Source organism: Nylanderia fulva, unplaced genomic scaffold (assembly GCF_048542155.1).
Source record: "Nylanderia fulva isolate GAGA-0341 unplaced genomic scaffold, ASM4854215v1 Scaffold37, whole genome shotgun sequence".
In the NCBI taxonomy this organism is placed as follows: domain Eukaryota; kingdom Metazoa; phylum Arthropoda; class Insecta; order Hymenoptera; family Formicidae; genus Nylanderia; species Nylanderia fulva.
In genome coordinates this window covers 1,445,685-2,022,400 of record NW_028190444.1, presented here as the reverse complement: position 1 = coordinate 2,022,400, position 576,716 = coordinate 1,445,685, and the positions used below count along the sequence as shown (strand labels likewise).

At 34.3% G+C, this 576,716-nt stretch overlaps 48 protein-coding genes, 3 long non-coding RNA genes and 2 pseudogenes across 93 annotated transcripts in view; 29 read left to right on the top strand and 24 right to left on the bottom strand.

Annotated features, from left to right (window-relative positions):
* The window catches only part of LOC114944012 (F-box only protein 21-like), a 19,663-nt gene extending 6,975 nt beyond the window's left edge, over positions 1-12,688 (bottom strand). Inside the window, exons 1-2 of the mRNA XM_085485425.1 lie at positions 12,624-12,688; positions 12,175-12,441 (exon numbers count right to left, since the gene is read on the bottom strand). Of these exons, the coding sequence (XP_085341551.1) occupies positions 12,175-12,441; positions 12,624-12,688 (332 nt within the window). The remainder of the gene's footprint in view (positions 1-12,174; positions 12,442-12,623) is intronic.
* Positions 12,689-12,851: 163 nt separating this feature from the next.
* On the top strand, positions 12,852-19,601 carry LOC114942704 (F-box only protein 21-like). The gene is made up of 8 exons (XM_085485494.1): positions 12,852-13,041; positions 13,716-13,898; positions 15,338-15,655; positions 15,737-16,178; positions 17,963-18,105; positions 18,210-18,480; positions 18,687-19,002; positions 19,203-19,601. Exons 2-8 carry the CDS (start codon positions 13,741-13,743, stop codon positions 19,340-19,342), a joined length of 1,788 nt encoding a protein of 595 aa, XP_085341620.1. The 5' UTR covers positions 12,852-13,041; positions 13,716-13,740; the 3' UTR covers positions 19,343-19,601.
* A 6,655-nt stretch (positions 19,602-26,256) lies between these two features.
* Positions 26,257-31,107, bottom strand: LOC114944929 (uncharacterized). Of its 5 annotated transcripts, none has more exons than XM_029320989.2 (9): positions 30,007-31,107; positions 29,428-29,868; positions 28,912-29,048; positions 28,730-28,816; positions 28,507-28,651; positions 28,256-28,416; positions 27,657-27,722; positions 27,352-27,580; positions 26,257-27,159 (listed from the first exon to the last, which is right to left on the bottom strand). In XM_029320989.2, exons 2-9 carry the CDS (start codon positions 29,669-29,671, stop codon positions 27,032-27,034), a joined length of 1,197 nt encoding a protein of 398 aa, XP_029176822.1. In that variant the 5' UTR covers positions 29,672-29,868; positions 30,007-31,107; the 3' UTR covers positions 26,257-27,031. The 5 variants fall into 5 exon arrangements, with proteins under 5 accessions (XP_029176822.1, XP_029176821.1, XP_029176824.1 ...); XM_029320988.2 differs by having other exon boundaries at positions 29,428-29,862; XM_029320991.2 differs by having other exon boundaries at positions 29,428-29,848.
* On the top strand, positions 29,919-34,500 carry LOC114944928 (uncharacterized). Of its 5 annotated transcripts, none has more exons than XM_029320985.2 (4): positions 29,919-30,093; positions 30,286-30,687; positions 30,893-31,309; positions 31,679-34,142. In XM_029320985.2, the coding sequence occupies exons 2-4, from the start codon at positions 30,568-30,570 to the stop codon at positions 33,863-33,865; spliced, it is 2,724 nt and encodes a 907-aa protein (XP_029176818.1). In that variant the 5' UTR covers positions 29,919-30,093; positions 30,286-30,567; the 3' UTR covers positions 33,866-34,142. The 5 variants fall into 5 exon arrangements, with proteins under 5 accessions (XP_029176818.1, XP_085341619.1, XP_029176820.1 ...); XM_085485493.1 differs by lacking the exon at positions 29,919-30,093 and having other exon boundaries at positions 30,120-30,687; positions 31,679-32,227; positions 32,340-32,486; XM_029320987.2 differs by lacking the exon at positions 29,919-30,093 and adding an exon at positions 34,468-34,500 and having other exon boundaries at positions 30,122-30,687; positions 31,679-31,870.
* A 1,823-nt stretch (positions 34,501-36,323) lies between these two features.
* Positions 36,324-42,286, top strand: LOC114944935 (F-box only protein 21-like). The gene is made up of 7 exons (XM_029320996.2): positions 36,324-37,776; positions 39,108-39,425; positions 39,508-39,949; positions 40,086-40,228; positions 40,333-40,600; positions 40,813-41,122; positions 41,316-42,286. Exons 1-7 carry the CDS (start codon positions 37,619-37,621, stop codon positions 41,453-41,455), a joined length of 1,779 nt encoding a protein of 592 aa, XP_029176829.2. The 5' UTR covers positions 36,324-37,618; the 3' UTR covers positions 41,456-42,286.
* A 21,513-nt stretch (positions 42,287-63,799) lies between these two features.
* LOC114942702 (F-box only protein 21-like) lies at positions 63,800-67,847 on the top strand. Its single transcript, XM_029318123.2, has 6 exons — positions 63,800-64,110; positions 64,192-64,633; positions 66,426-66,568; positions 66,673-66,943; positions 67,150-67,465; positions 67,663-67,847. The coding sequence occupies exons 1-6, from the start codon at positions 63,935-63,937 to the stop codon at positions 67,800-67,802; spliced, it is 1,488 nt and encodes a 495-aa protein (XP_029173956.2). The 5' UTR covers positions 63,800-63,934; the 3' UTR covers positions 67,803-67,847.
* Positions 67,848-78,163: 10,316 nt separating this feature from the next.
* LOC146722102 (F-box only protein 21-like) lies at positions 78,164-84,072 on the top strand (annotated as a pseudogene). Its single transcript, XR_014925346.1, has 7 exons — positions 78,164-78,445; positions 80,018-80,335; positions 80,417-80,859; positions 82,371-82,513; positions 82,618-82,888; positions 83,095-83,410; positions 83,609-84,072. The product of XR_014925346.1 is annotated as an F-box only protein 21-like (transcript).
* Positions 84,073-92,113: 8,041 nt separating this feature from the next.
* On the bottom strand, positions 92,114-94,395 carry Pp4-19C (protein phosphatase 19C). The gene is made up of 5 exons (XM_029308879.2): positions 94,113-94,395; positions 93,861-94,013; positions 93,395-93,646; positions 92,989-93,227; positions 92,114-92,518 (listed from the first exon to the last, which is right to left on the bottom strand). The coding sequence occupies exons 1-5, from the start codon at positions 94,260-94,262 to the stop codon at positions 92,389-92,391; spliced, it is 924 nt and encodes a 307-aa protein (XP_029164712.2). The 5' UTR covers positions 94,263-94,395; the 3' UTR covers positions 92,114-92,388.
* Positions 94,396-95,603: 1,208 nt separating this feature from the next.
* On the top strand, positions 95,604-105,571 carry LOC114935935 (uncharacterized). The gene is given in 12 exon segments (XM_029308887.2): positions 95,604-95,775; positions 95,963-96,157; positions 96,292-97,573; positions 97,689-97,887; positions 98,214-98,411; positions 98,630-98,784; positions 98,930-101,250; positions 101,252-101,471; positions 102,325-102,509; positions 102,584-102,700; positions 102,808-103,031; positions 103,796-105,571. Coding segments are annotated over 11 exon segments (5,091 nt in total). The 5' UTR covers positions 95,604-95,766; the 3' UTR covers positions 103,018-103,031; positions 103,796-105,571.
* Mo25 (calcium binding protein Mo25) lies at positions 103,714-108,343 on the bottom strand. 8 transcript variants are annotated; one of them, XM_029308892.2, is made up of 9 exons: positions 108,091-108,343; positions 107,698-107,906; positions 106,380-106,502; positions 106,158-106,325; positions 105,654-105,772; positions 105,404-105,572; positions 104,748-104,912; positions 104,125-104,229; positions 103,714-103,933 (listed from the first exon to the last, which is right to left on the bottom strand). In XM_029308892.2, the coding sequence occupies exons 3-9, from the start codon at positions 106,479-106,481 to the stop codon at positions 103,751-103,753; spliced, it is 1,011 nt and encodes a 336-aa protein (XP_029164725.2). In that variant the 5' UTR covers positions 106,482-106,502; positions 107,698-107,906; positions 108,091-108,343; the 3' UTR covers positions 103,714-103,750. The 8 variants fall into 8 exon arrangements, with proteins under 8 accessions (XP_029164725.2, XP_029164731.2, XP_029164726.2 ...); XM_029308898.2 differs by having other exon boundaries at positions 106,389-106,502; XM_029308893.2 differs by having other exon boundaries at positions 107,698-107,896.
* Positions 108,344-109,083: 740 nt separating this feature from the next.
* Positions 109,084-111,753, bottom strand: LOC114935938 (abscission/NoCut checkpoint regulator). Of its 2 annotated transcripts, none has more exons than XM_085485487.1 (5): positions 111,467-111,753; positions 111,194-111,329; positions 110,876-111,107; positions 110,074-110,247; positions 109,084-109,859 (listed from the first exon to the last, which is right to left on the bottom strand). In XM_085485487.1, exons 2-5 carry the CDS (start codon positions 111,283-111,285, stop codon positions 109,518-109,520), a joined length of 840 nt encoding a protein of 279 aa, XP_085341613.1. In that variant the 5' UTR covers positions 111,286-111,329; positions 111,467-111,753; the 3' UTR covers positions 109,084-109,517. The 2 variants fall into 2 exon arrangements, with proteins under 2 accessions (XP_085341613.1, XP_029164732.2); XM_029308899.2 differs by having other exon boundaries at positions 111,194-111,402; positions 111,511-111,753.
* Positions 111,754-111,893: 140 nt separating this feature from the next.
* LOC114935936 (uncharacterized) lies at positions 111,894-118,840 on the top strand. The gene is given in 14 exon segments (XM_029308889.2): positions 111,894-112,289; positions 112,598-112,865; positions 112,960-113,081; positions 113,162-113,274; positions 113,345-113,484; positions 113,558-113,723; positions 113,950-114,322; positions 114,900-115,237; positions 115,436-115,782; positions 116,436-116,509; positions 116,594-116,825; positions 116,928-117,103; positions 117,361-117,654; positions 118,121-118,840. Coding segments are annotated over 14 exon segments (2,967 nt in total). The 5' UTR covers positions 111,894-112,154; the 3' UTR covers positions 118,310-118,840.
* Positions 118,841-119,690: 850 nt separating this feature from the next.
* LOC114935923 (uncharacterized) lies at positions 119,691-121,009 on the top strand. The gene is made up of 3 exons (XM_029308878.2): positions 119,691-120,042; positions 120,601-120,755; positions 120,927-121,009. The coding sequence occupies exons 1-3, from the start codon at positions 119,731-119,733 to the stop codon at positions 120,943-120,945; spliced, it is 486 nt and encodes a 161-aa protein (XP_029164711.1). The 5' UTR covers positions 119,691-119,730; the 3' UTR covers positions 120,946-121,009.
* Art7 (arginine methyltransferase 7) lies at positions 120,955-125,608 on the top strand. The gene is made up of 9 exons (XM_029308877.2): positions 120,955-121,207; positions 121,308-121,457; positions 122,032-122,253; positions 122,333-122,562; positions 122,845-122,974; positions 123,063-123,292; positions 123,561-124,116; positions 124,193-124,350; positions 125,300-125,608. Exons 1-9 carry the CDS (start codon positions 121,022-121,024, stop codon positions 125,553-125,555), a joined length of 2,118 nt encoding a protein of 705 aa, XP_029164710.2. The 5' UTR covers positions 120,955-121,021; the 3' UTR covers positions 125,556-125,608.
* Positions 125,246-127,974, bottom strand: Dtwd2 (DTW domain containing 2). Its single transcript, XM_029308876.2, has 6 exons — positions 127,819-127,974; positions 127,529-127,734; positions 127,186-127,347; positions 126,904-127,084; positions 126,474-126,676; positions 125,246-126,246 (listed from the first exon to the last, which is right to left on the bottom strand). The coding sequence occupies exons 2-6, from the start codon at positions 127,612-127,614 to the stop codon at positions 126,117-126,119; spliced, it is 762 nt and encodes a 253-aa protein (XP_029164709.1). The 5' UTR covers positions 127,615-127,734; positions 127,819-127,974; the 3' UTR covers positions 125,246-126,116.
* Positions 127,975-128,001: 27 nt separating this feature from the next.
* LOC114935920 (uncharacterized) lies at positions 128,002-133,246 on the top strand. Of its 3 annotated transcripts, none has more exons than XM_029308873.2 (8): positions 128,002-128,151; positions 128,750-128,824; positions 128,894-129,106; positions 129,295-129,456; positions 129,540-129,689; positions 129,777-129,870; positions 130,021-130,245; positions 130,428-133,246. In XM_029308873.2, exons 2-8 carry the CDS (start codon positions 128,750-128,752, stop codon positions 131,657-131,659), a joined length of 2,151 nt encoding a protein of 716 aa, XP_029164706.1. In that variant the 5' UTR covers positions 128,002-128,151; the 3' UTR covers positions 131,660-133,246. The 3 variants fall into 3 exon arrangements, with proteins under 3 accessions (XP_029164706.1, XP_029164704.1, XP_029164705.1); XM_029308871.2 differs by having other exon boundaries at positions 129,537-129,689; XM_029308872.2 differs by lacking the exon at positions 128,002-128,151 and adding an exon at positions 128,430-128,503 and having other exon boundaries at positions 129,537-129,689.
* A 550-nt stretch (positions 133,247-133,796) lies between these two features.
* Positions 133,797-139,946, bottom strand: VGAT (vesicular GABA transporter). 2 transcript variants are annotated; one of them, XM_029308886.2, is made up of 4 exons: positions 139,451-139,946; positions 138,675-139,075; positions 138,463-138,595; positions 133,797-137,683 (listed from the first exon to the last, which is right to left on the bottom strand). In XM_029308886.2, exons 2-4 carry the CDS (start codon positions 138,968-138,970, stop codon positions 136,499-136,501), a joined length of 1,614 nt encoding a protein of 537 aa, XP_029164719.1. In that variant the 5' UTR covers positions 138,971-139,075; positions 139,451-139,946; the 3' UTR covers positions 133,797-136,498. The 2 variants fall into 2 exon arrangements, with proteins under 2 accessions (XP_029164719.1, XP_029164718.1); XM_029308885.2 differs by having other exon boundaries at positions 138,675-138,987.
* LOC146722101 (uncharacterized) lies at positions 139,035-139,672 on the top strand. The gene is made up of 2 exons (XR_014925347.1): positions 139,035-139,092; positions 139,224-139,672. It is a non-coding gene; the product is annotated as an uncharacterized LOC146722101 (long non-coding RNA).
* Positions 139,947-140,741: 795 nt separating the features above from the next.
* Usp20-33 (Ubiquitin specific protease 20/33) lies at positions 140,742-149,070 on the bottom strand. 3 transcript variants are annotated; one of them, XR_014925344.1, is made up of 5 exons: positions 147,835-149,070; positions 145,076-146,848; positions 144,423-144,694; positions 143,499-143,876; positions 140,742-142,298 (listed from the first exon to the last, which is right to left on the bottom strand). XR_014925344.1 is itself a non-coding variant. In XM_085485489.1 (5 exons), the coding sequence occupies exons 2-5, from the start codon at positions 148,251-148,253 to the stop codon at positions 143,572-143,574; spliced, it is 2,769 nt and encodes a 922-aa protein (XP_085341615.1). In that variant the 5' UTR covers positions 148,254-148,604; positions 148,674-149,070; the 3' UTR covers positions 140,742-143,571. The 3 variants fall into 3 exon arrangements, 2 of the variants coding, with proteins under 2 accessions (XP_085341615.1, XP_029164713.2); XM_085485489.1 differs by having other exon boundaries at positions 140,742-143,876; positions 147,835-148,604; positions 148,674-149,070; XM_029308880.2 differs by having other exon boundaries at positions 140,742-143,876.
* A 769-nt stretch (positions 149,071-149,839) lies between these two features.
* Positions 149,840-152,284, top strand: eIF2alpha (eukaryotic translation initiation factor 2 subunit alpha). The gene is made up of 6 exons (XM_029308690.2): positions 149,840-150,004; positions 150,265-150,507; positions 150,682-150,913; positions 150,997-151,229; positions 151,397-151,512; positions 152,003-152,284. Exons 2-6 carry the CDS (start codon positions 150,270-150,272, stop codon positions 152,225-152,227), a joined length of 1,044 nt encoding a protein of 347 aa, XP_029164523.1. The 5' UTR covers positions 149,840-150,004; positions 150,265-150,269; the 3' UTR covers positions 152,228-152,284.
* A 285-nt stretch (positions 152,285-152,569) lies between these two features.
* RpS20 (ribosomal protein S20) lies at positions 152,570-154,645 on the bottom strand. The gene is given in 5 exon segments (XM_029308685.2): positions 152,570-152,881; positions 153,011-153,116; positions 153,469-153,519; positions 153,521-153,727; positions 154,604-154,645. Coding segments are annotated over 5 exon segments (663 nt in total). The 3' UTR covers positions 152,570-152,624.
* On the top strand, positions 154,527-160,948 carry LOC114935784 (glutathione synthetase). Of its 4 annotated transcripts, XM_085485526.1 has the most exons (6): positions 155,715-157,084; positions 157,232-157,638; positions 158,547-158,939; positions 159,676-159,895; positions 160,155-160,521; positions 160,688-160,948. In XM_085485526.1, the coding sequence occupies exons 1-6, from the start codon at positions 156,432-156,434 to the stop codon at positions 160,850-160,852; spliced, it is 2,205 nt and encodes a 734-aa protein (XP_085341652.1). In that variant the 5' UTR covers positions 155,715-156,431; the 3' UTR covers positions 160,853-160,948. The 4 variants fall into 4 exon arrangements, with proteins under 4 accessions (XP_029164516.1, XP_085341651.1, XP_085341652.1 ...); XM_029308683.2 differs by lacking the exons at positions 155,715-157,084; positions 157,232-157,638; positions 158,547-158,939 and adding exons at positions 154,527-155,284; positions 155,594-155,708; XM_085485525.1 differs by lacking the exons at positions 159,676-159,895; positions 160,155-160,521; positions 160,688-160,948 and adding an exon at positions 155,643-155,708 and having other exon boundaries at positions 156,401-157,084; positions 158,547-159,197.
* On the bottom strand, positions 160,869-162,732 carry LOC114935783 (serine--tRNA synthetase-like protein Slimp). Its single transcript, XM_029308682.2, has one exon. It carries the CDS (start codon positions 162,658-162,660, stop codon positions 161,203-161,205), a length of 1,458 nt encoding a protein of 485 aa, XP_029164515.1. The 5' UTR covers positions 162,661-162,732; the 3' UTR covers positions 160,869-161,202.
* On the bottom strand, positions 162,671-164,097 carry LOC114935785 (zinc finger protein 593 homolog). Its single transcript, XM_029308684.2, has 3 exons — positions 163,898-164,097; positions 163,693-163,790; positions 162,671-162,971 (listed from the first exon to the last, which is right to left on the bottom strand). The coding sequence occupies exons 1-3, from the start codon at positions 163,985-163,987 to the stop codon at positions 162,734-162,736; spliced, it is 426 nt and encodes a 141-aa protein (XP_029164517.1). The 5' UTR covers positions 163,988-164,097; the 3' UTR covers positions 162,671-162,733.
* Positions 164,098-166,455: 2,358 nt separating this feature from the next.
* LOC114935792 (F-box only protein 21-like) lies at positions 166,456-170,838 on the top strand (annotated as a pseudogene). The gene is made up of 7 exons (XR_014925342.1): positions 166,456-166,953; positions 168,252-168,632; positions 168,712-169,153; positions 169,290-169,432; positions 169,543-169,809; positions 169,955-170,279; positions 170,483-170,838. The product of XR_014925342.1 is annotated as an F-box only protein 21-like (transcript).
* Positions 170,839-172,379: 1,541 nt separating this feature from the next.
* Positions 172,380-227,875, top strand: Bap170 (Brahma associated protein 170kD). Of its 8 annotated transcripts, none has more exons than XM_085485515.1 (17): positions 172,380-174,038; positions 175,191-175,284; positions 203,229-203,326; positions 206,971-207,122; positions 215,525-216,003; positions 217,221-217,726; positions 217,812-218,209; positions 218,485-218,704; positions 218,830-219,256; positions 219,898-220,212; positions 220,692-220,898; positions 221,766-223,753; positions 223,839-223,998; positions 224,848-225,006; positions 225,327-225,407; positions 226,356-226,447; positions 226,702-227,875. In XM_085485515.1, exons 1-17 carry the CDS (start codon positions 173,947-173,949, stop codon positions 226,823-226,825), a joined length of 5,592 nt encoding a protein of 1,863 aa, XP_085341641.1. In that variant the 5' UTR covers positions 172,380-173,946; the 3' UTR covers positions 226,826-227,875. The 8 variants fall into 8 exon arrangements, with proteins under 8 accessions (XP_085341641.1, XP_029164513.2, XP_085341643.1 ...); XM_029308680.2 differs by having other exon boundaries at positions 225,324-225,407; XM_085485518.1 differs by having other exon boundaries at positions 172,381-174,038; positions 218,830-219,013; positions 225,324-225,407.
* Positions 227,876-229,811: 1,936 nt separating this feature from the next.
* LOC114935795 (Centrosomal protein 135kDa) lies at positions 229,812-256,612 on the bottom strand. The gene is made up of 20 exons (XM_029308694.2): positions 256,149-256,612; positions 255,643-255,943; positions 255,315-255,544; positions 254,933-255,125; positions 254,665-254,831; positions 254,399-254,594; positions 254,252-254,311; positions 253,906-254,030; positions 253,725-253,823; positions 253,388-253,633; positions 253,112-253,207; positions 252,378-252,607; positions 252,080-252,290; positions 251,889-252,004; positions 235,067-235,346; positions 233,675-233,872; positions 233,320-233,496; positions 233,022-233,224; positions 232,494-232,625; positions 229,812-231,735 (listed from the first exon to the last, which is right to left on the bottom strand). Exons 1-20 carry the CDS (start codon positions 256,335-256,337, stop codon positions 231,672-231,674), a joined length of 3,513 nt encoding a protein of 1,170 aa, XP_029164527.2. The 5' UTR covers positions 256,338-256,612; the 3' UTR covers positions 229,812-231,671.
* LOC114935798 (uncharacterized) lies at positions 243,424-252,048 on the top strand. Its single transcript, XM_029308699.2, is given in 7 exon segments — positions 243,424-243,661; positions 248,963-249,020; positions 249,022-249,138; positions 249,248-249,441; positions 249,764-250,067; positions 250,069-250,108; positions 250,239-252,048. Coding segments are annotated over 7 exon segments (1,452 nt in total). The 5' UTR covers positions 243,424-243,641; the 3' UTR covers positions 250,958-252,048.
* Positions 256,613-256,906: 294 nt separating the features above from the next.
* LOC114935796 (cGMP-dependent 3',5'-cyclic phosphodiesterase) lies at positions 256,907-262,947 on the top strand. 4 transcript variants are annotated; one of them, XM_029308696.2, is made up of 13 exons: positions 256,907-256,984; positions 257,314-257,575; positions 258,453-258,569; positions 258,940-259,187; positions 259,260-259,369; positions 259,462-259,601; positions 259,674-259,860; positions 259,971-260,152; positions 260,275-260,459; positions 261,011-261,275; positions 261,366-261,653; positions 261,736-261,881; positions 261,965-262,947. In XM_029308696.2, the coding sequence occupies exons 2-13, from the start codon at positions 257,474-257,476 to the stop codon at positions 262,194-262,196; spliced, it is 2,202 nt and encodes a 733-aa protein (XP_029164529.1). In that variant the 5' UTR covers positions 256,907-256,984; positions 257,314-257,473; the 3' UTR covers positions 262,197-262,947. The 4 variants fall into 4 exon arrangements, with proteins under 4 accessions (XP_029164529.1, XP_029164530.1, XP_029164528.1 ...); XM_029308697.2 differs by lacking the exon at positions 256,907-256,984 and adding an exon at positions 257,017-257,087; XM_029308695.2 differs by lacking the exon at positions 256,907-256,984 and having other exon boundaries at positions 257,094-257,575.
* Positions 262,948-263,760: 813 nt separating this feature from the next.
* Positions 263,761-265,995, top strand: Smn (survival motor neuron). Its single transcript, XM_029308700.2, has 6 exons — positions 263,761-263,929; positions 264,231-264,407; positions 264,514-264,628; positions 264,817-265,117; positions 265,202-265,272; positions 265,628-265,995. Exons 1-6 carry the CDS (start codon positions 263,885-263,887, stop codon positions 265,687-265,689), a joined length of 771 nt encoding a protein of 256 aa, XP_029164533.1. The 5' UTR covers positions 263,761-263,884; the 3' UTR covers positions 265,690-265,995.
* A 225-nt stretch (positions 265,996-266,220) lies between these two features.
* On the bottom strand, positions 266,221-273,716 carry LOC114935793 (katanin p60 ATPase-containing subunit A-like 2). The gene is made up of 8 exons (XM_029308692.2): positions 273,494-273,716; positions 270,976-271,046; positions 270,420-270,605; positions 269,735-270,032; positions 269,162-269,330; positions 268,983-269,095; positions 267,038-267,243; positions 266,221-266,720 (listed from the first exon to the last, which is right to left on the bottom strand). The coding sequence occupies exons 1-8, from the start codon at positions 273,554-273,556 to the stop codon at positions 266,336-266,338; spliced, it is 1,491 nt and encodes a 496-aa protein (XP_029164525.2). The 5' UTR covers positions 273,557-273,716; the 3' UTR covers positions 266,221-266,335.
* Positions 273,717-276,606: 2,890 nt separating this feature from the next.
* LOC114935794 (uncharacterized) lies at positions 276,607-294,126 on the top strand. Its single transcript, XM_029308693.2, has 5 exons — positions 276,607-276,708; positions 276,807-276,960; positions 281,911-282,127; positions 283,250-283,398; positions 289,277-294,126. Exons 2-5 carry the CDS (start codon positions 276,937-276,939, stop codon positions 289,454-289,456), a joined length of 570 nt encoding a protein of 189 aa, XP_029164526.1. The 5' UTR covers positions 276,607-276,708; positions 276,807-276,936; the 3' UTR covers positions 289,457-294,126.
* On the bottom strand, positions 293,646-299,049 carry LOC114934362 (omega-amidase NIT2-like). Its single transcript, XM_085485508.1, is given in 7 exon segments — positions 293,646-295,428; positions 295,806-295,824; positions 295,826-296,040; positions 296,448-296,616; positions 296,990-297,174; positions 297,688-297,837; positions 298,946-299,049. Coding segments are annotated over 7 exon segments (894 nt in total). The 5' UTR covers positions 299,007-299,049; the 3' UTR covers positions 293,646-295,333.
* A 1,170-nt stretch (positions 299,050-300,219) lies between these two features.
* Positions 300,220-303,290, bottom strand: LOC114934085 (G-patch domain and KOW motifs-containing protein). Its single transcript, XM_085485507.1, has 5 exons — positions 302,953-303,290; positions 302,130-302,439; positions 301,916-302,019; positions 301,513-301,817; positions 300,220-300,658 (listed from the first exon to the last, which is right to left on the bottom strand). Exons 1-5 carry the CDS (start codon positions 303,087-303,089, stop codon positions 300,297-300,299), a joined length of 1,218 nt encoding a protein of 405 aa, XP_085341633.1. The 5' UTR covers positions 303,090-303,290; the 3' UTR covers positions 300,220-300,296.
* A 7-nt stretch (positions 303,291-303,297) lies between these two features.
* LOC114935787 (uncharacterized) lies at positions 303,298-303,809 on the top strand. Its single transcript, XR_003820568.2, has 2 exons — positions 303,298-303,449; positions 303,738-303,809. It is a non-coding gene; the product is annotated as an uncharacterized LOC114935787 (long non-coding RNA).
* A 1,451-nt stretch (positions 303,810-305,260) lies between these two features.
* Positions 305,261-307,868, bottom strand: APC7 (anaphase-promoting complex subunit 7). Its single transcript, XM_029308687.2, has 5 exons — positions 307,605-307,868; positions 306,645-307,507; positions 306,168-306,582; positions 305,837-306,111; positions 305,261-305,745 (listed from the first exon to the last, which is right to left on the bottom strand). The coding sequence occupies exons 2-5, from the start codon at positions 307,448-307,450 to the stop codon at positions 305,523-305,525; spliced, it is 1,719 nt and encodes a 572-aa protein (XP_029164520.2). The 5' UTR covers positions 307,451-307,507; positions 307,605-307,868; the 3' UTR covers positions 305,261-305,522.
* A 275-nt stretch (positions 307,869-308,143) lies between these two features.
* On the top strand, positions 308,144-312,743 carry LOC114935780 (uncharacterized). Its single transcript, XM_085485488.1, has 14 exons — positions 308,144-308,274; positions 308,336-308,442; positions 308,514-308,680; positions 308,955-309,130; positions 309,500-309,554; positions 309,631-309,745; positions 309,847-309,974; positions 310,050-310,176; positions 310,272-310,414; positions 310,528-310,639; positions 310,742-311,044; positions 311,633-311,962; positions 312,112-312,204; positions 312,480-312,743. The coding sequence occupies exons 1-14, from the start codon at positions 308,265-308,267 to the stop codon at positions 312,582-312,584; spliced, it is 1,971 nt and encodes a 656-aa protein (XP_085341614.1). The 5' UTR covers positions 308,144-308,264; the 3' UTR covers positions 312,585-312,743.
* Positions 312,744-314,939: 2,196 nt separating this feature from the next.
* Mp20 (muscle-specific protein 20 transgelin) lies at positions 314,940-316,594 on the top strand. The gene is made up of 4 exons (XM_029308678.2): positions 314,940-315,023; positions 315,359-315,570; positions 315,639-315,759; positions 315,845-316,594. The coding sequence occupies exons 1-4, from the start codon at positions 314,994-314,996 to the stop codon at positions 316,034-316,036; spliced, it is 555 nt and encodes a 184-aa protein (XP_029164511.1). The 5' UTR covers positions 314,940-314,993; the 3' UTR covers positions 316,037-316,594.
* A 75-nt stretch (positions 316,595-316,669) lies between these two features.
* Positions 316,670-324,188, top strand: LOC114935777 (alpha-N-acetylgalactosaminidase). 4 transcript variants are annotated; one of them, XM_029308673.2, is made up of 8 exons: positions 316,670-317,604; positions 322,113-322,283; positions 322,373-322,547; positions 322,686-322,860; positions 322,946-323,040; positions 323,112-323,471; positions 323,628-323,792; positions 323,883-324,188. In XM_029308673.2, exons 2-8 carry the CDS (start codon positions 322,114-322,116, stop codon positions 324,060-324,062), a joined length of 1,320 nt encoding a protein of 439 aa, XP_029164506.1. In that variant the 5' UTR covers positions 316,670-317,604; position 322,113; the 3' UTR covers positions 324,063-324,188. The 4 variants fall into 4 exon arrangements, with proteins under 4 accessions (XP_029164506.1, XP_029164505.1, XP_029164508.1 ...); XM_029308672.2 differs by lacking the exon at positions 316,670-317,604 and adding an exon at positions 320,605-320,636; XM_029308675.2 differs by lacking the exon at positions 316,670-317,604 and adding an exon at positions 320,607-320,623.
* Positions 324,189-330,981: 6,793 nt separating this feature from the next.
* Positions 330,982-340,705, top strand: fid (class I SAM-dependent methyltransferase fire dancer). Its single transcript, XM_085485440.1, is given in 9 exon segments — positions 330,982-331,038; positions 331,192-331,410; positions 332,427-332,530; positions 332,682-332,873; positions 332,937-333,088; positions 333,253-333,379; positions 333,830-335,323; positions 335,325-336,149; positions 336,151-340,705. Coding segments are annotated over 8 exon segments (4,125 nt in total). The 5' UTR covers positions 330,982-331,038; positions 331,192-331,241; the 3' UTR covers positions 337,213-340,705.
* Positions 340,706-342,592: 1,887 nt separating this feature from the next.
* Positions 342,593-357,334, top strand: LPCAT (lysophosphatidylcholine acyltransferase). Of its 2 annotated transcripts, XM_029321562.2 has the most exons (11): positions 342,593-343,129; positions 349,685-349,830; positions 351,211-351,428; positions 353,831-353,943; positions 354,130-354,284; positions 354,388-354,525; positions 354,611-354,736; positions 354,908-355,052; positions 355,123-355,221; positions 355,294-355,435; positions 355,643-357,334. In XM_029321562.2, the coding sequence occupies exons 1-11, from the start codon at positions 343,004-343,006 to the stop codon at positions 355,726-355,728; spliced, it is 1,494 nt and encodes a 497-aa protein (XP_029177395.1). In that variant the 5' UTR covers positions 342,593-343,003; the 3' UTR covers positions 355,729-357,334. The 2 variants fall into 2 exon arrangements, with proteins under 2 accessions (XP_029177395.1, XP_029177403.2); XM_029321570.2 differs by lacking the exons at positions 342,593-343,129; positions 349,685-349,830; positions 351,211-351,428 and adding an exon at positions 351,769-352,882.
* A 269-nt stretch (positions 357,335-357,603) lies between these two features.
* LOC114945377 (uncharacterized) lies at positions 357,604-361,264 on the bottom strand. Its single transcript, XM_029321596.2, is given in 6 exon segments — positions 357,604-358,139; positions 358,141-359,115; positions 359,352-359,612; positions 359,944-360,174; positions 360,374-360,484; positions 360,877-361,264. Coding segments are annotated over 6 exon segments (1,905 nt in total). The 5' UTR covers positions 360,982-361,264; the 3' UTR covers positions 357,604-357,917.
* Positions 361,265-362,187: 923 nt separating this feature from the next.
* On the bottom strand, positions 362,188-364,265 carry LOC114945360 (microtubule-associated protein 10). Its single transcript, XM_085485424.1, is given in 6 exon segments — positions 362,188-362,278; positions 363,322-363,494; positions 363,496-363,764; positions 363,860-364,013; positions 364,015-364,074; positions 364,140-364,265. Coding segments are annotated over 6 exon segments (873 nt in total).
* A 459-nt stretch (positions 364,266-364,724) lies between these two features.
* Positions 364,725-366,177, bottom strand: LOC114945373 (uncharacterized). Its single transcript, XM_029321581.2, has 2 exons — positions 365,278-366,177; positions 364,725-365,218 (listed from the first exon to the last, which is right to left on the bottom strand). Exons 1-2 carry the CDS (start codon positions 366,127-366,129, stop codon positions 364,847-364,849), a joined length of 1,224 nt encoding a protein of 407 aa, XP_029177414.2. The 5' UTR covers positions 366,130-366,177; the 3' UTR covers positions 364,725-364,846.
* A 5,365-nt stretch (positions 366,178-371,542) lies between these two features.
* path (solute carrier family 36 member pathetic) lies at positions 371,543-384,490 on the top strand. Its single transcript, XM_029321521.2, has 9 exons — positions 371,543-371,758; positions 380,225-380,276; positions 380,432-380,520; positions 380,796-380,894; positions 381,667-381,817; positions 382,014-382,135; positions 382,231-382,779; positions 382,867-383,033; positions 383,115-384,490. Exons 2-9 carry the CDS (start codon positions 380,274-380,276, stop codon positions 383,354-383,356), a joined length of 1,422 nt encoding a protein of 473 aa, XP_029177354.2. The 5' UTR covers positions 371,543-371,758; positions 380,225-380,273; the 3' UTR covers positions 383,357-384,490.
* On the bottom strand, positions 380,613-385,987 carry Rpb10 (DNA-directed RNA polymerases I, II, and III subunit Rpb10). Its single transcript, XM_029321531.2, has 3 exons — positions 385,251-385,987; positions 384,803-384,918; positions 380,613-382,766 (listed from the first exon to the last, which is right to left on the bottom strand). Exons 1-2 carry the CDS (start codon positions 385,343-385,345, stop codon positions 384,810-384,812), a joined length of 204 nt encoding a protein of 67 aa, XP_029177364.2. The 5' UTR covers positions 385,346-385,987; the 3' UTR covers positions 380,613-382,766; positions 384,803-384,809.
* A 55-nt stretch (positions 385,988-386,042) lies between these two features.
* PAN3 (Poly(A) specific ribonuclease subunit PAN3) lies at positions 386,043-391,948 on the top strand. Of its 3 annotated transcripts, none has more exons than XM_029321203.2 (9): positions 386,043-386,288; positions 387,895-388,170; positions 388,261-388,524; positions 388,613-388,988; positions 389,075-389,194; positions 389,272-389,511; positions 389,720-390,002; positions 390,651-391,005; positions 391,086-391,948. In XM_029321203.2, exons 2-9 carry the CDS (start codon positions 388,090-388,092, stop codon positions 391,200-391,202), a joined length of 1,836 nt encoding a protein of 611 aa, XP_029177036.1. In that variant the 5' UTR covers positions 386,043-386,288; positions 387,895-388,089; the 3' UTR covers positions 391,203-391,948. The 3 variants fall into 3 exon arrangements, with proteins under 3 accessions (XP_029177036.1, XP_029177035.1, XP_085341602.1); XM_029321202.2 differs by lacking the exon at positions 386,043-386,288 and adding an exon at positions 386,365-386,494; XM_085485476.1 differs by lacking the exon at positions 386,043-386,288 and adding an exon at positions 386,537-386,836.
* Positions 391,949-392,358: 410 nt separating this feature from the next.
* Positions 392,359-404,888, top strand: LOC114945113 (uncharacterized). The gene is made up of 5 exons (XM_029321205.2): positions 392,359-392,683; positions 399,408-399,547; positions 399,845-399,994; positions 400,155-400,310; positions 400,388-404,888. Exons 2-5 carry the CDS (start codon positions 399,409-399,411, stop codon positions 400,420-400,422), a joined length of 480 nt encoding a protein of 159 aa, XP_029177038.1. The 5' UTR covers positions 392,359-392,683; position 399,408; the 3' UTR covers positions 400,423-404,888.
* Positions 403,256-405,717, bottom strand: wrm2 (wurmchen 2 transmembrane micropeptide). The gene has a single exon (XM_085485477.1). The coding sequence runs from the start codon at positions 405,715-405,717 to the stop codon at positions 405,541-405,543; it is 177 nt and encodes a 58-aa protein (XP_085341603.1). The 3' UTR covers positions 403,256-405,540.
* Positions 405,718-406,101: 384 nt separating this feature from the next.
* wrm1 (wurmchen 1 transmembrane protein) lies at positions 406,102-406,673 on the bottom strand. The gene is made up of 2 exons (XM_029321194.2): positions 406,484-406,673; positions 406,102-406,301 (listed from the first exon to the last, which is right to left on the bottom strand). The coding sequence occupies exons 1-2, from the start codon at positions 406,671-406,673 to the stop codon at positions 406,102-406,104; spliced, it is 390 nt and encodes a 129-aa protein (XP_029177027.2).
* On the bottom strand, positions 406,629-409,819 carry LOC114945112 (tRNA:m(4)X modification enzyme TRM13 homolog). The gene is made up of 6 exons (XM_029321204.1): positions 409,545-409,819; positions 409,247-409,443; positions 408,977-409,162; positions 407,848-408,087; positions 407,342-407,768; positions 406,629-406,692 (listed from the first exon to the last, which is right to left on the bottom strand). Exons 1-5 carry the CDS (start codon positions 409,706-409,708, stop codon positions 407,356-407,358), a joined length of 1,200 nt encoding a protein of 399 aa, XP_029177037.1. The 5' UTR covers positions 409,709-409,819; the 3' UTR covers positions 406,629-406,692; positions 407,342-407,355.
* Positions 409,820-415,877: 6,058 nt separating this feature from the next.
* Positions 415,878-517,787, bottom strand: LOC114945082 (uncharacterized). The gene is given in 6 exon segments (XM_085485439.1): positions 415,878-420,193; positions 421,078-421,224; positions 459,231-459,439; positions 465,049-465,210; positions 465,212-465,592; positions 517,061-517,787. Coding segments are annotated over 6 exon segments (1,065 nt in total). The 5' UTR covers positions 517,076-517,787; the 3' UTR covers positions 415,878-420,042.
* On the top strand, positions 509,897-511,583 carry LOC114945083 (uncharacterized). The gene is made up of 2 exons (XR_003822340.2): positions 509,897-510,525; positions 511,104-511,583. It is a non-coding gene; the product is annotated as an uncharacterized LOC114945083 (long non-coding RNA).
* Positions 517,788-576,716: the final 58,929 nt, after the last annotated feature.

Sequence of the window (576,716 nt, the reverse complement as noted above, 5' to 3'; positions counted from 1 at the left end):
TAAAATTATATCAAGTGAATTGAATAATTGTGAATGGATCTATAAAATAATAATATGAATAGGTAAGAAATTAATTTAAAAAAATTATAATTATTCCTGATTTTAATAAAATATAATACCAACTGACTTTTGATTAATGATCCTTGCAATGGACAAACTCTTAATAGGATGTTTGAAATTTTAGCAAATCATTGTGTTTTAATTTTTTGAAAGATGGCTTCTTTAAACAAATATTGTGACATATTGTCGACACTAAGACTAGAAGATGCATGAAGAATACAAATCTAAGAAACAAAGTTTATCTGATAACTCCCTTATAGAACGTTTGGGGTATCAATTTATACGAGCCCACATATATATATATCAAAATACGTGTCACAAAGAGATATTATGCATGTTCTAACAAAGTATCAATCGATAGTTTGTGTGAATTTTGAACATATAATTCCTTTATATGATCATTATTTAGTCATACATAATTATGAGGAGGGTATTTTATTATAATCAAAAATTCTCTCAATTTTCTTTTTACAATGATGAGGCTTAAATACTTGCTTACATATTCTCCACGGTAAGATTCTTAATATATCTTATAGTGCTACATCTCTATAGATTATGTTCATAGCACAGTTTTAATATGTAAATTTTTCAGAAGAACTGATTGCGATTTAACCGAAAAGATATTATCACGAGAAACTATTTAACTCTATATCGAAATATAATATAAAATTAAGATTGCACAAATTTTCTTATCTCAGAGTACGCGTGGCTTATGGAATGGACTACTTTAATGTAGCACAAACTTTACAAATTCAACAGAATGTAACTTACCGCGTACGTAGTAGAATCTTTGGATCATATCGCACTAGAGGTACAAAATATCTAAAAGAAAAACATCCAGATTATTGGATATTTTGACGTCCGCTAAAACTTTTTTTTATTGGAAAAACACTAATATAGACGATAATCACTGGAACGAAGCGAAAGGAATTCAGATTATCTATGCATTCGACGAATACATATTTGGCAAATTAAATTTCGACCATGCAAAGTGAACGATACAAATCTGGAATACATGTGTATAGATAATGTAAGTTATATAATGTATATTATAACTATATGGTGGCGTCAAAAGAAGAAAATCGTACTGTGAGTATGGCCATTTGGTTGTTTATATATTAAAAATACTGTCATTTTCCTCATTAATTTATTGTATTTTTGGCATAGGTACTAAAAAGTAGGTATGGACAAGAAATGATTTTATATATATCACAGCGTGGCAAGAAGACTTGGTTTCGTTCCGACATTATAGGATTCGGTGAACGATCAGATATATTTCACTGTATATACTGGAAATCTAGATAGTAAGTAGTATAAAATTAATTTGGAATTATTGAATCTTTTAAAAGGTATTTCTACATACACAGGTGCTCATAATAGATAAATAATTTGTTTGCTTTGCAGTGGCACGATTAATCCAGAAAATGAAAGATGTTTTAGTTTAATTTTTAAGAAATTTCCGGATTGTTTTGTCAATAAACTGGATTGATGGAGGTTGCAGCATTTATTATGTGAGCATTTTTACAATGCGAAAGCTTTAATACAAAAGTACGATGTGATATGCGAAACGAGATAATGCTAAAAGTTGCAGATTTGACATACCACTATAACAACATTTCTCAGATTATGCAGCGTAAAAGGATTTATTTTTTTCATACAAGTAGCTTTGAAGTATGTATGCACTATACATACTGCATATTTATTTTAAAATATATTTAATAGTAATAAAAAATTCTTTTTCCTTTCTTTTTGACACGTAAAGCTATATACATATGAGTTATAGTATATTCATAATTTAACAATAAAGGTAATTAAATTTGTTAGAAATGTATATTTTAGAATTAAATGGCAAGAATGATAAATTAAAGTGTAACATTATACTTTCAGATCAAAGTATTTTGTTTAAAAGTACAGGGCAATTCATTAGAGCAAAGGACGTAAAATTTGCGGTAGGAATGATCGTACACATCGTGATGATTGCAATAATTGCGACGGCGTCATAATCAAATGGGATCGTCATACAGACAGACGTTATGAAATTCTGACACACGATCTAAATAGCGACAAATGGACTACAATAAATTATATAATAGAAATAGACTTCTTGCCGTTGAATCATTTGTCACAATTATCAATTTAGAGAGCAACAAACAAATCATATTAAGTCTTACCAATAATAATAAAATATAAATATGTTTACGTAAATGAAAGTATAAATATATTATATATTATATTAAACGTGTTGTGGCGATAATGCACAAGCACATAAAATATATATAAAATAAAATGTAAATTACAAGCGACGCGTGTTAAAGATATCGCGACCGGTGACACAAAATAATAAATAAACAAATAAGCGACTAACATGACGAAGGTAAATTTTGATTCTCAAACATAATAAAAAGCGAGAGTACCTCAAAATAATAGATAGTCTAATCACCTAAATATAAAATAAGATCGTGGAATGATCGAAAGAAGCGAGACAATGCGCGGCCTCGAAGAGACAGATAGAATTGACTTGCGTTCGCGTAACACGGTTTTTCTCGGTGAGAGTAAAAGTTTGTATTCTTTGTGACACGAATAAATGCAGTGAAATACAATATACTACCTGTACAACACCAAATTATTGCTCCGGATGAAATATTCTCTCCCGATGAGATATTGGCAAACATTAACTATCGAACAAGCACGCGCCCCCAAAAAAGTTAAAAAGTTTAGAGTTTAAAAAAATTAAGTTAAGAGTTTAAAAGTTTAATTTAATAACGAAATTTGAATGTTCTTTTTGAGTGTCTTAATAAATATATCGACTGACAATGAATGCATGCACAATTTAGCTGTTTTAAAATATATATAATATGTACATGGGTTTAAAAAAATTATTGACACAATCTACTGCATAATATATAATATTGTAGATGTGATCATTTGTGTGTTTACTTGCAATTTTGAAAAGCTATAATAGAATGATACGCGCGAAAATGGTATATATTTTTTAAAATAGATTTAATTATTTTTGAATTGAATAAACTAAGAGTTATTTTTAATTATTCTTGTTCCATATATATAAGACATGCGTTTCTCAAAAAATCGATAATAAGAGCACTATCTCATATACATACTTTATAATTATCCCCGGCTACGAATTCGAATAGTTCCATGTTGTTTGAGTCTACCGGTGCAACCTGTTACAAATTATGAATTTTTCTCTTTTGATTGTCTTAATAAATATCGTCTGAATCCATGCATAATTTAGCTCTTTTAAAATATATATAATATGTACATGCATTTGAAAAAATTATTGACACAATCTACTGCATAATAATATTATACGTGTGATCATTTTGTTCACTTGCGATTTTGAAAAGCAATGGAATGAAATGCGCGAAAACGTTATATATTTTTTAAATTAAAATAGATTTAATTATTCTTTTTGAAATATTTGAGACATGCATTTCAAAAAATAGATAATAAGAGCTATTACTATCTCACATACATGCTTGATATTATTGTTTCGCAGAAATTGAAAAACTTTCTCTGATTCCGGAAAGAGTGTGAGCTTCATTGCAAGGCACAACTTCTTCTAACATTGACACTTAGAAATGTATCAGATAATAAAAAGTTGATACAAAAACGAAGGTTTAACAACATAAACATATAATTTTACACATGTTTTTTTAATTTATATTTATAAGCATTAATAAAATTTATACATATATATATATATAATTCTACATATAATTTTTAAATTAATATTTATACGCATATGCATAAAAACTAAATAACTGGTTCTCAGTTTTTCAATCTATTTAATATATGAATATTTCAAGTGTCTTATATATATATCGGAAAATTTAAGAGTTATAAGTTTTAAATTTTACTTTAAAAAATAGTTAAATTTAATTTTAATTAAACTGTTAAATAATGTATAAATTATGCATAATTTTTTGTTTTTGGAGATCCAAAATTAATATCAGATAGTATTTTAAATTGAAACAAAAGATACATATTTTTTCCTTTGTTTAATGTCGCTTGATAATAAAATTAAACGTTTATAAAGGAATGTTTATATATTTTCTTATTGTAATTTCTTGTAGAAGATACTGGCAAAATAATTGTTTAATTTTGGGACATTTTGCACACACACATACACACAGAAGGTATTTGGAGCGAAATCGACAAACAATGTGTTCAGAAAATCTAAGTAAAATGATAAAAAATAAATATAAAATGGATTATTAAAGAGAATTATGAGTAAATTATAAAGTTTGAATATACAAATGTAACTCTGCCTTATTAAAATTTTTCAATATTTTATTAAAGCTGAATAACTTTAAGAGATTTAAATAAATTTTCTATAGAAGTAATGTCTATTTCTTCCTTCGCACTTTTAGTACGTGATTACTTCATAGCTTCAAAATAATGTATTTTTAAACAGTATTAAAAGTTCAAATTATTTCTTAAAATATGTTTGACAACGTCGCAATCTTTAAGTCTTTATACTTCAATAACTATTAGTGATTTTAATATATATTAAATTACATAGCAATATATCTTTTAAATATTAACATACAAAAATTCGAAATATTTCAAACTAAAAAATAAATACATTTAATCTTTAATAATTGAAATATGATAAAAGTTACCGATTATATCGATAATGAATAAAACTATTTAGTAGTCGAATAAATTGTCGGTACTATCAACTATTTTAGTTACATTTAGATCAGGGAATTCTTTCGTTCCAATGTTGTTAACGTCCGAAACATCGTCAAAATGCGAATAATTAATATAAAAAAACAGTCTTTTTGCCATCACTCTTTTAGAATTTAATTTTGTAAAATAATAAAATATTAACGACATACATATATATATACATGCTATCAGAAAATACTAAATAAAATATTTATTCTTATTTACGTTATATATTGATAATATTAAATGTACTGACGATTTGTGATAATCTATAATTATTAAAATTTTATATTTCATTATAAAAATTAAAAAAAACATCCAAAATCTTTTTTAAGAATATGATTTAATAAATTGCTTATTCGCATATCTTTGCATATTTATATACTTTGTAAATTATATAGGTATATCTATATCAAAATCACGCGCATTAATTCTAATATCTTCCATCATCATGGTTTACATTTATTATTTATGTATATACTTTCCACATTGTAGTATTTCAAATTTTTATTAAATTTAAAAAATTTATATTTTATATATCACTTTAATGTTATAGGGTATTGAAGCCAACTGACAGTATGATTTTTATATTATTGTCTAATCTAACTTTTTTTTCATAATGTCAATTTTCTGAAATTATTTTCAAACAGCTGTTAGGAGAAAGAAACAATTTCGTAAATGGTGTAACAAAACATTATATTTCCTTCTTTGATCATTATTATTATTAGATGCGAAATTATTAGAAAATAGTTTCTCTGTAGATAAATACAAACCTTTTACTCTCTCCCCCTTACATACACACACAAACATATATCCAAAATTTCACGAAATTGTAGTACAATTATCATTATATAAAGAAAATACTTGAATTTTGGCAGAATCATGATTTTTATAGTAGATTTCATTATCAGAACAGTTTTTTTCAAATATTTTTATTATTATCATTATTATTCTAGAGCCTGCCACGCGAAATAAAACAAACATATTTTAAGTTAGACATTACTATATATTATTTACATCTTAAGTTTGTATAATACACACATCTTACGAATAATATTGTAACTTTGCTTAGTGCATTAAATTATTTTTTCAGAAGTTTAAGATTTTGCGAAGATGCACGAATATTTCAATGTCAGTTTGTTGCGAGATATTATTCACTCAACAACTTTTTGGCACTTTCTCTAACAATGATAAAGTATTCAAAAGAGACCATTGATAACGTAACATTATCGGCTGTAATAAAAATGTCATTTCGAGACAATCTTCTCCTATTTAGTAAATCCGCATATAGTATATCCAACTGCTTTTACACAATACTGTCGTTATTTTAATTTTTATACTCTTTTGTTATTATAAATATTTATCCCTCCTTTCTTTATATAATACGAACGTTTTCAGTTTGCATTTCTTATATTGTACGACCAAATCTTGTGTTTATATTACGAATTCAAGATAGTAAAAATGTATTTTGCATTTGTGAATGTAAAATATATACATATGAGACATATAGATATTCAAATCATTAAATTATATAAAAATTGAATTTTAAATTACTCAAGTATTTAATTTTTAATTTTATAACGTGAGATGAGAAAAGGCTTTGAGAAGTAAATTGCGTATATTACCATTTGTTTTATATGTTGTGGGATACTTAATGCCAGATTGACTCTTATAACTTAAAACAAAAAATTATTTTATAACAAATACTATAGGGTAGATAAAAAATTATTAAAAAGTCGTGAATCACAAAAAAGTACAAATATTATGTGTCTAAAGAATAACACGAAAATATATAAACGATTTGACTTTCTTTTCAAAAATAAAAAATATAATAAGTAAGTATAAAAAATTGATCAGTAAGTAAAAAATAGTAAGTAAGTATAAAAAATTAGTCAGTAAGTAAAAAAATAGTAAGTATAAAAAATTGATCAGTATAGTATAAAAAATGTATCACTCGTTCAGAATATAAAATGTGCATCATATAAAATTGTTTGGTTGATGGACCGTTGATGGACATCTCGAACGATTCCTCATGACAAGATCGAAATCTATCATCCACAAAGCCTTTTAGCCACCGTTCTATCTTCTTCTTTATAGAGATAGCTATCCCTTCATACACTTTAAATGACAATAGAAGTTTAGTCGTATTATTTTAACATGTATATTTCAAAATGAATAGTATTTTAAAGCCTTTCAATTTTTTTGCAAATATATACAGAGTGTCCCAGAATTGCCGTATTAAAAATTTTAGAAGTATATGATTTTGCAAGAAAATGCACAGATATTTCAATTTGTGCTTATTTGCACAGATACGTCGTTTGCGAGATGTTATTCACAAACTTTCTGACACTTCGCACATACACCATCAAAATGGATAGCAATATATTTTGTTATAACAATAATATTTAGTTTATTTAACACAAACGCACGCACGATTAAAAGACAGAAATCTTTCGATAACAATGATAAAGTATTCAAAAGAGATCATTGATGACATGACATTATCGGCAGTAATAAAAATGTCATTTCCGCATACAATATATGCAACTGCTTTTACATCACTATTGTTATTTTAATTTTCATACTCTTTTGCCACTATAAATATTTATCCCTCTTTTTTTTATATAATAGGAACGTTTTCAGTTTGCTTTTTTATATCGTACGAACGAATCTTGTATTTATATTACGAATTCAAGATATTAAAAATATATTTTGCTTTTGTGTATGTAATATATATATATACATAAGAAACAAATATATATTAAAATCATTAAATTATATAAAAATTTAAATCTAAATTACTCAAAAATTTCATTTTTAATTTAATTATGTGAAACGAGAAAAGGCTTTAAGGAGCAAATTGCGTATATTATTAACATTTTTTTTATAATTTGTGAGATACTTAATGCCAGATTGAAACATGATTCTAATAACACAGAACAAAAAATTATTTTATAACAAACAGTATAAAATATATAAAAAATTATTGAAAAGTCGTGAGTTGCAAAAAAGTACAAATATCAAATGTCTAAAGAATAACTCAAAAATAGAAACGTTTTGGTCCTCTTTTCGAAAGTAAAACAAATAGTAAGTATAACAAATTAATCAGTAAATAAAAAATAGTAGAAAAGTATAAAAAATTAGTTATATTAGAACACTATGATACATTTGTGCAGAATTTGAATAAATGTAATATCTCTGCGATTCGTCCGTACGAGTTGTCGCGTATTAACACAAGTTAGTTGGGTTACGAATATGGGTTCGCGATGGTGCATGGGGGTGAAATGGGTCTGGCTCTCTCTCTCTCTCTCTCTCTCTCTCTTTCTCTCGCTCGTCGCTTTGTACGGACGTACGGAGGTTTGTGTTTCGATCTACACCCCGTCGTCGCATCCCCTTGTAGGAGACGGAAGTGAGATAACGTTTGCGAGATGCAACCCACGAAAATGCAGAGGTAATGTTCGATCCTTTTTTCGACGATGCAACGCAAAAAAAATATTATATGTGTATATATATATACACACACACAGAAAAATACACTATAATGTTAATAATAACCACAGATGTAACAAGCATTCGTCATTCTGATTTCGAAAGACGTCATTAGATGTCAAAATGACGTCATTTTAACATATAATTTATTATGACTGATTAAATACTTATAATTTATTATATATTATCTAAATCGCTTTTGTATCTCTTTATTTAAATCTTTTAAAATTGTATATAAATAGCAGGATAAAATAATAGTATAAACAATATTTTATTATATATGTATACTTAACTGCTGCAATGTAGATTTTGTCAATTAATTTTTTTATAAATTCATGTATATTAGATATGTATTTTGGAACTTAGAAACAAAAATTTTATTATAAGAGTTTTAACAAGGCTCTGTAATATAAATATAAATTTAACGTATAAGACGGGCAACAAGAGCCAAATCGCGGATGACAATGCGTTATCCTAACGAAACTAAATAATTTTCCGTTAGAATTAAATACCGGTGCACAAGGCACCAAATTTTACTTGGACACGGCCAAGATTTTAAATATGAAATAATCTCATATTTGAGATTTAATTTCAATACCCCTTTTAACCCCCCTACGGAAAATAAATAAATGAATGCAAGATTATTTCATATTTAAAATCTTGGCCGTGTCCAAGTAAAATTTGGTGCACCGGTATTTAATTCTAACGGAAAATTATTTAGTTTCGTTAGGATAACGCATTGTCATCCGCGATTTGGCTCTTGTTGCCCGTCTTATACGTTAAATTTAAAAATTTTATTGTTTATATTATTGAATGTAGTCAATTAATTATCATTATACAGCATTGAGAAAAAGAGGAAAGCTCCGAAATACAGCTACAGGCTAAACTATAATGGCTGAAAACCAACAACTCGTTGATACAAAATACCTATTACTGCCATTAATAAACGAGTTAAGACGTGTATATCTGAAAATCTAAGAAATAGTTTATTACTTGTCGAGCTTGCACTTTTGCCTACGTTTCTCTTGCTTTCTGTACTCTTATCTGAAATGGAATTTAGTCCAAGACGAGTTATCGAACATGTGGTAGCAAAACAAATGAGTTTGCAAATTCAAGACATAGTAGTCGTTTTCCGGCAATCTATTAATTATTATTATTTAGACCCTGAATCAGAACAAAAAGTTAATTATTCATAAATAAAACTTATATTAGAATTATAATACTAATATTAAGAAAAATAAAACTAATATTTGGAGAAACAAAACCAATATTTGGAAAAACAAAATTAATACTAGAAAAATAAAACTAATGTTATAGGTAACTTGTATTTTTGACAAGTTCTAAAGTATTAAAGTAAAAGTTAATATAAAATTGAGAAATGGCGCATGCGTAGCGCACGCTTTTCTTGTTCTATAGTACATAAAAAAAGTAAATTAGCGTAATTTTATAAAGCTATTATATAGAGTAACAGAATTTACACTATAATAACGTCATAGTTTACACTATATAATATTAAGTCTTAAAATATAAAATTTCTTAAAACTTTTCTTCTAAATACTGCATAATGTTATTCATAATATTAATTTGCAGATTTTGTCCTCTATGTAATTACAGCGGAGTCTTCCGGGTAAAGTTTCGTTAGCATTTCATTTTGTACGTAATGCGTGTTTTCGAATTTACAAAAATTACGACCAATTTCGTAATTATCGATACATTTCGGCGCTGCTAAAGTGAGATTACCTATAATTAAAAAATGCAAATAAGAAACAATGTACAAAAAGTAAAATAAATAATAAACAAATTAATAAATAAAATGTATTATATAACTGTGAAATCAATAAAAAACGAATTATAAAAAGAAATAAAGTGTTCGTAGAATATAAAAATATATAATTTTTTAATAAAACACGTTCAATATGATAATATATAATGTATTCATACCTTCATTTACGTAACATATTTTATTATTATTGGTAAGAATAATATAATTTGTTTGCTGCTTTGTAAATTCATAATTGTTACAATGATTCAAAGGCAAAAAGTTTCTATCTCTTAAATAACTTTCTCTAAGCCATCTATAGCTATTTAGATTCAGGTGTCAAAAATTTCATAACGTCTGTCTGTCTCACGATCCCATCCGATTATGACGCCGTCGCAATTATTGATTTCGCAATAATCACGATGTGTTACAATCATTCCTACCGCAAATTTTACGTCCTTTGTTCTAATGAATTGCTCTGTTTTTTTTAAACAAAGTGTTCTAATCTGAAAATTTAATGTTTTACTTTAATTTATCATTTTTTGCCATTTAAAACCAAATTAGAAAGCAATTCATTGACCGACACCGGCAAAGTTAAAAATCTTTTATTGCCATTTAATTCTAAAATATACATTTATAGCAAATTTAATTACCCTTATTGTTAAATTATAAATAACTATAACTCATATGTATATAGCTGTACATGTCAAAGAGAAAGGAGAGAAAATTTTTTATTACTATTATAATATATTTTAATATATGCGGTGTGTATAGTGCATACATACTTCAAAGTCACTTTTACCAAATGAATAAATTTTATTACGCTGCATAATCTGAAAAATATTGTTATAGTGGTATGTCAAATCCGCAACTCTTAGCAGTATCCTGTCTCGCAGTTCACATGGTGATATTCAACTTAAGCTTTTGCATGGTAAAGAATCATTACCATAAAAATACTGCCACTTCCGATACAGTGGTTTATTGACACAACAATACTGGAATTTCTCAAACATTAATAAACTAAAACATCTTACATTTTTTGGATTAATCGTGCCACTGCAAAGCAAACAATATATTTATCTATTATGCACACCTGTGTATATGTAGAAATATTTTTTAAAAGATTTCGATAATTCCAAATTTAATTTTATATTACTTACTATTTGGATTTTTAATATATACAGTAAAATAGTTCTAATCGATCACCAAATGCCACAATGTTGGAACGTAGACCAAGTCTTCTTGCCACGCAGTGATATATTATTAATAAAATCATTTCTTGTCCAAATCTACTTTTTAGTACCTATGCCAGAAATTGCAATAAATTATTGAGAGAATAATAACAGTATATTTAATATATAAACAAACAAACGGCCATGCTCACAGTACGATTTTTTTCTTCTGACGCCACATATAGTTATAATATTCATTATATTATATAACTTACATTATCTATACACATGTATTCCAGATTTGTATTGTTTACTTTGCACGATCGAAAATTTAATTTGCCAAATATGTACTCGTCCAATGCATCGATAATCTGAATTCCTTCCGCTTCGTTCCAGTGATTATCGTCTATGACCTAAACAATCCTCGCCTGACAGATCACCGGCCGCGATATCTGCTTGAGTCACAACTAGAGGAGCAATAAAATATCAACCTCCCTCTATAAGAACAAATTCTCCATTGGTCGAAACCCAGGACTCTAAACAAAGCCCGAAACAATCATATTAATTTTCAAAACCAAAGGACGCCTCCAAAGCGTCATTGAAAATTTCCTTATTCGTCGGGGATATTAACAACTAATGGAGAAGGAGGAGTAAGGAAGTTTATATATGAGTAACACCGTGCGAGCGACACACAGGCTTTTTCTCTCGATTCTTATTCATTCTCATTCAGTCAGTCTCATCTCGTTCGCAAACTTCAACTAGTTTTATTTGAGTGTTCAACCGAAAGAATTATTAATTCTGTTAGTATTAATTTCGCAAAACGAAATCCCAGCCGTCGTCAACCACCGAGCCACCTCCAGCTGACCAAGGTTCTTCTTGATAAGTAGTAAGTCTACCTAACACATTCACACCAATACTTCGTACAATTCCCGGGAGTTTAATCAAATCATAAAAACTAGAGTCTTTGGGTTCGCCGTTGGATTCGGTAACCCAATTATTTACCTCACACCCTTTGATCCTTCTCCTACCTTTCTCCCAGAAATCACTCCGGATTCTCCGCAACAGCGGACGACTTCGTGATTTCTATCCGCTTCTTCCGAAATCACTCCGGATTCTCCGCAACAGCGGACGACTTCGTGATTTCTACCCTCTATTCCAGAAATCACTCCGGATTCTCCGCAACAGCGGACGACTTCGTGATTTCTACCCTCTATTCCAGAAATCACTCCGGATTCTCCGCAACAGTGGACGACTTCGTGATTTCTCCCGCTAGTAAATTAGGAAATAAAAAGCAAAGCGAATATAAAAATATACACATTGCATATGTATGTATGTATGTATATACATATATATATGTAAGCATTTTTATATATTTTAACTTTATTGCCGTATGTATAAGGGAAAGGAAAGCGAGAGAGATGTTAATCTATTTTATTTATATTTTCGTTTACTTGTCCTTAGACGGTTTAGTTTTATTATGCGTTATATTTTTATTTATTTGTGCGACCGTCAACATAATCTCTCTCGTTCGTAAGAATTATTGTTTTCGCGAGCACCAAACAATTTTGTGTAAAATTACTCCGATTGGTCCGGTACTTTGGGGTGGGAATATTTTAGACAAGCGAGTATAAAGGTGAGGATATTTGAGTGTGCGACACAGTTTTTGACACAGTCTGACAATCTGAGAAAGTACTTATTCTGGCGGCGTTACCAGCGGCTCCGGCGTCTGTATCGACTCTACAGTATAATATATATACACATCGGATCGCAAATAAATACATTTTACTGGAACATAATATACATATATATATCCTCACACACATCCTGACTAAATTATACACGACGAAGAGGAGCACTTTAGGTTAACAGGTAAAAATTTGCAATTTCTTTGAATCCCAATAAATCTTTTAGGTAGTGCATTCTTGTATGAGAGAAATATAATAAATAGAGTTTGGGTTACAGTTTTTAGAAATGTGCTATTAACAGATTATATGATAGGTCTGAGACACCCTGTATATTTCTTACAACAAGGAGTGTCATAAGCAAGGAGACGCGATGATTTTATTTGATTTCTGTTGATTTTTCAAATTCTTACAATTATGTAAAAAATAGTGAATTACTTTCAAACTCACTCAATATCTTGCTCATTATTTGTAAAAACTAAAACTGCAGGATAAATAAATTAGAAATTTTTTAATGTATTTTCTGCTACTCTTTATTCGTGTTAATTTAATATTATTCTGCAATTCTCGGTCTTCTTCTGTCTTGAAGGGTCATTGTAAAATAAAAATGGAACAATAGAATTTCCAACAATACATTTTTTTTCTTTTTTCTCTTTTCTTATGGTATGCATCACGTGACACCGTGCACGACGGGAGGGAGCAAACTTTAGGTTCGCATGTAGAATTTTCAGAAAAATGTGGACAAAGCATGAACAACGTCCGTAGCATTCACATCGAACACGTGTTATGCGAATCGAAATTTTTAATAATTATACGCGAATAATTTGTTGCAATCACTTCGATTTATATAATTTTCTATAGTGATCTTTCTCGAATTTTTGTCATAATGAAAACGATAAAATCCTTACCAAAGGAATTGATACCCATCATTCTCGGCTACAAGGATATCACCATCGAGGATATTATTAATTTCCAATGCGTTTGCAAACAATTTCGTTATGTAGCCAGCTATGCAAAGTATTGGGACAGAAAATTTTCTCAAAGGTAAGTTTTTGTTGTTTGTATATTTTACAATAATAGATCAAACATTGCATCATCAGTTTTGTATAATTGAAAGTTATATCTTAAAAATTACAAATATAAAGATTACAATAAAATACAGAGTAGAATAAAACAGAATCTATTAAATAATCTTCTAAAAAAACAATTCAAGTCGATTCTCGTAATATTGTATCTTTCTTTTGCGACCATGTGACGATTAGATATGTGTCTCGATTTGCATTGTGAGTTACATTTGCTTAACAATTATTGTTTCAATCAAAATATGTATGTGTTATCTATATGGTATTATTGTTTTGTAGAAATATAGCGATTTCTTATAATTATGCATTTTTTATAATTTTGGATTATATACATTCGAAAATCGTCGTCCAATTTATTTATTACTTTTCTTTCATTTCAAATTCGTAATCATTAACAGATGAAAACAAATAATAAAGTGTGATAATTTTCGGGATATTTAATAAATTTTATATATATTTCGATATATTTAAAATTTAATAAGAAAATCAATATACATTTATTAAAACAAATTGTTAAAAAGATTCTAATGAACAATGGCTATTAAGTAAGTTCACTAAAAAAAATTTTCATTTTATTAAACACTATTCATCTCGTAATTTTTCGGATACAAAAAGTACACACTTTTAGATTATTTTTTTAATTGTAAATAGTCCCCATTGCGTTTAATAAAAACGTTCCAGTGTTCTGGAAGTGTCAGTATATTTCTAGAAAAATTTTATACCTAAGAACATAAAGATACTCATGTAATGCCTGCTTTACCTCTTCGTCGGACTCGGGGATAGAATCTTTATTATATAATACAATTGGATAATTTTGTATATTCAAGACATAACGCGATAAAAATTATTTAAGGTTTTTAGTTGACACATCTAATAAAAACGAACGCGTAAAAAACGCTTTAATGAGAGACAAGACGCAGAAAATGGAAATAACGCGTATAGTTAAATATTCAAAATTCTTGCTATAATTCTTGCCCATTTTAGCTTTTTACACGAAACATAATTTTTATAAATACATTATATAATAAAATAATATTTTTAAATAATTAAAGAATTTTATTAAAAACACATGCAAACGGTGGCTTTCCATCCATTTTCATAACGTAATGAATAAATGTAATATAATATAATGAGAAATTGGAAATATAGCATACAAGTGTATAATATGATGGAATATAAATAAAAAAAAATACTTTTTATAATTGTGATATTATCAATATAATATATCAATTAACTAAATAAGTTGTAAAGTATCTTAAATAAATAAAATATGTAAAAATCAAATACAAAATTATAATTAATTTAAAAATATATTGCTCTGAATTTTGTTTAATGATGCTGCAATAGAACTTTTAATATTATTTAAATAATTTATTAAATCATTTTTTGTTTCAATTTTAGATGGCCTTCTTTAAATGAATATTGTGACATATTGTTTAAGACTATTAAAAATCGTAGAAAATGCAAATCCAAGAAAAAAATTATAAAATTTATAAAATTGGGTATCAATTATACGAGACAATTACGAAAATACGTGTCTCACATAAAATATATCCATTATCACAATGAAACAATCGATAATAGTGTGCATTTCAAACATATATTTCCTTCTTATTTTAAAGACAATAATTATGAAGAATTCATATATTGTGATCAAAGATTCTCCATATTTTCTTTTTACAACGATGAGCTTAAAAGCTTGCTTACACATTCTTCACGGTAGGATTCTTAATATATCTTATAATGCTAACATCTTTATAAATTATATTCTTGCACAGTTTTAATATGTAAATTTTTCAGAAGAACTGGTTGCAATTTAACCGAAAGATATTATCACGAGAAACTATTTAACTTTCTAAAGAAGTCTGATATAATATCAAGCTATCACGATTTTATTTTTTTACCTGTTAAAGCGCAACTTATGGAATGGATTGCCTTTAATGTAGCACAAATTTTACAAATCAAAAAAGATGTAACTTACGCGTACGTAGTAAAATCTTTGGATCATATCGCACTAGAGATACAAAATTATCTGAAAGAAAAACATCCAGGACATTCAATATTTTCGACGTCCGCTGAAACTTTTTCTTATTGGAAAAACAATAATATAGACGATAATCACTGGAACGAAGCGGAAGGAATTCAAATTATCGATGCATTGGACGAATACATATTTGGCAAATTAAATTTTCGACCATGCAAAGTGAACGATACAAATTTGGAATACATGTGTATAGATAATGTAAGTTATATAATGTATAAAAACGTAGATATTTGAGAATCGCCAGACAGAATTTAAAAAAGGTAAGAATCTTCTCTCGACCGTACTGGCAAATATTATTTATTCAATCACAACGTTTCGACCCTTCTTTGAGTCTTTATCAAGTGATTTGTAAAAATAAAAATAAAATACTAATTTTAAGATGTCAAAACGAACATAGTGTCGATTTGACAACACGTCAAGACTCTTAAACGAGTTATTGGTGATTAAACAACCTTTAAAATTTTGTCGTATTACTTAGATTGTCGGTATTCTTTTGTAAATTAATAGCGTTATTATTTTTCTTAATAAAAAACATTTCAGCGATTTCTTTTTTTCTTACGTGTTTTTCACTGTTCAAAATAGGCGAAGTCCAGTCAAAATCGTGATCGAAGTCAATTTTATGTTTGCTGATAATTCATAAATTATTGGAATGCATTTTGGTGTTGCTGAAATGTTTTTTTACACGTGTACACAGATGTCTCTTTGTTTGTCCGATGTATGACGCGTTGCAATCATTACAATTAATTTCGTAAACTACTTCATTCTTTTTATCTGTAGGCAGTCTATCCTTGCCGAGTGTAATTAAATAATTCGGTTTTTAGGAATATTATGAACAACATTAAATTTGATATTTTTAAAAATTCGATCGATATTGCTTAAGCTATTAACATAAGGTAGAGAAATGAAAGGAGACTTATCAACAATATTTCGCTCATTACTCGATTTATTCATGTTTTCCAATCACTCTTTTAAATATAAAATAAACACAATTTTTAATTTTGTAGATCACGCGATTCTTTTATCTAATGACCAGATTCACAACGAGAATATTAATATCGTGAAACAGATTTTATTTAATAACTGCTTTCCTAAACATGTAATTGATCGTTGGGTTAATAAAATGATTAATTTTTTAAAACACAGAAACATAAATGAATCGAGTAATGAGCGAAATATTGTTGATAAATTTCCTTTCATTTCACTACCTGATGTTAATAGCTTAGGCTATATCGATCGAATTTTTAAAAATTTCGGATTTAATGTTTGTTCATAATATTCCTAAAAAACCGAATCATTTAATTACACTCGGCAAGGATAGACTGCCTACAGATAAAAGGATTGAAGTAATTTACGAAATTTATTGTAATAATTACAACGCGCCATACATCGGACAAACAAAAAGACATCTGTGTACACGTGTAAAGAAACATTTCAGTAACACCAAAATGCATTCCAATAATTTATGAATTATCAGCAAACATAAAATTGAATTCGATCACGATTTTGACTGGACTTCGCCTGTTATTTGCACAGTAAAAAACACGTAAGAAAAACAGAAATTACTGAAATATTTTTTATTAAAAAAAATAATAACGCTATTTATTTACAAAAGGATATCGACAATCAAGTAATATCTACGACAAAATAATAAAGATCGTTTAGTCTCCAATAACTCGTCTAAGAGTCTTGACGTGTTGTCAAACCGACACTATGTTCGTTTTGACATCTTAAAATTAGTATTTTATTTTTATTTTTACAAATCACATGATAAGAACTCAAAGAAGGGTCGAAACGTTGTGATTGAATAAATAATATTTGTCAGTACGGTCGAGAGAAGATTTTTACCTTTTTTATATAATGTATATTATAACTATATGTGGCGTCAGAAGAAGAAAATCGTACTGTGAGCATGGCCTTTTTTTTTGTTTATATATTAAATATACTGTCATTCTCTCATTAATTTATTGCAATTTCTGGCATAGGTACTAAAAAGTAGATATGGACAAGAAACTATTTTATTAATAATATATCACAGCGTGGCAAGAAGACTTGGTCTACGTTCCGACATTATGGGATTCCGTAATCGAGTAGAACTATCTCACTGTATATATTGGAAATCCAAATAGTAAGTAGTATAAAATTAAATTTGGAATTATCAAAATCTTTTAAAAGATATTTTTACATATACACAGGTGTGCATAATAAATAAATAATTTTTTTGTTTTGCAGTAACTTGAATAATCCAAAAAATGTAAGATGTTTTAGTTTCATTTTTCACAAACTCTCAGATTGTCGTGTCTATAAACCACTGTATCGGAAGATGTTGCAGCATTTAAATTGTGTTGATTCTTTACCACGCAAAAGTTTTGGTCGAATATCACCACGTGAACTGCGACACAACATACTGCTAAGAGTTGCGGATTTGACATACCACTATAACAACATTTCTCAGATTATGCAGCGTAGTAGAATTTATTCATTTAAATCGAGTAACTTTGAAGTATGTATGCACTATACACACCGCATATATTAAAATATATTATAAAAGTAATAAAAAATTCCCTCTCCTTTCTCACGTACAGCTATATACATATGAGTTATAATTATTTATAATTTAACAATAAGAGTATGTAAATATGCTATAAATATATATTTAAGAATTAAATGGCAAAATTTATAAATTAAAGTATAACATTATACTTTCAGGTCAAAGAACTTCGTTTAAAAACAACAGGGCAATTCATTAGAACAAAAAACGTAAAATATGCGGTAGGAATGATCGTAACACATCGTGGTGATTGCAATAATTGCGACGGCGTCATAATCGGATGGGATCGTCATACAGACAGACGTTATGAAATTTTTACACAAGATCTATATAGCATTAGATGGCTTAGAGAAAGTTATTTAAGAGATAGAAACTTTTTGCCTTTGAATCATTGTAACAATTATCAATTTACAAAGCAGCAAACAAATTATATTATTCTTACCAATAATAATAAAATATGTTACGTAAATGAAGGTATGAATACATTATATATTATCATATTGAACGTGTTTTATTGAAAATTATATATTTTTATATTCTACGAACACTTTATTTCTTTTTATAATTCGTTTTTTATTGAGTTCACAGTTTTATAATACATTTTATTTATTAATTTGTTTATTATTTATTTTACTTTTTGTACATTGTTTCTTATTTGCATTTTTTAATTTTAGGTAATCTCACTTTAGCAGCGCCGAAATGGATCGATAATTCCGAAATTGGTCGCTATTTTTGTAGATTCGAAAATACGCATTACGTACCAAATGAAATGCTAACGAAACTTTATCCGGAAGACTCCGCTGTAATTACATAGAGGACAAAATCTGCGAATTAATATTATGCATAACATTATGCAATATTTAGAAGAAAAGTTTTAAGAAATTTTATATTTTAAGACTAAATATTATATAGTGTAAACTATGACGTTATTATAGTGTAAATTCTGTTACCATATATAATAGCTTTATAAAATTACGCTAATTTACTTTTTTTATGTACTATAGAGCAAGAAAAGCGTGCGCTACGCATGCGCCATTTCTCAATTTTATATTAACTTTTACTTTAATACTATAGAACTTGTAAAAAATACAATTTATCTATAATATTAGTTTTATTTTTCTAGTATTAATTTTATTTTTCCAAATATTGGTTTTATTTCTCTTAATATTAGTTATATTTTTCCTAATATTAGTATTATAATTCTAATATTAGTTTTATTTATGAAAAATTATCTTTTTGTTCTGATTTAGAGTTTAAATAATAATAAGTAATAGATCGCCGGGAAACGACTACTGTGTCTTGAATTTGCAAACTTATTTGTTTTGCTACCACATGTTCGATAACTCGTCTTGGAATAAATTCCATTTCAGATAAGAGTACAGAATGCAAGAGAAACGTAGGCAAAAGTGCGAGCTCGACGAATAATAAACTATCTCTTAGATTTTTAGGTATACACGTCTTAACTTGTTTATTAATGGCAGTAATAAGTATTTTGTATCAACGAGTTGTTGGTTTTCAGCCATTATAGTTTAGCCTGCAGCCTCAATAATATAAACAATAAAATTTTTGTTTTTAAGTTTCAAAATACATATCTAATATACATGAATTTATAAAAAAATTAATTGACAAAATGTACAACAGTTAAGTATACGTATATAATAAAATAATTGTCTATCCTATTATTTTATCCTGCTATTTATATACAATTTTAAAAGGTTAAAATGAAGCGATACAAAAGCGATTTAGATAATTTTTAATAAATTAGATTTAATTTTTATTTTTCAATATATAAGACATTTTCAAAATATCGACAATAAGAATATTATACATTATTTATACATACTACATACTTGATATATTTTTTTGTGTAGAAATTGTGGCAAAGTTTTTCTCTGATTTCCAAAAAGGTAAGTTTATTTCCAAGGTATTTCTAGTTTCTATTGCTTATTTTACAACTGTCAAATTGTTAATCTGTGCAATAACAGTTGCTTGATGCTATAAATTTAATTTGTCGAATTTTTATTATTATACATAATTTTAATTCGCCGAGTTTCTATTATATACATCATTTTAATGCGCTGAATTTCTATTATGCAAATAATTTTAATTCGTCAAATTTATATTATGTACATAATTTTCATTATGTATATAATTTTAATTTATTAAATTTCTATTATGTACATAATTTTAATTTGCCGAATTTCTATTTGTATTGTTTCAGAACTATTTTGTATAGATGTATCTTTTTATATATTTTTTCTCATTGTGTTTAGTTTAATCAAATATAATTACGTGCGCAAAACGAAGATATATTATTCTTTGATAATAATACTTTACAAATTGCAACGAATGTATAAAATGATTATTGCAATGCAGGCAAAGAAATATATTTATTAATTATGTGATTCATAAAAATCAATATTTTAATTTTAAAAACAAAAAAATAAAATTTTCTACAAGAATCTTTCTCGATCAAAATATCTGTGCTTCCATCTGATTAACCGTTTCATGCATGATATGCATCATTTATCCTTGTTTAACATTTGGTGAACAACAACGATAACTGATGCATTTTGCGCATCATGCATGAAACGGAATGTACTCTGATACATCCCACACGTTCATCATGTTACGCGGTTCGCGCGAGACTGATTCACAATTCACGTGCGGAGTATCGCGAGCGCGAAAACGGTGGACACATGACCAGTGGTCACGTTACCAGTTACTCACTGGTCACGTGACCTCTTCTTCGCACTCGTGATACCTCGTGCGAGAATCAGTTTCGCGCGAGCCGCGAAGCGTAACGTACGAATAGGGTGTAGGTCATAAATATAAAGAATATAAACATACATTTTCTATAAACATATATGTTTTACATAATATATATTAAAATTATTCGATTTACTGACAATGAGTAATTTGAATTCTTTACTGTAGATTGCGATCTAACCATCATATCTCTCTGGGTGTGTAATGTACATAACTTATACGTCCTTTTAGTCTCAAATTAAAATATTGGAATTCAAATTTTTAACTAGTTTACACTGATATTTTTAAAATTAAATAATAATATATTAAAATTGTTTATATGCAATATATACCGAAAATTAGTTCGAATTTGTATGTTTTCTACTACGAAAATAAACAGTTTATAATTTTATTTTTTATCATATATATTTTGGACATTACATTTTATATAACTTTACATCGCGTATTAATTATTTATGTCCAAATAAATTATTTTAGTATGTAAAATGTTTTTTTTTACGAAAATTTGTGAAAATTAATTGTGCCTGTATATAAATAAATTTATTAGAACAAATGTTTATTGAAAAATAATATATATATTTTTCTTGTTCATATACACATGTATGTCATTGTTATATCTTCCTTCTTCCCATCTTCAGTATTACATAGAAAATATGAAAATTTGAGAATAATTAATGAGTAATTATAATTATACATAAAAAACGTGCGGCAAAATGAAGCAGTTTAATATCACGTAATATTATACTTATATATAATATATATATATATATATATATATATATATATATATATTTATGTGTGTGTGTGTGTATGTGTGTTATTGTCGTAATTTTATAAAGTTATTAAATAGTGACAAAATTATAATTATGTCATCGCAAAAAAAAGAAAAAAGGAATTCTTGATACAAAGTATATTATTTTTATTATTGAGTGCTATTTCATTGATTTTAGAATAGAATGTTCTTTGTAATCACAAATAGTCATATGCCTTAATAATAAATAAGTTTGTGTGAAGTATATTTTATCCTTAAGGTATATTTTCGATTTAAAATCATTATATGGTAAAATAGTGATAAATACGTTTTAATACTTGTACATATAGAGAAAAATACTTATTATTATATACTTTGACTACGAATAAGATTAACACATAATGTATATATATATATATATATATATATATATATATATATATATATCATTGGTATGATACATATATACCTGTATTATTTCAATATTAGACTAAATTTACGAATTTTGAAAGCGTGTAACTTAAAATAAAGCAATTTTCTGATATTGACTTAATTTGATCGAAATTGGCTGATTCTCGATGTCAATTTCGATGTCGATGAGTTTTCGATGAATCGACGTTGAATCAACATCGATTCGATATCAGCATTTTCACGTCTTGCGGGTAAAGTTTCGTTAGCATTTCATTTAATACGTAATGCGTATTTTCAAATTTACAGAAATAGCGACCAATTTCGAAATTATCGATCCATTTCGGCGCTGCTAAAGTGAGTTTATCTAAGTTTAAAAATTGCAAATAAGAAACAATGTACGAAAAATGAAATAAATATAATTAACAAATTATAAAATAAAATTAATAAATGATTTATAAAAAGAAATATAATGTTTGTTGAATAAACAAATATATAATTTTCAATAAAACACGTTCAATATAATACTTATATAATATATTCACATCTTTATTTACGAAACATATTTTATTATTATCGGTAAGAATAATATAATTTGTTTGTTGCTCTCTAAATTGATAATTGTGACAATGATTCAACGGCAAGAAGTCTATTTCTATTGTATAATTTATTGTAGTCCATTTGTCGTTATTTAGATTGTGTGTCAAAATTTTATAACGTCTGTCTGTATGACGATCGTATCCGATTATGACGTCGTCGTAATTATTGCAATCATCACGATGTGTTACGATCATTCCTACCGCAAATTTTACGTCCTTTTGTCTAATGAATTGCTCTGTTTTTTTTAAACAAAGTTTTTTGATCTGAAAGTTTAATGTTATACTTTAATTTATCATTTTTGCCATTTAATTCTTAAACATACATTTATAGCAAATTTAATTACCTTTCAAATTTATTGAAATTTTTTACCTAATTGGCCAATACAATTTAATTTGAAACACTACGTTTCGACCCTTAGATACGGGTCCTTTTTAAGTGTAACTGCACAATAAAAATATACAATGATTAAGATATGAAACAATAATTTACAAAGTTGTTTTTAATTACAAACGAAGAAATTTGCGATATTATAAAAATAATGTACCTTTCAAGATGTTGATTCGACAGCAGTAAAATTACTAATGTTAAACCGGAGAGAGACAAGTAAATCAATTTAAGTCAAACGTTGAAAACACAATAATATCATTTTTTGGTGAAATTTGGTGGAAAATATTACGAACAAATTTTCGGCCGCCCGATGGGATCACTCTTATCACCAATATTGGCTGACTTGGTCATGGACGAGCTTGAAACACAATGTTTAAGCAAGTTAAACTATATACCGGTCTTTTACAGATACGTTGATGACATTTTTGCAATAGCACCGAAAACAAAAATTAATGAGATATCAACGATGTTTAATAATTACCACGAACGTCTAATGTTCACGCATGAGGTTGAAGTCAACGGATCTGTAAATTTCCTCGACGTTACTGTTGTAAAAGCGGAGGGGACATTGTTGACCAATTGGTACAGAAAACCCACTTTTTCTGGCAGATATATATTAATTTCCTTTCTAACCACCCTCTTCAGTACAAAATCAACACGATTAGAAGTTTAGTCGACAGAGCTTTATTACTCTCAAATGAATGCTTCCACACTGATAACATCAGAATTATTACGGATATTTTGGTCAACAATTGCTTCCCGAAACCTTTCATTAAACTACATATTGAGAAGAGAATGAAAACACTAAAACACCGTAGAGAATTTTTGATGGTTAATGACAATGGATTTAAAAAGTTTAATACGAGATCATTGTTACCGATACCGTATATAAAAAACTTGAGCGAAAATCTGAGTAATACGTTAAAAAAATGTGGCCTCGACATTGTTTATACTATCCCGAAAAAATTAAATAGATTAATCAAGAGAGGTAAAGATAAGATCAACCATATGAAAAGAACTGACGTTGTGCATCTGATAGAATGCAACGATTGCAATGCGACATATACAGGGCAAACAAAAAGACAATTAGCTACACGCGTATAAACGAACATTTTAAAAATATTAAACAACATTATAGCAATTTCAACGTAATTAGCAAACATCGTATAAAATATGACCATGATTTTAAATGGATGGAACCTAGGATTTTGCATTGCGAAAAACACAGAAGGAAAAGAGAATTAGCGGAGATGTTTTTTATTAAAAAATATAAGAATAACATATCAATTTACAAAGAGACACAGAAAATCTAAATCCTATTTATAATAAGTTGATCCACAATATATGATTGTCCATTTATTTATTTCGTTGTATTGTCGAACTTTGATATTTTTGTGTTTTTAACGTTTGACTTAAATTGATTTACTTGTCTCTTCCGGTTTAACATTAGTAATTTTACTGCTGTCGAATCAACATCTTGAAAGGTACATTATTTTTATATTATCGCAAATTTCTTCGTTAACAACTTTGTACATTATTGTTTTATATCTTAATCATTGTATATTTTTATTGTGCAGTTACACTTGAAAAGAACCCGTACCTAAGGGTCGAAACGTAGTGTTTCAAATTAAATTGTACTGGGCAGTTAGATCGAAAATTTCAATAAATTTGTATAGTTTTACTCATCACTGGCGACTTCATTATTTTATCGTTATTAATTACCTTTATTGTTAAATTATAAATAATAATAACTCATATGTATATAGCTGTACGTGCAAAGAGAAAAGAAAGAGAATTTTTTTATTACTATTATAATATATATTTTAATATATGCAGCGTGTATAGTGCAAACATACTTCAAAGTCACTTTTATGAAACGGATAAATTCTATTACGCTGCACAATCTGAGAAATGTTGTTAGTGGTATGTTAAATCCGCAACTTTTAGCATTATCTCGTTTCGCATATCACATCGTACTTTTGTATTGAAGCTTTCGCATTGTAAAAAATCTTTACATAATAAATGCTGCAACTTCCACCAATTTCGCATTGTAAAAAATCCTCACATAATAAATGCTGCAACTTCCACCAATCCGGTTTATTGACAAAACAATCCGGAAATTTCTCAAACATTAAACTAAAACATCTTTCATTTTCTGGATTAATCGTGCCACTGCAAAGCAAACAAATTACTTATCTATTATGCACACCTGTGTATATGTAGAAATATCTTTTAAAAGATTTAGATAATTCCAAATTTAATTTTATACTACTTACTATCTTGATTTTTAGTATATACAGGTACAGTAGGATAGATCTGATCGTTCACCGAATCCTATAATGTCGGAACGAAAACCAAGTCTTCTTGCCACGCTGTGATATATTATTATTAAAATCATTTCTTGTCCATATCTACTTTTTAGTACCTATGCCAAAAAATATAATAAATTAATAAAGGAATGACAGTATTTTTAATATATAAACAACCAAATGGCCATGCTAACAGTATGATTTTCTTCTTCTAACGCCACATATAGTTATAATATACATTATATAGCTTATTATCTACACACATGTATTCCAGATTTGTATCGTTTACTTTGCACGGTCGGAAATTTAATTTGCCAAATATGTATTCGTCGAATGCATCGATAATCTAAATTCCTTCCGCTTCATTCCAGTGATTATCGTCTATATTATTGTTTTCTTAATAAGAAAAAGTTTCAGCGGCCCGTATGAAAAAATATTATAAGGAAACTATAAAGAAAAATACTGGAAAACTACTGAGAGCAATATAGAAAAACTATTTAAACACTATTGAAAAATACGGGAATACTATTGTGTGCGTATTGCAACACTATTAAAAAACTATTGTAAACCTATTCGTGAAGTATAGTGTCATTCCCTGTAGTATTTTCGTCAAGAACTATTGAACAATTGTAACAAAACTATTTATGAATTATTCGAGCAAAATTTAATTATCTATTTCAGTGACAAAGAAATGAGACTGTAATCAGATTTAATATATTTGTATTTCACAAATATTATTACAATGCATGTGTAATAATATAATATAAAACATCTTGAAACATAACAGTATTATCAGTCAATTCTCGATTTATCACAGACAAAATGATAAGTTGTAATACAATTTATGATATTTAAAAAATAAATAGTTCTACTATTTATGTTTACAATACAATATTATTTATATTAAACACATACAAGAATATATAAATTTAAACTTATAAAGAATTTCACACTTATGATTAATATAATAAAAATATAATAAAAATATTGATTAATCAATTTCAACAGTACCGAAAGGCACAATATATAATTTATTTTCTTATCTAAAGAGTATTTTTATCAGAAAATCTATAAAATAACTTAATGTTTTCTGTTGTTTTTTGTAATAACTGCTCAACCAATAGTTTTTGAGACACTCATAAAATTATATGTAAAAAATTAAAAAAACATCTTTTAGTACAAAATTAAAAAAAAACATTTTGTTTAATAGGACCAATGCTAATTTCTTTTAAGTCATTAAAAATAAATTAACAGTACTTGCAGAGTAACTCGAGAAAAGTTATTTATTGTCATCTTCTTGGTTTCTTCTGCTTGCTCGAGGTGTAGCATTATTACATTTTTGTCTGACAGCTGCTTTAAAAAGTTTTTGAGTGTCTTTATTGCACTCAAATATTGAAAACACGTGTGCTGTAATAATAAAAAGTAATAATTTTTAGGGGAATTTTAAAAATATATTAATAAAATTAATATGTATAATATTGAAATTAACATGTATATTCTATTTTTGATTATAAAATATATGTGATATGTAATATTAAATCTATGAATTGCAAATTATTCATATATAAAACACAAAAGTTTTTCACTTGAGATTGTTACCTTCAATTGCCTCAAGACGTTTTGAATTTAAAGCTGGTTTAGGTGTTATATTTGCTCCTTTCATAGTATTGGCAATTTTTCCTGTCAAACTGGATGTTGCCAGTTCTTCTTTGGAAAAAACCACTGATAATAAATCGCATGTGTATTGCGAAATACTACTTCTATTACAATTTCGAAGACGACCAGCATTTACTAAAACACCTTTCCCACCGAGATTAATCATTTTTTCCTATAAATAAAAAAAATAAGTTAATTATTTCTATTAAACAAAAAGTGTATAACAAATATATGAAAATTATGCTTACATTGTTGAGAAGTTCTTTATTTGACGTCATTTCTATTATATTATTTGTAGCCTCACTATTATTTTTCTATAAATATATAACAAAAAAATTATATGAATTATATAATGTAAATTTAAATATGAATTATAAATTCTGTATAAACGTGAAAATATACATAATATTTTATACAATTTTACAACAGTATTATATACATGATGTGTTCTAAATCGGCCTAAGAGCCAAAGCACGAAAAATTAATTAATTAATTAATTTTTCGTGCTTTGGCTCTTAGGCCGATTTAGAACACATCATGTTTATATCTAGAGCCGATAAAAATATTTATTTCTGAGTATTATATACATTTTTTTAATTTATAATAAAATTTAATATTAATAATTATTAATAATATTAAATATTATTATATATTTTAATATTAATACAAATTAAATTTTTATTTAAACTTATTAATAATTTCTTATAAATAATAATAAATTAGAAAAATATTTCGTTACATATAAAATTGATTCCATTGAACAAAATAAAATATACGAAATTTTTAATTGTATAAAAAAAATTAATGATAGATTTTTTTAAAGATATTTTAATATATATATTTTTACCTTCGCAAATAAATCATTTTTGTATATTTTTTCTGTTGTGAGAAGTATGTCATTTTCCATCAAATTGTTTCCGTTGGAATCCGTAATTAAATCTATTTTATCATGTATTTTTTCTGTTTTAAGAAGTATGGTTTCCACCAAATTGTTTATTTTCGGCAAATCTAAAAATTAAATATAAAATTAGTTCTTTGTAACATATTTTTGCTTATGTAGTATGTAAAATAATATATAATTTCAAATAAGATACATACTTTCTATACAAGCAAGTGAAATACGTAGTGCCACATTTTCGTTTTTTAAGTCATTATTTTCTTTTTTCAAAGTTTTGTTCTCTTGTATAAAATGTTGCGACATTTTTGAAGAGCTGTCATCATCTGAAGATTGTTCGGACTCTATCTACATTAAAAAAAAATTCAAAATTAATGTTGGAATATTATATTACTTTTTTCAAATATAAATATAAAGAAAATTTACTATAGATACTTGTGTTTTACGTGTTTTCAATTCTTTCCATAATTTTGAAGATTTGGTTTCAATGTTCATCTCTTTTTTTTTGTATTTCTATTTTTAGAGAAAATAAAGATTTATATATATTAAGAACACAAGTAATATAAATAATAAGAAAAGAATTTATAAAATTTAGTGAACGTAACAACCTTTTTTCTCTGACTATCCTCTGGCTCTTCATCATCGCTCCATTGTTTCTTACACATTGATTTTCTTTCCTCTTTAGTTGCTTCTAAAATTCCATATATTTCCAAATTGTCTCGTTGTTGGCACATTTTGGTCCATTCTTAAATTTTGAAATAAAAATAGTATAATGCTATAAAGCTATAATGCTATAAGTATAAATTATAATTGATTTTAAAAATATCTTGTTATATACAGTGCTGGACAAAATAAATCATACACTTTATAATAAATTGAATTTGTAAGTGTAACTATTTTTTTAACAATATTGAATAATTTTTTTACAATAAAAATTAAAAACAATTTTGTTATTTCATATTTCCTTTATTTAAATACTTTGAAATGCTTTGATTTTTCTGTACCTAATAATCCATTTGCTTGTTAAAAAACAGTTACACTAACAAATTCAATTTATTGTAAAGTGTATGATTTAATTTGTCCAGCACTGTATATGTATATTAGTTATATATGTATATACATACCACCAAAAGAAAGTATCCTTGCTACAACTGTCTTCCATTCACATGTTTTCACTCTTTTTTTCATTATCAACGCTGGTGCAATGTCACAATTAGGCCATTTTATTTTTACTTCACTTTTCTTTTCGATTATATCTAAGTATTTTTTTTCTCCACTTATTTTATCTTGCAACCAATCTTGATAACCGACAGCAATTTTTTTATCTTCGTTAACAAATTCCAACAAAAGACATTTGTTATTATCCATTTCCTTTTCTCAACTTGGCTTTGCCTCTTGCTTATTGTTATGGCTAAATTTGTCAGTTTGATGGTGTATTATTGTCGCTCTCGTTCACACTTCCTCTTATATTTATGTATAACACTGATTCAAAAAATCGTTAACAATGCGTGTGATACGCTCTTCCTCAGGAATATGAGTGACGCACTAGGGTATCGATTCTGTAACTTTTTCTAAAGTGAAAACGTGAAAAGTGAAAAATTTCCACCAATCGCATATCGATTTCATTTTAAATTCAATTTGTGATTGGCGGAAATTTTTCACTTTTCACATTTTTACTTTAGAAGAAATTACAGAATCGATACCTAGATCTTGCTTGAGATTGAATGGCGCCCAAATAAAACGCGCTAAAATAATAACTGACACTGTCCGCTGTCAGACATAGACATAAGGTGCGTTCCGTTTTACGCATATGCGCGCATTTTCTATAGTACATGTGACGTATATTATAGATAAATGCGCGCATATGCGTGAAACGGAACGCACCTATAGGAGGAGATATACATATGTGTACGCATGTGCGGTTTAACGGTATCTGATTCAACTTCTTCTTTGTTGCGTACCCCCTCCACATGCTCTGATAGCGGGCAGTAGGCAGCGGGCAGAAATATTGTAGCCATCTTATTTTTTACGACATTGGTTTAATGCATCGCTCGAATGGAGATTAAGTTGTTCGTATTTTTGAGAAAGAGTATCGTATACATTACAATAGATTGTGAAATTTTGGTCGGTGTTTACACAAATGTAAAATAAAGTAAACGAGTGATAATATACGGAACATACATATTTTGCTGAAATATTAAGCAACAAGTTGAGGAACTATTGCACACAAAAAATAGAAAGGAACGTCTATGTATTTATAAATAATGGCAAAAGGAAAAAGAGGACCTTATAAAAGATATCTAACAGACGACTCTGAAGAAATTCCCACAACAACAAAATATTCTCGCGTAGTAAGAGCAAAAGAACAGAAAATAGCGACACAGGTAGTCATATTTTTCTTTTTCTATTTGCTTTATATAAAGTGATCTAAACATCAGGATATCGATCATGTAAGATAAGTAAAAACTTGGTTTAGAGTGAAAACGTGAAAAGTGAATATTTTCATTGTGGAAATCAAGGCGTGATTGATGGAATCGCTGAGAAATTTTTCACTTTTCACATTTGTACATATTTATATATAATTTGTAGATGGAAATGTACCTTAATGAAGAAATTAATTCGTGTGAACAAAGTGATATGACAATTGAAGAGCATTCTTTCCAAGAATCTTTTGAAGAAGTAAACATGATTCACAATACTGAATGTAACAATGAAAATAAAAGTAGTGAATCTGAAGAAGACAGAGATGAACAGGATTATTTAGCTGAAGATGGAAATGAACACTATTACTTATCTGAAGATGAAGATGAACATGATTATTCTTTTAAAGATGAAGATGAATATTATTCTGATAATTTTTTTGAAGATGGAAATGATTGTTATACTTCTAACAATGAAAATGACAATAATGAAATTAATTTTTATAGCGATAATGGAGAGATTTATGAAAATAATAATTCTGATAATGAAGAAAATGAAAATCAAGAATATCAAAAACATTTGCAGGTAATTTTACAATACAAAGCAAAGTTCAAATTTTACATATCAGATGTGTGCAAAAGTGAGAAAAATGAACATTTTTTAAAAAACATTCTTTTCTTTAAAAAGTATTCCTTTTTTCAATACATGTGGTATATAAAATCAGAACTTAACTATGTTATATTTATGGCAAGTTTTTTAATTCATCGATTATTGTAAAAATTTTTAAATTTTATTTGTTCAGTTTGATACCTTCTACCTGTATAGAATCAAAAATATGATTATTAGCGGATACCATGTATATATGTATATACATATATATATATACATATACTTATATATATGTATATAAAAATAGACTATGTATATACATAAGCATATATTATTTTCTTGCAGAAACACATTGAATTTCCCATATATGAAGGATGTGATTTAAGTAAAGAGGAAAGCCAATTATTACTAATGAGTTTGGCAGTTAAAAACAAATTGACTGACACCGGATTGCAAGCTTTACTTCAAATTATTGATTGCCATTTGCCATTTAAAGTGCATCACTCAAAGTATCATTTTCTACAGTTCTTTCCAAAGGTGATTTCTTGTAAATATTATTTTTGTCCAACGTGTTTTACTATATTGACATTTCATCATGATATTATTATTGAATGTAATAATTGTAAAGAACGTTACGAACAAATCCAATTACAAAAAAATTTTAATTTTTTTTATCATTTTCCATTAAAACCGCAGTTGATTGAATTATTAAATTCTAAATTATTTACACAATGTAGAAAAACTTGTCCCATTGAAAGTGATATCGTAGATGGAACACTTTATCGTCATTTAAAAGAACAAAATGTTATATGTGACAACGATATTACTATTCAATGGAATACAGATGGTGTAGAAATATTTAATTCATCCATGTACAATATATGGCCCATTCAAGTATGTATAAATGAATTACCATACCGACTTAGAAGAGAAAATATTTTGCTTTGTGGATTATGGTTTTATAAGAAAAAACCACCAATGGATTTGTTCTTGCGTCCATTCATAGATGAACTTTTGGAATTACAAACCAACGGGTTTTGGTGTGCCACACTTGAACACAAAGAACCTATACACATAAAAGTTTATGCACTTCTCGCAAGTGTAGATACAGTAGCTAGACCACTTATTCAAAACATAAAACAATTTAATGGTATATATGGATGTTCCTATTGTCTCCATAAAGGGGAACAAATTTCAATCAGAAGAGGTCAGATACGTATATATTCTGGTGATAAAAAAGCAATGCGAAGGATGAAGCAGCATTATAAATACGTTGAGAAAGCTATTAATGAAGGAAGACCAATAAAAGGTGTTAAAGGACCTTCAATAGTAATGTTTTTATCTACTTTTCATATTATTCATTCTTTTCCACCAGAATATATGCATTCAGTTTTATTAGGTGTCACAAAATTATTTGGAACATTGTGGTTTGACTCAGCTAATAGTAATAAAGATTGGTATTTAGGTTTAAGAGTGAGTGAATTTAATAATAAATTATTGGCTATACGGCCTCCATGTGAAATTACAAGAACGCCACAATCCATAAAAAATAAAAAATGGAAGGCAAACGAATGGAAATCTTTTTTATTATATTATTCGCTCATTTGCTTGATTGATATAATGCCACGGAAATATGTTAAACATTGGTTACTGTTTGTATATAGCATTTATATATTTTCCAAAACAAAATTTACAGACAATGAGTTTGATAAAGCGGAAAAAGCACTTCATCAATTTGTTTTAAATATCGAGTTACTTTATGGAAAAGAAAACATGAAATATAATGTACATATGATGCTACATATGCCAGACTATGTAAGAAAATACGGTGCTGTATGGGCATGGTCAGCATTTCCATTTGAGCATTTTAATGGTATAATAGCAAAAATGTTTCATGGAAGTCAATACGTGCCATCACAAATTTGTAAAATTTATTCCAGAATAAGATATATAAAAAAAAATTCAGAAATCTTTAGTAAGCCTAATTGTAGTAAAGAAGGAAAAAAATTGTTTAAAAACATTATGAAAGAAACTAAAATTATAAAATGTATAAGATATGGAGATGACTTGAGAATATTTGGAAAACCTGCAGATATAACTTTATCATTGTCTCAAAAATTGTTGGTTGAGCAGTTATTACAAGAAACAATAACAGAAAACGTTAAGTTATTTTATAGATTTTCTTATAAAAATACTTTTTATCATAGTTACAAATATTCTCGTCTTATTAAAAGAAACAATAGCACAGTGATATTACATAATGGAAAATTAATGCTAATTTCAGGTCTAATTTTAATTAATATACTAGAAACAACACACTATATTGTCCTTGGTAAAAAATTTCAAATATTAGACGAAGAACTTTGTAAGCACAAAGGTATATCAACGAAAATGTTTTCATTTATAGCACGAGAAACAAATAATGATATTATTTGTTTTCCTTCAGACTTTGATAAAAAGTGTTGTAGTATATTTTATAAAGAAGATAAATTATATATTGTGCCTTTGGTAAATACTGTAGAAATTGATTAATCAATATTTTTATTATTTTAATCATAAGTGTGAAATTCTTTATAAGTTTAAATTTATATATTCTTGTATGTGTTTAATATAAATAATATTGTATTGTAAACATAAATAGTAGAACTATTTATTTTTTAAATATCATAAATTGTATTACAACTTATCATTTTGTCTGTGATAAATCGAGAATTGACTGATAATACTGTTATGTTTCAAGATGTTTTATATTATATTATTACACATGCATTGTAATAATATTTGTGAAATACAAATATATTAAATCTGATTACAGTCTCATTTCTTTGTCACTGAAATAGATAATTAAATTTTGCTCGAATAATTCATAAATAGTTTTGTTACAATTGTTCAATAGTTCTTGACGAAAATACTACAGGGAATGACACTATACTTCACGAATAGGTTTACAATAGTTTTTTAATAGTGTTGCAATACGCACACAATAGTATTCCCGTATTTTTCAATAGTGTTTAAATAGTTTTTCTATATTGCTCTCAGTAGTTTTCCAGTATTTTTCTTTATAGTTTCCTTATAATATTTTTTCATACGGGGGACGTCGAAAATATCGAATGATCTGGATGTTTTTTTTTCAGATAGTTTTGTACCTCTAGTGCGATATGATCCTAAGATTCTACTACGTACGCGTAAGTTACATCCTTTTGAATTTGTAAAGTTTGCGCTACATTAATGGCAGTCTATTCCATAAGCCACGCTCTCTGAAATAAGAAATTTGTGCAATCTTAATTTTATATTATATTTCGATATAAAGTTAAATAGTTTCTCGCGATAATATCTTTCAGTTAAATAGCAATCAATTCTTCTGAAAAATTTACATATTAAAACTGTGCAAGAACATAATCTATAAAGATGTTAGCACTATAAGATATATTAAGAATCTTACCGTGGAGAATGTGCAAGCTTTTTAGCTCATCATTGTAAAAAGAAAATTGGGAGAATTTTTGATTATAATAAAATACTTCTTCATAATTATGTATGACTAAATAATGATCATATATAGGAATTATAATATATGTTCAAAATTCACACAACTATCGATTGATACTTTGTGACAATGCATATATCTCATTTGTGACACGTATTTTCGGAATTGTCTTGTATATCTGATACCCAATTCTATAAAGTTCATAATTTGTTTCTTAGATTTGTATTCTTCATGATCTTTAGTCTTAGACAATATGTCACAATATCTTTTTAAAAAAGACCATCTAAAATTGAAACAAAAAATGATTTAATAAAGTTTTCAAATAATATTAAGAGTTCTTGCAGCATCATTAATCGCGAAATTCAGAGGTATATATTTTTAAAATAATTATAATTTTCTTATTTAATTTTTACATATTATATTCTTTATTTAGGATACTTCACAAATTATTCAGTTAATTGATATAATTTTATAATATTACAATTATATAAAAAGTACTTTTTTTATTTATATTTCATCAATTATACATTTGTATGCTATATTTCTAATTTCTAATTATATTATAGCTATTCATTACAAATAGTAAGAATCTTCTCTCGACCGTACTGGCAAATATTATTTATGCAATCACAACGTTTCGACCCTTTTTTGAGTCCTTATCATGTGATTTGTAAAAATAAAAATTAAATTATAATTTTAAAATGTCAAGAACGAACATAGTGTCGGTTTGACAACACGTCAAAACTCTCAGACGAGTTATTAGAGTTTGTTTGTTTTAATAAATTAATGTATATTGATTTTGTTATTAAATTTGAAATATAGAAATATATATATATATATATATATATATATTTATAAAATTTATTAAATATCCCGAAAAGTATCATACTTCATTATTTAATTCCATATATGTTAATGATTACGGATTGAAAATAAAAGAAAAGTAATAAATAGATTGGATGACGATTTTCGAATATATATGATTTATAATTATAGAAAATCCATATAAAATCGTTATATTTCTACAAAAAAAATATTATATAGACAACACATACGCGCGCGTCATTGTCCAATTTTTTTTAATTATATTTAATTTTGTTTTTTAACAATAACTGTTAACCAAATGTAACTCACAATGCATATCTAATCGTTGCATCGCCGCAGAACAAAGTACAATATTTACGAGAATCGACTTGATTTGCCTTTTTTAGAAAATGATTATTTCATAGATTCTCTTTATTCTACTCTCTATTTTATTATATTATACTTTTTATATTTGTAATTTTATAAATAAAATTTTCAAATATTACAATGATGCAATGTTCGAACTATTCATGAAAATTTACAAACAAGAAATTACCATTGAGAAAATTTCTTTTTCATATACTTTGTATAACTGGCTGTGTAACGAAATTGTTTGCAGACGCATCGAAAATTAATGATATTCTCGATGGTGATATCCTTGTAGCCGAGAATGGTGGATATCAATTCCTCTGGTAAGGATATTATCGTTGCCATTATGACAAAAATTTGTTAAAAATCACTATAAAAAATTATATAAACTAAAGTAATTGCAACAAATTATTCGCGAATAATTTAATATAATAACTGGCAGCTTCTAAAGACATTAAATTTTAGACTGCACAACACGTGTTCGAAGTTAACGCTGCGCACGTTGTCCACTCTTTGTCCATTATTTTTCTCAAATATCTATACCTGAGGTGCTAAAGTAGTCCCTTTCGTCCTGCATTATCTTGTGATGTGCCATACGTAAAAGAGAGAAACAAAATAGTGTCCGGTAATTAACGGAGCAATGATTAAGGGCGGATTCTCAGGCCAATTTGGAGACGATTTTTCCTTAGCAAAAATGTTGAAAAGTCAATAATTTTCGAGTTATAAGCAATTGAAAAAAATGGATTTTTTTAAATTCAAACGTTTTGGAGTTAAAAGTCTAACATAATTACATTCTTCAGGTAAAGTTTACTATAATAAAATTTTAATTTGAGGCTTAGTTATATAGATACATAATGACAAATATTGGAAAGTTGTAAAAAATGAACCTTTTTCGACATTTTCGCTGAGGAAAAATCGTTCTTAAATCGACCAAAGAATCCACTTGTAATCGTTGGTCCGTTAGTTACCGAACACCCTGTATATTGATGGAAACTCTATTGTGCCACTTTCACAATGAGCCTGTCAGAAGGAAGAAGACAGAGAATCACAGAGAACAGCATTAAATTAACGCGTAAAAGTGCGTAGCGAATATATAAATAAATCATCTTTTAAATTATGCTTCTCTTTAAAGCTTGCACGAAGACATACATTAAATATTCCATAAGATTTTCAATTTTTCAAACAAAATAAAGTAATTTTTATTTTATATATTCTTTACAGAAATACAATTTTTTTATTTTGTGAATTTTTTTTTAATGTATTCCCTGCTACCCTTTTTTCGTGTTAATTTAATATTATTCTGTAATACTCTGTTTTCTTCTGTCTTGAGAGTTTATTGTAAAATAAAAATGGATCAATAGAATTTCCAACGATACATTTTTTTTCTCTTTTCTCTTTTCTTATGGTGTGCATCACGTGACAACGTGCACGACGGGAGGAAGCATTCTTTAGGTTTTCAGGTAGAGAGTTCAGAGAAGAGTGGACAAAGCATGAACAACGTTCGTAGCATTCACATCGAACACGTGTTATGCGAATTGAAATTTTTAATAATTATACGCGAATAATTTGTTGCAGTTACTTCGATTTATATAATTTTCTATAGTGATCTTTCTCGAATTTTTGTCATAATGGCAACGATAACATCCTTACCAGAGGAATTGATACCCATCATTCTCAGCTACAAGGATATCACCATCGAGGATATCAATAATTTCCGATGCGTCTGCCAACAATTTCGTTATGCAGCCAGCTATTCAAAGTATATGGAAAAGAAATTTTCTCAAAGGTAATTTTTTGTTGTTTGTATATTTTACATGCATAGATCAAACATTGCATCATCAGTTTTGTATATTTGAAAGTTTTATCTTAAAAATTACAAATATAAAGAATATAATAAAATACAAAGTAGAATGAAACAGAATCTATTAAATAATCATTTTCTATGAAGGCAATTCAAGATGATTCTCGTAAATATTGTACCTTCTTTTTGCGACTATGTGACGATTAGATATGTGTCCCGATTTGCATTGTGAGTTACATTTGCTTAACAATTACTGTTTCAAATCAAAATATGTATGTATTATCTATATGGTATTATTGTGTTGTAGAAATATAACGATTTTCTATAAATATGCATTTTTTATAATTTTGGATTTTATACATTCGAAAATCGTCGTCCAATCTATTTATTACTTTTTTTTCATTTTCAATCCGTAATCATTAACAAATGGAATCAAATAATAAAGTGTGATAATTTTCGGGATATTTAATAAATTTTCGAGATATTAAATATATATTTCGATATATTCAAAATTTAATAAGAAAATCAATATACATATATTAAAACAAATAGTTAGAAAGACTCTAATGAACAATGGCTATTAAGTGAGTTTACTTAAAAAAAATTCTTATTTTATTAAATACTATTCATCTCATAATTTTTCGAATTCAAAAAGTACACACTTTTAGATTATTTTTCTCATTGTAAACAGTCTCCATTGCGTTTAATAAAAACGTTCCACTGGATAATCTTATATATTCAAGAAATAAGGCGATAAAGAGTATTTAAGGTTTTTAGTTGACACATTTAATAAAATCGAACGCGTAAAAAACGCTTTAATGAGAGATAAGACGCAGAAAATGGAATTAACGTGTATAGTTATATATTTAAAATTTTTGCTTTAATTCTTGTCCATTTTAGCTTCTCACACATAACATAATTTTTCTAAATACATTATACAAGAAAATAATATTTTTAAGTAATTAAAAAATTTTATTAAAAACACATGCAAACGGTGGTTTTCCGTCCATTTTCATAACGTAATGAATAAATGTAATATAATATAATTAGAAATTATAATATAGCATACAAGTGTATAATATGATGAAACATAAATAAAAAAGAATACTTTTTATAATTGTGATATTATCAATATAATATATTAATTAACTAAATAAGTTGTAAAATATCCTAAATAAATAAAATATGTAAGAATCAAATAAAAAATTATAATTAATTTAAAAATATATTGCTCTGAATTTTGATTAATGATGCTGCAATAGAACTCTTAATATTATTTGAAAACTTTATTAAATCATTTTTTGTTTCAAATTTAGATGGCCTTTTTTAAAAAAATATGTTGACATATTGTCTATAACTGAAGATCATGAAGAATACAAATCTAAGAAACAAATTATGAACTTTATAGAATTGGGTATCAATTATACGAGACATTTCCGAAAATACGTGTCTCAAATGAAATATATGCATTATCACAATGAATCAATCGATAATTGTGTGCAATTCGCACATATATTTCCTTTTAATCCCTTTGAAAGAAGTAATTCTGAAGAAGACATGTATTGTGATCGAGAATTCTCCATATTTTTTTTTTACAACGATGAGCTTAAAAGCTTGCTTACACATTCTTCACGGTAGGATTCTTAATACATCTTATAGTGCTAAAATCTTTATAAATTATGTTCTTGCACAGTTAATAATATGTAAATTTTTCAGAAGAACTAATTGCGATTTAACCAAAAGATATTATTACGAGAAACTATTTAACTATGTAAAGAATTCTATTATAAAATTAGAGTTGCGTAAATTTTCGACTTTATCTAATAAAGCGCAGCATTTCGAATGGATTGCTTTTAATGTAGTACAAACTTTACAAATCCGAAAGGATGTAACGTACGCTTACGTAGTAGAATCTTTGGATAATATCGCATTAGAGGTACAAAATTATCTGAAAAAAGAGCATCCAGATCATTCGATATTTTCGACGTCCGCTGAAACTTTTTCTTATTGGAAAAACAATAATATAGACGATAATCACTGGAACGAAGCGGAAGGAATTCAGATTATCGATGCATTCGACGAATACATATTTGGCAAATTAAATTTCCGACCGTGCAAAGTAGACGATACAAATCTGGAATACATGTGTATAGATAATGTAAGTTATATAATGTATATTATAACTATATGTGGCGTCAGAAGAAGAAAATCGCCTTGTGAGCATGGCAGTTTAGTTGTTTATATATTAAAAATACTGTCATTCTCTCATTATATTATTGTATTTTCTGGCATAGGTACTAAAAAGTAGATATGGACAACAAATAATTTTATTAATAATATATCAAAGCGTGGCAAGAAGACTTGGTCTACGTTCCGACATTGTGGCATTTGGTGATCGATTTGAACTATCTCACTATATATATTGGAAATCCAGATAGTAAGTAGTATACAATTAAATATGGAATTATCGAAATCTTTTAAAAGATATTTCTACATGTACACAGGTGTGCATAATAGATAAATATATTGTTTGCTTTACAGTGGCACGATTAATCCGAGAAATGAAAGATGTTATAGTTTAATTTTTGGGAAATTCCAAAATTGTCGTGTCAATAAACTACGGTATCGAGAGTGGCTGTATTTTAATCGTAATAATCCTTTACCATCTGAAAGCTTTGGTCGAGTATCACCATGTGAACTGCGATACAAGATACTGCTAAGAGTTGCGGATTTGACATACCACTATAACAATATTTTTCAGAATAGGCAGCGTAATAAAATTTATTCATTTCATACAAGTAACTTTGAAGTATGTATGCACTATACACACCGCATATATTAAAATATGTTATAATAGTAATATAAAATTCTCTCTCCTTTCTCTTTGACACGTACAGTTATATACATATGAATTATAATTATTTATAATTTAACAATAAGAGTAATTAAATATGCTATAAATATATATTTAAGAATTAAATGGCAAGATATATAAATTAAAGTGTAACATTAAATTTTCAGATCAAAGTAATTTCTTTAAAAAGGACAAAGCAATTCATTAGAACAAAAGACGTAAAATTTGCGGTAGGAATGATCGTAACACATCGTGATGATTACAATAATTGCGACGGCGTCATAATCGGATGGGATCGTCATACAGACAGACGTTATGAATTTTTGACACGTAATTTCAATAGCTCCAGATGGCGAAATGATTCAATACAAATAGACTACTTGCCTTTGCATCATTGTGACAATTATCAATTTACAAAGCAGCAAACAAATTATATTATTCTTACCAATGATAATAAAATATGTTACACAAATGAAGGTATGAATACATTATATATCATATTGAATGTGTTTTATTGAAAATTATATATTTTTCTATGAACATGTTATTTCTTATTATAATTCGATTTTTTATTGATTTCACAGTTATTAATTACATTTTATTTATTAACTTGTTTATTATTTATTTTACTTTTCGTACAATGTTTCTTATTTGCATTTTTTAATTTTAGGTAATCTCACTTTAGCAGCGCCGAAATGTATCGATAATTCCGAAATTGGTCGCTATTTTTGTAAATTCGAAAATACGCATTACGTACCAAATGAAATGCTAACGAAACTTTACCCGGAAGACTCCGCTGTAATTACATAGAGGACAAAATCTGCGAATTAATATTATGACTAACATTATGCAATATTTAGAAAAAAAAATTTAAGAAATTTTATATTTTAAGACTAAATATTATAAAGTAGAAACTATGACATTATTATAGTGTAAATTCTGTTACTATATAAAATTTATATAAGCTTTATAAAATCACGCTAATTTACTTTTTTTATGTATTATATTATAGATTATAGATTATAGAGCAAGAAAAGCGTGCGCTACGCATGCGCCATTTCTCAATTTTATATTAACTTTTACTCTCTCTCTCTCTCTTTAATACTTTCGAACTTGTCAAAAATACAATTTACCTATAACATTAGTTATATTTTTTTAGTATTAATTTTATTATTCTAAATATCGGTTTAATTTCTTCTAATATTAGTTTTATTTTTTATTATATTAGTATTATAATTCTAATATTATTTATTTTTATGAAAAATGATCTTTTTGTTCTGATTCAGAGTTTAAATAATAATAAGTAATAGATCGTCGGGAAACGACTACTGTGTGTCTTGAATATGCAAACTTATTTGTTTTGCTACCACATGTTCGATAACTCGCCTTGGACTAAATTCCATTTCAGATAAGAGTACAGAATGCAAGGGAAACGTAGGTAGAAGTGCGAGCTCGACAAGTAATAAACTATTTCTTAGATTTTCAGATATACACGTCTTAACTCGTTTAATAATGGCAGTAATAGGTATTTTGTATCAACGAGTTGTTGGTTTTCAGCCATTATAGTTCAGCCTGCAGCTGTATTTCGGAGCTTCCCTCTTTTTCAATGCTGTATAATGATAACTAATCGACTATATTCAATAATATAAACAATAAAATTTCTGTTTTTAAGTTCCAATATACATATTTAATATACATGATATAAAAAAATTAATTGACATAATCTACAGCAGTTAAGTATACATATATAATAAAATATTATCTATACTATTATTCTATCCTGCTATTTATATACAATTTTAATAGGTTAAAATAAAGCGATACAAAAGCGATTGAGATAATTTTTATTAAATTAGATTTAATTTTTATTTTCCAATATAAAAGACATCTTCAAAATATCGACAATAAGAATATTATACATAATTTATACATACTACATACTTGATATATTTTTTTATGTAGAAATTGTGGCAAAGTTTTTCTCCGATTTTTAAAAAGGTAAGTTTATTTCCAAAGTATTTCTAGTTTCTATTGTTTATTTTACAACTGTCAAATTGTTTATCTTTGCAATAACAGTTGCTTGATGCTATAAATTTAATTTGTCGAATTTATATTATTATACATAATTTTAATTCGCCGAGTTTCTATTATATACATCATTTTAATTCGCTGAATTTCTATTATGCAAATAATTTTAATTTGTCGAATTTATATTATGTACATAATTTTAATTTGCCGAATTTCTATTTGTATTGTTTCAGAACTATTTTGTATAAATGTATCTTTTTATATATTTTTTTTTCATTTTGTTTAGTTTAATCAAATATAATTACGTGCGCAAAACGAAGATATATTATTCTTTAATAATAATACCTTACAAATTGCAACGCATGTATAAAATGATTATTGCAATGCAGGCATAGAAATATATTTATTAATCATGTGATTCATACTATACTGACAATGAGTAATTCAAATTCTTTACTGTAGTATGCGATCTAACCATCATTTCACTCTGGGTGTGTAATGTACACAACTTATACGTTCCTCTAGTCTCAAACTAAAATATTAAAATTCAAATTTTTAACTAGTTTACACTGATATTATTAAAATTAAATAATAATTTATCAAAATTGTTTATATGCAATATTTACCAAAAATGAGTTTCAATTTGTATGTTTTCTACTACGAAAATAAACAGTTTATAATTTTGTTTTATTTCTTATTATATATATTTTGAACGACATTACATTTTATATAATTTTACATCGCGTATTAATTATTTATGTCCATATAAATTATTTTAGTATGTAAAATGTTTTTTTTACGATAATTTGTGAAAATTAATTGTGCCATTATATAAATAAATTTATTATAACAAATGTTTATTGAAAAATAATATATATATTTTTCTTGTTCATATACACATGTATGTCATTGTTATATCTTCCGCCTTCCTATCTTCAGCATTACATGAAAAATATAAACCCCCCCATTTGAGAATAATTAATGAGTAATTATAATTATATATAAAAAACGTGCGGCAAAATGAAGCAGTTTAATATCACGTGATATTATACTTATATATATAAATATATATATATATATATATATATATATATATGTGTGTGTGTGTGTGTGTGTGTGTGTGTGTTACTATCGTAATTTTATAAAGCTATTAAATAGTGACAGAATTATTATTATGTCATCGCAAAAAGAGAAAAAAGGAATCCTTGATACAAAGTATATTATTTTATATTTTTGAGAGCTATTTAATTGATTTAAAAATAGAATGTTCTTTGTAATCACAAATAGTCATATGCTTTACTAATAAATAAGTTTGTGTAAAGTATATTTTATCCTTAAGATATATCCTTGCTTTAAAATCATTATATGGTAAAACAGTGATAAATACGTTTTAATACTTGTACATATAGAGAAAAAATACTTATTATTATAATATATACTTACGATTACGAATAAGATTAACACATAATATATATATATTACATTGGTATGATACATATATATTATTTTAATTTTAAACAAAATTTACGAATTTTGAACTCGTGTAACTTGAAATTTCAGGAAAGCAGTTTTCTGATATTGATGTAATTTGATCGAAATTGGCTGATTCTCGATGTCAATTTCGATGTCGATGAGTTTTCGATGAATCGACGTTGAATCAACATCGATTCGACATAAGCATTTTCATGTCTTGCGGGTAGAGTTTCGTTAGCATTTTATTTGGTACGTAATGCGTATTTTCAAATTTACAGAAATAGCGACCAATTTCGAAATTATCGATCCATTTCGGCGCTGCTAAAGTGAGTTTATTTAAAATTTAAAAATGCAAATAAGAAACAATGTACGAAAAGTAAAATAAATATAATTAACAAATTAATAAATAAATTATAAAAAAAAATAAAATGTTCGTAGAATAAACAAATATATAAATTTCAATAAAACACGTTCAATATGATACCTATATAATATATTCATACCTTCATTTACGAAACATATTTTATTATTATCGTTAAGAATAATAATTTGTTTGCTGCTCTGTAAATTGATAATTGTTACAATGATTCAACGGCAAGAAGTCTATTTGTATTGAACAATATAGCAATCTGTCGTTATGTAGATCAGGTGTCAAAATTTCATAACGTCTGTCTGTATGACAATCCCATGCGATTATTGGTAAATTATATATAATTATAACTCATATGTATATAACTATACGTGCAAAGAGAAAAAAAAGAGAATTTTTTTATTACTATTATAATATATATTTTAATATATGCAGTGTGTATAGTGCAAACATACTTCAACGCCACTTTCATCAAATGAATAAATTTTATTACGCTGCATAATCTGAGAAATGTTGTGGTCTGTCAAATCTACAACTCTTAGCATTATCTCGTTTCGCAGTTCATATGATATTTGACCAAAGCTTTCGCATGGTAAAGAATCGCCACAATATAAATGCTGCAACTTTCTCCGATACAGTAGTTTATTGACATGACAATCTGGAAATTTCTTAAAAATTAAACTATAACATCTTTCATTTTCTGGATTATCCGTGCCACTGCAAAGCAAAAGAATTATTTATCTATTATGCGCACTTGTGTATGTAGAAATACCTTTTCAAAGTTTTTGATATCTCCAAATTGAATTTTATATTATTTACTATCTTGATTCCCAATATATATTGAGGGGTAGTTTTGTTAGATCATCCAATTTTATAATGTCGGAACGTATACCAAGTCTTCTTGCCACGTTGTGATATATTATTAATAAAATAATGTCTTGTCCATATTTACTTTTTAATACCTATGCCAGAAATTGCAAAAAATTAATGAAAGAATGACAGAATTTTTAATATATAAACAATCAAATGGCCATGCTCACAGTACAATTTTCTTTTTCTGACGCCATATACAGGTATAGTTATAATATACATTATAAATATAATTTACATTATCTATACACATGTATTCCAGATTTGTATCGTTCACTTTGCATGGTCAGAAATTTAATTTGCCAAATATGTTTTCGTCGAATGCATCGATAATCTGAATTCCTTCCGCTTTGTTCCAGTGATTATCATTTATATTATTGTTTTTCCAATAAGAAAAAGTTTCAGCGGACGTCGAAAATATCGAATGATCTGGATGTTTTTTTTCAGATAATTTTGTACTTCCAGTGCGATATTATCCAAAGATTCTATTACGTACGCGTAAGTTACATCCTTTTGGATTTGTAAAGTTTGTGCTACATTAAAGGCAATCCATTCGAAAAGCTTCTCTTTAAATGGTAAAGTATAAAATTTGTGCAAGCTTAATTTTAAATTAGAATTTCTTATAGAGTTAAATAATTTCTCGTGATAATATCTTACGGTTAAATCGCAACCAATTCTTCTGAAAAATTTACATATTAAAACTGTGCAAAAACATAATCTATAAAGATGTTAGCACTATGAGATATATGAAAAATCCTACCGTGGAGAATGTGTACGCAAGCTTTTAAGCTCATCGTTGTAAAAAGAAAATATGGAGAATCTTCGAGCACAATACATAAATTCTTCATAATTAATCTGTCCATGATGGGAAGGAAATATATGTCCGGATTGCACACAATTATCGATTGATTCATTGTGATAATGCATATATTTCATTTGAGACACGTATTTGCGTAATTGTCTCGTATAATTGATACCCAATTCTATATAGTTCGTAATTTGTTTCTTAGATTTGTATTCTTCATGATCTTTAGTTTCAGACAATATGTCACAATATTCTTTTAAAGAAGGCCATCTAAAATTAAAACAAAAAATGATTTAATAAAGTTTTTAAATAATATTTTGAGTTCTATTGCAGTATCATTAATCAAAATTCAGAGCAATATATTTTTTAAATAATTATAATTTTTTATTTGATTCTTAAATATTTTATTTGTTTAGGATACTTTACAAATTATTCAATTAATTGATATATTTTTATAATATCACAATTATAAAAAGTATTCTTTTTTATTTATATTTTATCATATTATACACTTGTATGCTATTTTTCTTATTTCTAATTATATTATATTACATTTATTCATCACGTTTTAAAAATGAGCATAAAGACTGAGTATGCATGTGTATTAACAAAATGTTTCAATTAACGAAAAAAATATTTCATTATATAATGTAATTATAAAAATTATGTTACGTGTAAGGAGCTAAAATGGACAATTAAACGAAGTATTTTGAATATTTAACTATACGCATTCATTCAATTTTCTGCGTTTTGTATCTCATTAATGCGTTTTTTACGCGTTCGTTTTTATTAGATGTGTCAACTAAAAATACTATTTATGGCGATATTTTTTGAATATACAAAATCATTTAGTTGTTTTATATAATAAAAAGAATCGATTCACAAGTCCGACGAAGAAGTAAAGCGGGCGATACTTGACTGTTTTTATGTTCTAGAAAAAACTTTTTTCTAGTAATATCCAGACAGTTTTTAAACACTGGAACGTTTTTATTAAACGCTATGGGGATTATTTACAGTTAGAAAAATAAACTAAAAGTGTGTACTTTTCGTATTCGAGAAATTATGAGATGTAAAGTATTTAATAAAATAAAAATGCTCTCTAATCGAATCACCTAATATCCATTGTTTAGTAGAGTTTGTTTTTTTTAATAAATTAATGTATATTGATTTTGTTATTAAATTTGAAATGTAAGAATATATATCCCGAAAAGTATCACACTTCATTATTTGATTCCATATATGTTAATAATTACGGATTTGAAATAAAAGAAAAGTAATAAATTGATTGGATGACGATTTTCGAATATATATGATTTATAATTAAAGAAAATCCATATAAAATCGTTACATTTTTACAAAAAAAATATTATATAGACAACACATACGCGCACGTCATATTCAATTTTCTTTAATTGTATTTAATTTTGTTTTTAAACAATAACTGTTAATCAAATGTAACTCACAATGCATATCTAATCGTTGCATTGCCGCAGAACAAAGTACAATATTTACGACTTGATTTATCTTTTTTACAAAATGATTATTTAATAAATTCTTTTTATTCTACTCTATTTCATTATATTATACTTTTTATATTTGTGATTTTTTAAATAAAATTTTCAAATATCACGATGATGCAATGTTCTATTTATTCATGAAAATTTACAAACAACAAGGAATTATCTTTAAGAAAATTTCTTTTTCATATACTTTGTATAGCTGGCTGTGTAACGACATTGTTTGCAGACGCATCGGAAATTAATGATATTCTCGATGGTGATATCCTTGTAGCCGAGAATGGTGAATATCAATTCCTCTAGTAAGGATGTTGTCGTTGCTATTATGACAAAAATTTGTTAAAAATTACTATAAAAAATTATATAAACTGAAGTAATTGCAACAAATTATTTGCAAATAATTTAATATAATAACTGGCTGCTTCTAAAGAGACATTAAATTTTAGACTGCACAACACGTGTTCGATGTTAACACTGTGCACGTTGTCCACTCTTTGTTCATTATTTTTTTCAAATATCTATACTTGAGGTGCTAAAGTAGTCCCTTTTGTCCTGCATTGTCATGTGATGTGCCATACGTAGAAAAGAGAAACAAAATAGTGTCCGGTAACTAACAAACCAATGATTAAGGGCGGATTCTCTGACCAATTTGGAGACGATTTTTCTTTAGCAAAAATGTTGAGAAGTCCATAATTTTCGAGTTATAAGCGATTGAAAAAAATGGATTTTTTTTTAAACTAAACGTTGGAGTTAAAAGTTTAACATAATTACATTCTTCAGTTAATTTCAGGTAGAGTTTACTATAATAAAATTTTAAGTTGAGGCTTAGTTACAAAGATTAATGACAAATATTGGAAAGTTGTAAAAAATGATGACCTTTTTCGACATTTTTGCTGAAGAAAAATTGTTCCCAAATTGATCAAAGAATTCACTTGTAATCGTTGGTCCGTTAGTTACCGGACACCCTGTATATTGTTGGAAACTCTATTGTGCCATTTTCATTCTAGAATGAGCCTATCAGACAAAAGAAGACAGAAAATCACAGAGAACAGTATTAAATTAACGCGTAAAAGTGCGTAGCAAATATAAAAATAAATCATCTTTTAAATTATGCATCTCTTTAAAGCTTGCACGAAGTAATACATTAATAATTTTAAGAGATGTTAAATTTTTCAAACAAAATATACTTATTTTTATTTTATATATTATTTACAAAAGTACCATTTTCCTATTTTGAGAATTTTCTTTTTTATGTATTCCCTGCTAACCTTTTTTCGTGTTAATTTAATATTATTCTGTAATTCTCTGTCTTCTTCTGTCTTAAAAGTTCATTGTAAAATAAAAATGGAACAATAGAATTTCCAACGATACATTTTTTTTCTTTTTCCTTTTTTCTTATGGTATGCATTACGTGACAACGTGCACGACGGGAGGAAGCGTTCTTTAGGTTCACAGGTAGATGGTTCAGAGAAGAGTGGACAAAGCATGAACAACGTTCGTAGCATTCACATCGAACACGTGTTATGCGAATTGAAATTTTTAATAATTATACGCGAATAATTTGTTGCAATTACTTCGATTTATATAATTTTCTGTAGTGCTCTTTCTCGAATTCTTGTCATAATGGCACCGATAACATCCTTACCAGAAGAATTGATACCCATCATTCTCGGTTACAAGGATATCACCATCGAGGATATCATTAATTTCCGATGCGTCTGCAAACAATTTCGTTATGCAGCTAGCTATTCAAATTATATGGAAATGAAATTTTCTCAAAGGTAATTTTTTGTTGTTTGTATATTTTACATGCGTAGATCAAACATTGCTTCATCAATTTTGTATATTTGAAAGTTTTATCTTAAAAATTACAAGTATAAAGAATACAATAAAATACAGAGTAGAATAAAACAGAATATATTAAATAATCATTTTCTAAAAAGGCAATTCAAGTCAATTCTCGTAAATATTGTACCTTTTTTTTGCGACCATGTGACAATTAGATATGTGTCCCGATTTGCATTGTAAGGTACATTTACTTAACAATTATTGTTCAAATCAAAATATGTATGTGTTATCTATATGGTATAATTGTTTTGTAGAAATATAACAATTTTCTATAATTATGCATTTTTTATAATTTTGGATTATATACATTCGAAAATTGTCGTCCAATCTATTTATTACTTTTCTTTCATTTCCAATCCGTAATCATTAACAAATGGAATCAAATAATAAAGTGTGATAATTTTCGGGATATTTAATAGATTTTCAGGATATTTAAAATATATTTTGATATATTTAAAATTTAATAAGAAAATCAATAGACATTTATTAAAACAAATAGTTAAAAAGATTCTAATGAACAATGGCTATTAAGTAAGTTCACTAAAAAAATTCTTATTTTATTAAATACTATTCATCTCATAATTTTTTGGATACAAAAGTACACACTTTTAGATTATTTTTTTAATTGTAAATAGTCCCCATTGCGTTTAATAAAAACGTTCCAGTGTTTTGGAAGTGTCAGTATATTTCTAGTAAAATTATATACCTAAGAACATAAAGACATTCATGTAATGCCTGCTTTACCTCTTCGTCGGAATCGGGGATAAATTCTTTATTATATAAATGGATATATAATACAATTGGATAATTTTGTATATTCAAGAAATAAGGCGATAAAAATTATTTAAGGTTTTTAGTTGACACATTTAATGAAAACGAACGCGTAACAAACGCTTTAATGAGAGACGAGACGCAGAAATTGGAATTAACACGTAGAGTTAAATATTCAAAATTTATGCTTTACCATAATTCTTAACTTCTTACACGTAACATAATTTTTATAAATACATTATATAATAAAATAAAATTTTTAAGTAATTAAAGAATTTTATTAAAAACACATGCAAACGGTGGTTTTCCGTCCATTTTCATAACGTAATGAATAAATGTAATATAATATAATTAGAAATTAGAAATATAGCATACAAGAGTATAATATGATGAAATATAAATAAAAAAGAATACTTTTTATAATTGTGATATTATAAAAATATATCAATTAATTAAATAATTTGTAAAGTATCCTAAACAAATAAAATATTTAAGAATCAAATAAAAAATTATAATTATTTAAAAAATATATTGCTCTGAATTTTGATTAATGATACTGCAATAGAACTCAAAATATTATTTAAAAACTTTATTAAATCATTTTTGTTTTAATTTTAGATGGCCTTCTTTAAAAGAATATTGTGACATATTGTCTGAAACTAAAGATCATGAAGAATACAAATCTAAGAAACAAATTACGAACTATATAGAATTGGGTATCAATTATACGAGACAATTACGAAAATACGTGTCTCAAATGAAATATATGCATTATCACAATGAATCAATCGATAATTGTGTGCAATTCGGACATATATTTCCTTCCCATCTTGAACAAGTTAATTATGAAGAATTTATGTATTGTGCTCGAAGATTCTCCATATTTTCTTTTTACAACGATGAGCTTAAAAGCTTGCTTACACATTCTCCACGGTAGGATTCTTAATATATCTTATAGTGCTAACATCTTTATAGATTATGTTTTTGCACAGTTTTAATATGAAAATTTTTCAGAAGAACTGGTTGCGATTTAACCGAAAGATACTATCACGAGAAACTATTTACGCCCATAAGGAAATCTGATATACAAATAAGCTTGCTCAATTTTATTACTTTACCTGACAGAGCGCAGCTTATGGAATGGATTGCCTTTAATGTAGCACAAACTTTACAAATCCAAAAGGATGTAACGTACGCTTACGTAGTAGAATCTTTGGATAATATCGCATTAGAGGTACAAAATTATCTGAAAAAAGAGCATCCAGATCATTCGATATTTTCGACGCCCGCTGAAACTTTTTCTTATTGGAAAAACAATAATATAGGCGATAATCACTGGAACGAAGCGGAAGGAATTCAGATTATCGATGCACTCGATGAATACATATTTGGCAAATTAAATTTCCGACCGTGCAAAGTGAACGATACAAATCTGGAATACATGTGTATAGATAATGTAAATTATATAATGTATAAAAACGTAGATATTTGAGAATCGCCAGACAGAATTTAAAAAAAGTAAGAATCTTCTCTCAATCGTACTGGCAAATATTATTTATTCAATCACAACGTTTCGACTCTTCTTTGAGTCCTTATCAAGTGATTTGTAAAAATAAAAATAAAATTATAATTTTAAGATGTCAAAACGAACAATCGAGTAATGAGCGAAATATTGTTGATAAGTCTCTTTTCATTTCAGTATCTAATGTTAATAGCTTAGGCGAAATCGATCGAATTTTTAAAAATATCGGATTTAATGTTGTTTATAATATTTCTTAAAAACCGAATCATTTAATTACACTCGGCAAGGATAGACTGCCTACAGATAAAAAGACTGAAGTAGTTTACAAAATTAATTGTAATGATTGCAACGCGTCATACATCGAACAAACAAAGAGACATCTGTGTACACGTGTAAAGGAACATTTCAGCAACATCAAAATACATTCGAGTATTTTATCAGTTATCAGCAAACATAACATTGAATTCGATCACGATTTTGACTGGACTTCGCCTGTTATTTTGCACAGTAAAAAATACGTAAGAAAAAGAGAAATCGCTGAAATATTTTTTATTAAGAAAAATTATAACGCTATTAATTTACAAAAGGATATCGACAATCTAAGTAATATCTACGACAAAATAGTAAAGGTCGTTTAGTCTCCAATAACTCGTCTAAGAGTCTTGACGTGTTGACAAACCGACACTATGTTCGTTTTGACATCTTAAAATTATAATTTTTTTTTATTTCTACAAATCACTTGATAAAGACTCAAAGAAGGATCGAAACGTTGTAATTGAATAAATAATATTTGCCAGTACGGTCGAGAGAAAAATCTTACTTTTTTTATATAATGTATATTATAACTATATGTGGCGTCAGAAGAAGAAAATCGTACTGTGAGCATGGCCTTTTTCTGTTTATATATTAAAAATACTGTCATTCTCTCATTAATTTATTGCAATTTCTGGCATAGGTACTAAAAAGTAGATATGGACAAGAAATTATTCTATTAATAATATATCACAGCGTGGCAAGAAGACTTGGTCTACGTTCCGACGTTATGGGATTCCGTGATCGATTAGAATTATTTTACTGTATATATTGGAAATCTAGATAGTAAGTAATATAAAATTTAATTTGGAATTATTGAAATCTTTTAAAAGATATTTCTACATATACACAGGTGTACATAATAAATAAATAATTTTTTTGTTTTGCAGTGGAATAAATAATTCAAAAAATGAAAGATGTTTTAGTTTAATTTTTGAGAAACTCCCGGATTGTCGTGTCAATAAACCATTGTATCGGAAGAAGTTGCAGCATTTCTATTGTGTTGATTCTATACCATGCGAAAGCTTTGGTCGAATATTACCATGTGAACTGCGAAACAAGATACTGCTAAGAGTTGCGGATTTGACATACCACTATAACAACATTTCTCAGATTATGCAGCGTAGTAGGATTTATTCATTTAATACAAGTAACTTTGAAGTATGTACGCACTATACACACCGCATATATTAAAATGTATTATAATAGTAATAAAATATTCTCTCTCCTTTCTTTTTGACACGTACAGCTATATACATATGAGTTATAATTATTTATAATTTAACAATAAGGGTAATTAAATATGCTATAAATATATATTTAAGAATTAAATGGCAAGAATTATAAATCTAAGTATAACATTATATTTTTAGGTCAAAAAACTTTGTTTAAAAAAAACAGGGCAATTTATTAGAACAAAGAACGTAAAATTTGCGGTAGGAATGATCGTAACACATCGTGGTGATTACAATAATTGCGACGGCGTCATAATCGGATGGGATCGTCATACAGACAGACGTTATGAAATTGTGACATCTAATGTAATTAGAGGCAGATGGCTTAGAATAAATTATCCAATACAAATAGACTTCTTGCCGTTGAATCATTGTAACAATTATCAATTTACTGAGCAGCAAACAAATTATATTATTCTTACCAATAATAATAAAATATGTTACGTAAATGAAGGTATGAATACATTATATATCATATTGAACGTCTTTTATTGAAAATTATATATTTTTTTATTCTACAAACATTTTATTTCTTTTTATTATTCGATTTTTTTTTATTTTACAGTTATATAATACGTTTTTATTTATTTATTTGTTTATTATTCATTTTACTTTTCGTACATTGCTTCTTATTTGCATTTTTTAATTTTAGGTAATCTCACTTTAGCAGCGCCGAAATGGATCGATAATTCCGAAATTGGTCGCTATTTTTGTAGATTCGAAAATACGCATTACGTACCAAATGAAATGCTAACGAAACTTTACCCGGAAGACTTTGATGTAATTACATGGAGGACAAAATTTGCAAATTAATATTATGAATAACATTATGCAATATTTGGAAGAAAAGTTTTAAGAAATTTTATACTTTAAGACTAAATATTATATAGTGTAAACTATAGCGTAACTTCTGTTATCTTATATAATAGCTTTATAAAATTACGCTAATTTACTTTTTTTATGTACTATAGAGCAAGAAAAGCGTGCGTTACGCATGCGCCATTTCTCAATTTTATATTAACTTTTACTCTCTTTAATACATTAGAACTTGTCAAAAATACAATTTACCTATTACATAAGTTTTATTTTTCTAGTATTAATTTTATTTTTCCAAATATTGGTTTTATTTTTCTTAATATTAATTTTATTTTTCCTAATATTAATATTATAATTCTAATATTAGTTTTATTTATGAAAAATTATTTTTTTGTTCTGATTCAGGGTCTAAATAATAATAAGTAATAGTAATAATAATAATAATAATAATAAGTATGGAGAGGAGCAAGGGGAACAAGGAGTCCCACATAACCCGCACCTCTACCCGGGGGTGCGTGGTACCATGACGGTTTCCCCAGCGTAAAAAAAAAAAAAAAAAAAAAAAAAAAGGATGGCCGGAGAGGTGGAAAGAAGGATAATAGTGCCACTGTTAAAAAAAGGGAACGGGGAATAGGGTGGAAAACTACAGAGGGGTGACATTGATGCCAACGTTATATAAAATATACGTGAGGATTTTAACTGAAAGGTTAAAGGAGGAAATGGAGAAGGAGAATATGATAACCGGAGAGTCAAACAGGTTTTAGGAAGGAATATAACATATATTACATTGTAGTTATATTGTAATTATATACCAAATAGCACATTGATGTATTGATAAGTTAGTGCTATATTGGGATATAATGACAATATAACTACAATGTAATATTTGTAATATTAAAAATGTCACATCTATGAGTGAAAAATTATAACTAACATATACGTTACATGTAACATGCTTGAGTATATAACATTTATATACTGTGTTTGCTGGGTGGTGAATAAAAAAGTGAATAAGAAGGGAGGTAAGGTAGTAGCGGCCTTCATGGATCTGAAGGCGGCGTTTGACTCAGTGGATAGGGAGGTGTTAATGGAGGCAATGAGAAAGAATGGGGTAAGAGAAGGATTAAAAAGTAGGATAGAAGAGGTGTACAGGGAAACGAGGAGTAAAGTAAGAGTGGGAAAGGAGAAGGGAGAAAACTTCTAAACGGCAAGGGGTTGTGAGGCAAGGTTGCCTAATGAGCCCACACTTATTTAACTTGTTGATAGCGGATATAGAGGAAGTGCTGAGAAAAGGAGGTTGGGAAGGTGAAACTGGGAGAGGAAAAAGTACATTAGCTTGGCATATGCAGATGACATGGTACTGTTGGCGGAGGATGAGGAAGGGATGATACATATGTTAGGGAAAATGGAAAATTATATGGATAAGAAAAGGTTAGAGGTGAATGTGGATAAGACAAAAGCAATGAGGTTTAAAAAGGGAGGAGGAAGAATGAAGAAAGTGGAGTGGTAGTGGAAAGGAAAAAGATTAGAGGAACTGAAAGAATTCACGTATTTAGGATATAAACTGCAAAGGAATGGGGGACAGGAGGCACAGGTAAAGGACAGAGTATAAGGAAAGCAGGAGCGATGATAAGACATGTCCCAGCTAGCAAAATGATACAAACTTTGCACAAAGATTGCGGTAAACTCGAGCAGGCCTTTGTAGCAAAATTGCGACAAGGTGTGTCCGCATTAAGCTGAGTTTTTGCTGGCAAGCATCATATAACGAAAAGTTTTGCCGTTAATTTGTTCGAAATATTTAAACAAGACGAAGCAAGGCAAATGTTTGCCAGAAAATTGTTGTTAAAATTAAAGCAAACTTTGCCGCAAAGCTTTAACGAAACGTGATTTTATCACTCTTGGCTAGCTGGGGTGTGAGGAATGGGGAAGAGAAGATTTGCAGGAGACTGGATGAAAAGAGTATGGCTAATGGAAAGGTTGGTGGGAACGGTGTTGGAATATGAGGTGGAAATATGGGGATGGAAGGAGAGAAGAGAGGTAGAGGCAATGCAAGAAAGATGGATTAGGTGGACGTTAGGAGTGGACTGGTGTACGCCGGGGTATATGGTAAGAGAACAGATAGGAAAGGACAAATTTAGGATAATGGCAAAAAGAAGAGCGGTAGGGTATAAGAAGAAATTGGAAGAAGAAAGGGGAGGAAGTTCAGCGAGGAAATGCTATGAGGATATGAAAGAAAGGGTAAGAAGAGGAAAGGAAAGAACGGTTTGGGAGGAAGAGAGGGCAAAATTCTGGGAAGAAAGAGAAATATAAGGGAAGGAGATGGAGGAAAAAAAAGGAAGGGGAGTGGAAGTATACGAGGGATGGGAGCAGAAACACAGAGAAATGCAGAAGGAGGAAAGATGGGAGGGGAATAAGAGAGTCGAGATATAATAGATGGTATGAAGAATGGAAGGAGAAGGGTTTACCGAAATATCTGAGAAAGGGATGGAGGGAAAGTAGATGGAAAAGGATAGTGAGGTTTAGAATGAATAATGAGATGAGAAGGACGAGATACTGGGAAGAAGAGAGGGAAAAGAAGATGTAGGCTATGTGGGATGGAAGATGAAACATGGGAACATGTAATAGGAGAATGTGAAAGAGAAAGGAATAAGGGAAATTGGTGGGAAAGAATAAATAAAATACTGCAGAAAGGAGAAGAAGGAGAAGGATGGATGAGAGAATTAGAGAAAAAGAAAGAGAATGGGAGAACAGGAAGAGAAGAAGAGGGAGGGGAAGAGGAGGAAGGAAATATGAAAAAGAGAATGAGTGGAAGTATGAGTGAGGTGATGGAGAATGTATGGGAAACTGGAAGCCGAAGCAAAGCGATAGTTAGGGACGACTCTTTCTCTCTCTTAATTAGTTAGATAGGTAGATTAAAGTAGAATTAAGATAGTTGTAAGTTAGATGTAAGAGTACATGTAAAAGTAGTTTGTAAGATACTAATGTAAGAGGAATGTAAAGCTTAGGTACGCTCCTTAAAAGCGCCTTTCATCCCTAAGGGGAAAAATAATGAATGAAAAAATTATAATAAGTAATAGATCGCCGGGAAACGACTACTGTGTCTTGAATTTGCAAACTCATTTGTTTTGCTATTACATGTTCGATAACTCGTCTTGGACTAAATTCCATTTCAGATAAGAGTACAGAATGCAAAGAAAACGTAGGCAAAAGTGCGAGCTCGACGAATAATAAACTATCTCTTAGATTTTTAGATATACACGTCTTAACTTGTTTATTAATGGCAGTAATAGGTATTTTGTATCAACGAGTTGTTGGTTTTCAGCCATTATAGTTTAGCCTGCAGCTGTATTTCGGAGCTTCCCTCTTTTTCAATGCTGTATAATGATAATTAATCGACTACATTCAATAATATAAACAATAAAATTTTTGTTTTCAAGTTTCAAAATACATATCTAATATACATGAATTTATAAAAAAATTAATTGACAAAATCTACAGCAGTTAAGTATACGTATATAATAAAATATTGTCTATACTATTATTTTATCCTGCTATTTATATACAATTTTAAAAGGTTAAAATAAAGCGATACAAAAGCGATTTAGATAATTTTTAATAAATTAGATTTAATTTTTATTTTTCAATATATAAGACATTTTCAAAATATCGACAATAAGAATATTATACATTATTTATACATACTACATACTTGATATATTTTTTGTGTAGAAATTGTGGCAAAGTTTTTCTCTGATTTTCAAAAAGGTAAGTTTATTTCCAAGATATTTCTAGTTTCTATTGCTTATTTTACAACTGTCAAATTGTTAATCTGTGCAATAACAGTTGCTTGATGCTATAATTTTAATTTGTCGAATTTCAATTATTATACACAATTTTAATTCGCCGAGTTTCGATTATATACATCATTTTAATTCGCTGAATTCCTATTATGCAGATAATTTTAATTCGTCGAATTTATATTATGTACATAATTTTAATTTGCCGAATTTCTATTTGTATTGTTTTAGAACTATTTTGTATAAATGTATCCTTTTATATATTTTTTCTCATTTTGTTTAGTTTAACCAAATATAATTACGTGCGCAAAACGAAGATATATTATTCTTTAATAATAATACCTTACAAATTGCGACGCATGTATAAAATGATTATTGCAATGCAGGCATAGAAATATATTTATTAATCATGTGATTCATATTATACTGACAATGAGTAATTCGAATTCTTTACTGTAGATTGCGATCTAACCATCATTTCACTCTGGGTGTGTAATGTACACAACTTATACGTTCTTTTAGTCTCAAATTAAAATATTGGAATTCAAATTTTTAACTAGTTTAAACTAATATTATCAAAATTAAATAATAATTTATCAAAATTGTTTATATGTGCAATATATACCAATAATGAGTTCCAATTTGTATGTTTTCTACTACGAAAATAAACAGTTTATAGTTTTGTTTTTTTTCTTAATATATATCTTGGACATTACATTTTATATAATTTTACATTGCGCATTAATTATTTATTATGTCCAAATAGATTATTTTAGTATGTAAAATGTTTTTTTTTTTACGAAAATTTGTGAAAATTAATTGTGCATTTATGAAAATAAATTTATTATAACAAATGTTTTTATTTAAAAATAATATATATATTTTTTGTTCATATACACACGTATGTCATTGTTATATCTTTCGCCTTCCCATTTTCAACATTACATAGAAAATATGAAAATTTGAGAATAATTAATGAGTAATTATAATTATACATAAAAAACGTGCGGCAAAATGAAGCAGCTTAATATCACGTGATATTATACTTATATATATGTGTGTGTGTGTGTGTGAGTGAGTGAGTGTGTGTGTGTGTGTGTGAGTGTGTGTGAGTGTGTGTGTGTGTGTGTTACTATCGTAATTTTATAAAGCTATTAAATAGTGACTGAATTATAATTATGTCATTGCAAAAAAAGAAAAAAGGAATCCTTAATAGAAAGTATATTATTTTTATTTTTGAGCGCTATTTGATTGATTTAAAAATAGAATTTCTTTGTAATCACAAATAGTCATATGCCTTAATAATAAATAAGTTTGTGTGAAGTATATTTTATCCTTAAGATATATCCTTGCTTTAAAATCATTATATGGTAAAACAGTGATAAATACGTTTTAATACTTGTACATATAGAGAAAAAATACTTATTATTATATACTTACAATTGCAAATAAGATTAACACATAATGTATATATATACCATTGATATGAAACATATATATTATTATGATTTTAGACTAAATTTACGAATTTTGAACACGTGTAACTTAAAATAAAGCAAATTTCTGATATTGATTTAAATTGATCAAAAATGGCTGATTCTCGATGTCGATGAGTTTTCGATGAATTGACGTTAAATCAATATTGATTCGACATCAGCATTTTCACGTCTTGTGAGTAAAGTTTTGTTAGCATTTCATTTGGTATGTAATGCGTATTTTCAAATTTACAGAAATAGCAACCAATTTCGAAATTATCGATCCATTTCGACGCTGCTAAAGTGAGTTTATCTAAAATTAAAAATTGCAATTAAAAAACAATGTACGAAAACTGAAATAAATATAATTAACAATTTAATAAATGAAATTAATAAATAAATTATAAAAAAATATAATGTTTGTAGAATAAACAAATATATAATTTTCAATAAAACACGTTCAATATGATACCTATATAATATATTCATACCGTTATTTACGAAACATATTTTATTATTATCGGTAAGAATAATATAATTTGTTTGTTGCTCTCTGAATTGATAATTGTGACAATGATTCAACGGCAAAAAGTCTATTTCCATTGTATAATTTATTGTAATTCATCTGTCGCTATTTAGATCGTGTGTCAAAATTTCATAACGTATGTTTGTATGACGATCCCATCCCATTATGACGCCGTCGCAATTATTGCAATCATCACGATGTGTTACGATCATTCCTACCGCAAATTTTACGTCCTTTGTTCTAATGAATTGCTCTGTCCTTTTTAAACAAACTATTTCTTTGCAGACGCATCGGAAATTAATGATATCCTCGATGGTGATATCCTTGTAGCCGAGAATGGTGAATATCAATTCCTCTAGTAAGGATGTTGTCGTTGCTATTATGACAAAAATTTGTTAAAAATTACTATAAAAAATTATATAAACTGAAGTAATTGCAACAAATTATTTGCAAATAATTTAAGGACGTTAACATCACTATTGAGAGGTGAAGTAGGTCGACATCAGCTTTTTCCCAGCGTCGTTGGTGATTACAATTTTTGTTACATTATGCGATTGTGGAGATAATGCTATGGTTTCCAAATTTCAAGGAATAGCACCAATTTCTAATTATCGATCCAAATTATCGTAAGAACGCGTGCGTAACTTGCTGTTATCAGCGCATGAGCTAGAACATTGCCATTAAAAAAACAGTACGAAAGACGAATCAATATATTACCAATTTAGATTACTGAAATTGAATAAATAAATAGAGGAAAGAAAAAGCGTGGTAAAGGTGTGTTGGTATAGAATAACAAGTATTCATTTTCACTAAAACACGTTCCATCTTCTACCTCTATAAATATTCATACCGTAATTTACGAAACATATTTTATTATTATCGGTAAGAAGAAGTAATTGTTTGTTGCTCTCTGCATTATAATGTTTACAATGATTCCAACGGCAAAAATTCCTATTCCTAACTGACTGCTTCTAAAGAGACATTAAATTTTAGACTGCACAACACGTGTTCGATGTTAACGCTGCGCACGTTGTTCACTCTTTGTCTGTCTATTATTTTTCTCAAATATCTATACCTGAGGTGCTAAAGTAGTCCCTTTTGTCCTGCATTGTCATGTGATGTGCCATACGTAAAAAAGAGAAACAAAATAGTGTCCGGTAACTAACAAACCAATGATTAAGGGCGGATTCTCTGGCCAATTTGGAGACGATTTTTCTTTAGCAAAAATGTTGAGAAGTCAATAATTTTCGAGTTATAAGCGATTGAAAAAAATGGATTTTTTTAAAACTAAACGTTGGAGTTAAAAGTTTAACATAATTACATTCTTCAGTTAATTTCAGGTAGAGTTTACTATAATAAAATTTTAAGTTGAGGCTTAGTTATAAAAATTAATGACAAATATTAGAAAGTTGTAAAAAATGATGACCTTTTTCGACATTTTTGCTGAAAAATCGTTCCCAAATTGACCAAAGAATCTACTTGTAATCGTTAGTCCGTTAATTACCGGACATCCTGTATATTGTTAGAAACTCTATTGTGCCATTTTCATTCTAGAATGAGCCTATCAGACAAAAGAAGATAGAAAATCACAGAGAACAGTATTAAATTAACGCGTAAAAGTGCGTAGCAAATATAAAAATAAATCATCTTTTAAATTATGCATCTCTTTAAAACTCGCACGAAGTAATACATTAATAATTTTAAGAGATGTTAAATTTTTTAAACAAAATATAGTTATTTTTATTTTATATATTATTTACAAAAGTACCATTTTCCTATTTCGAGAATTTTTTTTTTATGTATTCCTTGCTAACCTTTTTTCGTGTTAATTTAATATTATTCTGTAATTCTCTGTCTTCTTCTGTCTTGAAGGTTCATTGTAAAATAAAAATGGAACAATAGAATTTCCAACAATACATTTTTTTTCTTTTTCCTTTTTTCTTATGGTATGCATCACGTGACACCGTGCACGACGGGAGAGAGCAAACTTTAGGTTCGCATGTAGAATTTTCAGAAAAATGTGGACAAAGCATGATTAACAACGTCTGTAGCATTCACATCGAACACGTGTTATGCGAATTGAAATTTTTAATAATTATACGCGAATAATTTGTTGCAGTTACTTCGTATTATATAATTTTCTATAGTGATTTGCTCGAATTTTTGTTATAATGGAAATGATAACATTTTTACCAGAGGAATTGATACCCATCATTCTCGGTTACAAGGATATCACCATCGAGGATATCATTAATTTCCGATGCGTCTGCAAACAATTTCGTTATGCAGCTAGTTATCCAAAGTATATGGAAATGAAATTTTCTCAAAGGTAATTTTTTGTTGTTTGTATATTTTACATGCGTAGATCAAACATTGCATCATCAGTTTTGTATATTTGAAAGTTTTATCTTAAAAATTACAAGTATAAAGAATACAATAAAATACAGAGTAGAATAAAACAGAATATATTAAATAATCATTTTCTAAAAAGGCAATTCAAGCCAATTCTCGTAAATATTGTACCTTCTTTTTGCGACCATGTGACGATTAGATATGTGTCTCGATTTGCATTGTAAGGTACATTTACTTAACAATTATTGTTCAAATCAAAATATGTATGTGTTATCTATATGGTATAATTGTTTTGTAGAAATATAACGATTTTCTATAATTATGCATTTTTTATAATTTTAATTATATACATTCGAAAATCATCGTTCACGCTATTTATTACTTTTCTGTCATTTCCAATCCGTAATCATTAACAAATGGAATCAAATAATAAAGTGTGATAATTTTCGGGATATTTAATAAATTTTCGAGATATTTAGTTTATATTTCGATATATTTAAAATTTAATAACTAAATCAATATACATTTATTAAAACAAATAGTTGAAAAGTCTCTAATAAACAATGGCTATTAAGTAAGTTCACTAAAAAAAATTTTCATTTTATTAAATACTATTCATCTCATAATTTTTCGAATACAAAAAGTACACACTTTTAGATTATTTTTCTAAATGTAAATAGTTTTTATTGCGTTTAATAAAAACGTTCCAGTGTTCTGGAAGTGTCAGGATATTTCTAGAAAAGTTTTTTACCTAAGAACATAAAGACACTCATGTAATGCTTTCTTTACCTCATCGTCGGACTTGGGGATCGATTCTTTATTATATAATACAACTGGATAATTTTGTATATTCAAGAAATAACGCGATAAAAAGTATTTAAGGTTTTTAGTTGACACATTTAATGAAAATGAACGCGTAAAAAACGCTTTAATGAGAGACAAGACGCAGTAATTGGAATTAACGCGTATAGTTAAATATTCAAAATTCTTGCTTTAATTCTTGCCCATTTTAGCTTTTTACACGTAACATAATTTTTATAAATACATTATATAATAAAATAATATTTTTAAGTAATTAAAGAATTTTATTAAAAACACATGCAAACTGTGGCTTTCCATTCATTTTCATAACGTAATGAGTAAATGTAATATAATATAATGAGAAATTAGAAATATAGCATACAAGTGTATAATATGATGAAATATAAATAAAAAAGAATATTTTTTATAATTGTGATATTATCAATATAATATATCAATTACCTAAATAAGTTGTAAAGTATCCTAAATAAATAAAATATATAAAAATCAAATAAAAAATTATAATTAATTTAAAAATATATTGCTCTGAATTTTGTTTAATGATGCTGCAATAGAACTCTTAATATTATTTAAAAAATTTATTAAATCATTTTTTGTTTCAATTTTAGATGGCCTTCTTTAAATGAATATTGTGACATATTGTTTAAGACTATTAAAAATCGTAGAAAATGCAAATCCAAGAAAAAAATTATAAAATTTATAAAATTGGGTATCAATTATACGAGACAATTACGAAAATACGTGTCTCACATGAAATATATCCATTATCACAATGAAACAATCGATAATAGTGTGCATTTCAGACATATATTTCCTTCTTATTTTAAAGACAATAATTATGAAGAATTCATATATTGTGATCAAAGATTCTCCATATTTTCTTTTTACAACGATGAGCTTAAAAGCTTGCTTACACATTCTTCACGGTAGGATTCTTAATATATTTTATAATGCTAACATATTTATAAATTATATTCTTGCACAGTTTTAATATGTAAATTTTTCAGAAGAACTGGTTGCAATTTAACCGAAAGATATTATCACGAGAAACTATTTAACTTTCTAAAGAAGTCTGATATAATATCAAGCTATCACAATTTTATTTTTTTACCTGTCAAAGCGCAACTTATGGAATGGATTGCCTTTAATGTAGCACAAATTTTACAAATCGAAAAGGATGTAACTTACGCGTACGTAGTAAAATCTTTGGATCATATCGCACTAGAGATACAAAATTATCTGAAAGAAAAACATCCAGGACATTCAATATTTTCGACGTCCGCTGAAACTTTTTCTTATTGGAAAAACAATAATATAGACGATAATCACTGGAACGAAGCGGAAGGAATTCAAATTATCGATGCATTGGACGAATACATATTTGGCAAATTAAATTTTCGACCGTGCAAAGTGAACGATACAAATTTGGAATACATGTGTATAGATAATGTAAGTTATATAATGTATAAAAACGTAGATATTTGAGAATCGCCAGACAGAATTTAAAAAAGGTAAGAATCTTCTCTCGACCATACTGGCAAATATTATTTATTCAATCACAACGTTTCGACCCTTCTTTGAGTCTTTATCAAGTGATTTGTAAAAATAAAAATAAAATACTAATTTTAAGATGTCAAAACGAACATAGTGTCGATTTGACAACACGTCAAGACTCTTAGACGAGTTATTGGAGACTAAACGATCTTTATTATTTTGTCGTAGATATTACTTGATTGTCGATATCCTTTTGTAAATTAATAGCGTTATTATTTTTTTTAATAAAAAATATTTCAGTAATTTCTGTTTTTCTTACGTGTTTTTTACTGTGCAAAATAACAGGCGAAGTCCAGTCAAAATCGTGATCGAATTCAATTTTATGTTTGCTGATAATTCATAAATTATTGGAATGCATTTTGGTGTTGCTGAAATGTTTTTTTACACGTGTACACACATGTCTTTTTGTTTGTCCGATGTATGGCGCGTTGTAATTATTACAATAAATTTCGTAAATTACTTCAATCCTTTTATCTGTAGGCAGTCTATCCTTGCCGAGTGTAATTAAATGATTCGGTTTTTTAGGAATATTATGAACAAACATTAAATCCGAAATTTTTAAAAATTCGATCGATATTGCTTAAGCTATTAACATAAGGTAGAGAAATGAAAGGAGACTTATCAACAATATTTCGCTCATTACTCGATTTATTCATGTTTTCCAATCACTCTTTTAAATATAAAATAAACACAATTTTTAATTTTGTAGATCACGCGATTCTTTTATCTAATGACCAGTTTCACAACGAGAATATTAATATCGTGAAACAGATTTTATTTAATAACTGCTTTCCTAAACATGTAATTGATCGTTGGGTTAATAAAAAGATTAATTTTTTAAAACACAGAAACATAAATGAATCGAGTAATGAGCGAAATATTGTTGATAAATCTCCTTTCATTTCACTACCTGATGTTAATAGCTTAGGCGATATCGATCGAATTTTTAAAAATTTCGGATTTAATGTTTGTTCATAATATTCCTAAAAAACCGAATCATTTAATTACACTCGGCAAGGATAGACTGCCTACAGATAAAAGGATTGAAGTAATTTACGAAATTTATTGTAATAATTACAACGCGCCATACATCGGACAAACAAAAAGACATGTGTGTACACGTGTAAAAAAACATTTCAGCAACACCAAAATGCATTCCAATAATTTATGAATTATCAGCAAACATAAAATTGAATTCGATCACGATTTTGACTGGACTTCGCCTGTTATTTTGCACAGTAAAAAACACGTAAGAAAAACAGAAATTACTGAAATATTTTTTATTAAAAAAAATAATAACGCTATTAATTTACAAAAGGATATCGACAATCAAGTAATATCTACGACAAAATAATAAAGATCGTTTAGTCTCCAATAACTCGTCTAAGAGTCTTGACGTGTTGTCAAACCGACACTATGTTCGTTTTGACATCTTAAAATTAGTATTTTATTATTATTTTTACAAATCACATGATAAGAACTCAAAGAAGGGTCGAAACGTTGTGATTGAATAAATAATATTTGTCAGTACGGTCGAGAGAAGATTTTTACCTTTTTTATATAATGTATATTATAACTATATGTGGCGTCAGAAGAAGAAAATCGTACTGTGAGCATGGCCTTTTTTTTGTTTATATATTAAATATACTGTCATTCTCTCATTAATTTATTGCAATTTCTGGCATAGGTACTAAAAAGTAGATATGGACAAGAAACTATTTTATTAATAATATATCACAGCGTGGCAAGAAGACTTGGTCTACGTTCCGACATTATAGGATTCTGTAATCGAGTAGAATTATCTCACTGTATATATTGGAAATCCAAATAGTAAGTAGTATAAAATTAAATTTGGAATTATCAAAATCTTTTAAAAGATATTTCTACATATACACAGGTGTGCATAATAGATAAATAATTTTTTTGTTTTGCAGTGGCATGAATAATCCAAAAAATGTAAGATGTTTTAGTTTCATTTTTCACAAACTCTCAGATTGTCCTGTCAATAAACCACTGTATCGGAAGAAGTTGCAGCATTTCTATTGTGTTGATTCTTTACCACGCGAAAGCTTTGATCAAATATCACCACGTGAACTGCGACACAAAATACTGCTAAGAGTTGCGGATTTGACATACCACTATAACAACTTTTCTCAGATTATGCAGCGTAGTAGGATTTATTCATTTAAATCGAGTAACTTTAAAGTATGTATGCACTATACACACCGCATATATTAAAATATATTATAATAGTAATAAAAAATTCTTTCTCCTTTCTCACGTACAGCTATATACATATGAGTTATAATTATTTATAATTTAACAATAAGAGTAATTAAATATGCTATAAATATATATTTAAGAATTAAATGGCAAAATTTATAAATTAAAGTATAACATTATACTTTCAGGTCAAAGAACTTCGTTTAAAAACAACAGGGCAATTTATTAGAACAAAAAACGTAAAATTTGCGGTAGGAATGATCGTAACACATCGTAGTGATTGCAATAATTGCGACGGCGTCATAATCGGATGGGATCGTCATACAGACAGACGTTATGAAATTTTTACACAAGATCTATATAGCATTAGATCGCTTAGAGAAAGTTATTTAAGAGATAGAAACTTTTTGCCTTTGAATCATTGTAACAATTATCAATTTACAGAGCAGCAAACAAATTATATTATTCTTACCAATAATAATAAAATATGTTACGTAAATGAAGGTATGAATACATTATATATCATATTAAACGTGTTGTATTGAAAATTATATATTCTTATATTCTACGAACACTTTATTTCTTTTTATAATTCGTTTTTTATTGATTTCACAGTTATATAATACATTTTATTTATTAATTTGTTTATTATTTATTTTACTTTTTGTACATTGTTTCTTATTTGCATTTTTTAATTTTAGGTAATCTCACTTTAGCAGCGCCGAAATGGATCGATAATTCCGAAATTGGTCGCTATTTTTGTAGATTCGAAAATACGCATTACGTACCAAATGAAATGCTAACGAAACTTTACCCGGAAGACTTCGCTGTAATTACATAGAGGACAAAATCTGCAAATTAATATTATGCATAACCTTATGCAATATTTAAAAGAAAAGTTTTAAGAAATTTTATATTTTAAGACTAAATATTATATAGTGTAAACTATGACGTTATTATAGTGTAAATTCCTGTTACCATATATAATAGCTTTATAAAATTACGCTAATTTACTTTTTTTATGTACTATAGAGTAAGAAAAGCGTGCGTTACGCATGCGCCATTGTTCAATTTTATATTAACTTTTACTTTAATATTTTAGAACTTGTCAAAAATACAATTTATCTATAATATTAGTTTTATTTTTCCAATATTAATTTTATTTTTCCAAATTTTGGTTTTATTTCTCTTAATATTAGTTTTATTTTTCCTAATATTAGTATTATAATTCTAATATTAGTTTTATTTATGAAAAATTATCTTTTTGTTCTGATTCAGAGTTTAAATAATAATAAGTAATAGATCGCCGGGAAACGACTACTGTGTCTTGAATTTGCAACTTATTTGTTTTGCTACCACATGTTCGATAACTTGTCTTGGAATAAATTCCATTTCAGATAAGAGTACAGAATGCAAGAGAAACGTAGGCAAAAGTGCGAGCTCGACGAATAATAAACTATCTCTTAGATTTTTAGATATACACATCTTAACTTGTTTATTAATGGCAGTAATAGGTATTTTGTATCAACGAGTTGTTGGTTTTCAGCCATTATAGTTTAGCCTGCAGCTGTATTTCGGAGCTTCTTTCTTTTTCAATGCTGTATAATGATAATTAATCGACTACATTCAATAATATAAACAATGAAGTTTTTGTTTTTAAGTTCCAAAATACATATCTAATATACATGAATTTATAAAAAAATTAATTGACAAAATCTACAGCAGTTAAGTATACATATATAATAAAATAATTGTCTATCCTATTATTTTATCCTGCTATTTATATACAATTTTAAAAGGTTAAAATAAAGCGATACAAAAGCGATTTAGATGATTTTTAATAAATTAGATTTAACTTTTATTTTTCAATATATAAGACATTTTCAAAATATCGACAATAAGAATATTATACATTATTTATACATACTACATACTTGATATATTTTTTTGTGTAGAAATTGTGGCAAAGTTTTTCCCTGATTTCCAAAAAGGTAAGTTTATTTCCAAGGTATTTCTAGTTTCTATTGCTTATTTTACAACTGTCAAATTGTTAATCTGTGCAATAACAGTTGCTTGATGCTATAATTTTAATTTGTCGAATTTCAATTATTATACACAATTTTAATTCGCCGAGTTCCGATTATATACATCATTTTAATTCGCTGAATATCTATTATGCAAATAATTTTAATTCGTCGAATTTCTATTTGTACAAAATTGTAATTTGCCGAATTTCTATTTGTATTGTTTCAGAACTATTTTGTATAAATGTATCCTACAAAAAAAAACATCACAGATGTAAAAGAAAGCGCTAAGTTATATTTTTCGCCAGCAAAAATAATTCTTTATAATAATAAAAAATATTATCTTCTCAAAAATCATGTTTTTAGGAAAAATAATTCTTTGCAAAAACTAATCACCATCAAAAATATTTTCTCAAAAATTATATTTATAAATTATATTTTATTTTTGTTAATAATACTAGAAAAAAATTAAAATATTAGCATCAAAAAGTAGTGAAATCAAAAAATTGCGCTAAATAATTATATTAATAATACGAGAAAAAAGGTTAAATATTATATAATTTTTAAGGAGGTTTCGTAGTCAAAGGGCTACAATACAAAAACAGCGCTAAGTATTTTTTGTACATTACATTTTTTTTACTTTTATTTTTTAATTTAAATTTAAAATTTTTATTTTTTTTTTAATTTTTTAATTTTCTAAATTTAATTTTTTGTGCCTTATATTACCTTTTTTGAATATACGTTAAAATATATTTGAATTAAATAATTATTTATAAATAAATAATTTATTTTATTATATATATCTATTTATCTAAATATTTTATAAAAATATATAATAACTTTACAATGTATATACATTCCAGTTTAAATTAATTACATAATTATTCATGTTATTTAAATGTAAAGATAAATAAATATATATATATATATATATTTTGCTGAATTATTTTTGTTATTATATATATTATAAACGTTTTAAAATAAAGCAATAATTATACATTTGTATTATTATAGGAAATTTATCTAAATATTATATATTATGTTGTCACTTACATATTGTTAGCGCAATTTTTTAATTTTACTACTTTTTGATGCTAATATTTTAATTTTTTTCTAGTATTATTAACAAAAATAAAATATAATTTATAAATATAATTTTTGAGAAAATATTTTTGATAATGATTAATTTTTGCAAAGAATTATTTTTCTTAAAAACATAATTTTTGAGAATATAATATTTTTTATTATTATAAAGAACTATTTTTGCTGGCGAAAGATATAACTTAGCGCTTTTTTTCACATCTGTGATGTCTTTTTTCGTAGGATTTCACATATTTTTGCAAAGTTCATTAAAAGATATGTTAAAAAATATGTATATGTAAACATATATCTATGCTTACGTACGCACATGCTTGTGTACTTACATATGTATGTGCATGCGTGTAGCTTTTATAGTGATTCTCAATATATTTTATACTACAGTTACTTTAGATAAAAATTGAGCGATACCTCAGAAAAAATGTTAGCAAACTGAAGTTTGGTAAAGACTTTCGTTTTTGCATGAAATTAAAAAAAAAAGTTTATCATTGTACAGTGGCCGCTAAAAAATAAAATTATACAATTAGTACCTAAATTCTGTTATTTGCATGAAGTATTCTATAACTTTTTTCGTATAAGCTAAACTTTTTACTTCAAAAATTTACAAGTTGTTTGTTGCGGTGTATTGACAGAACGTGGTGGAACGTGCCAACAGACATTATGTAGATTAAAGTATTGCATGCGCGCACAAAAATGTCATAACTTTTGAATAAATTATCGAACAGGATTGAAAAAAAAACCGTTGAAAATCTGGGGATTTCAGCTTTTTAATGTAATTTGTTTTGTTATTTTATGATAAATTTTCTAAAAATTCTAAGACTATCTGTTAATAATTTAATGAGAGAAGACAAACATTACATGTAACATTTTGCTTAAACTATCGTAATTTTTTTAAGTATTAGCGTAGAATAACAAAAAATTGCATTAAAAAGTTGAAATCTCTGGCCTCTCAACTCTCGACACTTCACACATTTTTGTACAATAATTCATTCAAAAGTTATGACATTTTTGTGCGCGGGTGTAACTCTTCAATCCACATAACGTCTGTCAGCACGCTCCGTGAATACACCGTGCAGCGTACGTCTTGCAAAATTATTTACATAAAAAGTATTACTTGTATGAAAGACTTATAGATAACATTTTTTATGCAAAATTATCCATTCTTTAATTTTGTACTTTTGCATTTTCTTGTTTTTTCTGTAAAATCGATATTCAACGACATTTGCAAAGAACAAAATTTGAATCCTAATTGTTTACTTTCTTTTCTTAAAGACCGCTATATAATAATGATAATTTTTTCTCTTCAATCTTATGCAAAAACAAAAGTTTACGAAAATTCAGCTTATGTACGAGGTCAAACCCTAAAGTGACTATAATATTATTAAATAGAAGAGAGAAAGACAAAGGTAGGGAAGAGGGAGAGAGAGAGAGAGAGAGAGAGAGTGAGAGAGAGCGAGAATTTATTTTTTGTTTGGTTGCTTAAAAGGTTAAGCAACTGAATAAAATGTCACTTTACTAGGATGGGTGGCCGCGGATAAGGTAAAGCAGCTGCGGAAAAAATCACTTTGTCGGGATGGGTGACCGGGACAAGTACGACGCCGTAGTCTTAAAAAAAAGTGACACCTTTTCGACCAAAAAATAACTTAAAAAATTCATATCTCCGCAACCAATAGAGCTATCAAGTTCGTTAAGATCTCATTTTACTCGGAAAAAATCGCGCTTTCGATTGATATGATCATCTTTTGAAAAATATGTTTCCCTTCATGAAATATTTCAAATTTTTGTTTTCAAGATTACGAAAATCGTGTTACGTCCAATAAAGGATACACAGTAGCGTCCTACGAATAATTTTCGTTATTGTTTCGATATTTTCGCTATCATTTCGATATTTTTCGATATTTTTTTTTGTTTTTTTGTAGATTTTATTTTAATTTGACGAATGAAAGATATAAGCGAACGCTACCGCGTCTCCTGATTTCACCTCATACGGAACTTTTCCGTGCTTTGTTTATTAACAAATAAATTTTTTTCTGTCAGAAATAATCTAAGTGTATGCAACTCTACTTGTATTTTTTTGCACCAACCACAGGATCAACCGTAATAAATTGTTAAACGAGCATTTAAGCGTGTATGTGCGCGTATATGTAAATATCTACCTAAGCGAAACTCTTTCGGGCTTTGTTTATTAACAAATTAATTTTTTTCTTTCAGAAATAATCTAAGAGCATGTAATCCTACTCGTACTATTTGGGACCAAGCACAGGATCAACCGTAATAAATTGTTAAACGTGCATTTAAGCGTGTATGTGCGCGTATATGTAAATATTTACTTAAGCGGAATTCTTCCGGGCTTTGTTTAATATTAAATAAATTTTTTTTTATCAGAAATAATTTAAGTGTATGCAATCTTACTTGTATTTTTTGGCACCAAACACAGAATCAACCGTAATAAATTGTTAAATGATTATTTAAGCGTGCATACGCGCGTATATGTAAATATTTACTTAAGCAGAATTCTTCCGGGCTTTGTTTAATATTAAATAAATTTTTTTCTGTCAGAAATAATTTAAGTGTATGCAATCTTACTTGTATTTTTTGACACCAAACACAGAATCAACCGTAATAAATTGTTAAATGATTATTTAAGCGTGCATACGCGCGTATATGTAAACCCACTAAAAGACATCACAGATGTAAAAAGAGTGCTAAGTTATATCTATCGCAAGCAACAATAATTCTTAAAAAAAGTCGTAATTAAATATATTATCTTCTCAAAAATTATGTTTATAGCCAAAATAATTCTTTGCAAAAATTAATCATTATCAAAAATATTTTCTCAAAAATTATATTTATAAATTATATTTTATTTTTGTTAATAATACTAGAAAAAAATTAAAATATTAAGCATCAAAAAGTAGTAAAATCAAAAAATTGCGCTAAATAATTATATTGATAATACGAAAAAAAAGATTAAATATTAGCATCAAAAAGTAGTGAAATCAAAAAATTGCACTAACAATAAGTAAGTGACAACATAATATATAATATTTAGATAAATTCCCTATAATGATACAAATGTATAATTATTGCTTTATTTTAAAACGTTTATAATATATATAATATATATTTGATTACGACTTTTTGTAAAGAATTATTGTTGCTTGCGGAAGTTATAACTTAGCATTTTTTTTACATATGTGATGTCTTTTAGTGGGATATATATATATATATATATATATATATATATCATTGGTATGATACATATATATAATTTTAATTTTAGACTAAATTTACAAATTATGAACTCGAGTAACTTAAATAAAAACAATTTTTTGATATTGACTTAATTTGATCGAAATTGGCTGATTCTCGATGTCAATTTCGATGTCGATGAGTTTTCGATGAATCGACGTTGAATCAACATCGATTCGACATCAGCATTTTCACGTCTTGCGGGTAAAGTTTCGTTAGCATTTCATTTGGTACGTAATGCGTATTTTCAAAATTACAGAAATAGCGACCAATTTTGAACTTATCGATCCATTTCGGCGCTGCTAAAGTGAGTTTATCTAAAATTAAAAAAGCAAATAAGAAACAATGTACAAAAAATGAAATAAATATAATTAACAAATTATTAAATGAAATTAATAAATAAATTATAAAAAGAAATATAATGTTCGTAGAATAAACAAATATATAATTTTCAATAAAACACGTTCTATATGATATTTATATAATATATTCATATCTTTCATTACTTAACATATTTTATTATTATTGGTAAGAATAATATAATTTGTTTGTTGCTCTTTAAATTGATAATTGTGACAATGATTCAACGGCAAGAAATCTATTTCTATTGTATAATTTATTGTAGTACATCTGTCGCTATTTAGTTCGTACAAAATTTCATAACGTCTGTCTGTATGACGATCCTATCCGATTATGACGTCGTCGTAATTATTGCAATTATCACGATGTGTTACGATCATTCCTACTGCAAATTTTACGTCCTTTTGTCTAATGAATTGCCCTGTTTTTTTTAAACGAAGTTTTTTGATCTGAAAGTTTAATGTTATACTTTAATTTATTATTCTTGCCATTTAATTCTTAAATATACATTTATAGCAAATTTAATTATCTATATTGTTAAATTAAAAATAATAATTACTCATATGTATATAGCTGTATGTGCAAAGAGAAAAGAAAGAGAATTTTTTTATTACTATTATAATATATATTTTAATATATGCAGTGTGTATAGTGTAAACATACTTCAAAGCCACTTTCATCAAATAAATAAGTCCTATTACGCTGCATAATCTAACAAAAGTTGTTATATGGTATGTCAAATCTATAACTCTTAGCATTATCTCGTTTCGCAGTTCATATGATATTTGACCAAAGCTTTCGCATGGTAAAGAATCACCACAATATAAATGCTGCAACTTTCTTCGATACAGTAGTTTATTGACAAGACAATCTGGGAATTTCTCAAAAATTAAATTATAACATCTTTCATTTTCTGAATTATCCGTGCCACTGCAAAGCAAACAAATTATTTATTTATTAGTCGCACTTGTGTATGTAGAAATATTTTTTAAAAGATTTCGATATTTCCAAATTTAATTTTACACTACTTACTATCTTGATTTCCAATATATATTGAGGGGTAGTTCTGTTAGATCATCCAATTTTATAGTCGGAACGTAGACCAAGTCTTCTTGCCACGTTGTGATATATTAATAATAAAATTATTTTTTGTCCATATCTACTTTTTAATACCTATGCCAGAAATTGCAATAAATTAATGAGAGAATGACAGAATGTTTAATATATAAACATACGAATAGCCATGCACACAGCACATTTTTCTTCTTCTGACGCCATATATAGTTATAATATACATTATATATATAAAACTTACATTTATACACATGTATTTTAAATTTGTATCGTTCAGTTTGCATGGTCGAAAATTTAATTCGCCAAATATGTATTCGTCGAATGCATCGATAATCTGAATTTCTTCCGCTTCGTTTCAGTGATTATTGTCTATATTATTGTTTTTTCAATAAGAAAAAGTTTCAGCGGACGTCGAAAATATCGAATGATCTGGATGTTTTTTTTTTTAGATAATTTTGTATTTCTAGTGCGATATTATCCAAAGATTCTACTTCGTACGCGTAAGTTACATCTTTTTGGATTTGTAAAGTTTGTGCTACATTAAAGGTAATCCATTCCAAAAGCTGCTCTTCATCAGGTAAAGTATAAAATTTGTCCAAGCTTAATTTTAGATTAGAATTCTTTATAGAGTTAAATAGTTTCTTGTGATAATATTTTTCGGTTAAATCGCAACCAGTTCTTCTGAAAAATTTACATATTAAAACTGTGCAAGAACATAATCTATAAAAATGTTAACATTATAAGATATATTAAGAATCCTATCGTGGAGAATGTGTAAGCAAGCTTTTAAGCTCATCATTGTAGAAAGAAAATTCGGTGAATCTTCGATCAACATAAACTAATGCCTTATAATTACATCTGTTTAAATAATCACGTAAATGAAATATATGTTTGAAATTCACACAATTATCGATTGATTCATTGTGATAATGCATATATTGTATTTCATTTGAGATACGTATTCTCGTAATTGTCTCGTATAATTGATACCCAATTCTTTAAAGTTCATAATTTGTTTCTTAGATTTGTATTCTTCATGATCTTTAGTTTTAGACAATATGTCACAATATTTTTTTAAAGAAGGCCATCTAAAATTGAAACAAGAAATGATTCAATAATGTTTTCAAATAATATGAAGACTTCTATTGCAGCATCATTAATCAAAATTCAGAGCAATATATATATATTTATTTAAAATAATTATAATTTTATATTTGATTCTTACATATTTATTTATTTAGGATATTTTATAAATTATTCGGTTAATTGATATATTTTTATAATATCACAATTATATATAAAAAGTATTCTTTTTTATTTAAATTTCATCATATTATACAATTGTATGCTATATTTCTAATTTCTAATTATATTATATTATATTTATTCATCACGTTATGAAAATGAGCATAAAGACTAAGTTTGCATGTGTTTTTAATAAAATTTTTCAATTAAGGAAAAAAGTATTTTATTATATAATGTATTTATAAAAATTTAGTTACGTGTAAAGAGCTAAAATGGACAATTAGACGAAATATTTTGAATATTTAACTATACGCATTCATTCAATTTTCTGCGCCTTGTCTCTCATTAATGCGTTTTTTACGCGTTCGTTTTTATTAGATGTGGCAACTGAAAATACTTTATATCGCGATATTTCTTGAATATACAAAATCATCCAGTTGTTTTATATAATATATAAAGAATCGATCCCTAAATCCGACGAAGAGGTAAAGCAGGCGATACATGAGTGTTTTTATGTTCTAGAAAAAACTTTTTTCTAGAAATATCCAGGCACTTTTAAAACACTGGAACATTTTTATTATACGCCATGGGGATTATTTACAGTTAGAAAAATAATATAAAAGTGTGTATTTTTTGTATTCGAAAAATTATGAGATGTAAAGTATTTAATAAAATAAAAATGCTTTCTAATCGACTCATCTAATATCCATTGTTTAGTAAAGTCTGTTTGTTTTAATAAATTATTGTACATTAATTTTGTTATTAAATTTGAAATGTAGAAATATATATATTTATAAAATTTATTACGTATCCCGAAAAGTATCACACTTCATTATTTGATTCCATATGTTAATAATTATGGATTGGAAATGAAAGAAAAATAATAAATTACATTCTTCAGTTAATTTCAGGTAGAATTTACTATAATAAAATTTTAATTTGAGGCTTAATTATAAAGATACATAATGACAAATATTGGAAAGTTGTAAAAAATGATGACCTTTTTCGACATTTTTGCTGAGGAAAAATCGTTTCCAAATTGACCAAAGAATCCACTTGTAATCGTTGGTCCGTTAGTTGCCGGACACCCTGTAAATGTTGGAAACTCTATTGTGCCATTTTCATTCTACAATGAGCCTATCAGACAGAAGAAGACAGAGAATCACAGAGAACAGTATTAAATTAACGCGTAAAAGTGCGTAGCAAATATAAAAATAAATCATCTTTTAAATTATGCATCTCTTTAAAACTCGCACGAAGTAATACATTAATAATTTTAAGAGATGTTAAATTTTTCAAACAAAATATAGTTATTTTTATTTTATATATTATTTACAAAAGTACTATTTTCCTATTTTGAGAATTTTCTTTTTTATGTATTCCCTCTGCTACCCTTTTTTCGTGTTAATTTAATATTATTCTGTAATTCTCTGTCTTCTTCTGTCTTGAAGGTTTATTGTAGAATAAAAATGGAACAATAGAATTTTTAACGATACATTTTTATTTCTTTTCTTATGGTGCATTACGTGACAACGTGCACGACGAAGAGGAGCACTTTAGGTTAACAGGTAAAAATTTGCAATTTCTTTGAATCGCAATAAATCTCTCAGGTAGTGCATTCTTGTATGAGAAAAATATAATAGATAAAGTTTGGGTTACAGTTTTTAGAAATGTGCCATTAACAGATTATATGATAGGTCTGAGACACCCTGTATATTTCTTACAACAAGGAGTGTCATAAGCAAGGAGACGCGATGATTTTCATTTTATTTGATTTCTGTTGATTTTTCAAATTCTTACAATTATGTAAAAAATAGTGAATTACTTTCAAACTCACTCAATATCTTGCTCATTATTTGTAAAAACTAAAACTGCAGGATAAATAAATTCGAAATTTTTAAATGTATTTTCTGCTACTCTTTATTCGTGTTAATTTAATATTAATCTGCAATTCTCGGTCTTCTTCTGTCTTGAAGGTTCATTGTAAAATAAAAATGGAACAATAGAATTTCCAACAATACATTTTTTTTCTCTTTTCTCTTTTCTTATGGTATGCATCACGTGACAACGTGCACGACGGAAGGGAACATACTTTAGGTTCGCAGGTAAAAATTTCACAAAAAAGTGGACAGAGCAAGAACAACGTCCGTAGCATTCACATCGAACACGTGTTATGCGAATTGAAATTTGTAATAATTAGACGCGAATAATTTGTTGCAATCACTTCGATTTATATAATTATCTATAGTGATCTTTCTCGAATTTTTGTCATAATGGCAACGATAACATCCTTACCAAAGGAATTGATACCCATCATTCTCAGCTACAAGGATATCACCATCGAGGATATCATTAATTTCCAATGCGTTCGCAAACAATTTCGTTATGTAGCCAGCTATACAAAGTATTGGGAAAGAAAATTTTCTCAAAGGTAAGTTTTTGTTGTTTGTATATTTTACAATAATAGATCAAACATTGCATCATCAGTTTTGTATAATTGAAAGTTTTATCTTAAAAATTACAAATATAAAGAATACAATAAAATACAGAGTAGAATAAAACAGAATCTATTAAATAATCATTTTCTAAAAAAGAAATTCAAATCGATTCTCGTAAATATTGTACCTTCGTTTTGCGACGATGTGACGATTAGATATGTGTCTCGATTTGCATTGTGAGTTACATTTGCTTAACAATTATTGTTTCAATCAAAATATGTATGTGTTATCTATATGGTATTATTGTTTTGTAGAAATATAACGATTTCTTATAATTATGCATTTTTTATAATTTTGCATTGTGAGTTACATTTGCTTAACAATTATTGTTTCAATCAAAATATGTATGTGTTATCTATATGGTATTATTGTTTTGTAGAAATATAACGATTTCTTATAATTATGCATTTTTTATAACTTTGGATTATATACATTCGAAAATCGTCGTCCAATTTATTTATTACTTTTCTTTCATTTCCAATTCGTAATCATTAACAGATGGAAACAAATAATAAAGTGTGATAATTTTCGGGATATTTAATAAATTTTATATATATTTCGATATATTTAAAATTTAATAAGAAAATCAATATACTTTTATTAAAACAAATTGTTAAAAAGATTCTAATGAACAATGGCTATTAAGTAAGTTCACTAAAAAAAATTTTCATTTTATTAAACACTATTTATCTCGTAATTTTTCGGATACAAAAAGTACACACTTTTAGATTATTTTTTTAATTGTAAATAGTCCCCATTGCGTTTAATAAAAACGTTCCAGTGTTCTGGAAGTGTCAGTATATTTCTAGAAAAATTTTATACCTAAGAACATAAAGACACTCATGTAATGCCTGCTTTACCTCTTCGTCGGACTCGGGGATAGAATTTTTATTATATAATACAATTGGATGATTTTGTATATTCAAGACATAACGCGATAAAAATTATTTAAGGTTTTTAGTTGACACATCTAATAAAAACGAACGCGTAAAAAACGCTTTAATGAGAGACAAGACGCAGAAAATGGAAATAACGCGTATAGTTAAATATTTAAAATTCTTGCTTTAATTCTTGCCCATTTTAGCTTTTTACACGAAACATAATTTTTACAAATACATTATATAATAAAATAATATTTTTAAATAATTAAAGAATTTTATTAAAAACACATGCAAACGGTGGCTTTCCATCCATTTTCATAACGTAATGAATAAATGTAATATAATATAATGAGAAATTAGAAATATAGTATACAAGTGTATAATATGATGAAATATAAATAAAAAAGAATACTTTTTATAATTGTGATATTATCAATATAATACGTATATCAATTACCTAAATAAGTTGTAAAGTATTATAAATAAATAAAATATGTAAAAATCAAATAAAAAATTATAATTAATTTAAAAATATATTGCTCTGAATTTTGTTTAATGATGCTGCAATAGAACTTTTAATATTATTTAAATAATTTATTAAATCATTTTTTGTTTCAATTTTAGATGGCCTTCTTTAAATGAATATTGTGACATATTGTTTAAGACTATTAAAAATCGTAGAAAATGCAAATCCAAGAAAAAAATTATAAAATTTATAAAATTGGGTATCAATTATACGAGACAATTACGAAAATACGTGTCTCATATAAAATATATCCATTATCACAATGAAACAATCGATAATAGTGTGCATTTCATACATATATTTCTTTCTTATTTTGAATACAATTATTATGAAAAATTCATGTATTGTAATCCAAGATTCTCCAAATTTTCTTTTTACAATGATGAGCTTAAAAACTTGCTTACACATTCTTCACGGTAGGATTCTTAATATGTCTTATAGTGCTAACATCTTTATAGATTATATTCTTGCACAGTTTTAATATGTAAATTTTTCAGAAGAACTGGTTGCGATTTAACCGAAAGATATTATCACGAGAAACTATTTAACTTTATAAAGAAGTCTGATATAATATCAAGCAATCACTATTTTATTTTTTTACCTGTCGAAGCGCAAATTATGGAATGGATTGCCTTTAATGTAGCACAAATTTTACAAATCCAAAAGGATGTAACTTACGCGTACGTAGTAAAATCTTTGGATCATATCGCACTAGAGATACAAAATTATCTGAAAGAAAAACATCCAGGACATTCAATATTTTCGACGTCCGCTGAAACTTTTTCTTATTGGAAAAACAATAATATAGACTGATAATCACTGGAACGAAGCGGAAGGAATTCAAATTATCGATGCATTGGACGAATACATATTTGGCAAATTAAATTTTCGACCATGCCATGTGAACGATACAAATTTGGAATACATGTGTATAGATAATGTAAGTTATATAATGTATAAAAACGTAGATATTTGAGAATCGCCAGACAAAATTTAAAAAAGGTAAGAATCTTCTCTCGACCGTACTGGCAAATATTATTTATTCAATCACAACGTTTCGACCCTTCTTTGAGTCTTTATCAAGTGATTTGTAAAAATAAAAATAAAATACTAATTTTAATGAGACTCTTAAACGAGTTATTGGTGATTAAACAACCTTTAAAATTTTGTCGTATTACTTAGATTGTCGGTATTCTTTTGTAAATTAATAGCGTTATTATTTTTCTTAATAAAAAACATTTCAGCGATTTCTTTTTTTCTTACGTGTTTTTCACTGTTCAAAATAGGCGAAGTTTAGTCAAAATCGTGATCGAATTCAATTTTATGTTTGCTGATAACTGATAAATTATTCGAATGCATTTTGGTGTTGCTGAAAAAAAATGTGCCTTTACACGTGTACACAGATGTCTCTTTGTCCGATGTATGACGCGTTGCAATCATTACAATTAATTTCGTAAACTACTTCATTCTTTTTATTTGTAGGCAGTCTATCCTTGCCGAGTGTAATTAAATAATTCGGTTTTTTAGGAATATTATGAACAACATTAAATTTGATATTTTTAAAAATTCGATCGATATTGCTTAAGCTATTAACATAAGGTAGTGAAATAAAAGGAGACTTATCATCGAGTAATGAGCGAAATATTGTTGATAAATCTCCTTTCATTTCACTACCTGATGTTAATAGCTTAGGCGATATCGATCGAATTTTTAAAAATTTCGAATTTAATGTTGTTCATAATATTCCTAAAAAACCGAATCATTTAATTACACTCGGCAAGGATAGACTGCCTACATATAAAAGGATTCAAGTAATTTACGAAATTAATTGTAATAATTACAACGCGCCATACATCGGACAAACAAAGAAACATCTGTGTACACGTGTAAAGGAACATTTCAGCATACCAAAATGCATTCAAATAATTTATCAGTTATCAGCAAACATAAAATTGAATTCGATCACGATTTTGACTGAACTTCGCCTGTTATATTGCACAGTAAAAAACACGTAAGAAAAACAGAAATTGCTGAAATATTTTTTATTAAAAAAAATAATAACACTATTAATTTACAAAAGGATATCGACAATCTAAAGTAATATCTACGACAAAATAATAAAGATCGTTTAGTCTCCAATAACTCGTCTAAGAGTCTTGACGTGTTGTCAAACCGACACTATGTTCGTTTTGACATCTTAAAATTAGTATTTTATTTTTATTTTTACAAATCACATGATAAGGACTCAAAGAAGGGTCGAAACGTTGTGATTGAATAAATAATATTTGTCAGTACGGTCGAGAGAAGATTTTTACCTTTTTTATATAATGTATATTATAACTATATGTGGCGTCAGAAGAAGAAAATCGTACTGTGAGCATGGCCTTTTTTTTGTTTATATATTAAATATACTGTCATTCTCTCATTAATTTATTGCAATTTCTGGCATAGGTACTAAAAAGTAGATATGGACAAGAAATTATTTTATTAATAATATATCACAGCGTGGCAAGAAGACTTGGTCTACGTTCCGACATTATGGGATTCTGTAATCGAGTAGAATTATCTCACTATATATATTGGAAATCCAAATAGTAAGTAGTATAAAATTAAATTTGGAATTATCAAAATCTTTTAAAAGATATTTCTACATATACACAGGTGTGCATAATAAATAAATAATTTTTTTGTTTTGCAGTGAAATAAATAATCCAAAAAATGTAAGATGTTTTAGTTTAATTTTTCACAAACTCTCAGATTGTCCTGTCAATAAACCACTGTATCGGAAGAAGTTGCAGCATTTATATTGTGTTGATTCTTTACCACGCAAAAGCTTTCATCAAATATCACCAAGTGAACTGCGACACAAAATACTGCTAAGAGTTGCGGATTTGACATACCACTATAACAACATTTCTCAGATTATGCAGCGTAGTAGAATTTATTCATTTAAATCGAGTAACTTTAAAGTATGTATGCACTATACACACCGCATATATTAAAATATATTATAATAGTAATAAAAAATTCTTTCTCCTTTCTCACGTACAGCTATATACATATGAGTTATAATTAATTATAATTTAACAATAAGAGTAATTAAATATGCTATACATAAATATTTAAGAATTAAATGTCAAAATTTATAAATTAAAGTATAACATTATACTTTCAGGTCAAAAAACTTCGTTTAAAAACAACAGGGCAATTCATTAGAACAAAAAACGTAAAATTTGCGGTAGGAATGATCGTAACACATCGTAGTGGTTGCAATAATTGCGACGGCGTCATAATCGGATGGGATCGTCATACAGACAGACGTTATGAAATTTTGACACAAAATCTAAATAGCTATAGATGGCTTAGAGAAAGTTATTTAAGAGATAGAAACTTTTTGCCTTTGAATCATTGTAACAATTATCAATTTACAAAGCAGCAAACAAATTATATTATTCTTACCAATAATAATAAAATATGTTACGTAAATGAAGGTATGAATACATTATATATCATATTGAACGTGTTTTATTAAAAAATTATATATTTTTATATTCTACGAACACTTTATTTCTTTTTATAATTCGTTTTTTATTGATTTCACAGTTATATAATACATTTTATTTATTAATTTGTTTATTATTTATTTTACTTTTTGTACATTGTTTCATATTTGCATTTTTTAATTTTAGGTAATCTTACTTTAGCAGCGCCGAAATGGATCGATAATTCCGAAATTGGTCGCTATTTTTGTAGATTCGAAAATACGCATTACGTACCAAATGAAATGCTAACGAAACTTTACCCGGAAGACTCCGCTGTAATTACATAGAGGACAAAATCTGCAAATTAATATTATGCATAACATTATGCAATATTTAAAAGAAAAGTTTTAAGAAATTTTATATTTTAAGACTAAATATTATATAGTGTAAACTATGACGTTATTATAGTGTAAATTCCTGTTACCATATATAATAGCTTTATAAAATTACGCTAATTTACTTTTTTTATGTACTATAGAGTAAGAAAAGCGTGCGCCACGCATGCGCCATTTCTCAATTTTATATTAACTTTTACTTTAATACTTTAGAACTTGTCAAAAATACAATTTATCTATAATATTAGTTTTATTTTTCCAATATTAATTTTATTTTTCCAAATTTTGGTTTTATTTCTCTTAATATTAGTTTTATTTTTCTTATTTTTATTATTATAATCCTAATATTAGTTTTATTTATGAAAAATTATCTTTTTGTTCTGATTCAGAGTTTAAATAATAATAAGTAATAGATCGCCGGGAAACGACTACTGTGTCTTGAATTTGCAACTTATTTGTTTTGCTACCACATGTTCGATAACTCGTCTTGGAATAAATTTCATTTCAGATAAGAGTACAGAATGCAAGAGAAACGTAGGCAAAAGTGCGAGCTCGACGAATAATAAACTATCTCTTAGATTTTTAGATATACACGTCTTAACTTGTTTATTAATGGCAGTAATAGGTATTTTGTATCAACGAGTTGTTGGTTTTTAGCCATTATAGTTTAGCCTGCAGCCTCAATAATATAAACAATAAAATTTTTGTTTTTAAGTTTCAAAATACATATCTAATATACATGAATTTATAAAAAAATTAATTGACAAAATGTACAACAGTTAAGTATACGTATATAATAAAATAATTGTCTATCCTATTATTTTATCCTGCTATTTATATACAATTTTAAAAGGTTAAAATAAAGCGATACAAAAGCGATTTAGATAATTTTTAATAAATTAGATTTAATTTTTATTTTTCAATATATAAGACATTTTCAAAATATCGACAATAAGAATATTATACATTATTTATACATACTACATACTTGATATATTTTTTTGTGTAGAAATTGTGGCAAAGTTTTTCTCTGATTTCCAAAAAGGTAAGTTTATTTCCAAGGTATTTCTAGTTTCTATTGCTTATTTTACAACTGTCAAATTGTTAATCTGTGCAATAACAGTTGCTTGATGCTATAATTTTAATTTGTCGAATTTCAATTATTATACACAATTTTAATTCGCCGAGTTTCGATTATATACATCATTTTAATTCGCTGAATATCTATTATGCAAATAATTTTAATTCGTCGAATTTCTATTTGTACAAAATTTTAATTTGCCGAATTTTTATTTGTATTGTTTCAGAATTATTTTGTATAAATGTATCCTACAAAAAAAAACATTACAGATGTAAAAGAAAGCGCTAAGTTATATTTTTTGCCAGCAAAAATAATTCTTTATAATGATAAAAAATATTATTTTCTCAAAAATCATGTTTTTAGGAAAAATAATTCTTTGCAAAAACTAATCACCATCAAAAATATTTTCTCAAAAATTATATTTATAAATTATATTTTATTTTTGTTAATAATACTAGAAAAAAATTAAAATATTAGCATCAAAAAGTAGTGAAATCAAAAAATTGCGCTAAATAATTATATTAATAATACGAGAAAAAAGGTTAAATATTATATATAATTTTTAAGGACGTTTCGTAGTCAAAGGGCTACAATACAAAAACAGCGCTAAGTATTTTTTGTACATTACATTTTTTTTACTTTTATTTTTTAATTTAAATTTAAAATTATTATTTTTTTTTTAATTTTTAAATTTTTAAAATTTAATTTTTTGTGCCTTATATTACCTTTTTTGAATATACGTTAAAATATATTTGAATTAAATAATTATTTATAGATAAATAATTTATTTTATTATATATATCTATTTATCTAAATATTTTATAAAAATATATAATAACTTTACAATGTATATACATTCCAGTTTAAATTAATTATTGTACATATTTATTCATGTTATTTAAATGTAAAGATAAATAAATATATATATATATATATATATATATATTTTGCTGAATTTTTTTTGTTATTATATATATTATAAACGTTTTAAAATAAAGCAATAATTATACATTTGTATCATTATAGGAAATTTATCTAAATATTATATATTATGTTGTCACTTACAGGTACATATTGTTAACGCAATTTTTTAATTTTACTACTTTTTGATGCTAATATTTTAATTTTGTTCTAGTATTATTAACAAAAATAAAATATATAATAATTTATAAATATAATTTTTGAGAAAATATTTTTGATAATGATTAATTTTTGCAAAGAATTATTTTTCTTAAAAGCATAATTTTTGAGAAGATAATATATTTGATTACGACTTTTTGTAAAGAATTATTGTTGCTTGCGGAAGTTATAACTTAGCACTTTTTTTACATCTGTGATGTCTTTTAGTGGTATATATATATATATATATATATATATATCATTGGTATGATACATATATATAATTTTAATTTTAGACTAAATTTACAAATTATGAACTCGTGTAACTTAAAACACTGGAACATTTTTATTACACGCCATAGGGATTATTTACAGTTAGAAAAATAATATAAAAGTGTGTACTTTTTGTATTCGAAAAATTATGAGATGTAAAGTATTTAATAAAATAAAAATGCTCTCTAATCGACTCATCTAATATCCATTGTTTAGTAGAATCTGTTTGTTTTAATAAATTATTGTACATTAATTTTGTTATTAAATTTGAATTGTAGAAATATATATATATATATATATATATATATATATGTTTAGAAAATTTATTAAATATCCCGAAAAGTATCACACTTCATTATTTGATTCCATATGTTAATAATTATGGATTGGAAATGAAAGAAAAATAATAAATGGATTGGATGACGATTTTCGAATGTATATAATTCAAAATTATAGAAAATCCATAATTGTAGAAAATTGTTATATTTCTACAAAAAAAATATTATATAAACAACACATACACGCGCGTCATTGTCCAATTTTCTTTAATTGTATTTAATTTTTACGAGTAATTTATGAGTCGCCAGTGAAATAAAAATAAAAATATAAAATGTGTTAATAAACCGACCACAACTGGCAATGTTATTCTTTAGTTATTTATTCAAAATTCAGACAACGTTTCGACCTTAGTTCAGGTCCTTATCAAGTCTGCTAAGAAATAAATTGACACACTTCTACATAATAAAATTCATACTAAAATTCATCCTACGTTTGTTGGACATTAACGTCGTGATATTAGAAAACGTTAGTTCGTTTATAATTACCATGGTCCATTATAAAAGTAATGCGCATTTTTTAAGAAAAATATATTTATTGATCGTACCGGGGGGTACAAATGCTTAAAATTCTTCAAAATACTCTCCCCCAGCATCAATACACTTGCGGAGACGTGTCTGCCATGCCTGGAAGGCATCCTGAAACTCCTCGACGGGAATGTCTCTTAGGAACGTTGTAACATGCTTTTGGATGTTTTCCACGGACTTCCAATGCTTTCCTTTCAGCTTTTTCTTCAGTCGGGGAAACAAAAAAAAGTTGCACGGAGCCAAGTCGAAATTGTAAGGAGGCTGGGGGATCACCGGAGTGTTGCTTCGGGCCAGGAAATTGGTAACGATGAAGGCCGTGTGGCTGGGGGCATTGTCATGGTGGAGCCTGACCGTGTCTTTGATGTCAACTCTCACGCGCGCGACCCGGCGTTTCAATCTCTTGAGCACCTGCAGGCAAAAGGCTGAGTTGACAGTTTCTCCCTGCGGTACAAACTCAAAATGAACGATTCCTCGGACGTTAAAAAAGACAATGAGCATCGTTTTGATGCGAGACTTGCTCATTCGCGCTTTCTTGAGACTGGGGGATGATTTTGTGTGCCACTCGCTACTCTGCCTTTTCGATTCTGGGTCGTACTCGAACATCCAGGATTCGTCTCCGGTTACGACAGAGTTAAGAAAGTCCGGCTCATTTTGAATCAAATCCAACAATTCTTGACAGCGCAAAACTCGAAGTTCTTTCTGGTCTTCCGTCAACACTTTCGGCACAAGCTTCGCGCAGACCTTGCGCATTTGCAGATCATCGGTCACTATCCCATGTACCATAAATGTGGACATGTTTAGGGTGTTAGCGATTTGCTGGATGCTCAATCGACAGTCGGAACACAAAACTTCGCGCACACGTTTCACGTTTTCATCGGTTCTGGCCGTTGTTGGGCGTCCAGAACGGGGTTCGTCGGCCCTCCTTGAACGCCTTGTGCCATCTCCCGGACTGTGACCTTGAAATCCAGTCGTCCTTGAAGGCCTCTTGAAGCATCTGGAATGTTTCGGTTGCATTCTTTCCAAGCCGCACACAAAACTTAATTACGTATCGCTGTTCAAGCGAACGCTCCATCGCGCCGTGTTACAAAGTCGAAAAACACACTTCACGCGGAGACACGTCTTTCCACTCAGACTGCCCGGAACAAACTGGCGACCGGCTGCATTATAAGGGCAGACCCCTCACTACATTTCCCGACCCATTTTACCCCGCTGGGATGGATAGTCGCGTCACAATAAAATCATGCGCATTACTTTCATAATGGACTATATCACAGAAAAAAAGGAATCCTTGATTCAAGTATATTTTTATTCTTGAACGCTATTTGATTGATTTAAGCATAGAATGCTCTTTGTAATCACAAATTTTCATTTGCCTTAATAATAAATAAGTTTGTGTGAAGTATATTTTATCCTTAAGATATATTCTTGTTTTAAAAATCGTATATGATAAAAACAAACTTAGTCACATTTGAACTAAGAATTATTATATTTCAATTAAAATTAATATCAATCAAAATTAATATTTGTCGCTAGTGGTGAAAATAAGCTTAAACGACTTGACTACGACGTAACTAGCAATTTTATTTGATTATTTCACGACGGACGTTTCGACCATTTGGTTGTGGTCCTTTTCAAGTGAAATTTCATCAATTAAACCGAGGTTAACATAACATCACACCGGTGTTATTTGAAATCGAAAGTTAAACGTTAAAAGAGGAACACGTCCCATCGTTATGATGTTAAAAGTTAAAAATTAAAAGAGGAACACGTCCCATCGTTATGATGTTTCGTCAACGACGAAGTCGGACGAGTCGTTGACGAAACATCATAACGATGGGACGTGTTCCTCTTTTAATTTTTAACTTTTAACATCATAACGATGGGACGTGTTCCTCTTTTAACGTTTAACTTTCGATTTCAAATAACACCGGTGTGATGTTATGTTAACCTCGGTTTAATTGATGAAATTTCACTTGAAAAGGACCACAACCAAATGGTCGAAACGTCCGTCGTGAAATAATCAAATAAAATTGCTAGTTACGTCGTAGTCAAGTCGTTTAAGCTTATTATTATATTTATTTGAAAGTACCGCTTATATCCGATGCACACTTGTCACTTGTCCTTGCAATATTTATAAGTAAATTTCAGCTTTAACCAAGAATATTTTGCACTTTGTTTTAAGGATAAATTATCCTTTATCCAAAATTATTTATATTTGGTGCTATTATAAGGATAAAATATACTTGAATCAAGGCATATTTGCATTCTCTCAAGGATACTGTTTTTTCTGTGATGCCTTGATGAAAGTACATTTCGTCCTTATAATAGCGCATATAAGTAAATAATCTTGGATAAAGTATAATTTATCCTTAAAACGAAAGGCAAATAAAACATTTTTGGTTGACGCTGAAATTTACTTTAATTTAAAAATAAAGTTGCAAGGACAAGTAAGCATCGGATATAAGAGGTACTTTCAAGTATATAATTCTTAGTTCAAATGTGACTATAAGTTTGTTTTTACCATATAATGATTTTAAAGCAAATATATCTTAAGGTTAAAATATACTTTACACAAACTTATTTATTATTAAAGCAAATGAAAATTTGTGATTACAAAGAGCATTCTATGCTTAAATCAATCAAATAGCGTTTAAGAATAAAAATATACTTGAATCAAGGATGTCTTTTTTTCTGTGTATATAAGTATATAAAATCACACGATATTAAGCTGCTTTATTTTGTCGCACAGTTTTTTATGTATAATTATAATTACTCATTAATTATTCTCATAAATTTTCATATTTCTTATGTAATGCTGAAGATGGGAAGGCGGAAGATATATATAACAAACGACATACATGTGTATATGAATGCATATAACATCCATTCCCGAAAAATTTGCAACAATTTTTTGCTTTAAGATAATGAAAAGAAGTATTTTTTACTTTTATTGATTGAGTGTTAACAAATCAACTATCGCATTAATTTGAATACTATATGAAATGATATAATATATACATTATTATTATATAATTTAGTGCTTCATCTATCAAATTTTACTATCGAAAATTCTTTTATTGCTTCATCATCTATCAAATTTTACTATTGAAAATTCTTTTATTGCAAGTATTTGCAAATATATATCTATGTTTGAGTTCTGTTATATATGTATATTATTTAAAGCGATAAAATATCTCAAATTTTCCAAATAGAAAAACTTTGTCTAATACAATATAATAATCTATTTTCCATTTTTTTTTAAATATGGCATATATTTCGATATAAATATATATTTCGATATGAAAATTAAAATTTGTTAAGAAGGATATATTATTATTATTCCGTTTTATTTGTCTACAATCACACACAAGTAAACCGAATAATTTTACAATAATTATGTAAAACATATATGTTTATAGAATAATGTACATGTTTATATTCTCTATATATATTTATGACCTATAACCCCATACCTCCATTACACAGCGCGGCTCGCGCGAAACTGATTCATGTGCAGAGTTAGCGGAGTATCACGAGCGCGAAGCGCGAAACCGAGGTCACGTGACCACTGGTCATGTGACCATCGTTCCCGCGCTCGCGATATCCGCACGTAAATCGTAAATCAGTCTCGCGCGAACCGCGCAGTATAATGGATGTGTGGGATGTATCAGGGTACATTCCGTTTCATGTATGATGCGCATCAGTTAACTTTGTTGTTTACCAAATGTTAAACAAGGTTAAATGTGATGTATTATGCAGAAACGGAATGTATACCTTTAATCTAATGAAAGCGCAGATATTTTGATCAAAAGATTCTTGTAGAAAATTCTATTTTTTTGTTTTTTATTAAAAATATATATATTGAATTTTCATGAATCACGTAATTAATAAATATATTTCTATGCATACATTGCAATAATCATTTTATACGTGCGTTGCAATTTTTAAGGTTTTATTATCAAAGAATAATATAACTTTGCTTCGCACATGTAATTATATTCGATTAAACTAAACAAAATGAGAAAAAATATATGAAGAGATACATATATACAAAATAGTTCTCAAACAATACAATAAAAATTCGGCAAATTAAAATTATGTACGTAATAGAAATTCAATAAATTAAAATTATATACATAATAGAAATTTGGGAATTAAAATTATGTACGTAATAGAAATTCAGGAATTAAAATTATGTACATAATAGAAATTCAGCGAATTACACAATTATGTATATAATAGAAATTCACAAGATTCCGATTTGTCCTCGATAATATATGCTTTAGATAATTATATACTTTATTCCGCGACGAAGTAAATACGTTTTTGGCATGATCCAGCATTATTTCTGTTATTATATATATACTTACTTATATGTATATATATTTAGATACAAATACTTTAACACTGTAAATATGATAAAATTAATTAATGCATTTAAATTATTTCGAAATTTCGATAAAAGCGAGATTTTATTTTGTGACATATCCTTTTTATCAATTTGGATTAATATTTAATTAAGATTTTATATATGTGTAAAGTAGCGACTCTCTAAAATTGCCAAAGCGGTTTATTACAAATCCACTCCTCCGAATAGGTATATGTTCGTCCATATATTTTATGTTTATTATTATTCCTCGATTGCATCTGCATCACTTGATCAGCAAATGTCTTCGCATCAGATCAGATGTTTTCGCATCGTAGCCAAACATAAATAGATGAGAATTTGAAATGAGATTTGGTGCCAAATAATTGTATTTAGTCTGAAGGCATTTAAAGTAAAAAGGAAAGTACGATCGATGCGCAAAAGAAAATTTTAATTTCTCGAAAATTCTAAATTAATTGAAAATAAAAAAATTATATATGATAAACTGATTTTACGAATCAAATTCATGCGGACATAGAATTGTTTTTTATATACCTTTATAAATGATAAAAAAAATTTCTTTCAGATATTTGGGTTTTATAAAACATACCAAGATTTAGAAAATCGAGAGAGAGACGAACTTTATTATATTTTACATCAGTTCCTTATGTATATATCGTCGTAATTCTATTCGAATACTTATGCGATTATCATTTAACATAATCACAAAAATCGTGTCACCATAAAAAAATTATAGCAAGCCACTTAATGTTCTTCTTCATGATTGATGCAAATTGTTTTGATAAAAGAAAAAGAGAAAAAAGAAGAAGCAAATATCAAGTCAATTCGATGCACGATTTTACTGTTTTTTTTACCCTACAACAACTTATTTATAAAAAGTAATCCGCTTGTGGCTTTTTGCTGGGTATTCCGCGACTTTCTTGGGGTGCCGCCTCGAATATCGTGAAATCTCTCTGTAGATGCTCGTTTAACTCTAATATTGCGGCTACATTACCACATCTGCAAAATTGTGAAAAGTATTTTACATTAGAAAAATTAAAAAATTAAATTTAAATATTATTTAATTTAAAATATTAATAAATTAAATTAAATATCATTTAATTTAAATTAAATTAATTTAAATTAATATAATTTAATTAATTTTTTGAAATATTAATTTTATTAAATATTAATAAATTAAATTTAAATATTATGTAAAAATTAAAAACTGTAAATATTTGTTTATGCAATTATACATATATACTGTATTTAAAGAAAATAAAAATATGTTAAAGTAGCAAATATAATGTATTCTTAAGAAATGTATTGAATAAAATAAAAACAAGACTAAAATTAAACAGAAATAAAGAAAAAAATTGAATGTAGATAGCAAAATCCTAACTTTTAATGGCAATAAAATTGTAATACGATAATACGACATTCGATATACAAAGATCCATTGGAGAAATACGAGTGTAAGTATTACATGCCTGTAACAGTAATTTGGTGCAGACCAGACGGTCAGTACAGTCTCATTAAAGTGCCACTTATAGCCTTCCATCACTAACTGATGGGCTCTGCATATCATATCAATGTCATTGGCCGAATTGAACTGCGCTACGACGTCACTGCCGAAGAGGTAACCAGCTCCACGCGGTGACACACCCCAGCCTTGAGTATCCTCGGGATCCGACCATAACAAATCACACATTGGTCCATCATGAGGAACCTGCGTTAAAAGCCATTCAATTTTAATTAGTTTCAAAAATTTTAGAAATTTTTTTTAGATACAGTAGAACACACATAATTTAACTCTTGACATTAAAACTATAATAAACTAGTTTTATATAAATTTGTTCCTGTAAAAGAATTATAGCAAATGCGAAAAAGACTCACTTCTTGTTTTCTATCTATAGTCCGAATTTGATCCAAAGTTTGAATACTAGGTGAAAGTCCACCATGAACGCAGAAGATCTTGCCATCAATGATAGCGGATAATGATAGATAGTCAAATATCTCTGTACAATATCGCCATACTGTTATACTGCCATACTTGCGTAAGCACTCGTCATAAAAGCCATAAACCTGTGTTATCTGTCGTGATTCATGATTTCCTCTTATCAATGTGATTCTATCAGGATAACGAACCTGCAAATAGATAAGATCTAAGTATGCATGCATATATTACAATAATAAATCTTTTCTTAAACAAAATTCTTCACGACTATTAATTTCAGAACCGGTTCCTCTCAATAATTCTTATTAAAATACAAAAACATAGTAAAGATTAATATTTTATATGTTTAAATAAAAAAAAGAACACAGTCTTTTTATACTTCATAGATATATTTTACATCTTTACCTTTAATGCAAGAAGGAGAAGAAAAGTTTCAACACTATAAAAACCTCGGTCCACAAAATCTCCCATAAAAAGATAATTTGTTTCTGGCACATCTCCGCCTACTTTGAATAATTCTTTTAAATCATAAAACTGTCCGTGAATATCTCCACAAACCTAAAAAAAAAAAAAAAGCACATATATTGTATCAACTTCATCTTCGAGGCTTCATTATTGACGATTAAATTACTCTTTACAAAGAATAGAAATAATTACTGTTACAGGTGAGTCGACACGCTGCACATTACTCTCCTCGATGAGTATCTCTCTTGCTTTGGCGCACAAAGCTTTGACCTCCGCCTCCTTGATAATCTCACATTTCTTCAGCTGCTCGATTTGCCGATCCAAGTCACTGGATTCGGCCATCGTACAGACGCTCGAGGATGAGGTTGCTGGTCTCTCACCGGGAAAACGCAGTCGACGATTTCCCCGCAGAAAATATCCTCGAGTATTCTCGAATTCGAGGGTAGTTTTGGCAGTCTCGGATAAAATCGGATGAAATTAACTGTGCGAGATAAATATAGCGTATATGCGGTGAAGGTAAAAAAAATAGAAAGCGCGATATATTTACGCGGGTATACTCACAATATACACTAATCTAAAATCCCGTTGCTCGTCGAGGCTGCGAACTTGGAAGAGACACGCATCCGACCGGGGCGAATTTTTTCCTTTAAAAAAGTATTAACGCGCGAGATCGAAAAAAAAAGAAACGGACTCCGGCGATCTCCGGTATACAGGATAATCCTCGTTCTAAAAAGGAGTCCGTTTCCCTTGGCGCCGACACTTGGCCGATACCGACTTTCTGTGTTCAGACACAAGCACGGAATTGCCAGTAGATTGATGACGAACAAGAAGAAATTCGATCTCCCGCATCGGCTCGTTCCACGAATAAATCGAGGGAGCTTCTCCCTCCCTAGACGAGAAAGCGAGACGAGTCGCGATTGGCTGGTGAGATAGAGGAATTTTAGAGTCCCGAAAATTTCTCCAGTTGCCAGCCAATCACGTGACGCTACTTGTGAATTTTCTAAGGAGTTATTTCGAAATTAGCGTTTTTATTATTTTGAGTAATTTCTAATGACAAATATTTAAAATAAAGAATATTTAAACAAATAATCTTGTTAAAAATATAAATATATATATATATACATTAACATATACATTATTTATATTTAAAAAATATAAATAATATAAATAATAAAAAATAGAAAATATAAATATAAATAAATATATAGAATGTTTCTTAAACATTTATCAAAAATTTAAATTTATATACTTCTGATGATTTTATAATTTATAATTTTATTTAATAATTTAATGATTTTATTTCATGATATAATGATTTAATATGATTTAATGATTTAATGACTTTAATGATTTTATTTAATGATTTTAATGATTTTATTTAATGATTTAATGATTTTATTTAATGATTTTATATAATGATTTAATGATTTTATTTAATGATTTAATGATTTTAATGATTTTATTTATAATTTTTTTATGATCGTATTTTATTTATGTAATAAAAATATTAAAAATGTAAATATATATTAAAAATATAAAAAGTAATATAAATAATATACTAAAAATATACAAAATATAATATAAATATATGTACTAAAAATGATTGGTTAAAAAAAGTTTTGAGACTGGAAAGAACTAGCAATGTTCTAGTGACAGTTCGTGATTGGAGGTTGGCAGGTCTGCTTGGAAACGTGCGTTTCCCTGCGCATTCAAATTAAATCGACAAAATCCGTTATCGTACTTATGTACTGTTCGCGATAGCGGGTGATTGCTTCTTTGTCGCTTCTCTTTGTCAGAGGCCTGATTTACCTCGAAAGGTGTGAATTCTTAATTAAAGTGTGGTGTAATGTACGATGTAAGATTGGCTTGGATGAGACGAGAGAAAGAGAAAGTGTTTTTTTTTTGTCACATTGACGTGGATTTGACATAAACAAATACACACTTCTTTCTTGTTTTTTTTTTTAATTTAATAAAATAATTAATAAGTTTATTATAACGAGTCGAATTGAGGCTTGCAATCTTGTTTTCTTGTCATTTCATAGTTTGTCAAGGGACTATATGCTAAAATGAGTTCACGGCCGCAGTCCAAAGCCACGAATTCCTGCTTCGATAAGCTTCGTTACATCATGTTACTCGCCCCATTTCAACCAGCAACGAGGATCGAACTAGAGACCAACGTAAACACGAGTACAGAATGTTATTTAGATATAAAAAATACCAGCGACAAAACATTAAATGTAAGAGCAATATTATTATTGTTGTCGTTTGAGAAATTAAAGCTCTACGACCTTTTTGCATAACAAACAATTTTGTAGAAAAATCTTTAGCTCACAGATATTCTTATATGGTAATTTTAATAATTTTATTTTAGGTAACTATAACAAAAGTGCCAGCTGCAGAGCGTCAGATTGCTCTGAGTTCCTCTGAATTAGAAGTTGAGGGGAAAAGCAACGGCACAATATGCATTAAATGGTCCCCGAAGGAAGCAGGATGCTGGCGAGATGTGTTGCAGCTTACAGATAATAGACGAATTAAGTACGATATAGTTTTAGCGACCACTGCTAAAGATAATAATAAGAAGAGTATTAAGACAAAGAGGAAATTGCCAAAATCATCATCGTCGAATCTTTCTGCGTCAACAACAAACAAAAAATTCTATCAAAACAATACATTGCAAATTCCAACGTTTTGGAAACCCTTGGCTCCTAATCTTGATGAACTATCAAAACAATATAAATTAAGACGCGAAAAGGATCTAAACAAGGAGAATATCTTCAATGGATATAATGAAAATTACGCAACGCAAGAAAAAGATGATAGAATCAGTGGAACTTACCAAAATCATAACAAACCAGATGGTGTTATACTCGAGCAAAACCTGAGCGGATGGAACAATGAAAGTATTCTGCCACAGGTATTTTCTACAAACGAACCGCAGGATATACGTAGAGCCACATATGTCAAGGAAAAGAAAGCTTGCAATGGTATATTGTTCGAGCACAACGAAATCATGGAAAATACAACTTGTGACAATGACAAAGTCCATTCTGATATTTCCATATTGCTGAATAAATTTACATTTGCACCTGCGGATGCAGCTTCGAGTTCTCCGGAATCGACGAGAAGGGAATTAGCGGAATCCACGAGTTTCTCGCAAAATACAGATAAATATACAACGTTCAACATCAGTCGCAGTCATTTATTTGAAACATCTACAACAACTTGTGAGAATGCAAAAATTCTCAGTAATGCACTACTTGCATCGCAACCAGCAGGTTTGCACCACTTGTCGCCGATTAAATCTGACGGATTTTCTCTCATGACCGATATCAAGGACTTAATTTCATCGTCACCGATTGCCCAACATCATGATAAAAATTTCAACGAACATTTGACGCATATAAAGATGGACCCGAGTATAAAAATAAATGATGATTATTTCAGTTTTGAAATTATTCCTGAGAAAATTGAACCTGCTAAACAAATGGGGGACATGTATATTGAGATTTCTCCACCGAGGAAGCATTTCCATTCAAAAAACGTGCCGATATCGGTACCAAAATTAAATAGCACAAGAATTGGTAGAATTACAAAGAACAAAACTTTGTGCGAAGGAGGAAGTACAAAGAAATTGGCGAATTTACCTGTTATAAGTAAGTTTTCTTTCCTTTTTAATTTTTTTTAATTTTTTATTTTTTTTTTTTTTTTAGGAATTATTTTATATTTTCAATTGTATTAATTTTAATTTCTAATACATTATGATTATAGAAAAGAGTACAAAGAATGTAGCAGCGATCAAAATAAACAAGTTGTCTCTCAGTACCTTAAATAAGACAAAATGGCATACTTCTTCATTTATCAGAGAACCCAGATACAAAATGCAGGATAAAGAAGGAGCCTTCATATATGAAACATTTGAATTAGATCCCTTTGCACCATCAACAACAGAAGATCCATTTCTTAAAAAGTTAGTTATGAGATTTTAAAATTAAATATATAAAAATAATTGAACATATATAGTAAATAAAATATAATAGATTTAAAATATATTTAAAATAACTATAATATAAAAACATTTAAAAATAAATATATAAAGAAACTTTAAATTAAAATAAATTCTAAATGTGTGTATATGTTACATTTTGATTAGTCTTTAATTTTTATATCAATTTGCAAAAGTACTGCAAGCGAATATTATTTGTTAATAAAAATTAATTAAATTTTATGCTTCTAATTTGAAAAATTAATTATGCTAATGATTATTTTAACATATTGGTCTTCTTATTGTAATAGTACAGTGCACTATGACGAGCTATGGCTGCTGCAGCAAGAATTTGCATTCACAAAATGGTTGAACGCTCTGCTATCTTCACCAGAGGATTTATCCGTCGACATTGAGACTGCCGTAACAGACATCGGCAAAGTGTGGCAGTCGTGCAAAGCACAAAAGAACCCTATACTGGCTGAAACTAAGGAAGCTGTGTCTGCAAGGTGTGTATTTCTTCAATATTTAGCAGAAGCATAGAAAGTTATACAAATTAATTTTAAAATTTCTTAAAATTAATTTTGATCTTATAAAATTAATATTAATCTTAAAATTAATTTTAAGATAAAAATTAATTTTGAGATTAAAATTAATTTTAGTCTTAAAATTAATCTTAATGTTTAATCCCAAAGATAATTATTATTTTAATTGTATATGTTTTCAGATATCACACTAGCACCAGGTTGAACACTCTGCGGAAAGCTGCAAGTGCTATGTTCAAAAGCAGTGAAATCACCAGTGTTCTCTCACGCATCAACATGTACATCATCAAAGGAACTTTGTCCATCAGATCGGATCGTAATTTACATCGTGATATTGGTTCGTTAATTAAATAATTTTGATTTTACCTTCCCAGCTGACTTTAGTTTCTTTTCATGAAAGCTTCCTGAATAGAAAAAAGTCGATAATAATCTCTTTTATATCTTTATATAAAATAAGATATCTAACCGTCTGTCTTCAACAGGCTTGCAGAAGATCATATTGTCTCTGTTCCTGAACTACAATCCCCTGTGGCTGCGAATCGGCTTGGAAACCGTCTACAACGAAAGCATTCCGCTCCGCTCGAACAACGACATCGTCGGCCTGACTCGCTTCCTGTTAACGAGATTCTTTTCGGATCCGCAACTGATCAAGCTGCCCGGTTACCACAAGACCGATCCGCACCAGAAGGTCGTCACCAAGTTGAACCAGTTCAGCCTGAAGAAGTTCTTGTACCTAATATACTTCCTGGACTACGCGAAGCAGCGCAAACTGATCGGCCACGATCCTTGCCTGTTCCACAAGCGCGCTCAGCACAAGGAGAGCCGGGAGATCCTGCTGAGCTTCTCGCGCGAGCTCCTGAGCGGCATCGGCGACGTGACAAGGATACTGCGGACTCAGGACTACGTGCTTACCCATCGGCAGAGCTACATCGAGGAGTACGATTACGCGGTGACGGACATAAGGTGCGATCTGCGGGACGGCGTGCGACTCTGCCGCGTCATGGAGCTCGTCACCGGCGTCCGGGGATTGACCCAGTGTTGCCGAGTCCCAGCGATCTCGCGTCTGCAAAAGGTATACAACGTGGACTTGGCGCTGAATGCCTTGCGCCAGGTCGGCTACGCCCTGGAGGGCGACGTGGACGCGAAGAGCGTCGCCGACGGCCACTGCGAGAAGACTCTGTCGCTCCTGTGGCAGATCATTCACAAGTACCAGGCGCCAAGGTTCGATCGGGCCGCCCGCGTGGTCCAGAAATGGTGGCGAGCGCAGCTTTGGTACGTCTGTGTGAGGAACTACCTGCGTTCTCGCAGAAACTTCGCAGCCCTCGTGATCCAACGCGCGTGGAGACGCAAGACGACGCCAGCCCGGACCTGTCTCGACCTTGAAGAGCGCGTAAGGTATATACGCGTCAGGACGGCCACGATACGTCTTCAGAGATGGTGGAGAACGGTGCGAGAGACCAGGGAGGAGAAGCTGAGAGAGCGGAGGATGAAACGCGAAAGGGTACTCTACATGCAGAAGAGATGGCGAGTCGAGTTGCTGGTGAGACCGCAGAGAAATCACTATCGCAACCTCAAGAAAGTCGCGTTGAAGATGCAGAGACGGTGGAGGGCGACGCAGGCGATGAAACTGGAACGTTCCAAGTATCTGGCGTACAAGGACGCCGTCCTAAGAGTGCAATATTGGTGGAGATCCAGGAAGATGATGCAGGAGCAGCGTGAACGCTTCCTCCTCATGAGACAGAGCGCTCTCGTCATTCAGACTCACTGGCGACGATGTTTATCGGCGCGAAGAACGCGCGATGACTTCCTGCGGACGAAAATCGCCGTACGATGCATCGAGAGGTGGTGGCTGAGTGTCCTCGACAGGAAGAAGTTCCTCCTTCATCGCCGGAGCGCTGTTCTCATCCAGAGGACATGGAGAGAGCGTCGAGCTCGCAAACGAGAAGCCGCCGTGCTGAAGATACAGACCTGGTGGAGGGCGACGACGTGTTCGCGCAGGTATCAGCTTCAGAGATCTTGCTGCACCAGGTTGCAGCGCTGGTGGCGCGGGATCCAATCCGCGAGGCGTCAACGCGCGGAATTCCTGCGAGTACGAGAAGCTACACTGATCTTGCAGAAGAGCTGGCGGGCGAGGATAGTCCAGAGACAGTATCTGAAGGAACGGCGAGCAGCCTCGCTGATACAATCCTGGTATCGTCGCGTCACTCTGACCAGATCCACTCGACGACGTTACCTGAAGACGAGGGACGCTGCGGTACGAATCCAGAACTGGTGGCGCAATGTCACAACAGCTCGCCAGGAACGCAGAAGATACCTGCGACTTCGCGAGGCCACCGTCCTTCTGCAAACCTGCTGGCGTCGACGTGTCCTGGCTCGCGCGGATCGTCAGCGGTACCTGACGAAGAAAAGGGCCTGCGTCGTCCTGCAAGCCTGGTGGCGAATGATCAGAGCTGGAAGAGAGTACGAGCGATACAAAAGCTGCGTGGTGAACGTACAAAGGAGGTGGCGAGCGATGAGAGCGACTCGTCTTGCGAGAAGGGAGCATCAGCTGACTCGAGCGGCCGTCATCTTGCAGAGACACTGGAGAACCCTGATGACGAGGCGACGATTCGTCGCTTCGCGTCAGGCCACCATCACCATCCAGTCCTACTACAGAACCAGACTCGCCGTACAGCGATACGAGACCGTCAAGTACGCCACAGTGATTATCCAAGATTACTGGCGAGCCTACGTTCTAGGCAGGCAAGAAAGACTGCGTTACTTGAGCCTGCGTCGAGGAGTCGTCGCACTTCAGCGTCGCTTTAAGGCAGAGAAGACTGGAACGCGAGGAGCTGCACCGGAAGTGGCAGCAGGACATCGCCATGAAGATTCAAAACGAGTTATCTGGCGAAGCTGTGCAGGTAGATCTTCAGGATGTTACCACGAGACTCGCCATCCCGGACAGCGACTACTGGAAGGAGATGATTGATAGTTTGCGCAACTGCAACAACGTCGGGACGCTCATCACTTGTTTGAGCAGCTTGGGTACCTTTCTCGTTTTTTCAAATAACAACGTAGATAGAGTTTGAATAAGAATAGAAAGGATATCGCACAAAATATACATAGGATTTGGTTTTCGGTGAAATTGGCTGGGTTTTTTTTATATGTTGTAGATTATATTCTGTTGAACAAAAGATGTAATAGCTTTGAAGCTAAATACTGGATAGTTATTGAGTCCAACAACTCGCAAAGTTCTCATTTTTCGTTGGCTGTAAATCAACAACTATCTATCATTTAACTTTGAACCTATTACATTTTTGTTCAGCAAGTCATAAATTAAAATTTATGATAAAATTAACCGATTTTGCTAGGATTCAATTTTATATATAAAATATAATTATAATTAGTACGGAGCATTTGAACTTATTTAATAGCAGACCTATTTAAAATTGAATCCTGGTAAAATCAGGATTTTCTTACATGTTATAATTTATGACTTTCTGAACAAAAAATGTAATAGCTTCAAAGCTAAATAATAGATGGTTACTGATTTATAACTAGTCAGACACGAAAAATTAGGACTTTACAAGTTATTTGATCGACTGTAACTCAGTAACTATTGAATAATTAGCTTTGAAGCTGTTACATCTTTTGTTCATCAAGTCATGAGCTACAACATATGGAAAAAAAACAGCTAATTCTATCAAAAGCCAAAATCCTGTGTTTTGTGTAGAATTCTTTCTCTGAAAGCTTTCTGTGTAAAGCTAACGATAAAACTAATCTAAAAATATATCTTCATAATATTTGTTATACTATTATCTCTCTGAGTAATCTGATGATGTTTTTTGCGATAGTGTTTTTACACATCATTGTTATGATGTGTGAATATTTGTTACAGATACTATAACGAAGTTATCACCGACTCTCTCCGTCATTCTCTGCGAGCTGAACCTGGCCGATGACATTTACAACACGATAGCACAGAATAATAGATCCCTGCCGTGGATGAAGGTCTGTTTGCTAGCCTGCAACATCCTGATCACTCTGACCAAATATGATTATACAAGAAAATATATCGTCAAAGTGAGTAAAAATCGATGTGGTTTAATCTTTTTCTTGCTACATTTATTTAAAAAAAAAACTTAATTATATTTTAGACCAAGTATGCACTGGCGCTAATGAAGCTTCTAAATGGATCGTTGAAGAACAAGGAGGTATTCCTGCATTGCGCCACACTAATATGGCTTCTTAGCCAGGATGAAGATTACTCGAAGGTAACTTTTGCTAAATTAAAGTATTTATTCTCATCTTGTATCCTTAACACTACTCAGATATCCTGATATTTAATTTTCCTTCTATTTACATTTTTAATCTTTTTTAGGCCATGATGACATGTTCGCAAACGAATTGGTTGATGAGAAACATCCAACAAAAGATCTTGAAGGATGATGTGGTGACAAAACTCCAAAAATCAAAAGATATAGAGAAATTATATCCCAGCTGTGAACCTGATCGAAATAATGCGCAGAAACCGCGCCTATTCACTGATATGAGTTTCGCCATTGCAGCTATTGTCAAAATAATTAAATGACATTAATTCATAAGGTTGGTAAGATAATTTGTTAACTTAAGAAAAAAGATTTTACATTAATTTGTAATATGCGTGATATCGTTTTAAGTATTGACAAATCCTTACTGGATTCTCTAATTATAAAAATGTTAAAAGGATCTCTGAAAGTCTAAAGAGGTAATAACTGAAAATTGAAGAATGCAAAAAAATAAAAACGATTACTTCAAAAGTTGCTGTCACTTTCTTCACATACATAATAGATTTTTAAATCACCAGAGAGAATAAAATATACTTTGATAAGCACAAATACTAAAGAACGACTAAAATCGTAAAAATAAAGACACTCAAGTTTTCTTTTTGCTTTAATAACCGATTAATTCCTAAAAACGTGGTAGAACGCTGACAACTTGATCTGTATATGATACAATAAGAGAGATAAATGTAATCTTTATTTACAGTGCTACTCACAAATAAAATTAATAATAATAATAATTAATAATAATAATAATAATAATAATAATAATAATAATAATAATAATAATAATAATAATAATAATGCCGAGATGACGATGACAATGATAATGATGGTAATGATAGTAATAACGGTGATAATGACAATGGTGTGATGATAAATTATAACTACCTATATAATAGTAATAAAACCGTAATTAGCAACAGCAGCAGTAGACTCGATAGTAATAATGAGTGTAGTGGTAGTTAGTCGTAGCAGTAGCAATAATTGTATTTCCTTGACTTAATTATCATGTACAGACTTAAGTTCTTTGATCTGCTTAATCAGATACGCCTTCTCGTCATTGAACTGCTCGTCCTCGGAACGATCCGTGTGGAAGCGCGTCAGGAACTCGATCAGCTTTTCCTGATTGCGGAGCAATATGTCCAGAATGGGTTTCGGTTTGTTGGGATTTGCTACAAATACCTGGATAAAATGTGGAAAGAGACCATAGTTAATTAAAATTATTCCATCTCTATATAGAATAATTTCTTTTTTTATTTATTGGAATAATTGTAAAAACTCGAAGATAGAAACTAATACTTTTCTCTGTGACGTCTAATATTAAGAAAGTTGACAAAAGAACGCAAAAATTTGAATGTATTGTAGTGTCATACCTTGAAAACGTGGAAAGCCTCGAACTGTATATTGCGAGACTTCTCCTTCAACATGTTCATCATTAACTTCAAATTATCTGGATTCGATATAAATCGTGTCATGACCTGCAACATATTTAGCATGACAAAACCAAGACCAATTTTATAACATTTACATTTTAAATCATTGGAAAGTGTTGCCAAATATATTTTCTGTCTGTTATATATCCTATTATTTAGAATTATTATGTTGCAGTATATTTCTAGTTGATTCAACAATTTGGCTAATTATTTTACTAATAATTTTATTAATAAATTTGACTAAATTAAAATGTAACTGTCTCTTATTTTTAGAATTTTTGTTTATATAAATTATTAGTATAATTTATAAATTGTACTAATATATTTAATACTTTACACTAATTTTAAATATATATTTTAAGAAATGCCAGAACATATTTTTTCTTTTTTCCAGAAATATGTTGCCAACGTCTATGAAACAAATGTATTATTTTGATTGTATTTTTAGCAATTAAATTTTTGTAAATATAGTAATTATAAAATTTATTAAGAATATTTAATTCGAAGATTTCTTCTTTTTAAGTACTGTATGAATATTATTAGCAATAATGCAAAATACTTACTGTAAAATTGTGTCTATCGAGCAATAGCTCGCCCAACAGCTTTAAACTCTGTCGTCGTGTTACGTAGTTTTCTGAATTGAGTAACCTCTGATAGTGTGAGAAAACTTTATCGTAATGTATCTCTAAAAATTCGGCGCTGAGTATTTTGTGCCTTGTAAGTAATTCCTGGATAAACAATCATTAATCATTTGCATCGTTGCAAGAAAACAAAAAAAAATGACATTTAAAATGCAACAAATATTGAACGAAAAATGGTAGCATATTTCAAAATATTTAATTAAAAATTGAAAGAGAAGAATAAGTAATATTTAAATATTTCTAAATGTATGTTAGACTCTGCGCACAATAGAGGCATAAATATTATTTTAAATTAATATATGAGGAAAATAAGAATTATATTAAAATAATAAAATCGAAAAAATTCTGATATACCAATATTTGAATATAACTGAACTCTTATTAGCTTATTAACTCTTATTAGTCCTTTATATCCGAATTTATATTTTTATTTCAGTCTTTCGATTTTTATCATTTTAAAATAATTCCTAATATAAAATAAATCTTATTCTTAACATTTAATATTTATTTCTAATATCTTCCCTATTGTGTGCAAGGCCTTATGTTTTTCGTCTCATATTGCAAAATGTATGACGTACTTTAAATGTAGAGAAAGCGTCGGACGCGATATCAAATGTAGAGACCTCGACGTATCTGAAGAAATTGTAAAAATCGTCCGAATATATCATAATTTTGGCCAGTGCCTCGTATCTCGCGCATTCTCGCAACATTGTACCGCAGTTGAGCGCAATATCTTGATGCTCGTAACTACAAAGCAAAGTTTACCCATTAGTACAGAGATACTATAAAATGCTACCCTAACAATATTAAGAGAAAAAACGAACTCACCCGGACATAAGTGTAAAAAGAATTTCAGGTTTAGTACATATGTATTCTACCGTAGGTGATCTAGTTCCAATCTGCCTCCGCAGAATGTTATTGAAGACCTGCGCGACATCCTTCTTTCCCTTAATCAAGAACAAAAGGAATGAAATTCATATTCAATAAAAATAATTCAATTTATGTCGAATATAAAATACTTGTTTTATAGATAAGAGGAGCTGTCAAAGTGGCAGTAAATAATTAATAACATAATATTAATTATTTACTGTCACTTTGGCAGCAAAGCTCCTCTTACCTATAAAACAAGTATTTTAAAGCTGCATGAATATTTTAACAGTAATTGTGATATTTAATATATTATATTTGTAAGCAATTTACAGTTGTATTAATAATAATAATAAAGTGATACTTAAGTATTAATAATAGAGTGATATTTCTTTTACCTTTGCCGCAAAGAGAATGTATGCCATTCGCACAACTTTGTTTCAACTCGTTTTATCAAAGACGTACCTCGAAGTCGATGCGACTCAGATTTTGTACGAGCAGAAGCAGCAGATTACTGTTGTACAACTCCTGCGCCAACTGTGCCACCACGATGTCCGCCTGTGGCTCCGTCTCAGCAGTACCATACAGCATGTTTTTAATGTGCACCAGATTCTTGCTCACGTCCTCTTGCGCCTAAAAGGGGATGTATTTCATCGTAGAAACCAACGTGTATCCACAACAACGTACCTTCTCTACCTTCTTGTCGCCGCGCTCCAACGCGCTTACCGCCTCCTTCAGAGCCTTCACCACCTCCGCTGGACTCTTCTGAGACTTTCCAAACAGAGGCATGTTTCCTTACAACGTATGCACCTTATGAAACATCCAAACAGACACATTCTTTATCACTCTCCATCATCATGAATAACCAGAATAGCAAACTGATGTAATTTAAGTGCCGAAGAGTATCATTTAAAATATATTTATGTAACAATAGATGTCATTTGTTCAACCAAGGGTAACTTATAGTAGCAAAGTGGATGTCTAATAACGTAAAATAATGAGACATTTCTTAAGGATTCCAAGAAGCAAACCAACAATGTTAAACATCTAATGACGTCAGTTTGCTACTTGAAATCCTTGACAAATGTCTACGCTACAATTTCACACTGCGATACTCTTCGTTGAACAAATATATTTCAAATGTGACATTCTTCTGCGATTATCACATTATAATTTGCATAAAATATGACAAAATAAATAATATGAAAAAAGTACATACTGCTATAATACAGAGTTACTTATGCAAAATATACATCAATGATTTCTATTGCTGTTATAAATTCCAGGAAGCAAAATAAAGTTGCACGATAAACTTGTAGAAAAAATTTGACACTATAATTCACATTATAATTTGCATAAAATATGACAAAGTAACTAATATGAAAAAAATACATACTGCTATAATACAGAGTTACTTATGCAAAATATACATCAATGATTTCTGCTGCTGTTATAAATTCCAGGAAGCAAAACGAAGTTGCACGATGAACTTGTAGAAAAAATTTGAAAACTGGAGCATAAACAAGAACAGATGATCAAAGCTTGACAGTTCCTCCGCCTTCGGGATTTTTATTAAATTCCTTCGACCACGTCAGAGGATCCTACGCACTCTCGCAAAAATTATGACGTCATCGAGATCCGCGACCTCCAGGAAGCCGATGACAGATCGATTTTCGCAAAACAAGTCGAGCGAGTCTAATTTGCGACGAAAAATTTGATCGCGCGAGGCGAATCGCGAGAAGAGGAAGAGTCGTCCTAACCTCAAAAAATCGATGAAGAGCTCATCGTCGAATCACCTGATCGATCGGATGAGGCAGAAAGAGAGAGAAGAAAAAAGAGAGAGAGAGAGAGAAGGAAGAGGCCGCATCGCGATCCTAGATTTGAAAATGCGCCGTAAGGAAATTCGCGATCGATGATCGATGACGCGCGACTGATGACGATCGACTGACGTCAAAAAACTCGTGAATCCTAACCTAAAAAAAAAAAAAATAAAAAAAAATCTCACCATGCAAAACAGATCCGAGGGCTTCGCTGCTCGAGGCGTCTCAAAGGTGCGCGACTTCCACGTCAGCTGTCAACGATTTCACACGGCGTCCGGGTGTCCAGCTGTCACATCGGAAAAAGATCCTCTCCACGGACAGGCATCTGTCGTGCGAGATTATCTATCCTGGCGATGTTTTCCTCGGCGTATTATTTTGATCGCTCTATTAAACGCTGCATATATATATATATATATATATATATATATATATATATGTATATATGTATATATATGTATATATGTATATATGTATATATGTATATATGTGTGTATATATGTATATATGTATATATATATATGTATTATACTGTGTATATATATATATATATATATATATATATATATATATATATATACGGAATGAGTCACGACGACCCCAGGAGGTCAGCAGCAGGTGCGAGCGAGTCCTCGGCTGGCTGCTGTCGAACTGGTCGACGCGGCCGATCGTCCGCCTTCAAGCTTGCATGAGTGTATTTTGGCAAAATAATCCGCGCACTCGGGCTAATCGCTTCTCCGAAGCCGCTCGACTTCTGGCTCGACCTGTAATAATACGCGATTAGACGACCGCATACGTGTTTCACGGCGCAGTTCGAGGATTCTCGACAGTCAGGCCCGTCGATGGATTTATAGGGGAATTCGTAGGGAGTTTTTTGCCTAGGGAGATGCATCGGGTGGCGAGTCTATTTGGAAATCGAAAATTAATTTTTACGAGTTTATTTTTTATTATTTTATTTTGTGAGATTTGTTATTTTGTGCGACTTTTCTCTATATAAATTTTATTATTATGGAAATTAAAATGTATTATTAAATCGTAATTATATTTTATGTCGAATATAATATTGTGTTTGAACAAATATATTTCTATATAAAAATCAAAATTTCTTTGTTAGTTGTTATTATAAATTTTTAAAGAATTAACAAACAAAATTTTAATTTAATATAAATAGCGTTTTCAAAAATTAATTTTTTTGAGAGATTTAACTGCTAATTTTTTGTTCATGCACCTTTTAACTTATAACTAAATTTTAACAATATAAACTAAATTTTAGTTTTTACATAAACTATCTGTACTATATATGTAAAAATTCTGTTGACATTTCACCAATTATTAAGTTAATTAGAATTTGATTAAACTCTCAATATTTTCAAAATCTGATTTTTTTATAAAATATTTTTAAATAGCATTCAAATATAAATTCTATTTATTACATTTATTATATTATATTCTATTAATTATATATTGTCTAAATATTTATATTAAATCCCTACAAACGATAAAAAGCAATTATACTTATAAGAATGTACAGACAAAATTGGAACAAGAATTGGAAGGTTCAAAAATTTATAAAATCACTAACCAAAATAAATTTATTTAGCAGAAATATATAAAGAGTGACGCTTCTCTATGGCGAGTGTTTATATTACTAATATGCCTATCTTTATTCGTATGTATCTATGCATGTATTATTTTATATCTATCTATAATAACATAAAACAGAAAATTAATAGTTACTAATATATAAGTTAGTAAAATAAGAATTACATGTATCTTAACTTCAGAACAACACAGCCAAAAGCGACAGCATATTTTCATCGATTACTTTCAGCTTTTATAAAGTATTCGCATTAAACAAAACATTTGTTAATCAATTGTTCTGCACGTTTATCACAAATTTTATAGATTACAATTTAATGTGTGCAAATTTTGGATTGTAGCTCAATCAATAACATAATTCGCATAAGCATCCGCAAATGCTTTATGTTTTTATATAATACTGTTATTATTAGGTATTCTTCGAAGAATCTGATGTTAATAATTTTTGTATAAGGTTCATTTTTGCAGGAGACAATTCATCCTTTTTATCTTGTTTGACAAAAGGAATTGCTTTATGCTTTCCCAGTTCGAAACTATCATGGAAACTTTCAAAGCATGTAGAACAAAAAAGGTCGCCTTTACATCCTGTGCATCTATATAGTTCCAATTCTTCTGCAGTTTGCAAACATATTAAACATTCATTGTTAAATTCAGCCTCGTCTTCATCTTTATCTTCGTCTTCGTCTTCGTCTTCGTCTTCATCTTTATCCTCGTCCTCATTTTCATCCTCATCTTCCATGTTTGGAGGTGTCTATTAAACATTTTATAAATTTTACATAAAAACAAAATTAAGCATTTACTAAAATTCAAAAAATTCATAGATATAATTTATTATTACATTTATTGTTATAATTGTGTGTGTGTGTTAAAAAATAGAAGAATATATTTTCAGATAAATTTTTATTGATCATGTAAAATGTTGATAGAAATGTGCATATTTATCAATTATGCAAACAAATATATACCTCTATTTCCATTGCTGAATATCTGTTAACCAATTCATCATACTGCGAGGCCTTTAATGATGTGTGAATTTCCTTATAAAGTTCACTGGACGAAGGCAACTTTATTTCAGCCATATATTCTTTAATTAAATCATCCGTCTTCTCTTGATCTGTTCTAGTATCCACTTGATGTATCTATAAAAAATAGTAAAGATCAAAATAACATATAAACAGGGTTTGGTAAGTTAATGATTTTTTAAAACTAACAATAAGTTAAGTTAAAGTTAATTACTTATAAAATTAATTAGTTAAGTTAAAAGTTGTATAAACAAAAAATTAACTCACAATCAATTAAAGTTAAGGTAAGATTAAATCAACTGAAGTTAAATCAAAAGTTAATTTTTAAAAACATTATTTATATTAAATTAGAATTTTGTTTGTTAATTCTTTTAAAATTTATAATAACAATAAAGAAATTTTGATTTTTATATAAAAATATATTTTTTGGTAATTACAACTAATGACAAATAAACATAAAAATAAATAATACTTTAATTTAAAAATAATACGTTTATAACTTATAAAAAAACAATAACGATATTCAGAGATAGAAAAAATGTAACTCAGAAAAAAAGTTAATAAGTTTAAGATCAAAAATAACTAACTCAAGTTAAAAATTAATACATTTTAAATTAACTAAGCTAAGTTAAAAGTTATTAATTTTTTATCTTTTAACAAATTAATTAATTATTGTCCAACTCTGCATATAAATATTAATAAGAATCCAAATGACATATATATATAATTGTTTATATATACATACATTTACGGCATAACTTCCACTGGCCTGTGGATCTTGATCTTTCAACAGCGCCAGTCTTTGCGTTATCTCATCAAAAGTAGGCACTAAAGTGTTACGCTCTTCCTTCAAATTTCGTAATCTTTCTACAATTTGTTGGTCCACTGGTTCTAGTCCCTGTTTAAGTGCATCCCAATGATCTGTATGCTTATATATTACTATTGGAGGTTTTATTGGATTTTCCAATGAATCCAATCTAGATCAAATATTCAATATTAAAATATTGTTTCCTTGAAATATTAAACTACTCGCAGGCAAAAAAAGACCCAGAGTTTTGCTCACTTCATAGTAATATCAATTGGTGCAAGTGGTTCTGAACTCGCATTAGGCATCGGAGCTTCGTTTTCAACATCTTCTGAACCTGATCTCTTCATCTTGTTCAATTTGTGGTAACAGCGTCCGCAAACCTTCTTCGTTCCTATATTGGGAAGATCGCATTTGAACTTGAGACATCTAGCGCAGGAAGAGAAGCCGCAGCTTGGGCAGCCGATCTGAGCAATAGCAAAAGAAAAAAAAAGATAAGCAATCGAATCCTTCGAATCCGGCATAATTTACCTTGTCAAGTTAACCTATTAAAACTCAAATGTACAAATATTTACGTCTTTCGTAAAAAACGAAAATTTCGTTTGACAGGTGGTGCAGGACATTCCTTCAGCCTGATCACATCTCCTCGTCCTGATAAAAAAATAATATATTAAGAATAAACCATCGAGAAATCCACGTTAAATTTTTATCATTCTCCGCATTAGGTATCTCATGATGACGTAAAATATTTAACAACACGAGAAAAACAATAATTTAACAACACGTCGCGTCACAGACGCTCTCCGCATGCGCGTGACATCATCTGACAGCTGTCACCGCGCGCACGCGCGTGACGTCACTGCGCACATGCGCGTGATTTCATCTGACGCCTGTTAGAGAATTTCGTGTAGAAAAATGTTACCGCACGAGGCGCTAGAGAATTTTGCGGGGAAATACGTTGCCAGCAATGTTGAGCGAATGCTCGACTTAACCTGAAATGCGTCACGTTCCGTAGCAGCACATTTTGAGCGTATTTATGCATATTTATAATAATGAGAACGTAAATATTTGTACGTATCGTTAATTTTACATGAATTTGTAGCATATTTATTATTATTATTATTATTATTATTTTTTTTTTCTTCGACCAATCTCGTCATTCTCGAGGGGGCCGGAGGGGGGAAAGAAATTCGGCGGTCTCGTTTCATTATCGGGAAACATGGACACCGTGAGTCTGTACGATTCGAAGATCTGTCGGTTGTGCGCGGCGGAAAACGGCAACGAACATCTGTTCATCAACGAGACGGGCGAGTCGGATTTGTGCTCGCTGGTGAATCGTTATCTGCCACTCAAGGTAGGGCGGTGCATTTTTTTTTTAAATGCCGGTTAAATGGATTGCAACTTGATTTCCTACTGCACTGATCAAATGTTCATTGTTTGTCAATTTTTCTCTTCTCTTCTCATTTCTCAGTAAATTAATTAATTTGATGTTTTACACGGTGATTAGATTCATGCATATTAAATTTGCACCCTCTTGGTTAAATATTCAAGGAATAAACTTTGTATAATAAATACTAATATAGAGTAGAAATTATTTATTATGTTTGTGATTTACTATTGCTTATACAATATTGTTTATATATGTGTATCTTTGATTTTAAGGTTCGAGATGATGGCAAGTTACCGCAAACAATTTGTCCAGGCTGTAACATTCAGCTGGCAGCAACTGTGCAGTTCTTTGATCTGCTGGTGGTTGGTCAGCGCAAGTTGCGTGACCTCTGGAAGTATCAGGTTGAGCAGCAGCGCAGGGCAGAACGTTTACGCAATAAGGAGAGCGCAGAGTTTGCAGCAGAAGTAGAGGGAGTGGAAGTGGATAGTACGGCTGCTTGCAATGAGGATGAACAGTATGAACAGCAAATTATCATCAAAAGTAATGCAATCTTTTTTTCCCTATGTATTTTGTATCATAAATGGTCTTAATTTAAACAATATTGTATAATTGTGTAAAATTGTTATTTCAATAGTAATGCCAGATGGATCTGTGTACGCTGCAGAGCATGAAATAAGTTTACAAATGGAAGGCTTAACTAAGCCAAGGAGAAAACGCGGACGTCCACCCAAAGCACAAACAGAGGCCGAATCTTTGGTTTGTAATGTTGAATTGTGACTGACTTATTACTTTGTTTATGTATTATAACTTTTTCATTTGCATATTATTTTTCACAGACAAAAGAGAATGTGGAAGTTGTGAGTCAAGGTGAGGAAGATAAACAAGAGGAAGAGCTGGAAGAAGTAGATGGTGATGGTAGGCGTAGGAGGAAACGCAAAGTTCCTAAAAGGTATGTATATAAATAATTGAGATAAAAGCTTGTAAGTCTCTGTGATTGATAATCAAATAAATATGGACAGATTTATGGAAGCGGTGCAAGGAAAGGAATTAGAAAGAATATTCAAAGAAGAGGGTGTAATCGAGGAAGATGACGATGACTTCGAGATGCTTGATGATTCTGAAGAACCATTAAATGCTTCTATCCAGGATGGTCAGAAAGGTACATATAATAGACCAAAATAGAAAAGAGATTAATCTTCTAGATATTTTTATGCCTAATGTATATCTTGCAGAAGTAATTGGTCGTTACGAAACGCAGGAGGGTAAAAATTTGGGTGAAGTAACCGCGAATCGTGGACGAGCACGGTCAAAGTCGAAGCTTCGTCGTCGAAAAAATAAATTTACATGTCAGCTCTGCGGCAGAAATTTTCTACAACGTAGCAAATATTTAATACACAAGTAAATGTTATTTATTTAACCATATTATTTGATTTTCGAGAACTTCATTTGGTTCCTTGATTTTTCTTTCTGATTCTACAATTTGTTTTCTATAATTTTTAAATTTTATATACGTGAAGTGTATTCTCGTACACATAAATTTGAAAAATTTGTCAGAATTTTAAAATATTAATATTTTTTATTGTACTTTTCAATGTTTAATGTTTTGCATACTAATGTTTTGCAGAAATTTCCATAAAAGCATCAAGTACGAGTGCACATAATGTAAGACGCTTTTTGATAGTAAGGAGAACCTGGCGTTACATCAAAAAACGGCTCAGCATAGCTCAAATCCCGCTGAAGAAAATATTGAAGTACAAGAATCGTTTGAGAAATTAGAGACACAAAGTTCGGAGCAGGACTACTCTACGACGACGATGAAGGAAGATTCTAGTGCTGCAATTTATATGTGCGAAAGATGCGACAAGCATTTCGAATCGAAACAAGAGTATGAACTACACATGAAATTGGTGCATGAACTGCAGAGATTTACGTGTAACGTGTGCAACAAGGCCTTCACAAACCAGTCGAATTTGACAATGCACATGGCTACACATGAGGTTTACTTTTTTTTTATCTACACCCTTAAATGATAATGCAATAAGGACTCTGCATCAAATAGGATTTTGGCTTTCGTTGGAATTAGCTTTTTTTTTTAATTTTTTGTTGAGTCAAACAACTCGCAAAGTCCTAATTTTTCGTGTATGACTGGTTGTAAATCAGTAACCATCTATTATTTAGTTTTGAGCTTATTACATTTCTTGTTCAGCAAGTCGTAAGTTACAACAGCTGGTTTTCTCATATATTTTAGCTTATGATCTGCTGAACAGAAAATATGATAAGTTTAAAAAGCTAAAATAATAGATAGTTACTGATTTACAACCAGTCAGATACGAAAAATTTGGACTCTACGAGTTGTTTGACTGACTATAACTCAGTAACTATCCAATATTTAGCTTTGAGGCTATTATATCTTTTGTTCAGCAGGATATAAACTACAACTATGAAAAAAAAAAACAGCTAATTCCATCAAAAGCCAAAATTCTAAATTTGGTACAAGGTCTTTCAAAAATTAGTTTTAAGCAATTAAAAGTTTTTATATAATTTCTCACACTAAACCTTTACTTAATGTTGCAGCAAACTAAGTCAAACAAGGGATTTCCCTGTGATATCTGTGGCAAAGTCTTAAATCATCCCAGTTCCGTCGTGTATCATAAGGAAGCCGAACACAACAATGGACGTCGTTTCGTCTGCAACAAATGTAACAGGAGTTTCAAGCACAAGCAGTTGCTCCAGCGACATCAGTTGGTGCATTCGGACGATCGACCCTACGTTTGCAAGTCCTGCAGTGCCAGCTTTAAGACAAAGGCAAATCTTATCAATCATCAGTCCACTCACACTGGTGAGAAGAGATATTACTGCGAGCGTTGCAACCAACAGTTTGCACACAAGACCAGTTTGACGTTGCATCAAAGGTAAATTGTAAATGGATTTGTTTATTATTTATTTATATTTTTCAAAAGAAGCATTCTTAAATTTATCTTAAAGTCTAGGACTTCTAAATCTAGATCTTAGTATAAGTAGATCTTTTTTTTTTTTATTCTTAAACCTCTTCAGGATTTTTAGTTTTAGTAGCACGAGATCAATTTTATATCAATTTTATATCGTTTTAGATGGCACGATGGTGAAAAGCCGTACACTTGCCAAGTTTGCCACAAGAGCTTCTCACAGAATGGCAATTTGCAGGAACATATGCGAATTCATACTGGTGAGAAGCCGTACAGCTGCGAATTTTGCGAGAGAAAGTTTACGACGTCCTCGCAGTTTAAGCTGCACGTGAAACGTCATACTGGTGAACGACCGTGGAAATGCGAGTTCTGTACAAAATGCTTTCTGCATAAGGATACGTGGAAGTGTCATGTACGCCGACATAAGGGTGAACGTCCGTTTCAATGCACTACTTGCAATCGCGGATTTACGGAGCAATGGGCGTTAAAGAAACACGTTCGTTTGCACACCGGTAAATGTGGCTTGATGATGTTCAAGATCTTTTTTATCACAATGTTTTATTTAATTTCTATGTATAATTACGGATAGAAAAATTCTCCAAGAAGAGTAACATGCTTTTGATGAAGTTGGTTTTTTTTATTTTTTTTATAAATATGTTATAGCTAATTTTCTGCTGAGCAAAAGATATAATAACTTCAAAGCTAAATATTGGATAATTACTGAGTTACAGCCAGGTAAACAACTCATAGAGCTCATGGTTTTGTATTTGATTTGCTGTAAATCAGTAACTATCAATTATTTGAGCTTTTTGAGCCTATTACATTTTCTATTCTGCAGATCATAAGCTAAAATATATGAGAAAACTAGCTGATCTTATCAAAATTTAATTTTATATGATTAATACAGGGTTTTTAATCCTATATAAAATCCTAGATGAAATTGAATCCTGGTAAAATCAGCTGATTTTCTCACATGCTGTAACTTACGACTTGCTGAAAAAAAAGAATAGCCTGAAAGCTAAATATTGGATTGCTGAGTTACAAATAGTCGAATAATTTTCATAAAATCATAAGCTACACCATAAACAGCCAATTCCATCGAAAGCCTTATTTGGTGCGAGATTTTTTATTCTAAGTTACTATAATAATTTCATTTTTTTCACAGGTGAAAAACCTTATTCTTGTGATCTATGTGGTAAAGCTTTCGCCGACTGTTCGAATTTGACAAAGCATAAAAAGGTATTGTATCAATTTCACTTTCTTAGCTTCTTCTCGAGCACCAAACTCGATTGTCTTATTGTTAGTAATTATCAATTTCCACAGGTGCATAGGGAGAATAAAATACTAACCGTGGACGAATCAGAAGGATCCCCGATCGGCGAGGTGTGGCAAATTCTGCCAAATTCGCAAGAGAACGATGAACAGTCGGCACTCAATGAACAAATGGCGCAGGTGATCGCTACTGATGAAGCATCCACCGATGGGATCCAACAGATCTATTACGTGTCATATCAGGATCCTAATAATCCTAATCAGCCGCGAACATTACACTTTCGTATGTATTCAGTTATATTAATTTGATAATTATACACAGATTAATCCCATCGCACATACATTAACTAATTAATCCTAATTATTAATTTGACGAAATGTGTAGTTGATACTAGCATGATCAAGAATAAAGAAGAGGAAACGAAGGCGAGTGTAAATTTCTTGCCACGTTTGGATATTGACAACGACGCAATAATTGCCGACAAGATTGTAAATAATAATGCCAATAATAACGAGGAACAGTCGGAGATAGAACTCCCGGAATCGGATTTACAGTTGCAAGTAAGAAAGATGTAGACGCTATAATTTTTTTTATGACTAGATACTTCAGGGCCTTGTACCAAAATGTTAACAGCTGCACTTGTGCTTTATCTCTTAAAGATTTATAATTATATAAATATGAAAATGCATATATAAATTATATTTTTTATTTAAATTATATATAATATATAAATAAATAATAAAATATATAAAAAATATATATAAAAATATATAAATTATATTATAATTATATAAAGAATATTAATTCTTTATTCCAGATCGCCGACGAACATGGAAATCCGATTCCGATATCTATCCAAGAGGCTCGACAGCTTCTGTCTCAAGGACACTTCATCAGCCACATGAACAGCCAGATCATCAGAGTTCATCCTGAAATATTCGCGCAGCATCTTGAAGCGTTAAACATCCATATTGATGAAGAGGCTGCAGTTGAGAGCGGAATCGCGACACAGCAGAATGCGAAAGACGAGATCGAGACGATACGAGATCGAACGATTGCTTCCGTGTCGGCGATTCAGGCCGACGCGGATGCCATCGTCCAAGCGCTAGAGGTGATTTTTAATTTCACGTAAAAAAATTTATTTTTTTATAAATCTTCCATTTTTGAGATCAAGTTTTAATTTAATCATCAATTCTTTTGAATCTTAAAACAAAATTTTTTTGTATTTCCTTCTTAAATCTTCATAATTGATTTTTCCTTTACTTAAATTATAATAATATTATTAAGCGTATTAATTAAATAATTAGAATTAGAATTAAAAATAATTATAATTAAATTTTAATAGTATTAAGCATATTAATTAAAGAATTATATATATATATAATTAAAATTAAAAATTATAATAAAAAATATATAATTTAATATTATTAAGTGTAGTAATTAAATAATTACACTTAAAATTAAAAATAATGATATTTAAATTATAATATTATTATTAAACAAATATTAATTAAATAATAAAATAACATTCTTATATAATTTACGATAAATCAACAAAATGTTAATATTTTTTTTAGGACGAGGATACAGATGCAACCGCAGTCGCAACTATTAATCAATTGGAAAATGTTGAGCAGACTGAAATCACAGATGGTCAACATACAATCGAACTTATTAATCAGAGTGGACAAAAGCTCCGTGTCCTGACATATCCTGTCAACCAGATGCAGGTCGATTTATCTCCAGAGTACATGACTATTGTATAATTGAAAGAAGTAGATGTATATGTATAAAATTTGTGATGCGTAATTTTTTCTTATAAACAATGACGAGTCTGATTAAGTGTATAATCTATTGAAAAGATATTGAAAGTGCTTGCAATCTTAAATTTTTTTTACAAGATTATATGCTAATTTTTATACAATCTTACTACTCTTAATATAATACATGGTGTCAGAAAAGTAATGAGATTGAATTTTTAGCGCACAAGTTATGGCAGCAGTAAAAAATCCTAATTATACATTACATATTTAATCTTATTACTTTTTTGACGGATTATGTATATTGGTTCTGTAAAATTAAACAAATCAATACTTGATAGAAATTTATCATCAAAATATTAAAACTAAAAATTATTATAGAGATACTTTAATTGATGAAATTTAATTGTATATGCACATATTTTAGACATATTGCATGTTCTCTTTTATATTTTACTATGTATGTTGAGTTACAATTATTGTACATAATACACCATTGTACTCTAGATGTAATAAAGAAAGAAAAATCAAGCACGATTCGTTTAAACACAATATTTTTTGTAAAAGATATAAGAAAAATTTAAGTAGGAAATTAAGAAAAATAAATATAAATGTAATGAATTTCATATAGCAATAGTAAATAATTATAGGATCTATTAATTAATTAGATTAACTTGCAACTCTTCCCTTTTTTTTAATGCTGTGTAATAAATATCGACTAAATCCAATAAAATGAACAATAAAATTTTTGTTTTTAAATTTCAAAATATACACATATAATATATATGAGTTTATAAAAAAATTAATCGACACACTCTACTGCACATTTAAGTATATAAAAAATGTTGTATATTTTACCACACATTCTATATTCTGTCATTTACTTGCAAAAATTTAAAAAGAAAATAAAACGATACAATAGCGATATAGATTATTTTTAATAAATTAGATTAATTTTTATTTGCAATATATAAGACATATATATGTTCCAAAGAATCTGCAATAAGAATATTGTACTTTATATATATATATATATATATATATATATATATATATATATATATATATATGTATATATATTTTATATTATTTTTATTATATAATATATAATATATTATATATTATATAATAAAAATAATATAAAGATATATAATATATTATTTTTATTATATCTATATTATCATATTAATATTTAATTTTTTATTTGCAATAAAATAATGAAATGTCAGCGCGGGAAATTCAAATGGACCCAGCCAATCACGTGACTAGCACAATTGATCAATCAAAAAGCCCCTAGACTAGGGATTCCGAATCGACCAATGAATAATGCGTCCAATTGGGTTTCTTTCGCACGTGATTGGTCGATTTTCGCAAGAAATAAAAATGAAAGTTCTTCCTGCATAAATGGCGCATTTCACGAGTGACACATGGAACAGGCGTGCGTGAAACCTCCTTGGCCGACGTGCTTGGCTGTTCGCGAGAATCTTTTGCCGTCCGGCGTGCCACATATTCCCGTTTTGGTCGAGGACATTCCTGGATTCTCGTCTCTGTCCGACTACAAGGAGAATTTTGTAAAGAGCGTGCAGACGATCGGCGAAATTCTCCCCGGCGAGGGCCGAATTGTCCAGTTGCAGAGTATTTCGTCCGATCGCGAAGCAAAAGTCACCCTTAGCTTGGAGAGGCTTCCCGTGAATGCTGTCTATTTTAAGGACGGCAAGGGACGATACGTGCCTATATGGGTAAAGCGATTGATTTTTTTAAAGTTGTTTTAGCATGCTTATTCTATTTTTTCTGCTATTTATCTCTTACAATAAATTGTAAATTGATAAACAAAAAGATAAACAGCAGAAAAAATAGAATAAACATGCTAAAATAAATTATTTTTGTTACAATTTATTGTAAATTGATAATAATTTGATTGATAATAATATTGATGTTATTTTATTGTATAAAAATAGATTGTATAAAAATAAAAATAGTTAGATATTAAGATCACTTTGAGCGATACATAATTTATGACAGAGTTCTATTTATAACTTTTTTTATTCTACAATTAAAGATAAGTTTCAAATAAAAAATATAAATAATATATATGTATAAATAATGAAATAAAAAAAATATATATATATATAAATTAAAAAAGATTAAAAATACTCACATGTTAAGATGGACCACATAAAATTAGAAATCAAAATTTTTCTGTTGAATTTTGTCATAAATTATAGATTGCTCTAAAATAGCTTTTATAGGAAAATAGTTTTGTCTGAATAAATTTTCTCACAATGTTACATTTACAGGAAAAATGTCGTGTTTTTAAAGTTTTTGGAACATTGGAATGGAGGGAAGATAAAGTTGTGCTAATGGCACATAAATTATTGAGAATTCAAGACATACGTGGTAGTCTAAATACATTATCGTTGTTATCTGCTGTTGTTCGCCCTATGTATTATCAGTAAGACTTTATACAAATTATATATAATTTCAATAATTTAAAATGCGATATATAAGATAGGAAAGCATAGAAGAGATATAGCGTAATAATGAAAGGATACAATATATTTTTATGGATTAAGCATTTTGAAATTTACAGTATCAAATAGTTAGAAAGCATTATTTTTTGCAGGTACAAAGAATTTAAATAGAGTGAAAGATATTTATTACATAAATATTTAGTACATATTTAAATGAATCTTTCATTTATTCGGCTGTGCATTTTGAATGTTAAAAGCCCATTTAATCACTCTGATAAGATTATCATTGTTAAAACAAAACATGAGTGTATTCACGCAGTGCTTAAATCCTCTCACTGGTCTCGCCACGTGGGAGAAGAGAGATCAAGATTATGATTATCATCAAGAAGTAGCTCGATCCTCCTTTGCAGACATGCTACATGATCACGAGCGAGTAAGTATCTTTTTATGATTGCTTTTTACATTCTTGAATTTGAATGACATTATTAATTTTTTGTACCTGACAGAATTAAAGTATATTTTGTTTTTCTTAGAATGAGAAGTATTATATAGCCCTCAAAGCTGCTATTGAAAAAAAGCACCAAGTAGGGGAGGAGGCTAATGTGCTCGATGTAGGGACTGGGACTGGATTGCTGTCAATGATGGCTGTAACATGCGGAGCAGACACTGTGACAGCATGCGAGGTAAAAGAGAAGTGGCATTTTCTCCAAAGTTTCATTTATACAGGGTGTATACCCAGAAATCTTGAAAACTTGGTATTCTCACAATCAGGGAATTTCGTTCAACCTTGAAAAATCAGACAATTCTCATGGAATTTGATTGGGATTCAGATAATTTTTTAAAAAATTGTCTTTTTTAATTTTATTCTTATTTAGTACTTAAGAAACATATATCTAATATATCTTGGCAATATTTAAGTTTTTCTTAAAATTTTATGTGATTTTTCTTATTGATAATCTATTTTTAGTATCAAAAGATTTTAGATAAATTATAAATTTCGTAAAAAATTATTCAATTTTTTAATAGAAAATATTAAAATAAATTAGTGCTTCTTATTTATAAAAAATAAATAATAATTGAATAAATAATTAATTTTAAATAAATTATTATTTCTCTAGACATTTATAATAAATTATTTTTTGTTTTATATATTTATCTTTCTGTTTTGTATTTTTATTTTTATTAAAGAATTTTTGGAAATTTTTGTTTACAAATTTTGAGTAAACATCTTGACTATACAAAAAGAAATTCTTGCAGGCTTTCATACCGATGGCCAATTGTGCCGCAAGAGTAATAAAGGAGAACGGTTTCGAGAATAAAATCAAGTTGGTTCGTAAACATTCTACGAAGATAACGGTCGGAAAAGACGGTGATATGCCAAAGCGAGCGAATATTCTAGTCACTGAAGTATTCGACACAGAGCTGATTGGCGAAGGGGCATTATCAACGTTTCGCCATGCCCAGAAATTTCTTCTCGAGGTAATGCTAGGGTAATTAAAGCTTGCGCACAATTTTGTTACTTCGGGATTCGCACTCATCTTGCATTTTTTCACATCAGGAAAGTAGCATAGTTGTGCCACAGAGTGGAACAGTGTGGGCACAAGTAGTCGAGAGTTCCAAAGTTTGCGGATGGAATCGAGTGAAGCCTATTAAGAATGGAGAAATGCTGGTCGACGCTCCAGCGGCTATTCAAGCGTGCTCTGGAGCTGCAGCAGTTCACGACATGCAACTCTCCCGTCTTCCTCGGGACGCTTTTGTGCCTTTACTGCCGCCCCAACCTATTTTCAGGTAAAGATTTTCTCCTTTTTTAATATTCTCTAAAAACATAATTCTATATTTAAGGCTTTTGCTACCGATCATGTTGGAATTGTGACGTCAGACTCTGACGTTACAATCTAACATAGCCGCGGCGAGAACGCAGGAGCCTTAAATGTTAAGTTATATTGGTATAATGGTCGAGAGGAATCAAGTGGAGATTGTGGTTAAGTTATATGTATGTTGGTAATGAATTGTGCGTTTAAAATAAATTTTCACAGTAATTTTCTGTCTATATTAAAAAATTTGTTTCAGGTTTGACTGGTCCGGCAAGGAGCCTTTATTGAACTATGAAAAAGTACTGTTACGCGCAAAATCGATAGCAAGTGGAACCGCGCATGCAATTTTCATGTGGTGGGATCTAAACATGGATATGGATAACCAAGTAATTAATGCTTGCTCGATATTATTTTTGTATCATTTTTTTTCCTATTCATTCTTATAGTTTTTATACTTTTTATACCATTTTCTAGGTGTTGCTGAGTTGTGCACCTGTATGGGAACATCCGAACGTACCTGATGACATTAAAAGAGATGAATTACGCTTACAAGAGATGGCAGAGTTGATACCTTGGAGGGATCATTGGATGCAAGCTGTCTATTATCTTCCGGAAGAGATTTCTATTACACGCGGCGTCGAAGTCAGTCTCATCGGTTACCACGACGAGTATTCCTTCTGGTTTAAATTGCTGAACGGATCCGTGTAAGTTCCTATTACTTTGTGTAATATTTTAATTTCAATTCTTTATTTTTATTTTCTTTATTTCTATTTTTAATTCTTTATTTTGATTTTTTTTAATTTTATTTCATTATTTATTATTAATTTTCATTTTATTATTATTTTATTAATTTTTATTAATATTATTAGAGATTAATTTTATTAATATTTTTATTAATATTTTTTGTAATCTAAAAAAATTATAATTCTTTGGACTTGTATGTAAAATAAAAAAAAAATATATTTTTTACAGAGATGAGATCCCAGATTTTCCTAGACCTGTGTGCGATTGTAACGCGCACATCGCGTACTCGAGAACGCGTATCGGCCAATTAAACGACATGGCCCGTAATAAGAAGTACGTGCAGGCCTTGAAGAAGAGGATCACTTCGGACAGCGTCTGCCTCTGTCTCTCGGACGGCTGCCTGTTGGCTCTCGCGGCCGCGAGGATGGGAGCGAAGGTGTTCCTGCTGGAGCAGAACTCCCTGTCGCAGAAAACCATGGAGATGTTTGTTCGCACGAACGGGCTCTCCGAGCGAATAAGGATCATCAGGTCGGTCGACGAGCTGCCGGAGGCCAGCGAGATCAATTTCATCTTCGGCGAGCCCTACTTCCTGAGTTCCATCGTTCCCTGGGAGAATCTCGTCTTCTGGTACCACGCCTCTAGGTATCCGTCAAGCATTGCGAGGATGCCGATCGCGGCCACGATCAAGGCCGCCGTCGTCGAGTTCAAGGATCTGCATAAGATTAGGGCTCCTGTGGACGTTTGCGAGGGCTTCAACCTGTCCTCCTTCGACAGGCTCGTACAAGTTCGCAAATTTATTTTGCCTCTCGATTCTTGTTGCTTGAACGTGATACTAAAGGAGAATCGCGTTTTGTTTCCAGATGTCGAGCGATAAAAGCGACAACCCCGTAGAAGCGCAGCCGCTCTGGGAGTATCCCTGCAAAGCCTTATCTGCGCCCTTTAATATCGTGGAGCTCGATCTTACGCGAAACGTAAATTTTGAGCGCATTCAGGTGTCGGGCGAGGTTCCGATTTTAAGGTACGCATCTCTTTTATTTAATTTTTAAAAATGCGAGTTACGTAGGATGTATATTCCTGGGAAAAACTGATTTTCTCGCGGAATTTTGTTTTACCTTGAAAGATCAGGGAATTCTCATGAAATTTGATTCAAAGAATTTTTTTTTTTTTTAATTGTCTTTTTCATAATTTTATTTTTATTTAGCACTTAAAGAAACATGTCTAATATCATTACAATACTTAAGTTTTTATTAAGATTTTATGTAATTTTTTTTTATTTCCGATCTATTCCACTATCAAGATCTTATGTATTTCATAAAAATTGTTCAATTTTTTAATAGATAATATTTAAATCAATTACTTATTGTTTAATAAATAATTAATAATTTCATAAAAATAATTAAATTAATAAAGCTGAAGACATTTATAATACATTATTTTTTGTTTTCTATTTTTATTTTATATTATATTCTTGCATATATTTTTAGCATTTACCTATAATGATATATTACACTTTGTTATTGTCCAAATTAATTTTACAATTAATAAATCAATATTAAATACTAGAAAAACTGCATTAACTTTAATCGTATGAATAGACATTAAAAAACGTGTAAGGAATTTTTAAAAAACTATTTACAAATTTTAATTTTCTTAAAATTTTAAATAAAAATATCGGGAAGATCAGAGAATTTTAAAGAATTTTTAAATAAAATTATGTATATAAATCAATTTTAATTAATTAATTTTAAAATTAATTTGAGTAGACATCCTGTTGTAAAAATGTATTCTTTTTTTTTTTTTACTGTATTTTATATTAAACTACTTAGGTCTATATTCATGTTTTTTACTCACTCATTGATTAGATCGCTCACTTTTATAATTAATGAACGAAAAAAATTAATGTATCATCAGGATATTTTTGAAAATAAAGATACTTTATTAGAGATTATATCTCGTTTTATATACAGCAACGGTTCCTGCAATGGCGTCGCTGTATGGGTAGATTGGCAATTGGATTCAGATTTGTCAGTATCTTGCGGTCCAATTGAAGAAGTGGTACCTGGCAGGCGCATGGCTTGGGATCCTTATACAAGGCAGGGCGTACATCTATTTCATAGGATATCTAACGTCTCGAAAGGAGAAGATACGCTTTCCTGGTCGTTTACTTTTGTTCCGCAACACGGTGAAGTAGACTTTGATTTTAGATTAATAACCAATGTATGATTGTATCAAGTAAGTCTTGTTTTTATGTATCAATAAATTTTTGTTTGATTATATATTAACGCTGTATTCTGTGTACATATGTTCTATATACACACATATACATCTATATAAATAGAAATTAATATTATTTATTAAAAGTTGCGCTAACAGTATCTCTGTCAATTTTTAGAAAATTACATAAAGTGCGATTTTTTTTGTATATGAAAAATAGTTTATTTTTTGTCTAATATTGAAATATATTTTTATATTATGAGGTATCTGTGGTAATATATATATTTAACGAGTTCGTGTATCTGTTTTGTATCTGACTTAATGAATGAAACATCCTTTTCATAATACGAAGTAGATTTTGATTTTAGTTACCGACAAATATTGGATTATATTAATGAGTTTTGTTTGATTGTATTAAACGTTAATGTGACTGCATTGACGTTAATTTGATGCAAATTAGAAATCAAACAAAATTGTGAAAATGTAGAAAATGTTTGATATGAACAGATATTCCAAAACAATGAAATGAGAATATATATATATATATGTATGATCAAATATGTCCTAATGTTACAAAGTATTATCTGGTAAGATACGTAACTGTTTGGCAAGTCTTTTGCCAATTAATTTGGGATAATTTTTTTGTTTGATAAGAAATTCCTTACTCTGGTGTGTCACAGCACCATTTTCTAATTGAAATCTAGAAATAGAGAAAATTTCATTGATAAACGTTAGTATAATTTATATGTAAGCTAAACTAATTATTTTTAAAGTGATTTTTATAATTGTGATACATATGCATATATGATGAATTTTTCGTAAATTAGTCAATCTTTCGATTATTTATTTATTAAAAAGTCTTAATTTGTTTTATGAGAAAGCACTTTAAAATTAATGAATGCTTGATAGAAATTGAATTATACTTGCCTACATAGATAATGTAATGGACCCAACATCTTTTCTCTTAATTCGGGATCGCCTTCTAAAATTGAAAGCGCACTCGCTCCAGTTTCTAATGTCGAGAGACAACCTTCTGTTGGCTGCGTCCTGATTACATACTGACTAGTGGGTACACCAATTAACTTGCAAGCTCGTAGAAAATATAAAGCTGGGCTCGAGTGATAAATCGCCTACAAGAAAATAGATATTAAGAAATTCGGTAATTTATTGTACATAATTATTTTGAAAAGTTTTTTTATCTATTCTTCAAAAATCTAAATTTTAAAACAAATTATTAATATGTAATATAAAGTAATGTGTGTATGTATAATATAAAATAATATATATGTCCCCTTTCTAAAAAAAGCAAATAAACATATTACATTATTTGCTGTGAAATAAGCAAGTAATGATTTACTTTTGCTTGTGGCCATGTTCCATCCAACAGAACCAAATTGTATGGCTTTTGTTCGTTAATTCCAACTGGATCTAGCGTATCCAGTGCAATAGCATCAGGAGATGGATATAATAAAATAGTATTTTTATCGTTTAATATTTCTGAAAGGCCTTCGTGCTTAGGCAATGGAAACTTCTTTCCCCTTAAAAAGGAATAAAATAATTTCTTAGAATTTTATATACAATCGAGACTTGCTTACAAAAATGTGAATTGTAAATTTGACTTAATTGCATGTTTATTCACCTGAAGATTAGGCACTTCCCTGATTCCAAAGCTAATGTGAGCATTGGCACCGTACGCAAGCAACGCTTTGCCTCTGCTGGATGCTGTAAGATTATTATTCTTGATGCCGGGTTGAGACATTGCTTCGGCAAACCTGGGCACCAACATACTTGCACAGGTCTCCTTTAAAAAGACATATATATTATTATAATTTGGAAAATTTTAATTCTCTTGCTTTGCAGGCTTATAAAATTTTTCAATTGCCTGAATTTTATATATTATATTTATATATATCATTTATTAATATACATTCAATTTATATAATATATATATATATATATAATTATTTATTTGCAATATTTACTTGCACTGTTGACATTTGTCCCTTGTTTCGGGAGGATCGGCGGGAATGTTCGCCAGTTCACTCCACACGTCATCTTCGTTCGTCATGATAAGCAACTGTCAAAAGTATCCTCGATATTTCCCAAGGATCCTTCATACATTATATCCGATCAAATTTCAATATCAATAATTACTTTTGCATAATAATTATATATCGTGATAACGAAGCTATTTTTAAACCAAATAAAATACATAGAGGTTATACAAAGGTCACACAAAGTAGAAGATTTACAAAAATAAACGATTTTTTACCGGCAAATTAAAGAGCAATAAAAACATACGAAAGGAAAGAACTTTGAAATATCGGAGAATAGATGATTAAATTTTTTCCTTTTATTTTCACGCTTTTTCCGCTTCTCGCAAATTTACCGACCGACTCGCGCCATCTGTGACGTCGCGCGCGAACTATTCGAAGTATGCTAGGAATGTGACAGGTGGCGCGCAGAAGTGACAGATGCGCCGAGCTGCTGCGAACATTTTTGTGCGCGTTTCCCGTATCTGACATAACCGTCCCGTGTGATGTTCTGAATCCTTCCAGCTTCTTCATCCTGGTCCAGCACGACTTCCGCAGCATTCGGACTAGCCGTACGTCATTGTTCGATCGTGATTTACTCATTTTTAATTACCATCAATCGCGCCTAACCTAACTCGAAAATTGCGACAGAGAGCTATATCGCGAATTAAATTTCGCCAGAAACATATTTACGATCGTTACGATGTTCCTTACGTCATATCGGCTGTTTTGCATTGGTATATGACACCTAGTGAGATTTTAGAGCAGAGATTCGGAGCAGCAGAAATTCGTTCTAACGGTATCGTCAAGATTTTATCGCAAGCTCGGCCGCGACACGGCTATTTAGAGGACGGGAACTCGGAAGTGACATTCCTTTCGCGACCTGCTCGGGAACGTGACACGAATCGTATTCTGAGCATTCCTGTGCGAACAGAATATATATTTGATTTAATCGTTCACTAGATTATTTTATGTATTAATATATATATGTATATTTGATAAGAATTTTTTATATATAATATATATAATTGATAAGAATTTTTTATATGTAATATATATATATATATATATATATATATTTGATGAAAAGTTTTTATGAGAGAGAGAACATTTATTTATTTATACATTTGTAATCAATTGATGCGACAATCTGACTCCTCTGCATTACAGATGGCAACCAGTGCGCTTGAAGAAAAAATCAACAAGATAAGACAACAAAACGAGGAGATTAGAAGGAGACATGAGGTATGAATCGAGTGAGATATGAATTGATTGACTATTCTATGCGGGAAGATAATGGATTTTGTTGCATAGGAAGTGGAAGAGGATAAAAAGAACGCAGCCAAACTGAATGCACTGGTGCAAATGGTACCATCTACGGACTGGCCCGAGAGGAAGGAGCCGCCAGAATTTTCTAATCCACCTAGAACAAATGTTAAGTCAAAAGCTACTAAAGAACATCACGAGCATCCTCAGCAGCATCACTCTGCGAGTGGCGAAGGGAGGAAAGGTCATACTTTTGCTCAGGTGTGTATGTATGAAACAGAGAAATATTATATTTATTTTTATAGTGTACAGTAAACAAAGCTTAATTTAATAATTAATTTTATTTATCAATTTTTTTATAATTTAGAAACTTTGAAGAAGAGAGATTTTTTTAATTTTTAAATGCTCAATAATTTTTGTGCTAAATTTGCATTAATGCTTTTTTGTAGGGACAAGGGCCTCCACCTGATCCTAAATACAATTTCCTTGCCGATGCCGAAAGAGAAGAAGGCAATGTAGAAAGTTTAAAGGACAATCCTCCAAACAAAGGGCAGAAACATTCAAGAGGCATATTTAGAAGGAAACCTGGAGGAAAGGATAGTCTGCAAAAAGTATGTATAGTCTACAAATAAATTATAACTAGAGAGAGAATGTTTTTTTTTTTTTTAATATAACTTATTTCTCAAAACAGCAGGATTATAGAATGAACAGAGGTCATCGCAAAGATGAGCATCAGCCAGATTATGAAGCTTGGAGAGCAGAAAGAAATCGCATCGATGAAGATCGCATTAGCAGACAAAGGACAGCTGAGGGTAATTGGCGTAGAGAATGGGATAACGATAAGGTGCAAAACTTTATATTTAAAAATAAATCAATTATTACATAACAATGTTGATACAGATAATAGATTATATAACTGTATGTATTTCAGGCACACATTGTGAATGAGATGAGATCAGAGGCCAAATTAGGAGAATATGTAAAGAAGGATCATAAAGACTTTGATAGAAGACATCATACGAACGGTAAGAATCGATAGACGCTTATAAAATTAAGATTGTACATACGAAGAGTTTCAAACTGTTCTAATTATATATATATATATATATATATATATATATATATATATATATACACATATATATATATATATAATTGCAAATTCCTCTTTGCAGGAAATGATTATGCAAGCCATAATCGTAGTGGTTATCGTTCCTATCGAGGAAATTCGAAACATTTTCATAACAATTATGAAAATCGTTCCAATAACGCGTATCATCAGGAAGGACACGTTAAAAATCCTTTATCGTCTAGTTCCGAGGAAAGAACTGTTGTTGCTACCGACAAAAGCTTAAAAGTCACGTTGAATCAAGGGAAGGGTCCAGTTATGAGCGTCAAAGGTATTATACATGTTTCATGATTTCTTTTTTTTTTTAATATAAAATTTATATATATATATAATAAAATAATATATATATTATAAAAAATAATATATAATAAATAATAATAAAATAATATAATACAAAAAATATAATAATATAAAGAGTATTTAAAGATTTTTTAATATTACTATTTTTTTTAGTAAACTCGCCAAGTATTGCTGGAACAGGTCGAGTAGGACCGCGACAGAGAAGTCGCGTAACATATAGCAGTCACTCAGATGTTGAAATGGTTTCCCCTGATACTGAACCCTTTTCACGTCCAAAGTCCTACGAAGATAAGGCCAAAGGTAATTATCACGATAATCAGCAAAAGTTCTCTAATTCGCGAAAGTCGCAGCCTCCGAAAAGGAAAGACTTCAGCAATAAATCTCCATACTTTCGTAAGAAAGAGATCAAGAAGGAAGATGTTAACGAGAACCCACAAGAGCAAAATGAAGTAGAGTCGCCACAAAAAGAACATAAAGAATCACAGAAATCTGATGAAGAAGTTAAGTTTCAAAAGTCTGAGGAGAATATCGTAAAGCCATTACAAAGTGATGAAATTATAGATGAGAAAGAAAACGATGTAATTTCTTCCAATGAACTTGATACAAATACAGAAGTAAAAGTTAATCAGAATGACAATTTAAACTCATATGTAGATGTGAAAAGCGAGGTTTATGCCAACAAAGAAGGTGAATTTACCTTACAAGATTCAGACCTGCCTGCATCCAAAGACGAAAATGAAATATGTGAAATAAGTGAAGAGGTGAAAGACAAATTGGACGAGTCTCAAATTGTTCAATCAGTTACAATTACATCAGCATCATTAGTAAAAGATGTAAGTGATAATGATGAGACTAAATCTATGGAAAATCTGCCAAGCAATGCTAACGATGAAATTGAAACTGTAAAGAGAAATGAAGAGCATAATTCATCGGCAGAGCAAATTGAAGAGATCTTGAGTGATAATTGTGATAGTAAGCAAACTGAAGATTCAAATGGGCAACAAGAAAACGATTTTAAACTCAATATAGAAAGTTCCACAGAAGAGAAAAAGGATACAGACAATCTTGCAATTTCATCTTCAACCGATGTATCTTCTATAGCGGAGCAAACTAATCAAATAGATAGTGAAGATACAAACTTAAAAGAAAAAGAAATTACAACTGTAGAAGATAAAGTTACTGTTATAGATGACAAGATTAATTCTAGCAATAAAGAGGATGTAATAAAACATAATAATGAAACTGAAGAATGCAAAGATGAGAATAATAAGAGTGAGAGCGATTCTGCAAATATTGTAGTTGATAAAGTAGAATCTCGAGAGGAAGATTTACGAGTGGAAGAAGTACAGGCAGCTTTAAGCAACGTGGTTGAAACTAAAGAATAATATACGAAAAAAAAGATGCAAAAATAGTATGTATAAAATGTTACATTACAGATATAAGTTACCGGTGAATGTGTGATAGGAGACGAAGCTTTTATAAATATTTGTTGAATATGCGTTAAACGCGCGTATATATATTTCTCAAAAGTCAAAATGGCAATACACACAAGTTGAGAATATGGAATTGTTCAAACAAATTCTTATTTTTGAAATGAGCATTCGGAAGTGGATGGCAATTTTTTTTCCAGATTTTTATACTCTGTTATGTCATCTGTTTAATTTTATTTTTTATTTTTCTTTCGAAGTTGCTATTAGAGTTTTATTAATATGACATTATATATACATATATATAATATATATATACAAAGTGTCCCAAAAGTCCTGAAACAATTAAATATCTCGAAAACAAAGACTTTTTGAGAAAAATGTTTTGAATAAAAATTGCTTAAAGTAGTAACATTAGTGTGACTTTAAATAACGTTGTTAAAGCTATGTAAAATTTACTTTAATCATATTAACATTATTATTTAATGCATTATTTAAAACTTTACAACTTTTATTTGAAACATTTTTTTCAAAAAGTCTTTATTTTCAAGATATTTGATTGTTGCAAGATTTTTGGGACACTCTGTATTTGTGTGTATATATATATGTAAGTATATATGAACAATTTTACGTTAATAGAGACATAGTACTTTTGTAATGATAGAAGAAGTATAACAAAATAATATAGTTACTATGTGCGACATCCGAATTTTTATATTGTAACGCGAAAGAAGATAATCCATTCTTTCCATGTTCGTGTGACAATCAAAGAATATTTTTATAATTGGCATTAGAGCAATAAAAAAAGAAAGAAAAAACGGGATGTTTTAGATTAACGAAAGCTGTGAGATTAATAGACATTCTAACTAGACATAAAACAGTCAATAATTATACGATACGATAATAATTGAGCAAAAGTAACTTTACCGATTGACGTGTTGAGTTTATAATTTATATATATATATATATATATATATATATATATTTATTTATATATACATACATACTTCTCTCATTACCTGATATTATTTATGTTTTTTGTTTCTCTCGCTCATTGCTTTTACAATTCGTTGGTTTTTACGTGATTTTTGGAGGCTCACATGCGACTGAAAAATCATCGTTGCGAATTGATAAAGTTAAATATTCCTCAAAAAGAGTAAAATCATATATAAAATATACGCACACACATTTGATTATTAATTTTTTATACTTTATATATATATAAATATATATCATATTAGGAATACTAGATCTATAAACTAGTAAACGAGGCTCCTCGAAAAATGACGATAGTGCGTAGATAAGAATTTCCTTGAAAGAGAAAGCATTTCTCTCAAACTTGTTATCAAAGATATTATTTTTTGCTTTTCTAATTGTTAGGAAAGGTGGTGTTGCCATATATACAATATATATTCAATACTGTAAAACATTTAAGCCTCCATCATTTTGTTATTTTCAGCCATAGTTTTTGCATTTCTAAGATTACTCTAACGTGAAAAAAAAATTATAATAAAAGTATTGTTAATAAATATAATTGTTTATCAATAGAGGTAACCAGCTGAGATATCCTTTATCCATTTTTCCTTTAAATCAACAATTAAGTAAGCAAAAGAAGTTTAAAATCGTACCAAAAATTTGATTTAACACTAAATAATGTTTTAATTTTTTTCTTTCTTGTAACTGATGTAAGATATACAGGGTGTTGAAAGGGTAAAATATTTTAAAGGGATTTAGTAGTATTTTATTTTTTTATATATAATTTTTTTTTAATTTTTATTTGTTATTATTTTATTCATGTGAATGTAGGTAAATTAAATTAAATTAAATTATAAGTAAATTAAGTTATATGAGATATTGCAAATATCTCAAAAATGGCTCATTTGTGGACTGTTTTGAGACATATGAAATTCTTTTAAAATATTTTACCTTTTTTTTTAACTCTATATAACAGGATAATGAAGTATATACATATACGTTCGTAAAATTTTGTTAATATATTATCACTCCTCATATTCACATCGGATAATGCATTTTTCATATTTTTCTCATAATACGGAGACCGCGGGACAGCGGGGGAGAACGGGGAGAGAATAATAAGGTATATTCTCTGCCTACACAACACCGATGAGGTTTTGCCCTTCTCAAAAAACGCCACGAAATACGGATATTTCTGCAAGAAGCGCTTTAGAAGCCTATATTTGTCCGCATTAAATAACATTTTAGCTCGCGGAATATCTCTTTGTGGTTCGCTTCTCCGGAAATAGATCAACTATTTCTCACTCTACATCTCTACGACAGATTTTTTTCTGTTTTCTTTTCCCTTTATCTTTCAGGCCGATAACGATATGTGTCAAAGCATAAAATTGAAAGTCCCTTATTACGGTAAATAGCATAAATATACTACTGCGACCACGAAGAGAAGATTCCAAATACGATTCCTCAACACTCTCTTTCTCTCCATCCATTCTGATTTAATTATTGTCGATATAAAGAAGTAGGATGATCCCTCGTTAACGATTTCTAAATCTGATTTTTTTTTTCATGAACAGCGTGTGTGACTTTACTTACATTATGTATGTCATTGATATATTCATTTTGATATGAAACATCAATTTTATGCAATTATGACCGTAGCCTTACGAGTTAACGCTTAACATCTACAGCTCTCAACATAACTTTTTTTTTAATATCATTCGACGAAGATCCTCCTCGCACGATAAATATAGTAATACATCATTATCGTTATTGTATAATATATGTTATTTTCATTAATATTGTCGATCTGGAAGACATTACTGGAAGACTCGTTTCACAATTATTATTAACGCGCTTTAGTTTGCGAATTTTCCGTGATCTGCAGAACACTTGTAGATGTGTGTAAAAGGAATTATAAAATGTAAAATTCAAAGAAAAGTCCTCGATTTAAATGGAGGCCACAATCTATGTGAGTAGAAAAATTTCTTACAGGTATATAAGATCAAAAGAGAAAAATTATGTAATAAAATTTATAAATAATAATATATATTTTAAGATAATTTATAATAAAACTGTGTGATAAATTTTATTATAAATTATTTTTTATTTTAAATTTTATTATTTATAAATTCTTTTTCTTTATTTTATACATTTTGTTATAAATTTTAATAAATATAAAATTGTTTTAAGATAAAAAAAAGAATTCAGACTGCTAAAAAAATGTCGAGAGAACTAAATCGCTATAAAAACATCCATAGATACATAAATTATCTTTAATGATTTGTTTAAAAAAAATATATATGCTATGCAACTCTTGTGGAATAAATTCCGCGGTGTTCTGCAGCTTTTCACGGAACACAACTACATTTTTCTATACTCATTCCTTAAGCTAACGTGTGATCTATAACGATCTCGTGGAAGACCTTGGATTATACAACTAATTGTACTCGGTTGTACATAATAACTCGTTCGCGCGACGAAAGGACGACACGGGCTTTAAATTTAAATCTTGCGACTGTTTCCTGGCAGATTCAGCTATGCTAATAATAATAATTGATCGTGCCTCGATCAAGAACGATCGGATCGCGTGAAAAGTCCCGCCATCGTCGTGATTCGACGCGTCGCGTAAAAATATAATTATAATTATGTAAATTATAATTATAATTATTTACGGTTATACAATTCCGCGCGGAGCGATACGTACAATTATAAAATCCAGAAAAACTGTAACAGTATAGTCAACTAGTAAATATAGTTAGGCTGCGCTTCGCCCTTTTGCTGCTGCTGCATCTTGGAAGACATCTTGGAAAACGTGAGATTATTGTGACACTTATTAACACCCTAGATTTCCCTCTCTCTCTCTCTCTCTTGTTTTATCTTCTAATGTCCTAATATATAAAACAAATCGAGGATCAAAAGACGGAATAAATCCCTCACTCGCGCGTTACAGATATGTTTTACAATTCTGATAGAATTTGCGAAATGTACAATAGAACTTGAAAATCGCACGCCATTTCATTTTTGAGAAAAAAAAGAGAGAAATACTGTAATTATATACTACTAGAAAATAGTATGTCTTTTCTAATTTTGATCTTTCTTTTACGTTTCTAATTATTTTGGATATGTCGTCGTTGGTTGTTTAAATGTAAATTTGTTTTTTTTTGTGCGCGAAAAACGCATTTTTTTTTAATATTTCAAGCGCAAATCATGCTTTTACGCGAATGGAAGACTTCTTTTGCACTTTTAGTTCGTTTAAAATAATTACAACGAAAGAATTTTCTCCTTGCTTTAAAAAGAAAATTACGTTATCTTGCAAAATTGATAAAGAATTAAAATAATCAAGAAACGTAGACGCAAAATTCTTATGTCGCTCTCGAACACGTGAAATATTTAATTCCATCTCAGCTCACCGATGCATCTTAATTTTTTTATTTTAGGAGACGAATTTCTAATATAGGACATTTTTCCAAATTACATTTTATAAGAAAAATTCTTTGTATCGGATCGGAATATTGTTTAAAGAGAGAAAAAGTAGTCATTTTGACGCCAACAAACGTCGAAATAATTACTGTGCTACCTAAATTTATAATTTTTTTTTCTTAAAAATATATCCTCCTAAAGCAACTTTGAATGCCTATTAGTTATTATTTCAGAGTATATCTGTTTATATAAATAGTCTCCCGTATGCATCAGCAATTATTGCACAATATACGTTAAAATGAAATATTTCGACGACTCGAGAGCGTATAATATCATTTCGGTAGAGGACATAGGACCAAGGCGCAACGAATAAAATGACCTAATGACTCGGCGCGAGATCGTTCAGAAGGGTAAACCGATCTCGAAGGCGGTGATGAGCGCGGAGCCAGAATCGTAGACGCCGATAACGCCGAAGAGAACACCGAGGAAGATGACGAAGCAATCGTACGCGACCGCGCTCCACTCCATCGAGTTCCTCTTCAGCTTCAGGTGAAAGTAACAGGGCCAGATGAAGGAGAGCATGGTACCGGTGAAAGAGCCGATGAAGCCCATCAGTATGCTGAAGTGCGGGATGAAGATCGCCATCAGGATGGTGAACACGATCACGCCGACCCGCCAGGCCAGGCCCCACACCTTGAGCTCGCGATCCACCGTCCAGATGGTCGGGAAGATCGTCTTCGGCCGTCCGCGAAAGAAGGCGCGCTCCAGGAGCTCGCAGGCCGCGTAATACGGCAGCGGGTACGAGAGCACGGCCTTGACCACCAGGCAGAGGTTCACCAGGCCCTTGAAGCCAGTCGAGTGCAGATTGTTGGTGATCACCTGTTGCGTGTCGTTTTGAAAGGTCAGGAAGCAGATCCAGCCGAAGAGCGACTTGAACGCGGCCGCGGCGATGTGGCTCCAGTTCAGCATCCAGTCAAACTTGGAGCGATCAATGAGATTGCCCTCGAGGGTAGGCAGGAAGATCTGCGACGTGTAACTGAAGACTATAACACCGAGCGAGATTGGGAAATTCTCCATGTCGATCGTCCACTTCACCTTCGACCAGCCCCAGTCACCGATCTCCAGGATGCAGTAACCGATGATGATCGCATTGATGAAGAGGTGAGACATCGTGCACCAGAAGCTCAGCACGGAGACGTGGTGGAGCGACTTAAGGAAGCCGAGCGGCAGCAGAAATATACCGATCAGCATCATCCAGCTACGGGTGTCGATCGCGCCTTCGGGGAACGAACCGATCATCAGATCGCCGCAAACGACCACGTAAAGGATGCAGGTCATTAGCAGCTCGATGATCTGCGCGATGTTGACGGCGCGCGCGCCCCACGTCGGCCCGAAGCACTCCTTCGCGATCGCCACGTACGAGTCCCGTACGCGTACACGCTGACCCGTAACCGTGTCCAGCTCGTACAGGCACTCGACCAGGATCTTGCCGGTGTAGCAGCAGATATGCGCGATACCGACCATCGCGGCGATCGCCCAGTAGCCGCCTCGCAAAACGGCGAACGGCAGAGAGACGATAAACATCCCCTGGAGGAAAAGATTGGCGAATAAATCGATGATGAATTTATTGTTCACCTTCCCGTCAATGTATGGGGCACCAGGGTACCAACTACGAGTTTTTGACATTTTTTATATTTAATGTTGCTTTAGCTACCCGGAATTCATTGCTGATAAGGTGAAAAAGTATGTATAGAAGAGTTTAAAAGGGTTTTGGATACTTGTTCAATTATAGAAGAATTCATATATGGAGCACCTCGGTACCAATCACGCGTTTTTGACATTTTTAACATTTAATGTTGCTTTAGTTACGCAAAATGCATTGATGAAACAGTTAAAAAATGTGCATAGAAGGGTTTAAAAAGGTTTTGGGTACTTGTTCAATTATGGAAGAGTTAATATGTGAGGCACTTGGGTACCAATCACGCGTTTTTGACGTTTTTAACATTTAATGTTGCTTTAGATACCTGGAACTCATTGATGAAAAGGTGAAAAAGTATGCATAAAAGAATTTAAAAGAGTTTTGGGTACCCGGATACTTGTTCATTGACAAAAAGATTAATGTATGGGACACCAGATACCGTAATTACTCGTTTTTGACATTTAATGTTGCTTTAGATACCCGAAACTCATTGATGAAAAAGTGAAAAAGTATAAATAAAAAGATTTAAAATCGTTTTGGGTACCGGGGTACTTATTCATTGATAAAAGGGTTAAATGGGATTCGCAGAAAAGCCTATAAATTCACACATATAGTTAAAATAAGTTAATGGGAGGAGAAAAAACGCTATTTTGTGATCCTACAATACCTGAATAGCGTTCGTAACGTTCCAAGCGGCTTGCCATTCGTTGATCTTGATACCTGGGCTACCAAACTCTCCGCCACCCTCGTCGTACTCGCTGAACTCGCCGCTGCTCATGCTTCCGGTTCTGACTTTATCCCTGAAATCGGAGAAACACGTTAAACCCGAAGAAGGAACTGATAGTCAGGAGACTGGGAAGCGAAACTTGATTCCCTTACCCGTTCCTCTGGTAGCTGAAGGAGTCCTCGGCGATCGCCACGTTGTTCTGATCCCGGTACGCCTGGTCCCCGTTCATGGTCATCATCTCGGTATTGTCACCGCGGCCCTCGTCGAAGGACTTGAATTGGCCCTGACCTTCGTGACCTTGAGGATGACCTTGGCCGCCCAAGCCGCCGGCGCCGCGGATAAGCTCCATGCAAGGACTGTTCTCCGGCCATTTGGCCTTCAAGGTCTCCCAGGCGACGCTGACCGTTGCTCCGATGGAGGGTATGTAAAATCCACGGAAATTCGCCATTTCTCTATCTGTTGCTTCTACGGCGAGCACGTTTATTTATAATCTCTTACATGTACGAGGATTTCTTTTTTCACACAAAAACACGGCTAGATACTGTGCAGTGATCTAGGAAATAAGAAGGGGTAAGAGTACATCCTGGCACAAGACATGATGAAGAGTATATATATATATATATATATATATATATATATATATATATATATAAAATACATATATAGATATGATTATACAAGACATTAATTAATTATTTCAGATTTCAATCATGCATCTTGGACATCTCCGAGCAAGAGACGAAGAGGTGAATTATCAATGAATGAACGATGAAGATGTGCGTAAAAGCGACGTGCTCGTGTATCGAACGGACTTCTCCATCGCTGTGCGTGAAACATCTTATAGGAGTCCTTAAAAGCCTTAGATCAGGTATACAGACACACCAAATGTGATCAATGACGAAGAGAAAGAAGGATCTTATATGCTTACCGAGAGAATAGCGAATCCACTGGCTGCTTTGCACCTTATTTTTTTCCCCCCTAGGAGATGATTCTCCCGATCGGGATCTCGACGACCTCGCGCAGAGACAGAGAGAGAGAGTTAGAGGGTGTCGCGATTAAAAATGATGAGCGAAACTAAAAACGATACCCCGGACGAAAGCGAGGCTTCATGGAAGAGGAGAAGATTCGGGGAAGTGAGAGAAGCGGAAAATCTCGGGGAAAAAATCGAGACCGCGGCCCGGACTATCCGGATTTACAGAGCGGCATGATGACGAAGACGATGTTGTTGTCCGTCTACGATCTACGCCGCGACTTGCGGGGCCAAAATCGCGGCAGCGAAGCCCACGATCCGCGGCATCGACTAAGGAGCAGCAGGGGATGCTTAAGGGAGAGAGAGATCGCGCGGGGGAAGAATAATATGGCCAGCCACCCCCGAATGCGCAGGATTCGATCGATGGTCCACGAGAGAGAGACGACGTATCGTCATCTCGTGGGTGTCTCACCTAGTGCCGTAGCCACTTCTTCCAAATGCCAGAGAGACGGAGATAAGATCGTCTCTCTCCGACCGCGATTTATTTTTCATTTATATTTATTATATTATATTATGTCATTTATGAAATGTATATTTTATAATTTATATATTTATATTTTTGTTAAATATAAAATAGAAAAAAATTATATATAATTTTTTCTCAATAATTTTTACGAAATGATCCTGTCTTATGACTTTAATATATAAATATGCTGTCTTATATATTCAATATAAATATAAATTATAAATATATATATATATATATATATATATATATATCAAGTAGCAAACTGACGTAATTAAAATAAATGATATCATTCGACATCAAAATGACGCTTACTATCTGGGATATATAAATATAAATAAAATTTTACAATATAATATAAATATAAATTATATATATGTAAATCAAGTCATATTTTATAATATATATTTTATATTTTTTTTGAATCAAAAAATGTAGGACTCTTGGAACTTTGATATAAAATCGATATCAGGACTTGAGACTTTGATATCGTTTAAAGATACAACTGTTCAAAGAAAGCCGCAATTAATTATATAAGATAGATCGGATCTTCGTAATTGATGATATAATGCTGCAAAAATTGTTGAAAAAATATATATTAATATTTTATATAATTTTTTTAAATTGAAAAATATTGCAAGCTTCTTGGAGTTTAATGTAAAGTCGATATCGGGATTTGGAATCGTGATATCATTTAGAGATACAACTCAATGAAAACTGCAATTTCAAAGAAACGCTTTGATCATTTTATTCGTATCATTATTAATCACACACAATCTTGTGTATCAAATAGAAATAAATTAGGTCTAAAAATCCTTGGTGCTCTTGATTAAATTTATGGAATGAGTTTGCAATTATTGTGTAGTAGTATTTTTTGAGATGAAGATGGAATTCTTTGCAATAGTGTGGCTTAAAATTTGTATATCTTCCCAATTAATACTTGATCAAATATTTCGCTGATCTTACGTAATTCCATGAAATTTGTCATTTTATAGTAAGACAGTGTTGTGCGAATTTTATGATTTACGATATAAAGTGATACTTTTTTTACATATATATGTATTAGAAAAGGAATTTGGGAGTCTTATATATAATTTAGAGTTTACGAACAAACGCACATTTCGCTCAGCAATAACACATAGTCTCTGCAAAAGTAAAGAAACTAACTTATATGTATATTGTATATTCATCATGTTTTATCTGACATTTTGCCTCGAATTATATAGAATTAGTCTCAACAATTTTTCACAATTGTTTGCGTTCTTGTGGACAAAAAATTCGAATTGCACTACGTTTCTTTTCTCTCTTTTACTTTTCCGCAATCGTGATACTGCATTTGTAAAATGGACACCCGTTATATAAATATATAGATGTCCGAATTAACAAGACAGGACCCACGAAAACGCAACTGCAAAAGAAATTCGATACATACATGGTAATAATTCTTTCCTGTGTCTCTTGTGAGTACTTCGCTTCTTAAGTATATATTACAGAGAAATTTTAAAAAATTTTGTGATGCTCGAGTATTTATCATTACGTATCTTCGTTTAAATTTAATGTATGTATAAGCTTTTGTCACCCAAACAGATTAAATAATCAAACGACGTCTTATTATAATTTTTATTATTTTTAAATTATTTATAATTATATATTAATGAGACATTTTATTAATTTATTGTGTGACAGACATATATAAAAAATGAAAGATGATATTTAGCATAACAGCATGATAGCAGATGAAACATGATTTAGTTTGATATCATAATATATATACAGGGTGTTAAAAAATTAAACCGACAAGTTTCAAAGGGAAGTAAAAGAGTTCAAAGTAAACATTTTTTGTTAACGCTATTTTTCTCTGTAATGTTTTTATAGTTTTTAAGAAAATTAGTATTAACAAAAAATGTTTATTTTGAAGTTTTCTTTCTCCCTTCAAAGTCGGTCTAATTTGTTAACACCCTGTATACATATGCACATTGTAATCTCCAATCTGAATATCTCTAATCTTACAATCTACTCTTTTCTTACATAATAACTGATAACAGTCGTGCTCGACAAATACCTGAATATTATGTAAAAAATTTTGCCAGGATGTAAAGATAAGGTAAAATTTCTCTGCATAATACTTGAGGAGAGCGTTTTTCTCGCATGTATATATAATATATAATTAATTATAGCTCGAAGCTTTCATTGTTGTAAGCTTCAGAGCTCGTAATACAGCTCAATTGCTCTTCAGGAGATTACGTAGGCAATCTTGATGAATCGCGTGTTCTCCTTGTGCTAGGAAAGAAAAAACTTATACGCGTACGGCAATAAATTTATACTTATATATAAATAACAACAACAATAATAATTTTTTCTATCTGCTCGAAAACAAAAAAAGATGAAGATCATCGAACTTCTTCGCGTTCTTGTTCCAATCTTCCGCTATCGATCGTACAGTTAACATGTTTCCCCTTTTTAAATAAAGTCGATTTGTCAGTCTTTCACGGTGTTTTTCCTCTTTTTTTCTTTCGAGATGAAAGGCTACTAGACACCAACGGAGAAGAAGTAACGATGTTATGTACATGACTCTGAGGAACAAAAAGAGAGAAAGGGGAGGAAAAACCCATCTGTCTTTCTGTGCAGAAATAACACACACACGCATACACCAACGTCACGGCGAATGTATAAACATCAAAAAATGTGAGCCTCTCAACTATACCGAAGTCGCGCGCGGTCTAGACTTTGGGCGAAAAATACGAGCTAAGATTTGTATTTAAATAATGTACGATCTATAGCAAATCCTGTTTTCTTTTTTGTACTATATAACTACGTTTTTCCCATCAATATACGCGATATTCTCATCGATGAGATTGAATTGTTGACGATGAAATTCCACGTCGCCCGCACAAGTGTCGAAGTAAGCGGACTTAATAAAACCATCAGTGTCATTCCATTTTTTCCAAAAATTGCGACGATGATGATGATCCCATCTGTGCTAGGAGATCAATCAGATATCTTCACCACGCAGACTTGCAATTATTTATTATATATAATTGTTGATGCTGTAAAGAAGAATGTATCGCACATTTTTAAATTAATCCTTTTTGGCAATGAACAAAAAAAATAAACGCGTTTTTTATCTTCAATTGTTGCGAATAAAAAATAAAAGAGATATTATTTTTTATTAAATATAGTCTAGTTGCCTTTTCCTGATAAAGATACTTTCGAATTTGAATTGCACATTACGAAAGGATTTAAATTTGTACATAGATACAAGGATATCTGATTGTCTCTCCTAGTCTTCAAATCGACAAAATGACAGTGATCGTTTTACTTCCAAGTAATTTTCTTAACGAAAACACATACAGATACTATGCATTCCCATACACGGTATTTCGTTTATAAAAAATGTAGCGAGAAAAATATCAAGCTGTTCTGAGCAAAATAAAACGTGGAGTTTCGTAAAATTAGAATTTAAAAAATTTGATTACTTACAGGCTAAACTTAAAGAGAAACCAATGGAAATGCTTGTCACAATAAACGGGAAACGTCGTGAAAAATCGCGAATCTATTCGCTCACGTCTCTCTGTGTCTGATGGGAGTCGCTGCTCGAAAGTAGGCTCTCGATCGCGCTGTCCTGTTGCGAAATCGTTTCCGAGCTCCTGGTCGTGGTAAGTTTGCTGGACTTAGCCTCTGCGCGATTGCACTTAAGATTCGGATCTACCAAATTTGGATTCGACACGGAATGTATAGAAACGTTAGGCTGAGCTGGCACAGGTCGTTGACACGAGTGCAACATCAATTCTGGTCCACCTCCGTATGTGGTCAGGAAAAACTGCCACAATTCTTCGGGAATTTGGCCATAATCTGAACCTGCATAAGTAAGAATACATAAAGATGAGTATAAAAAGCGACAAACACAAAATATACATTCCTAACATACATTCTCTTTAACCCAGATAGCAAATATACGTCATTTTGACGTCTAATGGTGTCATTTTGACATTTAATGACATATCAAGAAGCAAACTGACGTCATTAGACGTTATATGTCATTTTGACGTTTAAAGATGTCATTTTAACGTTTAATGATATTATTCGATGTCAAAAGGACGTATGCTTGCTACCTGGGATCATTTTGACGTTTTATGACGTTTAATCAGTTTGCTACTTAGGAAGGCTTCTGAGCCCTCGCTCATGTTAGAATTGTGACGTCAGAGGTGAGAAAGCACACACTAAAATTCTTGCGTGTCACTTTCAGAGTCATCTAAAGTTGTGTTTCATCAAAGTATCTTTTTATTTCAAAATGGCACATAAGAACCTTCAGATTCTGACGTCACAATCTAACAATGGCCGTGACGAGTATCTAGAAGCCTTAATATATGATTTAATATCAAATAAATATGAAAGAAGACTTACCGACTTTAAGACTATTTTGCCCATTTTTATTTACAACGATGGAGTTATTATCAATTGGTCCTGGTGGCTGTGTCTCTTTACCTCGGACGAAGCTCTGCCATTGTCTCAACCAGGCCATAGCTAACGCATAGATGGCCGTGTGATTGTCGGTAGTGTGATTCAATCGTTGGAACAGTTCCATCTCGTATTGCCTGCGTTTCTGCAAGGATTCGTACTTCTCTTCGCAGATCGGGCACTCGTACAGATGTGTACAGGCTGGGCCTCCTCCGAACCTGAAGTAACGAGCATCAAAATTAATATATACAATAAAGCAATATAAGGTCTATTCCTTTCAGCTGAACTGGCTGTCCTAGTTCATAGTTTATCTTTCTTACTCCATACTGGAAAGAAAGAGATAAGTCAAGTAGTAAACCGACGTCATTAGATGCTTAATGACGTCATTCGATGTCAAAATGACGTACGATTACTACCTGGATGAACTCTTAACTAGTGTAACCAGTTCAGCTGAAAAGAACAGACTTCCTTTTTACTCCACATTGAAAGAAGGAGACTGAACTAGTGCAACCAGTTCAGCTGAAAAGAACAAACTTATATATAAATAAAAAAAATAATAATATTGTACATGTCGCAATTAGCGAGAAGAAAGAACTCACGCGTTGTACAGATATTCCCAAACTGCCTGTGGTATAGGCATGCTAATCTTGTCGACGAATTGCGCCCTGACGGGAATGACGCCGCCGTGAGGACACAGGAAGTCGGAATTGTCGATGGGACCGGGTTCGGAGAAGGTGTTGAAACGATTGATCCACTGCCGAGAAACGAAGAAATTGAGGTCGGAGAGCTCGCGAGACGATATCTCCATGAGCTCCATCGTCTTGTCGCGTAGCTGCAGCATCTCCGGCGACCATTTCTTGTAGAAGAGCACGTAGGCCTCGCAGTGTTTCACCGTCTCCGGCGACACCTCCGTCACGCACTGATCATCGAATTCGTACCACTTGTTGGTAATCGGGTTCAACGCGTAACAGGTGTAATGGCCGCCTCCAGCTGTCCCGTGATGACAAATCACCGATATCAGGTTGTAGGTGGTGACCTTGGACACGCACTCCTTATGCAGATACGGTCGCATATCGAGACCCTCAAGGGGAAATGACACGTAGTTGGCGATCTTGGAGCTGAACATTAGCTCATGACGGAACCTCTTCAAATGGACGCAGAGTATCTCAGGCAGTTCCAGGACCTTGGAAAACTTGATGCCGTTGCGCAGCTTGTTGCACTTCTCACAGCTATACATGTTGTCGCCCTTTAGCTCGTCGGCGCTGAAAAACGCGGAGAGACAGTCGTGCAGACTGACTACTGGTCCCCAGAACCACGAGCGCATCCACTGCAAGAACCACGACAGCCATCCGGATTGATTGGTCACGTAGACTACGTCGGAGCACGGTCCGGCCTTCTGCGGCGTCAGCGAGCCCTGATGCAGCATGTCGATGTGATCTCTACTCGGGATCGGCAGAGACAGGTCTTGGAAGGTCTCTACCCTGGTGGAAATCCTATCGCACGTCAGGCACTGCACGCTACTGAGCAGCTTACCGTCGAACGTGTCGCTGATGATGCTGCGCGTCTTCATCTGCTTCTTGGTGCGATGTTTGGCCGGCGAACTCTGCGGAGAGCGCTGAGGCGGCGCGAACGTCGGCAGCGCTGGCTCGATGTTCGACTTCTTCATGCTCCGGTTAGTGAACTTGTTGCGTAGCTTCTCTGTCTGCGACACCCGGGAGTACCGTCTCTTCGTGCCGCGCTCGCCCTCGTCGCTCAGCGAGCTCTGTTCGCTCACGCCGGAGTCGCAGGTCTCATACTCCGCGTCGGATTGGCTGGACGCGTTGCCGTCCATCATTTCGGTCTCGTCCTCGTCCTCCGACGAGTGATCGCCCAGTCCTTTCAATCGCAGCTGACAGTCCTTGTCGTCCTCGATATGCTCCTTCAGTTCCTCGTGCAGTTGATCCATGAAACATCTGAGAAACTCCTGAGTGTCATGCTGGTGATACCCCCTGAACATGGGATGCACCGTCCTGATACCTGACAGAATACCATGTGGCACAACATAGCCCCTAGTCTTCTTGTTCCACATGTCCCGGATGAGATTCAAATAGCTGAGACTCAGCCCGGGTTTCCTGTCCTTCGACATGTAATTCACTATATGACCACAATCCAAGAAGAACTGAGTCAAGGGAGAGACGTTGGATAGAGCTTGCAATGCTGCGTTCATGTAACAGGTGTTGCCAATATTCTGCAGGCCCACTAAACCCCTGGGCTTCCCAGAAAAGTCCTTGCTCTCGTCAGAGTCTGTACTATCAGGAGAATCCCCGGATCGCTCGTTGAACGTATTTCCCTTCTCCGAGTTAATTCTGTTTACAGACCAGTCTCCGTAAAATCTAGGAAAGAGAGGAAAAAGATGTTTTGAGGTTCACAGATCCAAAGAACTCCACACTAAATACATAAAATTTTGGCTTTCTGTGAAATGGGCTATTTTTTTCATATATTGTAGTTTATGTCCTGCTGAACATGTTGAGTGGTTACTGAATTACAGCCAGTCGCAGAGAGCTTTTCATGTTGACTGGCTGTAAAATCAATCAAGATTCAATTTTATATGATTAGTGTATGTGGTTTTTAAACCTAAAATCTTAGATAAAATTGGATCCTGGTAAAATCAGCTGATTTTCTCACATATTGTAACTTATGACTTGCTGAACAAAAAATGTAACGAGTTCAAAGCTAAATGATAGATGGTTACTGATTCGCAAGCAATCAAACACAACTCAAATTTTAATTCAGTAACTATCGAATATTTAGCTTTGAGACTATCACATCTTTTGTTCAGCAAGTCATAAGTTACAATATGTAAGAAAATCAACTGATTTTACCAGGATTCAATTTCATCTACGATTTCATATAAGTTCAAAAGCTCTGTACTAATTATATAAAATTGAATGTTGGTAAAATCAATTAATTTTCTCACATGTTGTAATTGACTTGCTAAACAGAAATAGGTTCAAAGTTAAATAATAGATGATTGTTGATTTATAGCCAGTGAAAAATTAAGACTGCAAATTGTTTGACTGACTGTAGCTCAGTAACTATCCAATATTTAGCTTCAAGGCTATTACATCTATTGTTCAGCAGAATATATGGTAATCTACAACATATAAAAAAAACAATCAATTTCACCAAAAACCAAAATCCTATGTATTTGGTGCAAGATCCTTAACTCTTTCATCATTTTTATTGCAAAACACTGCAATCAGGAATAAATCTCACTTTAAACAAGGTTCATTACATATATATAACAATATTTAGTTATATATATGTAATGAACAAGGTTCATTACATGCAAACAAATTATTTTGAAACCTTTACTCACTTGTCAAACATTAGCCTGTCCAGGCCATCGAGTTTGGATTCCACGCCACCAGGAGCATCCCCGGCGAACTTATTCCCCATAGTCTTGAACTCCACCTGGGTGGGCGACAACGGGGGCGACGGCACCTGCTTGGCGATGGCCTCGCTTTTGCAGGCGTAGCACCAGATCCTCTTGGTGGAGAGGTTCATGTGTGCGCAGTGGGCTGGGAAGTTCTGATTGTGGATGGTGCTGTGGTCGAGATGGGTCTCAGCGCAGCCGACCCAACGGCAATCGGGGAACAAGCACAACCAAAGGTTCGGTCCGGAGATGTCGCAGTCGCTGCACTTGACGTAGCGCTCCTCCCGCGTCATCAGCGCCTCGATGAAGGCGAGGTCGCCGCGGTTGGCCAGGTGCGGACAGTTTCTCACGACCAGCGGCATTTTCTTCCTCTTCGTCTTCCTCTTCAACTTCTTCTTCTTCTACCTATAAACTTATTTTTATATACAAACGATCGTCCTGACGTATCCGATCTCTCACGTGCAGTCGGGATCGTCGTCCTGACTACGCGTTCTTCTTCATCATCATCATCATCATCATTATCATGATCATCATCATCATCGTCATCGTCAAGGATGCCACGCCGCTGGTGATGTTGATCATCGTTGAACTGTCACTCTGTCCTCGCCTCCCTGGCCTAACCTGATCGGGACATATCCTGGACTGTTAACTGATCCAGTCGCGAGTGTCACCCACGAAGATGATTGTCATCGAAGAACAGGGCGCGCATATCTCTGCGTGAACGAACCTGGTTGAGGCTCAGCCGGACGGATTTCCGCGGAAAATTCTATTTTTCTACGTACGGAAAGATCAGCTAATCGCGGGTCCAAAGTAAACGGAATCATCATGGACGAATTCTTATCTGGCGTTTGACAGCTTCTGACGAAACATTTAATCGGCCAATCGGAGAGCAGAAGCCCTCGTTCTGATTGGTCGATACACGAGAAACGCTGTTGTCTGACGTTTGGATGAAAACTAGACCTGAGGTTCCATGATGAATCGACTACTTTGAATCCCCAATTCTTGAGCAACTTTTCTTCTGCCTCTTCTATTAGTTATTATTATTGAAATTAAAATGGATTATTAAATAATTATTATTTTATGTCGAATTTAATTGCTTCAAATTATTATTTAATTACAGGGTTGGATATAATAACACAGTTAATTATTTAGTTGAATAAGTTAAAAAGTACTCTATCCTTATAGAAATTTATCACTAGTAACGCCAATTTCTCACTTATTTCGAGTACTTAATCATTGCACTTATTTCGAGTACTTAATCACTTATTTCGAGTACTTAAATTACTGTATATTAGTATTTTAAGTACTTGAAACAAGTGATTAATTAGTGTTATTATACTCTTATAGAAATTTATTACTAGTAATGCCGCAATTTATCACTTATTTCGAGTATAACTTAATCACTTATTTCGAGTACTTAATCACTTATTTCGAGTACTTAAATTACTGTATATTAGTATTTTAAGTATTCGAAATAAGTGATTCATTGGCGTTACTAGTGAAATTTATCACTAGTTCTACAAGGGTAGTGATAAATTTCTACAAAGATATTAAAATAAATTAATAACTTTTGAATTAACTTCAGTTATAATTTAATACCTTAACTTATATAATTTTAACCGAGTTAATTTTTTATTTATACAATTTTTAATTTAACTAAATTATATAATTTTATAAACAAACTTTAACTTAACTTTTAAAAAATTTATAACTTAAAAATAACAAAAAAGTCATAACTTTAATATAACTTAAAAAAGTTTTTAAAAATCATTAACTTACTCAATCTTGTTTAATTAGTTATAAATTAGTATTACCGATACATATAATATATGATAAACACTTTTTTATTGAGAAATAAAATTATATGATGAATAGATCAAATTTTCCGAGCACTAGCGCCATCTGTCGGAGACAAATCGAAACTCGTTCATTTAAACTCGTCGTCAAAAAATCAAAATGTCGACAGTCCATAGCGAAACGTGCTGTTGCGTCCTGTAGGACGTGGAAATTCACGGATAAAGGGAAAAGAGTGTTCAATATATATACTTGTTTACGTCTCCAAGCTGATAAAAATAAAAAAGAGATTTGCCATTGCGCGAGTACACTTATTTAGGTAATGCGCGAAATAGTATTGACACTTTTTCGACTAGCTAACCTACAAAAATTAACCTATTAATTATTTTTTATTTTATTTTTTCAATAAACATTTCATTCGCGAACTTTTCCGCTCTCCTATGCGTCATTGTTGATAGTATAATTTTTTTTAAAGATAATTATTTGGATTATTTTTCCATCTATTTACTCCAGATATATCATTTCTGACACTGCATATTGTTAAGTTTCATATGTTTCATATTTATAATTTTCTTTTAGCAAATATGGTGCTGTCGTGTCGGTTTTATAAAGAAAAATACCCGGAGGTGGAAGATGTGGTGATGGTAAATGTGCGCAGTATAGCTGAGATGGGTGCCTACGTGCACCTGTTGGAGTACAATAACATTGAGGGAATGATCCTGCTCTCTGAACTGTCCAGGAGACGTATTAGGTCCATTAACAAACTTATTCGAGTAGGCAAAACTGAACCGGTTGTAGTTATTCGAGTGGATAAAGAGAAAGGTGATTACGATTTGCTCTATCAATTTATAATATATGGTACATTATTTATAATGTATTATATATTATATATAAATTTAATATATAATATATATATAATTATAATACATAATAAAATTATAATATAAAATATATGTATAATAGATTATTATATATTACATATAAATTTTAAAAAAGGTTATATCGATCTGAGCAAGCGTCGTGTGTCCGCCGAGGATGTGGAAAAGTGTACAGAGAGGTACGCCAAGGCTAAAGCTGTTAATTCAATTTTAAGACATGTAGCAGAATTGTTACATTACGATAATGATGATCAATTAGAAGAACTATATCAGAAGACAGCCTGGCATTTTGAGGAAAAATACAAGAAACAGAAAGCATCTGCTTACGATTTCTTCAAGCAATCAGTATTGTAAGAGGAAATTAGCTGCAGATGATAAAATATAAGTTGGGTCTCTGAAAAAATGTGTTTATGAATGTAAACAATTTTTTTAGGGATCCTTCCATTTTAGCAGAATGTGGTCTTGACGAGCACACGAAAGAAGTATTGTTAAATAATATCAAACGGAAACTCACCTCGCAAGCAGTCAAAATTAGAGCGGATGTGGAAGTAGCATGTTACGGTTACGAAGGTATCGATGCTGTAAAGACTGCATTGAAGGCTGGCTTAGCTCTTTCCACTGATGAACTTCCCATAAAAATCAATTTAATCGCTCCTCCCTTATATGGTATGTCCTACATTATCTTGTTTAAAAAAATCATGAATTATATTAAATTATAATATTCTTTTATCAAAAGTACATTAAATAATATTAATATAATATATTAATATTAATATAATATTATAATATAATATAATTATATAATATATTGTATTTTATCAATTAATTTTCAGTTATGACGACATCGACACCGGAAAAACAGGATGGATTAAAGGCGTTAAGCGACGCAATCGAAGTTATCCAGAGTAAAATAACGTCGCTCGGAGGTGTATTCAATGTCCAAATGGCAGTAAGTTTTTCAAATAAAGACACTTGTCTAAGCCTAACGTTTTCATCGGAAAAAAAGAATTCTCAGGAAACTTTGTTCAACTTTGAAAAATCAAGAATTTCTCATGAAATTTAATTTGGATTCAGGGAATTTTTTACAAGATTCTTTTTTAACTTTTTATGAAAATCTTTTTATTGGGGATCTATTTTTAGTATCAAGATTTTATATAAATTATAATAAAATTTATAAATTATTTCATAGAAGATTATTCAAGTTTTTAATAGATAATATTTAATTTAATTAGTACTCCTTATATATATAATAAATAAATAAATGAATAATGAATTAATAAATAATTAATTTTATAAATAATTTAAATAAATTAGTATTTCTTGAGACGTTTATAATAAATTATGTTTTTGTTTTATTTTTATCAGAAATTTTTTTTACAAAATTTGTGTAAATCATTGTTTACGTGCTGTTAGTAAAAATCTACTTTTCTTTTTCTCAGCCAAAGGTTGTCACCGCAACGGACGAGGCGGAATTGGCGCGACAAATGGAACGAGCGGAACTTGAAAATGCGGAAGTGGCTGGCGATGACGATGAAGAGGAGGTGGAGGGAATGGAAGGTGATTTCAGCGGCGGCGAAGGAGCTGAGCAAAACAGCAAAGTAGAATATAATAATAAAGGCCTGGGGCATAATGACAAGGAGGGAGACTCTGAGGATGAAATTTGAAGATATATACATATATATTCGAATAATAAAGTACATATTTGATAATATGGACAAATATTTGCATGTGTTCTTTTTTTTTTATTATACAGCTAAACTTTAATAAACTATTCTATTCTATACTTTACGCCTCGTTGAACATATTAGTGCGGTTCCTCTAATAAAAGCTGTAAAAATTAATCTACTGTAATTTATACGAAAAAATGAAGTTTTTTACTGAATTGATATACAATAAATGATCTGAAGACAGCTGATAAATTACTCAATATTATACATTTAGTGAATATATTTAATAATCTAGAAAAAGTTATTTATGATGTGTAAAAAAAATCTATAAAACATAGGTTCAGTTTTTTTTATATTTTTATTAAAACTTTGTATACAGTTTTAATGTCATTGTTTATTCATTGGCAATCGTCACTTCCACCTCTACACCAGGCTCGATTGAAATGCTTGTGATTTGTTTCACAATTTCTGATGGCGAATACAAATCAATGACTCTCTTGTGTATTCGCATCTGGAAACGATCCCATGTCTTTGAACCCTCGCCGCAAGGTGTTTTGCGAGTGGTTATTCTCAAAATCTTTGTCGGCATGCGAACAGGTCCCTTAACCTTCAACTTCTGCTTCTTAGCTCCATTGATTAATTCAGCACACACTAAAAAAGAATTATTCAGTTATTTATACCATATTAAGTTTGCATTTCAAATTATATTGTTTATTTGCTTCTAAAGTTTTACTGTCAATTAACAAAATAAATAATGAGATCTATCAAGCTTATATTTACCTTTCTCGAGGGAACGAACATTGCGAGATGTAAGTGTAATTCTAATGCGATGAATGGGAGTGACTTCCTGCCCTGGCTTTTCAGGATTATCCACCTTGGTGGTAGCCTGGAAAATAAAAATGAAACATACCGATTTTAATAAATTATATTAATTTGATGATAAATAATAATAATGATAATGATAATGATAATGATGATGATGATGATGATATCGATGATAATAATAAAAATAATGATGATGATATCAATGATAATAATAATAAAAATAATGATGATGATGATGACAATGATGATAATTTCGCAATTTTGTGTTAAAAAATAGGTGCAACATTGTTGTAGCTTCGTTTGAACACCTAACCTAATTCAGTATTTGATTTTGATTTTTAGAAGTTAAATATTCTATCGCTATGGCAAATTTTGCATCAGAAATATTAATCGGTGTCACATTAATCGCTTACCATGATTGAATTCTCGTCCTGGTCGAGATAACCAATTTGTATTCGAATAAAACTGATCAGCGCTGAACCAGCACGCTAAAACATTCACGTGTCTAACACAAGAGAAGTCCCGACTTCCGGTTGGCTCCACTTTTCGGAAAGCTTCGGTGCACTTCGGACGAACTTTTGTGCACTCGACTTGGAGATTATTCGATCGACCAATCGGGACGAAGAGATCTGTGCTTCCTTCGCTCTGATTGGTCGAGCAATCTACTCGATGCTGTAATCATATTCAAATTTTAATTTCGTGAGATAAATTCTCTGATTTTATAACTTCTTCATCTAATTATATTACATTATACTAATTATCTACTTAATTATTATTCAAATTACGTAAACGCAAGAATTAATGTGAGTAGTTTACTTTTGAAAGATATTTTTAATATCAAAAGAAACTAATATATCATTTTTATCTTGCAGCAAACAAAGATAAATTTTATTTTTAATTTAGGTTTAATGTGTTAGATTTATTTTAATTCTATATTTAGGTTGAATAATTAATCGATCTAAATTGTTATTGAAATTGTTATTAAAAAATAAATATAATAATTATTATTCAAATTACGTAAACGCAAGAATTAATGTGAGTAATTTATTTTTGTAAGATATTTTTAATATCAAAAGAAACTAATATATAATTTTTATCTTGCAGCAAACAAAGATAAATTTTATTTTTAATTTAGGTTTAATGCGTTAGATTTATTTTAATTCTATATTTAGGTTGAATAATTAATCGATCTAAATTGTTATTAAAAAATAAATAATTATTTATTGTCTACGTAATATTTAAAATTTATTTAAATATTAATAATAAAATATTTATTTAAAATTTAAATATTAAATTTAAATATAAAATTTATTTAAATATTAATAATAAAAATATTTAAAATATTTTATTTTATAAACTATTATTATTTTATTTTATTTTTTCTTATTGTCACACATATTGTAAAATTATCAAGTTTATTATATAATTATCAACAGCTTTTATATAATACCTATCTTAGTACAATCAACAACTTTATGGAGGTTACAGTTGCAGGATATTGCAAAATCCAGAAAGTGTCACAAAAAGTGTTTCTAACCCACCACTTACAACATAACCTGAATTTACTGCAAAGAAATGTGCATTGCACATGTAAATATATAATATAAATTTGAAAAAAAATACTTTACTAAAAGTAATTTAAAAGATCGTTTTAAATGACTGATGATAGATGATATCATCAATATCGGTATGAACAATATTAGTGAACAATGAACTTTGTTTTTGGAGATAATTATTATTGTATGTGAATTGTGTTAATAATTTTTATAATTATCTTCCTTTTATTTGTTTTACTTACGTTGAGGAGTACAAAATTATTAAAATTATTTTGTACAGAAATATATATTTCTTGTACGCACAAGAATAGTGCAAATTATATTAGTGTATAGTTTTGACTGTACAAAATCTAATAAAATGAGTCTCGCTATGATTCATAGATTTGTGTTATCAAGCTGCAGAAGTAAAATTAACGTTGATGCTTGTTGGGGCATCGCAACAAATTTAAGAGCTATGCAAATAAAGCCAGTGGTGGTGCAGATTGAGTTTTCCACACATATAATGTGCAAAGTTCACAGGAGACTTTTTCACAATTCTATAATCTTACAACTGCAGAAGAATAAATTTAAGGAAAATGCAACTGACATCGTAGAAAGTATATCTACATTGCAAATGAAGAAGAGGCCTAGAAGAAATAAAGTTGTGATCGATGACAAGGTTCCAAAACCTGATGTGAGTTTATATGTCTGTGTTAGAAATTAGAATATTGCCTTGCAAATCTGTAACAATGTGTATAATGTATGTGAAAGGCAGAAAAATATGTATATGAAAAAGATATATGTATGAAATAGTATATTTAATTATATATATACTATTATATTTATATATACTATAAAATAGTATATATAATATACATATGTATAAAAAATAGTATATATAATTATATATGTATAAAAAAAATAGTATATATAATATACATAATATGCATAAAAAAATAGTATATATAATTATATATATGTAAAAAAGATTTCTTTTTATTAGACATGGAATGTAAAAGCTTTAGCTACGGCAGAAGAGTATAACTTGGAAGCTTTAGCTTACGGCCTGCTGGATCAGCAACTTTATATTCCCAGTAAAATATCTACTTCCACGAATTGTAAGTATTTTTTGCAAAATTTCTCAATATCTTTTTTTCGAAATTTTTGCGAAATAATCTTAATGCCACATAAATGATTGCAAGATTACACGAAATTTTGAGCAATATATATATATCCGTTTTTACGTGTCACCGAGTATATCGATTTTTAAGAATTTTGATTGGTTCATTCATCTGAATCATCAGCTGTTTGACGCTTAATAAAGCGGAGACGAGAATCAAGTTTATCAGTTGCTATCAGCTGCTGTAAACTGCCGGTTGTTTTTAGAGTCATTCAACACATAGGAATTATTCATATTAATCATTGCATACATTTGATAACCTACGAACTGGTTGTTCTTCAACATCGATCAACGTATCTGATATCATCACGATAAAGAAATAATTTATGCCCCTAATTAATCACACATTTCAAAGTGAAATATTATAAGTGAATCAAATGCAGTGAAGTGATTGTTGATAATTTTTTTATCATTTTTATTATACTGAATATTCACATTTTTGTGAAGAAAAAAACACCTAACTTTTGTACATACAATATGATCATTTTGAATTTATCTGTTGACGTAATCAAAACAAAGCTTGTATTTGAATGCAATCTTTTGAGGATTGAATGAGGATTGTTTATTCTGGGACATTTTAATTGGAAGTACAAAAATAAAGTATATAAGTTTATTACTGAATGTTTGAAGATTGATAGGAGCAAAGTTTAGCTTGGGAAGAATGTATGAGGATAAGCAAGCGATAATGAAGCTGTCCATCTCGCTGAACATTTCAAGAAAAGAATTGGAAGACCTGATTGAGAAGGCGAAGGATTGGGCCCTCATGAATGGGATGTGTTTGAGATCGAAGGTCAATTTTAACAGAGACGTCTTGCAGTTTGCACCATTCATGCTGTTGCCATCTCCATTTCCAAGGGAAGAGTTCCAAAATGCTTGTGACATTCAGATCACTTTAAACATGCTCATACACAGAGTAGCTCACGATTATGACTTTTTGAAGGAGACTTTGGAAGAGACTGTTAAGGTTGATGATTTCACTAGAAACTTATTTGACATTTATGAGATTGTTCGCGAAGAAGGGGCTGCTCAGAAGGTATCCCTTGGTATCTTGCGCTCAGATCTGATGCTGGATACAAGTTGTCCGAAGAAAGACACCAAGAAGAAACTTAAGCCGCATTGTTGTTGGAAACAGGTTGAGATAAATACAATTGCCTCAGGATTCGGCTGGCTGGGTCCTGTATCCACTCAGTTGCATAAGTTTGTCTTGCAAGAACTTGGGTATACGACAGAATTGGACAATCTTCCTGAAAATAATGCGCTGCAAACACTATGCTCAGGCATGATAGAAGCATGGAGTTTGTACGGCAATCCTCAGTATGTTTATAAATAATTTTTTTAAATTTATTACTACTTGTCAGACCTCCATTCTCTTACCACAAATTTTGCAATTTTATTTATTTTTTTCATATAATAAATTTTATTCTTATTTGCATGTAATTAAAGATGTAAAATTATTTACAGGGCTGTCATTTTATTTGTTATCGAGGACATTACGTACAATATCTGCGATCAGCGTTTCCACGAATTCGAGATACGAAAGCAGAATCCAAATGTAAAGGTGATTCGCAGAAATCTGACGCAATTAGCGGAAACTGCGAGACTGGGCCCAGACAAGGAATTGATAGTGAACGATTACGTTGTGTCTGTAGTCTACTACAGATGCGGCTACGAGCCTGGACAATATCACACGAAAAAAGAGTGGGACGCGAGATTGCTGATTGAGAGGTCATTGGCGATCAAATGTCCAAGCATTCAGTATCATTTGGCTGGTACAAAGAAGGTTCAACAGACTCTTGCAAAGCCCGGGATGGTCGCGCGTTTCTTAAAGGACGAGAAAACGGCGATGAAAGTTAAAGAAATATTTACTGGTATACATTTCATTGCTCTTTCTCTCTCTTGTATATTTATATATAAATCAGGGTGTATACTCCTGGGAAAAACCTTGAAAACTTGGTATTCTCAGGGAATTTTGTTTTTTCCAATCTTGAAAAACCAGAGAATTCTCATGGAATTTGATTGAGATTCAAGGAATTTAAAAAAAATGTCTTTTTAATAATTTTACTTTTATTTAGCACTTTTAAGAAACATATATCTAACGTATCTTCGCAATATTTAAATTTTTATTAAAATTTTATGTAATTTTTTTATTGACGATTTATTTCGGTATCAAGATCAAGTTTCATGCAAAATTGTTCAATTTTTTAATTTAATAAGTAATATTTAAAGAAATTAATACTCCTTACTTATAATAAATAATTAAAGAAATAATAATTTAATAAACAAATAAATAATAATTTAATAAACAATTAATTTGAATAAATTAATATTCCTTAAGACGTTTATAATAAATTATTTTTTTCTGTTTTTACTTTATATTCTTGCATATATTTTTAGCATTCAGATATAATGTTATTATGCAAATTAATTTTATAATTAATAAATCAATATTAAATGGTAAAAAAAATCTGCACTCTTGATAATTTTTCAATTATATGAATGAAAAAAGCGTATATAATAAAAGGAGCTTTTAGAAAGTTCAAATTTTCTGATTTTACTTGAAATTTTTAATATTGGGAATTCTCAGGGAATTTTTTTACAAAATTTGAGTAGACACTCTGTAAATGTAGGATTTTGTTCTTTGAGTTCTAAGCTACAGAAACATGTTGCGATTCTATAATATTGATAATATAAGAATAATTCAAAATATATTTATGATCTTAATTACATGTTTTAGTAAAATTAAATTACATTTTTTAATTAATTTTTTATTAATCAGGTCTATATCCACTGGATTTTGACGAACATGGGAATGTTGCTGTGGAAATGGGAATTTCGGACCCTCAGCGTTTCGTGTTAAAGCCGCAGAGAGAAGGGGGCTGCAACAATTTGTATGGAATGGATATCAAGAACTTCTTAGAATCAGTCAAATCCGAGCAAACTCGAGTAGCTTGGATTCTCATGGATCGGATTTATCCGCCAGTGCATGAAAACTACGCCGTGAAACCTGGAATTAACGAGAACGTGGACACGAAACAGTTCGTCTCGGAGTTAGGCATATTCGGCGTTATCATCGGAGATGATAGAAATATTATTGTCAATAAACAGGGTGGTCATATGTTGAGAACGAAATTGGCTATCGATAACGAAGGCGGGGTGGCGACTGGATTAGGTGCTTGTGACAGTCCGTTTTTGATCGATTAAAATGTAGGATAACATGCAAAGAGCGCAAATTGTGTTATATATAATTAATTGTATAATATAACATATAATTATGCAGCTACGTTGCGATATCATTCCTTCTTGTTGCTTCTCAAAGCGCAATATTGTTTGCCATAGAAGAGGCCTTGACATTTATACAAATTTATATTTTGTATACATACATTTTTATGATTATTGAATTAAAAATAAATTAGAATATATTACTATATATATATGTTTACCGCGATTTCTTTATTATAAACAAACTTCTTAATTATTAGATAGTCTCTCAGTCTTGTTTTAATTCGAAGTTTTATTTTATATCGTCTTTATATTATCTCTCGATAGGCCCTGACTTTCGAATGCATGTGTATTTGCGATCATTTTTTATTCAACAGTCTGTTGATGTCTGTACATTTGTGAATGTTTTCTTCACTCATCTTTTCGATTATTGCTATTTAGGATTTTTTCCATTTACGTATGAAACAAAAAATCTGAACACGTCTTTATCTGAAATTATCTCACAATTTGAATTTAAATTTTAATACATTAGTTATACCCCCAAGTTTCACAAAATAATACACATAAAAAAAGAAAAAATCAAATTTATTCATTTTTTATTTAATCTTCTTGATATTTCTTCTAGTCCATTTAATTCCAGGAATTAATTAAAATTTAATTTATATTGTGTTCATTGTTTTTTACAGCCTTGCCCGATGTTATACATGCGGTGGCAAAATACGAAGTGGGACACGAACCACGGGAGATCTTTTTCTTTCGAGAGGGTAGTATCGTCATGTGGAATATTTCCGATCTCGAATGTGGCAACCTATTGCAGTTTCTGAAAAATTACGAGCAGAATCGTTACATAAAGGAGCTGATTCACACCGAAAGCGAGTTGATGCATTACACTTATGCGGATTTCGGGTATAACTATTTTCATTATTAATTGCTTTCATAAAAAAAACACATTATGTGCATATATATAATTATTCATTTTCCAAGACATATTAAAAAGCAAAACGAATATATATTTTGGGAAATAAATTTAGTAATTCACGAGAAGTAAATTTAGTAATTATATTAAAATTAAGTAATTATTATAGTATTATAATATTATTATAGTATTTTTATTTAGTAATTATATTATTATATATTATTTTATTATTATCCTTAATCTCCTTAGGAAGAAGAGTCACTTGAAGGACGGCGACATCATCTTGGCTCGAGACACCGGAAACTTGGACAAGCTGGACAAGTATACATTCTCTAATGCCATGGCGCAATCTGTCAAATTAGGCATCTGGGAGGCATCGTTGAATCGTTACGTCGATTCGATCGAATTTGTTACGGAAGATCTGAAAGCCGGAAGGAAGCTTCAGATGACGCAGCAGGAGGTGTTGAGGAAACAGGGCGAACTTTTTGCTCTCAGGCATCGGATTAATCTCACCTCGGATTTGTTGGATACGCCAGATTTTTACTGGGAACGAGACGATCTCGAAAACTTGTATCAACACATTTGCGGATACTTTAGCATCACAAAGCGTACGAGAGTAAGTCTTATTTGTGAAGTATCTTAACTTTATCATTCATTTATATATATATAAGATATTTGATTTTTTTATACAATTATCTGTTTTTTATAATATTATATCTGTTTCTTTTATATCTTTTTTATATATTTTTATCTGGTTTTATATATATATATCTTTTGTACAGGTGATGAATGAAAGATTAAACCACTGTGTGGAATTGGTAAGCATTTTATCGTCGCACTTGAGTGACCGTCATCACGTTCGTTTGGAATGGATGATAATCATTCTTATCATGGTGGAAGTCGCTTTCGAAGTTCTGCATTACATCGAACGATATCTTGTAAAATAGCAGCCTAAGACGATGCTTTGTACAAAAGTCAAGTAACATACTCCAGCATTTATTATTGCGCTAATATATATTATGGACCAAAATTATAAACTGAAACTCGTGCCTCTTTACAACTTCTATATTATCAATTGATATCCATTCCTACATATTTCAGAAAAGCATTAAACATTTTTCCTTAGTCTGGAAAAAAATTTATACAATATTTTTACAATATATTAAGGTTCCTGGCTCCTCACCGACTATGTTGGAATTGTGATGTCACAATCTAACATGGCAGCAGCGAGGGGACTCAAGAGCTTTAATAGCAATTCAACAATTTCTCCAATTACTGATTTACATAGCATATTAATTTATGTAGTCGTGTAATCGTCCGAAGGCACAAGTTCGGCAATCCTCGGTGGAATCACGAATTCGTCGGGTTTTTGCTCGAGCATGCAAGCCAGCAGACGCGGAACGGAGAGAACGGTGCCGGATATCATTGCGGGAAAGTCTCTGCCACGAGGGGTCTGGTAGGCGATGAGTAATCTCTTGCTGAAGTAAGTTCCGTACGCGGACACGTGACCGACCTCGACATACTGATTCGCGAAGGGCGACCACATCTCGAAGGAGACGCGCAGGCCCTCGCAAGGCTGCAGCTCGGACGCGGCTCGCATGACAACGCGATAATGAACGTCCAGGTCGTCATACAATCTGCATACGTTCTCCAGGAGCTCGTTGAACCGAGTCTCGTACTCCTCGCTCCTCGTGTCCTTCACCACGACGAAGGCGTGCGCCACGGATGCTTGGCAAGCCGTGAACAAACCGCACACCTGCGCGTCACGCGGCACCGGCGTGTACTGTCTCCCGGTGGTGAAGTACTTGAGCGGGAACTGATTGGGATTTATCAATTGTTTCGTATGTAGGATCAGGAAAGAGACCAGGCTCGCGCCACCGACCAGGTGCATGCGATTTGGCGAGCCCCTCTCGACCTCGTTGTGATTCTCTAGGACGAAAGCTGCCGTGGGGTCCTCGTGATTCAAACCGGAAGCTTCTACTACGAGACTACGACTGAAATCGGTCCCGACTATCCTGACCATGTCGTTTTCGCCGAAAATTCTGCCCGCGTGCGCCAGGATGGCGAGCTCGAACAAGGCTGCGTCGTTGCATAGATAATAATGCATGGGGTTCTTGTATTGCAGTAGATCCAAGCTTGTTCCGATGTCGATGTGACTCCTTCTTTTGTCTTCCTGGGACAATTCGAGCACGCTGCCGATGCTCTTCAGCACCACCGACTCGTCGATGGGTGTTCTAGGATCCAACTCGTTTGGTAATTTCAAGATTCTCTCCATCACATCTTCGTCCAACTCCCAGATCGCTTCTTTGATGGTCTTCAAGTCTTGTCGTATGATATTCAACTGGGTACGCAGTTTGAGGATTTCTTGCTCTTGCTCAGTAGTACGTTCGGGACTTTCGAGTAAACTTTTCACGCGACCCGCGAGTTCGGAATTGTTGCTCTCTAAAGCACTTCTGTCCCCAACCATCTTCAAGTAGAAATCCCACGCATTCTTCAACTGAATCACATTCACATCATTCATCCCACGTAGCACCAGCTCTTTCCGCAGTTTCTCCATATCAGCAAATCTCTCATCGCAATCCAGGTACGGTGACAGGAATGCGAATGCCTTGTAAGCTTTATTACCAGAAATGTACAATGCTGAACTGTAATCTCTCTTGAAATTCGTCGAGAGGAAGGTCCTACGACGAACATCGCGCATTAGGACTCTACATGTTCGCTGCAAAGCGTTCGTGAATCTGCACAGATTAATCATTGTGTTGTTGAGCTTCCTAAATCCTTTCGCATATCATAATATGAAGATGCAGCACTATTATGATAAATTAAACTTATTCATCTATCTTTATTGCCTTAGCTTTTGGCCCAGCATCTGTGTCTTTCTTATTAGAATTTTCTCTTGTTATAGTTTCGATCTTTCGCTTTTGTGGTGCGACATAGCTTCCCTTGCTGGCTGCTCTTTCAGATTCTTCGATGCTATATGGCTCTAACTCGAGTGCCTTCAATCGTCGTTTATGCACTTTGGTGTTGAAATGAGAGTGTAGAGCAGTTTCGTTTATAAAATACCTCCTGAAATCAAGCAATAAGATCTTTCTCAATTTTTAATAGCGTTAATAAGATATTGTTCAATATATCTTATTAAAATATTGCATTATGATATTAATGGTGAACAATTATGCTTTTATATCATATTATTTTTCGGTATGTAATATATTGTAGATAACAGTACAGTATTAATTTACACGTGAAATTTAATATATTTTATATACGTATAATACATTTTAAATGCAATATATTTTACATAAAAAATTACATTTCTCTTTTATTATGTTTATATATTTTTTACAATATTATTTTTCAGAGATTTGAGAAAAAAAAACAGGAGAAATTTAATATATTTTATATACGTATAATACATTTTAAATGCAATATAATATTTTACATGAAAAGTTATATTTCTACTTTATTATATTTATATACTTTTTGCAATATTATTTTTCAGAGAGATTTGTGAAAAAAAAAAAAAAACGCGTGAAATTTAATATATATTTTATCTTATAAATTTAGAATGCATTTTAAATGCAATATATTTTACATTTAAAGTTATTTCTATTTTATTATATTTCTATATTTTTGCAATATCATTTTTCATAGGGATTATTTGAGAAAAAAGCATGTAATTTTGCGCAGAGTTTGAGATTTTCTGGATGACAATTTAAAGAATGGCTCAATTTTGTATTATTTGGACGAAAGGCTGGATTATAAGGTTATATTACAATATCAAACTTACGCGCAATGAATGCAATAATGTTGCGCCGCTCCGGGTCTTTCAAAATCCACCTCCTGATTCAGCAGCTTCTCCGTGTTTGCCTTCAGATCTTCATCGATCTAAAAATTCAGAGATTCACGTCATCCTGTACCTAATCACGAATCTCAAATTCGCACCACATCATCCACGTGGCTGAAAGAGGTTACGCGCGAACTCTTCAACGTACCTCGTCCAGGTCCTTCTTCCTTCGCTTCGTCCTCCAGCCTTTCTTCAAGTGTGTGTCACCTCGGTGTTGCTTTTTACGTGCATACGGCATCGTTGTACGTGAATTGACGTCTCCAGAAAATTGATTCGCGCTAGAAATTTATTTTAACGAATTCGGTCGGATGCACTAAAGTGCACATTGAGTGCATATACAGGGTGTCCGGTAACTAACGGACCAATGATTGAGAGCGGATTCTCTGGCTAATTTAGAGACGATTTTTCCTTAGCAAAAATAGTGAGAAGTCAATAATTTTCGAATTATAAGCGATTGAAAAAAATGGGTTTTTTGAAAACTAAACGTTTTGGCGTTAAAAGTCTAACATAATTACATTTTTCAGCTAATTTCAGGTATAGAGTTTACTATGATAAAATTTTAATTTGAGGCTTAGTTATAAAGATACATAATGACAAATATTGGAAAGTTGTAAAAAATGATGACCTTTTTCGACATTTTTGCTGAGGAAAAATCATTCCCAAATTGACCAAAGAATCCACTTGTAATCGTTGGTCCGTTAGTTACCGGACACCCTGTATAAAGGTTTATAACACAAATTCACAACTCATAAACTGACGTCATTAAACGTCAAATGATGTCATTTTAATGTTTAACCCTTATAGAAATTTATCACTAGTAACGCCAATTAATTACTTATTTCGAATACTTAAAATACTGCGATATACAGTAATTTAAGTACTCCAAATAAAGTGATTAAATACTCGAAATAAGTGATAAATTGGCGTTACTAGTAATAAATTTCTATAAGGGAATGACGTCATCGACGTCAAAATGATGTACGGTTGCTATCTGGGAATGTGTGACACAATAATAAGTATTTAAAAAATGAAAATAATTAATAGTAAGAGCTATTATTATACTCGAAGTAACGGACTATTAGTAATTTTAAGAATATTATGATTTATTTTTTTGTAAGAATTATAAAGTACTTAACATTTTGTTACACTGAGGAAGACCGCGTGCGGTTGAAACGTTTATGAAAGGTTTTTTGTAATTTTAATATATTATTTATGGAATAAATTTTAATTGGATACAACATCTTAAATATTGCTCGATAATTTAAGTTGGCATTTTTTTAATACATTTGTTGTTTTATACAATACACGAGCGAATAGAAATTTTAATTGATATTCCTTATTTATTATTTTGTCTATATAAATATAAAAAAATTAACAAGGGAGAGAATAAATTTAAAATTAAAAAGTTATGACATTTTAATTAAATATAAATATTTTTTAAAAATTAACTTTTTAACTATAAATTAAATTTAATCTGAACTTTTAACCAAATTAGTTTTTTAATATTTTAATGTAACAGAAATAATTTTGTAAACCATTAAATTTAACAATATTAAAAATATTTTACTGACTCTCGAAATAAATATATAATATATATATATGTATATCCCAGATAGTACCATGTCTAAAATGCACGCATAAGTCATCATTAAGAAATATTTAAGATATCTTTAAGAAATCTTATGATATGATATCCCAAAGACATCTTGAAAACATCTTAAAGATTTCTTATGGGTGCATTTTGGACATGGTGCTATCTGGGATATATATGTGTGTGTGTGTACATATATATATATATATACAATATATATATATATATATATATATATACAATATGATATGATCATAAGATTTCTTAAAGATATCTTAAATATTTCTTAATGATGACTTATGCGTGCATTTTAGACATGGTACTATCTGGGATATATATATATATATATATATATATATATATATATATATATATTATATTTATTTCGAGAGTCAGTAAAATATTTTTAATATTGTTAAATTTAATGGTTTACAAAATTATTTCTGTTGCATTAAAATATTAAAAAATTAATTTGGTTAAAAGTTCAGATTAAATTTAATTTATACTTAAAAAGTTAATTTTTAATATATATATATATATATATATATATATATATATATATATATATCGGCCAATAGACCCAAATGCGATGTTATTGCGAAAAATTGCGAAAATTAATTTTTTCACCATTAAATTTAACTTAACATAGTTTGAAAAAATTATTAACTTAAATTGTTTGAATCAGTGATCAAACAATTAGAAGACATTTACGTGAACGTGGTTTAAGATTGCGAGTTCGACATTTTTCTCCTCAAATGTATGGATCATACATTTTTTTCCATGCATTAGAATATAAGAGTCATCTCATTTCTAAAATTCTAATTCAAACTCTTTCTATTGTATTTTTCTTACAAGAATGCATTACCTGAAAGATTTAATAGGATTCAAAGAAATTGCATTGTTCTCGAAATAGGAAAATGGTACTTTCGTAAATATTTATGTTACAAACAATTAATAAATGTATAAAATATAAATAAATACATTTATTTATATTTATTTTGTTTGAAAAATTAAAAATCTCTTAGAATTTTTAATTTATTATTCCATGCAAGCTATAAAGAGACGCATAGTTTAAAGGATGACTTAATATTTTTATATAGTTGCTACGCACTTTTATGCGTTATATTCAATATACTATTCTCTGTGATTCTTCTGTCTTGAAGGTTCATTGTCGAATAAAAATGGAACAATAGAATTTCCAACAATATATTTTGTTTCTCTTTTCTATGTATATGGTACATCACGTGACAATGAGCACGACGGGAGAGCATATTTTAGGTTCTTAGGTAAAAATTTCAAAAGAAGAGTGGACAGAACGTGAACAACGTCCGTACCGTTTACATCGAACACGTGTTATGCGAATTGAAATTTTTAATAATTATACGCGAATAATTTGTTGCAATTACTTCGATTTATATAATTTTCTGTAGTGCTCTTTCTCGAATTCTTGTCATAATGGCACCGATAATATCCTTACCAGAAGAATTGATATCCATCATTCTCAGCTATAAGAACATCACCATCGAGGATATCATTAATTTCCGATGCACCTGCACACAATTTCGTTACGCAGCCAACTATCCAAAGTATATGGAAAAGAAATTTTCTCAAAGGTAATTTTTTGTTTGTATATTTTTCATGAATAAATCAGATATTGCATTATCACAATATTTGTATATATATTTGAAAATTTTATTTAAAATATCACAAATATAAAAAATATAATATATAATCAAATAGAGTAGAATGAAAAAGAATCTATTAAATAATCATTTTCTAAGAAAAGCAAAACAAGTCGATTCTCGTAAATATTGGTGCCTTTTTTCCGCGATGATGCGACGATTAGATGCGTCTTGATTTGCATTGTGAGTTACATTTGCTTAACACAGTTCTTGTTTCAAAATAAAATTAAATACAATTACAGAAAATTAGACAATGGCGCGCACGTATGTGTTGTCTATATGATATTTTTTTGTAGAAATATAACGATTTTTTATAATTAAGAATTTTCTATAATTTTGGATTATATAGTTTCATCCAATCCATTTATTATTTTTCTTTCATTTCTAATCCGTAATCATTAACATATGGAATCAAATAATAAAGTGATACTTTTCGGAATATTTAATAAATTATATATATATATATATATATTCCTATATTTAAAATTTATTAATAAAATTAATATTCATTTATTAAAACAACAGTTAAAAAGACTCTAACAATGGATATTAGGTGAGTCCATTGAAAAACATTTTTATTTTATTAAATATTTTTATCTCATAATTTATCGAATACAAAAAGTACACACTCTTTATTATTACACAACTGGATGATTTTGTATTAAGAAAATAACGCGATAAAATATATTTAAGATTTTCAGTTGATACACCTAATAAAAACGAACGCATAAAAAAACGCATTAATGAGGGACAAGACGCAGAAAATGGAATTATCGTGCAATTAAACATTCAAAACGCTTCCTTTAATTGTCCATTTTATCTTCTTACACATAACATAATTTTTATAAATACATTAAATATAATGAAATAATTTTTTTCTGTAATTGAAAAATTTTATTGAAAACGCATGCAAACGGTGTTTTTCTACCCATTTTTATAACATAACAAATAAATATAATATAATTAGAAATGAGAGAGAAATATAACAATACAAATGTATAATATGATGAAATAAATATGAAGTAAATAAAATAGAATACTTTTTATAATTGTAATATTATAAAATTATATCAATTTACTGATTAATTTGTAGAGTATACTAAATAAATATAATATATAAAAATTTATAGTTATTTTAAAAATGCTCTGAATTTTGATTATAGTGATGCAAGAGAACTTTTAATATATTTTGAAAACTTTATTAAATTACTTCTTGTTTCATTTTTCAGATGGCCTTCTGTAAAAAAATATTGTGACATATTGTCTGAAACTAAGGATCATGAAAAATACGATTGTTTAACGCATTACGTACGTCTTATATATTCTAAATATTATCATAAAGAATACAAATCCAAGAAACAAATTATGAACTTTATAGAATTGGGTATCAGTTATTCAAGAATATTACGAAAATACATATCTCATGTGAGATATAGACATTGTCAAAATAAATCAATCGATAATTATGTGAATTTTAATCATATATTTCGTTTTTTACATGATCATAAAAACATACATAATTATGAGGCGATAATTTATTATGATCAAAGATTTTCCATATTTACTTTTTTCAACGATGAGCTGAAAAACTTGCTTACACAATCTCCACGGTAGGATACTCAATATCTTATAGTGTTAACAACTTTATAGATTATGTTCTTGCACAGTTTTCATATGTAAATTTTTCAGAAGAACTGGTTGCGATTTAACCGAAAGATATTATTACGAAAAACTATTTCACATTATGAGGAAATATAATTTACAATTGGAGTTGGACAAATTTGATGGTTTAGGTGACAGACTGCGGCTTATGGAATGGATTGCCTATAATGTGGCACAAACTATTAAAATCCAAAAGGATGTATCTTACGCGTACGTAGTAGAATCTTTGGATAATATCGCACTAGAGGTACAAAATTATCTGAAAGAAAAACATCATGATCATTCTATATTTTCAACGTCCGTTGAAACCTTTTCTTATTGGAAAAGCAATAATATATACAATAATCACTGGAACGAAGTGGAAGGAATTCAGCTTATCGATACACTCAACGAATACATGTTTAGCAAATTAAATTTCCGACCGTGCAATGTGGACGATACAAATCTGGAATACATGTGTATAGATAATGTAAGTTATATAATGTATATTATAACTATATGTGGCGTCAGAAGAAGAAAATCGTACTGTGAGCATGGTCATTTGGTTGTTTATATATTAAAAATACTGTCACTTTCTCTTTAATTTATTGTAATTTCTGGCATAGGTATTAAAAAGTAGATATGGACAAGAAATGATTTTATTAATAATATATCACAGCGTGGCAAGAAGACTTGGTTTACGTTCCGACATTATAAGAATCCCTGGTCGACCAATCGCAACCCGCTGTATATATTGGAAATCCAAATAGTAAGTATAGTATAAAATTAAATTTGAAACTATCGAAATCTTCGAAAAGGTATTTCCACTTTCTACATACACAGGTGCGCATAATAGATAAATAATTTTTTGCTTTGCAGTGGCACGATTAATCCAAAAAGTGAAAGATGTTTTAGTTTATTTCTGAGACATTCCCGGATTGTCTTGTGAATAAACTGTATCACTGGGAGTCGCAGCATCCAATTTTTAAAAACTCTGTATTCCGCGAAAGTTTTGATGAAACAGCACGAATTAGGATGCGACACGATTTAATGCTAAGAGTTGTGGATTTGACATACCATTACAACAACACTTCTCAGATTAACGAGCGAAATAAGATTTATCTACATTGTAATAGCCACTGTAAAGTATGTTTGACACGTACAGCTATATACATATGAGTTATAATTATTTATAATTTAACAATAAGTGTAATTAAATTTGCTATAAGTGCGTATATTTAAGAATTAAATGGCAAGAATGATAAATTAAAGTATAACATTAAATTTTCAGATCAAAAAACTTCGTTTAAAACAAACATGGGAATTCATTAGAACAGAGGACGTAAAATTTGCGGTAGGAATGATCGTAACACATCGTGATGATTGCAGAAATTGCGACGGCGTCATAATCGGATGGGATCGTCCTACAGACAGACGTTATGAAATTTTGACACACCATCTACCGGATACAGTGTTTGATGGAGAATCAAATCGTACAATTGAAATAGCTCTTAATTTCTTGCCGTTAAATCACTGTCATAATTACGAATTTAGAAAGAACCAAACAAATTATATTATTCTTACCGATAAGAATAAAATATGTTATGTGAATGAAGGTATGAATATGTACTATATGTATATATCATATTGAACGTGTTTTATAGAAAATTATATATTTGTTTATTCTACGAACATTTTATTTCTTTTTATAATTCGGTTTTTTATTGATTTCGCAGTCATAATACATTTCCTTTATTAATTTGTTTATTATTTACTTCACTTTTCATACATTGTTTTTTATTTTTACTTTTTATTTTAGACAAACTCACTTTAGCAGCGCCAAAATGGATCGATAATTACGAAATTGGTCGCTATTTTTGCAGATTCGAAAATACGCATTATGTACCAAATGAAATGCTAACGAAACTTTATCCGGAAGACGACGCTATAATGACACAGAGGACAATATCTTCAAACCCCATCAACACATTAACATTATATAAACGTTTAAAGAACATTTTTCGTTTAATTTTATAACAATCTACTTTTAGGAGAAATAAACCTTTAATAAGCAACTTTTAACAAGTTCATGAAAATTCTAAAAATTCAAGGTAAGTTGTAATAAAGTTAAAAGTGAAAAAACATTAAATTCCTTTCAACACTTTACGAAAACAAATGAATCTTTTAATATATAATTCGCCTTCGATAATACTAAAATATACAAAAATATTATTCTTTATTAATCTTAATAATTAAACAAGTATATAACTTAAATTTCTTAGTTTAGTATTTATATTTCCAAAAATGAAACATATGTGATATAACCCATACAACACAAAATATTATAAATGTTTTCAAAAAATATTTCTAAATATTTCTATAAAATATTGCATAAAAACGTTTTAAAATGATTTTATGCAATATTTTAAAATAATGTAAAAATTTTTTGTGTTAACATTTTTTAGAATATTTTAAAAAAACTGTTAAAAATATTTTTAAAAATGTTCATCTTTATCGCTCAGATAATATTTTCTTAAATATTTGATACATATTTTTGAAATATTAGTTTTAATCTATATATCGATCGAAAATATTTCTGAAAATATTTTTACACATGAGAAAGCGGACATGGAAACACTTGAAAAATATTTTCAAGAATTATTTTATCTTTTAAGAAATATTTTGAAAAGATTTTACAAATATTTTGTGCTGTATGGGTTATGAGTATCTATATATCTCATATATATATATATATATATATATATATATATATATATATATACAGGGTTGGGAAAGTTACTTTGTAAAAATAACTAGTTACAGTTACAGTTATCTTATTGAAACAGTAACTAGTTACAGTTACAAGTTACCAATTTTAAAAAATAACTCAGTTACAGTTACTCAAAAAGTAACGTAGTCGTTACTTTTCAATTACTTTTTAAAAATAATTATACATTATTTTAAATATATAAGGAGCTTACATATTATGCACAACTACAGTCAAGTATTTAAAAAAATTCTTGAATGTAATATTGATCGATTTGCTTGCGACTTTGCGATTACCATCAATGTATGAATGACCTTTATATACAACAGTAAAAATAGTTATATATGGTAACTTACTAAATAGTAATCGCAAAGTCGCAAGCAAATCGATTAATTATTACATTTAAGAATTTTTTTAAATACTTGACTGTGATTGGTCGATTGTAATTATGTGTTGTATTATTTTATGTACACAAAATAAAAATTTTAGGTAAAAAATTAAATTATATGAAGATTTATATATATATATATGCTACTGTTATCAAAATTTAATTTAACAATATAACGGCTACCATACTTAAACGATACTTTTAGCGAATGTTTCCAAAAAAAGTAATTAATAAAGTAACTGTTACAATTGATACTAGTTACTAAAAAAATGTAACTAAGTTACAGTTACAGTTACAGATGGAGAAAAGTAACGAAGTTAAGTTACAGTTACTGAAAAAAAGTAACTGTAACTGTAACTTCGTTACAAGTAACTCGTTACTTCCCAACCCTATATATATATATATATTATTCAATAAAATCTACGTGCGATCGCGCTTCGAATCCAGGCGCCTTTCCCGCCTCCGCTCGCCTAGTCCCGCGCGCCGCCGACAGATGGCGCGCGCGCTCGGCGAGGCAGGTCGCGCCGCGGCGCGGCGGCACTCAGTGTCTCGTCGCCGCGCGGAGCGGCACGAAGGGAGGGAGGCGAGAGCGCGAGAGGGGGGCCACCCATCCATTTTGAAAGTAAAAATACCGTGCGGAGCGGCAAGGATTTCGGTCTCGCGCGCGCGAGAGACGGTCTGCGTCTCGCGGAAGGTGACAAAAGGGCCGCGACTGCTCGGGTTAAATCGGAGGACTTGCTCCCTCGCTGTCTCTTCGAAAAATTCCTCGAGTTCGCGTCGTCGCACCGTAGTAAAATGACGTAGAAGGCAACGAAAGAAAGATAGAGAGAGAGAGGAGGAAAAGGAGGGAGCGAGAGCGCGTCGCGTCTCTCGGGCGTCAGAGCGCGCGCGCCTGCCTGCCTGTCGACGTGTGTGGCGAGCGGAAACGGCGGTAGGTAGGTGTAGGTGTACCGTCGTGTCGCGGCGCGTTGTCCGTCTCGCTGAGCGGTTACGGGCTGAGAAACGTAGTCGCCCCCGGTGTGGTGCGCCGTGCTGGGGCCCTCTTCTCCCGTTCGTGTCGCGGTGCCGTCTTCGCCGATGGATGCCAGGCGGCAGCAGCCACACGGGCAGCCATTTTGATATACGGGCGCACGTCAAGCTAAGCCGAGGCGCTTCGCCGAGTAGGAAGAAACTTACGCGAGCGAGCTACTCTGCCGCGGCCCCCCTGGGTCCCCCCGGTTGGAACCGCGCAGCCGAATTCGGGCGTGTTTCACGCGGAGGCCGGGGCACGCCGTCGCGCAAACGGATCCCGTGAGTTTCGTTGACAAGTGACAGGTGAATCGATCGGGGGCCTACGAGAGAGAGAGAGAGAGAGGTGGAGGAGGCTACCTCCTCTGTTCGTCGCGTTTGTTGCGTGCCGAGAGCTGAGCTGAGCGGAGCCAGTGCTGTGTGTCGTATATGATACATACATATATCGTGTACATCTCGTTGTGAAGGAGCAGAAGAGGCGACGAGACGAGTCGCGCGACTGATCGTGTGTTTCTCTCTCTCTCTCCCGGTCGGTGGCGCGTTCGGATTTTTCCTCGCACGAGGGGACCCCTCGCGCCCGTGAGAGCGTTTATACGCCGTTACGCGACGAGCAGGAGGCGATCCGGGGGCGGCGGTGCGGCAGGAAGGAGCCGCCGCCGCCGTCGTCGAGAGCGAGTGAGAGACGGTTAGAGGAGAAAGAGAAGAGAGAGAGAAGAGTACGAAAGAGAAGAGACGGAGAGAAGGAAGGAAGAAAGAGGGTGGGGGAGAAAGAAAGAAAGAGAGAGAGAGAGAGAGAAGGAACAACGAAGAGGCCACCGGCCGACTTCGGACTTTCGCAGGACAAGACGACCCGATGTCGACCCGCGGTCGTCCTCGTCCTACCCTGAAGACGGCGGAAGCAGCAGCAGCGTCATCGTCGCAGACGACGAAGAAGAAGGTAGCAGCAGGACTCTCCTCGCGTAAATGTGCCCCCGTGCGCGCCCATGTGCTGCACCTCCTTCGTCAGCCTCTTCTTCTTCTCTGCCCCCTGCGTGCCCTGTAAACCCGGAGCACATCGTCATCACCGTCCCGATTAGCACGCATAGTCCCGCGCGCACGAGTTACCCCCGACGCCAGGAACATGGCCAAGATCCTCAACAAGGACCCCGTCACGTACGAGAAGGAGAGGGAGAACTTCCTCAAGGATCTCCGACACTTCCACGAGACGAGAGGGTGAGCGTTCTTCTCGAATGGTAGCGAGTCGAATGACGTTTTCACGTCAAACTGACGTTTTTTCACGTCAAACTGACGTTTTTTACGTCAAAGTGACGTTTTTTACGTCAAAGTGACGTTTTTCGCGTCAAAGTGACGTTGTTTCGCTGCCAACTTCACTTTCTTTCCGTTTTCGCGCGTCCACGCTTATCTCGAGAATTTAGAATCTCCCCCTCCCCCTTTTCCTCTCCCTCCCGCCCCCCCCCCCTCGCGGATCGCGGTCGCGAGCGACCGGATCGACGGTCAGACGGAAGCCGTCGCGACACGCGAGTGGATGATCGGGAGCGCGCGAGAGTTTTGAGGTTAGGTCGAACCCGATTTCTACCGCGGCCAACTTCACTTCGGTTCAAGAGGGACAATGGGTTCTCTCTCGTCTTTCGCGTTTTCTTTGCCTAATAACGATTTTATGCACGAGAAGAGGTCAGAAAATTGTTAGGTTTTTTTCTTACACATATATAGATATATTTTTTTGTAACATAAATGCAATTTTTTTTTTTTTTTGTCAATGAGTGTATTTAGTCTTTGTGTTGCGCGATTTACGACTTTTTAGTTCGTGGTTTTTTTTTTGTTTAATCGTCGCGATTATGCAAAGTGTGCAATTTTTCTAATACGCGTGTGTATGTAATATGTGAAAATGGAAATGACGTGTATCGGGTACAGTTAAAAATTTCGAAACCTCGTCACCTCGCGTCTCATGGATTTCAGGTATAGACGCCATTTTTTTCGCCGATTTTTTATTGTCGAGTTGAATTCGAAACTTTGTGATTTGGGATTCTGCGAGTGTGTAAAGGAAATTTATACATTTTTCACTTTCTGCGTTATATACATGTACACTTATATACGTATATATGTGCGTGCAGGTTTTATAATCGAGAATATGTTTGATGTATATTTTTTGCTACATAAATGAAACTGTTCTGCGCATGTGTATAATCAAATCGTACATCCTAAAGGAGAAAAAATTATTTTATATATATTATTATATATTTATACATGTATTATTATATGAATTTTATATTTATTATTTATTATATATATATTAAAATATTTTTTAATTTGTGTTGGAGAAAAGAGTGAGAGAAAACTATTTAATGCCTCATTTTTTAATTTCAGGACGCTCTTCAAGAAGTCTCCGAAGATCAACGGGAAGGATATAGATCTGTATTTGCTGTATGTTGTGGTGACCGCTCATGGAGGATGGATTAAGGTGAGTTTTTATGAAACTCAAATAATTTTAATTATATATATATATATATATATATATATATATATATATATATACGATGAGTAGCAGTCAATTAACTCGCGCGCTTAATTATATGTCGAAAAAAAGAGCGCTGATTAATATTGGCAATGTTATTTTGTTAAATAACATCTAGTTGGAAAGTATTGCCTAACAAGGTGCAATATATATATATATATATATAAAAGAGCATCCCCAGGACAACGAAAATATAATTCCGGTTGTAGCCAGACATAACGCAATTTATGATTAACAATTACGAAATGCGGCGGTATTCCGTCGATAAATAATTGTTTGTAAAATTAACGTAGCCATTCAAGGGAGGAGGGGTTTCCCTCATTTTGTTTAACGTCATTACAACAGGACGAACGCGAAATGAATCCTCGTTTTTAATTAGCATCCGGGTTGCGGATCGATTTCACTAAAACTATAAGTCGCAGTTATATAAAAAAAAGCGAAAAATACCCGAGGATAATTCGAGAATACTGCAAAAAATAGGAATCGTTAACTTTTTTTAATCATCTCTTCTCGCTGTCTATTCTTTCGCGTTTTATGAATTATATATTTCTCTGCCGTGCAAATTTAGCGAATTTTACACGCACATACATATATATGTATGCATAAAACCGTGAAAAATATATTCCATGCATTGTGAATTAAAACGTGTATACATACACATATTTTGATTAACAATTCGCAATGCATGAAATAAATTTTTCGATGCATTGTTAACTATCGATTTTCCAAACACTCGTTAATCGAGTTTCTCCGCGGAAGGATTGAAATTTTTCTCTTTCATAACGTGCCATAAATACTGTTGGTAGATTCGTTTCACGGATTACAGTCTTAAGAAATTTTTTAATCGAACGTAGAAAGCATTTTTGTTTTCTTTTTTTCTTTTCATTCGAGTTACGCAAATGTGCGTAACTATACTATTATAAAAAAATGTGTTGATGTGTGACTAAACCTTTCAACTAAATTACTATTTTGTTAAATGAACATATATTAGTATTTAAGTCAAATATACATTTTATTAGATTTTATATGCTAAATTTAATTTAAATATTTTTATATGTTCAATTAACAAAATAATATTTAGTTAAAAGATTTAATCAAGTTAACAATTTTTTTTCAAAGTATGTGCGATATTTGAAATTCCAATTTTCTCTCCTTCTCTCTCTCTCTTGATGTTTGATGTGCGATAGTACCATTATTAGTACGACTAACTATAACTTGCAAGAATTTGGCATCGGCGAACAGATAGCGCCCAGATGATGGCCCAGATTCCGCGAGAGATCTCAGACTCCTTTGATGATAATCGCGCGTTCACGACGAGATTAAAACACCTGGCTTTCACCTATTGCGCGTAGTTTACTGCGACAAATCGCGTATAATTCTCTGAAGCTAGAGAACAACTGAGTATATGACAAATGAACGTATAGGGATTACGAAATAAAATCACGATATATGCAAAAAATAACGATCGCTTTCGTTTCGAGAAAAGGAAAGAATATCCTATAAGTTTTCGTGTCATTCATTTCCCTTTTTTAATCCGAAATTTTTCAAATTAAAAAAATTTTTCTTCAATCTCTGACTATATAATATATATACATATATTTAATTTTATTATTCTTGAATTAATAGAGTATAGCAAATTAATAGAGATTACGAAATAAAATCACGATATATGCAAAGGTAAAATAATGATCACTTTTTCGTTCCGAGAAAATAAAGTATATGAAAAAATATTCTATAAATCTTTATGGAATTATATTTATTTTCTCTCTCTTCTCTTGACAATTATCTCTTTTTCTTTATCCGAGTTTTCTACGTCTCATAATTTGTCTTTTTTTTTTCAATTTCTGACTGCTGTATATCTATAATTTTATCATCCTGGAATTAAAATAAACCGAGTATATTGCATATGAACAGAGATTACGAAATAAAATCACTATACAAAGAAAAAAAATAAAATACAAAATAATAAAATATTTTAAAACCTTTGTGGAATTATATCTCTGCCATTCGTTTTCTCTCTCTTTTTCAAATTATTTCTTTTCTTTATCCGAGCTCTTTTTGTGCGTGCCTTGGATTTTTTTATTTCCTGCAATCTCTCTGTGACTGTGATACGCATGTAAATACCTAATTTTATTTTGAATACGCGAAAAATACGAGTCAGTGTATCGCGGCTGAGAAAAGTACGTATATCTATATCTATATATATATATATATATATACACATATATATACAATACGTGTTCGAGTGATTTGAAAGCGGATATCTCTGTTTGATAACGTGCCTGGTAACCGCCTTCTCCTGGCTGCGTTTCGCCGCATTAATTTTCCCGGTGACACACACGTTCCCGGTGAACACCATTGTCGGTGTCTTTTTCTTTCAACCTAAAAAGAGAAAGAGAGAAAGAAACATATCCGGCGTCGATTTCGCCGCCACGATGTTTACGACCGATTGATTATCATTCGTTCTCTCTCCAGGCCGGACTTGGAGACTCTTCGGTCTAATGACACGCGATGACGATGATTTCTGCGTTCTTTCGGCAGTTAAACTACGCGTTTGTTCGGTGAAACCGCATCGGCGATAAAGTGACCACGCGTGTTTACCAGTGGTTGTCACGCTTTCGTATTTCTCCCGACTCGAGAGACTTCCCTCCATTCCGGATTCCCATTCCGGAGGCTGACTCGGCTTGGCCAGGTCGACTGTCTGAACTGATATTTTGTTCGTTTTGTCGCTTACCCGTGCGATATCAAAGGAAAGATTTCGACAGTTTTTGTGTAAATGTCAGGCGGAACGATTAGATTAGGGGGAACAAATTTTATACGAATTCGTCGGGTACAAACTGCATCCTTTATCAGCTGTGAAGTGTACTTTTGCGATGACATAACTTGGATGTTGCTTTCGCACTTTCTTCTCACTTTGTCTGCTCTCTTTAATCTCAGGGAAAAGAAGATAGTGATAAAGAGAAAAAACGGTATATTATAAGGAGAAAGTGAGGAGATGATGAGATCGAGGGGAAAACCCGATATGAAAGAGTCATTGACGCATACACCTGGCCATCAGCAAGACCAATTCGTCATTGCAATTGTACTTCTATAATTATAGCACTTGTACTACAATATGGTTTTCCTTATCGAGCATAATGAGCTTGAAATTTCAAGTATATATAATCGATTTGGCGTTCCTCGATTATCGAATTTCGATTTGGTATTATCGGATGCCCCGAGACTCCTGAAATGCGTACGGATTGCTATATAATTGTATAGCGCACATAGGGTTTGTTCTCTATTGTTGCACTGATGAATTAGTGCATACTGGTGCAATAAATTAGAGTGAAACAAATATGCTTGTCTTGCTTTAATTCATTGCACCAGTGTGCACTAATTCATCAATGCAGCAATAGAGCACAAACTCAAAGCGAGACAAACATATTTTGGGTTTGTTCTTTTCAGCTGAACTGGCTGCACTAGTTCAGAGTTTATGTTTTTCCTTCTAATATGGAATAAAAAAGATGAACTGTGAATTAGTGCAGCCAGTTTAGTTGCAAAGAATAAACCTAAAGTTTGTTCTCTATTGCTGCACTAGTGCAAACTGATGCAATAAGTTAAAGTGGGACAAGAATATTTTGGGTTTGTTCTTTTCAGCTGAACTGACTGCACTAACTTAGAGTTCATCTCTTTTCAATATGGAGTAAAAAAGATGAACCGTGAACTAGTGTAGTCAGTTCAGTTGAAAAGAACAAACCTTAGGTCTGTTGTTCTTTGTTGCTGCACTCATGAACTAATGCAAACTGGTGCAATAAGTTAAAGTGAAAAAAGTATATTTTGAGTTCGTTCTTTTCAGCTGAACTGGCTGCACTAGTTCAGAGTTCATCTTTTTTTCCAACATGGAGTAAAAAAGATAAACTGAATCAGTGCAGTTAGTTCAGCTGAAAAAAAAACAAACTTTTGTTCTCTATTGCTGCACTATAGTGCAAACTGGTGCAATAAGTTAAAGTGAGACAAGTATATTGGGTTTGTTCTTTTCAGCTGAACCAGCTGCACCAATTCAGAGTTCATCTCTCTAATATGGAGTAAAAACGATGAACTGTGAACTAGTACAGGCAATTTAGTTAAGAAGAACAAATCTTTGGTTTCATTCTAACTCAAGATTTGGTCTTTAGTGAACTAGTGCAATAAATTAGTCAAAATACATGTCTCACTATAATTTATTGCACTAGTTCATCAGTACAGGAATAAAGAACAAACCCTTACTGCACCAGTGTGCACTAGTTCACCAATGCAGCAAAAGAGAACAAACCTATATTCAGAATGTAAGGATCAGTCGATGACGTTCGAACGCGTAGATGAAAACGTTAGAACAAGGTGCGGACGCGACGTGAGGTCAAGGTCGCTCGTGAGGTACCACTCTAAGTATGAGAGAGAGAGAAGGATCATGAGGAGACGAAGCTGCAGCGAAAGAGAGAGCGAAAGCGCGATGAGAAGTGGAGGGAGGAGGATGAACAGGGCAGAACGAAGGGGGGAAAGAGAATATCATGAAAGGTGGAGGACAAGCACGAAGCAGAAGGAAGAAGAGGTGCTGATGGTGGATATATAGATGGTGGATATATGTGATGAAGCTGGTGCGAAGGCTTCCTCTCAACAAGTGCGATCGAGTTTGAAACTCTCATCTCCCTTACTCTCTAGATTAAAATTCGTATATACAGGGTGTTTCAGGAGACTTAATCAATATTTTAGGATACGATTGGATGTACACTTTTAACAAAAAGAAATTATATAAATATGTGTCCTGTTGTGGACGGCTATATTTATTCGTGTTCAATTTTAAGAACGAATACATTTATTAATTTAAATTATTATTAATTATTCAAATTTGTTGTAAGCTTAAAATTTAATGTAATTAAATGTGTTTCATAGAATTTGATATCTATTAATAAGTGTATTCATTCTTAAGACTGAAGATTGTATTTTTATAATTATCTAGAATAGGATACATATTTATATAATTTTTTTGTTTAAAATGATGTATATACAATAATTATGTTCTAGAATATCGACTATTTTACCTGGAACATCCTATATAATCCGTGGAATTTGCGTCATTTCAAGTGTATCGATAGGCAGGATATTCGCCATATTACACGCGCTTTTTAGACTTACATCATAAAAAGATCGCGAACAATAACAAAGTTTCAGAAAATGCCCGTGAAATAACGTCTTAAAAAAGAAAGAAAAAAACTCGTGCGAAAGTAAAAAAAAAACCGTGTAAACTAAAAGTGCAAAAAAGAAACGCGACTCGAAAGCACATATACATGTAAAGATAACAAATTATTTTTATAATTCATGAAAAATTCTTTAAAAAATCTTCAATAATTGATTATTTATTTCTTTAAATGATTTTTATTTTTTAATTATATTGATATCTTTAATTATTTATTAGTCTTTAATTTAAAAAATTTTTTTACTTCTTAAAAAAAAATTCTGTAATGATTTATTATTTATTCTTAATTATATTTTATTATTTTTTAATTACATTGATATCTTAAATTATTTATTATTCTTTAATGAAGAAAAAATTTGCCAAATTCTTTAATGATTTATTATTCCTTAATCATAATAATAATAAACATTTTTTGTGCGGAGGTGGAGATGATTTATATTCCGCAAGAAAGAGAGAGAGAAAGAACGTTTATCTCTACATCACCTCGACGACGAGACACGCGTTCGGCGCCGAAAGTTTGTCCTTCCCTTTGTATACGCACACGGATTCTTCTCTCGGCCTTACACTCGGAACATCGGGTTCACGTGCATATTTCTGGCGAAATTATTGTCCGAGACGCGTTCCGGGACGATTTCGACGCGACGCGACAAAATCTCTGCCGATTCGGTCGGCCGTCTTCCGCAGAAGCACTGCACTTTGCGGAAAGTTTCGTAAGCCCGGGGAGAAAATGAGAGAGAGAGAGAGAACGAGGGGAGCTTTGCGGATTCTCTTCTAAAGCTGCTTTTGTCTGCCTCGCCGGCGGAAGCGACCCCGTCGAGCTGTAATTAGTGTTTTACTCTTGCAGACGGTACGCGAAACGCGACCAGGATTAGTAGTAGTGGTACATAAAAATCGCTCTCCGGGTGACTTTCGCGTTGGAGAACCTCTTAGTTAGAGTCCGTCTCGGTCATTCCCAACGACTTCTCTTCGTGATCGAATTAATAGGAAGATATAGCGAAAATAATCCTTTTCCGACAACTTTGCATATAATTTCGTTTGTTTAAAGAATCTTTGGTACTAATCTAGGTATATAAGTATATTTAATAATGAAAGTATAAAAATAATAAATATATGTAAATGTGTATCTAAAAAGATAAAGATAGTTCTGTATTATTTTATCTAGGTAATACAAGAATTTTTTTAAATGTGCCATTTTTATATAAACAATTTTTACTTTATATATATATATATTGTTAGTCTAGATAAAAATAGAATAAAATAATTTCATCTGGATAATAGAAAACACTAATTGCTCGGAAAAAATGTGTACATTTTTTGTGAAGGATTTTTGCAAATTCCACATGTACCATATCTGAATTTTTCTAAAATATTTTTCAATCTGAGAAATTTTTTCCCTGAAGATCAAAGTGGTCTGAACAATGTTGTGAGACAGAGCTCTTTCTCTCCCTAAAGTATATTTTAACTCCTAGAAGAGGGTGTTAAGATTTTATCTTTTTTTTTTGTTACACGTGTGTTAAAAGTTCGGAAACATCTCTCGCATAAACGTCTCTTTCTTCGCCCTCGGCCAGGAACCAGATTTGTTATTAGAAATGCCTGCGGTCGATGCGGAGAGACCAGACGTCACGTTTAAGAGATGAGAAAAAAGGAAAAAAAAAGAAAAAGATTTTATCCGTCAACGTATTACCTTAACTCTAGATTCGTGGTTTCTTTTCTGGTGCAACATCGGATACGATATATACATTTAATCTTTCCGTTGATGCATAACTTTCTTCATCAAATTTCTTTAGACATGCAAACTCAGATAATTATTTAGATATGTAAACATTATTTTTAAATTTCTCTTCAATTTATTTTGAATTCAATGAATTAAATGATATTATACAAATTCAGATACGAAAAATTTAATTTAAATTTCTGCACACTTATATTTTGTAAATAGAATAAAATAAATGTATAGAGAAAAATAAAGAAAGAAATTAAAGAAAATAATAGTAGTAAGAAATAAAAGAGGAGAATGCAGGAGAATTTAAAACTAATTTTGTTACATTTAATATCTGTGCCTGGCTCTTACTAGCTCTTTTCATACGTGAATTCGTATAATTTCACTTAATACATTCAAAATATAAGTAAAGAGAAAATTAAAAATAATTTTACAATATTACACCTAAATATCTGCGCCTGGCTCTTATTAGCTCTTTTTTACACCTATTTTTGTATTTATTATATCAAAGTTTTTTTTTCTTTTTCCAATTTATTATTTTAACTTCTTCATGGTGGAGTTATCGAGCAAAGGCCTCTTGTATTTTATTTCGGGCGGAGCAAAATTCTGACACAATTTTTTTGACATTTAAAGTTGCCTCTCCAGGTAACCCGTTCATTGATGGAAGGATTAATTTCTCTACCGAGCGCACTAAATGCATTTTTCTTGAGCGTTTTCGTGCTAAAATAATTTGACGTTTGTCGAGCAATTTCGTCACCCGTCGTCCGATGTGAGCGTTTTATCTTTTAGTTGGGTTACAGCGTCGCTTGTTAGGTCTGGAGTCAAGGAAGTGAATCTCTCCCTCTCTCGTAATCGCATTTTACCGTCTCGCTGTGTATGTTGTTTATGAATTATTCACTTGATGTCGTTACGTAAGGACCTAACTCGCTCGAAATGCAACGCAGATTGGATTAAATCGATAATCGAACTTATATACGGGACGCGTATTACCGTAAGGCAAAGATTAATACGAATTTTATGGATCCGCGCTACCATTTGCCTCGGAAATAAATTCCTTGGTCTCTCCTCTCTCTCTTTGTTGGCATGCGAAATTTAACACACGAGAACCCGCCGCGAATGACACGAGTAATATAAGCCAATTCTGCCTAGAAGCTGCTTCCCGTAGCTGTTTCTCTAAAGCTTATTATCCGAACGGTACATCGCGATTTCGAGCGAATTTAACGGAAGTGATTTACATAAATTAAACGCGGAAACTTTTCGGATCTTCCCGAATCTCGCGTTCCGCGCATATTTCGCGTTATATAAATTATGATCTGAAATTTCTCTCGCATTTTCTCTTTCTCTCCTCTCTCTCTGAAAGGTCTAAAAATATCTATCCTCACGCGAAGAACGCGAGCTTGCCGCGTTAAAAGCTCTCCCCGAGAGCTTACGCCGTCAGAGTCGTAAAATTCGTCCTCTCAAAACTGTAAAAGGGGAGAACCGCGGCATTCTCGGCCTCTTTCTCTATCAAACGAGAAGCGGATGCATTCTAATCCCGGATGTTCGAAAAGCCGTCTCTCCTCGAAACCGATCTCTCGAACGTCGGCATCTAAAAGCTCCGTTTCGCGTCATCATCGTAATTGCATTCTCCCGGAATTTTTCGGTACGAACGAGAGAAAAAGTCGCGCGACTAACGAACGAATTAATCTCGTTCGCAAAAAGGAGGGAAGAAGAATCTGAAAAATTAGATCTGCCCTCTCTTTTCTTCCCAAAAAGAATGCTTTCGATCGACGAATCTTTGTTTCTATGCAACGATAAATTTTTAGAGTCTGATATAATATCGGTGAAACTTACATTTTGTATAAAAGGGATTTGCCTCTCATTTCTTTATTAAAAGTCTTAAGCTATGTCCTCAATGGAGCAACAACGAGCAATCTTTTGTTGCTAAATGTTTCAAAATACTTCGACATGTGTCAACGTGCGACAACATTTACTGAAGCAACATAGTTGTAGGAACATTTAGATTTTATTATTATTTCCGTTTTTTTAACCGCGATTGCGTCACTGAAAATTGAAGGAACATTTGTTCCTTCTATCATTTATTGCTAATATTTCTTTACTGCTTTGAATGGAAGCAAGCAACAAACAGCAACTTTTCTTGCTGGCAACAGAAACAATAAGGAACTTTAGGAAACTTTTGGCAACAACTTTTTTATGGAACATCAACAAAAAGTTGCTCGTTGTTGCTTCAGTGAGGATGCAGCTTTAATTAAATATATGAAAATTCAGCAACAAAAATCAGCGATTTGTTGAACGCGTGTTGCTAATATTTCTTTTATCTTTACCGCTTCGAATAGGAGCGAGCAACAAACAGCAACTTTTGTTGCTGGCAACAGAAACAATAAGGAACTTTAAGAAACTTTTGGCAACAACTTCTTTTAGAAACATGGAACATCAACAAAAAGTTGCTCATTGTTAATATTTCTTATCTTTACCACTTCGAATAGGAGCAAGCAACAAACAGCAACTTTTGTTGCTGGCAACAGAAATAATAAGGAACTTTAAGAAACTTTTGGCAACAACTTCTTTTAGAAACATGGAACATCAACAAAAAGTTACTCATTGTTGCTTCAGTGAGGATGCAGCTTTAATTAAATATATGAAAATTCAGCAATAAACATCAGCGATTTGTTGAGCGTGCTAATATTTTTTTTATCTTTACCGCTTTGAATGAGAACAAGCAATAAACAGCAATTTTTGTTGATGACAACAGATACAATAAGGAACTTTAAAAAACTTTCAGCAACAACTAGCAACTTTTTTCAGGAACATGGAACATCAACAAAAAATTGCTCGTTGTTGCTCCAGTGAGGATGCAGCTTTAGTTAGATATATGAAAATTCAACGCATTCAGCATCGAGAAATACATGTCGCAGCATAAGATGCCAAGTTTAGGATTAAAACTGGGTGCCAAGTTTAGGATTAAAAGCGCATCTGGCCGCGTGCTCCTGCGATTGTCAACCTTCTCTTGTGGTTATCTGCCGACGCGATTATCGGGAGTATCGGCCAAGACATACCGGTTCCGTGCCCCGTGTTTCCAGTCTGGGGGAGGGGAGGGGGGGCTGCGGGAGAAATGAGAGAAGAGCGAGAGCGCGGGAGAGGATCGAGAGAAAGCGCGTGCGCTCTCTCTCTCTCTCTCTCTCTCTCGGGCAGTCCAGCCTTCTCAAGGGCGAGACTCTGGCTGGTGGTGGAGAGCTGAGAGAGGAGAGCGCACCTCGCTGCGTCAAATCTGTGTGCGCGAAGTAGTCTGGCATTGGTCTGGTCGTTGTACGCGCTGATGCGCGCGTGAACTCAAGTCCGGTAACGCTGAGTCAGTCAGGTGCATCATTGCCTGGCGCTTGGCGGTGCACCATTTCGCGACGACGACGAGGCGGATACGGAGCAGTCGGTTTCTCTACTCGCATAGGTGAGGAAAAAAAAGATTGTAAGATGATGACAAAAAATAAGAGAGAAGGAGAGAGAACTCGCGCGAGGGACAAAGAGAAAAGAGTGCGGTACGCTGAGGAAACAGCGGCGAGAGGAGGGAAAAGTTCGTTCGTTCGTTCGTTCGTTCTCCGGTGACGAGGGCACGGTCGATATGGCAACGCCGCGCCCCACCACATACCGGCGCCGGCATCGTCGCCCGAGAGAGCGAGATGCAGCGATATGGCAACGTCGCGTGGGGGAGGAGGGAGCCGCGCCAGAACCCCCTCACAAGCGAGGAGAGCGACCTCATGCCCTGCGCACATGTGTGCATAGCTGGGGACACTGCGAGAGAAGAATGAGGGAGACGGAATGTCAGCGAAAAAAGGAGAGGAGGAGAGAGAGAGAGTCCTCCGGCCTAGTCGGTTGCACTCCTCTTGTCCCACGCACGCGCCTCGTGCCAAAATTGGCAATGCACTTGCCCTCGCGCAATCGGGGATTCCTACCCTTCCTGCGGAAAAAATAGTCCCGTCCGCCTCCATCGCGATGCGTCGCTCGCTTTTGAGGTTGGACGCCAACAAGCCATCTCTCCTCCTTTCCTTTTGGAATTATATATTTTAAGCAATTGAACGCGAGAGGAATGCATATCCGGGATTCGTGGAATATCCCCACGTACGCCAGTTTGGTTTGGAACAGTTGGAGGTTGTCACCAGTGGTGGTGTACTACACGTTTCTGCGTTTTCTCAGAATTTTTTCCTCTAAAAGCTTCTTTTAATATCAATTCTGGGAATGTTATTTCCTAATAAAGGTATAAGCCTCTCTTTCCTTCAGTCTTTGTTCGGCACTTTGTTGCCTAACGTCATCCTTCAGTCCCCACATGTCCCATGGCGCGCCTCCAGTGTAGGGTCGCGTGATTCGTCGGCCTGGCAACCGTATTTCTTTCGCTCGTCTGTTAATCGTAGGTAACGACACCTACTAACACCTTGACGAGCGCGTGAGGCCGTGCGGTTGAGGCACCCGAGCTCCCGTCAAAGTGCTAGAAAGAGAGGGAACGCGAGGAAAGGAAGAAAGAGAGAGAGAGGGAGGAAAGTTTAAGGAGAGGCGTTCTGCGCGGTTGCGACGTTGCCACCAGAAAGACTCAAGCCATTTCCAAGAGGCGCCGACGTTGGCAACGTCGCTCCCGAGATAAATAGAGATGGCCTGCTACGCGGCGGTGCTCTCTCTTCCTATACGGTTGTAAGACACGCACTCACCGTTAGTCGACGAAGGAGAAAAGAGACGGACAAAAGACCTGGCCGAGGAAATCGTGCCGGCGATGATCGTTGTTCCTCTTCTTGTTTCGCCGCGCGAGAATCCCAACTCTTCTCAGGAGATACAGGTGGCCATCCGATATGGGTATCGATGGCTTTGTCGCTTTCAAATGAGATCAAACACATAAACGAGAGAAAAACATTTTTATACTGGTACATATACAGGGTGTTGAGGAAAAAATCATACATTTTGTTGAGAGTAGGTAGTATTGATCAAAGCAAGGAGAAAGGGTCCAATTAACACAGATCCTGCAAGTGATATCTTCAAAGATACAGACTATCTTTCTCTTTTTCTGCTCTTTATTTGTTTTTTATTGGTGGTGTCATCACTATAATGCAGTAACAAAACTATTTTTACTAGTTTTGCTAACATTGGATTATAAAATAATGGGTTTATAGGTATTAATATGGGATTATAGGTTTATTCCTTTTAGCTGAACTGGCTGGACTAGTTCAGAGTTTATCTTTTTCCTTCAAATGTGGAGTGAAAGAGATAAATTCCGAACCAGTGCAGCCAGTTTAGCTAAAAAGGACAGACCTAATCTCATACTGATACCTACAAACCCATTGTTAGTATAACCCAATGTTACTCTAGCAAAACCAGTAAATATTCTTGTGTTTATTGCATGGTAGAAATGAAATAGAAAACTTTTCTGTATATTCGAAGATATTAATTGTAGGATCTATGTAAATTAGATCTTTTTTCCTTGTCTTGGCCAATATTACCAGTTCTCAAAATATGTGATCCTTTTTTTTTATAACATCCTCTATATATCTGATCAAAATGGTCTCGAAGATCAACCATACTTTTTTTGTCCATGACTCGTTTGAAAGTCGCGTGATTAATTCTCTCTTCAACATCGAACGTCATCCAATTCGAATCCGCGTTGATTTTAATGTTAAAGCCTTCATTGAGATTCGAACTGGCGTTTACGAGCCTGGCGCGGCGCGAATACAGAGATCCGGAATTTTTCCCCGGGTGAAAAGAGAGAGAATCGCGCACGTTCAATGAAGATCAATTTTGTCCGCTTGCACCACCCGGTCTCTGTTCGCCGCGTTTTTACTTCCCGCGATCACGGGGGAAGAAACGGCCGACGGTTCGCTTTGTGCCGGGGCTTAATGTGCTCGCCGATAAGTGCTCGTTGCACCAACAGCGCGGCAGCCTTGGTTAACCGATCCTAACGATAGACGAGATCTCCCCTTCTCTTTCTCTCCCCGTTTGGTCTCTTTCTTTCTCTCTCTCTATAGCATTCGCGTGTGGCTTTGTCGACGAGGCAGTCCGTTCCGCTACACTATTTGCTTTCGCATTTTTGTTTACCTTTAATTATCGCGCGATTTTTATTTCCGAAGCTACGTTTCGAAGCGAAAAAGAATCGGCAAACCTAGACATATACCATACGTGCACGGTTTTTGCAAAAGTTCAATGATACTCGTTATATACTCGTATATATTCGTTATATAACAGATTTTAAAACTGTCTGGTTGAGGTTGACGAGGTATATTATTTACGAGTACATCGTCGCCTTAACCAGAGAGAAATATTAATTTTTTGTGAAATGAAAATATAATTATGCTTCTAAGAGTAAATATTTTAAATAATCAAAATATTTCTCTAAATTAAATCTGATTGAACATAAGAATAATTCTTGCTCCAATACAGATATATGGTATTTTTCTAGTAAAACAATATTTTAATTGCAATATAATTTTTTCACAAGCTCTATATCTATATAATAAAATAAGAATTGACTCTGTTGTGTAGTCACTTAGATACATTTTTCGTTTATGGGACCAGTTTTTTCGTAGATCTTTTCTATTAAAATTCATGGTTCGAGTCGCGACGAATTCTGAATTTTGATAATTTTTATCGATGAGATCCTTGATTAAAAAAGAAGGACGGTTCTGCCTCCTTCCTTCCGCGCCGTTCTCCATCTCCGTCTCGCAAAAGACATTGGTATTAATGGCCTTGGCCGACGGTACCAGTTGGTAAGCCATCACTCGAGCACGAGCCGCAGCACTTGGAGGTCACTGCACCTTTTCCTCATCTTTGCTCTCTGTACATCGCGGGCCATCTCTCCCAGCCTTTTACGACGCGCGAATATTTTTGCCTTCTTGCACATACATATTTGCAAAATCTAGTCTAGTCGTTCTACTTTAGACATTTTTCAAACAGTTCTGTTATCAGAATTCCGATCAATAATATCGCGAATTTATATATCGCCGTACTATTATAATCTTTCTAATTCTCCAATTCTCTTTCTCTCTTCCGAACGGTTTTATGTTCATAAAAGAAAAGTATTGTATATAATTTTTTTATAAAATTTTCATTGTAATTATAGAAAAGCATATATTATTTCAGGTAGCAAATGTACATCATTTTGACGTCAGTTTGCTACTTGGGATATTTATATTATATTTATATATATTATAATTAATAATATAAATATATAATTTTCTTAAAAAATTTATTACAATTATATTCTTATAAAATTTATATTTTTCTTAGAATCTAACATGCGCAATATTTTTGAGATATTATACTTATATTAAATTTATATTATAATTAAAAAATCTAATTTCTTATTAAATTTATATTCTCATTTTCATATTATAATTAAAGTATATAATTTTTCTTATAAAATAAATATTTTTTTTAAGAATCTGACACCGCGCAATATTTTTGAAATATAATATTTATATTAAATTCATATTATTACTTCAAGAAAAATATATAATTTTTTACACATTTTTTTAGACTCTCTGACGCACGCGCGCATTATTTATTGCTCGTGTAAATATGCTTGTAACAAAAGCAAACCGTGCGCGGAAGAGAGCGAGAGAGAGAGAGAAGCTTGTTTAATAACTCCAGTCCAGCTCGTCCAGCTCTCGTAGATTAGTTTAACGTTGCGCAACGTCGTTTGCCAAGACGTCGGGATGGAAAAAGAGAGCGTGTGCACCCATTGTGCGCCAGCACAACGTGGCACCCGCATGTTCCTCGCAGATGTGACCGACCAAGTGACGCGAGTCGCTTACTTAAGCGCTGGTTTCTCTCTCGAGAGAGAGAGAAACCGTGTCCAAAGCTATTTCGGCCATTTTGCTCGTAAACGTCAACGGTAATATTAACGGTGGCACGCGACATACCTGTGTGTCGACGTCTACTTTCGGATACACATTCACACACACTTGCGAGGAGAATCGAGGTCTCCGACGTTAATTGCGCGTACGATCGATTAATTGCCGCGTCTGGCGAATTATCGCCTACCGAGAATTGGCACCGAAAAGCGTCGCTTGATTTGATTGCTTGTAGTACATGAAGATTATAAATGTCGTTGACAGCTCGCCTCTTCGAGGAGAGATTTTTGCGCGGCGACGAGGGTTAAGAGTTGTCTAGTCAGGTGTCAACTAGGAGTCGCGGAGGAACGTTTTCCGGTTTTATTAGCGAGAAAAGAGAGACACGTGGTATTAAACCAGCTAACTTTATGAGGCATCGGCGAAATGAACATTTTTATGACGGGCGCGGCGATAATTAAGCGACATAAAAATAAAAACCTATCTCTCTATGTGCGATTCCTCTTTGCTCCGGGATATCGAGCTGTCAAAAGTTTCGAGTACTCGGAAATAAGCCAGGCGTCAGATATTTAATTCCCTTCCTCCACTCGATTTCTAATCCCAGACCGGTTTTCGATATTACTTAACTATGTTAATTTGTAATTAGCTAACAGTGATTGCTGTTATCTAAATAAAATTATCTAGATCATCTAGATGAAATTTTGGCTTATCTTTATATATAGATAATGAAAATATGTATTATTTGCATCTGAGATGAAAAAATGTATCTAAATTATCTAGATTAATGTTCAGATAATTGGTTTAGAAAAATACTTGACAAGTAAGCGATAAAAACTTGAAATAAAAGTATGAATATATATTTTTATATCCCTTTTATAATTTATTTTTTTATAATTGTGTTTACAGCAACGGTCTTTATAAACAACATTATCTATAGAAATTATCTAGACGAATCACTATTTTATTTTAATCTTTTATTTTTACTTATTATTTTAATTTATTTCATTTTAATCTTTTATATAGATATATTTGAAACAGTCACCTTTATCTTATTTAAGAAGAATTGAAGGATGAAATATATCAATTCTGTTTAGATCAGATAAAGATGATTTTGTTTTAAATATATCTAGATAAAATTATCTGGCGATTCATCTAGATAACTTGTAGATAATAATTTTTAAAGACCGCAATTATAAAAAAATTGCATTTACATAAGCGGTCTTGAAAAAATATTATCTAGATAAATCGCCAGATAATTTTATCTTTTATCTAGATATATTTAATACAAAATTATTTTCGCTGATTTGTATTCGATATATCGACGAGAAAACGTCGAGTTTTCTTTTTTCCTTTATTTACCCTCTCTCCTTCGAGATTTCGCGCAGAATTCCTACAACGCTACATAACGATCATTAACTACGGCGAGTTCTTACGTAGGTACGTCGTTCACACGTAACGCGCTGCTCGGTATATACGTTTCACGCCACTTAGCGTTTATAATGCGGATGCCCGATATAACGCATATATTCAACTCCTTCGGCGTAACGATCGCCTTATTCGAGGCTCGCCGAGCGATTAACAAAGGGAAACCGACGCGAATAATTGAGTCAATAAAGAATCGCCGGATCGGCAGCAACGAGATGATGATCGCGAACGTCTCCCGATTCGAATAATTTTTTTTTATAAAAAAAAACAAGGATATATTATTTTTTAATATTTAAAAAATATTTCATATTTTTTACAAAATTAAAAAAATATAGGTATTTGAAAATTTTCTTTCAATATTTAAAAAAATTTTTAAATACATTGAAAAAATTCTTTTAATATTAATAAAATTTTTTTTAATTAAAAAAATATATTTCAAAAATTTACATGTTAACATTTTTTTAATTGAAAAAATACATCTAAAAGGCGAAAATCGGAGAGAAATTCGTAAATATACTTGTAAATAGATTTCGAATAGAAAACTCTGCGTCTCCGATTTTCTGAAGAGGATATATTATCTTTTAATATTAAAAAAATTAAAATAAAACAAAAATATTTATATTTGTAGTAGATATCTTGTATCGCCAGTGATGAATAAAATTAAAAATAAATGTGAGACGACCCAACTGGCTTAAATTTATTCTTATTATTATTAGTTTGATGCCATGTACAAGAAAAGACAACGTTTCGACCTTAGGTTTAGGTCCTTATCAAGTCTAAAATTAACATTAAAAAATACAATAGATGTACATACAAGCATTTTGATTTTTAAGAAAGTAAAGCGCAAACCAAGATTATAATAACAATTTAAACGTACCTTACAAATTCTTAAGTGCAATATATAATTAATTTTGTTCTATTTTACATATTTCAATATAAATATTGTGTCACGTAAAAATGATAGAATAATCAAAGCTGTTTAACTTACAATAAGTTAAACAGCTTTGATTATTCTATCATTTTTACGTGACACAATATTTATATTGAAATATGTAAAATGGAACAAAATTAATTATATATTGCACTTAAGAATTTGTAAGGTACGTTTAAATTGTTATTATAATCTTGGTTTGCGCTTTACTTTCTTAAAAATCAAAATGCTTGTATGTACATCTATTGTATTTTTTAATGTTAATTTTAGACTTGATAAGGACCTAAACCTAAGGTCGAAACGTTGTCTTTTCTTGTACATGGCATCAAACTAATAATAATAAGAATTAATTTAAGCCAGTTGGGTCGTCTCACATTTATTTTAAATTTATATTTGTATTTGTAATATTGTAAAATATTTGTAAAAAATTTTTTAATACTTAAAAATGTTATTTAATTAAAAAAATAAATTTTAAAAAGTCTTTTGATGTTAAAAAAATTTTTATAAATTGAAAAAATACATTTAAGGCAACAATCGGAGAGGAACTCGTAAATATACACTTGTAAATAGATTTTGAATTGAAAACTCTGCGTCTCCGATTTTCTTATCGCGCATGTCGGTGATAACGATATAACGTCGTTTACGTTTATAAGTGAGAGATTGCTTTCTCGAGAATCCTAACAATGCGTCCGACGTTGTTGCCACGAACAACCGCGACTAAATCATAGCATTAGCATCGCGGAATGCGACGCGCATGTACTGTCGAGATGACAGCGGTATAAATACGACGTGAAAAAAAGGAGGAAAAAATGTCGAGGAATGCTTTTGAGATGCGCTCAGGTGCTAATTAGGCAGGGAACTCTCGTGTGATTTGCATTCGCGCAAACAACGACGTATGGACGGTTCGTCATCGCGGCTTCAATTTTCCTGCCTGTCGTTTTTACGTCAGGCAGGAGAGATCATTAAGAATACAGTTCCGCGCATTTAATAACGCGACACGTGCAGTCTTTTTTTTTATCGCGTTAGAAAACTAATTGACGAATGACGCATCGACGGAAAAGATATCGCCAATATAAGTAAGAACGTATCTTTTCTCTTTCTAGTGTCATGTGGATGTTAAAAAGTGACGAAACGACGAATAATATGCAAGGACATACTATACGTCGAAGTCGAATTGTCCCGCGAATCAGCTGTTCGATCGCTCCCCGAATTTCTAAATTAAAATGCGTCGACCTCTCTCTCCGTATCAATCAAAAGCTGGAGAGGAATACTGATTTCGACTGTTAGATATATATATATAGGATGTCCAAAAAGTTTTATCGCGCACAAAAGATCCATATTTTTTTAAAGAAATATATTTTTCCTTATTTTATATCTTCTTTGTTTTCATCAAAAATTATAGAGGCGTATTTTGAAGTTAAATAATATTTTACAGTTAAATAATATATACAGGAAGTCCAGAAAGTTTTTTTTATTAACGTTTGCAAAAAAATTTATTTAAGAAAAGTATAAATTCGCAGAAAAATATTTTTCCTTATTTTATATCCTCTTTCATATATATAATTTTATTCCTTATACCTTTTTCTCCCTCTAATTACTTGTATGAATTCATGCATAACGCGTGACGGTTCAATAGGATTTGATTCCAGAGCGCGAAATAAATCTCCTCGCTCTCTCTCTCTCTCTCTCTCTCTCTCTCTCTCTCTCTCTCTCTCTCTCTCTCTCTCTCTCTTCTTCTTCTTCTTTCTTGCTCCATATCGTTTCGACATATCGCTTACATCCGGCGAGCATAAAATTCGCTCGTAAAAAAAAAAAAAAAAAAAAAAAAAAAAAAATCCGGCCACCCGATGCGTGTATTTTCGCTCGAGGCCGCAGTCTCAGGATGACTCAAAGTAAATTCAACACACTCGGATAAAATCGGAGTTTCTAATCGCGAAAGATACGCCCGCGGATTCCTGCCGTGAGTTTTTAACGACCGAGTGTCTCGTTTACGTAACTTGTTGTATACATCGTCGTCCAAATAAGACCGCGCCGACTTGCGCGAAGCTAAACATGGAAGAGTCGCTCTTAGAATAGACTTTGTTGGTGACCAAAGTTGGGTGTTATTGATGGAAAATTAAAAAAAATACGAAATTTATTTATTCATCGTGTACTCGGATAATGGACTGCTTCTTTTTTTCCAATTAAAGCTCGCTTGAATTTATGGAGACGTTATTACGATACACATCAACGCGCGATAAAAGATTGCCTGTTTTATGGCCAGATCGATACTCGACACTCTCTGACGACCCGTCGTCGTCGTTGTCGTTGTCGTATATCGCGTGTACGAGACACCACAACGAGACATTTTATTGCGCACACTGATGCAAGGCGGGAATTCCTAAGGCGGAAATGTAATTGCAGAAACTTTCATATATACGCGAGATTATTACACAGGTGCTACGACGTTGCAAACGCGCTGTAAAGGGTCGTAAAAAATTTTTCCAAGTACTTTCCAAAGGATTATGTCTCATTGTCACGGTGCAGTGGAACATCGGACGAAAGAGAAAGATCTCAGAATGTAATTTTAGTAGAGTTAAAAATATGTACGAATTTTTCTCGGACGAAGTAGCCGAGAGAAAGAGAGAGAGAGAGAGAGAGAGAAGAAACTCGCAGCTCTCTTTCATGCTGGAACGGGTCGTTCATCATCCGCAACCTTCTCTGAAGGATGCATGCAGGGCCATAAGATGCATTTCAAGCATAAACCCTGCCTGGCGCAGCAAGACGGTACAATGGGGACTCTTTGTCGGAGCAAATCCGTAGAAACCTTTCTTCGCAACCACATTCTTTTCTGTTCAGCGCGATCATAATATTCCTCACGTAATAAAATATTCCTCACTTTGTGGGGATAAATATTTGTCGATCGAAGGAAATTATCTTGTAAAACGGTACACATCTCGTAAAGATGTTACACCGCTTTGCAAGATGATTTCCTTTAATCATTAGAACCAATTACATACAGTTAATCATAAATGAGGGAAATGAGGGACGAAAGATGACTTCGAGATTGCTTCTTGCGCAGACACTTTGACATTTTAAAGTGTTCCCTGACACTTACTTTGTGGGAATAAATGTTCGCCGATTGAAGGAAATTATTAGAACCAATTACATACAGTTAATCATGAATGAGGGATATGAGGAATCCTTATCACGATTTCGAGAATGCTTCTTGCGCGGACACTTTGACATTTTGTAGTATTCCCTGACACTTATTTTGCAAGGATAAATGTTTGTCGTTGAAAGGAAATCATTAGAACCAATTACATAGTTAATTATGAATGAGGGAGATGAGGAATTCTCATCACAACTTTGAGATTGCTTCTTGCGCGGACACTTTGACATTTTAGAGTGTTCCCTGACACTTACTTTGTAGGGATAAATGTTCGTCGATTGAAGGAAATCATTAGAACGAATTACATACAATTAATCATACCATAAATGAGGGAGATGAGGAATCCCCATCATGACTTCGAGAATTCTTCTTGCGTGGAGACTTTGTAATGTTCCCTGTCACTTACTTTGTAGAAATAAATGTTCATCGATTGAAGGAAAGCATAGAACCAATTTCACACAACTAATCATAAATGAGGGAGATGAGGGATGAAAGACCCCCATCGTGACTTGGAGAGTGCTTCTTGCGCGGGCATTTTAGACACGTTTCCCGAGACTTCTGGCTCTTCTCGCCAACGAAGCCGACCCGATCGACTTCCCCGAGACACGCGGCTTCCCGGCAACATTTCCTCACGCGTGAGGAACCAAGCACTCTCTCGCGCTTCCTCGCGAGTGCTCGGGCGCACGGCCAGGCGGACACACGCGCTCTCTCTCTCACTCGCCCTCCTTCTCCCACCCTCTCTTCCGCACGCTGCCCCCTCCCCCTCCCCCCGCGGGGTCTTCTCCCCCGTCGTGCGCTCACGCCGCACGTGAGTACGCACGCGAAGACTTCTTCGTCCGTTCCCCGCGCGTTCATTCACAGTTCACAGTCAGTCAGTCAGTCACCAGCACACCTCCGCCGATCAGCTGATCTCGCCGCCGCCGCCACCGCCGCCGCCGCTGATGACGACGACGACGACGACGACGACGTCGGCGGCGGCGGCAGACTGCGCGTCGCCAACCCCTCTGCCCTCCTTCCCTTCTAGACTTTGCGTCCCCCTCTCACCCCACCCCTCGTTCACTTCCTCCTCCTCTTTCCTACCGCCGCTGCTGCTGCTACTGCTGCTGCTACTGCTGCTGCTGCTGTTACTACTACTACTGCTGCTGCTGCTGCTACTACTACAGCTACTACCGCTGCTGTCCCCTCGAAACCCCTTCCCCGCCCCGGCGTGGACGATCAGCTGACTGGGAACTGTCAGTCGCCGCCGGCCGTGGGCCTGTAAATTCACGTGACACGCGGCTCTCTCGCCTTCGGCCTCGGAAACGAGCTGTTTCTTTCCATCAAAGCGGGGTGAACATTAGGTCTGTCCTTTTCAGTTGAACTAGATCGGAGTTTATCTCTCTCCTGTTGAATGTTGAATAAAAAAGATGGATTTGGAACTAGTGCGGCTACTCGAGTAGCAAACTAACGTCATTAAACGTCAAAATGATGTCATTTTGACGTTTAATGACGTTTGCTTGCTACCTGGGTAGTTCAGTTCAGCTGAAAAGAAGAGACTTATTAGTAGTGTCATTCACGTTGCTGCCGCGAATGATCGGCAATTACCCTCTAACTAGATAGCCAGTTCTTCTAAGTAACATAAATTGAATGCCAAGGATCATTTCTGATACTATATACCAACATGTTATATATGTACAAATGTGAAGTAGAACAAGACGGGTATTCAGGGATTAACGAGAGTTTGTGATAGAGGAGGGAAAATTGTAGGAGATGACGAATGAGTAAAGCATCTTCAGTTAAACAAAGTTCATTAAAGCAAAAAAAAAAAACTTACTCCTCATTCAATCCATAATTTGACAGATATATCCTTTGTGAAATCTCGATGGAATGGAAGGAAGCGAATTCTGTATGTATAGCTACGCCGACAAAGTTTCAGCGTGTTTCACCTCCGGAGCGGGAGATGTAATTAATGATTACTACAATCTCTCTCTCGCAGTAGTAGTCTTGTTATAAAGGCGAATCCGTTTACACGGTTGGCGGTAATCCGATTTCGTAATGAAACACTCACCCCTATTGAAAGACGATAAATTCTCAAGTTACCAAGCTCTTCCGGTTGCCCCCTTCGAATTGACAAGCGTAGTAATTCTATCTTTCTGCGTTTAAATGTTATTTCGCGCCTTTACATTTTTACAGAAAAAGAAGAAGAATAGGATAATATAACAATATTATTGTCAACTCCATTTCCCTAGGATAAAAATGTTATATATTTACCGATTTACGAATTTTTATTTTTATAATTATTTTATATTTATTATTTATATTTTATACTATATTTATATATTATTTTATATAAATTGTGACTGTTTAAATTTTATATTGCTCTGTACGCAATAAAATGTGAATTTTATTTGTGAAAGATATAACATCTCACTTCTGTAAAGTTAGGGTACACCTCATCCCTATCAAAAAAACCAATTTTTTTATTTTAAATGCCCTCCGAAGAATTCTAGAATTCTTTATTAATTTTATTTCGAACTAAAGTTAATAAGGATTTTATCGAACGATTAAAACTCTTCGAGTTTAGCATCCGATGGTGATAATCGGCCTATTGTTCTTCCATTCTCACCAATATATCGAATAACGATATCGTCGCGATTCTCTCGCTGCCATTCATTCCAAAGGAATTTATTATAAGAGCTCCTAACATATATAATATTCGCAACCAGTTTCACGGTGAAACATCGCGATTGGTATCGCCATCATCGTCGTCGTTCCTGGAGATACGATGTTATCCGGAATCCTAATGATACCGCTGTACAGGATTGTGTCGCGTCGTGTTTATACATAAACGATCGTTGCATATATTAACGCGTGTATATTTACGACCATCCGAGCGATAATCGTGTAATAAATCCTGCCCTAGAGCGAGAGAGATAGAAGAGCTCTTTACGTAAGAGCAAGAGAGAGAGAGAGAGAGAGTTAATTCCATCCTTCGTGGCTTAATGGCGCGATGATGAATTACTCGAACGAGTCGGTGCGAGGAGAGAAAACGCTCCGAGGGTTGATTCCTCTCGAGATTATCTCGCTCCTCCTTGAATTTAATCACGCCTGACACTTTGTCGATCCCGAGGATTAATTTCCCCGCGAGATTCGCCAATCCCCCTTCGGCAAAGTAAGAACGCGTCTTCTTACGTTCGCGGCATCGAGATACATGATGAATCTGTCAGGGTTTGAATTTTCAAACGCGAGATACGCTTCTTCCAAGTAGCAAGCATACGTCATTTTGACGTTTAATGGCGTCATTTGTCGTTCGATGACGTCGGTTTGCTACTCGGGTGATCGAGGCTGGAAGTGACCGAAGTGGCGAAACGTGGCTGCGGTCCCCCGCGTGTCTCGTACCCTACTGTAGGTGCGCGCTAGAAGAAGAAGCGGAAGACGCGGGAGAGTCATAGGCGCAGAGCAGCAGTTGCGGCAGCGTGTGTCGAGCGAAATGGTAGTGGGGGGAGAGAGAGAGCGAACCGCGAGAGAGGAGAGGGAGGAGGGCGGGGGGGTGGGAGAGTGTGTGCGAGAAGGAGAGAGCGAGAGGGGGAGAGAAGGGACCATGTCCTACCCCAACGACGACGACCACGTGGCGCCGAAGACACTTTCATCATGCATCGTGTGCTTCGGAAACCCGCCGAACCACGTGGTGGATAACCCACGAGTCGTTCGTTCGACGCTCCCGAGGAACGGGCCCGCGCCGCGCATGCGCGCACATTATTTGCCGCATCAAGGTCGAGCAAAGTCGCGCGAGATTACAACCTCGTGCGGCGACGACTACGCGATGGTACCGCACTGACCTAATCGCACTCTCCCGTTTGGATCGAAGCTTTAGGCGGGAAACTTGTTGGATCCGTCGGTTCCCGGACGAGCTTCTTTCCTGGCCCAGTCTGTGCGCAGGCTCGATACTTAGGGTTTGTTCTTTAGGCTGGTTTTCTGTTCCTGCACTGACGAACAAGTGCATACTGGTTCAATAAGCTAGAACGAAATAAGGGTTTGTTCTTTATTGCTGCACTGATGAACTGGTGCATACTAATGCAATAAGTTAGAGTGAAACAAAATATATTTATCTCACTTTAACTTATTGCACTAATGTTCTTTAGGCTTGTTTTCTGTTTCCGCACTGACGAACAAGTGCATACTGGTTCAATAAGCTAGAACGAAATAAGGGTTTGTTCTTTATTGCTGCACTGATGAACTGGTGCATACTAATGCAATAAGTTAGAATGAAACAAAATATATTTATCTCACTTTAACTTATTGCATTAATGTTCTTTAGGCTTGTTTTCTGTTCCTGCACTGACGAACAAGTGCATACTGGTTCAATAAGCTAGAACGAAATAAGGGTTTGTTCTTTATTGCTGCACTGATGAACTGGTGCATACTAATGCAATAAGTTAGAGTGAAACAAAATATATTTATCTCACTTTAACTTATTGCACTAATGTTCTTTAGGCTTGTTTTCTGTTTCCGCACTGACGAACAAGTGCATACTGGTTCAATAAGCTAGAACGAAATAAGGGTTTGTTCTTTATTGCTGCACTGATGAACTGGTGCATACTAATGCAATAAGTTAGAATGAAACAAAATATATTTATCTCACTTTAACTTATTGCATTAATGTTCTTTAGGCTTGTTTTCTGTTCCCGCACTGACGAACAAGTGCATACTGGTTCAATAAGCTAGAACGAAATAAGGGTTTGTTCTTTATTGCTGCACTGATGAACTGGTGCATACTAATGCAATAAGTTAGAGTGAAACAAAATATACTTATCTCACTTTAACTTATTGCACTAATGTGCACTAGTTCATCAGTGCAGCAAAAAACAAACCTTTATTTCGTTCTAGCTTATTGTACCAGTATGCACTTATTCGTCAGTGCAGGAACAAAAAACAAGCCTTTGTTGCTGCATTGGTGAAGCAGGGCATATTGGTACAGTAAGTGAGAATGAAACAAAATATATTTGTCTCACTTTAACTTATTGTACTGGTTCACCAATAAAGCAATAAAGGAACAAACCTTTACCTACGGGAGAAATCGGCACGAATAGGGTACAATGAGTACAATTGGCCAGATTGGGTCTTATCTTTTTAGCTGAACTGGCTGTAGTGCAGGGTTTTTTCTTTTTTTACTCCACACTGAAGGGACAATGATAAACCCTGAACTAGTGCAGCCAGTTCAGCTAAAGAGAACAAACCTATTAATTCGGTTAGATACGTTTTGCATGAGAATGAGTCGTTGTATCGTACGGTAGGTGGAATCATGATCGGGGCTAATCCTTTTATAAGTCTAATGAAGCTGTTAAGATTAAAGTGACTGCGTTTTTTTAGCGTACAAAAATTCAATCAGAATTGTACATTTTTTTTTGTAAACGAAATTTTGCAAAGATTGGTTAATGTCACTTATGTAAGGATGCAACCCACACCTGTAAAGACACTTCATGAATCACAATTCTTCTCATTTTTTAAAATAATTGTACTATACAATTACTTATGTAAATGAGTGGGAGATACGTTTCCTAAGTACTATACAGAAAAGAATCGAGATAAAAGGAAACCGGACGTCATTATCGTATCCGATTGCACTTACACAGCCGCTTGATATTATATAAGTCTCGAGTTTACATAACAAATAGTCTACCTAAAAAATAAAAGAATCTTTGAATACTCGATCAAAATTTTACGAATATTACAGATCGTAAAAAAAGGATATTCTTCGCTATTTTCGCGTCGAAAGATTTATGAACTGTTACACTCCGTCGACATAAATTTAATATCCCCGGCGTCGATGCCAAATCATCGACATTTTGCATCCGCGTTCTTAAAATAGTCAAGTCGCACATCCCCTGTCTTTCATCAACTATTATTATTCGGTTACCGTGCAACAGACAAGCTCGATCGCGCGTTTACGGTCGTCCACGGCGCGGCGCCACGTTCCCGAATCGTCGTCGTCGTCGAAGACGAAGAGGAAGATGAAGAGGACGGTGACCAGAATAGAGCGAAGACACGGGCGCCGATCCAGGGAGCACTGACCCAGTATGTTCGGCCGTCGCTGATTTCGCACGACGACTCTCTCCCCCCTTCTCGACTGTCTTCCTCTTCCGCCTCCCCCTCGTTTAGAGCGCACTTTGACAGCGCAGGACCGCCGCCGATGATTTGACGTCGCGTGGCCACGTGTCACGCGAAGAACCACGTGCCAAGTCTGTCAGGTTCCCCAGATATTCTCGCACCTGTTATAGAATCGGAAAATAAAGTAGTCTTGCATTTTTTATTTTTTTTTTTTTTTATATTTAATATCTTTATTTTTATTATTTTTATTTTTACAAATTAATTTTTATTTTTTTTTATTTTTTAGATGACAGATTTAAATAATTTTTAATTTGATGCGTAGTAAGAATTTTGTTATATGTATCTAATTGAATATTATCCAAATCATGTTGTTTGATGTAATATTTGCCGCAAAAGTCTCATTAAAATTACTATCAAAAAAATTAATTAAAATATAGGAACTTAAAAAATTTTTTATTATGTTATCAAAATATTAAAAATATAAGAAAAGTATTTAAAAAATTAATAAGAGAAAATATTTCTTTTCACTAAAAAATGTTTTTTCAACTTTTTTTATATTAGAAAAAAAATTATTTTTTATATTTAATTGAGTGTAAAAAAATTCTTTATCCCCTTAAACAGGGGATAAAGAATTTTTTCATTATTTTTTATTATTCTAAACGAATGGAGTCGCAACGTGACTAATTAAGGATTAAGATACATGTATATATTTGAGGAATAGAAAAAATTTATTTGAAACAGATTTCTGCTATACGAATGGCTCATAAATTTAATCTCCGGTATATACAGATGTGTAATGAAGTGGATTCCTCCCACGTGCGCGTAACTCACCCGAAATAAACGCGAACGCAATAAACATTTATTTCCATCGCGGAATGTAGGATCTCGGCGGTTTAATCGCAAGCTCTCGGTTCCGTGAATGCAACTCGGTGATCAAAGGCACTCGCTGCTGATTAATATTATGCCGAGGTACTTTTTCTTCCCTTTCCCTGCGCCTTTTCGATTTTAATAACGGATTCTTTGAGAAATTTTTTGCATTCAGTCGTTTTTTCTTGGAAAAGTTTCGATACTCGTGTTTGTCGCTTATAAAATTTAAAAAGGGATGCTTTGAATATCCAAGTTGGTAAACATTGTCTACAAATTAATTTACGAGAAAAATTGTTATTTTAAAGTTAAAATACAATCTTAGATTTTTTTATATCCAAGTTTATTTATTTATTTTTTTAGTTGACAGCTTGTATATTTAACTTTGATTTTGTAAAATATTGTTAAATTTTGTGGCAAAACGGGGTCATGAAAATCTTGGCAGGGTAAATGTATGCGCGAATTTTCTCTAAAGTATCTTCGATTTCAAAGTGGCGAGTCGAGCTTAAAATAACGAAGTAATATATATGTTAAGGAATATATATTGAGTATTGTATCTATAAATAATTTTATCAAATGCGATGAATTTTAAAGATTTCGGAATCAAAGCGCGTTTGTTCTCGCGGAATCGAGTTTCGTTTACTGATAATTCTCATGACTTTTTTTACTCATTGCAGGTCAATACTAGAAATGAATGGGCGTCGTTGTGCGAACAATTTCACCTGCCCAGCGGTTGTATCAACAGCGGGGTCGGCCTTAAACAAATTTACCTTCGGTAAGTTATCTTTTTGTAGATCTGAACTGACATTTGGTCAAATATTTAAGAATAATTATTTGCTTTAACCGCTTATCGAAAAACCAGAATTGTAATATCGCGAGAACCTCTTTGTAGTTTTCGTCAAATTTAATGATAGATTGAATGTATTCTTTTGAGTACAAATTTTTTTTATAACAACTATATCAGAATTTTGATTTTTTTTAGTGATTCATTGCAAATTTAACCCTTCTATTAATTCGTAATTTTTAAATCTTTTTATTAATATATGAATATCTGGATATCAACTACGTTTTTGTTTTTAAACATTGCGGCAATTCCTTTATAGGGGCTGTTGAACATCTAACATTTTTTCCCGTTATATTTTACAAAGTTGCCGAATACAAAAACTCCTTATATTTTGAGTCAAGGCAAAAGCTCCGTCACATTTTTGACATTTAAAGTTGTTTGAACTTAACCGATTGGCGTCCTTGATAATATCGAGAAGGTTTCCGAATACAAAGGCCTTTTGTACTTTGTTTCAGGCGCAGAACAATTTCAGTACATTATTAACAAGTTATTCTGGGTACCTGAGTACCCGTTTAACAGAAGGTTCAACTGACCGATACTTTATGATCGAGGATGTTTCCAAAAATTTTGTATTGTGTTGGTTTTTACATTGATCCTTTATTTCGAATAGGAGAAAAATTTTGGTATATTTAAAATTATTCTTAAAGATATCTAGATGTTCATTGACAAAAGAGTCGACCAACTAGTCCTTTGTACTTCATTTTGGGCATGAGAAAAGTTTTGATATATTTGAAGCTATTTCGGTACTCAAATACTCAATTATTGACAAAAGATAGAGTTTTAATTGACTAGCCCTTAATGCTTTGATTGTGAGTTTGTTTTCTGTTGACAAAATATGCTAAGTTATTGCGCCAGTATGCACTGGTTCATCAGCGCAGGAATAGAAAACAGCCCAAAGTACAAAGAACCAGTCACTTAAAACTTTTCTTTTAATAAATTTATCTAGAGCAACTTCAAAAATACCAAAACTTTCCTGGTGAAGAGAAAAATATACTTGTCCCATTCTAAATTATTGCACCAGTGTACACTGGTTCATCAATGCAGGAATAGAAAACAAGCCCAAAGTTTAAAAGACCAGTCAGTTAAAACTCTTTTGTCAATAAACGGGGTATCTAGGTACCTAGAACAACTTCAAATATATCAAAACTTTCTTAGTGAATAGAAAAATATACTTGTCAATTGTTGCTGCACCAATGTGCACTGGTTCATCAGTGCAGGAATAGAAAACAAGCTCAAAGTTCAAAATACCAGTCAGTTAAAAGTCTTCTGTCAATAAACAAGTATCTAGGTACCTAGAGCAACTTCAAATATACCAAAACTTTCCTGGTGAATAGAAAAATAAACTTATCCCGTTCTAAGTTATTGCACCAGTATGCACTGGTTCATCAGTGCAGGAATAGAAAACAAGCTTAAAGTTCAAAAGACCAGTCAGTTAAAACTCTTCTGTCAATAAACCGGGTACCTAGGTACCTAAAGCAACTTTAAATACACCAAAACTTTCCCTGTGAATAGAAAACGAGTCTTTTGTTTTGGTCAGACGGGAAGTTTCGGCATATTCGAACCCGTTCCGGGGTACCTGTTTGTCTATAGAAGGCTCGACCGGCCAGATGATCGGCTCGACCGATCCGGACCGGCCTTGATTTATCACGCGGCGACTTCTCGCCGCGTGGCGTCACGCTTGATACAATGTTCCATTGCGTCTGGCAGTCCGCGAGCGTCTGCAAGAGGCAGGGAGCAGCAACGTTTTGCCGCACGGCCAACACCGCGTATCGGCATTGGTCCCTACGCCCCACCACCATTTTCCGTATCGCGTACTACGTACGTTCGTTCATTCATGTCCCTCGCTGACGAGAGCCACCACGTGGTTCCTGAGTCTCGCTTTCCTCTCTCTCCCTCCTTCCTCCTCCTGCCCCTCTCTCTCATTCTCTCTCGCGTGCGCGCGCTCTCTCAGTCTCTTTCTCTCTTTCCGGAGCGAGTCCTGCAATCTTGTTAGTGCGCGTGGCTGACAAGCGCCACAACCGAGTCCACGAGTCCCTGGCGTCACGTGTGTGACTTTCCGTGCCGAAATTTGCCTGGATCGTCAGAAGCTTCCGTTCTTTATGCAAAAGATGTCGTAGATTAACTCTTGTTATTAATTGGAAGCTCCTTAATTCAGGTACGACATATTATCTTCTAAATACCAATATTATCTAAATCAGAAGATATTTATATTTGGTTCTCTTAATTTCTCAATACTCTTGCAAGGACTCGAGGTTTTTCTTCCTATCATCAACCTGGATTGAATAAGTCTGGTTCAGTATGTTCGTTTGGATTACGAAGATATCAAGTTGGATAAAGGGAAAAATTATCTATCCGGAGTCTACTAAGTGTCACATGGTTTCAGCCATGAGTACTCTTGTTATTAATTGGAAGCTCCTTAATTGGGGTACGGTATGTCATTTTCTAAATACTAGTATTATCTAAATCAGGAGATATTTATATTTGATTCTCTTGATGTCTTAATACTCTTGCAAGGACTCGATGTTTCTCTTCCATCATCCATTCAACCTGGATTGAATCATAATCCTGGTCCCAGTGTGTTCCACGTCTTTTGGATTACGATGATACCAGGTTGGATAAAGGAAAAAATGATCTATCCGGTATCTACTAGGTGTCACGTGGATTCTGCCTACTTGATAGTCAATGATGCGTTACTGACACAGTGTAGCCTAGCACAGAGTAGTAGTACTCGGTAGTCCGCACCCGCCAACGGCCAATCAGGCTCTGGCTGCTTTGCTCTCGGTTGCCTGCACCTTCCGCCGCTGTACGTTGGTTGCATGAATGGATCCAGTACACCTACCCCCACCATTTTCTTTTGCCCACCCACGACTACCGTTCTCTCTTTCTCTTTTCTTCGTCGGTTCTCATGACTGTCCCTCTACTTCTCTCTCTCTCTTTCTCTATCTCTGGCATCTATCTTACTCGCTCAACTTCGTTGATCTTTTGACGATCGGTCAGTCGATCGATGTCTTGGTCGCCCTGAAGAGAGAAAGAGAGAGAGAGAGAGTGTCTTCTTATACTTTAGTACCGCTCCCCGATGAAGTGGAACGTCGTCGCGTAATAGAGGTTGCATTAGAAGACAGAACCACGTGCCACATGGGTGATACGTCGAGAGTCAACCGGTTCTCTAGAAGCACTAATCGATTCCGTACCAGAAGAGCTACGGTTGCACAGTTGCTTTTACAGAACCCAAGTGGTTCTACCAGTAAAACCACTTGAGTTTCGCTTATCACTTATATGATTTAACCATATCTGGTGTTTGATACTGTCCTTATCTTGGCTAATTGCAACATTGAACTTGTGAAATTATTGCAGAAACAAGTATATGTATAATCCATAAATGCATTGAAACATCAATTTCAAGTTTAAATTCTTCGAGCATTTTAATTTTAATGGAAAGTGAAGTCGATTGGAATTTAATGATAGCAATTCTCTTCATGATTGTCCTTTCTACACTAATATCCATTTAATTATATTATGTGAAAGTAAGTCGAAAATAAATTTCCCAAAGTACTAAAACACTTGAATATTTGCAGGTATCTGGACAGGTACGAGAAAGTCCACTTCCTAGGCGAGGATGGTCAACAGGCCGACGACGACGACGAGGATTCCAGACACCGGAAGTGGTCGGCTAGAGCACTGCACTCTGTTCCTCTTACTTATAATCATCATCAGCACAACATCGCAGGTGAGTCATGAAATGATACCCGTCCAAAGAGGATCTCTCCATGCTATGGATTCAAAGGACTCTGTAGGAGAAAAGAGAAAAAAAGGCACAATGCGTCAAATCCTCTGAATGCGGCGGTCCCATGCATATAAACCGCTTTTACCAATTTATATACGCGATACGTATGTCTCGATATACAGAGTTCGCATGCACCGCGTATATATATCCGTCCACGGTCGAGCGACTTTCAAATGCGTTTTCCACCGCCCATTGTTTCGCTTCCTCGTCGCACTTTGAACGTCGCGCCGCGTCGCGCGCACGCAAACGCTGTCTCTCCCCTTTTCCCCACCCAGTCCCTCTCTCTATCTTTTTCTCGGTTTGCGTGTGCGAGTCACGGTTCAATAATTCGCTACGTTAGCAATTTCCGCCTGTCAGAATTTTTCACTCGTTTCGTTCCGTGTCGTCCCCCGGCGAAGCGCTAACACGCGCAAAAATATCATTCTTCCACGCGATACGCATCTCCCCCGAGGTCCACTTCCATCATCTGGAGGAATATCTGAATCTCCTCAGCATATTTATAGACGTGAGAATTAATGAAGAGGTGGGTAGGTCAATGTTCGTCCATGACATTTGGAGGAGGGGGATCGAATCAGGCCATCCCTGGGTAGGTAACATCCTTCCTGAAGAAGGATGTGGAAGACATACGCGCGCGGTTACCCACGTACGTACCCCTGTAACCCGTTGCGGCCGAGGCGGCAACGGGTTATTGACGTGCTGCTGCTCTTCGAGCAGCAGCAGCAGCAGCAGCGGCGGTGGTGGGCTATCGAGCTGGAGAGGGATATGGGGAGATAGATAGCGGAACGAACCCGCACATGCGAGTTCGCGAACGGCGGCCCCGGCTGCTGGAAGCCGCGAGTGCATTCGCGGGAGGAGGAGGAGGGGGAGCGTGGGAGGGGTCGTGTGCGAGATAATTTAATGGGCAATAATGTGGCACACATATACATACGTACAGGGTGTCCCAAATATTCACCAGGAAGGTATCTTTTATTTATTTATTTATTTATTTTATTCATAGATATTTATTCACCTCTTTGAACGATCTGGTCTGGATAAAATATATATATATATATATATTTATTCTTTGGTTCCTTAAAATATTTTCCTAATTTTCAGGCTCCCTTTCTCCCGTTTGTCGCTCGATATAGGAAATTATCAAGAAGAGAATCTAACTCTAGGAGAGTTCTAAATCTAGGGAGGAAGGAAATCCGCTGGCATAGGAAGGACATATGGTCTCTCTCGCCGGGACATCCTGTACGCGTTAAAATAGAGGGAGCATGTACGCACCGTCGTTCGTCGAACACTGGCGGAACGCGCGCGGGTCTATACTCGGCGCGCATGCGCATGCCGCATGCGGCAGCCTCGCGGCCGCACAGAAGCTCTGGGGTAGCCCATGATGACTGACTGGGGCTGGAAAGAGCGAAGGAGGACCCTGTACAAGAGATAGAGATAGAGAGAGGGGGATGGCGATATGACGGGATCGCGCAGCATCCATACAGGGATGCGTGAGGGTGCGGGCACCTCTTCCCTCCATCTCTCGCGTCGGGAGGGAGAGTGCGAAAATGACGCTTACCGATATCTACATGACGCGTAACGATTGTTAATTCGCCCCCGGCGGGGTTGGCTCTCTTAGCGGAGGCTCACTCGGCGTGAACCTCGACTCCTAGCAGCTTCCGCGCAAGTCGAGCACCGTCCGACGACCCTCTCCTCTCTCTCTCCTGGATGCTCATCCGGAACCGGGTCAGTAAAGGCGCCCTGGCGGGATGCTCTCTCCCTCCCTTCATCTTCCATTCCGATTCATCCCCCTCGGCGTATCGATGCCGATTAGCGCTCGTTGCCTAATCATTCGCGCTCATCCCCTCTGTCCGCGATTATGCGCAAAACCGTATTATTTGATTTTACAGCGACGAAATAATCTTCTCTTGTCATTTTTGTGAGTGGAAAAAGGTCGTTCTGCTTAACTTTGCCTCATTTTTCAAATCCCAGATAGCAAATGTACGTCATTTTGACATTTAATATTTTTTGTGGCGCGACATATTTGGTTGAGGAACATACTTGATTGAGAAATATTTGGTATTAATCATTATGATGAAACACGATGATTATTCTTGTTCCGAGTCAGAGAGTATTACACGTGCAGGCAAAGTGGCACTTTGTGTGTGGAAAGCGGCCGATTTCCCACGCCGCTATCTAGCGGCGATGCGGTGAGTGAATAAGCCGCATTCAAAGCCATTGCTTACGGCTGAGCCGCGTTTAAAGTCATTGTCCACGGCTGAAGCCGTGGGCAATGTATTGCCCACAGCTTTAGCCGTGGACAATGTCTATTCCCGCACTGTGCCGTCGCAAGATGGCGGCGTGCAATCGGCCACCTCACGCACAAAAAACGCGCACAAAGCCACTTTGCCTGCACTTGTAATACAAAATATCGTGTGTATCAAGTGCGGAAAGTTGACAATTGGTCACAAGTGCGGGGAATGGACGCACGAGCCGAAGGCGAGTAAATCCTTGTACTTTTACATGGAAATTACTAGCTCAGAACTGGAATAGTATATTCCAGTTCTTAGGCTAGTAATTTCCATGTAAAAGTACATGGATTTTTTTCAGTGTATACATGCGCAAAATATACACATACATATGTATTCAAATGCGTCGAGAATCGCGTGACAGCGATCGCTGAACCGTTCGTTGAGCATTCGCGACGTACGGCCATTAATCTTCCCTTTTTTACTTCTCACGATCTATACCATACATCATTTCTCAAAAAATTCGCAAAAATTTCTGAAGCTCTACCAAGTGTAAAAAAAATTGCGTAAATTGTTCTTCTCGGACGAGAGCCCGAAGGGGACGAGGAAAGGGTTCTGAATTTAGATTAAGGTCTTAATTAACTGCAGCAGTTGACACTCTCGTCACGTGCGTGCGATCGCGAGAGTAGGGGAGCGAAACCGTCGACGGGGGCGCGCGTCACAATCAATAAGCGTTTGCGGGGATAAGTGTTCGTCGGTTCTTGATCGTCCCGGTATAAATGCCGCGCTTGCGTGATGTTCGCCGCGATTCCGGCGAGAGGGCTCGCGAGCGATTCCCCGGCTTGTGTGTTGTTGCGGTTGTATATGTATATCGTGTGCCAGATTAGAGATGGCCATTTGGAAGACATGGAAACGCGTCTTTTTTCAAATCTTCTATACGCTGGAAAAAAAAGATTTCTTAATTTGACTAAACTAAATTGCTATTTAGTTAATTGAACATATATTCGTATTTATATGTTTGCTTAAATTTAATATATATTTAATTTAAATATTTTTTATGTGTCCAACTTCGTATCGATTCTTCTAGATCTTTACGTCGTTAACTTATTATGCAAATTATTATATTAATTTTAGCATTAATAGTGCAAGTTAGGGCATTAGAGAAGAATGGTATTTATATATATAAAAAATGGGATAATGTGATATTTGTGAATTAATATAGCGATTATATGTAATTTATAATTTTATAATTTTCTGTAGAAGAATTGCTATATTAATGTAGAAGGACAACAATTTAAAATTACACATTTTTAAAAATTAAAGTGACAAGAGAAATTACCGAAAATTATAATATAAAATTGAAAATGTCCAATTCGCGATTAACATTTTAAACCAGAATTTTTGCTTTTATTGATTAATTCGACGATGAACGAGTGAAAAAAATTCACAGTCTCTTTAGACTCCTCCAGAATCCACCTGTGGTCGGACGTCGCGACGATTGACGCGACGATGTCTGGGGGGGGGGGGAAAGGGGGTGAGAGGGGGGCGACACCGCGTGCCATCGGTGTCATCGACGCGCTGCGCGCACTCATCTCGTTACGAGGCGTTTGTCAGCAGACTGCGATGCAGCCAATTAACGCGTGCGATGTTCATTTTATCGGAAAATTATTCCAGTCATTTTTTTACGGCCGTCCTTTTTAAGACTGGAATTTTTTGGTCCCGAAAAACAGGAGAAAATGGCCCGTGCTTAGCACGGAATTTTTACTTATTCGTAGAAACGTCAAAAATCTTTCTTTACGACTGTATTTTTTTCTCTTAATAGTATATATTTTTAAAATTGCAGGATATGTAATAATAGTAATAATGATAATGATAATAATGTGCGCTCGGATTATGACGTTTATCTTCTACGAGGGAAAATCGATCGATTCTCTCTGCGTATCGGCTCTTATTTATCGGTATTTAATCATAGTTAACTGTTTGTTGATACTCTGACGCGGGGTGTGTGTGGATTGATTAAACATTGGGGAGGGGGGACATGATGACAGTTCGTGAGCCAGCTGCGTATTGCTTTTATTACAATAACGGGCTATAAATAGATCCGTTAACATTTGTTAATGCGAATCAATTAATGCGGATCAATTATCCGGGAGGAAATTTTCAGTTTTACAAATAGCGATACCAGATGTCGCTGTTGTTGGGAGGAAATTTTCAGTTTTACAAATAGCGATACGAGATGTCGCTGTTGTAAAAAGAGAAACTTTTTACTGTCAAAAAAAACTCGAAAGTAAGGCAATTTGAAATACCAACATAAAATTGGCGTTAACTTAATTTCGTTTCTTGTCGATTGATTTCCCTGCATAATTATTATTTAATTTTTTTAGAAACTCGTCCGGGACACATTTTTATCAGCGACGGACCCCTGGCTCCCCCTTTTCTTTGTCCATTACGTAAAGCAGCACTCCCTTTATTACGCCGTGGAAACAAGGTGTTCAACTTCGAAATCGATACCTTGCGGCGTTCGTTGACGACCCGTGATTTTATTAACGAGATGGGGGGCTTCGGAGGGGGTCCTCCTTTTGCCCCCTTGCGATTCCTTCCCTCGTCCTTCGCCCGGTTTGTTTTCCACCTCCTTTCTCTCCTCTTCGCACCCCCGGGTGGTTCCGACGAAACTCGACACTTCTCCTGGGACGCGATATTGATCGCGGTTTTGTGGCTGAAAAGATTACCACGATCCCCGATAACGTTGCGCCCCGTACATACGTATACAGCAGGCTCGTATATTCAGCTCGTGTTCGCAGCTCTCTCTCTCTCTCTCTCTTTCGACACGCCTCGCTAAAGCCTTGCCTAGGAGAAGGTCACTAATTTGCTCCGGACGCGACAGGCCCCCGTTTATCACTTCGACGGATCGATCATCGGATTTGTACAAGTTGCAAGAGGAGTAGGATTGTAAAAAAAAAACATTCTACAATTATTTATAATAGTTTATTAGTGTTTTATTGGATTTTCTTAAAGAGAGAACACTTGACAGGAATTTGTTGTGATTTTTTTTTTAATAGAATTTGTTAATAATGATTTGTCCTGAATTGTCTAGGATAAAGGAGGGAAGAAGAGTCCTGAATTTGGATGAATGGAGTGATAGTTCCGTGATATTTTAACGATGTGATGTTTCTATTGGCGAAATGCAACCGGCCACTTGTAGAAAGCCCGACCTTGACCGAGAGCACAACCTACTTACGGTGCATCGGGAATGAAGTTGATTATCTTCTCTCGGATGTTGATTCGATTATAATTGATTGACGTAAAAAAAAAAAAAAAATCAAATTAAACAATTGGTTTCAAAATCGTCGCTTGATGATGATAAAACTGTGAAGGATTATCATCATCAACATCATCATCATCATCATCATCAGACGAAATAAACCGGACATTGGATTAGAATTGGTTCTTCTACTACTCCAGATATATATATATATTGCGACTCAAAATATCGCCTCTTCTCAGATAAATTCAGAACACATTCCGGCAATAACCGATAATCACTTCTTATCAACCCCGCCTCTTTCACATTTATTTATCGTTTAGTTTCTTCTTTTTTTTTTTTATAACTTCATATATACATTGGCTTGTATGTTCTTAAATGAAATAAACATTTGCCGGCTCCGGAGCCAATTGAAAATCCTCTTTCTCTTCTCCCAAACTGATAACATCTCTCTTATTCATATACATTTGGACATATACTTTTGAGATTTATATATATTATTTATTTATCTTTATTTGTTCTCTTTTATTGTATTTATTATTTTTATTCTTTCATTCTATTTATTATTTTTATTTTTTAATTCCATTTATTGTTTCTTAATTCATATTTTTTAAATAAAATTTAAATTTAATTATATTTGATTGTATTTATATTGAATTATATTTTTTATTATATATTTTTTAAAATTATAAATAAATAAAAAACTCGAGAAAAAATATGAGAGATCCGAGGTTCTGGAATTCTCGCGCTTTTTTTTCGCGTATTATTTATTCGTTAAAAATTGTAAAGAACGGTGATAAATAAAAAAAACGGCGCGGATAAGCAAAAGAGCGGCGGCTCTTAGCGTCGTTCGATTCGAAATCCGATGCACAATCATGCTAGCTCCGCTTTCTTGTTGCATCAACCAGCCATGACCTGCCTCAATGAGCCAGTCGTCAAGCGCGGCAGGGTCGGATTGGCCGCGTGACAATTCCGTCGACGATCGCCGGAGGAGTGTATATGTGTGCGCTATTCGCGATCGGAGAAATGTCGCGTTCGCGAAGAAGAGATATCGTATATTCGCGCTTGTGGCTCGACAGAAACATTTTGGAAAAATCTTTACTCGACGATAAGAACGACGTCCGAACTATTAACTGGTTCTGTCGTGACGTTTGCTCCTGGGAAAAACCTTGAAAATCTAGGACTCTGAGAGAATTTTGTTCTACTTGAAAAATCAGAATTCTTATTTCATTGGGACATTTTTTTATAAAATTGCCCCTTTGATCATTTCACTTATTTTGCAACATTTGAATTTTTATGAAAATTTTATGTGATTTTTTTTATTGACCATCTATTTTTAGTATCGAAATCTTGTGTAAGTTTTAGAAAATTGTTCAATTTTTTAAAATTATATTTAAATAAATTAGTATATATTATCTCTTATAATTATTTAATTAATAAATTAAATATATAATAATTTAATAAACGAATAAATAATCTAATACATTAATTGAAATAAATAAATTGTTTTTTGTTTCATATTTTTTAAAAATTGATTTTACAATTAATACATCAACATTAAATACTAGAAAAACTGCACTCTTGATAACTTTACAATCATACATGAATAAAAAAACATTAGAAATGTCATAACAACATTTTTTTAAAAAGCTGCATCTACTTTTCTTATTTTACTTAGAATTTTAAATGAAAAATATCTGGAAGATTAGAGAATTTTTCTACAAGATTTGAGTAGACATCTGTTTATAGAAAAAGAGAAAGTGTTTGCTTTTTAAACGATGTAACTACAAGAACCTCTATCACTTTTTGTCATTATCTTTCTTTTCTTTGTGTTCTCTTTCTTTATTTTTATCTTATTTATTTGTTTTTTTTTTTGTTAAAAAGGATTTCACTTTTTCGAGCGCTATTGAAGGATACTTCTTGACGCGTTTTCATTATTTTAATTAGCGACGTATTTTAATTATTTTAAATGAGTGGTCGCGGGGAAGAAAATTTTTATTATCATACATATACATACATCGTAACGCTGTGAAAATCGTTGGAGGTTTTCAACGTCATCGACATACAATATGCGTAAAAATGTTTGCGCGACCTTCGCATCATCTATGCGGCCAAGGTGAACCTACGATACTCATTAATATTGCATTAATTTATAGCCGTAACGAGAATAGATAAATAATATATCACTCGAACACACTCACGAAACGAATATTTTTAACAATTCTTCTCGCGTTTTGGAAATATCGTTATCGAGGCCAATTATCGTAATCAATCGGATGTTAATTTTTATTGAATAAATTCCACGAATGTAATTTTTTCTTCAAGTTGTCTGTTTAATGGATAAGATAAAAAAATTTATTTATTTATAATTATTTATGAAAAATTAATTTAATTTTAAATAAATAATTTAAAATAAATTAATTTATAAAAAAATAACTTATGTAATTAATTAAAATATATATAGGGTGTCTCCCTTCTCCTCTCTAAATAGGGTGTTCACAGCTTAACTAAGTGCTCCTGGAATTATTTTGAATGAAAGAGTTTAAGTCAATATGGGTCGGAAAATTGCAGTTTTTTAATCAAATAAAAAATTCCAAGTTATAATTTTATTGCGCCAATACTCGTGATTTAATTATAATTTTAGGGAATATAGCACATTCAGAATTAATTGCCAGATTATTTGTTGAAAAAGTATTAATAGATCAAAATTATCTAAATTATTTATAAATAATAACAACTTGATACACATAATTACAAATGCATTTTTCAAGAGCAAAGGTGAACTTTTGAAGAGGTAGATTAAGAGAACTATTTGTAGTCCTAATATAAAATGCTAAAATTCTTTTTTTCTCGGCTTTCAGAATCTCTGCGCGACTACAACGGACTTTCGTCGGACCTTTACAAGCCCTCGAACTACGACAAGCTCGCGCTGTCACTCCTGTCACCGCTGCCGAACGAGCAGGACTTCGCCATCAACGTTTGCACCCTTCTGTCGAACGAGGGCAAGCACACCCTACGGCTGGACAAGTATCCCCGACTGGTGAACATCCTCCTGGCGCACGCCGGGGTCTTTGACTCGCCCGGCACGCGGCAGCTCTTCATCGAGGTGTACTCGCGCGTCCGCAACTACTCCATCAACTCCTTCTGGTCGGACGTCCTCGACTCCCAGGACGTGATAGATCTCACGAACGAGAAGACCTTCATGAAGAAGCCGCCTACCAGTCTGCCGACGTTCTCCAGACGGAAGACCCTGGAGAAGGAGAAGAGCAAGCAACAAGATACCGCTCCGTCGACGACGGAGAACGAGGAGCCGCCCCCGACGCTGATCGACATCGACGGGGTGGGTCTCTTTTTGTTACTTTCATCCAGTGGAGATACATTGAAAATGTATCTCGATATAGATACAAATGCATAAATTGAAATGTGTGTAGGTACAGATACTTTAACAGTATCTCGGATACATATCAGATACTTATACTTAAATTATTTTTTATCTTAATATAATGGTAATATGTACAAAATATACTCATATGATAGGTAAGATACATTTAAACTGTATCTCGATACAGATACATAAATTAAAATGTATATAGATACACAGATACTCGGATACTTTAAAAGTATCTCAGATACATATCAGATACTTTTGAATTTTATTTTAATAATGGTAATACGCACAAAATATACTGAATAAATCTTATTTATTAATATTATTATTTATTAATATTTTTCTTTACGACTTTATTAGTTTTAACACATCAAAAATGCCTCAAAAATATCGTCACTCGAATTATTTTTCCGTGATAAGATCACCAATAATAACAATCGCTCAACCTGTGGTAATGACGATATATAATTGTATTGAACTTGAAAAACAAATGTTTCATATGAGGAAAACGTATATATATTTATGCGATATCTTTTTGCTTGTCTGACAAATAAGAGAGAACTTTCATGTACTATCAGCTGTTTCTACTTGTAGTCTTGATCTTTTATTTTAAAGAATTGGGCAATTTAAAGAATAATGTGAAAATATATCTGAGAAAAGCAATTCAGATATATGTTTTGTATTTAAATACAGATGCAGATATTTCAATTCGAATATATTTCAGATACAGGATCAGATACACAAAATACATCTAAATACTGTATTTAGATACTTCAATTCGATAATACAGGCTTCTCAGATACAGGCTCAGATACACAAAATGTTTCTAAATACTGTATTTAGATACATTGAAGTATCTAGATACATGTATTTTTTTAGATACTTCAATTCGATAATATCTCAGATACAGACTCAGATACACAAAATGTATCTAAATACTGTATTTAGATACTTCAATTCGATAATACTGGCTTCTCAGATATAGACTTAGATATACAAAATGTCTAAATCAAAATGTAGATACATGTATCTAGATACAATATTTAGCAGACATGCATCTAAATACTACACTGTTTATACCTAAGCTTCGAGGAATAAATTCCCCAGGAAATGTTATTTTCCTTCCTTGCTCTCGAGCTTGTCTCAAACCTCATGATTTCGCATTTCAGATACTCCCGGATTGCCCAAGATTGGATCTGACGTCGGACGAGAGCCTGAGAGATCAGAACCAAAACTCCATCAAGTTCGAGGAGGAGGATAAGGATCTGTTTTGCGTCGGTCGGACGTTAGGTACGCAGGATCCTTACGGCCAGCGCGTGCTGCAGATCGCGTCGATCTTGCGGAACCTCAGCTTCACGCCGGAGAACACGGTGATACTAGGCAGGAATCGGTGCTTCCTGCGATTCGTCCTGCTGTGCGTGAGAGCGAGATGGAGCAATCTGCACCAGCTCGGCTTCGATATACTAGGGAACATAGCGAACGAAATTATTCTAAAGGAGGCCGGTGAGAGGATAACGGACGTAGTTCTGTCGTGCGTGGCCATGGGAATCGAGTCTCAGGACAGGTTTATCGTCATATCCTGCCTGGAGGTGCTCAACAAGATCAGTCAGCAGGACAGCAACGAAGAAATTGTCACGTTCGGTTTGGCAGATAACGTGTATGAACTTATATGCAGGTAAGCAGTGACTCTTCAAATACATTTATGAGCTTTTTGCATTTTTTTAATGAAAAAATCATAAAATCATCTTGTCTGCTTCCAGATTCCTAGCCCTGAGCGACATAGCCCTCTTAGTGTACACCCTGGAATGTTTATATGCGCTGACGTCGCTGGGGGAGAGACCTTGCACGAGCGTCGCGCGAGTTCGCGGCGCCATCGACACTCTGGTCGCTCTCGTCACCGTGGAGGCGCAAAGTTACGGCCCGAAAGCCTGCATTCTCATGCGAGTGGTCGAGACGGTGTCCACAGTAGCGGCGCAACAGAGCACTGCTGCGCAGGGCGTCGCTTCCGTCACCCCCTCCACGCCAACCGCAACCACCACGTCCACGTCTACTCCGTCTACTCCAGCGACGGTCACCGTGACGCCGTCACCTGCCAGTCCGGCGTCGTCTCGACCTACGACTCCCGCCGCGACCTCAGCCAAGTCGACAACGCACAGTAGTACGTGATTTTTCTAGCCCTTCTTCAGAATGATGAGGTCTAGAAGAGTGTTTAACATTCTTAATAATCAATGTTACTCGGTTCTGTCGAAAATGACGATTGCCAAGGTTTATTTTGACTCTAAATTATCTTTTTTTCATATAAATTCGTTAATTTATTATTTAATGTTCTACTGCGATAGAATATTAAAAAAATGAAATTTTCTTAATCGATATGAAGGAAAAAATTCAAATAATAATGTTTTTTTATATCGGCGGTTTTTTTTACATTTGTAGAAGCAGTGGAGACGGCTAACGCGATCCAACAGCAGAACGCGCATCAGCAAATTATTCAGGAGAACGAGCAGTTCGCCCTAGGCTGGGTGAGAGCCACTTTCGAGCTCGCGCCCGGTACGCGCATCGAACAAGAGGAGTTGTACAAAAAGTATCTCGGCTGCTGCACGAAAATCGGCAGGCGAGGCGTGATAGCTCCGTTGCATTTTCCTAGATGCGTCAGGTAATATCGCATGTAGAAGAAGAGGCATTTCAGGTAGCAGACTGACGTTCAGCAACGTCAGTTTGCTACTTGCGGTGTGTGTACGCGTGTCTTTTGACTCATATTATGTATTGTTGCCCGTGCAGATCCGTTTTCGGCAGTATCGTGGGGCCGAATCCGTTGAAGGGCGAGAATACCGGCACCCAGTATTACGAAGGCATCCGTGTACGAGCGACACCCGCGCCGATCACTTATCCGAGCCAACAAGTTACCGCTGCGGTCGCGACTAATACACCACTGATCCCGGCGGTCAACACTACTCCAGTAAAGGTGCTTCCCGCTCAACAGCGTACAGTCAAGACTATAAATCCCGCATCCGATAGCACGGCCACCCAGGCTCCCCAGGTCGATAGTCCCGCCGCGTCGTCCGGGGCGCAAACGACCTCCACAACCGCCAACACTCCCGCGTCTCCTATCCTGAAGGCCCAATTGTCCGCACCGCCGAAACCCCCGTCCAGCAACACCTCGAGCCAGTCCCAAAATCCAGTGACCAAGGTCGATTCTAAAAGTCAGGTGGGTCCGAGTACCTAGCTCTCTCTCTCTCTCTCTCTGTACCGTTCTCTGCCGTTCTCGTTCATGACCTTGGTTCTCACTTTGGTTGTGCTGTAACTTCATACGTACATAACGCTATTCTTATTGTTGGTTTTCCCATTTTAACACACGATCTAGAATTTTCTTCCTCGTAACACCAGGGGTGAGAGACTTTTCCTATGCATGCTTCGTGCGAATCCAGCGACTTTGCTCTTATCATCATCGATGTAGATAAGATCGATGTAGAACAATCGTAAACCGCAAGATCTATTCATCTTTCACTTTTGCACAGATCTTTTCAAATCTTTTTACATCTCGCTATTTTTTCTAAGATATATGAAACTTTCTTTGCTATTATTTGCAGTCATAGAAAATTGAAAAAGTATCAAATTGTTTCCAAGGAGATCAATGTAGCGTGTGCAATCATCATTTGTGATTTCTGCTTGCAACAAATGCTTCTCTTTCGATTGCGCAAAATAATATAACGTATCAGATACATAGTATATATTATATATCAGCAGATAGTGTGCATTGACGTAAAATGCTTAAAATGATAAACTCTTCAAAGTCGAGATCCGCATATAAGGTGGTTGAAATTTCTATGTTGCCTCCTTGTCGACTAGGTATCAGTATCACATCCGCATCTGAGCCAGGCGTTGCTAGCGAGCGGCTCCCAGACTCCGCAACAGCAGCAACAACAGCTGCAGCCGCAGCAACAATCTCAAAGTGTCCAGGTAGTTGTTAAGGAAGACAATCGAAGTGGCACTACGTCGAGTTCCATAATTAAGAGCCTGTTGGCTACTAAGGTAACGATCAGCAGCGACTGCATGCCCAGTGCTGCTGCGACTTGTGTGTCTACCCCTACTGCCTGCGTAACAAACACTACTGCTAGCATCGCATCCAGCATCAGTGCCAACCAGCTAATAACCAGCAACCAGGTATCATTGTTGTACAATTAACAAGAATTAAGTAGATCCTTCTTTTGGTTTAAAAATATACTAGATTTTGAAGTCTCGGAATTGTTTTCTTTAAAATGTCTGCGCTTTTATGATGTAGTGTTGATTGATGTACTCGAATTTTTGTTATGTATTTTGTTGTTTCCTTTTTTTTTTCTCGAGAGATACAAACTCAGACCAGAATGTCGTGTCCTTTCCTCTCCTTGACAAATATATTGCAAATATATGATAAAAAAGAAAAGAGCCATTTAACGAGGATTTAACAGAGTGATTTTGAGAAATTGAGAGTGACTACGTAATTATTGAACACTAACAACAGCATGGTTTTTCATGAGATTTCGATTGAATTTTCTCTTTAAGATCGACGACTTCGAGAAAGTGACGTAATAGTGGGGGAAAAAAATTCGAAAAATGATTTGCGTCCTTTTCTCGGTTACACATCAACGATGTGGCTTTTCCAGGTCGCCCAGCGTCAGCAACAGCAGAGGTTACTGCAGCAACAGATGACGGGCGTGATGCAACCCGCCGCACCCGCAGCCACCCCAGCCACGATACTCCCAAAGACTCCCGTGAACGCTAAGCAGAAACCGGCACTCACACCCATTCCTGCCAAAAAGATACAGAGGCTCAACGGGGCCAAGTTTGTTGTGACTAATAACTGCGAGAAGGTACGTATTTTATGAGGTCTCTAGCTAGGCGAGATTACCTAGAACCTGCATCGAGCACTTCGTGTTGTCTTTTCAGTATTTGCTATTATTTAAATAAAATTATATAGATTATTATCTGGATGGAATTTTGACGTCATCTTATCTTTATATAGGTATAATAAAAATGTATGTATTATCTATGTTTGCAGCTTAGATGAGAAAAGTGTTACTTTAATGAATTAGTAGGAATAATATTCAGATATAAAAATACTTAAGCAGTAAGCGATAAAAACTTATAAATAAAAGTATGAATATATTTTTATAATTCTAATTTTTCTTTTATAATTTACATTTTTTATAACCGTATTTATATAAGCGGTCTTAAAAATAATATTATCTGGAAATTAGCTAGATAAATCGCCAAATAATTTTTATCTAGATATATTCAAAACAAAATCATCTTTGTCTTATCTAAGAAGAATTGAAAGTTGAAATGAAAAATATGTCAATTCTTTTTAGATAAGATAAAAATTATTTTGTTTTAAATATACGTAGACAAAAGATAAAATTATTTGGCAATTCATCTAGATACCTGTAGATAATATATAATAATATTGTAATATTTTTTAAAGAGTACTTATGTAAATACAATTATAAAAATAATTGTGAAAGAGATAAAAAATATATTTTAAAAAATATCTACAAATGATCTAGATAACTTGTAAATAATATTTTTTAAAGACCGCTTATGTAAATACAATTATAAAAAGAATTGTGAAAGAGAGATAAAAATAAATTTAAAAAATATCCAGATAAGAACCGCCATATAATTTGATCTGTTATCTAGTCCATTGTAAACTGATCTAAGCGCAACACTGTGTATTCCAGACTGAAGTAAACGATAACGACAACGCCAATCAAACAATCGTCACATCTACCGCCACCACCACGACTACGGTGATGGTGAACTCGACTGAAAACCACATATCCTCCTTACCGGCGAAGGTCTGTCGTCCGCCGTTGACGCCGACCGTCGTCACCGTCGCCACTTCCCCGCCGAACAAGGTCAATCAGCGCACGACATATACTTCCATCGCCGAGGATTCGGACTCCACCAACAACTCGCTGGCGTCGAGTAGCGGCATCGGCGGTAGCAGGGACTGCTCCGGGGTGGGCGTCGAGGAGGAGAACATGCTGACGAGTTTCGAGGGCATCCTGTTGAACGGCGCGCCGGCGAGCAACAACAACATGGACATCGATGCGCAGGAGGAGGACGGCTCGTCCAAGGACTCGTCGAGCGTGAGCTCGAAGGACAAGCCGTTGCAGAGCATGATGCTGGTGGATTTGCTCGAGAGGAAGGTCGACAAGGAGCCGATATTGAACGGCGTGCTCGGTAAAAACTCCATTAACGAGAAAGAGATGGACCTGGTGGAGAATCACATCAAGAAGGTGCTGAAGGAATCCCCTGGCGAGCTGAAACTGAAGCCCGAGGTGGAGGGTGGGAACATTATACAGAACGAGGCATCCGAGGACACCTTGATAGAGGCGCCGCGGGGAATCAAGAGATCGGCTAGTGAATCGGACGAGTTGGAGATCAAGAAGCCCAAGTATTCCAATGGCACGATGTCGCCCGATCCAGCAGTTGACTCGACCACGGCGGAATCCACGGTTTCCAGTATCAAATCCGAGGAGCAGGACGACGACAAGGACAGCGAGAAGGCTACCGTTTCCTCCACCGCGGCGAATCTCTACGCAGCCCTTGCTGCCGATTGTATAGAGGACGAGACTGATCTGGAGGAACAAGTGAACGTCAGCAAGGACGCGATAAAGGAAGGGACTGCGCCGACGGTGGCGACGATAGCGGCTCCTCTTCCACCTCCTCCGCTCCACGTGAAGACGGACCCGACGCCGACCATCCTCGTCAAGGAAGAACCGCAGACTCTGCACATTAAGGAAGAGCCTCACATATTCATCAACCAGATCACTCAGGCGCCGCAGCCGCAGCCACAGCTGCAGCATCAGCAACAGCAACAGCTCATAGTGGCGACGCCCAGGCAGATAGTCGTCCAGCAGACGATCCCGACGAACAACCAGGTCATCATACCCACCGCGTCGGTGAAGGGAAGACCGCAGCCGACTCAACCGCAGGTGTTGCTGCAGCAGAGCGCGGGCGGCCAGCTACAGTACGTGGTGTCCGGAGGTGTCCCCGGTCAGAACTACGTGCTGGCGCAGCCGCAGACGGCTCTGGTGCAGGGACAAGCGCAAACCGTCCTGGTGGCGCAGACGACGCAGCAGCAGGGAACCGGCACCAAGACCATCATCATATTGCAGCCGCAGGCAGCCGCACAGCCTACTCCGCAGAAGATGGTAGCGGTGACGCCGCAGGGGCAGCAAGTGGTCGTGACGCAGGTGCCGCGACCGATTCTGCAGAGTCCGGCGCTCGGCAACATTCCTCCGCCTCTGGTCCCGACGTCCGCGACTATCCCGCAGGCCTCCATCATAGTGAACAGCTCGGTGGCGCAGACCAACCCGAACACGGTCACCGTCACGATCCCGGCGATGGCCCAGCAAACTCCGGTCTCCACCAGCGTGCCGTCCAGGGTGGTGACTCCCACCCCGGCGTCCACGCCGCCGCCTACCAGACCCACGACGCCGCATCAGGCGGCGGCTACCCACGGCGTGACCGCGGTCAAGCCGTCGCCCGCCACGAAGATCGTGAAGACGGTGAGCTCGTCGACCTCCACCGAGCCGGAGTCGAAACCTTCGACGAGTCAGCAGCAGCAACCGACGCCGCAACCCTCGCCGCAGGAGAGTAAAACTATCACGATCAAAATCGACCCCAACGCTTATCTGTGCGAGTGGCGAGGGTGTCTTAGGTAAGGTCGAAGAGAAGAACTCAAATTATCCATTTATGATTGAATGTGATGGTTTTTTTATGTGAAAAATATATCAATCTTGCAGACAATTTAAAACACCACACGAGGTCTACCTTCACGTTTGCGAGGTTCACTGTCCGACCGGTGGAGAGGAGATATTGTGTCTATGGGCGAGTTGCGACGCTCTCAAGAGGCGCAGATTCTCGTTGATGACGCACCTTTACGATAGGCACTGTAATGCGGATGTAAGTGAACCCATCTTTTATTAATCTCAGGGAGGAAATTAATAACAATTTCGGACAAGAAAGGACCCCGCATTGACTTGTTGAACTAAAGATGTAGTAGCTTCAAAGCTAAACATTGGATAGATCGAATTACAGTCAAACATCTTGCAAAGTTCTAATTTTTCGTGTTTGACTGGCTGTAAATCGTCTATTATTTAGTTTTGATCCTATTACATTTTTTATTCAGCAAATCGTAACTTACAAATGTGAGAAAATCAACTGATTTTAACAAGATTAAATTCTGTCTAGGATTTCTATCTAGGTTCAAAAACCCTGTACTAATATAAAATCAAATCTCGATAAGATTAGCTGGTTTTCTCATTTGTTGTAGCTTATGATCTGCTGAACAAAGAATGTAATAGACTCAATAACGAAAAACTTGGTTCTACGAGTTGTTTGACTGGCTGTAACTCAGTAAATATCCAGTATTTAGCTTTAAGGCTTATTACATCTTCTGTTCAGCAAGTCATAACTTTCAACATGTGAGAAAATTAGCTGACCAACAAAATTAAATTCTATCTAATATTTTATAAGTTCAAAAACCCTGCATTAATTACATAAAATTAAATCTTGGTAATATCAGCTGATTCTCTGATTTGTTGTAATTTATGATCTGCTGAACAAAGAAAAACTTGGATCGTACGAGTTGTTTGACTCGCTGTAACTATCCAGTATTTGGCTTCGAGGCTATTGCATCTTTTATTCAGCAGGACATAAGCATTTAACATGAAGAAAAAATAGCTAATTCCAGCGAAAATCCTATGTATTTAGGGCTTTATATTTACGATATGTATTTTTTCTTTTTTTCAGACAATGTCGATAAGGAGGAAACAGCTGACGGTGACGGGCAAAACCGAAGTCTCCACGTCCACACCCCCGACTCCGCATCATCCCGGATACGCACCCAATGCCGCATTCCACGCTATCAAACGACACGCTCTGGAGTTCGTTAATCCTAAGGAGCTAATGGTAAGTTTAAAGAAATGCGTTTCCTATAAGCGAAATATATATTGACATAAAAATTAATATATTACATATATATCTGAGGCAAAAACTAGCTCTCTGGTAAATCAATATACAAACTACACCACTACACAGATTTGCAATTCTACATTACCTTGTAATACACTTCTCTATAATCTTTCTTTCTGTCATACACATATATTGATATTCCGTCAAATCGAATTTTCTGCGAAAACCTCCCGACAGTCTATGATCCTGTCCCTTTGAGAATCTTTGAATGATTGATTTAACGAAAATTTCTTGTTCTCTCTTCCCTGGCGAAGCAGCAGAGGCCGACCAAGCCCGCTGCAGCCACCTCATCAAGCTCTTCTTCCCCCAGACCTGGGCAAAATTCTCCACCGGAACAGGTAAAAAATGTGTTCAAGAGTTGGAACGAAACCACAGCCACAGCCCCTGTGCGCTGCCGCTGTTGCTGCTGTTTTCCTTTTTTTTGTCGCCTCTTTGTTGCTTTTTTTTCAATCCCTTCTCTGTTTTTTTTTCGCACACATCATATATCATCCCCTTAGACTCCTCTTGTTTTTTACCCTTCGGTTTGTTGTAGCATGTTTTTTTTTTTCATTTTTATTTTGACACATTACACATATCGTTGCATTTGTCTTGATTTTTTCCTTACATGTATTTACGATGTACTCGCAAATATTCATTGTTAGGAAGGTGTTGGCACGGTGTTTCGTTTCAATAGAGCAGCAGAAGCCAGACTCACTTACCAAGTAGAATGCGCTATTAAGACTTCGGTCTAAATATTTTGTTGCTGTTTGTCTGTGTACGTGTATATTTGTTCTTATTGTTGTTTTGTAATAATGGTATTAAGGTGCAAGGATATGATTATATTCGCCCGCTGTTGACACTGTCGATCCTTCATCATACGTGGAATTCACACAATTCAGGACAGAAAGATCGAAATCGCAACTTCGCCGAGAAAATCGCAGCTTCTTACATGACATTTAACACTGACTGACATCATACAATTTCTTGGAATTTGTATATCCATATCCATGCATTTTCATAAGATTTTTTTTACAATTAAAGCTTCTAGCTCCTCGTCGACTATGTTAGATTATGACGTCAGAGGCGAGAAAGCACACGCTAAAAACTTTTATCTAAATATCTTTTCATTTAAAAATGACATTTAAGAATTTTTAGCGTGTGCTTTCTCTGACGTCATAATCTACATGCTCACAGCGAGGGTTCAGGAGCTTTATAGATCAATGTCTTCATTTGTATTTGATTACTGTCTGTGTGTGAAAGGAGAAACAATGTGTGCAATTGTCAACCATTATCTTCTTATTTTCCAGGATGACAACGAAGGTCCAGTGACCAAAAGTATTCGCCTAACGGCAGCTCTCATTCTTAGGAACCTAGTCATATACTCAACGCACGGTAGGAGGTAAAGCTTCTTTTAATTTATCATAATAACAATAATAATAATAATAATAATAATTATTATTATTATTATTATTAATATTATATAGAGGTCCCAAAAGTCCTGCAACAGTCAAATATCTAGAAAACAAAAGTTTTGGCGTGTATTTTCTCGCCTCTGGCGTTACACTTCCTTAGTCAAAGCTTTAACTGTTGCAGAACTTTTGGGACGCCCTGTATATCTGGCGAATTGGAGTTATTTCATGAATTTCCTTGCAGGCACCTCAGAGCGTACGAGCCTCACCTGGCCGGGGTCGCGTTGAGCAACGTCGAATCATCGAGAACGATCGCACAAGTCCTGTACGACATGAACGACCAGAGTAGCAGTAGCCATAATAGGTGACCTCTTGAATCAGGCCTCTAAAGAGCTCTTTTTAATCCCGTGAGCAGCGATCAACTTACATTATTTCGAATATTATGCGAGGAAACGAGCGTGTTAGAAGTTTGTAATCGTGTTTTGCTGTGCTAAATGCGTGCATACGATCTGATAAAGGAGAATCTTGGGACTGGAGAAGAAGGAGAGAGAGAGAAAAGAGAGATAGATGGTACCGGAGATAAATGTTCCATATATAGAAAAAAGAGGCCTATAAACTTACTAGGCAAGTTACTTTGCCAATTTTAGATTGTAACTTGAACTGTAACTAGTGAAACACAAAACAAAGACATTTAGTTAAAATCATGCGGAAAAGTGATAATGCGTCTGCGAGAGAGAGAAAGAAAGTGAGAGAGTAAAGACAGAGAGAGAATGTATGTGTGTGTGTGTGTGTGTATGTGTGTCTGAACAAGTGTGAGAGAAGAAGAGAGAGAGATGATATTTCACAGATTTAATATTAATATTTATTTTCTCAACAAGAAATATGGAAAAAGTGTTTTTAGTGAACATGTACAAAAAACGAAGAAAATACTTTATGAACGTTATAGTTAATTATATAATCGATATATTATAATTAATATTATATTATTATTATTCTATTATTAATTATTATATTGTATGTTTTTTTTTCGTAAATCCAAGAACTTAGCTATATGAAGAAGAAAAACGGAACCTTTTTTGAAATGTATTTGTTAGGAATTTATTTTCTTTTTGCTTATATAATTGCGTATTGCAATTACATGGCTATATTATCGTCTCTCTTTGTTTTATTATTAACTAATCTAATTATCGTCGAAAAAAAAACATTAGTAAGATATAACAGTAACTACATGCTAGCGAGTTCGTCATTACAGCAGGAACATTCATATCACTGCGTAAATTTAACGATGTCTCTAGTATAGATCAGTTTTAGCTCGACGATTCCTAGCCGATTCGACTTTCAGCGAGATGTGTCAAGATACCTAGAGAGAGAGAGAGAGAGAAAGAGAGAGAGAGAGTGAGCGAAAGAGAGAGAGAGAGAGAGAGTGTGTTTTTTTTTGTCCTTAACAGTTGTTAATGAAGGAGATATCGAAGATATTGATATTTTCGATTTTATATTCTCTGTGTCTATTTTCTCAGATGCAAAATATGAAATAAGTGCTTCTTAGTTAACTATCGTTTACAATAATATAACGAAGAAATTTATTTGAACTATCATATCAATTATATAATCGTTTCATCAATTAATATTATATTATTTTATTCTTTTAATTATATGTATGTTTTTTCTAACCCAAAATTGCTATGAAGAGACGGCTTTTTATGATAATGTATTTGTAGATTATTTTTTTTTTCTTTATGCGTATTGTTCTGCTTATTATCGTCTCTCTTTTTTTTCTATCTTTTCGTCGAAAAACTTGTAGATTCGTCTCTCTACGGTTCGTCTTCCAGACATTTTCCTGCGTATTCATGTTCTAGTTTAGATCGTTTCTCGACGTTCTCCTCACTCGCGTGTGTCAGATCTGGGAGAAAGAAGAGGAGAATAGAGAGAGAGAATTTTTTACGCTCTCCTATAATATGATATGATATGATATGCGGCATATCGTTAAATTTTCGTTTACAAACAAAATGACTTTGTCATTTAGCGTAGACTTCCAATCAAAGAGAGAGCAAATCTTTGCGAGACCAACAATTTATTATTAAAATTATTCGCAAGTTAACCAAATTACAAATATCAAACAATTTTTAAAAGGCCTAAGATTATACTTTGACGAAATTGATTTTTATACTTTAAGCTTTAAATGACTTGTATATTGGAATTTTTATTTTTGTTTTTTTTTCTTTTTGATACTCGGTTAACTTAGTTTTTCATGACTGATATATATCCGCACACATATTGGAAATATTTTTTTTGTTCGATATTCTCTTGTGGCAGCTTAGTTGTACTTGCAAACTACTATATAAATAATCGCTTCGAGTGTCTCGATTATAAATATAACGTTTAACAATCAAGCTTATACAACAGTAGACGAAATTTATTGTGATATCGCGTGAAATGCAATATAATAATCGTTGCAGCGCATAATGACAAAGTTGTCTTTCGACATTATTTGCTTTTCACCCAAAAATTGCTATGAAAGATCGTAGGTTTTTTTTTGTATATTATACAGTATATAAAAAAAAATATAATTAGAGAAATGGCGAGTTTCTTCGAATCTTACATAAACCAAGTATCATTCGATTAAAAACAAAGTTAAATGGTCATTTAACTCTCATCGGAAAGACTTGATACCTAATTTATGAGAGAATATACGATGAATCTTTATTTTATTTTAAATAATTCAAAACGTTGGAGTGACGAGTATTTTATGTTTTCGGACGTCACTTGCTTTTGTGAACAGTTTATAGATTGCATTTATTGTTTATTATGAGTTTTTTGAACTATTATAAAAGAAAGTAAGGATATAAGCTCTAATCATATTCAAATATATAAATATATATATATATATATATATATATATAATATTATATAATATATACACAATATATTATAATATATAATATATATATATATATATTCATATACAATATATACATACTTGTACATAATACCTGTATTTCATTCACGATGTTAAAAACCTCTGTGAAATTTCTTAAGATTGTAAGTTTAATGCGTCTATATAAGAGAAAACAAAGGAAAAGATTCTTGTATTATAATAGTTTGTGACAAGACGTAGAAGTTGCAAGGAACAGATTTTTGTAATTAATTTAACTCGTTCGGCGAAGAGAGAGAAAGAGGATGTGTTGAGGAAAAAAAAACGGCTTTGTCTTATATTACAAAACGGCCGTTTTATGGACATAAACATAAAAAAAAGTATGATAATGGACCCTGTGCGCGAGCCTCTATTATGTATTTTATATATAAATATATAAAAAACGAGTTTAATAGCTGAACATTTTTAGGAGGACGAAAATCTTGTGAGAGGCTTTTTATTTTTATTAATTTGTAATTACCTAGTTTACATGTTCACCGTTTCGTACGATCATTGAGATCATAAATAAACATCTGTGTAAAGGAATAAAAAAACGCTATAATAAATTACTAAATACGAAGGAGAATATGGGAAAGATATATATGTATATATAGAATATTGTATGGTTGTTTCCCTTCTCTCCATCGTATTCCGAATGAATGTGTATAAATGGCAAAAAAAATATATATATATTGTCGAAGGCAGAAAAGGCAGAAGAACTTGGACGATGTGCAAGCCTTATCACAACCGACAGTCACACATCTTACACGTACGTACACCACAAAACAATTTTAAATATAACAATTCTGTGTCGTCTACTTTTCACTCGTGCCACTTATTTTTAATATCTAATTACAATAATAGTCATATAAAATATATAATATGGTTCGGTTAGACGAAATTGTGGAAAGTATCAAATTTATTACGATATATGAATTGAGTGTATGAAAACTCTTAAGAATATAAAATTTGGGAATATACAAAATTTGTACTCTTGAAAAAGACACTAGAGATATTTAGTTAAATTACTTTGCTTTCGTGGAAATTAACTGTTCTTTGAAAAATGCATGTCGAATACATCTTTGCGATATTCTCAGTTCTTTCACTTATCATTTATCTCTTATTTATGTGAGATTTATTTGATGTAGTTAATTTTTATTCCAAATTTCTTATGTAAAAATTCAGATTAAAATTTTTTAAAATCGTATGTAATATCGTCTTTTCTGTTTCTTTTTCTCACTTTTCTTTTAATCATTCTTTTCAATGTTTGTTTTATATATCTCAATATGTAATATCTCATAATATTACTTCTTATTATACATTATATATATAAATACATTTTTGTCGAAGATCCTGAGAATGCTCAAGCTTTTATTAAATTTTTCTTACAATTTAAGTACAAATATAATATTAGAATAACAATCTTTTTTTCTCTTGCTTGTACCATTAAAATCATTGACATATAATACTTTATCTTTTGTTTTAATTTTACATGCACATGCATTGCTTATCTTTCGCATACAAATAATGTTTCTTGTTCGATCCTTTGTAATATTATTTTTAATCGCACAATCTCTTCGCAACTTAAGTAGGAATAATGTTGAGGTACATTATTTTTTGTAAAATTTAGTATATTTTAAAATCAGACCATAGTATTCAATGTAGCTTCTTAAAAGTACAAACATTTTTTTTTAAAATACTTTTTTCATGTCTTGCTTACTCGACTCATTTTGGAAAGATTCTCTTAGCTCACAGAAGAATGAAAATAGAAAGCTTTGTATCTATGAGTACATTTACACGGCACCCTTAATCAGGTTTAATAACATCTATAGTTGTAAAACTGGTCAATCACAGCCATTCCCCTGAAGAATGGAACGGCTGTGATTGGCCAGTCTTACAACTACGGATGTTATTAAACCCGATTAAAGGTGCCGTGTATTTAACCTTTATGAAGGCTTGCTATAATTAATTTGAACACTCCAGGTTCCAGGTACTCTAAAGTGTCTGCATATATTCATATATTGTCACGTTTCCGTAGTATTTCATTTTTCGTTGCTTAAAAGTTTAGTCTAGTCTTCGCGATTTTGCACTGAGTATCCTATCCACATTTTGGATGAGGAATTATATTAATATAATATATATATATATATATATATATATTCGCGTGCGCGTTTAACATTCACACGATTGTCATGACGCATTTTTCTTCGTGCATCCGCAAATTCTTTTGCAGTGTCTTCATACTTCTCCATCGACGATCTTATCCTTTATTCATTTTGCAATTATCTATGGACCAAGAGACATCAAATATATGTAGTACTTACATTTAAATCTACATTGAAACTGTCCGGACTTGAATTTAGCGACCTGCAAAAACAAGCAGAGAACAACACAGATGTTAGTGTGACACCAGAAACCAGATACAATAAGCAAATTTCATTATTATGTAATCGCATTGAAAAATCTGTCTACGTCTATCATCACGCCAGAAAAAAATGGAATCTTTGTAGATGATAAAAATTTCATATTATTATATAATTTCATATATTTCTCCTACAAATATGCACAAAAGTAATCTCGAAAAAAAACCCACCGCCCTTACAAAAGTCTCGACCTTAAAATCGCGTCATCTACTATTATGAGCACTAAGGAGGATTCGAATTTTTATTCGTGTCAAACTTGCGCCGCAAGGGTGACCTGCCGGGACATGGGACCAAGGTCCGTGGAGACTTGGGAAACGCGTTTCCTCGTGGAAGCATCGACAGTCGAGCGAGAACGACGAACTGGGACTCTTCGAGCCGACCTCCTGACCCGGCTCGCGAACGCAACAGGTGTGTTTGGGGATCGCGGTGTACGGTTTCCTCAGCCAGTCTGTCTGCCTGCTGGTGGATTCGTAATTGGCGAACTGATCGATCGCGGTCTACTTTCTAAAGGGGCGATCGTTGTCGCCAATTCTACCTGAACGCGGCGGTAGGAGTCTCGTCAGTGGAAGGTCTAGTGTCCGAAGAAGGTGGGATCGGGTGGTGGAAAGGTTTCTGAAGAACCGTGGACTCTTCGGAGCTTCTAGATTCGGGAACGATCAGACAATAGATGATACAAGAAGGCTCTTTTCTGCGTTAAAGTACCTGCGACTCTGTTCCTCTTTCCTTGCACGGTCGAACCTCTCATTCGTCACCTGTCTACGGAGCTCGCTGATCTGTTTGCTGTACTCCGCCGCTTGATTCTGGTACTGCCTAAGCTCTGCGGATTCCGATGATCTACGAGAGAAAAAAATGTTTCAAACAAAAGCTTAGTTCGAAGGGGGACATAAGATGATGCCATTGATTTGACCTTGGATAGTCAAGGTCACCTTCAATTTTTTTTAATGGAACTACCCATTTTTTATTATATATTCTTGTAGCTTATCTCAAGAGCTTTTCAAAACACTATAATAAAGTATTTAATATATAAAATCTATTTTAAAATAGATTTTACATTTTATGTCAAAAAATTATTAACTTCAAATCTTACAACTCAAAAAGTACTTAATGAAAAAATACTTTAATATAATGTTTTGGAAAGCTCTTGAGATAAGCTTCAAGATTATGTAATGAAAAATAGGTAGTTCCATTTGTTACAGAATGTAATGTGTTACTGTGTAATGAGACGCGTACAGTTTACTTTGAAGCTCGGAGATTTTCTGCTTCAATCTGCAGATTTCGTTCTGCAGCTCCTGATTCTTCGTCTGCGCGCTGATGGACTCCTGCCTAGCCTGATCTAAAAGAGTCTCCAGTCGTTCCACGGTCACCCGATCCCTGCTCATCTGTTCCTGCACGATACTCTGCTCGGCTTTCAGCCTCGACACTTGCGCCTCGTACTACACGTGAAAGTTGGAAAAAAAGTGCGCCGTCAGGGAGAAATCAAACAACTGGCAAGCGTAAAAAAAATTAGAAATATAGATGAGTGTTTTACATGTTCTTTTATGGTATTTTTGTCGCCGAGTTGCTCCACAAGCGTGTCCTTCTGTTGATCCAGCTTCACGCATAGGTCCCTGACCGCTAATAAATCGGCCTCGGCTCGGTGCCTCTGTTCGATCTGCTGCCGCAGCTGCGTTTCCATGCTGGCGACGCTTTGCGTTAGATTGCTTATCTGAAAACAATTCATCAAATCATTATACACGAAGAGAAGATCTAATATGTACTTAGCTTAAGAATTGTTCGTATTTCTCATTGGCCTTGACTGTAATTTATTTATTTTCAGCTGTATCAGCGTAGTGGTATCATAGATAAACCAACGATTTCTTGTATTTACTATGAGAAAAAAATACCTGTGTCTCGTAGCCTTTTATCAAACACTCCCTGTCGCCGAGTTGACGCTCCAGATCGGCTATCTGATGCCTCGCGTTTTGAAGGGCACCTTTAGCCTCTGCCGCCTCGGATTCTAAGCTGTGGTTGCTGTTTTCCAAGACTGTCGCCTCTAAGCTAAGACTGCGGAAATGGGTCAGCATCTCCGTTATCTCGTTCTCCTGAAAGGATCGAATAAGATAAGGAATGTTCCAGGTGAATATTTATTAGCAATGAAAATATTTCTAAACTATATCTATAATATTTATTGATAAAAATAAATATAAATAAAATTTATAATGAATATTATGATAAAAAATGTAGAAAAAATAATGTTTTGTTAATAGGAATCTAAATATTCAGATTATTTATAAATATAGTTATTTTCTTTAAAATTATTATTTTGATTAGTGAATATTGTAATAAAAATGTATAATGAGTGAAATTAAGTTAAATTTAAATAAATATAAAGACTGATATATAAATATTTAATTAAAATTCCTACTTTTTTATTTAGAAATTCCTCAAAAAAATGTAGAAAAAATAATTTTCTGTTCATAGGAGTATAGAAGTATAAGAGATAAATATATTAATTTATTTTATTCAATAAGAAAAATTGATAAAAAATAAGAATAATTTTTTTTAAATTAGTGAATATTTGCTACATAAAAATGTATAATAAATGAAATCAAATTAAATTAAAATAAATATATATGACCTAAATATCTAAAAATATTCAATCGTATGGCTCTTATAGCCCGTTGAAAATTCAAATTTATACAAAATATATATAAATAAAAAGTAAGATGTGATTGCCAGTCCAATTTTAAAAACCAAGGAAACACAAACTTTATTGACCGACATTGGCTAGGTGTAAGAATCTTTATTGAAAGAGAAACGACGTTTCGACCCTAAATTGGGTCCTCTTCAGGCTATAAACATTAATTAAATTACAAAGAAAGTTAAAAACAATTTTAACAATAATAACAACATAATATGTTTAGTTTATAAAAATAATATTGAAATTAATAATATCTCTTATTTAATGTAAAATGAAAAACTAAGCGTTCATGGTGTCAATCTGTAGTATAAGATCGAATATAACACAACTTACCTGTAACACGTTTAATATAGAACGAAGTGCTCACTTTGACAGAACAAGATAAACCGCAATTTAAACAATCAACAAAGTCAAAAATTTAGAGAGAATTAAAAGTCGAATAAATAAGCCAAATGATCAACAAACCAAAATAACACGTTCCTGAACTTTAAAAAGAATTTAAAATGTGTATGCTCAATAAATAAAAAAATTAATATTAAAATCGAATAATTATAGATAACATGAAATTATATAAATATTTAATCAAAATTGCTACCTTTCGATTGAGGAGTTCTTCGGCCCGGCGTACCTCGCTGACGTAAGTCTGGAGCTGCCTCTTGAGATCGTGGCACTCGGCACGCGAGGTATCCAGCTCGCGTTGCAGGTTCTGCACCTCGCAGGTCATCGCCGCGAGGTCGTCCTGCAGCTTTCGGTTCTCCTGGATCGCGTTCTCGCGGTCCGTCGACGCGGCCTTGAACTGCCGGTGCAACGTCTCCATCTCCAACTGCAGCGACTTCAGCTGACGTTCCCGTTCCGCGCTCTGATCGATGCAGATTCTATAATTAATATCAATAATCGTTGCAGAGCACGAAAAAAATACATACAAACGCAGAAGATTATCACAAATAAATACAATTTTTTTCACTCAACAATATCTTCGACCTTGTCGGAGTATCGGCTTCTATTATCGCGATGTTGACTCGACTCCAGGTGTTTATGCGAGTCACGTGTTTGTTTCACAAGATGAATTCGCGAAAGGGGACAAGGACAAATTTAATTTAGGCATCTACCGTTTCCCAACTCTTTCTCGAAATAAAGAGCACTTATACGTGATAAGATTTTAATATTATCGTTTATACTAGAGAAAGAAGATTGCGCTGAAAGCAAAACCGATGGAATCTTAATTTATACGATTTATGTGGAATGAAATGACATAAAATTGAACAACATCCTGGATGAAATCTTCACCAGGAAGAATAACTGGCTTTCATCGCGGAAAACGTTATTGACAGTCAATCATTTCCTAGCTTTCGATAGGCACCAACACAGCAAATCGTTTGTCGGAGTTTTAGCTCCTCTATAAAGTGTCCAGGACAGCCGTCAGTGGATCATCGATCATTTCATGCTGATATTATGCGCCACTTGCGTAATCCTCCACGAGACAAGACAGGCGCGAAAAGGATCCAGACGACTTTCTCTCGTCTTTTCTTGCCGGCTTATTCAGCAGCAGCCGCGGTCCAGCGGATCTGGTCCGAGTATGAAAGTGAAAACAAATTCCGTCGATCGAGGAGAGCATTTTTCGCGCGAATTTTCCGCAATCACGCAATACAATCAACAATCTTTGAGTTTGTCCTTTATTGCTGCACTGGTGAACTAGTGCAAACTGGTGCAATGGGTTTATTTTTTATTGCTGCACTGATAAACTAGTGTAATAAGTTAGAGTGAGACAAATATATTTTGTTTCACTCTAACTTACTGCACCAATCTGCACTAGTTCACTAGTGCAACAATAAAGAACAAATCCAATAAGTTAAAGTGGGACAAATATATTTTGGGTTTGTTTTTTATCACTGCACTGGTAAATTAATGCACACCGGTGCAATAAGTTAGAATGAGACAAGTATCTTTTGTCTCCCTCTAACTTATTGCACATCTGTATACACAGTTCAGCTAGTACAGAAATAGAAAATAAGCCCCTTTACTTTGGGTTTGTTCTTTATTGTTGCACTAGTAAACTAGTGCAGACTGTTGCAGTAAGTTAGAGTGAAACAAAATATATTTGTCTCACTTTAACTTATTGCATTAGCTCATCAGTGCAGCAATAATGAACAAACCTTTTAATTTATTGCACCAGTTCACCAGTGCAGCAATAAAGAACAAACCCTTGGACAAAAAAAAATTAAATTAAAAATATCTCAAAAACGGTTTATTTGCGGACTCATGTTTATTAAGACTTTTCGACTTGTTTTTAGGGATACTAAATTCTCTTAAAATATTTTACCCTTTTTTTTAACACCCTGTATAACAAGAAAAAATAAATGTTCGATGTTATGAAAACATTGTCGCATTGCAATGAGCAAAACAAAATCACAGTTGGTACCCAGGTACCCAATTGATGAAAACTATGCAGAAGGGATTAAATCAATTATATAAGATGAAACTTATTTCCTTCAAGTTACAATTGGAAAATTTATCTCATCATCTTCATTATCTTCATTCCTAAAGATAATATTATGAATTCGTACATACATAATTGGTTCCCTCATAGTTTGATCGCGTGCAAACGTTCGTCGATTCGTCACGCATCGAGGCGGATTATCACCTCGCTTAATAATAATGACGATGGAAATTATGTCACGGATGTTACAGAAGAATGCATCTCCGCGCAGATACTCGAAGAAATGATTTCTCTATTTCCACTCGCGAGATACAAATTTCTCTTCCATCGCAGAGCCCCTCTTCTTCGTCGAGGAACGAAACCGACGATGAAATTAAATTTATCGCGCCATAAACGCGATACCGGTAGTGTGTAGTTTCTAGTTTTTCTTCCATATACCCCTTCTGACACGGAAGAGATTTCCGGCATTTCTCAAATAAACTGCAGAGAAAATTTTCCAAACGATAAAAGTCGCCGTAATTCAATTGAACTCTAAATATTATTATTATTCAGTCGTCTAATAATAATTGACCATCCTTCTCTCGAGTGTTCAAGTTCACATTCTCACTCTCTCTTTCTTTAGCATCGTCGTTTGAAGAAGGAAAGTTTACAGCTACGATTCAAACGTAAAAGGAAAAGTACCGTAGAAAGCATCTCGCACCAAGTGCTCCACGTTCTTTTAATATATGCAAAGATGTTCCTTTGTACAGACAGAGAAATGCTCTTCGTAGCTTCACATTAGCTCGTTTAATTACAAAGCTCAATATATGTCAAAGTAACCCGGCATTCATCTTATGTGAAGTGGATTTCGGTTAAGTCAGCTGGTCTTTTCTTATGTTGTAGTTTATGATCCGCTGAACAAAAGGTGTAACAGCTAGTTACAGCTAAAGAAAAAACTCGGACAATCTAAGTTTTTCATATCTGATTATACTATAAAAAATATGTAATATGTTACATAAAAATATGTAAAATTACACAAATAAAATATGTAAAATTACATAAATAATAAGTGTAAAATTACATGATGAATAATGGAAGTTTATACATATTCATTATTTGTCATGCAATTTTATAATTATTATTTATGTAATTTTACATATTTTTTTTACAGTGTAATTGTAAATCAATAACTGTCTATTTTTGAGCCTATTACATTTTTTTGTTCAGATCATAAGCTGCAATATATGAGAAAATCAGGTGATTTTACCAAGATTTAATCTTAAATATACATCTATATGATTATTACGGAGTTTTGAAACCTATATAAAATCCTATAGGTAAAATTGAATTTCGACAAACTTAACTGTTTTTTTTTATTATGTTATGATCTGACACAAAATTGTAATAGGCTCAAAGTTGATTTACAACCAGTCAAACATGAAAAACTCGGGTTCTGCGAATTGTTTGATTTGATGTAACTCAATAATTATCCATTATTTAGTTATTTTATATTTTATTTATAAACTACAACATATGAAAAAAACCAACTGATTTAATTGAAATCCTTCACACAAATCATTTCACACAAGATTAGTACGAAATAATTTTGTTTTAGATCCAAATACTGATGATCAATGTGTACTTTTTGCCGTGAAATCATAAGATGTGAAAGCTATAAGATATGTGTGCATGATATATATACAATGCGGTGACTCGCAGCTTTTATCCTCTATTTAAGTGCATCTTGAGGACTCGTTTAGCCTGACAAATAAAATCTGCACTTGTGCGGCTTTGACCAAAAGCGACGAAATCTTTGTGGAAGCACTCTGTATGAGTCAGAGAGTGCATCGTCCTATAAGAAGGGTCCGGGATCCCTCTCAAGTCCTCGATTGCCTCATCGAAAGCCGAACCGTTTTACATTTCGGTATTGATATAGCAAACGGTACTAGCTGCTTCCTTTCAGAAAACCTAAAGAAAGCGAAAGAAATATCAAAGTGAAACGCAACGATTGAAAGTGCTATATTAATTTATGAATCTTTTAGCCTCTTTAAGATTTTTTAATATGATATAAATATCAACATCTTTAATTTTCTGAGGAACTAAATACTAGCGAATTGTTTATAAATTTTTTTTTAATTTTGGAGATGTTATTTATTGATGCAGAACGTTTTGTTTTTATTCAAATTGTAAAGGGTTTTAGTAAAATTTATTAATAAAAATTATTACTTTTTTAATAAAATTTTCTATAATTTGAATAAAAAATAAATAATACATTTATTAAAATAATAAAGTTTTTTATTAAAATAAAATTCTCTGTAATTTGAATAAAAAATAAATAATACGTTTATTAAAATATATTATTTTTTAAATAAAATCCTTTATAATTTTATTAAAAAGTAAATAATAAATTTATTAAAATGATTAAGAATTTTATTAAAATTTTACTTTTTTGAACTCCTAAATAATAATTTTACTTTCTTCGAATTTCTAAATAACACTTTTACCTTCTTGAACGCCTGAATAAAAAGTTTCAATATATGCTCGAGTCATCTCTATTATTCATAGTTAACTCGAGAAGATGAGGCGCGCCCTTTCGAAGAGACACTCTTTGGTTTAGCATTACCGTTATAGGTAAAGGGCATTGCACGCGATCCTCATCTCCTCGTATAACTAAACTTATATATGAGAAGAGACGAACGGATGATATGTGAGGTGAGGAATCTCCCGAAACACATAAAATTATTCAAAATGCGACCGTTCGGTGTAAATTTCAATGAATTTGCTTCTCATCTCTAAATATTCCTATTTAACTCGCAAAAGACATTAAAATTAAATAAATAAATCTTCTAAAAAAAATTAATGTATTACAGATTCTTTTTAACAATCAGTTCACTAAAATAAAAAATATCTCAACAGTATCAATATTATTTTCATAATAAAAAAATTTTTTAAATATGTTATAACTAAATGTACTATTATTCATAATAATGTAATATATACTAGGTATCGATTTTATTTTTTAAAATATTTTATATATATAGAGAAATATTTTTATATAAAAAGAATATTCTAAAAAAATTATTTCTTATTAAACTCATGATTTTCGAGGCTACAACTAATTAACGTCAATATTATATATATATATATATATATATATATATATATATATATATATATATATATATATAATATATCAATATTGCTTTATAATTAAAACAATTTTTAACTACAGTATAATTAAATATACTATCATTTATAATTATTTAATATTCTACTATATTAATCCTACTAAAAAAAAATTATTTTATATGTCCAGAAAAATATACATAAAAAGAGTCTTTATATTATATTTCTTATCAGACGCGATCAAACTTAATTTGGGACGGTCTCGTGATTTTTCAAGGCTACGGCAATTTAAGATGCCAGGAAGGTTAACGAAGCAACGCGACAATTTTATGAGAAATGTGACAATGTCTCGCTCCTGTCTTCTCTTTTCACGTCAGACTGGATATGATTGCCGCACGATTATGCGTTTCCCGTTACCGGATTTTGCCTTCTCGAGTCCGATGCCACGGAATTATGCAACAATTCGTGAAGAAACCCAGCAAGAAACCGGCCCGCTGATGGACAACGATGTTTCGGGAGGTCGAGCGACGATGAAAGTCGTCCTCCTCGCGTAATAAAGATGTTGCGTGAAAGTGTCGCAACGGTGAATCTTTTTTTTTTTCAAAGGAGAATCTTGCCGAGGAAACAGTAGTATTGCGTAAAAAAAGTAAATAAATAAATTCGATACCTTTTTCAGGTTTTCTTTTCATCGAGGAAATTGGCAATTGACATTTTCGTCAAATAATTATTCCCAAGTAGAGCAAACTGTCAGTAAACGTCAAAATGACGTTATTAATACACTATTTATAATTATTTAATATATTATAATACTATAATATACTGCTTTCATAATTAAAAATTGTTTTAAATATATTATAATTAAATGTACATTATCATTTATAATTATTTAATGTACTATATTGATCCTAATGATGTCATTAATATACTATTTATAATTATTTAGTATATTATAATAGTATAATAATTTCTATCATAATCAAAAATTTTTTTAAATATATTATAATTATAATTAAATGTATAAATCATTTATGATCATTTAATATACTATATTGATCCTAATGATGTCATTAATATACTATTAATAATTATTTAGTGTATTATAATAATATAATAATTTCTTTCATGATCAAAAATTTTTTAAAATATACAATAATTAAATGTATAATCATTTATAATTATTTAATATACTATATTCTAATGGCGTCAGTTTGCTGCTTGGGTTAAGTTTTAATTCGATTGATGCAATAATCTATATAAAGGTGAATATTCAATGAATTCGAATTAAATAGAATCAAACTCCGTAGATGATCTCATTCGATCTACGCGTTAAAGATTTCCAAATCCCACGCACGAGATATCGATTTTTTTCTTCCCCCGCATCTGCATAAGAAATAAAATATGTACATACATACTCTGTGGATGTCCAACAGGATACAAGACGCGACATACGCAATTCTTTCTTAAATGCGACCGCGATTGCGAGAGAAATAAACGTATATCTATATCTAGATTGATTGTGAGACTACATCAAAGATTATCAAACACCACAATCGTCATATAAATATAACAAACTTTCTAACAGATCTGACGTTGAACAGCTGATCCAATAAAGAAGACTGCTGATGAAAACATTCATAAAAAAAGAAAAAAAACGTATATCTATATCTAGACTGATTGTTAGTCTACATCAAAGATTATCAGACACCACAATCGTCATATAAATATAACAAACTTTCTAACAGATCTGACGTTGAACAGCTGATCCAATAAAGAAGACTGCTGATGAAAACATTCATAAAAAAAGAAAACAAATATTTACCACTGTATTTATCGTAGGTCTAAAAAAATTCATTTCCACATAGCGATAAAGTATCCCACACTAATCTTATGTAAAAATAGATTTTAGTTAAATCAGATGATTTTTTAAATATATTGTAGCTGACTGGTTATAAATCAATAACTGTTTATTATTTAGCTTTGAGTTTCTTATACATATATTTTTTGTGTTTTAATGAGATTTATATATATTATTTACGAGATAAATTGAAAAGCTTATTAAAAATTTTAATTTTTTTTATTATTATTGAATTTTTAATAAGCTAAAAACACAGATCTGACAAAAGTAGATGTCTGTAAATCAGTACAAGGAGAAAGATAATTTCAATTCATCTACATTACCTAGCTTTGAAAATTCATTATCTGCTACTAATACGCATGTAGTAGATTCTGACTCAACAAATATTTTGTCACAAAACACTACCTCATCCAATGAAATAATGTATGACATGACAAATTTTTTTTCTGAGACAAATATAGTCAATAGATTTGAAGAATCTTCCCGTACAAAATAAAATTACAAGAATACGAAAAAAATTACTATATTATTGATTTGCAAATAATTTTTTCGTATTCTTGTAATTTTTTCGTAATGGTCCGTCATATATTAAGGAGAAGGATAAAAATTAACAGTAGTACTTTTACAAACATCTAATATGTAAAAAACTATTTTTTAATATTATATGTATATTCATAGGTGACCGCTTGGTAACCCATGGTACTGTCAGCATTCTCATATATATACATATATATATATATATATATATTTGTTTTAACAAAAACAAAAACTTTTTTTTAAAGTTGTTTATTAAGAAAACCATTACAAACTATAAAAAAACCAGCTGATTTAAAAGAAATCCATTTCACACAAGATTTTGCTTTAGTAACTGGTTGTTATATTTTGTTGTTCAGTAGGCTATAAGCTACAACATATAAAAAACCAGCTGATTTAATCGAAATCCATTTCATACAAGATTTTGCTTTAGTAACTGGTTGCTCTATTTTTTGTTCAGTCAATCATAAGCTACAATATATAAAAAACCAGCTGATTTCACCGAAATCCATATCACACAAGATTAGTGCGGAGTGATTTTGCTGTAATAATTGATTATTAATTTTTTTGTACACTATATATAACCTATACAACATATGAAAAGACCAGCTGATTCAACAAACTCCCACATTTGTTATTTTTTGTTCAGTAGATAAATCATAAGCTACAATATATGAAAAACCAGCTAATTTCACCGAAATCCATATCACACAAGATTAGTGCGGAGTGATTTTGCTTTAATAACTGGTTATTAATTTTTTTATACACTATAAACTATACAACATATAAAAAGACCAGCTGATTCAATCGAAATCCCCATTTATCACAAGATTAGTGCAAGATACTTTGGAGATCACCTCACCGAGAGAGGATCCGGCTTGAATGTTACGTTTTGGGAAAAACATATGGGGTGGAAAGGAAAAGGGATTTGGTTTTTCCCGGATTGCACCTGTGATTAGTCACCTTTGAGGATTCTACGAATAGCAAACGATCTATCCGTCCATATTCCGTTGGCGGATTCGGTTCCCGACTTCGGTCGAGTTAGGCAATCGCGGCCTAAGGTAGGAACCTCGAAGCCGGGACGAGCTCAGTCTTGCTGAGCTTTCCGCGGCGATAAGACCTCAATCTCTGTCTCTCTCGATCAGACTCAACTTCGAGCTTCTGATATGGGATGCGGTGGACCTGGCGATGAGTTGAGGGAAGAAATAATTTGTGAAACAGTGACGTGATACATCGACGATGAAGATGAAGATGTCGAGGTACGTTTTTCTCACGGAACTAGACATATTTCCTCGGAGATGTATTATATGTGATAAATAACATACTTTGATGACTCCGGAATGGAAGAGTAAAAGGTATGATGGCATAAATATTTTCCCTCGAAAGGTTAAACAAAACGGCATTTGATATCTTCCTTTCACCATCTGCAAGAGATCATCAGATACAAAAGGATACGAGGAGGCATTCTTGAAAGTTTTTCATTGTGGAAAAATTTGAAATTATAGACATTTAATATGTTTTATCATCGCTTCAAAAACTCTCCTGTCAATAAACTCAAAGCAACTTAAAAGTGCATGTCAATATTTTTTTTGACCGATACAAAATACAAAGGAGCTTTTGTATTCGGAAATATAATAGGAAAGAAATATTCAATGAAGCAGATAATATAAAAAAATTGCAGTGCAACGTGTCGAAAAAAAACACAATTAATACCGATTCGTTAACAGAAAAATTAATTTTGAAGCAATGACAAAATAGATAATATTAGATAATATTACTTTATACTTAATTTTTCTAACTATTTCTATAATTTCTATAATTTCCTCAAATTTTTATTACACGTGATTCAAGAATGTCACATTGCTTCGTTTTTTTCTGATAATTCGAGGGAAAACATTTATGTCATCATACCTTTTACTCTTCCATTCCGGAGTCATCAAAGTATGTTATTTATCACATATAATACATCTCCGAGGAAATATGTCTACACAGAGAAAATTTTTCGTTATATTTTAAAAATTCACTACAAAATCATGTTTGATAATAATAAGTCGAAAATTACCAAGCTGTATAAACATTATCATAAACAATTAAGCTGGATTGACAAATGCTCTATTGTAAAATTTATATAAAATATTTTATATGTTTATCACTTTTTTGGCATCTATTTAAAAGACTTAAGGAATCATAAGAATCATTTTTAATATAATTTTTAAAATATTTTAAAATCAATGAAATGTTACTATATATTTTAACAAAATTAATCAAACTAATTTATATCTTATTGTAGTAGACATTAATATTTTTTATAGTGGTAAATATTAATCAGAAAAACTCTTATAAAATTCTTGCAATATTTTGTTGATTACCATGAATTTCAGAATAAATTATAAAGGAACATTGTCGACAGAAGTGTTGATACAGAATATGTTAGAGGAAAATTAATCAAATCGTCAAGCTTCCGTTAAGCAAAAAAATAAAAAAATAAATAAATAAAAAATAAGAACACGAAAGTTACGTGATTTTGCGTTGTTTGTATTGCGCGATTTCGCAGATCGATTACGATATATTAGCACTTTCTTTTTTTTTTCATTGGAATGTAAATCCACCCCGCCAACTGCGTTACACCGAGTCTTGATTATATAAGCGCGACTTTATTAATGAGACAGCGCGATTAGAAGTACCGCGTATAGAAAATTCCTCGCGGATTCGTTTCCTTACAACGCGTGTACGACATGCGTGTATGAGACGAGTGACTCGGGTAATAACTGGTTATTACAATTTAACGACACGGAAGACGGAGAAAGTGCATCTCCGGCAAAGAAAGTATAAAATCACGGAAAAATAAATATAATTGCAATAACGCGTCGCACAAATGTCGCCGGGTCCTGGAAAAAAGGATATTACGATCTGTGTGTGTTCCACAAAGAAGCGCGAAATTGTATCTGGAAAGTTTTATATAAAGTAACCGCATACATATAATAACATCTACTATATAAAAGTAGCTTCCATCAGTTTGTGGCATTTAAATTTTTATGGCGTTCTAATTCTAATTCCCACAAAATTTTATAAAATTCGCGATATTTTTTTGATAAAAATATCTTATTAGATTACTACAAATTTTTTTACCATATTTTTTACGATAAATCTATTTTCTCATCTCACATATATATTTTTTGTATGAAAATATCTTATTAGATTATTACGATTTTTTTTACAATAATATATATACGTATATATATTATCATTTAAAAAATTCATAATAATCTAATGAGAGATTTTCATTAAAAACAAAGTATATGTATGAGATGAAAAAAATACAGATTTTTTATTTATTTTTATACATTATATAAAAATAATTTAACGAGACATTTTTATCTCAAATATATATATATTTGATAAAAATGTTTCATTACAAATTATTATTAGAAATTTCTCTTTATTGTATCATAGGCGAACAATTTTGATTTATATCCTTTTTTTTAGTGCACCAATTAAATTCAGCCAACTTTTGCCGAATTAATTGGCGCATTAAAAAAAAGGATAAATAAAAATTATGCAATACACCCCGACGTTGCATAAGTTATCGGCATACCTTATATATCGAATGTCATCGCCGCGAGGTAGGCTGTAATAAGGACATGTCGGATAACAGGAATTCGTATGATGGCAATTGATGGCTTTCGATCGAGAGAGAATTTCTGGCATTTGCCTTCTCAAGATTTATCACAGAAGGATTTTACATATTTAATTTAATTTATTTTTGTAAATATATTTTTTAATTTCATATATTTAATTTTATTTAATTCACAATAAAATTATAAATTAAATATAATATATAAATAAAATTCTTCATTTTACTCATAATTTAATTCATAATTTTAATTTGATTTATATCATATTTATATAAGTGGACGGAACGCGTCGTCTATTTGCGAATTCTCTGAAATAGTCTGTTTAAATTAAATATATAAATCAAATAAAAATTCCGAATTAAATTATAAGTATAATAAAGAATTTTATTTATATATCTAATTTATAATTTTACTCTATGAATTAAATAAAATTAAAATTGACGTCACTTTGACGTCAAAATGACGTACGCTTGCTACCTGGGTAACGTTTCCTACATTTATGGAAAAAAAATCGATATAATTAGCGATTAATTTCGCTGTTTGTCTCCTGCGCGCGGATCGAAATCCTATATATACCCGAGCGAGAAAGTTCTGACGTAACTCGCCCCTTGATCGTTAATTAGACGATTGTGCAACGAGCACGTCGCGTTCGCACTTACTACAAGCAACATCGATCTTGTATACGGGCGAGGGAGTGTGAACGTCACGGATAACTATCTCGCGCCTTTTGTTCACGCTCGACTGTTAAACCGATTCAGCGACGCGAGGCGTTAATGGGAAAAAATGGTAATATTTCTTTCCGCGTGTAGAGAGTAAGTAAACAAGCCGCGTTACGAGAGCCGGAATGCGGTAACGCGCGATCACTTCCAGGAGTTACCTTCCGTCAACGGAAAATCATTTGTCGAATGTGGGAAAAATTATCGGGAAAGTTAAGCTACATGTTGCATCACGCTGTCTTATCTTAATTAACGCGTTAATGATTATTTTTCGAGGCATGTCATCCGGATGAATCACGATGACGATCAACGAAACGTCATAAGCCCGGAAAAAGTAGTCATTTTGACATCAATTTGGGTCAAAATACATTATTTTGCTGTCAAAATAATGTTAATAATTATTGTTCCTATCTGGGACGTGAAGGGATAAATTCTCGACAGTTGGTGGAAAGTTGCAAGAAGAAAGCTCCATTAGAAACAGCATTTGACAAGATCTCGCGCTGTTTAATTACTTCCTCAATTTTTAAAAAAGGGAGAGAGGAAAGTAAATTAATATAAATGCCATCGCATTCCTTTCTGAGCGAGCAATATCAATTATAAAAATTAAACAGCAAATATTATACGTAATTTAGCATCAATTTATAAAGAAATTTTATATATAAATTATATTGATATAAAAATAATATCCGCACTAATCTTATATAAAATGGATTTCAATTAAATCAGCTGGTTTTCTCATATGTTGTAGCTTATGATCTGTTGAACAAAAGATGAAAAATAGCTTAAAAGCAAAGTAATAGACAGTTATTGGACTGCAGCCAGTTAAACAGCTTGCAGAACTCGAGTTTTTTATGTTTGACTGGTTGTAAATAGCAAATTATAAGCTACAATATATTAAAAAACCAGCTGATTTTACCGAGATTCAATTTCATCTAGGATTTCATATAGGTTCAAAAACCCCGCATTAATCCTAAAATTGAATCTTGATAAAATCAATTTTTCTCGTATGTTGTAGCTTATGACTTACTGAAGAAAAAATTTAATCGGCTCAAAGCTAAATAATGAATAATTATTGAATTACATCCAGTCAAACATCTGGCTATAACTGGCTATTACATCTTTTATTCATAAGCTACAATATAAATATTAAAAAAACAGCCGATTTAAGATCCATTTTACATAAGATTAGCACAAGATATATCATATATATCAATAATTCAAAGAAAATATCTAGTGAGACTGGTCATCGAAGATTTGCGAAAATCGTGGCTGGCTTTTGGTGCCTCATCGAGACTCCTCGAATCTATCAAAGTCATCGCGAGACAGCAGACAAAAAAGAAAGAGGAAAAAAAGAGAAAAGGCCTCTTTGCTTCTCGCGACATGGGGAGCATTTCTATTATGCGCGACACATTATTCTTATTCCATGCACACGTGTCGTCATCCTAAACCCTGCCGCCATCAGGGACAATGCCATTGCCATAGTGAAACAGTGAAAGTATGGTCATTTTGTCCCTGCTCTTCCAACTTCCAGCGCATGCACGCAAGCACGCATTGACACGCACTTCGCGATAGCAGTCTCGTTTTGAACGTCGCATCTCTTGGCAATAAACGCTCTTCACGTAGCACCACGTAAAGCGCGTGAAATTATTCGTCCACGCGCGCTAAGGATGACAGGTAAAATCGGTGTCTCTTCACGTGGTTGTCACGTCATCGTTTGACTTTAATCCTTCTGTCGATGCGCAGTTTTGAATCCTTTCATCAGTGAATGGGTATCCAAGTATCAACCATGTGTTTTTGACTGTAACAATTTTTTTTATAAATACAAAACACTTGTGATAACATTTATTTATGCCTGACTTTTATCAGCCCTTTTTATATCATATTTATATATCAAAGCCTTTTCGATATATTAATTAATTAAACTTTTTCATAGCAGCTGCTGGACTGATGAAACATTCTTCCTGTAGTTCACATAGTTTCGGTTTCCAAATATAAAGGTTCTTTGTATTTCCGTTACACATGTTTTTACAGTTGCTTTATGAAGTATCTAGGGTATCCATTCATTGACAGAAGCATGAACTGTAATTGATCAACAGTATTACATTTTCTGTTCCCTCTTCACGCGACTCTGGCATCATCCCGATCATAGGACAATGTCCTTTTCTCTCCTAAGTCAAAAGAATTAATCTTCGACCGCGCCATCTTTCAGCGCGATGCGGATCCTCCTAGGATGCATCATCTGCCTTCTGTCAGCGGCTAACGCGAGGAACCGCGATTATGCCGCCGCCGTGGGCCGACCCCTCGAGCAACCCCTGCGCCGCGCAACCACGAGGCTGGCAGTTGTTATATTGGCCGCTCGATGGAAAATGCTACAAGATATTCCAAGTAGGAGCTACATAACTTCCGTTACTTTAAAAAAAAGAAAGATTGCAGTTTCGAATATGTATCTTCGTTTCGCGAGAGACTGATCCGAAGAACTCTGAACTCGTTACAGATCGGTGCTCCGTGTCCGGAAACCATGGAACTGGGCCCCGCGGCAGACGGCGGCGGCACCATCGCGGAATGCCGATGTCCCCCGGGAACCGCGCAATCCCCTAGGGACGCCCTGTGCCATCCCATATTCACGAGAGCGTCCTGCTCCGAGGGTCAGTTCTTCGCACCGGTGCCCGACGTGTCCAGTGAACTGGGGTAAGCAACAAAAGAGCAGAGCCTCTTCTTTTAAAGAGTAAAAGTTCCAACTTCTTGGTAAGTTTTACTCGACTGATAGCATATTTTCATCTCTTTTTTTAGCACTAGAACTCTAAAAAGAGACGAAAATATTCCAAGTAGCAAACTGACATCATTTTGACGTTTAATGACGTCATTCGACGTTAAAATGACGTACGGAACGTGCTATCTGGGATGCTACTTGTCGGGTAGAACTTACCAAGAAATAGAAAAAATCGGCTCTAAATCCGTCGGATCCTTCAAAGATGATCACTGAGTGTAACTGATGATAAATTTTCTTCAGCTCAAAACGACGATGGGGAGTCTGTCGGGATCCGGAACCCTGCGACGAGCGGGACGAGATTTACTGGCCCAGGGATGGCAAGTGCTATCCGCGACTCAGCAGAGGTCCTTGTCCACGCGGCGAGCTTCTCGTCGCCGGCGACGACGATCTGGCGACCTGCTCGTGCTCGACGAGCGGCGAACTGGGCAGATACCACTGGCTGGGTAACGGCGGCGGTTGCCACGAGCACTACACCAAGGGTCCATGCACGGAACCCGGAGAGTTGTTTCTGCCGGGTGGCACGTGCGGCTGCCATCCTCAATTATCCTCACTACCACGAACCGAGCGGAATGTGCTACCAACTGGGTGAGACAGCGTTCATAGTTCAATAAAATAAATGTTGATTATAAATCTGTTTTTCCTCATTCGTTGAATTCGACTTTAATAACATTTCGTCCTAAATCCCTTTCAACTTTGGCAATTATATATTTCTCAGGCGGAGTCGGGCCATGCTCGCAAGGCCATCACTTTGTGGTAACTATGGACGCCCAGTCGTCGACGCAGGAGGGCGTCGTGCGAGCCAGATGCGTGTGCAAATCGGGACACGTGTTGTACAAGGACGGACAGTGCTACCGGCTGCACACTAGGGGACCCTGCGACGGCGGTTACATGCTGATCAACTCGTCGACCTGCGTTCCCGTGCCGTGCAAGCGCGGCAGGCTGTACTTTCCCCAGGAGAAGACCTGCTACAAGATCGGCACCCGGGGACCGTGTCCGAACGGGCAGATAGTGCTGTACGATTACAACGTAAGACCGTCCCTGGACGGGATCGGTTACAACGGCGTGTGCGGATGCACTAGCGTCATGAGAGACTCCGGCAAGTGCGTGGGGGTCGACGGCGACGACTGCGAGAGCGCGCCGGGCATGGTGATGATCAACAAAACCTGCTACAAACTGTACACCCAGGGTCCGTGCACCGCGGGCGAGTGGCTGGTCGCGCAAAGAGTGCCAAGGAACTCTCGACCGTGGCGAGAGAGCAAGTCGCGACCTAGAGCCAGATGCGAGTGCCGACCAGGTTACAAGAGGATCGTCGAGAGCTCGGAAGAGGTCCTGGAGGAGCTGGAAAGCAACAGTCTGATCTCGCTGAACGGCTGCCAGCCACCCGCGGTGAGCCTGGCGAAATTTCTCAACGATAACATCAAGTCGAGGATATAATTTGAGTGACTGCACTCTGTGGAACGTTCATTATTTATTACAGATTCCTTGAAGTACTCTAGATTAATCTTGTGCAAAATGGATTTCGGTTAATCAGCTGGTTTCTTCATATATTGTTAGTTTATATCTGCTGAACGAAAAATTATATAGTAGCTTCAAAGCTAAATAATGAGGACAATTATTGAGTTACAGTCAGTCAAACAGCTCGCAAAGCTCAAATTTTTCATATTTGACTGATTGTAAATTAGTAACTGTTTATTATTTAGTTTTGAGCCTATTAGATTTTTTGTTCAGTCTAGAATTCAATCTAGGGTTTCATATAAAATTAAAAATTCCGCACTAATCCTATATAAAAATGAATTTGTTAGTAAAATCTGGTTTTCTCATATATTGTAGCTTATAATCTGCCGAACAAAAAATGTAATAGACTCAAAGTTAAATGATAGACAGCCAGTCAAACACGAAAAACTCAAATTATGCGAGTTGTTTGATTGGCTAGAGCTCAGAAACTGTCCATTATTTAACTTTGAGATTTATTATATGTTTTGTTCTGCAGATCAGAAGCATATAAAAACATATGAAAAAAACCAGCTAATTTAATCGAAATCTATTTTCTATAAGATTAGCAGGGTACTTTAATTTTTTACCTAACGAAGAACGCGCACAAAACGCGTTCGAAACAGTTCAGTCGAAAGAATAACGATAGACTTAGTTTTGTACATATATTACACAATTAATTATTCTGTAGCTTTTTATCTCGTCTTACAAATCGTTGACAAAGCTTTATTTATTCTGTTCGTTACCTTAAGCATTGTAAATATACCAACTATGGTTTATCGTGATTTGTAAGACCTAGAGTTTCTCGAGAGACATGTGCCACTTTATTTTCTAGAAACTACTGGACGTCGTAAATAAACGCAAATGTACTTACTCGTTTTTATGCTGTAAATCGTGGATTTGTAGTTGTATCCCGTCTGTTTCTTGATCTTTGTACTTCAATTCTCGTTCCAATGCAGCGATCTTTTCCGTTTTCTCGTCCAATGCCATCTACAAAAAAAATTGATTTTATAAATGATCATTTTTGTAAAATAGCGATGTAATTTGTTAGACTATCTTATTTACCAATAATCGATCCTTCTCTTGATCCAAAAGTGCCATGTTCGCGCGCAGATTATTAATTTCTTGCTTCAGCTCCTTGATTTGATCATTCAACTGCGTTTGTTGATGCTCCATACTTTTATTGCGGTCTATAGCTTTGTTCAATTCCGATTCTGTCTGCGACAGTTGACCCTGAACATCCCCAAGTGTTTGATCCGTTTGATCTTGCAGCGTTCTGCAATGGAAAATTTAAAAGATAAAGAGATTACATTTTATTTATTTTTCTTTTTTTTTTAATAAGATTTGATATTATGTATATTACCGTAGTTGAAAATATTGCGTCCGTTGTGCCATTAATTCTTGTTTTGTACGGCGCAGTTCCTCTTGCACATCGCCCAATTGGTCCTCGAGACCGCTTATCGTCGCCCTCTTCGTACCCTGAGTGACCAACAGATCTTGTCGTTCTTTCTCTATATGTTTCAATCGTGTCTCCGCCTCGACTAAACTTTCCTTGAGACGAAGCTGTTCACACGTATGTGCTTCTGACGTCATCTGTATTATCCAGCCATCCACAACATATGAAAAGTATTAATGAAAATTAATAAAAAGTCATTATTAATTATATTATATTATTTGTTCTATTATAATTAATGAAATAGGATAAGAATGTTAAGATTTTTTAAATTTAGTAATTAAAATTGAAATTAAAATTAAAATCAAGACTCCTGAGTCTTCGCCATGTTAGATTGCGATGTCAAAGAAAGCACACGCTGAAAATTCTTACATGCCACTTTTAAATAAAAAGATATTTCCATGAAACATTATTTCAGATGGCTTTAGCACATTTTTTAAATATTTTAAAAATACCCAAAATATATCTTTTTACTTCGAAATGGCATCTAAGAATTTTTAGCGTGTTTTCTCGCCTCTGATATCACAATTCCAACATAGTCGGCCAGGAGCCTTAAATTAAAAAATTTCAGAGAAGCTAATAAGAAATGGCACATTTAATTAATTTAATTTAATTTAAAAAGATGAACGGTTTCTACGTCGTACCTTAAGTCTCTCCCTCAATGCATCACGTTCATCTATGAGTCGTTCAACATCTGCTCTGGCTGTATTCCGTTCTCGTTCCAGACGTTCGAACATTGTCTGCATAATATTCAAATATATAAATATAAATAATATAAATATAATATATAAATAATATATAATAATAAACATAATATATAATAATATAAATATAAATTCAATATTCAATTTGTGAAATGTTTTAAAATTTCAAATAAAAACTGCACATATTTATAATTTACTTAAAAACACTGTAAATACCTTTCTTGCGCTGATGCTTTCAGCAGACATCGACGAATCAGACACACAGATACATGTATGGACAGGTTTACACGATCTACAAGGGACATATGCCTGCTTCTGCTGATCCTTGTAAGTTTCCAATCGTGTTTCCAGATCCAATTTTTGATAATAAAATTCTTCTTTCTTCCGTTGTGTTTCTCTTAAAGCTTGCTCCATGCTGTTTAATTTACACTTCAATTCACATATTAGTGGCCGTAAGTCAACCTATATACAATTCATTATAAAATATTGAAATTAATATACATTTTTCATAAACACATACTCGCGCGATATTTCTTTCAGATTTAATTCTTACATCTTTGTCAGAAGCTCTGCGTTGCTCATTTCGACAATTAATGTATTCCTTCTTGTAATGATCTCGTTCTACCTCCAATTGCTGGATCGACTGTTGTAACTAGCAGGAAAAAATAAAATTATTGTTTTGATATCAATCTTAATAAGATTAGTCAATATTTAAATAAACTATTTTAACTTACAGAGACAATTTTTAATTCCGCTTCAACAAGCAGACTTTGCATGTCAAGATTGTCTGTATTTTTTACAACTTTTCTATCTCTAATTATTGTCTGATGGTCTATTTCATTTGTATGGTTCTTAAATGCTAAAACAAAAAAGATTTTTTAATATAATTACTTATATGATGAAATGTGCACATAATATGATTGCATTTTTCAACAATTCTTCTATAAAAATATATTTAATATTACTATGTGAAATAAAAAGTCAACTTGTTAATAATACAATTTTTCCCTCAATTATTTTTTATATATGTATATTTATTTCTTAAATATTTTATTAATATATATTGCAATTGATTAATACCTTGTGTTTGGTATTCGTTTTCTTTAGTCAGTCTTTCCATCTCATCATTTAATCTTTTTTCTGCAATAAATTTTAAACTTTTACTCTCGGCAAAAATAATACAGGCTGTTAAAAAAAAATATATCCAACAATTTCGTGATATCATACCAATGATTGCAAGTTGATTGATTCTATCAGACATTTGTTTCTTTTCATCTAACATAGATTCTATAGTACGTTGGACATTACGTTTTTCAAGCTTGCAAGATTCTAGATCCGCTCTCAACTCCTGTACCCCTCTACGTTCTACAGTTAACTCGCGTTCTAAGACATGTACCTGTGTCATGGCATCCTCCAACTTTTCCTAAAGAAACATACAAGTGTTGAAATAAAAAAAATTATCATAAATGCATATAAGAGTAATTCGTAATTACCTGAAGTCTACAAACTCTTATATTATTATCTTTAACCGCAGAATTGCAATCAGCCTGTACAGCTAACGCAACGTGATCTATATCTCTCAATTCTTTTTCCAATTCCTCATTTCGTTTTGCTAGCTTCATCGCCTGGGACATGGCGTCGTGCTGTTTACTTAGAGATTCTGCATCAAAGGTAATAGTATAAAATATGTGTTGGTTGTTTTTGATTGGTGCAATAAAAAAAGTTCTGTAAAAATTTATATACTTTAATTAAATTGCTTACCTTTTAATTGTTGTTCCAATTCTAGTTTGGCATGTTGAAGAACCCTCACTTCACTAATTTCTGCATCATGAGCAGCCCCAATTTTCTTTTCTATTTTCCTGTAACAAGTGCAATCTTTGCTAACTGCGGCATAGGAACGTCCGCCTTCCAACATCTTTCTCAGTCGAATTATTTCTTTTTCTTTTGTAGCTAACTGTAAAAGATATTTTATTCTATAAAAAATGTGTTAACAAGCAAAACTTGCAGATATTATCACTATGCATCAATGATGCCTAGCATGCTGGATATAAATGACTTTATTAGTGTACATAAGATTTTCCATTTTTTTTTCCTAGAAGAAATGCTCAAGAATTGAATGCATAAATATTGGTGCTCAATATACCTGTTTTTCAAGAGTCTCTATAGTATCTGTTTGCAATAAAAGCTCCCCTCTTAATTTTGTTACCTCCTGATTCAAACAGTTCAGCTTGTGATCTGCCATGCTTACTATATCTATTATCTTGGGCTCGACGCTGCTTAATTTTGGCAGTGAGCTACTGCTCTTTGCCCTTGGCATTGGCTCAGCTTCTAAGACAGGTCTTCTAAGAGGAAAACAGGGACGCTTCTTAGCAGCTGGAAAAATAATATAAGTACATTATCATTTAAAAATCAGTTAGTGTGTTGTATATTTTGATATTTATACAAAAATTAATAAAATCATAAAAACTTACAAAATCCCACATTAAGAATAGTTGGCTTTAAACATTTGCCTTGAAGTTCTAATATCTTCTTAGATTTGGCAGCTGACTCTGTCTCCAGCTCTTTTATCTTATGAATGTTACGCGAAGATGCCAATTGCAAATCATTGCATTCATATTCTAACTTATGTATCTGCTTCTTAAAATCCTTGATTTGTTTCTGATGTGCCTCTTTAGTTTCTATCAGATCCGAGTGAAGCTGATTACATTCTTGCACTAATCTTGCATTCTCACATTTGTAGGGATCAACTGTCAATTGCAACTGACTATGTTCCTGCGCACACCATTCGATGCATTAGATTATATATGGATTTGTTTTTATCATTAAAACTGATTCATTATTTGAAGTTGCTCACAAGATTAATCCTTGAAGTTAGACAATAAGACTCTACATGCATTCAACTGTTGTTTCATCTCGCAAATTTAAAAAGAGACTTTGAACATTCTTGTAGAGAAAATATTACTTTGTTTCAGCGTACCTCAATATTCTGCTGAGCGATTGCCTTGAAATGTTTCAGACTATCTGTAGTCTGCACAAGATCAGCCAGTAAAGTTTCTATCAGAGGTAAAGCATCCAGTGACAGTGCTTGTTTGTATCCCAAATTATCCAGATGTTTTCTAACTGTCCTATACCTAGAGGCAACATTATACTCTGCCTCTCCATTCATTCTTACAAAATGTACAATTCACCAAATTGTTCCCACAAATTATTAATTATTTACAAGAGAGCTCCAAATTAGATCATCTTTATGACGTTACCTCACGTCTTCATTATTTTACAATTACAGAAATATATACTATATTTTGTTATTAATTATCCCACACTGAGTACTAGATACAAAAAGTTGTATTGTTAAATAACATTATAAATATGAATATATTATAATAAACAATATGTTAATTTTGTGAAATTATATTTCATTTTGATATCATATTAATATCTCTTTCCTCACCAAAATAATGAATTTATTCACAATTTTAACCCCGGCATATGATTTATTGAAGAAAAAATATAATTTCCGCTGAAATTGTCAACAATTCAACGAGAACTGTTTGACAACACAGTTCAAAAGTGTCGCCAATCTAACAACTCCAATTTTTTATGACAGTTCCTTCTCCCTAGATGTCCCTAGATTTAGCCGCGAATCAGAAAAGGAACTTCGCTTTTTTGAACAGACCTAAATTTATTTTTAACTAAAAAAAAATAAATGAATGAATATCTCTTCCGATTAATCGCGCGCGCGATTTCTGTTTGTCAAAATAACAGACACGCGGGTTAAACGGGGAGCACATACTTTTGCATAGGCGCATAAGCGTAAGCATAATAATCTTGATTGGTCTATAAACGTATGCATAAGAAATTCAACCAATCGAATTTCTTATGCATATGCTTATGGGTCGATTTTTCCAACTTCTCGGTAAGTTTTACCTGATAGGTAGCATATTATCATCTCTTTTCAGATAAATTCTAAAAAAAGATACAAAGATATGCTATTTGTCGGGTAAAACTTACCAAGAGTTGGAACAACCGGCCCTATGCAAGAGTGTGTGCTCTCCGCTTTACGAAAAAAAAACGCAGTGTGACGTTACGCGTCAAATTCGCGATCAGCTGTGCATATATATATTTAATAATTAACTTCGCAGAAGCCGATATCGATTAATGTTAACTCACGCGGAAGATCATGGCGAGATCATCAGCATCCTGAGACCGTTTCGTCGTCGTTCCGGCCTGTCGTGTTCCCTTTTGAAATGATCACGGGAGGATTTCGAATGCGGACACGATCAGCTGATCCGATCCTTCGAGATGAGCATTAACCCGAGCGTCGATCCGGCCAGGATCCTCCCGCTGATCGAGGAACTCTGCGATCTGCCATACACGGAGGTTCAACGACGGCTAAACAGATACGTACGTGTGTATTGTATGTTTAGAATCGTGTCTTGTATGTTGTAATTTTGCGTCAGGATGAGCGATCTTTGAATGATCGGCATGATACGAATTTTCGCGCTGATCGACCAATAGTGACGTTTCATGAATGATTAGTCGTCTGCTAGACGATCTGTCAAATATGACAGAACTGGCTAATTTTTTTACAATATATGCAATTAAATTTGTAATATAATTTTTACATAGTTTTTCTATAATTATTTCTACACTGAAAAAGAAATTGTTAACTTGATCCTAGTCGTCTGCTAGACGATCTGTCAAATATGACAGAATTGGCTCATTTTTTTTTTAATATTACAATTGAATTTGTAATATAATTTTTACATAATTTTTTCTATAATTATTTCTACACTGAAAAAATTGTTAACTTGACCACAGACTAAACCTTTTAACCATATAATTTTTTATTAATTGAACATATAAAAATATTCAAATTCAATATAATGTATTAAATCTAATAAAATTTGTATTTGACTTAGGGCCGATTTTTTCAACTTCTCGATAAGTTTTACCTGATAGTAAGTAGCATATTTTCGTCTCTTTTCAGATAAGTTCTAAAAAAAGAGACAAAGATAAGCTACTTATCGGGTAAAATACTTATCAAGAGTTCGAACAACCGGCCCTTAGGGGCTTATCTTTGTCTCTTTTTTTAGAACTTATATGAAAAGAGACGAAAATATGCTACCTGTCAGATAAAACTTACCGAGAAGTTAGGAAAATCAGCCCTTAAATATTAATATATTCATTTAATAACAAAATAGTAATTTAGTTAAAAGATCAAGTTAATAATTTTTTTCAATGGATATCTTTTATTAATTTAAATTTTATTTTCTTTTAGGTGCAAAATGCAACAAATGCGAAATTGGTCTTTCTCATATCAATCCTGGTGGAATCTGAAGAAATGGTTATTCATGTGATTGGCGAAGAAATTCTGGACAGGGAATTGAGATTTCTTGTAAGTTTCTGTTCTGCGAAAAATAATTTCTACAAAATTAAAGGATATTGAATATTAAAATAATTTTAATCAAGCAATCATAGAAATATATTGAAGAGAGAGGAAAATATTTTCTTTCCATTAATAATTTATGTATTATTGCCATATTTCATTGTTCATCCAGTCATCAGTCAGTCGTTATAAATATATTGAATATATTTTTGATAAAATAATATATCAATTTTTTATTACAATTTTAATATTGAAATGTAAAAATAAATATTCTTTTAAATTATTTCATATTTTGATATCAAAACAACTTTTATGTTATTTTTAAAATTAATATTTTTAATAATATATTTTTTGAAGGAGAAAAAAATTTGTTTTACAGATACCAAACAACGTTTTGTATGAGGCTGTGATAAATAAGACATCATTAGTTCTGAATGTTGCAAAACTTGATGAAGAGTTGTTGAGATATATTAATAGAATAACAGATGCAACATCACAGTCTCTTTTAACAATTCCTATTCAACATCCTTTTAAACATTATACAGTTTTGCTTGTGTGCCTGGTAGATTATGCGGATGGAGATGAAGCTAGACATGCTTGTACAGAAATAGTTCAAGAATGCTTTAGGTATTGCACAAAGAATTTATAATACATTGCAATTGTTAATAAAAATATTTAATTAAAAATTTAATTTTGCAGATTTTGTCTCGGATATTTGCTTAGTTCGTTACGTTGTTATGAAGAGACTCGCGTGAAACAACAATGTCAAAATTTATTGGCTGTTTCTAGGAAGCTCTTCACACATTTAGGTATAATAATCAATTTCCTAAATATATATCAATTTTCTAAATAATCTGCTATATATTTTGTATCACTTTAAATTTTTATTTTAAATTTATAGGAGATTTCCCTGATCTCTTGCGTGAGATTATGGCAGAAGTCAGAAAATTAACAAATGCAGAAAGATGTTCTCTATTTCTTTTGGATCCCGATCAACAGGATTTGGTTGCAAAAGTATTTGATGGTATTTCCACAAACGAAGTAGGCATAGTCAGTTTCATACACAATGTTTAAGAAGATATCAATATGTTATGAATATAATTTGTTTTCTAGACTGTAAATGAAATGAGAATTCCTATTGGACAAGGTATAGCTGGTCATGTTGCAACTACTGGTAAATTACTCAATATCCGAGACGCTTATAATCATCCTCTCTTTTATCGTGGTATTGATGAGGCAACAGGATTTAAGACCAGAAATATCTTGTGCTTTCCAATACAGGATGAGAAAGGCATTGTTGGTAAATTAAATTTGTTGCGTAAAAGTGTTACAAATTAAAATAGAAAAATGTTAAATAAAAGTACGAAAATATTATAAGTATTATATGAGATGTTCATATATTTTTTTCAGGAGTGGCTCAAATGTGTAATAAAATAAATGGTTTATATTTTGATGCTTTTGATGAACAGATCGCGACAGCATTTAGCATCTATTGTGGCATATCAATAATGCATAGTATTGTTTATAAAAAGATGCAGGATGCTCAAGCTCGAAATAAGCTTAGCAACGAGATAATGATGTATCACATGAAGGTAAAAGGATTTATTATAATATATTTAAAACTTGAATATTATAGGATGTATAGGATAATATATCTAGGAATATTGTATACATAGAATATATTATGCATTTATAGTAGAAAATTTATTTCTAGGTGGAAGAATCTGCTGTGCAAGCATTATTAAATTGTGGAGATGACCACAATATTAAAGATTTTAATAAATTCCACTTTAGTCCTAGAAGTGTACCTTACAAACATATGCCTTGCTATACCATTAAAATGTTCACAGATTTATCTTTCCTTAAGTATTGGAGAATTAAAATGTCGACACTTGCAAGGTATTGATATAAAATATATAATATTATTATATAAAATTATTTATATTATAATATAAATAATTTTATATATTATAAAAAATTCTATATAATTTTATATAATATATAATTTAATATAATTTCATATAATATATAAAATTATTATAATGAGAATACTTTTTAAGTCAGCTCTTTTAATTTTAAAACCACAATCTCCACTTGATTTCTCTCGACCAATAGAGCCAAACGCGATGTTATTGCGATAATTATGAAAGAAAGAAAATTTGGAAACTAAGGAATTTGAATCCTATGGTTGGGATCTCAAAAAATCCTCTTGTTCCTTCTCTTAATATCCCCTGTAAAGAAATAGGCGAGAAAAATATTGGTCCGAAAGTCGGCTGAATCGGGAATCCCTTTTTTCTTTCATAATTGTCGCAATAACATCGCGTTTGGCTCTATTGGTCGAGAGGAATCAAGTGGAGATTGTGGTTTTAAAATTATTATATTAAAAATGCAAAAATATATAATTTATTTGTTGAAAAAAAATATAACTCGGTAAAAAACGTTTCTCTTAGGTTTATATTGTACGTCAAGAAAGGCTACAGGGATGCACCTTATCACAATTGGACACATGCATTTTCTGTGGCACATTTTGCATATCTATTGATAAAAAATATGCAGCTTATTGAGGAAAATTATATGACACCTCTACAGGCTCTGGTGTTTTTTGTATCATGCTTGTGTCATGACATAGATCATAGAGGAACTAATAACTCATTTCAAACTCTGTCTGGCACTGTATTAGCAAGTCTTTATAGCTCAGAAGGTTCTGTTATGGAGGTAAAATAGGATATTGTATATATATATATATATAATGTTGAGTTAAAAGTTTAAATTAAAAATAGACCTACCTCTTTTTCTTTTTGATAGAGACATCATCTTGCGCAAACAATGTGTATTTTGAACACTGAAGGCTGCAATATATTTGGAAGTTTGGATAGTGACGACTACAGCAAAGCCTTGGATTTGTTGAGGAGCAATATACTTGCAACTGATTTAGCTTCTCATTTTCGCAGCGTAAACAAGCAGGAGCAAATGATATGCAATAAATATAACAAAGATGATGCAAAACAACAAAAGTTGTTACTCGAAATGCTTATGACTTGTTGTGATCTTAGCGATCAAACCAAGGATTGGAAGGTTTCAAAGAAAACTGCAGTAAATATTGTTTGTTAATCAATATGCGAAATCTTTTTCACAGATCTCTAATCTATAAATAAATATTATAATGGTTTTTCAGGAGCAGATATTTGATGAATTCTTTTCGCAAGGAGATTTAGAAAAAAGCATGGGAAATGCGCCTGTAGAAATGATGGACAGAGAACGCGCATCTATCCCCGATCTCCAGATACAATTTATCACTAATCTAGTTATTCCTCTCTTTACGTAAGTGTATATTCCACAATATTTTTTTTTCAATATTATATATATTATATTTTGTGTTCATTATATATTATTCCATCTTCTAGTAATCTGTCATTATTATTCCCATTGGCGCAGCCTCTGGTCCATACATTAGAACACAATCGTTCATTATGGGAAATAGCTAAGACAGTGTTTCAAAAATATTCCGCATGTGGAACAAAAGGAATAGATATTTTACTTGATCCTAATTTTGAAGACGAGGTCCTGAAAATATTTGCTCAGGGAGGTCATTGTTCTATGGAAAATTCTGACGAATGCAGAGGAAGCAAAGAGTGACGCATAAAATAAATATTTGAGAAAAAGAACCAAGTTTTAATGATATTCTACTTGAAATTTTACATGCAAGAATTTTAGAACAGAATGATAACAAATGTTTCATTCATAATATTCTTTAATAGAGATTTTTTGCATTTTATACTATATAAAACCAATTTTACAGATTGGTATAGTTTTTTTTAGAGAATATAATATCCAAAATTTAAGCAATTAAAAATCAAAATGTGATTGTAAAAGCAATCAGCTAATTAGATAAATTTCTATTTGGATAATTCAGATATATATTTAAATAATTCAAGCTAAGAGAGAAAACCAAGCAATCATTAAATGTATATTATGCACTGCCAATTTTAATTGTGTTACACACATATTGCATATTATTGTGAAATAATTGTTATTATTGAAATAATACATAAATTTAAAAAGTGTTGGTTATCTGATATAATTTATCAGTATCTAGATATTTATCAGTGCATATATAATATCATGTTAATTATTATAAAAAATTTATATATATGTATAATTACAATTTATTCACTATCTTCCATTTTTATTTGTTATATATATATATATCAAAGATATATCATTAATAATGCGTGCACGTGACAATTTAAATGTGATGTGAAATCAAAATCAATGGTGTGTTTATATACTAAAACTGTACATATGAATAATCAAAATTTATTTGTATAAGAATATATCATAAATTATAATTATGCATTAATTAATAAATATATAATTCTAAAAATTATTTTGTAGTACTTCTTAATTCTTTATATTTCAATATAAAAATTTAGAATAAATAGTGTGTAAATTATTTCAAAGTTTAAATTCTTTGCATCAATTTTGTAATGCAAATTGATTTCGTTTCATGTTTATATATATAGTAATGTTTTTTATATAGTCATTTTCATGTGGATTATAACACAGATATCTATACTATGGACATACATTTTATTTTATATATAAATAGTATTGTAATGATTATAAGCAAAGAAAACTGATCTCTTCCATTTGATGTGAAATCACATAATACACATTTCTTCCATTGTGGGAAGCTGTAGTAATAAATGTTGCACATGAAGATTATAATACATATATATAGTAGTTGTATATGAACATTTAAGATAATTTTTACCTTCTTCTATCTCTTTAATGTTTTTTAAATATCAAAATTGTACAGCTTTGATTGGGCGTTCATTTCGTTTCATTCCAGGAAGCAAGAAGCAGAAAGATAAGTCGATCTCTTTGCTGCAGTAGTTTTTTTATTATTCTAATTATTGTTATCATATACACACACATATAGGATGTTATATTCAAATTTACAATTGACAAGATATAAAATAATATCACAAAATATAATTATTATATTATTCTTTAGGTAGGAAAATAAAAAAAATGTACGCTAAATATTTATAGTAATTCATATTTAGCGCGCGCAAACCATCAACTGTTCGACCAATGAGATGTAAGTGGAGAAAGTGTAAATCGCAGGAAACTCAGGAAAGTGTAGAAAAATCTAAAATCTTATTCCGTTCCGTTGAAAAACACCGCGAGGATATTCGCTTTCATTCTCCTTTCTCGTAATATTTGTATTTGTAAAGCCGTATAGAAAAAAATGTGAAACGTTTTTACATCACGAGAATCACGTTTTTGCTTACACTGCTTGTAGATTATACGCGAATAAAATGTCTGACGAAAATAATGTGCTGTTTGTAAGAAGAAATGGAAATGTAAGTAAAATAATGGTGAACGTAGAGATCTTTCTTGTTTGTGTGTGTGTTGTATTTCTTTCTCTCTCTTTTATATATTTATTTTCTTTAAATCTATTTTACACATTATTTAATTTTCAATGTCCAATATATATATATTAATTCCTAATAATTCTCAAATAATTACTAATAATTAATTAATTCTTAATAAATTAATTAATTCTTAATAATTCTTAAATAATAAAAGAACAGCTCAGGAATGTTAACTTATCAAATCTTGTGCTTTGTTGAAAATAACTAATTATACAAAAACAATTTGTAGAAAAGTGGAGATGACGATATCTGGGATGATACTGCATTGGTACAAGCATACGACAAGGCTGTAAACTTGGCCAAGGAGGAAGTGGCAAAGCGCATTGCTATGGATGTACAGAATCAACAGACATCACAGAAATCGCAAAGTTCCAAACGTATGAATCAAACAAAGAAGCACTCCAAGGTGCGACGTTTATATTTATTGCCACAATTTATTATTATTTGTATTTATATAGAAGGAATTGTTTAGCATGAAAAGTTTGCTTATTATTGCATATTATGTATTATAGAAATGGACTGTCGGTGCTCCTTGTCGTGCAGTGTATTCAGTAGACGGGCAAGTTTACGAAGCTATTATAATAAAGATTCATGAGAGCTCTGGCATGTGCACGGTGAAATTTGTTGGTAATTTATCTATTAAAATAATATAATTCTATATACATATATATTATTTTTATCCTATAATAAAGTACAATATTAAACAATATTTGAAAGCAAGTGAGAAAACATTCTAATACTGTATTAAAATAATATTAATGTTATATCATTCAATGATATAACTGTTTGTAACTATAATGATTTACTGTTCGCAGGATATCAGAATAAAGAAGAGGTAGAACTGAGTTCTCTTTTGGAATCAGAAGGACTGCAGAGTCAAATTGCTCAGCAGAAAGATGCATTAGCACAAAAAGCTGAAGAGGAGACCCTAGATTCTGACACATCAACATATTCATCACAACAGAATTCCAAACAAATGAATGGTGAAAGGATGGATTGTGATACAGAATATCCCAGGCTATTTAAAAATAATTTTATGCCTGAAACTGAATATTTCAATTCGTCAATAAATGCAATGCCACCTGCGCCACCCTTACCACCACAATTGATGGCCCAGTAATACTTAATTTAAAGATATACATATAAGTATAATAATAACCAGATAAATAAATAATAAAATTGAATAATATCTACTTACAGATTGCCAGAAACAGATGCAGATGCATTATCTAGTATGTTGATGTCGTGGTACATAAGTGGATTTCATACAGGTAATTTTTGAGATATATTTAAGTTCAGTTTCAGTATTAGTTTCTATTCATCTATCTATTTAACATAATATATAATAGAGATTATATTTTTATTTGTGCAATATATATTTTTTTAAGAGTAAAAAATTAGTTTTTTTGGTATTAAATATGTTCAGTAAATTTTTGAATTATAAATAATTGAGATTAAACGTTTTTTTCTATATAAAACTTTAAAAAATATAAAATCTTATTCTTTATTTATTTTCAAGCAGAATTTACTTTAATCAAATTATAATTTAAAGCTTAGCTAGAAATATATTGATTTAAAAAAGATGACAAGAACGAATTTAAAATAATATCTAATATTTTTATATAGGTTATTATCATGGATTAAAACAGGCTAAAATCAATCAACAAAAAAGAAGAAATTGTCAATAGTCTGTTTTGGAAATTTTTATCTTTCTATAGGATGCAACAAAACTTATACATTGTATCAACAAATTTGCACTAATAAAATTTTGCATACTTATTTTATCTAGATAAAAATATTCATATCTTATCATTTATCATTAATATGCTTAAATGATAAATATGATCATATTACAGTATAAATATTATTATTTATTATTAATAAATTCTTCAATAATAAAGTAGTAAAATTGTTTTAAAAAATGTACACTATTTGTGTTGCAAAATAATTATTTGTACTAATTCTTTATACATATACATATAATACTCAAAGATTTTTCAAACTTTTTGAAACAATGTATTTTTGAATGTTTAGGAAATGAAGTCTGATATTCATAAATATATATATATATATATTTAAAAATTGAAACCGATATATATGTAAATAATAAAATACATATATATATAATTTTCAGTTTCAATTTTTAAAAGTAACTTGAAATTAGTTAAATAATTATATTGAAAATAGATGAATAGAAATTTTATAGGATATCTCTGGACTGAGAAAAAATGAATCTAATTATATGCATTATGTCTAATTATTATACATATTACACATATCTGCTCTTTTTTTTTATTATAATTATGACTCCAAGTGCTCCTGCTATTTTCCTACTCATTTAGAACAACCAAATTGTTTATGCCATTCTATATATTGCGCGTTTATATGCTTGGCGGTGGGTTTTACATTATGTTTTGCAGACGTAAGATAACTCATTGCATTGATCTGACCGTCGTTTCGAATATCGCTGACGGAAATTGCTTTGGTCTCGAGACTCGCCCAAATAGGCCGCAACTGATTGATCCATGCTTCCTTGCACAGCAGCTTCAAATCCGCGCAGGAATATCCTGTGGTTTCTTGGACTAATTTAAACATTTCCGACGAATCGTGTAAATTGTCACGCACATAAAACCGTAATATTTCCAATCGACTAGCCTCGTCGGGGAGATCCACAAAAATTCGCTTCTCTAAACGTCTCAATAAGGCAACGTCGATATTCCTGAAAGAAAATATAAAAAAAATTATTTACGGCGATTTTAAGAAAAATATTCTGAGTAAATGCATTGCTGTTTTGGAACATAATTGTTTAGACTTAATCATTAATCATTTAATTTAATTATGTATATATGAAAAAAATTATGGGATATTATATGCAAAAAAGTAATATTTTAAGAAATATGAAATATGCAAGAATTGTCTTTTTTTGACGAATAATTTTGCATCTTTTTCTTTTAAATTCGTCAAATATTCATTACAATCAAATTGTCAAAATTATTCTTATATAATTTTATTCTTATATAATTGCTTTTTGTTTACCAGGGAACGTTTGTAGCTGCTAATAATATTACATTAATATTATCCATTGATAATAATCCATCTAATCTGGCGAGAAGTTCCGCTCGAAACCTTCTAGCAGGTTCCGAACTCGACGAACCATAGTCCACGTTGTTTGTGGTCGTCCAATCGATTTCATCGATGAAGATTATCGTAGGCGCATAATGTTTAGCAAGATCGGTGAGTACCTAAAATTACAAAAAAATTTATAAATTAATAATAAAAAATTCTTGATATTTTATTATTAATTTTTCCGGAATATTGCGAAAGCCATCGAGATTAATTAATCATTGCCAATTTTTATACATAAATTAATAATTATAATAGGCCGGATTTTGATGCTTATAAGAAGTATAAAATGTAAAATAGTTTTTCTTCTCATCATACAGAGATATTTTAATTCCATTGTTTATATATTATACTAGCTTTTCGGACCGCGCGAAGCGCGGTCCTCAAAGCCTTTCTATTCGGACCGCGCTTCGCGCGGTCCTCATATAGCCTATATTAAATCCGTTTTAACACAAAAAATTAATTCTTTTTTGTATTACCGCGAACTACTTCCACATTTGTTGTCCGACTTTCACGAAATTTATATCAAAATAAATGTTTAAATTTTTTTTGGGTGGGTGCGTGGGTGGATAAATAAAGTGATAAAAATTTGTTAAAATCATATAGTAGCTACCCCGGACAAAATTTGAGTACAAATTTCGAAAAAGTCTGTGAATAAATGTTTGAATGCGTGGGTGGATGCATGGGTGGGATAAAACTTAAAAGAACCACACAGCAGCTTTCTCAGAAAAATTTGCAACATTTTTGTACCAATTTCATGAAAATTGGTTCATAAATGCGCATGCGTGTGGGTGAATGCGTGGGTGGAGGTGTAACACTTGAAAAAACCACATCGTCGCCATCTCCAAAAAATTTGCAACATTTTGGTACCAATTTTTACAAAAATCCGTTCATAAATATGCGATTGCGTGGGTAGATGCGTGGGTGGGGGCGTAAACTTAAAAAACCCACACAGCAGCTTTCTCAGAAAAATTTGCAACATTTTTGTACCAATTTCGTGAAAATTGGTCCATAAATGCGCATGCGCGTGGGTGGGTGCGTGGGTGGAGGTGTAACACTTGAAAAAACCGCATCGTCTCCATCTCCAAAAAATTTGCAACAATTTGGTACCGATTTAAAAAAAATCGGTTCATAAGTATGCGATTGCGCGGGTGGGTGCGTGGGTGGAGGCGTAAACTTAAAAAACCCACACAGCAGTTTCCTCAGAAAAATTTGCAACATTTTGGTACTAATTTCGTGAAAATTGGTCTATAAATGCGTATGCATGTGGGTAAATGCGTGGGTGGGTGAGTGGGTGGAAGTGTAACACTTAAAAAAACCGCATCGTCGCTATCTCCAAAAATTTTGCAACATTTTGATACCATGTGTTCAGAAATATTGCAAAAAAAATTTTTTTTGCAAAAACACCCTCCTCTGAGGAAAAAAAATAAAAATAAAAAAATTAAAAAAAAAAACCCACAGCAGCCACCCCCGAAAAATTTGCAACATTTTGGTACCAATTTCGAGACAATCGGTCCACAAATGCGGAAGTAGTTCGGGTACAGACAGACAGACAGACGGACGGTGCTTATATATATAGATATTTATAATATATTTTATTATATATTATATTTATATATATTATTATTATATATTATTTATATAATTCAAAATACCTTTCTCATGCTTAATTTTCAATAAATCTTTCTCATAAGTATCTATTATAAATAATTGATATTGAATTCTGGTATTGCAAACATATTTTAATATATTTAGGAATAATTTTAATATAAAGAGCCAAGGAAAAAATGTTCTATGTCTAATGTATGTATATATATATTTTCTTGAATTAATATTAATGTATATAAATTCTACTTACGCGAATATATTTTTCGGAGTCGCCTCTCCATTTGCTAATGACAGAACTGGAAGTGATATTAAAAAAGGTCGAATGACACTCTGTGGCGACCGCTTTCGCGAGCATTGTCTTTCCTGTTAGAAATGAAATTTTTTTTCTTTTTTTCGTCAATTTTCCGCTAATTTCGCTACGTTACGTACCAGTTCCCGGTGGACCGTATAACAATACGCCTTTGCAAGAACCGAGTTTTCCGCTAAACAGATTTGGATATTTCATGGGGTACAATATAGCTTCCTTTAATAACGTCTTGCAATTCTTTAATCCTTTTATGTCGTCCCAATGAACGTTCAACTTTTGTTGCACGATTTCCTACGAATTATCATGCTTTATCTTATGAACACACTCGCTTTATTCGTGATTTTTATTAAATTCACAAATGATATTATGAATTCTTTATTCTGTTATACAACAAAACTCTCTAATGTGCTCAGTTTCACTGTCGTATTTAATGAATGCGACCATCGCACAAAATTAAATTAAATTAAATAATAATTTAATATATTTAATATATATATTTTAATATATTTCTTTAATTTAATTTAATTTAAAGAAATATATTGAAATATATTAAATATATTACATATTATATTAAGTATAAATATATATGAATATTTATATATTTATATAAATATATTTTTTAATATAATATAATATATTAAATATATGTTAAAACATATTAAATGTATTAATATGATTTAGGTCGAATCTTTTACCCGTGATATAACGTCGGCGATTTCTTTCAATTCGGAGCCAGATGGATAAAGATCACCGATGGGTCTCAGTAGTCTCTCATTATCAGCGGCAGTTTCGCCGGACATCAGCGGATGTATGACTCGATCGCCACTTTCCGCAGGAAAAATTGGCGTTACCGTGATACCGAGATTCAATTCGTCCCACGCGGACGATTGTTTCTGGACGATTTTATTTCTTCCAATACTGTTGCACTCCTCGGTGATACGACTATCCTCTTGCTTCGAATTGAGGACCCTCGTGGGTCTCTCTTTTTTATTGCTGTTCTGCGAAAGATCGAAATTTAATCAGAAAGAAAAGAGTCAGAGGAATTCTCTCTTCTCGAGATTTGAATAATTAATTTATTGTCACAAATATATTTTGCCACAAGACTGTTTCTTCATTTATTAAGTATACAAGGGAATTGAAAGAAATTATATTAACAGAGATTAATCTAATAGTTTTTGTATTTAAATTTTTATATTATTATATTACACTTATTTGTATATTAATGAATTTTTATATCATTTTATTATATTTAAATTTCTATACTTTTTATATATTATATATTTAAATTTTTCTCAATAACATTAATATTTTGATTAGATCTCTAATATTTAATATTCTACATTCATTATACTTCTCTAAATGACTGTTTGTATTTCTTACACATTCTGTAGCACATTTCCGGTGGTTGCTTCTGCCTTCTTACATAATTTCGGGTACCTGTTGTACTTGGCGTGATAATAATCAGTATATTCAAGAATAATAGTCTCCAGGTCGATATTGTCACATACTTGAATGTCTCGAGAGAGCTGAGCTTCTTTGAATAGACTCTCCGCTGTGTTAGAATATCTATGAGGAATGTTAATAATTTGATTCTCGTTGCATTAATATTGATACAATTATTATATTTAATTTTGTGGTAATAAATTTCAAATTAAAAAAACGACGAAATTCATCAATAATTTCTTCTTATTTCTAAATATTTAAATATTTCTACTTGGAGCAAAAGTAATGAAATAATCAATAAAATAAATAATAAGCAATAAAATAAATAACTAATAAGTAATAAATAAATAAATATTCATTATTCGTTTGGTATTTAAATGTTTACAGCAACATAATGAAGTTTCGATATACATATATTAATAATAGATAATTTCAATCAATTTTCTTTTATAGTATGCAACGAATTTTAAATCTAATTATAAATTCTGCTCACCCTTGTTCCCGTAAAAAGGCAGTGATAAGATAAATAAGATGTCGCCGACGTTCTTGAGCACGTTTCTCTTCCTGATTAATAATAAATATGTATATTATAATAATTAATTTACAATTTTTTATATATTTTTCTTTGGGCTATAATTATATAATATCACAACTTAGAAATTATTTCTATGCTGTAAAGTAAAAGGAAATATTGAAGTTTTTAGAAAAGAAGGACATATAAAAAAAGTATACCAACATAAAAAAATGATTTGATTTCCTTCGATTATACATATATTACATTTTTTATAATTAATTTTGAAAATACTATCAAGATCAGTAAATTGAATTAATCTTAGTCTTAGCAATAATTATGCAAGATCCAAAAATTTCATAGATTACATTACATTTGGATGCCAATAATTTCCGATTAACATTTACAGATCTCTCTCTAACTACGAATAATTGTTCTTTTACATTCTGATATTTCGAAACACTGACATTTCGTTTAATGCAGAGAGAGAAAGAGAATAAATATTGTAATTTAAATTTAAATCATTTATGTCGAACGAATCTGCGGATTCTTCCTCGCTATGTATATCGTGATGATGGAAAGAGAGTGGGCGATTTAAATATATACACACACACACATATATATAAGGTGTCCCATTTTAATGTTCCATTCTAAATTAGTTTTTTATTTTTGATTGTAAAAAAAAGTTTCAGACAAAAGTTGTATGGTTTCGAGGAGGACACAAGGTGGTGCCATTAGTTTGACCTTGAATAGTTGCTTGAGGGTCATGTAAAAGTCATCTTTAATTTCTTAAGTGGAACCATCTACTTTTCATTACATATTCTTGTAGCTGACATCGAGAGCTTTCCAAAACACTATAATAAACATTTTTATCTCAAGTACTTTTTGAGTTATAAGACAAGATCTCCTCACCTCAAGGTGACCTTTACGTGACCTTCAAGCAACTATTCAAGGTCAAACTAATGGCACCACCTTATGTCCTCCTCGAAACCATACAATTTTTGTCTGAAACATTTCTTTCTACAATCAAAAATAAAAAACTTATTTGGGGTGGGATATTAAAATGGGATACCCTGTATATATATTTCTATATCTGCGATTGAGAATTGAATTTATCGCGAAACTGTGACATCGGATTCGAGCCTGTCGAGCTTGTAAAATGAATTCTTCTAACCCTCACATTTTCTTTTAAATTACTTGTATATCCTGATTTTTTCTGATACGATATTTTCTATATTTTCAGAAAATCTTGATACACAGGCACGAGGAGGCGCGATATAATTGATCTGTCAGTTCATCATCCTTTCGTCGCGTTACTTTATTAAAGACGCGAATACGATTTCACAATGCGATAAAGATGTCTCAAAACTCATAATTAATCTTCCAGGGGCAGATTCCTGGCATCATTTGGGGACGATTTTTTCTCAATGAAAATGTCGAGGCATCAATAATTTTTAAGTTATAAGCGAAAATTTTATGTTATGTGTACTGAAAAAAAATTATTAAATTAATATTTATTTTAATAAGTCATATTTATTTGTTTTGAAAAGGATTTTCTTATATCAAATAAATATTTTTCACATCAAATCAATATTATTGGTTTCAAATAAAAAATTGATTTATTTGGCAGTATTGAAATAAATACTTATTTGAATTTAACAAATTGTTTTTCAGTGTGGTTTTATTAATATTTTATTTCTACAAAGCTTAGTTTCCGAGAAACCCTTTATTTACAATAGCAAAAATTAAAGAGTTTCTCGCAAACTAAGCCTTGTAGAAATGAAATATTAACAAAATCACATTCTTCAATTAATGCAAGTAGAATTTACTTTAATAGGATTTTAATTTAAGGTAGTTAAAAGGATACATAATGACAAAGATCCGAAGCATGCAAAAAATGGTGGCCTTTTCTCGACATTTTTGCCTGAAGAGACATCGTCTCCAAATGATTCCAGGAATCTGCCATTAATATATATTATTTTTTTATAAAACATTTTTTAATTTTAAATCTTAATTCTAAATTTATCTATTATATTAATTTCTAATTAATAATAATTCTAAAAATAATTATTATATTTATAGAAAAAGCAAATTTATAAAAAAATATGAAAAAGATTTTACTCGATCACATGATTGAGAAACTAATTACAATAAAAAGGTATTAAGATTTAATAAATATTTAAGATAAAAAATAAAATTAATATGTAATCAATCATATAATATTATAATATTATAGGAATCTGCCCCTGAAAGATTATGGGACACCTTATATAATTTTTTTTTAGTAAGATTATGACGGAAGGTGTATATAGTATGGAATTATTATTAGAAATTAGAGCGTGTCCGATAATAAATGGAACTTCTGCTCACACATCAGAGTAATAAATCCGAAAAAAGTGATATCTCGTAAATGAATCTCTGACGTAAAGTAGCGTGCATTAATTATTCAGTGGCGTTAATTGACGCGTTCTAAAAATGTAATATGTATGTTCGCCATCACCTTATCCTTCGCCAAGTGAGCGACGCGGGCGGAAATGGCGTTTAGTGACAGACAGTCGTTCATTTCCCTTCCTCCGGGCAAAAATCGACGTTAATTAATCTCCTCGACAGGTTCTTCGCTTCTTCGATCAGCGCTCGTTTCCTTGTTTGAAGGATATACATATGAGGGATTCCACGGTTGTCATGACGATGTCGACGCGGCGCGGTTGTCAATGGAGAGGAAAATGGCGGGAGAAAATTGCGGAAATGGAGGTAAATCGCAGTCGCGGAGTAAAATGACAAATCGCGCGTAAAGGAGGATGGCGAAGAATATATACGATAATTCTATCTTACGGATAATTGCGTAATTCAGTTCATTCGCTATAATCGCGCGTATCTCTCATACGCTTCCTTCATTTTACGAATTGGCGAGAGTTCATTTTATAAAGTGTCCGCAATCCTGATGCAGTGGCCGAGAATCAAATGCATCTGCGTCGTTTTCTTTCATCCACTCACGCAAATTTTCTTATATGCGTATATTTGAATTAATCCTCCGGTGAGACGTAATAATTTTCACTTATACATATAAGGGCTTATTAATATAAATGTGCAAAATAAATTTTTATTTTTTTTATTTTATTCAAAAAAGATGTTATAAAATAAATAATATATATGCGGACATTTTTATTTTTTATATTATTTAAAATTAATATAAAATAAAATTTAAATAAAAAATAAATTTTAATTTTATTTAAAAAAATAAGAATTTCTGCATATACACATACATTTTACAAATTTTCTTATTTATGCATATACATATATATGAACATATATATATATATATATATATATATATATATATATATATGAATATACATATACATGAATTAATCTTTCGGTGGGATGTAATAATTCTCCTCTTATAAAGAAATTGTTTTATTTTTCTTTTAAAAAATTAAGAAGAATTTGATTTAATTAACTTCGAGATTAATTTCAGTTGATAGTGAATTTTCGAGTAAATAAAGGTATTTAATAATAAAATTAAAATACGTCGTGCGGAAAAAGTTTGGAAATGAGTTATTATATATATATATATAAAATTTTTCATCGCTAAATTTCGAAGGAAAATTCCAAGATTCATGTCAGATTAAAAATATGCAGAGATAATTTTGATATACCCTATATTATTCATTAAAGCTATAATATATATATTATATATATATATATTTCATCGGCGTGCATCTATTTTTTGCTCCCGCAAAATTTCTTCAGCATTTTTTCCTCTTCAACAAAGATTTTATAATCGATTCAACGCTCCAGGCACTCATATCCTCTTATCACACGTATTTTAAAGCAATTTCGATATTACGGTCCCCATCGTTGTTTGGGGAAAATCGAAAACGCGTTTCTAATAACGATGCAGCTGATAACGGAGATTAATCACGTTTCCCACCGGGTCGGAGAGTTTAATGAAATCGTGCTACACATTTAAATATATACGGTATCTTAAAATTATACTTTTTGCATAATTATATATAGATATTACAATTTTTTAGGAAATTACTTTGAGGTAATATATTATATATTGTCTAATTTAATTTGTGCACTGAAAAAAAGTTGTTAACTTGATTAAAACAAGTTAATTGAACATGTAGAAATGTTATAATTAAATGCAATATATTATTAAATTTAACAAAACGTGTATTTGACTTAAATACTTTTATACATTTAATTAACAAAATAATAATTTAGTGAGCTAACAACTTTTTTCTCGTATAATTAAAAACCGGGAAATTTATGTGTAAAATTTTAATGATAATTAGTATAAGAATTTTGTTTAATTTTGCTATATATATGTAAAACTTATTAATTACATATTCTATCTAAATTAATCAGAAAATTGTCATTGAAATTAAAATTGCGAACTGTGTGTAACACCTGTATATTACTTTGCAATAATTTAAGAAATCATAATATGATTTATATATGCAGGATGTTTCAGAAGGAATAGTCAGTATTTTAGGACATGATTTTGTATACATCATTTTTTTTTAATTTGTTATATAACGTATATCTTATTTTCTGAATATTATAATCTTTAGAATCTTAAGAACAAATACATTTTATTAATTTATAATAGAAATTTGTAAGTCTAGTTTATGAAGGAAAAATGAAGAATATACGAGATGAATTAATTGCATTGGGGTCGGTGGTGAAATATATTTGAAAATTTATGGTAAACTTAAAATTTGATATAATTGTTTCATAGAATTTGATTTTATTAAATTACTAAATGTGTTTAGATTAAAAACATTGTATCTTTATAATCGTTTAGAATAGAACACATGTTTATATGAACTTTTTTGTTTAAAATTATGTCTACAAACCATATTTTAGAATATTCTTGAAATACTCTATTAGATAGACTATATTGTGATTTCTAAATTACTGCAAATTAATATATAGGATGTTATATAGCTTGTAATTTTAATTTTTATGACAGTATTCTAATGAATTTAGAAAATCATCTTATATGTATTATTAGATTCTATATATTGATAGTAAAATTGAAAACGCTTATATTAATCATTAAAATTTAAGCATAAATTGTATGTATGTTTTTAATTGATTTGACATGAAATAAATTAGTTTTATATAATAATAATATATATTATATTATATATATAATATACTAATTATATAAAATATATAATATAATAATAATAATATATATATATACTAGCTTTTTATATAATAATAATAATATTCTTTGAGGGAGAAGTCCAAATTGAAATCTTCGCGCAAACAATGGTGAACAACGCTGAGAGGGCTAAATAAATTAGTCGGGCGAGACTTTCGCACCTTATCCTATATCTCGAAATCAGTCAGCCCTCGTTATCGGGATTGAAATCTCGAAAGTACACGACTGCGACGAATACGCTTTTCCTCGACGTCAGGGGTGCGTTGCGCTTCCACAGGGGGGGCTTCGTCGCAGCGTGGCAAGAAAGCGAGGGGATGAGAGAGCGAGATATATAGCTGGACGAGGCAGAGGGAGAGAGGGCGAGGGAGAAAGGCGGAGGCGCGGTGCGCGGAATACGGTTCGATCGACCCTCGCGAGAGAGGAACAAGCTCGTACTGCGACAGAGTTTGGTCAGTCGGTCGGTGTCGTCGCCAGCTGCCGCATCGCGCGTCAAGGTTCCTCCTCCGGGGGTCTATCCCGATCGCGAGAAACAACCGGTATACACCCTTTTTCTCTTTTTTTTTTCCACCCCTGCATTTCCCCGTTTTATACGCACTTGTCGTGACTAATCTTTGATTTTTCTCCCACCCGGTAGGCCCGAGGAATTCACTTTCTGTCAAGATCCCGCTCCTGTCGCACCCCCGGAGAAAGGAAGAGAGGCAAGGGGGTGGTGAACACATGGTGCGTACGACGGGGTGGACGAGCGGCCCACGAGGGATGATGTGATGCGAACGCGATACAGCATGAAGGTAAACCTCCCACCCTCCCGTTTGCTATTATGCGGATTTATTTCCACTCGGCCTGGATAACGGAGGATACCGCGCACGATTGGCGAACGCGCGAGTTGGTACCCGCATCAGCATCACGTCAGATCAGCCGCGGACTGATTGCGAAGCGGTTCGCGCCTGTGACGTCATTCAGCTACTGATTGACGACGGCTTAAAGTCGAGCGTGACAAACGAGGGAACGTGGTCGTTGACATCATTTTCGCGCGGCTTTCGTTACGCCGCTCTCCCTGGATCTCTCTAAATCGTCCTGTTGTGTTCTCGTTAATTTGCAAGTCAAATCGTTTCTTTGGCTTTTTCTTCTTCTCGCCCATCTTCAGATATGATCCATCCACAAAGTGTTTTTTGACGAAGGATCTATTCCATTTATTATACATACTTCAATTTTCCTAGATATTTCCTAGGTATCTAACAGAGAATATTATTATACATGTGTACGGAGAGAATTTTTATGCATATATTTTACCGCAAAATTCGCTATACACATTTTATCATATTTGGTAATAAGCTAATAATTAATAGGCTGCATTGTGAAATTTATATATAATATTTTATATATTGTTTATCACTCTTTTATTTATTTGATTTAAAATATCGAGTCATAAATTTTTAACATATTTTAAAATTAGATGTTATATACTATATTTTAATAGATATTTTAGTAAAATTAATTAGATATATTTTATATTGTAAAGATATTAATATTTTTTATTATAGATATTAATCAGAGAAACTTTCATAAAATTCTTCAAAATATCATTATTTTGTTATTCCACAATCATAATTTTCAAAATAAATTTTAACACAAAATTCTCTGTGTCATAATAATATACTCTGTAATATTATATATAATATTAATAATAAATATACTTTCTAAAAACTGCGTGAACACAATTTAATTCAATATGACAGTAAATGAATAACAATAATTGAATTCAAATACTTTACAAATTTATGACAATATTTGTCTGAAGAAAAGTTCGTTCAGTTATATCTCATTATTTTCTTTTATTTATGAAAAATCTTATAAATAGGAAGAGGACGGAATTAATAGAATTTAGCTTACTACATTATGCAAAAAATTGCAAAAGAATTGAATTTTCCATCTTCGCCTATATTGTCTAAAAAGAAAGTTTTAGAACGAGTCAAAATTTGTAATCTCATCGCTAACGAAACGCTTTTTACTACTTCAATTTTAAGATAAGCACTTTAACTGCGGATTAAAAAGAAGCTTTAAAGAAACTAAAATGAAAGTTTTGTCTCGTAAACAATTGTGTGCGGAATTAATCAGAGTCTTGTTATAAAACACATACATATATATTTTAATATCGCGAATAAGATTTCTTTAAATAAAGTGTACAGCACAAAATGGTTTTTTAATCAATTGTGTATTTGTCCGAAGAAAATTTATTTAAATTCTTACATATTTTAACTTTCTTAAGACAATAAGAAAAGATAGAAAACTATTTCTATAAATGTACTATCAGATTTACAATCAATTCAATGAATTAGAAGAAATATTCGAATCATTCAATCTTCATTTGTAATTTTGCTTGTTTCTGTATTTTTGTAGATTTATTTAATACAGAAATAATAGACAAAATGATATATTTGAAAAATAGTACAATACTAAATATGCACCTTGCAAAAATACAAAATATACAGAATTTTTTTAGAAAAAAAAGATATAAAATTATTTAAAAAAAATATATAATATATAAAATAATATTGCTTAGTAAAATATAAAAAGGAAATAAATTTAAAAAAATTGTAAACAAAGAACCGTTAACTGCGAAGTGTTCAAAAACTGATATATAATATAGTAATTAATATGCAACTAATTAAGTATTAAGTACTTGGTTATGTCCTATCAATTTATGATAGATACTAAGCGGTTTTAAAGCTTCTTGCAGTTTGATATCTATTTTGAATCTTGAATGAGAAGTTGCTGTTTCACGTAAATTCTTACCAGCTAAAGTGTTGTGTAATAAAATAGGACCTAACTAAAAATGAAATATAAAAACTGGGCGTGTCTAGATCCGAAAAATATTTGCATTTCCGCAAATCTAGATTATCAAACAATGTAGATTATTCCGATATTTTCTCTCTAATATAATAAGTTTATAAATTGATTAATATTTTAAAAGCGATTTTGTAATTTTTGCATACGGTAGAAAAATTCAAATAATATTCAGATATTTGTGAATTTATGAAATGTGTGCTTCTTGCGTCAAAATTTTGACTACATAATAAAATCTTGGCGAAAGTTGGCGTTCGCTTAAATATACATGACAACGTAAATTGCGGCTTGGCAACTTGAAATAAAGTTTGTCTTTGTACGTACACAGATAGCTTCGAATACACACGTCACTCCGACGATCGATTCAGAAAGACTCTAGTCGCGCTTATTCGCGTGACCTTACTAAGGACGAAATGCATATTCGCACAAGTATCTCAACACGTATAATTAGTAGCGAGTTTCGATGCTATATCTTGATACAGATATATCGTAGAATCAGATTTCGTCATTCACTATAAATATATATGGAATAGATAAATACATTTTTTTGGTGCAACATCTGCAGCATCGAAAAACAAGAGGGTCAAAGTTATTGGATTGGCTAAAATTTTCTTCTTTTTTTCTTCAAGAAAGAATTCCAAATTAAATTCTATTCGTGTAAAAGCAAGATTTTAATAAATGCATCGGTAAACGTTCGATCATCTTCCATCATCTTTATTATCTTATCTATCTTCGAATAACTAGTTATTTTTCTCAGGAAGAAACTCCTCTCTAGACAAATTTTGCAGATTTCAGACTTTTAAGTTTCTTGTTAAAAGAATTTTGCAAAGATTGATATAATAATTAAGATTGAAATAATCAATTTGACGATACAAGATCTTGTAAGGCAAAGTTTTTGTTTTAACGACACATTGAAATGCCAACTTTTTACAATATATACATGTGTGTATAAAACTAAAGCTAATGTAAGGGTCATAATATGACATTCTTGAAAGAAAGGAAAATATTTTCCTAAATCGATCCAATATGTATTTAGCCTTAGACTCTATTTCAACACACAATGAACGAAGTGGTGTGTTGTTTACAATGTTTATACATCCCGTACATAATACATGTAATACATACACATATACAAACTTGATAGAACAGATCATGTTGTATCAGAACCGCAAACTCTTGGATTCAATTTGAGCTTCCAAGAGTGCCAAAAAGTCTGTCAACAAGAAGTTGAATGCAGAACTTAGGAAGAAATCCTGGAACACTAATCTTGGAAATTATGATTTTAATAAAACTTTGCACGCGCACACACACACGCGTATTTAGTATGGATTTTAACTGCTGAAAACAATTGAAAAGTTTGAAATTCATTTATTGAGAGTTCCTCTTGAACAAGATTTCATTAAAATTAGAATTCTCCCATCGAATTTGCGGGATCTGTTAGTTATCGTCACAATATATGATATGCATTTCCGCTTCATCAATTTGCAAGTGCAATATTTGCTAGCTTTTTCATATTATATTTGATTGCGGTCGGACAAATGCAGATTTTATTGATTTATGTAAAATTATGTAAAAAAAGATATTTTTAATCAAAGGTAATAAAAGAGATATACATATAAATTTATTTATTTAAAATGGGAATATATAAATTTAATAAAAGAGACTATTTTTAATAAAACAATGATATTGATATGAATATTTGTAATTAAAGAATACAAGAATTTATCTGTCATTAAAAATTAAAAAATTAAGTTAGCATAACATTTGATATTCTTCAATTAATTTTAATGTCACGCTCAATATTATTATATTAATATTTTAATCCTACGTATAATTTGGATTTTATTTTTTATACACTTACCGAATTTAGGGAAAATAATACATCGACATTGAATAGTATTTTATACAATTTATAAAAAATATATTAATTAAAAACGGTGTGTTTACTGTTATCTAAATAACATTATATAGATGATCATCTAGAGAAATTTTGGCATCATCTTTATATAGATAATAAGAATATGTATTATCTGTATCTTGGGTGAAAAAGTGTTATCTTTATTAAATTATCTAGAATAATGTTCAGATAATTTAGTTTAGAGTCATATATAAAAAATATTTAAGTAATAAAATTTAAGCAGTACAATCAAGCGATACAAATAATAAAATGAATATATTTTGATATTCCTTTTATAATTTATATATGTTTTATAACTTGTATTCATTATACATAAGTGATCTTAAAACTAATATTATGTGGAAGTTATCTTTTATCTATGTTATCTCTTATCTATTTTTATCTATATTAAAATATGTTCTATATTAAATTATTTTCTATATTAAATCATCCCAGATAGCACAGCGAATTCAAAAAGAATTCATTTGTATGTCACCAATTTTGAGTCTTTTTTCAAATATATATAGAATTCATTTTATAAAATGAGTTCTATATGTATTTGAAAAGGGATTCAAAATTGGTGACGTACAAATGAATTCTTCTTGAATTCGCTGTGCTATCTGGGATGTTATTTAATTGTAAGATGAAGATGATTTTAATATAGATAGAAAATAATTTATGTTTTCATCTCATCACTTCTAGCTAATTCTCGAAACACAACACTGCGGCTAAAGATGTATTATTTTCTTGAGAAATAAAGATTGTACTGTTTATAAGCTGCGCAATCTTCGGCGATGACGAGTCATTCCTAGCAAAACTCTCAATTTCGCGGCAACATGGCGTGTGGTCGAGAATTCGTCGTAATCGGCCTTTAAGGCCGAAGAAGACGACAATTATCGCGCGATTAGGATCCATTAAAGTAAAACCCACGCTTGCGAGATTAGTCCAATATGATAACAAATGTATGTATGTATATATTCTGATTTCTATCGCGCAGGCAACATGTTCCTGCCAGCGCTGTCAGTGTTGTCGGAGCGGAGGTTGCTGCAATAACCGGGCGTTCTCCGATGATCATTCTGAGAGACCAGCACCTATTGATACGTGCACGTCCCACTTTCCTCAAGTAACCATCCCGCGGATCATGAAGATATCCTCCGTCAAGACGCTCACGTGGACCTTCTACTTGTCCACCTTATTATTCCTACCGAGAACAAGTAAGGCGCCCGAGAAATTAAATCAAATTTATGTGATTATCACGAAATTTAAATATCTCGAGATTTTTTGAGAAAAAAAGTCATATTGTTTAATTAATTCCTACATTTTATGTTTTTGAAAGTCCTATAAAATAATTCCTAATTTATATTATAATACATATAGCTTATATCACAATTTTATTAAGAAAAAATGATAGAAAAGAAATAATAAAATATGAAATATTCGAATGATGGTCTCTATATGTTTGAGTTCTTGAGTTTTTATATATGTATATTAATATTTTCAGTTTTTTTGTTAAATATTAATAATAAATTATATATTAATTAAATTTTTTATCTTAATCGTAATTAGAGCTTCTCAATCATGTAATTTGAGTAAAATCTTTTTAATATTGTTTTTATAAATTTGCTTTTTCTATGAATAGAATTATTATTTAGAGTTGTTATTTAGAATTATTATTAATTTTGAATTATTAATTAAGAATTAATATAATAGATTAAATAATACTTATGTAAGGTTCTCAATAAAATATTAAATTCATAAATAATTCTGGGCAACTCAATTTTGACAAAATAATCGTCTGACTCAATCTTGACAAAAAATCGTTACTGTATCTGCGTTATGTTATTGAGTATGGTCCAATTCCTGGGACCGAAACATTAAAAATAAAATTTGGAAAGCTCACCTTAGGAAAATGTTTATTTGGCACATTTTATTCTGCGTCGGTTCTTAGTTTCCCAGAATTATGAATTTAATATATAATATAATAGATAAACTTAGAAATAATATTTAAGAAAAAGATCTGAAGATATCGTTTAAATATTTAATAATTTTTTTCTTTTTTATCGGTTTTTTAAATAAAATGTGGTATAAGCTAATAATACATTATAAATTAAATCATAAATTATTTTCTATAAATACATTTATATAATTCTACTTTCTAGAATGTGAAGATTACCAATAATGTAAACATTGATTCCGAATTAATGGAATCCTCTAGACCTTTAAATCGAGATTGTATATATATACTTTGTGTGTGTATATATATGACGTATATATGACAATGGAAACCAGGTTACATCGCCGCCAATTTCGATCAGCAATGTGGTAAATTGTTTCAGATGCTCTGGAAGAGAACTGCACGGATTTTCAGGGCGGCACTGTCAGACACGGCCTCCTCTACGTGCCAGGACCTGCGGTCTGCAGTCTCTGCGTATGTTATCATTCCGAGCCGATGTGGTGCCAGGCGATCTACTGTACGCCGCCGTATGTGAGTATCCAGGAATGCGAAGGATGTATACGAGAAACGCGAGTCTCTCTGTATCTTAGGGGCTCGAATGTCCCATTAGAATTTCTGTCGTCGTCGCGTCAGAATGTGACTCGCTTGTATTTCTTTGAGAATTACACGGCAGACTCAGACAGATGCACAATGAAAAAAATAGATTTGTTAATTTGATTAATCTTTCAACTTAATATTAAATATATATATATATACATGCTTCCTCTTAATTGCTTAATTTTCGACTTTTCATTAATTCAAAATGAACTTATCGCTTTAATAATTGGAGATTAGAGAAATTTTCATAATCGCGTTATATCTTTAAATATTAAAATTAATATTTGATATGTTATATTTATTATATATATTTATTATATATATTTAATATATATACTATTTTTTTATATAATTGAATATATATTAGTACTTAAGTCAAATATTCGTTTTGTGTGTTAGATTTAATATATTATATTTCATTAAAATATTTTTTATGTTCAATTGACAAAATAATATTTAGTTGAAAGGTTTAGTCAAGTTGACAAATTTTTTTCAGTGCACACTCCGTTTAATTCGCATTCATCAGAGAGAATTTGACGAACTCGATAATTATAAAATTCTTTGCGCTTCTCTTTCCGAAATCTAATATGCAATTCGAGAGAACGAATAATGGAAGGAAGATAAAGGATATTGTTGAGCTCTCTTTTTTTGCAATTGATGGTTTTTTGGAAAAATCTGCACAATTATAAAAAGGGAATTAAAAATTAAAAACTAAAGAAGGAAGGATGGACATCTTGTATAAAAAATGGCATGATAAATTTCGATGTAGCATGTCTTTCAATCGCGCACATATTTTATTATGTTTGTCACGTCATATTATTCTAATGGACGTTTCTATCGGATAATGCGCAAGATAGCGAGACCGATATTCTTCGGATAATAGGTTGACTAACGAGCCATGCATTTTATTCGCTCAAATATAGGCGTGTGTTTCCTGTGAAAAAAAAATTGAAATACTTATAATGGAATGTCGCGATGCTTCCTGTACATACATGCTTCCTCTTAATTGCTTAATTTTCTACTTTTCATTAATTCAAGGTGAACTTATCGCTTTAATAATTGAAGATTAGAGAAGCTTGAAATTTTCATAATCGCGTCATATCTTTAAATATTAAAATTATTTTTAATATGCTATATTTATTATATATATTTATTATATATATATTTAATATATTTTATTTAATATATTATATATTTAATATATTAAATAATTAAATATTAAATATAAATAAACACTTTAAATATGAAATATAAAAATAAATACTTAAATATACTTGCGCGCACGTATACAAGGTATTCAATTTTAATTAATCACTCTTGAAAACTTTTCTTTTTTAATATGCATATTGAGATTCTCGGATAGGAGAGATATCGACAACGATCGCGATACCTGCAAGTTTTAACAACAGGTGCATTAAATGGCCTGTTAACTGTTCGACGTTTATACCGAGGTACGCACACATGTATATATGTATAGAAGACCCGCGTGATCTCAATAAGTAGGACAAGTCTTCTCGTGTCAGGTTCGAAATGTCGTGCACCCGCGGTCGCAGCAAGTTTGCGCGCAGTCCGGTTTCTCGTAAGCGTCTGCAGAAACTCCATCGCAATTACAGGCGAGGGATTAACATAAATAAAACTTATCGCAGGATTAATCATGGGGTTTAGGTCCTACTGCCCTATATTAACTTACGCAGGGGCCGGAAAACACGTGTCATGCGAAAACAAACATGCGTGCATAAGGACTTTAATGGTTTGTTGTTGCGAGATAAATATATGTATATGTATATGAATATGTATATGTATGTGAATATGTATATGCACATACACACAGGGTGTTTCAGAATTAGCGGAAAAAGTTTTCAATGGCAGATTCCTGGTATAATTTGGAGATGATTTTTCCTCAGCGAAAATGTTAAGAGGGAGGTCATCTCTTTTCGCATTCCCAATTTTTGTCATTATGTATCTTTGTAATTAAATCGTAAATGAAAATTCTATTAAGATAAATTTTACTTGAAATTAATTGAAGAATGTGATTTTATTTTCACAAGACTTAGCAAAAAATCTTTTACTTTAATTATAACTTGAAAATTATTGGTGCCTAGATATTTTTCCTGAAGAAAAGTCGTCTCCAAATGATACGAGAAATCTGTCGTTAAAAATTTTTCCGCCTGTGCATTTTTAAGTGCATTTACCGAGACATATATTACACTTTATAATAGACCGATATCAGCTATATAAATAGTACAAATAATGCGCGAGAAATCTATTTAATATAGATTTCTATTTTATTTTTATTTTTATTCTTTAATTTATTTCTATTTTTATTTTTATTTTCTATTTTTATTTTTTTCTGCGTATATAGAATCTTCTATATACGCAGATAGAAAGTTGATGTAATATATATTTTTTTATTATAAAGCAAATTTCATTGATAAAAAAGTTGCGTCCTCGTTAAATATACGATAGTTTTATATAATTAGTTAATTAATAATCAATACATAAAAATAAATGTCATAAATATACACACTCGACAAAAAATGGGCAACGCTTCTTTTCTCGTTGAAAGTTGTTCAACTTGAAAATGTTATAAAACTTGACGAAAAAAAATTATTATTATAAAGCGATCTTTAAAATAACGTTTTAAAGGGCAAAAATTTCTTTACATCTTCGCTACATTCTTATTTTTCTTTATATTTTTATAAGAACTTTATCTTTAATTAGATGCGGCTTTTGCAAGCAAATTGTACAATATTTTGAAAATTGTTCAAAGAATATAAAAATAGATTTTGCTCTTTAAAATACTATTTTAAAAATTACTTTTCCAAGTTTTAATATTTTCAAATGGAACAATTTTCGATGACAAGAAATTTTTCTCATTTCTTATCGAGTTTCGTGTGCTAAGTGCTAATTCTCGTTAAAGAGAAAAAAAGGGAGGGAAAAACTTTCAATATAATGAAAAAGTTCAAGTTTAATAAAATAAATTAATTTGCACATGCACGCGCGAAAATTTGCTAGTGTGCTGCGATTTATATACATACATATATATTTAATCTATGGACAAATACATATGCAATCTCACATGTCGACGTGTCGTAATTGGACGTATTAAGAAGGGTGGAGAAATATAGTAATCAGAGCAAAGAGAAAGATGATTCAACGAACGGAGCGTGTTATGAACGGCATGATAACGATAATATGCGGCACAAGGGCAATTAATTATGCTGGAAGCGATGAAATTAAGTGTCATCCCGCTGAAATCGCGTCACACGTGTTCCTTATATAAGCAATGCGCGCTTTATAAATATAATCTTATAGATTATCTTTCATCACGGGTGTCCGCAGGATTTTTTCCAGGAGGGAGGATAATTAAACTTTTTTCATTTATTTTTTTTTTAAATATTAAATATACAAAGAAATTCCAGTGTTTATTAAAAAAAGGGGAGCAAATTCTTAATTTTTTTACTGATTCCAAAACACAGAACTTAAAGTAAAATTGCGTAAGATTTATTTGGTCTATTAAAAAAATGTCGATTCGAAATGATCCACATAACTAAATAAGATGTCATGTAAATTTAATAATTATATAATTTATTTTTTACTTTTCAAATACTAATTTACTTATTTTTTATTCAAAGAATACCTTAATGTGATATTACTTCTTTTTTTTTCATGGAAAATGTATACTTAAAAGAATTAAAAAGCTCGTGGATCTTATTATTATCTTTTTAAGGAGCAATTAATAAACGATAACGGGCTATCATCAAATTTTATTTTAAAACGTATAAATTTATTTTATTGATTACATTTCTCTTAAAATAGCAAGCACTAAATATGCAAACGAAATTCCCTCAATGGGACGCTATTTTGAATGACCATTACAATCTATCGCTAATGACGTATTATTTTAGCGTATATAAATAAATACATTTAATCGCACTTTGAACGTTGCATGTGTTGCGTGTTATACATTGTCGATAATTACATGAAAATAATAACATCGCGCCGTTGGAGTTAATTGCAAACTGCATACGAATTAAAGCATCAGCGTTTCATTCTTTCTCTCTAACAGATCCATCGCGTCATCAGTGTGAAATTGAACGCTCTAATTGAAAAAACAAAACCGAAAGAAACGAAAGAAATATATAAATATATGTATAAAAAATATCCGAGCAACAAACTAACGTTAAAATGACGTATACTTGCTACCTGGGTGTATAAATATAAAAATCAAAAATTAAATATATAAAAATGTATAAAAATTAAAATTAAATATATGTAATAAAATAAAAATATATTTAAAAAATTCTCATTTTTTCTTGGATGCACCAAAGTTTATTTTTGCTATATAATATTGAAAAAAAAAACGTTTAGGCGCTTGTGCGGCACTTTATTTAAGTTTGTTCGCGTGCGGCGAGTTTAAACCTAATTTTTTCCACGCGGAAAGTCATAATAAATGCTGCTCCACGTGTTTACTTAACACAATAAAATCCGATAAAATCCGCCGCATCGACAAGAATGTCGTATCTATCTAGGTAATGCGACGCTTGTCACGAGTCAAGTTCAGGTCGCGCGCCAAATAACCCAGGTATTTTGCGAGAAATTTGTTCCCGACGAGACGCGCGTCCCGGAAACGTTTATGCACTTGCCAATACCGATGTGAAATCTATTTTGAATGGATTCTACATTCGAAGGTCGCAGTGCGGGAACGAGTGTGCTGACTGATTTTTTGGACGTCCTTACTGCATGTATGTAGGTCAAACTAGGAAGAAACTGGCAATTGTTCCGAATATTAAAATCTGCCGAATTATTATTGTATTACATTATAAGTATTCATACATTTTTGCTATATCAAACATTTTAATAATTATTAAAAATTAATTAATTAATTAATTTATTTATTTATGTTCTATTTTTATGGAATAAATTAATATAATTTAAATTATTATATTATGCGGTTCTTTTTCGATCGATCGATGAGATTTATGTCACGCTAATTTAAATTTCGACTATCTTTCTATTTCGCATCGTTGAATGCTGACCAAAATATTATTTATCTCATCTCGTATTTGTGTGAAAACAATATTAAAACATTAGTTTAATATACATCATTCGATTTTTAAATTAAATTGGAAAGTAATTATACCACTCGAAACAAAAATTACTTCTCAATTTTTATCATTTTTGGATTTTTGGAATATAGAAATTTGTATTTTTTCCATTAATATTATTATAAATTATATTATTATATTTTATGTAAAAATATATTATAATATATTATAATATATTATCGTATATTAATAGTAGGTAATTAATAATGTATAAATTAATATGTAATTTAATATTCAATTTTTATCATTTCTCGGATTTTTAATATAGAAAAGTTGTCTGTACTTTCTCGTTAATATTATATTATTATAAATTATATCGATTATACTCGAGTACATATGTATTTTTACAGACATGCTCTTTTAATATACATAATATACAAATATAATATATACTATTATATAATTTAATATAATATATGATATAATTATAATATAATATATAATAAACTCTATTTATAATATAATCATATTTATACCATTTTTATCACTTCTCGGATTTTTTAAAATAGAGAAAATTCTGTATATATTTTTTCCCTGAATATTATATTACAAATATTATAATATGATGTCGGGGGTATACTCGAGTGTACTATATCGTACAGAGACGTGTACTTTGATCTGATTGTTTAGCGAAATTATAAAGTACTCTCGCGGTCACGTAAACGCTGACCTATACACCTCGATCGCTCGATTGTTTTCCGCAGAAATGCAAGAAGTTCCGCGTGGGCGAGCGCTGCTGCGAGTTCGAGTGCCTGGACGACAGCGACGACTGGAGTGGCCCGGACGTGTACAACGTTTACGCCGCGGCGTCGTCGACGGACCTGAAGCAGAATCCGATGGTCCTCTTCTTCCTCGGACTGTTTGCGCTGCTGATGGTGCCCTAGTGCTCACGACCTGGCCCGAGGTGGAGGAGATCCGTCGCGAACCTTGCAGACCTCGCCCTCGTCAGGAAAATTCGTCCGTTGTTAGTGATATCAGTGATCCGACGGTGATGACGACAGATACGATGACGATGATTGTGCACGAGAAATCAGAGATTCCCGGAGACGAGTTTGATCGACTCATCCCCCGCACGATTACGTCATTAAATGGCAAAATGGCGTCATTAAATGGCAAAATGACGTCATTTTGACGTCGTGACGTTATTAGAAATCATTTTGACGTTTAATGACGTCATTAGACATCATTTTGACGTCGTGACGTCATTAGACATCATTTTGACGTCGTAACGTCATTAAAAATCATTTTGACGTTTAATGACGTCATAAATCATTTTGATGTTTAATGACGTCATAAATCATTTTGACGTTTAATGACGTCATAAATCATTTTGACGTTTAATGACGTCAAAAATAACGTCATTTTGATGTCGGTCGTCATTAGAAACCATTTTGACGTTTAATGACGTCAGTTTGACGTTTAACGATGTCAGTTTGCTTCTTGGGATAATTAATAAGGGAAATAAATGAACCGAGAATTTGATCTTTTTTTTTCATGAATGAGAAAGAAAGAGAAAAATTTATAAATGATATAACACGCGAATAATAGTTATCTCTCGCACGATCGTATGTCAATTAACAGGATATTTTTTTCGTAACTTTTTTGACAGCGAAATTTAAAAACCTCGGAATTGTCGGGCGTAAAAATCACCATTATTAAAACAAACGTGAGTGATAAAGTTTTAGTGTTTTTTTTTAGCGAATTTATTTTTTCTGCCTTGTTAAATTCAATACGATGGAATACTCGATATTGAATCCGGCCGACGAGTATCAAAATCTAGTCCGAATATAAAGGAATAATATATGTAGCTTTATTATTGACCTAATCCGAACATTTATTGTAAAGTGTCAGCCGCTGTCATTTACCAGAGACTTGTAATTAACATTCGGAATCTGTCTTTTCTCTCTCTCTCTCTCTCTCTCTCTCTCGATTTAAGCGATATCGATTCTCGAGGACGATCGCAATCGAGTGAACGATGCGTCTCCAAGTAGTAAACTGACGTCATTAAACGTCAAATGACGTACCTTTGCTACCTGGGTCGTTATCAAACTTATCAGTACTGAACCCTCGATACTCTCGATGGACAATTGAAGCTGACTGAAACCGCGCACGCGTATATATGTATATGCATGCGTAAGGTGAGAAATTTTTATTTTTCCATATTGTTATCGCGAAACACGTGCAAACGTGACGACGCGAAACGTGTTAGAAAGAGAGATTAGTGCGCATCAGGGACACCTATTATACCTATTATATATACATATATATAAAGGTTCGTCGTCAACGAAGGCTCCGTCGAATGTGTGATATCCCTCTTTGTTAACGAGACTCGTTTCAATCTCTCCAATTGAAATCGATTTCACCGTTCGTTCGTTTTTGCTTCGCGCCAAATTTGCCGGTGAACGGGCACTTTTTTAAAAGAACGTCGCCTTTGCGAATTGAAATACATATATATGCATACATAATAAAATCGAGAACGAGAGAGAGAAAGGGAGAGAGCTCGATGATAAATAATAATAATCCCGTCTCTATCTCGCTATTCGCTCTTTCAATTCACGATCTCGGTGTCTCTTCGACATTTCTTTTTTTCATTTAATTTTTTTTCCACACACGGAGAGAGAGAGAGAGAGAAAGCCCTTATTCGCGTTGAAGGAGAAATCGAGTCTAATGATTCCGTTTATCCTACACCTACAATTTTGTCAAAATATCGATTTTTAAATTATCCTTGCGTTTGTGTACGCGTTATACTACGCATAAATTGTACGATAGCCGATGTTTATTTGATTGCTTATTATTTTACAACTACGATAATAATGATAAAGACACGCGACATGCTGAAACACCACAAATAGCCTGAAATTTTCATATAAATCGATCATAAATATGATTAAGAGTACTTGTGTATAAACATGCATGATGAGAAATCGGTATATTTGCATACATGCATACATTATTACATGTAAAATTATTAAAAATATATCAAGCACGTGGAAGATTTAAGGAAATATATGCTAATTTATTCGTTGAAATTTCTATTTTTACGTGCACTTAATATTTTGTTTTGTAAACGTTTGATATTATCACATATAACTTATTGAAATTTTAAGAAATGAGATTTTACTACGTTTTTGCGATAACGTACTATCTTAATCTGCAAATTGCTGGACACTCGATTACTCTTGTTACCAATTAACGCTCAAGCCATCAATTAACTCTGCTGATCGCGCGATATTTCAGAGCGATGGTGGTCTACAATAAGCGCCTAGATTTTCACGTAATAAGAAGCCAATTTATTAGAATTATAATTAAGATAATTCGATTTCGCCCACGCAGACTAATTGGATCGATAAGGAAGCTAAAGCTAAAATTATTAACACCTGAAAATTTAATATCGAAAATAATAATCTGACAATTGATATAACAATAAATCGGTGTAAACGCGGCTTTAGAGCCTCGTAGAATTTTTTTATCGTGTTAACATTTTTTTTTACAATCTTTTTCACAAGACTCGTCAAAGACAATTTAATGAAAAAGAATTAATTAAGTTTTAATATGAAATTAATTGTAAACGGCGATAAATCCAAGCAACATGGGGCCACACGAGTAGTATAACGTACACAAACGTGCTTTCTTTACGGAGAAATATGTGAATGTTAATGATAAACATATGGTGCTAAGTCACTTCTCGTTAAAGAGAGTGACGCTGATGTATTTTACAAGTTCGCGAATTTTTCCGACATATTGCGACACTATTTTCAACATTTGCGCACGTATATATGCTTGCATGCCTGTGATACATATGTATATATTTTTACGGTATTTCATTACTGTTGTTCTTGCCTTTGGATTATATCGCTTATAATGCTGCGAATGTTTCTTAAAAAACGAAAAGCAGACCTTTCTTTTCAATTATAAAGGAACGAGAAACGAGATATATATTAATATTGCGTAAAAATGACGACGGTAATAATTAATTAATTAATTAATTAATAATAATAATGATATATCCAATTAATGTTACATTTATATTGTTAACATTTAATCGATTAATTATGCGAAAATTCTATGCCGTATATACATAAAAAAAAAGAGTTGCCATATTTCTTTCAATAATATTTACATTAGAGCCCTAATATTCCGTGCGTATAATATACACGCACAGAATATACGTGTTACACACAACGACATTTAATTATTAATACAATAAAGATCCATTTTTATGAATGCGCGAAAAACAAAAAAGCCACAGAATGACGCGATAAGAATATATTGTGATCCGTGAATTTAATTAAGCTACGCTCTTTATTACACAGGGTACCTATTTGCAAATAATCTTATTCACGATCGGAGGCGCATCCAAGTTGAAAAAAGCTTAAAAAAGAGATCATATATTTCTCGTTTCGCGCAGATTTCTCTCGCAGATTTCACACCCCAATTTTTGCGATCCTTTGTTTAATATATACTACGTCTCTCCGCTGTTAGGAGACGTCCGTTCATGTATTATCATGTATTTATAGCACATTCAAGCTATCTTTCAATCGTTCGCAGCAATTTGAAACGTTAAATATCTCAATTGAGCTCTCAATAATGAATGCAAACTCGTTACAAATGATATTCTCAGCGTTGTACGACTGACCCATAACATATGAGCCAGATTATGATGATGATGATTGTCGTGGGAGCTTGGATCCCTTTTGAAGCAAAAAAAGAGCTTGGATCAACCTGTGTATTAGCGTGAATACCGGAGTGAATGGTAGAGATGTAAAAGTTTTCTTGTTTTTTTTTTTTCATAAAAAATGATTTTTAGCGGCGAATCGTTAGAACAAGTAGTAGATAAAACAGATGTTCGAGATTATGTTTGTAATTTAAGTTTAAGTTAATAGTATAACACATATATATACATATTTGTTCAATATATCTGGCCCGAATGTTTCCAATATAATTTCTTTCTTAAAAATAAAAAAATCTACCAGATATTTTTATTGAATAGCGAAAGTGAAACTTTGATATCGCTTTCTAAATATTTTGACCAAAAAAACTTCTGTAACTTAACTATATTTTTGCGGAGCCAGGTGTAATAGAGCTTAAGTTATACTGTAAAAATTGTATCACGATGCAGAGCAAATACGTTTGATAATTTTATTGTCCTATTTCGAAGAACGAGGTCTTATTAACTGGCGAAAAACGCGTAGTCGTGCTTTTCTTTCGCATCTCGTCATTATATTTTTGCTCTCCTCTTCTTCTCTCTACTCTAATTCAGCGGAGAGAATTATTCGACCAATTCCTCTAAGCTTACACTTTAAACTAATATTTACAAAAGAGAAAAAAATAAGATATATATATATATATATATATATATGTATGTATGTATATATGTATATATATACATATTATATATTTCAAATGTAAATAGCTAGACGATAGCTTTAATATTATTATAATACATGTAATTACTTTCGATCGTAATTATGTCATGTACTAATCAAGGGGCCTTTTATGTATGAATGATCATTCGGAATGCATATTACAATAAAATTTAATCCAAATGATTAAATGGACCCGGGTCGATAATAACAATAACAATTTTAATCTTCCTTTGATTTTCCTCGATCGACGAAGAAAATATATCGCCTTTTGCAGGTACATCGATAATAAGAAATAATTATAATTTAATATAGGAAATAATATACAGTGTGTATAATTATTTAGAAAGAACGTACAGAGATTAATTATTTGTTAGACAATTGATGTATTATTGAGCTTTATTTTATTTACTACGATCCTACGATTCGATTTTTTTTAACATAATTATGGACCTGATAATTATAATAATCTTGCGGAATACTAATATAATATATGAAGCGCTACTATGTCACTACTCCTCCCTCGAGTCTCAGTGTATGAATGAGATTACGTATATCTTAATTATATGCACATGCGCCAAATACACCCCACCCCCATATGCGCCAAAACTCTCCCACCAGTGCGTCAAATATATCCCGCCTGCGCTCTGAATTCCATCATTCAGACAATGAGACTCGAGAGGGTAGTGATGAAATTTGATCATATATCATAAGTTTATAAAATTATAAATTTCTACGTAATTATTATAATTAAAAATTTAACCCACGCGATTGATTTAAAACTTTTAAATGCTTGTACAAATTTATAATTGCATAATTTCATATAATGTAATGTAATATTGTTTAGTATAATTTATTATATTCTGCGTATGTATAAAATGTAGTATGAAAATATTTCGACAAATATTTCCGATTATTTATCTTTTGATTTTTCGATTCAAAATAATATAATTTGAATTGAAAATTCGCAAAAACAATCGAATTGCAGACTCGAATAATTAACATAAAGTTAACAATAAGTTCTTTGATACACACACATCAATTGTTCAATAAATAATTAATCTACACTTCAAAATAGTTGCACAAAAAAATGTATATTTCAAAATGCTTATAAACTGGGTTTACCGCGTATATACAGGGTGTTCAATAACAAAATCACTCGTGTGCAGATAGAATATAAAATTCACACAGAAAGTGATTATTATACTTATCTGAAACATACACGTGTACTGCATGTCGCGTGTTTCTCTCTTCTAGTGCCATGTGTGACCTCGATACGAGAATTTTATCAACAAGATGTATCCGAGTATAAAATTTAGATTGCCCGCCGTTACAGCTTGTCGTGCAAAATTGCTTAATGGCGCGTAAAAACGTATCGTCATACGTCACAACGTCTTCCTAATCTTCTCCTTTCCAAATGGTGTCGTACAGATCTGTACGTCGTTGACTGAACGTCGGGATTTGCGCTCTGACCTCGTCCACGACTTTCAGATCTGCGGCAATACATTATTTCGATATATAGTATATGCAATGTAGTATTATTTCCTAGTTATATATTAATTTTTATATATTAATTATTTTAATATATTAATAATTTTATATATTAATATTTATTATATATATTTTATAATTGTAATAGTATGCAATACAGTAATATTTCTTAAGAGAGAAATTAATATATAATTTTAATTAATATAATTATAAATAATAATATATGCATAATTATAATTAATATATAAATTCATTATATAATAAATATTTAATATATAAATTCAATATATAATAAATATTTAATATATAAATTTGTAATATAAAAATATTGTAAGGTGCAAAATTACGTTCCAGTTTGACAGGATTTAATCTATTATACCTATGTCAGAGACCACCATAGGCCTCGTCGGCATCCAACTCGTGAAGGATTTCTCCCCAAGGGCTAGTTAACTGAGTATGGCCCCAAGCGATGTATCCTGGCGGTGAACCACGTGCCGGCGATACGCAGGCTACGTATAATTGATTGTCATTCGCTCTGGCACGCTGTAGTAACGACCAATGCAGAGGACCAGTGGTCATATTGAATGCCGCTGGATATATCAACATCTGACAACCTGATATCGTATCACGAAACTTAGAAATAGCGAATAATAAAGAATAATATAAAAAATTACCCAGGGTAGCAAGCATCATTAGGCGTCAAAATGACGCTCATTTTGACGTTTAATGACGTCCGTTTGCTATTTGGGGAAAAGCTTCAAGTATACAATCTCTCTTTTCTCGTGAAAATTACAAAGAATATATATTAAAGACGTCGACAATCATTTAACGAAGTTATCTGTAATTAACGATAGCGCGCTATAACGTATTTATCGTGTAACTCAATGATCTTTTTTTTTCAAGACTGATTAAACCACAGCTTTGAACATCAGTAAGTGGTGAAAATCTCGTTAAATTCTGTCGCGTTTTTTTTTACAACGAATGAAACTTCAATATTTTTCGTAGAATATTGTTGTTTCACCTTTGTTTCTATATAGACGTGCCATTTCCTCGAATCTGATGTCGTAACAAATGCCGATACCGATCTTGCAGCCTTTCGCTTCAAAGGTCGTAAGGGAATTGCCGGGCGACAGCGAATCGCTCTCGCGGAAAGTGATTTTTCCTTTAATGTCGATGTCGAATAAATGCATCTGTAAACGAGAAAGTGCGCATTTTACTTCGGAACATATATGGTAGCATTTCTCTTAAAAAAAAATATATATATACATATATATATATACATATAAAAATATGTAAGTAAAATTTTTTGAAGAAAACTATTTTTTTAATATTTAGAAATGTAGAATAATTGATGAAAAATAAAATATAATAATTAAATATTAAATAAAATAAATAAAAAAATAATTAAAATAAATAATAAATAATTAAATATTAAACACATATAAATAATAATAAATATTAAATTATATAAATTAAATATTTTATTAAAAAATATTTATTGGAACATTTATTTCTGTATGGACAGATACATACACATGCCTGTTTAATATTTATTATCTTTACCTTTCTGTGCTTGATCACGAGCTTTCCATCAGGTGCCCATACAGTACAGGTATTGTACAATTTGTCGTTATCTCTCTCAGGAATCGTACCAGCAATCAGGTAAATATTGTGTTTTCTCGCCGCCTCGGATAAAGTCGTACTCGTCTCGCCATCAGGAATGCTCTCAGCATATTTCGCGAAGTGAGCTATTTATATTTAATTCAACACATTATGTACACGTAATAAACAGCGTAAATAGTATGTATATATATAAAATTATTTGATACAAAATGCAATATTTACAAAAATTTTGTTTTAATATACAAGACCCACTTTTAATGTCTAATAAAAAGAAATATATATAAGAGACTTAGATCATTGCTTTTGCAATTTCGAATGCATGATATTTTTTAAATGCACAATTCAATTAAAAATATCTTTGAAAAATATTCTTTACATATATCTTAAAGAAATATTCTTGAAAAAAAGTTATAACACATATTTAGTTTTTTATCAATTATTTTACATTCTTTTAATATTAAAAATCTGTATAACACTAAATATATATTATTAACCAAATTTTTAAAATATTATATAGTGTGTTAGATATACAAATTGAGGCATATTTTATTAAATTAGAAAAATATATCTGAATAATGGTCTAAGTCTCTCTTCTTCTATTAATTAAATTAGTAAATGAAATAAATTCTTTTCCTTACACGTTCCGTATGGCGAGTTGAAGCACTCCGGCAACACCACGATATCTGCATGCTCCTGTTGTTTCGCGCGCTCGATGAAGGAAACCGCTCGCGAGACATTCGCCGCCTTGTCCTCGCCTACGGCCAGCTGCACCAGCGCAAGACGCAGTGCTGAAATGCATTTTACTTCGTTATCGTCTTTTAATAACGTTTGCGTGTTAATTATTCTTCGCGTATAATCCGGCGGGAAATGATGGGTGGTCAATTCAAGATTTAAATCGATGTCGAATTGACATCGATTCGATTCGATTAATCGTTTCTCCCCGGGAATAATCGATTCCAAACTATATCGATATTAATTTTTTGAGAATTTTTCTTAATTTAAAATTTTATTTTTAATTTAATTTTTTTCGTAATTATGTAAATGAAATTATAGTCTTTAAAAAAATAAGAGGAATTATTATTTAATATAATTTTTATCGTGGTTGTTAATGCAGTTTTGCTATGACCTGCAGATAAAAATTCTTAACTGCAGTATATATATAAATAATATTATGTAAAAAACACTGCGTAATATTTTTACATTATTTATAAGAAATCGATTTTATGTAAAAAAAAATGGTTTTGTTTAAAAAAAAGTATGATAACCTCGAAAGTTTAAATAAAAATATGCTTTCACCTGGAATAAGACTATATATATGTAATAAATTGTAATCTATCTGATATAAATAAATGTATATATATGTATACATATACAGGGTGATTTAAAACAACTTGATGTTCTGTAATATACTGAATGAATTCTAAGACGATTTTTCCTCAACGAAAAAGTCGAGACATCATATAATAATTTTCGAGTTATAAGCGTTTAAAAATAAGGGGTTTTTCGCAAACTAAAAGCCTTGTGGAAATAAAATTTTAACAAAATTACATTCTTTAATTTAAACTTAATTACGAAGATACATGATGGCAAAAATTGGAAACATGCAAAAAATAATTAATAGCTTCTCGACATTTTCGTTGAAGAAAAATCGTCTCAAAATTTGTTCAGGAATATGATATTTTCAGAACATCAGGTTGTTTTGAATCATTCAGTATAATCCCTTCAATCTATATATATATATAAATATGATTCTGTGTCGGAGCACATGGCCAGTAAAATTTTTCATTCTTTCCTTCGACTTTTTTAAAATTATATATATATATATGTATATAAAAGTCAAATTTCTTTTTTCCAAGTTTTACGTTTCACAAAACAAAAAATTTGCGAATCCCTTACTTGTCATTGTTCTTATTCTTCCAATTCCACGTAGCACGGTGTTTGTATGAAAATGCAACATACCTTAAATATTGCAGGTTAAGATTCCTTAGCAGTGTTGTTAGACGGGCTAGGTTTTTTCGCGCATGCGCGTATTACCGTGACGTAACCATGACGACTACAGTAACGTATGATGTTTGCGCGCGCAACTACGGACCAAGACCCTGGACCACGGAGTTTTGGCGGAATCGCAGGAAACAGATAAATTGAACGTACGTAAAAATAAATAAATTATTACAATATATGTAATATAAAAGTGTATTATTATAATTTATGTATATTAAAATTAATCAATAATTCAAATTATAAATTGTATAAATAAAAACTAAACTCGTAATTTACGTATGTTATAACATAGGTACACGTATATGTATATATTTTATAATTTCATTATTTGTTTATTGTATGTTTATATTTAACATTTTTAATTAAATTTATTACATTTATAATAAAAATTATACGATTCATTAATTATTTTAAAAAATTTTCAATAATTTAAGAAAAATTAAACAGAGGGGGAAATCAGGACCCCATTTCATGCGAGTGACTACTTCATTAATATTACATTCAATGCGCATGCGCGAAAAAACCTAGCCCGTCTAACAACACTGTTCCTTAGAAGTATCTTTATGACGTCAACAAATCGACAAACATATATACAGAGAGAACAGGATTTTCCTCTTATCGCTATCTTCCTAATATAGTAATTAGGAAGAACAAACTTTACGTATCTATATACTCAAGTGCAAGAGTTTAATGCAATTTTGCAATATTTGATGCAATTAATTTAAAATTATTTCCAGACTACAGATATCTAAAAATATCTTACATCTTTTATGTCTTTAAAACATATCTTAATGTTCTTTGCATTATCATCGCATGATGATTTATTTATATCATACATTTATATTATAATTAGCTGTCAAATAACAAATTGCTTAGAATTGTGTACTCTTACGCAGAAGTCTTTGTTAAATATGTATCTTTATCTCTCTCTTAAGTTTACAACAAATCTTTTAAAGTAAAAAGCTTTGTACTATTTTACATCTTATTAACAGAGCTGCTCTAATCTGTATACACTGAATTCTGATCATAAAAACTTGAATAGAATTATCTTCATACACATGGCTTGAACCTTTTTTTATCGGTAAAAATCCACTTGAGTGTTCTGTTTTATTTTGAATCGAAAACTATCAACAGAAATGACTGAAAAGTTTACCTAAAAACTTAAGCCATATGGAAGAATAAGTTTTATTAAAAAACCGTACATAAATATTATATGTATAAATTTATATAATACACCCTATATACGTTATCGTCTACTAGACGATCGAGATCTTCTGTGTTTTTTAGATTTTCTCTTGACAGATGATTTATCATCTCGTCGTTCTCGTTCTTTTTCTTTATGTTTCTTGGATTTCTTTGATCTTTTCGTCCTATCGCTACTACTGGAACGTCTCCGTTTTCTGTTTTTCTTATCGTAACTATCACTGTCAGATGAATCTCTTTGCTTGTCTTTTGATTTCTTTTTTTTATGTTCACTATCCTTCTTACGTCTTCTTTTCCTTTCAAATGCATCAGAATCACTGTCGTCATTACTGCTAAAATAATCTAAAGATTTTTGTTGTTTATTGGCATCTTCCTTGTTTTTATGTTCTTCATACTTGGCGGCATCTGAAATTAGATTTATTAAATACTAAAGATTAAAGCTGCAACAATAGTGCACAAATATTCAGAAATTATATCAGAATTTTTAAAGATATAATGTAATATTATCAAATATACAATTACAGGTTCATGTAATATTTCCCATGTTTTTAAAATTCTTAATCCTCTACTGTAATCATAAATTGAATTATAAAAAGCAAGAAATTATTTTATTACACATTAAAATAAATTAATTTTCTACATATCATCAATTTCAATAATATAAATTAATATAATATATTAAAAAATTGCCTTCCTTTTAAATTTTATATTAGTAAATATTTAAGTAATTTCAAAAATATTTTGTAATATTTTATTTGAAATCTAATACACTTTTTAAAACAAAATTTACTAGTGTAAAAACCAGTAAAGAAATATTATAATTCATAATTTCATTATTTTTATAACAGAATAACATATTTATATTCTTGCACAATAAAATTTATATAAAACAATACTAATAATGTAATTTTTTGAAATAGTCTAATATAATCCAATATCTACATTTTGCTTTTTAACAAAAATGAGTATTTATATTATTAAACTTGATAAAAAATTAATTATTTACTAAATCATGAATTTTCATATATAATGCCTCATTTTTTATATCATAATTCAATATGACTGCAGAAAAAACTAAGAAATTGTAGTAATAGTTATAATCAACGTATGGTTTATTAAGTTGTTAACTAAATTACAAATAAAAAATTATTTAAAAATTCTGATATTTTTATATATATATATATATTTTTTTTTTCCACAAATATATATTTTTAAAAAATTTCTAAAAAGTAATTTATTTACCAACTTTAGTTACTAACTTAAAACTTTAGAACTTTTCAGATATTCTGCCTTTGATACTGCTTGAACTATGCATTCATTTACAGAAATGGTATTTCCTTGTAATGCCATTTTTAGAATTAATCTCCCTGCATCATCAAAACCTTCTATTTGGCCATATGTATTGGATCGCTTGCCAGCAATGATTTTTATAAAACTTCCTTTTTCTATTTTTAATTCTTCTTCTTCCTTTTTAATTTTTCCACCTTGTTTCTGCAGAGTAATCTTATCTGCACCAAGTCCCATTCCTGCTGGTCGTACTTCAGGTACAACAGTTGTCACAAGTCTACAAAAAAATAATAATATGAAAAAAATATAATTGATTTGTATCTAAAAATATGCTGCAATAATAAATATATTAGTTTCTATAAAAAGGAAAATTACTTTGGATTTTTTCCGATCCCTTCTCCAGACTTCCATCCCATGCCTCGCAACATAGCTGTTCCAAAGCTTTCTATTGGGACATTCTCGTAATCTTCTAATACACTCTGTGGAGAAAAAGAAATTTATTAAATTAATGAAATACATACAATATCTATGATTTGATTTTATGACAATATATATTATCAATTATAATATTACTAATTTAATTACTTACTTCCTCTGCGCCGTTTAAAGTTTGCTCCTTTATTAAGGGTAAAGTTAAATCATTTGGTTTATCTTTTTCTTCTACTGATTTGAGATCTTCTATAATTTCCTTAGCTGCTTGTTCATCTAATGTACTTTTATTTTGATTAGCTATTTTTATTTGTATATTAGAAACTGCTTGTTGTATATTAGATACATCATTTTTACTCTTTACTTTTTGTTTATAGATGTCAGCATTTATTTTATTAATAATTCTATCGTGCCATGTTTTAGATTGCAATAATGGGATAACAAGAGGTTTGTCCTTCTCTTCTTCTTTCCTAATAAACATAAATATTCCTAATATTTAATATTCCATGTTGTAATCACAGAACTATAATTTAATGTAATTATTAAATATAATTTAATGTAATTATTAAAATTATGAAGATAAAATAAAAGTGAAAATTTTAAATATATTTTCTAATAAACATAAAATTCCTATCAAATTATTTGTAAAATTAAGTTTATAAAATCTTAAATTATTTACTTGTAAAAGTTATGATCTATAAATTGTACGTGTTTAATTTTTATCAAAGGTGAAATCTTTTTTATGCAACAAAAATGAAATTTTATTACATTAATATTCCATGTTGCAATCACAGAACTATTTGTGTAATTATTAAAATTACAAAAATGTTAAAAAATTATGAAGATAAAATAACAAAGTGAAAATTCGAAATATATAATACGGAAAAATTAGTAAGCAAAAGATAAAGATTAGGTTAAGCTAGGTTGTATACGCGAGATTATGATTAATTTTCTCGTTGAATGGATGAATTTCTTCGACTTACCCGATCACTTTAATCGCCCTCTCATCGAGACATTCGATGTATTCCACTTTTTTCTCTTCCTGAGGGATCGGTTTGTCCAGCAGCGGTTTTTTCACGGATTTCACAAAACTGAACGAAATTTTTTTACTCTCTTCCATTTTGCATTTATTTTAATTGTAAATTATTTTGTGAAAAGAATATATAGTCTTTTTTCTTTTTATTAAATATATATTCTTGCATGAAACTCTCCAAAGTAAAGTTTATTCTTTCTTCTCGCTGAAGTCTCTAAAGAGATCAAACGAGACGCACATCATCACAGATGACATCTCGCACTGAGCTTCCGATTTCCGACTTTAGAGCAGTGTTGTTAGACGGGCTAGGTTTTTTCGCGCATGCGCGTATTACCGTGACGTAACCATGACGACTACAGTAACGTATGATGTTTGCGCGCGCAACTACGGACCAAGACCCTGGACCACGGAGTTTTGGCGGAATCGCAGGAAACAGATAAATTGAACGTACGTAAAAATAAATAAATTATTACAATATATGTAATATAAAAGTGTATTATTATAATTTATGTATATTAAAATTAATCAATAATTCAAATTATAAATTGTATAAATAAAAACTAAACTCGTAATTTACGTATGTTATAACATAGGTACACGTATATGTATATATTTTATAATTTCATTATTTGTTTATTGTATGTTTATATTTAACATTTTTAATTAAATTTATTATATTTATAATAAAAATTATACGATTCATTAATTATTTTAAAAAATTTTCAATAATTTAAGAAAAATTAAACAGAGGGGGAAATCAGGACCCCATTTCATGCGAGTGACTACTTCATTAATACTACATTCAATGCGCATGCGCGTATTACCGTGACGTAACCATGACGACTACAGTAACGTATGATGTTTGCGCGCGCAACTACGGACCAAGACCCTGGACCACGGAGTTTTGGCGGAATCGCAGGAAACAGATAAATTGAACGTACGTAAAAATAAATAAATTATTACAATATATGTAATATAAAAGTGTATTATTATAATTTATGTATATTAAAATTAATCAATAATTCAAATTATAAATTGTATAAATAAAAACTAAACTCGTAATTTACGTATGTTATAACATAGGTACACGTATATGTATATATTTTATAATTTCATTATTTGTTTATTGTATGTTTATATTTAACATTTTTAATTAAATTTATTATATTTATAATAAAAATTATACGATTCATTAATTATTTTAAAAAATTTTCAATAATTTAAGAAAAATTAAACAGAGGGGGAAATCAGGACCCCATTTCATGCGAGTGACTACTTCATTAATACTACATTCAATGCGCATGCGCGAAAAAACCTAGCCCGTCTAACAACACTGCTTTAGAGCTAGAGCGCGCCAGTGTTGTTAGACGGGCTAGGTTTTTTCGCGCATGCGCATTGAATGTAATATTAATGAAGTAGTCACTCGCATGAAATGGGGTCCTGATTTCCCCCTCTGTTTAATTTTTCTTAAATTATTGAAAATTTTTTAAAATAATTAATGAATCGTATAATTTTTATTATAAATATAATAAATTTAATTAAAAATGTTAAATATAAACATACAATAAACAAATAATGAAATTATAAAATATATACATATACGTGTACCTATGTTATAACATACGTAAATTACGAGTTTAGTTTTTATTTATACAATTTATAATTTGAATTATTGATTAATTTTAATATACATAAATTATAATAATACACTTTTATATTACATATATTGTAATAATTTATTTATTTTTACGTACGTTCAATTTATCTGTTTCCTGCGATTCCGCCAAAACTCCGTGGTCCAGGGTCTTGGTCCGTAGTTGCGCGCGCAAACATCATACGTTACTGTAGTCGTCATGGTTACGTCACGGTAATACGCGCATGCGCGAAAAAACCTAGCCCGTCTAACAACACTGGAGCGCGCATGCGCATTATATACAGGATGTCCCATTTTAATATAGCTATTAATGCATGTGTGTTGTGTGTGTGTTGGATCTGAAATTAAAATAAAATAAAGAAAAGAAAGAAAATATTTATGAAAATTAGAATAAAGATTAGAAATAATGAAAAATTTAAATTATATAAGTACACATACAATATATATTTATTTATAACAATAAAAATTGCAATTTACGAGGGAACAAATTGGAGGAAAATAATTAGAGCTTACTATATATATTTCACCTTTTGAAGGAAAGGATATTTGTTTCAAAGTAATTAATTCTATAAATGATAAGAGAGATTTATTAACAGAAAATTATGTTTAACAAATCTTATTATCTTATACAAATAAAAAAAAAGTAAAATTACACACTTCGCTCTATTATACATTTAGCTCATCTAATTACAAACATCAGTCTCATCTCATTTAATGCTCATTGAGCAGAATATACAATAAACATTAGTTTATGGAATTATTCTTTCAAGATCCTCTGTTAAGAAATTGACTACAGTCAATTGTTAATCAAGCAGCATCAGAGAAAATTGACTTTCAGATCATTTCTCTCTATACAACGAGGATGACTACTGACTATTCGCTTCCAAGTCCATATCTGACCAAATGGCTTCGGTTTCACTCTCTTCTGGTGCCTCATCATTATCTGTATCTTGTAGACCATCACCAACATCATAAGTTGTATCAGCCTGTTCCTCACCGACAGTCATATAATAAGCAGAGTCTAGTTTACTGGAAGAATTGTCTAGCCTGTGCATTCCTTCTAAAGCTCTCCTGTTACTCGGATCCAAGCTGAAAGTAAAAGAACAGATAAACTTCCATCTAGATACAAAATAATAATCAATTATTGCGAAGTTGAAATGATTGGAAATGTGAAATATACTTCAAAGCTATGGCATAATGATCTAGAGCCTTCTCTTCGTTGTGCACTCTCGCCCACAAGTCTCCCAAGGTCTGATGAAGCTTGCAGGTAGAATTATTCTCCACCTGCCTCTCGAGCAATAGGATGGCCGCTTCCAGATTCATCTCTTGTTCGTATATTTCCGCGAGCAGGTACACTGCGGGTAAGTAGACCTCATCCTGGGACAGTGCCTTTTCGAGAAGATTTTTGGCCTTGCTCACTGATACAGGATCCTTCATCAAGACGGACGCATATAACTGCAAGCATAAAAATTGTTACGTCTTTGGGATTTTCCTTCATGAGTTTAACTCACTGTCAGGACCCTCGCGGTATGTCCAAGTTGTTTGCAAGAGCTGCTGGCGATATTCAAAGCCTCTCGTAACCTGTGCATCCCGACGAGACAGTCCACTAAGCCTTTGTGTGGTTCGTATCTGTAGGGTTTTAATTGCACTGCGTGTCTGAAGAAGAACAATGCGTCCTGATACTTTTTCTGCTCGATGAAGATGTTGCCCCGCAGTATGGTGGCCTCTATGTCGTTGGAATTCAGATTCAATGCTTGAGCAGTTAGGGTGTTCGCTCTGCTGAATTTTCTAGCAGCATACAAGGAATACGCCATCGCTACATAAATTTCCCCAGTGCACTCGTTGTTAGCAGTTATCGCTGGTATTAGTCGTTCCAAATCTTTGATGTAGTGCATCTTGTATAGAATCGCAGCATAGATGTCCACTCTGTAAACAAATAACAAATATAATGGAACATTTACAAATAATGACTTGTAGCTTGTAATTACCCTTTTGTTATGTCAGGCTCGATAATTCTGGCTCGCTTCAGACACAGCATAGCATTCTTGTCATCGCCTGCATAATAATAACACTCTCCCATGGTGGTCAATAAGTTGAAGTTATCCCTAAGCAGAACAACATTGTCCAATGATCTCAGCGTGGTCACAGCATGAGTGTATTCTCTGTTGTGAATGTGAGAATGTGCCTTGATCCATGTATTGAGCCATTCCAAGTTCATCGAGTTAGAGACAGAGCTGACAATCAGAGAGTTGACCTCCACACCTTTCACTCCTAAGGACAGGAGGCCCTCCGTAGCTTCCAGAGCCAGTGGACACTCCCTCAAGACTTCCTTATATGTGGTAATGGCAGATCGCTCCATTCCCTGTTCGTGAAACATCTTGGCAAGTGCCATGTTCACTTTGGCAGTCCGCTGCTTGCCTGGGATACTCTGCAGCACCTGCAACGCTTCCTGCAGGTTCTTCGACTTCACCAGGCATAAATGGATCTGGTACTTGATGTTGACATCTGATGGTAGGTCCTTCTGGCCATCCAACAAGGGTTTCCCCGTACCTTTGGACTTCAGCAGGCACTTGCGGAACTGCAGAGCTTTCTTGTACAGAGTCTCTGCTCTGCGATACTTGCCTAGATAGAAGTGAGCATCCGCATAGTAGACATACACATGGAACTTTGTGTAACCAGGTAGAAGATCAACATTGTGCTCACTAGAGAGAAGCACCAAGTTTGATAAAGAAATCACGTTTGAATATAATGCCTGGTCATAGAGCAGCTTGATTTGTTCGAATGTCCCTGACATGGTTGGTCTTCTGATATGTCTTTGACAGATTTTACTCCCGGAGTTTATCACAGCACACTTCAAATTTATGATAATAATATTGAATAATTATATATTATTATATATAATTATTATTATTTATGATAATAATATTGTGTATTAAAATTGTGTTTACCGTAAAACTCTCAGAATTTTTGGAGATTAAAAAGAGAGAACACTGTTTATATATATATATATATATATATATATATATTTATCAAGTCTGCAATTATTCAATTATTTTACTCATGTCGCATTTGCAAAAATATTTGCTTCAAAATCATATTTCGCGTGGGACACCATAAAATCCAACAAATTCGATTTCTTGAAGTTTGAGATGAGTTCGTAAAATTCATGAGACAGAGTAGCGTCAAATCGACCAATCAAATCTTCTCTTCTCTCATTCTGATCTCGCGGATAAAATTTCGGAACGTGTCATGCAAAAAGTTTCCACGACTCTCCGACAGAGGGCACCACAATACGATATTTGGGCGCGTTAAATCATATCTACATTTTTTATTCGTCTTTCTCAAGAAAAATATAATTTATATTGCGTTTTACGTGATATTATTGCATTTTGACAACTGTATAAATTATAATAAAATATATGTGTGTTCTATATATATATATATAATTTTATAATTATAATATTTACATTGTTTAAATAAAAAAAAAGTGTAGCAAAAAGATCGACTTGAAGTTGCATTTTAGTGAATACATCCATTTTTGCAACAATATTCTTCCTGGAGTGGAACGAGATCGATGTAGAAGTCCGATATTTAATGAAGCATTGAAGATGGAAGAAGGTAAATAATTTCTGAAATTTCCGCTTGATTGTATTATAATTTTCGCGTGGAACATTTACAGGTTTCGAGAATGCTGATACGAACACGCAGAACGTCAAATTCATCGATACCTTGATCACGCAATGGATGAAGTACACAGGAAACACGGTTTCGCATCAAACGGAGGAGGTAGATAAATTTCGTTTTTTTTATCGATTTAATTTTTTAGAATAAAACCTTCAAAAAGAAATAAATGACAGGTGACGGAAAGTGCGAGCACGCAGGAAAACACTCACCAGGCTCTGCAGAAGCGGGACCGTGTTATTCACGACCTGAGGCGGAAGCTGAAGGAAAGCCAGGAAGCGGCAGCCTTTTTGTCCACCTCCTTGGAAACGGAAACGCGCAACAAGGCGGAGATTCGGATCAAGTCAAATATTCCTTTAATTTATACATGTCACAAGCATCTGCATTTGTTTCCATATATAAGCTTTCATTAGTATAAAAATTAAACATTTGCTATTCTTTCAAATAAATACTAGAATTTGCATATTTAATATAAAAAATGAAAGTGACAAATTAAAATTCAGAAAGAACAAATAAAAGTAAAACAAATTTTAATCATGCCCCCCCTGGAAAAAATCTTGCAGACACATGCTTATGTTTATATATCCTCTACAATTTGATTTTTTTTTTTTCAACAGATTAAACGCGACTTGGGAAACCATTGAGACTATCACAGAATATTTCAACTACATCAGTGAGAGTCTGACCAGCTTTGAGCAGCATCGCATTAATTTGTCTGCTCTTTACGATGGGGTGATTCACAAGCAGCAGGAAGATATCAAGAAGATGCAATTAAACAGCTCAAAATCAAAAGGCATGTTCTTTTATATAGTTTGAAATTGTTAATTGTGTTTGAATCTTATCATGGAAAAAGTGCCACTATATATAGCAAAATGTTAACTGTCTTTATATTATATCTGAAATTTAATCATGCCTAAATTTTAGCTATAATTTTTAGTTAATATTTTTTAGTTACAGAATTATCTGCGTTAAACTATTAATTATCATAGAGCTAAAATTTATAGGCATAACTATAAATTTCAGGTTGTAATGCAGGGACAGTAAAATTTAGTGGTAATAGTGACTAATTTTTTCCATGTAATTGCAAAATTTTTTTATTGCTACGATTAATTTTTTATTTATATTTATTTATATTTTTAACTTTTTATAATTTTAATTACAGATTTAGAGGATCACGTTACGCATTTGAAAAATGAATTGCTACTACGAGAAAAAAGGTAATTTTTATATACAATAATTTATCGTATAAATGGACGAAGATATACATATTATCATGATAATTTTTCGAATCAGACTACAAGAGACGATGACGGAGCAGAATAAATTATGCAAACAACTGGAAAACGTCCAATACGAATTACAATTGCAGAAGAACCAATTGAATATGTCTACCCAAGAAAAGCTGAAAGTATGTTATCTCTCATAACGTTTCAAAGAAATTCCATGATTTTTTTTATATAGGATGCAATATGTATATTTTTATTAAGAGTTTTGATTTTTCTTTTACAGGAACAGCAGTGCTTATCATTGGAAAATGAAAATTTAAAATCGCGACTGAAGACAATTAAAAAAGAAAATTACGACATCGCGAAATCGGCTGCGCAATTGGAAAACAAATTGCTACTTCAAGAAAAGAAGTAAATTATAATGAGTCAAATATGATAAATTATGCATAATCGGTTACGTAATAAGAATTAAATAATTTTTTTTAGGATGCAAGATGTCTTGACAGAGCAGAATAAATTACAAAAACAAGTGGAAAATACCGAGCGCGAATTGCATTTGCAGAAAAGTAAATTGACCAATGCACATGCTGAAGAAAAGATAAATCTTGTCAAGGTATGTACAATCAAATTTTTTAAATTTAATTTTATTTTATATATATATATTTTTTAAATTAATTCATTAGATGCAATTTTAAATATTTATTTCAGGAAAAACAAGAATTGTTATCGGAATTCGCAAGTTTACAATCACGAATAAACATACTGGAGCAAGATAAAACTAACATCACAGAAACAATCGCACAAAAAGATGAACTTCTTTCAAAATTTCAGGACGAAATTTTTACGTATAAGTAAATATTTAAATTATAATAAAATTTGATATTTTTAAAAATATCTATCTCATTAGATCATATTGTTATATTATTAGATTATTCAAAGTTTAAATGTATCTTTATTATAATAGAAATCAAATCGAAATGATGCAGACAAATAATCACAATACGTTTACTAAATGTGAGGCATTGATAGAAAAACAAAATATGTTGGAGAAAGACTTGCGTACAAAAACGGAAAGGGTAAATCGGTTTTGTATAATATACATATAGTAAAAATAATTAATTATTTTTGTATAATTTTTTAATTCTAGCATTCTTACTAATATAATATTATATTTCTAGATGCAAAATTTAGAAACAGTATTAAACACACTAAAGCAAAGAGAGAGCAAACTCATTAATGATATAAACAGGATGGAGAAGAAATTGACTACTGAGATGAATTATTCTAAGGATCTCACAAATAAGCTTTCGAAAGCGCAGGAGGACTTGCAGCTTGCGCAGAATCAAAATAAGGAGATGCAAAAAACGTTAGAAATGACTAAGAAAGACAGCAAATTTGCCAATAAGGAACTTCAACAACAATTAAAGGCTCTTAAAACAGAGAATGGAGAACTTTTAAAACGAGAAAATACGATGAGTAAGGTAAAACACACGAATAAGTTTATATAATATAAAAAATCTATACAGTTAGAAAACTCTGTTTTCTTGTTAAAAATGATCCCGTTAAAATTTTTATATTAAATATTTAACATATTCATGTATTAATTTAACATATTGCTGTTTTGTTAATTGTGAACTTAAACGTTAAATTATTAAAATGACTGAAACAAATGTAAAGATGCACAATGTGCATCTATTTTTAATTTTACATAATAAATATGTTTTGTTTTATTAGTGACACAAAATTGTTAAAATTTATAGAAAAAATGTTGATTTTTTATTTTATAATATAAGTGGGGATGATAAAATCAATTTTTTAAGTTAATTTTACACAAAATTTATTTCAAATTCAAGTTTTGCATTTATTTTGTGTTAAAATATTAACATAATATTTTTAACATATCTATATTATGTTAAATTAACACGAAAATTTCTGTATGGGTTGTTTGGGACATGTGATATCTGTTAAATTTAACATAAATTTTTCAACTATATGTTTACATTAATTATTACATTCATATAAAAAAAGTCTATTCAAATTTGTAAAATAAATTTTTTTAATCCTTTCAGTCCGCGCAAGTTTTGTATGAAAACGCGCAAGCCAAGCATGCCGAAGAAGTGTCGGCCTTGAAGAGCGATTACGAAATGCAATTATTGGAGTCGAAGAAGACGATAGATTCCCTGCACGAGACGATTAATAATGTTAGGGAAGAAAATACCAAGCTGAATAAGACATTGATAAAAATAAGAGCGGAGAACAACACGTTGAAGAGCGATAATAAATTGACTATGTCGCGTAATGAGGATTTCCAAAATAAATTAAAAGAAGCCACGGAAGCGTTGCAGATGAAGTCGACCGAGAATCGAAAAAAGAATGAATTTGCAATGTCTCAGCCTGCTGTAAGTATGAATGCTACCCAAGCAGCAAACTGACGTCATTTTCCGTTACATATTCGCTAATTATCCACCATTTCGCGGAATATAAAATTAATAATATAGGTTTTCATGTTTGTTTACGAATTATCTCAATTTTTTAAATCATGTTTAAGATTTTCACATTTGAGGACCACGATAAGATAAATGAGCCGTTATCACCGATTAGTATTTATCCAATGAATTCGATGAAAGAGATTCCAAAAGAGGTACAGACATTTAATATTAAAAATAAATATATAATAGAAACTATTAATGAAAAATATATAGTAAAAATAAAACATAAATGATGATAATGACTCTTGTATGGGAGAGCTATATACTAGACTACGTACTGAATAAGTGAAAGTGAGAATGAGCGAGTTTTTAATGTATAATCTTACTCATCCTCCCATTCACTTGTCGTTACTCAAATTGAAGTAATATAACGAATTATAACGTAGAAACGTTTCTCATTCACTTTTTTGTTTTTTCCTGTTCGCAGCAAGAGGCAGAAGTTACGTCAGTTGGAAGGAAGTTTTTCAAGTCGCGTTCCAGTCAACCGCGTACTTATACCAAGCGATCAACAATAAGAAAGAATCTGTATTGAATGGAAGGCATCTCTATGGGTGAAACCCTAGATTTCTTTTTATTATCATTGCTATCATCTATTATTATTATCTATTATTATTATTATCTATTGCGTAGTATTATTTTTGGAATTAATTAGAGTTAGAGATCAGATATTTTGATGTAGATTAATATTATATTATAGTTATGTATGTATGTATGTATGTATGTATGTATGTATGTATGTATGTATGTATGTATGTATGTATGTATGTATGTATGTATGTATGTATGTATGTATGTATGTATGTATGTATGTATGTATGTATGTATGTATGTATGTATGTATGTATGTATGTATGTATGTATGTATGTATGTATGTATGTATGTATGTATGTATGTATGTATGTATGTATGTATGTAAAATTGTCACCGGCAAATTATGAGTCAGAGTTTAGATATTTAATGTAGACTGGTACATTCGGTGCAAAATTGATATCGGATGAGCAAGCAACCGCATTTGGGGTAACATCGCGGATACAGGGAGGAAAATCATCATCGCCCTCTTAAAAAACGCCCACGCATCATCGACACAAAAAGACGAGATTGTAGCCACGGTTGGAAGCGCGCAGAACTTTAATTTTAAACGTGACTCATCGGACCGCGATCCAGCCAATAAATGATCCTCTTTGAATCGACTCGAATTACGAAACCTGGTGGAATTACACGAATCTTGTCATTGCCGATGAAAGACTTCGCCATTTTCTTTTTTGTTTTTGTTATAGATATATTGAAGTTCTCAGTCCACATTAAATATCCTACTTTACTATTTTCGAAAATGATGTATCATTTTTATGTATTATTTACATGTATTAATTACAGTTTTTTTTATTTATATAATTGATCTATAAAATATATCAGCTAGATCTTATAATAAAAAAAGTATATTTTTTCTCTATATATTCTATATAGCTTTTCTCTAAACTTCTACTTTTCTAATATCCTTCAGTGTGTTGTTTAAATTATATAATGATTAGATCTTTGTATTTTCAGGGAGGAAGGAGAATGTCCATAATTTTCTCCGTCTTCTGCTTCATCTCGCACGTGGCATCTGCCGTGAATCTGGATCGCGCAATAATAACCCGAGCCATATGACAGAGGACTATTTAAAAGTAGCACGTCCCACTTTCCATGAGGGCAGCCGTATTTTTTCTTTCTGACATCAGGACCTCGACACATTGACTATACTCGCTACACAAACTACGTTTTATGTGTTGGTATGTATACCCATTGTAATCAACAGATTGACAATGCCGTTTTGTTCGAACATATCCTGACGATCCTTGATCCAACATTTCTGTCTCTTATTAAAAATCCATTCGAGATCGGCTTTATACAATGACGCATGTAATAAAAAACATCTATTTTCTCCAATTATTTTATTCCTTTATGTTATTTGTTTCACAATTTATACTAAAAATATATACAGTATTTTATTGTGTTAGGAAAAGTAAAAAAAGTTTCATGTTAAACTGTTTTATCAAGTATATACATTATTGTGGCTGTAAACAAATGTAAATAGAAAAAAAATGTTTTCCAGATATCTTTATATATATTTTTATTACTGAAAATTATTTTCGAAAAAAATTAAAAATATAAAGAAAAATAATATTATATTTTAAAAAATTATAAGAAAATAAAATAGAATTTTTTTGTATTGAAAATAATTGATTTTTTAAACTGTTTTTTTTTACATCTCTATGTGACTGATTAAGAGATTTAATAATAAAAAAATCAAATTCTTCCAGGATGTGCGCATTTCTTAAATAAGTAATATTGAAAATCACGCTCACACAGCAGAGTGTATTTTAATAATTATTACTTTTGTACATTGGCTCGGTATAATAAAAGGGATGGCGACCAACTCGCGACAGAACACTCGCGCGAATGTTGTTTCGGCTTATTTACCAGAAATGCTGTAATCATTACTAAGCTGTCCAATTTTCACAGCAGCTGCGTCTCTCTGCGATTTTCGGAAAACCTATTTCTCGTTTATCTGAATAAGCCGCTAATATTAGAATCTCGAAACGAAGTGGAATCACGCTCGCTTATATCGGGTGTCTCGAAAGTCATATCTAATACAAAGAAAAATATTTTAGGTGTCACATTTATGGACGAACGAGCAAGTAAAGAAATGGACGAACGAAGATTCTAAAGCACATTCAAGAAACGAGAAGAGATATTTTCTCCAGCGCGTCTTTATGCCGACGCAAACCTGGACCTCCTCATGGAGTATCTTAGGATCACACTATAGACAACCCTCTTACGTTGTTGGACGGATTTCTCCCCCGACTTAGCCACGGTGGTTGCGTGGTTCACGCCGAAAGTATAAAAAGCCCGCGGCTAAGAGGGCCCCGGCACTTCAGTCTTTTCAAAAATATCGTAAGCATGGCTCTAGAACGTCAAGTGCGCGCTAAGGTACATATACATATGCATATATTTCGATCGCGAGTGGTGTCAAATATTCCTTCACCCGTATTATATCACTAGTGACCCTTTGGGCAAAAAGTAATCCGACAAAATTCAAATAATTTATAAATTTCTATATGAAACGTACTTAAAAGGTGTAGAAGTCCGGAACGTTCTAGGATCCCCGTAGAATTCTCCTAATTTTTTCCAAGGAGATTCCAAGGAGAAGATTTTCCAAGACTTTCGCGTAGCCTTAGCTCCTTTTTTTGCCCTATAAATATTGTGAATTTTCCAATTTAATTGTTATATAAAGATTTAAAAAAGTACCATATCTTTGCACGCAGATTGCATCAAAACGCAATCCGGAGCAAGAGAAGGAGGCGCAGGAATGGATCGAGTCGATCATTGGCAAGAAGTTTCCCCCTGGTGAGACCTTCGAGGAGGTGCTGAAGGACGGCCAGGTCCTCTGCCACTTGATGAACAAAATCTCCCCTGGATCGGTACCGAAGATCAATACCACCGGCGGACAATTCAAGATGATGGAGAATATCAATCTGTGAGTAACACTCGGCGATTGTCTGTATTTTTTAAAGAGGCGACCAACAATATCGTTGCGCTGTCCAGGTTCCAAAAGGCTCTAAAGGATTATGGGGTGGATGACGTGGACGTTTTCCAAACTGTGGACCTGTGGGAAAAGAAGGACATCGCGCAAGTGGTGACGACCCTGTTCGCTCTTGGCCGAACGGTAGGGTTCCATGATTATTGTCAATTTTATTGTACTAATTCCAATTTTATAAGAAATTTTAATGGACCGTTTTCGTTCGCTTCAGACGTACAAGCATCCCGAATGGCAAGGACCTTATCTGGGACCGAAACCCGCGGATGAGTGCAAACGTGAGTTTACGGAGGAACAATTGAGGGCTGGCGAGTCGGTGATCGGACTTCAAGCTGGTTCCAATAAGGGCGCGACTCAAGCCGGCCAAAGCATCGGTGCTACCCGTAAAATTCTTCTCGGAAAGTAAATTAAAAATTCTCGGCGCAGTTGCTTTTACTATATACACATCTTCTCTTCCACGTTTTAGAGCTAAAAATCGCACACTTTTCTATATGTGTATGTACATAAATATGCGTATATATCTATATATATATATATATTTTATTTTACTTTTGTAATTAAATGATAGGTAGCTACCAGATTTACTGATCCGCCTTTTCATTTTACTTCGTAAAATAGCCACTGTATCATCAAGATAGCAAACGTGTCATCTCATAATAAGGCCTATATCTTAGTTAATCGAAAGATAGAAAGGTAGAAAGAGAGAGAAAAGGAGTGCGTCTCTTAGCAGATAAAGATAATACTCGTACAATATGATAAATGAATTTTTATAATTAAACGAGATATGTACTATCTCGTTAAATCAAATCAAATCTTTGATGTTTTCATGTCTCGAAAAATGTACAATGTCGATGACAGATATGTGTAGTTTCAAAGCACTCGAATTGTTATTTAATTGATCAATGACAGATGCGCGTTTTGATTGTTCTCTAAAGGATTCCAAATAAAATTATTATTAGTTTTATCCATCGGAGATAAATAGAGATTTCCTTCCCTTTTCCAGAATTTTAATCAAGTCAATTAAATTTTAATCAAGTTACTTTTTTGTTATAGATGATTTAATTTTTCTTCCGCCATTTTTCGCTATTTGAGGTTTTAATTTAATTGATTAAATTGATTTGTTTTCTATATAAAAATTCTAAATCAAAATTAGTTTCCGTTCATTGAAAACAAATCGAAAATGTTCAAAAATCAATTGAATTTTGACCGAATTAATTTTCTAATAATTTTGTTTGGATAATTAAATTTTTGTCTTCCATTCTTCGACAGTCGCCATTTAAGGATGCGAGGGCGATATCGTGCTGGAGATGAGTTCAAAAATAAAACGCGACGCGATGAGAGATGCAAATTGCGTGCAACGCGTTGAAACTGTGCCAAGATTTGAGCCGCCTTGGAATATATACATTTCGATGCGTGGGATTTCGTTCTATTGATATCCGAAAAATGTGTTTCAATGTTAATGTTGCTTATCCGAAACATTGCGAAAACACGCGACTCGTAAAATATGTATATATATATATATATATATATATATATATATATTCATAAACATCTAGGAGGAAAATCCCTTCCCTTGGAATCAGCTATAAATTAAGCGTAGAATTTACTTACACATTTAATATATAAAAAAATTAATTAAAAACGTAGCTCGATAATTTGTTGTTGCATTTGTTTACGCAATTAGAGAGAAAAACATATCGTGAAAAAATCCAAACGTAAACTTTGAGTCGAGATAGAGACCTATCAGGTCATCGAGTCGACTCGATAACAGAGTGAGAAAAAAATTGCGATTGTTATGTTGTACAATTGAAACTTTCGAAAGTATATATACGAATGTTTGCACGTATTTATAGAACAGATATAATTATAAGAGAGTCGCTATCTCTCTCTTTCTATATATATATAAGGCATATGTATTATACAGAAACGCGTTATTATAAAATAACATTCTCGCGCAACGCGTGACGGAAAAAGGTATGTCACTTTTTCTCGTATAATACATGTATAAGAAGATCGATTGCGTAGCTATATAAAAGTTATATATATATACATATATATCGTTTGATTCAAGTTGCGAGAGTAATAAAATTATACGCACGCTTGCGTGCACCGTTTAATTCTCACCATATACAGATATACGATTTCTATTGTCTGCGAATTATAAGACGCGCGAAGTTTCTAAAAAAGGTACTTTGTTATTAGACATTATCATCACATTTTTTAGGAGGATCTAAAGGAGATTCTCTTTTAACGAGGTTGAAAAAGGCGAGAAATTCTCAGATATCTCTCGTGCCGCTATACAATTTTTTCTTTTTTTCTTTTTTTTTCGAGGAAAATATGAGGTACAAAAGCGATATCGGCAAATCGCGTCTCTCGTGGTACTACAAGAGAAGTCAAATGTGGATCGTGCCAGGGTTACGATAGTTTGGAATGCAAACCCGATGTTGAGGAATTATTTCATCGGCCTCGACCCAGCGCGCTCTCTTTCTAATTTCTAGCTCTAATGCGGTTCTAGTTCTCATGCGATTAGGACAGGCATAATTCGGTATCATTACGGTCGATCGTCTTTGTTGTCAGTTCTTTTCCTTAAGATGGAGAGAGAAAGAATAGAGTCATTTAGAAGAGAGAAAGAGAGGGAAACGCGGGCGTTTCAAGAAATCAAACTCTCCATTCTAAGATGAAGAGAAGAGAGGGAGATTGGAAGGTGAGAGAATAAGCTGTGTATGCACTCCTTTATGTCTTTTTACAAAGAGATGTAAGATTTAGATGCATTTTTTTAGAAAAAAAGTTGTAGTTTACATATATCGCGGCTATTTCTTCTGAATATAAAATTTTAATAAAATATTTTAATAAATAAATTTTAAAAAAATATTTTAAGAAATAAAAAATAATATAATGTTTTTAATAATATATCCCAAGTAGCAAACTGATGTCATTCGACGTCGCAAAATGACGTACGTTTGCTATCTGGAATATTTTATATATTTTATATAATAGATAAAAAATGAAATATTTTAATAAAATATATATATTCAGATTGATAAGATTTTGGCAAGATGTAAATCTGTGTTATTTATTATTTCTTATATCACAATCGTGTTTATGATATAACAAATAAATTTCAATTACGATATCCAGCTATACGAAGAAAAAAAAACAGATAAATATAAACACAAATATATATGAAAAAATCACAAATACAATATTAAATCCGTATCAGCACCGCCGATTATCAAGAGCAAGTAGATGCAAATATCGATTTAAATATAAAGTTTTAAGATTCTTTCACTTGATACGCGCAATCTACAAGTCTGAAGAGAGAAATGATTTATTGTATCGAAAAATTATATTATGCGCGAAGTTCATTGTTCATTTTTTGATAAAAAATCCATGCTAATCTTTCATCACAGCGTCCCAGAAAATCAAGGAACGTAAATGAGATTAATTAATCCTTAATTATCTTCGGCATTCTTTCGCTATATAATATTATTGCAGTCTAATAACACACAATAATTTTTAATAATCAGAAAATTGTCGAATTGTATCAAAATAATATATAACACGTGCAATGAATTATAATTTTATTGGAATTGGGAACCTTTTTAATTGATCGATTAAGATATTCGAATAATGTAAATAAACTTTAATTTTATCCGAATCGGGAATCTTTTTAATTTATCAATTAAGATATTCGAATAATATATAACACGTGCAATGAACTTTAATTTTATCCGAATTGGGAATCTTTTTAATTTATCGATTAAGATATTACGAGCGGATCTAAATCGATCGATCGATCGATCAATATACATATAGATGAAGATGTATAAATAAAAGAGTGTCACGGTGATTTTTTTACTGTGTCGATGTAAAGCGAATCGACGTTGTCCCTCTTTTTTGCTCAATCGAGGTACGTTTATTCTTTATTTTTCTCCTTTATTATAATTCGTTCTTTTTATTTTTGCATCCATAAAGAGCGACGAGTAAAATAAGAATTGCAAAAACCGGTTTGCATCTACGTTATTATTTTATTCTACTTTCTCGACTCGCAACATATACATTTATGTTCCCGCCCTATGCGGAAATAATTTTATTAAATAGTCAGCTGAAAACATAAAAAAGATATAAGCAGCGAGATAGAGAGACATACAAGTTAATGTTTCCGCGACGACACATTATAATAATCATAATAATATATCACTATTATGGGCGTCCGCAGAATTTTTTCCAGGATTAAATTTTTTTTGTTTTTTATTCTTTCATAACTTTGTTAAATTTAATTTTTATTTTGTTATTTTCAATTTTTTAAATTTGCAAATAAATTTCGGTATTTATTCAAAGGAAGAGCAAATTTTTTAAAATTCTGAATTGATAGAGAAAAAAAAATGAAAAAGAAAAATAGATAGATAAATTTAAAGAATGAAAGAGATATGTTTACAATAATAATTTATTAATAATCATTATATATAATAATATAATTATTGTAACAATTATATAATTTCAACTAAATTTTATTACATAAAAATTATTACATTTTATTTATCATATATTTGAATTATTATTATACAGTTATTATATAACAATAATTATATTCTTTGATTATATAATTGTTATAATTAGAGTATTATACAATTATTATATAATCATAATTATTATATATAATTTAAAAAAGCGAAAGAAATCGGCAATCTAAGAGACATGCTATATAGTGACATGACTGAGTTTGTGACGTCGCGGTCTTTACTGACAATATTATTATTATTGCCTGTCGTCGTCTCTTTTTCTCCTTCCGCCGTATCACTCGGCCGATCTCGCCATTTTATCTCTATCTCTGTCTCTCACTTTAGTTTCCTCTCGCTTTCTTAACGCGCCGTCACGTCTCCGCCCTTCCACCAGCTGTTTTGATGTGTGCTTTCATTTTTATTAGCAACGTGAGCTCAAACGTCAACTATAAACCCCGTAGTATAAATCAAAACATCAACAAGATCAATGTGTAAGAACGCAAGGTTATCGATCCTATATTTTTCGCACGTTTTTATATTTACAGATTTTCTCTTTTTCGCTATAGTTTTCAACAAATTCTCACTGCGCGATTTAAACGTTTTAAAACACGTGCTTTAAATAACGCGAAAGCCTTGAAACATATCGCGCTAAACTCATCGTAAACGATCTTAATTATTTGTTTAACGCATATCGCATTTTGAGTATATATAGGTTTTAAAAAAACAATGTTATATATCTTTATGTAATTTTTATTCATAATTTTGGAGTTTCGATCTTATATGAGATATAATAAATTAGAAATTTATAAAAAATAGAAATATGAATAATTTTCGATTTTATTTCTTAAAATCATTAAGAAAATTCACAATTTTCATTTTTTAATCAAAGTATATATATTTAAATATATTATTCACAGAGATTTTAATAATTTTACGAAGAAAACAACTCACAAAACGAGATTTGAGAATAAATTAATTTAAATTTCGAAAGCGAAAAACTGCTAAAAAAATATTCCGAATAAAAAGATAAATTTCACACAAAACATTATATATCGATATAAGATATATCTAAACTCGAAATTCAAGTGCCTTATTCCACGTAAGCACCAGAGATCGATAAAAGAAAATTGAATCGAGCGGGCAAAAGAGTGACCTGTCAAAATCAGCTGATCGATTCGCGAATTATTTTTTTGTTCCTCGAAAAAGCGAAATATAAAAAAAAGTCACATTTCAAGTCGCATCATCGAGACTCGCGATCTAACCCCATCCCATCTGTCATCGAGCGGGGGAGAAAGTGATCTGTCAAAATCAGCTGATCGGTCGCGAATGATTTTGTATTTCCTCGAAAAGGCGAAATATAAAAAAAGTCTCGCAAGTTTCAAGTCGCATTCGTCGAGAGAAGCGATCTAACCCCATCCCATCTGTCATCTCGCGTGCAGATGCCTTAACTTAACCTAATCTCGATCGTGCAAATGTCATACGCGAGCAGCCTCGCGCTCTAGGACGGGACGGGGAAACCTCCGATTCTCTCGCGACCGGCGCGGCGAGCCGACAGGAGCCCCTGATACGACGTCACTCGTCCATCGGCGAAGGCGAATCGGCGGGAGAGACAGACGGGACGGGGCCAGGCAGGCGCGGCATTCGACTCGACGCGGTGATCGCGCGTAAAAATGAAATGGGGCATTGGGTGAAAGTACTCGCGGCGAGCGAGCGAGCGAGCGAGCCTGCCTCCTCTTATATCAGATCAGTACGGTAGGCGCGTCTCGTCGCATTCGCCTCGCGTCAATTCCTCTCCGCCTCGAGCACACGCGCGCACACCAGCTGGCCACACTCTCTCTCCCCCAGATGATATCGCACCGTCGCGGAAAGCCACTTGTCACGCAAATCTCCGGGCTATGCTGCCGATTTGGTAGTCTCCCGCGACATCCCGCACCGTCGTTCACCTGAAAGAGCAGCGCTTTTATTCCCTCTGCCCTCCAGAATGTTGCTGCGCAACCTGTGGACCTTGTGCTGCTGCCTCCTGCTGTCGCCGGCCCTCCTGGTCTCGGCCCTGGAAAACGGTCTGGCCAGGAGCCCTCCGATGGGATGGCTCGCCTGGGAGAGATTCAGGTGTAACACCGATTGCAAGAATGATCCTGATAATTGTATAAGGTGAGAAAGGATGCGCTGCATGAATCTGGGATGTCTATGGTGTAAACTTGGAGGATACTTTGTAATTGGTTTTTACTGTGCTTTTGCAGTGATCGTCTCTTCCGGACCATGACAGATATAGTGGTGGCTGAGGGATATGCCGCAGTGGGATACGAGTACATTAATGTGGATGATTGTTGGTTGGAGAAAGAGAGAGACATAAATGGACAGCTTGTACCGGACAGAGAACGCTTCCCATATGGCATGAAGAGTCTTTCTGATTATGTAATTTGGTGTTAATTGTTCTAAAAGCTTCGCTTCACATCAAATCTCTATTTTATTCTTGCATGAGCTTGCTGGGTTTATTTGCCAAAATCATTCACCGGAGTACTTTGTGAAAAAGGAATATCTTTGTTTTGTCAGGTACATTCAAAGGGCCTCAAGTTTGGCATCTATGAAGATTACGGTAACTACACTTGCGCTGGCTATCCAGGTATATTGGGCTACTTGGATATAGACGCCGCTACATTTGGATCCTGGGATGTAGATTATGTGAAACTGGACGGATGCTATTCACATCCCACCGATATGGACAGAGGTACAATCATATCTTATAAATAATCAATGAGTTTTCTCTCTTAACTGAATAAATTAGTATTAAAATTATATGACATTCAACAAAGGCTATCCCGAGTTTGGATTCCATTTAAATCAAACTGGAAAGCACATGATATATTCCTGCAGCTGGCCCGTCTATCAAATCTATGCTGGTATGCAGGTAAGGAATGATACATCTTTTTTATTTGATTCAGTTCCTGCAGATTATTTTCACATTTGTCTTATTTTCAGCCAAATTACACCGCGATCGCGGAGAACTGCAATCTCTGGCGCAACTTTGATGACATCCAGGATTCGTGGGCCAGCGTGGAGAGTATCATCGATTACTACGGCAACAATCAAGACGTGATTGTGCCCATTGCCGGCCCAGGACATTGGAACGACCCGGACATGTTAATCATCGGTAACTTTGGGCTAAGCTACGAGCAGAGCAAGACGCAAATGGCGATCTGGGCTATACTAGCAGCTCCGTTGCTCATGTCCGTTGATCTCAGGACGATCAGGCCAGAGTACAAAGCCATTTTGCAAAACAAGAAGATCATCGCTGTGGATCAAGATCCGCTGGGTATTCAAGGTCGAAGGATATACAAAGTGAGTGATGTAACAAAAAATTAATCAGTGTTTATAAATATATATAAGTGCGATAAGTCAGTTGAAACGTGAGATCCAGGTCGATTCCGGCATATATTAGTGGCATTTAATTATTAAATCACAGCGAAATACAATAGTGTAATCCATTGATTGCAGCACAAGGGCATTGAAATTTGGGCGAGGCCCATCACTCCGGTTTACCAAAACTACTACTCGTACGCGATCGCGTTTATCAACAGGCGAACTGACGGTACGCCATCGGACGTATCGGTCACGTTGAAGGAATTGGGTCTGCAGTATCTTGGAGGATACCGAGTGGAGGTTCGTAGCGCAATGATTTAATTTGGGAAAAAGTGTACGAGATTTGATAAGAAGAACTCTCGGTTCATCAACGCTCGTTGTATCTTTCAGGATTTGTACGAAGACGTAGATTACGGCATACTGACACCACAGACCAAGATCAAGGTCAAAGTGAACCCGTCGGGTGTAGTAATTCTGCGATGCAACTTGAACATAGACGATGCGTTTCGCTATTCGCCGTACTCGCCCTTAAATCAGATCTTTAAAGTTAGGCAAAATTCCTTTAAATGATCGTAAGTTTAAAGTATTATCGAATTTTCATCGGCGTTTTATACATAAATATATATGTAAGTTCTACGTTCTATATTAACATATTATAAGAAAGGCTAGGAGAAATAAAGAATTTTATAAACTTTATTCAATCATTTATATATATTTAAAGTGACATTTTATCTGCATTATTTTGCATCCACTTTATGTTAATTCTCTTTCAAGCGTTTTTAGGATTTCAACGCGACATGACGATGCATAAGAATATTACAGAGTATCTCAATCCGCATGTGTACACATACATTTGCATACATGTAAACACACTTTATATAGACTGCTTGCTGACGAACGCTTTTACCGATCAAAAGAATTTCTCTCGTAAAATTTAATTCGTAAAAATTATTGATTGATGCTTTTAATATCGTTGATATTTTTTTTTTTAGAAAAATTCAGTTTTTTTTAAACAAGTAATATCGAATCAAATATCCTGTATAAATTGCCACACGTGCCAGCGCGAAACGTATCTCTTTACATTCGCTGTTTCTAATCTTCCCTCTGACGTTCGTAATGCGTCACGAGGACGCGAAGGGATATCACAAATGTATCGCGGAGTCACTCTACGGAGGCTATTATAAATTCGCTATAGATGTCAAAGCACACATTTCTCGTACATTTATATATATCCAGCTACCCACACTCACTATCTACTCGCAATTGACATGAGAAATATATACAGTGTTCCATTTCAAATACATTTTGAAACTGTTGATGTCGAAAGATATTTCAGACGAAAATTACATGAGGAGAGGGACATAATTTAATGCCAATATTTTTTTTTATAGATAAGGTCATTTTTTTAAATAGAGTTATATATAAGTTATATAGTTTAATATAGAGAGTTATATATAAGTATATACTTTTTAATACATCAAAATATGTCGATGCCGCTCTTCTTACTGTAAAAAAGTATATTTGTAATTTTCAACATTTTATTTGCACTCATATATGGATGTTTGTAAATAGACAATATTTTATAGGACGCTTTTGTATGATCAAGATTTTTCACTTGAAATTTTCTTATCGGACGAATAAATTTGGCACAGTTCAGTCTTATAAAAATTTTAGACAAGTGACAGATGACACTTTAAAACATTGTTGACATAATTTTAATATTTCAAGAGTAATATAGAAATTACAGAAGAAAAACAATATCCCGATATACTGTCATTCGTCATTCATTATTTTGAACTGGGTGCAAATTGTCTAGAAATGTCAATCGATCATTATCAAACTTACAAAGCTAAGATTTTTTCATATTAATTCTTGTTTATATGTATATTTTATATCTATATTTTTTGCGTTTGATTTTTGTCGAAAATTTTACAAAGAAGAGGATAAGTGAATAATTAATTACATTGTTTTTCATTCGAAATCAACATCATTTCGATGATCCTTTAAGGTGTCATTAACATTATCGGTCTATATTTTTTTGATGACGTACTCTGAATATGATTTTATCAATAATCAATTTTTATTGCTTCTATAGAAACTGCAACACAGAAGGTGATTTCAACTTATTATCGTATAACTTTGAGGAGCATTAAATGAAAAGTTTTCCAATCTGATTGAACTCGTGTCGAGTTTCTACCGATGGAAATTGGACTATTTTTTTTCGAGGAGACCATTGGATTATTTTCTGTGAGTAATTCAAAAAAATGAAGTTTACTACAATAAAACAACCTATTATTTTAAATGACTCGAAGCAGAATGTCTAGAAAAAGTATGTCAACAATGAAAGTCCAGTGAAATGCTTGAAAAGATTAAAGAAAGAGATAATTTGAGAATGGAATAAATTTTTATATCCCGGTTGATGAACCTTCTTTTGAGCATCACATTTTATATAAGAATCTCTGTATATATATATATATATATATGTATACATCATATACTATTAATACTATACACGTGTGTGTTTTATTGATATATTCAAAAGTATATAGAGAAAACCATGAACTGAGTTGACCATATAAAGACCATCTTTGACATCAGATTACGTTGTTCAAATTATTTTCTATTTTGCGAGATCAATATAATATACAGCTTCAAAACTATGTGTTTGCTGTTATCTAAATAAAATTATATAGATGATCATCTAGATAATTTTGGCGTCATCTTATCTTTATATAGGAAATAAAAACATATATTTTTTATATTTACACCTTAGATTAAAGTGTTATCTTTACTCAATTATCTGTAATAATGTTCAGATAATTTGAGAGTGGTAAGCGATAAAAACTTATAAATAAAAGTACGAATATATTTTTATATCCCCTTTATAATTTACATTTTTTTATAACACAAGTGTTTACATAAGCGGGTTTAAAAATAATATTATCTGGAAGTTAGATGAATCGCTATATAATTTTATTTTTCATCTAGATATATTTGAAACAAAATCATCTTTATCCTCTCTAAGATAAATTTACATACTTTTTAGCTAACAAATTTTAAAATCATCCAACACTGTTTTTATCTCATCTTTTCTGAAATCATCTAAGCACAAAATACCGGCTATATATGTATATGAAACATCCTGTATACAAGTATATCTCGGTCCAAACAAAATCAATTTTTATCTAAAAATATTCATAGGATATAGGAAAAAAGTTTTATCTAAAAATATTCATAGGATATGTTGTGCTATTATATAGAATTTCGAGTAACATATATATATATATATATATATAAAGTTTAAAAATTGGCTATAGATAAAGATAAGATAAAAGTACGTATATATTTATCTTGTTGTTTTAGATAGAATAAAAATTGATTTTGTTTGGACGGAGAGAACATCCCAGGATATCCAGAGAATGTTCTCCGAAACATCGTCTTCGGGATATGTGTGCTGTTAGGGAAATGAGACATCCTGTATATCCCCGTACACCCACTCTCCCCGTCTCTCCCCCTTCGCGGACTGCTGGTAATGCGTCACAGCGACGCCCGCGTCGCGTCGCGTCGCGTCGCGTCGCCTCTCTCGCGCGTGCTCCCTTCAACCCCCAGAGAAGTCGCAGCCATTGTCAGAAGGTCGGTCGGTCAGCTCGATTCCTCGAGCACGAAACGCGCCTCCGCCGCGTTGTGCGCGCGTAACACACCCTTTCGTCACGCGAGTTCACCCCTCGAGAGCGAGAGACAGAGGCGGAAAGAAGGTTCCGGGGGAGTCGAGAGGGTGGCGGAAAGAGAGAAGAAAGGGTGAAGAGAAAGAGGAAGAAGAAGAAGAAGAAGTGGACGCAGGAAGAAATGTGAAGGGGAAAATAATCCTTCGCGATGAGACGCAAACATTCGCGCGACGCTGATTCCGCGCGACCAGCACCAGCATTCGACGTCTCCGCCTTCGCTTCCGCTTCCGCCGTAGCTGTCAACGCGCTGCTGCACCCTCTCGAAGCCAGCATGAAGATTCCGCGGCTCTCATGACCCAGGTGAGTCTCCAACGATCCCCTGAAGTTTCTTCTTCCCTTCGTAGACCTAGATAGACAAGATAGACTGTAGACCTGGTGGTTCCGAATCCTGATGGGTGTTCTTGCGTCTGTCTCCTGCGAGCTGGACGAATCCGCGCCGATATGGCGGCCGTCGCCGGCCCCGAATCAAATCGCGTCTCTTGGAGTGATTGTTTAGATTATTGAAGAGATAAGAGAGAAGTGGTTCTCTTTTTTGGACGATATTGATCGATTAGTGGGATTCGTTTTTTTGATCGCTGATGACTCGGAGCATCCGGTTGTTCGCCGTTTTCGGGCGAAGCTGATCCTCCAGGTCCTTTCGCGTCCCCGAGGTTTCTCTTCCGCATCGTTCGAGCTTCGACGAGCGTGATAACTCGAACGTCTCTCCTTCTCTCTCGCTCTCTCGGCCCAGTCATTGTTGTAGAGGCAGCTCGCATGAATGAATAATGGCGCCACATCGAGAATCGTTTTGAACGGTGACGCGTTTACTGCCGTCTTACACAGAGAGTCGATAATTCGCGGTTATTTGCGGATCGCGAAATTCCAGGTCGGATTTGTTGCAATTTTTTCATCCCACGGCTCAGCGAATCCCGCAATTCGCGTATCTTTGAAAAGGATCAGTATTTTCCGCATCAGTAGCAGGTTACATAATGTCCTAAATTTGGGTTTAGAAATTTGGCACAGAATCGTCTGATTGTAGGTTTAATTCACGGATTTGATAGAGTGCACATTATATAATTGTTGTGTATGACGTCAATTTCTTCATCTATTTCTTTTGCAATTCTACCTGATTCTCACAATTAATTCCATCACCTACTTACTTAGTGTTCTGAATCATGAACTCTACTTTTTCCCACCATTGTATTCCGTATCGAGTAATCCTGATTCAACATCGTTATTAGAATATTACATCAAACACCTTAGAGGATAATGCTTTGCCTCGCATAATAAAGGCTCGCAATCGGGGTTAATTAAAATCGAAAGGACGGGAAGAGAACGGAAGGTACGGATTGAACCGATTAAAATGTCATCGCGAATCGGCATATATAAGCGCGCTCTCTATTTATCATATTTCGTATGTAGGGCGGCGCAGATAAATCGATACGCGGCACTTTCATTCATGGCTGCCTCTCTCTCTCTCACATCGGGTTGGCACATTGCCGTTGCTCCACGTACCACCCACGCCGTCGGGAGCAGCGCACACACTTACAACTCACCCGTTACGTAGTAGTATACAGTCGTGGCTGACAGTGGTTCTCCGTTTCTCGCCGCGTCGTGAAAGAACGCGGGGATGAGGAGCCTCTTCTGCAGGTCCGACTTGGGGCGCATCGTGACATCTTGGGTTTTAAATTTGTACATTAAATGGAAATCCCTGTTCTCTTTTGTTCTTTTTTGTTTTTTAACTGATGAAAAAGTTAGTTTTAAGTCGCTAATCTACGTCAAAGAGCCTTGATCAGTTGACGTTTCACTTGTTCCGAACAGACAGGCGATGTTCCGTGACGTAAACCTTCGCGTGGGATACTTTTCGCATTCTATTTATAAATCGTTGTCATTAGTAACATATATAGAACGATATATCTCTTCGTCCTCGACATAGGCGCATAATAGCCTGACGATAATTCAATCGACTGAAAAGCATAACGATATGATGCAATAGATACGGTAGTGTATATTACATTTTCACTATGTTGTTTTTAAGCGCGAAGGTTTCAAAATCTGATTTTCAAAGACTGAACTAAAAAATAAAAAAAAAAGATATTTCAGTATCCTAAAGATCTCTCTAATAATAGGTCTGTTTTTTTATAGCTGAATCGGTTACACCAATTTTCTTTCCTTCCCAAAAAAATGTGGAGTCATAAGGATAGACTCTGAACTAGTGCAACCAGTTATAAAGAAACAAACCTAAAAGTTCATGTCAATTTTAGCTGAAGAGAACAAATCTAAAGGTGATACTTTTAGGTCTATTCTTTATAGTTGAACTGGCTGCAGTAGTTTATTTCTTTCCTCCCAAAGTGGAGTAAAAAGATAGGCTCTGAACTAGCGCAGCTGAAGGAGAACAGACCTAAAGTACAAACTTTTAGGTCTATTTTTTATAGTTGAACTGGTTGCACTAGTTTACTTCTTTCCTCCCAAAGTGGAATAAAAAAATACCCTAATAGCACAACATATCCAAAAGATATTCGGCGAATATCCAAAGGATATCCAGAGGACACCCTCAGGATGTTCTCTGAACATCTTCGGGACATGTGTATTAGGATAGGCTCTGAACTAGTGCAGCTAGTTTAGCTGAAGGGAAAAAACCTAAAGTTGACACTCTTTCCTTGCTTGAAAGAGAGAAGGAGCTTCCTAGAGAAATTCTTATTAGAGATCTCATAGTTGCATTTCGTGCATCATCATCAACCACTGCACCGCTGCATCTTTCGGTGTGCGCACGTCAATATTACGTCGACGTGCATCCGCCCGTCCGTCCATCCATCCATCCATCCATCCATCCGTCCATCCGTTCGTTTGCGTTGAATGACGACGGTTGACATTAGCCGTCGCGCACGAGGCATCTCTCGTGGCATCCTTAAATTAGTTAAACTAGTGCATCGCGCGCGCAAGAGAGAGAGAGAGAAAGACAGAGGCTAACCCAGTTAGTTATAGTTACAACACACACGCGAAAAGGGGGATATCGAATAAATTTACTGCGCAGCCGCGCGTGTATAGGCGCTATCGGAGCCGCGAGACAGAACCTGACGACGCATACAAGCAGGTATGCTCGCGGCCCTTTTCGCGCGCACGCGGTAGGAGAAACTATACACGACGGAATGCGGGGTTGGGGAGGCTCGTGGAAGAGGGAGAAAGGGTACGGCTACTCTTTGAAACTTGGTCCACTTGCCTCCCCGTGGCGTTCGCCGCAGCGCACAATGCGAGGGTGGCGGCGGCGCGAGTGGAGAACATCAGGCGGATCTCCCGCTCGGTGACGCTCGCCTGAGGGATCCACCTCGAGCAGATCGGTCGTCCTCGAGTCTCTTTTCAAGAACCAAACCGAACCGGTTGTGTCTTCCGGGGTTTTCCTCGTGAGAACGTCCTGGTGAACCCCCTTTCGAAGCGTTCTCCAAATGGCAAGGAGCGTCGTCGAGCTCATGACCTTTCTGGATGTTTGCCAACTCTATCTGCAGACGAAGAAGAAGTCGCGGAACCTCTGCACCCTCTGGGCGATCGTGACGTTCATCCGGACGGAGGACACTGGGGACTTCCTGAGATGGTGTCGCGTTTACACGGTGCCCCGTTTGCGCTATTGCACGGATCGCGCGAAGAAGAAGAAAACGGAGAACGCGGAGAAGACGAGCCCCGAGAAGCTGATACTCAAACTGTTGCAGGAGTTGTTCTATTGCGGCTGTCTGCCGCCCTGCGAGATCGGTCTGTGAACAAAGGCCGATGTGTCAAGTGATGTAGGACACGTGAAAGTCGAGTTTGCTCTTCACGCAACAGGCTATTTAAAAAATCCATATATCTTCGTAAATATCTCGAAATCCTCTCTCTCTCTCTCTCTCTCTCTCTCTCTCTCTTAAAAATTATTCGATTTAAAAATGATTTTTCTTTGATTGACCCTGGAAGCTGACGTATCGATTTGAATCTTTCGATTTAGGGTGGTAAACATTTCTGTGCAGCATCGTGTGAGCGCACATGTGGACGAGAGTGAATCACCTTAGCGAGAGGGATGTCTGAGAGCGACGGAGAGCATGCAGCTCGCTCGGTGGCCCTAGAGCAAGCCTACGTCCACGAAGTATACGAGCAATGTGCCGAGAAGACCACGCAAAGTAAACACTGGCCACGAGTATATCAGTTTCTTCAGGAACTCGAACCGGGTGCTCTCGTCTGCGACATCGGTCAGTCGAGAATATTTTTTATACATGTTCTCTGCTTTTTTTTCAAGTTAACAAATCAGTAGATAGTATATCAATTTCACGGAAGAATTAATTTTTCTTGAAGCTGATGAGCCGCACGGAGTTGCAATTTTTCTCGGCACGAGACCAAGAAATTAAATAAATTCGAGATTTTTATTTTTGATGAATTTCTCTCTCTGTGTCACTTTTTGTTTAACAATCATTTTCATCGTGCTATGAACACATCTGTCACTGTTAAGCAGTTCTTTTTGAACTAAAGAGCTGTCGCGCGGGTTGCATAAGTAACGGAGTTCGCGCTTTTAAATCCTTCTGTCAATGAATGAGTACTCGGGTACCCAAAAGCGACTTTAAATATTGAAAATCTGTCAGAACTTTTTCTCGCTCAAAATAAAATATAAAGGATCTCTGTTTGGAAATCTAATAAAATATGACGAGAAAGAAACGTTCGATGTCTTGTAAACAGTGTTGTGCTTAGATGATTTTAAAATTAGCTAGATGATGAGATAAAGATATGTAAAGATGAGATAAAAATATGTAAATTCATTTAGAGAAGATGAAGATAATTTTTTAAATATATATCTAGATAAAAGAAAATTATATGGTGATTTATCTAAATAATTTTCAAGATTGCTTATGTGTAAACAGAGTTACGAAAAAAATATAAATTATAAAAGGAATATAAAAATATATGTAAATTATTCTAAATAATTTAAATTTTTTCATTTACGATACAGATATAGATAATACATATTTTTCTTATCTATATAAAGATAAGATGACGCCAAAGTTTCATCCAGGTAATCATCTATATAATTTTATTTAGATAACAGAAAATACTGCTTGTAAAAGTTGCTTGAAAAAATAATAGTCGCAGTGTCGAAATGCAATTTGGTACCCATAAATTGATGAGAAAGTGAAGAATTATGCATTGACAGAAGGGTTAACGTTATGTTACATGTACAAGTTCGCCTAGAGAACGTCACGTTTGCATTCTTTAGGTTGCGGCAACGGGAAATACCTCAGCGTAAATCACAGCATCTTCAAGATAGGGGTGGACCGATGTAAGCGCTTCACGGACATCGCACGCGAGAAGGAAAACGAGGTATATCTATTATAATCTAACTGGAAGCTTCTTATCTTCAAATTTTTACTAATTGGTCTCTCTGAAAATTCCACATTTCTAGCGCAAGTCAAATTAACTCCGCAGATTAATACGACATCTCTCTCTAAATACGTCTCTCATTTGTCCCAAGGTCCTGATCTGCGATAATTTGGCACTACCATTTCGAGAAGAGAGCTTCGATGCGGTGCTGTCGATCGCCGTGGTGCACCATTTTGCTACCACGGAGAGGAGGGTACACGCGTTGAAGGAATTGGCGCGGATTCTCAGGATTGGAGGTCGACTTGTCATATCCGTTTGGGCTATGGAACAGAAGCACAGAAAGGTAAAATTTTTTTTTCGTAGTCATCTGGATCGATTCAACCGTTCTATTATTTTTCTTTCGCAGTTCGAATCGCAAGATGTTTTAATACCTTGGCCCAAGTCGTATTGCATGAGCGGTGGAGCATCATCGGATGGAACCAGACACTCTGGTGCATCGGACAGGAACGAGACGCGAGATGATGACACCGCGCAGAAGTATCCATCATCCTCCAAAAGGTGAATTTTTTCAATATACAAATAGTTGCATAATTATTTAATAAATTGTGATATGGTGCATTATAGAGAAATAATAATTCTGTTCTTATTTTGATAATTTCTACGTTTCGTTCACGCGAGCAGCGTAGCATGTAGGTCACAGCTATCATGATTTCTTGTTCCAGAAATAGCCAACAAAAATGTAAAAGCAAGAGTTATTGGATCGATCCGATATTCAGTTTGTCACCATCCACCAGCAGTCTCTCCAGTCCGAATGAGACTTGTTACAGTTGTTTCCGGCGAGCGTTACAGGTAACCAAAATAAAAGAGATCATCCATTTCTGTTATATAAACACAATATTTTAAGCCCGAACGATTGGGGAAGATTGATTGGAAATGTGTTTTGGAAAATTGGGAAAAACTTTTTTCGTTTAATGCGTTAAAAGGTTAAACGTCGAAGGTTGTTTAATTAAATTTCTTTATTTCGGAGTAATTGAATTCATCACTTTTAAGATTGTATCTTTGTCATTTAAATTATTTTCTAAATATATATATATATATTTTATTATATATATATACATATATTTCAAGTAGCAAGTGTACGTCATTTTAACATCGAATAACGTTATTTTCGTCATTTTGATGTTTAATGACGTCAGTTTGCTACTTGGAGTCTTAATTTAAATATCCTATTATTTATACCATTTAAACATCCAAATTGCTATATATATATTCACTCGTGATTTGCATAATCCTTTGTAGAAATTAGCGAGAAGTAGACGCGGAGGTGGCAGTCGTGCATGGTTCCCCGGAAGTTGGCAGAGCGGCACGAAGAGTCGACGGCACTACGACCCCGATGAGATGACCGACGTGGACGAGCTGCCGATCGAGCTACGTCGCGTGGAGACCACGCATACGTTGACGATGACGAACAAACGTTCCACGGACACGTTGAACATAAAATCCAAGAGCCTAGGTGACATCTTAGAGATCGAACGGCTCGATCTGGTGCGTTCCCGATCGAGCATCCCGGGTTTTTGCTCCACGTCGGAGCTGATCCTGGACGAGCGGTCGGTCTCGTCGTCGTCGAGCGGCTCGAAGCCGCGATTAGTGAAGCAAAAATCGTGCGTGGAGGAGACCGGTTTGGAGAATTCCGAAGACACTGCCATTGAAAATCTGATCAAGGACCTTCCGGACTTCTCCTGCCAACCGTTGCGCAAGCGCAACGTCCCGCTGAAGCAGAACTCGATGAACGAGGAGCTGATGTCAGCGGAACGACTGGAGGAGAAGGAGCGAGTACGCCGGAATATCATGAAACAGGCATCGCTGAACGAGGAGCTCATCTGCAAGTGGCGAACGTTCGAGGCGCTCAAGGAATCGATCAGTCCGGTGAGCGCCAGCAGACGCTTCCAGTTGCTGAAGAACGGACTCACCAGCAAGATCAAGCGCTCCACCACGAACATCGAGAAGGTCTCCAGTATGTCCATCAAGAACGGATTCGTCCGGATGCTCCAGAGTTGGAAATCCTGCGAGAGCGAGTCGGTGTCCACCGCGACGGAGGAGACGACGAAGCCGAAGCCGGCGGACAATAAAGTGCAATCAGTCGCACTGGTGAAACGTAGCATCGAAGTCGTGGAGCGTCGTCTTTCGCGGGAGGACGGCTCGGACTCGTCCAAGGACAGCAGTCTACAAAGTGACACCAGCGTGGATTCCGAGGACAGTTTCGCGTCGGTGATCTTCGTGCCGAAGCAGGACCTCCCGGCGTCCTCGGCATCCTCCTCGGTCAATGAGGCGCCTGCAGCGCCGCGACCGGCGGCGTTGCAACTCGGCACCACGTCGGCGCCACCGTCGCCGCGTGTGAAACAGCCACCAGACAGCGGTCAGTCCTCCAGATTCAAGCTAATCGACATGCTGAAGCAGCAATCGACGGAGACGAATACGAGCACGAACGCAATCAAGCCTAGCAAGGAAACGTCCGGTGGATGCGCCAACTTGCAGCCGCCGAGAGAACTCCGTCTGATGTCGGAACCAGCGGAGCCTGACGCGGAGCCGGATACCGCGCCGCTGCTACGTGCCTTCAACGATGTCACCAAGACGGCTGGTCGCGAGTCGATCGTAAACGAGGACGACAGCCGAAAGGCCAGGTTGAACCAGATCAAGGAGCTGCTCATAGCGAAGCCGGGTTTCGCGACTCGCTCCAGACCGTCGTTTCCCTTGGTCAGACGCGCCTCCACGGCAGCCTCGGGTCGTTTGGAACCCTGTCACGAGGATTCTGCCGCGTTTGCTATCTCTGGAGCTGTTCAACCCGGAGACCGACGACCTGGACAGCGATTCCAGCGGCGTCTCGTCGCCGGAATCGGTCGGCTCGGTGATCAGCGTCACGTCGGATGAGAGGTATATCGCGAGGAGGGAGGCCGAAGAGAAGAGGAACAACGCGCAGACGAGCGATGGAGTCTCCAAGTCGAGCGGAGACGACGTAACGAAGAAGGAAACTACACGCGACGACGAAACATTGAGTGTGGGAACCACAGTGTCGCTCGAGAATCCAACTCTGGATCATCCTTCACCCGCGAATTTCGAGGATGACGCGCCGTTCGCGGAAGTCAACATGATGACGCGTGATTCTGTCCACGGTAACTTGGAAGCCGACCCGATCCGCTCCACGTCGCGCCTACTTCTGGAAAGCGGGAAATCCATCTCCTCGCAATCTATGAAGCTCCTCGAGGCCGCCGCGAACGTGGCGAGCTCGCTGGAGGATGCTGTTGAGAAGGCGATTCAACGGAAGAGCCAAGTGGGACAGTTCTCGCAGGTTGCGCAACAACGGAATAAGAATAACAGCGTCTGGTCGCAGGCGAGCGTGCGAACGCGAGCATACTTGAAACAGGATCGTAAATCCGCCTCAGTGGACCTGGGTGGCTACACCGACGAATCCAGCAGCGATCTCATGCGTGACATCAGTCGGTACTGCCAGAACTCGTCGTTCGATCTTTTGTGCCAGACGAGAACTTCGTCGTCGTCGTTGGACAATAAGTTGGACGCGGAATCGGACGCCACGGCCTGGGACGGATCCAATCGAGCGCCTGAAGGAGACCTCGTGGATCGTGAACAAGGCGTACGATAGGACGAGCGGACGCGACAAGTTCGCCAATGCGATCCAATCCAAATTGACATCCAAATCCAAGTCCCTCTGCGAGGACCACGCCGCCGTATTCGAGTCCGAGTTCGACCATAAGTTTAAATACCAAGATTCCAAGTGTAAGGTTGAGCCGGAAGTCAAGCCCGGAGCTAGATTTATCTCCAAATACGACGAAACGTTCAGACTCGACCTCGCATCCGGAGAGAAGTCGAAGACCAAGTTCGACCTCGTGACAGCGGTCACTCCCGTATCCAATAGTAACTTCACGAAGAAATCCCTCATCAATCCCGCGGATCCGGAGCTTCATTCCGAAGGCGCGTTCAACTTCCAATCCAGAACGGAGCCCAAACGGCCCAACAATGTCGAGCAACAGCGACAGCATCGCTCCTCTAGCACTTCGCCGCTGTTGCGCAGCAATTCGGACGACATGTTGGACTTTGTGATGGTGTCAAAGACGGGTGAGTTCGAGTGCGAGAGTAGTCCGAAAATGGCGGAGAAGTGGCAAAGTTCCTCCCAAAGCGGGCTGTCGATAGACTCGAGCGACGTGGGTGACTCCATGATGGAGAACACCATGATGAGCCTGAGCGACGGCAGCCAAGCGGAATCGACGGCGAGGCTGTTCACCGGCAGCACCGTGTCCTTGGTGTCGAATCCGAACAATCTGGAGGCCAACCGACGGTGTTCGGTGGAACGACGAAGACTCCAGGAACGTGGTCGATCGTTGGACGAGACCTCGAGCGAGACCAAGAGACGGGAGGCCGCGGCGGACTGTCTGGTCACCACCAGCAGGACCACCGACACCATCAGCAACGCCTCGTCCCAGGAATCGCTGACCTCGGACCGCGGCGGCGGCTCGATAACCTATCATCAGTACTATCACGTCTTTCGCGAGGGCGAGCTCGATCAGCTGATCAACAAGTATGTCGAAAATCTGCATATCATCTCGTCGTACTACGACCATGCCAGTTGGTGTGTTGTCGCGGAGAAAGTGCAGGTTTGGACTATATGACTTCGGATACGGATCATCGTGCGTATGAAAGGGAACGAACAGCCGCGACTCGCAAAGTTGTACCGGGTGTCTCGATAGGAGATGTCAACCAAGAAGGGATCAATTAGGTTCAACTTTATGAAAATTTACACTCGCTTAGTTTCTCACCTTTTTTCAGTTGTCAACATATCCCAGTAGCAAACTAACGTCATTAAACGTCAAAATCACATCACTTTTATGTATAATGATGTCATCGACGACAAAATGACGTATGCTTGCTCTCCCGAGAAGCAAATTGACGTCATTAAACGTCAAAATGATGTCATTTTGACGTCTACTGATGTCATCGACGACAAAATGATGCATGCTTGCTCTCCCAAGTAGCAAACTGATGTCATTAAACGTCAAAATATTATTTTGATGTCTAATGACATCATTAAACGTCAAAATATCATTTTGATGTCTGATGACGTTATTCGACGTCAAAATGACATACACTTGCTATCTGGGATCTGGGAAGGCTCCTTTTGGTGTTCACCGCGATGTTAGATTGTGACGTCACGACGTCAAAATGACGTACGTTTACTACCTGGGATATAATTCCCGATCTCCGGATCCAACAAGAAAAAAGGGAGATCGCGAACTTAGGAAACTGGATATGTAATTCTTGAATTCTTTAATTTCCCATCTTTTAGCCTTTATCTTACAGAGGACGGATTGGGGAGAACTCTTACTTTTGAGACAAAAGTACTAATCCCTCTTTTTGGGACACGCAGTACACTCCGGATGGCCCAATTAAAATATGCGGCTAAAAAAAACCTCGCTTCGAGCACCAGATGAACGAACGAATCCGCTGAATCCGTGGATCTAAAGAGTCCAAGGATCTCAAAAAATTTAAGGGGTCCAAGAATCCAAGGATTTCAAGGCTCAAGGATTTCATATGATAAGATAATAACAAATATTATATTCAAGATTTAAAATAATTCACGAGTTGACTTTCTAACGATCTGTTCTTGAAAAAACTGCGACGATCTGATCTATGTTGCTATATTGAAATATCTGCTTTATGCTCGTTGAAACATTCCTTACATGTTTGTCTCATCGTGAAGAGATTTCTCTGTCCGTGACGTCGCTGAAGTCAAAATGCGCGACGCAAGAATAAAAATAAAACTCTTCAAACTAACGAAAAAAACGATGAATGATATATATACACACACATATATATATAACGAACCAACAATTAAAAAATATCACAAAAATATCCAAAAATAAGGGAACATTTTAATAATATAAATGGCGATAATATCTCTTTTAATTAATTCCGCCTATTATTAATATAATTACTGATAAAATCTTTCATTTTTCATATCCGATTAGTTCGATCTTAGTTTCGCTTCAGTGACGTTTAGGACTGTTTATCTCATTTCGGATTCGCACATTTCGAAACAACGATTGCAGAAAGCACGATTCTTCGAGATATGCTTTGAGATAGAAAAGAGAAAAAATATAGGAACAAAAGCGAGAGAGAGAGAAAAAGAGAAAAAGGCACTATTCGCTCAAAGTATTCTTCGTCTTCTCGAAGGGTGGTGCGATCTGAATATACATATGCGTTTTACAATTAGTAAAAGCGTAAAAAAAAAAAAAAAAAAAAAAAAAAAATCAGAAACGGCAACTGGCTCCCGAATCATATGGAGCATATTTTCTATAAGTTCTTTCTCGAGGAACGGACAATATTCGAACGCTTGAACGTAGATATACCTCAATAATGCGAACATTCCACTTCCAAAAAAAATATATATATATATTTACACATGTACACACAAATACACACGAAACACGTATTAGGGTGTCCCTTAATTGTGCTTCGCGTTCAGTGATTTGTACATGTCGATGTTTAAGATTAACGTTGGCATTAGACTATACGTAAATGATCAAGTAAAGGGATATACGGAGTAATATTTCGAATATATATGACGTAAAAAAAAAGAAAGGAAGAGATAGAAGAGAGGAACACACATATATATACACAAACACATCCGTACACATATAATAATACATTTGTTACATGATTTATAGGCAAGTAAAAGACATCCTAATACATATATAAACACATACGTACATGCATACATATACATATGATACATATATATTAGGATATAAGGATTCAAGGATCCAATAATCTGAATATTGAATGCTTATATTCTTGGATTCTTCGCCCAAAGACTTTAAAAATTCCTTAGACTCTTCGATTTTTACGTAGAATATTTTTTCTTGCATCATTATTTTATCTTTAATCTTCAAGTCCCCAATAATATGTTTTAGTCTCCACTTACGCAAAATCTTTAGGACTAATTAATTTAAAAAAACCTCCTAAAAATACACAACGTGTCACAGAAATGCTGTAATTGCATCCCCAGTAGCAAGCATACGTCATTTTGACGTTTAGCGACGTCAGTTTGACGTTTGATGACGTCAGGTTTTTGCTACTCGGGATATTTAAAGATTTTTAAGAGAATTTGTATACGATGTAAAATATATTTTAAGCAAACAGAAGAGATCCAAGGATCGAAGCATCCGTGTCTACAATACGTATATTCACACGTCACACATAGAGAAGGACATAAATGTAAAAATCTAAGCTTCGTTATTTTTATGATCTCTCAATTAATTATTATTCGCGATCGTAGTAGAGACGGAGACGTGGAGTTTTTATTGCAACCCTTTAACCGGTAAATCGAAGAAGATCATTTTTCTGCGTCAGAGGGACAAAACATCTTCAACGAAATTATATACTATATATATAAGATATCAAAATCGTAGCAAAAATTCGAGGGTGCTGCAGGATGTCCGCAAATTATCGCATAATACGTAATACAGGCGCAATTTAAGGATATTCTATAAAAATATCGAGAGAGAGAGAGAGAGAGACAGAGAGAGAGAGTGTGTGTGTGCTTGTTCGTGTGTGCATGTGTGTGTCTGTATTTGTATCGATTCATTAAAATCAAGGTTCTCGAGACGTTGAAGGCGATCAGCGAAATGTGTTATTTTAAGAATTTCGATAAAACGAGAATTCTTGTCTTTCTTGATATTCGATGCATATATATGATATATGACGAAAATAAAGAAAACAACGGAGAAAGAGGGAGCTTGGGGCTACTGGTTAAAGGGTAATTCGATAGATCGATCGAGAGGAGTAATAAAGTGTTATTCCGTTTTTTCGGAGAATTGTTCGATTAATTAAACACATAGTCGACGACGTTCTTTTTCTAATTTATTGTGCAACTTTTATTCGATTCGAAGAAGAAAAAGCGAAAAAGTGTAAGTGCATGCGTGCGTGTAACATGTATGCGTGATAGAGAGAGAGAGAGAAGAGAAGATGAAGATGATGTTGAAAAGGAGAAGGATAGACCAACGCGGAATATGCAATCTCGAGAAACAGATGTAAATATGTAAAATAAAGTGTTCCTGACGTAAACGCACAGAAAATCGTCAGAAAATAGTTGACAAACGGCAATTTCGAATGAGAATTTTCTTTCGAATCTCCTGTTCTCCTTTCTATCCTTCTTACTCTTTTATTATATAATATATTAATTTTTATAATTATATTAAATACATTTATATTATATATAATTTATTAAAATATATAATAAAATATTATATAGTATATATATTATATAATATTAATATAAGTGTTTTATAATATATTAAATACATTTATTTGATATATAATAATTAAAATATATAATAAAATATTATATAATATATATTATATAATATTAATATAAGTGTATATTATATATATTGTATATTATTTAATATTCGTTTCTCGGATAATGAAGGCTAAACTAAAGAAATTTCTCTTATATCAGCATTATAGTGAACTTGAAAATCATTTCATATCATCTCTTTTCATAATTGACCAAAAGTGAAAAGATGGTCTTATAATTCTATCAGTTACAAAATTATTTTACAAAATAAAGAAGAAAATTATATCTTTCTCTCTCGGATAATATGCATGTTTATCGGTATTTCTTTAGTAACAACCGGCAATGAGGAGATCACGGTACTTGCATAGGATAGGGTAGATATTTAATAAAGATAAAATCGATATTTGACGCGCGCGAAATCGCAAATAAAGCGCGCGTTAAATACGGTATGCATATATATTTAACATAAAAAATCATATCAAAAAGATTCAATTGTTAATTTTTAAAAATAAAAAATCACTTAAATAGTGATAATAAAATTATAGTGATTTAATAGTGATAGTATTATGCATTATTTAATGTCGTTTATTGATTCGCATAATATTACCGCGAAATATTTTTTCTAAGAAAATAATTTAAATTCTAAATTATTGATCCAAATATATATATTTAATAAACTTTTTTGTCATTTGTTTTGATAAAAAAAATTTTATATTATTTCAATATACTTGAAGAGAGCGTCAATAAATGAAGAAAATTATTTCGTTTCGCAAGTTGCTGGTCCATATATATTTAATAAAATTTTTTTCACATTTATTTTGAAGGAAAAAAATTATTTCTTTATTTTAATATTTGAAGAGAGCGTCAATTAATGAAATGCCAACCTAATGAGAGAAGATAAAGTCATATCTCAGGTAGCAAACGTACGTCATTTTGACTTTTATGACATCAGTTTGCTACTTGACTCAGGTAGAATATAAAAAACTCATAATAACGTTTGACGTCATAATGATTTTTTCATCACTTAAAAGTTTTCTATACAAAAATGATAAAAGGAAATCATAAAGTTAAAGCTTCCTACAAGATACCCCAGTAGCAAGTATACGTCATTTTGACGTTTAACGACGTCAGTTGAGTTGTTAGGATACGCATGAACACACACACACAATAGAATAAATAAATAATTCTAAAATAAAAAAATTATTTTCCAAAATAAATTCTAAGTGACGTCATTAGGAATTTTACCTAGACGGGATTATTAAAGCTTCCTTTTTAAAAAATGACAATAATAAAGTAATTGTAAAATAATTGTAAAATGAATTCTAAGTGACGTCATCATGATATATGTCATTAGGAATTTTACCTAGACAGGATTATTAAAGCTTCCTTTCAAAAAAGTGACAATAATAATAAATAAATAAAAAATTGTAAAATATAAAAATCTATTTCCAAAACAAATTTTAAGTGACGTCATCATGATATGTCATTAGGAATTTTACCTAGACGAGATTATTAAAGCTTCCTTTCAAAAAAGTGACAATAATAATAAATAAATAAAAAATTGTAAAATATAAAAATCTATTTCCAAAATAAATTTTAAGTGACGTCATGGATTATTAAAGCCTCCTTTTAACAAACTAGCAATTAGATGGCGCGCGAATACAAACACAAAGCAAGAAGCCTTCTTGACAGAGAGCGGACAAGCCGTGCGGCAGCGCGATGAGCGCTAAACCAGGTCGTCGGCATCACTCTCGACTCCCCGATAGCGGCGCTCGCTCGCCTGTCCGCTCGCAGGAGGAGGCGCGGTGGCGCGTGTCCGGATAGCGCCAGTCTAACGTCGACCGTTAACCCTTCCGGAAGGGTGTGCGCGAGCGCTCCGTCTCGATCTACGTCGGTGTTGTTTTCGCTCACTCCGACGACGACGTTTCGCGTTACGTACTTCCTGCCACCCATCTTCATCCCCGTGTCCGGTATCCGCCTCGAACAAGAGGGGACGACGTTTTTCGGGTCCGAGAGCCAGGGAATCCTCTCTCCGTTCTCGGGGAGAGCAGTGTGTGACGTCACGTCAGTTTGACAGTTCGCCCCGTCTCTCTTCCCACGCCGGGATGAACGGAGACGCGAGGAACCAGCGAGCGAACGTCGACGAAGCCGACGCGGCCTCGCTCGGCGCCGACATCCTCAACCCCTTCGTGCATCGGCTCGAACTTGGCTCGACCTACGACAAGCTCAAGGTCAGTATCTCTCCCTCGCGACGAGAGACGGCTTCTCTTCGCCCGGGATCGATGCTCGTGCGGGCGCCGCGACGTTTTAGGGGGATGCACTGCCGCCAGGCGGGGTTCGTGTGCTTCGATCGCGATGCCGAAGTGCGCCTGAGTGCGCTGGACAACCACATCGCGGTTTTACCTTCTTGACCTATTCGTTTTTCTATTTTTTTTTGGTATCCTTGGTCTTAAAAAATTCGGAAAATTCTGGAGAACAGATTCCCGCGCGTCAAGATTTTTTTCCAGGGGGTGGGATTAGGATTACATTTTTTTCCTCATCTTTTTTGCTTCGATCGCGATGCCGAGGAAGTGCGCCTGAGTGTGCTGGACAACCACATCGCAGTTTTTACCTTCTTTCATTCGTTTTTTTTTATTTTTTTGTGGTATCCTTGATTTTAAAAAGTTCTGAAAATTCTCGAGAACACATTCGCGCGCGTTATGATTTTTTTCCAAGGAGTGGGATTATGATTAACATTTTTTTCTTATTTTTTGTTCTCTCTTGGTTCGTTTTGTTTTTTTCAATTTTTTTTATATTTAATAAATTTCAGTGTTTATTCGAAGGAGAGCAAATGACCTTTGAATTTTTTACTGATTCCAAGGATGGCAAATGCCCCCTCTTGTCTCCCCAACTTTATGAATGGTCATCGATAATAATAATAATAATTGAAATTGAAAATAATATTAGTTTACAAAAAAAAAACTTATTTTTTTACCAAAAAATCTCAAATATCGCAAAAAATAATGTTTTCGCATATTAAACTTGAATTGTTTCAGAAAATAATAAATTTCAAGAAAGAGAGATCGAATAGTTTTGATTTCGAAAACTAATTGCGGCAAGTGCGAACGTATATGTATACGTAAAGTCGAATCTAAAGAGTGCGATATATATAAAAATGTATGACACAATATTGCGGAGTTATATAAGAGTTGTATTGCAAATTTGTCGGAAATCTGGTGGCGAAATAAGAACGAGGGATAATTGTAAAAATAATTCGCGAGATAGTCGGAGGAGATATCGCGTTTACGCACACATACATACACAAAGAGGCCGGTTTTTCCGCAAGTTGGTCGTGGTTACTTTCACGCGGTGGCCAGAGTAATCGGTCAGGGTATATAGCGGGTAGCCAAGTGGCCTTTGCCAATTTCGTGCAATTAAGTATCCTTTAATTCCTTTTGCCCGACAGATAAAAGTTAAGTCATCCATTTTCCCGAGATATACCTCACGGTCGAGACCCTGACGATAAGTATGCTGGGCCTTATATATATCGTTTCCTATGTAATTTCCGCCCCACTTTTCTTTGGCACATTCTCGTACGGGGCTTCTCGGACGCGAACTCGATGTAAATGTTAGCCACGTGTGTGTGTGTGTGTGTGTAACCGCGAACAAGGTCACGTAAGCGATCAGTACGTTCACTAGTAGATGCTCGCCGATGTAGGCGAATCTGTGATTTGGAAAGTTTCTGTTATAGTATTTATTATTTTATACGATATTTATTTATTTTCATAATTTCTATTTTTTTTTATTATTTATTATTTATTTTCATTTTTTTTTAATATATAATATCACATTTATTTATTACTCGGGTATTTAATTAAATATCATATATATACCGCACGAAAAAAAATTACAAAAATACGAAAAAATTACTGATATAATAATAGTTCTTCAATAATATATTATTGGTATACCAGTAATTTTTAATATAAATATTATATATATAAATATATTATAATATATAAATATTATATTAAATAATAAATAATATTATAAATATTACTATCATATGATACTAAATATTTAATAATTGTGTGATTGTGTGTGGAACATGAGCATATTTATTCAGAGTATCAATACTAAGGCAAACATTTAGAAATTCCTCGACATTATAATTACGATTGTGTTTGATATGAAAACATGATAGAATTGTGCAGAGAATTCTTAAGATTTTTAATTATTCTCAATAATATATACTATAAATATTGCAAAATTAAAGGATCTAGAAACACATTTATCGTGATCTAGATTGCACGGCAAAAAACAATAAACAGCCTTCGGACTTGTTAAAGCCATTTCCGCAGTTCAGTTCTTGTAAACAGTAGCGAGATCAATGACTTTTCTTACGTCGTTTCATATATATATAACATATTGTACAATATATATTTTCGCATTAAAATCGTGTGGCCTACACTTTTCTAAACATTATAATACGGCGCAAGTAGCGCTCTTCCGTGGACCCGATGCTTTCTCTTGTTAAAACATCGGTGAAGTCTGAACGCGTAGAAAGCCTACATTCTAGGTGATGCGAGTGAGTTAAGAACGGGATAATTTATGTCAACGGGATCAAATTATAGAAATGGATACGTTGCATCCTAAAAGGAAAATCGACGATCGAGTCGAAAATTCAATTTTATACATATAAATTTATTATATAAATTAAATTTTTATATACATATTTTTTTATATAAATTTTATATAAAATTAATATAAAATTATATAAAATTAAATTATATATTTTATATATAATTAGTTATAATAAACACCTATAAAGCGTTCTATTTTTTAAAATCAGTCTCGATGCAATATATTACCTCTAGAATCTAAATGGTATCGAAAAGAAAGTTTCGGACAAAAATGTCGCGAGGTTTCAAGGTGGAATATTCTATTGACACAGTTTTTATTTCCGCAGGTAAAATATAAAATAAATTAATTTTTTCTTTAACGGACTAATTACATAAAGTATCATTTTTCTCCTATATATCGATTCTCTTTTTTAATCGTTCTAAATATAAAAATATTACAACAGAATTATTGAAAAGGTTAATGGTTTACGAGATGTTTTATGTCTTCATCTTCACATAGAATATTCAACATCTTATATTTTTACTTTCTATCCTAATACTTTATTTACTGCAATTTTTTCAAATTTTGAAATATACAAAGTATTCTGTGTAGTCTTTTATATATTACAAATATTTCTTTAATTTTATAATTTATTTTATACTTTATAATCTATACAGCATCTAATTTCTGTATTTGTACTTTATATTTTATGTTAATGTATGTTAATATATAACTTTCTATGCTTTTTTACATAATAGTTTTATCTTTTATTATAAGTTGAATGTATAATTTTCTATCTTTTCTGTTTTCTTTATCGAGATAACGCAGAGAGAGTTTTAAGATTCACAGTGTTACTTTTACGAAATAAATTGCAAAAGTTAGCGCATAACAAATAAATTGAGAAAGAAGTTTTTGATATCATTCATGATTTGTTCGATCGATGATTGTCATAATTTGAATCATGTCTCGTGTAATTTTTATTTGTAATATTACTTTAATACTTATACAAAATTGATCACTTTAACCTTTAAATTGTTTCCAATCTTTGACCCAGTTTTTGCTTTACATTCACTCTCGTTTACAGAAAAATTACGTCACAGTTATTACACTTGTAAACACATGTAAACTGTAACTCATATAAACTAAATTTAATTGATAAAGATACTCTTGGCACAGATATTTAACTCGCCTTCCTCTATCATTACATTTATGCCTTCGTTTCTTGAATAAGATAAGCATAACATAATATCACACTTATGTGGGCTCCAACAATATTAATTTATAACGGACTGTAGATTTCATTAATAAAGACATACTTGGCATAGATTTGTGTCTTGCTTTCGCATATCACACATTCAGTGTCTGGTTCATGCATTTGTTTTTTGAATAAGACGAAGAGAGAGAGGAGAGAGGACGAGCGGCTGATGTGTATGGCTAACGGAACAGTGCGAAACATAACGAACGGTACTCGCGTACCATCTCTTTTATGCTTTTCGTTCGTTCCTTTCTTCTCTTTTTTCTTCACGAGACGAGAAACCGAAGCCAACCGATGAGCGTCTTGTAACCTTGATCGCGTAACAACCGACGACTTGGTCCGATCCAATTACTTACTTATTTACTTACTTACCTGCGTGTCCCATTTTGATCACGCAGTCCTCTAATAGAGTGAGAAGAACCTTATTTGGTCGTCATTTAATGAATTTTCGTATATTATTTAAAATGGGGTTACTTTAGTAGAAGTCGCAAGTATGAACTAATATTTAAATAACACTTGGAACCTATGATTTGTATTTTACCTGCGTGTCCCATTTTGATCGCGCAGTCCTCTAATAGAGTGAGAAGAACCTTATTTGGTCGTCATTTAATGAATTTTTGTGTATTATTTTAAATGAGGTTACCTTAGTAGAAGTCGCAAGTATGAACTAATATTTAAATAACACTTGGAACCTATGATTTGTATTTTACCTGCGTGTCCCATTTTGATCGCGCAGTCCTCTGATAGAGTGAGAAGAACCTTATTTAGTCGTCATTTAATGAATTTTTGTGTATTATTTTAAATGGGGTTACTTTAGTAGAAGTCGCAAGTGTGAACTAATATTTAAATAACACTTGGAACCTATGATTTGTATTTTACCTGCGTGTCCCATTTTGATCGCGCAGTCCTCTGATAGAGTGAGAATTAGAATCTTATTTTGTCGCCATTTAATGAATTTCGTATATTATTTTAAATGGAGTTTCTTTAATAGAAGTCCTAAGTGTGTACTAACATTTAGATAACACTTGGAACATATGATTTGTATTTTACCTGCGTGTCCCATTTTGATCACGCAGTCCTCTAATAGAGTGAGAAGAACCTTATTTGGTCGTCATATAATGAATTTTTGTGTATTATTTTAAATGAGGTTACTTTAGTAGAAGTCGCAAGTATGAACTAATATTTAAATAACACTTGGAACCTATGATTTGTATTTTACCTGCGTGTCCCATTTTGATCGCGCAGTCCTCTAATAGAGTGAGAAGAACCTTATTTGGTCGTCATTTAATGAATTTTTGTGTATTATTTTAAATGGAGTTACTTTAGTAGAAGTCGCAAGTAGTGAACTAATATTTAAATAACACTTGGAACCTATGATTTGTATTTTACCTGCGTGTCCCATTTTGATCGCGCAGTCCTCTGATAGAGTGAGAAGAACCTTATTTGGTCGTCATTTAATGAATTTTTCTGTATTATTTAAAATGGGGTTACTTTAGTAGAAGTCGCAAGTGTGAACTAATATTTAAATAACACTTGGAACATATGGTTTGGTTCTTATCTGCGTGTGTCTCATTTTGATCACGCAGTCCTCTGATATTTTGTCCTCATTAAACAAATTTTTGTATATTATTTAAAATAGAGTTTCTTTAGTAAAAGTTCCAAGTGTGTATTAACGTTTAGATAACATTTGGAACATATATGATTTGCACCTTAGCTGCGTGTCCCATTTTGATCGCGCAGTCCTCTGATAGAGTGAGAATTAGAATCTTATTTTGTCGCCATTTAATGAATTTTGTATATTATTTTAAATGGAGTTTCTTTAATAGAAGTCCTAAGTGTGTACTAACATTTAGATAACACTTGGAACATATGATTCGCATCCGCCTTTGAACTACTTTATGACAATTTAATTTCGTAAAAGTTTTGTGTTCCATTTTTATCACACGTAGTCTTCAGATACAGCACATACGATAAGAAACGTTATGTCATCATTCAATGAATTATTAATATTCTTCTAAGTGAAATTTTTCTTTAACATACATTCTAAGAGCGTGCTAACATATAAATAACACCTATAGAACATATGATTTGCATCTATTAGACTTGTCAGATCTTATCTCTGATCCAACAGATCATGAATAATATATAACGATATATATATATATATATATATATATATATATATAAACAATCGCTTTTATTTATTTGATTTTTCAATTTTATTATTTATTTATGCATATATCAGTGATGAGAGTCAGAATGTAATATATATGTTAGATTTAAGACTTCATGTTAGACGTCAGGCGAGAAAATAACTCCAAGTAACAACTTGACATCATTAAACAGCAAAATGACGTCATTTTGACGTTTAAAGATATTAGTTTGTTACTTGAAATTTTTAGATAAAAAGATATTTATGAAACGCAACTTTAGATCCCAGATAGTAAGCATACGTCATTTTGACGTCTAATGATGTCAGTTTGCTACTTGAGATGACTTTAATACACTTTTAAAATATTCCGAAAATTAACCTTTTCCATTTATAATCAATCAATCAGCTGTAAAATAACTGTGATATAAGACCTGATAATCCGTATATAGCCTTGCACTTGCGCAGTCATTCTATATATATGTATATGACAAAGCCTGATGTTTCAATTATTTTACAGTCGTTAATTGACTGTCACAAAACAAGAAATAATTTTCAGAGTGTTTTAAATGTGTGTTAAAATCATCTAAACTTGTGTTTCAAAATATCTTTTTATCTAAAAATGGCACGAAAAAAATGTTCAGCATATTATATGCACAAATACGTCATTCTGACGTCGAATGACTCCATTAGACATCAAAATGACGTCATTTTGACGTTTAATGACGTTTGCTATTTGGGTTACTAAAAAATTGACACAGGAAATGTTGATTGTTGCAGACGATATTCCTGACAATCGCCCTCTTGCCGCTCAGGCTAGCCGTCATCACGACCCTGATGATCTTCGCGTGGCTGTTGGCTTGTCTAGGTCTGCATGGATTGTCCGAGGAAGATCTTCGCCGAGCTCCTCTCACGGGTTGGAGGCGGTATGTTTGAGCAGCAAACCGGGGTGCGATAATCTCGCACCGAGTAGAAAAAACGGCCCTCTCTCATTCCTTATATCCTTACAGGCCGAGTCTATTTCTACCTACCATGCTATTCACATTAACATTAACCCTTCGGGGTCGCTTCCTTCAGCTTTTCTCTGTGCTGGTACAGTACGTCATCTCGCTTTGCTAACAGAATTAAACTCGCACTTATTTTAGATCTTTTGGATATGCATGTATCTCACAAAAGATCCTTGGATGCTAGAACTCGGCTGTTTGCAATTTTTAAGAGACGTATTTTGATGAACGATTCTTGGTGTTGAACCAAAGATATTAAATATTTGGAGATGACATATCGAGTCAAGAGGATCAGTCTTGATTAGTCGGAGAGAAAAAAAGAGAAAGAATAACATTTAATAATATATACTTTCATACACGAGACAAGATTAGATCTTTGTCTTTGTAACAAGGTCATATTGTCTACGATTCTATTACTAAAATGTTTCTGTACACAATATAAGACATCTCTCGATTCGCGTTTCTCTTCTCTCATTGAAATAATTGACTAGTGTCTTATTTATTTGATAATAATCTCGAGGAACTAATACATTTCTTTTTATATCAACCCTCAATATTCTTCAAATTTATAAGTAAAATTGGATTATTGGAAAGATATTATTTGATGAAGAAATTATTTTGTAAATTAGCAGACAAAAAGTTACTTAGGTATAAAGGTGGTTGGTTGGCGGTAAAGTTATAACACCGCCTATTTATATTTCTTTCATAATTTAGTCATGCGTTACTGTCAAGGTCTTGCGACGCGGAGAGTCTATAAAATAACATTGTATTATAGCGAGAGAAGTTATGACACTCGTTTAGTGTAAAAAAGTATTTCTAAGATTTCTTCAACTCTAAAGACAGAACACATGATACGAAACAGCCTTGTAACTTCTTTTATTATTTATAAAGTAAACGTACTAGTTTTTGGATTTATGTAACTAGTATAGTATTACATAAACAATCATAACTTGTGTGTATTTAAATTAAAAATAACTATTTTTTTCAAATTTGCATTTAGCATACAAAATAAGCGTATATGAGAATTTCAAGAAGACACATTTTTGTTAAAGGTTTCGTAATCTCCAAGTAATTTCTAAAAATTTACGATTTCTAAATCTAACGATCTTTGTGTTGAGTTAAAGATATCAAAAATATTTATCGATCGTAACTTTTGGAAAGGTCGATTTTCCCTAAATTCCAAAGATGACTCCCGCTAATTATTTTAGACTTCCCATACAAGAGTAAAAGTAGTAGCAAGAGTTGCACCGAACTGGTGTGCATGCGCACTGCAAATTAAACTATTAAAAAAAAAAAAAACAGAGACATGCGCATCGTGATCTGCTGGATGATGCGGGCGTTATTTCTCTGCGGTGGATTTCATCATCTGAAGGTCAAGGGCCGGAAGGCGGCGACTAAGGACGCGCCGGTACTGGCTCTCGCCCCGCATTCCAGCTTCTTCGATGCACTTCCGGTTGTGTACCTCGGCGGCCCGAGCATCGTTGCCAAAGGGGAGAGTAGCCGCCTCCCTTTCTTCGGAAGTAGGTCGCCCATCATCGCTTTTTCGCCCCTTGGCGAAAAAAAATTTCACCGATAAGAGAGAGGTCCCTATATATTTTTGAAAAAAAAATTATAATTATATATATTAAAAATTAAAATTAAATTTATAATTATATAATTAAACATATATATATATATATATATATATATATAATATCCCCAGTAGCGCGCCTACGTCATTTTGACGTTTAGTGACGTCAGTTTGCTACTTGGGATATATCTTATAAATGATCTTAAAATTGAACTGATAGAATATGAATAAGTATTCATATTCTATCAGTTCAATTTTAAGATCATTTATAAGATATATCCCAAGTAGCAAACTGACGTCACTAAACTTGTCTTTTAGGTGGATGTTTTAATTAAAATTCAGACTAGCGGCCTCTCCCTTCTTGTAGAAATAAAAGATTTGTGTGTGTGAATGTGATGAGAAAATCGCAATGTTATGCTCTAATCATTCATTTTTTATTGTACATAATATTATATATACATACATATGGTGGATGGGATTCATTCTTTGGCAACTAACTAACTGTAACTGTATCTTTAATAATTATTCGATAACTTGGCTTTTTATAGATTGCGCGTTTTATTTGATTGGATCCTTTAACAAACAAATTATAAACTGCAAATTCAAATTCAGTAGAAGAGTTAAATATTATAGCACTACATGCATTCTCAATTTGTATTTATCAATTTTATTTCCAATCCTATTTAAAAAATTATATAAATCTAGAAACATATATATACCTTTCGGTAAATTAACTTTTATAGAAAATTAATTGGATACCGATATTGTATTCAGAGAGCCAAAAGGAAAGTGCAGAAACTTCGTCATGATACACGTGTGCATAAGTCGCAATTAACTTTTCACGACTGTCAAAACTTGAGTTACTAATCCGAATGCTTTCACCATCTTCTCATCTCTTTTCTTTCTATCGAACGATCGTGTATAGAAAGTGCATCGGACATACCTGAACATGACGTTTTTCTCTTTCGTAGCACCAGGAGTTGACCTGGAATATCTGTATATTAGAATTCCGCGTTCTCTTTTCACGATATACCATCAGATACACTCGAATACACTTTTGAGAAATTCAAATTTTCAACCCAGATAGCAAGCATACGTCATTTTGACGTTTAATGACGTTAGTTTGCTACTTGGGAAGTATTTTGGAGTATTTTCCACTGCATGTACCTTTGTCGGTTGAAACTCGCAGCAAATTAGTGCCATGGATATGTTTCGTGGGCCGACTTACTTACCAAGCCGGTGGAATGAAAATCGTGGTCCGAGGAAAACAGGCTTCCAGATCGGAAGCGCCGATTCTGGTCCTCGCGCCGCACTCGACCTTCATCGACGGCGGCATCGTTTACGTCACCGGATTTCCCTCCATCATCGTCAGGCGAGAATCGGGATTAAACCCATTTATAGGAAGTAGGTGCTACACTTTGGTTTTTTCTTTTATTCCTTTTTATATTAATCATTCAGGTAGCGAATGTACGGCATTTTGACGTCTAACGATGTCATTAGACGTCATTAAACGTCAAAATGATGTCACTTTGCTACTTGGGCATTTATTCCCCGCTATATATATTCTTTTATTATTTATTTTTGCAAATATGTTTTTGTTTCAAAACTTACTTAGAATTCGAGCCAAGCAAAAATAATGACGTCAGTTTAGGAGAAAGTCTTGAGCTCTGAGAGTCTCATTATGTTGTTCTTCGCGTGAGGTCATCTTAAAGGGCAACAATTTCAGGCATTATTGCTAGTCAAATGGGAAAGTTGGCTGTAACAACTTTGTAAGAGCGCATAAGAAAAAAAAATTATTGTGGGCGATTTATGGATAACAATGACATTTCAACAATCATTTACATCGTACACCGACATTGCGATGTTGCACTTTCTTAAAGTCAGCCGAATATTAATTTCTTTTTCCACAACATGGAAAATGTGTAATAGGAGACATTAATATCTTTGAAAAATTCGAATTAGTGAATCCCATTTACCATTTTGTGCGACGAAATTATATTTTAAGAGCAAATGTACACTCTTTTGCAAGAAATGTTGCTACAGTTAATATTGCGATTTCAATGAGACAATAATAATCAACAAGCTTATCATGTGCAAAATAATTTGTCGCTGTGTAAAAATGTCGCAATTAATTTCCGGTCCTTTCAAATAACAAAAATCATGATCAATTCGTTCGCAAGCAGGGCTTTTCTTGCTCCGTTTAGAGAAATTCATTACTCGCGCAACTAGGCTACAATAATAATAATAATTGATTCAATTACATTTGACTTAGTCACGCAAAATCCTAATTATAATTATGACAGCTGCCATTTGACAAAATCGATTACATCTTTCGATATTTGACGAACACAGAACTCATCAACTATACGCAGCCAGTCTACGTATGGAGGGAAGATCCAAATTCTCGTCAGAATACTATAAAGGAAATCATTGAGAGGACCACTTCCAAGGAGGATTGGCCACAGGTAAAGTATTAATAATTTATATATTGTATTGTACTATCGTAAAGTTTTGCGTAGAGAGAGGTCGTAGAGATTTCTTCTGAATAATTCATGGACGAGAGGTGCACGCAAGCTAGCAATCAAGGTAGCGTAAATCGCTACCTTCGCCTTCGTCTTCTCGGTGCAATTGACCGATCCTCTCTTCCTCAGGTTATGATATTTCCCGAGGGAACCTGCACAAACCGGTCATGCCTGATTACCTTCAAATCGGGCGCCTTCTATCCCGGGGTACCAGTGCAACCAGTGTGCATCAGATATCCTAACAAATTGGACACGGTCACGTGGACGTGGGAAGGTCCTGGAGCGTAAGTATATCCTTCTTCTTCATTCTTATATTTCTATTTTATTTTTATTGGTTTCTTTCTTTTACGGTCTGGTTGGAGTCTCTTCACCTGTTGCGCGTTGCAGATTGAAATTGCTGTGGTTGACGTTAACGCAGTTAAACAGCAGTTGCGAGATCGAGTTCCTGCCGGTCTACAATCCGAGCGAAGCGGAGAAACTGGATCCCAAACTCTACGCGAACAATGTGCGACGTCTTATGGCAGAGTGAGTTCTCGTGCGTCTAATGAGCGAGAGAGGTTTCCCGAAGATGTCTGGGTCTTTGAAAAGATTATTGTTTGACTTTTTGTAGAGCGTTGAAGATTCCCGTTTCGGATTACACTTACGATGACTGCCGGATTATTCGAAAGGCCCATCAATTGCATCTACCTCACGCATCTAGTATCGTAAAAACCCATAAACTTCGATACAAATTGGGGTAAATGACGAATAATATAAACACATATATATTGGATATATTATATAATTAATTAAGAAATTATTTATTAATGAGATTAATTTTTAGTCTTTATTTTTATTATTAATTATAATTAATGATATCTTATAAAAATTAATATAAGTTTAATACAAATTTTAATATCTGTCACAGTTTAGTGGCATCAAAGACGGAAGAAGAGCTCGTTCAGAAGAAGACAAATAATTTCGGCGAGGTGAATCTGCAAGAATTTGCGCAGATTCTTAGACTAGACGAAAGGGATCCAACCACTCAGCAACTGTTTCGTATTCATGACAGGGTTCGTACATACATTAAAAAAGTATGTTTAAAAACATTTATTCAAGAGAATTTATATTTTATTCTTGCAGCTCGGGCAGGGGAAGATTGATCTTGAGGAATACATCTTCACTGTGCTGGCAACGGCGAACGCATCCTCGGAACTAGACAAGGTCGAAATTGCGTTCGATGTGAGTGCGCACGGTTATATATATACATGGCATACAAACTTTTATTTTTAACGCAATCACATTGTGTCATAGGTATGCGGCTCGAAGATGACGATGTGTTTGACCCAGTCGGAACTCAGGAAAGCCTTGAGGTTATCGTTACGGATGCCAGCGGAGGAGTCCAACAGGATTTTTCAGCAGGCCAGAAAGCAAAACGTTCACACAGTGAGCTTCGGTAAATATTTTTTTCAATAAATAAAGAAATATTTAAATATTTATATATATTATAAATATATATTATAAATATATTTTAAATAAATAAAAAAAATATTTAAATATTTTTTGTGTAAATTTGTTTTAAATAAATAAAAAATTTTTTTGTAATAAATAAATATGTCTCGCGAGATGAAAATTGACTGATTGATCGATCGATTTCTTGCAGAGGACGTGCTGATACAATTATCGACCCGGACAGAGTATTCGCACTTGTTCATCTCGAATAACGAAAGTTCGAAGAAGGCCATTTGAAAGTGTCTTTTGGAGCCCGATGTTCCCTCCGAGGATCATCGAGGCGGACCTTTTCACAATCCCATCTGCTCCACTCCCGTATGAGAAACAACGTAAATTTAAGATACTTCGACGATTCTAAAGTAAAGCTGTATTGTCGTCTACGGAAGTCGATTTAGACAGTTTTAGCGTCTTTCCTATAATCCTGTAAATTAGAGGAAGTAAAAGAAGTTAGTAATAGGGAGAGATTTAGAGTTCTAAGATTCGAGAATTCTAAATAATTTTAAAGATTTGATAATTCAGGAATATTTATTTTAAAAAAGTCCTAGAGAATCCGAGGATGTGAAAATCCAAAGATGTGATCCTAAATTTCGAAGATTGCAAGATTTAAGGATTTTACGATCTAGAGACCGAAGATACCAAATCTTAAGGATCGTTGAGAATTTAAAAGTCTAAGAATCTGAGAAAACAAAACCATCTTATTATTCATATATATATATATATTGGAAGATTAAGATTTGAATTCTCAAAGTCTTAGTATATAAAAATTCGAGGATCTTATATTATTTCGAAATTAGGATCTAAGGAAATCCGAACAAAGAAAGGTTTCAGCAGAATCTTCTTGCTGCAATAGTACACGTTATTAATTAAAACGATCCGGTTACGGAAGCTTCTTCCTAGCTTGAAAAGGTTTCGAGTGCGTTTATGACGTAGGCTGCGAATGTGCATTTAACTAAGAAACAAGGAAGGAGATGGAGTAATTTATTTTTCGGCCCGGTGGGTTCTGTGTAGCGATGATGTTTGATACAGACATGCACACACGAACATATACATATATACATATATGCTAAGTTATGTACATATTTATTGCATACCGTTGTAAAGTGGCACTTGTATATGTAGGCAAACAATACACACATACATAATATATACCACATATATAACACAGACACAGCCGTGTGTGGTGGGTGAGATTGTGCGAATCGATCGTGAATAACTGTCTATATGTATGCGCACGCAAGTGCATTTCATGTGTGTACGTATGTACATGTATATGTATATAGAAAGAAAGGAGAGACACGTGTGGGTGTGTATGTACACCCGCTTTGTAATATCTGTATATGAACGAAATAATGGCCAAAGTGTGTTTAAGAGCGCGCATATTGTTAGTGGTCATTTTGAGTTGAAGATATGTTGAGTTATAGAATGTTTTATTATAAACCAATATGTTGAAAATAACAGTATTTATTGAACAGAAAAAATTTCTTTTAGTCTTTTTTACTGCGTTCGAAACATTACCAAAGTATATATATATATATATATATTTATATTTTATATGATTTAGAAATAACATTTATTTTGTTACACAGATGAATATTATGCGATCAACAATATATATTTTTTTCATGTAATTTCGCAACTTTAATAATCTTTCTAATGAAAGTCAGAGACAATCTAGTATGCATATACAGACTAACTGACAGTGGATAATATAGGTTTTCAAACATGTGTGGATTGAAAGCAAAGATCCTCGACGACGCTTTAAAGCAGAGATGGCGTCAGATGTTTATTGTAACTCTTAGAGACTCTCTAACAGTTCTGATAGAAATTGAATTTCAAATGATGATGAACTTGTCATTGACCTTGTTATTTCGAAAAAACACTTAATTATTTATTTTGTACAAAAACTAAGACAAGGATTTTATACACGTTATTTTCATATTACAATTCTAACTTTTTGAGGATCAGTTTTACCATCTCCGATTAACTTCATTGGTTGATTAAATATAAAAATTGCCAGCTTAAAATTGATCAATTTTATCTACATTTATATTGTTAAATTAATCGATCGATTGAAAGATAAATCGGAGATGGTGAAGAAAATACAAAATGATATGCAGCTCCTAATTAAACAAAAATGTTTATTTTTATTGTACAACATTGATTTTTCTCTTATTAGAGGATCTCTGGTAACTTTGACCTAAAATACTTGGGAATATATCGAAACGCGAGAACTTGAAGATGACTTGGAAATTCCTGAAATTCGCATTTAATTCCAAAGAGACGTCCTCTGACTCGATCATCATCGCGACTCCATTTTCTCGGCTGGCGAAATAAAACGCGAGCAAACATGCATTTCCACAACGTCGATGCTTTATTCTCTCATCTTGATAATCTGAATAATATACTCCAATAATAATAAGAGGACATTACAATCGCGTGACTTCGGAGTTATTGATAGCCCGTAGTTTCCCGTCGGAATGACTAGACCGTCGATGTCTGACTTGCGCGTGGTTCGGCGGGACATAACCCGCGTCCTCTGCGCGTTTGTGCTTGTCCAGCTGGATGAATCGCGAGCCGGGTCCTCCGCCGCTGTCCAGACACTCGCAGCTCAAGCTGGCCTGATCGAGGTCGCCCTGGTAAGGCCCAGGGCGCGATCAGCAGGCTCTCCGTCGACTTGGTCGGCTGGAAGTGCCGACTGGTGACCGTCGAACTCGTGGCGGTCGAGTAGACGGTACTTCCGCTGGCGCCGCTGGACTTCCGCTGCACGATGCCGATCGGCGTCTTCGATCTGCCGCCACCGCTGTTGTGCGAGCCCTTACCGGGACGTTCCGCGCTGTGGGTCTTGATTGTCACGGTGTCCAGGTAACCGTAGCCGAAGCCGTAGCCGCCGAAGGCTTTGGTGGTCAGATTGTCCCAGGACTTGGGCTTGGCGTATTGAAGGCACGGCGGTGGTCTCTGGTGGACGCTCGGGTCCCAGTAGAGAGTGTCGGTGCTGAGACTGGTGGAGCAGGAAGCGACGCTCTCGGCCGTCGTCGAGACGTCGCTACTGGTGATGGAGTGAAGACTGTGGCCGGAAGTGCGAGGGCAATTGTGAGCGTTAGGCTGCTGCTGTTGCTGGTCTCGTTGTCCTTGAACGTTGTGATGATGCTGGATGTTGGCCTGTTGTTGCTGTTGCTGCTGCTGCTGCTGTTGCTGATGAAGAGCCTGCTCGTTGCGGGCGCGTCGTTGCTTCTCGCGACGTCGACGACTAGGTACGCAATTCGGATCGCAACAAGGACTGGCGAGATCGTAAGCATCCAGACTGCCGCTGTCGGACTGTTCCCGACGACGATTTGCGCTGGAGATGCAAGCGACGCAGAGGTTGTTTTGAGGAACCGAGTGCAACGATGGCCCTTCGCCGGATGATGCTTGCTGGCAGGACTGCTTATGGGATTTGCTCTTCGCGGGTGTACCCGTTAAACCGTTCGCCTGATGGTAACTGTGACGCGAAGAGCTCACAGCCATCGCGGATTCGCTCGACATCTTGGACAAAAAGTGGTGGTGATCGCTGCGAGAACGAGGAGGTCCGACTTTTACGAGGCAAGCGGCGCTGCGTGGGATGAGATAGGGTCGTCCGTCCGCGAACTGGAAGATGTATTTGCGTTTCGAGATGTTGTTTCAGAGATGTAAAAGTTGAGAGACAAATCATCATTACAAAAAAGTTCACTCCCCAATAGAGCAGAAAAGTCAAAATGATGCTAATTTGACGTCATTTCGATCAAAATTGGACTCCAATTATTTTGACTTTTTGTTCTATTTAGCCTATTAATGTTGGTTCTTTATTTTTTCTTTTAATTTATAGTACTCAAAAAAGTAGTTACCACATTGTAGAGTAGAAGGTGTTCGGTGGAGGTTGCTGGCCGGCAGCACTGGATGGTGGAAGAATTGAAGCTGGAAGAGGGTGACGGCTGATTAGGATTAGTGCCGGCGATGTTGTTAGGGGTTCTTTTGCGCGCTGGCAGTGAATGGGTCTTCCATCGACCCATTAGAATAGACCGTTCTCTCTCGCAGAGTCTCTCCAACTCGCCCAGGCGAGACTGAAGGGCACGTTGTAATTCGATGTAACGCATGTGTAATTCCACCTGAAATTTCACGTATATTCTCAGTTGATTAATTGCTATTGAAGCAAACAAATGGAAAAAGTATAAATTGCGTTGATTAAAGTTTCAAGATTTTGGAAATGTCATCAAACCAGGTAAAAGAATGTAAAACTCCTAATGACATCAAGATAATATAAAATCTAAATTTTAAAACAATTATCTTATATTAGGAAGCTTTATAAATTTATGATTCCTTTTGTCACCTTTAAATCATTTTTTAATCCTTTTGTCCAGATAATTTTTAAGCGATAATTTTAAGATAATAATAAAACTATGATAATGTTATTATGAGTTTTATGTTTTATCTTCTTACCTTTCTTACGCAGTCTTCGAAGGACACGACCATTCGCATTCTGGTATCACAGTTCTTAATAAAGTTCACGAGGGTCTTGTGATCGGCCCTATCCATCTCGTGACCGTTTATAGACAATATTACGTCGCCCTCTCGCATACCAGCTTTAAATGCTGGTCCATCGTATTCCACGTAATCCACGTATGTAACCATCTCTATCTCCTGCTCCCTCTTGTAATGTATTCCGTAGCTCTATAAGATCAGGGATTAAGTTACTAATAATTAAAGCAGCCAAGACACGTAAAACATATGTTTATAACTTGTTTATTTCGGTCTTTAAGTTTTGCGGGTTTTAATCGAGTGAATAATAAATAGTGTCGCCTTAGAAGGATGAAGATATATCACATACTCATTACGCGATGCTGTAATTCATACAAAGTGCTCGTCTCACCTGTAACGTGAAACCGTACGTGCCATTCTTCTTCTCAACGATAATCGTCCGTCGACGTCTGTCCTCATCAGCGCGTGCGGCTCTATCGGACTTGGTTCTTTCAAGGACAGCCTGAGGAAATAAAAAAGAAACACTTATCGCCGGATCGTAACGCTAAGATTGGGTTTGCTTTACGCGACGGTACAATAATATTGTGTCCGATAAAGCAAACAAAAAGGAAGAAGATAATCTGTTTTACGCGATCTCTGAGATAAAGGAAATACGGCGGAGCGGAAAATTTTGTAGATAACAATTTAAGAAAAATCAGAAATCATGAACGGTCGCGTGATGCCGATGATGACGATTCCTCCATTTTTCCTCGCGGTTCAACACAACGAACCGATTTAAGAGCTAGTTCTAACTTCTTGGTGAATTTTACCCGACAACTATCCCATTTTTGTCTCCTTTCAGACGAGTCTGAAGAAGTCGAAACCACCGGCGATTAAGATGAAAATAATAATTACACATTCGACGACGCCGCTCCATTCCTCCTCGTCGCTGTTGTCGACACCGGTTGTCGCCCGCCTCTGGCCGCCGGTGCTGTTCGTATTCTGCGGCGAGCTGTTCATGTTGGATCCCGTGGAGGATGTCCAGGTGACCGGTTGCGCTGCCGTCGCCGAGGTGCACCTCGTCAACGCCTCGGCCAGGTGTTTCTTCCTTCCCTCGGAGGTCGGCCAGGGGTTAACGCGCGTCCCCCGACGCCGCACGACGCCGCGTCGGCCACGTCTCTCTGTTCACGACTGTCTCCCGACTGTTGTCTATCGCGCAGACGCGACAATATCGGCCTAGCACCCCACGACCAAGATAGACAGAGGGTTGGCGGGACCGAGCGGGGTGGCAACCCGGTGTCGTCGACCCGGAGAGGGCTCTCCCTTCCTGGTCGCATCCCCCTGGCGTCACGACGTCGCTTCTTCCCCCCTTGCAACGACGTCGGACAGGAATAAACGGAGATCTAAATACGCAGGAGCGCGCTGATGCTGACGAAGAATGGTCGGGACGACGATGATGTTGCAGGATCGATAGCAATTCGCGCTCGAACGCGTCTTTGAACTTGTTTCGAACACTTTCATTTCAAGCGTCTGACGTTTGTCCGGACGCAGCTGAGAGTCCGTTTCTCCTTGACGACGCAGCCACACTTACTCACTGATTTTCTTGCTTCTTTTATCTTACTGATGCTGGCGAAGAATGATTGAGACGACGATAATGCTGTAGGATCGAAAACCATTTGCTTGAACGCGTCTTTGAACTTCTTTGGAACACTTTTCCCTTTTATTTTGACGACGCAGCCACACTTCCTGACAGTTTTCCTGCTTCTTCTATCTCGCTGATGCTGGCAAAGAGTGATCAGGACGACGATGATGCTGTAGGATCGAAGGTGATTCGCTTGAACGTGTCTTTGAACTTGTTGAACATTTTCTCCTTTTATTTCAAGCGTCTGACGTCTGTCCGAACACAGCTGCATGTTCGTTCCTCCTAGACGACGCAGCCACACTTCCTGATGAATTTTCCTGCTTCTTTTATCTCGCTGATGTTGACGAAGAATGATCGGGACGACGATAATGCTGCAGGATCAAAGACAATTTGCTTGAACGCGTCTTTGAACTTTTTTCGAACACTTTCTCCTTTCATTTTGACGACGTAGCCACACTTCCTGACAGTTTTCCTGCTTTTTCTATATCTCTGATGTTGACGAAGAGTGATCGGGACGACGATAATGCTGCAGAATCGAATGCAATTCGCGCTCGAACGCGTCTTTGAACTTGTTTCGAACTCTTTCATTTCAAGCGTCTGACGTTTGTCCGGACGCAGCTGAGACTCCGTTTCTCCTTGACGACGCAGCCACACTTACTCACGGTTTTCTTGCTCCTTTTATCTTACTGATGCTGGCGAAGAATGATTGAGACGACGATAATGCTGTAGGATCGAAAACCATTTGCTTGAACGCGTCTTTGAACTTCTCTGGAACACTTTTCTCTTTTATTTTGACGACGCAGCCACACTTCCTGACAGTTTTCCTGCTCCTTCTATCTCGCTGATACTGGCAAAGAGTGATCAGGACGACGATGATGCTGTAGGATCGAAGGTGATTCGCTTGAACGTGTCTTTGAACTTGTTGAACATTTTCTCCTTTTATTTTAAGCGTCTGACGTCTGTCCGAACACAGCTGCATGTTCGTTCCTCCTAGACGACGCAGCCACACTTCCTGATGAATTTTCCTGCTTCTTTTATCTCGCTGATGTTAACGAAGAATGATCGGGACGACGATAATGCTGTAGGATCGAAAACCATTTGCTTGAACGCGTCTTTGAACTTCTTTCGAACACTTTTCCCTTTTATTTTGACGACGTAGCCACACTTCCTGACAGTTTTCCTGCTTTTTCTATATCTCTAATGTTGACGAAGAGTGATCGGGACGACGATGATGCTGCAGAATCGAATGCAATTCGCGCTCGAACGCGTCTTTGAACTTGTTTCGAACACTTTCATTTCAAGCGTCTGACGTCTGTCCGAACACAGCTGCATGTCCGTTCCTCCTGGACGACGCAGCCACACTTCCTGATGAATTTTCCTGCTTCTTTTATCTCGCTGATGTTGACGAAGAATGATCGGGACGACGATAATGCTGCAGGATCGAAGACAATTTGCTTGAACGCGTCTTTGAACTTCTTTCGAACACTTTCCCTTTTTATTTTGACGACATAGTCACACTTCCTGACGGGTTTCCTGCTTTTTCTATATCTCTGATGTTGACGAAGAAGTGATCGGGACGACGATGATGCTGCAGAATCGAATGCAATTCGCTCTTGAACATGTCTTTGAACTGTTTCGAACACTTTCATTTCCACCGTCTGACGTTTGTCCGAACATAGCTGCAGGTCCGTTCCTTCTTGACGATGACGCAGCCACACTTTCTGACGGTTTCCCTGCTCTTTCTCTCTTGGGAACAACATGGTGCACACTTGTCTTCGTCAATGTCCTTCGGTTTCCTTCGCCGACGTTCGTCGGGACAGTAGATTTTCGCAGCTTCCCCGCTGCCATCGCCAGTCTTTTTCGGGTACTTCCATTGTTCTCTGTCCGTAGCAGGAAGTGATCCTCTTGCATTGAAAGACAGGGCTGTCTTCGGCGCCCTTGAAGAGATAAGGTTCCTTATCCTGAGGGATTTGGAATTGCGTAACGATCTTCCTGCCGAAGCACGAGGCGCGGATGAAAACCGTGACCTTGCCTACGCATTGTCCTGTCGCCGTGGTAATCTTGAAGGTGTCCTTAAGGATTCTGCAGCCGCTGCCGTTCTGGAAGTTCCGTTGGCTCACCAGCGAGTTTATCAGATCGCGAATCTGAATCTGATGAGTGCCTATATGTCGAAAAATATATCTTTATAATTATAAGGGTGTGATAGATCCTGATGACAGGATCAAAGAATCGAATAATGTTGCAAAATCAAAAGACCGATTAACATCACGTCTGGCAAGACTCCTGGGGGCAGTTCCTTGTAAACAGACATTGTTACGGGAAAATTGCAAAGTTGTTTCTGCAAAACGACGTTTGCCAGGGCGAACAGGCAGGACTTGCCCTTTTTGAAGACTTGCGGGTCCATCTTCGATGCAGGCGCAAGCTTCCGTTGGCGATTCTTGATAAATATTCAGAGGCGGCAGATCTAATATCTACGATGATTATTATTGTAAGATCAAGTTGATATAATTTGGGGGTGATTTAAATACACTTTTACTTGAAACGAGATGCAGGTTCTGCTGGGCAAGATTTCTTCGTGTATCGCTTTTATTGCGGGAATGTTGACTTTGTCCACTAAAAACTCTAGCAAAAATAGCTGTTCTCCTTTTATTGCATTTTCCATTTTATATATATTTAAAACAAAAAATATATAAATAATATTAATAAATAATTAATAAAAAATATATAATTTAAAGAAGATATCGAGGTTAAATGTCTTGTCACATTTGTCAATTTTGTCAATCTTTTTATTTTATCTTTACTTTTTTTATCTCTAGTGAAACAAAAATTAATAATTTTATCATTGATCACTTTCTATATTTTTATTTTATATTTGTTTCTTGCTTATATTATACTTTAATCAATTTAGATGGTTATAAAAGGATGGTAATAAAAGGATTTTTTGATTGACAGTTATACATATACAAACTTATCGATTGAAATGCTCATTATATAGGATGATTCATTTATCGTTATCAACATGTATTACATCGTATAGCAAGATATCGCGAAAAATATTTGTCTTATTACGTTTCACAACACGAAATTACATTTATAGCGCAAAAAATTTAAGAACGCGATATATATAAATTTATATTTATTTATTACAAGTACAATTTTTGTCCCAAAAAAATGACAATAATAAAAAAAATTTCAAATAAATTCAAAATTTATTAGAACTCAATGTTCGACCTTGAAGAGGCTTCACTTTGCCTTTTTCTTCTTCTTCTTCTTTTTGATCGGCTGCTTCAGCAGCTCTTCTTCGCGTCCTTCCGTCTGCATATCCCTGGTCTCGTATCTGATCGGGGCCCTTCTTTCCAAGCCCTTCGGGGTTTTCATCTCCAGCTGTATGTCAGATTTCTCGCCGACACCGACGAGGCCCTTCTTGCCGATTCTTAGAACAAAAATATCGTGGTCAGGATCGGCGGATTCGCCTGGTCTCGTCGCCGCGGACTCGTCAGCAACTATCACAGTTGGTTTCTTCCCAGTGACGTCATCGCCATTGTCAAAGAGACCGGACACCTTGAGAACCACCGGCTTTCCGCAAAACTTGGATCGAACGAGGCTTCTCGACGTCTGAAAATTAAACCCGAGATTCTTAGAACGATTAATCGCAAAATTCCTCCAACACCTACCATATCCTTCCTCTCTGTCAATCCATCGTCTCCTTTGTTTCTTTCTTCGGCAGCCCCCAGTTTTCCACAAGATACACAAGTATACCTTTCCGGTATGCAAACGGGACAAGCCGTCGGACCCGGAAGTTCCTCGCTGGAATCCCGGAAGAGGTCGATGACCCGAGAATCTATTTTGCGACACCTGTACGACAAAACCTGATCGAGCTCTCCGGAGCCGAAGACGAACGTCGAGGGATCCAGTCCAACTGGTGCGTCGAACCCGGTAAGGATCGTCTGCCCGAAGCCGGACATCCTGACGAAGATGTCCAGGCTGCCCGACAAGCTGTCGTTGTGAATCAACGGCACCTGGCCGTCGTACACCTTCGACGTGGCGATGCCCTTCCGCCAGTCCTGCAGCATCTCTAGCCTCAGAGCCGCGTACTGACCCGACAGGTCCAGCTCGCCGACACCCACCAGGATGTCAGGTTTGATGTTGTCCGGCATCTGCTTCTTCGCGGTGATCTTCAGGATCATCTTGACGGTGCGATCCGTCACGGTTTCATGATCGACGGCGAACAGCACCGATTTTCCCGCGTTGAAGACCTCGACGTCGTTGGCGACGCCAGTTTGGGGTTGAAAGAGAGGGTCCACCGGGGTCATGGCCAGATCAGCCTCGTCCAGGAAGTCGAGAAATCCGAAATAGACGCACGTGGGCACGCAGAACATCTGATTTAACTTGGCCAGTCGGTCGCCCGACGCCTGTCTCACGAACACCTCCAACAGGAACAGATAGTGCTCCCTGCACTCTTCCGGTGATGCTGGTGCCTGGTCGCGGCTTCCGTAAATTGGTGAGTTGGTGGCGAATTTGGACATGGTTGAAATTTTGCTTCCCCTGACACGCAGATGATTCTATATGATCGGAGAAGCTATTTCATTAGCAAATTAAATAATTAATTTATTATTAATATTTTTTGTCAGAAATCAGCTGATTCAAGCGTTAATTTTCGAATTAAATTTTAAAATAATAATATATTATAAAAATAAAAATTATAATGTGTTCTAAATAATATGTCATAATTCTTTAAACTCGATTATTATTTTTGACAGTTATCAGTTGATTTCTGTCAAAAAATAATAAAGCATTAATAATTCGGAGGTGCTGTTTTTGTTGAACGTGATAATTTGTCGATTAACCGTGACGGATGCGAATTTTTTCATTAACCGGCAAATTAGGTGAATTAATTAATTTGAGAAAAATTAGATAAGACAAGTACGGAAGTCTATGGAGATATTTGTAACACACACAACGAGGAATTTTACAAACTCATTATCCAGAGGTTATCAGCAGTTGCTGCTGAGCCAGCTTAGCCTAATCATACATCATCTGTCAAAGTTCAAGTTTCAACTGAAAATGTGATCGATAAAGGAATGAACGAGAGAAAAGAGAAACAACGTAGTTTGTCTATATATCAATATATGTATATATACATCGTTCTACTTCTACTTAATAATTTATTATTGCACAGGTATAGAAAAGCTCGATGTAGGACGAAGTGATATACGATCTTAAGACGATGATGCAATGTCAGTAGAATTAAAAGTGATACTAAAGTTATACGCGTTTATATTCTTAGAGCTCAACCTATTTCGATTGTTGTGTTTAAAAAAAACTTCGACTATACTGTACTTTAATAGAGATTTAACCACAGGATGTCCGATAATGAGAAGTAATTTAATCAACAGTATCATGAAATATCCTATCTAAAAACAACATTTCTCATTATTCTTTTGAATATGAAAATATTTACAAAACGAGACAAATTTTTTCATCGCAAAAAACAAAAATAATAACTCCAAAGAAAGAAAGAATCCAAACAGAACTTAATATAGAATCAGAATAATTCCATTCTAAGATCAATATTTACAAATGCTTTTTACTTAAAAAGAATGAAATCCTCACGTCGTAAATTTCTTACAGCTTTTCAAATATTATGCAATTTCTAAACTCTCAGATATTCCAACATCGAGTTGTTTTTTTATTTTATTAGTCAGCGATAAGACTGTTTTCTTTTTCCATTGAAAATGTGGAGTGCTCGCGTAATAAAATGTGACACATTACAGCACTTATAACACGGCCTTCTAGTTGAGAGGAGCCGGGAGCGGTCGCACTTTATCGTCGTAAAATGTTCCGGATATTTAATTTCAGATAGTTGTCATTTTTCACGCGAAAAACGCCGGTTTATGAAGCATTTGGTCGTCTTCATCATGCGATCATCGTTACGCACACGCACACGAATACGGTGATATCTGCGTCGTTTTACGTGATGGCTCTACAATCCACACGTCGATATTATTTATACGATCGGGGTTCGATTGGATGAAATTGCGGCCTCGCCATCGCACCGCTAAATGAGGACCAATTAATACGCCAGACGGCTATTAAATTCAGTAGAATAGTTAACTAAGAGAGACGTTTATCTCTTGACCTCAAAAAAATGTAACGAACAACTTTAGGCCGCTTGTGGTCTCACACGACTTCCTTAGTCAATTAAGTTCAATTAAAAAAAAATATTCTCCATTGAACGCGAGAAATTTTCCGAAATAGAATCTCATTAATGTCGAGAATAATATATTTTGTATATTAAAAAAATAATATGCATGCGTTTTAAATAATATGTTATAATTCTTTAAATTCAATTAATATTTTTGACAGAAATCAGCTGATTTCTGTCAAAAATATTAATCGAGTTTATGGTATTAAAACATATTATTTAAAATATATTATTTTAATTTTTATAACATATTATTATTTTAAAAATTAATTAGCAAATTATTAACGCTTTATTAATATTTTTGACAGAAATCAGCTGATAACTGTCAAAAATATTACTCGAGTTTAAAGTAATATAACATAAATATTGTTCAAAACATCTTATTATTTTAATTTTTCAACATATATATTGTTATTTTAAAATGTAATTAGCAAATTGATGCTTTTATCACTTGATTTCTATTAAAAATATTATAAGCGTTAATTTGCTAATTAAATTTCAAAATGTAATATGTTAAAAAATTAAAATAGTAATATGTTATTATACCTTCTGCAATTGAATACTTTTTGACAGAAATCAGCTGATTTTGAAAAATATTATTCTTATACATATATATATATATATATAATAAATTATCGAAGATATATGCGATATTTAAATTCGAGAGAATGAATTTATATTTTAAAAATTATAGACAAGGTAAACACGACCGTAGCAATGACCAAAGAATTTTATATAGACAAAGTTGAAGAATTATTAAATGACAAAGATAATTATATGACAATCAAAAACAATCCAATAATAAAAATAGAAAAAGACCTTAACAAAAATTTAAAACAATGGTTAAAAAATGAATGGATCACAAAAAAAGACTATTATTGTTTAAGTTCCAGTGATTCAGTGCTTCCTAAAGCATATGGCTTGCCCAAAATTCACAAGGAAAATGTTCCATTCAGAGTAATAGTATCATCGGTCAATACAGCACTACATCATTTAGCTGCATATTTACACAACATTTTAGTGACAAGTTTACCCAAAGGTAAAAGTCATGTTAACAATAGTTTTGAATTGTGCAACGCTTTGTCTGATCTTAAATTAAATAACAATGAAACAATCGTATCTTTGGATGTGATATCGTTGTTCACAAATGTTCCTGTGGACCTTGCAATAGACAGCATAAATAATAGATGGCATTACATTGAAAACCACACATCAATAGACAAAAATGAGTTTGTTAATGTAATTAAATTTATATTGACTTCAACGTACTTCACATTCAACGAAACGATCTATAAACAAATACATGGAACTCCTATGGGATCGCCTTTATCTCCAATTATTGCTGATATTGTCATGCAAGATATAGAAACTAGGATTCTTGAAACTATAAAGGTTAATATAAGGTTTTACTATCGCTACGTCGATGATATCTTGCTTTGCTTGCCAGAAGATCAAGTCACATATCTAGTAGAAAAATTTAATGATTGTCACGATAGATTAAAATTCACAATAGAAAGAGAGGATAACCGTAGCATAAGTTTTTTAGATATCTCACTCAAAATTATAAATAACATAATATACATAGATTGGTTTCAGAAAAAAACATTTTCGGGTAGAACACTCTCATATCATTCAAATCATCCTATATGCCACAAAAAAAGTGTAATATATAATTTAGTAGACCGGTCAATATAATTATCACATCCCCGTTTTCATAGTAAAAATTTAACATTAATCATAGAGATTTTATTGAGCAATAGTTATCCTCTTGATCTCATTTTCTCAGAAATCAATAATAGACTGAAGTTCCTTATTGTCAATAGATTAAACAAAGAAATGACTCAAGATATAAATAACGAAATCATAAATAATGACAATAATAAAAAATTCATAGCGATACCTTATATTGAAAGAATCTCGGAACTAGTAGCATCAGAATTAAAAAAATCAAATATAACAGTAGGATACAGATGTCTAAAGAAATTAAACAGAGTCATAAAAACGCAAAAAGACAGAGATAAGCTCCAAAATAATTCGGGGGTCATATATAAGATTTCGTGTAATAATTGTGATGCTACATATGTAGGACAGACGAAAAGACAATTAGGTACAAGAGTAAATGAACATAAAAATAATATTAGATTAGATTCAGTAAGGCACTCGGTGGTTTCTGATCATATTGTAAAATTTACACACAATTTCAATTGGAACGACACAAAAATCCTAGATTATGAAAAGAATTATTATAAAAGGTTGATATCAGAAATGATATATATTAAAGAAGAAAACAACAGTATCAACCTAAAAAAGGACACCGAGCGTCTTGACGGTTCTTATTATGATATTCTAAAAAAATTGTCTACGTCATCTTAAAAATTGGGTATATATACAGCGCGCCGACATTGTAAGATACAGATATCGATTTGTTTTTTAAAAAAGTACACATTGTGATTATGTTAAGTAAAAAGAAATAATTTTTTAACAAAGGTGTTATGTTCGTTGACAAAAAAGTAAGTTAATACTATTTATTAAAAATCTAAATGTATTGTAATATTTGAGCGGATATATTAATTTGTTCACAGTGTCGTTACATAATATAACAGCATCTGACGCTCTAACTCATGCCAACAATCAGGAATTTGGTACTGCGTTCGTCATATAATCTTATAATTGTTGTATTTATTTATGATGTCGAAATGACTAAATTAATTTTTTAACATATTATTAGGATATTGAGAAAGACTGTCGTACAGTCGAAACGTTTATCGTAACTTTTGTATAGTATGACGTAAATTAATAAATAAAAAATTTTTCAATTATTAGCATATAAGCTCGTTAAGTTGGCCTTTTATTATATCACATATTTTAATTGTATACGAGCCGAAGTTTAATTTATAAAATATATAAATTTAAAAATTATAATTTGCTATATAAAAAAATAAAAATAGACAAGTTCTGATAAAAAAAGAAAGATTTTTTAAAGAGAAAGCTCCTTCGCCCACGGGTTTCTCGATGGGCGCCTGCATAATATACAAACAAATATCGATTACACCTCGTACGATAGCGGGAATCGCGTGTTCCACACGTGCTTGTGCGTCGTCGTCGACGGCGTTTACGCACGCGATAATAATGAATAACGCATGGCACGCGTGAATAAACGGCGACGCGATGACTCTGCTACGCAGGCAGCCTAGTCGTGTGACATCGGCTCGCCAAATTTCATCATGCTCCGTCGTCGTCTTACGCGATGGTGTAGGCCAGACTTATTGTTAGATGCACGCTGCTCCACCATTTCTGGCTCTTAGCGAGTCGCGATACAGATTTAGGTGAGGGACAGCGACGAAAGTTCATCTCCTACAGAGTTTATCAACTTCTCAACAAGCTTCTATAGAATTTTTTTCCCATTCTTCCCGAGCAAAGTACGAGAGATGACGATTAAACAAAAATTCTAAGAATAAAAGCGATGACGCGCCAGACTTCGAGATATCTCAAAAAAGTCTCGCAAAAACATGCAATAAATTGCATATTAATTTCGGAGCAATTTCTACAATTTTGCCATTTTTACTCCGGAACTTGGGTCGCCCGGCTGGCATTGGAAGGAAGAGGAAGAGGCGAGAATCGGTTGGAATCGAGCGACGACCTCTGCCGCGAAACCTCGAATTACAGCTGATAGAGCGGAAGTGGGGGAGGGAAAAGGGGGAGAGTGGCGGCGGCGGTAAAGACGCGGCGGCGAACTCGGCGGCGGCAGTCGGCGGCGGTCCTTTGAACGGTTCGAACGTTCCCGTGAACGTCGCGGAAAGGCACGGCGTGCTCCGGGCGGATCGTCAGAGGGACAAACCTGAACACGGGAATGAGGCAATCCACCAGGTCGACAGTCTCTTGAATTCTTCAGCGACACGCACGTATAGAAGGGGACGCACCAGGGACGAACGATACTCGGCGCGATTCGAGTGAGTACCTGCTGATCGATTTCATCGATTGCTACCTGTCTGGCGAACCAAGTAACTGACTAACGGATCCGCGAGAAATTCCGCGTCTCTCTCTTCGCGGATTTTCCCGCGAGTCGCGGATATTTTCGTACCGCGTCGCGCATCTCGAAAGCGCGACGAGGATGAGAAGTAATTTCTTCACGGTTTTCGGAGAAGGAGCGATAAATGTAATCGGAGCAAAAAAAAAAAAAAAAAATCGCGTACGGAAATTTTGGCATTCCTAAACACAGTTTTCTTCTCCGATAAGAAAATTCCTTATTCTTTATATACGAGCTTATTCTCAACTGTTCACGATGTTGCATTATATTACATAGCGTCATCATATAAATGATTTTCCTCGTTATTATTATTTTCTTGCAACGTGTTACGGAAAATTACTATTATCATTAATATTATCAGTGTTATATAATATGTTAGATATCTTGATTGATTGAAATAAGATTATTCATCGAAAATCATCAGTCAATTTTCTCTCGAACGTCTTCTAGATCAGGTCTAAAAATAATCAACTGCACGGAATGGTACGATTTCGGAATTATTAATATTATATTAATTGTTCATTCAAGAAAGAGAGGGAGACCACGTGGAGTCGCTTAAGCGAGACTTGTATGGCCAAGCAAGACGGTCTTCTTATCGCGCGCGAATATATTTGCATGATGTAACTGCTTGCCGATATTTCGGATGAGCACCGATAGAGTCCGCACTTTTGGTCCTACACTTTATTAGAAAAACAGCTGGATAAATTATAATACAATCAAAGGCTCCGATAAAAGCAATAAAAATAGGAGCAATAGGACCCGACAAGATTTAGTTGCTTGTTAGCTCCCCAGATAGCAAACTGACGTCATTAAACGTCATTAGACGTCAAACAGATGTCTACAATGACGTCAAAATGACATATGCTTGCTACCTGAGCTAGCAAACAACTAAATCTTGTCGATATTAAATTCATTAATTATTCAAAAAAGAACATTACGCATACACGTGTATTCTTTTTGGAACAATTAATAAACTTAAAGGGAACAATTAATAAACTTAAAGGAGAACAATTAATAAACTCTAAACGTCGTTCATCATTTTTGCGCACCCTTTGCTTTTGCTCGAATAAAATAATAAATGCTTTTCCATGATTGAAAATTTAATTAAAAAATCGAAACTTTCCTTGCTGGCACAGATGATTTTCATTTATGCACCGGAGGCACAAATTATTTGTATATGTTTTAATACGTTTTTCAGCAAGTTGCACATTTAAGTCTCTCATTTTCACGAATAAGAATCGTATTTCATCTCTATACTCTTAATTGAAATGTAAATTGTATCATATTGTTTAAAATTCCCTTTGTTATTCGGATATCTTGCAATCGTCAGTCATGAGTTAACACATTCTTCGATATGTGAAATACTATATCGGCGACACATTATTCCGGTCCTCTATCGATTCGAAAAGTGTTTAAAAAAGGGAAAAAATGTACTAACTTGACATTTTGCAAATTTAGGACCGATATCATTTTTTTTTGCATCAGAGAGGGAAAAAGCTTAGACGCTTCTGCATTTCCTGTTGAATTTTCACGTGTCCTTTTTGTATCTAAGTATCTCGGAAATGTCATGAAATCGGCGTTCGAGGATATATTTAGTCCCCCAGGTATCTTTAGTATATTCTTAGATATATCATCTCGTCTAAATCTTCTTACATGTGCTTCTCATAGTTTTCCTCGTCGTATCTTGTCATTCTGGCATATCTTAAGATAAAATTCAAGTTTAAAGGCGTCCTTTATTTTAATTTTATTGCAACGCAAAGGATGACTGGTCAATTTCAAGTACCCCGAATTTGATCTTTCTTTATACATAGCTGCATCCTGCTATACGTTACTTGTACAAGTATACACTGTAAAAAAATATGTAAAATTACGTTAAAAGTATGTAAAATTACATAAATAATAAATGTAAAATTACATGATAAATAATAGAACCATTTCTATTATTTATCGTGTAATTTTACATTTATTATTTATGTAATTTTACATATTTTTGTGTAATATGTAATATATGTAATATGTGTAATATGTAATGTGTAATATGTGTAATATGTAATATGTGTAATATGTAATGTGTAATATATGTAATATGTAATATATTACATATTACATATTTTTTTACAGTGTACCTTCTCGTGTTCGGGCAATAATCGACTATATACATGTACAGACATTCGATACTGAATCATCGCGTTTTGTTGGTCGACAGCCAAATTCCGCATTCTTAGTTCAATTCGTTTTCCCCTTTTAGCCTAAATCCGCCTAATCTGGGCTTATCGTCTTTAATGCAGCATATAGTAGAATCGAAAGACATATAGACTAGTCGAGCATGAAGTTCTAAACGAAACGGGAACTTGTGCGATAAGATAGATAGATTGTTGCCACGTCAACTTACGTTCACTGAACGATATTATTTGCAAATTAATATTTACTCTGCTGAATTATGTGAATTGACTTCTTTATTTAAGTATATACATTATCCGTCTCATTTTCAGTTATCGTAACGTACAGATTGTGTTTAATGCGCGTTCCACGAAAAATATTATCACGTTTATGCAACAATTATTACAAAATATGTTTGAATAGTCTCTCTTATCTTGATTATTTTCAGTCATTCAAAGTACAAAGTGTTTGTCTTATCTCTCATTCCATGTGTGTTTTTCATTTCTAAAAAGGATTATTTTATTAATATTATTTTAGTGTTATTTTAAATGTTTATAATAATGCATATATAGCTCTACATTACGCAATATTGATTATCGTAAATCAAAATATAGCATATACAACATTGGATTATTTTTTATAATTAAAATATAACATACACATATATAGCATATATAAAAAATATATTTGCTATATTTTATTATACACATATATATATATATATATATATATATATATATATATATTGTATATATATATATATATATATATATATATATATATGTATAATAAAATATAGCAAATATATTTTTTATATATGCTATATATGTGTATGTTATATTTTAATTATAAAAAATGATCCAATGTTGCTTATGACGTGGCGATTACATATTAAGTATACGGACATTATGTGAGAACGTGACCTTAGATTTTTTGCGGTTTTGCATAACGGAGTCACATATTTTTCTGCTATACTTGAGCGATAAACACAGCAGGACACATATAGAATAAATATATAGACAATTTTAATTTGCGATTCAGAAAGGTTCTTTCTTTTCTATTTATCAAAATTAATATTTTCTCCTAAAATTTAATGAGGACAGATTCATCTCTGAATAAAAAAGGTGTCGAGGAAAAACCGATTACTAGTAAAAAACTGACGAATTTTTATTGGAATTATATTGGATTTACCAGATAGTAATTTCAACGACTGACAATATGCGAGTAAAAAATTCTGTTTAGATAAAATTTACATGGCTGACTATTATAATCAGTACCTAGATAATTTTATTTTTCAATAATTGACACTGTGTTAAAAAAACATTTCCTGAAAAAAATGACTAGAAACTACTCAAAATTAATTTCCTTCTCAAAGACTTGACAAGGACAGATTATGTCTGTGTAAAAAATGAGGAAAACTGATTACATAAGTCAAAAACTGCCCAATTTTTATTATGTTGAATTTCCTAGATAATAACTGTTTAACGATTGAGTAAAAAATTTTCTGTTTAGATAAAATTTAGGTGGCTGACTATTTTATAATCAGATAATTTAATTTTTCGATAGCTGGTACTGTGTTAAAAAAGTATTTTCTGAAAAAAATGATTAGAAACCAATTAGGCCAAATGGATGGATTGATTGATCAATTAATTTTTACAATGTTGGTTATTTGAAAAAATAAAAAATAATTAACAGCTGACGCTATGTTAAAAAAATTTTCCGATTATTTTTTGTTCAGAAAATGTTTTTTTAAGACAAGCTATTAAAATTTTATTTTTTAAACACATCAACTATTAAACATTTATTTTTCTTTATTTTTGGCTATTCCAGAAAATGATTTTTTTAACGCGTTGACTATTAACAAATAAAATTATCTATGCACTGATTAGTACTTAACAATATCTAAATAAGATTTTATCTTAATATTTTTTAAACTAAATAATAAATAATTTATGCTTAGCCAAAATCTATAATATTCTGCGTTTATTTATATTTTCTGACTAATAACTAGTCAAAATTAGATAAGACAAACTAACTAATAAATATGTAAGTGATAATCAATCTGTACGTTCAGTTAAAATGCATAAAATGCATATTTTGGTTATTATTTCCTAATCAAGATAACTATGAAGATTAATCAGAACAAATTAATTAGTTGGACTATGTTTGCCTTCGAAATTAATATAATATTAATTGTAATTTTTTGACACTTTCTACGAAAGAGATTAGATCAGTTTTGATCATATAGATTCAGGATTAATCACAATTAATAATTAAGTTAAAATTTAATAATAAATAATTTTGTCATAAAATTATAGCTGTGAAAATTAATCGAAATAAATTGATTAGTATACATACAATAGTTAAATTCACAATATCTTAATTGCAATTTTTTAATATTTTCTGCGAAAGAGATCAGATCAGTTTTGATCCGATAGATTCAAGATTTATCGTAATAGGAAGTTAAATTTGATTATAGAATTAGCTATGAAAATTAATCGGGACAAATTGATTAGCAAATATAGTAGTTATTATTTAGTTCGCGGCAATTATAAGAATCAATTACTGAGCCACGCTAATTGAGCAAATTTATTACTTAAGCCACTTAGTCACTTATTTTACTCGACGATTCATCTGATTGTACTCGTAAATTTCTTTCTCGAGCTCTCTCCTATGTCAGACCACCCGTAAAACGACGAATTCTTGATCGATATACACATTATCACATCAGTATAGATATACAAACAGGCAATGACCGATATCTAATCGACAACATGTGTCAGTTAGATCGTAAACCTTGTCCTACAACTTGAAGCTTTCTATTCTGCCTACGTTGAAAGGCCAAGAATTCTATCGATTTCTTCGCACACATCGATCAACAATTATTTCGCACATTCGATTATCTGTCGCTAGTTTTTAAATGCTATTTTATGTCAATGTAAATACACAATATTGACGTAATTTTTATTAATTTTTATTTATTTTTATTTTATTTTTATTTTATTTTATTAATTTTTATTTATTTTATTAAATAATCGACACTGTATTCCCATACAGCACAAAATATTTGTAGAATTTTTTAAAAATATTTCTTAAAAGATAAAATAATTCTCAAAAATATTTTAAAAATGTTTTTATGTCTGCTTTTTCATGTTTAAAAAATATTTGCAGAAATATTTTTGAATATAGATTTAAACTAATATTTCAAAAATATGTATCAAATATTTAAGAAAATATCTGACAATGAGCGATAAAGAACATTTTTTTATAAATATTTTTAAAAGTTTTTTTAAATATTCTAAAAAATGTTATCACAAAAATTTTTTTAATAATTTTAAAATATTCCTAAAACCATTTTAAAATGTTTTTATGCAATATTTTATAGAAATATTTAAAATATTTTTTGAAAACATTCATAATATTTTGTACTGTATGCTTATAAAGCTGATTAGTCTCTTCAGATTTTAATAATTTTTTTCAAAAGATAATTTTTATCAACTATGGAAAAAATAAAATTATTTATCTGCTAATAGTTGTAATAGTTCGCCACTTAAATAGAATTTTATCTAAACAGAATTTATTTAGTTAAGTAGTTACTCCAGTAAATCTTAATATAATAAACAGTGAAAATATCAATTGTAATAAAATATTCTGTAATAGCGAAAATGATGGATGCGTATGGTCGATCTCGAAATAGTATCAAAGCAAAGATTGACTTGTCAATTTTCACGTTTTCCGATATCCGTGAATAATATTTCAACGTATTTGTTCTTTATTGACTTGTCAGAATTTTTCAAATCTAACATTTGGCAAGATAACGGCAATGATCAATTTTTTCGCTCTTTTAATTCTTAATTTGCTCTTCATCTGACAATTAAAAATTATTGCTATTGCAAATTACAATCAACACATTATGATAAATGATTCAGCGAATATTTTGTAAGATGTAAATTTGAAAAATATCAGCTCGAAAAACTTGAACATATATGTTGAAATATGCATTTACTATAAATATTGTTTAGCATTTTTACGCTTATGTAAACTTTGGTATGTGAGCAAAATTTTATCATCTTGCTAAGCTGTGAATAGATGTTTTTTATCTCCTTGGTGTAAAACTCTCTTAGGTTCTCGAATCCAACGAGAAACATGTACGATTTACGAAAAAAAATGTTTTTAATATAATAAAATATATTTATAATTCTAATTTTTTTCTTTTAATAATATTTTCAGCGATTTCCGATACACTATAAAAATTTCAACCGAGTGTTTTGTGACTTTAGACTTCTTATAGCGACCCTTGGAAATTTTAGACGAAAAAAACTTGAGAAAGGTTCTTTTTCCCTGATATTGACCTTAAATTTATGATAGGCAAAACTCACGTAATTTGACTCGTTACAGGATACTATATATACTGTTACTCGAAAAATGGTACAAGTGTAGAAAAAAGTATATGAAAAAGCTGAAAAAATTCTATGACTCCTTCATCGCGTCTCTTATTTATTTTTTTAATTATTATTTTTAAAATTATTTTATTAAAATATATAATTATTTTACTAAATTTTATTAAATAATTAATTTATTTTATTAAATATATATAATTATTTTATTAAATAATTAATTTATTTTATTAAATAATTATTTTATTAAATTATTTTAAAAATTATTTTATGTTTTAAAATAAAATAGGATGCGACAGGATTTTCAGAGCAACATTTTTTCACACATATTTTTTCCCCTAGGGCTTTTATTATTGTTCTGAATATAATTAAATATGATAATAATGCGCTTATCTAAACCTACGCAAAATAAACACGATAGTTCGTTTACTTTGTTCGAGTGTAAGATCGAGTTCGTGAACCCGGAAGTGGCAAGAACGTTAAGGTTCTTTTGTTGCGAAGCTGCACATAATGCAATCTCGTAGGATTGAATTGATCTGATTTTGTGTCGTAATAAGTGTCAAAGAAGCAGCGCCAAGAGCGGAAAATATGACGCAGAGCAAGATACATATATTATTATTCTTTTTTATATTTTTTTGTCAACGCGATCGAACCGCATAAATAAAGACATATATAATGTATTTTTACATCGCGGTCAAAATTGTAAATAAGGCCATCATTTAAATAAGGATGTTACGTTAACGAGGACACTAATGTTCGTAATAACATCTTTCTTTGCTTTTTTTAGAATATCTCACATAATCTAAGAAAATAATAGTAAAAGTTTCTATGGAATGATAAGTATAAGTCGGAGATATGTGTTATTTGCATGCATCGGCGAATTGCAATAAATCGATGCATCTGAGTCTGAAAAAGCGCGAGATTGAGATAAATCATAGCGATTTTGCGTAATAATAAGTTTCCACATCGATTTACTGTATCTTCGTTTCGAAAGCTATGAGAAAAACGATATGTCTCGATTGTAGGTCTTCGATAAGCTTGTTTTACATTTGCCACACGCAATATTTGCCGTTATCTAAATAAAATTATACGTAGATGATCATCTAGATGAAGTTTTGGCATCATTTTATTTTTAAAATAAAAATATGTATATATCTGCATCTTATTGTTAGATGAAAAAAGTGTTATTTTTACTCAATTATTTAGAATAATATCCAGATAATTTGATTTAGAGACAGAGCGCATAAAAATACTTAAGCAATAAAAACTTAGAAATAAAAGTATATAATTTTTTATTTCTAAATACATTTTTTATCTCTTCTATAATTTACATTTGTTTTAATAATATAAATATAAATATATATATATATATATATATATATATATATATATTAAAAATAATGTTATCTGGAAGTTATCTAGATGAACCACGCATATTTTTACCTGTTATCTAGATATATTTGAAACAAAATCATGTTCATCTTATCTAACAATAAGATATTTTCATCTCATTTTGATATAGCTAATTTTAATACGAGAAAGTCATCCAGAAAATACGAATTTAATTAAAGTCGTCTCTCTTGTCCGACAAAAATATCGAGGGGAATTCGGGCTTATCATATTATCGAGAGACCGCTCAATCATCGGAACATAAATTATAAGCGAAAAAAGTGATAAAATATGTATAAGGATTCCTTTGTCGAGTTTGATTCTCCTCGTTGCTTTCTCATGAATGCTGCTCTATTGTATTTTTTTTTGTTAAGTAAGATAATAATACCACAATATGATAAGCGAAGAATCTCATTCAACTCACTTGCACATATGTTTTTCAGGTAACAGAAGCACGAGATAACATATATCAACAACAGTGTGTAAGCCACGATGGTGAGTTTCAACATTTACGACACTTGTTTGCGCGCACTTAATTATTTATTCACATCTATATCCGTGTCATAAATGATCTTGCGCTATCGTCGAATAAGCGCATTTGTTGCGAGATTCGCGATTACGTTTCCTTATTTGCGTTCGTTTTTTTTTAGACTTTGGAAAACGACAAAGCGCCGACGGAGTTGGATACCTTCCTGCCTCAGGATGGATCCAATCTCAAGGATGGAGTCCTATCTGCCAAGTAAGATTCGCTTCGGAAGAAAAATACATTTTATACGATTAATTCTTTCATAAAATTATTAAAATTTTTTCATAAATAATTTTTTAAATAAATTATTTTTTAATAAATTTATTTAAATTTTTCCATTCATTCAATGTACGAGTACCAATTTTTTTTAATGGTGGGCATCAAACAATTTTTTCTCATTAAATTTTATTTTTCGAATACAAAGACCCATTTAAAGTTTCTTTGGGTACCTGGATATCTGTTTCATTAATTGCATTTTTGTGTTTCAGATATAAAGTACAAGTTGCTCCAAAAGACGTCGAAGCCGCAATACCTGATGAGAAGAGTTTTGACCCCTTTGGAGAACGCAAAGTTGACAATCCGACGACGTAAGAAACATTTTTTTGATCGCTTAACATAAATTGCCTCGTCTTCGTATATTCAAAATTATATATATTCGAAGAATTAAAAAATATCGTATAAGTAGTAAGAATAGAGAAATCTCATTCTTTTTGCTCAGACGTAATTTATTTTTGGATTAATTGGATGTAAAAAATTGACATAAAATTCTATTCCTTTGCGCATCATAGATTGTTTTTCTCGTTACGGTTTTAAATATTTTGTATTCAAATGTGTATAGAATAAATTCCGTCTTTGCATATTCCAAAGTAATATATTTTCGAAGACTAATAAAATGTCACATAATAATTCCTAGCAATAAAAATATAAATCTCGTTTGTATCTAATCCTACGTTATAAAATTAGATCGAAACATAATTAAGAAATATGTTATAAGCATAAAATTCCATTCAACTTTGGTTGATTATTTCAATCCAACCTATGACTTATACGTTTACGCGCATTTATTATTTATTCATATATTCATCCGCATTACAATTGTCTTAGATGACTTATTTGCATTATTGCCGTCATGAATAAAGCACATATTGCGATACACGTTAAATATTTCGCCTCTTTAATAGTTCGATAATACGATTATTAATACTCCAATAAAGAGATTTGCAATTGAAACGTGCGTGATGCGAGGAAGTACGTGTAATTCCATCTTAGAGAGCTATAATGTTTTTTTCGACATTGATCATCGAGATGAGGAATTATGCAATTGACATGTGTGTAACCGATAGATGATGATACTTTCAGGGACTGCGATACATTGACGCACTTATTGAAGGCCTCCCTCGGCAGCGGGATCCTGGCTATGCCTATAGCATTCAAAAGTGCCGGATTGCTCCTGGGTATCTTTGCTACGATACTCGTAGCCTTCGTTTGCACGCACTGCGCGTATATTCTGGTGAGTATTTCTGACAGACAGATAAAGATGCGTGTTTATATACTTATGTGCTATCGCCGGAGATATGCTTTCTCGAATATAACAATAGCGCCGTTGTGTAAGAGATAATAATTTAATATATAAATAATATACATATATATATACATATATATATATATATATATATATATATAAATATTGATAATTTCGTTTCCAGGTCAAATGCGCGCACGTGCTTTACTACAAAACCCGAAAGACGGAAATGGGATTCGCCGAGGTGGCCGAGACGGCTTTCGAGTTGGGACCTCAGTGGGCGAGGAAGTTCGCGAAACCTTCCAGGTATTAAGTCTTTCAAATGAAAAGACTTTTAAACGGTTAATTTTGCTAAAACAACCTTCTACTAAAGCTGAACTCGCTTTCCGCCTTCTTTACAGACATCTCATTCAAATCAGTCTGTTTATCACGTACTTCGGCACCTGCAGCGTGTACGCAGTGATCGTGGCCGCCAATTTCAAACAGATCATCGAGCACTATCAAGACAACGACGCCGGCGAATACAGCATCCGGTTGATCACGGCCTATTTGTTGATACCGATGATTCTGCTCAGTTGGGTGCCCGATTTGAAATACCTGGCGCCGGTTTCTATGGTGGCAAACATCTTCATGGGCACCGGACTGGGTATAACGTTCTACTATCTTGTCTGGGATATGCCGCCGTTGTCTTCCGTACCGTTGGTAGGGACGATCGAGAGCTTCCCGCAATTCTTCAGCATCACCATCTTCGCTATGGAGGCGATCGGCGTAGTCATGCCTCTGGAGAACAGTATGAAGACGCCGCAGCACTTTGTGGGAATCTGCGGAGTTCTCAATAAGGGGATGTCCGGGGTCACGCTTGTGTACATTTTCCTTGGATTCCTTGGATACGTCAAGTATGGGGACGAGACGATGGGTAGCATCACCCTTAATCTACCTACGGAAGAAATGTAAGACGTCAAGTTATGATTGAGAATTGAGCATGCAAACATCAGCTAATTTTATATATCATTTTTTGTGGTCAATGTTCTTTACAGAGCGGCTCAAGTGGTGAAGATCCTGATTGCTCTGGCTGTTTTTTGCACTTTCGGCCTACAGTTCTACGTGTGCCTCGACATTGGGTGGACCTTTATAAAACATCGCTTCGAGAAGAAACCGCTGTTAGCTAATTACATCATGAGGACGGTGCTAGTGTGCGGCTCAGGTATTGGAGACCTATCTTGTTTTTCGAAATATGTCTATAAGATATTATGAATCGATGTAATATGGGATAATCGTTTTGCAGTTCTTCTCGCGATAGCAGTGCCGACTATCGAACCGTTCATTGGACTGATCGGTGCCTTCTGCTTCTCCATTTTGGGCCTCCTCATTCCGGTGTTCATCGAGACGGTGACTTACTGGGATGTCGGCTTCGGACCGGGAAATTGGGTGGCCTTAAAGAATGTAATTATATGCGTGATAGGTGTGATGGCACTGATATTTGGATCGCGCAGCGCCATAACGGACATTGTAAAATTGTATGCTTGATGGAAAGAATACTTTCCATTTTTATTTAGTGCAAATGATTTTAGCGGGTATACGACGAATTTTTCTACCATATCTTTTAGATCTGCTCCCTCCACACGACTAAAGATAATTTAGAATAAATCTATATATATATATATATATATATATATATATATATATATATATATATATATACATACATACATATATGTATAAATATATGTATAAATCAAATCACGCTCGCGGACGGATGTCATTGAAGTTTTAAGCAGAAATGATGGATTTAAGCTGTAATTATAATTAATCAGATTGTCTCTTATTATTAGAATCTTGACATTCTCCGGCAAAATATATCTAGAAAATTTTTACTCGACTAAAATAATAATGTACGACTGTATGTTATGTAAGACAGAAATGATAAGCAAATGTAGATTTAGGAATAATGGCAGTATTCACTTAGCTGGAGAAAATCCGCTGCGAAACATGAATGAATTAAGGAACGCAAAGCTTTTTTTTAGAAAATAATTTGTATATTATCGAAATAATGCCTCTCACTATTTAATTCCACGATATAAAACAAAAACTTTTGATATTATGCATTTATACAAAATTGTAATTAGAGAGATCTAATTGTAATTTATCGATGCATGGAAAGATTATTTCCATAATCTTGTCTTTTACAGAAAGTTATTTTGATAAAAAAGTAAAATAAAAACGCCAAATATATTTTTATTAAATTTGTTATAAAATTTACAATAACACTATATCTGAGCCAATACATTTTTAATATTATATTAGAGAAAATATATTTTTACAAAAAAAAAGGTGATTAAATCAAAGATTTAAAAAACGCATTCCGAGAAACATTAATTAAAGATTCTGATGTGTGAAATGAATGCGTGCCACCTGCAGTATAAAAGAAACATTGCTCAATCATAGTCAGGCGGTCTTCCAACATTGCATTTAAAATAAACATTGAAATATGCTTTTGAGAACTAATTATACACACACAGAATATATGATGCTCCGACTTTTCTGAGCATAGACAAATGTTTGTATAAATAAAATTTTTACCATTTATAAGAACAGAAATTTGTAACACATGGCGTTGGTTGAAGTTATAAAATAAAAATAGTTTTACATTTTGTAAAGAGAGCTCTGCCCTTCAACTTATTTTCTATTCTTTGTCTTACATGTAATTATATTGTAATTGCATTTTGTCATAAATCGCATAAGATTAAAAACAAAAATCAATTTAAGTGTAAATAAAACTTTAGTTCTTTTTAGTTTTTTTTAACATAACATTATACAAGTAGTTTATTAGTAAACGTTGTTGTTTTACATCTTATAATAAGATCTTAAGAGCAAGATCATAAATTAGTCATTTTAATAACTTACATGATACATAAAAATACTATATTTTGGTATTACAAGCATTAAATATAAAAATGTATCAATGTTAAATACCTAATGGTTACTTCTCTAAAGGTGCATAATTAAGTAACTTCTCAATCAGATCTACGTGCCCAAGCAGCATCCTGCGGCAGCAATATCTCTTGAGACCAAGCGCATCCAAGGCATCTCTATAACACACATGTCATCTCTATTAATTTATCTAATTCTTTCATCTTATAAGATTTAATATACACTTAAAATTATTAAAATTATTAAATTCTTAAATAAAAATGTATTTATATTAAAATTTTTAAATAAACTTTTTAAAAATAAATTTAATTTAAATTAATTTAAAATTTATTTAATAAAAATATTTTATTAAAAATTCTTCAATTTTATTTAAAAATTGAATTAATTTAAAAATAAAGCGGACGATTGTCGAGAACAACGTGCTGCATAGTGAGAAAATTAACAATTCACATTCGAGGTTAGAGATGATTTCGAGGTGAAAAAACTTTACCCTTCCGTGTATTCCGCCTGAAGAAGTCCAAGATAAGCCTCCCACTTGTTGCCTATCACCTTTCCGCAGGTGAAGCATCGCACGGGGATGATCATTGCTTCTGATTCTTAATTTTTTTCCTCTTTACCAGGTTCCACAGATGCCTAGCAACGCGCATCCAAATGTCGTATGGCGTGAAAACATGTGCGAGAAACTACGAGAACACGATTAGCTCCTAATTTCGCCGCCAGAGGCGCCACTGATTCGCGAGCAACTTCGGAGTAATTAAACAAGAAAATTTTGCATTTTTTAAAAATCAAATAATTTTTCATATCTCATCTGTCATTCGTATTGACATTTGAATCTAGAAACGAAAATCTAATCTGACACGTTTATAGCTACGCGTTCAGGAATGTTATTATCCATTCTCAGCTGTCAAAAAAAGAAAACTCATCCGTTTGACTTTGAAATGTCCTTCAAAAAGACACATACAAATATGACAACTGCGTATTCGATCTAAAAACCATGTGCGCGATGACGTATAAGAAGCCACATATTTTTCCACAAATAAAAATTGCATTTCCGTTTCAATCGAGCATATTTCCTGAAAAAAAGAAATCGCGAGCTCCGCCATTCTTCCATTATACAGAGAAGCGAAGACAAGCTGCCGGAGACAGGACAGCTGCGATCGAATAAGGGAGCGCGATGGCTGGCGGGAGCGCGCGCTTTCGCGCGGCGTAGGAGAGAGGGAGACGCGATCTGGATAACGGTGACGACGACACACACACACACGTAGGGTAGGGCGAGGAAGAGTGGAGGAAGAAAATAGGGAGAGAGGGTTCGCGCCCCTCCAGCCCCGCGACGGCCATCTGGTAAACACGCACGACGCACGCACGAACGCACGCATGTATATCCCGTGCATACGGTGGCATCGTCATCAAGGGAGTCGAAGCCGAGGCGCTTTCACCTTTATCTGTCTTATTATCTATCTCTATCTGTTCGTCGTCCGGAGCTGAAGGGAAGCGACGCCGATGTGACAGCGCGAGCGGAGAATCTGCTGTAAGAGCCCGCGAAGGAGAGAGAGAGAGAGAGAGTGAGAGAGAGTGAGAGAGAGTGAGAGAGAGAAGAGAAGAGAGAGGAGAAGCGTCCGTCCGTCTGTCAGTCCGTCCTCCTTCGGCGGCGAGAAGCGACGCGCCGACTTGAGGAGAGATCAGCGGTGACACAACGAATGGGTTATGTCGTCGGCGACTCGTCGGGCATCCGAGGTAGATATATGCGGTTCTTTCCGCACGGCGGCGTCGGTTTTTCGCGCTTTTCCACCGTGCTCCGTCACCTGCGGCACGGACGAGCCGAGCGCATTGTTCGGCTCTTCCCCTCTTTCGGCCTGTTGTTATAATCAGCTGCCATTGCTGCGTGCTCCCGTCGTTGTTTCTTCCTTATTTTTCCCTTCCTCGCGTCGGAATTGCTCGCTCGAGCTTCTTTGTTTTATTTTCCATTAGCCCGAATAATGTTGCGACCCTGAACTGAGATTCTGGAGTGACCCCTGTCACTTGGCTTTTTTGCGCGTACGCGATGAATTTTTAATACCAGTGGTGTTGTTGGGATCAGTATGTATTTAGTTTTGCAGCTGAAGACGAATCATTGTTGATTTTTAAGCAGAAAGTCTTGTCTGGATATGTATATTTAGTGTTGCGATGATTGAACTTGTGTTAAACTTTGATACAAAATTGTATCTCCTATCATTTGGGTTCGCTGCTTGGTACGCAATGGATTTTTAATACAAGTAGTATTGTTTGGATTAGTATATATTTAGTTTTGCAGCTGAAGACGAACTATTGTTGATTTTTAAACAGAAAGTCTTGTCTGGATATGTATATTTAGTGTTGCGATGATTGAACTTGTGTTAAACTTTGATACAAAATTGTATCTCCTATCACTTGGGTTCGCTGCTTGGTACGCAATGGATTTTTAATACAAGTAGTATTGTTTGGATTAGTATATATTTAGTTTTGTAGCTGAAGACGAACCATTGTTGATTTTCAAGCAGAAAGTCTTGTCTGGATATGTATATTTAGATGATTGAACTTGTGTTAAACTTTGATACAAAATTGTGTCTTCTATCACTTGGGTTCGCTGCTTGGTACTCAATGAATTTTTAATACAAGTAGTATTGTTTGGATTAGTATATATTTAGTTTTGCAGCTGAAGACGAACCATTGTCGATTTTTAAACAGAAAGTCTGATTTAGATATACATATTTAGTGTTGCGATGATTGAACTTACATTAAACTTTGAAACAAAATTGTGTCTCCAGTAATATATATATTTATTAGATGTATATTAAGTTGTGACCCTGAGAAGAAACCCTAGAATGACCCCTATAACTTGGTTTTTTTGCTCGATACACAATGAATTTTTGATACAAGAAGTATTGTTTAGATTGTGATATACTTAGATTTGCAGCTGACGAGCCATTGTTGATTCTCATGCGGATGGTCTTGTTTGGTTAAATATGGGTATATACATATATTTAGTGCTGCAATGATTGATTTTATATGAAAGGGCAATAATATATTTATTAAAATATGTGCGCTTATATTTTTTTTCCATTTTGCCTTGTATCTTTATATGATTCTACAAATATTTTTATTCGTGATTTTTAAAGATATGTTACAAGAGGTTGGGACACTGATTTATATTTGCAAGATAAAGAGAAGAACATTTCAAGAGAAAGCGTTTCGTGTAAAAGTCAGTGCGAGAAGAAAGTGGGCAGTGAATTTAATTAAGGACAATACAGAGAGTAAGGAGTGAAAGAGAGTAAGAAACGAAAATAGTAAATGCAGTGGCTGCAGAGGAAGCAATGGATCCATCAATATTTGTTCCATATAATCCCCAGACAAATGGAGGAATACCATTGGAATCCAAGCTTGCTACCTACATGGTAACTTTGATTATTTTCTACAAATTATTTTAACGGTAATATGAGAAAGTATCTTAATATAATTTGTGTAAATTTTCTTTGTGTCAACAGAATCGTCCAGGTTCTGGCATAGCATTGAGCACAAACTCAGTGACCAAGCACTTGTCCAATCTTTCTCTGGATTCGCAGAAGAAGGTAACTGCCAGTCCTGAATTTGTGCCAGGGAGAGGCCTTACAAGTAGCAATAGCAGCTCGCCGAATCTCTTTAACAACTCCTACACCCATTCGCAGGAGAATGTAGGTGGCACTACATATTTTTATTTTGGAAATGCAACCAACGATCATGTTGTTGGAGCGGAAGATGGCAGTGAGGCTGTAAGCGCACAAGACTTTTTAATTGTCTTAAATAAGGAGATAGAAGTGACATTTATATTAAATTTTTGCATCGTATTCTTTATGTTAGATTGGACACGTAGCAGCAGGGCAGATTGGCTATATCTATCCAGGTACACCATCGCATCTGCAACCTGTGAAAACCACGAAACAACCATCCTCCAATAATTCCTCTGCTCCCTCCACCCCACCCCCTCTAATTGCTCCCAGCTACTTTGTCAGCGAAAGTCTGCGGCTGGATATACTGCAGAAGCATGCATTGACGTTAGTACAGCCCGATGTGATACGATTTCCCGACTTGCCCAGTGAGGTTGACAGTTACCACGAGTTATGTCCTTTGGAGCCGATGCATAAACCCGCCTCGACGGTTTTGGGATATCAAACTTCTACTTACAAGGCCACCAATATCAAGACTGGCACGCGATACTGTTTACGTCGTGTGCACGGTGAGTTTAAGTGTGTTGTAGAACCCCTTTCTTTACGATGGTCGCTAGTTTGACACTTGACATAATCGAACTGGATTTCCGACTAGATTTCCGACTCTCCACAAACACAAAATGTATGGTGCTGGTTGACATGTGGAAGCGGCTATCGCACACGAATCTAGTTCAGCTGAAAGAAGTCTTCACCACCAAAGCGTTCGGTGATCATTGTACGTATTTAAGAAACGCATTTTATGCCTATCTCTTGTGTAATTACACATTGATTGAATTTTTCGCTTTTTTTTAGCCATGGTTTTTGTCTACGATTATCATCCCGCTTCGGAGACGTTGCTGAATAAACATTTCGCCTCGACCGAGCTCAATGGTTACACCGACCCATTCTCGTCGGATCCCAATGCGCCACGGCCTTACAGTCACACCAAAAACACTATTCTGAGGCAACAGCATAGCAGTATGCTGGCGGAAAGCGTTATTTGGAGCTATATCATTCAACTCACTGCCGCATTTCGCGTTATTCACGCTGCTGGTTAGTACACATTAATTTCGCTTTTCTTTTTTGCTTCAAGGACAGTAAATATTATATGTTCCGTTACAAAATCTTGTAAAGTCCGACTTATTATTACATCTATGAGTCTTTAAATCTTAATTTTTTTATTTATTTTATTCTCATTAGCTTGAGAAAGTTAATCATTAGCTTAATTTGAGCATTAATCTGACTTGTACAAACTTTACAGGCTTAGCGTACAGATGTTTAGATCCCACTAAGGTACTACTTACATCACGGACGCGACTTCGTTTGAGTTGCGTCGCCATTCCAGACGTGGTCACTTTAGACGGGAACACGACGAATCCACTCACTCTCATCCCGCATTATCAGCAAGAGGATTTGGTAGCACTCGGCAAGCTGGTCTTGGCGCTGGCATGTCGGAGTCTCATCGCCGTCCATCGCGACAATATGTCAGCCTCCATCGAGCTGATCACACGTTCCTACTCCACTGACCTTCGAAATCTTATTCTGTAAGTTTGCGAACCCTTCAATCAGTAGCCAAAGTTGGAATTGTACCGTTAGAGGCGAGAAAACGCGCTAAAAATTCTTAGACGCCATTTCGATGAAACAGACTTGGCTTTAACACACTCTTAAGATACTTTGAAAACTATTCTTTTCATTTTATAATCATTCACCAGCTGTTAAATGATTGTAATATAAGGCCCAGTCTGGTCTTTGTACATACAACTTTGTTGACTGACTGTCGAGGAAAAAGAATAGTTTTCGAGGTATTAAAAGTGCGCTAAAGCCATTTAAAATCGTGTTTCATTGTGAAATATCTTTTCATTTAAAAATGGAGTTTAACAATAAGAATTTTTAACATGTGCTCATCTTTGATGTCACAATTTAACATGGCCACGACGAGGATCCAGAGACCTTAATAGTATTGCTTGATACAAAGCTTTCGCGTAATATTTATAAACAGAGAATAAACAGTTTAACATAGTTCTAAAAATCTATACTAGTTATAATATTAATTATGATATAAAAAAAATTTTTTTTATGTATAATGTAAGAAAAACAAGTCTTGTTTCTGACGTTATAATCTAATGTGTTGCGGAACCAAAAGTCTCAATAGCACTTTATAACTATATTTATGTGCATAATTATATTTTTAGATATTTGCTGTCAAGTCAACCCCGTAAGAGCGTGACGGATCTCATGCCGATGATTGGTGCGCGATTCTATACGCAGCTAGATGCCGCCCAGTTACGATTGGACGTTATAGAGAACGAAGTTGCCAAGGAAATAGAGAACGGACGACTATTCAAGTTGCTGGTCAAACTAGCAACCATCAACGAGAGGCCGGAGCTTAATATGGAACCTACATGGGCGGAGACAGGCGATCGCTACATGCTCAAATTGTTTAGGGACTACGTGTTTCATCAAGTAACAGCCGATGGCAGGCCCTGGTTGGATCTGGCGCACGTCGTAGCTTGTTTAAATAAGCTCGATTCCGGCTCGCAGGATAAGGTAAAGATTTTGAATAATTTTTTGAACGCGAAAGCACAGGTGTAATTACGAAGGTAATCACGAAATCTGTATCGTTACAGATATGTCTCATGTCTCGAGACGAGCAAAGTGTTTTGGTGGTAAGTTACGCGGAGTTACGACAGTGTCTGGAAACGTCATTTGGAGAACTGGTACAATCTACAAAAGATGCTGTTTAAGAGAGCGTCCTCGATAGCGCATACTCCGAACCATAATTGTGATATCGTCACTTAGCGGTACTATCATTTTACTCTTTATCGAGTTATACCGGAGAGTGAGAACTGTCGAATTGTTTGCTTGGTGATAAAAAACGCGCAACTCAGTTTTGTATACATGATTTTGCTCGTCGAATCAATTAGGTATGACCGCATCAAATGCGTTGCATTTAGGAGGTAAGACGTTAAATTTTTCGGGTTTTTTTTTTTATAAATGTTAAGGATCTATAGTCCTTAAGTCTCTTTGGGTTTCTTTATCCAGTTTGAATCTTGGAGTCTTTAGACTTTGGAATTCTTGTGTATTATAGACTCGTGTCGAATCGCTCGGATTTCAAAATCCTTTTATCGGATTTTGCAATCCTTGAATCTTCGAGTCTTCGAATTCTTGCATCTATCGATTCTGAGATCTCTCTTTGGAGTTTTGATCTCTCTTAAAGATGTAGGTTCGAAGGAGGGGGGAGGGGGGGGGGTAATCATGTGATTTTGCGAATCGGTTAAGATTTGGATTCGCACTATAAAAACCCATTACAGGTACTATAAAAGGAAAAAAACAAACTGTACACAACTTAACAATGCAGTAAATTCTTAAGGGATTTTCTTAAGACAACACCTAAACACAATCGGTGTCTAGGATAGAGACCTTAGTTTTTAGGATACAAGCATTAATGGTAAGCATTAATTTTGAAATAAATGTTTATTTTTGAAAGCAATCCTAAGTAACGCGTTGTCGTTATTTCTCGCCTATCACCAGAACGATTTAGTTTCCCGTTTCCTTTTCTCAAGTGTAAGATGTAACAACATCCAGAAAATGGACTGTGTGGCTCATATGTTGATATCTTTTTTTATTCCGAAAATAAAAAAAGGATCCAACAAGAGTCTCTAGTTAGGAGGCTCCAAAGTAACTTTGAAACCTCCTGTATACTCTCTTTCTCTCTCTCTCTCTCTCTCATTCTCTCTCCATGGTTCTATTTCTATTCATCCAGTCTCGCCTTTCTCTTTCCTAGGAGGGATGATCACCATGGTGACGACGGCGAAGAAGGGGAAGATTGGCAGTGGCAGAGCGGTGCGGAGAGGAAGGAGGATATGCGTGGCGCCTGAGGGATGCCGCCGTGACCGATCCCAGGGTGGGGGATGACTCCGATCGGCGGCGGCAGTAGTGCCAGTGGCGGCAGCAACACGTAGCAGTCGACGACATCGCAAGAGAAGAGGCAACACGTCCTTTCTTCTCGCACGGACGCGCCGATCATCGCACGTAGTCACATCATCATCATCATCATCATCATCACATCGCCACTTGGAAGCGGCATCCTCCCCTGCGCAGCATCTTGAGTGTGTCTTCTCCACGGCTACGCGTTGTCGCTGCAACTACGGAACCAAGTGGACCCGGAGGTGGTGCGCCTGGAAGCTGATTGAGCTTGGCCCATAGTTCGGCATCCCCGTGACAGGTGAGTCTGTCCCTCTCACGAGAGGGCAAAAGAAGAAAGGAGCGAGGGAGCAAGAGAGAGAGAGAGAGAACGGAATGCCGCCGCCCGGCCCTCGCTGCTGATCGATTTTCCGCGAGCGAGCGAGCGAGCGAAGCGGAGCGGAGCGAAGCGGAGAGACCCGCCCCTGGAATCTCTCTCTCTTCTCCAAGAGAGGAGATTTTTTTGCCGTTTGGTCCAGCGCGCGCGGTTGTTCTCCCGGAGAAGCGCACAACTATAAAAGCAGGCTTTTCCAACGGTGCGCGCTCGTCTGCGACGCAACAACGATCGATGCTTCTTCCGTTCCGTTCGTTCCCCCTCGTTCTCTTCATCATCTCTTCCATCCGACCCTTCGGCGGTTCTTCTCTCTTTGCTCTTCCGTCTTCGACCTGAAATGGAAGCGCGCATCTTTCCTAGAGTCCATAAAAGTCTCTCCCTCTCGCGCGCGATTTTTCCAAGAACTCTGTACATGTTGGGCAAGTACGTGAAACGCCTAGAAATGTCCAGAGGTGGAGGTTTAACGCGAAGAAAAAAACACAAGCCTACTTTGTTCTATATGATGTACCAATTTGAAAAGCGAAGTGTAAAGGATAGGAAACCGTATTAGATTTTCGATTAAACTTCTCGCACGCGATTTTTCCAAGAACTCTGTACATGTTGGGCAAGTACCTGAAATGTCTAGAAATGTCCAGAGGTGGAGGTTTAACGCGAAAAAGAAACGCAAGCCTATACTTCTCTCTATGATGATGTACCAATTTGAAAGGGAAATTGTAAAGGATAGGATTGTTGTATTGGATTAAACGTCTTTTTTTTCTTCCAGCATAAATAAGAGGTCTCGCACGCACATTCGTCGGCAATTTTCTTCCTCGCAGACGAACGCGGGGGCAAACACAATTCGTCCCGATTACGTCGCACAAGCGTCCGAGCGAAATGATGACTAATTTGCCCTCGTTACTTTCTACAGCTGCGTGACCAGCCGCGTAGGTCTGCGAAACGATACACCACGGGTCGTTTTTTAGGACCGCAACGCACAGAGACGCGCCGTAACCTTTTAACCCCTCATTTTCGAGCTATTTATATACCGTTTGCGCGAGCGCAATAGCGGAGCGTTGAAGCTGAAGGATAGAGCTTGTTTCTAGCTTCTCACCTTCTAGGATTTTCTCCCCTTGCTATCTGTCGCCCAGGTCTTCTATGTTGACTCTATCTTCTTACTTCTGCAATCTTGTACAGAAGATAAATGTAATGTGTTTTCTGTACTAGTAGTTGTAGAAGAACAGATGGAATATATATAGCGAGAATACTTTTGGTCCATTTTCTGATCTGTATCTTGTTTCTAGCTTCTATCTTTTAGGATTTTTTCCCTTTCTTATCTGTCAGCTTATTTTTAGCTTTTCCATGTTGATTCGATCTATCCTCTAGCTTCTACAATCTAGTACAGAAGATAAATGAAAGGTCTCTTCTGAACTAGTAGTTATAGAAGAATAGATGAAATGTATGGTGAAAATATTTTGACATTTTCTGATCTGTAGCTTTGTACAGCTGTCATTGTCCGAAAAAGATAAAAGGAAGGAAGTGATATCTCAGCGTTGAGTCAGAATATATCAACCGCTAACTTGTCATGATGATAAGTTGGTATTTTATGTTATCTACTCGAATTCGAAAACAATCAAAGTTCCGTAGAACTGTGGAAAGTTTCAGAGAGCAATAATATATTCTTAAAACACCAAGTTTTCCAGAGACTGGAAATCCGAAAGAACGCCTACCTTTGGGGGGTAAATTGAAGTTTTTTATTCCAGAAACGCGATATTTTTGACGAGCACAAAAGTTTAGCATACGCTTATATTTTTATATTCAGCATATATATACGTCTTAAATGACAGCAATAAAGGGGTAACGTTAAATCGTGCGCTTGTTTCGCACTTAATTCAGTGCTGTCAGCCTTTTAAGTCTGATATCGCGCCTCGGTCGTGCTTTATCTGCGGATTTATTTCCCCCTCGTTATTGATAAATTAAAAACGCGCATTCTCTGGACATTTCTAGACTTTTTCATACTTCAAGTATGACGTGAGAATTTCCACTTCATTCACATCTTCGCACGTTTCATTATCTCCCCTTCTGTGTTTAGCAATATTGAGCAATTTTCTTCGTTTTCCTTTCGATTAAAGAAAAATAATCTCTTCTTTTTCGGAGCAATTGGAGGGAAAAAATCGAGACGAGAGCACTCAATATCCACAAACTCTCGTGGGTATATCTGGACATCGGGCAACGTCCCCTCGTTCTCCCGGATACGTATGTATCTCTCTTCTGGTCTATATTCGACGACATATTATCTGCTTTGCTCGCCGATATCTCTTTCTCCCTTCTTTCTCACCTTCTTTCTCTTTCTCTCTCGCATCGTTGCGAGGCTGACAATAGGCCTTCGACGACGAAACTTGAACGAAGAGCAACGTCCGCTCTCGTGCGTCTCATTCGCGTCCGGCGTTCCTGATGCGACGATAATTTTGTCAATTCCGTCAATCCGTACGCGAATTGAACGATTTTCCCTATGCGAATTGTTTCAACGCGAGAGCGGAGATTTGCGAGGGGAGGAGAACCGAGATATTGGTACCCCCATGTATGTGTGTGCGTGGTTGGTTCGCCAAGATTACTGACGGGCACTGATTGTTTCAATGTCGACTAATGGAGAGAATGACTGGAAGGACGTGAAATGTACGTCGCACAGTGTCGGAGGGATTTTTAAACATTTTTCATCTTTCTATCAACACACAGGTGTGCGAGTACCAACACATTGCGCTGCAATCATTTTTCTTCACTCTTGTTTTTTTTATTTTTTTAGGAGGTTTCAGAGAGCCTTTTATATTTCGGCATTTGAAGTTGCTCCGTTCATCGACAAAAGGATTAATTTAAGCTCCTGGCTCCTTGGTAACCATATTGAAATCATGACGTCAGAGTCGAGGAGGAAGCACATGTTAAAAATTCTTGCGTGCCATTTTCAGATAAAAAGTTATTTCAATGAAACATTACTTCAGATGGCTTTAGCACACTTTTAAAATAGTCCGAAAACTATCCTTTTCCCTTTATAATCAATCAATGACTGTAAAATGATTGTAATGCGAGGTGCAGTCCGTCTGGTCTTTGCACATGCGCCATTCCGTGTGACAAAGTCTGATATCAGGATCATTTTACGGCTGTTGATTGACTGTCAAGAGGAAAAAGTAGTTTCATAGTGTTGTTTCTTCAAAATATCTTTTCATCTAAAAATGGCACGCAAGGGATTTTCTCGCCTTTGGCATCACAATTCAACATGACACGACGGGAACCTTAAAGGAATACAAACATCCTTTATATTTTAACATTTAAAGCTGCTTCAGGTATACGGATACCCATTCATCGACGAAAGGATCGATTTAGATTCATCGGCTCCTTTTTCACCTCTCATCTATATGTATATCCTTGGATTTGATGCCTTCATCTCTCTGTCTTTCAATCATATTCGCGTTTCGACCCTCTGATCCGAATTTTCGAATCGGAGAGAGCTTTGAGAGCCCCGGAGAAGCTTTGAAGTGAAGCTGAACTCGCAGGATCTCGGAAAGGTTCGTCTTTGAATCTTGAATCCCCATCCATCCCTCGGATTCGGCGGAGCGGACTGAAATTATGGCACTGTATGCGTATTCATGGCTTATACTATGTAGATTCGATATATACGGCGCACAGAGAATAATTTATCACCGCTGAGAGATGTGAAAGTGTCGGTCACCGAATTTGTCTCTTCCGACTGTATATCATCGAGTAATTAATTAATTTCTCCGGCTATTAGTTTGCGGGGCGATTGCCTCACACACATTCACATACGCGAAGCGACCGCATCGATCTAAGGAAAGACCTTGAGTCAATCGTTTATGCGTGCGTATCGTCGCGCACCCTCCGATAAATCAATCCTCCAGCTTCCGAAGCACGACGGAACAGAAGCTCTGATGATAATCAGCGTCCTTTCGCGGGATTTTCGCGCGCTGAAAATTTCGTTCGAAATTAAATTCTAATCGAAATTGCGACGTCGTCCTCTGGACTTTTTGACAAGTCGAGATGAGAGATAATTGAAAAGAATTCATTAATCTTAATTAATCCTTCTGTCAATGAACGGTATCTGGGTACCCAAAGCAGACTTTAAATGTTGAAAATGTGTCGGAACTTTTTATCGCCTCGAACAAAATACACAAAGGTCTTTTTTATTTAGAAACTTTCTGAAATAAGGAAAAGAGTATTTGAACGTCCAACAGCTGCTATTCAAAAATTGTAGTTAACAGTTGGGAACATTCACGAAAAGATAAAATATTATGCATTGATAGAAGAGTTAAAATGAAATGGTAATTGAACCTAAAAATGGAACATTGTAGAGACTTTTAATGAATCAGCAAATCGCGGCAATGAATAATACCTAAAAAATGTGTCCGAACTTTTTTTCCGCCCAAAACAAAATACAAAGAGCCTTTGTATTAGGAAATCTTCTGAAATATGATGGTAGCTGATATAAAAAAATGATTGCAGTGCAATTTATCAAAAATACACAGTTGGTACTCAGAAATCCATGCATTGATAGATGAAATGTTATATATTGATAGAACTTTTAATCGAATCTGAAACTAGAACGTTGTAGAGACCTTTTAATGGGGCATAGCTAGTGAATCGCGACAAAGGGAGAGATAATAGAAAAAAACTCGTTAGTTTTAATTCTTCTGTTAATGAATAGGTACCCGAAACAACTTTACATCTTACAAAAATATCGGAATTTTTTCCTCCCAAAACAAAGAGCCTTTGTATTAAGAAACCTTTTGAAATATGATGGGGAAGAATATTTAATGTCCAGCAGCTGCTATAAAAACTTGTGCAATTTATCGAAATATATAATTAGCATACATGCATTGATAGAAAAGTGAAATATTATACATTGACAGAAGGGTTAAAATCAAAGTTCGATTGAACTTGAAATTAAAACATCATAAAAGTTCTTAATGAATCATAGCAGTGAATTGTGAGAGGAGAGATAATAGAAAAAATGTATCGGAATTTTTGTCCTCTCAAAACAAAAAGCCTTTGTATTAAGAAACCTTTTGAAATATGATAGGGAAGAATATTTAATGTCTAGCAGCTGCTATAAAAAGATTATGCAATTTATCGAAATATGCAGTTAGCGTCCATACATTGATGAAAAGGTGAAATATTATGCACGACAGAAGGGTTGAAATAAAAATTCAATTGAAACATCATAGAGGTTCCCTTTTAATGAGTCACAGCTAGTGAATCACGAGGGGAGAGATAATGGAAAAAAATCGTTAATCTCTTTATTAAAGGGATACGTCATCGACGATGCGTCGACGATACGTCGAGGAGAATCGACGAACGGACGACAAAAGGTGTCATCGCACACGTCGACGTTAAATTCGACGGAATTTGTGACGTTCGTTAAACGTGCCGGGTTATTAAACTTTTCGGAGCAGCAAACGAGCTCCGCTCTCGTTAAGATTCATTGCGATTATCTCCTGGGGATCTTCTCCGCCCGATGATGACAAGTAGGTCTTGGAACGAGAACCCGCAAAGGATTCAATTAAGTCCAACGGACGACCAAGATGAGATCGCTCCAGTTCTTCAGGAGGGAGAATTTAGAAAAATATCATTCTATTAGAATCTATTAGAATTCTAGTTGTGTCGCGCGTTTTCATTTTTATCTCCTTGAGCCTACTGACCGTTGCACTCATTTCTTCCAATCTTCTCTGACGTTTCCGCGATAGTTACGAGGATTTTGATAACAACAATTCAAAGTGCGTCGCATGCTAGTAAGAAAATTATTCTGAAATATTATTTCATCCTTCAATTTGATAAAATAATTATAACGCCTATTTTATTATTAATTTTAATTAATATCAAGTTGACCTTTTACTTTTAAATGTCACTTATTGACATTTCTCAATTGTACATAAAATTATCATAATGCCAAATCTTGTTTTTATTTTAATTGACATTTCATAGCTAAGATAAGAAGATTTTAGAGTATTTTTGGAAGAAATAAAAGAAGAGCAAAACGAATCTTGCTACGAAGATTCTTACTTATCGTGGGATTCTTCGTCGTTCAATTCGGCACAAGGCTCGATTTGTTGACCAAGCTCAAGAGGAACACCGTATACAGTCGCCACTATCGCTGAATTATCGAATTTATATGATGATACTCGGATTACGCATTCCATAACTCGTCTTGAGACGTAGAAACATTGAAGAGATAACAAGAAGAGCGCGCTTATTTTTCCAACGTCAAAAATCTATATATTTGTGTACACTTATATATATAATTTTATTATATTTTATACATTTATTTTCGAAGCTCATAGTAACTTATACAAAAAATTATTTGTGTACTTATATATCAATAATTTTATTCTATTTTTACTACAAATCTACTTATAAGTACACATTTTAGAATTTTATTATAATTTATATATTAATCTTTTAAGCCTGCATTGATTATACGAGAATCTATATACATTTGTGTACACCTATATATAATTTTTTAATACTTTATATATTAATCCCAAGCTGTATGAATTTATTATAAGAAATATCTATCGATTTTGAAGAAGCTTGCAAACTACGTCTCCGTTATATTTAAAACAATGCTAATTTTAAAGTTTAACGAAGTGTTCTCAATTTTTTTTCACAGAATGAAGCTGTACTGGAGTTTGGCTTTCGTGGCCATCGCCTTGTCGATGATTTTGATGACCGCGCGAGCGGAAGCTGATCTGTGGGAGGAGGATGACAAGGAGGTTCTTGTACGGACAGTGCGCGGCACTAAAGAGCGAAGTGAGTGCTCTCTTTCTGCAATTAATCCCTCTTCTCCTCGATAAAATTGAAATATACTCGATCGAGCACAGACTGTCTTCTGTACGTATATACAGCACGTATATATACAGACGGCATAATTAAGTCGATCCCCATCATCCTTAAAAGTCTCTCTCTCTCTCTCTCTCTCTCTCTCTCTCTCTCTCTCTCTCTCTCTCTCTCTCTCTCTCTCTCTCTCTCTTGTTCTCTTTCTCTCTATTTGCTTGATCGACGTTACGTTCAATTGTTTCTATTGACGTTTCGCATCTGCTGACGCAGCATCCGGCAGCTCCTCGTCGTGCAGATACGTAAAGGGTCAATGGTCGGAATGCGACTCGAATACTAATACGCGGTCGCGCACTCTGAACCTGAAGAAGGGCGACAAGTCCTGCGAGCAGACCAAGATTATTCAGAAGAAGTGCAAGAAAGGTGAGATTGTAACGTTATTTACATTAAATCCCAGCAAGCATACGTCATTTGGACGTTCAGTGACGTGAGTTTGCTACTTGGGATCTGTAGAAGATGGACATCTATTCTTAATCGATCATTGATGGACAAACGTTTCTTATTGATCATTGATTGACCGTAGCATGCCGATACGAGAAGGGCACGTGGAACGTATGCGTGAACCAGATGATGACGAGAACCGATAATCTGAAAGCTAACAGCGACCCATCCTGCGAAAAGACGCGACGACTTACCAAGAGGTGTAAACCGGAGACCAACACCAAAAAATCTACCAAAGGTAAGAAGAGAGGCGACTCGAATGATCGGAATAATTTTCCAAGGGACAAAATCCAATCTTCCTCGTTTCCTTTCCAGGTGAACGGTCGAACAAGAAATCGGGCAAGCAGTAATCATCCGCCAACTTCTAATAATCTCCTCTAATTGGGCAACGAAAGCGCACTCTCATCTCTCTTCGACCCTTCTTTACCCTTCTCCTTTCTTTCCTCGATACTTTGATATCAATTGATACTGTTCTCCGATAATTATCAATTGATTGCGTGGCAGAGCACAAATTTGGACGGATCGACGATCGCCAATCGAAACGCGTTTATTACATACAATTTACTGCCTAGGAATCATGCATTTCGGATGCAGTGACGCGTGATGTGCTGCTGTAACCGCTTTCAGGGGTGCGCCCTGCCGTTGATTAATTATACAGGTTAATTGCTGTTAATAATTCGGGAATGTGGTGCGCACGTCTCGGTAATCACATCTGTTCTCGGCGATATCTCGGAGAAATATTGATTCACCAATCCGTGGTCCAGAGTCGCGTTTGTGTGTTGTCGTTTCTACTTTTTTCGATGACAAGACGCGTTTGTTTATTACAAAAAAATTATATTTACACTCGAGTAAAAACTCTTATATTTAACCCATTGACACAATTTGCGACGAGTTCTCTCGTATATAGAGTTATTGATCGCGTAAAGGTTTTTCTAAAAATGGACACATTGGACGCAAGATCTTGGACGATTAAGCCGCGCAATCAGCCGAAGAATCGATTGGGAACCGACACGTATAATATACATGTTTGAGATGACGAAAACGTGAAATTGAGTACCGGCTTTTGCTCGTCGACACTCAATCAATGATGCACTTTTATGCAATTGAATCACCGCGAATTCATCAATTCAAGAATTTCTTGGATTCATGACGCAATTATTTTCCCATATATAGCTCTCGAATTCAGAGAAATCTATAAGATTTATAAAGGAACAAAGTTTTATTGGTTTCTCCTGGTATGTATATTCTTGCAAAATCTGCATTATTGATTGTCAACGAGGGTAGGACTATATAGAGACTCCTCGATTAGAAAGCAGCCGCCATTTTGGAGGTTCGCAGAAGATATAAGATCGTCTGCCAAAGCTGTTCTTTCGTCTTCCCGCAATGATTATTAATTAATATTAATATTATTATTGTTTATCATACAGCAGAAAACAGCAGTAACCCTCTTCCTCCCTCCCTCCCTCCCAACCTCCCTCCTTGACTTAGCTGCTGATACACTTAAAAATCATGTACAATATATTTGTCATACTAAACAGCTTTCATTCGATTGTCACATAAATATACAATGTTCGGTGTTCAAAGTAATTGTGTCTTGTGTCATAAATAACACGCGCGAGATATTCCGGAGATATTTACGCCGTCGCGAAGGTTCGCAAATTGAAATAAAAATGAGGGATGAGCGAGAAATGTCAAAATGGCAGAATCAAAGAAAATTGTAAAATCAAAATAGAACCCCCTCCCCCCCAAAAAAAGATCAAAAGAATCGCATCGTCAAAATGACATTCGTCGAGACGTAAAAAAAAAAAAATAAAAAAATATAACATATTGAAAAAAAAAAAATATATATATATATATATATATATATATATATATATACAAATACACAGAATGTTCGCGCGCGAGCCTAATGAATTTTCCCCGGAATCCTCGGCGCCTCCCCTCTTCCCCCTTGACAGGACTGGACTGTCGTCACTTCCGATGTTAATATTCGCAGTTTAACGTTTATAATAATATATCTCAAGTGATAAACTGGCAACATGGAAACTCGCAAGCGAATGAGCATGAAAATCAAACTAAAATAATCTCGTCGTCTCGTTGTCTCGTCAAGTACGAGAGAGATTCTCGTTGGTAAATCTTTTCGACACCACGTGAAAAATCAAATTCCCCCTTTTCCCCTCCCCTCGCCCCTTCTTCCCCTCGAAAGATTGTATTTGTTTTTAAGTCTAGGTGTATACAGAGGCTCGTCTGGTGAGAGGAAGTTAAGCTGTTCGCGCCATGTTTGATTGCGCACGCGTGTGCGATCCGCGTGCGACGTGCTTTTTTTTTAAATTTTAGAAAAGTGCGTAGAATATAATAATAGGGTATAATATTATTTTTTCTGTGACAAAATATTTTCAGAAGATATACGACGAGGTTTCTTTCTCGTCTCTCCTTCTCGCGACAACCCAGGTAGCAAGCTGACGTCATATGAAACGTCAAAATGACGTCACGACGTCAAAGTGACGCCATTTTGACGTCGAATGACGTCAGTTTGCTACCTGGGAAATTTCTACTGATGATGAAGGCTCGACTCTATTTTATCTCGAATGAATCGCGGAATTGAAAGATCAGCTCTTCCGTCAAATTTAAAAAAAAAAAAAGGGAGAAAGAGAGAGAGAGAGAGAGAGGAATTGAAAATTGTGAAAATTTGTAGACGCCGTACGTGGAATGATAGCGCACGCGTCATCAACAAGCGCCTAGTTTTAGCTCTCGTATTACAGCATATCATCATTACGCGTAAAAGCGAATCTATTGATAGACTAAGATAGAATTATCTGTTTTATGGACTCTCTTCTATAGGGGTGTCTATTCGAATCTTGTAAAAAAATTCCCTGAGATTTCCCTGATTTTTCAGATATTTTTCTCCTAAAATCCAAGTAAAAGATTGGAGAATTTTGAAACTAATTTATTCATTTTATGTGCGCATTTTTTAAAAATATTCTCTCTATTTTATATAAACGAAAAAATTAAGAATCACCAAGTTTTGTATTCGCACTACATTTTCTGTCATTATCAATTATGTAATGAAATGAATTACAATGAATTGTGTAAAGTCGTGACTCATCCGGATGTGCGTCTCTCACTGTAGTTGCAACTTGCATATAAAGGCAAAATTAATCAAAGAAATATTTTTTTACAAAATTGCCCGAATCCCGAAAATGTAATTTGTAGTTTCAAGATAAAAAATTCTCTGAAAATTCCAGGTTTTCCCAGGGAGTAGACACCCTCGGTCTTCTCTAATTACTCTGTCCTTGTTAATTCTTCAACCGGTAGATTCAATTCCATCGAACGACATAACTATAAATTAACTCAAAGTCGAAACTACAGATTGCCAAAAGCTGCGATAAGGCCAGTTTATATTTTAAGACACATAATGGCAAAATAAAAAAATAAATAAAAAGTGGACTCGTATATGCCGGTTGAAAACATTAAATGTTTCCGAAACGCGAACGTCGCATCCGTTTCGCAATAAGCGCTAATTACATAAGCGATAATTTTCCAGAGATGAGGATCATCTGATGACAACGACGATTTTGTACCCAAGAGCAGATTGTTTTGAGGAGGGTCGTTCTGCGAGAAATGTGTACTCTACATTTTTTTAACAAAATGCAATTTCATCTTCCTCTTCGCCTCTCGCTGTCGGATCCTGTGCGTGATATGGTTGTAGGAAATTAAGCAAGGATTTCAAATGCGCGATGTAATTACGCCTCTTAATGTGAAACAGGTGCAACAGGAGTCTCGTGCTTGACTTCTCTGTGTGGAGCTCGCAGGAAGCTCTTCATGTTTTAATCGCATTGTAACATAGCATGATAGGGAATACGAATCAGTAAAAATCTAGAAACTAATTTTTCAAATCCTTCGATAAAAATTATACAGGACGTTTCGGAAAGGGTGCACGTTAGTGACGAACGTCTGTTTTTGAAGAAATGTCGAAATAGATTTCTCAATGTGGTGGTATCGTTTATTTTAAAAACTTCATGTACGAATTAAATTTCGATATAATTATATATCAGTATCTACGAAATTATATCAAGGCTGCTAGAAGGATCGATTTATATCGAAACATTATTTTTCTCTTGCGAGAAAAAATCCCTTTCTAGATTTCTTCCAAGATAATCTTTTACCATCTGCGTGCACCTTTTTTTTTTAGAAAAATTCTTAGATATTCTAGATATTATAATAAGAGGATCGTTCCGAATTTTATTCGTCAGAATTAAAGAAAAAATTAGAGCACACACGTTCTATTATACGGATCGTTGGTTTTCATAATCGATCTTGTTGATGGTTTCATCTCTTAATCTTAGTGTAACTTTTTTATAAAAATTGCAATAGATTTTTTTAGCCACTTCTGTTGGTCTCTACAAATTGCAGAAAATTTTATACGTATTTGGTTGATACAAGAAGATTAAATGAATACATTTTCCAAAAGCATCGATTTGTTGTATAGATTGCAATGTTTTGCAATTAACGATTTAAAGAGAAAGGGAGAGAGAGAGAGAGAGAAAGATAGAAAAATGTTACAAATATTCGTTTAAATTGTTTATCACGCGGTTTCAGTATTTCTTTTTATATTCGGATCACATAGTTTAGGACAGTTCCTGAATATAAAAGATGTAGCTCTCTCTCCAAAAAAATAAAGTCTGTAAGTTTCTTTAAAAACTACTATAAAAATTGTATAATGCATCTACTTACTTATTAAAATAATTGTGTAACCATTACACATGTAACAAAAAAATCCAATGTTGTCAATAAAAGTAAAATATTATATATACAAGAGAGTGAAAAGTCCATCCATTCCCTCAAATTGCGCGTTAACCCGAAACAATAGATTTTTACAAAGCAATATGAAAGATGGAAAAAGATTCTTATTACATTTGTTTTATTTGTAAATGTATTAATACAAAAATTACAAAAGTGCTCGAGAGATTATATCATTTCGAATAAAGATATATAATAAAAAATGACGTCAAAAGAGAGATTTGGACGGATATAAAATTCATTTTCCCTCAATGACGTCTCGTTAAAGAGATAAAAAAGTAATTAAGATCGAATCTATATATAAAAATTTCTTTCGAACAATCATATTACACTGATTTCCGATGACATACACGTTCATATATGTCTATATATTAATATATAATATATATATATATATATATATATATATATATATATAAATCATTAGTACAAATGTGCAGCAAATGGACGGAATATGTGTCAGATTATTCTTACACGACTCTAATACTGCGTCTATACAATATATAAGAGATGCGTGTCCCGAAAAAAGAATAGAATTATAAAAATTTTGCGAGTAATTTATCTCCATGTTGGTCTAATTTAATGGCTATTTAATTTTTGTAAAAAAAAAAAAAAAAAAAAAAAACGATTTTATAGACGCAACTTTTTCGGGACATTTTGCTGTTGGTTCACACGGAAGCGGATAATTTTCTCGAGTAGGCTTTACCCTCCCACTCCTGATCGGATGGCAGCGGTTCGTGTCGCAGTCTGCAGACACGTGTGCCGTATTTCAGAAGCACGATTATGACGCAAACTACGAAGAGGGTCAGGCAGGCCGAGGCAGGCCAGAAAACGTGCAAGCCCATCGCAAGAGATTGTCTATGCTGCTTGAGATTACTTCCTCAAGGTTGTTTGCAACTAATGTCGTGTGCAACTATGGAAAATAGCTCGCTTCGCAAGTGTCTTTCGATAAATTATCTTGTAAAATGTAAATAAAAAGTTAGTCCTAATGTGCGCGTAAAAGCAGAGCAATGTGTGTCTATGGGTGATAAACTGGTAGCGAGAGCATTAATAAAATGATAGCCGGGTCAAAGGCTTTACAATTAAGATTAACCGAGCGCAAAGGGCTAATTAGACTCTATTGGAGTCAATTAAACTCTCTTCGCTTTAGACGTATTTTTAAGCAGGGGGTATTTCTCTCACTACTTTCCAATGCCACACTGATCACTAGTTGGTGCTGGTCAACTATTTTAGATCTCACTCTCGCGCTTTTGCATCTCTAGGTACTCCTGTGGCAGCGGTGTGCCTCCCTGTGGCTCTGTATCGTGGTACTGGATGATTTCGTGCCTCACTTGTGGATACTTGATACGTCCAGTTTCCAGTTCACTTAGATCAAGTGGTGGAGTCTTGTGCGGCAATACAGTCCACAGAGGCTGGATCCACCTATTACCTAAATCCCAATAGAACAATACACTATTAAAGAATAGGAAAAAGACAATATTAAAGAATATATACAATATTAAATAGATACAATATTAAAGAATATCACTGTATCAGAGTTGGGTGCATCCATAGAAGTAGAATATAAGACAAGCTAAACAAGCTAGGTAGAAAATGGAATTCCTGACTCACCGGTGTGGCGATTCTGCCAATATTCTCGGTGCCGCGTGCACCAGCAGAATACGATATTGAGGATGAACAGGACTCCACCCAAGGCGGTGCAGAGGGCTATTGCGACGTAGAACGGTGTGAAGTCACCGTACTCGTGTCCCTTGAAGTACGGATTCTTCAGGTAATCGTCGCGCTCGTCTAGAATGGACATGTCACAACGTTAACACTCGCTGAAAAAGAAAAAAAAGGGAGTCGATTTCAATGCGGCTAGAAGAAGAGCCGTCTCGACGCCTTCAGGCGTGGCTTGGACGTATCACGAGGCAGAGAAAATTACACGTTGCAAGTTTATTACGGATTAGAGTTGGTGAGCAATTAGCCATAAAGATATCTCTATTGTTACCTTCGTATACGTATGTTATGTAAATACACAAGAGCCCTAAAATAGGTCAGCGAGAAGCACGCGTACGTTAAGTTGACAAGGATTAAGCGTGTACATGGTGAAAACTTGTACGTACCCAATGTTTTTTTCTCTTTCTCGTGTCGCGTCGTCTTTATTAATTTTTCGCTTGGTAATATAACAATATCTTACACAAGTAAAGCGTTAAAAACACCCGACTGCTTGCGCATCGCTCTTGTGCGTTGGAATGTTTGAATAGCCTTAGATCACTCGTATTGGGCGGGGCATCCAGTATAGAGGGGAGAAGTTATTTGTGACTATATAGTCTGTTTTACTGGCAGTTAGTAATCAAGCAGGTGCAACCAAAGATAGATGACAGATGGTGACAATAGTATTATCAATGAATTGAAAAAATATGAATAATATAGAAATATGCATTTATTGCTAATAAAATTACCGATAATTAAAATAGGAATAATTACGTTAAATATTGCCATCATGTCAAGTCTCTTGTAGCCACAATACACATGTTTTCCAGGGAAACGTCGGTAGAGGTGTAATAAAACAGCTCGGTCTTAAATCCAATGCTTTGGAGGAAAAACAAGCGACCCCAATTCAACAGGGTTTTAGCCTTGCGTCCGATAAGTTCGCGTTCGTCCAATTTTTGGGACCAGTCGACGTTGTCGAGTTGCGGTTTGCCTTTTAAACGACAACCGCAGGTCGCCCAACTAACTATGCTGCATAAAACTGAGAAGTCATTTGCGGTGAAGTCGCATTGTCGCAGGTATTCTCTGCCCACGTAAGACGAATACTCGCACTTGTGGTGGCAGCAAAATGCGAGAACCAAGCCGCGAACGTCGACCTTAGGCTCGTTGTTCATCGATTTTGTCAAGCAACGTATCGCCAGGTCTGCAAATGCGACGTCATTGATTTAGGAAATATGGGAACATGAACATTTGTGTTAACAATGACGATAAAATATGTATACCCGTGGCTGTGCCGCACAGATGTTTCGCTATCCCGACTTTGTACTTGATCGGCTGGATCTCCAGGACCTGGTTCAGTCGCAGATCGGCGATATCGGCGCGTATCCTCTTTATCACGAGGCGATTGTCCTCTTTCCTAAGTTTGTTGTCGTTCTTGTGCCGATGACTCGAACGGTCGACCACCAAGACGCAAGAATTCGATTTGTCTTTTATGATCTGCCCCAACCAGTATGTTAATAAAGCTGTTGAACAATTAAAATTTCAAATATTAATATAATACTACTGATTAGAATATGCTTTATTATCGCCAGTCAAAAAAATTAAAGCAATAAATATTTGTCGACCAATACTGGCAATTATTTACTTAAGTCCTCTTTAAGTGTACTGTTAAAATATTTAAAAAAGAGAGAAAGAAAAGACCACCGTTGTGTCGATGACACTTTAACAGTACACTTGAGAAGGACCAAAATTATGGTCGAAAATTATAGTCGAGAAATATAATAAATATATTACATTAATATATACAGAGTGTCCCATAGGAAGTTGCTGAAACTAATCAGCTGTCATGTTTTAATGCATGCAGTTACTGAGAAAACATAAATTGTGTTAAAAAGAGGAAAATCTGCAGTTTTTAATGGATATAAATAAAATATTTGTATACCAATTTATTTTATTAAAAAAAGTAATGAAAAAAGTGCTAATAATCATATATGTAAACTAATGGTAAGTATTTTCTAAAAGTACACACCATTTAAATTTGTACAAAATTCTGTTTCTTTGCACAAACTCGTAAAAACTTCTTCTAACATGTCATTTTTAATGTTATTGACGATCCTTTTAATAGCTGCTGTTAAATCTAGCATTATTGAATATTTATCATTAGTTTACGTGATTTTATGTGATTATTAGCTGGTATACAAATATTTTATTTATATCCATTAAAAACTGCACTTTTCTCTTTCCAAAATAATTTTTGTTTTCTCAATAACTGCATGTATTAAAAAATGACAGCTGATTAATTGTATGTTATAATGTAAACAATTTATTTATGCGAGACACCCAAGAGAAAAAATAAATTTTTCTTAAATATCAAAAACTGAGAAAGTCAAAAAGTTTATCTGATCAAGATACCTTTTCCTGCCCCAAATTCAATAAAACAAGTGTCATCATGCACAAGACCAGCTTGTTCCAAATGTCCAAGTAGAGATGCATTCTGCAGCAAATGTTTCCTAACATTGCTGCCGCAGGTCTCATCCCTCAATTTGCTCTTCAGCACGTCATGCTGCAGTATTGCTTGAGAAATGTCTGGTAACTTGTCTGTACAAGATACAATATATAAATATAAAGATACATCATGTCATTAAAAATATTTTATTTATTCCATAACATTTATAATTTTACCATAGGCAGAGTGGATCTTTCTTATCACCGCTTCCAACACAGACCCATCAAGCTGCGACAATGGCACATGAGGTGACGCCACTATGACTTCCTCGTCCAAGTTGACTCCCTTGACGATGAATGTAGGTTGCACGTCCAGCTCCCGCTTGGCGTTGCACACATTCAGATGTTTCCTCAGCTTCGACTGATAACACGTGCTAGAAAGAGCCACGTCGATTAGATAAGCGGGAAACCGTGGAAAAATCCCACTCCCTTTCATGAATATACTCTTTTAATTTTAATTAATGTAAATACTTGCTGCGTGGGATCCAGGGGACACTTGACCCTCCTGTCACCGGAGTCCTCAGGATCAGCGATGTCCTGCCGATGCTCGCCGCAGTAATCCTTACCTTCGCCAACTGTCATGCGGCAGAAACGTTTCTTCCGTTTGACAAAGTACATGCAGTGATTACCGTTTGCCATATCCTTATCGAAGATAAGAGAATACTCCTCTTCCTTTGAGAATAATATTTATTTTTGACAGGTTATGTAGGATTCAATGTCAGTCTTCGATATTTTTCGAGCGACACTAGTTTGCGGACGTTTTTACAATTCTCGCCGCTAGATAGCGCCACCGTTCACTTTTTCCTTCCAAAATTCTCAGTTAATTCTGCCAGTTCGTCTGATGAGGGTGCCACGTGCACTAGGCGCGATTACAGACGCGTATCGATCTTGAAATCACGAAGTTCTATCGAGTCGTCATCGTGCAATTCTTCAGGTATGTAAAAATTACTGCGAAAATAATTCCTTTCTTATACACCAATTGTGTAATTGAGAGAAATCGCTTACGAAATGCGCTTAAAAGCGTTAATTTGACAGCTGTACGCCTTTTCCAAGCTGTTTAAAGATTAGATTTAAAAGATCCAAATTGATATTACTTTCTCTCCCTTTTCCTCCCCTATATATGAAAGAAAGAGAGAGAATAAAATTGTATATATGGTCGAAGCGAGAGAGTAAAGCTGTATAAAAAAATGTATAAAGCGGTTTACTGATTTTTGCGGAATTTACCGAATCCTTCGAACAATATTTCCGGATTACCCTGTATTTATTGTTCACCGTCGAGGGATCTGCGCGCGGGTAATTCGCTAATGTAGAGCCACCCTGATACCAGCCCGCGCGTCTCAAAGTTCACCTTTTACCTCCCCTCATCTTTCCACCCTCTCGCCCTCTCGCTTCCTTCCTCTCTTCCCGGCTCCATATACTCTACTCTCTCTCTCCCTTCGTTCCTTTCTGCGCTCCTTCTTCTCTGTAATTCCCTTTTCTCGCTCTCGTAGCTCGCTCTCTATCTTTTCCCCGGCGCGTTATCTATCTCTCCTCTCTTGAAGCGAGCTATTACCCGATTGTTTCTTAAATAAAATATCATTGGAGCCCCGTCGCCAACCACTCACAATAATAATTGCCTCGCCAGTGTGTCAACCGAACCCCTCCTCCCTCTTTCTCTCTCTCTCACCCCTTTTTTTATTTTTCCATTCCGCCGTGTATCTGTCATGCGCTGTAAAGAAGAAATTTGGCGAGGAATTTTGATGCGCAAGTCTTATTACTTGTCACGTTGCGAAACAATAATAATATCGCGTCGCGCGTCTCCTCCATCGTTAATCAAACGTTTTAATCAGCCCCTTCTTCGTCGATACATACCTCATTGTCCTTGCAACAATCGATTTATTAATTAAATTAATTCGAAATACAGGTGTTTCGGAGAAAAATTATTAAAAGATCGAGCGATAATTGTCGAAATTATATTCGCTTCGATTGTCGAGGTTTAGAAATTATCTCTATCTGTATCTGTCAAAAAATACAATCGAACTTTGCTCGAATATATACGGCGTGTTTCTAAAATGTCAAAGGTTTTAAAGGTGTATTTTAGGAGTCAAAATAAAAAAAATTTCCTATAAAATATGGATCCAAAAATGGTTTTTCTCTGATTGAGTTATAGTCCTCTTAAAGATATCTCATTGTCCACGCAACAATCGATTTATTAATTAAATTAATTCAAAATACAGGTGTTTCGAAGAAAAATTAAAAGATCGAGCAATAATTGTCGAAATTATATTCGTTTCGATTGTCGAGGTTTAGAAATTATCTCTATCTGTCAAAAAATACAATTGGTGAACTTTGCTCAAATATATACAGGGTGTTTTTAAAACTATGTCCAGTGTTTGCTGTTATCTAAATAAAATTATATAGATAATCGTCTAGATAAAATTTTGGCGTCATCTTATATAGACGCATACAATTTTTTCCCTTAAATTATCTAGAATAATATTCAAGTAATTTGGTTTAGAGTCATAACATATAAAAATACTTAAGCAGTAAGCAATAAGAACTTACAAATAAAAATATGAATATATTTTTATCCCTTTTATAATTTATATATTTTTTAACTGTGTTAAATAATATTATCTGGAAGTTATCCAGATAAATTGCTATTTAATTTGATGTTTTAATATTTTAAAAAATCATCTCTTCATCTTATCTAAGATAAAGTTACATATTTTCATCTCATCTTTATCTAGTTAAAATTATCTAACCACAACACTATGTCAGAGATTTTAAGGGTGCATATTCTAAGAGTCAAAATAAAAAAAAAATTTCCTATCAACGTGGATTCAAAAATACTTTTCCTCCGATCGAGATGGGTAAAAAAATCGAAAAATGTTTTGTAGCTTTTTCGATTTTTCCTTCCAAGTTTAAAGAGCTACAACTTGAAGGAAAAGCATTTCTGGAGCCATGTTTATCGGAACTTTTTCTCTTTTACTTTACTAGAATACGCTCTCAAAACCTCTGACATAATTTTAGAAACACCCTTTATATGTATCTATGCCCGTACTTACGGTCATAAAACATGCTGTGAGCGCTAACGATCCTTTTTGTATCCCCAAAGTCGTGTTAACAAGTAGAAGGGATTAAGGAATACATGAACAAGTGTTATCATTACAATTAGGGGAGCAGATTCCTTGGAAGAATATCGTTTATTATTCCTTACTTATTTTATTTTCTACTATCTAGTCCTATAAATCCTTCCCAGATAGCAAACGTATACATCATTGTGACGTCAAACGATGTCATTAAACGTCAAAATGACGTCAGTTTGTTGCTGGGTTGTAGGGTTACGAGATGATCGCATCAGTCTATCAGAACTTTTGTTCTTCGACGAAGGAATTTTTAAAAAATAATTTTTGACAACTCAGGACCCAACTGAAGGATCCAAGCATTCGCGAGTCTCCTTCTCTTGTCGGAAAGGTGTTAAAACGTACCCAAATAGGAAACTGACGTCATTAAACGTCAAAATGACGTCAGTTTGTTGCTTGGGTTGCGAGATGATCGCATCAGTCTATCAGAACTTTTGTCCTTCGACGAAGGAATTTTTAAAAAATAATTTTTGACAACTCAGGACCCAACTGAAGGATCCAAGCATTCGTGAGTCTTCTTCTCTTGTCGGAAAGGTGTTAAAACGTACCCAAATAGGAAACTGACGTCATTAAACGTCAAAATGACGTCAGTTTGTTGCTTGAGTTGCGAGATGATCGCATCAGCCTATCAGAACTTTTGTCCTTCGACGAAGGAGTTTTTAAAAAATAATTTTTGACAACTCAGGACCCAACTGAAGGATCCAAGCATTCGCGAGTCTCCTTCTCTTGTCGGAAAGGTGTTAAAACGTACCCAAATAGGAAACTGACGTCATTAAACGTCAAAATGACGTCAGTTTGTTGCTTGAGTTGCGAGATGATCGCATCAGCCTATCAGAACTTTTGTCCTTCGACGAAGGAATTTTTAAAAAATAATTTTTGACAACTCAGGATCCAACTGAAGGATCCAAGCATTCGCGAGTCCCCATTTCTTGCCGGAAAGGTGTTAAAAATACATACGTATCCAAGTAGCAAACTGACGTCACTTTGACGTTTAATGACGTCAAAATGACGTACGCCTGCTACCTGGCCCTATGTACGGCCCTTCTAAGCAATCCTGGTTATGGGGGTGCAACGAAGGGAAGAGAGACTATCAATAATTACCTGGACCTATGCCCGCCTAACTCTAACGAAGGACGATTTCTAACGATCCCTCGCCAGCGTCCAACTTCTGGACGTAATTAATTCCCGGGCTAACCTGGAATGCTATAATTAATTGCCGGTGGGGCTGATGAGGGGTAGAGCGCAACGGGTGCAACAATATGTACCCGCTTCGATTAGAAGTGTGGGGAGAGGTAGAAAGGGTAGGCGGGGGGTGGAGGGGGAGAGGGAGAGGAAAGAGGGAGAGAACCGCCTCTCTGCTCGCAGTTATGCAATTAATTAAATCAGTTTGTTATTCGCCGTCGACTGTTAATTGCTGCAAAACTTCAAGAAACTGCACACGCTTGACGTTTCGAAATGCATCGCCGTTCATACTCAAGATCGCATTGTGAGAGCCCGTATGTATGCGTGTATATGTGTGTACCTATTGTCTTTTCACATCGGAATTAGTATCTATAAATTTTCGTCACGCGAATAAAAAGATTTTTATAAGGTAAAAAAAATAGTTTTTATAAAAGGAGAAAAAATGCTCGAGTAAAAGAGAAAAAATTTTTATAAAATAAAGAGATTCTTAATTACGCTTTCGCAATTATTAACGTATATAATGACCTGCCGCAATTAAAAAAAGAAAAAAGCAACGGCCTAAAGAGGTTAATGAATTACGTCAGTGATAGATCCATAAGTTTAACGAGCGCGTATACTCTGGTAATGCGCTTGTTTGATTCCGGATTTAATTGATACGCTTGTAAACGTAAGACAGCCGGCAAATAAAGGATTAGAACGCGATGGTTGCACGCGGTTTAATTAACGAGGAGAGTTTCCTTTTCTTTCACTCTTCTTCGTGTAACGAACACCGTCTTAGTTCTATTTACCACTGAAAAAATTGAAATGAAAAAACAGGCTCTCTCTTCTTCGACATATAATACATATACAGGGTGTACCTAATTAAGTGTGCAACATTTTAGATGATATATATTTTGTCGAAAATTAAGGAGAGTTTCTTATATATATATATATACTTTTTTATATCACTCCCTGTTTTTCTCAAATTTAAACAGACAAATTAAAAAAGAAAACTTGGTGGATATTTTCCACTAATAAAAAGAATATTTATTAATATTTTTTTTAATTATAAGGAAGGGAAGTAAGAGTATATATGTTTATATAAAAAAACCCTCTTTAATTTTTGACAAAGAATCATCCCCTAAAATTGTTCGCACTTATTACATCCTATATATATGTACAACGAGAGAAATTGATTTTTATAAATTCTGAAAATTGATGTACAGAATGTCCCAAACTTACCTGTTAATGAGAGATATTCTTCAGGTTGTTTGGAGACAATTTTTCCTCAATGAAAATAAAAGGTCACCATTTCTTGCAAACTCCCAACTTTCGCCATCATATATCTTTATAATTAAGCTTTAAATTAAAAGTCTTAAATTTAATCTGAAAAATCTAGTTTTGTTAACATTTTATTTCTACAAGGCTTTATTTTCAATAGCTCAACATTTTCACTGAGGAAAATCCAAATAATCCCAAGAATCTACCATTAATTGGAACACTATATATTGGTACTTTTTATTCTTCACTTATTTATAATGATCTAGCATGTATATATATATATATACTAAAGTCTACCCTGTTTATTTAATATACACGAGTACATATATATTCCACTTTGGTTGATGACGGGGTTTCGTTTTGGGAGAATTCTCGTTTCGAAAGCACACGCTTTGCCGCATCCAGTCGGCCTTTGTTTTTAAGAACGAGCAACAAGACAGAGAGAAAGGAGGAGGAGGAGAAGAAACGAAAACAATCGATACGACACACCGGCAAGGCCAATCGGCGTTCTATTCGCGGTGTGGCCAATCAAAATGCCTACTACGTCGCCGGCAGGCCCGCTAATTAGACGCCACGTAAATCAGTCCTGAAACTCAACGTTAATTAACACGGGTTTCCGTTGGAGTTGCTTAGCCACCTATTTATCGAACGACACAAACGCAATATGGTCGGACACGTGTACATCCGTTAAATACCTATCTTGACTGTCGGGGAATGTCGGGGCCGCGCGCGCATATTTGCGCGCCGGGAAGTTGACAGAAAACCGGCCGCCGCCGCCGACGAAACATTCAAATCATTCGAATTAATTCGCCCGCTCTTGCTTGCGACCGACTTGGGAGATAAGGAAGGAAGGATGGAGAATAGTTTCGATTTCCTCGCTTCCTCTCTCAGATAACCGATATATCTCGCTCCCTCTCTATACTTACCGTGTAATCGTCGTGTACGGAGAACCTTATCATCATTCTTAACACGTCATTGACCCTTCTGTCTGTAATCTATATTTTTCTATCGATATGGATACCCAAGTAGCAACAGTGTCCTCTTCGTTAGATAGGTTTTCGAATATAAGTCTTTTACATTTTGTTTCGGGTGGAGAACAGTTGTTGATTTGTAGCAAAGTGACATCATTAGACGTCAAGTGACGTCACCTTGAAAGTCGCCTGGGTGTCCATGCATTGATAGAAGAGTTGAGGATTTGGCGAGAAGAGGGAGACATCAATGATAGGGGATACACACTGTACTCGTTTTCTAAAAACTTGTGATTTTTTTATTAATTAATAAACGTGTATGGTGTGTTCCATGTGTAATTGTATTTTACAAGAGGCCGCGAAACCACATACAGAGATGTCGGGTCCCGAGTACGAAGAGTCCGAGATAAATGAAATAACAAAATTAACTAGACGCGCGCGTGTGGGGGGACCGGCTTCGCGGTGCCCTTTTTCTCATCGTCAGCAACCGGAGGGACATCCCGTGCTCGCGTCCCACTTCCGCCAAGTGCGCGACTCGCGTCATCGCGTCGTCGTTCGACTCGTAACTATGCAAATATTTCACACAGTAATATAAAACATTCCAAGTAGCAAACTGACGTCATTGTGACGTCTACTGACATCATCAAACGTCAAAGTGGCGTCATTGTAGCGTCTAATGACGTCACTCGGCGTCAAAGTGACGTATGCTTGCTACCTGGGTTACGTAACATAATATTTTACATAGTTATTACAGATATATTACAGATCGAGCTGAGAGATGATGCCGATGTCGAAGCAATCAAAATGCGAGATGTCAAATTTGATAATAACGCGCTCGACCCGAAAGACAAAGAATTCGACGAAGAGATTACGTTGAACAGAGCGTCGATCGGAGGGAGCCGATGATCGTAAGTCATCTTCCGCGTTCTGTCGTCGACACACAGAGGTGTGGCCAGAAGGAAGACGCACTTGGCGATGCAGGACCGCGAAAAGAAAGAAAAGAAACCACATGGCACGTCGCGCACGTCGGCTAATCGCCTGTAGAATAATCGCGCGGAAGCCCCGTTTGCCGTTCGCGCTCGATAGTAAATACATAACCATTTATATCACACAAACTTTTTTAACAATATACAAAATGTACCTTATATATATACAAGATTAAATTACACGTTCCAATGATGCACAAACTTCGGATCGAATCTTTCGGCGTTTCGTCAGTTCTCGAGTTCAAAGAGATGACGAAACCAAAACTTTGATCCGAATAAAAATGTAATTGCTTAATTACGTAAATAGAATTGATCGATTTGAGAGAAAAGAGAAAGAGTGAGGTGAAGGGAGAAAAAAATATGATGAGATTTACTTCTCGTATTAATATCTATATTCGCGTGCACACAAATGTAATATCGATTTATTCGAGTCGATGCCGAAAAAGTTTGTGCATCCTTGACATAATCCATCCATCCAGCGCGACTCCTTATTCGACCTACATTGTACACCTTCTCTCTGTATACAGCACTTTTTCTCTCTCACTTTCTCCGTCAGCGTCGCTGCCCACAGAGTCATGTTAGACAGAAATCAGATTTTGATCCTTGGCGGCGTCGACTAGTGATTCGTTCTTCTTTCCGAGGCGCTTCGTTTCGAGTTTCTGAATCCGTGAAGTCATACATGATTCTCTCGAGCACGCCGATGAGAGATTTTTCATTCGGGAATGAATTTGTTTTCGGCGGCGCACGATATTTTTTTTTTTCAATCACGGCTTAATTTACCCGCGACAAGTTTCTCGGGCGAAACTTTCCAAGGATATAAATTAATCGATCGGGAGAGGGTCGTTAAAATTGAAACGAGAGTATTTTGATGAATAAAAAAAAACGAGCATGCAAAACCTTTCGCGCTTCGCTGACATACATTTTTTTCGCGCCGAAAATCCTTCGTGCTTTGGGCTTTGAGCTTCGATTCGCGTTTACACGTCGATGTAACTTTTTTTTTGCCTGCCGCGAGTTGTATCACTCAGCGTTACACGTTACACTAGCTGCTGTAAACATCCGCCTGCAGCGGTAACACACATGCGATTTTACTCTTGGAAGAAATTCGCAAATGAATGCCAAGAATTTAAGGACTGCGACAAAGAAGAATTTTAAATTAAACTCGACGAGAGAAGGATTGAAGGATCTCTCCTCTTTCGAGAAAGTTATAAACTTGTTATTGGCAAACGCAAACGTTTCTGTCTATCTGTCTATTATATATATATATATATATATATATATATATATATATGTATCTTTTGCGTATCGGTCAACTTTAACAATCAATGCACCAACGTAGACTTCGCTAAACGACGCGAGAAATATTCCTTCGTTTGACAATTGAGCCTTGTTCTCTCCTCCGAGAGAACGACATCGATTATTTTCTTCGCACCTACATGTAACACATCGTAATGTACTTACGATTACACTTACAATAAATTTGATCCGGATGTGTGTCGCAAAGTGACACTCTGCTGCAGCAGAAGAACGGATTTCTTCTTTTACAATAGACTTGTCGGTCGATTGTGTCGCTTTGAAAAATGACGAATTCTCGAGAAAGAAAGAAAGATTTAAAGCGCGAGCGAAACGGAGAAAGAAAGTAGAGAGAGATAGATAGAGAGAGAAAGAGAGAGAGAAAGAGCAAGAAAGGAGACGGACGAAGTGACGCTGATGCCTAACAAGAAGGATTCGAATGATAATTCCGTGTCGTTCGTTTCACCTCGACACTCAATTAACGATGGCGGGAACAAGGGCCGCCTAATGAGTTTACGAAGCGTACCGGCGGATCGACAGGAATGATGATTTTGAAAGAAAAATAATTTTCTAAGGGTTCCACACAAAACTTTGCGCGCCATCGTCGTCTCTCTTGTTCGATTTCCGTCAAATTATTTCTCTCTCTTTCTCTTTCTCTTCCGATTGCCATCTGTCTTTCTCGCGTGATTAGATCCTCGTCGATCGCACATGTCGGATTTAGCGCGCGACGCCATTTCTAGAGATGTGTATTACCTTTAAAGTGGCAACAACTGGGGACGAAAAAAGAGAAAATCGAATGCCCTGTTGCAAAGACTCGAGAGTTAACTAAGAAACAATGGTATATCGCATTATATATAAAATTAAAAATACTTTCTTAATCGTTCCGCGAAATTAAAGTAAAGCAGACTCTTGACATCAGAATAATCTGGCGATGATTTTGAATGATGATATTTCATAGAAAGAGCTATTTCGATATATTTCGTAAACGCGTGAAAGAGAGTGCATGCGCCCATTCAACGAATTCTACATTCCACATCATTTGTCGAGATTATCGCAACACGATGAACTGGTGAAAGGGGGTTTTAAAGAAGAAAATTGACGTCACTATACTGCGGCTGATGGTACATACACGATGAGTCGTGCATACTTTAGACTTTCTTCGATTCTTTACAATTGAGCAAAGATTATTATTAAGAAAACCGGCGGATTCGTGACGATGTTTCTGTAATGCGGCATCGAGGGTCTCAACTTGTCACGGATGCATAGGGAACATACTTTTTTTTTATTTCTCAAAAAGTAATGTTCAAATTATTAATTTACTTTAATATCATTTGATTCTTAGATGCTGTAACGCTTACGAGATTAATGATTCAGGAAATTTAGTCAATTTATCATTTTATCGAATAAAAAAAAACTATCAAGCATTTATAAGAGCAAGAAACAGCGTCTATCAAGTTCTGAGATATTTGTCACATCGAATCCAAGTTTAAAAACATTCATTGAGCCAGTCCCAGAAATAATCTACAGCATCCGCGGCAAGTTCGCGCACCCTCGATATATATCAACATCGTCAAAGAGCAGAGATTGCTCGGCGTCCGCGGCAAGTTCAATTATTGTATATTTAACCATCGTGGTACCATGTTCGGAAACGTTTGGCTACCGCGGCATGTTCAAACGCGTACAATATCACGGCGCCAAAGTAGTACGGTAATAGACACTCGACAGAGTCACTGACGGCGGTCCCAGGGGACGGCTACGTGGGCTCTATTCTCTTTGCGATTGTCCTGGAAAACCCGAACTCGCGACGCATAAAGTAGGCTTCTTCCTTCATTGCGCGAAGTCCTTTTGGGATTCGGTCCTGCCGCATAGCAGCGGCTTTAATCGCAGGTATCCTGGGTCCAGGGCGACCAGTCCTGATAGCCGGACGCCGGCAGGTGCGATTGCTGGGCCGCCAGACTCGGATGCGCAAGTGCCATCTGATGATGGTGGTGATGATGGTGGTGGTAATGGTGATAATGCTGATGACCCGGCGGAGGCGGCGAATAGGGATCCACTCCAACGGCGACGTCCACGACATCGACCTGAGGCGAGGGTACGATGACGGGGGGCGTCGGCTGCGGAGAAGGTTGCACCTTCTTCGGGCGACCGACCGGGTTGCCACCTCATTCGCGGCTCCTTCGAGGCCTGCCGACCTTACCTTTCCTAACTGGTGCGCCGCTGTTGCCAGCCGCGGCTGTCGCTGCCGTGACGCCCGACTTGACAATCTTGTTCCAATCGCTTTCGCAGACTGGCGAGCCCGACAGCAAGTAATATCTGAAATCATTAGAGAGTCGTGTGTCACATAAGAGCGCTGTAGGATGAAGGATTGAGGATACAAATTCAGGATGAAAACCAGGCTAATAATCTTTCTCTATTTAAACTATTAGGTGTTTCGATCCTTTCTCCAGGATCCTTCATTATCTTCAACAGGTTGAAGAATATTAAGAAAGATATCTTGTAAGTTCTGACTTCAGTGATAGAATTGAGAATTGTTTCCATCCTGAATTTGTATTTGTTTATACCAGGGCTTCTCTTTTTCGATTATTATAATAATAAAGGATTCGGTAACAATGAGGATTCACATTCAGGATGGAAACTACTTCTCCAGGATCTTTTCTCCTTCTCCATTTTCAGCAGATTGACTAAGAAAGATTCGAGTATCCTCAGTGATATAGTTAAGCACTGTTTCCATCCTGAATTTATATTTGTTTACATCAGAGCTTCTCTTTTTCGATTTATTATAATAATAAAGGATTCGGTAATAATGAAGAGGATACAAATTCAGGATGGAAACCAAGCTGATAATCTTTCTCTATTTAAATTGGATGTTTCGATTCTTTCTCCAGGATCCTTCACCATCTTCAGCAGATTGAAGAACACTGATGGCCACATCAGACAATGATTAGATTAAAATTTCACCAATCAGAATAAAGTTTTGCAAGTTTGAGATTAGTTTTCTCGATTCTAATTGGTTACATTTCAAAATCCACTCTCAATCCTAGTCTGATACAGCCATAAGAATGATTCCGGATGTCTTGTAAGTCCTAATCTCAACGATATACTTGAGCACCGTTTCCATCCTGAATTTGTATTTGTAAACTAGAGATTCTTTTTTTAAATTTGCTATAATAAAGAATAACTCCCTCTCGAACTCTTACCTGTCGCCAGGGTTGAGCGGATTACCACATTTATTGCAGTTGAAACATTTCAGGTGAAACACCGATTCGCTGGCCCTCATGACCAGTTCGTTCGGTGGTATTGTGTTGCCACAACTCGAGCAGATACCACCATTGCCACCGAACATCCTGCAACAGGGCAAGCACGTGACGGACACGTGATTAGACATTCAATTGAAAGTATTCCGCGTGATTGGAAATAGATTTTGGAGATCCCGGTAAGTGATCGTTTTGGGTATTTCAAGCGCATTACACGAGTCGCAATTTTACGACGCGAGAAAGAACGTTACGTCCGATTACGGCGACGATTAGAGTCCCCGATTATTTTCAACAATTTCGTTTCGGTGCATCTCCAACACACCTATGTACGCGCGTACATACACATTTGCAGCTCCAATACCTGCGCGCGACGCGATGTAACGCGCACGTTAATGGCAGTTAATGTTTGCGAAGCGGTTGTCAAGCCGTATACCCGTTGGCTCGTAAAACCGGCTGTTTATGCAGCAATTAGCTATGTAACGATACGCAGGTATGTCGAATGGGGATTCGAGATGCGAGCGCCACGATTTCACGTCTCTCCGAGAAGGCCAGGAAGGAGGATCTCTTTCGCGACGTACCGGCTATCTTTCGTTCAGTTCGGGAACTCGAACCCGAAGTTAGAAAGAGATCTGACGATCAATTTGCGATGTTTTCCGGCGTCATATATATATATATATATATATATATATATATATATATATATATATATGAGTTGCGCGTTGCAGTTAAAATCGAATTCCATTTAAATTTAATGAAATATTTAATTAAATCGGCTGTTGAAACACGCGATAGGGAGTCGGCATATCGATATTTGCGTCCGACTTTACTCGAGAGCGCGCATAAGGTTGTTACGACGACGGATTGGATTGGAGAGAGAGAAAGAGAGAGAGTGAAAGAGGGGGAGATTTGAGGTTTCTCGTTATTAATTTAATTACCGGCTGACAGTTCTATAATTAAATTGCTAATTTATCTGTCGGAGATACAGCTGATCGCGCTAGCTCGGCCCAGTATCTCGATGATTGCTCGCCGAATGACGTTTCAATCCTTTTCTTTTTATTCTCCCTCTCTTTCTCTCTTGCTTTTTGCTGTTTTTCTCCCTCTCTTCTTTTTTCGCGATTTGTCTTCGATCGGTCGATTTTAAATGCGTGTTCCGGAAAATGCGGATGCAAACAAGTTGGCGCCGGACGGTTCTCGCAAACAAGAACAAAGGAGGTATGGTGATGCACGAATTTCGAAATTGGGAGAGATCAACGTGCTTACTTTCTCGTTCGCGTATGAATCGACGAGTGTACAGGGTGTCCCAAAATTACTGGAGATTCCTAAGGTTATTTTGTCGAGGCACCAATAATTTTCAAGTTGTAAGCAGTTGAAAATTAAGGATTTTTCGCAAACCAGGCTTTGTGGAAAATTTACTACAATAAGATATAAAATATGCCCAATTAACTTTACTATAGTAAACATTACTATGTACATATTAATATTTTTTAGTGTAATAAATATTAATCAGAGACTCATAAAATTCTCTCCATATACATGATGGCAAAAATTGGGAACATGTAATAAAAACTGATGACCTCGACATTTTCGCTGAAAAAAATCATCTCCAAACCTCTATTAACAGGATATCTGGTAATTTCGGCACACCCAGTACATGCGTTATGTCACGTATTAATTAAATATGACAATGTATGAAGTTGTAAAGATAAAGAATCGGAAAAAAGGATCGTTTAGAAATTCTCTGCGACGTTATCGGGAATTCCATCGCATTATTAATTCAATTTCCCTCGCGAACCAGTTAAGTTGGTTGATCGGTCTTGTGTTACGTGGGAAGATGCTGAAGATATACATACATATATATATATATATATATATATATATATATATACACGTGGTTCGCGCACGTGGCACGAGATCCTAATCAAAGGCAGCGTCTTCGTCTCTTCTGTTAAGCGCAGAGAGGATGATGAGAGTTTTGCGTCTCTCGAGCGTCTCTAGCGTAAATAAATCGACGTGGCAAGTTTTAATTGCGGGGCCGCGTCTTTATCAACTTGACCGAGTACCTACTTCCGGGTCGCATCCTCCGCGAAGTTAATGAGCGGAGATGCGTGTGCCTTCGCATATATATATATATATATACACACAGCCGAATCGCGTTTTCGATTTCTCCATAATTGCTAATTAGAGGCCGACGCGGCCAAGTCAATCAGCTAGAACGGATAGAAGGAATTATACAGTTGATGATCGAGGATCAGCCATAAAATCTACCTCTCTCTTTCTCTCTCATCGGCCTCTTAATCGCCCGACGTCATTACCAGTATCATTATTCACGCGTGTTTTACGTGACCATCCTGGAAAGCTGATGACAAGCAAGAATTTTCGATTATCCGCGGAGTCTTATTTATGACAGTTATAAAAAATGTCAAACGCCGCGGACACAAATTATTCGTTATTTTACTTCATAATTAATACTTCAAAGAAGCGCATCCCATATTTGGAATCGTTAATAACTCAGGTGTGCCAGACGAAAAAAAAAAATATATATATATATATATACGTATTACAGAAATGCGCGATATTATCGAGTCGCGCGGCTGACTAATAATAATTTTGATGTATCTTCGATAAAACAGTGATCGCGTCGAGATTTATCTTGCCCATATGGGCTTCAGCCAGCTTGATTTGTATTTTAACTACGAGCTGCACTTGATTACTTCCTGCACTTCAAGTACCTCTTCAGATTGAAATATCATTTTCCACCATCAAAGTACAAATAATGTACTAATAATGTAAAAAAAAAACAAAAAATTTTTAAATCCGATAAAATGTAATTTTTTTTTTTACCTAAAATTATAGCGCTCCCCGTTTGTTAATATTAATACTTTAATTGTGGAAGAGGATTTATCGATCTGTACAGTCAATCAAAATATTGGTGCTTGAACTTATTTTATATTAATATAATTTAATAATTATATTAATATTATTTAACTAGAAAAAATTAATATTAATGAATATTTTAATTGACTGCACAGATTGATAAATTCTTTTCCACAATTAAAATATTGATATTAACAAACAAAAGGGGGCAAAAGGGATATTTCAATCTGTACAGTGAATAAAAAGATTCATGGTCGAATCTAAAACTTTGCTTTGTTTCGATAAAAGAGAGGTAAGGATCACCTTAAAAAAAAAAAAAAAAAAATTGCGGTTAAAGATATGCATGATCTATATTTTTTGACGGTCCCCGATGGACTGTAAAAATTCGGCGATCCGCACAATCGACGCGCCCCGGCCGCGATGACGTAGAAACACGTCAAACACGAGCCCGGCGGCGTTTAATAATTTTAATGAGCAAAGTTCAGTCCGCGCACTAAGAGAGTAATTGGCGATTACGTTCGGCGGAGCGATCTTTAACGAGCGGTCTACGCAATTTCTAATTAGTTGATTTCACCAATGATAATACCCGCGTCCCTTCTCCTTGCCTTGACTCCTCCAACTTGACTACGCAATTTGCCGCGTGCCTCCCACTCTCTCCTCTTACGTTTTAATTGCGACCGACGTGTCAATCTTGCCTGCCCTAACAAGCATCTCTAAAGGCGCGTGTCATCTACGTGTGTGTTTCCCAACGAAGCAGTAATTTGACGAACCGGCCGAAATCTCTCGGCAATTAGATCCCGAACGACGGAGCTGTATATCTGTCAAATAAATGCGCGATAACAGTCGCGAATTTTATACGTATACGTATATGTAGGTGGATTTAATTTCGGATGCGACGAATTCGGAGCTGTCAAATTAATAAACACTCAAAGTTTTTAATTTCATATTTTTTAGAGCTGTCAAATTAATACACACTCAAAGTTTTTAATTTCATATTTTTTAGAGCTGTCAAATTAGTACACAATAAATATATTTTGAATTTAATGGATATATAGGATATTTCATTCTAAATAAGTGCGAAACATTTTAAATGATTTCTTTATCGAAAATATATAAATTTCTCCCTGAAGAGTTACATTCTTCCAAAGGAAAGGTAAAAATTAGATTTTTAATTTTTTCTCAAATTTTGAACAAGTTGAAAAATGAAATTTGATCGATATTTTCCAAGAATAAAAAATATACTTATTAATATTTTTCAAATTCTCTCGTATCGGTGTAAGGGGATGAAACTAGCAACCCCTATTCAATTTTTCATTAGAACTTTTTGACAGACTGAAATATAAATAATCTCTAAATATATACGTTAGAAAGCTTGATTCCTTTAGAAACTTTTTTATTTCCTTCATTTTTTCGTAAAACCAAAAGTCTTCATGAAAAAAGAAATAAATTTAATTTTCACCTCCCTCTTTGGAAGAAAATAACTCCTCAGGAAATGATACAGGATTATCCCCTAAAATTTTTCATTATTTAAAAATACCCTGTATATACATTTTTCAGATCTGTCAAATTCATGCGCAATAAAAATTTCGCATTTAATACATATATATAAAAAATTGTGATAAATTATAAAAATATATGTGGATGATTTAGAAAAAATTCCCGAGCAAGTACGGCCTCCCTTATCCTCCGGTTCGCCCTCTTTTACCCTCGCAAATTAATGCGCAATAAAAGTTTCAAATTTAATATATACATATATACAGAATCAGCCCTCAAAATTTTATTTAAAAATACTTTTAGATCTGTCAAATTCATGCGCAATAAAAATTTCGAATTAAATATATATATAAAAAATTGTGATAAATTATAAAAATATATGTAGATGATTTAGAAAAAATTCCCGAGCAAGTACGGCTTCCCTTATCCTTCGGTTCGCCCTCTCTCACCCTCGCAAATTAATGCGCAATAAAAGTTTCAAATTTAATACATACATATATACAGAATCATTCCTAAAAATTTTTCATTATTTAGAAATACTTTTAGATCTGTCAAATTTACGCACAATAAAAATTTTGAATTAAATATATACATATAAAAAATTGTGATAAATTACGAAAAATGTGGACGATTGTTCGCGCGACTCTCGATTATATCGCAATAAACGCGGCGGACGATTTAGAAAAAATTTTCAAGCAAGTGCAGCCTCCCTTATTCTTCGAATCGCCCTCTCTCACCCTCGCAAATTAATGCGCAAATAAAAGTTTCAAATTTAATACATACATATATACAGAATCATCCCCCAAAATTTTTCATTATTTAGAAATATCCTGTATATACATTTTTCAGATCTGTCAAATTCATGCGCAATAAAAATTTCGCATTTAATACATATATATAAAAAATTGTGATACATTATAAAAATATATGTGGATGATTTAGAAAAAATTCCTGAGCAAGTACGGCCTCCCTTATCCTTCGGTTCGCCCTCGCAAATTAATGCGCAATAAAAGTTTCGAATTTAATATATACATATAACAGACTCATCCCCCAAAATTTTTCATTATTTAGAAAAACTTTTAGATCTCTCAAATTCACGCGCAATAAAAATTTCAAATTAAATATATACATAAAAAATTGTGATAAATTACGAAAAATGTGGACGATTTTTCGCGCGACTCTCGATTATATCGCAATAAACGCGGCGGACGATTTAGAAAAAATTTTCAAGCAAGTGCAGCCTCCCTTATTCTTCGAATCGCCCTCTCTCACCCTCGCAAATTAATGCGCAAATAAAAGTTTCAAATTTAATACATACATATATACAGAATCATCACCCAAAATTTTTCATTATTTAGAAATATCCTGTATATACATTTTTCAGATCTGTCAAATTCATGCGCAATAAAAATTTCGCATTTAATACATATATATAAAAAATTGTGATACATTATAAAAATATATGTGGATGATTTAGAAAAAATTCCTGAGCAAGTACGGCCTCCCTTATCCTTCGGTTCGCCCTCGCAAATTAATGCGCAATAAAAGTTTCGAATTTAATATATACATATAACAGACTCATCCCCCAAAATTTTTCATTATTTAGAAAAACTTTTAGATCTCTCAAATTCACGCGCAATAAAAATTTCGAATTAAATATATACATATAAAAAATTGTGATAAATTACGAAAAATGTGGACGATTTTTCGTGCGACTCTCGATTATATCGCAATAAACGCGGCGGACGATTTAGAAAAAATTCTCAAGCAAGTGCAGCCTCCTTATTCTTCGAATCGCCCTCTCTTACCCTCGCAAATTAATGCGCAATAAAAGTTTCGAATTTAATATATACATATAACAGACTCATCCCCCAAAATTTTTCATTATTTAGAAAAACTTTTAGATCTGTCAAATTCACGCGCAATAAAAATTTCGAATTAAATATATACATATAAAAAATTGTGATAAATTACGAAAAATGTGGACGATTTTTCGCGCGACTCTCGATTATATTGCGATAAACGGAGCGGCGGACAATTTAGAAAGATTCACGAGCAAGTGCGGCCTCCCTTACCCTTCGGCCGTCCTCTCTCTCACCCTCGCACCCTCGCTCATTATGCGTGCCCCTTTGCGCGGGCCGCGCTCCATCGCTAACAAGAGAGAATAAGAGAGAGAGAGAGAGAGAGAGACACAAACGTGTGCGGGCGCGCACGTATGTCGAAAACGACGTATTCACACACGGGGTGGTCGCGCGTGTGTATGCGAACGACTCCCGCCTGTTAATGAGTTAGACTACCTTACCCTCGGCACTTTAATTGTCTAAAGCACAAATTGGGCGGCTTTAATTAGCGTAATTATTTGGTTCGTTTGTCCGTTTATCCAAGATCCTTGTATCGAGCGAGGGGGTCGAGTCCTCTTCGCGGGGCTAAATGGATTCATTAGCGCTTTGTGCGATTAAAAATCCAAATTTCGGGGGCTGCCTTTGTGCTTCGTTTTGATTCCGCGTTACCTGCGAACCGAATCCTCGCGAGCTTCTTTGACAATCATCCTTCTCTCTCCCTCCCTTCAAGCATCCGCGCAATTATCGGGTGCAATTGGATCCGTTCTGTATCTAAAATCTCCCGAGTGTGTAACGTCACGAAGTGACGTTATTTGGAGACGATTTTTCCTCAGCAAAAATGTCGAGGAGAGCCATCATCATTTTTTGCACATTCCCAATTTTTGCCGTCATGTAGCTTTATAACTAAACCTTGAATTAAAATTTTATTAAAGTAATCCCTACTTGAAATTAATTGGAGAACGTGGTTCTGTTAACACTTGAATCCTATATTTTCAATCGCTCATAACTCGAAAATCATCGACGCCTCGACATTTTTGCCGAGGAGACACCGTCTCCAAATAACAAGATCGTGTGACACCTTATATCGGACACCCTGTATATACATGTACGTATATGCACACACACGACAGGCAAAAAAAAAACACATTCTCATGGGCTAGCTTTAATTTTTCTAGATAATAATGATTAATCGCGGCCTCGGTTTCCAGTTTAATTAAAAAGCTATGCGGTCGCCACTCTTTCCGTTTCTTCCCCCATATACATAAATACATATATACACACACACACACACATAGTTCGCCTTCCGCGAAACAGCCGACTGGCAAATTAAATTGAAATTGACTAGGTCTGGTAATGAGGTGGCCTGCAGGCCCAGTCGCGGCATTAGCCGGGTGTGGGTTCTAGAAAATGAGTTCCGACTTAACAACAAATTGCCTCGGTGAACTTCCTTTCACCCCATCCACCTCGCCACCCTCTACCTCCCTTTGTCCTCTCTTTTCCCACCTTTAACGTCCCGCAAACGAGCGGGCTCCTAATAAAGTTAATCGATGCCAAAGAGAGGGAGAGAGAAAAAAAGAGGAAAGAAAGGAACCGCGGATCCTCGATAACTATTTAATTCAGTCAATCAAAATTCCTATTAGCCGCCGAACGCAATTTGGAAGTATATGCCGAACAACGTGCGCTCGTATTAGAAGCTGTCTGAGATATTGAACGCGGAGCTAGCGATGGAAATAAGCGGGCGTCGAGAACAAACAAGGACGACGGAGGTCGAGCGAAAAAAAGTACCAGTCTCGATACCAAAAAAAAAAAAAAAAAATAAAATAAAAAAAAATAGGGAAAATATATATAAAAACTAGTTGCAGGGAGGCAGCATAAAACGCGTAATAATGAGGAACCGAGGGAATAAAAAAATGACCCTCGTCAAATCTCTCTCATCTCACGTTAGATTACGTCGCGAGTCCAAGAAGGGAGGAGGCGAGACGGATTTTAATTCAATTCTAAAGAAGATCCGTAAGAGGGAGCTGTTTTCTCGAGCGACGATATTGCGGTTTATCGTGATCTAACTTGGAAAATTGGATTTCGCATTACAGAGCGCGATTGTTCGGCGCCGACGCAAGACAATTTCGATTAGTCCGATCTCTCCAATTCATTTTAATGTAATTAACGTTCCGATTGCATGCTTTGTTTCCTGGTCTAATCTCCAGCTCCCCCGTTTGTCCATCCCGCTGTATGTGTGTATGCGTGTGTTGGTACCCCTCTTCTCCGTCCCGCCCCTGGTAACAAGCGGGGCTGCGCGGCAGAGGCATCGATCAGTCGTGACTGGTACCGTATGCGTGTGCGTGTGGATAACATAGAGGGCTCTGCGAAATGCACGAATGCGAGTGTATATATATATATACTAGCTTTTCGGACCGCGCTTCGCGCGGTCCTCAAAGCCTTTCTATTCGCACCGCGCTTCGCGCGGTCCTCATATAGCCTATATTAAATCCGGTTTAACACAAAAAATTAATTCTTTTTTTGTATTACCGCGAACTACTTCCACATTTGTTGTCCGACTTTCACGAAATTTATATCAAAATAAATGTTTAAATTTTTTTTGGATGACTACTATGTTATCTATTTCTTTCTCCCAGATATTTTATTTTACACCGCGTTTTGCATATATTTAAATATTTATTATATATTTTTATTTTTATTTATTTATTTTTTTTATTTTATTTATATTTATTTTTATGCACATGGGTGCGTGGATACGTGGGTGGGTGCGTGGGTGGATAAATAAAGTAATAAAAATTTGTTAAAATCATATAGTAGCCATCCCGGACAAAATTTGAGTACAAATTTCGAAAAAGTCTGTGAATAAATGTTTGAATACGTGGGTGGATGCATGGGTGGGATAAAACTTAAAAGAATCACACAGCAGCTTTCTCAGAAAAATTTGCAACATTTTTGTACCAATTTCGTGAAAATTGGTCCATAAATGCGCATGCGTGTGGGTGAATGCGTGGGTGGAGGTGTAACACTTGAAAAAACCACACCGTCGCCATCTCCAAAAAATTTTCAACATTTTGGTACCAATTTTTACAAAAATCCGTTCATAAATATGCGATTGCGTGGGTGGATGCGTGGGTGGGGGTGTAAACTTAAAAAACCCACACAGCAGCTTTCTCAGAAAAATTTGCAACATTTTTGTACCAATTTCGTGAAAATTGGTCCATAAATGCGCATGCGCGTGGGTGGGTGCGTGGGTGGAGGTGTAACACTTGAAAAAACCGCATCGTCTCCATCTCCAAAAAATTTGCAACAATTTGGTACCGATTTAAAAAAAATCGGTTCATAAGTATGCGATTGCGCGGGTGGGTGCGTGGGTGGAGGCGTAAACTTAAAAAACCCACACAGCAGTTTCCTCAGAAAAATTTGCAACATTTTGGTATTAATTTCGTGAAAATTGGTCCATAAATGCGCATGCATGTGAGTAAATGCGTGGGTGGGTGAGTAGGTGGAAGTGTAACACTTAAAAAAACCGCATCGTCGCTATCTCCAAAAATGTTGCAACATTTTGATACCATGTGTTCAGAAATATTGCAAAAAAAATTTTTTTTGCAAAAACATACCCTCCTCTGAGGAAAAAAAAATAAAAATAAAAAAATTAAAAAAAAACCCACAGCAGCCACCCCCGAAAAATTTGCAACATTTTGGTACCAATTTCGAGACAATCGGTCCACAAATGCGGAAGTAGTTCGGGTACAGACAGACAGACAGACAGACGGACGGTGCTTATATATATAGATACTAGCTTTTCGGACCGCGCTTCGCGCGGTCCTCAAAGCCTTTCTATTCGGACCGCGTTTCGCGCGGTCCTCATATAGCCTATATTAAATCCATTTTAACACAAAAAATTAATTCTTTTTTGTATTACCGCGAACTATTTCCACATTTGTTGTCCGACTTTCACGAAATTTATATCAAAATAAATAAATTTTTTTTGGATGATTACTATGTTATCTATTTCTTTCTCCCAGATATTTTATTTTACACCGCGTTTTGCATAATTTAAATATTTATTATATATTTTTATTTTTATTTTCTTGTTTATTTTAATTTCCACACAATTTCATATTTTTTAAATATAAAACATTATTTTAGTTAATATATACTTTAAATATTTTTTTCATTACTTAATTATTATATCCTTTTTTACATTTTACTCAATTTTTTTTATTTCTAATGTACCCACCGCTAACCCGCTATTATTAGCTCTCATACAATGTCATAATTCTTCAATTTACAAAATTTCCCTGTATATTACATTTTTTGTAAAACATTTTTCACTTTTTTCAATTAAATGTCCTTAATTGCTACATTCATCAATTTTAATTTTTACACTTTCTCTTTTTGTTGCTCTAGAAAATGCCACATAAAGTTGACCATGAGCAAATACAGGATGTGGCAAATAAATTCCAATTTTTTCTAAACTTTGTCCTTGTGATTTATTTATTGTCATAGCAAATGACACTCGAATAGGAAACTGTCTTCGTTTAAACTTAAATGGCAGTTCCAAATCATTTGTAATTAAATCTATCCTCGGAATCATAACAATTTGTCCTCGAGCAGGACCTGTTATAACTTCTACATAAATTATATTATTTTTCAAATTAGTTATAATAAATCTTGTACCATTACAAAGTCCTTTTTTAGTATTTAAATTTCTTAATAAGATTACTGTAGCACCAACTTTTATTTTAAGCCGATGAACTGGCATTCCAGAAGGTGTCAGTGAATTTAGAAACTCAGTTGGAAAATTTAATTGCTCCTGTGGATCATCACTTACAATACAGTCAATAGAGAGATACTCCTTTTCTTCTCCTTCCATTAGACAAAGAATTTCATCATTAATTTTGAAAGTATCCTCATTTTTAGGACAAAGAATCGTTCGATCTTGATTTTCTCTAATCCTTTTCATGGTAATTCTATCACCAAAAATCTCATTAATAAGAGATTCTTTTGATATAAAATCATGTGGAATTTCAATCGTGTCTAGATTTAGTCCATCTGTATTTGATAATTTACCATCTCCGAGTTGCATTAACCAATTTGCAAATTCTTTTTCTTCCGCAGTTCTCATATTTTGCTGTAATTTAACCTTAATTACATTCCTCCATATAGGGTTGTATTTTACAGTCGATTCAATTATCGCTGTTTTGTGTAAATGAGGTACTACTGGAAGATTTTGTCTGAAATCTCCTGCAAATAAAATTACTTTTCCTCCAAATGGTTGATCATTCTTCATTAAATCCTTTAAAAGTTTATCAACTGCTGTTAAGGCATGTCCAACAGTCATGCTCACTTCATCCCATATGATTAATTTTGCATTGATCAATTCTCGTGCAGCTTGAGAATTTCCTCTAATATTTGATTTAGCTGCATCATCAATTGGAATTGTAAGCTTAAACAGAGAATGATAAGTTCTTCCTCCTTTCAGAAGTGTGGCTGCAATTCCAGTTGAAGCACATGGAAGAACTATTTCATTTCTTCCTCGAATAACACTTAGAAATGTGTTAAATAAATAGGTTTTACCACTTCCTGCAAACCCGTCAATAAAAAACAAACGCTTAAGTTCATTTTCATTTTTAATTGCTCGCATTACTATATCATACACGTATTTTTGTTCATCATTTAGTGTAGATAATAAATAATCACCACGTATTTTTTCTTCATCTACATTATACTCTGTTTCGTAAATATTTATTTCAGTTGGATTTGGTAATTGAAATTTCTCACAACTACTTCCATTATTTATCAGAATTTGTTGTATATGGTTTAACGCCATATTTTCGGGATTTACAACATTATTATTTACAAAGTCCTCAATCATAAAATCTGTGACCAAGTCAATAAATGCGTATGCACATGGGTGCGTGGATACGTGGGTGGGTGCGTGGGTGGATAAATAAAGTGATAAAAATTTGTTAAAATCATATAGTAGCCATCCCGGACAAAATTAGAATACAAATTTCAAAAAAGTCTGTGAATAAATGTTTGAATGCGTGGGTGGATGCATGGGTGGGATAAAACTTAAAAGAACCACACAGCAGCTTTCTCAGAAAAATTTGCAACATTTTTGTACCAATTTCGTGAAAATTGGTCCATAAATGCGCATACGCGTGGGTGGGTGCGTGGGTGGAGGTGTAACACTTGAAAAAACCGCATCGTCGCCATCTCCAAAAAATTTGCAACAATTTGGTACCGATTTAAAAAAAATCGGTTCATAAGTATGCGATTGCGCGGGTGGGTGCGTGGGTGGAGGCGTAAACTTAAAAAACCCACACAGCAGTTTCCTCAGAAAAATTTGCAACATTTTGGTACTAATTTCGTGAAAATTGGTCCATAAATGCGCATGCATGTGGGTAAATGCGTGGGTGGGTGAGTGGGTGGAAGTGTAACACTTAAAAAAACCGTATCGTCGCTATCTCCAAAAATTTTGCAACATTTTGATACCATGTGTTCAGAAATATTGCAAAAAAAATTTTTTTTGCAAAAACATACCCTCCTCTGAGGAAAAAAAATAAAAATAAAAAAATTTAAAAAAAAACCCACAGCAGCCACCCCCGAAAAATTTGCAACATTTTGGTACCAATTTCGAGACAATCGGTCCACAAATGCGGAAGTAGTTCGGGTACAGACAGACAGACAGACAGACAGACAGACAGACAGACAGACGGACGGTGCTTATATATATAGATATATGCAATAAACGCCTATATAAATATATATTCGCGAGTACCGCGAATCGCATTACGTATCCGTGATTTTTATTATGGATACAACATACGCTAAGCTTTTGTTCTCGCTTATTTCATTTTATTTTTTTTCTGCGATTTCGATTATACAGGGATACTCGCGTAGGCCGGGAAATGACGACAAAATTCTTTTAATAAAATTAATATGGTAACGAGAGAACGGCACGCTCTCCTAATTAATGGCATTACCATACTATATATAAATGTAAATTAGATATATGCTAAGATATGCGTAAGTAGATAAAAATTTCAAAGCTGCATTAAACAGCCGATGACCGGTCCCTCCCCTCTCTCGCGTTTTAAATCCGCGCCATTAGGTACATGTGATACTTGATTCGAGGTAGACCACTGGCGGCGGAGTTAAACGAGTAGATAACGACGTGCCCGTGGAAAAGAAGGAAAGAAAGGGCAGCAAGAGAGGGTGAAAAGAAAAACCAACGAGACGGAGAGAGGAAAAGTGCGAGACAGAGAGATGATGACACACACACACACATACACACAGAAAAAAAAGGGGGACTTCTTTTGAATCGCAGGGCAGGTAAAGCGACCGCTCTCTCGCAGGTGTGAGACGACAGGGCCGCGAGGGCCCGAGAAACCGGATCCAAAAAGCGCGAATTTCGACTCTCCGAAACCTCGACCTAAGGAATTTTCAGTGTTTTGCTCAAATGAATTTTAAATTAGCTAGATAAAGATGAGAGGAAAGTGTGTAAATTATTTTGCTTCCAGTTTATCCAGCTGAAAGATGAAATTATATGGCGATTCATCTAGATCATTTTCATATAATATTATTTTTAAAACCACTTATGTAACGCAGTTTAAAAAAAAAAATATGTAAAAAATGTAAATTATATAAAAAGGATGTAAAAATATATTCATATTTTTATTTAGAAGTTTCCATCGCTTATTGTTTGTTCTGCTTAAATTTAAGTATTTTTGTGCGCTATGACTTTAAACCAAATTATCCGAACATTATTCTAGACAATTTTTTTATAAAGATAACACCTTTTTCATTTAATTTATCATCTATATAAAAATAAGATGACGTCAAAATTTTCTAAATCTATATAATTTTATTTAGATAACATTTCCATATTTTCCAGTTACAAAGTTCCATTATCAAAAAAAATTGTGAAAATATTAATGAACGTTTAAAGAATCAAAAAATAGAGAAAGGGGGCCTCTTTAAATCTTTCGGGGGGCATTTGACGGTCCGTCTCCAGCCCTGCGAGTAGAGGGGTGGTGGCTAAAAGAGAGACAAGTAGAAAACTGAAAAAGGAGGGGGATGAAAGAAGAAAGAGAGAGAGAAGGAGGAAAGAAAACGCGCGCGCGTAGAAGATACGACATCGCCCGCTGCAAATTGCAATTTTGTTGTGAGATCATTATAAAATACATAATGCCGAGTCGCCTACTACCGCATAACCTCCCTCCTGGTCTGCTCTCCTCCTTCGCCGCCGTCGACGGAGGTCCTCTGCGGAACCGAGAAACGAGATGCGAAAAGAGAGAGAGGAGAGGCGTCTCGTTAAAAGTTTCTAGCGACGCGTATTCTTAATAGTCTGCGCGCGCGGACACGCCGTCATTAAAATTATAACCAACCTCCTGTATCACCTCACGCCATTTCCGTGCAACGGCGAAAGAGAGAAAGTGAGAAGGACTGGGAGAAATACAATGAAAAAACACAGAACGAGAGACAGATAGGTAGAGACGAAGGAAGGAAGGGGGAGGAATAAACGTTTTACATTTCGTTTATAAAAAAAAACGCAGATGTAAATTTAAAAAAAAATCGCTCCTCAAATGCAGGATGTTTTAAGGTTCGTCTACAATAGAGGGCGTAAGTCGTAGAAATTGATCAATCGCAGTCGATAATTCTCTAAACTTCAACTGTGATTGGTCAATTTCTATGACTTACGACTCTACGAGGCCCGTTCTACAATATGTCGTATGTCGTAGTCGGATATCGCAACGTAAGCAAAGATTCAATGAGAATAGTATATTGTGTATCAAGTGCGGAAAGTTGACAATTGGTCACGAGTGCGAGGGATGGACGCACGAGCCGAAGGCGAGTTTTGTATTACAAGTGCAGGCAAAGTGGCTGTTTCTGCACGTTTTTTGTGCGCGAGGCGGCCGATCGCACGCCGCCATCTTGCCGCGGCTCAGCCGTAGGTAATGGCTTTGAATGCGGCTTATTCACTCACCGCGTCGCCGCTAGATGGCGGCGTGGGAAATCGGCCGCTTTCCGCACACAGAAAACACGCACACAAAGTGCCACTTTGCCTGCACGTGTAATACAAAATTTCTTCATTGGACAATCGCTTACGTCCGACATCCGACTGCGACATACGACGTGCTGTAAAACAGGCCTTATAGACATGCACGTAAAATCATCTTAGGACCTCTGGTTTGCGACTGTTCCTTCGAAAATTGTAACGAAAAGGATATGAAGAAGCTTGAAGAGGAGAGAGGAGAAAAAAGTTGTGACGAGGAAGAAAAGTATCATATATATATGGTCCATAAGAAAAGCGCTAGCACGAGAGGAAGAGATACTCTCGGAGGGATAAAGGCGCGTTTAACTGAAACTCGTGGAAAGTTGCGGGCTCTCTAAATATGTAAATACGAGGCTACTGGATGTTATTATGCGTACACACACACATATATATGTGTATATATCTACACACACACACACACACATATAGATTTGCGCGACGTAAGAGAAGCAACGTCCGGAAGAAAGCCGACGTAATCGTCCGATATTTAAGTAGCGAGTTTAGATACACCGGGTATATTTAAACGCGCTTATTATCATATAAATACAAGTTGGACGTTCAATTTACGCGCCGGAGGCTGCGTGGTCCTCGTCCCCCCTCCTCCTCCTCTCCTCCTCATCCACCTCCACCTCCTCCTCCACCTCGTCGTGTGCGCGCGACGGAGTTGCAAAAGTTATTATTGTTATTACCGTACCGTTTAGAAACTTTTGTCGAGCGCAACGGACATTACGCGGCCTGTATGCACTTTGGCGCGCATCGAGTTATCCGTCGTTTCTCTCCGACTCGGATATGATATTAGATATAGAGGATGCGCGCGGCAATGTTAGTTAAATACCGGGTGTGTATATATATATATATATATATATATATATATATATATAATATGTGTGTGTGTGTGTGCGATGCAAAACTTGCCGCAAGATTTACGATCGGCGCCGTCAAATGCGCAATCGCCGACCAATAAAAGGATAGAGTCCCGCGCTAATGTTTTTCCATTGCGACATCTTACGACATCTCCGGGGATATGGCACACAACGCGCGTATGTGTGTGTTATTTAGAAATCTAACGGCGAAACAACTTGAAGGCCCTTGCACAATGCAACAGGCGACAGGATAGAAAATATCCGTCAGTAGGAGCAAGCAATAATATCTATTCCAGTGGTTCTTAATATTCTTCAAGTTACGGAACGCTTTTGATTATAAGAAACGTTTGCGGAACACCAAAATCATGAAGATTAGATAAAGGGAATAACAAAAATATGCATGAGCATATTTGTCTTAAAAATTACACAGTACAAATTTTAATTTAAATTTAAATTAAAAAAATATTATGCATAAAATTTAAAAAATTATAGTAGTTTCTTCTATGTAGGTATGCCGTGCTTTCATAATTTTGCGAAACTCTTTGTAACACTAATGTTCCGCGGAACACCGATTAAGAACCACTGATCTATTCACTGTTCCTTTTCCTATTGATGGCTACATTTTCTATTTCCTATCCCTAATATCTGGTATTGTGCAAGGATCTTGTACAAATTCAGGTATATGAAAAAGACTGGTTGCAACCTGCAATAATATTATTTTTTAAATTCCTTCGTATTTATTTTGAACGTTTCGATCCTTAATCAATTAGTAAAAAATAGTTTTATTCTACCTATTATTATGCTCATAAATATTCTACTAATGCCACATTCTGTTAACAAATTAATAATAAATAAGTTAATATACATTAGTAAATTTTTCAACTATCTTTTTACTAATTAATACGCTAAGGATCCAAAGGAAGGATGGAATCGTTCAAAATAAATGCAGAGGAATTTCAAAATAATTTTCTCGCACCAAATATCTTTAACTGAATTTATATTTATACATTAGAGAACTTTTCCAATTTATTAATTAAACCTGCAACGACAGAGCGCTTTCGAGTTACTTGTCAATTTATCATGAAATTAATAAATAATCATTTTTTTTACTTTCACATTTTCATCGCGCCCACTTTTAATTTTCATTGTAAAAATGTCTTTTCGCATTCAACGTTTTCGTTCATATAGTTACTGAACATGACGTTTAATTTTTTAAACCAGTGCCTATAATTGTTCGACAAGCGCTTTGACCCTCCGTGTTAATTAACACAAGCCATTGGTTCGTTTTTATTAATCGCTCCTATATATGTATATACTTTGTGTGCTAATTAATTAATGTATTAATTGAACGCTACTCCGACAACATTTTTTCTACGACTCCGAAAAACGCGCTCGGAGCCTCCTCTCGTGACGGACTCTTTCCAACAGTTATTAATGAATCTTTGAAATATTAAGTCCATACGAGCGCTTTATAAGCGCTCTCTCAGGGTTGTTACCCTCGGCGTGTATTGATACATATCTAGGAACAGTTTAAACACACAGACCCCTCTCTCTCTCTTCCGAGCACGCGCGTGTAATCGTAAAATCGATGCCTCGATTCCATATATATATATATATATATATTCCGGGGGTAAAATTGTTTCGTGGTGTTAAATAATAAATGCCCGACACGAGAACGTCGTTAATGTTACGTCAGATAATTCAGGGGGCGGAAAGGGGGATAATGACAGCTAAAACCACTCGTAAAACGGAGGCAAGACAGTTTGGGAATTTTCGTAATCTGGACGTAACACTTTTTCCTGCTCCGTGTCTTCGAATATCGAATTTAAGAGAGAGAATTTGATGTGTCGACTATATAGATCACGATGGAATGGGGAAACATTTTAAACCGATCTTGTACGATATTTAATTTAATGGAATCGATGTTCAATCAATTACAGATGAATTAATAAAAACAAATTTTAATTTTTAATTTCGTGCAATTTTAAATTTTAATTTAAGTAAAATCAAACGGAGAGAGAGAGAGAGGCGAAGCGCGTTGTAAGTAATTTCTATTTTATTAAATATAAAATCATCAATATATTATACGATTACGTTTTGATCCTTTAATGGAAGAGGACCATAAAAGCAAGTCAATTTATAAACCTCGTCTTCGTGAACAAATATGCGAGAAAAAAAAAATGAATAAATATAACAACACAATACTTGTTAATATAAATTAAAACCGCGGTCTCTCACGTCTCATCCGAGCCCGTATTTTTTTTAATGAGAGGCGAAACATTTTTCGAAAATATTCCACTTTAATTTCCCGCTAAATGGCGAATCGTTGCTTATCACGCGACGGACCGGTCCGCCACGCTACTCGAAATTACGCGAAAAATAATAACGCGGGAGAGGGAGATTTTATTGGCCGTCGTCTAATAAAAACAAGCGACTGCGACTGCGTGTACGTCTCAGTACGATACGAGTGCAGCGGCAGATACACCCTTATCAGGAACGCGGCACGCATTCCCTCATTACCGGGGACTCCCAGGCGCATCCACTCCCAACTCGCATCTTACTCGGTTCTCTACCCCCGTCCCACTTCACCCCCTCGGTCGCGAGAGGGGCGAATGCGAGGAAGATAACGCACGCCGATGTGTCCGACAGATAGAGCTTGAAAAATGCCCATTCCTCTGGACACGCGGCGATACAATCCACCCTCGTTCACCCCCGTGAAATTCGGGGGCGTCGCGATTAGCGAATCTCGCAGTGGTGCGGATGAAAAAATAAATTCTGGTATTTGTGAAAATTATAAAAATATATTTCTGTATTTGTAAAGGATAGCAAAATATATTCCGGTATTTATACGGATGAAAAATAAATTCTGGTATTTGTGAAAATTATAAAAATATATTTCTGTATTTGTAAAGGATAGCAAAATATATTCCGGTATTTATAAAAATGATAAAAACATATTCCAGTATTTGTGAAAGTGTAGACTCCCAGTATTTATAAAAATTATAAAAATAAATTCTGGGATATTTATAAAAATCATTTCCAATATTTTATATACCTATAAGCGGAGAGAATTTTCTCGCAGAGTTTATCCTGAAAATTATGGTAATCGGGGGACAATATATGGTTTTGGAAGATTTTTAGAAGAGTTTCTCTGATTAAATATTTTTGTCGCAATAAACATATTATCTACCACAAGACAGAAAATATATTCGTTGAATTTTAGTATGTACATATTAACACTTTCTATTGTGGCAAATATTAATCAGAGACACTTTTATCAAATTCTTTCAATTTAATAATAAATAAAAATTAAATACTAAATAATGCAGCAATAAAAAGTACAAGTCTGCGAAGAAATCTTTCGTTTAATTTGCACCTAGAACAATATGGTTTTGGAATATTTTTATAAAAGTTCCTCTGATTAAATATTTTTCACGATAAAAATATTATCTACAACAAGACAGAAAATAAATTCGATTAATTTTACTATGTACATATTAACACTTTTTATTGTGGCAAATATTAATCAGAGACACTCTTATCAAATTCTTCCAATTTAATAATAAATAAAAATTAAATACTAAATAATGCAGCATTAAAAAGTACAAGTCTGCGAAGAAATCTTTCGTTTAATTTGCACCTAGAACAATATGGTTTTGGAATATTTTTATAAAAGTTTCCTCTGATTAAATATTTTTTCACGATAAAAATATTATCTACCACAAGACAGAAAATATATTCGATTAATTTTACTATGTACATATTAACACTTTTTATTGTGGCAAATATTAATCAGAGACACTCTTATCATATTCTTCCAATTTAATAATAAATAAAAATTAAATACTAAATAATGCAGCAATAAAAAGTACAAGTCTGCGAAGAAATCTTTCGTTTAATTTGCACCTAGAACAATATGTTTTTGGAAGATTTTTATAAGAGTTCCTCTGATTAAATATTTTTCACGATAAAAATATTACCTACAACAAGACAGAAAATATATTCAATTAATTTTACTATGTGCATATTAACACTTTTTATTGTGGCAAATATTAATCAGAGACACTCTTATCAAATTCTTCCAATTTAATAATAAATAAAAATTAAATACTAAATAATGCAGCAATAAAAAGTACAAGTCTGCGAAGAAATCTTTCGTTTAATTTGCACCTAGAACAATATGGTTTTGGAATATTTTTATAAAAGTTCCTCTGATTATATATTTTTGTCGCAATAAAAATATTATCTACAACAAGACAGAAAATAATATATTAGTTTAATTTTAGTATGTACATATTAACACTTTCTATTGTGGTAAATATTAATCAGAGACACTCTTATCAAATTCTTCCAATTTAATAATAAATAACAAATAAATACTAAATAATACAGCAATAAAAAGTACAAGTCTGCGAAGAAATCTTTCGTTTAATTTGTACCTAGCATCTTCGATCCGACGACTTTGCAGGATATATCGCGCAAAGGGATTCAAAGGCTAGTTTATTTGAAGTGCGCGAGTTTAAAGGGAGAGCCCAATCACATTCGGTACGAGGAAACATATGAATGACGAAATCGTTGGACCGGCAAAAAGGTATCAACTGCCTCTTAACATGCAGATTATTTCCTAAAGATCTCGGTTCTCTGAAGCGTTCTCGATCGGACGATTATTTAATGCCTCGTCGAGAGGAGGAGACCTCTTATTTTGCGTTTCGTATCTCTGCGCAAGATCAAATACACCCCACTTGAAGGCTAGTTGAAAATTAATAATATTCGTCTCTTCGACTAAAAGTAACATAATGTACACATACGCTTAATTAAATGAAATTAACAGATAGTATCCCTATAGTCGAAGGTGGTAGTTTGCGTAACGAAAAGATGGGCGAAGAGAGAAGAGAAAGAGAGAGAAGAGAATCGCAATAGTGTGCACCACATGAGAGAGAAGGTCCGAGGGGGTGAAGGGGGCAGAGAGGGAGGTAGAGGTCCAATCGCATTTAATAGCACAAAATTACGCCGAAATTGGATTCTAATTTAGCGTTCACCGGGCAAATGTATTCAAATTAGTTCAAGGGAAATAACAAGTCCTTCCCTTTCGCCCGCAGGATTAAATAAATTTTCCTTTCTGTTAATGATTATGTAGATTGAACGACATTTCTTCTGGTCGACATCGCGTTCTCCCTTTCCTTTTTTTTTTTTTATTTTCTACCCCCCCCCCCTCCTTCCCCCCTTAGACAGGTAGGGGCGCCACGCCACGGCAGAGTCCACGGGACCGAATTAAGGATAATTGCCTCGTGCGCGGCGAGAGAGCCCGAAAGAATAAGGTGGGAGGGAGAGGGAGGGATAAGGCGCGACGGTATCGGCCATTGCCGGCCAGCTCGTAAACGTCACAGGACGGGCATCGATTTTCGACGGCACGTAAAATCCCCTTAATTTTGATGGATTCCTTCATGCCGATTTCCCGCCGTCCCTTTCTTCGCGTTTCGATCACTTTTGAAGAGGAAGAATTTTGACAAGTAGCAAGATGACAATCGTCAGATCGGAAACAAATTAAATGTCAAATGTCAGTTTCTCGTCTATCGATGGGATTATCTTACAAATAAATTCGAAAAAACATTTTTTTTTATTAAAAAGTTCAGCTTGCGGCGCATAGCGGTGAATGAAAGAACTATGTGATTGCATTATAATATAGCAGTAATATTTTGCAAATAAAATAATAACTTATTATATTTGCACAATATTATTATTAATAATTATTACCATTTTTTAATTATCATCTGGTGACTTTATAGTTTTATATCGTTATTTTTTTTTATTCTTAAGGGGATGCTAAACTAAATACGTTTTATCGATCGAAAAAGTGAGGTTAGATTGGACCATGAATCTATTTATTGGCTATACGAATTTTATTCTTGAAATTATGATGCCCCCCATTTGTTAATTGTTAATATATTAATACTTTAATCGTGCAAAAGGACATATAAACGCTTGAACTCATAATTTTATGAGACTTTATAAGTTCAAGTGCCTATATTTTGATTCGAAAAAGTGAGGTTAGATTCGACTATAAATCTATTTATTGGCTATATTTCTGTGTTTTGATTATTGTTGAAATTATGGTTATTGTCGAATTGGTTATTGTTGAAATTATGATGCCCTCCCACACATTTGTTAATATTAATATTTGAATTGTGCAAAATCATAATTTTGAGATTTTATAAGTTCAAGTGCCTATATTTTGATTGACTATACAGATTGATAAATCCTTTTGCACAATTAAAGTAGTAATATTAAAAAATAGGGGGCATCATAATTTCAAGAAGAAACAATCCGTATAGCAAATATAAATAGATTTATAGTCAAATTTAACCTCACTTTTTCGATCGATCCCCTACAGCACGAAATATTACTAAAATATTGCATAAATATTTCAATATTGCGCCATATTACAAATATTGCAGCAATATTGTGCAAATGTAATAAGTTATTATTTTATTGGAGACATTGCAAAATATTACTGCTATATTATAATGCAATCACATAGTTCTTTCATTTGCCGCTATGCGCCGCAAGCTGAACTATTTAACTCGCATTAAGTTTTAGTCCCGTTAATTTAATTTTTTGTGATACAATCCTAATACAGGGAACTCAAATATTAAATTGATTACTCAGAAATGAGATAAATAAATGTCTGAATAAATAAAGAAAATAAAAAAATTAATATTCTGCAATATTTTATAAATATTATATATTCACCTTTGTAGAAATAAATCAGTATCATTGCAAAAATGTTGCACAATATAGTTTGAGGGCGGACATATCTATATATTGGCAAGCTTTCAGGAATATTTCAATCTTGCAAAACAATATTTTTGCAATATTCCGTTAATATTTCGTGCTGTAGGGGATAGAACATATTTGGTCAGCATCCCTTTAAGTAGACTCAAACCTAACTTGGATAAAAATTCGAATATAACTCTACACAGAGAGAATTTTCTCTTAGAATTTAGCCTGAAAATCATCGTAATCTACGACAATATAATATTGAAAGCATTGTATAATAGTCTCTTTAATTAATATTTACCACAATAAAAATATTAATATCTATCACAATAAAATTAATTAATATTTTTTATTGTAGTAAATACTAATCAGAGAATTATCTCATAAGATTCTTCCAATGCCATATATTGTCCCACGATTACCATGATTTTCAAGGTAAAAATTGTAAGAAAAAATTCTCTCCACGTATATAGATGCAATTATTTCGTAATGTATGAATATTCTTCTATTCGAATCCTGGAAAAATGCAACTCGATCGTTCGATTTTGAAGCCGAGAAATTTCGCTAAAATTCGGGAAAAAAATGTGGTCGACTCGTAAATAGATATATAACATACATAAACGCAGGATTTGGCGGAACACGCGCAGACGCGCGAAAACTCGATCGCGTGAAAGCGGGCGACCGCCGAAGAAAATACTCGATATACCAATAAAACCGATATGCCGCGTCGAAAATTTGGTGACCCGCGGAATGAGACACTTGGCAACCACCTGTGGCACGGCATTTCGAAACGAGTTCTAATCTTGCCAACTATGGGCCGGCCGAAACGCGTCATCGAATTTCCGACATCACTCGCGGATCGGATCAAAATTGAAACGGAAATTACTTTTCGCGCGCGCCCGGCCTTTTTACGTTGACGGCTTAATAACTTTCGCGGCCGCGATAAATTAGTGTACACCGTTATTATGTTATCTCGTGGGACCGTTTGAAAAATCAATCGCACCCGCTTTAACGTTTAATATAGAAATCGGTGCAAAAAAAAAAAAAAAAAAAAAAAAAAAAAATTGCGAAACAAATTTTTGCACCGAAAGAAAATTCAATTCAATTATCGGACTATCCTTCTTTATTCTAACTCGAGTTTTGCAATATGATTTTTTTGAACGCATACATAAATATCGAATCAGGCTGATAGACATTCTCTGACGTAATGAGACTCCACTACCGGAAACGATATAAACGATATTACGTGAACAAATCTATAATTGAAAAACGCTCGCGTTTAATATTCGATCGATATTAATAAAGCAGATACGATTGGCTCTCAAAGGTTTCCATTTAAGATTCATCAACAAAGAGCCTTCGATTCCGCGCGAGAGAGAGAGAGAGAGAAAGAGGAGTCGCCGGCGACGCTTCGTCATGCGGTTCGTTCGCGATCCCCCTTCGATGTGAAATTTGTCTCATTAACAATCTAATTAATAATCCAATTACGCAGCAAGATCCGCCCCGCGGCATATTTTCACGGTAAGGGGAAAACAATTCTGTCGGACGTTTCCCTTCCACTGCAGGTAGACGGTGAAATAGCGATAGCTTTGCAAGAGAGAGAGAGAGAGGGAGAGAGTGAGGCAAGTGGAAGAGGGTTAGTGCGGGAGAAGAGGGAGGGAGGGGGATGTTTACCTCAACCCCCAGGAATTTAATAAGCAATTACCAGGGATGAAACGAGACGCATCCGTGTATCTGTATAACGAGGCGGTTTGCTGATGTGTGTGTATATGTATATATATATATGTGTGTGTGTGTGTACGAGAGAGAAGAGGAAAACATGAGAGACAGAGAGGGTCGCTTTTAGAAAAGTAACAGAAGCGGGGATTAAAAGAAAGACAGCGAGAGAGAATAAATGAACAAAGTGGGCAAAAGACGGGACAGGAAGAGCCTCGATTTAAATAAAAGATAGATAGTATACTTTGTTCCAATCACATGGAACCCAAAAATGTGTCTGAATATATTAATATGAAAAAAAAAAAATAATAATAATAATTATCTTTAAAAGGGAGTTATTAATTAGGCCTTGTACGCCGGATGATAGACTGTTGTTTTAGGGAAAATCGGATGCAGCAACAGCACAACAACGTAAGCTTATTGCGGAGGATCCCGAACTCTCCGGCCCTTTAGTATTAACACAGATATGAATGTGCTGCGGGATAAAGAGAGGGTGGAAGGGAACGATGGCGGATGCGGGGATGAGTCCGTTTTCGTGGTTAATTGGCTGGGTGTATTTGCACGTACTTGCGGCGTAATTATGTGTGTACACGTATGTGCGTTACCTAATACCTAATAACGGCCTTGTGTACCATCAGCGAGAGAGATATGATTCGTTCGCTTATATAATGTCGTGACGGCCGCGAGAACGTAATTAAAGAGCGCGGAATGAATTACCGAGGCGATCGACGAGCAAACACGACAGTAAGCTAGAAAACGGCTCGCTTTTAATCCTCGCTCGACCGACGAGGATTGGATTCATTTGAAAATTCACACGAAAATTCATATGCCTCACGACTATTAATTTCGGGGACCGCTTAATCAGAAGGGATGCGCGATCGATGCACAAAGATAGAGAGAGAGAAGGGCTTACTTCAAAGGGCTCGACATCCAGATATATTCCGGCCATTGGTACCTGCCCCTTTCCTATGTCTAGCACGGTGGTTTGTCATTCAAGGCACGCCGCCATAATTTGATATATTAGGTACACATAAGCGATGGCTGATCGCGGTTATTAGGTTGGGTACACGCTACAACCACCCCCGAACTCCCATCGGAACGACCCCTGACCTCCTGTTCACTAGTCCGCCCCTCATCGTCTCTCTCTCTCTCTCTCTATTGTTCCTCCGTGTCTCTCCTGCCTTCAACCCCCGACCACCCTCTTTGCTCTGCCTCGTCGATTCAGATCGCGCGGCTATTTGCTATGCCGCTCGCAGTCGCGAAATAGGATTATTATTATAGCCGTGCGCGCTCGCTAACTTTGACAGAGCCATCCCGAAGTACAGGGGGCAGGGGAAAGAGGGAGAGTGGAACAAGGGCGCCCTTTCGCGTTTATAGTTGCGGCGAAAATTTCGCAAGATGTCTGAAATGGCGACGATGAATCTCGGGGAGAGAGCGAAACGATATAATAAATCTTTATTGTGTGTACGTAAGCTCGAAGGATTAAAATAGGGGACCCCTGCGAAGTTCGCCCCCCCCAATTATTTTTTAAATTAATCTCCTTTTAGAGTTTCGGTGTAGGATTTGCGATAGATCCAGAACTCTTGATAGTTTTAAGAAATTGTTCTGGTCATTAAAGGCATAAAAATGCACTTCAAAGATATGGGGGGCTAACTTCACATAGCTCCCCATTTTAAAAAAAAATTAAGTTTTATTGGAGTTTTAGATAGATTTCATATAGTTTCAGAGCTCTTGATGGTTTTAAGAAATTGTTCTGGTCATTAAAGGCATGAAAATGCACTTTAAAGATATGGGTAGCTAACTTCACATAGCCCCCCCTCCCCATTTTTTTGAAATTAAGTTTTATTGAAGTTTTAGATAGATTTCATATAGTTTCAGAATTCTTGATAGTTTTAAGAAATTGTTCTGGTCATTAAAGGCATGAAAGTACACTTCAAAGATATGGGGGGCTAACTTTACGTAGCCCCCCTCCCCATTTTTTTTAAAAAGTTAAGTTTTATTGGAGTTTTAGATAGATTTCATATCGTTTCAGCCTTTTTGATAGTTTTAAGAAATTGTTCTGGTCATTAAAGACATGAAAATGCACTTCAAAGATATGGGTGGCTAACTTCACATAGCCCCCTCATTTTTTAAAAAAATTAATTTTTATTGGAGTTTTAGATAGATTTCATATAGTTTCAGAATTCTTGATGGTTTTAAGAAATTGTTCTGGCCATTAAAGGCATGAAAATGCACTTCAAAGATATGGGTGGCTAACTTCACATAGCCCCCCCATTTTTTAAAAAAATTAATTTTTATTGGAGTTTTAGATAGATTTCATATAGTTTCAGAATTCTTGATAGTTTTAAGAAATTGTTCTGGTCATTAAAGACATGAAAATGCACTTCAAAGATATGGGTGGCTAACTTCACATAGCCCCCCATTTTTTAAAAAAATTAATTTTTATTGGAGTTTTAGATAGATTTCATATAGTTTCAGAATTCTTGATGGTTTTAAGAAATTGTTCTGGTCATTAAAGACATGAAAATGCACTTCAAAGATATGGGGGGGCTAACTTCACACAGCCCCCTATTTTTGATGCATTTTAGAAATAATTCCGCTTGAGAAAATTAAAAAAAATCGAGATTGGATAAAAGTGGGTACCACAAAAATAATCATAACTTTTAAAGTATCTGTAAAAAAAGATTAATTTTTTAATGGGGGGCTAACTTGACAGAGGTAAATAGGCCGGAACAACCTTATTATCAATATATTAGGAAATTGTCGTCGGCGACATCGGAATATCTTTTTCATTTTTCGTCCCCCCTCCTTCCCCCGGAACATTCGGCAGAAAAATTGGCGGAGGCGATTAATAGAGACGCGGAATTCGTTTCGACGCCGCGATGCAAAAAGGACGAAACCGTTTTCCGACCTTCCATTATCGATAGATCGCGCCCGGGCTAAACTACAAACGGCTTATCATCGACGTAACACGGGGGTAACCCCCGTAACACGTTCGCGTGTAAAAAGTAGCGCGGACGACACCTAACTGCAATTTGCGAAAAAAACGCCCGCGCGAATTAACGCCCTTTCCGCGCGTTCCTTTTAATCCGCGCGACGATCCGCGCGACGCTATTTTCTTTCCACCCGTTACCATCCCGGACAGTTTCATTAATGCGCGACAATGTGCAAATTCATGCTGATCCTTCGTACGCGCCTAATGAATCGCGCCCCCCTCCCGACTCCTCCTTCCTCCCCCCTCTCTTGACGGAATATTGTCGCGAGCCTTTGACAATGACAGAAAACACAACGTCTGTTCTGGTCGGTGCTTCGATCGATCATTGATAACAATCGTGCGAAATAGATGAGTAAGAATGAACGCTACTTATTTTTATCGTCTGAAAATTTAAGCCTTGCCTGATATCTAAAAATACACTTAAAGAGAGACAGAACAATTCGTTTGTACAGAAATACATTTTCTTTCATTGAAATATGTGACAATGTTTTTTAATCGGTCTTTCATGGGTCTTTACCGATATCCAAAAATATACTTGAAGAGAGAGAGAGAGAGAGAGAGAATGTGAGAGAATAATTTTGTTTGCATGAAAAAAAAGAAATACGTGACTATATTCTTTAATCAATTCTTCGCAAGTCTTTATTATTGATCTCTGAAAATATACTTGAAGAGAGAGAGAGAGAGAGAGAGAGAATAATTTTCTTTGTAAAAAAAATTGAAAAAATGAAATACGTGATCATATTTTTTAATCGGTTCTTCATCGGTCTTTACTGATATCTAAAAATATGCTTGAAAAGAGAGAATAATTTTCTCAGTATAGAAAAAAAATTTTTTAAATTGAAATACGTGACACTATTTTCTAATCGGTCCTTCATTGGTCTTTACTGATGATATCTAAAAATATACTTGAAGAGAAAGAGAGAGAGAGAGAGAGAGAGAGAGAGAGAGAGAGAGAGAGAGAATAATTTTCTCTGTATAGAGAAAAAAATTGAAATACGTGACAATATTTCTTAACCGGTCCTTCATTGGTCTGTCTATCCTGGTTTATTTGCGTATATCAATTAGATCCGCTTTTTCCGCGCTGATAACATCGAGAGGAACACATACGAGCCCGGGCTCAATAAATTCTCGTTCAAAAAACCTACACGCCGTGCCCGTAATTAGTATGCGTGCGACAAATGAAAAATGATTGCACCGCCGTAGATACGCGTGCGTGTGCATCCCGTATCCCGTCATATCTTGCGCTGAATGCACTCCCGTCATTTTTCGTTAACGCCATGCTTCTCGTATGAGATATGATAAACCACGATGTACGGTATTTACCGAAATTTTTCAGCGTACAGCTATAGTTTTCCGTCTCTCTCTCTCTCTCTCTCTCTCTCTCTCTCTCTCTCTCTCTCTCTCTGGATTTCTAATATATAAGCTTCCAAAGGATTTTTTTCAAGGGGGGACGTGAGATGAATACAAAATTTTAATTAAAATTTTTTATTTAATTATTTTCATTTTTTTATATTAAAAATGCAAATAAATTCTTAATTAATTTTTTTACTGATTATTGGAGGGGGGAAAGGCAAATGCCCCCCCTCTTGTCCTCCTCTAGGGGCACGATTAGGATTTTTTGTTTCTTATTTTTTGTACTTTCTTAATTTTTGAAATATTAAATATGCAAATACATTCTTAATTCATTTTTTTACTAATTCCAAGGGGGGCCAAGTGCCCCCCCTTGGGTCTCCCTCTGGGGGCACGATTAAGATTTTTTTTGTTTCTTATTTTTTAATCTTTCTTAATTTAAAATTTTTTTTAAATATTAAATATGTAAATTCTTAATTAATTTTTTTACTGATTCTAGGGGGGCAAATGCCCCCTCTTGCCCCCCTCTAGAGGCGATTAAGATTTGTTTTTTTTTGTACTTCCTTAATTTTTTAAATATTAAATATGCAAATACATTCTTAATTCATTTTTTTACTAATTCCAAGGGGGGCCAAATGCCCCCTCTTGTCTCCCTCTGAGGACACGATTAAGATTTTTTGTTTCTTATTTTTTGTTCTTTCTTAATTTTTTAATTTTTTTAAATATTAAATATCTAAATTCTTAATTAATTTTTTTACTGATTCTAGGGGGGCAAATGCCCCCTCTTGCCCCCCTCTAGAGGCATGATTAAGATTTGTTTCTTTTTTTTTGTACTTTCTTAATTTTTTTAAATATTAAATATGCAACATTTTTTACTGATTCTAAGGGGGCCAAATGCTCTCTCCCTTGCGGACGCCCACGAGTATAAAATTAAAAAAATTGATGTTTGTTCAATATTTTTACATGATACATTTCTTTGCTTTTTTTTCATTTCTTGCACCTTTCGTTGATTCGTCGTGTGTACTTTGGATTAGTTACGCATGGAATATGAGTATCGACATTATCGAGCGGTTTTATCAAAGAGTAGCGGAGGACGACGTCGGGACAAATACGTTTCGAAGCACGACGATCGTGCCATTTATTATTCAGTGGGTGGAAAAGGCTCGCCCTCTCTCCTGCGTGTATTTCGATCGCAGATAAACCTACCGGGCGAGCGTAATGCGGGCTTTTTTACTTTGGCGATTAGGTCCTTTTTCATGCGCACGCTCGATTTGTCGAGAGCCGAGAGCCAACAAGAGAAATAATTTGCGTTCGAAAAATAAGTCTTTTCAATCGAGCAAAGAGTTAAGGGAGGGAGAGAAAGAGAGAGAAAATTTCCTCCGCACTTTTTTAGAAGACGTAAAAAAATTTAATCCGTAATACGCTTAATAAACGAGTCTCCGATAAAGGAATCATCGATCAAGAAAGTATTATGGATTGATCGTAATAATTGCATCTGTAGATTTCAAATCTCTCTTTGTCTAGATTAAGAAGAATTTTCCATTTCTCTTAAGGTGCGATCGCTGAAATGTTAAAAAAGCGTTTAACCGCGCGATGGCTATTATTAGCCTCAAAGGCGGCTTGTCAACACACGGCCGACATAAATGCCATCTAATATCTCGGCTAAATGATAAATGTGACGGACATCTTCCTCTTTTTCGCCGAGACGTTCTCCTCTCAAAGAGAGAAGACCAAAGAGTTTCCATCAGATTCACGCGCTACACTCAGCTTGTTGTCTTTAATTACAAGCAACGTAATTTCCGTGGATGTCTTCATTCGCACATACAACCGATACGTTAATTTTATACGATAACACGAACGTGATATTTTTTTTCAATTTACGCAGAGATTTACGCTCTTCATTTTTGCTATTAGTCTCCATTTTCATGTAAAATATTTTTATATTCTCTTATTTCTTCATATTTATGTAAAAATTTACGTAAATATTGTATATGCATATATTCCACGCTCATCATGATTTTTTTTCGCTATGTAGATTGATTGAAGAGTTCTCGTTCACAGAAATTAAACTACTCAAGAATCCTAATGACAAAATTAATTATTTATAATACTTTTAATGTTATCGCTGATTTAAAGATTTCATCAAGATTTTGTGAAATTAGCACCAAAATTCATCAACCCTTTTTTTGGCTCTAATATAATACAATTCTCTAAAAATCAGTCTAATTAAATTTACAATTTATTTTAGAGGTAAATATGCGATTAAAAATGTAATATATGAATTTAATCAATTGATTCCATCAAGATTTTGTGAAATTAGCACCCCCAAAATTTATCAATCGTTTTTTTGGCTTAATTCGGCAGAACTATTTTTAAAATCAATAAGAAACTCTAAAACTCTTCGGAATGCTCTCCGAACTTCTAATATAACACAATTCCCTAAAAATCAATATAATTACATTTATAATTTATCTTAGAGGTAAATATGCGATTGAACAGCCTTCAATTTAATCAATTGATTAATTATCACCGCGGATTAGAACTATTTTTACAATTAATAAGAAACTCTAGAACTCTTCGAGATGCACTCCGAACTTTTAATATAACACAATTCCCTAAAAATCAATATAATTACATTTATAATTTATCTTAGAGGTAAATATGCGATTGAACAGCCTTCAATTTAATCAATTGATTAATTATCATCGCGGATTAGAACTATTTTTACAATTAATAAGGAACTCTAGAACTCATCGGGATGCACTCCGAACTTCTAATATAACACTATATCCCTAAAAATCAGTATAATTAAATTTATAATTGATCTTGGGGAGATAAATGCGCAATTAAACAGTCCTGAATTTAATCAATTGATTAATTATCACCGTGGATTAGAACTAATTTTACAATTAATAAGGAACTCTAGAACTCTTCGGGATACACTCCGAACTTCTAATATAACACAATTCCCTAAAAATCAGTATAATTAAATTTATAATTGATCTTGGGGAGATAAATGCGCGATTAAACAGCCCTGAATTTAATCAATTGATTAATTATCACCGCGGATTAGCGGACTAGTTGCATTTGCCGATCGAGTCCCGATCGCGGTGGTACGGTCCTCCGGTTCTGGCCGCAGGTCCTTTTCCCTTCGATCCACCCGTCCATCCCCGGGAACATCGTTCCAGATCACACACAAGGGTCTGTTCAAATATCATTACTCGGTTTGCTGCGGAGTCAAACGCGAATATCGCGAAATCGCGCAAACATTTCGTGAATCAGCCTCTATCCATCGCGTACGCGCCGGAGCAGGGTATAACCACCTTCTGCGGTATTCTCTTAATTTCCCCCGTGAAATCGCTGTCAAGTTGAACGGATTAATTCCTCTCTATTTGCCGCGGCTATTCGTCCCTCTCCCTCCCTCCCGCCGTCGCTCCTCTTCTCGCGTAATCTTGTCGAGATTGTAACGAACGGTATTGATTTAATGGTTGAATTATGCTTCGATTAAACTGTCCCACGAATGTATATCTTCGATTGTGTGTATACAATCTCAACATAAGAGGATCTCTGCTAATATCTTTTTTGTATTCTCTCTCTCTCTCTCTCTCTCTTCCTCATCCTCTGTACTGGCTTATATTTTTTCTAACTATATTAAAACGTTCGCTTTTTATTCGAGGATAAAGAGAGAGAGAGAGAGAGAGAGAGAGAGAGAGAGTTTGTCTAAATATTTTGTAAACGTTAATTTTTTAAACACAATAGCGAATTAAAGAAATTAATAATATTAATTAATAAATGATTATTCATAAAACCAACTAACTAGCTTTTTCTAACTATTAAAATATGCATATTTTTATTTAATCTCGGATAAAGAGAGAGTTTGCACGAGTCGTCTAAATATTTTGTAAACGTTATTTTTCCAACAATACGGAATAACAATAATAATATTAATAGAACAAATAAATGGAGATTGCTGGGCAAACTGTATTTCAAGTAAATTTCAAGCAAAAGAATGGCAGGGTTGAATTAAGTCATCATATGTTACTGCGTTCGCAATTTAAAATGACAAATCACTCTGCGTATTATTGCTTCGATAAATCGCGTCATCAAGATATTTTTTTTCTCTCGCTGTCCTAGAGTAAATCTTTCTACTGGCGAAAATTATTTAATGATTATAAATCGATTAACTAATTTTTATATTCTCAGTTCCAACATTTTATTGCCAATTTTTACTTATTTATTTATTTAGCCAGCGATGCTTCTTATATTTTATCTGCAATTCTAGCTCGAATTTGCGATATTATCTAATCTCGAAGTTTTGTAAATATACATTTATAAATATATACCATAAAATGACAAATCGCTCTGCGTATTATTGCTTCGATAAATCGCGCCATCAAGATACTTTTTTATCTCGCTGTTGTAGAAGTAAATTTGTTTGCAGACAAAAATTATAATAATTATAAACCGATTAATTTTTATACTCTCAGTCGTTGCATTTTATTGCCAATTTTTACTTATTTATTTATTTAGCTAGCGATGCTTTTTATATTTTATATGCGATTCTAGTGTTTGAATTTGCGATATTATTTGATGATAAGTTTCGTAAATATAGGAACGATATATTTAATTCGACTCAAACTAGCCAAGAAAATTTTTATTTTATTTCCACAACGTTTCGACCATCTGTTTTACTTTCTTTCAAAAGTTCTTTCAAATGTTTTAAAAAAAAGTCCGATAATCATATTGTTTAATAATCATGACAACAGTGTCAACTAACTGCGCTTTTATCAAGGAAGTATGTAAAAAATTTTTAATTCTTGCGTTTAACATCAAAAATGTTTATTAATTTTAATTAATTGTACCATTCTAGTTTTTCACTTGAAAAAGATCAAAAACAGATGGTCGAAACGTTGTGGAAATCAAATAAAAATTTTCTTGGCTAGTCTGGGTCGAATTAAATACATCGTCCCTATTTTAAATACCACTAGCGACGTTTTAAATATTCAATTTGATTTCGTAAATATATATTTATAAAAACCTAAAGTTCAGACTTATGTTTTAGCACAAGAATTGAGTGTGCAGAAGCTTCCCGATTGTCTAATACACGCGCTGCAATTGACGCTAATTGTAATGCGAATCTGAACAAATATAATGAAGTGCTAGATCACTGCAAAAATATCCATAATTTTCTCCGTTCGTTAACGCTCCAATTGTAAACCGCAAACCGGTTCGACCCGCAAGTTCCACATAATAGCAGTTACGTTTTCCGAGTTCTAACAATCCTTAATTACACCTCTCTCGATTCTATCCGTCTTATTTGGAGTGTCATGTATTTTTTGATTCGTTCTCGTCGAACTCGAGAAATTAGCAAGTTCGGGGGCTGACCAAGGGCAGGAAATTTCCGACTCGTGGCGGTGAAAATTTCAGCCTGCCGAATTAAGGGTCTAATTGTAAAGGCGACATGTGTGCGCGAGAAAGAGGGAGGCAGAGCAGCCCTGGGGGGTGGCGGCGAAAAGTTGGGGCGCGATAGAAGCGCACAGGTCGGCCGGAGAGAGAGAGGTGAGAAGGTGGCTGGGGGTGAAGGTAGCAATTAACTTCTCCTCGCGAGATTAGAGCGAGATATTACGAGATATCGAGCGACTTAACGGCAACACGCGAGAGACTTCAAAGGCAGTAATAAACTGCCTCTAATGAACCCCTTATCGCCGGTGCCGCCGTCCTCCCCCTTCAACCCCCTTCTCTCTCTCTCTCTCTCTTCGCCGACTCTTGCCCTCTTCTTCGTTTCCCTCAGCACCTCCGGCGACCTACCGTCTACGTACGTGCCGCCCTCAATGCGATGCGGGCTGAATCGAGCGCGGAAAATACGTCGTGTTCTCTTTTGCGCGAATGCGATTGACAGTCTCTCTCTCTCTCTGCTTCTGTTATAATCCTTGCTGTTATTACTGTTGCTTTCGTCGCTCTAATGTTGCACCATTGTTGTTTGTATGAATGAAATATATGGTTCATTGTAACGTTATATCATCATTTGCTATTTTCTTCCCTCCGCTTAAACTGTTCTCTCTGGATCCCTCCTTGAATGGAAAAATCCATCATAATTTTTTAAGTACATATTAATTTTTCAAACCGAGAGCTATTACACGTGGTATTAATCTCTGCAATGTGGTGCAATTATCGGCGATTATTAATCATCCCACTATCGCGTCGCCAAACTTGGGACTGGGATGAAATTGGTGTCCGATTCGATCGCAAAATTATGAAAACATCGTCCGTTCCGGTGAGAAAAAGCGAATCGCGAAGACAGTCTTCCCGTTCGTCCTCGGCTCGTCGCCGTCGCTCGTCGCGGCACCAGCTCTCGGCATGGCGCGTCGCCGAGCTCCGTCAAGCCCAATCATGTTGATTCAACAAAGTACCTACCTACCAAATTGCTGGAATTTGGTATTCGGCCAGAAAGATGGAGGGAGAAGGAGCCAGCGGAGCAAGCTAGAGAGCTGGAAGCCGTCTGATTGCACATCTAGGACAAACCAGCATCACGACGACGTCGCTCCAGCGGAAAGCCGAGCGATGATTGGCCGCATTCTCTCTCTCCCTCTCTGTTATTCCCCTTTTCCTCGATCCCTTCAACCCCTCGTCCGTACGCCCGAAACCCGATGGCGTCGGGGGTTGGGGGTGATTGGACGCATCTCGGTGATTGTGGCACCCACTATCCACCCCTCTGCACTCTATCCTTCTCTCTCTCTCTTTCTCTCCTTCCGCTCCATCCTGGTCCACCGCGCCATCCCTCCTACACGGCTGTAAATCGAGTTTACCCTCTTGCCGTGGCTCAGCCCTTCAATCAAACTGATTGAAACATTCCTTGAATCCAAAAGAAACGAACCGCCATCCCTTCTATCTCGCCTCTCCTCAACCTCCCCGCTATCTTTCCGAGTCGCACCGCGCGCGCTATTCCTCTCTCCGTCCATCTGTCTATCCGCGTACACCGAGATATATCCGTCGTTCTCTTTTCGACGCACGAGAACCCCGATGGTGTTTCGAGACAACCGGTTGGTTTCAATTCCGACAGTAGTTTGATTGTAAAGCTGCGCGGGGGTATAAAGCGCTTAGCGTGATATGATGTACTGAATGTTCCGCAAGAGCGTGCCATTGTTGCCTCAAGCGAGGATCATAAGCGAGTCCGATGCACGCGTATATGCATCCGTCCTCTGAAATGCCGATTTGTCAATTTATCCTGTCTGTTAATTGTTTTTCTTTTTTTTTTTTTCAGGAATATAAAAGCGAAGGTACCTTAATGCGTCTTTTGTAACCATCGATTTTTCGTTATCCTTGAACTCCTTCAATTTACCCACCTATCCTTCATATCTCTCTGACGCAATTAATAATACTTTTTCCATCTCCGGTTTCTTTCTTTTTTTTTGTTTAATTGGTTTCCAAGGAATATAAACTCTCGAAAAAGAGTCTATTGCGTCTGATTTTTTGACGAGAGGAAGAAAGCAAACCAAGGTGGGCATCAGGACGGACGATGTTAGTACCCATCCCGAGGAGACGGAGGCGTCTCGTAGTCAAATATTGATACTAGGCCGGACTAAATCGCTCGCCTATGCCAACAGATTAGAACGTACGTGTGCTATGGTCGAGTAATAGCAATTGCGCGATAAGGAAAGGGCCGGTGAGATTGAAGTACTAATGTTAGCCTAGCGATCGACGTGATCGATCACAAAACTACCTGTTCACGTCTATATCGATGTGCACGCCTTCCCTCCCAGCTCTTCTAGCCTTCCTTACACTCTCATGTTACATAATAATGTGTTTTTTTTTTTTTAGTCGCGATATATTATTATTGTCATTCTTATTACGCAACGTATAAACACCCAGTTGGAGAAACGTGTTCAACTGCAACTGTAAAATGCAAGAAATGTCGCGCATATAACCGGTTGATGGGCAAAGACGACAAAATGAAAAAAAGACTGACAGTTCCATTACCTCCGGTACGTGCGGCCCGGCCAGGTTGCGCCGATCTATTTCGAGGGGACTAACTAAGTTCAGCGTCTGTTTCTCATTAAATTGCGCTCTGACCTCGAATCCTCTAAATTTGGAACGACCACGCCGATTAGGTGCATATTCATCGCCCGGCGCCGCAATGCCAAAGTTTTCAGCCAATTCATCGATAAACGATCGGCGAGAGATATGCGCGCGTTGTGTCAAGTGTAATAGCCGTCATAATTGCCGAACAAAGCGCAAGTGTTCTAAAATATACGTATATGTACTAAAATATCTCGTTCTATTCCCGACGATATATTTTATTGAATTCCCTTTATTCGAGGCACATCTATCTCTCTTATCGTGTATTCCAAATATATTTACTTTTTTCTCCGAACTTTAGAATTTCCGCCTATCTGAATGATATAAAATCTCGAGATATATATTTTAATCTCTTCGAGTTTTTTTTTTGTATAGATCTCAGCTTCTCCACATATTGCTCGACATATTTGCGAGCAATAATCGGTCGAGACTGTATCAAGAGGGAAAAAAACGAGGCAAATATGATTACAAGATATGACGTAAAACAGCAACATCCTAGTCCGCGGCTATTTTGCACGAGAGGAATGTTGATTGCACGATATTGGCTCCCAGGAATCCCGGCGCGGTATAAACGAACGCGCGGCAAGTACTACGATAAATTAGTTGTAATGGCCCGGCACAATAACAGTATTTATTATTAATAACGAAGCGCTGGGCGTGCGCGTCGTTCTTAGCCTGAAGAAATTAGACAGCGAAGTAGAATCGAGCGGAGTATATTCGATTCTCCCCGATTCGTGCGCGCGCGACGTAATACCTAATTTAATGGAAGCGATAATTTCTAGCTTATTCATGAGTGACCATCGTTATCGGCTCTCTTCGAACGCGATAAACGGCGATACGCCGAAGGAGGGCTTGCGTGTTCCGGTGTTTACGTACATCGTCGCCTAAATATCGCTTCTTTTTATGCATACAGTCTCGAAAGAGAATTTTCGTTCCCGCTTTATTCAAAACCTTCCACGATTTCTCTCCTCTATTTGTTCCCCACGACGGTATACGTTTAACCCAAAACACGAGGCGCAAATATACGAACGTACAGGTTGATCACTTACCGCGTGTAGTCTGTCTTGCAGAGAATCATGCCGCTTTTGGTGTAGCAGGTCCCGCCGACATCCCCCAATATCACTTGGCAATACGTGCACTTGAGGCAGCCGATGTGCCAGTACTGATCCATCGCGAACAACAGGTATCTTTCCACTATTTGTACACCGCAGCCGGCGCAAAGCCGAAGGCCTGTTGGCCTGCTTGGACCGCCCTCTTGCTGTAATGTCACGTTTTCGTTTCGTTAGGCAAGTGCACAGAAAAAAACAGTATCCTTGAAAGAATGCAAATATGCCTTGATTCAAGTATATTTTATCCTTATAATAGCGCCAAATATAAATAATTTTGGATAAAGGATAATTTATCCTTATAAAACAAAGTGCAAAATATTCTTGATTGAAGCTGAAATTTACTTATAAATATTGCAAGGACAAGTGACAAGTGAACATCGGATATAAGCGATACTTTCAAGTATATATAATAATTCTCAGTTCAAATGTGACTAAATTTGTTTTTACCATATGCGATTTTTAAAACAAGAATATATCTTAAGGATAAAATATACTTCACACAAACTTATTTATTGTTAAGGCAAATAAAAATTTTTGATTATAAAGAGCATTCTATGGTTAAATCTATCAAATAGCGTTCAAGAATAAAAATATATTTGAATCAAGGATTCTTTTTTTGTGTGTGTATAACGCTGAATTTATACGCTAGACTAGACTAGAGGATTTTTTAATCGGAATCTGAACGTAAGTAAGTTGGGTTAGATTGTTCAACATTTTTCTTCAAAATCCTGAGAGAGAAACATGTGCTACTTCCTCCTCTCTTAGTTAATGTCTCGTAACCTCTTATTTATACTGCGCGTATGAGTGTAAAGTAATGAATAATGGTTGGATGTGCGGTGGAATTTTGCAATAATTCCTCGTCAAAGGGATATATTATGAAAATATAAATTTCCACGCTTTTTGAAAATATTTAATAATTTATTGTGTTTGAAAGCAATAGAAGTTGCATAAAACTGACGCGAATTAAAGAACAATGGCGGCAATCAGAGGTTCCTCTTATTAGAGAGTTTCTAGACTGATTTAAAATAAATTATAATTAAAATCAAAATAAATCAAAAAGGCTCATATATAGAAATTCAGGTAGAGTATAGAGAAATTAAAAAATAATTTTCTTGTACTTAACATTTGTGACTCGTTTTTATCAGTCTTTTTCTTTACATCTGAATTTGTAATTAAAATTGAATAAAGTTAAATAAATAGCGTTCATCTTCTCTTAAAATGACGAAAAAAATAATCGCATAATAAATCGAAAAGGCTCTAATATAAATAGAAATTCACGTATAAAAAGATCTAACAAGAGCCAGGAAATTTAATTCAAGTATAGAGAAATTAAAAAATAATTTTGTTGCAGCTAATATCTGTGTCTAGCTTTTATCAGCCTTTTTCATACCTGAATTTGTAATTAAAATTAAATCAAATCAAATAAATAACGTTCATCTTTTCTTGAGACGGCGAAAAAAAAAGATCGCATAATAAATTAAAAAAAAAAAAAAAAAAACACTAATATATAAATACAAATTCATATATAAAGAGATCTAATAAGAGCTAGGAAACTTACTTTCAGTAAATAATTTTGTTGCGCCTAATATCTGGCTCTTATCAGCCTTTTTCATATCTAAATTTTTATGAAAATTAATTAAAATTAAATCAATATTGTACATCTGTTAACGCAGCAAAAAAAAAAAAAATGACCGATTATGAAATTGAAACACGATGTTTACGATAGAAACGCGTCTGATAAGAAGTAATTTTTCTTTTTTCAAGAAGGCGCGTACGCGAAGAGTGAGTTGCAACACGCGCGTCTTAGAAATCATTCCTACCCCGTTATAAGTAGAAATTCAGGCATCGCGGTAATTAATGCGAAACAGAAAGTCATTAACGGGCACTAAATCATTACGACGTCTTAAGTGCGCGCTTATTATGAATGCTTACTCGTGATTATGCAAACACACGAACGTAGGCGAACGTAACTCTTCACTCGCGGGATTTACAACTCACTCACTAATTTCACTTTGAACAATGTTGCTCAATATTGTATTATTATTGCCACAGTTTATCATTAAATCGGCAAAACACAACTGTGCACCAGGCACACGTATATATATATATATATATTGTACATATATATTTGGCAATTTCTCCTCATTTACATTTATAAATAAAAAGAAAACTCGGAGAGAGAATATAATAAAGAAAAATCTGTAGCAACGTGTGCGTGAAAATGATTGTTTCGTTTGTATTATTTATAAACGCGTTGAAAAAAAAAGAAAAATAATTCTTGAAAAAGACTTGTATATATCGTTCGTGAACTTAATATTAGCCTATTTTTATATTCTTATTAAGAGCTTGAAAAGTCCATTAATTATATATACAGCACTAAAATAAACAAATATTTCATCATACCTGCATTTATAATGATACGACGCAATTGCATACATTTCACGTTTATCGATATATATTAATATTTAACAATCCCTCATAATACGAAATGACTTTCAAATAATAATGTTTGCATGTCATGCAGTTACGCGATTAGTCGGATAATCACACAGCCATATTCATTCGACTTACATGTGTCGCATTAATTATCGCGCATGAAAACAAAATGCTTACTTTGATTTCCGTCTTGATATTAGTGGGAAACCACTTATCCATCCGCGAAATTGTGTTATAGTGATATTGTGGGTATTGAATCTCCATGATGCACACACTCGCTCTGTGTCTCTCGCAATATAAAGAAAAAAAAGACTGAAAAATCTGTAGGATTCACTCGGCCTCGAACAACAAGTTCCCGTTGCGGTGCACACACACACACACACACACACACACACACTCACTCACTCACTTTCCCCCCACAGGCGATCGACGAGAGATTTCGAGGATCGGGATGAATTTTCGTTCGGGGACTCGCCCGATGACGAGGCTCGTCGAAAAATCCTTTACGAAACTCGCCGCTTTCGGCGACTCTTGCGCTCTCTTGCGCGATGTGCAGTCATGGACGCGCGCGCAAAAAGGAAACGAGAAAGAGAGAGAGAGAGAGAGAGCGAAACGGAACGGAACGAAACGAAGCGCAGCGCAGACAGGACCCAACTGGCTGGTGCTGCGGGCCCCCGAATGCCTTGCGGGTCCGCGGGTTCAGGTACCTTGGCTCGGAGTGGGGAGGATAAAAAGGCAAGCCTAGAAAGGACCCAACCAACGTGGAGAGGGAATGCCAGATAAAGATGGTGAGAGGGAACGAAGGGGCGAGAGGGAGGGGAGTTGAGTGGAGGGGAGGTGAACGGAGGCCCGCTTAGTGTGTTTGTGTGTGTGTGTGAAGAGAGAGAGAGAGAGAGAGAGAGAGAGAGAGAGAGAGAGAGAGAGAGAGAGAGAAGACTCTGCTGGGAAGGGGAGAGAAAGAGGAAGGGAGTCTTTTCCATAGTCAGCGGTTGAGAGAAAAAGAGAATGGAAAAGAGACAAGGAGAGGTGGTGGAGGTGTAAGAGGGGTGTATTCTGGGACAGGCTCCCTAAGTGCCGTGAGTCTTACAAAGTTGTATAAAGCGAAAGTTAAGGCAGATTTTAGGGTACAAGCTGGGTGTTGCGACGATTTACAGAATTAAAAATTAAGCGCGAGCAAAATTTAAAACAGATGTAGAAAAAGAATATAAAAAATGAGAAAGATTCAAAAGTCGAAAGAGACGTTAAATCGGAGGAGTAGAAAAACAAAGAAATGTGAATCGGACACGGAAAGTTAAGGCAGATTTTAGGGTATAATCTGGATGTTGCGATAATTTAAAAAATCGAAATTAAGCGCGAGCAAAATTTAAAAAGATGTAGAAAAAGAATATAAAAAATGAGAAAGATTCAAAAGTCGAAAGAGACGTTAAATCGGAGGAGTAGAAAAACAAAGAAATGTGAATCGGACACGGAAAGTTAAGGCAGATTTTAGGGTACAAGCTGGGTGTTGCGATAATTTAAAAAATCGAAATTAAGCGCGAGCAAAATTTAAAAAGATGTAGAAAAAGAATATAAAAAATGAGAAAGATTCAAAAGTCGAAAGAGACGTTAAATCGGAGGAGTAGAAAAACAAAGAAATGTGAATCGGACACGGAAAGTTAAGGCAGATTTTAGGGTACAAGCTGGGTGTTGCGATAATTTAAAAAATCGAAATTAAGCGCGAGCAAAATTTAAACAGATGTAGAAAAAGAATATAAAAAATGAGAAAGATTCAAAAGTCAAAAGAGACGTTAAATCGGAGGAGTAGAAAAACAAAGAAATGTGAATCGGAAACGGAAAGTTAAGGCAGATTTTAGGGTACAATTGCAAAATTAAAAATTAAGCGCAAGCAAAATTTAAAAAAGATGTAAAAAAAAATAATAAAAAAATGAGAAAGAGAGACAGAAAGATTCAAAATTCGGAGGAGTAGAAAAACAAAAAAATGTGAATCGGAAACGATAAAAAAATAGTCATCAGGAAAGAAAAAGGAATACAAGAGAGCTAGAATGTAAGGGTCTACAGAAAATAAAAATAGAGATACAAAGAAGTTCCGGTCAATAGAATGACAATAGGAAAGAAATAACAGATAAGAAAAATTCAGTAATAAAAAAACAGAAAGCGAAACAAAATGCAAAAAAACTGAAACAGAATACAATAAGGAAGATGCGATAACAAGTGAATGGGAAAAAATTTAAACATTAAACAAAGATACATTATTAAAAAATTCAAATTGATTAATTCTTCAATACATATTTTCCGAATTAAAACAAATTAGAGAATCAAAATATCTGTAAAAATAAAAAAAAAAATAATAATACTAATAGTGTCTGGATACAAATTTAAAAATTTGAAATAGTTGTAAAGTTTTATAAATCGATAATTTTGTGAAAAAGTAAGAAAATAATTTTGAATCCTGCGAAATAGATTTAATGTTATTTTTTGATTCACATATTTTAAATGTGTAAAAAAACTACAATTATAGTTGACGAAATAGAATCTTATGATTTAGTTTTTTTTTTGCAAAAAGAGATACATTATAAGTCCTTAAATAATAAATATCAAACTTATGTGTTATATTTAAACAATTAATAAACAAAATCAATGGTATAATCAGACGAAAATATTTAATAAACGAAAGAAATAGTCAGGCTAACTATAACTAATCGACGCAAAATTAAAAAGAAGAAAGAAACGAATACTAAAAACTAGTTCACAAAGTAGATCAACAGATGTACACATTTTTGGACATTTAAGTAGAAACCGGAAGAGAGAGTACAGTCAGCACAGAAATACGAGTAAAGAATAAAAGTTGAAGAAGCAGCGTACAGTCAAAAGGAAAAGGTAGGATCTCGTGTGGGGAAACGAAAGAAAAAGAAAGAGAAGAGAGAGAAAAAAGAAAAAAAGAAAGAAAGAGGAAGAGCAGATATAAAGCATCAAGCAGAAAGCTGCAAGAGGAAACCGACTCCCCTCCGCCCCTATTCAATTATATTTCTTCATCATAAATGCCTATATTGTTACGTTTGTCAATAGCGGGGTAAGCGAGGGTCGGACGGACGTATAATATCTGACTGAATTGTAGCCTGTGATCCTACGTTGTGCCATTCCTGGGTCCTTTGCGAAGGGCCTTGCCTCGGGGACCTCTTTGGAAACTACCTACCATATATCGTTTCGAGGAACCAAATTTCCCAATATAACGCGTATACACAACATACAGAATATTTCGCGACATTTCAAACGACGATTTGCTTTTCGCAAGTTCGTAAAAAAAAAAAAAAGTGGCACTCACCTTGAGAGTGCAGTTGTTATTGTGGTTGACCGGTGGATACGCGGGGTGTCCGGGCATGTGCGGATGGGGGTGTCCCGGATGATGCGGATGATCCGGCATCATACCGCCACCGCCGCCGTGGTGATGCCCGTTGCTGCCCATGCCCTGTCCGGGCTGCAAGGACGCCATAGGGAGTGGCGGGATCGCCGGCGCCGCCGGCGTGCGGTGGCGAGTGCGGGCTGGGTAGGTCGGGGGTGGTGGTGGTGCCGCCGCCACCGGCCCCGCCGCCTCTACCCCCGGTACCGTACGCGTGATGCGGCCCGCCGGGCCCCGGATGATGCGGACTGCTCGAGAGCGAGGGATGGTGAGGGTAGGCTGCGGAGTGGCCCGGATGGTGGGGGTTCATGCCAGCGGTTAACGCGCTCGCCAGTTTGACCGATGAGAGGGTGGGCTCGGGGAGCCCACCGACGGTTTCCAACGGCGAAATAGAGACGGAAGGAGCGACTGCGGGGCGCTCTACTGAAGCCTGGCACCGGCGCTTTTTTTTCCGGTTTTTCGTCGTCAACTGAAACAATTCAATTAAACAATGTTTATAAGCTAACGGATTTATATTTTGTATATACAAATTTTATTTTATATTTAAATAGATACACTGAACAAAAGTCCAGGCACTTTTACGTGGAAACTATTTGTTCAAAGCTCGAGACATTTTTTTTTCCATATTTTTTAAGCGAAAATACACATTAATAGTATACACACGATATTTTGTATTACAAGTGCAGGCAAAGTGGCTTTGTGCGCGAGATGGCCGATCGCACGCCGCCATCTTGCGACGGCACGGTGTGGGAATAGCCGCGTTCAAAGTCATTGTCCACAGCTGAAGCCGTGGGCAATGTATTGCCCACGACTTTAGCCGTGGACAATGACTTTGAACGCGGCTTATTCACTCACCGCGTCGCCGCTCGATGGCGGCGTGGGAAATTGGCCGCTTTCCGCACAGAAAACACGCACACAAAGTGCCACTTTGCCTGCACGTGTAATACAAATACATATTAATGTAAAAATATGTGTAAAATGTAGGTAAAATTGCTACTTTTATGCAAAAATCGCTTGTAATTTTAGATTAAGCGTTTTTGCTTTATTAGAACTTTATTTTATAAACACTTATTCAATAGAACATTATTTTATAACATTTATACATTGCTATAGCATTTCCTATGTATAATTCCATGTTCAGTGGAATATTTTCAATCTTGAATGTATGTAAGAATATATTTCATATGAAATTACATAATCTTCCAATATTGATTATGCTGGATCGCACAGTGTAATTTCACAAAAATATTTTTTTAGCGTACGAATATAATAGATAGAGACATCAATTATTTCTTTCGATAATAATTTAATAATAATTCTTATATTAAATAATAATTATTGTTGAATTTAATAATAATTATTATTCATTTATTATTATTCTTACAAAAATAATCTTTCGTAATTAATGTTCTAAAATAATATATATTTTTTGCATGTTACATTTCGCTATATTAAAAAAAATTCTACTATTCTTCTTCCGTGTGGCTGTTTATAACGAGAATCATTGAAATGCAGAGGCTTCGAAATTTTATTAATTTAGAGGGTACGTTAGAATTCATGGAACCTGACATGTCATCGAAAAGCATGGAACTGAAAAGTATGATTTGCGCGGCACGCCCACCTTAATTAACAATAATTGTCCCGGTAACTCAGCGGGGGTGCCGATCAACCTTCCATTCGAAACTGCTGTCTTTTTGTCCCTAAGGGACAAAAGTAACGAGCGCCCTTTATTCCATCGACTTTAAGAGCGCGGCCAAAGGTATCTTCCGAGATTCTTCCCTTCGATTCTCAGCCCTCAACTTATTTTTTTTTCTTTAATAGAATCGACCGACTCACATCCTGTATACTCGCGCATACATACCGATTAACAAAATAACGACTTTTTGCAGCGACAATCGATAATAAATTCGCATTATTCGCGTATATAATTTTTTTTATTTCCATACGTGATACAAAAATATATAGGAAAAATACTTTCGTTCCAAGGGAGAGAACGCGCTGTATTTCGATAAATGCAGCCCCATTGTACGCGGGGAAAGTAAAAATATCGGTGTGCGACCCTCGGTGGGAGAAAGTAATTAGCGCGCGCGCGCGCGCTGAAGCATATATTATTCCACGATGCAGGCGCACATCGGTACATTGGAACACACTCAGGCTCTTAATACGTATTTAATTAAGTATGCCGTGGCGGGGAGAGAGAGAGAGAAGGGAAGAAAGCGTAGGAGAGAACGCGCGGAGAGAAGGGCGCAGACAGGGCGGGGGTGGGCGAAGGAAGGGGGAGTTTATAGTGGATATCAGTATGGGCAACCATAACTCTCGCGCCTCCGCCAGCGAGAGCAGCGTGCCACTTATACGAGGCACCTACCGCGATGGAATTTCATCCTCGCCGTTACCACATAAATCTCCGATGCATTAATGCCCTTACTGACTCCGCTCGCTCCGCGTTTCTACATGTATACCTACGGCTTCTTCTTAATATGGTTACTTAAGTTTCGCGCGTGTCGCACCGATTCATGTCCATCCGCGATTTCTATGGATCATCGAATGATAGGTCTACCCTTTTTGGCTGCACTAGTTCAGAGTTTATCTCTTTCCTTCCAATGTAGAATAAAAAAGATAAGCTCTGAACTTTTAGTTCGGCTGAAAAGAACCCTTCAGTCAATGAACGAGTATTCGGGAATCCAAAGCAACTTTAAGAAACAAAAAGAACAGATCTAATAACCCTTCAGTCAATGAACGGGTATCCGAAGCAACTTTAAAAATGTTAAACATGTATTGAAACAGAATACAGTTTCGCGTGTGTCACCTGATTCATGTCCATCCGCGATTTCTATGGATCATCGAATGATAGGTCTACCCTTTTTGGCTGCACTAGTTCAGAGTTTATCTCTTTCCTTTCAATGTGGAATAAAAAAGATAAGCTCTGAACTTTTAGTTCGGCTGAAAAGAACCCTTCAGTCAATGAACGAGTATTCGGGAATCCAAAGCAACTTTAAGAAACAAAAAGAACAGACCTAATAACCCTTCAGTCAATAACGGGTATCCGAAGCAACTTTAAAAATGTTAAACATGTATTGAAACAGAATACAGTTTCGCGTGTGTCACCTGATTCATGTCCATCCGCGATTTCTATGGATTATCGAATGAATAGGTCTGCCCTTATTGGCTGCACTAGTTCAGAGTTTATCTCCTTCCTTCTGATTTGGAGTAAAAAGATAAACTCTGAACTATTGCAGTCAGTTCGACTGAAAAGAACAGACTTAATAAACCCTTCAGTCAATGAACGAGTACCCGGAAATCCAAAGCAACTTTAAAAAACAGAATACACTTTCGTGCGTGTCGCCTCGATTCATGTCCGCGATTTCTATGGATTATCGAATTATAGATCTGCCCTTTTTGGCTGTACTAGTTCAGAGTTTATCTCCTTCCTTCTGATGTGGAGCAAAAAGATAAACTCTGAACTATTGCAGTCAGTTCGACTGAAAAGAACAGGCTTAATAATTGACCCTTCGTTCATTGACCCTTCAGTCAATGAACGAATATCCGAAGCAACTTTAAAAATGTTACAAATGTGTTGAAACAAAATACATAAAACCTTCATTGTATCCGACAATTTCTTAAAGTATTATGAAAAAAATGTCAAAGTTCGTACCTAAAAATTATATACATTGATGGAAGGGTGAAAAATAATCCCCGGAGAATTAATCTCCTTAATGTCGAAAGATCGAGACAATAGTTACACATTTTCCGAGAATAATGACTGTACCAATATTCTTGCCGGTGCGATGACGAGTAAATTGGAAACAAAACACTTCTCCGTCGATCGATTCGGCACAAGATCGGTCCTATTGTAATCGATTTAATTTCAAGCACAGACCCCTCTCAATTCGTTCGTTATCAGCGCGCTCCCACGCCGTTTACGAGGCCTGACCTCTCCGGAGACACTGGCTGCTTCTCGCGGAAGCGCGATAGCCGAACGATAACAAGATGATAACGAGGGAATACACCGGTAATTACCGGAATGATAATGACGAGGAGAACGACGAAAGCGCGTGGGTGGAGAAGTAGAGGGAGGGAGGGAGAAAGGCAAAAGAGGAGGGCGATCGACTGTGATAGGGATAATTAACGATCGCAATCGTACGAAAATGAGGACAGGGCGAGTGCGACGACGACGATAACGAGCGGTCCAGCGATCTTATTAGCGATAAGCGCCGATAACGAGGACGCCCCGTTCAGTACGACAGCGAACGGAAAGAAAGTCGGCCTAAGGATTAATGGCGACCCTCAGCTCACGGGGGAGGAATGTTGCATTCCGATGAATGGAACATGAATCTCTCTTCTTCATCGCGGCTTGCACTCTTCAATCGATTTTCAAGGACATGATATATACAGGATGTATTTAAATGAGTGCGAGACACTTTAGATGATTCTTTGTCGAAAATTAAGACGGTTTCTTATAGAGACATATACTCTTATATATCTCTCCCGGAGGAGTTACACTTTTTTAAAGGAAATAAAAATTATTGATTTTACGAAAAAAGACATGAGAAAGTTTCTAAAGAAATTCCTTCTAACGCATGTTTTTAGATGATCATATTCCGGTCTGTTAAAAAGTTCTGATAAAAAATTAAATAAGGGTTGTTAGTTTCATCCCCTTGTAACGATACGGGAAGATAAAAAAATTAATAAATATCCTTTTAATTTTTTCCTTCTCAGGAAGGGCGATAAGAGAGAGTATATATATTTGTATAAAAACTCCCCTTAATTTTCGATAAAGAATCATCTCTTAAAATTTTTCACTTATTTAAATACACCCTCTATATTTGACATGTGAATCGAGTGTGAAAATTAATGTTAAAACAGTATAAAATATAAAACGGTACAAGACGAATTAATTATAAGAAGAAAAGTTTAATCGAAGAAGAAGTTGGACGAAATCCTCTTTTTCGTCGAAGAGAATTTTTTTTCGATCGGCGGTTTACGCCACCCGCATCCGAATTGAATTTAAATATTTCTTGGACACGGACGAACTCTCTTTCGCGAATTGCCGAGTCGTAAAAAAAAAAGAGTCCTCCTCGCCCACAATTCGTCCTCTCCCTATATATCGTGCGATCGCATCCTCGCGAAATTGCTGTTTTGCCTGGAATCGGCGATATTACGAAATCATTGGGGACGTTATTCTTAAGAACCAATAAAATGGTGGTCTCGCGAAATTAATATTGGCGCTATTTTCATTCTTAAAGCTGTTTAATTCGCCGGGTGTCTCTTTACGATCGAAAAGGGAATACGGACGCGCCTCAACATCCTGGCAAGTCAATCTCAAGAAACGACGCCCTTCTTCAATCTTTATGAACGATACAGTCAAATTGGAATGCCGTACTTTTTAATTCTATCCGTCATAGATCCGAAATATTCCGAGAAAAAAAAGGAGAATATTTTATCACAGCCGAACAACGACACTAAAACAATATATAATAAAATAAATAATATAATAAAATAAATTTAATGAATAATCCCGCGGACCCACGAGTACCGGAACTGATTCTGCAAGTGCGTCGTAATCAATTGACGTCGGGGAGAATTCTTAAAATTACGCGACCACTTCCGTCACGGCAAGAATGTCGGGAGAAATTTGTGTCTAGAATTCTTGGTAATTTATTACGGATTTGCAACTTTACTAATTCATTTAATTAGTCTAGCCGTGACTTTCTTCAAATAAGGATCTATATAATACAATTCTCTCAGACATCTTATTTTATACCGCTAAAATAAAGTCCCTTTCTCCGGTCTGCTTGAATTTTCTAAAATAATAAATCAATTTAGAGCTCGTATTTCGGGCACAGCTTACAATGTACTAATCTCCCTTTTCGAGAATATCAAATGTCTTAAGATTATTGCCCTGGTCCCGCACGAAAAAACATGGTCATTCCCTGAAAACACGCCCGAGGCGAGCAGGGATCGATGTGGGGATGTAATGATAAGTTCAGGCCGGTAATCACCGGTGGGAGAAGGACAGCCCGCTTGGAAGACACTGAAAATAATCTAATTATTGGCGAGGACGATTATAGTGATTAGGCACGTCGCGGCGGCCTCTTCCCTGTTTGCCACGCACGATTCACCTATTATAAGTGTATTCTAGGAGGGAAGCACAAATGAAAAGGCGAGCTCTCCTCTCTTCTCGGACCAATGAAACACATCGCACAGGCGGACGAAGGCAACGAGAGAGAGAAAGAGAGAGAGAGAAACAACAACGAGGGACCGCGGCACGCAATTACCGAGGAATCCAGACGAAGGAAGAAAGTGGCTTTTTTCCATGTATTGGCCCGCCATCTTTGCTGAATTTGTTTGACGCGATCCTCAGAAATTTCGAAACGGAACAACAATTCGAGAGAGCGCTAAGTTGTTCCTCCGTTGCTTCTTATTAGAGATCTTTGCAAGTCGGATTTGGTTTGTTAACTTTATGCGAGGATTTTCAGGTTCATTACTCCTTTTACGTTCTTGGGAAAGGAGACTCTCTTATCAATTGATGAAGCCTTTATATTTCTACGATCTTTAAATAACAAATTTTTAAATTGACATCTTAATCAAAAGAAATTAATTTAGAGATTTATAAATTTGTCCGTGTTATAAATTCCTCGAAATTAAATAGAAAAGGAATTTAATTATGGATAACTACCAAAGTTATTTATAGGAATCATTAAGAATCAAATCACTATATAATGTCACCGCAAGAAGTAGAGAGAATAATGGTTTCATAGTTTAAATTCCTGCAAAGATATATTTATGTTTCTCCGGAAATGCATAAAGTATTTCTTAAAATTGATTCTATTATTTTATTTTTAGACATAGTCATTAAATACCCATTTAAATACCCAATAAATAGCCTCGTCAAAAAATGTGTATACATATTTTAATTTACAGAATGTATCTAAATAAATGCAAAAAATTTTAGATGATTCTTTGTCAAAAATTAAGAGGAGTTTCTTATATAAACATATTTACTCTTATATCCCTCCTTGAGGATTAAGTTTTTATTTTTTTTTTTGATATAAGAGTATATGTTATATAAGAAACCCCTCTTAATTTTCGACAAAGAATCATCTCCTAAAATTTTCGCACTTTAAATACATCCTGTATAATGTATGATAATGATATGTAAAATGTGTATATAATAAGTTAATAAATAAAATATGTGCATATATTATTTCTTTAACATGTAGAGATCACACTTAAATAAAATGCAATAAGATAATGCACTCTTATATCCCTCCCTGAGGATTAAGTTTTTATTTTTTTCTCAAATTTCAGACAAATTAAAAAAATAAAACTTGATGGATATTTTCCGTTTCATTTATGGAGGGATATAAGAGTATATGTTTATATAAGAAACCCTTCTTAATTTCCAACAAAGAATCATCTAAAATTTGTTACACTTATTTAGATACCCTGAATAATTATTAATAATATAAAAATTGTGTATATAATAAATAAATAAATAAAATATGTGTATATATTATTTCTCTGACATGTAGCGATGACACTTAAATAAAATACACAATGAGATAATGTTTTGGGGGCTTGTAATCGAATCTCCGGAGATGCGAGCCGCAGTGCGCAATAAAATTAACGTCTATCGGTCAAGGTAAGTGCGGCGCGCATTAGACAAGGCGGTCGAGAGGCAGGCGGAGATCAGGAAACGTCGGAAACGGGGCGGGCGTGGTGAGAGCGTTGGAAGCCTAATTGGCCGAAATTAGCAAGTTTAGTCATTAGCGGAGTTTCCGACGGTGGCGGCGGCGGTGGCGGGTTCACTTGACTCCACTTCCTGGGAAAGGAAGGCCGGAAGGAAGGTGTGTACAGCCCGTCGCCATCGGTCGCCCACCGACACGCTGCTACACTGGATGACAAGAGCGAGTGGCACGCGCGATTCACGGCTTTCGTTACGACTCTTCCAACTCCGAACAATGCCTGATCAGCGGGACGATTAACGATCTTTCCTCTAGGGGATGATGCCGACTGTGTTTTATCGACAAATATTATTTCCATTTAACTATTTATTGGGATCTGACATCTGTAGTCACGACATCTGGTGGTGAGAAATAAAAGCAGAAGCCCAGTATAATCAGGTGTTTTTTTATGAATTTATTTATAATTAAATATTGTATGCCCTGCTTGACTTCACCTTTAATGAATTTTCTTCGGGATTTGTACCAGCTCTATTATAAATGCTTTGCATATTAATAAACATAATAAATAAAATATCACATTATGTTATAATAACACTATATTAAACGTGGGCTCTCGGCGCCATGTTGATGACGTATGCATAGATTCCGCACATATGTCAGATCCCAATACAGAATGAAAAATCCTTCATCAGAATTTAAGTATTCGTAACAACAAATCTAGAATACTATATACGTATAGAAAAATCCCAACAAAGTTAAATAATTATAGTTTTCTTATCGGTTAGGTTAATATAGGTTGACCTATAATTATTTAACTTTTTTTAGTTTTTTTAATATACATATATATGTAGTAGCCCAGATTTGTTTTATTATAAATACTTAAATTCCAGTGAAAGATTTTTCCTAATAAAATAAAAAAATTTCCTATTAAAATAAAAACTTAATTTTTAGCCCTCCCTCTTTAGAAAAGTGTAACTCCTCAGGGAGGAACATATAAGAGTATATGTTTATATAAGAAACCTCTCTTAATTTTCGACAAAGAATCATCTCAAATTTTTCGCGCTTATTTCGACGAACCCTGTATATTAAAATATGTATACACATGTGTCTGACAAGGCAATTAATTTCGGAACGACTATATCTAAAAATAAAATAACAGACTCAACAAATAGTTAAATGACAGTCAGCATCCCCTAAAACGAGTATCGAACGATGCGTTTCGATTCGTCGCGATCGAAGCCCAGCTCAACCTCTGCATTACTTTGTATCCTATTGCGGTCGCGGCTTATCAGCGCGGAGCTTATCGCGATCGCGAGGAAAAAGTTGCGCCGCCCGAGGATCGATGACCCACTCGAGGCGGCCTCGGGTCGGGTGTAAGGTGTAATACGCTTTAAATACGGCACGTCAAAGGCGTTGATATCGCGGTGCAGGCCGATGGCGACGTGCAGGCCGCAGGATTCCAAGGGAAACAGTTATTTGCGGTCTCGGTGCGCTCACACGCGCCTGACACACTCGTGCCTGGGACACTCTGCTAACGATATTACGGTACATACTTTATCTCCGGGTATCTCCGATGTCCTAAAGTTCTCGGGGAACCTTGCCCGATCGCGAGCCAACCGATCAACCACCTTCCATCAGCGAGATAAGGTTCTTCTCATTCACGCAGCTGCTATGATCAGTCTAGCCACGAATATTTCATACTTAATTTAAAATCCATTTTTTGTAAAAAAAAAAAAAGTAAAAAAATATAATTAAATCGTAGTAAGTCAAGGCTCTTATTAAATTATAATAAATTTGGTAAAAGGCTGTTAAGAGCAGTAAATATAAAAATTCAAATTATGTTTGAAAGTAAAGTCATATATAAAAATAATATTCTTTAATCTAATGTCTAATAATGAATTACAATAAAAGGTGACAAAAATGGTTATAAAATGGTTTAATACAATTATTGTCACCTTTTATTGTAACTCATTATTAGACATTAGATTAAAGAATATTATTTTAATATATGACTTCACTTTCAAACATAATTTTATTAAAAAAATATAATAATATTTCCAAGAACGTCGAACTAAATTTGTATTGGATGAAACAAGAACGAGTTCTCGCATCGGCTGTTGCTGAAGACGAGAGAGAAGAGAAGAGCGTCTCGTCTCCGTGCAGGGCTGGGAGGCAATTACAAAATTGCAAAAATTAACCATAAAAAAGATATGTCGAGCGGCATACCGGCGCTACCCATAAAGTTCGCCGGACAGCGGCCAATCGGCGCGCTTTTTTGGCGTTTACGACCAATCACGTGGGAGAACGCCGGGTATTATATATATGCGCGTGCGGGTGGATTCTCTCCCGCGGAAAGAAAATTGCACGGCGATTCGAAATGCCGCTGTAAAACATCTCTGCCCCCGCCCATCTCTCCTTATCCACATTTCTTCCCGCCATTCCTCCCCGGCAACCCTTTTGCTCCTTCGCGAGTATGAATCCGTCAGTTGGAATGACGAAGGGGAATTCGCATTAAATCATATTTTCTCTACGCTGCGTCTCCCGACAATTGTGTCTTAAATATCACAGGGATGGCGAAAAATATATATATATATATATATATATATATATATCGCTCGGCGATATTCTCCCTCCTCGCTAATCGTCGCGCATATCGTTTTATTCGTTATATCGGCGAATGAACAATGCGCGCGCGCGCGCAGTCTCCGCTCAATTAAGCAGTCCGATTTTTCGATAATCTGCGGCCACGTGTTGCGCCGCGATAATTATTTCTATCGACGCGACAATATTGCGCTCGCGGGCCGCAATTATTTATCGTTACTTTAACAACGTAAAGTTAAAATTTGTATCGTCTAAAAAAATTTTTTTTCAAAGAGCTATTCAAATTATCTCAATAGACCCATGCGAATTTTTCACGAACCTAGAACGAAAAAATTCTATATGTATAGATTTTTAAATAAGTGCAAAAAATTTTAGATGATTCTTCGTCAAAAATTAAGGGTTTTTTATATAAATTAATTTCATATAATAATTTTTCATATAAAAACAATTGATTTTACGAAAAAAAGAAAAGAAAAAAGTTTCTGAAGGAATCAAGCTTTCTAACGCATATTTTTAGATGATCACATTCCGGCTCCTCAAAAGGTTCTAATAAAATATTATAGGACTTTCCTATATAACGATACAGGAGAATTAAAAAAGTATAAATAAATATTCCTTTTACTGGTAAAAAATATCCATCAAATTTTTTAACCCAAAATTTGAAGAAAAAAAAAATGAAAACCTAATCTCTTCTTTGAAAGAGTGTAACTTCTCAGGGAGAGATATAGGACTATAAATTTATATGAAAGACCCTCCTTAATTTTCGACAAAGAGTACATCATCTAACATTGTCTGCCCTCATTTGGAATCACCCTCTTTAATAAATTCCCGAAAAATTTGAGTGCAAAAAAATAAAAAATAAGAAAAAAAAAAAAAAGAAAGACTGCGTTTCTGCAAATGACGAAGGCAGCCGGGCGGTACACGGTGTTTTTGATGAGCGCATTAATTCCGTTCGGAATTCGGATGAATGCATTAATTCCCTTCTGACCTCGTTGTACAAAATGCGCACCCTACGAATCAACAATGCCAGCCGGGCGAGCCGGCATACGTTATATTCTCACGCATCCACACGCGTGCGTATACGCGCGTGTGCGCAAGCGCGCCCGTTGGGCATCAGCTGCCGTACGAGGGTCCTTAATTATTCTATTAAACAGGCCGCGGTCTTATTGTAATGCGTGCGCGTTTGCGCGCGCACGTACACGTATACGTGTGCACGCGGGCGAGTACGTGTACGTGTGTGTGCGTGTACGAGCCCTGAATGGAACCATAAATTTATTGTGTCGAAGAGGAGATTGCCGGGACCGAAGAAAGCTGTTTGGCGCAATTGAATGCGAGTTGCGGTATTGTGCGCCCGAATCGAACCCCCTGCCCCCTCCCCCTTCCCCCTAGATCAATTCGTCCGGATGCTCTTTTTTCATTACGCGCGTGTATCGCACCGCAACGATCGATCGATCCGCGACGTTGGCGTCTCCCGAGGACATCGATGGTTTATCATTATAATTGCCCCTGAAACGAATCGGAATATGTCTCGTCGTCAGCGAATAATATCTCGAATTTTTATTTATAATTTCATTTGTAATTACGTACCTATAGAAGACAAGCCAAGTAGCAAACTGTCAAAATGACATTTTGACGTTTATGACGTCATTAGACGTCAAAATGACACGTGCTCGCTATATGGAAAATGTCTCTCGATTACTATATATTAATTTTCTCATATGATTTTTTTTAAAATCACTTTCGGATTATAAAAACCGAAAGGTACAAACACACTGCGAATAATATCCCGAATTTTCATTTATAATTTTATTTGTAATTACGTACCTATAGAAGACAAGCCAAGTAGCAAACTGTCAAAATGACATTTTGACGTTTATGACGTCATTAGACGTCAAAATGACACGTGCTCGCTAAATGGAAAAGGTCTCTCGATTACTATATATACTAATTTTCTCATATGATTTTTTTTTTTAAATCACTTTCGGATTATAAAAACCGAAAGGAAACAAACACACTGCGTATTTTCCATTTGGAGAAATTTTATAATGGCTGTGGTCGAGAATCTCAAAAATCCGTCCGATCCAATCTCGGATCTACGTCCTTGTCCGTCGCAGAAAAACAAAAAAAAGGAAAAAAAAAAAAAATAAAACGCGAAACAATTTGCGCGAACGCGGGTGTTTCCCCGGAAATCCCCCGTCAGAGGATCCACCCGGTATATCCAGTTCTCCCGATTCGCCCCGTAAAGTAATGATTTCAATTTCGCGAGATCGCCGCCAGCAGCTACCAAGGGTGCCTCCCCCCCCCTCCCCCTCGCCATTTCCCCCTCTCCTACTCGCGCTCAAAGATTCGGATTAAGCGGACTAAGGAAATTCAATATCAGTAGCTGAGATGGGCACATAAAATTACTGACTGCCACTTCGCCTTAATTTGCGTAGTAAAGTTGCGCCGCCTCGGCGAAGCAAACCACCTCCCTCCTACCCCTCTTCCTCCCCCGCTCCACGTACCCCCCTTGTGACTCTCCCTCACCCCTTTCGCCCCGACGCTTTCGTGTAAAACTAAGGGATTATGATTCGGTTATTGGCTCCCGGCGCATTTTAGTGCGTAATTGGATGAAATTTGCAGCACCGCTACGATGTCGCCTCGCTAACTTACCCTCTCCCCTTCCCCTTCTTTTCGAACCCGTCTCCTTCCCCTAATGATATGAAATACGAGCACCATATTGCGAGAAAGCAGGCTCGTTTCTTAGCCTCGGCGATGTTCATTCCAATATAAGTTTCGCTATTGTAGGCTGGAATTTATTAATCAAAAAGGTAGAGAAGACGAGAAAACAAAGGAACAAACGAATGAATGAATGAGAATAAACTCTAGAAGATGACATATAACAGAGATCAAAAATTTCTAATCAAAAATAAACATTAATAATTAATTTTCTCTCTTTCTTCATAGTCTCTATTAAATCGCCATTAAAGGGATGCGCTGACTAGGTCTGTGACAAATATTATTTTTATTTAACTCTTTATTGATTATAAAGAATGAAAAATCCTTTACTAGAATTAAAATTTTCATAATAACAAATCTAGGCTACTACATATGTATACAAAATGAACAAGAAAGCTAAAATGTAAAATAATTACAGTTTTGAATTGGGTCAACCTAACTTAAACGATAAGAAAACTGTAATTACTTAACTTTCTTGGTTTCCTTTTATATATACACATATAATAGCCCAGATTTGTTATTATGAATACTTGAATTCTAGTAAAAGATTTTTCATTCTGTACAGCTAATAAAGAGTTAAATGAAAATAATATTTGTCGATAAAACAGACCTAACCGGCATCTCCTCAAAGCACAAAATTATCACTATCAATGACTGAGGCTCCTGTATGATTTGTTACTATGAATACTTAAAGTCTAGTAAAGAATTTTTCATTCTGTACAGCTAATAAAGAGTTAAATAAAAATAATATTTGTCGATAAAACAGACCTAACCGGCATCTCCTCAAAGCACAAAATTATCACTATCAATGACTGAGGCTCCTGTATGATTTGTTACTATGAATACTTAAAGTCTAGTAAAGAATTTTTCATTCTGTACAGCTAATAAAGAGTTAAATGAAAATAATATTTGTCGATAAAACAGACCTAACCGGCATCTCCTCAAAGCACAAAATTATCACTATCAATGACTGGGGCTTCTGTATGATTTGTTATTATGAATACTTGAATTCTAGTAAAGGATTTTTCATTCTGTACAGCTAATAAATAGTTAAATGAAAATAATATTTGTCGATAAAACAGACCTAACCGGCATCTCCTCAAAGCACAAAATTATCACTATCAATGACTGGGGCTCCTGTATGGGGTAGATACCAACGAAATCGAGTCGCACAAGTAACTTAATCGATCGGAGCGTCCCGGGACGGACGACCCTCCCAAGACATGATCTTCAAACCCTGTAGAATCCAGCGAGCAAATTTATGGCGGGACACCCCCAGCAAACACACGGCGCGTAAATGTAGCCGCGTATGAAATTGCGGCGATTGAAACCCTTCTCTCCTGCCTCAATCGTGGCGGTCGAGGATACAACGCATCCTATCTCTGCCTCTTTTTAGCCGTCTCCGACGAAACAATCTGAAGCATGACGGACGCTTGCTTGTTGTCAGCCGCGCGTTCGCTTTAGGTTTACAAGTTTGAATGAAAAAAAAAATCTATTACACGGAAATCACGACGCAACGACTCTCTTGAAACTTTCGTGAGAACGGCCGATACGCAGACAAGAGTCTGAAAATTTATAAAGTTGCTTTTTGAGCGTATACACATCTCATTTCAACTTAGATGGGCGGCCAGGAAATGAATAAATATTGAAGAGATATGTATAAGAGAAAATTCAATATATTAATATATTAAAATTAAATTAAGGAATATAACAATAAATTTGAATATGTAAAAAATAATATATAATTAATAAAATTGATAAGATTAAATATTAAAAATCTAAGGATATGTTTGATATATAAGAAACGATCTCTAAAATTTGATTATCGCTTTGAGAATCTAAATTGGCAACCATCTCGCAATTTTTTTTATTTAAGAATTGAAATATGCTTTTACACGGACGAATCCGCAAGATGTTGCACACGGCGGGTTTTCCCCTTGAAAATCGGGCCGATAGTCGCCACAGTAGAAAAATTAAATTGGCTTTTGGGAAAACGAGGGCGTGATAAATCTGAAAAAATATGTGTTTGACAGATATTGCCCGTCTCAGCGCCCGTTTCTCTACTTTCCAATAACGACAGCCTGTACACACCGTCCTCCTCCCTGGTTTTCTTTTCTTTCGATGAAAACTCTACCCCTGCGAAATTCCTCATCTCCATTTGTGGCCTTCCTTCTTTTTTTACAGTTAGTTTAATATTATTTTAGAACGTGCGACGCACATACACATTGGACCTTTTGTACTTAATACTTTGCCTAAGTAGGTGTATTTCATAAGGTCACCATATATGGTAAAATATTCTTCTATTTTTTTATCATCTTTTGTCTAACGATCTTTTATTCCTGTCAACTGTCATTTTCCTTTTTTTATCTCACAAAGAAAAATCTCTCGTTTCTGTTTCGAACATGTGTGTTTTTCCACATGCCAATACCCCCAATGAGCTTACATATGCTGAAGACTAAAATACAAATTTTTGTTATAAAATTCCTTTTTTTTCCCTACATATTTCATCCCTCTATTTCTATTTTATTATCCCCGCCCTCTCTCCTTCAATCTTCATGCAAAATTACCATACCTCGAGGTAACAGCTGTCGCAGCCGCCGTCACCATCTGATAAACTGATAGTAGACACACACTGACACACTAGCTCTGTTTCCCTCTCTTTTCGAGTTAGCTCGGAAGACATTCGATGTCGCGTGTTTTTATTCCGAAAACGTATACAATACGAACAATACGATAATTCCTACGATTAACTCTCCATTCTCGCAACAACGCGATATTTTCACGCGCGAGGGTTGTTTCTCCCTCTCTCCCCCGCCCTCTCTCTCTCTCTCTATCTCTCTCGTTTCTCGAATAACAATTCAATTCGAAGCAGCAACGCAGCTGCCACTGTTAATACGCTATTTTCCGTTCCGCAAGTGCGTCGCAGCTTCGACGATACACGTATACATGTATAATTTCCAAGGGGGGTGAAATCCTTCCACTATTTATGTCATTCTCGTCTCAAAGTTGAGCTGGGTATTGTTACGGTTAACGACGAATAGGAGTGAGTTGTCCTATCTAGCATAAAATGGAATTAGGATTTTTTTTCCCTTAAGGGAATGCTGATTATAGGTCTGTTTTATCGATAAATATTATTTTCATTTAACTCTTTATCATAGCTATACAGAATGCAAAATCATTTACTAGAATTAAAATATTCATAATAACAAATCTGAGCTATTATATAAAAAGAAACCAAGAAAGTTAAATAATTTCAGTTGTATTATCGTTTAGATTAGATTAGGTTGACCCAAATCAAAAGATATAAAAACTGTAATTATTTTAGCTTTCTTTATTTTTTAATATACATATGTAGTAGCCCAGATTTATTATTACGAGTACTTAAATTCTAGTAAAGGATTTTTCATTCTGTATAGTCAATAAAGAGTTAAATAAAAATAATATTTGTCGATAAAACAGACCTATATAGTCAGCGCATTCCTTTAAAGGGTGCGTAGACTCTCGATCGCGAAGAATCGACAAGTTGGCAATCCGATGGAAAAGGGGATCTAATGCTCGTGCGAAACCCGAATATTTTGGCTATTATATAAAAAGAAACCAAGAAAGTTAAATAATTTCAGTTGTATTATCGTTTAGATTAGATTAGGTTTACCCAAGTCAAAAGATATAAAAACTGTAATTATTTTAGCTTTCTTTATTTTTTAATATACATATGTAGTAGCCCAGATTTATTATTACGAGTACTTAAATTCTAGTAAAGGATTTTTCATTCTGTATAGCCAATAAAGAGTTAAATGAAAATAATATTTGTCGATAAAACAGACCTATATAGTCAGCGCATTCCTTTAAAGGGTGCGTAGACTCTCGATCGCGAAGAATCGACAAGTTGGCAATCCGATGAAAAAGGGGGTCTAATGCTCGCGCGAAACCCGAATATTTTGGTTCATCGATACTCGAGGGCTTCCCTCCCTCTCCCCCACCCCTTGGTCGACGCGACAACAGCTAGAGAGAGGAGATCGCAGTCCGTTGGGAAGACCGGCGGACGATTAACGAGCGTCACATTCGTCAAACCGTGACTAGCGTCAAGAGCTGCTGGGTGATACGTGTAACGAGCTAATTAACTTAATTTATCGCCGTTTGACGGAGATCCAATCGCAGATGCGCGCCACGTTAATTGTAGGTCCATTAGCTGCCGATACGATCGTATATACGTATACCGTCCCTGTGCTCTCTAACGATCGCTTTACAGCTCGTTTCGTCGATAGCTCCCATGTTCATCGAAAGCCGTCCCTTTCTCTCTCTCTCTCTCTCTCTCTCTCTCTCTCTCTCTCTCTCTCTCTCTCTCTCGTTCTCCGTTTTCCTTTTCCCTCTTTCACCCTCTCTCTCCCGATTTTTCTCGGTCTGTATCGTTCTATTTTTTTTCATTTACTCGCTCTCTCGCTCTTTGCCTCTTCAAGTATGATATGAGCACTCGATGAGAAATTATAATCGGTAAATTGACATCTCTCTAACGCGTTAGTTAAGTTCTTTAAATAAAAAATCTTACTAGAATCTAATAAGTTGAGGAACCACCTCGGTGAAGTTGGCACCTCATCTTTTGTATTATATATATATGAAAACAAATAAATAAAAAAATTATCTTTTTAAAGTTCTGAGAGTGCACCCCGAAGAGTTCTAGAGTTCCTTATTAATTTTGAAAATAGTTTTGGCGAATTAAGCCAAAAAAACTATTGTAGAATTTTGGGGGTGCTATTTCACACAATGATGAAATGTTAATTCAATACTGTTTAATCGCGTATTTATCTCGAAGGTAAATCATAAATTTAATTATACTGATTTTTAGGGAATTGTATTATATTAAAAATGCACTAGTTTGAATCTCTGAAAATTGGTATCATTTTTTAAAAAACTTTTTTTTAAGTGCACCCCGAATTTTTTATTAATTTTGAAATTAGTTCTGGCGAATTAAGCCGAAAAAACCGATTGTGAATTTTCGGGGTGCTTCATAAAATTTTTAAATCAGTGAATCTTTCATTGAAATTTTCATTAATTTTTACAAGTTTTTTTTCGCGTATCGTAAGATGTCGTTCTGGCGCATTAATAGATAGCATGTTTGTTAATTAGTCGATTCGTCGATTTATCGATCCGACTACTACTATTACTCTGTATACGATTGGATAAATGAGCTTTACTTATTAACGTAGAACTTTCCGAGTGGATTTCCGACGGTTAAAACGAAACAAAATGCGAGACAAAATGCGATTGCCTCGTGTATAATAATTTATTTATTCATTAACGATTCATACACTTTTATACGTTTCACATTTAAAGGTAAAAAAATTTATTGTTAAAAAAAGATGTAGAAATAATTAGAATAATTTAACTGGAAATAAAAAATATATGTTTGTGTGTGAGAGAGAGAGAGAGAAATATGTGTATAATTTAATCCAGACAAGATTACTGATGTAATTGACAATAATTGGAAAAGGACAATAGGCCGCTGACGAAACGTTTCGCAACAAGTTCCGTAAACAAGTTAATTCCTAATAAAATCTATTTGTGGAAAGTCTAGTCTTTTTCATGACAGTCTCTTCGACTTAGAGAATGAGCCGAATTCTCAAATCGCGATCGAATCGATAAATGTAAGACAACGGAGATTATTTATTATTTATAGTCTTTACCTAAAATAAGCCGTCTTTAATATTTTCGCGCGTATACATGTATAGAAAAATTAAAAATATCATTACTTTCTAATTTGTAAAATGCTAAAATTTCGGCAATATGCACACCCCAATTTTGAGAATTCACTCAAATAACGTCCGATCGCGAGGTGATCCCTGAGCAACGGCAGCTTCTCGCGGTCTCCAAGGGGATGGAGAAGACGAAGGTAGGGGGCAAGGGGGAGGGGGGAAGGGAAAGGAGAGCACAAGAGAGGCGCCGGGGAGACACCCGCAATTTCGTGATTGCTTTTCAGACGACACTTTGTACACTCATGGACAGCAGCAACCAACTCATTACGGTAATGACACGTGTGCATCAATTCGCATTAATATTCTAATGGACACGAGGGAGGGGAGGAAGGGTGGAAGGGTGGCGGGGGAGGTGCACACAGACGCGGAACGAGTCGCGTTCGTGTGGGTGGCGGAGAGAGGGGTAGGGGAGGGGGAGGGAGGAGGGGGAGGCCGCGACGGAAGATGCGGCAGAAAGAAAACAACGTGACGGCGTGGAGAAGGATCGTACGCCGTCTCTGGTAAATAACGCCAATTAATTAACTCTTTGCGCACCGGCTATAATTGGACCCCGGCTCTGGCGGCCATCTTCGCGCGTCCCGTCCGTAACAAATAAGACATTCGAGACGCGCGACGCGTACGGTTAGTCACGCGGATCCTTCTTATCAAATGAAATGTACTTGATATATAAGAATTAATTTAGAATTTTTTTTCGCGATTTAGTCCGAGATCGATTGGGCAGAAAGAAGGGAATCGATGTCCGACGGACCCCCTGGCCCCCCTTTTCGCAACCGCGCGTCAAGCGGATCCTTATCAAATGAAATGTACTCGATATTAAGTATTAATTCTGAAACTTTTTTTCGCGATTTAGTTCGATCGGGAAGAAGAAGGGGATCGATGTCCGACGGACCCCCTGGCCCCCCTTTTCGCAACCGCGCGTCAAGCGGATCCTTATCAAATGAAATGTACGCGATATTAAGTATTAATTCTGAAACTTTTTTTCGCGATTTAGTCCGATCGGGCAGAAGGGGATCAATGTCCGACGGCCCCCCTGGTCCCCCTTTTCGCAACCGCGCGTCAAGCGGATCCTTATCAAATGAAATGTACCCGATATTAAGTATTAATTCTGAAACTTTTTTTCGCGATTTAGTTCGATCGGGAAGAAGAAGGGGATCGATGTCCGACGGACCCCCTGGCCCCCCTTTTCGCAACCGCGCGTCAAGCGGATCCTTATCAAATAAAATGTACGCGATATTAAGTATTAATTCTGAAACTTTTTTTCGCGATTTAGTCCGATTGGGAAGAAAAAGGGGATCGATGTCCGACGGACCCCCTGGCCCCCCTTTTCGCAACCGCGCGTCAAGCGGATCCTTATCAAATGAAATGTACTCCATATTAAGTATTAATTCTGAAACTTTTTTTCGCGATTTAGTCCGATCGGGAAGAAAGAGGGATCAATGTCCGATGGCCCCCCTGGCCCCCCTTTTCGCAACCGCGCGTCAAGCGGATCCTTATCAAATGAAATGTACTCGATATTAAGTATTAATTCTGAAACTTTTTTTCGCGATTTAGTTCGATCGGGAAGAAGAAGGGGATCGATGTCCGACGGACCCCCTGGCCCCCCTTTTCGCAACCGCGCGTCAAGCGGACCCTTATCAAATGAAATGTACTCGATATTAAGTATTAATTCTGAAACTTTTTTTCGCGATTTAGTCCGATCGGAAAGAAAAAGGGGATCGATGTCCGATGGCCCCCCTTTTCGCAACCGCGCGTCAAGCGGATCCTTATCAAATGAAATGTACTCGATATTACGAATTTGGAATTTTTTTTGTGATTTAATATCGAAACGGTCTGTCCGTCCGAGATCGATCGATGAGGTAGAAGAAGGGGATCGATGTCTGACACGGCCCCCCGGGTCCCCTTTTCGCAACCGCGCGTCCGCATATACCTTTAACGCAGCTCGTTAACTCGACATAATGATCATTCGATTATGGGCATCGCGTATAATTCAATAACGATCCGTGCGCGTAACACCGCGACGTCATCGTAATGGCTAGCCGTCCGGGTCGGCCTGAAACGCTCGGTATATATGACGATGACACTCGTCCTGCGTAATAGGTCATTACGCTCGATGACGCATGCGTTTTCGCGGGCCCACCTCGCGCTAACTTTGTTAACGTTTCGAACGAGATTCCAGCGCCGTCACGACGATTCGTTTGCAAGTTCTCCTCCAACTTTCGTAGTCAGCATCCTCCAAGATACTTCCTTGCCACGCAGTATCCAAGGACACGCGCAACAATTTTTCAGATTATAACGTTTCTCACATTCATTCTAAAAAATACATTGATCCTTTTTTCGATAAAAAAAAAGAATCAGTACGATATTATATTTTTAGTCATACATTAATGCGTTTTTAAAAAATATAAAACCTCTAAGGTATTCATTAAAAATATTATTTCACCCGTGTGTTCGGAATCTCGTTCGGGGATAATATATAAACGCTTGTAAGCATTTACAAACGCGAGAAAAAATTGGGTTGCATGTGGTTAAGCGCTCGGTAATGCGATATTGCTATTAGAGGTTTAACGTTGATCCCCGCTTTTGGCCGACGAGAGTGAATCCCGAAGTTGACCGCACAAGGATTCCTCATCATCATCCTCGACACCGTAATAACTATCACTGCTTATAGACGCTCTTTCGTTTACACGGGCGTGTCTCCACACACACACGCACACGACATACACACGTTGCTCGGATATTCGCCAGTCATCGCCGACAACGAGCCGAAAACGCGGCGGAGCTTCTTGTTTGCCTATTTCCGCAGTAAGTTTGCCTTTCCATTCTTCGTCCGTCCTTTCACTCGTCATCTATCACTAATTTCAATTAGTATAAAGACGAGCCACGAGGTGAGTAAGTTGCGCTGTCGCTACAACTCGATCGATTCGAATCACGGATTAGATCGATTCGGGAGCGGGATATATAGCTATCCTTTTATTTCCCGACACTACGCGACTTGACCAAGCTACACATATATCGTGGGAGATTACGTAAACTACCGTCAGCTATACAACACCTACGCGTACACACTAACAATGAGATTATCCCAGTGGGTTATCTCATCAGAAGCTGTAACCAAGACACGACAAACCTATTTCGGGACCCTCGAAACCATCCTCCGTTCACTACTCAACTTAAGAACAGCACGTGTATTCATATTATAATTCGATATTCAGGCTTTCTTTCAAAACTGCAGATTTTCGTCATTTACAGTTAACTTTCGATCGTAAGTATATTTCGTTATATTTGCACACGAAATTGAAAATAGGATTAAGTATCTCACAAGTAGGTTCGAATTTGTTTGCATAATTTAATTATTTCGAAAAAATATACTTTCCAATGTTAATTAAAATATATATTCAAACTCTCTATAAAGATCTCGAAAAGCAAGAGCAGTTTGTAAGTACATTCAAACTTGGATCAAGTTTGTTCGAAGCTTTTATGAGTACTTGTGAGAAACTGCAAGCACTATAAATAGATTTTTTGTCTTAAAGTTCAAGTACTCAGAAGGTACTTGTAAGTACTCATAAGTATTTATAAGTACCTTTTGAGTACCTTATAAGTACTTAGAAGTATAAGTACTTATAAGTACTTAAGAGTACAAGTACTTGTACCTATGGAGTACTGAGTACTCAATCTAAAATTCAAATATAACTATTCGATTCTAGATTCGATTATTTCAAGCAAGTGCAACGAAAAATATTTTCTACGAATATTATTCGAGTCCTATTAACACTTGATTATCGGACTCGGATTTTCAAGTACACATTTGAACTTGATCCCATCCCTCCACGAAATCACGATGAAAGGGGTGCGAAACGCTTGTAGATTTCTCTCTCTCTCTCTTTCCTTCCGCGACGAATTTTCTCAGTTTCCTCCTTCAGACCTCGAACGTTTCTCCGGAAACTCAGGTGCGCCGCGCGAATACACGGATTATCTGTGGGCGAGCCGGGTGAAATCTATGGGTCCCCATTGGGATTCCTTTCAGGCGCGTTAACGGTCGTCGTCGTCGTCGTTAATTCCGCGTTACGGTATGTACCAGCGATTGTCGGCACTTTGTGTGTGTACTCTTTCTCCCTCTCTCAGACGCGCGCACGCACACACGGATATATCGTCGAGAGGAACACGTGGTCGTAACGTGGGAGAGCCGGACACGCCAGATGCGGCGCGCCCACGCGGTGAAAGTCGCGATAATTGATTCCGTGCTCTTAAGATATCTCATGAAGATCCCGAGCCTTCGTCCGAAAACAGCCCGTAGTTTCCTCGGACGGAAACTAAATCGCGCGGACGCGTGTAAACGCTGGTTTATTTGACAGCAAATTAAATTTAACAACGCGTCCGACGGAGAACGAGGCGGGATTAACGAAATGCATCATTGATTCGGCCGAATCGATTATGTGAAGTGTGTCTCGTGGACACGTGACAGAGAAGCGAAATGAAGATACACGAATATTGCTTGATGTACATATATACGCCAGTTGTGTTATCGTTGGTAATATTGTCGTCGTAATGGAGGGAGAGAGTTATCACGAATGTAATAGTAAATTCTGATTTCGCGGACCAAGTTTTTTCCCATCGGGATTTGCTTTAAAACACGTGATAAAAACGCGCTTTATACACCGCCGGTGATGGTACACCTAAACGTATGAAATATCGATCTACGAAAAAATATTGCGCCATCGAGAATAACGTGTAGCGATCGACGATATATACGTTCTGAATATTGTGAATGCGAGCAGAAGGATAGAGAGGAAAAAAAAACGAGAGGAGAGACAAAATTATTTATGAGTGAAAATAATACCGAAAGAGAGATCGCTCCGATCTCCCGCGTTTTCACCAATCGCGATCACCCGATTAATTCTCATCTATCAAGTTTAAATGAAACGATAAGAGAAATAATTACAAGATCGGAGATATGCATAACGTCGTTGGTGGGCCTTTTATATTAAGACGCATTAACCCTGTTTGCCACAGCACATATAGTATATTCGATGCCTCGTGTCCTGCAGCGGAGAAATACGGTTTCGAGTAGATGCTGTAATGATACCATTTGCCGGACCGCCGTTAGTATTTGACATTACGACACGATAATGCAACTGTGCAGGCAAATGGATCTTGACGAGAAAGCGGCCGGCCGAGCTGTCATCTGATAAATGCGCGTCCGCTCGCTTTGCGTGACGAAACCGCGCGTCACAACACCTGTCACGCGTGATAATTAACAGACGGATGATAATAATAATTACAGAGAATCGGGAGAGAGGGAGACGGACTTTTTCAACGCGAAGGAAGCCCGATCCTTCTCGTGGCCCGCGCGAGGATCCTCAGGAGTGGATCCAACAACCGGAGAGTTGCTTTCGTTAAGAAAAGGATGTGCGTGAGGGGCTCGGTGGTGTATCCAAGGCCGATAATCCCTCCGGTGTTTTTCTTTTCCTCCTTCGTCCCCGACCCACTTACTCCGGCATCGTAAGACCTCTCCCGAACCCTCCCTTACCCGTTTTATCGGGTGTCGCCGCGGGTTATCGTCGTGGTTGCTGCCAGGAAGGATGAGATAGGGGAAGGGGGAGGGAGAGGAATGGTGCCGGAGGGGTGTGAGGTCGCTGCCACCTGTTGGCGGGACAACGTCTTAGCCCTCCGTGTTGCTCCTCGCAGACGTTCTTCTTCAGTAACCTTCTCATCCCCTTCGCGCGCGCTCTCTCTCTCTCTCTCGCTCAATTTCTCTTCTCTTTTTTTTTTTTTTTCTTTTTTCGTCTTCTCGTACAACTAGTCGCCGCGGGAGAAGCGCTTTTTTTCCACGCGAGGATGAATTCAACCCACCCTGTTGTTTAGAACACGGCGGAATTAATTACGCTTAAGGCGCACGCGCTCGAGAGGGATATATCGCAGGACTTGGTAGACTGAATATAAGCGACGATGCAATAATAAGGATATTGTTTTTTTTTTTTTTTACAAATAAATATATGTATCGTGTAGAAGTAATCTCGAAAAATGCGTTCGTAAAAAATCGCGGGATGAGATTGCTTCCTTAAATGCGAGTCAGAAAATCGAAAAACTTTTGAGCGAGAGCTGGCACAAAGCTGGCGGACTAAACAAACAATAAATTTCAACGAGCGGAGCGAGAGCGTTTTCGATTCCTCCACTTCGGAGGTCTCCTTTTAGCGGAGGACAAAGGGTCGTTTGTTGGGTCCAACCTTACAAAGGGCCCCATTGGTCCCGTGCACTCCAGCACGACACAGGCTACGAAGACTTCTCTTTCTCCGAAGCCTCGCGAAGCGTTTACGTATGGCATTCCTTCGTTTGTTGAATGTAATAATATTTCGCCGGATATTTTCATTTAAAATAATTTTTAAAAAAATTCTATACAATTCGCGCCTGCGCGAATTGCTAAACACACATTTTCAAGTTCATTCTCATATATATATATATATACTTCGCGAAAAATATGTCTATATAGTATATAATTAAACTTTTGGGTTTCTTTTTCAACAACAAACGTATTCTTTGGCCAATTTGGAGATGACTTTTTTTCAGCGAAAGAGAGATTTCATCATTTTTTACACGAGTTTCCAATATTTACCATCATGTATCTTTGTAACTTTGTAAGTCTTAAATTAAAATTCCGATATTAAACTCGTTTTCCACATTTAAATAAAAAATATAATTCTGTTAACATTTTAAATCTACAAATTGGTGTCTCGATATTTTTGCACTGAAAAAAATTATTAAATTAATAAATATTTATTTCAATACTGCCTAATAAAGCATTTATTTGAAACAAATATTTATCTGTTTTGAAAAGGATTTTCTTATATATCGAATAAATATTTTTCACATCATATCAATATATTATTAAGAGTATTGAAATAAATATTCATTCGAATTCAATAATTTTTTTTCAGTGCACCAGAAAAAGAATCGTCTCTAAATTGTCCAGAGGCGCATTATAATCTGCGACACACATAATTCGAAAATAATTGAATCGACGAAAAATCGTATCGGTCGCGCGAGTGAGCGCCGCTGATATATTATTTATCCTGTTAATTCGCGCGGATTCCGACGACTTTCCCGACATGAGTAGAAAGCGGTCGCCTCGGTGCTAAAAAATGCTAAAGCGATCATAAAGATCGCTTTTCTTCATTTACACGCGAGCGAATATATACACGTCGCTCGCGGCGCGGCGCGGCGACTTGAGCTGGCGGGTCGAGTTCAAGGGTTTTGAGGTGAAAACGGGACTGTGATTCCCGGCAGAAACTGGATCGACGGGTTCCTGACTTGACGAAGCCCTCGACCTCTGACCTCCTCCTCCTCCTCGAGTGAGGAGAGCGGCTCGGTATAAGACTCTGCCACGCTCTCGCTCTCTACGCCAACTTACAAGCGTGTATATCGATCCTTTCAATGTGGAATTTACGTAAAGTATCATATCCTCGCGATTTCTGTACGATATAAATACGACTCGCTCCTATTGATTTTATCTCTAGACACGAAACTGGTAATAAAATAATATCAAAAATAAATTAATACAATTGTCGCTCGTATATTGAAAACAAAGTGATAAATATAAGGCCAACTTATCGAGCTGAATATTCGAGATGTTCAGTCAACTACCATTTATTACATGTATAAATTATAAAACTACAGTCATTATATTAAAACTAACGCAAATTACAATCATTCTATAAACGTTTCGACCGCACGCGGTCTTCTTCAGTATAATTATTGAAATATAAATTCTTACAATTCACATAATATCGAAATTTAATTATAGTTATTCAGAATCAAGAGTTTTTGAGCAATTAACGCGTGTTTCAATCCGTCCTGTCCAACAATGTTCGCCTCGATATGATCCCTGATTTTGTTCAGATCTCGGATAGTTTCATCGTTAATATGCGAGAAATTAACCCGTTCCGTAGGCGCTGCGATTAATAAAAAATTACCGATCAACGTATGTCCAAATTATAATATGTATCCCCTACAATTGGTAGTATGCTTACCTATCATCGTTCTTCTTGACAATTTTGCTACTTATTAACAGTTATTAAGGATGACACATAACAAACCAACAATACAGAAAGACAGCTCATTTTAAACTCTACTTGATCGGAGAGCGTGCGTGTTTATATATGATCTAATATCTATGTTTTACTCGTTAATGTCCTATTTGTCCTATTATTATTTCTTGTTCGCTAATATATCCAAAATATCAAAATACGACTCGCTAAGTAACTCAGTATCTTTGTTTAAATTTAGTCCATTTTAAAATAATATCAATTGTTAATAACTCTTTAAAATAATATTGACCTTTGGGAGTAAAAAAGAGGTATTTGGAAATGTAGAAATAACGCGGAACGTTGGAAAATTGTTTACATATCCGTATCAATCAATACTACCCTCATAAACAAGACTTTGTTCCGCTTTCGCGAGCGTGCGTGCGAGAGATAGATGTATATATACACTTACCGACTTTCTTCGCAATCCGCGTTCTTTCATGCAGTCGAAATTGAATATGGCTCGCATCTACTCTCGCTCTCCGAGTCGCATTACTTCCTTCATTTCCCGCCGCCGGGAATTTATTACACCCTCTAATTGTTTCTCTCTTTTCATTAGAAACTTCGAAAAAAATGCAAGATTCTACATTTACAGAGAAGCTATCAATTTCATGAATTTTAAATCGGCCAATAGAGCCCAAGCGCGAAAAATTAATTCTTCGGAACTGTATCTCTTAATTTCAGATTAGACTAAGTTCCATATATATAAATTAATCTCGAACTTACATATGGAAAAAAAAAAATAGAAGAATTCGTGTATTATTATTATTAATAATATTGAGAGCCGACATATATTTCTTATCTATCAATTTCACATATACGAAACTGCTAAAAGTTTGCGGCACGACCTGCTTCGATCCTTAGAGTGGATTTCCGCGGAACTCTTCGAATCGTGTCGATAAGTTTGGGATTCTCTTATTGTCCCCGGAGCGCGATACACGCTCCCCCATGCAGGTATAAAAGACTGGCCAGGAAAATTCGCAAGCACTCCCTATTTCGACGAAGGGCATTGGTCCATGGCGGAGTACTTGTCTCTCGCTCCCGCAAGAAGGACGGACAGATCCAAATTGAAATGTAATGTATACCCCTCCCCAGCCTCTCACCCCCCCTCCCTCGCCGCCCTCTCCACCCTCGGGCCGCGCGACTCCCCCTCGATCGAAGATGGCTCCTCACGAGGCCGCCGCGAGGGTGCGGCGGGGTTAGGTGGGTGCAGAACCGGGTATATAAGTGTAGGTGATTTACTACTTCGGGCTTAATGGAGGCTGTTTACTGCTAATTAAAACGAAGCCCCCGTTCATACCCGATTCCACGCGGATTCGTGCATTCCGCGACCTACGGCAGCATTGTGGGGGTGGGTGGGAGAGGGTGGTGACACGCTCCCGGGGGTGGCGTGCGTCGGATAATGGCGCTGATATAAATACGCGACGACCTCAGAGGGAGAAGTAGGCGGATAACGGATGTATATGTTTTAACCTTCGGGGTTGAACGACATTGCCCGCGAACAATATATATATATATATATATATATATATATATGTGTGTACGGGGTAAAGCGAAAGAGGCAATTATATGCGACGTGGGACGGGTTAATTCGACGGAAATGACATCGATTTCAAGACTAAATTACATATCCAGATTGTGCGGATATAATTCCTTTATTACCTAAAGGGGTACATATTCTTAACGAATGAATGAGTGAATATATACAATATACGAAAGAGAGAGAGACATTATCGAACGTGATCAACAATAAAGGGCTCTGTTTAATTACTGCGGTAGATTGTGGATTTATAATAACAAAGGAAAAGCAAAATCCCCCCCAGCCGAAACACTCGAGTATCGAGAGAAGGGAATTGTGCGCGGGATTTTTCTTAGCGACACAAAGCAAGACCCGAGCGACGTAATTAGCTTGATCCCTCATAAAATCGCGAGTTACACCCTACTTTAGCTCTCGCGAAGGGTGAGGAATGCGCGAGTCCGTTCTTCTCTCCCTTCGGACGATAAACAATCGTTTGAGAGGCGAAGTTACTCCAATTAGCGGCAGAGGGTTCCGAATAATACTCGCCTCTCTCTCTCTCTATATGTATATATTTATAATGTAATCCCGGAGCGGTTCTTCCAATAAGAGCAATCCCGGCCTTCCTCTTCTCTTTTCCTCGCTCCTCGCTTCTGCCCAATTAAACTGCACCGTTGCAGCGAGCGTGCATACTGCGTATCAATATCAATTACCCAGCGAATGACACACCGAGGCCGATTAAAAGAACGGATGGGAAAGGGAATAAAAAGGGTGGAGAGAGAGAGAGAAACGAGTAGATATAATAAGAAAAGGGAGATCGTTAGGCTTAACGAGCGGTTTTGGTGAGAATGCACGAACGGAGCGAGAAGGATTCCAAATCATCATCATCATCGTCGTCGTCGCTTGGAAAATTTCGATATTCCAAGAGCACGAGATCCTCCAAATCCTCGGAAATGATAACTTTAGCATCTCTAACGTCGCAGCAACGATTATTACAAATTCGAGTTTAACAGCTTGGCAAACAATTGTAGCTCCGCTCTAGCCGGGAGGCCCGGATGGAAGAACGCGATAAATTGCCGGGAAGCTTCGTCCAATTCCCCGGGACGAAACACTAAGCAGATGGATTATGTTAAAGAGGTTGAGAGTGGGATAAACAAACAAAACGCAGAGGGGTGGGAGGGAGGGTCCGAAGAGAAGACGTCAATACAGAGGAAAGGGGCTCGAGCAGTGGCAGAGGATCGAGCTTAAGAATGGTAGAACAACTCAGAGGTGGAAGAGAGAAGAGAGGACGAAGAAGAAGCGTGAGAGGGAGATGAGGTGGCACGGGATGGGGTAGGGAAGAGCCAGCGAAATGGACGAGTCTTGTTGGGGGTTGAAAGGGGGCGAGCGAGAGGGTAAATCTTAAATAAAGTGATATGGAGTACTTTCGTATAAAAGCTCCATTTCCAGTACTACTTTAGCGAATACACCGTCGTCAACGCGCGCGCGCTCTTTCTCTTACATGTGGAACTTTTGCTGAGATTTCACTCTCACGGTGAGAGCGGCTACACTCGCCTGCGAGAGACTTATCATTTTTATGATTTTCTTCAATTATCGATTCAGACGTCTTCTACATCTATATACAGGGTGTTTCAGGAGGAAAGCTACGTATTTCAGGAGCTGTTTGAAAAATCTGCTACTAATGAACAAGAGTGTAAAAATGACATTTCTGCAAAAAACTTGCAATAATTAATGAAGAACTTACTGATGAAAATACAAAAAACTTATTGGTGTGCTTTTATTGATGCAAAAATCTGTATGTTATTTGAGTATGTTTGTAGGGTTTTTGTATAGATAAAAAAACATTCACTATTAAAAATTGGACACATGTTAATATAAACTTTTTTATTCAAAATGGTTCATACTACAACCTCCTGAAATATATATATATATGTATGTATGTATACATTATATACGCATTCCTTTAAACATATATTTATATGTATCCGTGGGAGAGAAAAGTGTTCGACTTTGTATCGAAAACTTGGGCGAGATTCTAAATTGCCGTTCAAAGGTATACGCGAAGAAGAAAGGAACCGAGTATATGTAAATTCCCAATTTATATCCCGAATGAAATTATCTCGGACGAATGCGGGAAATGGCGAGTCCCTCTATCGCCGGCGAAGGTTAAGTGGCGTAAATTCGGCAGGGCCTCAATGGGACTCGAATAAATTTAATGGCAGGGCTTCTCGCGTCGCGCTGGAAAGAGGCCCGAAGGCCCTCGGCTAGAACGAGCAGGTGGTCGACGTGGTGGGGGAGGAACGACCAGATCGACCGGTTTACATGGCTGGAGATCCGAGAACGCCTTTTACCCCCCTTCCAAGGGGGAACACGCCAAGTGTCGGCGGGGCCGAAGGGGGATTCTCTCTCTCTCGTGTATTTGTGTGCGCGCAAGTAAGGAGAGGCAGCAAAAGGGTAAAACGCAAAGATTTAAAAGAAACGGACGATGATCTTGGCGTGTGTGATCTTTATAGAATTCTTCAACCTAAGCACCTGCCTCGTTATATATGCGCGTGCGCGATCCACAGATTGGAATACTTTCCCGTGGAAAATTATCGTGTAACGTTCAAATATCCAATTATTTGTACAACGATGTATTTGAAAGAAAAATATTTTATACATTTTTTTTCTGAGAAATATGTCCATCATATATTTGTATATATGTATAATTGGCTTATGCATTTCTGAGGAGAAACAATATCGCGGGAATGAACTTTTTTTTTCCGTAGTAATTTTCGCGAACCAGTATATTCTCTTTCTCCGAGGTAGGATTTAATTTAACGTCCAAATAAGTCACGCGTGAAAAACGGCAGGTCGGCTTATTGTTAATTTCGATCCGACAATGGGCGATCTCGCAGGAAGCCACGTCTAAAGGCCGTTACACAAAAGGAAGGAAAGAGAGACAGGACGCGCGAGAGCGCGCGGGATACTCTTAAAAGGTGTTGTTAAAACCACCCTGCGCCGTGTAAGACATTTCACCGTCGGCACCTTTAATTAAAGCCATAAATCAATGTCAATTAACCGGGTCACGGGCTGGCGCGCAATTAATTATGATTAACAATTAATAATACAATAATTAGTCGCCGGGCGCGGAAAGTTTCGCGAGTCACCGCGCGAGAGCGGAGGAATATATATATAGCACGGCTTTCCGAAATATAATATAATGGCGATCTCTAATGAATTCGTCCTCGAGCCTGCAGCCTTTATTAAAACGCGCCTCGGATCCTAAGCCGGTTCCTCGAGACATTTTATTAAAAGCAACGGAGCAGCATCCTCCTCCGTCTCTCGAACGCAACCTTTCAACCCTTCTGTGCTTGCAACACCTATATGTCTAATTTTTTTAACGATTATTCCGACTTAATCCTGCTTGCAGATAGATCAGATAAACTAGGAAAATCATTTTAATTATTGCGATAATTTTCCAATTTCGTTCTCTTCTCTCCCTACTTTCAAGTAATTGCTATTACATTTCACTGATTTGCCGCTCTTCTTCCCCCCGGTTTTACTCATTTCAGCCGTCATTTCCGGCTCCAATCGGCCATTTTAATCAATGGATCCTTTTATCCTACGCTGCTAATAGGATGGAACGCACCGTACAGAAGTATATATACAGACAGAGAGAGAGAGAGAGAGAGTGAGAGAGGTAGACGAATCGCATTATTTCCCGCACAATTTCGCTACCACCGGAAGGCGTCGGTAAATCAGCGACTTAATGAATTCGCCCCTTTCCCTTCCCGCCCGCGTGTCGTCCGGGAAGGAAGCTCACGGGGATTTAGCTCTCTCTCTCCCGGTTATCTTTACGAGTCGCGCGAGATACGCCTCTCTTGTCTCGCTCGTCCTACAGACGACGACGACGACGACGACGACGACGACGACGACGGCGGTTACGGAGGGGTGAGTGTTGGCGGACCGGCGCGGGCCACAGGAAGTTGTCGCTAAATCTCCGCTGACATCTGACTGGCACGCTCCCGAAACGGGACGCATCATCCGTTATGATTGTTGAACCGCGCACAGATTTTCTACGCGCGATTCTGCGATAACGCCGCGACAATCGCGCCCTCTCGAGTATTCAGCCGGAACTTAGCCCCGCAATGTTAGGTTAGAATTGATTTCTTTTTTCTTCTTTTGCACGATTCGATCGCACGTTTTTTATTTTTGCTTGCACACTTCACTGATCTCTATATAACACTGGATGGAATATTTAATAAGATACAGCTTTTCTACGCGCGATTCTGCGATAACGCCGCGACAATCGCGCCCTCTCGAGTATCCAGCCGGAACTTAGCCCCCCAATGTTAGGTTAGAATTGATTTCTTTTTTCTTCTTTTGCACGATTCGATCGCACGTTTTTTATTTTTGCTTGCACACTTCACTGATCTCTATATAACACTGGATGGAGTATTTAATAAGATAACGTTAACGAGTATTTAATAAGATAAAAGATTACGAATTGAAAATTGGGCGGCCATTTTTAATAAAGCGAAATATGCTAATATGGCGACGTTTAAATGTGTATCTCCATGCTGTCTTCATCGTTTTAATTTTTGAAAATAATTTTTATTTAATTTATCTGTTTATTGTTTTGAAAATGTGTTATCTTATGCTTTTTGTGCTTCAAAACAAGGAATTGATGAGAAAACATAAGTAAGTAAATGTATAAGTCACACGGTTATGTGAGCTGTTATTCTCCTTTTAGATTTTATATATTTTTGAAATTAATATTATAAACTAATTTGTTTAAAAGACTTCCTTATATAGAGATCAGTGACATACTTCTAGTACAAACGTGAGACATTGTAATATTTCGCAAAAAAGAGATATTCCTTTTTACCTCTCACATATCTCTTCTCGATGTATTTGATTTATATATTTTTTAAATATTATTATTATATCTATTATATCGTATAATTATATGAGATATATTATACTCGATATCATTATTATACCTATTATGATGCAATAAAAGGGCAATTTAACGACACGAACGAGTAATTGAAATTCATTATTGTATCCATTTTCTATCGGAGCTTGCGTCTGGAAAAAATTCATTATTTGAAACTCGACGCGTAATTAAAGCAAATCACGGCGAAATTGGCTTTTACAATGTTTCCTACGCGTTTGTGTAGCGGCAAAAGGGTTAAACTTCGTCTTCGCCGACATTGTCATCTTCCATCATGTCGTAATGACACTTTTACACTTCGGATAATGTCGCTGCGAGGCGTACTCACAGTGTAACCGCAGCAGGCGCAAAAACGTGGAGTGCGCGCGCGGACGAGCAGACGAGGGGGTTGAAGGGGGGAGAGGAGGAGGGGGGGAGGGGAAGGGTAGCTACGGGTGTATGGGTGCGTATGGAAAAACGGAGGAGCGGAGAAAGAAAAACAGTCGAAAAAGGAGCGGCGCGTTGGTGGAACAAAAAGGAACTAAACTCATTTCCGAGGCATTAACCAATTACTTTTTGCGAAAGAGTGTCGGTTACCTTCAACTTTCTACCCGTTCTCCCTCCCCATTTTCCCCTCCTCTCTATCTCTTTGCCTCAGAGGCCGCTAACCCTCCTTCCTCCTTCTCCTCCTCCCTATTTCACCCCCGTCGTTCGTTAACCAACTTCGTCGACCGGGCGAATACGTTAATGAAGAAAAATATAAACCAAGCTGATACAGGGAGATCACCGGTAAAAGGAGAGATAGAAACGTATCGACAAAGAGCGGACGACAAAAATTCATCCCTTCGGGCACCATCCCTTGTGGCGCGTTAAAGTATACACAGCGATGAGGAGTACACAGTCCTTTGCGTCTCTTCGTCATCGTGGTGCAAGATAAGAAAAGGAAGAAAAATATAGGAACGATAAGTGGTAAATATATGTGAGAGATGGAATAATCGAACGTTAAATGTGGATGAATTTTGAACGCTACAGCGTATTCACGCTCAATCTGCCGCGCGTTTAATTGCTATTAGGGATGATTAGGATGTACAGCGAGTATTCGGCAACTATTTGGTATTCGGCGTATTCGACAAATTTGCCCAATATTCGATGTGGCCGCATAGTTGATACTATTTAGCAGCTCGTATTCCTTAGCCAGGATACTCTCCAGAGAACCGCTCCAGCTATCCCCGAAGACGGAAATTAATCCACGACCGGCGAGATCCCCAGATCGCGAAAAACGACCGAGTATATACATATACATATAACGTAAGGATAATCCGGCACTTCCGTTCCTCGCAACGCGAGCGTTGAACTTTGTTTTACGCAAGGAATGGATTGATCATCTCTTCCTCTCGCGTGAACGGAGATCGCTGGTTTATCTTACGATCGAATAACTGGATGTATTGTATCACTGCCTGATGATTCTGGGAATATCAGGCAGACGCTCGATTAAGCTCAATACGATTAATAAACGCTTTTCGAAGATACCGACAGACGTGTCAAAAAATCACGCGGCAGAATCGACTAATAAATATTTTTTTTGTTGTAAAATTCATAAACTCTTTCTCAAATAATATGACGACTATTTTGAAAAAATACGCGCAAGCGGGAAGTCTGCCCCCCCGATATTATAGAATTTTTTATTAATTAAAAATATTTTTTTACATGATTCAATTACACATTATTTGTACATCTCTAATATTAAAGTTATTAAAAAAACTTTTGGAGGGACTAATTAACATTAGCCTCCCAATTTATGCAAAATTGTTTTTAATTAATCGATGGATCGACATTTCAAACATGTGCAAACAATGTGCGCGTAATTGAATCATGTAAAAAAAATTAATAAATTCTAATATTAAAGGGCTAACTTAATTTTGCACACTTCTGGTATAAGTTATTAAAAAAAATTTTTTTGAGGGGACAAAATTCATTATTAGCCCTCCAATTTGTACAAAATTGTTTTTAATTAACCTGATCGATGGCTCGACATTTCAAACATGTGCAAACAACATGTACAATCGAATCATGTGAAAAAATTAATAAATTCTAATATTAGGGACGTAATTTATTTTTGCGCACCTCTGGTACAAAAGTTATTAAAAAAAAAAAAAAAACTTTTGCGGGGCGAAATTCACATTAGCACCCCAAATTATGCAAAAATTGGTTTTTAATTAATCGATAGACCGACATTTCAAACATGTGCAAACAACATATGTGCAATCGAATCATGCAAAAAAAAATTAATAAATTCTAATATCAGGGGGCTAAACTTGAGCTGGAGGAGGGGCACAAAAGCGCAAATTGGTTTCGGTGCAATTGCAATCGCGCTCTCGGGACGGTAAAGAACCTTCCCTTGCCATTCAGCCATCCGGTAATATAGCGGCCGCGCGATCTAATATCTCACGTCTAGGAGGTTGTGCGCACATATCATATTGTTAATTTCAAAACCGCGTCTATAAGAATCCACTTAATGAAATTTCCCCCGTACGACGACCGCGCAATTGGTCGGCTCCAAGGGAAAGCCCCAGTACCCTCGTGTCCCCCGTGCCTGCACGCCGGTGGCATTGTGGAGCAATTAATAATGTCATATTGCACCCCCTTGCCGCCACCCCGAACCCCCTCCTCCATCCCTCTCTAGCTTTCTCTCTCTCCTCGTCGTGGTGGTGGCGTCTCCGACTAAACGCTCACGGTACCATCGCTGTACCACCACCATCGACACCACCACCAACCCCCTGTACGCACGGTACATCGCCCTTAGCATCGAGGGTTGTGTAGGCACCTGCCAGGGCCGACCATACGGTCCCGCGACCCCGGAACAAATCCCATTCGAAGCAACAAGCTCCGAAAATTTTCAGTCAGCTTTTATATCTCTATTAAGAGGATTCTAAGCTAACCTAAGTTTCTTCCCTGTTTTATCGACAAAATGTGAGGTTAGATAAACTATGAATCTATTTTTTGGCTATACGGATTGTTTTTTACCTGAAATCCCATTTAAAGCAACAAGCTCCGAAAATTTTCAGTCCGCTTTTATATCTCTATTAAGAAGATCCTAAGCTAACCTAAGTTTCTTCCCTGTTTTATCGACAAAATGTGAGGTTAGATAAACTATGAATCTATTTTTTGGCTATACGGATTGTTTTTTACCTGAAATCCCATTTAAAGCAACAAGCTCCGAAAATTTTCAGTCCGCTTTTATATCTCTATTAAGAGGATCTTAAGCTAACCTAAGTTTCTTCCCTGTTTTATCGACAAAATGTGAGGTTAGATAAACTATGAATCTATTTTTTGGCTATACGGATTGTTTTTTACCTGAAATCCCATTTAAAGCAACAAGCTCCGAAAATTTTCAGTCCGCTTTTATATCTCTATTAAGAGGATCTTAAGCTAACCTAAGTTTCTTCCCTGTTTTATCGACAAAATGTGAGGTTAAATAAGCTATGAATCTATTTTTTGGCTATACGGATTGTTTTTTACCTGAAATTAGAACGCTCCGCCCTTTGGTAATATTAACACTTTCATTTGTACAGGAAAAAGATTTATTTCGAGTAAAAAGCAATCCGTATAGCCAATAAATAGATTTATAGGTTATCTAACCTCACATTTTGTCGATAAAACAGGACGGAAATCACAGGATTCGCAAGGACGTTTAGGATCACCTTAACGTTATTTCAATTTGTTTCGTTAGAAAAATAAATCATATAAAATAGTAAAGAGCGGTAAGTGGAATGGATGGAGTAGGAAAAATTGTACTATTAAAGAAAAACGTAAATCCGAAAGAGAAGATGTGCGAGAGAGATATTTCGGAAGCGCAGGAAGACTTGAAATTTCCGAGATGCAAGAATATAGTTTCCGCAAATTCGGGAATTCAAGAATCAAGAAAGACGACGAAGACCCGTATATTTCAGAACCGCGGGAAAAAATCAGAAAGGAACCCAGCGGGAAAAAATGCAAAATGAAATGAAATGCTCGGAGAATAAAAGAAATTTCTCGATTCGATTCGCAAAGGAAGTTTTACGGATCAAGCGTCAAACGTTTAAAAAACGCGATACCTTTTTCGTCTACACACTTCCTCAAGAGCTTATAAAAAAAAAAAAAAAAAAAAAAAAAAAAAAATAAAAAATCTCGAATTGAAATTGATTGAATCTCCTAATATATCCCAAAAAAGAGAAAATGAATTCCTTGAAACCGACTACCGCTTAGCTTATTAAAATGTAGAAGACGCTAGTTTTGAAACAGGCGCATCCTTCATATCTTCGGCCCTGGCATCTATCTACACCGCGCAAGAAGAGGATAGAGAGGGTGAGTGGGAGGGGGATGGACACCCTGACTGCTAGCTCGGATATAGGCTGTTGTGAATATTACATTCCCTGTGTATATAGACGGTGCGCGCGCCAGGGTAATGTTCCGAGGTACGAGGGCAGAGCACAATAAGACGGCGCGCGCAATTAATTTTCGGGCTTTTGCTAATTAAATTTTTGCCTGTCGCGCGTGCCGTCGAGCCCGCGTCTATTATGCTCGCCAACGTTATTGACAGTTTTCCTCCCCCGCTTGCTTTTACCTCCGTTTGATTGTTCGACGAAGAAATTAGAGGGCAATTTTGCCGAGATTTGCGCCCTTCTCTTCTGCGGGAGAAAAAAAATGATACGGATACTTTTCCGGTTTAATTTAGGTAGTAATAAAATTTGTCGAGATTGCGGTCTTATATTAAATAACTTGGCGTTTAATTAATTACACAGTGGCATTGTGCATATTTGAATATCGCGAGGATAACCGATAAACAAGAAGGAGCGAAAACCCGTAAATCTCTCTCTGAAAGAAGGGCGTCCAAATGATTCGACCAGGCAATTACATCACCATCTTGTGTTCGTACAAGTGCCAGTAGAATTCATAATAGGATTCCCCCAGGATCTCTAAAACTTCTAGGAATCGTGTGCTACAGAGCGTGATACGGTAACGAGGGAGTTCAAGGTTAAGAGCGATGGAGACGGAACCAAGAGAGAGAGAGAGAGAGAAAGAGAGGTCGATCGGAGCAGGAACAAAGAGGGAAAGAGGGAGAGAGAGAAAGGGAGAGTTGTTACGACGAAAAAAGACAAAAAGAGATTGGCCGAATGATTTCGCGTAGTAAGTGAATTACAACAATGTAAGCCGTCCCTTCCCCGAAGTAGTCGATATATTGACCGTAATACGTTTATAAACAATGTATAGCACTGTACAGTCTTTCAAAGCTGAATGTAATCGCTTAACTTTAACGTCAAAATACTCGGAGAAAATGCTTCTTCAACTTTTTTATGGGACACAAACTTTTAACATTTTGTATTACTCGTGCAATCGCGGCTTACGATCAATTAGAACTATATTTACGAAGATTTACAAAAGGTATAGAAATCTATGTTTATAGAGAAGAACGATAATACAGTATTGCTTCGTTAAGAATGGTGTTCGAGGCTGACAGGTTTTGTTAGCAAAATAGTGAATTTTTCTCCATTTTTCGAAAGTTAATAAGAGCGAATAGAACGAGTTTATATTATGATTTTTAATATTAAAATTCAAACGTTGCCTCATGTCATCATCACTAGCGGATCCTGACATCAAGCTCAGCTTTTACTCGAGACTCAACAATGCATTTTTTTTCATTTGCAAAAGGGGAGTTTTAACCCCTCCCAGGATCATCATTTGCCACATTTTCAATTTTCATGTAAATAAAAAATAGGAACGATATATTTAATTCGACCCAAACTAGTCAAGAAATTTTTATTTTATTTCCACAACGTTTCGACCATCTGTTTTTGGTCCTTTTCAAGTGAAAAACTAGAATGGTACAATTAATTAAAATTAATAAACATTTTTGATGTTAAACGCAAGAATTAAAAATTTTTTACATACTTTCTTGATAAAAGCGCAGTTAGTTGACACTGTTGTCATGATTATTAAACAATATGATTATCCGAATTTTTTAAAAACATTTGAAAGAACTTTTGAAAGAAAGTAACCGCATCTTATCGCTATGATGGATCGTCAAAAATGTTTATTAATTTTAATTAATTGTACCATTCTAGTTTATCACTTGAAAAGAACCAAAAACAGATGGTCGAAACGTTGTGGAAATAAAATAAAAATTTCCTGACTAGTTTCGGTCGAATTAAATATATCGTTCCTATTTTAAATACCACTCTAGCGACGTTTTCAGTATTCAATTTGATTAAATAAAAAATGTCTACATTCTGTAAATAATCAAGTATTCGGTGTCCGACGTGGAGCGAAAGTTCACGCGTGAAAGGGTCCGTCGCGAGGTCCACAAAGAAGGAGAGAGCACGATATGACAGAAGAGGAAGAAGAAAGGAGAGAGAGAGAGTAGGCGGACACGCAACGATACAAAGACAATGTGTTTGTTGTCGATTAGCGGGTGGACGAGGTGAGGTTTTTACGAGAGTTTGGGACGACGAAGCGTAGTCGTTTACAACCGGAAAGAATCGGGGCCCGTGGCCTAAATGACCCTTCCAACCCTCTGGTCGCCCCCACCCCCTCCCCCCAAACCCGCGTCGAGATTTACGGCAATTCGCTTTTTGCCTCCTTTAAGGGCTTTCGTATTATCTTGCTGCCGCCGTTTCTGCTTCCTCCACGAGTAAACCTACTTTACTCCCTCTGATTTTCTCTATCTCTCTCTTTCGCTTCTCTTCTCGTGCTTTCGCTCGACGGTCTCTTCGATACGAACGAGTATTTGTACAAGTAAATACGAGCGGATACAGGTGTAACGCAGACACGAACGCAATGGAACACCTGAGTCCGTAATTATTTCGGGTAGGGAGAGAATGGTGACGGAGACAGACTTTAATTACGTAAAATTCGATTAAATCAATATGTGTGTGTAAACTTTTCTTCTTATTGTCTAATACATCGATACGACGGGCTTTTTTTATTTTGAAATATACCACACTGCAAAAAATCCATGTACTTTTTTTTACAATGGAAATTACTTGTTCCAAATTGGAAAAGTTACTTAATTATCACTGTAATTTTTTCCCGTATTTTTTAAAGCGAAAACATTATTTACATGTTAATGTAAAATATAGGTAAAATTATTATTTTTATATAAAAATGACGTGACTTTTCACTTTGTTTTATAAGCATTAATCCATTTTATTTATAACATTATTTCGTATGTGCAATTCCATTTTTAATTATGAAAAAATATAAGACCATATTTCATATGAAAATTATAGATATAATCTGTAATCTTCCGTATGGATCGAAAAAAAATAAAACCCAGCGTAATCAATGTAATTTCACAGAAATATTTTTGTTCGGTCTATCTTTTATAGAATTGCGAATTCTTAACCAGGCACGCAGATACATATCTTAACGAGAAACAATAATCATAGTATCAACACTTTTCTTGTCTCGATAAAGAGAGTTATTGTTCGCGCGCCAGGTAAAGTAAAGGTCAAAGTATCGAAAGAGTGAAAGGCTTCCATTAAATTGAACTAATTTATGAATAATCCATCGGGAGAATATAATGTTAGATTTTGATCGCGATTATTCCTTCTCAAATCAAAGTGAAAGGCTGCTCGACCGCTTAATAACGAGTATATGTCTAAACGACTAATTGGATTCGGCTAATGTCCAGCGCTCCTCTCATCTCCTTTGATTTATCGCAAAGATACGAGGACAGAGGACCTAATTAATACAACAACTTTCTAATATATATATGCAATATCATCTCCCGCGCTGAACTTTCATCGTGCTTCCTTCTCAAAAAATATCTAATAATATATCATATCTGCGTATAAATTTAATTTTGCTCGCTCATCAACGAGAGAAAGAGACAGAGAGAGAGAGAGAGATAGTCATGCAAAAATGCGATACCGTTCGATTCTACGTAATCGTCACATTCCAGAACACACGGGAATCTCTGGCTGCGTAGAATTCTAAGATCTCCTCTGACGTCTGCTTAATTAATTACCATCCGCGGTTTTAATTAGCCGGGGCTGCTGCCTGCGCGCTCTCCTGATCCCCCTTTCCCCTCCACCTCTTCCTCCATCTCCTCATCCCACATCCTCCTCCCTACCTCCCCACCATCCTCTTTTCACGTCGTTCCCTCTCGGTTCTGGTCGTGGAAAATCGTAAGTTACATTAGCCGGGTTCTCTCCTACAATTATATGCACGCATACGTCGCCATTTCGAACCGAGCGTAACGTAAAACGTGTGTCCACACCTTCAGCCTTCAGGATGCGTCAGATGGTCGCTGCTATTCTTCGCGACGTATGTGCGCATAAGCGCGTGACACACGTATTTCTCGATAAACTAACTCCTGATGATGATGATTTTGCCCACGAACGCGTAGAATTTTTTTTACACGAGTATAACAATTCCTCTAAGGCCCGTTCTACAATACGTCGTATGTCGCAGTCGTAAGCGATTGTCCAATGAGGAAATTTCTTTTACGAAAACAAAATTTCCGCATTGGACAATCGCTTACGTTCCGACATCCGACTGCGACATACGACGTATGTCGGAACGTAAGCGATAGTCTAATGAGAAAATTTCTTTGTATTACACGTGCAGGCAAAGTGGCACTTTCGGTGCGTGTTTTCTGTGCGGAAAGCGGCCGATTTCCCACGCCGCCATCTAGCGGCGACGCGGTGAGTGAATAAGCCGCGTTCAAAGCCATTATCTACGGCTCAGCCGCGTTAAAAGTCATTGTATACGGCTGAAGCCGTAGGCAATGTATTGAACACGGCTATTCCCCCACCGTGCCGCGGCAAGATAACGGCGTGCGATCGGCCGCCTCGCGCGCAGAAACAGCCACTTTGCCTGCACTTGTAATACAAAATAGTATGTGTATCACGTGCGGATTGACTCGCCTTCGGCTCGTGCGTCCATCCCCCGCACTCGTGACCAATTGTCAACTTTCCGCACTTGATACACAATATACTATTTCGAAAACAAAATTTCTTCATTGGAGAATCATTTTCGTTCCGACATCTGACATACGACGTATTGTAAAACGGGCTTAAAACTCCCTGCGGCGACTGTATGACGCTTGATAACGTTTCGCATTAAAATTGTTGACAATTATATAATTATATATTGTAAATACATTTCGTCTACTTTTTGGCATCGACGGATTAGCGCGCTGACGGCAATTGAATTACTTCTACTTTTAACGACCCGTGAAAAATCGATCGTCAATTTAACACTCGTTAACAAGAATTTGAGAAAGGTCCGTGAAATCGGCCATAAGGGCAACTTACTTCTATCGAATTCCATTGAACGCTATTGAATCATTATCCATTCGTACGTGTCCCCACAACTATGGATTTTCTTTACAGGTTTTTGAAATTTTTTTTAAAAATTCGCTACTGACATGAAAAATTCTCTAGTGTTTTTAAAATTCATAATTAAAAAAATGAAGTAATTCTCTAATCTTCATTAAATTATTTTGAATATAATTATTTAATAAATTGTTATATAGAAATACATAATTATTATATTATTATCATTAACATATTATTAATAATTGAAAGATACGTCCCATTGATCAAGCGGAGCCAATATCTTGAAACTTTAAAAAAAATTTTGCTATTGACATGAAAAATTCTCTAGCGTTTTAAAGTTTATAATTAAAAAAAAAAAATAAAGTAATTCTCCAATCTTCATTACATTATTTTGAATATAATATAATTTAATAAATTGTTATATATAAATATATAATTATTATCATTAACATAATATTATTAATGATTGAAAGATACGTTCCATTAATCAAGCGGAGCCAATATTGACGCATCAGGGGAATGTTAGAAATAATAAAATGCACCACAGTCATATATATCGAGAGCCCTACATCTCCGCCCCTCTTCTCATCAATATACGGAGTAATATTCATAATGTAATGGAACTGCCGTAATGTAAGCTAATGCATCCTGCAATTTCTTGAAAGCACTCGAATAATTCAGCAAAGGCAATGTATTCCTAATATACTTAGAAACTCTCTGATATATTTATCTCGCAGTTAGAAATTCACAACCGTTTTACAGCTATCTAAATTGTCTAATATCTATCTCGCATTATATTTTAAATAAGAAGGAAAACACCGTAATCCAATTAAGCCTATTAAAGATACGAGATGAGATTATATGCACACACACACACACACACACACACACAGCAAATGTATTTATTTCATTTGCAGCAAAGTTCCCTCCCCGGAACAAAATTGTCACCATGTTTACATTCGCGCTATTATCTCATTCTCATTAAAACAAAAAAAAAAGGAAAAAGACAGTAAGATTCACTCGGTCGGATAAATACTGGAAATTCACATTCGAGAGAGTTTAAACACTAAATATTTTTAAGAGTCGCGCGTGTTTTGTTACTGATAAAATAACATTGCTTTTAAGAAAACATAAACAATGTCAGGAAGTTTATCAGTATTATTGCATGAGTAAATAGAGACAGAAGAGGCGCCCCCTTCCGTCTCTTTTTTTACTCTTCATTAAACCATGGTATTTAAAATAAAATAGAAAAATAGAGCTGAGTGTGGCCCCCGCGCGATTAACATTAAAAAATAATGCCAGAAATGCGGAATAAATATCACAACGAGTCTCTCTAGTCTACCTACACGCACGCATTCGCCAGCCGATATAAACTCACACATACATACGCGAAACGGCTTTTACTTAGGCGTTCCGTTACCATACATTATCCCAGAGTGCTCTACGGGGTGACTGGATTGAGATTCGCGACAGGTGGGCCGCGCCATATGGAATTGACAAGTTTTTACGCGGGTTACTGCGGAATTGTAAAATTCCAGTGTATCACGCGTACGTAATGTGAAAAATTAAAAGAATAATGGACGTGAGAATCGAAGAAGATTTTCGTACTGAAATTTTGAAAGACTCTTTTGTACAAACATCCGGCGTAATCTGCGTGCGAAACAAAAATTGCAAGTGTCTATCGAGAAAATAAAATATGAACGGATTTACTGGCCGCATCCAAGATTATTATTTCGCTTTTTCTCTCTTCTCTCTCTCCTCTCTCTATATATCAAATGTTCAATAAAAATCGAAGTGTATGTGTGTGTGCGCTTCGCGCGACTCTAATGATAAAATAATTAAAAATCAGCACTGTTACTTACTTAGTTATTATTGCAATGGACTTGCCTTGGTGCATTAGCTTGAATACATCCATGAATATTATCCTGTACTTCGCCGAGGACTGAGGAGGGTGTCTGGAGACGTAGCGGAGAGGAAGAGGAGGACTAGCGAGGGTCGGTATATAAGGTATAAGGTAGTCCATTAGCGTTAATATTATAAACGTTAGCTGCCCTCTGGCCATCCCCGTAACATACTCATGTGCGCCTGCGTGCCTCTTTCCCTTTACCCCAGCCCCCTTCTGTACACATTCTATCTGCGTTCACCCACTATCTTCCTCTTCCACGCTCTCTCTATCGCGAATGTGTGTGTGTGTGTACCCTGCTACCCCTCTCCTTCTCTCCTTTGCCCCTCGATCAACCTCTCTCTCTCTTTCTTGCATATATTCCTATTTTTCACTCGTTCTCTCTCGCATTCATTCCTATCCATCCTTTTCAGACACCCGTCACTCTATCACTCTCCGTTTTGCAGCGGCGATTTCCAATGTGCGTATCTTTCCCGTATTTCCATCTCCGTTTCGGATACACTTTATCTACCCATCTTTCGCTCCCTCTCTCTCTCATTCTTGTTTCCTCTATACCTATGCACGGTCGGGTTATCTCTGTCTATCTCTCGGTTTCCCTCCCTCGTAAATTCGTCCGTCTCTGTTCGAGCTCCATCCTTGTCCCTCCATCTCGTAGGAATCCCCCTCGCTCTCTTGTTTACTCTTCCTACCTCTCCTTCGTTCTCCGCACTCCAGTTTGCCTCCGCACGCACTCGCGCACGCACGCACTCACACGCACTCGCGCACTCACACAGGCGCGCGCGCTCACGCGTACACACACGTGGTGCGCCTCTCGTGAAGAGAGTACAAATACAAGTCAATACGAATGGCTAGCAACACTGGCGCGATCGAGCAATGTGAATGTGCCGTGTGTATATTGTGACAGATTTGATAGGTTTGTATTGCAAATTAAGTTCTTAGAAAAGAGTTTGATTAAATTTGCCAAAGCGAGTGCGATATATTTTCGAAAGTATCTACAGAGTTGTAACTAAAAAAAAAAAAAGAAACATATATGGAGTACATTATCATCAGATTATTTTGGCCAATTTGGAGACGATTTTTCCTCGACGAAAATGTCGAGGGAGGTCATCATTTTTTGCCCTCGTGTATCTTTGTAATTCTATTAAAGTAAACTCTATCTGAAATTAACTGAAGAATGTAATTTTGTTAATATTTTAACTCCGCAAAGTTTAGTCCGCGAGAAGCTCTTCTTTTTCAATCATTTATAACTTGAAAATTATTGCCTCGACATTTTCGCGGAGGAAAAATTGTCGGAGAACTTTATGTGCGCTTCATATATCTTTTTTCAGTTACACACACACATATATATATATATATATATATATATATATATATATGTGTGTGTGTGTGTGTACTTTGTTTACAATTTAAATCTTATCTGAACCGAGTACTGATTACGCAGCCAATAAAATAAATTTATATATATATATGTGTGTGTATTTTCATTTTCAGAAATTGTCTGACGAGGCTAATTAGAAGCGCGAAATTCATAGATTGAATGTACAATGTTTGGCACAAACGTCGACGAGACCGCGAAAGCATATCGATAATAATGCGCGCTGATGTGGTCCATTTAGGTATTAACCTCGAGCATAATATTTATCCGACCGCTCTAAGTAATAAATCCTCTTTGTGATTAATATATCGAGGATTATTTCAGAAAAAAGAGCGCGCAAGCGCTCACCGTTCGACGTTTTTGTAAGCCCCGGATTTACATTTTTCATTAATACGCGCTCAGTCATTAATTATGCATGCCTACATAAAATTAATTTTTTTTAACGTAGCTCGTAACTCATAAAAATTGTGTTATGAAATATCAGCGTAATTAAATCGTAAAATGTTTCGATATAGTCGTAGTATATATGACTGTATGTAGCTGTAGGTTATAATATACGATACTTTTAATTAATATATCTCTTGTTACTTATTTTTTATATGTCTGTATTCTTTATATTTGTCCGGAAATTATGTTATCTACGATAGAGCCTGAAAAATTATCAACGGACGGAAATATTTGGAAAATGAGTGTACATCAGCGTCAAACATGTTTATTGACACTCTATCTAACGCGATTGCACATCTATCATAATAAACGTGACGCAATCGCGTAATTATTCCAATCTTTAATGGTATAAATTAGCCAAAGAACCAGCGCAGTAATTAAACAACTTATTAGATTATAAATTCTAAGAATTCATAATTCTAAGAATTTATAATTCTAAGAATTCATAATTCTGTAACCAAGATATATGAAACTATACAGATTGACAAATCTTTTTCCTGTACAAATTAAAGTATTAATATTAACAAAGGGCAAAGCGTTCTAATTTTGGGTAAAAAAATAACCCGTATAGCCAACAAACAGATTTATAGTTGACCTAACCTCACATTTTTCCAAAAAACAGGAATGAAACTTAGGTTAGCTCAGGATCCCCTTAAAGATGAAATCGACATGCACTAACTTTACATTTCAATTTCGCAATTTTCGCGAATACATCGCTAAACTAAAGTCACAGTGGCCAACAAACAGATTTATAGTTGACCTAACCTCACATTTTGCCAAAAAAACAGGAATGAAAGTTAGGTTAGCTCAGGATCCCCTTAAAGGTGAAATCGACATGCACTAACTTTACATTTCAATTTCGCAATTTTCGCGAATACATCGCTAAACACTATAGCGACAGTGGTCGAAAGACGTATAAAGATGAACGGAATTGACATCGCGCTAGCAGACGTCTCTCGTCCCCGGGAAGTGGCAGTTTGCAATTAAACGACGATGTTATCGTAAAGGGCAGCCGGGCTCGGTTAAGCGTGTGTACACGGCAGCGAATTAAAATGTAAATACTTGATTAAAGTTAATCCCGGGCAGGTGAATAAACCTGGGTCTACGCGCGAGGGAAGACAGAGAAAGAAATACGGGGCGCGGACGCGCGCGCGATTCCGCGGAACGAAAGAGGGTGGAAGGGGGTGGAAAGCGAGATATCCATAGTGGTCCTAAGGGGTGCTTTTTATTGCCGCTTTTTATTAGCTGAGTAGGTGTACTCCGTTCCACCGTTGCCCGTCGACTCCACCTTGAAGCACTCCGAGAGAGAGAGCCACCCCTCGACTCCCACCCTCCCTCCCTCCCACCCCCCCTCTGTCTCTCTCTCTCTCTCTCTCTGCCCGTCACTTCTCGCGACCCACCGCCTGCGGAGCCGTGCTGGCGTGTGGAGCGCGTCGGAGGGTTGATTAAAACTAACGTTGCGCCAAGAATTACCCTGTGAGATTGAAAATTAAATTAATATACAAAACCCCCGCCCACACCCGGGGCTAATTAGTTATATGATAGTAATTAAAAGTTAAGTATATCTTCGTGCACGGACGTACTGCTCGTACCTAACCCAACCCGCCGCTCCCGGGCTGTCATCCCCAAAACGGCCGTAAGCAATCCTTTAGCCCCCGAGTGGATATTGTACTTGAAAAAAAAGGAAGAAGGAAAAAAGAATGTGTCATTCCGGCTAACTAGCTTCCTGGATATTTTTTAGTTTTTTTTTAATTTTGCGCAGAGACCACCGCACTGTGGGAAATTACACATCTAATTATTAAATTAATTTTCCGCGTATTCTAATCGATCGAGTTTGGCTTTTAAATTAAATATACGTTTTATTAATTTGAATATTCAGTTCATAAAAATGCATAAGCTTTCATTAACTTCGTACCGCTCCTGTTTTCATAAGTGAGTGAAAATTGGTACGTATAGCAATATATATATATATATATATACATATACATATTTACCGTCGTTGATGGGGATACGAGGAGGGAAAAAAAATGGTCGCGCAGCTGGCGTGACATTAATTCTCATTTGTTGCGCGCTATCTTTAGACGAGCGATCGGTATCATTCGGATACCTACTAGCAACAAAAGACAAATTACCTGGCCGCGATCTTGCGATCCTCCCTCTCTCTCTCTCTCGCAACCTTGATACGATGATAGCACGTGTTAAAAGCGCTCCGCAGAGTTCTCTGCCAAACTGAAAATAGTCGGCAAACTAATATCGCGACGTTGGAAATATTTTATACCCACGTTATACGACGCACTTATATTCGAGCAACTTTCCTTACGAGTTATAGCGCGCGCGCCTTATATCCGCCTTCGAAAATAATTTCGCTAACCGTGATTTCCCTCTTATATACGGCATATAATTGCGGGGAAAAAAGAGTCACCAATTTCGGAGTCGGTATTTTTCACGGACCCCGTTTTGCTCCGATCCGAACGCGAGAATTTTCGCGGTTTCGCCGCCGATGGACTTCTGGCAGAAATTCCTGCGATATCATCTAAATCCAAGTGATTCGCAGAATTACAGAATTATAGAGAATTAATGCGGACTAATACACACGCGCACACATATTCCCCTCATTTCTAATTACGTCGGCCACGAGATTTTAATTGGTTCGATCAGCCGTTCGCGCATATCTGTCATGAGATAGCATCATGCGAGATGTACAGTACCGTTCAAAAATTATAGTTGTCGTAGAAAAATAATATTCTATATTTCAATTTGTTCATGTGTACACTGAACAAAATCCATGTACTTTTGCATAGAAATTACTCGTTCAAAACTGGAATAAGAAAAATTGTTTAATTATCACCGCAATTTTCTTTTCCATAATTTTTTAAAAGAAAATATATATTAATGTAAAATTGCTATTTTGATGCAAAAATCACTTGCAACTTTAAATTTTTATTTTAGCTTATAAGCATAATATTATTTCGTATGTGCAATTCCATGTTCAGTGGAATATTTTTTATTATGAGAAAAAACGAGTAATTTCACACAAATATTTGTTTCAGTGTACACAGCTAATTTTCATTTTTCAAGATGAATCCTTATCAGTGTTGGGTAGTATCTAAATACATGTATCACATATTTTTTCCCATATTTTAATTATTAAGCATTGGTCAAATTTTAATACCATGGCGAAATAGAAAACATTAATAGAGATAAAAGAATCATTCAGAACATTTTGTGTATATTACCATTATTTTAATAAAATATAATTTAAAAAAATCTGATATTTTTTTTTATAAATAAAAATTTTTCCAAGTTTTATAATAATTTTTTATTGCTCGTTTCACATGGCCTCGTAATATTTAATAAGTTATCATTGTGTTTATTTAGGTGATTTTGTATTATTTTTCATTGTATCCGAGATACTTTCCGAGTGTCTGTATCTACATACATTTTAATTTGTGTATTTGCATCTAGATATATTTTTTACACATATCGAGATACCTTTAAAACGCATCTTACCCATTAAAAACTTCCCCCCGAGGATCCAATTGATAGAATTTTGGCAAACGCGCACCTGCAGTTGCGGCGATTAGAGTTAAATCCAGGGACTTAAATCGGCGGTAATTAACGGCGCGGTTTATTCATTTCCCCAAGAGAGCGCATAAGAGGCGGAAGAGCAGCGTCTCCGCAAAGAATATTCGAGTTCGACTCGGGAAAGTTGAAAACCGCTTGGCCGCGGGCCAGGACTTCACGTAACTACTTGTTTTGCCAAAGCGACGCGACGCCCGCCGCCTCTTCCTCGTCTCTTCCGTCAGGACGACGGCGTAGCTAGTCGATTTTCGAAAAAGGTTAACACCTAGTCGTTCGGATCAGACCGCGACGACCACGTGGCAGCGGCCGCGCCTGCGTGTCCCGATCTCTCTCTCTCTCTCTCTCTCTCTCTCTCTCTCTCTCTCGCAAGCCTTCTCGGAAATTTCTTCTCAGTCTTTTCCTAGCTATCGGCCGACGCGATGTGAAGTCATTTTCCGTCGCGGACAATTCGGAGGATCCCCAGATACAGAGGGGCCGTTCGAGAATGCGAAGCACTTACGGCGAAAAAAATGTTTGCTGGCAAATAAATCATTTATTTGATACAAGAAATTCCTTTTCAAAACAAATATGTATAGAAATGATGTCCTCAAATTCAAACCAAATACATATTTAGAAATGATGTCCTTGGTACAAACCCTGGTATAGGTATATGTCTAAGAATATAGAGGTCCGAGAATGTTGAAAAATAATAATAATATGTAAGGGAGAAAAATAGATATAATTTGAAGGAGATTTCGTAAGATTTTGAGAGCAACTTAGGAAACTATACCCGGCTTCTCGCAGCTGCCACGAATTAGAACTGCGACAAACGCGTGCCAGGAGCTTCTACCCTGGACATTAAGCCCCCGAGGGTTAATACTACTCCTGTGAGTACAAACGCGGGAAACTTTGGTCGAAGAACGAGAAATATTTTGATTGCTACTGTGTAAACGAGAGGACTTCACACGTGGACACTAACCCTTCCCGCCGACAAAGATGGACTACACAGGGAACTACAATGTTTTCCCATTTGCAGGTAGAGACGACACGTATGTATATATATATATATATATATATATATATATATATAGAGGTATATATAATCCCCCGAAAAAGGAATCCGTAGACACTGATCGCAGAACATCGACATGTATCGGGGACGCGAGTTGGGAAAAAAAATCTTTAACCAAAAATACAAGCTACCCCCCATAAATGGATAGCTTTTCGATAAATAAAAATTGATATTTGCGAATAGTTAAAATTTTTATATACATATTTGCCACAAAACATGAAATGTTTAACTATGGCGTATGTAAATAAATGAGATTCGGGATTGAGTTGTGTAAGGGAGCACCTTTGGATTTTTAGTTTATAAATATTGTACGCGCAAATTTAATAAAATGTGAATTTATATTCGCGCAGAAGCGAGTAATTTTTTAATTTATATTATCTGTAAAGCTTTTAATATTTAATTAATAAACGCATAAGTAAGCAAAATATGAATTCATGTGTGCGCGCGACCGGCCTATTAATTTTTCATTTATATATTTTCCGGTAAATAGAGATGGGTGCTTACATTTTGCAATGGATATTTTAATTTTTAAATACGTTCGAAATTTATAAATACCAGTTAAATGTATATGCAATGCGCGAATCAAATTTTAATATATATACGCGGATGTATAAATAAAGATTGGTAGATAATTATGAGAAAAGCCTTGTTTTTTCATCTCTCTCCGCGGGCTAAACGAGTGAGTGGCGTGTAATATTCTTTTGTGTTTACGATTAATTAACTTTCAAGCATAAATATGCACCGTGTAATTCCGCAGAAATTTCGTCAATAAAATCTACATCGCCATAAAAAAAAAAAAAAAATCCTCCATCTCACTTCTAAGTATATATATACGAATTCGCGCTTATAAGCCGATCGCGCGGAATCGGTTTCTCGCGAATTGGATCACCGGGTCGGAGAGTCCCGCGCTTATCGGCGACGTCGATCTCGCATACGCTTAGAGATAAAAAAAAAAAAAAAAAAAAAAGAAGGCGAAAGAGTTATCACACTCACCACTATCGCCGGCATGCGTAGGCTGTTTGCGTCGAGAACTCGATCAGCCGTTACGAAAAAAAGATCCTCGGGCGCACTTTAAACGACGACTTCCTCCCTTTAATCCCTCACTAGAAGACGAGCCTAGTCTATCTCGCTCTCTCACACACGGGGACAACACACCGGGTGTCCTCCTCCAGCGACGGCATATCGCGAGCAGGTGTCCGAGTATCCTCGTGCCGAGGATCCCGACGTCCTGTTTCCCTCCTCCTCCGCGGGCTATCGATCTCGGGTACGCACGCACTGCTTTCTGTGCTGGTGCTGGTGGCCACCCGCCCGCAAATCGTTCCGCTCTTCTCGTAGAAACGCTCTTCCTCGAGGAGGCCCCCGCTCTCTCTCGGATCAATGGGACAGCGGCGCGGATACGTACGCACCACCATCCATTCAGGTTCTCACGGGTGTCACACGTGACGAATCCCTCGATCCTAAACACATTTCAGACGCACTTCCCGAATCCGCGTGCTCGCGAGCAAGAGGAGAGAGCCCAGGCTCTTTTGACGCGACACATTATCCGGCAACTCAAGGAAAATCCTCTCTCTCTCTCGCTCCCGCGTCGTCAGTCAGGGCGAAGCGCGAGCGACCGTACGCGAATGGAGCATGTCGCGGAGAAGAGAGAGAGCACACCGCGCGACACGCACGAAACGGAGCGACGACGGAGCGATCCGCGCTGCGCGACGTCGGGCGAACGAGTGGCGGCCGGAGGTGCCGCCGCGTCGTCGGCTTTCCCCCACTATGCGGCGCTCGCGTTGAAGCGCGGGGTGGGGGAGGGGGGCGGGAGAGAGCGCATGCGAAGGAGAGAAAGAGGGGGAGCGCGAGGAGCGAGAGAGAGAGAGAGGAGGTGCGCGGTCTTCGGAACCGCAGCGACGGAGGAGGGGGGGGCAGCGGATAGATGGACGTCAGGGGCGTGAGTGAAGGAGGGGCATCGATATACCGGGTCCCCCCTCCCGCGGGGCCCTCCCCCCCCTCGGGCCCCCCGGAGGAGAGGTGCCCCTCTCTGCGCGCGCTCTCCACGCGACTTTGCGAGTGAAACATTTCGCGGGTTTTGCGGACGAGGGAGCGAGAGGGATGCGCGGAGGCTGCGAGGGGACGAGAGAGAGAGAGAGGGTTGGGTGGGAAGACAACAGTATTCCCGTTAATTGAACGACTCGCGCGGGGCGGAGGAGCGAGTCGCGGGGGAGTGGAGGGGAGGATTACTTGCAGTAATTACTTATTTTTATTACGCTCCGCCTCGTCGTGTCTCGCACCAGCGAGCGGCTCCGAGAGCAGCGACATGTTAGAAATCTTTTCTCGCGTTGGGTTACGTATACTCTCCGGAAACTCTCTCTCTCCCCGAAACTAAGCGTCTTAGCGTTCAATTAAGTGCGAGAGAGAGAGAGAGAGAGAAAGCGGGAAGAAAAAAAATTCAGAGGCAGCGGAATAAAATTAGTAACAATGCTGTTGTTCGGAATTTTGTTCGAGCACTCTTACGAAAGCGCAATAATACAATTCCAAACACTTTCCTTCGTAAAAGTCGATTGTTTTCTACCAGCGTTTGCTGCTGTCTAAGTGAAATTATATAGATGATCATCTAGATGAAACTTTGTCATCTCATCTTTATATATAGATAATAAAAATCTGTATCTGTACCTTGGATGAATAAAATATTATCTAGAATAATTCTCAGATAATTTAGAATCATAGCACAGAAAAATACTTAAATATAGAAGAACTTGAGCAGTAAGCGACAAAAATGTATAAATAATTTTCAAAATTATCTAGATGAATCGCCATATAATTTTTTATCTAGACAAATTTCAAACAAAATCATCTTCATCTTATCTAAGTTACTTGCAATAATACAATTCCAAACACTTTCCTCGTAAAAGTCGATTGTTTTCTACCAGCGTTTGCTGCTGTCTAAGTGAAATTATATAGATGATCATCTTGATGAAAATTTGTCATCTCATCTTTATATAGATAATAAAATCTGTATCTGTACCTTGGATGAATAAAGTATTATCTGGAATAATTCTCAGATAATTTTGGTTTAGAATCATAGCACAGAAAAATACTTAAATATAGAAGAACTTGAGCAGTAAGCGACAAAAATGTATAAATAATTTTCAAAATTATCTAGATGAATCGCCATATAATTTTTTATCTAGACAAATTTCAAACAAAATCATCTTCATCTTATCTAAGATAAATTTACGTATTTTTATCTCATTTTTATCTAGCCAATTTTAAAAGCATCTAAATATCCCTCGACTACGGGAAAAAAAAAATTTCTCGCTCTAAAATGATAAATCTGTACGTTTCTCCGTGACGTTTTCTAATCGGCTGGTGGCCATCCGACGGGTGAATGAACCGGTAAGGAACTGGATAAAACCGTTTCGGTCAGTTTTTCGAACGATTACGTAGCAGCTAACACGTTGAGCCATCATCATCGGTTCTTCATCTTTTTTTTCGCCGCGTGCTTTTTTACCGAACCGGCTTAATAAAATCAATTTGCATACTTTAACATACGCGATATGCAGGTGAGGCCTGTTACACTTGTATCTTTTTCTTTCAATCAGTGTTCTATTTAACGACAACTATAGCCTTGAAGGCGCTAAAAACAGTTCAATAAACATTATACGGCACCGCAGCAACGCAAACACGTTCGCTATCGATGCGATCGCGAACCAATCTTGGAGCGATACGAATATTGTTTCTGTCTTGTTGCGAGTAGATATGCTAATTCATCGAATGCACGTCAACGTATGCAGATCGATCATTGGAATAACTATTATTGCAGATGTAAATTCAACGCGCGACGCGTTTGTAAAATGTATATAAGCATATATACCTAGCGCGGATCTAGAATTAAAATCCAAAGGAGGAAAAATGGATAAATAATATGTCCTTCTCCAACCCCTTTGCGAGAGAGTTTCAGCCGAACAGTCGCTTCTCTCGTAATGTTCACGGTTGCCGGACCAGAGTGCACTTGTCAAAACTTTTATCTCAGCTCGCATCTACCAGCGGGAGAAAAACACGAAGCGGAGGTGAGGACAATGCCTGGTTCTGCGGAAGGTCCTGCCTCTGGTATATATATATATGAGAGAGGATGCGAGAGGGAAAAAAAATAAGCCGACAGAGGTTTCGGATAATTGTGGCGGATAGTTCGGAAAAGGCGCCGACCGGGCCTTCGACGGCACGCCTGTCAGAAAACATTAGGATCTCTTCTATCGTGGATCCTCCGCGCCGCAGAACTCGTTAACGGATCTTAGGATTGTTCCTTCGTAATCCAATAAGGATGGGATTCCATGCCGTGACTATTTTTCTAGTCCGCATGAACGATCCGCCGATCGACTAATAACAACCGACAGAGTGAGAGAGATAGTCAATTCTCCCCAGCCCAATTATCCTGATTAAAACTAAGTTAATGGGACTGGCTCTCTAAATTTAATTTAACAAATGATCGTTGAGTAAATGGCGATAGGAGCCTGGCACCGCCGCACGTCAGATGCAATTGTATCGTGACAAAATTAATTAACTTGAGTAAACATCGCGAAATTTATTATACATATCAGTTCCATAAAGGATATTAACCAAAATCGCGAACGTGCCCTGATTAAATTGCCTAAATTTTAATAACAGATTCGTTCTTGAAAGCTCGCACATCTCCAGAAACGAGAGAGATAACATATTCCGCGAGTCACGTGATGCCCGCAGGTATATGTCTTGCGGTCACGTGGTGGTGACCTTAGCTCGTTTCTGCTCTAGGGTGGTCGGCCCTTTGGACAGGTCAGTTCGGGATTCAGAAGCTGCATTAGGGCGGGGCGGACGTCAGATGGAAAGCAGTTCTAATTTGATACCAAGTCGAGAGGCCAAACAAACAGCTACGTCCGAGATATAGACTTGCTTCCAGCCGACATATCGGACGGAGCTTTCATCAAAATTATTATTATACTGATTTCATTCTTTCGTCTAGATAAATTGAAGGTAAATTTCAACAAGTGTTTAAGTCTCTCTAGTACGAGGTGATAGTTAGAGGATCAATTTACACGACGAAATCCAGTCCTTATCAAGGACAATCTTTAGTGGTCAATATACCAGTTGACAATTCAGATAATGCAAATCAAACATATTAAATCCAACTAAATTATAAGGGTCCTATCGGTATATGAAACTTCGTGACGAAAGGTGATTAAATTTCAAGCAACGATAAACGGTATAACATATCATCCTCGCCATCACGTATCCTTGCGGGCGAGAAGGATTTTGAAGCTTCTTAGAGGCCTCATCGATTCTCGCGGACGATTCTTGTTCGACCTTTTTTCCGCAAACTTCCGAAGGTCATTACGAGGTTCCCGAGAACGCTCGGGACTCGTAAAGCCCCGTCGTAAAAATCGCCAAAATACACGCACCTTACATGGTAGCCCCGTGTAGGCGGGTGTCATATCCCCGCAAAATCATTGCCGTACTAAAGAAAAAAAAAGAATCGGAGGTTTCCGCGGTAAATTTATAACGGTCGTCTACGGATGTGCCTGTCCGTCGAAGGTGTTGAATATTTTTCGCTGTAAAAAGCGACGCGCACAATGTGTGCTGTTCATTAAAAGCAAAACGTAAGGATCGTAGATAGGTTTCTGCAGAGCAAAAATATGATTTTCTATTATTATACATTTTTTCCCCAATCAGGGTGTCCAGCAGACTCAACGAAAAAAATTCCCTGACTTTTTAATATTATTTTTTCCAAATATATAGTTTGCGTATATCTATATGATAAATCGATTCAATGTTAAATCATGAAATCCTTGAGATATTTTTGCCAACAATGAAAAGGTTCGGAAATTAAAACACAAATTTTGATCAATTATACAATCTGCATTAATGTACGATAATCGAAACAAAAAGTTAAAAAAAGTAAAATTTCCTGACTTTTTCCCTCACAATTCCAGATTTATAAAATTCCCTGACGATGCCCGGGTTTCCAGATTTCCCTGACCGCTATAGACACCCTGGCAAATCAAGTTTCTCGAATACGCGACAATTTTGGAAAAAGTTGTATCAGGGTGTTTACTCGAAATTATGTAAAAAAATTCCCTGACAATTCCCCGATTTTTAAATTCCAAGTAAATTAAGTGCAGATTCTGAATATAAGTTTCTCTGATGTTTTCTATATAGATATTACAAAGTCATCAAAAATGATTAATTACAAAATGAAATTAATTTGGACAATAATAAAATTCCCTGACAATTCCCTGATTTTTAAATTCCAAGTAAATTAAGTGCAGATTCTGAATATAAGTTTCTCTGATGTTTTCTATATAGATATTACAAAGTCATCAAAAATGATTAATTACAAAATGAAATTAATTTGGACAATAATTGGAAAATTAATTTGGACAATAATAAAATTCCCTGACAATTCCCTGATTTTCAAATTCCAAGTAAATTAAGTGCAGATTCTGAATATAAGTTTCTCTAACGTTTTCTATATAGATACGATTACAAAGTCATCAAGAGTGCAGTTAATATTGATTTATTAATTACAAAATGAATTTGGACAATAATAAAATTCCCGGATTTTCCAGATTTCCCTGACCGCTAGACACCCTGCCAATCTAAGGATCGTAGATCGAGTTTTTGATCGGCAACATTTTTAATTGGTATTTATTCTATTTCCACGATCTCCAAGATCCACGTGGAATTTTTGGCAAGTCTCTTGAAATGAACGTATCGATTTTGGCAGAAATCCGTCCGTCTTTTAGAAAAATGCGAGCGACAACAAAGAGGCGCGCTCGTCTAGCTACGCTAGACGAAGCTTACATAAGAATCGGTCGGGACTTTCGCGGAGCAAATATGTTTTTGCGGTAAATTTGGCCGAGTAAATGCGACGTCGCGGGGCACCCTTAGCTTTATTAACCTCCCCCTCCCTTGACATTCCGCATTTCTCCCCCTCGATTCGACGCATGATCCCGATCCGTATATAATGTACATGCGCGGAGATTTGCGAAGGCATTATGCGCGCCCGCCTCCTCGAAATGCAGCTCGCATATGCGAGCGCTCGAGTGCACTTCGAGTGTTCGCGTAAGCTACGTAGGAAAAATATGTTCGACGGGGCGTACTTGTGCAAGGGTGGGTAATTGGCTCTCTTGATCGCAGGACCGCTTTACAATATACTACCCTCTCCTCCCTTCCTCCTCCCGCGCACCCTTCGTTGATCTTCCTTGACCGTCCGCATCGCCATTTTTCGGTTTTCGTACCTCGGTCCTTCGCCTCGTTTGACCATCAAATATTTATATATATATTATATATATATATATATATATATATATATGTATACATCGACGGATGTCGACGGACGGCCGTTCTCGCGGCACGAAAATTCGCGGGCGCGCATTGTTTTCAATTATTTTCACCATTTTCCGACCGGTTATTTTTATATTCCTTCCTTTTCAATTTAAAATTATGTATATTGCATTGCATTAATTAACAGAGGTTAACAGGACAATTTAATAAATATTACAAAAGCAAACAATTCAATAAAACGCGCGCGCCGGTATTTTAATTTACGCCCGATCAATTATCGATGTGATTTATTTCGTATAACGCGAAATAGCGCGACGCGTATGTGCTCTTCGTTAAAAACTCAGAATCTCGCGACTAATAAAAATGCGTTGTTCGCGTACGACGCAACTTCCTCCACCCCAAAAGGGAGAACACACCGCGCGATATAATAGAAAAATACCGCCGACGCGGTCTCGCGCGTTCGGCTTCGACATTAGGTCCGCGATACGGCGATAATGATAATAAAGAGGCGGCTAACTCGGAAGACAGGTACAACCCCTCGCGAGGACAGCGAGGCTGACAGGGAGAGGCGGGAACGAGAAAACGTGTCGAGCCATTTCGCGCCGAGGGATGACACCCGAACACGCGGGAAACAATGCCGTGACACGATGTAGGTAATACAATGCAGTGAATGGTCGTGCGTATCATTATTCTCGCGCTATTGTTGGCTGCCGGATAAACGACCTTTTTTTTTTTTTTTTTTTTTTTTTTTAGGATATCCCGCGCAGGAACGCGGTAGGACGTAACAACCGTAGTAACAATACCGATAAAAGAATAATTATAGTAATTCTTCACCCTTCTTCGCTTTTGCCTATATAGTTAAATCTTATATACTCAGTTTTTTGACGATATCCATATTGTAACGATAAGATGCGGTTACTTTCTTTCAAAAGTTATTTCAAATGTTTTTAAAAAAAAGTCCGATAATCATATTGGTTAATAATCATGACAACAGTGTCAACTGACTGCGATTTTATCAAGGAAGTATGTATAAAAATTTTAATTCTTGCGTTTAACATCAAAAATGTTTATTAATTTTAATTAATTGTACCATTCTAGTTTTTCACTTGAAAAGGACCAAAAACAGATGGTCGAAACGTTGTGGAAGTCAAATAAAAATTTTCTTGGCTAGTTTGGGTCGAATTAAATATATCGTTCCTATTTTAAATCTTATATATTTCTGAGGAATTATGCTCTTCTGAAGAGAGAGGTAAAAATTGAGTTTTAAAAATATTAATAATATCCTTTTTGTTAGTGAAAAATATCCAAGTTTCATTTTTTAGTGAAAATAATCCTGAGAGGAATATAAGAGCATATATCCCTCTTGATTTTCGACAAAGAATCATCTCTTAAAATTTCACGCACTTATTTAGATACGTCCTGCATGTTTTAAATGTAATCGAAAATTTATACTCTTTACAACAGAATTTTTGCAAACAAAAAAAAATGATAGATATGCACGTAGGATTTGGCTGCGGGATTTTCAAAAATGTTTTTCGCGTTTGCATCTCGTTCAGATATACTTTTCTAAAGAGAGGCAAAAATTGAGTTTTTAAAAATATTAATAATATACTTTTTATTTTAATGGAAAATATCTACAGTTTAATTTTTTTAATGAAAAAAATAACTTAATCCTGAGATAAAAAAAACTCTCTTAATTTTCTTTAATTTCTCACGAAATAATCATGTCAATAAAAAAAAGTTCCTATAAACATGGGCCCATAAATGAAAATTATTTCTTTTTCTCAAAATTGTCAAAATCAATTATTATAATTTTTTCTCCCAACTTTAGGGGTCTACAACTCGGAGACGAAGCATTTTTGAACCCATGCTTATAGGAACTTTTTTCCTTATTTTGACTCCTAGAATGCGCCCTTAAAATCTCTGACAGATTCAGAAACGTCCAATGTATAGAAGAATTTTTTCAATTGAATTCTGTGTGTTATACCTATCTACTATATATATATATCGGATGAAAGAAATCGTTTTAGGTGCGTCATCCTTCGACATAATGGGTATAATTCGAACATCCGCGGGATCGCATTGTGATTGCGGAAGAGAGGAGAGGGAGAGCGGGAGAAAAGAGTTTCACTCGCGAAGATTAAATTGGCCAGCGGGTCGATCTCGCGGGAGTCGCTAAAATCTTAATTCCTCGCGTCGGCACGCTTTGAAAGGAGCCCTCATCCTTCCTCCCTGCTCTCGTTTTCATGGGCGAGTCTTACGATTGTTGCGTCGTCGTCGCAGGACCGTAGACAAACATACGTTGTACATACGGTTAGGTAATTATATTTACCTTCCTAGTTTTATTATTTATAACCGGCCCCGGTGTTCCGCGCTCTTCGCCTTTTAACTATCCCTTACGTAATTTAATTAAAAATTGACCCTTGACATGGGCTATTTTTGTAAAAGGAGGAAAATTACAAAACGGAAAGTCTATTGTAAAGCGTAAAATAGATGGTTAAAAAAATGATATGGTTATAATAGCAACCCATGTGCGAATGTCGGGCTTCTGTCAGAGTTGTCAACATGGCCCAGAAGTGGCACAATATTGGCTGCCAAGACTTGATAGGTGGTACTGCCCCAGTACGGATAAACCACCATTGCAGATCAATACTGTACCAGTCTCGGTAATTAGTACTGTACCAATACTCCCATGCAATCATATTCTGTTCCGAGCTGTGTCTCAATACTGATCGTGTATAAGGCAAAAAATGGTATTAATCGATGGCCGAGAATCGTCTCAGTACTGGGCATGTATTGAGTCGACTCGTGTCGGATTACTGGGAAGCAAGCAACTTTGTCTGCAGCACGAGTACCGGTTCAAGTATACTGGAAGAAAATTGGGCCAATGTTTGTGTACCGTACTGACACAAAATATTTTCTATACCGAGCCAAATATCGTATCAGTACTGGGCGTGCACTAGGGGCGAGACGTGAAATAGTACTGAGATGATAAAAGTTATGTTGGATAAAATCGTATATATTGGATCAGCACTGGGGATACATTGGGCCATACGTTGGTGTGTGACGACAAATATTTTTATTTTCAAACATTAATTTATAATGATTTTAAACATATCGGTTATTCTAATGTTAGATTTGGCCCAATACAGACTAATAAATATGGCCCAATACTAATAATGAATGTTGTCCCAGTACTAATACTTTGTGTCGGGCCAAAGTTGGCATCAAGAGTTGGCCCAACGTTGCCTCTGTACTAATACTCTGTGTCGGGCCAAAGTTGGCGCCGAGACTGGGACCCGTGTTATCATTCCGACATTGTCCCAGTAATGACCCCGATATCAACTTATACTGGCCCAGAACGTTAATACTGGCGACTCTGGCACCAGTATTGAGCCAGTACTGAGTCTTTTTGAGATTCGTACATGGGAAAATCTGAAACTGGGGAGAAAATTTAAATTGAATTATTCTTTACATAAACCAGTCTCACACAGTCTCACACACATGGAACAGTGTGCGTTAACAAGTTTAAATCGCGCGCGTTTCCGATCGTTATGCGTCGATGCGAAGATGGCACCTCGGCGAGAACGGAAAGGCTTAAATAGGGGCGGCATAGAGACGATTCTGGGCAGCTGGATTCACTTGTTCCCGGTCGACGGAAGTGACGTCGCAGCCGGAAATTCGTACTGGAAATTCCGATGGGTTCGAGAGAGAGAGAGAGAGAGAGGGAGGTCGAGGAAGGGAGAGGAGTGCAACAATCAGGGTAGACCCGGCATTACGTCCCATTCATCCCCTACTAGCGCCCCTTACCACTCTCGAACCGTATTTGGCTGACAATTCTTCATTTGCGTGCAGCAAACTCTCTGCAACGTGGCGGCAACCCGGCGAGGTGTTTGAACGAGATGCGAACGCGAAAAACATTTTCGAAAACCCCAAATCCTACGCGCATATCTATCATTTTTTTCTCTTTGCACAAATTCTTTGTAAAGAGTATACATTTTGCATTATATTTTAAATATACAGGGCGCATCTAAATAAGTGCGAGAAATTTTAAGAAATCATTCTTTGGAAAATTAAGGGGAATTTTTTTATGCTCCCACAGGATTAAGTTGTTTTTTTTCATTAAAAAAATGCAACTTGGTGGATATTTTCCACTAATAAAAAGGATATTTATTAATATGTTTAAAAACTCAATTTTTACCTCTCTCTTTAGAAAAGTGTATTTGAACGAGATGCGGACGCGAAAAACATTTTCGAAAACCCCAAATCCTACGCGCATATCTGTCATTTTTTTGTTCGCAAACATTCTTTGTAAAGAGTGTAAATTTTTCATTATATTTTAAATATACAGGACGTATCTAAATAAGTGCGAGAAATTTTAAGAGATGATTCTTTGTCGAAAATTAAGAGGAATTTTTTATATAAAAATATGCTCTTATATTCCACCAAGGATTAAGTTATTTTTTTTTTTTTTCATTAAAAAATGAAACTTGGTGGATATTTTTCACTAATAAAAAGGATATTTATTAATATATTTAAACACTTAATTTTTATCCTCCCTCTTTAAAAAAGTATAATTCCTCAGGAGGGAGATATAAGAGTATATATTTATATAAGAAACCTCTCTTAATTCTTGACAAAGAATTATCTCCTAAAATTTTCCGTACTTAAATACACCCTATATATAAAATACATATAATTAAAAATTTCATCATTTCATTTTAATATATATGAGATATAAATATAACATAATATATATATACGATAATATAAAATATATATTAGATATATAAATGGAGAAATATATAATCAAGTATTTAACATATGGCGCATTATTTTGAACGTTCTTTATGTGGATATTCAACTTTCAAACGTTCGATTCTGCGAAAGTACATGTACACACATACATACATGTTACATGTGAATCGCTTCTGCGTATATCACAGAGAGAGAGGGTTTCTCGTTGCTTACGTTACTCTAGTAGAAAATATTTGCTCTCGGTCATAGACATCGCTACAACAGGGTCAGGCGGACATTTCGAGCGACACAGTTAGATGTACCCGCTACGTGTAGAGACATACGTTACGTCGTCACTTGGCTGGTATTGCTAGAGCTTACCAATCGGCAAATTTCGGCAGTTCTCGCTTATATATTCTCTCGACTATAGTTAGAAATTCATCTATAAGTTAATCCATCTCGGCGCCCGAGATGTGCCTCAAAATATACCGTTTTGTTAATAACGTTTCTCGCTGCGGATGATTTATTTCGCAAGAGAAAATACGCGGTAAAAAAAAAAAAAAAGGTAAAAAAGGCGAGTGAAGAGAAGATATAAAATATTCCATATGATATATGTGTGGGAGATGATATGCCTTCTCGCATGAAGCCGTTTTCCAGTCTGATCGATCTAATGAATTATAATTAATTGAGCTAAACCTTGTTTACCCAACTGATTAATAAAGCTGATTATTCTAATTAATAGCGGTATTTCGCATCGGGACAAGTAAACAAAGACGCGCCATTACTCGGTCAAGATTCATTAAAAGCGCAAACACCGGCCGAGCGTTTGCTCGCGAAAGCGAAATTCGCACGTTTTCCGATTCCGCGCTCGCGCTCGCGCGGTTAATTATCCATCGCGAGGTGTTATATATGGTGAAATGAATGTTTCGCTCGCAGGCGAGTAGTATAGCGCGGCCCGCTTTTCCGCGCTGATTACAGCGCGTTTACACGGAGAAAACTTCGGAGAATTATTCTCGATTATTCAAATTTGAGATCCTTCCTGCTGTGCTATGCTGAGTGCGCGCGCGCCGATTCAAATTTATGCAAAAATCTGACAACGCGAATCTTTGCTCTCTTATTAATATGTATCAATTTGACGACCGCTATCTTTTTTCCCACCGCCGGCAAAAATATATAATATCTGACGCCCCGACGACGCGACGTTTCTCCAAAATTTATGCCTCAGGCGCTTCCGTTCGACAGCTACATCGAGCTGTTTAAGCCAAAAATCAGATTACTTTTCATTATACAGGAGATCTAAACAAGTGCGACAAATTTTAGATGATTGTTTGTCGAAAATTAATTTTCTTGTATAAATTTATACTCTTATCCCTCCCTGAAAAGTTGTACATTTCTAAAGAGGGAGGTAAAAATTGTTTTAAAAAGTATTGATAAATATCCTCTTTATTAGCGAAAGATATCCATCAAGTTTCATTTTTTTAATTTGTCTGAAATTTGAGAAAAAAATTGAAAACTCAATTTTTATCCTCTTTCCTTCTTATATACTCTTATCCCTCCCTGAGAAGTTATATAATTTGTTTGAAATTTGAAAAAAAAATTGCAAACTTAATTTTTACCCTCTTTAGAAATCTAAAATTTTTCGAAAATTAATTTTCTTGTATAAATATATATTGTTATCTCTCCCTGAAAATTTGTACATTTCTAAAGAGGGAGGTGAAAATTGTTTTAAAAATGTTGATAAATATATTCTCTTTATTAGCGAAAAATATCGACCAAGTTTCATTTTTTTAATGTGTCTGAAATTTGAAAAAAATTGAAAACTTAATTTTTACCCTCTTTAGAAATTATCTAAAATTTTTTACACTTACCTACTTAAATACACCCTGAATATTAATTATTATTTATAACTTTGCTTATATAGATAGCTTAATATATCTCCATTCGACAGGTATATTGAGCTATCTAACAATAAGCCAAAAATTACAATAAATTATACAAGGTGCATCTAAAAAAGTGCGAAAAATTTTAGGAGATGATTCTCTATCGAAAATTAAGCTGGATTTCGTATATATATATACTCTTATATCCTTCCCTGAGGAATTACACTTTTCTAAAGACGGAGGCAAAAATTAAATTTAAAAAAATATTGATAAATATCCTTTTTATTATTGAAAAACATCCACATAAAGTATCATTTTTTTAATTTGTCGAAAATCGGAGAAAAAAATAAAAACTTCATTTTTCCCTCCCTCTTTAAAAAAATCATCTTCTAAAATGTTTTCTGTCTATTAATTATTATCGATTACACTTTTCTAAAGACGGAGGCAAAAATTAAATTGAAAAAAAATATTGATAAATATCCTTTTTATTATTGAAAAATATCCACGTAAAGTATCATTTTTTTAATTTGTCGAAAATCGGAGAAAAAAATAAAAACTTCATTTTTTCCTCCCTCTTTAGAAAAATCATCTTCTAAAATGCATTCTATCTATTAATTATTATCGATAACTTTGTTTAGATAGCTTAACATATCTTCATTGGCTAATCATTTTTAATTTCTCTTTTCTTTTGTTAAACCTCGTTGCGAAATAACAATCGGTTATCCTTTTCATCGAGGGTTAAAGGATTAAATTGGACCGCGTGTAATTATGAAACAAGCGCGCGCGCGCGCGCGGATCAAAAGCGATCTTATTATATCGAATGACGAGATCACACGATCAATCACAAAAACACACTGTGAAACTATCACGGCTTTAATGCGCCGGACAAAGACTGAACAAGAGCGAACGAACGGGGCCGCCCGTAGGGAGCAAGGAATGTGGAACTGTACTGTGGCAGGACCGACCGTATTTATCGTTTCGCCCTCCTCCGTCTAATTTGTACTTGTATCAATATCCCGGGATCTAATTAGGAAGGGTATCTCGAAAGGTGATATTAAAAATTCAACCGCGAGTTTTTACTTCAACCCTTTAAGTCCGAGGCTAGAAATAATCGCCATATTGGATTTCTGGCGATTTTGAGCGGCGCAGAGCGAGATTTTTCCATATTTGCAACTTTGTTTGGGATTGATTAATTGAACGATAAAAGATTTAATTTAATATTTGGATATTGTTTCTCTATTAATGGAATGAGAATTTAATTATTAATAAATCTTTATATCTTATGTAATTTTGCTCGTTTAGTTGGCCTACAATATTTATTTCTTTTAATTTCGTTAATTTATACGAGCCTTTCATTAATTAATTTTAAAAGATTTAAATTTGCGTCCGCTAAAGCGAACCTCGCAGGCACTGAAGGGTTAATTTTCCATATATTTTTTAAATAAAAAATTCGGCAAAAATTCGATAAAATCTAAACTCTGTGATCTCGGGCGGATTCCTTCGATTATCCCGAGATCGCATTCTTTTCGCTTTTCTCACATTCTCTCTCCGTCTCTGTCGCTCGCTTCTGCGGCTTTCCAGATCGTCCCTTTTTGCCCATCTTCCGTTCTGTTACGGTCTATCCCATTATAATTCCATGCACGCGCGTCCTCCCGAGAGATGGAAGAGTGTAAAACGACGGACACCTGGGCAGAGAGTTTAGCCGGTATTGTCGGGAGACAAATATGAGCTAATACGTCATCCCAGGACCCATTCAGATCCCGAGGCCGACGGCGACGGTGATCACGAATTGGCCTACACATAAATGCGCTTTAATTATTCCTTTCCTCCTCCCTCTATACCTGCCTCTTCGTGCTCAAGAAACGCTCCTACAAACGCGACATAATAAGCGACGCTCGTTAAAAAGAACGAGCTATTGTTGGATCTTCGTCTACCCGCCATTGACTCGGAGCTTCGGATTCTTTGTTGGAATAGAGACGCGGAGAGAGAGAGAGAGAGAGTTTGAAATCTCTCTAAACACATCTCCGCTTCCTGGCAAGTGTATTAACTCTTACATGCGCTGGAAAAAATCTTGTTGCATTAACCAGAATTTCTTTTAATGGAGCAAGCATCTTGTTTGCACAACAAATCAGTTGTTTGTGCAAACAAGATATACTTGTTGCGTTCAAAAGAATTCTGCTAGATATATTCTGGTTCGTTCGTTTTCGAATAGAATTTTTGTTCATGCAACACGATTTTTTTCACGGTATACTGGGTGATTCGAAACAACGTGGACAATATGGTATTGGAAGAATTTTATAAGAAAATTTCTTTGATTAATATTTATCGCAATAAAAAATATTAATATGTACATAGGAAATTTTATTAAGTACATGGTAAAATTCATCAAACATATTTTCAAAAAATATGTAATATGTAATATGTAATATGTAATATGTAAAAAATATGTAACATGTAAAAAATATGTAACAATTTTATATTTTTTTTATGTAATATATGTAATATGTAAAAAAATATGTAACATGTTACATAAAAATATGTAAAATTACACGATAAATTATGAAAATGTATACATTTTACACTCATTATTTATGTAATTTTACATATTTTTTATGTAATATTTTTTTTATGTAATATCTAATATGTAAAAAAATATGTAACATGTTACATAAAAATATGTAAAATTACACGATAAATTATGAAAATGTATACATTTTATTGTGGTAGATATTACTTCTAATTCGAAGAGAAAATTCTCTCTGTGTACATGAATTGAATAAAAAAATGTGATTTTGTAAATATTTTTTAGTTTGCGAAAAACCCCTTATTTCCAACCGCTTATCACTCGAAAATGATTGATGTCTCAACTTTTTCGTCGAGGGAAAATCGTCTCGGAATTCGTTCAGGAATATATTTCCAGGACATGAGGTAGTTTTGAATCACCCTGTATATGCGTATATTGATTAAAAAAAAATTGTTCGATAATGAAAAAATTAGTGCCTACATAAATTCGCGAATGGATTTTAATGTGCGAGACACGCGTAAAATTTTTCGCGAAAAAAATGGTTCCAACGCTGACGGCAATTTCAGAAAATTCCCCGTCGTTTAGATGAAAGTTAGGTGAAACACGCCGTCGCACTCCGGCTTTGTTTTTCTTCTCTCTCGAAACGGCAATCGCTTTTTTCTTCCTCCCTCGGGACTCTCTCGCCCGCGGCTGTTCAGGTATCCCTTCACAATAAACACAAGCGATGACTGCGATCAAAGTATCACGCGAGCCATATAATTGGAACATTTGTGTAGGCTGGCGGATAATGCTGCATCAAACACACCATGACGCTTAATTATCATTTCGTCTCATTTTCTCTCTCTTTCTCTCCGTCCCGATCTGCCGCAGAGAGGGAGCGAGAGAGACGGAGAAATAAATAAATAAATAAATAAATAAATTTACTCGCCGCACGCATTGTGCACAAGTTGGTCGGCCGGATGCATATAACGTCGACATTTATTTCTCTCACGAAGTCGTGATATTATATACGCAATTAACGACCATTCCTCTTCTCTGTCCATGTTATAACACGACAGACAAGTTGATTATTAAATATCCCCGTGTTGGAAGCGATTAAACTGACATTTGTAATTTTGTTAGGATATGTTTCTAATAAAACAGAGAGAGAGAGGGAGAACAACTTGCTTTCTCGAATATAGACGTTCGTTATCGAAAAGCTTTCTATTCTTATCGTGAACGTGTCAAGTTTCATGAAATAGTCTATATAGTTTGACGGCGGTTTGGATTCCGAGGGATTATTCTAAAGAGCAGGGGAAAAAATTATAATGACAACATCGTTCTAAAGGTAGTAATGGCTAGGAAACTCATGTCCTCAGAAAATAATCTCGTGGAGATTAGAAGAATCGCTTAGCACGACAGCGTATACCGCATTCACATGCAAATGCTTGTCAACAGGTATCCACCTCCGTCCTTGGCTTTACGTGCGAGATGCCTTCTTTCAAAATCTTAAAGATAATTAACCTAATTTACCTCATTAGCGCTGCTCATACTTAATTGAATAATTTCAAAATGGAAACGCGCGCGCGCGCAATAATAATTCGTATCTTCAAATTTTCCTGTATACAAATTCTTATTTATGTAAGTATTCGTACACATAAAAAAATATGTAACATGTAATATGTAACATGTAAAAATATGTAACAATTTTACATATTTTTTATGTAATATTTCTTTTTATGTAATATGTAATATGTAAAAAAAATATGTAACATGTTACATAAAAATATGTAAAATTACACGATAAATTATAAAAATGTATACATTTTACACTCATTATTTATGTAATTTTACATATTTTTTATGTAATATCGTTTTATGTAATATGTAAAAAAATATGTAACATACGTTACATAAAAATATGTAAAATTACACGATAAATTATGAAAATGTATACATTTTACACTCATTATTTATGTAATTTTACATATTTTTTATGTAATATTTTTTTTTATAGTGTATGGTGATGCGCAGATAACAATTAATGATTTGAAATAAATAATATTGATAAAAACAATGGTTTGTGAATGTAACAAAAATTCATTGTTTTCTTTTGTTGCAGTGTCGATGCAACCAATCATGAAAGTACGATTTTAGCAAGCTATGAAGAAATAAAATTAGAAATTTATATTTAATCTCTCACAATTTCTCGTTAATTGGCAATGACATAAAAGAATTAACGAGTTGTATTTTATTCTGTGAAAATGCGGCTCGCTTTATTGACTTGTACTCGAAAAAAATATTATATAAAAAAATTACGATACAATTTTTAATCGTGAAATGCTCAAACATATAAATGAAATCGCGATATTTTTCATATTATATTCGAATTATATATTTTACAAAGGAACATTATAATTAATAAAATATTTTCCACAAACAATAGACGACAAATGCAAAATTTACAATTTTTATAATAATAAGTATCATAATGTCATTATATACATATACTTTACAATAAATGCTGTAAAAAGGAATACATTTCTCATGTAATTTGTGCTATAAAATTTTCTTTGCGTACAGTAATTGTGTTTGCTGTTATCTAAATAAAAGTATATAAATAATCATCTAGAAATATGTATTATCTATATCTGCATCTCTTAGATGAAAAAAAAAGTATTACCTTTACTAAATGATATAGAATAATTTTCAGATAATTTTGGTTTAGAATCATAGCACATCAAAATCCTGAAAATTGATAAATAAAAAAATATTCATATATTTTAATATTCCTATTTATAATTGACATTTTCTTATAACTGTGTTTACATAAGCAGTCTTAAAAATTATCTAGTTGAATCGCCATATAATTTTATCTTTTCGAAACAAAATCATCTTCATCTTATCTAAGATGAATTTATATATTTTTATCTCATCTTAATCTAGCTAATTTCCAAATCATCCAAGCACAACAGTAATCCATGGTTATTATATTATATATTATTCTTCAAAATATCGGAATTCGAAGTCGGGTGCATCGTAAAGAGGGATTATCGAGTTATGGAAAAAAAAGTGGGGGAGACATTCTCAAACTGTCGAATCAAATATCTGGGTAATGGCTTTCTAGGTCTCCCGCTGCCAGCGATACAGGCCCCGTCCTGCAGGACGAGCGCGCTTAAATTAAGGACGGACCCCTCATTTTCTTAAAATATTAAATCATCGCTTGGTGTCGCAGCGGGGCCCCGAGGAATTAAAATTCATTGGTCAGAGAAACCCATGTCACCTGGTCGAGTACCATCGTGAATACCTGCGGTTCCCCATCCTCTCCTTCCATAGATTAAAGCGGAATCGTAATAAAAATTGTTGCGCGGTAAATTCTACGATTAAAATTAGGGCTTGTGATTATCGATTAATTTAATTAGTACATCGAATGCACTAATTAAAATCGATTGTAGAATACAATTATTCGATTAATCCTTAAATCGATTTCGATTATAATCGATTAATCGATTTTGAATTAATCGCTTACCATCGCGATTTAATTTAATAAATATTAAAATTATATATTGATTAAAAAATAAATGAATTAGATAAATGTGATAAATTAGTAAATGAGGGGTAGAAAATGTCATATTTATTTTTTAATCAACATATAATTTATATAATTATTAAATTTAATAAATAATAAAATTATATATTGATTAAAAAAATTAATGAATCAGATAAATATGATAAATTAGTGAATGAGGAAATTAATATTTTTTTCTATAAATTTATTATAAAATTTAAATATAAATAAATTTTTATAAAAAAAATATATATTTAAAAATTTAAATAATTTTTAATGATTTATTAATATTTAAAATAATGAAAATTTAATAAAAAATATAATAGATAATTTTATTTATATTATTAATAAACTTAGATGCCCTAATTAAAATCTCGAAATCCGCGATTCTTCAGAAATGTAAAAAAAAAAAAATAAAATGACGAATGAAAAAATGTGATCAACTTTGATCTTCTCGATACGTCGAGATAAATATATAATCCATTGATGAATCCTCGGAAATTATTAGAGCGCGGAGGATCTTTGTCGCTCCGAGAGGACGGTGAGAGGGTCTTCGTGTAGTAGAGTACACGCATTCCACGTATGCGAAGGGCCTGAACGGGCCTTAGGATCCGCTTAGTCCGAATGCTGGCGAGGAGAGGGTGGGGGAGGAGGAGGGAGATGGGAATACTGCGACAAAGGACATTCTAGGGGAGCGATTCCTTCCTCTCCCTCTTCTTTTTTCTCTCTTTTTCACCTTTACCTGAGAGAGACTGCGGTCCGGCGTTGCCGGTTCGTCGACTTTGGGCCTTATGCTCCGCACTTGCATAGAATCTTATCTCGCGCTGCAGCGTCATTTTTCTCGCGACGCGCTTATGGGTCATTTCGCAACGATCGAGTTTACCCCCTTTATGCGCCGAGAGAATTTTTACCCTGAAAATCATGGTAATCATGTACTGAAAAAATTTCTTAACTTCAATATTATGTCGTTAATTGAACGTAAAAAATTTTTAGATCAAGTATAATATATTAAATCTAACAAAATATTAATATATATATATTCGCAAGTGCACTGAAAAAAATGACTAAATTAATACATATTTAGATCAATACTACACTAAAAAAAATATTTATGTAAAATTACATGATTAAGCTGGGTTTTTTTTCGACCCAGCATAATCATGCAATATTGATACTTACATGGAAGATTACAGATTATATGTAATTTTATATGAAATATATTCTTCAATATTTTCAAGATTAAAAATATTTCACTGAACATGTAATTACACGTAGGAAATGTTAGGAATGTATAAATGCTATAAAACAATGTTATAAATAAAATAGATAAATACTTATAAAATAAAATTCTAATAAAGTAAAAATGGTAAATTTAAAATTACATATAATTTTTGCATTAAAATAGTAATTTTATCTATATTTTACATGCATTTTTACATTAATATGTATTTTCACTTTAAAACAAATGGAAAAAAAAATTACGATGATAAGCAAGTAACTTTTCCAGTTCTGAGCTAGTAATTTCCATGTAAAAGTACATGGATTTTTTTCAGTGTATGTCAAATGAATCATTTATTTGAAACAAATGTTTATTTATTTTGAAAAGTATTTTCTTATATATCAAATAAATATTATTAGTTTCAAATAAATGTTTTTATTTGACAATATTGAAATAAATACTTATAAAGAATTAACTAAATTTTTTTCAGTGTGGGACCATATAATATTGGAAGAATTTTATAAGAGTTTCTCTAATTAATATATACTAATATAATAATGAATTACTATACAAAGTAAAATTAATCAAACATATATCGTATTGTGGTAGATATAAATACACATGATTTTCAGGATAAATTCTAAGAGAAAATTCTCTCCGTATATATAGTTAAAATAAAATTACAACAAATGAAAAAAATTTGACTGTAAAATATACTCGAAAGACAGTTTCTGCTTTGATTATATATTACATCAAACGTCATTAAATTTTGTTTCGAAACGAGCGTAACTGTTCCGCTTTTTGTACGCAAGGCAGAGGAAGAGGCTTTCTTAGGTTTTTCATCCGGAGAAGCGTCGAAGATATTTCGGGAGGTCGGGTTGACAAATCGAGAAGAACATTTCCGCGTGTCTTCTCTCTAGGCGAGGCGACAGAGAACAGGAGAGAAAGAGAGGGAGAGAAGGAGAGATCTTCTCTCCCGAGTGGCCGGAACAAGAGGCCGGAGGAGCGGTTTTGCGCGAGTGTTGTCATTTTCCTCTTTCTAGAAGAGGCTATCTCAAGTAAAGAAGGTATATAAGAAGAAGAAGAAGAAGAAGAAGTAGCGCTGGCCCCTTTACCGGCCAGAGCTTTTTTGCGCCGAGAGTCTTTCTGATTGGCGTTTTTACGTCACTTCGATTCGATTGACTCACCGCGACGTTGCACATAATTGTGTGTCGATCACACAATTATGCCTTAACAATGATGTTACGTTTCAATTACATTCGCGTGCGAAGTTGCATATGCGTGCATAATAATATATGTGTGAGAATGCTACGCGGAGCTTGCACATGGCTGGGATGATTCTCGGGAATTAGTTTTGCATATATATAATGAGAACGAAGGGCAAAATTCGAAACGGTGACTTCTGCCAAGGTATTTAATTGCAAGACGATCGCGTCTTTTAACTCATTTCGATGAAAAACGCGCCGTTTATTATCACATTATAGTCACCCACGTGCACAAGTCTGCAATTTTTCTCATGACATTAATCTCTTTAAAATTAAGTTTAATGGCTAATGGATGTAATTTAAATAAATAAGAAGATTAAATGACAAATGTCACTCATTTTTGCGTCCCATTCAAATAATTTACGTATAAAGTGTGGTTTGTACAATGAGTATTTTTAAAACTATGTCAAAGATTTTAAAAGTGTATTTTAGGTGCAAAAATAAAAAAACTGTTCTTATAAAGAAAATGGATCCAAAAATGTGTTCCCTCCTTAAAGCTGGATAAAAACAATCGAAAAATGATTCGTAGCTTACCACAATAAAATAAAAATGTTTGATGAATTTTACTATGTACATATTAATATTTTTTACTGTGTGAAATATTAATCATTAATTCTAAGAGAAAATTCTTTCCCTGACCGCTAGACACCCTATATATCGAGTCGAGCGACGCGGAATGATTTCCGCGCGTATATAAACCGAGATTCGGAAGACCGGGGACGGTAATGGAGGATGTAGCACGCTGGAAGGGATATCCCTCGCAGGTATCTCCAGCGGACAGACGGACGACGATGGGGTTGAGAATGGAGGCGAGAGACGATGGACCGGGCGGTCGAAGTGGGGGATTAATTAATAACGTCGGTAATTGGACTCCGTTCGATCTAAGATAGCTCTCCTACAGCCCCTTCTCGCGCATACCACGAGAGGATACGTTCTCCATACACACTTGCGACACTCGCTTGCATCTTACGTGCGTCTCCTATTGCTCACGTGCGGCTGGGATCGATATACGCCTTCGATTCTCCAAATTTATTTCGATTATATATATTTGCAGAAAGGAAAGGGAGAGTTCTCTAACAGGGTGTCCAGCAGACGCGATGACAAAGATTCTCTGATTTTTTTTAGATTTTCCAGAAAGACCAGAAATTCATTTTTTCCCTGATTTTTTAGTATTATTTTTTCCGAATATATACATATAATTTGCATATATCTATATGATAAATTAATTCAATGTTCAATCATGAAATCCTTGAGATATTTTTGTCAACAGTGAAAAAGTTCGGAAGTTAAAACATAAATTTTGATCAATTATACAATCTGCATTATGTACGATAATCGAAACAAAAAGTAAAAAAAAGTAAAATTTTCTGACTTTTTCCCTCACAATTCCAGATTTGTAAAATTCCCTGACGATGCCCGGGTTTCCAGATTTCCCTGACCGCTAGACACCCTGGCAAATTAAGTTTCTCGAATACGCGACAATTTTGGAAAAATACTGTATCAGGGTGTCTTCCCCGATTTTTAAATTCCAAGTAAATTAAGTGCAGATTCTGAATATACGTTTCTCTAATGTTTTCTATATAGATATAATTACAAAGTCATCAAAAATGATTAATTACAAAATAAAATTAATTTGGACAATAATTAGAAAATTAATTTGGACAATAATAAAATTCCCTGACAATTCCCTGATTTTTAAATTTCAAGTAAACTAAGTGCAGATTCTGAATATAAGTTTCTCTAATGTTTTCTATATAGATACAATTACAAAGTCATCAATAGTGATTAATTACAAAATGAAATTAATTTGGACAATAATAAAATTCCCTGACAATTCCCCGATTTTTAAATTCCAAGTAAATTAAGTGCAGATTCTGAATATAAGTTTCTCTAATGTTTTCTATATCGATACGATTACAAAGTCATCAAGAGTGCAGTTAATATTGATTTATTGATTATAAAATTAATTTGGACAATAATAAAATTCCCTGACAATTCCCTGATTGTTAAATTCCAAGTAAATTAAGTGCAGATTCTGAATAAAAGTTTCTCTAATGTTTTCTATATAGATACAATTACAAAGTCATCAAGAGTGCAGTTAATATTGATTTATTGATTATAAAATTAATTTGGACAATAATAAAATTCCCTGAATTTTAAATTCCAAGTAAATTAAGTGCAGATTCTGAATATAAGTTTCTCTAATGTTTTCTATATAAATACGATTACAAAGTCATCAAGAGTGCAGTTAATATTGATTTATTGATTATAAAATTAATTTGGACAATAATAAAATTCCCTGAATTTTAAATTCCAAGTAAATTAAGTGCAGATTCTGAATATAAGTTTCTCTAATGTTTTCTATATAGATACGATCACAAAGTCATCAAGAATGCAATTAATATTGATTTATTAATTACAAAATAAATTTAGACAATAATAAAATTCCTGGTTTACCAGATTTCCCTGACCGCTGGACCCTGTCTAATAATCAAACTAACGACATGTATTGAGATGTATCATCGTTCCAACATAACGAGAGAGAGAGAGAGAGGTACGTATAAGATTGTATAGTGGAGCAAAACGAGCAGGACGTACGTCGTCATCGTCATTAACATCGTCGATGTGTCGCGTACGAGGGAGCCTGGTGCGTTTATGCGAGGTAAACAGTGCGTGGACGTGATTTAATTGAAACCCGAGGTGGTTTGACGGCGCGATGCGGCGTGGCGCGGAGCGAAGCAACGCGGAGCGGCGCGGAACGATGCGGAGCGGAGAGGCCGCACATCGCTTCGCCTCGCCTCGCCTCGGCTCGGTTGCATGACTCAGAGTACTCAGTCAAGAAGTCCATTGACTTGCCGAGTGACGTAAGCAATTAGTGCGCTGTTTTGTTTGCGCGGGTACACACAGCTCAAAGTTGTTTGAGTTCGAGTTCGAGTGCTGCACAGTTAGGCTCGGCGACTCGCCTCGAAAGCCCTTCCACAATCTACCTCCTTCGTCTTTCCAGCCATCTCTTTCACCTTCGTCGTTCTCGCTCTCTTCTTCTTCTTCTCTCGACTGGACGGACGCCTTATATTCTTCTTCGCTCTCTCTCTTTCTCTCTCCTTCTTTCGCGGCCATATGCTTTGTCTCTGCCGGAGAGGTTGCTCGTTTCCTCGAACCTCTCCTTCGTTAAATTCAAATCCGAAGGTCCATAGATCGGCCGCTTTTTTTCGGGGCTTTGATTCGTGTTACCGCGCTAAATTGCCACCGCAATGATCTTAATCGCCTTTTGTCCCACCTTTACCCTCCTTTTCTGTTGCGCGTTTCGCTCAGAATATATATATATATATATATATATATATATATATATTCCGTCTCCCCGTTTTCTTCGTCCTCCTCTTCGTTTAATGTAAAGGAGAAGTCCGTTTGCAAATATTTAGTAGGTCCTTGTTGGAACTCATGCACGACATTAATGAAGCGCTGGTTTAATTTAACTGTCGGTACGCGACGTCGAATCGGAATATTTAAATATCTTTATAACTCTAATCATTCATCTCCGCCAAAGACACATTTACCTTCAGTAATATACGCGATGCGTTCATTTACAAAGATGTATAAAAAATTGTTTTCAAATAGTTGTGGCAAATATTATACTCGCGTACGACGTTAATAAAGTCCTGGTTTAATTTAACTTCCTTCAAATTTAACTGTCAGAACTCAGAATACGACACTGCATAAATCGAAACATTTAAATATCTTTACACTCGAATCATTCATCTCCACAAAAATATTTTATATGGGATACGTCGATTTAAAAAGATCTATATATGAAAAGAGAATTTGCAAATAGTTTATAAAAATATTATACTCGCGCGACACTAATAAAGCGATAATTTAATTTAACTCCCTTTAAATAAACTATCGGAATATTTAAATATCCTTGTACTTTAATCATTAATGAAGATGGTTTAATTTAATTTCCTTCCAATTTAACTGTTGGATTATTTAAATATCTTAATATTACATTTTTTAACGTTTAAATATCTTTGTACTCTAATCATTCCATCTCCACCAAAGACATTTATGTTCAAATAGTTTAGAAAAAGTATTATACTCGTATACGACATTAATGAAGCTGGTTTAATTTAACTTCCTTCCAATTTAATTGCCAGAACGCGACACCAAATTGAAACGTTTAAATATCTTTATATTCTAAGAATAAATAATACTCTAAATCATTCATCTCCGCCAGAGATACATAAAGAAAATTTTCTCTTATATGTTTTCATTCTATAAAAAATATTAATATGTACATAGTAAAATTAATCGAACATATTTTATATTTTATTGTGGTAAATATTAATCACAGAAACTCTTATAAGATTTTTCCAATATTATATTGTCCCATACGATTACCATGATTTTCAGGGTAAAATCTAAGAGAAAATTCTCCCTATATTTACGTTCAATAATACATAAATTAAAGATGTGCGAATAGTTTATCAAAATATTATATTACGCGACATTAATAAAGCACGGTTTAATTTAACCCAATTTAACTATGGGAACATTTAAATATCTTTGTACTCTTTAATAGTAAAAAATAGATTAATCTATGAAAAAGTATTACTACACGGAGAGAATTTTCTCTTAAAATTTACCCTGAAAATCATGATAATCGTGCGACAATATGATATTAAAAGAATCTTATAAGAGTTTCTCTGATTAATATTTATCACAAAAAAAAATATTAATAAGTACATAGTAAATTTTACTAAGAATTTACTATGTACATATTAATATTTTTATCGTGGTAAATATTAATCAGAAAAACCCTTATAAGATTCTTCCAATATTATATTGTCCCATACGATTACCATGATTTTCAGGGTAAAATCTAAGAGAAAATTCTTCCTTATAAGAGTTTTTCTGATTAATATTTATCACAAAAAAAATATTAATAAGTACATAGTAAATTTTACTAAGAATTTACTATGTACATATTAATATTTATATCGTGGTAAATATTAATCAGAGAAACTCTTATAAGATTCTTTTAATGTCATATTGTCGCACGATTATCATGATTTTCAGGGTGAAATCTAAGAGAAAATTCTCTCTTATAAAAGTTTCTTTGATTAATATTTATCACAAAAAAATATTAATAAGTACATAGTAAATTTTACTAAGAATTTACTATATGTACATATTAATATTTTTATCGTGGTAAAAAATATTAATCAGAGAAACTCTTATAAGATTCTTCCAATATTATATTTTCCCATACGATTACCATGATTTTCAGGGTAAAATCTAAGAAAATCTGAGAAAATTCTCTCTTATAAGAGTTTCTCTGATTAATATTTATCACCAAAAAAAAAAAAAAAAAAAAAAAAAAAATATTAATAATTACATAGTAAATTTTACTAAGAATACACTATGTACATATTAATATTTTTATCGTGGTAAATATTAATCAGAGAAACTCTTATAAGATTCTTCCAATATTATATTGTCCCATACGATTACCATGATTTTCAGGGTAAAATCTAAGAAAATCTGAGAAAATTCTCTCTTATAAGAGTTTCTCTGATTAATATTTATCATCAAAAAAAAAAAAAAAATATTAATAATTACATAGTAAATTTTACTAAGAATTTACTATATGTACATATTAATATTTTTATCGTGGTAAATATTAATCAGAGAAACTCTTATAAGATTCTTCCAATATTATATTGTCCCATACGATTTTCAGGGTAAAAAATCTAAGAGAAAATTCTCTCAGTGTACGGAGTACCATAAAATTCGAGCGAGCCGATTTCGATGAAATTGGCCTCGCAATACACTTGCATTCTAACGAGCGTGCCAATCACACGCAGTGTCGGACTGAAAGAAGACGGACGATCCCCCGCGGAAGGGTCGGGGGTCATCGTTCAAATTCTCCTTGGGGATGCCCAATATGGTCGTCCTGAGAAACCGGCCCAGATCGCGCCGATTTTCGATCACCGGGCCCATCACGCGTGCGTGCAATAATATTATATATATATATATATATATATATATATATGTATATAAGAGAGCACGGATGGGAGTCGTATATTCGCGAGAAAATAATGTGAGAACGGTTTCTTCCTAAGCGCATCATTATCTCCCTCTTCCCACCGCGGGCCGATCGATCTGTCGAGCCGATTCCAAGCCGGGCAGACCTGCAATTACTATCTATTATCTGTCGGCGTGGGTGTAGGTAATCTCGCGATCGTGTCGAGGGCCTCTCTCTCGCCTTCGCCCTACCTTCCACCCTTCGCTCCGGATAAGACCGAGGCGGCGGACTGAACACACCGATACTTTGTACGTTCTTTGATTACCTCGGATTTACTCCCCTCGTTTCTGTTACTTCGGGATTACTTCCTCAACCTCTGCCGCACTTCGCCACTATTCGCTTCCCTTCTGTCACTCGACATTTCTTTTTTCTCTTTCTCTTTCTCTTTCTGCGCACCTTCTCGATGGACCTTCTTGGGAACCACTTTGTATATTTCAGAGACGCGATCGCTATTACAAGGGGCTAGCCTTATATTACATAAGGCTCTTCGAGGGAAGGAGAACATTTTCTTACGTGGAGGAGGAGAGAATTGAAGTAGTTCTCTTATGTAAGATTTCTTTTAATATTCTTCTAATAAGGTAAAAATCTAAAATTTTCGACAACATATTGAATATTTTAGTTTCATTCATTAATTAGTTATCTTTATCAACTGTTTTACTATTTGATGTAAAACATAACTTGATATCTTTTGTGCAACAAATTAATTTTTTATCTCTGAAATAAAATTAAAAATATTTTAAAATTCTTAAATTCTTCCAATATTAGGTATATTGTCCCACGATTATCAATTTTATTAGTCTCCCTGATTAATATTGTTTACCACAATAAAAAATATTAATATCGACCACAACAGAATATAAAATATGTACATTAATTTTATTATGTACATAGTAAAATTTATTATTATTTTTTCATTGTGGTAAATATTAATCAGAGAAATTCTTATAAAATTCTTCCAATATATTATATTCTACATGATTTTCAGGGTAAAAATTCAGAGAAAATTCTCTCTGCACGAATGTAAAATATATATAAAAATATTAACATCTACCACAATAAGATATACTCGATTAATTTTACTATGTACACAGTAAAATTTGCTATGTATACATATTAATATTTCTTATCGTGGTAAACATTAATCAGAGAAACTCTTATAAGATTCTCTCAATATTATTTTGTCCCACAATTAACATGATTTTCAGGGTAAAAATTCAGAGAAAATTCTCTCTGCACGAATATAAAATATATATAAAAATAAATAATAATCCTTAAGGGTCGCCAGTCATAATTAATAAAAATCTCTCCTCAAAGTTAAAAGTCGACCAGACTGGCAATCATTTATTATAAATAATTAGTTGAAATACCAACTAATCAACTAATTATTTATAATAAATAATTGCCAGTCTGATCGACTTTTAACTTTGAGGAGATATTTTTGTATATAAAAATATTAACATCTACCACGATAAGATATAAAATATACTCGATTAATTTTACTATGTACACAGTAAAATTTGCTATGTATACATATTAATATTTTTTATTGTGGTAAACATTAATCAGAGAAGCTCTTATAAGATTCTCCCAATATTATTTTGTCCCACAATTAACATATGATTTTCGGGGTAAATTCTACGAGAAAATTCTCTCCGCGTGCAATTTAGGGCCCCTAAGGAGAACCCATATATGAAGCTGGATAAGAGGATATTTTCCGCGTTGCGGGAGAAAATAATATACATATTAATATTTTTTATTATAGTAAACATTAATCGGAGAAACTCTTATAAGATTCTCCCAATATTATTTTGTCCCACAATTAACATGATTTTCGGGGTAAAATCAAAGAGAAAATTCTCTCCGCGTGCAATTTAGGGCCCCTAAGGAGAACCCATATATGAAGCTGGATAAGAGGATATTTTCCGCGTTGCGGGAGAAAATAATTTTTATTCGGCGGAGAAAGAGCGCGTGGTGTTTCGCGACAGCTCACAGGGGTCAACAGTGCCCGATTGCGCTTTCGACGTTGACGCGAGGTTCGTCCAGCCATGTAAACGCGCGATACGCAACGAAAAATCCATACCGAGTGTACTCGGTCGCCGCACTGAAATCTGCATATTATGAAAATTCGCATGAACGCCGCACGAGGGGAGGCCGGCCGCTGCGTATCTCCGTGTTTCGAAATAAATGTCCACGCTGATCAAATTTAAACGTAATACTCTATAAATTTACATCGCGCGAGCGAGCGAGCGCGATTTGCTCGCGCGCGACTTCACGCTCGACGGGCGGCCCTTTTCTCCCCCAACCCTTCTGTATTCGCGCAAATTTATCGGAAGGATCGACGCGATCGCGTTCATCGCAAATATTTATAAATGCGACGAATTAATTCTCTTTCGCCGTCTCTCTCTCGCGTATGCAACGATAACATTAAGCGATGCATTAAGACTTTCTGTTCTGCAGGGCGCACCAGTTTTGACGAAAATTTACTTTCTGCCGAGAGGAAGAGTTTATGTCTAAAATATTTAAATACTCGACTCGAGAAAAAGAGAAAAATAGCCATGAACAGTGTCATGAGAATAATAGATGCTGCGTAAATTATTCTTTACACAAGTATTTTTCCGCAATCGACGCGTCGAACTTATATTCGTACACAAAGAGAATTTTCTCTTAGAATTTACCCTGAAAATCATGGTGATTGTGTTTCTGATTAATATTTACCACAATAAAAAATATTGATGTATTATGTACATAGTAAAATTAATCAAACATATTTTATATCCTATTATGTAGATACGAATATCATATTGTCCCACCATGATTTTTTCAGGATAAATTCTAAGAGAAAATTCTCTCCGTGTATAATAAAATAATTTGCACAACTTTGTCTTTTAAAGAAAAAAAATTGTGAGACAATACATAGATATTGGAAGAATTTTATAAAAATTTCTCTAATTAATATTGATGTGTACATAGTAAAATGAATCAAATATATTTTTATTGTCCCACGATTACTATGATTTTCCGAGTAAATTCCACGAGAATAAATTCTCTCTGCGCAATATGTGCCTATTTCGTACCTATTTTTTCTTTATTCTCTTGGTTGAACCGTCGCGTCGGGATCTCTCTTTTCGCGGCATCAGTTAAGGATTAACAGAATCAGAACTGCCAACTCAACTGTCTTCGGCCAGAAGGAGTCCGGCGTATCGCGATAATTGCGAATTACGCGCGCTTCGAGGTCCGAGAGAAGGAAAGTAATTTATCTCGGCATGCCCACTCGCAGTCCATAAAAATGTAGCGAGATGTTACCGAAGGCGAGAAGGAGGTCGTTGAAACGCGCGCTTCGGGATCCTTCTCTCCCTTTCTCGCTCTATCGCTCTCGCTCTTGTTTCGCCTCTTTTCTCCCCCAAACCCCCCGACGCGGTAATTCCCATTCCACATCCCATTCCCCAAGGGGTTAGTTTTCACGCGGGTTAGGCGAGTAATATGAGCTGCCACTCAAGGGCCGTCCTGTATTACCGTTCGAGTAATTATGGCAAACCCTCGCACGGACGCGGCTGGCACCTTCGGAACGACGAATACATTGTAGCCTTATGAGTTGAAATTGTTGCCGGAAAGAGGAGGAGAGGCCTCTCTCGTTTCTGTCCGCCGGGCCGATGGGTAATTAACCCGGAACCTCGTTTCGCGACAGACTGATTTCGCTTATCAGCGAGGAAAACCTGCCGGATTCTGAAGCGGAAATTTTCGCGGGTCGATTACATTCGTCAGATTATTGCAATTAGTTTTCGAGTTTGAACCGCGTACATTTCTTCCTTTATTCCAACAGTTTACCTCGCTTCACCAAGGAACAGCTTCAACTAGTATCTTCCCTTATAGGAAACGTAGGAATCAATCAAAAAATGCATATACGCAGTTCAAACTCGAAAACTAATTGTAATATCCATGTAAATCGATTTATTTCTTCGGAGAAAAATAGAGGAAGCTACTTGAACGCGATACGAATTTGCTGAACCTTGAACAGTTCGAGTCGCGAGTCAATTAGAATCGTGAGATTATTACAACTACTTTTCAAGTTTGAACCGCATAGATGGTTTCTTTTATTCCAACAGTTTACCTCGCTTCATCAAAGAGAAACAGCTTGATACTAGTATATCTTCCTTTATAGGAAACGTAGGAATCAATCAAAAAATGAACGCAGTTCAAATCCGAAAACCAATTGAACAGTTAGATTAATACTTTTCAAGTTTGAACCGCGTAGATTTTTTTTATTTCAACAATTTACCTTGCTTCATCAAAGAGAAATAGCTTGATACTAGTATCTTCCCTTATAGGAAACGTAGGAATCAATCAAAAAATGAACGCAGTTCAAACCCGAAAACCAATTGAACAGTTAGATTCACTTAGAATCGTGAGATTATTACAACTACTTTTCAAGTTTGAACCGCGTAGATTTTTTTTTATTCCAACAATTTACCTCGCTTCATCAAAGAGAAACAGCGTGATACTAGTATCTTCCCTTATAGGAAACTTAGGAATCAAAAAATGAACGCAGTTCAAACCCGAAAACCAATTGAACAGTCAGATTCACTTAGAATCGTGAGATTATTACAACTACTTTTCAAGTTTGAACCGCGTAGATTTTTTTTTATTTCAACAATTTACCTCGCTTCATCAAAGAGGGACAGCTTGATACTAGTACCTTCCCTGATAGGAAACGTAGGAATCAAAAAATGAACGCAGTTCAAACCCGAAAACCAATTGAACAGTCAGATTCACTTAGAATCGTGAGATTATTACAACTACTTTTCAAGTTTGAACCGCGTAGATTTTTTTTTATTTCAACAATTTACCTCGCTTCATCAAAGAGGGACAGCTTGATACTAGTACCTTCCCTTATAGGAAACGTAGGAATCAAAAAATGAACGCAGTTCAAACCCGAAAACCAATTGAACAGTCAGATTCACTTAGAATCGTGAGATTATTACAACTACTTTTCAAGTTTGAACCGCGTAGATTTTTTTTTATTTCAACAATTTACCTCGCTTCATCAAAGAGGGACAGCTTGATACTAGTATCTTCCCTTATAGGAAACGTAGGAATCAATCAAAAAATGAACGCAGTTCAAACCCGAAAACCAATTGTAATATTCATGACACCGATTTGTTTCTTCAGAAAAGAATGGAGAAAGTTACTTGAACAGTTGGATCCACTTAGAATCGTGAGATTATTACAACTACTTTTCAAGTTTGAACCGCGTAGATTTTTGGTTTTATTCCAACATTTCAGCTCGCTTCACGAAAGAGGAATAGCCTAATAGTATTCGTCTTTACAGGAAACGTAGGAATCAATCAAAAAATAATCGCAATTCAAATGCGAATACCAATTGTAATATCCATGTTCACAGTTTTCGATTGATTTCTTCAGAAAAGAATTAGGGAGTGATTTGTCACTCTACTTGGACTTGATATGAATTTCCTTGAACAGTCGGAGGATGCGTGCGGTGACGCTATTAATCGTGCAGCATTCTCGCGAAAACGCGTGTGATTTCGTGCGGGCGGGCGACTCGGAATCGATGGAGCGCGGAATCGGTCGCGGAGTACCGACCAATTAGTCGGCCGATGATTGGCGCGTGTAAACCGAAACGATGACGTCGCTGGCGAACCGACACCCCCGCGCCGTTCGTTCGTGAACCGGGCCGGACCTCGGGCACCGAACGCATACCAACGTACGGTCCCCTCTTTCTTGCACGTACGTACGTACACCACGCTAAACACATAGACACGCGCGCGCACACAGACACAGACGCGCGTCCGTCTCGCTCTCTCTCGCGTTCCCTAAGTACGTAGGTGTCTCCGTCTCTCTCGGTATTGCGCTCATAGCGTGTTTCTCGGGAGCGCGAGCCAACAAATATCCGTGTGGACGGTTACAGGGCGGACTAATGGAATTGATTAAAATGTGTTCGATCAACCGAACCGCGGCTTGCCCGCCCTCCACCTCCTCCTCCTCCGCCTCGTCATCCTTCTCCTCTCGCCAGAGCGAAACCACCCACAGCGTCCCACTACCCTCTCTCATGTATATACCTACCCTCGGCTGTCTACTATCGCGCTTGGACGTAGAACCTGACGAGCGCAATCGAATATTTGCGTTTAGGTGGGCACGTCGACGCGGAAAATGCTATCTTTGTCAATTAATTCAACCTGTTGTCGCAGGTCAGCCGCGCGAGCCCCTCTCTCTCTCTTTCTCTTTCTCTCTTGTGGATTATCGCGTCATTTCTTCAAGCTGTGTAAGGGAGACGCGATTTGAAAGATTGGCGGTTTTGCAGATTGCTAAGAGATGTTATTCTGGGAAATTAAGTCCTGAGTTATAAAGTTAGAAGCCAAGGCTTCGCGTGAAATAAAGTCGAGAGGAAAGGAAAAATCATCTTTGCTAAATTAGTAACATAAATCACTTTCTTCTTTGCGTATATCCATGTATATATAACAAAATATTTATTATATAAAATAATATATATTATATAAAAATATGTACCATATATTTTATAAAAGAAGCTACACCGAATTCTTTTAGAATTTACCCTGAAAATCGTGGTGATCGTGGGACAATATGGTATTGAAAGAATTTATTTTTTCTGACTAATATTTACCACAATAAAAATAGGTATTAATATCCATCGCAATAAGATATAAAATAAATTCGATTAATTTTACAAATTAATGTATACAGTAAAATTGACTACGTACATATTAATAGTTTTTATTAAATATTAATCAGAGAAGCTCTTATAAGATTCTTCCAATACCATATTGTCCCACGATTACCATACTTTTCAAGGTAAATTCTGCTAAATTAGTAACATAAATCACTTTCTCCTTTGTGTATATCCATGTATATATAACAAAATATTTATTATGCAAAATAATATATATTATATAAAAATATGTATCATATATTTTATAAAAAAAGCTACACCGAATTCTTTTAGAATTTACCTTGAAAATCGTGGTGATCGTGGGACAATATGGTATTGAAAGAATTTATTTTTTCTGATTAATATTTACCACAATAAAAATAGGTATTAATATCTATCGCAATAAGATATAAATTATATTCGATTAATTTTAATATGTATACAGTAAAATTGACTATGTACATATTAATAGTTTTATTAAATATTAATCAGAGAAGCTCTTATAAGATTCTTCCAATACCATATTGTCCCACGATTACCATACTTTTCAAGGTAAATTCTGCTAATTAGTAACATAAATCACTTTCTCCTTTGTGTATATCCATGTATATAACAAAATATTTATTATGCAAAATAATATATATTATATAAAAATATGTATCATATATTTTATAAAAAAAAGCTACACCAAATTCTTTTAGAATTTACCCTGAAAATCGTGGTGATCGTGGGACAATATGGTATTGAAAGATTTTATTTTTTCTGATTAATATTTACCACAATAAAAATAGGTATTAATATCTATCGCAATAAGATATAAAATAAATTCGATTAATTTTACAGATTAATGTATACAGTAAAATTGACTATGTATTGTACATATTAATAGTTTTTATTAAATATTAATCAGAGAAGCTCTTATAAGATTCTTCCAACACCATATTGTCCCACGATTACCATACTTTTCAAGGTAAATTCTAAGAGAAAATTCCCTCCGTGTTGCACGTTCAAATTTTTCCGACGAGTGAAGTATCCGGAAATCAAACCGGATCTTCGCGTCTGATTCCGACGACTATCATAAATTCATTGAGTTGGTGGTATCGGACAGTTTCCCAAGCGGATTATCGGGGCGCCATGCTTACGTAGGTGCGTGCGCAATTAACGACAGTGAGCCGAGTATAATGAAGACCGGTCGAGCGTAGTCGGGCCAACGTTTGCCTGCGAGAGAAGAGATAGATAGATAGAGAGAGAGAGAGAGAGAGAGCTACTGGTACGAAGCGAGACGATAGAGACCAGTTCATTAGCGACACTCACGACTCGCCTCGGAGACATCTATTTTATTTATTTGCTTATTTTTCGCTCCTTTCGTTCCCCTTCGCTCGTTCACTGTCCTCGATCGGCCAACGTGGATACGCGCGGCTGTCCCGTTTTATATTTCTTGCCCAATCTCGCTCCATTCCCTTTAAACCTTCGACGTTCGAATTACATGGATGCATATGTCCGTGAGTAAATATGAAAGTACGATGGGCGTATAAAATATTGTCGAATCTCTTCTCCTCGACAAAATTTCTCACGAGTTTATACTTATATATTTAGATATATTTAATTATATTAATTATGTTTTAAATACTTAGTTAAATTCTCTTGGTCCTTAAAAGTCCTTTACCTACATTAATTAGTCTTTAAGAGTTTGTAAGAGAGCTTGAATGCTTTTATGAATCTTGGACAATGATCACTGTCGAAGAAGGGAAATCTAGAAGATCTTCTCTCCGACAAGGGATTATTTACAATAATTTTTTTAATAGAAACTTGAGATCAAATATTCCATTAATTATCCCGGTATATTTTCTATAGTCGACATTAAATTTACAATATCAGCGTTCCAAGTTGAACAATTACAAAATGAACACTTTGCTATCACATTGTCGTTATCACACATCTCGCCGACATTGAATTCGCGGAGGATACAGGAGGATCGACTCTATCCGGACTCTCGATTTAATAGCCTACCACGTGTCCCGAGGAACCTCATCGGTTCGCTCGGCTTTATTCGCGAGTGGCCGTTTAAGCGGCTAACTGTATAAATGAGAGAAACAGGATTTTCTGCGGGATAAGGAAGAAAGAGAGAAGAAGGAGAAGGAAAAAACCTACTAACCATCAACGTTGGCCGCCGCGTGGAAACCTGTCCCTAATTGATAGGAAATTCCTGCGCGCGAGTACCTGCGAGATTTTTCAGCGCTCCTAACAGGTTGGAACTGGATACTTTGCGACGATTTGTAATCCGCGCGGCTCGTCCGCGGCCAGGACCAGGGCCGTCCTTTCGTCATTGCACGCGGTAGAAAAATGTGTGTTTTATTCTTGTTAAAAACGGTCCCCGTTATCGATTTTTTCTGTTCAATATTTTAATTTTTAATTTTTTGGATTACATAATTAGACGTTTATTCAAAAAGAACTACAGAAATCTGATGTTCGAGATTAGGCTCTTTAACGACTAATTCGAACGATCAGCCGTAATTCAAGCCAACAATTATAATGTGTTATACTGCGTTTTTTTATATTATAAGTCTATATATTTTAAATGTATGATAATAAGTTCTGTCTTTCCAAATTGTTTAATTTATTGATATGTTAGCAAAGCGATATTTGTATTGATAAAGACTGTAATTATCATTTGTATTTTCATGACGAATAAAAAAAAAGAAAATTTTTAACACCTGATTAATTAGCTCGTTAAGTTGGCCTTTTAATTTATAACTTATTTTAATTTTACACGAGCCGAAATTTATTTTTCATTATATATATTTAATTTTTTAAGTTTTTCAATTATTAGACAAAGAACAAATTTTTTTATATTGAAATTGGTGAAAAATTGCTCTAATCAAATTCTTATGTATCATTAAGAACAATAATCCTAGTTTTCGAAAGAATAAATCCTTAGAATCTACCCTGAAAATCATGGTAATCGTGAGACAATATATAGTGTATTGTATAAATATATTTTTCACATCAAATCAATATTATTAGTTTTCAAGTTAGTTTCAAATAAATAATTTACTTGGCAGTATTGAAATAAATACTTCGAATTCAATAAATTTTTTTTCAGTATGGAAAAATTTTATAAGAATTTCTTTGTGATTAATATTTACCGCGATGAAAATATTAATATGTAAAGTTAATTTAACATTTATCTTATTGTGATAAATATTAAATTTTTTATTGTGGTAAATATTGGTTCAGAGAAATTCTTATAAAATTCTTCCAATACTGTCCTACGATTACCACAATTTTTTTAGGCTAAATTCTAAGAGAAAAAAAATGATCTCTGCGTGTAAAAATTGTTATATAACATATAAGTATATAATATAAATATTACATTATACAATACATATATATTATATACTAAATAAATCATATATATAATACATATTATATAAAAAAAATACACACATGTATACATATATATAATAAATTAATTAAATTCAGCAACTAATTTCAATTAAGTTTGCCGGTGGGGAATCCGTGGGGTGGATTAATTATCCCATTTTTAATTTCCTTAAGATAACTTGCTCTCACGCAGAGACAAGGGAAATAATATACGAGAGAAATTGATGCAATCGTTAACGCATTAAAGCGCCGCCGCGCGGTAGCCTGAATTTTACGATACGCACTTTGCAAATTAATCGGCCGCCATCTAATTGGCCTTTAATTGGTCCCGCGTAAATTATAAATAAATGTCCCGCGCGCATTAAGCAATGGAAATAATAACGTATACAAATTTCTCTTGCGGATCTCGCATAGCGGGGGCCCACGAAATTTCGCGAAAGTCCTCATCCCGTCGTAAAAACTCTGGTGGCTTTTGATAGTTTGGCGGATTCTCGGCCCTTTTTTTTATTAAATGCGCGAGATTTACGCCGCCAATTAGCTGTGCCTCGCGCATAATGAATTTACATTAATGCGCGCCACGGTGAATTAATCACGCGCCGCGCGAAATGCGCTTCGGATCGGAGAGGTCTCGCATTAATGCGATTTGTGCTCCGGGATTTTTTTCTCTCGTCGAGAGAGAAACGTAAGCTGGAAAATGTGAATTATATAAAAACGAGCGGGAAAACTCTAAAATTCTCAAATAAAAAACCCGGCCGCGCGTTTTAATATTTTCATTGAAAATAATACCATATAGATGTGAAAAAAATATTTTACAATTATAAGAAAGGAAATAAAAAAAAATGATTGGTATCACACTCTATTATATACGCATATAACACACTCCATGATCGATCGGCGAAATTGCGTAAAACACGCGCGTGATTAAAGATTCATATATGAAATGAAGCGAGATGAACGGTATAATCCCGTGTCAGGGTGAAGCAACGGTAAACTAATTTTTTTTGGGGAGCGCGTCTTTACGAGCGTTTCCGATGACGTCTACCAATTTTCCCGGCACACACGTTCGCGTATGAAAACGGGCGGCAAAGAGAGGCAGATACGTATACACAACGTCATTTCATGACGCGGGAGTGTCGTCACATTCGACACGTTCGCGCAAGAAATATGACTTTTCACTCCCCCCGAAAAGTGGATTGAACGAGAGGGAGCCGTTTCGTGCCCGGCGGCGTACGTCTCTTTTTACAGGCGCGGTTCATGAAAAGCTGAGCGATATCAACTGCCGACCACGAGGAGGAGCACGAAATCGTCGCGTCGTCTCCGTCGAGTCGAGTGACTGCGAAATTGAGACGAGATATCCCGCATTCTGCTACATATACGCATGTACATGGCGAGAATTGCGGAAATAGATAAAAAGTCGTCGACTCTTGCGAAATTTGGAAAAAAGCTGCGAGACGCTTCGAATTTTCGGGTATTAAGGATGGAAAAATAGAAAAAAATTATTTCCAAAAAATATGAGTGCATGGCTTTCGGAGAAATATCTGCTAACTAAAACGCATGGACAAAAATTTATTTAATTCTTATACCCAAGAATTTATTTCAATACTGCCAAATAGGTAAATCATTTATTTGAAATTAATATAAATAAATATTTATTTGTTTCAAATAAATGATTCATTTGACAATATTGAGCTATAGCTCAATATATAATATATATATATTGATATATATATGATAACATTTCTTATATATATTTATATATATGTATTAATTTAGTCTTTCTTCAGTGCATAAGTATATATTAAAGCTAACGATCATATTTTTTCTATCAATCAAAGAAATATCTGAAATATTTGTATGTGATGGTTCTTTTTTCAGAAGAATATACAGGGTGTTCGGTAATAATTGCACTTTTTTCTGCAAGTGGAGAGAATTAAACCGCGAAGATTGCAAAACGGGAACTTTCCTATACCTGCACACGAGAAGTGATTATTACCGGATATCCTTTATATACGCAGAGAGAATTTTCTCTCAGAATTTACCTTGAAAATCATGGTAATCGTGGGACAATATTGAAACAATTTTATGAGTTTTTCTGATTAATATTTACCACAATAAAAATATTAATAAAATTAATCGAACATATTTTATATCTTATTGTAGTCGATCCCTCGATTACCAGGCTTTTCAGGTTTGAAGAGAAAATTCTCTCTGTGTACATACGTGGAATATGAATTTTTTAATACAATTTGAAAATATAAATTAATGATTTATTAAATGATTGATACATCACGGAGAGTTTATTCATTCTTCTAATTCGGATTGAACGCGCGCGATATATAAAATCACAGAATCGTCAATAAAATAAAAATAAGCTCCACGCGTAAAACAAATTTAATATAAATAAATAAATAATTAATCTCTACATATTAAAATATTTGAATAATTATTTCGCGTGTCGCGACGAGTCTTTGCGCGCGATCTCGATAATCGAAATATATCGAACACAATCGCACAAAGGCAACAAGCGCGCGATCGGATAAAAGCGAAAATCCCAGACTCCCGGAGAGAATCGAGAGAGGCGAAAGTCGCGCGCGCTCGTAACGAAGGTTGCGCGGTGTCATTCATCGCGGCTTTTCCGGCTGTTTATCGCGATAGTCTGGCGAACGGGAAGCAGCACAATGGCGTACACGAACGAAACAAAGAGTCGCCGACGACGGGGGACGGGCGAGGTCGCCAGGTATCGTCGCCGCCGCTCGTAACGTCGTCGCTCGCGGATGTCGGGAAGCGGAGTGATAAAGAGACAGAGGCGTCGCGCGCGCGCGCGCGCGCGCGTAGAAGGGCGCGAAAAAAAGGGTTCGACGCGCGCGGAACACAAAACGACCGCGCGGTTATAGTCCGATAGATCCGAAAAAACGCGTTTCGGCTCTCGTAATCGCGCGCCGCAAACGAGCTCCCTCCGAGAGAGAGACTCGCGGCGAGAAAACAAAAACGAACGAGCCGATCGCGTGCGCTGACAATGACGCGCGACGCTAAAACCGCGTTCTTCGACGATAGATCGACCAGATTCCCCCGATTCGAGAATAACTCCGAGAGCATGGAAAAAATATCTATATATATGTATACGCGGAGAGAATTTTTTGTATCAGACTTTTAGATATTTATTAGTGTACATTTGGATTTATTATTACGCGCAGAGTATTTTCGCTTTGATTTTATTCTGAAATTCATGGTAATCGTATGGGACGTTATAATATTGGAAGAATCTTATAAGAGTTTCTCTGATTAATATTTATCGCAATTAAAAATATTTATATGAACGTAGCAAATTTTATATCTTATTGTAATAAATATTCATATTTTTATTGTGGTAAATATTAATTAGAAAAACTCTGTATCTATATTTAACAATTTATAAATATTTTTATATATTTTACATTCATACACACCATAGAGGAAATTTATCCTGAAAGTCATGGGACACTATGATATTTGGAAGAATTTTATTAGTTTTTCTTTGATTAATATTTACACCGGAAAAAATCATAAACTTACCATGAAAATCATGGTAATCGTGAGACAATACATATATTTATTATTATATATATCTATATTTTCTCTAAATTTTTACTCTGATGATATATTGAAAGAATTTTATAAGAGTCTCTCTGATTAATATTTACCATAAAAAATATTAATAATAAATTTTACTATGTACATAATAAAATTTACTATGTACATATTTTATATTCTGTTGTGGTCGATATTAATATTTTTTATTATCGTAAATAATATTAATCAGAGAGACTCTAATTAAATTGATAATCGTGGGACAATATGGTATTGGAAGAATTTTATGAGATAATTCTCTGATTAATGTTTACCATAATAAACAATATTAATATGTATATAATAAAATTAATCAAACATATTTTATATCTTATTGTGATCAATATTAATATTTTTTGCGGTGTAAATATTAATCAATAAAACTCTAATAATATTCTTCCAATACCATATATTGTCCCATGAATTTCAGGATAAATTCTAAGAGGAAAAATTCCCTCTATATGTATAAATGTAAAATATAAAATATATAATATATAAAAATATTTATAAATTTTTATAAATATAAATCTATAATATAATCAATATAAAATGTACATTAATAAATATATATAAAATAAAAATGCTTTTCCTTGTTGAGAAAGTGCTGTCGCGCAGCGCCATTTACAAAGCGGACATTCATCGGTTGAAAAGAGAGAGAGAGATCGATTGAGAAAGAGAGAGATACTTAATCGAGGAGTACATTGCAGCGCCGTTGCATAAACAAGCGTAGCTTACACAAGTCCTCATTAAATAAAGCGCTTCTCGGAAGCGCTCCAACTTTATATTACGCAGAAATCTTCAAGACGTCGTAGACGATTAACCGGGTTATCTTTGCCGGCGTTAATTATAGATTTCTATTTCTTCTGGATTTTTTTTTCTTTTTTTCTTCGGAATTTCTGTACTACGTGAAAACGTTACGTAGCGCGGACGCACGAAGAGAGAGAGAGAAGGAGAGAAAGAGAGGGAGATATACGTGTAATAAAACGCGATCTTTTGTACGGCAGCCATCGCGATGGTGAACACGCGCCGACCGATGAATGCGAACACGACCGCTTGTATATACAGCGAAACTACGTTATTGTTTCGCAAAACCGAGGTTTGCGCGATTGATCCGCGAGTCGAGATAACTGGCGTTCCTATAGGACCGGCTTCTGCTACATATGTATATATATCGTCGGTGTGAATACGTTATGATTACTCGTAGGTATTAATGATCCTAATAGAATAGAGAGGCTCAGATCTTCCGTCTTTTGTTTTTCTTTTTTTTTAAATTTCGCACAGTGCGACTTAACGAATTATTTCACGAGGCGTAAAAAAAGGTTTGTGTAAAAAAATGTCCTTAACAGCATAACATGTCTGAAAGACGTTTGGAGGATATTCAAAGGACATCTGAACATTTTCTAAATGTCCTCTAAACATTTTTTGGATATGTGTGTTGTTAGGGGTGTGTTTTCTTGTTAAAAACGATCCCCGTTAAAATTTTTGTGTTCAATATTTGACACATTCACATGTGTGCATTTAACATATTACTATGTTCTGTTAATCGAACTTAAATGTTAAATTATTAAAAGAACTGAAAAAATATATAACACATTCTGTTAAAATTTACAGTTGATTTTCTATATTATATAAGTGGGGATGATAAAATCTGAAATTAACATATTTCTTGTTAATTTTTGCATTAAAAAAAATTATGTTCATTTTACACAAAATTAATTTTAAATTGTTTGAAGTTTTGCATTTATTTTGTGTTAAAATATTAACACAATATTTGTGTCTCCATTTAACATATCCATATTATGTTAAATTAACAGAAAAATTTCTGTTTGGGACATGTGATATCTGTTAAATTTAACAAAAATGTTTAAACTGTGTATGAATTTTTGTGTCAGTTTTTTTTCTATTTTTAGTCGGTATGTGATATGCGCGTAAAAATGTGAAAAAAAGGCAAATGTGAAGGACAAGATTGTCCGACAAGTTTTTCATCGGACGATCATATGGCAAGACCAGCTTCTGCGACAAACGACGGTATAAATAAGACTTGCATATAAATCTCGTCATTGGTCACCGCGGTTCTTAATTGCTTCTCACAAGTATAGTGGCAAATTATTATTTATCACACGATTCCAAGATTAGAAGCGAAAAAAGCTTAATCGAAAAGGAATGAACGCGATAAAAATGATAAATTTCAGTGTTTACGGTCCCTCCTCGCGATCGAATGCGCATATATTCAAATTAAATTCTATGGAAATTCAAATATTTCTATCAATTTCCCCGTTGCTCGCGACGACGCATAATGATGTATAATTAAAAGAATAAGTAAATTTTTTCGACCAATACTGGCTATATAATAAATATTTAATAAACATCACACGACGGTTCAACCGCATGGTCCTTCTCAAGTGTACTTAAAACTAAAGGACACAGAAGAATTAGATTCTATTTTTTATATCAGACTTTTATATAATTATTAATGTACATTTATATTTATTGATATATCTATATTTATAAAAATGTATAAATATTTTTCTATATTATATATTTTATATTTTATATTTTAGGCACAATAATATTCACGGTTTTTAATTTTAAGTACACTTGAGAAGGATCAAAATCCAACGAAACGTTGTGAAAATTTATTTATCCTTTGACATTGAAAAAATGTATTTATCCTTTGAATTATTGACTGGCAACATCAAGTATTTGATTATTGACGTAATATAATTAAATCCACATTCGCGTAAGATCTGAATATTCCGGTTTCCTTCAAACCGCAAATGTGGAATCATCCCGCGACGGGAGAGAATAGGAATCGGTTGAACCGCGATGGCTAGATATTTCCGGAATTTGCAGATAATCGCCACAACTGTGGCCTCTGATTGCCGCAGACCTCGTTATAAGCTTCGATGTATCTAGGATACAGGATACGTATATAAGGTATGCGCGGTCTCCCATATAAAGTATATTCGTGTCTTATTTATTCCCGATCGGTCAGAGACTTGGCGGAGAAAATTCGGATTACCATACATAGCGATACGCGCGCATGCGCGAGAGCGAGAGAGAGATGAGAGAAAGATGGACCGAGAAATAGGAGGCACTTATGTTCGCGGGATTTATTTCGGGTTAAACTTTAAAGACCGATTCTGTCCGGTTTATGTATGGAGCCGCGATGGCCGGAGCGGGAAATATGGTCCGTGAAAAATTTGCAGCGCCCTGTCGACCCCGCTGTCGCACAATTTATTTCCCCTTCATTTATACAGTCGTCAAACTATTCGTGATTCGCCGTGACGTTCCGCGGATAATTACGACGTTCCCTCTTCTTTTCAACCACTTTTTTCTCCGAATTTTCACCCCTGCAAAATTAACCCCCCATTATTTTAAAAATTCATATTTTCAAGCCCACTTTATACGATCTAAACTGTAAAAAAAATTTAACTTGACTAAACCTTTCAACTAAATATTATTTCGTTAATTGAACATGTAAAGATATTTAAATTAAATGTGTCGTATTAAATCTAGTAAAATTAGCCCCCCATTATTTAAAAAATTCATATTTTCAAGTCCCACTTTATACGATCTAAACTGTAAAAAAAATTAACTTGACTAAACCTTTCAACTAAATATTATTTCGTTAATTGAACATGTAAAAATATTTAAATTAAATGTGACGTATTAAATCTAGTAAAATTAGCCCCCCATTATTTAAAAAATTCATATTTTCAAGCCCACTTTATACGATCTAAACTGTAAAAAAAATTTAACTTGACTAAACCTTTCAACTAAATATTATTTCGTTAATTGAACATGTAAAAATATTTAAATTAAATGTGACGTATTAAATCTAACAAAACGTATATTTGACTTAAATACTAACGCATATTCAATTAACAAAATAGTGATTTAGTTGAAAGATTTAGTCAAGTTAACAAATTTTTTTTACAGTGTATAATTCGCGACAGAATTTTATTTATAAATTTTATGCATCGTGTAATACAGAAAAAAACACATGACAGTCAAATTATAACTAGAGAATGCTCTATTTTTATTTTTATGAATAGAAAAGACGCATGAAATATGCGTAGTGTACAAATATTCGTGATTAGGTGAATTGTAAATGACACAAACTACAACTTATCCTTTCGTATTCAATTAATAATTTAAAGCAGAAAAAGAAGAAAAATATACGTGACAATGTCTTGGTCCCCGGAGCAAGTTACAGGTTTTTTTAAGTGAATATAAAAAATATCCTTGTTTATAGTAAAGTCGATCAATTATACAATCGAATATTTTATACATAATTTTAAATCAAATTATGGTTCGTGTAATACAACAATTTTTTCTCATGAATAATTATATTCATAATTTGATACATAAAATTATAAATAGAATTCTGTCTCAAATTATTGATCGTGTAAAGTGGACATTTTTGGAAAAAAAATCAGAGAAGCTGAATTTTGTCGAACATATATATGCAATATTTCGGATCGTTGATTAATTTTTCACCGTGTACAAGTTGTCGGAAATGAGCTCTTAGCCTCGAATGATCGATGAAAAAAAATTCGCGATCGAAAATCTACCGAGGAAGAGGGGAACAGGAGGAAAGGGAGGCAAACCCTATTACAAGTCGGCCTCTATTACAGGCCTTTCCGAAACAGTGGCGTACCGTGAGGAATGGATCGTACGTGTACAAGGAACCGTTGTATCGATTGGCACGAGGTCGTGAAAAATCGAGTTTACGATAATAAACGCCGGCGGTGATTCGTCCATAACGAAACGGAATCGATGAGCAACGATTTTTGAAACGATATACACATACAAAATACGAAAAGTATGAGAAGATGCGTGCGAGAAAAAGCAAAATGTAATAAATATAAAAAAAATTGGATGGTTACTGGATATACTTTTTTTTTAATTACGATATATTTCGATCCTTTAAGAGAGCATATCTTTATATAAAAAGTTCTTCTCAAAGTAAATAATTTGGTAATCAATACAGGATTTTTTAATACTTTATTCGTTATATATTTAAGTGTGTGTATATAAAAAATTATTAAATTATAATTTTATAAAAAATTACAATGTTTATGACAAGTTGTCTGCACAATGTTCGATCTGAAAAATATTTGTAAAGAAATGTTGTAGTTACGACGTATTAGGGGCTTTTTCAATTTTCCATCTTGTTGTTTTTTTATAACAAAAAAATAAAAAAAGTTTTGCCACAATAAAAAATATTAATAGGTACATAGTAAATTTTATATTTTATTGTGGTAAATATTAATCAGAAAAACTCTTACAAAATTCTTTCAATATCATCTTGTCTTACGATTACCATGATTTTCAGGGTAAATTCTAAGAAAAATTTCTCTCTGTGTATATATCTATATTTATAAAAATTTATAAATATTTTTAATTATATATTTTACATATATATTTTATTAATATGTGCATAGTAAATTTTATATTTGATTGTGGTAGATATTAATATTTTTATTGTGGTAAGTATTAATCAGAAAAACTCTCACAAAATTCTTGCAATACCATATATTGTCCCACAATTACCATGATTTTCAGGGTAAATTCTAAGAGAAAATTCTCCCTGTGTACGTTATGATAAACTACGTTATTTGTCGAGAAAAAAATTGCCGAAAACGGGCCATTTTTGCGCGCGACGAAGTGTCCCCTTAAATCCGCGTTCGTTTCTCGATTTATTGTCATAGCGCCTGTAAATTCTTAAAATCCCTGAGCCGCTCATCCGCGCAGCACGTACATGAATTTTGAAGTAATTCCAGTCCTTACTCGCGAGTTGTAATTCCTGTAGTAGATTTAATTAAGATAATGAGCTCGTCGTGTACCGTATAAAATCTCGTAAAGCAAAAGTCCTTATTAAAGAGTGCCGGTGGAATAGCTCTGTGTTCGATGTCGGGAATAATTGAGGTCTAGCCGTCGCAAAAATGAGCTCTCGTAAAAGAGAAGACATCTTAGTTTGCGCGAAATATGGCGGTGTACTTAATTAGTACATCACGCCTTCGAGAATTTTCATTTCCAGAAATCTAATTTCACGTTTTGTAAAGCCGGCGACGACATATATTTCCGCGTCTATATCTCCATTCTCTCCTTCTCGTTATTCCTGCATCATCATTTTATTTACTCTGTCTGACAACTATATAGTTTCGCGTTTAGAGGATACATAGACGCGTATGATCGTTTCACCGGATTCGTTCGTCGACGTTGACGGCGCGCGTTGACGGATAATAAGTTCGCTAATTAATGCCAAATGCAAGCACCGCGAGTAATTACAAATTGATTTAGTCGCTGGGACAATATTTCAAATGTAATTCGAAATTAATTTCTATATGACTCGTGATTTAAATTTATAATCCCATTGAATCAACGGGGCTCTAGCGCGTTACTGCCTATTACCATTCTAATTTCGATCGCCGCAGTCGCATTAACACACATTCGCCATCAGCGCGATAAGAGCACGCGAGTGAAATGACGAATCGTGCATGGAACGTAATATTGTAAAAAAAGTGTTTAACAATCATGCAAAAATATCTTTCTCTTCATGTAGTTTTATTTTAATCAAACTTGTGTAAAAAATTGCATTACAATTATATTAATTATTTATATTAATTGTATATTATAATAAAGTTTGATTTAAATATTAACAAGACATTTATATATTTATATTTATTGTATATATTGTAATAAAGTTTTAATATAATTTTACTAATGTATTATTATAATTATATATTGATCATTTATAATAATATAATTATAGCTACGTGAATTTGGCACCCGACTTTTAAAGAATTAATCTTTTAACACGGAAAATAATAGCATTTCGTTTGTAGTTGTTCATAGTAGTAATAATTTCACTTGTAATTTTATCAATTAAATAATAAAAGAAAATTTTAAAAATGACCAACACCCGACTTTAAAATAATTCAAATCCGCTTGCGCAGTTTAGTGATATTTCTTCTATTTGAAGTTGCACGGTTTAAAAATTGTAATAGTTAAAACAAATATAGTCAAATGTGATTTTTATCAATTTTTGAGATTTTTTACATTTGCTTTTTTAGGGGATTTAGAGTAGTTTGTAGCAATATGCGATCAAAATTTGTATTGATACAAACAACCACAAAAGAGTCTGAATCACCTGAAAAAAGCAAATTTAAAAAATCTTTAAAATTAACAAAGTTCACTCTTGACCATTTATTAAAACAATTGTCATTTGTAAACTATGCAAATACAAACGAACCGAAAATCACTACAAACGAATATATAAAAGACTGCGCAAACTGATTTGAGATATCTTAAAGTGAGATGAGGTCATTAAAAAAAATTTTTTTTTAATAAATAAAACGAATAAACGAAAAGGAACGAACGAAATTACTATACTACAAACTACTAAAAACGATTCTTAAAAAGACAGCGCAAGCAGATTTAAAATATAAAGTAGGGTGCTGATCATTTTCCTTAAGATCGATATCGATCTATCTCCGCTTAAAGTCTAAGAACTTAGAAATGTCGCGCATTCAGTTAAATGAATTTGGCAACTGACTTTTAAAAAATTAATTTTTTAATACAGAAAATAATAGTTTTTTATATTTTGTTTGTATTTTTAGCAATCAAAAAATTAAAAAAATTTTTGAAACACGACATCTCTCAGTTTGAGAAAGATTTTAAGTGAAGATAGATCGATATCGATCTTAAAGTTGAACTCTTAAAAAAGACTACGCAAGCTATTTGAAATATTTTAAAGTCGGGTAATAATTTAAAAATTTTTTAAATTTTTTAATTCACTATAAACAAAATAATTGTTTCACAAACAACTATAAACTAAATGCTGTCATTTTGCATATTAAAAAATTGATTTTTTTTTACAAGTCTGATGCCAGATTCACATAGTTTATAATTATTCAAATATAATTCTAATATTTATTTAAATAAAAGTTTATTACGAGTATTATTTAAATAAAACTCTATTCCGATGTACAATAAATATAAATAGATACATTTTTTGTTTTCAATAAAACTATATTACTTTTCTTGATAAATGACAATTTTTATTTTTGCGTTTTTAAATGAATAGCTGAGCAAAAATACATTCGGCGGCCACAAATTCCTATCGCGCAATCGCTTTCAGAAGTAATAACGATTATCAGAACTCAGAATTAGATATCAAATTCGATTTCGTGTCACCTAACTAGTTTTTATTCCCTCATTAACATATAAATTTGACGTCGTGCGTCAAGTCTTCCGTTTTCGAGAGCGACAATTTTTCCCATCTACCGAAATTGCCGTGAAAACTATTATTAGACGAAGAAGAGAAGAGAGCCGTTTTTCCAAATGGTGATCGAACAATATATGTAATATAAGGAAAATATTATTTTGGTCTCAAAATTCGCATATCATCAATATCGATATAAAGCGAGCTACGTCTTCGATTATACGTCGTATTTATCTGTTTTTTTTTTCGACAAATATTATTTTTTAACTCTTTATTAGCTACACAGAATAAAAAATCTTTTACTATAGAATTTAAGTTACACAATAACAAAACCTATAAAAAGAAACCAAGAAAGTTAAATAATTACCGTTTTCTTATTCATCCAATGCAAAAAACCGATAAAAAACTAATTATTTATTAGCTTTCTTGTTTTTTTTTAGATACATGTATATAATGACCCAGATTTGTTATTATGAATACTTAAATTGTAGTGAAAACATTTTTTATTCTGTATAATCAATAAACAGTTTAGATGATTTTACAATTAGCTAGATAAAGATAAGATAAAAATATGTAAATTCAGCTTAGATAAGATGAAGATAATTTTATTTTGAATATATTTAGAGACAAAAGATAAAATTATATGTCGATTCATCTAAATAATTTTCTATAGATAATAATTTTTAAGACTTAAGGCTTATATAAAAATATTAAATATTTTTTTAATATTATATTATATTTGAACTTTTAAAATCTACACAGAGAAAATGTTTTCTTACAATTAGAATTTACCCTAAAAATCATGGTAATCGTGGAACAATATGATATTGAAAGAATATATTATAAGAGTTTCTTTGATTAATATTTACCGCAATAAAATATTAATATTTTTTTATTGTGGCAAATATTTAATCAGAGAAATTCTTATAAAATTCCATCCCACAATTACCATGATTTTCAGGGTAAATTGTAAGAAAAAAATTCTCTCCGTGTATAAACTTATGCGTAACACATTTTTGGATTCCGTAAATACAAAATATACTTATTGTATTATTTATGAAAGAAGATTAAATATTTTTTACTCGAATAGTCTAACAATAAGCTGAATATTTAGAAACAACGAAAAAAAAATTAAAAAGACCTAGGAAAAATTCAAATACATTTAAAGGAGAAACACAAAATTCCAGAACATTTCAAGGCTTCAACACTGAAAAAAATTTGTTGAATTAACAAATATTTAATTCAATACGTTCAAGTGAATCATTTATTTGAAAGGGATTTTATTTATCAAATAAATATTATTAGTATAAGAATTAAAATAAGAATCATAAGAATTAACTAAATTCTTTTTCATCGGTGAAGGATTTGAGGAACGACTAAACACCCTGCTTTAATAGGATTTTCTTGATCAAATAAATATTATTAGGATAAGAATTAAAATAAGAATTATAAGAATTAACTAAATTTTTTTTCATCGGTGAAAGATTTGAGAAACGACTAGACACCCTGCTTTAATAGGATTTTCTTTATCAAATAAATATTATTAGGATAAGAATTAAAATAAGATTTATAAGAATTAACTATATTTTTTTTCATCGGTGAAGGATTTGAGGAACGACTAGACACCCTACTTTAATAGAATTTTCTTTATCAAATAAATATTATTAAGATAAGAATTAAAATAAGATTTATAAGAATTAACTATATTTTTTTTCATCGGTGAAGGTCTTGATCAAATAAATATTATTAGGATAAGAATTAAAATAAGAATTAACTAAATTTTTTTTCATCGGTGAAGGATTTGAGGAACGACTAAACACCCTGCTTTAATAGGATTTTCTTGATCAAATAAATATTATTAGGATAAGAATTAAAATAAGAATTAACTAAATTTTTTTTCATCGATGAAGGATTTGAGAAACGACTAGACACTCTGCTTTAATAGCGCGAATGAGATGATCGGCCAATTATATGGTTACCCTCGATCTTAGAAAAGTCAGCCGCTTAATCGTGAAAACGTTTTCCGCGCGAAAGATTTAGTGGGCGATAAAGGGGAAAAGCGGGGGATGAAGCCTCCTCTTTCCGAACAAAAATCGGCGGAAAGGGCCATCGTCCCGCGGTAGGGTATAACTGCCTCCAGTACCGGCACCTAATCAAGCAATAACTATTTGTCAGTTCCCCGGGCAACCTAAATCCAAGCTAATTCGACATCCGTGTCGGACACAGATTCGCTATCGGGTATCTCTTTCTATCTGGACGACAGCATATTCGCATTAGCCTGCCCCACAACCCACGCTCGATCGACTCTCTCGACCACCGTCAGCAATCTCCCTCTTCCCTCCTCCACCCTTCACCCACCACCATCATGATTCTCATTCACTCTGGACGTCCCTCGATCGGCTTCTCTCTCTCTCTCTCTCTCTCTCGCTCTCTTTTTCTCTCTCTATCAACTAAGTACGCCATATACTCGCGGGCGCGTCACACCATAGGACGAGATCCCGACACGATTAGGGCGGTACTCAATTCGACGTTTCGTCGATTCGGTCCTTTCTTTCTCCTCCGCCTTTACGCCCCGAATCCGCAACTCGAGTGAGTTTTTCCTCGATAAGCGCGCGCGAGCCAACCCTTCTTCCAGCTTTGCGAGCGAAGCGAACCCCGGGATTTTCTCAGGCGGACGAGCAACGGGAGAAAATGGCTTTCGATTCCGGGGACGGGTTCACTTTGTTAATGTGACAAATCGAGACGTCGATCCCCCTCGCAAGAAGGGGGAGCCACGAGATTTTCAAGAGATTCGCGCATCCGGTAAACGTCCGACTCGTCCTTTTTTCCCTTCTTCGATAGTCTTCACGGAGATATACGGGATAATAGATACTCGGGGTGCACAGTAGACAAATTTGTGTTCAATATTTTAATTTTTTAATTTTTTCTTAATTATTAAACAAAACATTTTTTTTATATTTAAATCGTTGAAAAATTGTTCTAATCAAATTCTTATGTATCATTAAGAACAATATAATCCTAGTTTTCGAAAGAAAAATTTGTGTTCAATATTTTAATTTTTTAATTTTTTCTCAATTATTAAACAAAACATTTTTTTATATTTAAATCGTTGAAAAATTGTTCTAATCAAATTCTTATGTATCATTAAGAACAATATAATCCTATAGTTTTCGGAAGAATGAAACTTTGATATGTGAGAAAACTACAATCATTATGATGGAAGATAGAATTAACACATTCATGTGTTAATTTAACATATTACTAGTCTGTTAATCGAACTTAAATGTTAAATTATTAAAAGAACTGAAAATCTAAAATTAACATATTTTTTGTTAATTTTTACATTAAAAAAATTATGTTATTTAAAGTTTTTTCTCTTTGTGTATATATATATCTATATTTATAAAAATTTATAAATATTTTTAATTATATATTTTACATATATATTTTATTAATATGTACATAATAAATTTTATATTATATGTAAATTAAATGTTAAATGTTAAATTATTAAAAGAACTGAAAATCTAAAATTAACAAATTTTTTGTTAATTTTTACATTTAAAAAATTATGTTATTTGAAGATTTGCATTTATTTTGTGTTACACCCTTTTTGTATCTCCATTTAACATTCTCCATATCATATTAAATTAACACAACAATTTTTGTGGACCGTTTGGAACATGTGATATCTGTTAACAGAAATTTTTCAACTGTGTAAGAATGCTGAGAAATGCGGACGTTTTTGAAAAGCCGCGGTCCATAAGATGCGATTAGAGATGGTTGCCAGAGAAATTTGCATTTATTTCGCGTTGACCGCGTGTAAGTCGAATATTCCGGACTGAAAATGCATCGGTCCGGGACCGAAAGATCTCGTCGTTAGTTATTCCTGCTTGAATATGCGCGGAATAAGATCTCGGGAGAGGAGGAAGAATCATTTGTCACGACGTCTCTTTATAGACATTCGATGAATTATTATATGCAACGTTGAAGCTTCCGTCAAGCTCTTATTAATAATAATCAATTATATTTATATTCAGAATTATCAATAATATTTATCATGGTTGCGATTTATTAATAATAATATCTGGAAAAATTAATTTAACTCGACTAAAACTAAATGTTATTTTGTTAATTGAACATAGAAAAATTTAAATTAAATACAATATGCAAGGTGCATTTAAGTGTGAAAAATTGTAGATAATTCTTTGTCGAAAATTAAGGGGAGTTTCTTTATATAAACACTTTTTTTAATTTCAGATAAATTAGAAAAATGAAACTTGTGGGTAGATATTTTCCGCTAATAAAAAGGATATTTATTAATATTTTAAAAAATCAGGAAGAAATATAAGAATGTATGCTTAATAATAAACCCCCCTTAATTTTCGACAAAGAATCATCTCTTACAATTTTTTCGCATTTACAATACTTAGATACACTCTGTATAATATATTAAATCTAACAAAACGTATATTTGACTTGAATACTAATTATATATTCAATTAACAAAATAATAATTTAGTCAAAGGGTTTGGTCAAGTTAACAATTTTTTGTCATGTGCATGCGTTGACAAAAGGGTCAACATTGTATTTTTATAATTTAGCGGGAAAAATCGTCAAGAAAAATAATAATATTAATTTAATGATTATTAATTAATAATCGCAGCACTATAATAAAACAAGCCAAATTATTATATCGACCGAAATACGAAGTAAGGATTAGTCCAGATCTCTGGAAACCTAATTCGCAAGTTCCAATTGGAAAATTTAATTAGAAGAATAATCCGGGAAAAAAGCGTATCCCGAATATAAATCGCACTCGCGGTCGAAAATATACATATAAATACTTGCGCTACCTACGTACACACATATACGTATATATACGATGGATATCCCGGGTGGGTTCAATTAAGCCCCTATTACATTTTTACACGGGCCCGCATTAAAGCGCGCACAGCTGGTCGCGCGCGAAGTCGGATATTATTTATCGGTTGACTTACGCCGAGCTCATTTGCCCGACAAAAGGGCCCGGGGAGGCCAAGGGCGGCCCAGGATTGGTTCGTACCTCGAGGATGCTCGTCGAGGATTGGACGAGGCCGCGCTCGCTCTGTCTCACGAAACGGTCGGATACCGTCGGCACGACGAGAGATGATAGAATATCTTATTAGTCGGACAATGGGCAATCAGAGACGCCATACAGCCTCTCTGTTAGCGGTCCAAGTCCGTACGTCTGTCTGTCTGTCCTACGTGCAACCCGTGGGCATCCAAGGCCGCCGGGCCTCACCGGACTCGCTCTCGGGACTCGCTCGATTCGCGAGAGTACTTTGCGAGTTCTTCATCCTCGCCTTCCTTATTCCTTATACAGAGTCTCGGGTGTATAAATTAAATGCGAGAGAGATCAAGAGTATCGAGCAGATTTCTCATATTCGGGATTAGACTGCGAGGCGACGCGTGGTGACCTATCAATCAACAGGATATCCGGGTACTCGAGAGAAAATATAATGAAGAATTTTTTATCAATATCTTATTCATATTTGTCACAATAAACAAATATTAATATGTACACTTACATAGTAAAACTTATTATGTACATGTTAATATTTTTTATTGTGGTAAATGTTGCGAACAAAATTAATATTTATCACAATAAACAAATATTAATATGTACTTACATATAGTAAAACTTACTATGTATATATTAATATTTTTTATTGTGATAAATGTCGCGAATAAAATTTATTAAGTACATAGTAAAATTGATCAAACATAATTTATATCTTGTGATAGATACTAATACTTTTTATCATGGTAAAAATATTAATAAAAAAAACTTGTAAAATTTTACCATGTTTTTCAGGATAAATTCTAAGAGAAAATTCTCTCTGTGTATAAATTAAATGTTCGAAATCAAAAGTATCGAGCATTTTCTCATATTCGGGATTAACTGCGAGGCGACGCGTGGTGATCTATCAATGAACAGGATATCCGGGTCGAGAGAAAATATAATGAAGAAAAAAAATTTTATCAATTTCTTATTATTATTTACCACAATAAAAAAATATTAATATGTACTTACATAGTAAAACTTACTATGTACATATTAATATTTTTTATTGTGGTAAATGTCGCGAATAAAATTTACTAAGTACATAATAAAATTGATCAAACATAATTTATATCTTGTGGTAGATACTAATATTTTTTATTATGGTAAAAATATTAATAAAAAAACTTGTAAATTTTACAATTTTACCATAATTTTCACGGTAAATTCTAAGAGAAAATTCTCTCTGTGTATAAATTAAATGTTTGAGATAAAGAGTATCGAGCAGATTTCTCATATTTGGGATTAGACTGGCAGCAATGCGTGGTGACTTTCTATTTTCTATCAATGAACAGAATCTCAGAAGGTACTCGAGAGAAAATATAATAAAGAAAATTTTACAAATTTCTTATTAATATTTACTACAATGAAAAATATGAATATGTACATAGCAAAATTTACTATGTACATATTAATATTTTTTATTGTGGTAAATATTGCGAATAAAATTTACTATGTACATAATAAAATTAATCGAGCATAATTAATATCTTATTGTGGTAGATACTAATATTTTTTATCATTATAAAAATATTAATCAGAAAAACTCTTATAAAATTTTACCATGATTTTCAGGGTAAATTCTAAGGGAAAATTCTCTCTATGTATAAATAAATTGTTCGAGATAAAGAGTATTGAGATTTCTTATATTCGGGATTAGACTGATTGTGACAAGCGACGATGACCTTCTGTCAATGAACCGAATATCCGGGTACTCGGAAGAAGATATAAAGAGCCTTTATCGTAAACTTCATAAAAAATATAACGCGAACGGATGTTCGACCAGCAGCTGTTAAAAAAAATTGTCGCAATTTTTTGATACTCGAGTATCTATGGATCGAAAAAATTAAATTACACGTTGGTTTTTTTATAAATTTTTTTATAAATTTATGGGAATAAAAAGACGTCAGGGAACAACAATATACATATGTTATGTATAATGTTAATTCTTTAGTATCACACTTGTTATTACACCTGATTATTATTCACGCAGGAGAAGCAAGTGAACTCACCAAATTGAGCTAGCCATTTGTTCCGCTCACCCTGAGTGAATTCCTTTATTGCTATTTCATTGTTCTTTTCTATTTTTTTGTCGACTAATATCTTCTTATTTTTCTGTATCTCTTCGAACTCTCTGATGTCTCTTGGATCCATTCTTTCTCAATATTTTACATATAATATTTCTCTGCAATATTAATCACAGATTATTCACTTATCACTTATTTGTATTCGCAGTTTATTCGGTACTTCCGACGGTTAGATTCATGGCGTCGAGTTTTCCTGCTACTTCCGCTGTAACGTGATCAGGTACATTTCGGCTACGTTTCCTTTGACGCTTTCAGTGAAATAAGCATCTTCTGTCTTCGTTTGATATGCGATGTGCAACAAAGACAAAAAATGCTTACAGCCTCATGCAGCACAAAATATTAAAAAAATTTTTTTTAATATTTCTTAAAAGAAAATAATCCTCGAAAATATTTTTAAAATGTTTCTATGTCCGCTTTTTCATGTTTAAAAAATATTTTCAGAAATATTTTTGAATATAAATAAAATTAATATTTCAAAAATATCTATCAAATAAGTATTTAAGAAAATATTATTTGAGCAATAAAGAACATTTATAAAAAAAAATTTTTTAAGTTTTTTAAAATATTCTAAAAAACGTTATTACAAAAAATTTTTAAATTATTTTAAAATATTCCTAAAACCATTTTAAAATGTTTTTATGCAATATTTTATAGAAATATTTAGAAAGCTTTTTTGAAATTCATAATATTTTGTGCTGTATGGGACGCTGAAAGCGACAAAGGAAACGCAGCCGGACCCAAAAGTGAAAGTTTCTCGATGGGATCTCTCGACGCCATGTTTAAACGCCACGATGCACGTTGGCACATGGCGATCGAAAAATCCAAAGTTTTCAAAATTTTCCAACTATTCGTATAGATTTTTGTTCCGGTTATCGAGTCAGGAACATCAATGTTCTCACCTTTCGAATTCCCCGTTGCACCGCGACGTTACACGTCGAAATAACGAGCAAAATCTACTATTATTTAACTATTATTTTACTATTATTTAACTCAAGTATCGTCGAGCAATTTCAAAGCCACACGAACGAAATCCACAATAGACGCGAAAAACGCGACGAGCCGCGTTTAATTGATGTCGCACGATGACCGACGAGTTTCAAATTCGACTATCACGTTCCAAAATTCCCGGTGCATTACTATATACTTATCTTATCGAAAACGCGGAGCAGCCGACAGCACCGTGTATCTGCGCGAATAGGACACAAATGCAGGATACAATAGGATGCAACTGTAAATTTTTGAACATCGTCAACAGTAGGGTCTACATCTCGGTAGTGAGGGACCTGACTTTTGAATCAGGATCGAAAGATTTCTTAGCGAAAAGAAGAAGGGACATTGTGCGAATGTGCTGATCTTTTCTAGTTTAGTCGGATACACGGTCGTATACACAGGTCTCGAAACGCTCATAGTGGGGATAAGGCTCTTAATGTCATGATTTGTGGTTCATAAATCGGTCGCTAACCGCAGAGCGCTGTGATCGCTGAGTAAAGAGCTTATATCTGTACAAATTAACAGATGCATATAAGTATATGCATAAGAAATTTTATTGATATTTTTATTGATCTTCTAAGTATTTTTAAAGTTTTGTGGTTAAAAATAATATATTATATTATATTTATTTGTTGTGTACAACTCTTACTATGCGATCACAGTGCCATACGGCTAGCGGTTAACTCAAGAAACTTTTGACATTCATTAAGAGCCTTACCATGAGAGTTTCGAGACTGTGTATACGACCGTGTATACGACCGTGGTCGGATGTCGTACGTAAGCGATGGTCCTATGAGAAAATTTCTTTTAGACAAAATTTCCAAATTCCAAAAAGAAATCTCATTGGACTATCGCTTACGTACCAACATCGACATTATTGCGACTTATTGTAGAACAGCCCTAAGAGAAGTCTGTTGGTTCTTCCAGTTGTTCTTTCCTATTTTATTGACAAAATGTGAAGTTAGATAAACTACACTGAAAAAATTTGATAAATTAACAAATATTTAGTTCAGTACTGTCAAATGAATCATTTATTTGAAATAAATAAGTATTTATTTGTTTTGAAAAGGATTTTCTTATATCAAATAAATATTTTTCATATCAAATAAATATTTTTCATATCAAATAAATATTATTAGATTCAAATAAATTATTTATTTGACAGTATTGAAATAAATACTTATAAGAATTAACTAAATTTCTTTTCAGTGTATAAATCTATTTATTGGCTATACGGATTGTTTTTACCTGAAATTGAAATGAAGAGCGCTTCGCCCTTTGTTAATATTAATACTTTAATTTGTACAAGAAAAAGATTTATCAATCTGTATAGTCTCATATATCTTGATTACAGAATTATGATTTCTAAGAACAGAAGAATAAGAATAAGATATATGAAACTATACGAATAGATAAATCTTTTTTCTGTATAAATTAAAGTATTAATATTAAGAGCGCAGCGTTCTAATTTCAGGTAAAAAACAATCCGTATAACTAATAAATAGATTTATAGTTTTTCTAACCTCATATTTTGTCGATAAAACACTTACCAAAAATACATTTTTCCTAATATATTAGTATTATATTTCCTAATATTAATTCTATTTTTCATAATATTAGTTTTGGTTTTCCTAATATTAAATTTCTTTTTTCCTAATATTAGTATCATTTCTCCTAAGATTAGTATTATTTTTCCTATTAGTATAATTTTTCCTCAAGTTAGTTTTATTTTTCCTAATATTAATTTTTATTTAAAAAGTAGTTAATTAAAAAAAAGAGAAGTCACTGTAATAATTCCCACCCAGAAAATAAAAAAAAATTTTAATGCTTATTTAAGCATTTAAATAATTACATAGATTTTTAATATAATATATATTCAGCTTCATTATATTATTCAAATGTATATAATTCATTATATAATTCAAATGTGTTATTATACAATATTGAATTCGAATCAGATATGTAATAAATCACAATACAGGTTTAGTTTGCGATTGCAAGACA

Coding starts and splice junctions, on each gene's coding strand:
- LOC114942704 (XM_085485494.1), top strand. CDS start 13,741: ATGAAAACGATAAAATCCTTACCAAAGGAATTGATACCCATCATTCTC. Junction 13,899..15,337: donor GACAGAAAATTTTCTCAAAG/GTAAGTTTTTGT, acceptor TTTCAATTTTAG/ATGGCCTTCTTTAAATGAAT. Junction 15,656..15,736: donor TTGCTTACACATTCTTCACG/GTAGGATTCTTA, acceptor TAAATTTTTCAG/AAGAACTGGTTGCAATTTAA.
- LOC114944929 (XM_029320989.2), bottom strand. CDS start 29,671: ATGGATAATAACAAATGTCTTTTGTTGGAATTTGTTAACGAAGATAAA. Junction 28,817..28,911: donor AGGATAGTCAGAGAAAAAAG/GTTGTTACGTTC, acceptor CTCTAAAAATAG/AAATACAAAAAAAAAGAGAT. Junction 28,652..28,729: donor GTAAAACACAAGTATCTATA/GTAAATTTTCTT, acceptor TTTTTAATGTAG/ATAGAGTCCGAACAATCTTC.
- LOC114944928 (XM_029320985.2), top strand. CDS start 30,568: ATGGCAAAAGGAAAAAGAGGACCTTATAAAAGATATCTAACAGACGAC. Junction 30,688..30,892: donor AACAGAAAATAGCGACACAG/GTAGTCATATTT, acceptor TATAATTTGTAG/ATGGAAATGTACCTTAATGA. Junction 31,310..31,678: donor AATATCAAAAACATTTGCAG/GTAATTTTACAA, acceptor ATTTTCTTGCAG/AAACACATTGAATTTCCCAT.
- LOC114944935 (XM_029320996.2), top strand. CDS start 37,619: ATGGCAACGATAACATCCTTACCAGAGGAATTGATACCCATCATTCTC. Junction 40,229..40,332: donor ATATATTGGAAATCCAGATA/GTAAGTAGTATA, acceptor TTTGCTTTACAG/TGGCACGATTAATCCGAGAA. Junction 40,601..40,812: donor TTCATACAAGTAACTTTGAA/GTATGTATGCAC, acceptor TTAAATTTTCAG/ATCAAAGTAATTTCTTTAAA.
- LOC114942702 (XM_029318123.2), top strand. CDS start 63,935: ATGAAATATATCCATTATCACAATGAAACAATCGATAATAGTGTGCAT. Junction 64,111..64,191: donor TTGCTTACACATTCTTCACG/GTAGGATTCTTA, acceptor TAAATTTTTCAG/AAGAACTGGTTGCAATTTAA. Junction 64,634..66,425: donor AATACATGTGTATAGATAAT/GTAAGTTATATA, acceptor TTTCTGGCATAG/GTACTAAAAAGTAGATATGG.
- Pp4-19C (XM_029308879.2), bottom strand. CDS start 94,262: ATGGCCGAATCCAGTGACTTGGATCGGCAAATCGAGCAGCTGAAGAAA. Junction 93,228..93,394: donor CTATAGATAGAAAACAAGAA/GTGAGTCTTTTT, acceptor CTTTTAACGCAG/GTTCCTCATGATGGACCAAT. Junction 92,519..92,988: donor GCACCAAATTACTGTTACAG/GCATGTAATACT, acceptor ACAATTTTGCAG/ATGTGGTAATGTAGCCGCAA.
- Mo25 (XM_029308892.2), bottom strand. CDS start 106,481: ATGCCTCTGTTTGGAAAGTCTCAGAAGAGTCCAGCGGAGGTGGTGAAG. Junction 104,913..105,403: donor ACGCTTTCTCTACATTTAAA/GTACGTCATACA, acceptor TTGTTTATCCAG/GAATTACTTACAAGGCACAA. Junction 103,934..104,124: donor AGGCTTTCCACGTTTTCAAG/GTATGACACTAC, acceptor CATTTTATCCAG/GTATTTGTAGCAAATCCCAA.
- LOC114935938 (XM_029308899.2), bottom strand. CDS start 111,558: ATGTCCTGCACCACCTGTCAAACGAAATTTTCGTTTTTTACGAAAGAC. Junction 110,248..110,875: donor GTGGAAGTTATGCCGTAAAT/GTATGTATATAT, acceptor TATTTTTTATAG/ATACATCAAGTGGATACTAG. Junction 109,860..110,073: donor ATTCAGCAATGGAAATAGAG/GTATATATTTGT, acceptor AATGTTTAATAG/ACACCTCCAAACATGGAAGA.
- LOC114935923 (XM_029308878.2), top strand. CDS start 119,731: ATGGAACAGGCGTGCGTGAAACCTCCTTGGCCGACGTGCTTGGCTGTT. Junction 120,043..120,600: donor GACGATACGTGCCTATATGG/GTAAAGCGATTG, acceptor TTACATTTACAG/GAAAAATGTCGTGTTTTTAA.
- Art7 (XM_029308877.2), top strand. CDS start 121,022: ATGTTAAAAGCCCATTTAATCACTCTGATAAGATTATCATTGTTAAAA. Junction 123,293..123,560: donor AAATTGCTGAACGGATCCGT/GTAAGTTCCTAT, acceptor TATTTTTTACAG/AGATGAGATCCCAGATTTTC. Junction 124,351..125,299: donor GGCGAGGTTCCGATTTTAAG/GTACGCATCTCT, acceptor TTTTATATACAG/CAACGGTTCCTGCAATGGCG.
- Dtwd2 (XM_029308876.2), bottom strand. CDS start 127,614: ATGACGAACGAAGATGACGTGTGGAGTGAACTGGCGAACATTCCCGCC. Junction 127,348..127,528: donor GACAAATGTCAACAGTGCAA/GTAAATATTGCA, acceptor GTCTTTTTAAAG/GAGACCTGTGCAAGTATGTT. Junction 127,085..127,185: donor GGGAAGTGCCTAATCTTCAG/GTGAATAAACAT, acceptor TTCCTTTTTAAG/GGGAAAGAAGTTTCCATTGC.
- LOC114935920 (XM_029308871.2), top strand. CDS start 128,750: ATGGCAACCAGTGCGCTTGAAGAAAAAATCAACAAGATAAGACAACAA. Junction 128,825..128,893: donor AGATTAGAAGGAGACATGAG/GTATGAATCGAG, acceptor TTTGTTGCATAG/GAAGTGGAAGAGGATAAAAA. Junction 129,107..129,294: donor AAGGTCATACTTTTGCTCAG/GTGTGTATGTAT, acceptor GCTTTTTTGTAG/GGACAAGGGCCTCCACCTGA.
- VGAT (XM_029308886.2), bottom strand. CDS start 138,970: ATGGCGAATTTCCGTGGATTTTACATACCCTCCATCGGAGCAACGGTC. Junction 138,596..138,674: donor TTCAGCTACCAGAGGAACGG/GTAAGGGAATCA, acceptor CTCCGATTTCAG/GGATAAAGTCAGAACCGGAA. Junction 137,684..138,462: donor ACGTTACGAACGCTATTCAG/GTATTGTAGGAT, acceptor CTTTTCCTCCAG/GGGATGTTTATCGTCTCTCT.
- Usp20-33 (XM_029308880.2), bottom strand. CDS start 148,253: ATGCCGCTGGTCGTGAGAAACTGTCCGCACCTGGCCAACCGCGGCGAC. Junction 146,849..147,834: donor GACAGGCTAATGTTTGACAA/GTGAGTAAAGGT, acceptor TCTCTTTCCTAG/ATTTTACGGAGACTGGTCTG. Junction 144,695..145,075: donor TGGGAATATCTGTACAACGC/GTGAGTTCTTTC, acceptor TCGTTACTTCAG/GTTCGGAGGAGGCCCAGCCT.
- eIF2alpha (XM_029308690.2), top strand. CDS start 150,270: ATGGTGCTGTCGTGTCGGTTTTATAAAGAAAAATACCCGGAGGTGGAA. Junction 150,508..150,681: donor TCGAGTGGATAAAGAGAAAG/GTGATTACGATT, acceptor ATTTTAAAAAAG/GTTATATCGATCTGAGCAAG. Junction 151,230..151,396: donor AATCGCTCCTCCCTTATATG/GTATGTCCTACA, acceptor ATTAATTTTCAG/TTATGACGACATCGACACCG.
- LOC114935784 (XM_085485526.1), top strand. CDS start 156,432: ATGTATGAGGATAAGCAAGCGATAATGAAGCTGTCCATCTCGCTGAAC. Junction 157,639..158,546: donor AGTTAAAGAAATATTTACTG/GTATACATTTCA, acceptor TTTATTAATCAG/GTCTATATCCACTGGATTTT. Junction 158,940..159,675: donor CGGGGTGGCGACTGGATTAG/GTGCTTGTGACA, acceptor TGTTTTTTACAG/CCTTGCCCGATGTTATACAT.
- LOC114935783 (XM_029308682.2), bottom strand. CDS start 162,660: ATGATTAATCTGTGCAGATTCACGAACGCTTTGCAGCGAACATGTAGA.
- LOC114935785 (XM_029308684.2), bottom strand. CDS start 163,987: ATGCCGTATGCACGTAAAAAGCAACACCGAGGTGACACACACTTGAAG. Junction 163,791..163,897: donor GGAAGAAGGACCTGGACGAG/GTACGTTGAAGA, acceptor CTGAATTTTTAG/ATCGATGAAGATCTGAAGGC. Junction 162,972..163,692: donor CATTATTGCATTCATTGCGC/GTAAGTTTGATA, acceptor GCTTGATTTCAG/GAGGTATTTTATAAACGAAA.
- Bap170 (XM_029308680.2), top strand. CDS start 173,947: ATGGCCAAGATCCTCAACAAGGACCCCGTCACGTACGAGAAGGAGAGG. Junction 220,213..220,691: donor AGCTAATAACCAGCAACCAG/GTATCATTGTTG, acceptor TGGCTTTTCCAG/GTCGCCCAGCGTCAGCAACA. Junction 223,999..224,847: donor ATAGGCACTGTAATGCGGAT/GTAAGTGAACCC, acceptor TCTTTTTTTCAG/ACAATGTCGATAAGGAGGAA.
- LOC114935795 (XM_029308694.2), bottom strand. CDS start 256,337: ATGAATGGAGAGGCAGAGTATAATGTTGCCTCTAGGTATAGGACAGTT. Junction 254,832..254,932: donor ATTGGAACAACAATTAAAAG/GTAAGCAATTTA, acceptor CCTTTGATGCAG/AATCTCTAAGTAAACAGCAC. Junction 254,312..254,398: donor CAATCAACTTGCAATCATTG/GTATGATATCAC, acceptor AATTTATTGCAG/AAAAAAGATTAAATGATGAG.
- LOC114935796 (XM_029308696.2), top strand. CDS start 257,474: ATGAGCATTAACCCGAGCGTCGATCCGGCCAGGATCCTCCCGCTGATC. Junction 259,861..259,970: donor GGATGAGAAAGGCATTGTTG/GTAAATTAAATT, acceptor TATTTTTTTCAG/GAGTGGCTCAAATGTGTAAT. Junction 261,654..261,735: donor AGGTTTCAAAGAAAACTGCA/GTAAATATTGTT, acceptor ATGGTTTTTCAG/GAGCAGATATTTGATGAATT.
- Smn (XM_029308700.2), top strand. CDS start 263,885: ATGTCTGACGAAAATAATGTGCTGTTTGTAAGAAGAAATGGAAAT. Junction 263,930..264,230: donor TTGTAAGAAGAAATGGAAAT/GTAAGTAAAATA, acceptor AACAATTTGTAG/AAAAGTGGAGATGACGATAT. Junction 264,629..264,816: donor GTGCACGGTGAAATTTGTTG/GTAATTTATCTA, acceptor TACTGTTCGCAG/GATATCAGAATAAAGAAGAG.
- LOC114935793 (XM_029308692.2), bottom strand. CDS start 273,556: ATGAACGACTGTCTGTCACTAAACGCCATTTCCGCCCGCGTCGCTCAC. Junction 270,033..270,419: donor GGAAATGTGCTACAGAATGT/GTAAGAAATACA, acceptor TTCGCAGAACAG/CAATAAAAAAGAGAGACCCA. Junction 269,096..269,161: donor ATACGGTCCACCGGGAACTG/GTACGTAACGTA, acceptor CATTTCTAACAG/GAAAGACAATGCTCGCGAAA.
- LOC114935794 (XM_029308693.2), top strand. CDS start 276,937: ATGCGAACGCGATACAGCATGAAG. Junction 276,961..281,910: donor GAACGCGATACAGCATGAAG/GTAAACCTCCCA, acceptor TCTATCGCGCAG/GCAACATGTTCCTGCCAGCG. Junction 283,399..289,276: donor TCTACTGTACGCCGCCGTAT/GTGAGTATCCAG, acceptor TGTTTTCCGCAG/AAATGCAAGAAGTTCCGCGT.
- LOC114934085 (XM_085485507.1), bottom strand. CDS start 303,089: ATGGAAGAGAGTAAAAAAATTTCGTTCAGTTTTGTGAAATCCGTGAAA. Junction 301,818..301,915: donor GGGATCGGAAAAAATCCAAA/GTAATTTTCCTT, acceptor ATTTTTTTGTAG/ACTTGTGACAACTGTTGTAC. Junction 300,659..301,512: donor GAAAAGTTCTAAAGTTTTAA/GTTAGTAACTAA, acceptor ATCTAATTTCAG/ATGCCGCCAAGTATGAAGAA.
- APC7 (XM_029308687.2), bottom strand. CDS start 307,450: ATGTCAGGGACATTCGAACAAATCAAGCTGCTCTATGACCAGGCATTA. Junction 306,583..306,644: donor GAGCCTGACATAACAAAAGG/GTAATTACAAGC, acceptor ATTTGTTTACAG/AGTGGACATCTATGCTGCGA. Junction 306,112..306,167: donor ATACCGCGAGGGTCCTGACA/GTGAGTTAAACT, acceptor TTATGCTTGCAG/TTATATGCGTCCGTCTTGAT.
- LOC114935780 (XM_085485488.1), top strand. Junction 309,746..309,846: donor CTACCCAAGAAAAGCTGAAA/GTATGTTATCTC, acceptor TTTCTTTTACAG/GAACAGCAGTGCTTATCATT. Junction 310,640..310,741: donor TGCGTACAAAAACGGAAAGG/GTAAATCGGTTT, acceptor TTATATTTCTAG/ATGCAAAATTTAGAAACAGT.
- Mp20 (XM_029308678.2), top strand. CDS start 314,994: ATGGCTCTAGAACGTCAAGTGCGCGCTAAG. Junction 315,571..315,638: donor ATGATGGAGAATATCAATCT/GTGAGTAACACT, acceptor TGCGCTGTCCAG/GTTCCAAAAGGCTCTAAAGG. Junction 315,760..315,844: donor TGTTCGCTCTTGGCCGAACG/GTAGGGTTCCAT, acceptor CGTTCGCTTCAG/ACGTACAAGCATCCCGAATG.
- LOC114935777 (XM_029308672.2), top strand. Junction 323,041..323,111: donor AAATCTATGCTGGTATGCAG/GTAAGGAATGAT, acceptor TCTTATTTTCAG/CCAAATTACACCGCGATCGC. Junction 323,793..323,882: donor TTGGAGGATACCGAGTGGAG/GTTCGTAGCGCA, acceptor TGTATCTTTCAG/GATTTGTACGAAGACGTAGA.
- LPCAT (XM_029321562.2), top strand. CDS start 343,004: ATGAACGGAGACGCGAGGAACCAGCGAGCGAACGTCGACGAAGCCGAC. Junction 351,429..353,830: donor CCGCCTCCCTTTCTTCGGAA/GTAGGTCGCCCA, acceptor TGACGAACACAG/AACTCATCAACTATACGCAG. Junction 353,944..354,129: donor CCAAGGAGGATTGGCCACAG/GTAAAGTATTAA, acceptor TCTCTTCCTCAG/GTTATGATATTTCCCGAGGG.
- LOC114945373 (XM_029321581.2), bottom strand. CDS start 366,129: ATGTCCAAATTCGCCACCAACTCACCAATTTACGGAAGCCGCGACCAG. Junction 365,219..365,277: donor TGACAGAGAGGAAGGATATG/GTAGGTGTTGGA, acceptor TTTAATTTTCAG/ACGTCGAGAAGCCTCGTTCG.
- path (XM_029321521.2), top strand. Junction 381,818..382,013: donor CGCACTGCGCGTATATTCTG/GTGAGTATTTCT, acceptor TTTCGTTTCCAG/GTCAAATGCGCGCACGTGCT. Junction 382,780..382,866: donor AATCTACCTACGGAAGAAAT/GTAAGACGTCAA, acceptor TGTTCTTTACAG/AGCGGCTCAAGTGGTGAAGA.
- Rpb10 (XM_029321531.2), bottom strand. CDS start 385,345: ATGATCATCCCCGTGCGATGCTTCACCTGCGGAAAGGTGATAGGCAAC. Junction 384,919..385,250: donor CAGGCGGAATACACGGAAGG/GTAAAGTTTTTT, acceptor TGTGTGTTATAG/AGATGCCTTGGATGCGCTTG.
- PAN3 (XM_029321203.2), top strand. CDS start 388,090: ATGGATCCATCAATATTTGTTCCATATAATCCCCAGACAAATGGAGGA. Junction 389,195..389,271: donor CAAAGCGTTCGGTGATCATT/GTACGTATTTAA, acceptor GCTTTTTTTTAG/CCATGGTTTTTGTCTACGAT. Junction 389,512..389,719: donor TCGCGTTATTCACGCTGCTG/GTTAGTACACAT, acceptor CAAACTTTACAG/GCTTAGCGTACAGATGTTTA.
- LOC114945113 (XM_029321205.2), top strand. CDS start 399,409: ATGAAGCTGTACTGGAGTTTGGCTTTCGTGGCCATCGCCTTGTCGATG. Junction 399,548..399,844: donor GCGCGGCACTAAAGAGCGAA/GTGAGTGCTCTC, acceptor CTGCTGACGCAG/CATCCGGCAGCTCCTCGTCG. Junction 399,995..400,154: donor TCAGAAGAAGTGCAAGAAAG/GTGAGATTGTAA, acceptor GATTGACCGTAG/CATGCCGATACGAGAAGGGC.
- wrm2 (XM_085485477.1), bottom strand. CDS start 405,717: ATGGGCTTGCACGTTTTCTGGCCTGCCTCGGCCTGCCTGACCCTCTTC.
- wrm1 (XM_029321194.2), bottom strand. CDS start 406,673: ATGTCCATTCTAGACGAGCGCGACGATTACCTGAAGAATCCGTACTTC. Junction 406,302..406,483: donor TTGGCAGAATCGCCACACCG/GTGAGTCAGGAA, acceptor ATTGGGATTTAG/GTAATAGGTGGATCCAGCCT.
- LOC114945112 (XM_029321204.1), bottom strand. CDS start 409,708: ATGGCAAACGGTAATCACTGCATGTACTTTGTCAAACGGAAGAAACGT. Junction 409,163..409,246: donor AAAGATCCACTCTGCCTATG/GTAAAATTATAA, acceptor TATCTTGTACAG/ACAAGTTACCAGACATTTCT. Junction 408,088..408,976: donor TGAATTTGGGGCAGGAAAAG/GTATCTTGATCA, acceptor ATTGTTCAACAG/CTTTATTAACATACTGGTTG.